Source organism: Delphinapterus leucas, chromosome X, assembly GCF_059928025.1.
Source record: "Delphinapterus leucas isolate spDelLeu-1000000601 "Yukka" chromosome X, BTC_Dleu_Yukka2, whole genome shotgun sequence".
Taxonomy (NCBI): Eukaryota; Metazoa; Chordata; class Mammalia; order Artiodactyla; family Monodontidae; genus Delphinapterus; species Delphinapterus leucas.
In genome coordinates, this window is record NC_143150.1 from 95,563,187 (window position 1) to 96,139,902 (window position 576,716).

The 576,716-nt window shown below is 39.3% G+C and overlaps 4 protein-coding genes and 4 pseudogenes across 14 annotated transcripts; 3 read left to right on the plus strand and 5 right to left on the minus strand.

The window, feature by feature from the left end:
* Positions 1-59,702: 59,702 nt before the first annotated feature.
* CASK (calcium/calmodulin dependent serine protein kinase) lies at positions 59,703-451,423 on the plus strand. 9 transcript variants are annotated; one of them, XM_022556423.3, is made up of 26 exons: positions 59,703-60,418; positions 135,402-135,532; positions 215,382-215,487; positions 258,811-258,888; positions 264,387-264,459; positions 310,765-310,867; positions 316,710-316,885; positions 321,617-321,739; positions 331,946-332,029; positions 343,573-343,672; positions 356,200-356,321; positions 379,799-379,876; positions 382,576-382,656; positions 388,132-388,320; positions 396,730-396,808; positions 407,133-407,218; positions 408,517-408,585; positions 411,214-411,282; positions 412,676-412,711; positions 414,342-414,538; positions 422,150-422,265; positions 429,221-429,301; positions 429,408-429,488; positions 432,125-432,327; positions 442,407-442,490; positions 445,961-451,419. In XM_022556423.3, the coding sequence occupies exons 1-26, from the start codon at positions 60,360-60,362 to the stop codon at positions 446,135-446,137; spliced, it is 2,781 nt and encodes a 926-aa protein (XP_022412131.1). In that variant the 5' UTR covers positions 59,703-60,359; the 3' UTR covers positions 446,138-451,419. The 9 variants fall into 9 exon arrangements, with proteins under 9 accessions (XP_022412131.1, XP_089760733.1, XP_089760729.1 ...); XM_022556426.3 differs by having other exon boundaries at positions 59,705-60,418; positions 135,402-135,514; positions 445,961-451,415; XM_089904607.1 differs by lacking the exon at positions 135,402-135,532 and having other exon boundaries at positions 445,961-451,423.
* On the plus strand, positions 63,827-63,922 carry LOC115804074 (U6 spliceosomal RNA; annotated as a pseudogene).
* GPR82 (G protein-coupled receptor 82) lies at positions 272,856-279,568 on the minus strand. Its single transcript, XM_022556436.3, has 3 exons — positions 279,229-279,568; positions 275,871-275,935; positions 272,856-275,729 (listed from the first exon to the last, which is right to left on the minus strand). The coding sequence occupies exon 3, from the start codon at positions 275,693-275,695 to the stop codon at positions 274,685-274,687; it is 1,011 nt and encodes a 336-aa protein (XP_022412144.1). The 5' UTR covers positions 275,696-275,729; positions 275,871-275,935; positions 279,229-279,568; the 3' UTR covers positions 272,856-274,684.
* On the minus strand, positions 296,560-303,303 carry GPR34 (G protein-coupled receptor 34). Of its 3 annotated transcripts, XM_022556432.3 has the most exons (4): positions 303,232-303,302; positions 302,495-302,586; positions 298,943-299,048; positions 296,560-298,281 (listed from the first exon to the last, which is right to left on the minus strand). In XM_022556432.3, exon 4 carries the CDS (start codon positions 298,200-298,202, stop codon positions 297,066-297,068), a length of 1,137 nt encoding a protein of 378 aa, XP_022412140.2. In that variant the 5' UTR covers positions 298,203-298,281; positions 298,943-299,048; positions 302,495-302,586; positions 303,232-303,302; the 3' UTR covers positions 296,560-297,065. The 3 variants fall into 3 exon arrangements, with proteins under 3 accessions (XP_022412140.2, XP_022412143.2, XP_089760734.1); XM_022556435.3 differs by lacking the exon at positions 298,943-299,048 and having other exon boundaries at positions 303,232-303,303; XM_089904608.1 differs by lacking the exons at positions 302,495-302,586; positions 303,232-303,302 and having other exon boundaries at positions 298,943-299,612.
* On the minus strand, positions 435,815-436,882 carry LOC149744339 (adenosylhomocysteinase pseudogene; annotated as a pseudogene).
* An 18,525-nt stretch (positions 451,424-469,948) lies between the features above and the next one.
* LOC111165590 (signal recognition particle 14 kDa protein pseudogene) lies at positions 469,949-470,730 on the plus strand (annotated as a pseudogene).
* A 54,964-nt stretch (positions 470,731-525,694) lies between these two features.
* On the minus strand, positions 525,695-545,584 carry NYX (nyctalopin). Its single transcript, XM_089904935.1, has 2 exons — positions 545,342-545,584; positions 525,695-527,891 (listed from the first exon to the last, which is right to left on the minus strand). Exons 1-2 carry the CDS (start codon positions 545,582-545,584, stop codon positions 526,428-526,430), a joined length of 1,707 nt encoding a protein of 568 aa, XP_089761061.1. The 3' UTR covers positions 525,695-526,427.
* Positions 545,585-564,235: 18,651 nt separating this feature from the next.
* LOC149744340 (BTB/POZ domain-containing protein KCTD2 pseudogene) lies at positions 564,236-570,590 on the minus strand (annotated as a pseudogene).
* Between the last annotated feature and the right edge of the window lie 6,126 nt (positions 570,591-576,716).

Consider the following 576,716-nt stretch of genomic DNA (forward strand, 5'->3'; position numbering starts at 1 on the left):
GTAAGACAAATACTGCATGATCTCACTTATATGTGGAATCCAAAACAGTCAAACTCATAGAAGCAGAGAGTAGAATGGTAGTAGTCAGCGGCTTGAGGGAGGGGAAAATACGGAGATGTTGGTCAAAGAGTACAAAGTTTCAGTTATGCAAGATGACTAAGTCTGGGAATCTACCGTAAAGCAATGTGAATATAGTTAACAGTATTGTATAGTACAGTTGAAATCTGCCAAGTTAGACCTAAAGCATTCTCACCACAAAAAAATGGTAACTATTAATATATGAGGTGATAGTTATATCAATTAGCCTCATTGTAGTGATTATTTCACAATGTATACATAAATCAAAATATCATAAACCTTAAATATATAAAATTTTTGTCAATTATACCTTAATAATGACGGAAAAATACAGTGAGGATATCATGAAAAATCTTTCTGGAAGGTAATTTGGCAATATTTACTAAAACTCTAATTATATAGGGTTTCCCTGGTGGCACAGTGGTTAAGAATCCAACTGCCAATGCCCTGGGTTCAAGCCCTGGTCCGGGAAGATCCCACATGCTGTGGAGCAACTAAGCCTGTGCGCCACAACTACTGAGCCTGTGCTCTAGAGCCCACGTGTCACAACTACTGTGCCCGTGTGCCACAACTACTGAAGCCCGCGCACCTAGAGCCCATCCTCCGCACCAACAGAAGCCACCGCAATGAGAAGCCCGCACACTGCAACGAAGAGTAACCCCCGCTCACCACAACTAGAGAAAGCCCGCGCACAGCAACGAAGACCCAACGCAGCCAAAAATAAAAAAAAACAACTATAATTATACATACTTTTCAACTCAGAAATCCTATTTCTTGGATTCTATCACACAGAAATAAAAACGCCAGTATGAAAACAAATCTCCAGTATGTAAGGAATAAATACAGAGATATTTACTGTAGCAATGTTTGTAGTGGCAAAAAGAAGGGAAGCAAAGTTAATGTCAATCAACTGAAGCACAGAATATTAGGCAGTCATAGAAAAGAATGATGCAAGTACAGTGAAAAAAGAAAGATCCAGAAAAGTAAATTACAAAGATCCTGTTTTTGTTAAACAATTAACAGTGCGTGTGTGTATGTGTGTGTACGTGCATAAAATTATATGATTGTGGAGAAAGTTCTGGAAGAAAAAGCACGAAGTTATTTACATTGGTTACTGGGGATGTCAGTGGGAGGTGGCGGGGTGTCAATAAAATATTAATAAGTCATGGTTTTCAAAAGTTTCCATGAATTAAAGAAACAAGCATGTATACTATTAAATCATTTAAGTAAAAGCACAGCTGTGAGAATGCATGCATAAACATAAAAGGATGGCCTCCCAAAACATAATGCTAAGGATCTGGGATGGTAAGATTTCAGAAAACTTTTACTTTCTTTAGTACATTTTTCTAAATTGTTTGAATTTTTCACAATAAGTAAAAAGAAAGGAAGCTTTAAAGAGGGAATTAATAAAGAAGCCAAAGTGAACTAGAAATCAAGCCATGAAGCATCCCAGAAATATGATAGGAAGATCTCTGTCTTTGATTAAAACCCTGTCACCATGGCGGCCGAGTCAGGAGGGTCCCTGATAACCTCTTCTTTATTGTACCTTAAATCATCCTCAACTATATCTGAACCAGAGATGACTGATAATCTACACATGGATAATTATCTTGGGTCCTTCTGAGAAGCCAGGTGGAGAACACAGGACATAACATTTCTGGTAGGCCCCTCTGCTTTGTCAGGTTTCTTATGGTTCTACTTTGTGTGGACCAGTATAATTCTTTCCTTAGATTTGCTTATTCAAGATGACATCATGGTCCATTATGCCCAGGTACCAGTTTCCATTATCCAATTCATCAACTTCTCTCTGTTCTTTGTGTAGTAAAAACAACTCTGCCCCAGCCACCACCTACCCAGGATATAAAACAGGTTTCAGGTTTTCACAGTGAATCACATCCCTGAGATGTTAACAGGAGCCTGCTTTTCCCAGACTGACATGTCTTTCCTTGAGGGTGACACCTTTCATTTTCCACCCACACACGACCCATAAAAGAAAGTTCTTTAATCATCTTCAGTTCTATTTGTTCTTAATAAATCTCATTCGTAGTTCCTGATGGGAATATGAGTGTGCTATCACTTTTCCTTTGCCCAATGACAATAACCATTTTCTCTTTCCTAATGACTATTGCTGAACTTTTCCTGATCCACTGAAATGTCACATTAACTCTGATTCTGAATTCTCCATCTCTTTCACTGTCATGTTGATCAGGCCAAAGACCTTGAAATCACACTTGACTCCTCACTCTTTCACATCCCACATCCATTTCACTAGTAAATCCTTCCAACTCTACTTTGCACAACAGCATTAATCATTAACAGATTGCAAATTAAAACCACAATGAGATACCACTCCACATCCACTAGAGTGGCTAAAATAAAAAATACTGACAATACCAAAGTCTGACAAACTTGCAAAGTGACTGGAACTCTCATGTACTGCTGGCAAGAATGCAAGATGGTATACTCTCAATGGAAAAGAGTTTGGCAGTTCCTTATAAAGTTAAACGTACACTTACCATATATACCAATCACACTCTCAGATATTTACCCAAAAGAAATTAAAACTTATGTTCATACAAAAACCTATATACAAATGTTTATACAACTTATTCATAATCACCAAAAGCTGGAAACCCAAATGTCCTTCATTTGGTTCAGTTGGTAAATGAATAAACAAAAACTGTGATACATCCATAAAATGGAATTCTACTCAGCAATAAAAAGGGATGAACTATTGATTCACATAACATCAAGGGTGAATGTCAAATGCATTTTGCTTAATGAAAGAGGTTAGATCCAAAAGGCTACATACTGTATGATTCCATTTATGTGAAATTCTGGAAAAGACAAAACTATAGGAACAGAAATAAGTTTGGTGGTTGCCAGCAGTTAGGGCTTAGGGGAATGGTATGACTACAAAAAGGCAGCATGAAGCAATTTTTACAATAATGGAAATGTTCCATATTGTGACTGTGGTGGTGGATACATATATGAATATATGAATTTGTCAATAGCCCCCTGGTCCAAGCCACCATCAACTCTCCCCTGGACTCCTACAATAGTATCCTAACTACTTTCTTGCCTCCACTCCTGTCCCCTTACAACATGGTAGCCAGAGTGACACTTTCAAACCTAAGTTACATCATGTCATACCTATGCTCAAAGGGCTTAAAATAAAATCCAGTGTTCTTACCAAGGCACCATCTGTCCCCTGCCTACTTCTCTGACCTCATCACGTGGTACTGTACCCCTCATATTCCGGCCACACTGGCTTCCTTGCTTGTCCATGAAGGCACCAAGGACACTCCAACTTCAAGGTCATTACCCTTGCTGTTTCCTCTCACTGGAATGTTCTTTGCCAAATACCTGCATGGTTTATTCCATTGCTTAAAACTCTCAGTGACTCTCCACTGCCTATAGGATAAAATATCAACTCCTCAATGTGGCACTTATGACCCTTCATGATGTGGCCCACGCTCTTCTCTACATCCTTATCTGTCACACACTGGGCCCCAGCAAACTGTTTCTGAATTCTATGCACTTCCCCTTTTTTCCCTGGTGAATAAATAACTACCTATTTTTTGAAACTCAGCTCAGTCATCAACTTCAGATAAAATAGAAAACTCCCTCTTCATGTACTCACTGTGCCCTGCATGTGCTTCCATGTTGGGATGTGTTTTAATCAAGCTCTCCAGGTGATTCTTATGCATATTAAAGTTTGAGAAGCACTGGGCCAGCATTTATCATGTATATTATATTTGATTATGTGTCTGTCTCTCCTGGCTGGACTGAAAAGCCTTCAAGGATTTGAATCTATTCCCACAGCCTAATGCAATGTCTGCCTCCCAATAGGACATGTAAATGTTAGATGAAAGAACAACTGAATGGATGCATGCCCATGCTTCCTTTCTTTCTACTTCCATGTTCCTGACAAAACAGAGCTCTCTTCCTGTGCTGACCATATGCCCAATCAGAGATTGGAATGGCATAGAAGTGCAGTTGAGTCTGGCACATATTTGCCTTATGTTGTTGTAACCAGACTGTGAGTCACCTTTTTTTTTTGTCAGCTGGCTCACTAGGGCATTACATAGTTAACTTGGGTTATTATTTATTTAGATAGTATTTAGCCACAAGACTTAGCCCTGAAATCTGAGTTTCAGAGAGACATTAAGTGCATAGCCTTAGTGCAAAGTTCTAGGAGTCATTGTAGAATTTTTAACCTAGAGCAATTATCTCACTAAGTCTTCACCTTTATTTGGTGGAAGCCATTCCTTAGATGCAAAATTTTGATATATTCATGCTGGGTTCTTTTTTTTAAAATTATTTATTTATTTATTTTTGGCTGTGTTGGGTCTTCGTTTCTGTGCAAGGGCTTTCTCTAGTTGCGGCAAGCGGGGGCCACTCTTCATCGCGGTGCGCGGGCCTCTCTTGTTGCGGAGCACAGGCTCCAGACGCGCAGGCTCAGTATTTGTGGCTCACAGGCCTAGTTGCTCAGTGGCATGTGAGATCTTCCCAGACCAGGGCTCGAACCCGTGTCCCCTGCATTGGCAGGCAGATTCTCAACCACTGTGCCACCAGGGAAGCCCCTGGGTTCTTTTTTTTGGGCTGAGTCATTTCATGGCTACTGCTTATGACTAGAGTTCACTATTCTAGGAAATAATGCTTTGAATAACATCTTTACCAATGTTCGTTTTCTACTGAATTTGTGCAAAGAACTTTAATCTGTAAAGTCCTTGACCTTCTCAGGTATTGACTGAAAGACAACATAGGTTCTCTCTACCCACCTACCTTTCATTAGTATTACAACTGTTCCTTTCCTGGTAGGGATGATGTATTACTGAATAAGGCCCTTAGCAATAGGGGTGGGGCACATGATATTTGTTCCTAGTAATATCAATCCAGAGAACTGTCTTGAGATTTTATTTCTTTTATCCAACAACTTATCTCTATTGTTTCAACCGCCAACTCCAACTCTAATGCTCTCCAGTAAAGCAAAGAGCTAGAAGAAATGGGAGATGGAAGAGAAAGGGGGAAGAGGAAGCAAGTGGCTTTCTGACTGTTATAAGGAAGATGGGCAATCAGGAAGGGAAAGAGGGGGATGTCCAGACGTTTCGCTTGGAGTAATATGCTCATGTCTACATCAGCCTGAATATTAGGTGAGTGTGGCCCAAGGAGAAGAAAAGGTTTTTAACTGATTGTGACTCACTCCTACTCTGTGTACACTAAGTAAGCTCCCACCCACTTATTTTTTCAGAAAAAAAAAAATATATAAATATATATATATTTTTTTCTTTTACAGCAAGATAGCCTTGGTCATTTGGACTGTGACTCAGCAGTTTCTGTCTGTGAAACCCAAACTGCTGCAAAATCCTAAAGGAATTGGATCATCTCTAAAGTTTGGATATTATGTATCAGTGGACCTTCTATCCCCAGGTATGTTTAATCTAATTCTTCCAAATATATTCCTCTACTGGACATCAGAAGTACATGCAGCCCCTATAGGTAGGAAATAGAACAAGTCAAAAGCTTACCAATGCCATTTGACACTTTCCCTCTTGCAACCCCTTTATATAGGAGGGTGTGAAACTCAGTTTGGGGGTTGCTTAAACTACTGTAATTATTTTCTAGTTTTATTGCATTGTGCCTAAGTGCATAGACTGCATGATTTCTGCTGTTTAAAAGTACATTAGAGTTTTCTTTAAGGCCTAGTAAAAATAAATTTTTTAATTATGGTGTGGCTAATTAGAAACATTCTCTGTAAGGTATAAAGTTCAATATATTTTTATTAAATTAACTTTATTAATTATATTATTCAAATTAGACACATCCTCTTATTTTTATATGTTTTATCTGATAGAGTTGTCTTAACATCTCTAAAAAGCTATTAAATTAATATCAGTCTGTCAATGAGTTTCTGACAGTTTCTGCTTTATAAATATCAACACTAAGCTTATTTGGCATATATATTTCTTAGTTGTTATATCTTTGCTCTGTATAATCCTTTTTGCCTTGAATTCTGCTTTGCCTGAAATTAATATTGTCACCTTTGCCTGAAATTAATATTGTGTTCCTTTTATTCGCATTCTCAAAAATAAATTTTTGTCCATTTTTAATTTTTAAGATTCAGTGTCTTTTTGTCTCTTATAAGCAATATGTAGATATATGTTATATTATAACCTAATTAGAGAGTATTTCTACTTTAATAAGAAGTTAGAACAATTTTTGTTTACTGTTATAATTGATGTTTCATTGCTTTTATGCCATTTTTGGTGTTCTTGTTTTTCCTTTAAAGACACATACACATTCTATGCATTGTTTGTGTTTATCCTATTTAGGCACTGTAAACTTTTGCAATCTATATAGTAAATGTTTACACAGCTAGAGATCTTCAAGTTACTTTTTTCAAAAAATAACATGGATGCCATATTTCCCAAGTCCATGTCTTTCTGTTGCCTTCATTCATAAATAAATATTGACTATTTGAACCAAATCTTTTTCTCTCCAAATATTTTAGACATTGTCCTGTAGTCTTTCAACATTTACCTTAGTTAAAAACACTGGGATTACCCTGATTTTTCCTTCCATTATAAGTAAACTAATTAAATGACTATTTATAGGATATGTTTACATTCTTATAATTCAAAAATATATCTACATGAGAATTTCTTTGTATTTTTTGTGTCTGCAAGATTCTGGACTTTCAGCCTGCACAATCAGATCTTTTATTGACTCATGAACATTTTCTTCAATCATGTCTGATTATTGCTTGATACCAGTCATACTAATCTCTTTCTCTGGTGTATCTATAATTTTTAGGCTTGATAATTTTTCTATTTACCCATGTCTTTTCATTTTTTTCTACTTGTTCCCTACATTCTGGGAAAAACTTTTTATGTTCGTTTTCTGCATTACCGATTCAATATTTTCATTTCATTTCTGTCCTTTTCTGTTCCCAGAAAGGATTTTTGATTCTGCTATTGCATTTCTAGTTGTCTTACAGTTTCTTTTAATTTTTTTTCTTTATTTCAAACATTTTCCTGTTATTCTCCTACAGTCGACTTCATTTCTGCTACTACTTTCCCTAAGGCTTCTGCTCCTATTTCATAGAAGTTATGTCCTCCTGTAACCTTACAGATATAATTTTCTACTGGTTTCAATAGTAAATCATTTCACAGTTGGCATTCTTCTCCTGCATCTTCAGGGTGGTGTTTCTCTTGTTCTGCCATATGTTTTTAACAGACCTCTATGTAAGTTGTTCCTATTTACTCATCCCCAAAATGAGGAGAGATCTAGTCTGACCCAGTTCTTGCCAAAAGACAGATTTTGGTTATCCTCATTTTCCCCTGGGAATTGCTCACATCACCTTCTGAGAGCTCGACTGTGTTGATGTGCATTGCTCTCAATCCAATTTTCAGTGCCCAGAAGATATTCATTTTGAGCAACTCTGATGTACTAAGTTGGAACTTTCTCCCACCCCTATAGGTTGGCTTTATGGTGCACTAAATCAGTAAAGAACATGGAAAACTGTAATCACCAGCATGCACTATGGTAAAGATTCTTTTGGTCTCCTTAACTGCAATGAGGTATTATCAATTCCCTCTTTACTTCCTTACAAGTAGTCTTCTAGAAGATTTCCAGTCTCTACTAAATACGAGAGATATACTAACAGAAAAGGAGATAAGCAAGAAAGAGTGTTCTGGCTGTCTCATAATAGTTCCCCACTAGTAAGAGGATGGCTGTCATGTTTTCTGGTAGGCCCAGACCTGATGCTTTTGAGCCACCCAAACTCTACACTTCATTAAGGAAGTGTGATGCCTCCCTTTATCCCTTTGGCAAACGTTTTTTCTGTAACTGACAGCAAAGTACCTGTATATCACAAATTGTATTTTTCAAATAAGTTTGTCACCCTTATAATTAGGTGACATTCTAAACAGAGTTGGGAAATGATAAAATGTTAGTCTTGATTTTCTTTGTTATTGTTAGCTTGCTTTCATCTTTTCTGTTTATCATCACTTTACTATCTAGTTGAGAATGTTAGCATCAGACCACCAGCCAGGTATCACCTTAAGACAAAAAATATACTTTGATTTTGACACACTACCCCCCAAAACCCCTCTCCCCAACCTGCCCAAAAAAAGCAGAATCAAGCCCGGTCATGTGACCTTTATTCACCAAGTTTAGTTTGGAATGACATTAAATTGTTTCCAAAAAAGTTAATTCACCCTCAAAAGACAAAGTATTGGCAACATGGATTGACTCAAAATGCAGGCCATGGGCTCCCAAAGAGGAGTCCCAAAGACTCTTTGAGCCATGGCCATACTGAAAGAACGAGTTGAAAAAATTCCCATGAAACTACTTTGAAGAGAACGGTTCTCATTTGCATGCTGAAGTTCTACTATGTTGTTAAAAATTCAATCATATTACTTTATAGCCACACCTCTGTAGAGGTGCTTCTTTCTCACTCAGATGCTGCTTCATTAACTGCCATTAATCAAGCACCCATGTTGATGTTCTTAGGCCTAATCTTTACTTTCCTTGGGATAAAAATCTTACTTTTCTCAGTTGCCTGACTGTCTTAGGTTGATGTGCTAGTTATTAAGCTATTCTCACTCAGCTCCAAACCCAGCCTTCTTTGCAAAGCCTCCTTTGCTTTTTGGTGCTGGGACTGGGATCTTACAAACCACATTTCTGCTTGCCAGCTGTTCCCTTTTAGGCTTTGCTCGTACAAAGTGCTAGAGAGAGATGCAAGGCTGGAGGAGGAAGAAGGGACATGCTCCTTCCTGTTTACTTCCTATTTGCTTCTTGGAGTTTCGGATTAGCCTCCTGCTCCTAGGAAAGTCACCCCAACCTCACTTCTTAATCCCAGAAGTGGCAGTCTCTTCTTGTACCAGCAGCTGAATCCAGTTTGCAGTTTTTCCAACACTTGCAGAGAGAGTCTCATCATGCCCCCACTCCAGAGACACTGGCATCCCCTCCCTTTAGGGGTCTGGGTCCAGGCCACATGAGGCCTCTTCTTTCAGCACAAACACACCAGCCCCAGTCAACTGGTGTCCCTTCCTCAAGCATCCGTGTCTCAGCCTCATGTGGCCTTCCTCCAGATCTCTAAGCCTTAATAATTTTGACATCTTCTCTTTGTTCCCTCAGTACTAGGGGTGGTAGCTGTTTCCTGAAGTTGCTACCTCTCTGATACTTTAGAGATCTCTTTTTTCCTCTTCAGGCACCGTTATGGATTGAACTGTGTCCCCTCAAAAGATGCTGAAGTCCTAACTCCTAGTACCTGTGAATGTGACCTTACTTGGAAATAAGGTCTTTGCCAATAATCAAGTTAAGATGCGGTCATGAAGATGAGCCTTAATTCAATATGATTAGTGTACTTATCAAAAGAGGAAATCAGGACAGAGACAAACATGTAGATGGAAGACGATGTGAATACACAGGGAGAATACCATCCACAAGCCAGGGAAAACCTGAGGGTACCAGAAGCTAGGAGAGAGGCATGAAATAGATTCTCCCTCACAGCCCTCAGAAGGAATCTCCCTACCAACATCTTGTTTTCAGACTTCTGGCCTCCAGAACTGTGAGACAATAAAGTTCTGTTGTTTAAGCCACCCAGTTTGTGGTCCTTTGTTACGGTAGCCCTGGGAAACTAATACAGATAGGAAGTTAACAATTTTATACCTAGCTGACATTTTTTACATTAAATAATCCTGTTAAAATAACTGGTGAGCTTTCTGTCTCCTGACTGGACCCTGACTGATATACTTGGGTTTCTCCTAGAAGCAGATCCTGCAAAAAGGATATAATGCATGTAGTTTATTTGGGACCAGTTTATTTTGGAGGCAATACCAAGAAGAACCAGCAAGAGTGACAGGGGAAGGAAGGAAAGCAACGCAGGGTGGGTTAATGAAGTTTCTGCTGTGGGCAATTAGGGCTTAACCCTACTGGGGACCTCTGGGTGACGCTGTAGAACGTGCCTCAGAACTGTCCCACCCAAGGGGGGATGCAGCTGGAGTATTTATCCATCAACTCCTGTCCTTCATTACTTGAGGGCTAGTCCTGGAAACGTCAACATTCAGCACCTCCAGCTCTCCTTGTACATAGACCAAGTATGTTCCTGTGGCCAAAGAAAGCACTCAGGCAGTTGCAGGTGCTTACAGGAAGAAGCTGTGGGCATATATGGGAATGGTGAGGGCAAGAATAAATGTGGGCACCAATGGCATCTTCTACACTGATTGTTAGGTCTTCAAGGCCTAGCTATTCAAAGCCCAAAGATGCCTTAAGAGGCACAGAAGATGATGGAATGTGGGCACCGTGTATTTTGCTAAAGAACTGCAGGGAAGCAGGAGCACTACTGCTCTTGCAAATCAAGAGCACCAGCCGAGCTGCACAACACAGTACAATAAAGCTCCCTTTGCACTCTTGCTTTCTGAGCTCATCTAATGCATGAAGGTAGATTATGAAGATATCTTTAAACTCTTTTGTTTACAGTCCTGATCCCGTAGCTTCTGTTTAATGACTTGACAGAACCACTGAAGATAAGAACCAGAGGAGGTCTTAACAGATCACCTAGAGTGCAAGTTTTTTAAAAAAATTAGATTCAGAAACCTTTATACAAACAAAATCTTACAATATGAAAAGCAAATGAAAATGGAGTCGCTCTGGTTTACACTTGTGAGAGGCAAGGGTTGAGGAAGTTTTACTTGTTGGGTGCCCTCTCATCTCACTGGCACCCCTGAAGTGAGGTCACAGACTCCCTCGAGCTCATACTGTCCAACTTTAAAAGCAGTGATCTACTCCAACTTTCTCATGTTAATGGAGACAGAATTTTGATTTTTCTCCCTTAAAGTCTGCAAGATAATATCCATGTTTCCTAACACTGATGCTAGCTTTCTTTTAAAAATCCCCATAATTTGGATCACACTAATTCAGAGTGGTTGACTGGGCGTTTACTTGAGTGCTACTACTGAGAACTGGATTCACAAAGCAAATTACTTCGACTAAAATAAAAAGGTATGATGACCATTGCCACTTAAAATCCATTCCCATCACTTTTTTATTTACTTATTTACTTACTTATTTATTTTTGGCTGCGTTTTGGGTCTTCGTTGCCGTGCGCAGGCTTTCTCTAGTTTTGGTGAGTGGGGGCTACTTTTTGTTGCGGTGTGCAGGCTTCTCATTGCAGTGGCGTCTCTTGTTGCAGAGCACGGGCTCTAGGCACGTGGGTTTCAGTAGTTGTGGCCCATGTGCTCAGTAGTTGTGTCTCTCAGGCTCTAGAGCACAGGCTCAAGGGTTGTGGCACATGGGCTTAGTTGCTCCGCGGTACGTGGGATCTTCCTGGACCAGGGCTCGAACCCGTGTCCCCTGCATTGGCAGGCGGATTCTTAACCACTGTGCCACCAGGGAAGCCCTCCCATCACTTTAGGTAATGGGTTCTCATTTTTTTTAAAAAGCTGGGTAAAATATCTAAGTGGAGGGGTGCAACTGAAGAGTGGGTGAAGAGAAAGAACTGGGAGATACAGATGTAAGAATCAGTAGTAGTTCTTAAAGGAGTAACTTAACTTTGTATATATATGTGGATAAGCTCCCTGAAGGTATGAAGTCCAGAATGAAAAGAGCAGAAACCACAGGTTGGGGCTTAGAAGCCAGTTATTTGATGTGTTTATTTAGTGTAGCACAGCCGAGTAGTTAAGAATGCAGGTTGAATTAGTATACTGCCTTTGGCCAATGGTCTTACGGTGCTCTTGAATAGCGTAGTTCTAATGAATGGTGAGGGTCCAGAGGATTCTAAAAAACATAGGTGTGGCCACCTGTTGGGATCTTTACTAATTAAAAACACAAACACAAAACAAAACTGCTTTATGTGAGGTTCCTTTTAAGAAATCTTTCGTTAAACCTCACTGTTAACTATAGTTCACTTTTCCCCTTAGTTTTCCTGATAGCCAAGATAATGGGTACCAATTGTAATGAATCACTGGCTCATCTAGAGGGTCTGCGATTTTAATCTGCATCACTGCTTGTTTTCTTGGTACAGTTATGTTTGTAGAATGCTAAGGCTGCTTTATTTGAGAGCATTTTTTGCTGAATCCTCTGAGGATGGCTTGATTCTGGACATAATTCTTTAATCTCACAATTTTTTCAGTTTTGTACTTATTGAACCATCATAATTTAGGTCATTTGAAAAGACCTACAGCAAGCATCAGTGGTAGTTTTCATTATTTAACAGTTTTTCACAAGAATTCAATATGTTGGAATGCATTCTTCATTGGCATGTCAATATGTAGATCTGTACTCTACTTTAGGCAACTGACAGTAATTCTTGTGGGCTGGTCAACCCTTACCCAAGATCAGCCTGGCTGCAATAAATTGAAACTTCAATACTTTTGAGAATTACAGTGGTGTTCCTCATAGTGCTGAGAGTGGCTATAGGGAGCCCAATCACAAGCCTCTCATCAAAACAGAAGGTATCCCTCATTCATGCTGTTCCATAGAAGGATGATCTCTTTCCTTGATTCTTCTCCATCCCTGGAAATCTGCATTCCATGAGTAATGAGGACCATCATCCCCCTAGCCCTCAAGCAAGAGACAGAATGATCTATATGCCTCTTCACTCCCTTGCCTCCCTGTGGGCATTATTAAATTGTTTCTTCTCTTTTTCACTTATTCTGGTTACCTATTGCTCTGTAGCACCCCAAACTCAGTGGCATAAACAACAACTATTTAATGCTCACAGATTCTGTGGGTCCAGCAGGGATGGCTTGTCTACTACGTACTGCAATTTGGGGGCATATAGATACAGATATAGATTCAGATTCAGCTGAAGGTGACTCAAACTGTAGGTTGGAATTATGTGGAGACTTCACCCATCTGGCACCTGGGTGGGGATGACTCCAAGGCTGGGCTCAGTTGGGAATGTCGACTGGAGCACCTCAACATGACCCCTCTGTGTGGCTTGGACTTCCTCACAGCATGGAGCCTGTGTTCCAAGAGGCAATGTCCTGAGAAGTAGCACATGGAGGACAAGTATTTTAAGGGAGCCAGGCAGAAGCTGCGTGGTCTCTTTTGACACAGCCTCAGCTTTCATGCAGGATTACTTTTGTTACATTCCACTGGTTATAAGCAAGTCACAGAGGCCAGCCCAGATGCAAGGGGAGAGGCTTCTTGATAGGGGAGTGGCAAGTTCTCACTGCAGAAGAGCACAGGATGGGAGATATTGTTGTAACCATCTTTGGAAGAAACAATCTGCTACAACGCTTTTGATGGTCATTTTTGCTCTCTGTTTCCTGATTACTCAGCAAAACCCCTCATCTAGGCCTTAGCTTTCTTCCAATCACAGAGTAATAGCCACCTCCACAATAGCTTCTCTGTTTCTTTTTTTAAAACACATATTTATTACTTTACAGTTCTGTAAGTCCAACACAGGTCTTACCAGGATAAAGTCAAGGTGTCTACAGGGCTGTGTTCCCTTCTGCAGGCTCTGAAGGAGAATTCGTTTCTTTGTTTACTCAGGTTGCTGCAAGAATTCAATTCCTTGTAGTTTTGTAGGACTGAGGTCCCATTTCCTTGCTGGATGTCAGCTGAGGGCTGTTCCCAGTTTCCAGAGGTCTCCAGAATTCCTCGGTTCACAGCCCCCTTCCCCTATCTTTAAAGCCAGCAATGGTGGAAGGTTCAAGGGCCTCTCAAACTTTGAACTTCACCTGCCTCTTCTTCCATAGCATCTCTCTGACTGCCTCTTCTGCCTTCCTCTTCTACTTTTAAGGTCCCATAATGACTACACTGGGCTCACCCAGATAATCCACAATAGTTTCCTTATTTTAAGAGCTGTAACTTTAATCATCAGAGGGTGATGGCAAAGTCCCTTTTGCCAGATAATATAACATGTAAAGGCATAAAACCAGGGATTAGAGTGTGGATATCTGAGGCGGGGTAAGCAGAATTCACTCTTACCATACTGACCCTCAATGAGAACATCGTTTCTCTATTTTTTTAATCTATTTTTATCTTTCTCTATTTTTCTTATTGTGATACATATATACATAAAACAAAAAATGTGCCATTTTTAAGTGTATAATTCGGTGGCATTGATTACATTCACAATGTTATACAACTATCTCCACTGTCCATTTCCAAAACCCTTTCATCATCTCAAACAAAACTCTGTAACCATTAAGCAATAACTCCCCGCTTCCTCATCCCCCAGTTAACTGCTAATTTACTTTTTGTCTCTAAGAATTTGCTTATTCTTGATATGCCATAAAATTGGAACCGTACAATATCTGACCTTTTGTGTCTGTGTTATTTCACTTAGCATAAGGTTTTCAAGGGTTCATCCACATTGTAGCATGTACGAGAACTTCATTCATTTTTATGGCTGAATAATATCCTAGTGTGTGTAAGTACCACATTTTGTTTATCCATTCATTTGTTGATCAGCACTAAGGTTGTTTCCACCTTTGGGCTACTGTGAATAATGCTGCTATGGACATTGACGTACAAGTATCTGTTTGAGTACCTGATTTCAATTATTTTGAGTAAATACCTAGGTGTGCAACTGCAGGGTCTTATGATAATTCTATGTTTAACTTTTTGAGAAAAGGCCAAACTGTTTTACACAGCAACTGCATCATTTCAACCAGCAATGTATGAGGGTTCTAATTTTTCCCTCATACATTGCTTATTTTCCCCTTTAAAAAACAATCTTCGGGCTTCCCTGGTGGCGCAGTGGTTGAGAGTCCGCCTGGCGATGCAGGGGACACGGGTTCGCGCCCCGGTCCGGGAGGGTCCCGCGTGCCGCGGAGTGGCTGGGCCCGTGAGCCATGGCCGCTGAGCCTGCGCATCCGGAGCAACGGGAGAGGCCACAACAGTGAGAGGCCCGCATACTGAAAAAAAAAAAAAAAAAACAAACAAAAAACAAACAAAAAAAAAACAATCTTATAGGTGTGAAGTGGTATCTGATGGTTTTAATTTGCATTACCCTAATGATTAATATTTTCAGCACATTTTCATGTACTTACTGACCATTTGTGTATCTTCTTTGAAGAAACATCTATTCAGGTTCTTTGCCCGTTTTTAAACTTGGGTTGTTTGTCTTTTTGTTGTTGAGTTGTAGGAGTTCTTTATGTATTCTGGATATTAAATGCTTATCAGATACATGATTTTCAAGTATTTTCTCCCATTCTGTGGGTTGCCTTTTCATTCTCTTAATGGTGTCATTTGATGCATAAAAGTTTTTAATTTTGATGAAGTCCAACTTATCTATTTTTTCTTTTGTCACCTGTGCTTTTGGTATAATACTTAAGAAACTATTGCCAAACCCAAGGTTATACAGAACTTCCCCTGTTTTCTTCTAAGAGTTTTATAGTTTTAACTCATTACATTTAGGTCTTTGATCCATTTTGAATTAATTTTTGTATATGATGTCAGATAAAGTCCAGCTTCAGTCTTTTGCATGTGGATATCCAGTTGTTAAAGTACCATTTGTTGAAGAGACTGTTCTTTCTCCCATTGAATGGTATTGGTACGCTTGTCGAAAATGAGTTGATCACTTCTCTATTTCTTGCATAACTTTCATAGGATAATCACTATTCTTTGCTTCTTTAATTTTTCACTCTTTATTCTCATTTAGCCATATTAATCCTATCCTCAGAACATCACAGTGATTCCTCTACAGTCAAGGCTATTTTTCTCAGTAACCAGTGCTTAATCCATTTGGTTTCTCCCCATTTCCTATCATACTATCATGTAATTCTTCACTGTGCTATACATTCTCCTCTGGCATAGAATGTCCTATTGACACAATCTATTAATTGTCTTCCTACTCCTCTTTCAATGGCCTTTTAGAAAGCCACCTCACCCTCCTTTGTTACAGACTGTCAGAACTAGCTCAAAAAAACCTTTCCAGGGCTTCCCTGGTGGCATAGTGGTTGGGGGTCCGCCTGCCGATGCAGGGGACACGGGTTCGTGCCCCGGTCTGGGAAGATCCCACATGCCGCGGAGCGGCTGGGCCCGTGAGCCATGGCCGCTGAGCCTGCACGTCCGGAGCCTGTGCTCCACAACGGGAGAGGCCACAACAGTGAGAGGTCCACGTACCACAAAAAAAAAAAACCTTTCCAGGACCTGCCTGGAATCCAAAGTTACAGGTTGCACTTGTGGTCTCAAGTTAAAGATTCATTCACTCATTCATTCATTCAACAAACACTTGTTAAATCCTTGTTAAATTAATGCCAGGCACTGAATTTCATGCTGGAATTTTCCATTCTCTGCCCAGTTTCTTTGGAGTGATATTTCATTCTGGCTCTTTGGTTGTCTACTCCAGCTCTGCCCCTGGTTGTAGTGTTTTGAATGCCTTTGACTCCATGCCTATCTTTCCTCAATTCCTGACAGTCTACCCTGGGTTTGAGCCCTGTGCCCCCTGCTTGGCTAGAAACAGAGATCATATACTTTTCCTAAAAACATTATTCTTCTCTTCATGGTAATAAAAGTGGCTACCGTATGTTGACACCTACTGTGTGCTAGAAGTTGTACTGGATACGTGACAGGTTATCTCTAACGCTTATTCTGCTAATCATTGTTCCAGGCACTGGGGATACAGCAGTGAACAAAACAAAGTTCCTGCCTGAAAGGAGCTTATGTACTCTCACAATCCTTGACATGATTCAGCAGGGGACAGAGAAGTTAAGTAAACTGCCCCAAACCACACAGCTGTTAAGTGGCAGAGCTGGAATTTGAAACTTAATTCTCTGATCCCAACACTTACACTCTCTCTACTGAATCCAGCTACCTCTCACGGTCTCACTTCAGATAGTAACTCACATTTTCTAACACAAAATTTCTCAACACCAAAACTCTCACATTTTATAAATCTATTAAAACCTAATGAATGAGCAACTACAGAATGCATATCAGGGTACATGTAATTTGGAGGTTAACTAGAACGTTTTGTTCAACCTTGATTCTTAACATCCTTTAAAAATATATTAGCTAACTTTCCTGCTTTTATAAGAATAGTAATAGGACTCCCTTAGACAATTCAGGATTTTCCTTTATCTTAAGGTTATTATTCTAAGTAGCACTACAGATTCTCAGTGTAGCATTATAGAAAAAAAATTGAGTAAATTGGATTAAAAATTCACTGACCCAAGGGCATACACTGAAAGGTAATTTTTAAATTTTTATTATATCTTTGGTATAAACTTCTTTTGTCTTTTTCGCAAAGAGGGTAATGCTAAAAGAAGTCCGTTTAACTATAACTGAATACACCTTGAATTAGTGGACAGTACTCTAGTCTTGGCTCTGCTACAATGAGTTAGATGAACTTGTGCAGCTTAGGTCTTTCCTTATGCCTCAATTCTGCCTTCTGTAAAATGAAAGAGACTGGATTAAGAACATTCCTGTTTGTGTAGTGCTTTACATTTTTCAATGCAATATTTGTATATTATCTGACTTCTCTGCCTCAGTTCTTCACCCTGCTACTGGGTGTTTCATTCACCTTCTAAGTAAACTACTTACACTCCAGTCTTTGTGTCAGGTCTGCTTCTGGGGAAGCCCAAATTAAGGCCTCCACCTGACCTACATTTTATTTTGATGAATTCTCTGGTAATTCTTACTCTTCTATGTAGCTTTCATAATCTTGGCAATTTACAATCCAAGAAACAAGGGTCAGCAGAGTTGAGTAGAGTCCTAAGAGTTTACTTTCAAAATATCTCTCAAATTCAGAGAGTCCATAATAAGCAGTGGAGAGTCGAATCTCAAATGATTAAGGGAAACTTTTAGAAATACTCACATTGCTACTTATTCTTCCATAGCTCCAAATCATCTTCCTCTGAAGCGCGAAGGTCGTTGCTCTCTGAATGTTGTGCGTTTTTTCCCTCTAGCATCCTAGATGTGACAGATGCATGCACTCTTTGTCCCCTGGGATTTTAAAATATGCAACAATTGGCCCACATGGCCTTCAGTTTTAAATCTTTACATCCCTCTATGGCCTTACCTGACTGCTATGTTTAAAAGACCTAATGGTCTCTTTTCTTTGGCCTAATTTTGCCCAAGTAACATGAGTGCAAATATTTAGGGTTAATTTGGATTCTCCAAACTTAAACCCATCAAATAAGCAGCCAGTGACCAAACTGAAAGGGTTTCTTTGTCCTCAGTGGATTGATTAAACATGGAATTCCATAAAGCTACTACTGTCCTGTGAACTGTGAGGCTACAATACATTGAGTTCATTTGTTTCAACAAGACTTTGCAGGTCCCACTATATGTCATGACTTCTAGATATAGTGCAGTGGCACTTTCTGCAGCAAAAATAATTTCATCTTAAAACTGGAATGCAAATTAGAGTTTTTCTTTCAGATTTTACTTACTCAAATTTCTACCCCCTGAGGGTTGTGAGGGAGAGGAAGGGACAAAAATAAAGGGCACATTTCAAAAATTGAGTTCTTTAGAAACAGTGTGGGTGGAAAGGATGTATACAATTTCAGGAGCAAACAGAGACCTGAATCATTTCTGTCATAGAACCTACAGGGGAGTTTTTTATTTGCAAATGAAAAATAAATTAAAAAGGGAGAACTTCTCAGGGAAATGCTGGAGGAGTATACTTCGAAGCAGACTGTCCACCCAATAAGGCTTAAAACTACCAATGGTCCATGAGGGTCTACTGGCTGATCAGTTCCATTGCAAAAATGAAAAGGCAGGGTTATGAGGACAGAACAGGCATGACAGAACAAGTAACTTCACTTGTTAGACACCCTCTGGTGTCAGCCTAGGCACACAAGACATAATCCGACTGTAGTTAAATCTCAGTTTCTTGGTTCTGAAAGAAGGCAATGATGCCTTTAAGGACAGAGCAAACAGGAAAAAAGGAAACATCCTATCTGATCCTCTGGGTCTGCTCCCTTTTCTACACTTAGAGTTTCTCTCCATCTTCCTGCTCCTCACCCCCACCCCCCGCCCCAACACTAAATACCACCAGGCAGCCTCAGAGGAGAGGGGTTCAAAGAGACTGCTGCCTAGAGAAGTTTCTGTGTGTAAATCTTGGAAGCCTTTAATGCAGATGCGATCCGGAAGCTCCAAGCTTTGAAAACCTTTATTTTGAAGGTTTGAGGATAAACTTAGTTTTCTTGGCACTAGACAGATCCAATGTGAGGCATGATGACTGACATCTAAATTCCTTCCCTGGCTCATGTTCTGCCACCAAGCCAGTGATGGCCCCCACATTTGATTCAGCTCCCAAGGATTGTAGTTAGGAAAACAGAGGACGGTTATTTACAATGTTCTAGTTAAAATTATAAAGGTATCAGTTATATAGAGAATGATAAGTTTCAGGATAGTAAACTGAATCCTCTCTACCTGTTGGCATGAACCAAAAGTAGTAACTTCTTTCATTTAAGTGATATCCTCATATTTCATTCCTGGCTCCATCAGACTTTTTATACCGCTTCATTGTTTATTTATTTAAATTGTAAATGTTCATGCCTGATACTTCTCTTCGTGGCTTCTTCTCACTATTCATTTTGTTTTTGTTTTGTCTTTTTAATTTTTATTGGAGTATACTTGCTTTACAATGTTGTGTTAGTTTCTACTGTACAGCAAAGTGAATCAGCTATACATATACATATATCCCCTCTTTTTTTAGATTTCCTTCCCATTAAGGGCACCACAGAGCATTGAGTAGAGTTCCCTGTGCTATACAGTAGGTTCCCACTAGTTATGTTTTATACATAGTATCAATAGTGTATATATATTAATCCCAATCTCCCAATTCATCGCTCTAATCACTATTAATTTTTCTTTGCTATTATTTTTGGACTTAATAAGCAGTGACATAAATTTAAATGCTGGCTTCTCAAACAAAAATTTCAGAAATAACTCCATGTCCCTTACCAAATAAACAGATTTCTACATGCAAATATTTTCCATGTCTCTTGAGCCTCTTCTTCCCCTTCCCTTTGGATCCTTTTACCATAAGCAGTAGACCACCAACTTGTATAACATATATTCATATTTCACATAGTTTAAAAGTCAAATATATGAATCTATACAGTGAAAATTTCTATTCAATTTTTATTCTCAGCCACCCAGTTCCACTGCCTGGAGGTGGACCATGTTGCCAGCTTTCATGTGTGTGTATATTTCCAGAGCTATTCTATTAATATACAAGTCACACACACACACACACACACACACACACACACACACACACACCACAATCATTATATATATAGATATATCTGTATTTCCTTCCCCCTTTTTACAAGAACAGTGACAACGTGCACACAGTTCTGCATCTTTTTTTCGCTTAAGAAAATAGTGAAATAATCCCCATCTTCATGCATAAAGAGCCTTCTCATTCTCTTTTTTACGGCTGCATAGCATTCAATTGCATGGATGTGTCATGATTTATAGAACCAGCCCCATATGGATGCACAATGGGGATGTTTCCATTCTTTTCTATTACAAACAGTGCTGAAAAGCATAACTTGGTACACATTTCATTTTTCCCGTGAACAAATATATTGGTAGGATATAGTCTTAAAAGTGGAATTGCTAAACTAAAGGTCATGTGCTTTTGTAATTTTGATAGGAGTGGCCTAATTGTCCTCCACAAAGTTAGTCCAATGTGCTGGTCTTATATTCTCTTCTGAGCACCCCACTGTGTTTGAATCACATTGGCACGTTTGTCTGCATTCTACTCACCTGCCCGTACCCAGGAACCCTCTAACTCTTGTCTTCTTTTTGTCAAGCACACATCCCATGAAGTATTTTGTTCTTATTCTGAATAACCTAAAAAGAAAAAGAAAAAAGGAAACTGGAATCAAAAGACTTGGATGTAAGTCTTGGCTATACTTCTTACATGGCTTGTGACATTGGGCAAATTATTCATCTACTCTGAGCCTAGTTTTTCTCATATAAAAAGTGGGATAAGGCTACCAATGCAAATGCTTTGTGAAAATGAAAAGAGGCACTGCATAAAAAGCACCCAGTATTGTCCTGGCACACAGTAGGAATCCTGTAATTGACGGTTCCTTCCCTTCTATGTCTTAGTCCCATTTTGGTTTCCTTATTTTTAAAAAAGGAGCATAAAGTTTCAGAGAGTGTGGAATTATAAACTATGTGGAAATGTTTTGTAAACTAAACGTGGTAGACAGAATTCTAAAGGTGACCCCCAATGACTTACACCCCTATATAATCTCTTCCTTTTGAATGTGGGAGGGATTATAAATATGATATAATATGATTATTTTATGGTACATGGCACAATTGACTTTAAGTCAACTCAGTGGAGCTGACCAAATCCAGTGAGCTGTTTAGAGGCAAACAGTTTTCTCTAGCTAGTCACAGAGAAGGAAGGCAGAGTGACACTCACTGGCTGGCCTAGAACAGAGCACACATCCATGTGAACTGCCTATGGCAGCCGCGTGGCCAGGAACTAGGTGCAGCCTCCAAAAGCTGAGAGCAGTCCCCAGCCAAAAGCAAACAGGAAAAACGGGGCTCTAAGTCCTACAACCCCAAGCAACTGAATTCTGCCAACAAGTGAGCCTGGAAGAGCACTTGAAGCCCCAGATGAGAACCATAGCCCTGACTGACACGTTATCAGCTCAACGAGACTCTGAGCAGAAAACCCAGGCACACTATGCCCAGGCTCTAACCTACAGAATTGTGAGATAATAAATGTGTTGTAGGCCACTAAGTTTGTGGTAAGCTGTTATGCAGCAATAGAAAACTAATACACTATATGAATTCTATGTCTGGTGAGATAAACCAGTGATGAGATTATATAGAGGTCATGGAAAACAAACACTAGTATTTCCTCCCTTTCTACACTAGCTATACTACACTAGCATCATTTAACTTGTATTCTAGTTGATTCAATGCTTATCTTCCTTCTGGGAGCCAACTACCCCAAGCAGAAGCATGTACATTGCAACTTAATATTCCTTTCATGTTTTTAGGGCCTTGCATTCACTAAATGCCCATTGCTTGCTTCTAAGAAAACCTTTCTTTTCCCTTTTTCTTAAAACAATTTTTGATCCATTTGTAACTTAAATGACAAAATCTGACCTTAAAAGCACTGATGTGAGTTTTAGTTGTTTCATTTTATAATTCAGAAATGGCAGAACCCTCTCTCGGTCATAGATTAGACTGGGTATTCCATGTACTGATTTGGTTATTGTTCTTGATTATCCACTCTCTTTGTATGTGTTTAGTGAATTTTCAGTATCTTATAAAGATAACTGTTCATTCTAAGTAAGATGAGCAGCTAGCAGTGACTTTCCTAAAGAGAAAGTCATTAGGTGACTTGACTTTAACTGATATCAGTGCTGTCCATGAGAACAAAATTATGAATCAGGAGAGCATGTAGAAGCTTAATTTGAAAGTTTATGAGGGGTGTAAGATTAGCTCTTATATGGTAACAATTATCTGAGAGATAAAACTGATAGATCTTATAAATGTTTTAAGTATGCGAAGACTTCTGAACTTTTTATATTATTGCATTAGTCCAGTTCTTTTACCCCTGAAAATTAAAACAATTATTATTTATTAAAAATGTATTTAATAAGAACAATATAGTAGTCAGATACAGCCTGTCTAATTTTTTAAATTGACCATGTTTAGGACATAATATTTATCTGAAATTTTATATTTACAATTCTGCATCTGATTCTACCTAACATGGGATCTTAGGCACTGAGATATTTGCATGACTTAAAAAATAATTTGGGGTTTCCCTGGTGGCGCAGTGGTTGAGAGTCCGCCTGCCGATGTAGGGGACATGGGTTCGTGCCCCGGTCCGGGAAGATCCCACATGCCGCAGAGCGGCTGGGCCCGTGAGCCATGGCCGCTGAGCCTGCGCATCTGGAGCCTGTGCTCCGCAACGGGAGAGGCCACAGCAGTTAGAGGCCCATGTACTGCAAAAAAAAAAAAAAAAAGACAGCATCTAGATAAGAGACTACAGCTGCTGCCTCCACACCTCATTTTCCCCTTTGGAACTCAAGGGATTGTACAATTAATCCTCCTAACATCCATTAACACTTGATTAAGAACAGGTGGAGGGATCTTCATTTCACATGTAAGACTCTTACACATAAAGAGGTTAATGATTTGCTGACAAGCCAGCAACAAAACTGGGCCAGCAGCCCTCACGGCTGCCCTCTTGGCCCAGAATTCTCTGCTCCAGACCATCACGCTTCTATCTTTTACAGTCATACTCTCAGTGAAGCTGGTTTTCACTGTAAACCACATGCTTGCTTTTGGGATCAAAACGGAGAAACAGACACAACAGGTCTTTTATTATACTGGCTTCTTTTCATATTGTTCAAATAGTCACTGATCAATGTTGGTATTTACAAAATCATTTCTATCTAGTACATTGGTCCCCTTTTGTCCCTCTATGTGAAGATGTTGGAAAGAAATGAAGTGAAAAAAAAAAAAAGAAATTAAGTGGTCTATTTTTATTTTTGACAAACACTTTTGGAATTCTGTCATAATAACAATATACAACTTTATGGTGAAGGACTAACTTGGGGTCATCTTCTCATTGGCATTAACATAGCTGAATACCAAAGAAAAGATTTTTTTATTAAAAGAGTATTTTATGGAAGTGAGCTTCCTTTGTAACCATGTAAGTCTGCTAAGCCACTGGGAGTTTTTATGCAGTCATGATTATAAAACAACTCTTGGAATTTGGGGAAACATCAAAAACCTTAGGACCACACTGTACAATCTGAGGAGCCCCACTGTGTTATAAAATTTAAAACGGAGGGAAGTAATTGCAGGCTCCACTTTGAAGATATCAAACATGAGAATTTCACTCAAGCTGCCACCCCTTTTCTCCAGCTGGCAAAATCACCACCAGAATCACAAACAGCAGCAGGTAATTTTGGCAGAATGTGTCCCATACAAAAGGAAAAGAAAAGTTTAGTTGTACCAACAGACAAGAAAATTCAACAATTAGGCAACAATTAGCAAATAATGTGGCATCAATTCTATAAAGGATATTTGAAAATTGTAACTGAATTTTGAAAAATGCAAATTAACTTTGCTGGGAAAAATTGATCCAAAACACAGAAAACTTGTAGTTGTTTAATGTGGTCAGGAAATGGAATGTTCTTTTTTTCTTTTTAATTAATTAATTTATTTATTGGCTGCGTTGGGTCATCGTTGCTGCGCTCGGGCTTTCTCTAGTTGCGGTGAGCGCAGGCTACTCTTCGTTGCGGTGCGTGGGCTTCTCATTGCGCTGGCTTCTCTTGTTGCAGAGCACAGGCTCTAAATGCACTGGCTTCAGTAGTTGTGGTATGCAGGCTCAATAGTTGTGGCACATGGGCTTAGTTGCTCTGCAGCATGTGGGATCTTCCCAGACCAGGGCTCGAACCCGTGTCCCCTGCATTGGGAGGCATATTCTTAACCACTGTGCTACAAGGGAAGCCCCTGGAATGTTCTTAAAAATCAACACTTTGATTAATAGAGGTAGCATGGCATTACATAAAGATTTTATGCGATTATGTGTCAGAAGATCAACTGTGCCTCTAGCATGGCTGTGTGACTTTTGTTCATGCATTTGACCTCTCTGAATTAGTTTCTTCACCTATAAAATGGGATGGTGGTGGGAGTAATACATATTCTTTTTATCTCACAGGGTTATTACAGGAATATATGTAATCATAAAGTATAAACTTTTGTCACCACCATATATGGGGGTCCAGTTTTAAATAATTAGGTTAGAATCAACTGCATATGACATGAAAGCTAAGCTGTATATAAATGCATCTTCGATAAAGCAAGGATGTGGCATTAATAAATCTCATTCCACAAACCCTGGGTGCAAGGAATGACCTTTACATACATGTACCCCAATGTTCATAGCAGCACTATTCACAATAGCCAAGACATGGAAGCAACCTAATGTCCATTGACAGATGAATGGATAAAGAAGATGTGGTGTATTGATACAATGGAATACTACTCAGCCATAAAAAAAGAATGAAATAATGCCATTTGCAGCAACATGAAGGGACCTAGAGATTATCATACTAAGTGAAGTAAGTCAGAGAAAGACAAATATGATATGATATCACTTATAGTGGAATCTAAAATATGACACAATCTTATTTATGAAACAGAAACAGACTCACAGACATAGAAAACAAAGTTATGGTTGCTAAAGCAGAAGGAGCGGAGATAAATTAAGAGTTTGGCATTAACATATACACACTACTATACATAAAATAGATAACCAACAAGAACCTACTGTATAGCACAAGGACCTATACTCAATAGTTTGTAATAACCTATAAGGGAAGAGAATCTGAAAAAGAATATCTATAGATATAGATACAAATATAGATATAGATATATAGATATCTGAATCACTTTGCTGTACAACAGAAACTAACGTTGTAAATCAACTATACTTCAATTTAAAAAAAAACAAACTATATTCAATATCCTGCGATTAAACCATAATGGAAAGGAATATAAAAAAGAATATACACATGTATAACTGAATCAGTTTGCTGTACACCTGAAACTAACACAACATTGTAAATCAACTATACTCCGATTTTTAAAAATGACCTTTACATTTTTCTAAAATGTCACTTCAGTCGTTTTGGGGTTTCCCTTCCCTAAGGGCTGTCATCCATGTCTGCGATCTTACCCAGGGTCAAGGTACTGTTTGTGTGCATGTGTGTGGGTGTCCATCTGGTCCTCTGTGATTGGTCTACACTGACAGCCATACTGGCCCTGACCAAATGGCACCCATTCCTGTCTTGGGTCTTGCTCCTTCCCCAAGGGCACTGCTGAGAAGCTGGGCACATATCTCCTTGCTCTAGGGACCCATCAAACTTACCTCTGCTAGTCTGGGAAATGGTTGTTCAGCAGTTAGTTGTGATTTTGGTGTGTTAGTGAGAGGAGGTGAGGTCAAGGTCCTTTTCTGCCATGTTGGCTCTCTCCCACCTCAACAACAGTTTTAAAACAATTGTGGGGGGCTTCCCTGGTGGTGCAGTGGTTAAGAATCTGCCTGCCAATGCAGGGGACATGGGTTCAAGCCCTGGTCTGGGAAAATCCCACATGCCTCAGAGCAACTAAGCTCATGTGCCACAACTACTGAGCCTGCACTCTACAGCCCACGAGCCACAACAACTGAAGCCAATGAACCACAACTACTGAGCCCACGTGCCACAACTACTGAAGCCAGAGCGCCTAGAGCCCATGTTCTGCAACAAGAGAAGCCACTGCAATGAGAAGCCTGCACACTGCAACAAAGAGTAGCCCCCGCGTACCACAATGTTCACTGCAGCTCTATTTACAATAGCCAGGACATGGAAGCAACCTAAGTGTCCATCAACAGATGAATGGATAAAGATGTGGCACATATATACAATGGAATATTACTCAGCCATAAAAAGAAACAAAATTGAGTTATTTGTAGTGAGGTGGATGGACCTAGAGTCTATCATACAGAGTGAAGTAAGTCAGAAAGAGACAAATACTGTATGCTAACACATATATATGGAATCTAAAAAAAAAAAGTGGTTCTGAAGAACCTAGTGGCAGGACAGGAATAAAGATGCAGACGTAGAGAATGGACTTGAGGACATGGGGAGGGGGAAGGGTAAGCTGGGACGAAGTGAGAGAGTGGCATGGACATATATACACTACCAAATGTAAAATAGATAGCTAGCGGGAAGCAGCCACATAGCACAGGGAGATCAGCTCGGTGCTTTGTGACCGCCTGGAGGGATTGGATAGGGAGGGTGGGAGGGAGATGCAAGAGGGAGGAGATATGGGGATATATGTACATGTATAGCTCACTCACATTGTTATAAAGCAGAAACTAACACACCTCTGTAAAGCAATTATACTCCAATAAAGCCGTTAAAAAAAAAGTAGCCCCCGCTCGCCGCAACTAGACAAAGCCCGCGTGCAGCAACAAAGAACCAACACAGCCAAAAATAAATAAATAGATTAATTAATTTTAAAAAAACACAATTGTGGTAAGGCTGGGAAGGTAAAGGTCCAAAACATGTAGTTGAAGGAGCAGAAAAAAGTCACAAATGTGTCAGAACTCACAGGAAGTCAGCATGCCCTGCTGCTGGAATGGGACGACGAAGTCTCTGGAAGGTTGTTGGCTCTTCACGGTGGCCACCTCTGAGCTGTCAGCAAAGCGTCCGATGGAGGCCTGAGGTCGTTTTTGATGGTCAAGGCCAGCATCAGGAAGGAGGGAAGAGCCAGAGCAAAGTAGCGCCCAGCCGCCCGCAGGGTGCAACCATAACCTTCAGAATATCACGACCGCTGCTTCTCTTCTGCCTCCCAGAGCTTACACAGCCTGCCTTTCGGCCAACTCCAATATCCGTCTCTGACAAGGAACTCCTTGTTTGTGTGGTGCCCAACGCGGGAGACGCTCCTCAGAGCAAGCCCGGCTCTTCCCGAGCCAGCGCGCGGGGACGGGCGTCCCGTGCGCGACGCGCTGTGCGTGCCGTTTACGCGCCGTGCGTGCCGTATACGCACCATGCGCGCCGGGTTCGCCGGCCGCTCGCAGCTTGGGCCGCCCGTAAGTTGTTTTATAAGAAGGTATGTGGTATTTCTGTGAAGTTGTATCAACAATAAGAATAAATCAGAACTAAAGTGGTTCAAATTTCTCCACTGCAGCCACTGTAATTCAAGATTATCTGTGGTACAGAAAGAACAGACTTGTGGTGGGGGTGGGAGGGATGGACTGGGAGTTTGGGGTTAACAGATGTAAGCTATTATATATATAAAATGGATAAACAACAAGGTCCTACTGTATAGCACAGGGAACTATATTCAGTATCCTGTGATAAGCCATAATGGAAAAGAATGTGAAGAAGAATGTATATATATGTACAACTGAATCACTGTACTGTACACCAGAAATGAACGTACACATTATAAATCAACTACACTTCAAAGACAGTTTTTTTTAATGCAAACCTTATCTGTGGTAAATTTAACCTCTTGTTCAGCCTTAAAACAAATTGTAATTCATCTGAGTCCTCACAATGGACCTAGTCCAGTTTAAGCCAGACCCACTTTGACCAGTTTGACCACTGGAGCAGCCCAGTTTCCAAGTCAGATTCCTACATCAAAATGTATCCAGAATCCAACCATAGCTTTTCACCTCTACTGCTACCCCGTGTGTTCCAAGCCATTATCTTTTTATCATTTCACTCCTGGATTGGTGCACTAGCCTCTCACTGGCCTCCCTGCTTCTACTCAAGCTCCTCTATGGTCTATCATCCACATAGCAGTCAGAGTGAATCTATTAAAATAAGCCATATCATGTCACTCCTCTGATAATAATCCTTCAATGGCTCCTCTCTCTTGTCAAACTCCCCATAGTGGCCTACAAGGCCCTACATGACCTGATGTAGCTACTTCTCTGCCCTTATGTCCTATCACTCTCCCCCTTTGACATTTTTCCCCAGCAATACTGGCCTCTGGATGTTTGTCAGATATGCTAAGCACGTTTCCATCTCAGGGTCTTTGCAAATTCTATTCTTTCTGCCTAGAATGCTTTTCGTTTTTACACGTGCAAGGCTTACTTCCATTACCTCCTATTCAAATGACACGTTATCAGTGAGGCCGTCCCTGACACTCTATTTTATTTTTTTATTCAACAAATATTTATCTGTTTACTAAGTAGCACGCACAGTGCAATACATTCAATTTTATCTCCTAATTTTTTTAACATCTTTATTGGAGTATAATTGCTTTACATTGGTGTGTTAGTTTCTGCTTTATAACAAAGTGAATCAGGTATACATAAATATGTATCCCCATAACTCCGCCTCCTTGCATCTCCCTCCCACCCTCCCTATCCCACCCCTCTAGGTGGTCCCAAACCACCTGGCTGATCTCCTTGTGCTATGTGGCTGCTTCCCACTAGCTATCTATTTTACATTTGGTAATGTATATATGTCCATGTGACTCACTCGCTTCGTCCCAGCTTACCCTTGCCCCTCCCCGTGCCCTCAAGTCCATTCTCTAGTAGGTCTGCGTCTTTATTCCCATCTTACCCCTAGGTTCTACCTGACCATTTTCTTTTTCGTTTTTTTTTTTTGGATTCCTTATATATGTGTTAGCATACAGTATTTGTTTTTCTCTTTCTGACTAACTTCACTCTGTATGACAGACTCTAGGTCCATCCACCTCACTACAAATAACTCAATTTCGTTTCTTCTTATGGTTGAGTAATATTCCATTGTATACATGTGCCACATTTTCTTTATCCATTCATCTGTTGATGGACACTTAGGTTGCTTCCATGTCCTGGCTATTGTAAATAGTGCTGCAATGAACATTGGGGTACATGACTCTTTTTGAATTATGGTTTTCTTGGATATATGCCCAGTAGTGGGATTGCTGGGTCATATGGTAGTTCTATTTGTAGTTTTTTAAGGAACCTCCATACTGTTTTCCATAGTGGCTGTATCAGTTTACATTCCCACCAACAGTGCAAGAGGGTTCTCTTTTCTCCACACCCTCTCCAGCATTTATTATTTCTAGATTTTTTGATGATGGCCATTCTGACCTGTGTGAGATGATACCTCATTGTAGTTTTGGTTTGCATTTCTCTAATGATTAGTGATGTTGAGCATCCTTTCATGTGTTTGTTGGCAATCTGTATATCTTCTTTGGAGAAATGTCTAGTTAGGTCTTCTGCCCATTTTTGCATTGGGTTGTTTGTTTTTTTGATATTGAGCTGCATGAGCTGCCTGTATATATTGGAGATTAATACTTTGTCAGTTGCTTCATTTGCAAATATTTTCTCCCATTCTGAGGGTTGTCTTTTGATCTTGTTTATGGTTTCCTTTGCTGTGCAAAAGTTTTTAAGTTTCATTAGGTCCCATTTCTTTATTTTTGTTTTTATATCCATTTCTCTAGGAGGTGGGTTAAAAAGGATCCTGCTGTGATGTATGTAATAGAGTGTTCTGCCTATGTTTTCCTCTAAACGTTTTATAGTGTCTGGCCTTACATTTAGGTCTTTAATCCATTTTGAGTTTATTTTCGTGTATGGTGTTAGGGAGTATTCTAATTTCATTCTTTTACATGTAGCTGTCCAGTTTTCCCAGCACCACTTATTGAAGGGGCTGTCTTTTCTCCATTGTATATTCTTAACTCCTTTATCCACGATAATGTGACCATATGTACATGGGCTTACCTCTGGGCTTTCTATCCTGTTCCACTGATCTATATTTCTATTTTTGTGCCAGTACCATACTGTCTTGATTAATGTAGCTTTGTAGTATCGTCTGAAGTCAGGGAGCCTAATTCCTCCAGCTCCGTTTTTCTTTCTCAACATTGCTTTGGCTATTCGGGGTCTTTTGTGTTTCCATACAAATTGTGAACTTTTTTGTTCTAGTTCTGTGAAAAATGCCATTGGTAGTTTGATAGTGATTGCATTGAATCTGTAGATTGCTTTGGGTAATATAGTCATTTTCACAATATTGATTCCTCCAATCCAAAAACATGGTGTATCTCTCCTTCTGTTTGTATCATCTTTAATTTCTTGCATCAGTGTCTTATAGTTTTCTGCATACAGGTCTTTTGTCTCCTTAGGTAGGTTTATTCCTAGGTATTTTTGTTGCAGTGGTAAATGAGAGTGTTTCCTTAATTTCTCTTTCAGATTTTTCATCATTAGTGTATAGGAATGCCAGAGATTTCTGTGCATTAATTTTATATCCTACTACTTTACCAAATTCATTGATTAGCTCTAGTAGTTTTCTGGTAGCATCTTTAGGATTCTCTATATATAGTACCATGTCATCTGCAAACAGTGACAGTTTTACTTCTTCTTTTCCGTTTTGGATTCCTTTTATTTCTTTTTCTTCGCTGACTGCTGTGGCTGAAACTTCCAAAGCTATGTTGAATAAGAGTGGTGAGAGTGGGCAACCTTGTCTTGTTCCTGATCTTAGTGAAAATGGTTTCAGTTTTTCACCATTGAGAACGATGTCGGCTGTGGGTTTGTCATATATATGGCCTTTATTATGTTGAGGTAAGTTCCCTCTATGCCTACTTTCTGGAGAGTTTTTATCATAAATGGTTGTTGAATTTGTTGAAAGTGTTTTCTGCATCTGTTGAGACAATCATATGGATTTTTTCCTTCCATTTGTTAATATGGTGTATCACATTGATTGATTTGCATATATTGAAGAATCCTTGCATTCCTGGGATAAACCCCACTTGGTCATGGTGTATGATCCTTTTAATGTGCTATTGGATTCTGTTTGCTAGTATTCTGTTCAGGATTTTTGCATCTGTGTTCATCAGTGATATTGGTCTGTAGTTTTCTTTTTTTTTGACATCTGTCTGGTTTTGGTATCAGGGTGATGGTGACCTCGTAGAATGAGTTTGGGAGTGTTCCTCCCTCTGCTATATTTTGGAAGAGTTTGAGAAGGTTGGGTGTTAGCTCTTCTCTGAATGTTTGATAGAATTCACCTGTGAATCCATCTGGTCCTGGGCTTTTGTTTCTTGGAAGATTTTTAATCACAGTTTCAATTTCAGTGCTTGTGATTGGTCTGTTTATATTATCTATTTCTTCCTGGTTCAGTCTCAGGAGGTTGTGCTTTTCTAAGAATTTGTCCATTTCTTCCAGGTTGTCCATGTTATTGTCATGTAATTCCATGTAATCTCTCATGATCCTTTGTATTTCTGCAGTGTCAGTTGTTACTTCTCCCTTTTCATTTCTAATTCTATTGATTTGAGTCTTCTCCCTTTTTTTCTTGATGAGTCTGCCTAGTGGTTTATCAATTTTGTTTATCTTGTCAAGGAACCAGCTTTTAGTTGTATTGGTCTTAGCTATTGTTTCCTTCATTTCTTTTTCATTTATTTCTGGTCTGATCTTTATGATTTCTTTCCTTCTGATAACTTTGGGGTTTTGTTGTTCTTCTTTCTCTAATTGCTTTAGGTGTAAGGTTAGGTTGTTTATCTGAGATGTTTCTTGTTTCTTGAGGTAGGATTGTATTGCTATAAACTTCCCTCTTAGAACTGCTTTTGCTGCATCCCATAGGTTTTGGGTCATCGTGTTTTCATTGTCATTTGTTTCTAGGTATTTTTTGATTTCCTCTTTGATTTCTTCAGTGATTTCTTGCTTATTTAGTAGTGTATTGTTCAGCCTCCATGTGTTTGTATTTTTTACAGATCTTTTCCTGTAACTGATATCTAGTCTCATAGGGTTGTGGTCGGAAAAGACCCTCGATACGATTTCAATTTTCTTAAATTTACTGAGGCTTGATTTGTGACCCAAGATATGATCTATCCTGAAGAATGTTCCATGAGCACTGGAGAAGAAAGTGTATTCTGTTGTTTTTGGATGGAATGTCCTTAAATATCAATTAAGTCCATCTTGTTTAATGTATCATTTAAAGCTTGTGTTTCCTTATTTATTTTCATTTTGGATGATCTGTCCGTTGGTGAAAGTGGGGCATTAAAGTCCCCTACTGTGATTTTGTTACTGTCGATTTCTCATTTTATGGCTGTTAGCATTTGCCTTATGCATTGAAGTGCTCCTATGTTGGGTGCATAAATATTTACAGTTGTTATATCTTCTTCTTGGATTGATCCCTTGATCATTATGTCTGTCTCTTATGATAGTTTTTATTTTAAAGTCTATTTTGTCTGATATGAGAATGCTACTCCAGCTTTCTTTTGATTTCCATTTGCATGGAATATCTTTTTCCATCCCCTCAGAAAGAAAGGAAGGAAGGAAGGAAGGAAAGAAGGAAGGAAGAAAGTTATTAAAATAAAATATAAAAATTTTAAAGTAATAAAAAGAAGAAAGAAAGAAGAGAGCTACGAAACCAAAAACCAAATCCACCAATGATACCAAGCACTAAAAACTATACTAAAAAACAAATAAACAAAAAAACAGACAGAACCCTAGACAAACGGTAAATGCAAAGCTATACAGACAAAATCACACAAAGAAGCATACACATACACACTCACAAAAGGAGAAAAAGGAAATATATATATTTGTATTAAAAGAAAAAGGAAGAGAGCAACCAAATCAATAACCAAATCTACCAATGATAATAACCTCTAAATAAGATAAAACTGGTAACAAATTAGATGCAGAAAGCAAACCCCAAGTCTACAGTTGTTCCCAAAGTCCACCACCTCAATTTTGGGATGATTCGTTGTCTATTCAGGTATTCCACAGATGCAGGGTACATAAGGTTGATTGTGGAGGTTTCATCTGCTGTTCCTGAGGCTGCTGGCAGAGATTTCCCTTTCTCTTCTTTGTTCGCACAGCTCCCGGGGTTCAGCTTTGGATTTGGCCCCACCTCTGCATTTAGGTTGCCTGAGGGCGGCTGTTCCCCGCCCAGACAGGACGGGGTTAACGGAGCAGCTGATTCAGGGGCTCTGGCTCACTCACACCGGGGGAGGGAGGGGTATGGAATGCAGGGCGAGCCTGTGGCGCCAGAGGCCAGCGTGACGTTGCATCAGCCTGAGGTGCTCCGTGCGTTCTCCCGGGGAAGTTGCCACTGGATCACGGGAACCTGGCAGTGGCGGGCTGCACAGGCTCCTGGGAGGGGAGGTGTGGAGAGTGACCTGTGCTTGCACACAGATTTCTTGGTGGCTGCATTAGCATCCTTAGCGTTTCACGCCCATCTCTGGTGTCCGCACTGATAGCCGTGGTTCGCGCCTGTCTCTGGAGCTCGTTTAGGTGGTGCTCTGAATCCCCTTGTGCACCCCAAAACAATGGTCTCTTTCCTCTTAGGCACGTCCAGACATTTTCCTGGACTCCCTCTCGGCTAGCTGTGGCGCACTAGCCCCCTTCAGGCTGTGTTCACACAGCCAACCCCAGTCCTCTCCCGAGCCTCAGCTCCCAGCCCCCGCCCGCCTCGGCGGGTGAGCAGACAAGCCTCTCGGGCTGGTGAGTGCCGGTCAGCACCGATCCTCTGTGCGGGAATCTCCAGTTTACCCTCTGCACCACTGTTGCTGTGCTCTCCTTCGTGTCTCCGAAGTTTCCCCACTCTGCCACCCACAGTCTCCGCCAGTGAAGGTGCTTCGTAGTGTGTGGAAACCTTTCCTCCTTCATAGCTCCCTCCCAGAGGTGCAGGTCCCACCCCTATTCTTTTGTCTCTGTTTATTTTTTTCTTTTGCCCTACCCAGGTTTGTGGGGAGTTTCTTGCCTTTTGGGAAGTCTGAGGTCTTCTGCCAGCGTTCAGTAGGTGTTCTGTAGGAGCTGTTCCACATGTAGATGTATTTCTGATGTATTTGTGGGGAGGAAGGTGATCTCCATGTCTTAACTCCTCTGCCATCTTGAAGCTATCTCCCTGACACTCTATTTTAAGTTGCAGTCCTGTTCCTACAGTCTATACCCCTTTTCTGCTTAATTTTTTCCAAGCATTTATAACCATTTAACATATACTTTACTTTTTATTATCTGTCTCTCCCCACCTTTACCAGAATGCACACTCCATGAGGGCAGGGGTTTTTTTCTTCCTTGTTATGTTTTCTCTGCCTGGCTTGGCACTTGCCATATGGGTGGGGCTTCATTGGTCTTTGCTTGTAACCAGCCCAGCTGCATCTCACGTTTGGCCTTATGTTCGGAGGGGTCATCACATTTGTCTAGCTTGGAGGACTCCGGCTTTTAGAGGAGTCCCAGGTTCAGACTTCTTCAATTCCTTTGGCTCCTCCATAACATTCCCATTCCTATGACCAAGATTTGAGTCTTTTCCAATTAGGGCATTAATTTTAACCCAAGGAACCCAGCATGGCATAGAAGCCAGATAGTGTTGTTCTGCTTGTCTCACAACTGCATCCAGCTAGGCTCACAACTGTCTCCTCATTTGGGTCCCAGGTAGACTCAGATGGCCAGCATGTTGCATCAGTTATGGCTTGAAATCAGTAGTGGAAGTCTTTATGAACTTTTTTTATCCAAGTTGCTTTTCAATCTAACAACTCCTCATGAAAATTGTGTTGGTCTTGGTTCAGGGGTGGCAGCAGCCAAAAGTGAAATCATCAAAGGTCCTCTTCGAAGTCAACATGGAAATGGAATTAGGAGTGTAATAGGTTTATTGGGAGTAAAGCTTATGAAGGATAAAAAGGGGGCTGAAACAGGATTGGGCAGGGACACTTTGCAGATTGAAATGCGGAGTCTTTGCTCTGGAGCAAAGACTACCATTAGAAGGGTCCCGCATTGGGCAGAAATGGCCAGTCCCTGGACCTCTGCTGTGCTGAGTCACTGGCTGGGGCTGCCTGAGAAGAGCTTGCCCTCAGCTCCAAAGCTGAGGTGGATCCTGAAGACATTATAGCTGAAGGCTGTCAGCTGATTGAGCTCCTTGGCACTGAATGGCAAGTTCTTTCTTGAAGGGAGCTCTGAGCAGCACACCTCCCTGACTACCACACATAAATGTTGTTTTGACTACCTCTGACTCTCCAAGTTGGTCCATGGTGGATTGGGGAGGTAGAAACATGGAAGCCAGACTTATGTAATGGTTCACTGCATCTGGGGGATGTCAGCTTGACCTCAATTGGCTGAGGACTGCTTGGTGGCAAGATTTCTTTTCTTTTCTTTCTTCTTCTTTTATTTCCCCTTTGGTTGGGGGGAGAAAAGAACCAATAACTAACTGACCTTTATGAATTTGCCTGAGGTAACTGCCTCAAAATAGGAGCTTTTGAGCATTAACCAAAGCCTTATCTTATAGTGACAGGGTGATTCAGGGTTACGGGAGAGCACCAATCCTGTTTACATATTTTAAAATATCTCTCACAACTTATGCAAATCAGGTGCTTTAAAATTTTAAATCATCCCCACTAGTGAACACTTCAAACAACACACTAACACTGGCAATTATTACATCATCTTAAAAAAAACCACTTGTAATAAATTAAACTCATTACACCTGAATAATCATTAGCAATGATGTATAATTTAAATAATCTCTGCAAGATGATTTATTTATGATTGTCAGACCTACTAACAATTTTCCAGAGCATCACTCTCTGATATAGTTTCCTACTGAAACCATTTTAAACTTAGGGAGTTTCCAGTACTACTCTGGGACAAACTTTTACAGACAGGTAGAGCAGTCCATGAAAATTACTTAGGGGCCTTGCTTTACCCTATCTTCCTTCAGCTAGGCATCCTGGAAAGAATTTGCCTCTTTCTTGATATTCTCTACTTAAGCCACCAGATGTAATAACCAACTCACTCAGACATCCTTATATTTGGCTACCAAATCCTGCAAATCCTCCTCCTTGATGGCCGCCCACTCAGAGACCCTTGAGACAGCTGTCTATAACTTTTTTTTTTTTGGCTGCACCATGTGGCACATGGGATCTTAATTCCCCGACCAGCGATCGAACCCGTGTCCCCCTATTGGGAGCTCGGAGTCCCAACCACTGGACTTCCAGGGAAGTACCCAGCTGCCTATAACTTAAGGGGTTGCTTTGCCACCACTGTGTGGACTACCATTTTCCCACCTTGGGACTGGGGGCACCTTATTATCACTGTGGATTGATCCTACCATCCCTCCACATTTTCTCTCAAGATCAATTGCATGCAACTTTATTCCTGTTTAGGCATGTTTGATAGCAAGAGATAGAAATCTAATCACACTAGCTTGAAGTGAAGCAGGATTTATTGTAACATTAAATGCTACAATCTCATGGGCACTGGAGGATAAGAACTGGATTATAGCCAGGCCCCACAGGAATGGGAACTGGGACGTCATGCACCGTAGAGGGCTTGCCCACTCTTGTGGAGCCACAGCAGAATTTCTTCTCTTGACGGGGTTGCTTGATCCTATCTTTTGTGGCTTTTTCACACCTCCAGAACTTCAGTTCACGTGTGGTGTTGGCTTGTCATGGCACTGACTCCTGCCCTGTCTCTATTCGATTTTATTTCTAAGATTCAGGCTCTCAGTGTCCCAATTTCTGAATTAAGTTTCGTAGTGTTCCAATTCTGAATTCCGAGGAGAAAGTCAGGTGCAAACCTCTGGTCCAAAAACCTGTGACTAGGACGAGGTTGCCATGACACTTCTATGGTGGAAGATGAAGCAGGTTTTCTAAGAAGAAAATATGGGTGGCAAGATAACGATTGGTGTGTCAGCTGAAAGTTGGGATTCAGTTTCTGGAGTCCCAGTGAGCATTTAGAAAGACGTATAAGAATTTGCATGAATACTTAGAATAATTTTATTATCAGGAAGTAGTATGGGACTTCCCTGGTGGCACAGTGGTTAAGAATCTGCCTGCCAATGCAGGGGACATGGGTTCAAGCCCTGGCCCAGGAAGATCCCACATGCTGTGGAGCAACTGAGCCTGTGAGCCACAGCTACTGAGCCTGCGCTCTAGAGCCCGTGAGCCACAACTACTGAGCCTGAATGCCACAACTACTGAAGCCCACGCGCCTAGAGCCCATGCTCCGCAACAAGAGAAGCCACCGCAATGAGAAGCCCGCGCACCGCAACGAAGAGTAGCCCCCACTCGCCGCAACTAGAGAAAACCTGCGCACAGCAGAGAAGACTCAATGCAGCCAAAAATAAATAAATAAATTAATTAATTTTAAAAAAGAAGTAGTATAGAATAATGATTAGGAGCATAGACTTTGGAGTAAGACTTATAATCTATGTGACCTTGGACATGTTATTGAACTTCTATGTATCTCAGTTTCCTCGTTGGTGGAATGGAGATAATGGTACCCAGTGTTGTTGATACTTAATATATGTAAAATACTTAGAATAGTGCCTGGCTTGTATTAGGTGATCAATAAGCATGAGTTATTATGTTCTTAGCTACATTTTTCTTAAAGTTCCTTACGGAGTAGCAGTATAAACTAAAGTTACATTTTATTGTTCAATTTCTATTTCTACGAAAATAAATATTATTTGTGTTATCTTATTGGCATCAATTGGTTGATAAATGGTTGGTGTGTGTAGACAGGTAAGGTCAGTTTCATGGTTATTTGGGCAATTTGCTTTATTATTTAGCACAGTGAAGTATTTAATATTTTAGTTACGTAAGTACTGACTTTTGTTATATTTGTATACCACTTATCCTACTAGTTAATATTTTTCTGTAAATTAACACACTTAAATGAAGAAAAGTCTTAAGTACATTTCCCTAAAAGAGAAAACACTTTATGATTTCAATAAGTACTCTGTATCACTTGCCTTAAATAGAAGATAACCATAGATATAAATACAATGAAAACAGCACAATTTTACTGAAGTCTAACTAGATAACACTTGCCTGCTCAGAGCTTGAGGTTAGCTTTCTGTAAAAAAAAAAAAAAGTAAGTGTTAGAGGGTGTTAAAGACCAGCCCTGTGTTGAAAAGTTGGTAGTGATGTAATCAGAGGATTAAAAAAATTCAACAGGGAATAATGCTCTCACTACATGGCTTAATGTTATCAGATAGTGGGCGTGAGGCTGGCCAAAGCCATCCCTGAAATTCTCTCTCCTACTTCCAGTAGTAAAAGTTCTACACAATAAGAAAACACTGTTCTGGAGGGACTAAAAGTCTGTAAGTAGGAAGAAGGCTAGGAATGGTGCTTCACTCTTTTTTCCTCCATTTTCTCTGCAGGAGAGTTCTACCTCAAGGGACATAGAGGGTCTGGAGTTCAAATCCTTTTCCCAACATTTACTAGTCTTATCTAGTAAATAGATAAGACTCTTATTTCATCACCTGAAATATGTGTGGGGGTGGGGTGGGGTGGGCGTGGGGGTAAAATAATATTATCTAACATGCAGAATTATTATGAAAATTAATTATGACCACACATGAGGAGTGCTCAGCACTGGTCTTGACTGTAGTAAGCCCTAATAATATATATGTTTTGTGTTATAAATGAGACTGTGCATATGTTGACTTGCTTTTCATTCTTAATAATAACTTACAGTTCTCTCTCCATGTGACTTCATATAAATCTACCTCATTTAAAAAATGGCTACATAGAACCCCAGAGTATGTATATTCCGTATTTTTCTTTAACTTGTCTTTTGTTGAGGAACATTCAGGTGGTTGTATGTGTGTGTGTGTGCGTGCATGTGTGTGTGTTCATTTTACAAGTGAGGGGACTGAGGCTCATAGAGGTTAAGGCAGCCAGGGCATACCAAAGCCACACCGTGCTCTACACCTCTATACCCTGGAACATTGTCAACAGCAGCTTCGTTCCCACCAATGGCAATGCCCTATCTACATATGCCAGAAATATCAGCTGTCCCTAAATGTCAGATTTCTGAACTGGAGTCAAGGCAGTTTGATTCACACATAAAGGGGGAAATGATATTACTCAAGGGGGTATGTAAAAGACCCCCTGCCTGTAGAAAGGGCATAAGTGTGTAGAGTGGAAGTGAAATGGGGCAGCCAGAGGTCGGACAGGGCTGGGAAAGGGGGTTAGGGGAAACAATACCAAGACTCATTAGAGGGAAAGAAAGAGACAGGAAAACTTTACAGGCTCACTCTGCCCACATCTCAATTTTGCATTCTCTTTTGTCCCCTGTTTATGGTGTAGAAGAAACAGCAAATTGCATTTCAGTGCCTGCGTAGCACGGTGCCTCATCCTGCAAATGCTCAATAAATATTTACTGAGTGAATGAATAGATTTACATTCCTGATTACCTAAGACTTATGGAATGTTGAGCCAGGCGTGTAAGCATGGCAGGGACGCCATCTAGGAGTAAAGGCACCATCCGACTTGGCCCTATGCAGGTGAGCCATGTCAGACTAGCAGGCAGAGAGAAGTGCTGACCTTTATGGTTGCCACGTGGAATCGAACACAATTCATCGCATTGTTTCAGGTGCTAGTGGAGGAAGAAATAGCTTGGAAGAACCATTACGAGACTTCATATGTCCTTTGTGCAGCATCATAAAAACAGGATATCTTGCCCAAGTTTATGATTCCATTACAAAAGAAAAATGAAGCTATTAGTAAATCTAAGGGAAGATATTGACTACACATCTCTTTGTCTGAGTCAGTTTACAGAATATATTGAATTGGGCTCTGTGGCCCCCAAGAGCAAAATCCATGAGTTATTTTTAGTAGAGTTAGAGCAAGTCTAAATAAGTGTAAGGCTGTCTGCCTTGAGTTGTTCTTTATAGTAGCAGTATCATCCTCTTTATATCTTAGACATGCTTTCAAGATTCAATACTTGAAGCACAGGTAACCTGCATTCCAGGTCAAATACCTGTGAACTGAGTGCTTTTAGAGCAATGGTTCAAATTGATTTGAAGCATTCCAAATCAAATGTAGGTTATGCAGTTTGAATTCTGGTTGTTCCTCCTTTTAGCTGTGTGTATTAGTCATGATTTTGCTGACATAAAGCTGTGTAATAAATAACTATCAAATCTCCCTTATTTTTCTCACTTGCAAGCCAGTGGATTGACTATGGCTCTGTTGGGTTCAGCTGAGGTCAGCTTGGCTTGGTTCCAGGCTGTAGGTTGGGTTCTGGTCTGTTTCACATCCCTCTTCAATCTGGAGAAGATCCTCAGGGTATGTTCCCTCATGGTGGAAGTACAAGAAAGAAAGTCAAACCACGCAGGCACATCTAAAACCTCTACTTGTGTCATGCAGACTAACATTTGATTGACCAAAGCCTATGTCATTGGAACAGGGAAGTATACTTCTTCCATGGAGAGGGGAAAAGACAAGAAGGAAAAATTGTAAGCAAATAATGTAATCTAACACACCCTGGGACCTTGGTTAAGATGTGAAACCTCTTTGTGCCTCCATTTTCATCATCTGAAAGATGGGCATCGTCATGTTATCTACTTCATAGAGTTCTTTGGAGACTTAAATGAGTTAATATGCATAAAGCAGTTGGAACAGTGCCTGGCTCATAGTAAGTACTCAAAAAATATCAATTATTCACACTTAAGCTATTTTCTAAGCAAGTAAAGTTCTTGATTTCTAGGAACCTAAATTACAACAAATTTTAACATAATTATATCACTCATACTGATGGACATATTAGCACATATTCAGAAAGATGATAAAATAGAGCCGAAGTAAGTAGAACCTTGATTAATCAGAATTCAACATGCCTGGATGTAAGAATTTTAGATTGTTAAAATTACAGGGGAAATTGGAGATCCTCTCATCTCTGGAAGAGCATGGATTGGAGTCTGAAGATAAAGGTTAGGATTAAGTATCACTTGGGCATGTCCCTGAACTTAACCTGAAACATATATAAAATTGGGATATAATCAAGTTGTTTCGATGACTTGAACCCAGGTCCACTGAAGAACTCTGGGAGCCAGTGGAGAACACAAGGGGCCAGGGTGCTGGAGTATTTGTACACCAACTCCTGTCATTTGTTGGCTGAGCGTTACTCTCAAGGGAGCATTGATTTCTCGGCCCTTCTGGCCTGCTGCATGGATGGCAAAGCGGGCTCTGGTGGCCAGAGAAAACCTTCAGGCCCGCGTGCTCAGAAGTGGCAATAGTGAAGGAATTTGGGCGGGGCTCCATTAGCAACTGCTACCCTCTCTCATTATATGCTCGTTTCTGCTGAAGCAGTGACTAGAACTGTCTTTATAAATCCTTATCCATGTCATTGCTTATCTCTAACCTTCAGTCCTTGGAATTCTATCATATGGTAGCTCCTAAAACATATTGGTTGAATGAATCAATGAATGATTTATTCTATCCATTAAACAGAAATGGGGGGTTGTTAATTAATAGATTTTCATTTTCAGGGCAGTTTTGGATTTAAAGGAAAGTTGAGCAGAAAGTACAGAGAGTTTCTGTATACTTCCTCCCCCACCCTCCCACCCCCAGTTTCCCCAGTTATTAACATCTGGCATTAGTGTGGTACATTTGTTACAATTGACATACCAATGCTAGTACTTTATTATTTACTAATGTCCATGGTTTACATTAGGGTTCAGTCTTTGTGTTGTACAGTTCTATGGGTTTTGCCAAACGCATAATGTCATGTATCCACCATTACAGTATCATAGGGAATGATTTCACTGACCTAAACATCCTCTGTGCTCCATCTATTCATTCTTTCCTTCCATCCTCCCCGCAACCACTGATCTTTTGACTGCCTCTATGGTTTTGACTGCAACAGTCTTTTGAATAAACAGTTGCAAAGGATTTGAAAATTATAATATTTAGTTTAAAATTTCCATCATTTTCAGGGGACAGTTTACAAACTGATCAACTTGCTTTTTTGAAGAGACAACTTTTTAAATTTTATTTATTTTAATTTATTTATTTTTGGCTGTCTTGGGTCTTCCGTTGCTGTGCGCAGGCTTTCTCTAGTTATGGCGAGCGGGGGCTACTATTTGTTGCGGTGCGTGGGCTTCTCATCGCAGTGGCTTCTCTTGTTGCGGAGCACGGGCTCTAGGCGCGCGGGCTTCAGTAGTTGTGGTTCGCAGGCTCCAGAGTGCAGGCTCAGTAGTTGTGGCACACGGGCTTAGTTGCTCCGCGGCATGTGGGATCTTCCCAGACCAGGGCTTGAACCCATGTACCCTGCATTGGCAGGCAGATTCTTAACCACCGTGCCACCAGGGAAGCCCTTGAACAGACAACTTTTTTTTTTTTTTTTGCGGTACGCGGGCCTCCCATTGCCGTGGCCTCCCCCGCCGCGGAGCAGAGGTTCTGGACGCGCAGGCTCAGCGGCCACGGCTCATGGGCCCAGCCGCTACGCGGCACGCCGGATCCTCCCAGACCGGGGCACGAACCCGCGCCCCCCGCATCGGCAGGCAGACTCCCAACCACTGCGCCACCAGGGAAGCCTCAGACAACTTTTATATCAAGCCCTCTTGTAGTCTCACAAATTGTCTTACCCCAATTTGCCTACTCTCATCCTTCTGCACTTGAATGCCCCTCTCTCTTGAGTTCGGGCATCTTTTGAGCTGCAAAATCCATTGCATTTAGGTTAATTTAGTGCCTGTTAATTGGAAATCAAACCTGCTATACTTGGCATGATGTTAGATTATTGGACAGGTAATTTTTTGTGGCTTGGTGGGGGGGCTTCTTCAGGAGGTTGGTACTGGGGAGAGGGGATGTTGTTTGGCACTTTTTTCTTCTTTAGATTTTTCTTCCTATTTTATTCCCTATCCTAATTGCAGTGGGAACTGACTTAGCAGCTGTAACGTCGCTCACAGCCTCTTGACATTGCTAGCAACTTGTTTATTCTCTTCATTGCTTCCTTCAGTTTCCCCAACCTGATTTCTCGTCTAAAGCACCTTGTTCAAAAACAAACAAAAATGTTTTATAAGGAAAACCCATAACTAAGAATCCACACTGCATTTTTCATATTAAAAAGCACTTTGGGGATCATCTTCATTTCTACCAGCAAATAAACATTTTCCCAAGGCTTAAACAAAGGCATCACTTTAACACTCTATAAAGAGACTGGCAAAGTCTGATACTATATTAAAACGCTGATGTTACTACGTTAAAAAATTATACAGATAACACATAAAGATTAAATTGCCTGAATAATTTGTTTAAAGATATTTTAGCACCACTTTATTACATTTTTCTTTAATAGTGATATGTTTAATAACGTTAAAAAGCTTCACAATGATTTTTATCATATGGCTCTCTGTGAAAGGGAGAGAGAAAATTAAGAATAAGACTGTATTTTTTAAGTCCATAGTAAATTGTTCGGGTCAACCAACACAAACTGGGTATATATTGTGACAACATGCTAAGATTCACAAATACTAAGGCATAGTCTCTGTTGTAGGTTGGATTCTCCAAAAGCAAACAGTGAGAGGGATCAGCACCTGTGAAGGGAATGTCCAGGGAGCAGGACTGGGCAGAGAGAGAAACTGAACTGCAGTGCAAGTCCCACAGAATCTCCCTGAACCCGGCAGGGAGCTTTGGAGCAAAACTTGTCCATCAGAGTTGTCCTGAATCTGGCTGAACTGGCTGGGACTTGAAATCCCCAGCTTGAGCAGTCATTGATCGTGGGCCGGCCAGGAGACTGTCTGTGGTGGAAGCAGACCCTGAAGGGGCTGACCACACTTTCTGAAGCCTGGAAGCAAGTCCCCTCCTTGAAGGGGGATATGGTGTAGTGGGAAGAACATACCCAAATATAATTTATCACAATGTGGGAAAAGCTATGATAGATGTGTGTCCAGGTTGCTATGAAAGCACAGAGCAGGGACTGGGCCAGGGAGGGTGTCAAAAAAGGCCTCTAGAAAGAGGTTAACTCAGCTAAATGGGAGCTAGGGGCTGAAGAAGGGGGGGAAGATTTGCATTTTCAGAGCATATTTTATGTGAGGCTCTCCAAGTGCTGACTTCATTTGGTACCTCTCTAGATTGGGACTTAGAAGAATTTAATTATTTCCCTTTCACAGCAGGATAAAATAAGCTATTCAAGGTAATTTAAACACAAAGCCAGGAAGAAACTTCAGTGGTTTGGGAGGCCTGTATTTTAACCACTAACTCAAAAGCCAGACTCAAATGGTTTGTCAGTTGAGTAAAATATTCCAGTCTGCTGAGGACAGGCTTCATAGGATGAAGGATTCTGGAGGCCTCATGCTGAGGTTGAGTCTAGTCATCAGAGGTTATGCTTCAATATGTTTGTTGTGTAATGTGTGATATGTAGACTTGAGGAAACATCTAGGTAACTCACTCAACTTTTTACTTTTTTAAAATGAATTTTGGTATCAGACACAAATTAATAATTACTATCAAAACGGTACAAAGAAGAAAACACCAAAAAGTGGCAAAGGTGGTTATTACCACACATAAAGCCTATTTCTCATCACCGAAATTTGTAGAAGCTAGTTCCAGTTCTCAGACTTTGTCTAATGTGACGAAAAGACCATTGTATCTATGTGTGACAATAAGGAGAAGCAGGGCTGCGATTAGAACGGTCCCAACACTTCATTTAATGCTCTGCTCTTGTCACTGTCTTGGAATCCTTAGTAATTTTATTTTTAAATTTAATTTATTTATTTTTATACAGCAGATTCTTATTAGTTATCTATTTTATACATATTAGTGTATATATGTCAATCCCAATCTCCCAATTCATCCCACCACCTCCACCCTCATCCCCGCTTTCCCCAATTGGTGTCCATACGTTTGTTCTCTACATCTGTGTCTCTATTTCTACCTTGCAAACCGGTTCATCTGTACCACTTTTCTAGATTCCACGTATATGTGTTAACATACGATGTTTGTTTTTCTCTTTCTGACTTACTCTGTATGACAGTCTCTAGGTCCATCCACATCTACACAAATGACCCAGTGTCGTTCTTTTTTATGGCTGAGCAATATTCCATTGTACATATGTGCCACATCTTCTTTATCTATTCATCTGTCGATGGGCATTTAGGTTGCTTCCATGACCTGGCTATTGTAAATAGTGCTGCAATGAACATTGGGGTGCATGTGTCTTTTTGAATTATGGTTTTCTTGGGTATATGCCCAGCAGTGGGATTGCTGGGTCTTATGGTGACTCTATTTGTAGTTTTTTAAGGAACCTCCATACTGTTCTCCATAGTGGCTGTATCCATTTACATTCCCACCAACAGTGCAAGAGGGTTCCCTTTTCTCCACACCCTCTCCAGCATTTGTTGTTTTGTAGATTTTCTGATGATGCCCATTCTAACCGGTGTGAGGTCATACCTCACTGTAGTTTTGGTTTGCATTTCTCTAATAATTAGTGATGCTGCACAGCTTTTCATGTGCCTCTTGGCCATCTGTATGTCTTCTTTGGAGAGATGTCTATCCAGGTCTTCTGCCCATTTTTTGATTGGGTTGTTTGTTTTTTAAATATTGAGCTGCATGAGCTGTTTATATATTTTGAAGATTAATCCTTTGTCTGTTGATTCGTTTGCAAATATTCTGTCCCATTCTGAGGGTTGTCTTTTCGTCTTGTTTATAGCTTCCTTTGCTGTGCAAAAGCTTTTAAGTTTCATTAGGTCCCATTCGTTTCTTTTTGTTTTTATTTCCATTACTCTAGGAGGTGGGTCAAAAAAGATCTTGCAGTGATTTATGTCAAAGAGTGCTCTTCCTATGTTTTCCTCTAAGAGTTTTATAGTGTCCGGTCTTACATTTAGGTCTTTAATCCATTTTGAGTTTATTTTTGTGTATGGTGTTAGGGAGTGTTCTAATTTCATTCTTTTACATGTGGCTCTCCAGTTTTCCCAGCACTCACTTATGGAAGAGGCTGTCTTTTCTCCATTGTATATTCTTGCCTCCTTTATCAAAGATAAGGTGACCATAGGTGTGTGGGTTTATCTCTGGGCTTTCCATCCTGTTCCATTGATCTATATTTCTGTTTCTGTGCCAGTACCATATTGTCTTGATGACTGTAGCTTTGTAGTATGGTCTGAAGTCAGGGAGTCTGATTCCTCCAGCTCCATTTTTTTCCCTCAAGATTGCTTTGGCTATTTGGGGTCTTTTGTGTCTCCACACAAATTTTAAGATCTTTTGTTCTAGTCCTGTAAAAAATGCCATTGGCAATTTGATAGGGATTGCATTGAATCTGTAGACTGCTTTGGGTAGTATAGTCATTTTCACAATATTGATTCTTCCAATCCAATAACATGGTATATCTCTCCATCTGTTTGTGTCATCTTTGATTTCTTTCATCAGTGTCTTATAGTTTTCTGAGTACAGGACTTTTCCTCCTTAGGTAGGTTTATTCCTAGGTATTTTATTCTTTTTGTTGTAATGGTGAATGGGACTGTTTCCTTAATTTCTCTTTCTGATCTTTCATTGTTAGTGTATAGGAATGCAAGAGATTTCTGTGCATTAATTTTGTATCCTGCAACTTTACCAAATTCATTGATTAGCTCCAGTAGTTTTCTGGTAACCTCTTTAGGATTCTCTATGTATAGTATCATGTCATCTGCAAACAGTGACAGTTTTACTTCTTTTCCAATTTGTATTCCTTTTATTTCTTTTACTTCTCTGATTGCCTTGGCTAGGACTTCCAGAACCGTGTTGAATAAGAGTGGTGAGAGTGGACATCCTTGTCTTGTTCCTGATCTTAGAGGAAATGGTTTCAGTTTTTCACCATTGGCAATGATGTTTGCTGTGGGTTTGTCGTATATGGCCTTTATTATGTTGAGGTAGTTTCCCCCTATGCCCACTTTCTGGAGCGTTTTTATCATAAATGGGTGTTGAATTTTGTCAGAAGCTTTTTCTGCATATATTGAGATCATCATATGGTTTTTATTCTTCCATCTGTTAATATGTTGTATCACATTGATTGATTTGTGTATATCTCTTGATTTACACTTTCTTCTCAAGTGCACATGGAACATTCCCCAGGATAGATCACATCTTGGCTCACAAATCAAGCCTCGGTAAATTTAAGAAAATTGAAATCATATCAAGCATCTTTTCTGACCACAATGCTATGAGATTAGAAATCAGTTACAGGGAAAAAAGGTAAGAAACACAAACACATGGAGGCTAAACAATACATTACTAAATAACCAAGTGATGACTGAAGAAATCAAAGAGGAGAGAAAAAAATACCTAGAGACAAATGACAACAAAAACACGATGATCCAAAATGTATGGGATGCAGCAAAAGCAGTTCTAAGAGGGAAGTTTGTAGCGTACAATCCTACCACAAGAAACAAGAAAAATCTCAAATAAACACTCTAACCTAACACCTAAAGAACTAGAGAAAGAAGAACAAACAAAACCCAAAGTTAGTAGAAGGAAAGAAATCATAAACATCAGAGCAGAAATAAATGAGATAGAAACAAAGAAAACAGTAGCAAAGATCAATAAAACTAAAAGCTGGTTCTTTGAGAAGATAAGCAAAACTGATCAACCTTTAGCCAGACTCATCAAGAAAAACAGGGAGAGGACTCAAATCAATAAAATTAGAGATGAAAAAGGAGAAGTGACAACAGACACCGCAGAAATACAGAGCATCCTAAGAGACTAGTTCAAGCAACTCTATGCCAATAAAATGGACAACCTGGAAGAAATGGACAAATTCTTAGAAAAGCACAACCTCCTGAGACTGAACCAGGAAGAAATAGAAAATATGAACACACCAATCACAAGTAATGTAATTGAAACTGTGATTAAAAATCTTCCAGCAAACAAAAGGCCAGGACCAGATGGCTTCACAGGTGAATTCTATCAAACATTTAGAGAAGAGCTAACACCATCCTTCTCAAACTCTTCCAAAAACTTGCAGGGGAATGAACACTCCCAACCTCATTCTATGAGGCCACCATCACCCTGATACCAAAACCAGGCAAAGATACTACAAAAAAAGAAAATTATAGACCAATATCACTGATGAATATTGATGCAGAAATCCTCAAGAAAATACTAGCAAACAGAATCCAACAGCACCTTAAAAGGATCATACACCACGATCAACTGGGATTTACCCCAGGGACGTAATGACTTTTTAAAAAAAATAAATTTATTTACTTATTTATTTATTTATGGCTTCATTGGGTCTTCATTGCTGTGCCCGGGCTTCTTATTGTGGTGGCTTCTCTCGTTGCGGAGCACAGGCTCTAGGTGCATGGGCTTCAGTAGCTGTGGCTCGAAGGCTCTAGAGTAGCCGCTCAGTAGTTGTGGCACACGGGCTTAGTTGCTCCGCAGCATGTGGGATCTTCCCGGACCAGGGCTCAGACCCATGTCTCCTGCATTGGCAGGCGGATTCTTAACCAGGGAAGCCTGTAATGACTTTTAATGGTGGGTTTCATGGCTTCAAACAACCCCAGGTTAAAAAAATGACCCCGTATGTCCTAGAATTCTCTGAATTCTAAGTGTACAAGTTTAGTGGGTTTTCCCACAATCCCACTGATAATTTAGTTGCCTTAATTGAACTATTCGTAAGGGAACGGGAATCTCTCAGTGCAGCCTGAGAGCCTCAACTTGCTATTCTAAGTGGCCTATGTGGTCTTTTATGGCATAAATTCACTCAAATGATATTCCTTGTCTCCATAAAACATTCATTCCAGACCATCCTGGACTCTAGTGTTCTTTTTAACATTTGTTATATTGCTTTCAGAGAAAGTAATTGTAAGGAAAGTAGCTCACAGGCTAAGGGGAGCGACAGTTTGCCCAGGTTTTTCTTCTTATTGAAAATCATCACTTTGGGTAGAAAAGCTGCATTATCAAAATGCCCAGAGTCCTTTTCCAGCCACTTTTATATTCTAAAGTTCATGGTCCAAAAGAATTTCTAGAGACTTTTAAACCTTTTGGGAATGAAGCTATTATTTGTTTGTGCAACTGTGAACTATGTCCACCCCCTCCACGTTATTTGGGTATTTTTGAACTCATGACAGGGCTACATTCCTTCACTTGACCAAAGTTCTGTCCCAGTTTGTTCCCACTTAAGCAGGTAGCACTCGGCCTACCCCCAAGTCCATTCTTGCTACCTGCTGACTGTATTTCTCCCTTGGCCTAGACCACAGTCTTCACAACGCTATCAGTGTTGGTCTGCTCAAGATATCAGCTGGAGCATTTTCTTTCATATTACAGTAGCACCAATAGGCTGTAATCACCCCGAGCCTCGGCCTCCAGGATCATCCGCCCAGGGCATCTGTCACCCTTTTTTTCCCTTTCCCTTCAAAAAGTGCTCTCTGGCTCACATCCACCAGTTACCTTCTTTAGGCTAAAGCAGTCTGTGATTTAACTGGTACTCCGGGATGTAACCAAGGGCTTTATCTTAGACACCCAGGCCCCATTCGCCATTCTGCCCTGCCAACAGGCTTTGAAGGCAGCTACTCCAGTAAAAATTTCTAGCCTCTATCTCCACTTGGGTTGTAGGTATTATCTTTGGTGTAGAAGGCAACACGTAGAAAGTTTATGGAATAGAAATAAAGGAAACCAGACTGCTATCAAGATTCCACACTAGATGCAGTTCTCATTGGCTGCGAGGGGAGAGGGACTGGCATAATTATGAGAGACTAGCCTTCTTTCATCAGCACCCTTGACACCAACTGCTACTCACACTCCACTCTCTGTTGGGTGCTCTGGGATTTCTCCAACCTCAGTGACCAAACCCAGCGAGAGGTATTTGGTTGATTCATTTGAAGACCTGGCTAGCTTAGTCGGGTGACAGTTTAGAGCATGAACTTTAGGCTCAGGAAATGGGTTCAAATTCCGTCTCTACCTATGACTAATCGTGTCACCTTGGGCAAGTGACTTGGCCTCTCTTAAAACTGGGTTTGTTCTATAAAATGAGTACCACAGAAAGCTCTCTCATAGAGTTGTTAAAAAGATTTGAGATAAATATTTTAATTATACACTCGAATGATTTTTAAATTTGTAATTGTGATAAAATACATACAACACGAAGTTTATCATCTTAATCATTTTTAAATGTACAGTGTTAAGCATATTCACATTGTTGTGCAATCCACCTCCAGAACTTTTTCATCTTGCAAAACTGGAACTTTATACCCATTAAACAATAGCTTCCCATTCCCTCTTCCCTACCAGCCCCTGGCAACCACCATTTTACTTTCTGTTTCTATGAGTTTAACTACACTTTATAACTCATATTTGTGAAATCATACAGTATTTGTCTTTTGTTTTTTTTTTTGGCCACACTGTGAGGCATGCAGGATCCTAGTTCCCCGACCAGGGATCGAACCCGTGCCCCCTGCAGTGGAAGCTCAGAGTCCCAACCACTGGACTGCCAGGGAAGTCCCTATTTGTCTTTTTTGACTAGCTTATTTCACTTAGTATGACGTTCTTAGGGTTCACCCATGGTATAGCATGTAGCACAATCTCCTTCCTTTTTAAAGCTGAATAACATTTCATTGAATGGATAGACCACATTTTGTTTATCTGTTCATTCATGGATGGACATTTGGGTTGCTTCCACCTTTAGGCTATTGTGAATATTGCTGCTACAATCATGGGTGTATAAATCTCTCCGAGATCCTGGTTTCAATTTTTTTAGATGTATACCCAGAAGTGGAATTGCTGAATCATATGGTAGTTCTATTGATATTTTTAATATTTTGAGGAACTGCCATACTGTTTTCCACAGCAGCTACATAATTTTAAATTTGCACGAACAGTGCACAAGGGTTCTAATTTCTCCACTTCCTCAGTAACACTGGTTATTTTCTGTGTCATTTTTTTTTCCTATACTGTAGCAGCTATCCCAGTGAGTGTGAGATGCATCTCATTGTGGTTTTGATTTGTGTTTCCCTAGTGATTAATGAGATTGTGCACCTTTTCATATCCTTGTTGGTCATTTGTGTATCTTCTCTGGAGATAAGTCCATTCAAGTCCTTTGCCCATTTTTAAATTGGGTTATTTGGTTTTTTTATTGTTGAGTTGTAGGAGTTCTTCATATATTCTGGATATTAACCCCTTACCAGATATACGATTTGCAAATATTTTCTTCCATTCCATAGGGTGCTTTTGATTGTGTCCTTTGATGCACAAAATTTTTAAATTTTAATATTATTCAATTCATCTATTTTTACTTTTATTGCCTCTGCTTTTGGTGTCATACCCAAAAAAAGTATTGCCAAATCCAATGTCATGTAGCTTTTCCTCTATGTTTTCTTTTAAGAGTTTTATAGTTTTAGGTCTTACTCTTAGGTCTTTGATCCATTTTGAGTTAATTTTTTACATGGTATGTGGTAAGGTTCCAGCTTCATTCTTTTGCATATGGATATCCAGTTTTCCCAGCACCACATGTTGAAAAGACTGTCCTTTCCCCAGTGAATAGTCTTGGCACCCTTGTGGAAATAAATTATACATTTGTCTTTGTGGTTATTTGATTTATACCTATCTCTCTCACTAACTTATAAGCTCCAAGAGAACAAGAATCATGTTGATTTTGCTCACTATTATACACTCAGTGCCTACTATGTAATAAAGGGTCAGTAAAGTTTTATCGAATAAGGAAAGAAATGCTTAAAAAACATTTAGCACATTGCCCGGCACTAAATAAAATTTCAGTAAGCAGGAATTATTATTACTATTGTTGTTTTTTATTCAACCCATTGTTCCCTTTGCCTGAGGCATACTTTGCTTAATCTGAAAAAAAAAGAAAATAAAACTTACTGCTTCAGAGAAACACAAGAAAGCCAATGTCAGGTTCACAATGATTCAGGTTTGGGGATCTGCCAGACTTGGTTCAAACATTGGTCCTTTTGCTTCTAGCTGTGTAATCCTTGGCACATTACTCAACCTCTCTCCAAGTCTCTCCAAGTCTCAGTTTCCTCATCTGTAAAATGAGGGCAAAAATATCTACCTCATGTGTATTGAATGAAATATGTGTAACGTCTTTGCATAGTATCTGGCATTTATAATAAGCCCTCAATGAATGGTCCTTCCATTATTTCTTTACAGACCATTAGAATCTCTATCTTTTCCCTTTAGTTTGATCTTGCTATTGTCTTTTAAAAGGCTACGTCCTTAGCTATTGTCTCCATTTACAAGACAATTTAAAATAGATAACAAAGGTAAATAAGCTTGAATGGGAAATATTTGATTAGAATACTTAAGGCAAAATGTCATTGAAGAGTTCCTATCAGATCTGGGAATTACCACAAACAGCCTGTGGGAAACCCAATAGTTATTTTTTTCTCTTGGCCAAAATGGAAAACATCTTATTAGTACAGATTCTGACATTATAGTTTATCTCTGGGAGAATAAAGATTTTTCAGGAAAAGGGTCTCCATTTTTTTAAAAAGTATCACTTATGAGAAGGTATGGGGAGAAGGAAGTATCTCCTTTAGAACTTTGCAGACTCATACTGCCAGAAAAGACCCCCAGAGAGGATCTGTTCCATCCGTGCCCAGGGAGGGTAAATGATTAAACCTACCAGTGTTTATAAGCTTGTATTTCATATTGGTGACCTATTAATCACTTGACCTTTTCTACAGTGCACTTAACATAGTAAATCATACTCCTTTCTGTTGAGGGTGACTTACTTGATTCTTTGCAAGTTAGCCAGGGCTAGACTCAGTATAAGTCACCCATTAGACACATTGCAGCTGATCGTGCACTTTTACCTTGTACAGTGGCAGTTTAGTGGCAGCCGGAAAGACAGTTCCAGGAAGTACAGAAAAGGAAATTAAGGAGGAGATACCAGCTTAATTTCCCACTTTACCATTGAAATCTCTCATAGCTAAGAGAGAAGGAAAAATCCAAACGCTGTGTGAAGTTTTCATTTGTTTTCCTACACAAAAGATAGCTACTAGAATTAGTGGAAGTAAATCCAATGACCTTTTCTCTGTCCCTGCTCTCTTTGATACTTCTTCAGCTTTGATACTGTTGACTGTCCCCTCCTCTATGAAAATCTTCTGTTATACATTTTCTTCCCAAGAATCCAACCACTTTGTTTCTGTTGGCTCCTCAATCTCTTCCTAATTATGAGTGATTCTCTAACCCAATTCAAGAAACAAATAGCCATTTATTTAATAAACATATATGGAGTATTTACTATGTTCCAGACACTTTCTAGGTTCAAGGGTTGAAGGAGAAAGGCTATAAACAAAACAAACAAAAGAGAATTCCAGGAAGTGATAAGGGCTATGAGGCCATTCATTCTTTCATTCCTCATTCAACAAATACCTTTTGAATGCCTACTGCACACCAGGCACTGTTATAGATGCTGAGAATTCTCTTTCATGGACCTGAATTGGGCCTCCCTGTGGTGAGCAGGATGGGACAAGCAGTTGGAATCAGGAGCCCAGTGAGTAAAGTGAAGCAACATTAAGTATGGGTTGATGGGGGAATGCACTGTGGTGAAGACTGAAGAAATGGAAGAGAAAGGGAGAAGCTAAAAGGAATTTTGAAAGAAAAATTGACAGGGTCCAGTGACTTGCTGAACATGGAGAAAGAAGTAGAGTGTTAAGACAAAGCCAGTTGCCAGTGTTTGGGTGAATAGAACAGGGAGCCTCCCGCCATTCATTCTGCCCTTCTCCTACAAAAAGTGTCCTGATGCTCCTTTGGGGCCCTTTCTTGTCCTTCCACTCTCGGCCAGGAGATTGATTCCACACTCAGCTCAAGGGTGAGCCCTGGTTGGTTAAATTATCCAGTGACTCTCATTCCCTGGCTACAGTGACTGGTTCAGGGATAGTCATGTGCCTTATACCAGGCCAATGAGGGAGTGAATCCTAGAACGGGGCAGGACCTACTGGATAAGATTCCTCCTCTCTTGTTCTGGAGGCTGATATATACGGATGTAAAGTGTGAAACAGTGGCAGCTGTCTTGCCACTTCAAGGGGAGAGCCTGGAGCTCTGGGGGCCACCTTGTGGACCCTAAGGATGAAGCCAGTACCACAGAATGCAAAAATGATATGACTGGGAGAAAGTGGATCTTCAGTGACATCATTTGAGTCCTGGGTCATACCTCACGTGAAGCTAGCATACATCTTGACTTCTCAGTTATGTGAACCAATAGATTCTCTGTATTGTTTAAGCTGGTTTGAGTGTTCTGTCACTTGCAACCAAAAGAATCCTGACTATTGCGATCCCCATTAGCACGTAGCACAGTGTTGTGTCCCCAGGAGGCCAGCGAGTACTTGTGATCTTAAGTGGCTCAATGGAGGGATATCTTTTGTTTAACTTTTGAGTTACAACATGTTCAGTGTATACCAACACTATGCTGTATCCAAAGGCAATCTTGTTTCCACTGAAAAACAAAAGGTTCCAGTTTCTCGTTCATTGATATTAAAGAAGGGTAAAATGAATCTTTAGACAGTGGTTTACAGAAGGAAACACATTTGTATTCAGATCCTCTTCTACTCCCTGAAGTGTTTTGCATTTCTTATGGTTTCTCCACCCTAGTGAAGAAGTCAGCCCTAGGTCCTTTTTTGTTTCTGTTTTTGTTTTTTCAGAGAGCATATTCAGCGGCCAGCATTAGGGCAGTGGTTCTTAATTTTTAGATATTCAAGACTCACTTGGGGAACTTATAAAAATACCGATCCCTGTGACATGCTCCAGGAGACTGAGATTCAGGAGGCCTTGGGTAGGGCCCAGGAATCAAGATTTTTAACATTTTTCATAAGCTCCCAGATGATTCAGATGCAGTTGTCACTAGGAAAAACACTGTTGCTTTAGGTTGGGTTTTCCTCAAAGCAGATCCTGATAAGGGCATTTATGAGCAAATGATTTATTAAGAAAGTACTCCCAGGAGAAACCTGTTAGGGAATGAGAGGAGTAGGAAAGGGAAGGGGTGGGAAGCAGACAAAGTCCTGTGGACAGTAGCTGCAGCTTAACCCCACAGGGGAGCTCAGGCTATAAGTAACTCCTCAGAGTTGTCCCCCCACCCCCGACCCCTGTGAAGGTAGCTGGACTTTACATTCCTGAACTAACAGCCAGATGGGGGAGACCTAAACTCCCGGGCACTTCCATGGGGGAAGTCCTCTGAAGCCACAGGTGTGGGCTTTGGAAGCAAAAACATGCTGATGCTGGGGGAGGGGCACCCAGGAATGGTTAAAGCCATCAGTGAGGATTTGAGCGGTGCACATACAGTGTCGGCTCCGACAGTTTAAGGAATTTTATATTTATACGGGAAGCATCTCCATTTTAAAAGTAGCTAAGCAAGAGGACAGGGTGCAGCAAGTGGGAAAGGAAGAGTTACCTAAAAGTGCTACAGTTTTCTGTTCGTGCATGAGGCTTTGAGGGTCTTAGTTTACACATAAGACTCTAGTGCCACTGAAATATGCAGTCTTTTAATGGGTCAACTCTTAAAAATGGCATTTGATGCATTCTGCTCTCTGGCCGCTGCTTATTTCTCTAACCCCCCACCCCCACCCCGACTGCTTTCTTTCTACACTCTGTGATCCAGCCACGACCTACTTCTCCAAAAGATCATGTTCTTCTTCCAAAATAGCATATACTTGCTCATTTCCAGGACTTCATAAATGCTGTCCTCTCTACCTAGAATCAACTGGCCCCACTCCTTTCATCTGGTGAATTTCTATTCTTTCTTCAGTCTTCATTTAAACATTTCTTCAGCTGGGCCTTCAGTGACCCATAGGTCCCTTGGCTAGTTGCTCCCCATACTTCCCACACCCTAACGACCATCACTCTTAATTGTAATTACCTGTCTGTTACTTGTTTTCTTCCAGAACAAAACTTGGAGTGGGCAGAGACCATGTCTGCCTCATTTGTAGCTCTAGCCTCAGTGATTACCACAGACATTCGTTGAATGAATATAAGATAAACGATTTGCCACATGATATTGGAGTATAAGTTTAGTGTATGCAGCTTTTTCTGGAGAGACTGATGGTGGCTTTCATTTGAGCTTAGAGCACCATGCTTACACCATCAGGAAATAACTTTATTCCAGTTTAAGATCATGCCATTCTTAATTTTATTTATGAATTCAGTAATAATTTATATGCTTAAACAATCATAGCTACAGAGTGAGGCTGCGCCCTGAATTGCGTAAATTAACCCCGTGCCACGCCAACCTCTGTGTTGTACTCATGCTAATATTTCTGTAGAGCGTGTTTTCCCCTTGTCTGTCGGTGTCATGTTGAAATTATGTGGGAGCCTAACAACCTGAGAATGTCTAATGCAACTGTGAAGTCCAATACCTCAAGGTCACTGAAGATTTTCACTGACATCTGAGAATCAAATTGGTTTAACAGCAACCCCATCCTTGTGGGTCTTTTAATGTTTCTGAATTTTTAAAAAGACTTACCAGTTATATACTCAGCGTATATCTACATCATAATGACGATAGAGAATTAATTCATTGATGATTTTCATAGTATGGGAAATACTGCTGATTGGCTGCCAGAGCCAATTCCCCACCTACTTCTCCCTTGCCCACCTTCAAAGAATAGGCAGGAAAAGTCAGATCTCTGCATCCCCAGCTTCTCTTGCAGGTGAAAGTTGCCATGTGACTGTTCTGGCCAGTGAGATGGGGAAAGGATATTTTCTTTCCCTAACAAGAGATGGGAGAGGGAGCAAAACGACCTTGCCTACCCTTGCCGCCTTCCTGATTCCTGCCTCTGAACGCACTTTGATGTTGGAAATTGTGGCAGTCATCTTGTAATGATGAAGCAACATGCCTGAGAATGAGAAGCTAACATGTCAAGGATGGCAGAGTGGAAAGAACCTAGGTCACTGATGACACCATAGAGTAGCTGATACAACGTTAGTAGCCACCCACCTCCAGACTCCTTGCTATAGGAGAAACGTAAGTCCTCCCATTTGTTTATACCACTGTTATTGAGTATTCAATTATTAACATCTGAACACAATCTAACTGATGCGCCTAGTTAACATTTTCTTCATGGAAACTAAAATGGAACTAAATTATAGACACCTAATCATTTATACGTGTGAGTATTTGAAGAGTATTGGGTTTTTGGAAGAAACCCAGAGAAGAATTAACTTCATTTAAAAGCCTTGGTCATTTTAATTGTAGAAAACAGAGGGGCTACTTCTAGCCACAAAGCATGGTACAAGTTCTGAGGGATTTGAATTACAGAGGACTTCAGTATCACTAAATACCACACTGGAAGCTGGGAGATCTAGGTTCAGATTAGATGCTGAGCTAAATACGTGACCATGGACATATATTTGTCTCTGAACTTCTTTTTTCATCTGTTGTACCATTAGTCGGATGCTTCCTTTGAAAGTAACAGAAAACCCAACTCAAAATGGCTTAAACAGTAAGGAAATTCATTGCCTTATATGATGGGAAAGTGTAGAGAGTTGGCTAAACAAGAGATTGATAACGTCAATGAGGACATCTCCACCCTGCTGCCCCTCAGTTCCACCTTCATCTTAGGTCTGACTACCCTCATGGGCACAAGATGTCTGCTGGCAGCGAATGAGGGTGCATACTCTTTATTCAAGGCCAGTGTGATGGTTGGGGGATGGGGTGGAGAGAAACAGAGTGTTTCACATCCATAGTGAGGGGAAAGTCCTGAGCTTTGAGCTGACTGGAAGACCTTGCACCATTCAAGGCCAGAGATCAGGGAATGCCAAATTAGGCCAATCATGGTGGCATACCCCACATCTGTAAATGACAGAGTGGGACTGGCCGACCTCTAAGGCTCTTTCCAAATCGAAACCCGCTGTGATTCCATGAGCAGAATGCAAACCTATCTCTGTAGTCGTCTTTTTTATTCAACTTCACTTCTTTTGTTTTATTTTGTCATTGTCGTTTTCAACCTCTGAGCATAAGTTCCTGTGGAAGATAACAAACCCCAAAATGAAGTCGACAAGACTTGGCATAGCTCTGACTTAGACTGGGGAAAGGAAACGAAGCTGACAAGGTGAGGGTCGCTGTACACTTCAAGGCAGAATGGAGTAACACCTTATTCACTAGGTACCAGGTGGACATGCCAATTTGGAGTGAGTGACTTGGAGCTGTGGGACCCCTCAATGGAGGCAATGTTTCCCGGGCTCTAAAGCTCCCTTCTCTAGAGAATGCACAAGCTCTTTGGAAAAGGAGGAAAACCTTCGCATACAATTACATTTTTCCTCTGATTTGCATTGTTTAAAAAAGGTCTAGTACTCAAATCTTTAACACTGGCAAATCTCTCAGCCTCTTAACGGAGTGGTCAAGGGTTTGCAGAAAACGTTTCTGAAGAGAAAATAGGCTGTCTCCACCCCCTCACACTCTTTGGTAAATACTATCTTTTTTCTTTCTTTCTTTCTCTTCTTCTTCTTTTTGTTTTAATTACCGTACTGAGAATTTTACCAGATGATTTCTAGAAGCTGATTTATGAACTAATCGGGCACTTCTGCTGTGCAGAGGAACAAAGACTTTTTTTTTCTTTTTATTGGTCCTCAACTGAGGCATATACCTGTCTGATGGCGTTGGCTCATTCCGCACATGCTCAGTTGAACAGAAATCTTCATATTGAATACAACCTAACACAGCGGCAACACCCATAACCTCACTCCCTGGCTGACCCTGTACCATACACTCCCTCTAGTTGCATTGTTATCCTGACATGCCTAACATTCGTAGGGAGTAAAAGGAGCAGAGTAGGTAGTGGGAATTTGGGAGGGGGCAATATACAAAGGGGTTTAAAGTCTCTGTATGACCCTGCTTTCCTGACCTCTCTCTAGGCTGTCTCTAGTGGGTGTAGGCGCTGGATAGATATTTGAGTTTGGGGCAGAATGCGGGAGAAGCTGTCTCTGTAAATTGCCATTTGTTGTTGCACATCTTCCTGGACAGTTTTTGTTTGGTCCTTTTCTTGTAGGTGGACAACACTTCATCCACAGCCCTCGTTTTCATTAAAGAGTGACAGTGGCACTAAAAGCATCAGCCGCCTAGCGAGATCTGGAGTGACAACCTCGCCGCCTCTGTTCTTGCTTTCCCATTCATTAGGACCCTTTCCCAGCCTCCTCCCCCAGAAGAAACTGGGAAAGGCTTCTTTTGGTTACAAAAGGAGGGAGCGGCCGGGCTTCCGAGCCTCTCGCCTCAGAGAGCCAAGGAAGTGCGTTCGGTCGCAGGCCTTTTGTCCCCGACCCCTTCCGCTGCTTGGTCGCGGGGGTGACGACCCCGCCCCGCCCCCGCCTAAGCAGATGCCGCCCGCGTGCCTCAGCCCCCCGCCCCTTCTAGATTCCCGGCGCCCGCCGGTTTGCCGTGACGTGGCCCACGGCGCGCGCATGCGCCGCTCTGCCCGGGCTCTTTCCCTGGGCCACCGCCTCCCGACGGGCTGGAGTGGGCGGGGCCTGTGGTTCTGGAAGCCGTGCGGCCGGAGTGGGAGGAGGGCTCGTGTGCGCGAGGAGGGTGCTCGGGGCTCGCGAGCTGGTCGGCGGCCGAGGCGGCGGAGGAGGAGCTGAAGGCGGCGGCCGCGGCTCCCGCCCGCACGGAGAGCCAGTCCCGCGAAGCCCCCTCCCACTCCCAGGCGGGCGGGCGGCGGCGGCAGAAGGAGGAGAAGGAGGAGGGAGCGTCTCTGCCGCCGCCTCCTGGTCCCCAGCGCCGATCTGCCGCCGCCACCTCCCTCCGCGGCGATCTTCCCTCCATGGTCCTGCCGCGGCCCCCCCTGTAGCCCGAGCTGCCCCGCGCCGCGCCGGAGCCTGCCTCGACCGAGGGAGCGGTCGCGGCCTCGCGGCCCGCGCGGGCTGACGAGAGGAGAGCGAGGCGCCGCGCGGTCCCCGAGGATCCGCACGCCGGGCAGCGCGGCCCGAGCAGCGCGAGGAGCAGCGGGCGGGCGGGCGGCGCCGGGCCCGGGCCGCCCTCGCTCCAGCGCCCCGGCCCTGCCGCCCGCGCCGGGGCGGTCGCCCGCAGAGGAAGGCGCCGCAGTCTCCGGGCCTCGCCGCCCCGCTCGAGTGTCCTCGGCACCGAGGGCTCGCGGGTCCTGAGGGGAGGAGGCGAGCCAGGGGCCGGGCACTGAGCTCTTTGGCGCCCCCACCCCCGTTTTCGGAGCCCTCCACGCTGCGGCCACTGTCCCCTCCGGACCATGGCCGACGACGACGTGCTGTTCGAGGATGTGTACGAGCTGTGCGAGGTGATCGGCAAGTGAGTCTCCACGCGAGGGAGCGGGAGTGTGGGAAAATGCATTTCAGTGATGCCCGGGTCCTCCCGCACCCGCCCGGGGCCTGCCCCCTGCCCTGCCCCCCTCCTCCCTTGTCCTCCTCACCCGGGAGTATTTATAGACGTGTACCTGGACCCCCCGCGGGGTGGGTGTCTGGGGGCTTCTCGGCGATCCGTGGAGGCCGACGAGCCGAGGTTGGCCACCCCATGAGGCGTGGGGCCGGCTGAAATCTGCTGTCGGCATTTTATCTGACGGTTGCATAGGGACGTGGCAGAGCCAATTTTATAGTTGCTTCCTGGGAACAGTTGGGCTTATTGTTACCTTGCGTGTACCACAGACCATTAACGAAAAGAGCAGCTTGCATTTCCTTTGCTTCCGTGGAGAGATAGAGAAAGAACGTCCAGGGTTTTAAATTGTGGGGTGTGTGTCTATTGTGCAGGGTATTAGATAGATGCCTTTGTGTTCACCCCATGCCCGGATTGGAGGGGGCCATTTAAGACGGGGTGCGTTCAGTTTCAGCAAATTTTTCACCTGGTGTAGACCAACGTGGAAAGAGTTGGGGGTTTCCGAATTTTTAATGCCTCGTTATGCAATGACTGTTAAATCAGTGTTCGAGGCTTCCCTCGACTGTTGTTGGGATGGTGCTTAGCGTGGTAGCGCCGTCTGCTTTGAGTCACCAGGCTGGTCCAGAATATAGAACTGACAGTCCAAATGCTCATCCTTTCATCTGTGTTGTATAATTACACTAGGGAAAAGCAGGGAATCAGATTAATCACAGTGCTGATTGAGAATTAAATCTGCAGTTCCTCATCTAATTGTCCATTCCTTAAATCTGTTTTGAATAGTTTCCTTTTCATTCTTGTCAAACAGTATTCCAAGTGCACAATCCTGCTAATTTGCTTGTGAGGGAAATGCTGGCGATCTGAAGTTGATTTCCTAGTTCAGCGTGTATTCTGTGGCTTTAGAAGTTGAGGAGATAAGATTTAAGAGAAATTTTTGCTTAGTTATTAAGGATTACTAGATAGCTACCATTGAAATATTTTGTCTCTTTTTGGAAGCGGTGCTTTATCGTCTATTTTAAGGTCCGCAGTTGGGAAATGATAGCAAGACCTTAGAGCAGTTGGCTCTATCTCTTTTAAGTTGTCTGCAGTACTGGATTTCAGTTTGTTTAAGTGCTGATAACTTATTATTTTCCTTTCATGCTGGGGTATTACAGTGTCTCCTCACATGGTGAAATTGTGGGTAGAGCTTGCTACACACTTTCCTCAGACCCAGTTGATACAAGGAGGTGTTACTCCTTGCCCCTATTGTTACATGACCAGCCTGTCTACTGGAAGAAGGATATCCAAATGCGCCCTGGTAAAGTGGTTGTGGAAGTGCTCTAAAGCAGAGTGGTCCAAAAAATATATAATGTGAGCCGCATATGTAATTTTATATATGTAAAAATTCTAATAGCCACATTAAAAAGATTAAAAGCAAGTGGGTGCAATTAATTTTAATAAAATATTTTCTTTTACCCAATAGATCCAGACTATTATCACTTCAACATGTAGTCAGTATAGAAATCATTAGTGAGCTATTTTACATCCTTTCTTTCATACTTACTCTTCAAAATCCAATGTGTATTTTACACTAACCACACATCTCAATTCTGACACTAAGCTAAATTGTCATCGTAAATACTTGTTCTGTATTTAAGTTTCATAAAATTTGCATTTGCAAAAGTAGAGTCACATACCCAAGTTGTTCCAAACATACCTAAAAGTTTTCTAGTAACTGAATCAAGTATCTCTTTCTAAATTAAAATTAAATAAAATGAAAAATTCAGTTCCTCATTTGGATTAGCCACATTTCAAGTGCTCAATAGCCATATGTGAATAGCACAGTTCTAGAGAGACAAATATGTCAAAAAAATCTCCTTGGTTTCTTCATTCTTGGCACCCAGTGAAGGTAAATTAGATGTTTCCCCAAAGCCCCCAAATAATTATGTGTGTGTGTGTGTGTGCATGGGGGGAACGATGTTTGTTGTGTCTTAGTTATATTTGATTTAAATGAGCCAGCAGAGTCATAATCGGAAAATGTGAGATTAAAATGTTAATTCTGTTGTGATAACGGAAAATAGGCATCGTTGAATCAATGTTAGTAACTAGTTCTGATTCCTTGAGGTCTGAAAGAGTGATGATGTGACTCTTTGGATATTGAAAAGAAGTGGTCAGCGTCACATTAGCTCAGTCAGTATTCTGCTGACTTATAATTGATAGAATATTTTCAGGAAACGCCTCTGGTAGGACTAGATTCATCTCCTCTGTTGCTTCAGAGCTGCATAAGGATGGGGAGCAAGCTAATTTTGAGGTGATAGTTCCTCTATGGCTATCTTAACTACTGTGAACGTGAACTCTCATTCATATCCTACAAAATCTGACTTGGCCAGTGCCGCTTATAATATGTCATTCCGTGAAATAATGAATTAAAGGTAGCCTTTGTGGCAGAGAATGTAATGATAGTGTTCCTCACCCTGTGTAAAGGTTGAAGGTTTTCTCCGGTAAATTGTCTCAGCATATATTGATCTGGAAATTGAAATTCACTTGAGATTTTCTTACAGCGTCTCTGACAGCATGCATTTTAACTCAGAATTTGTTCAACTCTGGATTTAAACAGAAAGCCCTCACTTGTACTGAAAACCTGGTTGATTTCTATCCAGGTTCTCTGGAATTGTGATTTTTCTTTTATAACAAATTAGTATCACAAGTTGTTTTTGACCCCTAGGGCTTAACAGGTTTAAATTTTCACTGAAGTGCTTTAAAGTGGATTTCACCTTTTTACCATCAGTTGACCACACACTCACCTGCCTCACTACTTATCTACTCACTCATCCATTAACTTACAGGGAATCGGGTGCCTGATCCATTATGAATATTGGGAGGATGCCATATCTTTTTTAAAAAAATTTAAACTCTTTTCCCCTGTGCTTTTTATTTTTGAAAGTCTTACAAATGGTCCTTGAATGCCTATTGTTTCCATGACATTTTCCCATGTAACATCTTTCAAGAGACTGAGACAAATCTCCAATGCCGTCATTGTCCTGAAACTTCTTGTCTTAGCAAATGTAGCAATTACTGGAAAGGAAAGGTATTATGCAAATAGAGGTAATCAGCTAATTTTTATGGTCCTAAGCATTTACTGTATCTTTTGCAAATTGATGGTTTTATAGGCAAGTGCATAATCAGTAATATTACATGAAGGAAATTTTAGAATGATTCATCCAAATTAAAACAGAAATGCCTACCTTCATGGTACAGCAGTTTCTGTGAAAGAGAGTAGCAAAATGCACACTTTCGCCTTGTGTAGGCTGAATATTTGCCTCAGTATTTAGTAACCTGTAACTTCTGACTTTCCTGCTTTGGTAGGACATAAACTAAAATTGGAATGATGCAGCATGACCCCCGCTCAAGGATGACATGCAAGTTTGTGAGGCATGCTGTATTTGCTTACACCTCAAGAGCACTTATCATATTTAATTACAGTTACTTATTTATGGGTCTCTCTACCTAGCTAACAGGGAGCTTCTTGAGGGCAGGGAATATATCTTACACATCTTTCTCTTAACACAGTGCCTGCAATGTAACAGTTGCTCATTAGCTATGGAATAAATTGAGTAGTTTTAATAAAATCTCATTAAAAGGCAAAAAGCATGTTTATCAACCTCAGAGCAATTATTGTCCCAAAAGGCTGTATTAAAGTAGTGGTTCTCCACCTGGCTGCATATTAGAATCACCAGGGGAGCTGTTAAAAAGATCAATTCAAGGGCCTTGTGTCAGAGCAATGAAATCAGAATCTCTGGAAGTGGGTCCTGGTCATTGGTTTTTTTTTTTTTTAATGCTCTCGAAGTGATTCTCATGTGCAGCTATGATTGAGAGTCATTGGTTTAAAACTTAGGTTATGTATGTAATATTTTGAGACTGGCTTTTCAGAGGCTTACGGTTTTTAAAAACTAGAATAAATGTTTTGGGGGAAGTATTGAAGCCAAAAGACCAAGACGTGGATTTTTTTTTTCTCTACATTGTGTTCCTGAGTCTTACTGTATAAGAATTTTGTTTCAGCCTATGTTTGGCTTTGATTTTTTTGGGTCTTTTAAGATTCACATTGATTTATGACACTCATCTAATGCTAATATGGTGATTGTCTGATGACAATCAGAACAAGGATTGCTTCAATAACAGTTGATGATAGCTGTCTACTATAACGACTTAATTCAATATTAAGAAATCTATCAGTTTAGTATGGATTGTGTTTGGACATACACTCTATTAAAAGGGTATAGTTAAGTTGCTTATATACTTTAAATCTCATACTTGCAATTCCAGTAATGCTGTTTGCCAGAGAATTGAGTTAAATGCAGCCTTTATGTAAATACCAGATTAATAATATGTAAAATATATAATTTAGCATAGAGAAAAATTCAGCTTTGCTAATTTGTCCCAATTACTATGGCTTTCACATATATTGATTTGCCCAGTGATTTGGGTTTCTAGTACCACAGGGGGGAGTGTTACGTCATGTTGGAACACCTTCCCTGGGAATTTTAGCTAGACATGGTAGATAAACGAGTTTTTTTTTTTTTTTGCGGTACGCGGGCCTCTCACTGCTGTGGCCTCTCCCGTTGCGGAGCACAGGCTCCGGATGCGCAGGCCCAGCGGCCATGGCTCACGGGCCCAGCCGCTCCGCGGCACGTGGGATCTTCCTGGACTGGGGCACGAACCCGTGTCCCCTGCATCGGCAGGCGGACTCTCAACCACTGCGCCACCAGGGAAAGCCCCAGGTAAACGAGTTTTTAATGTTAGGAAAAGGTCAAGTGTGAGCCTGAAGGAACCAAGATTTTTCCAGAAATGAGTATATGTTCCACGAAAGAAGTGCTTGATCAGAGTGACAGTCATGTAACAAGGGAAAAGAAACACAGTCACCAGCTAAAGTGCTGGTGCCCCAGGAATATCCAAGCTGTGGGGCAGGCCTTACTGGGAGGAGGTAAGCAGTGTTGATTCCTGATGATGGAGTTTGATTCCGGGACCACTTTGGAGGGAACTGAGCCACTCAGTTGCTTTTCTGCCTGTGCACAACCTTCTCAGAGTATCTTCACGTACGCTTTTTACAGACTGCGTTAGGACTTGGAGTTCCTGAAGTGTGGTTTGCACATTGTCTTCATAATGCTTCCTGTGATTCCCTTATCTTCCATGACTGACGTGTTCTATGGCCTTGACACATGCAGTTCACCCCTTTCCATTTTCCCCTTGTATCTGCAACAGTTTCACCTGCCATACTACATCTCTCTAATGTCCCTTGTGTTTCTGGATATTTCCTTTAAATTGAAAATTCTTTCAGCCATCTCCAGTTACAGCTCTACTCAATAAATTAAAGAAGCAAGTGTACCTCACTTTTTGAGATTGTCCTTGAATTATTGCATTTTTGTAAATGTTTTCACATTTTAAATGTGGCAGAAGCAGTTTAAAGGAACTTTGACATAGATTGTCCACAAGTAAAAAAAAATCTTTTATAACTTAACATGCCTACTTCGTAAGGGGAGTTGCCATTTATGCCTTCTAATATTAGGCATTTTACATATGTTATCTCCTTTCATTGTTCCCATTTTACAGAAAACACTGAGATTCAGAGGGGGGTGAGTAACTTGCCCAAGATCACATGGGAATCCTACCAGTTCTAAAGTCTGTTCATTTCATGCTGCATTCTGCTGTTGATTCCAGTTGTGAAAATGCTGCAGTGAGTTTCCTTAAAATAAGGCATATGTCTTCATTTTCAGAGTTTATTTACTGCAAAATTTTTTTTCTTGGCCGTGCCACACAGCTTGTGGGATCTTAGTTCCCTGACCAGCAATTGAACTCGGGCACGCTGCAGTGGAAGCGTGCAGTGCTAACCACTGGACTGCCGGGGAATTCCCTATTTACTGCAAATTTTAATTGTTCGACTTTCTGGTTAAATTTCTTACCTCTTCAGTAGAGGTTCCATACTACGGTTCATTGTCTCATCTATTGTGTTCTTTTCGTCTTTATCTCTAATGAAATACCAGTGTTTGCCACCAAACTGATAAGTTTATGCATGGAAATGTAGAATCTTGACCATCCATCCAAAATATAATTTGTTTTGGAACTTTCTCCACCCCTTTTACTCTCCAGCTTTTTCCTTCCAATTCCCCTGCCCCAACAGACAGAATAGTTGATTGATTACTCCTAACTTGCCAAACCAGAAGTAATGAGGTTTCAGAGATAGGTGTTTGTTGGGAGTGGGGTGGAGTTGTTTCCACAGGGTAGTTATTCCTATATCCTGTGATAAAAATACTGAAATTGTTTTCTCTGACTCTGAAAACTGTGTCCTGAACCACAGCTGCTGAGTGGTGAGCATCTCAGCTGTCTGCCAACACTGCACACCTAAGTAATCAAGTGACTGAGTTACTGCTGCAGAGCAGGTACCTAACTGCAGCCACAAACTGATGGGGTGTACAGCTCTCACATTTCTGGTTTTATTTTTTAGTTGCATCTGAGAATGCAGATTCTAAACCATCAAATATGCCATTGGATTTATACTGCAGGGTTCAAGGTGCTAAAGGACCTGCTCTCCTTTCTCTCTCAGAGTCAGCCATTTATCTTGGTATCCCATCTTTCAACTGAGTAAAATGTAATTACCCTGATGGCCAGTCCCTTGGTATCTGTGAGGGGATTGGTTTTAGGATCCCTCTCCCCCCCCCCGACACTAATACCAAAATTCGTGGATGCTCAAGTCCCTTATATATAATGGCATAGTATTTGCATGTAACTAATGCACATCCTCTCTTATACTTTAAGTCATCTCTGGATTACTTATAATACCTAATACAATGTAAATTCTATGTAAGTAGATGCTGAGAGGCAAATTCAAGTTTTGCTTTTTGGAACTTTCTGGAATTTTTTTTCGAATATTTTCAATCCACGGTTGGTTGAATATGCGAATACAGAACCCGGTGGAGGGCCGACTGTGTTATGCTATGATTGGTTATAGAGCCCAAGTCAGCATAGGAGAGTCTCTCTTTGACTTTCTATACTGGAAAGATTTCGCTTCTGAAGCTAGTTTTGACTTAAGGTTCATATATGTTTCCAATTTTGAGATTTAATAATATTCCATTACTTTTTTTTTTTTTTTTTTTTTTTGCGGTACGCGGGCCTCTCACTGTTGTGGCCTCTCCCGTTGTGGAGCACAGGCTCCGGACGCGCAGGCTCAGTGGCCATGGCTCACGGGCCCAGCCGCTCCGTGGCATGTGGGATCTTCCCAGACCGGGGCACGAACCCGTGTCCCCTGCATCGGCAGGCGGACTCTCAACCACTGCGCTACCAGGGAAGCCCCCATTACTTTTTAAAATTAATTAACTAGTTTTTATAAAATTATAAAATGAATTTTAAAATATAGATGATGCAAAGGTAAATAGTGAATCTCTCTCCTTTCTCCCACCATCCATAGCTCTGTTCTCCAGAGGTAACCATTGTCCAGTTTTTGTACAACCTTTCTGGGAGTTTTTTGTTAAAAAAAACTGAAATATTCATTTTACATTGAAAATAGTGTATCTGATGGCCTTTCCATATCCATCTATATATCTGTCTAACTCTGTCTCCCCTTAGCCTGCTGCCCAGTATTCCATGATATGGATTGGTACTTTGTCTTTGAATTGAGTGCAGACCATTTCTAAGTGATCATTGCTGGAAATATACAGGTGGAGTTTGGGGGAGAGGTCTGGAATGATAGTGAATATTTGGGAATCAACTGTGTGGAAGTTAAACTATGAATGAATGAGTTCTTGGGGGTTGATGGAGCTCGGTGGTGGGGAGGTGTTGTGGTTTGGAGTATAACTCACAGAGTTAGAAGAATCGGGATAGCTGGACATCACAGAAGTCTCGAGGTTGGGCAGATCAATAATGTAAAATGCCAGCACACTGATTGAGGACCAAGAAAAGGCTTATCTATAACAGAGGCAATTTAAAACATCTATCAAAATGAATATAATGTTTAATATTCCATCATGGTGTGACTAAAAAGTGAGATTCTCGCTTCATTTCTGTGGATGTTGGTAATATTATACTGTCTCTCCGTGAGTCTATCTCAACACCAACATATTTAGGGTTAAAAAAAAAAAGGAGTACATTTTTTTTCACTAGAATTGTGTTTTGCAGATTCTGATGGCTGGCTTTTAGGGAAAAACATTTGGCTTTCCTAAAATTAGGTCTTTTTGATTCCCAGGCTTGGTGCATAACTTTCAATTAAATGGATACCTTTAATGAAATGACAGTAAATTTTAGATACTTTTAAGTTCTTGATATTTGTCAAACCATTGTTCTTTTATTAAATCCTTCACCTGTAGGGAACTGAATTCTTCCTTGCCTCAAGGTTTCTGGTCCCAGTTGGATAATTGTAGAACTCTCCTTCCCTTTCACATCCCTCTTCCCTCCATCACCGCCCCCCACAGCTAAATTTGTTCATTGGCTTTTTTTAGTTGTCCACATCCACTCACAATAAGAAACAATTATTTTGGTGCACTTAAGCCAGTTTCTTTGTATCTAAGTGCATATTATTTCATTTCAACTTCTTGTATTCTGTTACACATTCTCTTTTTTATTTCTTTTGATATAGGTTGTTTAACTTTGTTATCTTTGTTTTGAATATTTGAATCATTTACAGTTAGGAATGATGATTGTGTTCTCTCTCTCTCTCTCTCTGTAGTTTAATAATATCCAAAATATACTATGTTGAATCTGTATTCAGCTTGGTACCTACTTTCCTCCAAACATATGGATCCACAGTGCTTTGTAGCTTGTAAGGCAGCCCCCTAAGATCTGATCTGGTAACCTTTGGGTACATTGTCACCATTTTCTCCTTATTTATAGAAGGAATGAAGATGGCTGCTTCATGAGCCATTTGCATGGATTAGTGATTGTGAAGTGCAGCATAAGTATTTTTTATTTCTAGAATGTCTCTGAGATACTCAAATTACTTTTGGCAGCTATGTAGATAAGTTTCAACAATTTCCAAATGTGCACTTTCTCAGTGCTAAACACAGGCTCTATTACATAAATAATATGGTGAAATGAACATTCTTTTCTACCATGTGTGTAAAACTGTTAGTGGTGCTAATTAACATTCATTCATTTTTTTCATTTATGCATTCATTTCTAGCTGTGTGGGCCTGGGCAAGTTAGTTAACCTCTCTGAGCCTCAGTTTCTTTATATGTAAAATGGTTGTGATAGCATATACCTTGCAGGGGTGTTGTGTGGATTGTATAACATGGTATATGTAAAATGTCTAAAGGTTGTTATTTAAATTGCCATTATCATTATTATTCACCAAATACCCTAAGTTCTCTGGCTTCAAGGACCTCTCGGTCCACGAGAGAATTTGACAAACAGTTAAAACCTAATCTTACTAGACTTAAGTCCTGTTAAGGTCAGGGTCGCATCTGACTTGTTCATCTAGTATCCTCAGCATAACTTGGCAACTGACACATAGTAAGTACTCAGTCAGGAGTTGAAGGAGAGTGTGTTAAGTGAGCAATCCAGAGACTGTGACCACCTAGTAGGAGAAGGAAATTGGGGAAATCTTTACAAAGGAGGTGGGGCTTGAATGATCTCAAGTTTTCTAGGTAACTTATTTAATCTTTTTAGGCCTGTCTCATTTAGAAAAGGGAGTAGAGGAATACAGGTAGGGAAAATAAAAGAAATCTTAAAGTTTTTGAAAATGTTCACCCTATTTTATTTTTTAAAGTAATAATCCTTATTCTTTAGAGCAGTTTTAGGTTCACAGCTCCTATTTTAGTTTTAGTGACACAGGTAACATATAAAAAATTCAAACAATAAGTATAAAGCTAAAGTTTTCAGGGACAACTTTAGGAATTTGTTGTTGTTCTCAGATCCTGTGGTTTGAGTGCTCATTATGTGATGGACATGGTGTTAAATTCTTTATATTTTTCTAATTTAACTTTGGCCACAGACCTTCCTTTTGAGGCAGTCACCTCCCTCCCCATTTTACAGATGAGAAAACTGAGGAATAAAGAGATTAGTAACTTGCCCTGGGCAAAGTGGCAATAATAGTGACAATGTGGGGATTTGCACCTGAGTATACGTGGTCTAAGTGCCTGCTCTTCAGTACTGTTACACTGCTTGTCATTTACATAAGCAGAGACTGGTTGTCTTTTAAGAGGTATTCCTACATATAACACTCTAATATTCTGATTTTAGATGTTTCAGCGGATTAATAGAACGCCTTCTTTTGGGTAACACCTTTTTGAGATATAATTCACATACCATACAGTTCACCCGTTTAAAGTGTACAATTCAGTGGTTTTTAGTATAGTCACAGGGTTGTGCATGGTGACCATAGTAAATTTTTGAACATTCTCATTACCCCCGAAAGAAACCCTGTATATTTTAACTCTTACTCCCCATCCTTCCCTACCCCAGGTAATGACTAATCTACTTTCTGTCTCCGCAGATGTACCTATTCTGGACATTTCATGCAAATGGAATCATACAACATGTCTTTTGTGACTGGCTTCTTTTTCTAAGCATAATATTTTCAAGGTTCATCCAGGTTGTAGATGTATCAGCACTTCATTCCTTTTTTAAGGCCCAATAATATCCTGTTGTGTGGCTAGACCACATTTGTTGATCCATTTGTCAATTGATGGGCCATTTGGGTGGTTTACATCTTTTGGCTATTATAATTAATCTTGCTATGGGCATTCACGTACAAGTTTTGTTTTTATTTCTCTTGGGTTTATACTTAGGAGTGGAATTGCTGGGTCATATGGTAACTCTCTTTGACTTTTTGAGGAATGCCAAACTGTTTTCCAAAGTGTCTGTACCATTTTACATTCCCACCAGCAGTCTGTGAGGGTTAGAATGCTTTTTAAAAAAAAATTATTTATTTATTTGTTTTTATTTTTGGCTGTATTGGGTCTTCGTTGCTGCACGCGGGCTTTCTCCAGTTGTGGCGAGTGGGGGCTACTCTTTGTTGTGGTGCGCAGGCTTCCCATTGAGCTGGCTTCTCTTGTTGCGGAGCATGGGCTCTAGGTGCGAGGGCTTCAGTAGTTGTGGCTCGCGGGCTCTAGAGCGCAGGCTCAGCAGTTGTGGTGCACGGGCCTAGCTGCTCTGCAGCACATGGGATCCTCCCGGACCAGGGCTCGAACCCGTGTCCCCTACATTGGCAGGTGGATTCTTAACTACTGCACCACCAGGGAAGCCCAGTTAGATGCTTTTTAATCAGGGGAGTACTGTCACAGCTTGCCTACAGAGTCTGTTCTACACACTGTGACATAAAGCAAATTTTATGGGTTGTTGGTCAACCTTTTATCTCACGGACATATTTATACTGATTTTCAACAATTTTAGATGTTGTAGAACAAGGGTTGGCAAACTATCTGTAAACTACCAGATAGTAAATGCTTTAGGCTCGACGAGCCACAAGTCTGTCACAGCTACTCTGCCGTTGTAGTGTGAAGACAACCATGTGAAAACAAATGTGTGGCTGTGTTCCAATAAAACTTTATTTACAAAAATAAGTGGTGGGCTAGATTTGGCCCTTGGCCTGTAGTTTGCTGATCCTGTTGTAGATTAAAAATGAAACTGGAGCTGACTGTCCCGTTCCCATTCTTTTTTTTTTTTTTTTTTTGTGGTATGCGGGCCTCTCACTGTTGTGGCCTCTCCCATTGCGGAGCACAGGCTCAGCGGCCATGGCTCACGGGCCTAGCCGCTCCGCAGCATGTGGGATCTTCCCGGACCGGGGCACGAACCCGTGTCCCCTGCATCGGCAGGCGGACTCTCAACCACTGCGCCACCAGGGAAGCCCCAGTTCCCATTCTTGTTTACCCTCAAGGTTGGGTTGTTCTTTCAGTGGTCTCAGTAGCCCCATAGTAGGTAGATTGTTTCTACCAAAATGTAAAGATATTAAGACTGGTCCACCGAACTGTTTTTCACTGTTAAATGGGGAAGTACTGTACATTTAGGGTTTTTTGTTTGTTTTGTTTGTTTTTACTGCTTTTGGATTCTCTTTTTGATCCTTGGTTAAAGGGGAAGAAACCCATTAAAATTCTTCTAAGATTGTCTGACTGGAGGCAGTATAAATGTGGAGTGCCTGAAAAAAACTGTTTCCTTCATTCTTGCTTATTGCCTGTAGAATGGATGAAAGCAGAGTTGAGAACATACTAGAAATTGTCAGAAATGGAAGATTTTTAAAAATATTAGCTTTAATAAAGTTAGGGGAAACATTAGCTAAATCTCCATCCCTAATTGGAAAGTTGTGATGTGCCATCCATGTATATTTTATGACTTCACCAAGAGCCCTTGCTAGAGTCATTATTTGGGATTAGGGTGTGTAGTGTAAATCTTCAAATTCTATTTTGTATCCGAAATTCATTTCACTCGATACATTTTGTGGTAGTAAACATACACTATTTAGAGTGCTTTGTGGCTTAAAAAAACTGTCATTGCCTCTTATGTACATAGGAAAGATAGCATTCTTTGAGCTTATAGATTTACATAATTTGTTTGCAAGACTGTTCTAATTTTGCAGTGTTAAGAAAAGCTCCAAAGATTATGTTAAAAGAGGGAATTTTGTATCAGCTTTTGTCTTTGCATTTGGATATATGAAAGGTGAATTAACTGTTCATAATGTGAAATTTCAAAACTGAGACAAGGAGAATCCCAGAATATATATTTAGGAAACAGCCATATATAGGATTTATGGATATTATAGTGTTCTTTTATGTAACTTCCCAAAATTTTATTAAGGCAGCAGTGTCCACCTCTTAAACACAAGCAAAATGAGGTGGAAAGATTCTAAAGTTGTAGTCTCCGATACGATTGGGCACTGAATCTAAATTACCTACATTTACAGAACAGCATTTCATCTACTAGATCATGTTACATTGTCAAGTGGAAGAATGATCATGTTGGAATCTATTTAGACCACTTACTTTGATGAAAATACTTCTTAGGTTGGCTTCAGAGGACAGTAAAAGGCATCTCTTCCTATGATAATCTGTGGACAGTATTATTTATATTACGTTATTTAGGTTAGAAGTTTTTGCTGAATTCCATCTGAGCCATTAGTTCAGAAGCAGAATGGTGAGCTTTTATTTATGTAGAATCTTTACTGGTCTTCTTAGGTTTAATATTGTCTTAACTGGATTTTTGTCCCAGCAGTAATATCTGGCATTGAATGTGAGATTATCTTTAATAATTTTTTCTTTAGTCACTTGTAAAATAGATACTTGTAAAACAAATAAGAAGGCGTTTTCACTAAGGACTTTCTTTAATTATATTTCATGTAAATTAAAAAAAATTGTTACGGGAGTATTCAGATCACAGGTTAAAGTGAGAATGTAATTATCTCACATTATAATCAACATATGTAATACTTTTAAAAGCATGCTAATAAGAATGGAAAAAACGTCTACTGACCATACGTATTGTAGATTATATTTCTTTCCTTTTTTCTTTCTTTTTTAAAAACATTTCCCTCTTAAAATGGATGTAAAAATGATTTGTGTAAATATCTATTTAAATGAATACATTATCACTGTTGCAGAAAGAGCTTGGGAATCTGGAGAGGGAGATTCTAGGCTTGCTGCTCTACTTTTTGGATTATCTCCATTAATAGTATTTCTCCCATTGCTGAGTGTTTCTATTGTACTGCTGGGAAGGGATCACTACACTTCCATAATCTGTGACCCACTTGCACTAAAGGTAGAGCGTGCTTTAAATTGCCATCTGATTAAAGTTCAGGCTTCTTGGTTAGACTTGCCTGGATGGCTTCAGCATTAGCCCCATGAATGTGAATATGGCTTGAAGATCTTATTAGAATGATATTTTTCCCCATGAAGACACATTCATAGACATAGTCCTGGAAAGACATGTACAAGTTGGATTTGTTTAGTGCAGTTTAAAACTTACTAGGAAAAATAGTATTTTAAGGAAAAAATTTTAATTGTGACAAATCAGCATTTGGTTTGTTTTCTCAGTTTCTTCATCTTGTAAAAGAAGGTTAGTAAAGGCTATATTATCTACCTCATTTGATCCTTATGAACATAAAATGACACAGTTCTTCAAAAGTCTTAAACTACCTTACATGTATTATTTTGAAATGAGGCACTTCTAGTTAGAAATGGGCTTTGTCAAATATTTTTTGATTTTGCAAGAGTCATTTACCGTTGTCTTTAAAACTGATTTTATTTTCTTGTTTGATTTCTAGAGCTTAATACTTCTCAAATCTTTATACGACTTAGAACGTGTTGGGTGAAAAATGTTGAATAAAGAGATTTGAGGAAGAATTGTGTGTATTTTACCGATGGGGTAATGTTTACACTGAAGTCAAAGTGAAGAAAAAAATCCTGACTAGTGTGTTTCCCGTTGCTTTTCTTTAAATTACTTAATTTTATTTGAGCTTTGAAGTTTGGAACTTACTACAAGTGACAAATTTTTGTGGCCAATCTGGTGTGAACTTCAGCAGCTACTTAAAATGTTGAACTCCCTGTTTAGTAGTGAGGTCTACAGCAGTGGTTCTCAAAGTGTGGTCTCTTTGAGCAGCACAAGCTGAGCAGCAAAAGCAGTATCATGTGGGAATTTGTTAGAAGTGCAGATTCTCGGGCCCCAGCCGTATAGATCAGAAGCTCTGGGAGTGGGGCCCAGCAATCTCCATTTTAACAGCTCTCCAAGGGATTCTGAGGCCCACTAAAGTTAGAGAACCATTGATTTAGAACTCTAGATCAGAGCTCAATAAACTATGGCCCATGGGCCAAATCGGCCCACTGTCTGCTTTGGTAAATAAAGTTTTTCTGGAATACAGTCACACTCATTCATTTAAATAATGTCTGTGGCTGCTTTCACACTACAAGGGCAGAGTTGAGTAGTTGTAGCAGAGACCATATGGTCTGCAAAGCCTAAAATATTTACTTTCTGGCCTTTAACACAAAAAGTTTGCTGATCCCTGCCCAAGTTGAAGCCTTAGTCGTACTGTTTTCTTGCCCATAACACTGAACTACAAATATCTGAAATCAATAGGCAAACAGCTATTTTTTTTGCCTTTACACCTGACCCTATTATTTCTATAAACCCATTGCTCTCTGATATCAAATTATTACTCAGTGACTAGAGACTTGTGAATGAAAATAATATACTACTGTGCCCTTTCCTTCTATGTTTGGTATTAGTGGTAGCCAGTTTAACAGTTCTGTGACATTTCCTCACTGATTTTGCACTGGTATGTCCTTGGTTTTGCTGTACTCTAGTGTAACCTAACTTAATTATCTACTATAGTCTTCATTTCTCCCAATTCTTGCTGCCTTTTTACTTCCCCAAGAGAAAACCCACTTTGTGAATGCTAAGTTTAGGTATTCATGGGAGCTGTTTGGTATACTCTAAGCCACTGAAATAGCACCATCGCATCTGGAAAATTTTTATCCTTGGCCTGGAGTGCTTTAGTCACTTGTACCTCACAAGGATGTTTATGAGCACATAGATAATGAATGTTGTGGGTAATCTTAGGATGTTTACTGGGTGAGTTTTCATTAGTCTTCCCATAACCAATGATGGCTATTTCTATCATTAGTTGGACTGTCATAATGCACCCTCAGTATTCTTTTGTACTTACTCTCAGGCTTTAAGGTAATTGGTGGTCAGTGTCATATAAAATACAACAACTGAATTTCAGTGTTGTTCTTACTGATGCACTTGGAATCTTTCTCGCTACCCACACCACTGAAGGAAGTGAAAAAAAGGGGGAGGGGCCTTCTCCCAGTCTCCATTAGTTCTTTTAGTAAGATCAGGCAAAAGTATTGTTTTTGCAGCTGTGACTCCCTGGTTGTATGTGATTGATGTTTTAAGTCAGGAAACATGAGTTGGCTGAATGATTCTGAGCTATATTATTGGTGAGTTTCTTGGGTCCATGATTTCTTTCAGTCAACTTGGGTTGACTACTTTGGTAGGGGATGCTGGGTAAGACATAGGAAATAGTGAGCTTGAGACTGGAAATGATTGAGTTAGACCTTTCATTTAGGCTTTCCCATTCAAGTTAATTCATACCTTTTGCCCTGCTTTACTCATCGCAGAGGCAAGGTACAAGGAGAGAGGGTCAGGCAACGGCCAGCCCTCAGAGTGTGGCTACTTAGGTCTATTGTCAAAAACAACCCATGTACAGGAGAACTTGAGCTTTACTGTTTTGTACAATGTAGTGTGGAAATGCAGTGTTTTAAAACCTAAATTGTTACTTATAGTGATGAATAAAATGTGAACTCTTTAAACGGGAGCAGTGTTCTGCAGCCTTATTGTCCCAGTCAGCACAATAGCCACCCACACGAATCATCTGAACAACCTCATCATTTCTGTTTTATCTACCTGAAATAGGGGTCAGGGGTGGGTGGTGATGAAAGCTTGGGAAATCACGCCACACTTTAGGCAAGAGAAGTGCTCTGGTGACTCTGGCTGTGTTGTTCTCCCTTGGTGTGCATAAGAGTCTCGGACAGCCCTGAGGAGCTGAAGGTAAGCTTTAATAATTCCTTTTGTTCCTTGGCAGCTGGCTGTGCTTGGGAGCTGGGTGCTAGAAGCAACTGCCGTAGTTCTGCCAAATGTGTGGATTTTAAGCCATTTTAAAGGCTATAATGTTCAGACTCAGAATTTCTTAGTAGGCAGAGAGTGTCATTTAAGGGTACTTATGCTGCAGGAATAAGGTTCATTATGAAATAGACACTGCAACAAGGCCTCCATGTGACATAAACTTATTGAAGCTTGTATACTTTTAAAACCATATATTTCTTTAATATATCTTTTAAGCTTCATTAGGTCAGGATTCATGGCTGTCATAGCCAGTGCTGTATCTCTACACCTAGGACAGCATCTGGCACATAGTCAATGTTCATTATATAGTTGTTGAACCAATTCAAAGAAGGGGAGGACGTAGCCGAACACATTAGAAAAGATAAAATCTGACCCATTAATGCACGAAATCAGGAGTTCAGATTTTCATTTAGTGCTGATATTTTGCTGCTTCAAAAACCATCTAATTCTCATAATGTCCCTTTGGGATAGGTTAGCAGATATAGAATTGTACAGTATATGCTGAACATAATGATGGAATCCTGAATAACACTTAGCTTCCCTATTGAGAGCTGTCAGATCGTTGTTATAATTAAACTAGATGAAGAAAAGACATTTCTAAGGTTGAAATGGAATGGAGAATTTTATGGTGAGTAAAATTACTAATACTTGCTTACCTGATCTGTCTAAAACTGCTTCCTCATTTGTAAAATGGATACAGTAGAATCTACCTGATAGGATTGTTTTAACGACTAAATGAGACAGTGGGTATAAAGCACAGTTCCTGGCACCTTGCAAGTGCTCAATAAATATGAGTTGCTTTCATCATCAACAGTAAGTTTTGAGAGCCAGGCTCTGTGCCAAGTACGTCCTCCTTCCAGGTATTGCACCAATTTCCCTTTCCTCCCTCCTTGCTGCCTCACTCCTAGTTCCATCTGGGGCATCCAGGTTGAGGTATGAAGCTGGGATTGACCTTCAGTCACCTAGGCAGTCCCACCTGACCTTGAGCAAAGGTAAGGGACCAGATGCTAAATTCTGCCATCTGCCTAATACTCTAGCCACTGGCCAGATGTGGCTATTTAAAGTTAAATAAAATTTAAAATTCATTGATTAGACACTTCTCCAAAGAAGATTTACAAATGGCCCATAAACATGAAAAGGTGCTCAACATTGTTAGTCATTAGGGAAGTGCAAATCAAAACCACAGTGAGACTTAACACAATAAGACATGACTTAATGAGACTTAACTTAAACCACAGTGAGATTAAACATGCACTAGGATGGCTAGAATCAGAAAGACAGACAATAACAAATGTTGGTGAGGATGTGGAGAAATTGGATCTCTCATACATTGCTGATGGAAATGTAAAATGGTGCAGCCACTGTGGAAAACACTCTTGCAGTTCCTCAGAAAGTTAAATATAGGTTCTACAACCCAGAATTCCACTCTTAGATATATACCAAGGAAAATTGAAAACATATATTCACACAAAAACTTGTACATCAATGTCCATAGCAGCATTATTCATAATAGCCAAAAGGTGGAAACAGCCCAGATGTTCATTGATGAATGGATAAATGTGGTAGTTGTACACAGTGGAATATTATTCAGCCATAAAAGAAACAAGAAATGAACTGCTGATATGTGCTACCATAAGGATGAACCTTGAAAACATTATGCTAAGTGAAAGAAGCCAGATGGAAAAGACCACATATTGTATGATTTCATTTATATGAAATGTCCAGAATGGGCAAATCTGTGGAGACAGAAACTGGATTAGTGGTTGCCAGGGGCTGAGGGGGAGGGAGAGGATGGGGAGTGACTGCTAATGGGTGTGGAGTTTCTTTCTGAGATTATTAAAATGTTCTGTAATTAGATAGTGCTTACTGATCGAGACACATCTTTGTGAATATACTAAAAACTGAATTGTATGCTTTAAAAGGGTGAACTTCATGATATGTGAATTATATCTTCCTCATCTTGTCTGTTTTTTACTGGGTTTCTTTTCCCATTTCTTAGTCTTGGTATCTTTCATGTTAGAGGTATCCCTCAAGCTAGTAGAGGAGGTTGTTTCTGTTATGGAATAGTTGACTGGAAACTCAGTGTACATGAGTGGGGCTTGTTGACTGATGGGCTTCCCTGTGGTATGACTGGGGGAAACCTGGGTATTTATGAGGAACTAACTGAAGTTTTTTTTTCCGTAAGCCAGTCAGTTTTTCTACTTAGGACTCCTTGAATCTCTTGTGGGAGGGGATTTGGGTGTAATAAGCTCGAATCTAGTATTCAGAAGCCCAGTCTGGAAAGGGCTGGATCTTTCACCATTGGCTTGCAGATTTTTACTTCTTGTTTTCAGTAAAGCATCCCATTTCTGTTCTCAGTTATGGCCGGTGTTCCTGAGTTTGGGGACTCTGGTTCAGCCTCTCCAGAAAATCTTCTGTTGTGTGGAGAAAAGGCAGTTGCCTGATGCTCTGGTTGAGGTGAAAGAATCTGAGAATCTTACTGCTCTTTTAAAGGATTTCCTCCCTCCCTTTTTTTGAAAAATTAAATTCCTCTTTCCTTCAGATGTCCATGGAAGCATCAATTCTTGAACTTTTACCTTCTGCTTTTCTAAGGCCCTCAGGAATGGACTAGCGTATTACTTGCTTCAGTTTAGATGGCCCCACTGGAGGTACTTGGTAGAAAGAAGAAAGATACAACCAAGTCAGTTACCTCTTTTTCAAAGGCTTTTCATCTAAAATTTTGTGGACCTCTCTCTTTTACTGTCAGATTCTCTCCCAATTTCTCCATCTTGTTGGTTTATATCTTTCCTAATTCTTCACTCTCATGGCTTCTGAAGGGAGGTAGACAGATGCTTATATTCAGTTAGCCATGTTTAATCAAAAGCCCCTCTGTCCCTTGAAACCCTCTTTTTCTTAGATTTCTAATTACTTCTTGGACACCTGTTTCCATGATTAGAATATGAGCTTCTCAAAGGCAGGAACCAGAGACTTTATATCTCTAGCACTTATATAATGTCTGGAGTATAGTAGGGTTATTAGATGCATGGACTTTGAATGTGTGCCCCAGTCCACGCCTTCAAAGTTCAGGCAGTGTACCAGTTTGCCTTGGCTTTTACTTTCTTCTTGTACAGAAATTCAAACTAAACAGTGAAATCCTTCTGGTAGATAAGCTGGGAAGCTCTCCTCTTTCCTTGATCCTTGTCCACAGTGCATCTAGTGCAAGGCCTCACATGCATCCAACCTTCCAGAACCCCAAGAATATGTCAGAGCTTTAAGCCCCATATGGTTGTCTCATTCTCCAGAGCTCCGTTTTACGTATTTGGTTGAGGTCTCATTTGCCCCAACCAGTATTCCAGGCTTAGGCAGCTGTGATGTTTGTTTGCTAATGATCCCTATTGTTTTCGACAATGCTGCAGGCTTGGGGCTTTCCGTTGGAGCTCCAAATCAGGTCAGCTCCCTTAATGGCAGTGTCAGTGTCCCCAGAGCTACAATGCCACAGGTTGTAGTGGGGGTAATGGAAGCAGCCCCAAGTTAAAATGCCACAGACCCCGCTTGTACCTAGCATTGCTAGTACCTGCCATCAGAAGTCCTGCTCCCCTTCTTAGATTTTCAATATATTTTTATACCCATTTATATAATTTGATAGCTTTTCCTTTAGTATAAGTACTTCTTCATGTCCTTGATAATTCATTATAAATAATTTCTGATGGCTGTGTATCATCTCATCATTTGGATGTCTCGTATTTACTTGATAATTCCCCTGTTGTTGGACTTGAGATAATTACTTGTTTAATTTGTTTCCGTTTGCCAAAAGGCTCTAAACTCAAAGAGGGCTGGGACTGTTTTTTTTTTCCAGTTCATCTTTAGTGCCTGACACAGTAATTTTTGTTGAAAGGTTTTTTCTCAAATTTTAAAATATTATAATAAATAACACTTTGAAGAGTATCTTATTGCCAAAGCTTTATTCAGATTTCAGATTATTTTCTAAGAATGGCATGTAGAAATATAATTGCCTGGTCAAAGGATAGAGACATTTTTTAAGCCTCTTGACATAGGTTGCCTGATTGATTTCTGGAAGGGTTCTACCAGAATGTCTTCTTTTAGCAGCAAATGGTATCCCTAACTGTTGCATTGTGCATTTGGCAACATTGAACATGCTAATTGCTTAAGTTTTATTGACCTGATGGGCAAAAATGTTATCTCATTGAACTATTTTGTCTTTTTGATAACCAATGAAAGCATTCATTTTCCTCATGTTTAATTTTTTGTATTCCTTCTATAAATTGGCCATTTGGGTTTTTCCCCCATTTTCCTATTAGTTGCCTAGTGTTCTCCTTGCTAATTTATCTAAACTTTATATATCAAACATATTAACCTATATCATTTTCTTTCCTTTTTTTAACATCTTTATTGGAGTATAATTGCTTTACAATGGTGTGTTAGTTTCTGCTTTATAACAAAGTGAATCAGCTATACATATACATATATCCCCATATCTCCTCCCTCTTGCATCTCCCTTCCACCCTCCCTATCCCACCCCTCTAGGTGGTCACAAAGCACCAAGCTGATCTCCCTGTGCTACGTGGCTGCTTCCCACTAGCTATCTGTTTTACATTTGATAGTGTATATATGTCCATTGTCTTTCAAATATTTTTCAAGTTTAGTTTTTCATTCTGTTTCTGATGAGTTTGGGTGTGTGGAAACTGACAGTCATACACAAGAAGCCTCTTTATTTGGTGTGATTAGATCTCATAGCTGGTCTGCTTAATAGGAAGGGGTATCCTAAAAAAGTTTGTCTTCAACATTAAAGCTTCAGAATATGCATTAAGTAGCTAATTCTTTTATCTTGGGCTGCTTTTCTTTGGATATGAGTGATTAAAAATCTGCTATATATTTCTTTTTTACATCTCATCCAAAATTCATCATCAGTGATTTCTAGTTTTAGATTCTTTAAAGTGGAGTGATGCCTTAATGAGCTGTAATCGATGCAGAATCGTTTCAGGTATTTTACAGATCCCCCCCCCAACAGTCTTGCAGGTTTGTCACCCACATTTAATTCAGCATCACCTTTATCTGGTCTTTATAGCCGGTTCCTCTCTTTTTGCGCTCACCTCCAATGGATGTGACATATAATTAAGAATTATAGTAACAGGTACACAACTAGCATAAAGAGGAACACATAAATAACTCTTGGTAAGTAGGCAACTTAATTTGTAGAGCTCATAGGCAGGTGTACCACACAGTAGCCTGTTAGCCTTGAGCAATCACCGTGCTGTGGGCATTCATTAGGTTTCTACACAGTGGCTGGGGAATGGGTCAGTCTGTGAAATTGGTTAAGTAGAGGTTGATTAGGAGAGCTTCTACCATAGTCAAACTGTGTCAGTACTTTCCTTTGTTATTTCTGTAATTGTTTTGATGCTTAGAAAGTCCTTCTCTTCCTGGGAGTCATGTGGAAATTCACCTGCATCTGTCTCTTTGTTTTGATTTCTTACATTTAACTCTTTGATTTATCTGAAATTTATTTTGTTTTTTAGTATGAAGTTAAGATCTAAATAGATTTTTTTAATCCTCAAATAATGTGCCAGTTTTTCTAGTATAACAAGTGTTTTCTTAAAAGTGACTGATCAGAAGTGCCATTTCTAGTTCTCAACAATTAGTCTAATCTTGGGAGTGGAAGGTCAGTATCATCCTTGGGTTGGGGCAGGGCAGGTAGTGAATAGAGTGGGATGTTACACACACACACACACACACACACACACGCACGCACGCACGGAAAGAGAAAAAGAGAACTGGGAAATTGGGTAAGAACAGAGTTAGCAAGAAGTGGGTATTTGTCAAGAAACCCCTTTTAGAACCCTGGCCCTGCCCCAAATGGTGATTTGAAGGGGCAGCTGGTCTCTGTATTTGGATAATAGTGGGTTAAAGTAGTTTATTTATTTATTTATTTATTTATTTATTGCGGTACGCGGGCCTCTCACTGTTGTGGACTCTCCTGTTGCGGAGCACAGTCTCCGGACGCGCAGGCTCAGCGGCCATGGCTCACGGGCCCAGCCACTCCGCGGCACATGGGATCTTCCCGGACCAGGGCACGAACCCGTGTCCCCTGCATCGGCAGGCGGACTCTCAACCACTGCACCACCAGGGAAGCCGTAAAGTAGTTTATTAAGCAGCTTATAAACATAAACAGTTAATAACTAGTTTATTAATAAAAGGTATACCAACAAGGAAGGAATTAAGCAAAGTTCTACAGGTACTGTCAAACTTGAAAGTGTGATTTGCCCACATCTATTTTACCAGTTTCTGCTGGGAAATTCTTTCTGATAATTCCTCAGTCCTTTGAATTATGGTTGTTTCGTGTAAGCCTTTCTCTGGAATAAGTTGACCTCTCTTAGTGCAATTATTGTTTTTTCCTGGGCCATAGCATTAGGTCAGTTAGTGAAATACTGAGCCTAATACTGTTTGAGGCTGTGAACAGCTTCCAAGTATTATATGGAAAATATGGGATTAATATTAAACTGCTATGTAGCAAATGTTACTAATGGTAAGTTTTATTATACAGTGGTATTTATGCTGGTTTTACATTTTAAAATGTTTTCTCTTTAAAGGACCACTATATGAATTTTACTTTCAAAATATTATTGTTTGGTTTGATAGGCTCTGTTTAATCTTCCCAACATTTATTTGTATTATAAGTCACTTCAGAGTGACTCATCAGCATTGTATTAAAGCAAACAACCAACCAACAACCACCCAACAGGGGAGATTTGTTTCAGCTGGAGGCTTACTCGCTTAAAGCTGTTTTCTTCCCTTGCCCTGGGAAGTACCAACTGCAGGCTGTTTTCCCCTCTCCCAGTTTTAGCTTATTGGGAGTTTTCACTAGAAAGCATAGCAGAGCACATGCAGCAAGTGTCCCCAAGTTTTTCAGACCATCTGGAGTTACCTGTGGCTGCTGTGTAGTCTAAAACTTCAGACAGCTTTGTGATCTATTGGCAGATGACTAAATTGGAATCCTTGTGTCAGAGTTTTATCATACTTTTCGTTCCAGGATAGAAGAGAAAAGTGAAATGGGAAATAAGACATTGAAGGTTGTGATGTTTTATGTGAATTTGAGAAGTATTGACATTTCTCAGATAGAAGAATATTACTAGAGATTGATGTTACTGCTTTGGGTTTCTATCTTTTGAGTTACATTTCTTCACCTAGAATTAGCTGAGGAAAAGTGGTATTTGTAATGGATTGATGATTTCAGTAGATATGATTTTGTTTTTGATGCCTTCAGAGACATGGCTTAAACTAATTAGAAAGATATCACTGCTTTGTGAAAGTCTCAAAAAGACTTGTTAAGCTTTTAATTCAGTATTTGCTGAGCCTGCTGTGCCTGATACATGAAAATAAATATCTTACGATTTACTGAAAAGGGTAAAATGGCCCTGATCTCAACAACTCCCTTGTATCCACGCACCCTGTATTGCTTACTGCCCCATTTTTTTATAGTGTTTATTTATTTTTACTTGTTGACAGTTTGCTTTATTTATTTATTTATGGCTGTGTTGGGTCTTCGTTTCTGTGTGAGGGCTTTCTCTAGTTGTGGCAAGCGGGGGCCACTCTTCATCGCGGTGCGCGCGGGCCTCTCACTATCGCGGCCTCTCTTGTTGCGGAGCACAGGCTCCAGACGCGCAGGCTCAGTAATTGTGGCTCACGGGCCCACTTGCTCCATGGCATGTGGGATCTTCCCAGACCAGGGCTCGAACCCGTGTCCTGTGCATTGGCAGGCAGAGTCTCAACCACTGCGCCACCAGGGAAGCCCCTTACTGCCCCTTTTGAATCCAAGGTGATTCCTCAACTTGGTACATTGTTTTGATGTTTCGCTCTATGTCTGTTTAGGACATATGTAGACTATTTAAATGCATTTATCTTGGAAATGTACAGTTGTATCATACCCAGTTTTGTTTGCTTAGGTAGCAAGTGCTAAGACTTCAGAAATATTAAATATTTGAGTATTTGGTTAGGAATTTGATATTTACACACACACACACACACACACACACACACACACACAAAACATGGACTCAGCTAGCCCAGAAAAAGATGAAGGCTCCTGGGCAGAAGCTGGGGCCGGGTTGAGGGTGGGATTTATGAGAACCTGGTTTGGTATATACTTATGATGAAAAATTTGCCCTCTGCCATAGTCCGTTCAGGCTGCTATAACAAAAATACCATAAACTAGGTGGTTTAAGCAACAAACATTTATTTCTCATAGTTCTGGAGGCTGGGAAATCCAAGATCAAGGTGCTGGCAGATTCCGTGTCTGGCGAGGGGCTGCTTCCTGTGGCCATCTTCTCGCTATGTACTCACAAGACAGAAGGGGAGAGAGAGCTCTCTGGGGTTTCCTTTATAAGGGCACTAATCCCATTCATGAGGGTTCCTCCTTCATGACCTAATCATCTCCCAAAAGCTCTACCTCCGAGTATCATCACATTGGGGATTAGGTTTCAACATATGAATTTTAGGGGAATGCAAACATTCAGTCTATAGCATTCTGATTTCCATGTAGCTGATCTTGAAGATCATGCAAATTTTCATTTTTATGTTGTGCTACAACTTTTATTTCTTCAACATTTTCCTCAGAAAATTATACTTCCACTTTGGAATAATCTAGTAGAGTGTATTAGGTAGCGGTACACAGATAACTGTGTACAAGAGAATATGCAGTGTATTTTACATATTCTGTTTTTGCTTGTATGATTCTCTAAATCATCTCGGATGGTGCCCATTGTGTACAGTAATAGCAAGCGAGAAAGCTGTTAATATCACAGCTTCTGGCATACGTCTCCTGGTTGAGGGTGTATATGCCCAGTGTCAAAGGTATGCTATGGCTTACCCCTTGTGTAGAGTGGCTTTTAGAAAGTTACTGATGCTTTTCTATCCACATTAGCCAAGTAGGAGGATGGATTAGACAACAGGATATATCTAGTGCTTTTATCTTTGGCAGGTAGCTGTGTTTTTGAAAGAAGCTTTTATCTTCTCATCTAGCCAGAAGGTTTTGATTTATAACTTGAAATTTTCTAACTCTGCTTGCATATATTTTTTTTGTTCATTTTAAAACTAAGGTCCTTTAGCATTCAGACACATTAATTTATAGCACTTGTGGAACAATCACTTGTGCTATCCATGTATATACCCTTTATTTTCTGTAGTTAAGATCTGTGTTATATTTATACATTCAGTGTGTAAGGTATTCCAAAGGTGACCTGAATAAACTTGACCTTAAAGATGTCTTTGTAACTTGTTCCACATTGCTACTGTTTCCTTTATAAAGTCTGCTCAGTTTCCAAGCTTCTATAAGTTACATTTCTAGACTTTCCATGTGGTTTTAAGTGGTTTCAAAACTTCAAAGGAAATAGATTTTGGAAAACTGTAATGAATTTCACCTGGGACTATGTAGCACCTGTTTTAAAGATCACTGATAGTGGGATGTTAATGAGTACATTTTTTATATTAGTAAAGCTTCTCTAAACATTGAAACTTCAATTACATTTATCCTGGGTACTAAGACTTGGATCTCAGGGGATACTTCACTGCTCTTATTGAGGTTGGGGTCGTAGGTTATTCACTGTGGTAATAGCGACAAGTCATTTTATTTGGTAGGCAATCAAATATTTGCTGATTTAATTAAACTTGCCTAGTTATTTTTACCTTATTATAAATTTTAGTCTATAGAGCTGAAGACATTTCTGTCCTTTGAGTTAAAAAAACAATACATATATGTGTGATAAACTTCCCCTCTCCCATAATGAAACTAGTTTTTCTTCTTTCTTCTAAGAAGGTTATCCAGTAGGGTAAAACTGAATTCTTCCGTGGATGCTAGTGTTATTTCTGCCTGGTGGAATTAAAGCTGTGAAAATGATTGGAATATACTCTCAATCGTATGTGCTTCCCCCACCCTAGTCCATTATTTCTTTGGTGTAAAATCAGAAGAATGAACTCTTAGTTGAGTTCTCTGTACTGCTACACAAGACAATATAACCATGTTCTTGAAGTGAATTTAATTTTAGATGTTGAGTATTTTTAATAGGTAGCAAATTATGCTAGTTAAGAATAAATTACATATTATAGATCTATTACTAATTTATATGTTTATAGTAATTTAAAGTTCAAAATTTTTTCACACTCATTTTGTATATGATTTTCATATCAACCCTATGAGGTTTAAGTAGGTTTTCCTATTTCTTCCATCTCACAAGTGAAGGAATAAGGTTTTTTGGGGTTTTTTTTTTTTTTTGAGAAAATGTGACTGGTCCAGAGTTGTAGAATTAGATTATATGATTTGATCTGAGTTACTTGATAGGTATATAAATCTTGATACATTTTCTCCATTGTAACATCTATGATTTTGTCTTAGAATTCTAGAACTGGGAGAAACTGAAGTTGCTACAAATGGAAAATAGGTTCTATATTGTGTGCCAGGCTGATGGATCAGTTGCAGCTCTTGAGACTTGGAGCTGAAACAGTTTTGTAGATGTACTTCCAACTTATTGGGATAAAGTGGCCCTGATTGATTAACTGTGCTTGAAATGGACATGGGAGTAACTTATGGATGGCAAATATGCGGCCGTCAGGCTAAGTAAACCTAAGCTACTTGATATAGTTTTTTTTTTTTTTTTTTTGCGGTACGCGGGCCTCTCACTGTTGTGGCCTCTCCCGTTGCGGAGCACAGGCTCAGCGGCCATGGCTCACGGGCCCAGCTGCTCTGCGGCATGTGGTATCTTCCCGGACCGGGGCACGAACCCATGTCCCCTGCATCGGCAGGCGGACTCTCAACCACTGCGCTGCCAGGGAAGCCCTTGATATAGTTTTTTACAGATTCTGTTTTGACATAAATTTAGAATAAATTTGGTTAATTCCTCAGTGAGTTATAGGATTCTGTGTGTATCCGTTAAGGAGTTGAATTTCACTATGTAGAACAGAAAACCCCCCAAATACTGGCCTAAACAAACCTGAGTTTATTTTTCACTCACTAAATGAGTGAAAGTTTAGCATTCCAGGGCTGGTAGGGTGTGTCCAAGATACCATTAGGGACTTAGGCACCTTCTACCCTTCTTCCCAGGCACCCTTAGTGTATGCTTATGGTGACAAGGTAGCTTCCTGAGTCATCCCATCTGTGTTCTAGGCAGGCTGGAAGATGGGGAGGAATAAAATGGTGACTGCCAGGTAAGACCTCTTTAAAGAACTTTCTTGTAAACCATATCCAGTGAAGTCTGCTTTCATATCATTGGCCAAACTATATTACATGGCCACCTCATCCACCACAAAGCTGGGACATGTATTTTTACTTGAGCACATTGGAGCCCAGTAACTTTGAGCTTCTGATAGCAAGAAAGAAGGGAGAATGGATATTAGATAGATGATGAACAATCTTTGCTGCAGTATACTCCTTTAGCTATCCAATCCTCATTCAATCTTCTTTCCATACAAAGAGCATGCTCAGCTCCTCCTCAATGGAAATATCTCCAAAGTCTTATCTAGTTATTGTATCCAGTTTCTAAGTCCTCAATTTCTTGGTGATGTGCAGTCCTCCCCGATAGGTCTAGGTATGGCTTCCTGTGGTCTGGTGTCCCACAAACTGCCTCCCTCCTTCATTGTTATATAGGTAGAAAAAGAATAGGATAACTCTAGTAAAAGTTCTCTCAGAAAGAGGAAGAATGGAAAAGATAGCAGTGATCAAATACTACTGGGCAGGAAGAACAAAAACTCCCTGCCCTGGCAGTGAAGTTCCTTTGATGGCCTATCTGGCAGCCCCTGGTTCTGCTTGCTAGGGGGATTTCCTTTGCCTGGGAAATAAATTTGTGAGGGGAGTCCCAAGATCCTTGAAGAGTTCTGTGATTGCTCTTCTCTATAGGTCAGAAATTGCAGTGGGAACTGCTGCCACTGAATTAGCAAACCTAAATACAGTGGAGGTAATTAGGATCCTTGGGTGGCAGAGGCGAAGTGGCACTCAAGTCACCAAAGGCAAGGTAGGTGTGGTTATCTAAATTGACAGCAGAATCAAAGCAGCAATTGAAATAGTCTGAATAATACACGGGGATTTCTGTTGCCCCAGAACAGGCCCCTGACTGATCTCTAGAGATTCTTTATTGTGCATTCTTCATGGCCCCATCTGAAGTACCCACTGGGGAATGTACTTTTCTTGGGGAATGCACAGCTTTCACAGCTAATGTTCTGTGGGTGAGGGTTGGGGGCCACAAATTACTTTAGAGATTTAATACTTGCTGGCTGCTGCAGAGCAGTCTTGGGGTTTCTATGATAATATTATTCCCTCAAAAACTTAAAAGAGTTTTGCTATTTTTGCTTTTAGTAAGCTTCATGGTAGGGGAAGCTACATCTAGACATAGTTTCTAAGCTTGAAAATTCTTCTGCTTACTGGCCTCTGTGCTCAGCCCCTTTTCCTTTAGCTTTTTTTTTTTTTTTTTTTTTGCGGTACGCGGGCCTCTCACTGCTGTGGCCTCTCCCGTTGCGGAGCACAGGCTCTGGACGCACAGGCTCAGCGGCCATGGCTCACGGGCCTAGCCGCTCCGCGGCATGTGGGATCTTCCTGGACCCGGGCACGAACCCGTGTCCCCTGCATCGGCAGGCAGACTCTCAACCACTGTGCCACCAGGGAAGCCCCTCCTTTAGCTTTTAAATTAATAGCCAGCTGCCTTGAGGTAGGCAGCATTCTTAATCTGATTTTTGCTGGCTGGTTTTCTTCCTTGTCCTGAAGAGAACTCTTAAAACAGCTTGGGGCTGTGGTCTTATCTCCTGCTAAGACAGCTAGTTCTCTGAGTTACTGCTTATAATCACTTCAGTTTTTAAAAATAAATTTATTTATTTTTGGCTGCATTGTGTCTTCCTTGCTGCATGCAGGCTTTCTCTAGTTGTGGTGAGCAGGGGCTACTCTTTGTTACGGGGTGCGTGGGCTTCTCATTGAGGTGGCTTCTCGTTGCAGAGCACAGGCTCTAGGTGCGTGGGCTTCAGTAGTTGTGGCACGCGGGCTCAGTAGATGTGGCTTGCAGCCTCAGTAGACGTGACTCACGGGCTCTAGAGCGCAGGCTTAGTAGTTGTGGTGCATGGGCTTAGTTGCTCCGTGGCATGTGGGATCTTCCCGGAGCAGGGCTTGAACCCATGTCCCCTGCATTGGCAGGCGGATTCCCACCCACTTCGCCACCAGGGAAGCCCCCAGTCACCTCAATTTGAGGTGCGGAGGCTGTTGATGTTTACAGCCCTGCAGAGCTTCAAATTATGTGACTCTCAGTCAATCTAGATTGAAGGCTGCAGGCAGAGAATGGCTAGCTCTAGTTTGACTGGGCCTCTTGTAGGACTGGGCTCAAAAGCTGTAAGAAAAAGCCATCATACACCCATATCCTGAAGTTTTCCTATATTTCCATGAACTATAGCCTCATTTGGCACATGGTGTTATCAAATATTTCACCACCACCTAACGAGTAACCAGCTTTAAGAGTCACTAACTTTGAGTTGGTTAGAGACTGATGACATTAGTTCTTATGACGAATTTTCTGTAAAGTCTTTCCTTTTCCTTGATATAGGTATGTTCCAAGCATTGATGGCAGCTTGAGGTGCATTCACTTTTTAGACACACAAATTGGGAGAAATTAGTTCTGGGGAGTGCTTTTTCCTAAGGACAGGAACATTTGGAAAAAGACAAGGAAAAAATGAGAGAAGAAATAAATGGACATAATTGCCAAGAAGGGAGTTAATCAGTGATGGGTAAATGGTCAGTGTGTTCTCTTTAATCTTATTAAAGCAAAACAGATGTTATGCCAGCCATTTTCTTATTTCAGCCACCAGATGATGCAATTTACCCAGGGTCTTGGTTCCTGTTCATAGCGGGAGAGAGGTGTATCATGGTTAAGTAGAAAGTGAACATATAACTAGTCGTTTATAAGTTCTCCAATGTTAGAACCTTTTGGGTGGGAGTCCCAGAAAGAGCAGAAAATGAGAAAGGGGCAGAAAACTTACTTAAAGAAAGAATGATAGAAAACTTCCCAAATCATAGGAAAGAAATGATCCATAATATTCCAAGTACTTCTAGTAGGCCAAACATCAAGAGGTCTTCACCAAGGCGCGTTATAATCAAATTGTCAAAAGTCAAAGACAGGATTTTGAAAGCAGCAGGAGAAAAGCCACTTGTGCTGCCACTGGCACCTCCCCCTCCTCCACCACTATTTCTCCTCGCCCCCCCACTCCCTTAGGCTGTCAGGTTTCTCACCAGAAACCGTATAGGCCAGGAGAAAGTGGAATGATATATTCCAAGTGCTGAAAGGAAGAAAACTGCCAACCAAGAACACCGTATCTAGCAAAGTTGTCCTTCAGAAATGAAGGAGGGATAGGCTTTCCCAGACAAACAAAAGCTGAGCAAGTTCATCACCTGTCTTACAAGAAATGTGAGAGGAACTTTTCAAGTTGAAATGAAAAGATACTAATTAGAAACAGGAAAACATGAAAGTATAAAACTTACTGGTAAAGGTAAATATATACTCTCATACTCTAATACTGTAACAGTGGTGCACAAACCACTTTTAACTCTAATATAAAAGTTAAAAGACAAAAGTATTAAAAATAACTATAGCTACAATAATTTTTTAATAGATACACAATATAAAAAGATGTAAGTTGTGACACTAGTAACATAAAATGTGAGAGGGGAGTAAAAGTATAGAGTTTTTATATGTGTTCAGAGTTATCAACTTAAAGTAGACTGTTATAACTAAGATGTCTTATGTAAGCCTCATGGTAGTCACAAAGAACAAACATGTAATAGGTGCACAGAAGATAAAGAGAAAGGCATCAAAGAATACCACTACAAAAAATCATCAAATCACAAAGGAAGACAGCAAAAGAGGAAGAAAAGAAAAAAAACTACAAACACAGAAAACAATGAACAAAATGGCTTACTATTTTAAGTCTTTACCTATCAATAATAATTTAAATGTAATGAATTAAAAAGCAAAACCCGAACTGTATGCTGTCTATGAGAAACTCACTTTAGATTTAAGGACACACACAAGGTGAAAGTGAAGGAATGGGAAAATATATTCCATGCAAAATGATAAACTAAAGAGGCTAGGGGTGGCTCTACTTGTATCAAACAAAATAGACTTTAAGTCAAAAATTATCACAAAAGACAAAGGTAGACATTGTATTGGGTTGGCCAAAAAGTTTGTTTGGATTTTTCCATAACATCTTACGGAAAAACCCAAATGAACTTTTTGGCCAACCCAATATAATGATGGAAGGTTTAATCCACCAGGAAGATATAATAATTATAAATATATATACACTCAACATAAAAGCACCTAAATGTATAAAGAAATATAAAGCAAACATTGACAGAACTGAAGGGAGAAACAGACAGCAACACAATAATGGCAGGATACTTCAGTACCCCACTTTCAATAACAGAAAATTCAGACAGAAGATCAATAATATAGGACTTGAATAACCCTGTAGACCAAATGGACTTAACAGACACATACAGAACATTCCATCCAACAGCAGTAAAATACATGTTCTTCTCAAGTACACACGGGACATTCTCCAGGGTAGATTTTATGCTAGGCTGCAAAACAAGTCTTAGCAAATTTAAGAAGTTTGAAATCATTATCTTTTCCAACCACAATGGTATAAAACTAGAAATCAGTAATGAGGAAATTTGGAAAATTCCCAAATGTGGACGTTTACACACTCCTAAACAATCAGTGGGTCAAAGAAGGAATCAAAAGGGAAATCAAAAAATGTCTTGAGACAAATGAAAATGGAAACAAAGCATACTAAAACTTATGGGATGCAGCCAAAGTGGCTGTAAGAGGGAAGTTCATAGCATCACTCGGCGTAACTAATCATCAGGGAAATGCAAATCAAACCCACAATGAGATACCACCTAACACCTGTTAATATGGCTATTATCGAGAATACCCCAAGTGTTGGCAAGGATGTGGAGAAAAGGGAATCCTGGTATATTTTTGGGGGGAATGTAAATTAGTACAGCCATTTTGGAAAACAGTATGCAGGTTCCTCAAAAAATTAAAACTGGAGCTCCCATATAATCCAGCAATTCCACTTCTGGGTATATATCCAAAGGAAATGAAACCAATATTTTGAAGAGATATCTGTACTCCCATGTTCATTGCAACAATATTCACTATAGTCAAGATATGGAAACAATCTAAGTGTCCATCAGTGGATGAGTGGATAAAGAAAATGTGGTGTGTGTGTGTACACACATATACATACACACAGTGTAATATTGTTCAGCCTTTAAAGAAAAAAGAACATTCTGCCACTTGTGACAATATGGATGAACCTGGAGGACATTATGCTACGTGAAGTAAGCCAGACACAGAAGGACAGATACTGAATGATCTCACTTAAATGTGGAACCTAAAATAGTCAAACTCACAGAAGCAGAGAGTATAATGGTAGTTGTCAGGGGATGGAGGGTGGGGGAAATGGAGTGATGTTGCTCAAAGGGTACAAAGTTTCAGTTGTGCAGAATGAGTACGTTCTGGAGATCTAATGTACAGCATGGTGACTATAGTTAATAACACTGTATTGTGTACTTGAAATTTGGTAAGAGAGTAGATCATAGATACTCTCACCATATAAAGAAAATGGTAACTGTGAGTTGATGGAAGTGTTAATTAACTTGGTAATTTGTGGTAATTGTTTCACAATGTATATGTATATCAAACCATCACATTGTACACATTAAACGTTTGTAATTTGTTTAAGGTATTTTATTTATTTATTTTTGGCCACACCTCACGGCATGCGGAACTTCCCGGACCAAGGATCGAACCTGTGCTTCTGCAGGGGAAGCGTGGAGTCTTAACCGCTGAACAACCAGGGAAGTCCCTGTATGCAATTTTTATTTATCAGTTATACCTCAATAAAGCTGGGAAATCAGTACAACAATCCCAGGAGGTGGGTGGTATTATCCTCACTTTATAGATATATATAAATGGAGGCTCAGAGAGGTTTTAAGTTGCTTGTCCAGGGTTACCAAGCTCTTGAGTAGTAAAGCTGGGAGCCTAAGGGGATTTGACTCTATCATCTGAACTGTTCAGCCACCTTGCTATAATTGTGCACAGTCCCTATCATTTGGGAACTTGTTTAATAGGGGAAGTAAAGATGTAAATAATACATTGAATTACTTCACTTTCTTAGTTTGGTCGTAGTTGTGATTGTTTCATAATGTCTATAAACCATAAGTTGCATATGTGAAGCAGTTTTAGCATGCTAAGTCAGAATATCATTTTTGAAGCAGTAAACCAAAATTTTCTATCAAGTGAACCAAAATGGTATGGAGCTTCTTGGAAACATTCGATTCAACAAAGTGTATTGAGCAGTTATTATGTTCCAGTTTCTTCTGAGTCCTGGGGGGATAAAGCTGTGAATAACATAGAAGGTGCCCTTTCTGTCATGGAACTTGTGATCAACAGAGAGAGAGAGATGTTAAATGATTCTACGAATAATTGTTGAAAGTTCAATTGTGAGTGCTCTGAAGGAAAGCCAAAGGGGTGCTATGACAGAATATAGAAAGGGAACCCAGCCTACTTCAAAGGTGAGAATTGGGGGAGTGATCCAGCTTCTGAGTAGGGATATCTTTTAAACTTCACAACATACTTTAATATTTTATCAGTAAGTCTTGTGACTTTCTAGTCATTCTTTCTACTAGTATGCAACAGTCTTGTGATGTAAGGGGAGGGAGAGAGCTTAACTTGATCTGAGGGGAGTTAAAAACCATTCTTAGATACTTGAGGTAAGTCTTGAAGGATTGATAGAGCGGGGTTAGACAAGGGGAAGGGTATTCTAAGCAGAGGAAACAGGTTGTACAAAGACATTGGGGGCAGATGAGAACCTAATCTTTTAAAGATAATTGTGGTTTGTATAGGTGGATGGTAGTGTGTGTCTAGATGGTGTTAGGAGATGAGATTGGAAAGATAAATAGATGTGAAATATTTATGTAACCAAATCTGGTTTCTGTGGAGTTGTTCTACTGACCTTTCCCTATCATTCTAGAGAATCTAAGAGACGTGGGGAATAGAGTAGGATTTTCTTTTCTCCCCCACATTTTAGTTGTTAGCAGTTTTAAGGAAAGTATAAAGATTGACTTAAACAGTTCAGATAATGAGATATATTATAGTTAAAAACATAATTGCACACAATGCAGTAATTATTTATAAGGGTTGCAGTCAGACTACCAAAGCATGGTTGTTGATTAATCAAGTGGATTTGGATCTCCTGGCCAGGATGAGGCTTGGATGTTGTAGGAATATATATATTACTGCATGTGTGTAAGATTAAGTTGACATAAAGAGAAAGTTTTTTTTAAGCGTGGTGTTCCAGGCATATTCCAATGATGAGGCAGAATACTTTATTTGTTAATGATCAAAGGAAAAATAAGAGATTGAGTGGAAGGAAATGATTAACATGGGCAGTTTGATGTAGAGCACTGAGGACTGCCTAGGAGTCACATGGCTTGCGTGTGAGCCAGCCTCTACCACTGACTGACCTTAGGCGAGTCACTGGATGTTTTGGAATCTCAATCTCCAGTTTTTTACTTTTTTGAGCTTTTTACTGAGGTATACCATAACATACACAGGAATATGTAAATCATAAGTGTATGTAGCTTGATGAGCTTTTGCAAACTGAACACACCAGCACCCAAGTCAAGAAACTAGGACATTTCTGGAAGCCCTCTTTGTGCTTCCTGCACTTCCATTTTTATCTTTAAAATGGGGGTACTACTGTTTTCTTCATTTTTCAGGGGTGTTGGGAAATGACAAATTTAAAAAGTGCCTTGATCTCTTTCAGTGTTGTGCAAGTGAAATGAGTTGGCTCTTGCATTATGAGTTAGACCCAAGGAAGTAGGACAGGTTTCCAAAGTTGTATAGATCATAGAGCTTACTTATAGTATTATTAATAAAGCTATTAAATTGGGGGTGAATAAAGAAATAAGTCTGAAAACCACAAAGCAAAGGACAAAGCAGTTGTCTTAATTGTAAAGATGTGTACTACGTGATGCCTTACTGTGTTAGTGCCTACAAGGTGTCATTCTTGGGATTCAGTAAAGCAACTTGCATATTTTTACGTGTTCAACAGATGTGAAACTACTCTCACTATTTGAGAATGTTCAAGGAGTGGTAAATAAACATGTATTTCCCTGCAATAAAAGCAAGTCGCATGTTGAAAATACCTACAAGTCTTGAATTCACCAAATATTTCTGTTTAGGTTTCCAAAGGTCTGATGTTGAATTTCTTTATATTAATCTGAGTGTTAATGAATGCTTTTAGGACAGAAAATCCTCCTTCATGTTCTCAACACTCTTAACTGAGTAATTGATTTCTTGCTGAGTAATCGTAAATGAAATCACATACTCTTGTAGCACTTTCTGGAAAAAAATTTCAAATTTATTTAGTGTGATAACAGACTGGTGCTTACCACTTCTAACAAATGACACTAGCCCTAGTCACAGTAATTCATGCATTTTTCTATTGCTTCCAAATTCTCCATCATCTCCCTGTACAGCATCTTATGGGATCTCCTTAAGGTCTGTTCTGAAATTTACCTATAAATGAAAGACAGTGAACTGTGATTTTTAATTTCTGTAAGGTCAGGGCATTTTATTTGCATATTTTTCTTTCTGATATTTAAATATCTTTGCTGAGCTCAGAAGTTTAGTAATCTTTGAATTATTTGGTGATTTACTTGGGAAGTCCTTAACATGGGCAGTATAGTTCTAAAGAATAAACAAATAGAGCAGCTATATTTATAATAAACATTTGAGTGTTGCCTAGGATTTCCAGATTTTATAATAGAATTTGAAAAAAACCCTGAAATTGGTAGAAAAATTAGACCCAAATATCATTTGAAATTTGAATTCTTCCCATTTGGCCCCTTGTAGTCAGCGATTTCAGTCTGTTCCATCTGGGATGGCCAGCTCTGGGTCTCAGGTTCAGTCTGAGACAGAGTGGAGGAAGGCCGAATTGGACAAGCACCTGTGATAATGCTGCCCACAGTGCATACTTCAGGATACTGGTTTCCTTCATTTGTCGTGTGACTCTCAGTTCCTTCAGAAAGCCTGCTGCTTCTACATCTTTGGGCAAAGTTTAATTAGCATCGATAGATGCTCTGGAAGAGGTATGTAGGTAGGTGTGTTTAAGAGTGAGAGTGTTGTGTTTTTTTTTTTTCATACCATAGAGAAAGTAAGAAGGTAGAATCTAGGTTTGTGATTACATTGGGTATCTTAAATGTGAATATAGCATAAGGTGATTTAAATTAAACCACATCCAGGAAAAGAAACTATCGTAATCCTTCTCAACTACTTAAATTTCTTGTAGGTGTTTAGGCAGAATTAAAAGGCTACCAGCAATCACATGGCCCCTTGAGTAAAGGTAAACACCTCCTCATTGGAACAAGGACTTTCCCATATAGCATTAGAGCATGTCTTTCTCAGGCAACAGAGGCATATTATTAAGATAAATCTACTCAGTAGGATATGTAGGGTTTTAAAATTTTAATGGTTTCTGCCATCTAATGAACAACTGATAGAAGTTTGAAAACATTTGTAAGTGACATCCCATAGTTTGCCACTGTAGTTAGTACTGGTAGATAGAACATTTCAAATTACATAATGTGTATGTAATTACATTTTATATCATTCCCAAAATTCCACGCTTGGTAGAAGAGTTAACAAAATGCTCTCCTGATCGTTTACTGTAGGCTCACCAAACCCTGCAACCTTCAGTTTAGCAGAAAACCTATATAATCATTTCAGGTTGCCACCAAATTTATATAATCACTTCAACAGAAAGACTTCCCAAAAACTATAGGGAGAATGTCAATCTAAAGAGTATTTGTTCTTTGGAGTAGGAGTTGCATGTGTCTAGTCTACCTATAGTATGACACAATCTTATTTGAAACTTCTTTGAGTCCAGGTAATGAACATGTTACATATCAGAGCCTGTGTTTTGCCTTTTATATTTAAATGACCTTAAACTGTGTCAAATTTTGAATAAAAATAATTTTCAATGTATGGACACCAAGGGGGGAAAGTGGCGGGGGCGGGTGGTGGTGGTGGGATGGATTGGGATTGACATATACACACTAATATATATAAAATAGATAACTAAAAAGAACCTGCTGTATAAAAAATAAAACAAAATTCAAAAATTCAAAAAAAAATTTTCTGCAATTTACTCTTTTACTATGAAGGGTGTGTTATCTTTATATGTTACAATGCAGTCCACTCCCCGACCCCCACCCCCGACCCCCGGGAATTGAATGTATAGTTTGTTGATACCTGTGTTTTTTGTCAACATTTTACTTGATGTGTTCTTTTTTTTTAAATGAAGCTGATGTTATTTTATTTATTTTATTATTTATTTTTGGCTGTATTGGGTCTTACTTGCGGCATATGGGATCTTCTTGTGGTGCATGGGCTTCCTTCTAGTTGTGGCGTGCAGGTTTTCTCTTCTCTAGTTGTGGTGCGCGGGCTCCAGGGCGTTTGGGCTCAGTAATTTGCAGCACACAGGCTTTCTAGTTGAGGCGCACGAGCTCAGTAGCTGTGGCACGTGGGCTTAGTTGCCCCGCGGCATGTGGGATCTTAGTTCCCTGACCAGGGATTGAACCCGCCTCCCCTGCATTGTAAGGCAGATTCTTTACCACTGGACCACCAGGGAAGTCCCACTTGATGTGTTCTGAGTTGAAGTCAATTCCACAAATACATGAATACTCCAGGTCTTGAATGAGGTTATCAGATAGCATCTCCCAAAATATGCTTCAAAGAATATTGGTTCTTTTTTATTTTTATTTTTTAAGATTGTGTGCTCAGAAGTTTAGGAAAAGCTAGTTTTAATGAGATTTAACAATTTTCCGTTAGACCTTTCAGGGCCTTAAGTTTGCTTATATTTGTTGATATTTTTTTAAGATACAGCTATTATAGAATGTTTCCTAAATTTACTTTACTCTTATGGAACTTTTGAGTAGTAGAGCATTTTGTAGGAATAGTGAGCCTCAGAACAGACCTTGGGAAATGTGATAAGGGATATAAAGATGATTAAAAATACGAGTAACCAAGGTTTCATATGAATTTTAAAATGTATTTGGCATTCTCCAGCCATTATGATTGTTTGGAAGGAAAAGAAATAGAGAACAATATGAAGTGAATGAAGACTGTTGTACTTTTAAGTTCCAAAATTCAGGTCCTAGCTCTGTCACCAGCCCCTCTTGCATCCATGTGTTTTGAGATGTGTTGGAGATGGTGCTTGTCTCTTGCCTTTTGCAGACCTAGAGTCTTCATCTATAAAATGAGGGACTAGATCAAGTGACACCTGGAGTCATCTCTACATTTGACATTTTTAATTCTAGATGAGGCTTACTACCAAAACAACGTATAGAAACCAGAATTTTAGGTGATTTATTGGGCACTTGCTTTCTTTGCAAAAAAAATGTCCTTCACTGTAGAGAAATCACCTTTTTAAGCTGAGTGTTATCAGTTTTCCCCTCAAACTCATTTGTATGTAGCTCACATGTAACTAAGTTTTCAGAAGTATAACATGCGTAAAGTTAAATCCACCTGTATCTGTAGGAATTTATGTTTTGATTCTTAGGTGTTTTTTTGGCATTATGTGATTGATGTTGATTAGTGCTAGTAGTGAAAAAGTTGGTCCTTTAAAACTCAAGCATTATAACATACTTATTTCACTTAAAATATGTACTAGTTAATTTTTTAAAACATATACTCACGCCTCATGAAAATAAAATGTATTCTAGGATGTATTTTTTGTTCCTTCCCATTTAAAAATTTAAAAAAAAACTGTAAAATGTATATAACATGGAATTTGCCACTTTCACGCTTTTTAAGTGTACACTTTAGTGGCTTTAATTGCCTTCACAATGTTGTGCAACCATGTCTAAGATGTATTATAACCTTTTTGGTAAGTGAGGCTTTGTTGTGACTTAAGTTGGTGGTACAGTTGACTTTTGAACAGCTTGGGTCCACTGCACAGAGGGTCAGCACCCCCAGCCCCCATGTTGTTCAAGGGTCAGCTGTATTTTACAGCACTTTAAAGCAGGATACCTTTCTGCTAAATTACAAAAATATCATTACCCTTCCTATTGTGGGAAGGGAGAGAAACTCGTGGTATAGAATGGTAAATGATTTCTTAAGATCCTGGTGTTCTAGATCTGGAATGACTAAATCCTTTGATAGATGCTGTAGTTTGACCTGATTGGTGAGAATTGAAACTGGCAAGTACCTTACTGAATAGCTGCTTTTGTTAGGCAAAGGTATTCCACTGCCACAGCATCTTTATAAGATAATGAGTATATCAAGCAAAAGAAGTGTGGAGATATGTCTAATGTTTATTGGCATACCCTCTTCCTCTGGGCTTTGGTCTTTCTGGTGGTCTCAGGTTACTACTATAGGTTTTGCCCTTGTACATAATATCTATTTGGCAGTGGGGCTGGACTCTGGTAACTTCTATGAGGAACAAACCTTCCCTCCACTCTGGAAATGCTGTGCCTCATGAGTATTCTCCTTCTTACTCCTGATTGTTAATCTTCAGTCTTTGGGAAAATAAAGTGACTTGTCCCTACCAAGAGAGATCGGGGACCAGTCTAATTCCCCTATTTGAGGGAAGCTACAAAGAGTTGGAACTAATAGTTAGTGATGAATTGCGAAGTAGAACACACATGTTCCAGTCTACAATCAGAGAAGATTGTCCTGTGGTAGTTGATGAAACAGAGAGGGGTGGGGTCAATAGAAAAACCTCTGAGGAAACCTCCAGTGCCTTATGTATTTTTCTGAAGTCAGAATTTAGAGCTTTGGCAGAATGGAAGCATTTATCTGCCTCTAACACGCTCTATTAAGTGAGGAAGCAGTCACAGAGTGACTGTGACTCAAAAACCCATCACTTGCAAAGCCAGAACTGGACACCCATATTATCTTGACTCTTGATCCAGTGCCAGATACATGGTACTGTGACTCCATGTTTGCCTCTGGTAGTTTATTTGCCTACAAAATACTTGGTAGAATTGTCTCTGCCATGTATTTATAGAATTACTCCAGAAGAAATATTTTTGATATACTAATTCTGTAATACCTTCTAACCAACTAAGAACATGATGTTCTTAGTGACACTTAACAGTGTAATCATTCAGCAGAAAGGAAACTTAAGTCATTATACAGCATTAACTTCATTTTTGTAAGTTTGAAAATTGCTTTTAAACTAAACTTTGAACATGAGGAGGGATGCTTTCTATAAAATACAGTATATTTCTCATATAAATGAATACTTATTATATAGTCGTTAAAAAGAAAATCCAAAGTACGATAGAATATAAATAAAGCACATAAGGCAACGGAAGTCTGCAAAATTTCCTGATAAATACAACAGATGGGGGCTTTCCTGGTGGCGCAGTGGTTGGGAGTCCGCCTGCCGATGCAGGGGACGCGGGTTCGTGCCCCGGTCCGGGAGGATCCCACGTGCCGCGGGGCGGCTGGGCCCGTGGGCCATGGCCGCTGGGCCTGCGCGTCTGGAGCCTGTGCTCCGCGGCGGGAGAGGCCGCAGCGGTGAGAGGCCCGCGTACCGCAAAACAAACAAAAACAAAAACAACAGATGGGTTTTTGCTTCTGTAAAGGGGGTAAAGATTGAATAACTAAAGCAGGGGACCTTGGGCATAATTCTCATACAGGTGTGAGGAAGGGATGACATAGTGGTTAAAGTCATGGGCTCTGGATCTGGAATCTTTGGATATAAATTCTGATTGAACCAGTTAGTACTAGCACTGGGAGTATGGCCAAGTTATTTAACTTTTCTGTACCTCAGTTTCCTCTTCTCTAAAATAGGGATAAAGACACTGTCTGTTTTATAGAGTAGTTACGAGGATTAAATGAGTTAATAATACCAGCACGTCTTAGAAAAGTGACTGGCATGTAGTGAATACTAAATACCCATAATACTAATAATATATCAATACTAATACTATTTCTAATATATACTAATAATACTAATACAATACCTGTTACTAATAATTTTGTCATTCTTATTGTTGCTCTCTTTGGAAAACTATGGTAAATGTGACATGTGAGTGGGTAATCCTTTTATGTGTCTTTGATAAGTGCAAAACTTGTTGACCTGTGGAAGCTTTTGACTAGTTGGATGTAAATATAAATATTTTAATCAGAATTAAACCAATATTAATGAATTTTTTGTTGAGAAAGTATTTCTCAGCCCAGATGGTCCCACTAAGCCAACTTAATTCCTTGATCAGTTTTCTGTATCATAATACACTTAAACCATTTATAATTTTTTCTATTTTCATATTTATTTTCCTGAAAGTATTGTATTTTCATTGGGATTAATTTTTTTCTGTATAAATCCTAAAATCAGGCTTTTTAAAATATCAAATGTTATCTGTTATAGCTTCCACTATTATAAGTTTTCTTTTGTACTGGAATCATTCTACATTAATTTTTTAATCGTTATACACTAATATACTAATCGATATAGTTTTTTTTAAGGAAGCATTATTATGCCTTCTTGATTATTATGCTTCATTTAACGTGCATTCTTGTTTCCTTGGCAGTCCTCCCACCAAGTTCCCCTCACCTTGATATTGTTGGTAATACTACTTTCTTCAAAACATCTCTATAACGCTAGAGTCAGAGGGCATAAGCAGAGGTTATTGTGGCTCATTAAGTGACTAGGAGTGAAGGTGTCCCCATAGTGATGTTTCTGATGGCTGTGGCTTGGAGAAAACCAAGATGTTGTGTATGAGGAGTTAAAGCTGGGGAAAGGAAGAAGCCTCTAAAATAGTTTTGCAAATGCTGTAAAGAATGAGTTCCTGAAGAGAGGGAATTTCAACAGGACAAGAAGGCCATAATGTTTAGTCAGGCCATAAAGAAGACTCATTGGAATCAAGGAAGAACCAAAAAGGATTATTATGATGGTTTTCAAATATTGTTTCTGATCAGTTCTACTCTAGGCAAATATGTAAGCAGAGAATTTTACTTTTTAAAGAACATATTATTGAAACTGTTCTCTTGCTTAGCAGTGACTTCCTGGTTTTAGAGTAGGAATCTCCAAGATTTCAGATAAAGCACTAAAAACAGATTTGCTCTAATGGCTTTAGCATTATGTACTGTGGTTGATAGTTTAATTTATTTAATGTTTTATTAAGATTGAAAGGCATTTAGCATGGTATGTTTGAACAAGTACTAATCCAAACCAGTAGGCATCTGTTACTATTCATGCTTGTCTCTGTTCTGTGAAAAGCAGCATTATGGCAAGACTGAGAGTGTCCTGAGCAGTGATTGAAATAGTAGCCTTTGATAATTCCACTGAACCACAACCATGTTTATTTTCTGATCACTATGATGTATTTTACCTACTAGAGTTAAGGTTTAAGATGAGTGATCTCTTTCAAAAAGAATTATTAGCCTTGATCAATAGTGTATTACCAGTAGATGAGATTTTCAGCCTAATATGGTTTCCTTAGCTGGTATTGAGATCCATTTTATCCAAGAAACAAAATCAACAGATATGTAATACTTTGGATTGTTTGTGTTATGGATCAGCTAAGTGTTTGTGGTAAATCAGAGGTGTAAAAAAGCTCAAAAATCCAGTCTGTTATATGGAAGTAACAAACTGCAGTCTCATTAAAGGACAGTAACTCTGCATTTGTGTACTATGGAAGTACCAGAATTTTTCCACAGATGGCATGGTAATGGCTTTTTTGGTGTGCTCCCTGGAAAGAATTGTGGCTCATCATTTTTTCAACTGATAATAAATTCTTTGTTATTCAGTACTTTCAGTATTATTTACTAATAGTGTTACAGCCAAAATAAAATAGTACTGTGCAGTGGAACTAATTTCTTCTCCTCTGTTATAATAAGCTGGATCTGTGAAAGATGTTTGAGGAAACCCTAATTGCCTACAGCCCTACGGTGAATTGCACACCAGGTGAACTGTTTTAAAGTCTTGGTTGGTATGCATTTTTCACCTTTTACTTCAGTTTTTAGCCTTTTGTTTGAACCACTCGATGTTAAGTGGAATAAATGTGACTTTCTAGGCAACATAATTGGGTTCTTATTTTTTTCCCAACCAAGAAAGCAAGGTCAGCATCAACCTTGCATTTTCTTCTTAGACTGTCTCTTAAGTGGGTCAGAGTTGGGTCAAGGTCAGAAATATTGATTTCTTTCTTCCTTTTGCTAAAATTTGTAGAATGACTAAATATTTGGGGTAAAAAGCTTTTATGAAAGTTTATATTTTAGATAATATTCAAATGGCATCATTGCAGTCTTTTTGTTTGTCATTACTTCTGACAGAAGCACTTTTCTGTAAGCTTTTCACTTATTTTATTCTTCAACCACAAAGTATTTGATCGTATGAGGATACAGGAAGAAATAAGAGTGAGCCCATGACCTCAGCAAATGTGTTAGATGTCTTATACAGGATTAGTTCTAGATGAGTTCCATGAAGTGGATTTGAACTTTCTCAGCTCTTGGGTAACATTTGTCATCATCAGCATATCTGCCCTCACCCTGAGTCCTATGAATTCTGATCTCCAGTCTGATTGGGCCCGTGAGTACCTGTCTTCTCTTGGCAGTGGGGAGGTAACTGTCCAGCAGAGCCCTCTATGAGCTTCTCCTAGAGCATCTGCCACTAACAGCTTTCCTTCTGAAGTCTCTCTTTAAGGGACAGCCACCCTTGAAGGCTGCTTGTGTTGTCAGTGATAACTGGCAGCCAGCATAAGTCATTGGCCAGCACTAAGTGAAGAGAGGGGATCTGGAATGGGAAGAGGGTCAGTGCCAAATGCCACCTTTCTCCAGTGCCTCATTTCAGCCTAGGACCAGCTCAGGCTCTGGCTTGAAAAGGATTAGCAAAAGGCTCTTCCACTTACTAAGTTCACTTTGGTAATGATTGTGCTTTAGCAGCCAGGCCCATCAGTGACCTTGATGTCATTGTGTTCTGGCCTGATTATCATCACCCTGAGGAAGGGTGCCAACCAAGTCCAACATAACTCAACCAAGAAATCTTAGTTGTTTTCTTCACAGAATCTTATCTGAATGCATTATGCATTTCAGGGAGAGGGAAGCCTCTATTAGGTTATGAGATGGTTGATGGCTCATCTACTTGTACAAAATGGGATAAAAGTGGTAGGCAGGAAAAGTAGTCCAGAATCAGTCACATTTTGTTAGACTTTTCGCTTAAGGAATACTTACTTGTGGACATTTGGACTTATTTAATTTGGAAATTATAAGTATTTTCCACACTATGACACGCCTTCAGAAACAATGAATCTTTGTAAGGATTGCCAGAGTACTGTGAATGAAAAAAAAAGAGAGAGAGAGAGACTCTTCATAGTGTTAATTTAGTCCAAACATGTAAAGGCAGTTTGTGTGGCAGGTAGAAAATTTTAGCTATTAAATACTTATTTTTACTTTTACATGAATAGGGATTGAAGTGACTTTAATAACTAAGAAATGAACACTATATATGCATGAATGTAGTGACTTGCTTCCAAAGACTACAGTATGGAAAGGGAAAAGGAAAGAATAATTTTACAGTGGAGAAACCTGACAAACACTACCGCAACCAGGTGATCAAGGTCAACATCAACACTGATAAGTCATCTTGACAGTATGTACCTTTGATATGATATGATAAGAATGGCACTTTACCTCTGTGGTCTTCCTTCCCAAAACATAACTCCAGTCTAATCATGAGGAAAATATCAGAAAAATCCCAGTCGAGGGAAATTCTACAAGTTACCGGAATAGTACTCTTAAAACTGTCAAGGTCATCAAAAACAAGGTAAGTCTGAGAAATTGACACAGCCAAGAGGAGCCTAAGGAGATATGACTGAATGTCATGCAGTATCCTGGATGGATCCTGGAACAGAAAAAGGACATTTAGGGCTTCCTTGGTGGCGCAGTGGTTGAGAGTCCGCCCGCCAATGCAGGGGACATGGGTTCGTGCCCCGGTCCGGGAAGACCCCACATGCCGCAGAGCGGCTGGGCCTGTGAGCCATGGCCGCTGGGCCTGTGCGTCCGGAGCCTGTGCTCCGCAACGGGAGAGGCCACAACAGTGAGAGGCCCGCGTACCGCAAAACAAAACAAAACAAAACAAAACAAAACAAAAAAAGTTCAAAAAATCCTAGGTTGCTATGTACATGTATGTGTATGGAAATGCATTTTTAAAAAATCTTAGAGAAAAAGCGTCCAAGATAACAGTGGTGATCTTTGGGAAAGGGCCTTGGATTGGGGGCCACCAGGAATAACAAAGGGGACTCTGGCTCTATCCATACAGCTTGAATAATTTACAATGGAAACGGACTCTTGTGTTAGTTAGGTAACTAAAAATAGAAAGAAAAAAATGAGAAAGAGAGGGAAAGTGGGAGAGAAGGAAGAAAGAAAGATACAAAGGTTTCCAGTTGGTTTCCAGAGGACATTTAGGCTAAAGACTGAGGAAACCTGAATAAAGAATAGACTTTTGTTAATGCTGATGTATCAATATTGGTTCATTAATTGTAACAAATGTACCATTCTAATGAAAAATGTTAATAATGGGGAACTTGGTACAGGGTATATGGGAAGTCTATATATTATCTTTGTAATTTTTCTGAAAGTCCAAAACTATTCTAAAAATTAAAGTTTATTTAAAAAAAAAGAACGGTATCATAAGGTGTGATCTGACTCTAGATGATCTCTTGTTGATGAGATGAATAAAATATTTAAGGAAGGCTAGGGGAGCATGGGTTGAGATGTTCCTTGAGATCTAGACACTGATTATGTAGTATCGTAAACACTGTAGTATAACACTGGTTATGTAGTATCATTTCTTTGACAAGTAGTATCATTTCTTTGACAAGTACAATTACTTATTCTAAGTAGAACTGACACACCGATTTACCCATAAAAGAATTGAAGGGGTAAGAAGCACAGTCATTTAGCATAAACTGAAACCTCCACACTGAACATGTCATGGGATTGAGATCAACACTTCTGGGGGACATCTATGTGAGGGTTGGGCAACCTATTTCTGTAAAGTGCCAGCAAGTAAATATTTTAGTTTTTGCAGGCCAGTTTCTCTCACAACCACTCAACTTTGCTGTTGAAGCAAAAAAGCAGTCATAGACAGTAAGTAAAGAAGTGCACATGGCTATATTCCAGTAAGACTGTACTTACTGAGATAGGTGGCAGTCTGGATTTGGCCCATGGCCTGTAGTTTGCTGACCTCTAATCTAAGTGATCTTGTTGCCCATCTCTGTTAGGTGCACCATAATTTCTCCTTTAAGATTCATAAAGCAATACAGTCTGAGCAGGATAGAATAATCTTGCTTTACATCTATTTTCAAGGAGAGTAGAAATGGCAGCAATGTAGGTATAGATGTCCATGGGTCATTGTGCCTTTGGAAGCTCCAAGGTATGTATATATATATTGGAATTCAGGGCATTTCATTAACCATGCTCTTTTTAGGTTTAGTCTGATTATGGTCTTTTTATTTGTTTTTAACTGATTTTATTATGATACAGAATTCAAAATCCTTTAGGGAAACCCTATACCACTTTTCTTTCAGTCCAAATTTCTAACCAGGGCTTAAAATAATATTTCCTAAAGTGTGTGACAGGTACTGTGGTAGTCTGTATGATTGCAAATGCTTCCCCAATAAATCGTTAAGTAAACAGTAATAAACAGAAGGAATTCTCTATAGTCTTCTTTCAGTCTTTCTGATTACTCTAATACCTTTGAGAAAGTCCAGTGTTAATATAACATTAACAACCAACATAGCCTTTTTTTCCCCCCAAGTGATAGTAGTCCTTAAGCTTACAGCATTTGGAAGAGAGGCAACAGTACCTACCTAGAATTTTTAGTGCTGTTGTTTTAGTTCTATTTATTTATTTATTTATTTTGCAGTACGCGGGCCTCTCACTGTTGTGGCCTCTCCCGTGCGGAGCACAGGCTCCGGACGCGCAGGCTCAGCGGCCATGGCTCACGGGCCCAGCCGCTCCGTGGCATGTGGGATCTTCCCGGACCGGGGCATGAACCCGTGTCCCCTGCATCGGCAGGCAGACTCTCAACCACTGCGCCACCAGGGAAGCCCCGTTCTATTTATTTTTAAGGTCACCTTCTATTTATGGCAAGTGATAATTTTTTTCTGTTAGTGGAAGTGGTATTGTTTTTAAAAAATAAATTTGAGTAAATAGGATCGATTTAAAGGAGTTTTCCTAGAGAAAGACATGTGAAAGGGCTTTGATGGGAGAGAGAGTCTCCATTGCTGGCTTGAAGATGGAAGGGACTGGCAAGGAATACAGGTGGGCTCTAGGAGCTCTGAGGCTGGCTAACAGCCAGCAAGGAAATGGACCTTTCTTTAGTCAGTTACAGCTGCAAAGAACTGAAGTCTGCCAACACCCTGAGTGAGCTTGGAAGTGGATTCTTCTCCAGAGCCTCTAGATAAGAGCACAGCCTGGCTGACACCTGGATTTGAGCCTGTGAGACCCTAAGCAGAGAACCTAGCTGAGCCGGCTGGACCCCTACAAAAACTGAGATCATGAAGGGGGCTGTTTTAAGCTGTTAAATGTCTGCTAACTTGTTATGCAACAGTAAAAAACCCAATACAGCCTATAGGCTTCATTCTTATTTCTCTTCAGACTACTAGAGAGCATGTCCCCCTTCCCCAACACCACTTCTCTACCTAAAACAAAAAGACTCATTTCATTAGTAGTCTGACTGTAGGTTTTCAGGGTACTCCTGGTGACTGGGAGATCTCTTTTCTCTGAGTTTAGCATGGCTGGCTTGACAGAATGAGGCATTGCATAAGAATTTCTCAAAAAAGGGACCCCTCCTACATTGTTGGTGGGAATGTAAATTGGTTCAGCAACTATGGAAAACAGTTTGGAGGTTCCTTATAAAACTAAAAATAGAGTTGCCATATGATCCAGCAATCCCACTCCTGGTCATATATCTGGACAAAACTATAATTCGAAAAGATACATGCACCCCTAAATTCAGAGCAGCACTATTACAATAACAAAGACATGGAAGCAGCCTAAATGTCCATTGACAGATGAATTGATAAAATGCGGTATGTGTACACACACATGCGCATGCACACACACACACACACAAGCATGCACGCACTCACATGCGCTCATGATGGAATAATACTCAGCCATAAAAAAGAATGAAATAATGCCATTTTCAGCAACATGGATGGACCTAAAGATTATCATACTAACTGAAGTGAGTCAGAGAAACACAAACATATGGTATCACTTATATGTGCAATTTAAAATATGACACAAATGAACTTATTTACAAAACAGAAACAGACTCACAGACATAGAAAACAAACTTATGGTTACCAAAGGGGAAGGGGGGTGGGGGAGGATAAATTAAGAGCTCGGGATTAGCAGATAAAAGCTACTATACATAAAGTAGATAAACAACAAGGTTTACTGTACAGCACAGGGAACTATATTCAATATCCTGTAATAAACCATAATGGAAAAGGATATGAAAAAGAATGTGTATATAATTCTTATAACTGAATGCTGTACACTAACACAACATTGTAACACAATGAAACTAACGCAACATTGTAAATCAACTATACTTCAATTAAAAAAAAATTTCTCAAAAACACTATGCCTGAAGAAGTTCAACTTTCCTGTTTCTTAGACTTTAAATTTTTGTTGTTTGGGGAAAATCACCCAGCATAAAATACAAGAAGCAAAATCAAGTCATTACAGCTTAGAGAAAGGAAATGAGTTTGGAAAACACAGAATATTGCCTACAGATTAAGAAAAACTAAGATTTCTTGGACATGCTCAGGCTGATAAGAAGAAAAGAACGATAACAAACCAAGGCAAGAGGAAGACCAGATAGGTGACAGGAGGAATAGCTGTTGAAAATGATTTAAACTGGCTTCCCATTCTGGCCTGTAAACCCAGTTCTCGGAGCATTTTTCTGTAGCTGATCCTTGACCATAAAACCTCCTCTGTGAATCCTCAGTCGAGTACTTGTTGAGTGTCTTCAATGTGTCTAATGGCACCTACTGACCATTTGTTGAGGCTTTATCCTTCTAAATTCACTTTTCGTTGTTCCTGGCAATAATGGGACAAGATACAGCATGGATAGCAGAAAGCCCTCAGACCTTGGAGCCAGGCAGAATTTACATTAAAATCCTAGCTCTGCATTGTATTAACTGTGGGACCCTGGGTAAGATTTTAAAATTAATGTTCTTGGGCTTCCCTGGTGGCGCAGTGGTTGAGAATCCGGCTGCCAATGCAGGGGACACGGGTTCGAGCCCTGGTCCAGGAAGATCCCACATGCTACGGAGCAACTAAGCCCATGCGCCACAACTACCGAGCCTGCGCTCTACTGCCCGTGAGCCACAACTACTGAGCCTGCGTGCCTAGAGCCCGTGCTCCACAACAAGAAAAGCCACTGCAATGAGAAGCCCACACACCACAACGAAGAGTAGCCCCCGCTCGCCGCAACTAGAGAAAGCCCGCGCGCAGCAACGAAGACCCAACGCAGCCAATAGATAAATAAAATTAAATTAATGTTCTTGTCTGTAAAATGGGAATAATAGTGCCTTTCTTCTAGAGCTATTGAGAATATTGCATGAGACCTTTTGCAAAGCACCTAGTAGAATGCTTGACAACCAATAGGTATTCAATAAATAGTAGCACTGCTGTTATTGTCATCATCAGGGCAAGTCCGGGAAGAAAGAACTCTTTCAGAAGCCCTTAGGGAAACAGAGGGATGACAAATGTGGGAGGAATACAATACATTGAAAATAATGGTCCCCTTAGTGGTAGCCCCAGAGCTGTGGCTGGAGTGGAGGTATGTGCCTTTAGGTTAGCTATAGAGAGGGAAGGAGTCTTTGCTCAGAGGCTACCTTCTTAACGAGGCCTACCTTGACTACTGTATTTAATACTGAAACCTGTCCTACACCTACTTTAGTTAATATATCCAGTTTCTCAACATTATTTTTCTCCTATAGACTTATCCCCTTTTAATATACTTTATAATTTATTATGTTTATTGTTTGTATATTTTTCCATACTCCCAGAACACACTAGTAATATGAGTGTAAATTTTTTATTTTGTACTTTGCCTGTCCTGTCTGTTCTGTTTCATTTTTATTTTCTCTCTTATGTGATTGTTTTTTTTTACCACTCCATTCCCTATCCCTATTTAGTTTGGAACTTAGGCAATGTGCTTCAGTTATTTTAGGAGTTATCCTTAAAATAACAACATGTATTATGCACTTACAAGATGTAATATTGATAAGTCTTATTACCCTTATCTCAGCCAATGCAAGGATCTTAGGACATTTTTACTTTACCCCTTCTTGATTTATATGTTAATATTTGTCAAATATTTTAATTCTCTGTAAACCCAGAAGATACTATTTGTTGTTGTTTTATACAGTCAGTATTTATTTGTATTTACCCACATATTTATGTCTTATTTTGTTCTTCATTCTTTGCTGCATCTCTGACTTTGTATCTGGGGTAATTTTCCTCCTGCCTGAAAGTACCCTATAGAAACTCTTAGTGTGGGTCTGCTATGACATACTCTTTCAGTTTGTGTTTGTCTTTAGTTTGCTTTCATTATTGAAATCCCTGGGTATAGAGCTGTTTGGATGGCACTTCATTTCATATCATTGAATACATCATTTCATTGTCTTCTGGTTTCTGTTGTCAGCTGTCAAACTGTCACTTCTTTGAAGATAATCTTTTTTAAAACTTCTAGTTATTTTAAGATTTTTCTCTTTGTTTTCTATGATTTGTCTTGGTATATAGATTTATTTTTATCTTGTGATTCACTGGGAATCTTGAATTTGTGGATAGACAAGTCTGATGAAAATTCTGTGAAATCATTCTATGAAAAATTCTCAGCCATTCCCTCAAATATTGCCTCTACCTCATTCTCTCTCTTCTCTTCTGCTGGGGCCCCAATTAACATACATTAAATCTCATCATTTCATCCAAGTCTCTTATCGTATCTTCTATGTTTTCTTTTTCTCTTTGATGTATTCTGGATAATTTCTTCTGACCTATATTCCTTTTAACTAATTCTTTTTTCAGCTCTCAGCTGCTCTGAAATCTATCCATTGAGTTTAAAATTTGGGCTGTTATATCTTTCTGTTTTTGATATCTCATGCCTTGGTATTTTTCTTTTGTCTCTTATTCTGATTCTTGTTCACACTAAGATGACAGTATCTTTCTCAAGAGAGGGTTTGCCTCTGTGCCAGGTTTTTAGGGGAGAGCTTATGACCAGGACTGCCTTAGTCCAACTTTAAGATTTGAGACTACCAGATGAGAGGGAGCCAGGCTTCAAGTCATTGAAAGGCTAGGTTTGTTTTTGGTTCACCTCCATCCTAGGTTTCTTTTCAGAAGAAACCAGAACAAAGTGGGGATTGGTCTATCAGGTAGATGGCAAGTCTTCTCTTCACTCATCCATTCCTATGAGGCCCTTTGAGTCCTGTGAGGCAGCTGCTTCCTAAGGGTGGAGAATTGCCCTACAGGCAAAAGTAGCTGTATATGGCTGAGCTTACTGCTGTGGCTTCCCTTGTTCTCCTAGATCTTTAACTGGCAAAATTGAAGTACCTTATAAGATATTTATACTTTCAAGAAGATTGTGTGTGTGTGTGTCCAGGTTTTATTTTGTTTCTCTGTAGGAAGGTTAGTCCAGGTTACTTATTTCACTGTTACTGAAAACAGAATTCTCTGGTTCTTTGCTGATTCTTGGTTTTGATAGTGAAATTGTACCCTTGTAGTATGGGAGACATTTTATATTTTTTAGGGGAGAAGTAGTGAAGGAGGTACTTGTCTAATAACAGATCAACCCTGAAGAAGTCCCCTCTGTGCATATGTGCTAGGCGCAGCCCTTTATACCTTCTGTTATCTCTTCAGAACCCTTTGAAGTAGCTGTTATCTCCATTTCACAGTTTAAATAAAGTGGGCCCAGAGAGACTGAATAACTGCCCAAATGTCATCAGAGTGGGTAATGGGCAGATCCAGGATTCAGCCCCAAGTCTTTTGAACGCTCAAGCCCATGCTCTGTTTATGCTGTTTTGGCTTTGATTCAAAGAGGAAAAAGTTAGTCTATCAAGGGTTAAAGTGCCTTATCTTAAAGGGACTTTTTCATACTAAGCGATGTTAGCAGCTGGAGTGTTTGTACTTCCATGTTGCTTGGGCACACCAAAAGAAGTTGTAAGTTCATTATGAAATTTTTTAAAAAATTCATTTACTTATTTATTTATGGCTGTGTTGTGTCTTCGTTGCTGCGTGTGGGCTTTTCTCTAGTTGCGGCGAGTGGGGGCTACTCTTTACTGCAGTGTGTGGACTTCTCATTGCAGTGGCTTCTCTTGTTGCGGAGCACGGGCTCTAGGCACACGGGTTTCAGTAGTTGTGGCACTCGGGCTCAGTAGTTGTGGTTCACGGGCTCTAGAGCACAGGCTCAGTAGTTGTGGCACACGGGCTTAGTTGCTCCGCGGCATGTGGGATCTTTGCGGACCAGGGCTCGAACCCGTGTCCCCTGCATTGGCAAGCGGATTCTTAACCATTGTGCCACCAGGGAAGTCCCCATTATGAAATATTACTGTGCAAGGATTCTTGGATGGTAGAATAAACGTTTTTTCCTTTAAACATTTCAATGGTCACTCAGTGGAGCTGCCTAAAAAATTCATGGTTAAAAACATCTTGTTCTTTTATATGATCTCAACCCATCTGTTTTGTAACTATGCTAGATATTCTTTATGCTTTATTTCTTATTTTTTCATATTGGTTGCTATAAGATAAAGGATTTGATTAAAGTACAGGAAATAGTAATTGCATATGTATTGATTTTTAATGAATTAATAGTCATTGGTTAAAATGTTTCTGATTTTATGATCTCATGTCTATTTACTGATTTAAGCTTGTGCTTAAAATTGTCAGTCTTCAATTCACCATTAATTAGGAACCGTGAAGTTTCTTTGTCTTCTAAGTCTTAATTGAGTTTATTTGCTTGTAATTTCACCAAAAAAGGTAATCATGTGGCTAAAATAAGTAATTTATTTCCATTTAGTTATATCTTGTAGTGGTAAACTATTATAGTGATTGAGGCTTATATTTAATCTTGTCAGATTATACAAACTGAAATTTGTTTTAAGTAAACTGTTTAAAGAAACAAAAGATTGAATTAATTTTGAGCTAATCATTGTCACAGCTAATTTTATAAACTTTTAGATTGAAAAGCTTTCTGAATTTTAGGAGCTATGTTTGGTTCTCTGCCATTACAGAATACTATTTTTGTAAAATGCCTCAAGTTTACAAGGCCTATTTTAAAGCATTAAAACAGTATTTAAGAACAGATGTTAGTACATGTTAAAAGTAAAAAAGGCTGCTTTTTTGAGTTTTAACTATGATAATATTAGAAGGATTTTGAATTGGCAATCAACATCTCTAGTAAAAAAAATCATTTTTGAAGAAGTATTTAAAAATTAACATGTTATATGATTTTACAGCTTTTACCTACCTTTTAGTACTTGACATTGACAAATAAAAATTTTTATTTCTACTAGATAAGTGAAAATCTCTCCCAAGAGATGAAAGAGGTATAAAAGCTATTAAAGAGCTGTAAGTTGAGGGCTTCCCTGGAGGCGCAGTGGTTGAGAGTCCGCCTGCCGATGCAGGGGATACAGGTTCGTGCCCCGGTCCGGGAAGATCCCACATGCCGTGGAGCGGCTAGGCCCGTGAGCCATGGCCGCTGAGGCTGCGTGTCCGGAGCTGTGCTCCGCAACGGGAGAGGCCACAGCAGTGAGAGGCCCGCGTACCGCAAAAAAAAAAAAAAAAAGAGCTGTAAGTTGAGGTTAACTGAAATATAATGCAAGTGTCTTAAAGATGACACCTATGTTTATGCATTCTAAAATGGCTTTATCTGTCCGTTTGTCTATCCAGAAAGCACTTACTGAGTCTTCACTATTCTACATGCTAGAGATACAGTGTCAGGTAAGAGAAAATCCTTGCCCTCAAAGAACTAGTATAGTCAACCAGTAGGTCTTTTTTTAAAAGCTTACCTTCAGTTATGTATAACGTTATTTATGTAGATTATTATAACCCCTAACTTTCCTCACTTTCTATAATGTGTAAGACCAAATAATGAGATTGTTATTAAAAACACTATTTCCCAGCCAATATGCCATGACTGAAATATGCTAAATAGACTTTGGTGTCTTAGCTCTCCTTTTAGACTCAGGAAGGCTGTGAGGTGGAGTAAGTGAGTGTGTGTATACATGTGCATGTGTGCATATACATGTGCATGTGTGCATACATGATGTGCGGAGACAACAGAAAGGCACCCTTATTCTAGTATACTTTGGCTGGTTTGATGTTTCTCAACCTTTCGGGATTTGAAGAATACCAACTATGTAACCAAATGCAAGTTTGTGTGCCCAAATGCATGGTGAGGTGAGACAATACCGAAACATAGGAGTTTGGAGCAGAGAAAGGTTTATTGTAGGACCAAGCAAGGAGACGGGTGGCTCCTGCCCCCCAAACCCTGAACTCCCCGAATGGTTTCAGCAAAGCTTTTTTTTTTTTTTTTTTTTTTTTTTTGCGGTACGCGGGCCTCTCACTGTTGTGGCCTTTCCCGTTGCGGAGCACAGGCTCTGGTTGCGCAGGCTCAGCGGCCATGGCTCACGGGCCCAGCCGCTCCGCGGCATGTGGGATCTTCCCGGACTGGGGCACAAACCTGTGCCCCCTGCATCGGCAGGCGGACTCTCAACCACTGCGCCACCAGGGAAGCCCTCAGCAAAGCAGTTTTAAAGGCCGGGTGAGGGAGGGTGGCCGTAGGGTATGTGATCAGCTCATTGGTTGATACTGAGGTAAAAGGGCAGTTAACTTTAATCAACCCCTAGGCGCCAGTAGGTCTGGGGCTATGTGCTCTTTTTCATCAAGTAGTTAATTTCTTCCATTTGGTGGAGGTTTTTAGCATCTGAAAAACCTCAGGAAATATGCATGAGATACTGTTTTCTGAGTACTTCCGAGAGGAGCTAAAGCAGAGGATATGGGGGAAGAGCATGACCCGGGAATGCCCCATAGGTTCCTGCTAAGTTACAGTTACTTATCTGAGACCCTAAAATTCTGAGCCGGGTGTCATGGAAAACTATATTATGGACCAGATGAGTTTAATGGCTACTATTTTTAACTTGATACATTGGACATAAAAGAACTGTCACTTCTCTCATAGTTTTGAATGGAACGGATTCTTAATGCTAGCCAATGAAAAAGGTTGAAAATGCACAGACTTCCATTTCTAGGACAGGGTGGTATAAGACTCGCTTATTTTTTTTTAAGACTCACTTTTAACTATCCCTTCCCCCATTAAGTACAATGAAATGCCCTAGCAGTTATTCAACTGACAGCAGTAAAAGAACTCTGAAACTTGGAAAGAAGAAGGCAGACTAGCTAGGAACCTCAGCACTTGAGAAATGACAATATGGAGAGTTCACGAGGTTTTCTTTTTACCTTCCATTTACCCCTGGGCTGGCTGTTAGAGAGACCTACTACCCAGAACCACCAAAGGGCATAAAAATCAAAAACAAAAGCCTGCTTTCACTGACCAAAGGACTTGGAAAGGGGAAGCCCAAAAGAGACCTAGTTGGGTCCACATCTGGGGCCTGGTGGGCAATCTGATCTGCCCATAGCCCCAGCAGGAGCAGCAAAGGCCCTAGCGATCCCAGTCCTTGCTCCATAGACAGGGCCTTGGCAGATAGTCTGATCTGCCAGCAGCAGCAGACATGGCCATTTCAGCCCCCATGCCACGATCCAGTCCTGTCATCTGGCCTGCTGACAACAGCCTCAAGAGCAAAGGCCAGGCTATACCAGCCTCTTCTCCCCAACTGGCACTAGTGGGCAGTCTGCCCAGGCCCGGTTGCTTCAGAACCCCTCTCCCTCAGGGTTGCCCTGGGGTAGCAACTGGCCCTGGAAAGCACCTTTTTTTTCCCTGCAGATGGCATCAGCAGGGATTGACTGGGAGCCCCCAACTGCACCAGAAGAATGAAGCAGATCAAAGTAGCATTGTAAGGGCTCAGAAAACTAAACTGTCATTGGAACTAAAGCCCACAAAATTAGTCTAGGACGTATACACTAAACCTAAACAGGGCAACTGCCTGTAAAAATAGGTCTGTGATCAAGCATCTCCTAACAATGACCAGAATATCCAGGATACAGTTGAAAACCACTTGTCATACCTAAGTACCAGAAAAAACACAATTTGAATGAGAGAAGACATTCAACTGAGGCCAATAGTGAGTTGAATCAGATATTGGAATTATCTCATGATGGTTTTAATTCAGCTATCATAAAATTGCTCTAGGAATTGGTTACACATTTTCTTGAAACAAATGGAAAGATAGAAGATCTCAGCAAAGTAGAACCAGGAGCATTTCCTAATGAATTGGATTTGGAATGTGAAAGAAATAAAGGGATCAAGATTGGCACCATAATTTTTGGCTAAGCAACTGGAAGGAAATAATGGAGTTGGCCTTCAAATGTGATAGCAAGAGGGGAGATCAGGAGTTTAGTTTCAAACATGTTTCAGGATACGATGGCCCTTTCTCTTTTTATCCTCCATGCCCAGTATATTGTGTGCCTTATTGGTGAAAAGGAAGTCATTTTATGAGCTCTGAAAGGTTGATCCATCCTTGGGAAACTGATTAGCATTGAGCATTACTAACTTGCGTACTCTTTGTAACATGCAGGGACTTTGGTTCCTTACCTAACTTGAAAAATTCCTTAACTGTTTGGATATTTAATTTTACTGTCTTACACAGACAGTTATATCCACTTATTTTATACTCTTATTTCTTTCCCCCAAAGCAGTTGATTTCCAGGTCATCTACTTTACTTCTTTAGACCTAGAAACTGATTACTACAGTTATAATTCAAAACCTGTTTTCTGCTGCCCTGCACTGAGCTGAGTAATTGGGTGTAAATGCTTATTCCCTTTGTATGCTTTGCCTTTTTGTTAACTGTTTTTTGGTTAAAAGACCAGAGGTTGCATTATTGCCTGCTGAATATGCTTATATTAACACTTGTAAAAAGTAAATTACTTTTGGGGGTATTAATGAATAGACATTTAAATTGCATAGTTAAATGTTTTCCATCCTTTACTAAGCAAACAGTTGAATTACCCTCCTCTGTAAGAATTTAAACCACTTATATGCCATGTTTGAGGGAAAGAATGTTTATTTCGGAAAAAAAGTTGTTTAAAACCTGAGTGATTCATATTTACATCATAGTTTGTATTGTTTGTTATTATAAATATTAAAATTTAGATCATCATATCTAAAGTGTTGTTCAGGGAACACTAATGATTAATAGGTGCTACATGGATGATATGGTTAGAGTATGGTAGAGGAGAGAGATGCTTGTTTCCTAACTGCAAGACTTGGCTGCTAATATGTAATGTGAATATGGGGTGGGGGTGGAGGGTAGGTATTGTATATGGTGTTTACCAAACTTACTTGACAGAGAAACTTATATTCTTTAAGGATTTCACAAGACTCCGATTTGGGATACCCCAATTTAGAGTGTTAGTTACGTTTTTGTTTCTATGCTACTATATAAATTTTGCATAATCCTGATGCAACTAAAATGAATAATAGAGAAAGGAGTATTGCCGGCTTTGCAATTTTACTAACTTTTTTTTTTTTTTTTTTTTGCGGTACGCGGGCCTCTCACTGTTGTGGCCTCTCCCGTTGCGGAGCACAGGCTCCAGACGTGCAGGCTCAGCGGCCACGGCTCACGGGCCCAGCCGCTCCGCGGCACGCGGGATCCTCCCGGACCGGGGCACAAACCCGTGTCCCCTGCATCGGCAGGCTGACTCTCAACCACTGCACCACTGGGGAAGCCCTACTAACTTATTTAATTTAAATTTTATTTAATAAAAATAAATTAAATTTTATTAACTCAGAAGTGGATCTAACTTGTTATGGAGATCCATAAAACATGGTTCTGAAGGGGAAGAGATTAACAGTACTCCACAGCAGTGTCACTGGAAAAAAATCTGTTAATGAAGATAGCAACTTCTGAGTTCAAATATTAATTCCCCCTCCCCCTCTTAGATGCAGAGTTGTAATTAATGGCAGGCAAAAATACTATAGGCTAATGTAGTATTTGGGAAACAACCTATGTTAGTGACATATTAACAGAACACATTCCTTTTATAAATAGGATTTACAATGTAATTTCATAGTGTCAGACTTCCATAATCATTAGTTTCAGCTTATAAGACTGGATTATGCGCACAGAATTTGACAGTTCTGATAATATTAGTACAGTCATTTCAGTATCCGTGGAGGATTGCTTCCAGGACCCCCGTGGATACCAAAATCCTCTGATGCTTAAGTACCTTATAAAATAGCATAATATTTGTGTATAACCTACGCACATCCTCTCATATACTTTAAATCGTCTCTAGATTACTTAAAATACCTAATACAATGTAAATGCTATGTAAATAGTTGCTGGTGTGCAGCAGGTTTAAGTTTTGCTTTTTGGAACTTGCTGGAGGTTTTTTTTTTTTCACCAAATATTTTCGATCTGCAGTTGTTTGGATCTACAGATGCAGAACCTGTGGATAAAAATGGCCACCTGTACGAATTATAAGTAATTAAGTTCATGAACACTAGGAGAAAAGGTCAGGCGCATGTTTCCAAAAAGTTGTTTCTCTATTAAATATTTTCATTGGGCCATATTTTGATATATAGTCCCACATTTAGAAAATAGCAAAATGTGAATGTGTAGCTCTTAATTTAAAAGTGAAAATTACACTTTTCTTGTGCCAGCCTTGAGAAGAATGGGAGAACTGTGTTCATGTCTGGGGCAGACCCTTCTAAGCATTTGGTCTTCATGGCTGTACTTCTGCAAGATAATATGTTCTAAGAACTTGCACTTCTTTTTTCTTTCTGTAGTCTTTCTGTGGGGGTGTTTCCAGCAATTCCTTGGGGAGGAATTGGGGGATATGTCCATGTTTTCTGGGGTTCGGTCTTCTGTCCTTTTTGGTCTGTATTCTCATTTACATCAATGGCTCCTGTTCACTCATGCTTCCTAGGGAGTATAGAGATGAGAACTTAGATTTTAGAGTTTGGTATGTCTAGGCTTCAGTCCTGACTTTACCATTCACTAACTGTTTGGCATAGACAACCTGGCTTAGCCTCAGTTTCCTAATCTATAAAATGGGGGCTAACAGTATATTCGCTATTATGATAAATAATGATAAATAAATTATAATAAATGAGAGAATCTATATAAAGTTCTCAGCAGCATGCTTGGCACATGGTATGTTGCAAATGGTAGTTGATGTTACCTTCATCATGTACATGTTGACCCCTTCCTTGAACTTTATACTCCTATCTAATTGTGCTCTCTATATCTTTGCCTTGGTCCATGGAAATCACTATTTCTGAAATTGGTATTTTTAAAACACAGTCATGTGTCTCCTTTCTTTCTCAGCTTCTTTCTTCTTCTACCAGTTCTTTCTCTTATAGTAGTCGCTTTCATTTGGTGGTATCATTATTTACCCTGTAACTCTTGCCAGAAATCTGTACGTCATTCTTTCAACCAACCCCCAACCATCCCCTAGCTAATCCTTCACTACGTTGTCTGGTCAATTTATTTTAAGTCTCTCTCAGTTGCCTCTACGGAGGCATTGGTTTAGGTCTTTATCATGTTATGCTTAGGCTAACGTAATAACTTCCTGACTGGCCCGCACTCACTCCTCAACCTATCTTCCATTCTTCTGTCACAGTGATCTCTGACGCCCTTCTCCTTTTCCAGCCACTTCTCACCCTCCAGTTTTTCATGCCAGCAATACCAAACAGCTTTTAGTATCCATCGCACGCCATGCTTTGACTTGGCTCCAGGCTGTTGCACATGCTACTACTTATTTCTAGAATTTTCCCTATATCCTTGTTGGCCTGAAAAAAAGCTCTTTTTCACCTTTCTAAGCCCTCCTAAGTGTCCCTGTCTCATAGAGGCCTTCTCTGACCGCCTTCCTATCCACAGGTAATAAATCTTTGTATTATACTGTTTCAGTACTTTGTTCTGTAACATACTGAAATTATGTACATATACCCATAGCAATCTATTAGATTGGGAGTGTCCTGAGGGTAAGAATTGCTTTATTAATCTTTTTTTGTTTGTTCTTTGTATTTTTTGGGTCTTATTTCCATTAGGGAAAATGAGGTAAATGAATGAGATAAAATGTGCAAGTATCAATAGAATTTTTTTAATGTTACTGCTTCAGTATTTATTTGTGAAAGTTCTTTACATACTGAGCTAAAAAGGCCGAAACATGTACAACCAAGTCAGAGTTCTTACTTTGGGATATGTTTATCTTACAGTCCTTTATGTGTTTTCTTTTTCATTTCCTTCCTCTTATGTCTATGTCCCTTTTTCCCTGTTTCTTATCTGTTACAAAAATATTTTTTTCTCCTCTCTCAGCAAGTCTCCTTGATACATGCTCCATCATATACGAACTAACAAAGACCTAGAGTCCATATCCCTCTACCTTGGCTCTAACTAACCCCAGCCCTTCAAACACACCTACACACGCACATATACCAGTCAGATTTCCCAGAACTTCTGGATCCGCAGAGACTGCTATGTATGCCCTGAAGTCCTTGCATAAAAGTAGTAAACGGTGAATGTAGCATGCGTAGACTCAGACCGGAGGATGATGTGCTATATAAAATCTAAAGCAAGGCCTACTAAATTTGTCACTGAACTGTCAAGGTTTGACAGAAGTACTAATTATGCCAATATAGGTTCCAACTTAGTAAATGCTAGTCTTAACACTATGAATTACTCATCTTTGACAGTTGAGCCAAATTTGTTCTGTTAGCATTTTGGAGATCCATTGCCAACTTTTTCAAATAAGCCTGCCCTTTCTGTTTTCAAGGAATGATCTGAACTGTACTGAGCTTAATTCCTTTGTCAGGTCTTTAATTGTTAACATTTAGGCAACAGTTCCTGAGACTTTGATTTTAATAATTTCCCACTCTATGTGTGTTTCTTTAGCAGTAGCTATGATTAGGCAGACTTTTTTCCTTTGGTTTAGTCACTATACCTAAAGTAACTCAATTTGGTGTGTTTATGAAAGTGTATATGTTGGTGGTGAGAGTGGGTACCAGAAGTATTAAAGAGAAAAAAAGTTTCAGAACAACATTTCTGTTCCCCTTTCACTACCACAAAGAAACAGGAAGACAAGGAAAGGATTTATAGATGGAATGATAAGCTCTTCTTTAGTGGTAATGACTAAACCAACAGTGTTGAAATAAGAGGAAAAGGACCATAGTTATCTCTATTAGGTGTCATTCTTATATACATTTATGTGTCTATAGAGTGTCATTTTCAGTATTATGTTCTTACTGCTAATATTGTCATCATTACTATTATATTTTTGCTTTGTTTTCTTTTCGCCCACCCACCATCTATTTCCCTCAGTTTTTAACATCAGAACTGTACAGACAGTAGTAGCAAGATGTAGATTTAGTAAATGAGTGGAAAAATACCTAGAAGTACCATGATTTCTCAAAATTGTATATGTTTATGTAAAATTCTGTGATATAAGTTTTTCAGTGGTTTGTTCATTCCTAGTTTGTTTTTGATATATCATTCACCAAATATTTCGTGAGGGCCTAATATATACCGGGCACTCATTGAGTTTATCTTCTAATATAAATATTGGGTTGGCCAAAAAGTTTGTTTGGGTTACGGAAAAACCTGAACGAACTTTTTGGCCAGCCAATGCATGTAACATAATATTGCATATATATTACATAAATTAAATGCACATACATATGTGTGTATTATGCACACACACAGTCGATGCTCATTATTTGTGGTAGTTATGTTCTAAAAAGTTGCCATGAACACTGAATGAGTAAATACTGAATCATTTCTCCTAGGTGAGATGCGGGGTTAGGTTCCTGTGAGCCTCTGGTCATGTTTTCTTCAACTAATCAATACATAACCTGTTTAAAGACACCTTATTTCATATGTATACTTGATTCATTAACACTGAACTCATGACCAATAGCCCTATAATTTATGCCTGAATGAAGCTTACCCAAAGTGTATTTTCTCCGTAAGACATGCCACAGCCTTCTTGCACTTAGAAACACAAGAGAGTACTTTGGCAGTACATTTCGGGGCCATTATAAACAGTGAAATCACCAACAAAAAACACAAAATGCACTAATTAAATGGCAAAAAGGACACTTGCTTACAGTGAGAGCTGAAACAAGAAGGCAGAGCATCACCTTGTTCAACCTCAGCTGGTAACGTGTCAGGTGACTCAAAAGTTTTACTGCTATGCATGTGTCCGTGAATGACTGTGAATATTGACTTTGGGGTACAAATAAATTTTAGTAAGTGACTTAACAAATACTTAATCTGCAAATAATGAGTATTGACTGTCAACTATGTTGTATGTATGTATGTTTGTGTGTATGTGTGTGTGTGTATGAGTTTGTTTTTGGTCTTCATTTCCCCCACCCTTATCTTCCCTTTGGTTAATTGGTTGTTCTTCACGGTATCCTACATCTATTGTAGTACAGTGTGCAATTCATTATAAATGTGATGAAGCTTCTAGGCCTGTGATATGGACAGGAAGTTCACCTCATTTATTGAAGGTTTCCTCATATACGATGTAAGTTTTTGTCTGTAAACCTCTCACAGGGTGAGAACTTTACATTATAGATGTCACTCCAAAATTTACATGTAACAACTTAATGTATATTAAATTTAGTTCAATTAGATGTAGAATTACAATGAACATAATCGATACTGACTTTATGTTTGAGAATGTAAACATAGTTTTTCTTCATTTATATATATCAAGTCACTTAAAATAACTTGTACAGATATTTTAAAAATTAAGACCTCTCTCTCTTTTTTTTTTTTTTTTTGGCGGTACGCGGGCCTCTCACTGTTGTGGCCTCTCCCGTTGCGGAGCACAGGCTCCGGACGCGCAGGCTCAGCAGCCATGGCTCACGGGCCTAGCCGCTCCGCGGCATGTGGGATCTTCCAGGACCGGGGCGCGAACCTGTGTCCCCTGCATCGGCAGGCAGATTCTCAACCACTGTGCCACCAGGGAAACCCAGGACCTCTTTTGATTAGCAAGATCTTAGGGATGTACCCTCAGCTGTTAAAAATGTTATTTTTACCTGGGAAATATATTTGTGGAGGAGTGCATAAAGTTTATGTGTGTGCACGCGAGTGTGTGTATTTTAAAGAATACTAATGAAATGAAAACCTGTGAATCCATCATCCAAGTTAAGAATAGAATATTACTAGTACTTTTAAAAGCCACTGTGTGCTCCTTCCCAGTCACAATCTCCTTCTCCCCATAACCACTATCCTGGCTTTTTTTTTTTTTTTTTTTTTTTTGGTACGCGGGCCTCTCACTGCTGTGGCCTCTCCCGTTGCGGAGCACAGGCTCCGGACGCGCAGGCTGCGTTTGCGGATGCGTAGGCTCAGTGGCCATGGCTCACGGGCCCAGCTGCTCCGCGGCATGTGGGATCCTCCCGGACCGGGGCACGAACCCGTGTCCCCTGCATTGGCAGGCGGACTCTCAACCACTGCGCCACCAGGGAAGCCCTATCCTGGCTTTTATACTAATGATTCCTTTTGGTTTTCTTTATAGCTTTACCATCTATGTATATATCCCTAAACAGTATATTGTTTATTCATTAAAAACTGAGTAGCAAGCACAAACTTAGCTGTGTAAGGAAAGGGCAATAATACCACTATTGTGTGAAGACTCAGATGAAGAGAAGCTGAACAGAACCTTTTGTTCACAGTCTGGTTTCAGATACCTGAGAGCATATAGGAGCCCTTGCTGGCAAGTCCGTTGGCAAAATCCCAAGTAAATCCCAGAACATGGAGCTCTTCACAGGCAGGACATCCGTGCTATAGTGCAGTGCTGGGTACTGAACATCCAGCAGGAGTGCGGTCAGGGGGCATGCACTGCTCTGCATTTCCTGCTTTTCAGCTCGCCGAGGCTGCCTCCCGCTCAGTTATTTCTGAGAACACTGCTGTGGACTGAAATGAGAGTCCTCTGCTGATCGAGGCAGCAGAGAGGAGCAGGAATCTCATCAGCCCCTGGTCAGAAAAAGCAAAACAGAGGAACCTGGCCCCAGATTACGTGGTTCTTCTGTTTTCAAGTTAAAGAGCTGATCAGTGGCATTGGGAATCTTTGATGGCTCTCTAGTTAACCTCTGCTCAATGCTTAGCTGGCAGCCTGAGATCTCACTCTCTTGTATTCTTGCGTTGAATCTCCTGTTTGCTGTCCCTTGGCGTCCTTTTTTACTAGTATACTCTCTTGTTCTAGCAAACACATCCTACAATAATTTCTTCAGGAAGTATGCATTGCAAGTAATGTATTGAGCTTTTTCATGTCTGAAAATGTTTTTTTATTATTGATTTTTCTGACAATGTAGACTTTAAAGGTTAGAAATATTTTTCCTTCATGATTCTGAAGGTGTCGCTCTAATGTCTCATTGCTTCTAGTGTTGCCATTGAGAGATCAGAAGCCATTGCAGTGCCTGATCCATTGTGTGTGAACTATATCATCCTCCCCTCCTTGAGCACCCTTACCCCTACTGCTGGAAATCTGAACGTTTTGTAGCCCATAGGGTTCTTAAATTTCACAGTGGCATGTGTGGACATGTGTCTTATCTATTTTGCTGAGTACTTCATGGGTGCTTTTCTTTAAAATTTTTATTTTATATTGGGGTATAGTTGATTAACAATGTTGTGTTAGTTTCAGGTGTACAGCAAAGTGATTCAGTTATACATATGCATGTATCTATTCTTTTTCAAATTCTTTTCCCATGTAGGTTGTTACAGAATATTGAGCAGAGTTCCCTGTGCTATAGAGTAGGTCCTTGTTGGTTACCTATTATAAACATAGCACTGTTTACATGTACATCCCAAACTCCCAGTCTATCCCTAGCCCCCTTCCCCCTGGTAACCATAAGTTCGTTCTCTATGTCTATGAGTCCATTTCTGTTTTATAAATAAGTTCATTTGTATATATATTTTTAGATTCTGCATATAAGCAATATCATATGATATTTGTCTTTGTCTGACTTACTTTACTTGGTATGATAATCTCCAGGCCCATCCATGTTGCTGCAAATGGCATTATTTCATTCTTTTTTATGGCTGAGTAGTATTCCATCATATAAATATACCACATCTTCTTTATCCATTCATCTGTTGATGGATATTTAGGTTGCTTCCATGTCTTGGCTATTGTGAATAGTGCTGCAGTGAACACTGGGGTGCATGTATCCTTTCGAACCATGGTTTTCTCTGAGTATATGCCTGGGAGTGGGATTGCTGGATCATATGGTAGCTCTAATTTTAGTTTCTTAAGGAACCTCCATACTGTTCTCCATAGTGGCTGTACCAGTTTAGATTCCCACCAACAGTGCAAGAGGGTTCCCTTTTCTCCACGCCCTCTCCAGAATTTATTGTTTGTAGATTTTTTAATGATGGCCATTCAGCCTGGTGTGAGGTGATACCTCATTGTAGTTGTGATTTGCATTTCTCTAATAATTAGCAATGTTCAGCATCTTTTCATGTGCCTCTTGGCCATCGGTATGTCTTCTTTGGAGAAATGCCAGTTAGGTCTTTTGCCCATGTTTTGATTGGGTTGTTTGTTTTTTTAATATTGAGCCGCAATAGCTGTTCATAAATTTTGGAGACTAATCCTTTGTTGGTTGCATTGTTTGCAAATATTTTCTCCCATTCTGTGGGCTGTCTTTTCGTTTTGTTTATGGTTTCCTTTGCTGTGCAAAAGCTTTTGAGTTTAATTAGGTCCCATTTGTTTATTTTTGTTTTTATTTCCATTACTCTAGGACACTTCAGAAAAGATGTTGCTGTGATTTATGTCAGAGTGTTCTGCCTCTGTTTTCCTCAAAGGGTTTATAGCACGTGGTCTTACATTTAGGCCTTTAATCCATTTTGAGTTTACTTTTGTGTATGGTGTTAAAGAATGATCTAATTTCATTTTTTTACATGTGGCTGTCCAGTTTTCCCAGCACCATTTATTGAAGAAACTGTCTTTCCTCCATTGTATAGTCTTGCTTCCTTTGTTGTAGATTAATTGACCATATGTACGTGGATTTATTTCTGGGCTTTCTATCCTGTTCCATTAATCTATATTTCTGTTTTTGTGCCAGTGCCATACTGTTTTGATGACTGTAGTTTTGTAGTATAGTCTGAAGTCAGGGAGCCTGATTCCTCCAGCTCTGCTTTTTGTCTGGTTTTCTTATCAATGCATTGATAGGAATTGCATTGAATCTGTACATTGCCTTGGATAGTATAGTCATTTTGACAATATTGATTCTTCCAGTCCACGAATGTGGTATATCTCTCCATCTGTTCGTGTCATCTTTGATTTCTTTCATCACTGTCTTATAGTTTTCAGAGTACAGTTCTTTTGTCTCCTTAGGTAGGTTTATTCCTAAGTATTTTATTCTTTTTGATGCGATGGTAAATGGGATTGTTTCCTTAATTTCTCTTTCTGATCTTTCATTGTTAGTGTATAGGAATGCAAGGGATTTCTGTGTATTAATTTTGTATCCTGCAAGTTTACCAGATTCGTTGATACCCTGTAGTAGTTTCCTGGTAGCATCTTTAGGATTTTCTGTGTATAGTGTCATGTCATCTGCAAACAGTGACAATTTTACTTCTTCTTTTCCAATTTGGATTCCTTTTATTTCATTGTCTTCTCTAGATTGCCGTAGCTAGGACTTCCAAAACTGTGTTGAATAAATGTGGCAAGAGTGGACATCCTTGTCTTGTTCCTGGTCTTAGAGGAAATGCTTTCAGCTTTTTATCGTTGAGTATGATGTTAGCTGTAGGTTAGTCATATACAGTCTTTATTATGTTGAGGTATGTTCCCTCTATGCCCACTTTCTGGAGAGTTTTTATTGTAAATGGGTGCTGAATTTTGTCAGATGCTTTTTCTGCATCTGTTGAGATGATAATGTGGTTTTTATTCTTCAATTTGTTGATGTGGTGTATCCCACTGTTTGATTTGTGGATATTGAAAAATTCTTGTATCCCTCGGATAAATCCCACTTGATCATGGTGTATGATCCTTTTAACGTATTGTTGAATTTGGACTGCTAATATTTTGTTGAGGATTTTTGCATCTATGTTCATCAGTGATATTGGCCTGTAATTTTCTTTTTGTGTGGTATTTTTGCCTGGTTTTGGTATCAGGGTGATGGTGACCTCATAGAATGAGTTTGGGAGTATTCCTTCCTTTTTCAATTTTTTGGAATAGTTTCAGAGGGATAGGTGTTAACTCTATCCCTCTATCAAATGTTTGATAGAATTCGCCTGTGAATTCATCTGGTCCCGGACTTTTGTTTGTTAGGAGTTTTTAAATCATGGTTTCAACTTCATTACTGGTGATTGGTCTGTTCATATTTTCTGTTTCTTCCTGGTTCAGTCTTGTGAGACTGTACCTTTCTAAGAATTTGTCCATTTCTTACAGGTTGTCCATTTTATTGGCATACAGTTGCTTGTAGTAGTCTCATGATCTTCTGTATTTCTGTGGTGTCAGTTGTAACTTCTCCTTTTTCATTTCTAATCTTTCTGATTTCAGTCCTCTCCTTTTTTTTTTTTTTTTTTGATGAGTCTGGCTAAAGGTTTATCAATTTTGTTTGTCTTTTCAAAGAACCAACTTTTAGTTTCATTGACCTTTGCTGTTGTTTTCTTTGTCTCTATTTCATTTATTTCTGCTCTGATCTTTATGATTTCTTTCCTTCTACTAACTTTAGGTTTTACTTGTTCTTCTTTCTCTAGTTGCTTTAGGTGTAAGGTTAGGTTGTTTATTTGAGATTTTTCTTGTTTCCTGAGGTAAGATTGTATTGCTATAAACTTCCCTCTTAGAACTGCTTTTGCTGCATCCCATAGGTTTTGGATCGTTGTGCTTTCATTTTCATTTGTCTCTAGGTATTTTTTGATTTCCTCTTTGATTTGTTCAGTGATCCATTGGTTGTTTAGTAGGATATTGTTTAGCCTCCACTTGTTTGTGTTTTTTATAGTTTTGTTCTTGTAGTTTATTTCTAATCTCATAGTGTTGTGATTGGAAAGGATGCTTCATATGGTTTCAATTTTCTTAAATTTACTGGGGCTCGCCTTGTGGCCCAGCATGTGGTCAGTCCTGGGGAGTGTTCCCTGTGCACTTGAGAAGAATGTGTATTCTGCTGCTTTTGGATGGAATGCTCTATAAATATCAATTAAGTTCATCTGGTCTACTGTTTCATTTAAGGTCTGTGTTTCCTTATTGATCTTCTGTCTGGATGATCTGTCCATTGATGAAAGTGGGGTGTTAAAGTCCCCCACTATTATTGTGTTACTGTCAATTTCTCCCTTTATGGCTGTTAGTATTTGCTTTGTATATTGGGGTGCTCCTCTGTTGGCTGCATATATATTTGCAATTGTTATATCTTCTACTTGGATTGATTCCTTGATCATTATGTAGTGTCTTTGTTTGTCTCTTGTAATAGTCTTTATTTTAAAGTTGATTTTGTCTGATATGAGTAGTGTTATTCCAGGTTTCTTGTGATTTCTATTTGTATGGAATACCTTTTTCCATCCTCTTACTTTCAGTCTGTATGTGTCCCTAGATCTGAAGTAGGTCTGTTGTAGACAGCATATATATGGGTCTTGTTTTTGTATCCATTCAGCCAGTCTGTGTCTTTTGGTTGGAGCATTTAATCCATTTACCTTTAAGGTACTTATTGATATGTATGTTCCTATTGCCATTTTCTTAATTGTTTTGGATTTGTTTTTGTAGGTCTTTTTTCTTCCCTTCCTCATTTGTTCTCTTGTCTTGTGATTTGATGACTAACATTAGTTTTGTGTTTGGATTCGTTTTTCTTTTTTGTGTGTGTCTATTGTAGATTTTTGGTTTGCAGTTACCATGAGTTTTGATATAGCAGTCTATATATACACAAGATTGTTTTAAGTTGCTAGTCTTTTAATTTCAAATGCATTTCCAATATCCTGCATTTGTGTTCTCCTCTTCTTACAGTTGCTGGGTTTTATGTCATATTTGTATGTAGATGATTTCCTACCTTTACTTTATGTTTGCCTTTACTGGTTTTCCATTTGTAATTTTCCATTTGTAATTTTGTAATTTTACAAATGGAATTTGTAATTTTCTTGTTTCCGGTAGTGGCCTTTTCTTTTCTGCTTAGAGAAGTTCCTTTAGCAATTTTTCCAAAGCTGGTTTGGTGGTGCTGAATTCTCTTAGCTTTTGCTTGTCTGTAAAGTTTTTGATGTATACATATAGCTGATTTACGTTGTTATACAGCAGAAACTAATACAACATTGTAAAGCAATTATACTCCAATAAAGATGTGAAAAAAAAATCTGAGTGAGAGCCTTGCTGGGTGAAGTATTCTTGGTTGTAAGTTCTTCCCTTGTATCATTTTAAATATATTGTGTTGCTCCCTTCTGGCTTGCAGAGTTTATGCTGAGAAATCAGGTGATGACCTTATGGGAGTTCTCTTGTATGTTATTTTTTGCTTTTCCCCTTGGTGGCTCCTTTTAATTTGGACAACTCAGGATTTAAGGTCTGGGAAATGTTCTTGGATTGAGTTCCTCCCCTCCATTTTCTTTCTTCTTTTGGTTCTACTTTCTGGGAAATTTCCTCAACTTTATCTGCCAGGCCTTCTATTGAGTTTTAAACTTCTTCATATATTTAGTTTTCAAGAGCCCTCATTTTGTCTTCTGAAAGTTCTGTTTTTGTTTCATAGTTATAGTATCTTTCCAAGGACATTAATGGTAGTTGGAAGTTTTTTTCTTGTTTAGTATGTTTCCTCTAAGTTGCTCTTTATGTTTTGATCTCTGTCTTCCAAATTAGACTCTTCTCCAGATGTTTTGGGAGGTTGGTTATCTACTTATGATTAGGAATAGAGCAGTGGTTCTTGAGGGACATTTGACAACGTTTAGAGACATTTTTGCTTGGCAAAACTGGCTGAGGGGGTGCTACTGTCATCTCCAGGTAGAGGCTGGAGACGCTGTTAGGCACCCTACAATGCACAGGACATCCTTGCACAACAAAGAACTATTCAGCCCAAAATGCCAACAATGCCGAGGTTGGAAAGCTGATTGAAAACTCTGAACTTGTGGAAGAACTTGTTGACTTTGAATTTCAAGGAAGGTGATCTGGTTGAGTGGTTTGAACAATATAACGTCATTATTTTTAGTCTTTCCTTCTGGGCTGGTCACATATTCAATAGAAAATCTTACCTTTCCTGCCTGAAGGGTAAAGATCTAGCTTCTAACATTCCCCCCTGTTAATGGGAAATGGGGATGGGCTGTCTACATTCAGTTTGTGTGTGATCACATAAACCCCTTGCTTTTCATATAGTATCCACTTCTTCAACTGCCTTCTGTCCCCAGTTCTAAGACCCTGTGTTTTACCCTCTCCAGATAATGGACCTCTGTGAGGATGAGGCAGAGTAGTTACCCGGTGGCATGGAGTAGAGGAGGAGGATCTAAGACTCTTAACTGCTTCTCTAATAGATTTCACTCAAGGTTTGAGTGTTTAGCCCCACCCTCTCTTTCTCAGTTATCTGGTGCTGCCACTTCAGGTGCTTCCTGAGAATTTTGTAGTGTAAATGAGTTTGGTTCTGAACTTTTCTTATTTTCTCCTTGCAATTTGGCGTTTCTATGAATGCTAAGCCAGTTACCATTACTCCATCTGCTTTCTTGCTTTCAAAATTTGATTATTAATTACTATTGTATTCTCTCATTCTCCCAGTCCTTTAAGACATTTTCTTTAGCCCCTTTTCTCTCATTTTAATGGGTTCAGGGAGAAAAGTTAATTTAGATGCATTTGCTAAATCTATCCTATTATCCTGGAGACCAACATATTATACTGTATTCTAGCATACTTTTATTTAATTCTAGTCACTTTTGATGTGCAATTGTCCCTCGGTATTTCCAGGGGATTGGTTATAGGATCCCCGCCAATACCAAAATCCATGGATGCTCAAGTTCCTTATATAAAATAGCATATTATTTGCATATAACCCACACATATGCCCCATATACTTCAAATCATCTCTAGATTACTTACAATACCTAATACATTGTAAATGCTTTGTAAATAGTTACCAGTGCAAATTCAAGTTTTGCTTTTTGGAACTTTCTAGAATTTTTTTTCATATATTTTCAATCCATGGTTGGCTGAATCAACAGATGTGGAACCTGCAGATACAGAGGGCCAACTGTATTTACTTTTGGTATCATAATGGTTCAATTCCTAGACATGACCTTTCTTCACATTAATGAAAGCTAGAGGAGATTATTGTGTGTCTGCATAGAGACACAGCTACATTCTTTTCAAAACCTTAGGGAAGTAATAGCAAATATTCAATTGTAACATATTCTAGTTTAATTGACCTTTTACTTTAAAACTTAGTATTCTGAAAGCAGCCAACTGCCTTGAGTAGAACCTTGTGCCACAATCCCAATCAATATTCAGTATTCTTAAAGAATTGGATAAAGAATATAGATTTTATCAAATCTGAAATGCCGTCAATTATCTTATCATTCCAGTTTGATTAATACCCTGGCCAGAATTAGTGGAAATATGAGAAAGATAGTAGTTTATAATGATGGCTTACAACTACCTCTGTCAGTATTCCCCCCACCCCCCATAATTATTCAAGAATCGACTGTACTATAGACTAAAAATTTAAGGATGAAATTTTAAGATTCAAAAAGAGTTTAGGCCAGACTGAAACCTAGGCCTCCTGAATTTTTGCTGTTCCTTAAACTGTCATTCAAGTATAACTAATAAGTGTAATACAGAATTTTTAACATACATTTTATTACACTCTCCTCCCCATTTTAAGATGGGAAAACAAGCCAGATTTTCTTATATCCTGTGTCTTTTTAGCGTTTTGATGAAATAAATATAATCAAGTCCTGCTAAAATTATAGACACTATATACTCATTCAAATTTTTTTCAGTTTCCACTGAGTTTCCAGTTGATGGATTAAATCCCAAAAAAAGTTAAAAGATTTTTCAGTGTCTTTTTAGTGTACTAAATGGTTCACCTTTTCTAACCCCCTGGATGTCACTGAGAGACAGATCTTTGAAACTCTTTACTCGTGACCTGTCTTCATGTCATCAATACTTCAGAGATAAACTCATTTTCTTTGCCTCACATTATAAAAGTAGCCTAAAGAACCAAGGATTTGGTTCCTTTTTTTCATTCACAGACTTAAACACGTTTTTGGTGTGTTTTTTTTTTTTTGTATCAGTATTCCCTTTTTTCTTGATTCTTCCTAGCTTTCTTCATTCTACTATTACTAAAAGGGTTGGGGGAGAAGCTATGTTTTCTTCCTCACCTTTGTTCAAACAGGAAAAAGTAAAGAATTGACTCTCTTGACCAAAAATGATCCCACATACAGATCTTGGAAAGTATCCAAAAGGTGTAGTGAATTGAAGCATACTACACAAATGTATATATAAATAGAGTCCCAAGGGTTTAATGTGTGTACAAAAACCAATTACGCTAAACATTTTCTGAAATTACTTGCTATTGTCAGGATAAGTAATCACAAGTAAGACATCCAGATTGAGAATGAAAACATTTGTGGGAGTCCTGACTCACATTGTTATATTGTCTTCTCACAGAGAAAAGTCTTTGAACAGTTTTGAGTGATTATCAAAAAGGTCCTTTTCCTATAGAGTTCTGAAAGGTACGCTATTACCATTTCTTTTCCTTCCAGTTTAGCTTTGTTAGGTTGCTTGAAGAGAGAGACTTGAAACTGTAGTGTAACTGATGTCCTGATGATTGATAGTGGGATGAAATCAACTGATTCATATGATCTCAGAGAAATGTTTAAGTCTAGGTTAGATTATATTCGTTTGCCTGTCCTCTGAAAGAATAAAGACAAACTTACACTTTAAGGCCAAAGTATCATAAGTGTCCTACTGTAAATGAAGAACTTTTCTGTCTTCTGATTGACCACATGCATCCAGGTGTACTGTTTCTACCTGTAAAAACCAATGAGAGTGTTTTGTTTCCTGAGGAGGGGGGAAATCCATACATGTATACATGTACATGTGTGTGTATTTAATAACTTAAACCATACTAGCCTTCAAATAAAATACTACAGTATATTGCGATTGCATTCTACATTAATCAATAGTTGATTCAAGCATGTTGGATTATCTTTAGTTCAGATACTTATTTGATAACTATTAATCACAAGGAACAGAGTGTGTTTTTGTGTTTTTAATGCCTGGGACCGGGCATTGTTATTTTATCAGTCATTACAGTTGATTCAACTGTATGGTCAATATTGAGAGCCACCGATTTCAATTGAGGAGAGGACTGGGTAAGAAAGTGACTGGACCACTGGTTTTGCTAGTAGAAATTACTTCCTTTCCTATGGCAGTTGAGAATAATGCTAATTTGAAGTTTGAGGAGGATGAAGGATTTCCCTGTGACTTCACGTGAGACTGTAGAGGTTGTTGGAAACTAAATCATGTAGGGCTTTCTCTTTGTGAAGTGTCTATTTAAGTCTTCTGCCCAGATTTCCTTGTAGTATATTTTCTTATTTAAGAATTATTTATGTATTTTGGTTCTTGACTAAATACATGTGTTGCAAATACCTTCTCTCTGGGATTTTAAGCAGAAACATAATATCAGATTTTCATCTTTAAAGCATCACTTCAAGAATGAATGGGAGAAACAAGTTTTCAGTGGTCCTAGTAGAAACTGGTAGTGGTTTAGACTACAGAATGAGTCATGCAGAGAAGTGGACAGGATTAAGAGATATTTGAAATAAACTCAGTAGGACTTGTTAGTGAAGATTAGATAAGTGATGGCTAAGATGAGAGAATGATTTAAGTTTCTGGTTCAAAAGGTAAAAGTTGTATACACTACCACTGTGAACTATTATTTTGTTTAAGATGCTGATAATATGTAGAGAAAATTACAGAGATTATTTGCCTTGAATATAAGAACACTATCTCAAATTTTTAAAAGTGATTTTGAAAGTAAATTTGTTTCTTATTTTATAGAAAAATGTGTTCAAAACTATATTAAATTCTATTTTGAAAGCTATGGCTATAGTAGACAATGAAATATGAATAAACTGTTGAAAGGAAATAGAAACTTAAGAAAATCAACAAATTAAACTTGGATATTTTTTTTTTTAGGGGTCCCTTCAGTGTTGTACGACGATGCATCAACAGAGAAACTGGGCAACAATTTGCTGTAAAAATTGTTGATGTAGCCAAGTTCACATCAAGTCCAGGGTTAAGTACAGAAGGTAAGAGATGGATTTCAAGTAAGTTATTTGATGTCTGGCTTTATTTCATTTCCAATCCATCTATCAACTTAACCTTCATCTGGGGGTGGGGAAGCAGAGGGTGTAATGTAGTGGGAAGTGGGTGGAGACAGTTTAAATTCCATTCTAGTTTGTCAGATTTCTAGAACGTAGTATTTGAAAGATAGCTAGATTTTATCAACAGTGTTACGAAGTCATCTAGGATTGCTATTGGCCTATGTTTTTTGAATAGAAAGGAAGTAAAATCTGAAAATATATTTTTTAGGATCTAACTTGTAGTCCTATAGTATAGAACATGGGATGGGAAGGGTGAGAAGGGAAATAATGGCACAAATATAATCATTGCAGATTCAAAAGAAACTAAGATGAGTTCCCTTCAAGTCCATAACTTATTACCCTTAGGATTGTGATCTAATAGAACTAAAAGACTAATATGTCACATATTGCTTAAGTCACTTATGGTGTATATGTGTAAATTTGAAAGATCAGTACTGCTAGGACTTGCAGGACTCAAAATTTTGTTTCAAGACATTGATATGGCTAATCATATTTATGTATAAATATTTATAAACAGTACAGAAAGATTTTAAAAGTTTTTTTTGTTTGTTTTTTGCTGTTTTAAGCCATAGTTCCATGTAGCCATGATTCACATATGGTCGCACTTCAGATGGCACAATTATTATTTGAACGTTTCTAATTAGCCTGTCTTCTGTCTTTAGACTTTTTCGCAGTCCAGTAAAAGACATATCCTTCTTAAGTCCTTTCCTTCTTAATCCCAAGAGCAATGCAGTTAATAGTTTAAATTGGAAAAGCTAAGGCAGAGTAGCCTGTTTATATTTTAATCAGTTATCTTACTTTAAGAAGTAGAAGCCCAGATACTGTGAGTTCCAAGTTAATCTATTCCTGCAGATCCCTTTTCAGGATCATTACTTTTAAATACTTTTTTGAAACCTTCTAAATTATTATTATCCATATACTGAATGTAGAAGATTCATAGAAGTTGTTAAAAAGAATCAATAACTGATTTTTTTTTTTAGTGCTTTAATCTTTCAATTCTTAAGGTAAGATTTAGGGATTTTATATCTTACAGTTTCATATTTTGGAATTGGCTATTATTACTTTTGAATACAAATTATTTTATAAATTTAGCAGAATTTAAAATTCACTTCTAATCAGGTTTCACCACTATATTATGTTTGCTAAAACTTTTTAACTGCATTTAAGTTTAATATACTGTATTTGATTTTCTGTACCTCAGTTGTCAACTAATTTTAACAAAAAGCTTTCTGAGTACTTAGGTAATTTTGTATAAACCTAGTTCATTAAACATATAGATGTGTTGAATCTTTATTTCTCTTAAATGTTTTGATACTGTTGATGAATTTAGTAAGATTTCAGTTTAAAATCACAAGTCTAAATCAATTACTCAGTATACCTATATTATGTTGATTTTGTTTATCAGTATACCTAATTCTGAATCTACAGACTAAAGACATTTTTTATGGAGACAATTAATTACTTTCTCAGTTATCTGAGGTTCTTTCTTCTTTTTAAAAAAAAAAGAAATTTATTTATTTATGGCTGAGTTGGGTCTTTGTTGCTGCGCGTGGACTTTCCCTAGTTGTGGCGAGTGGGGGCTACTCTTCGTTGTGGTGTGTGGGCTTCTCATTGCGTTGGCTTCTCTTGTTGTGGAGCATGGGTTCTAGGCATGCGGGCTTCAGTAGTTGTGGCGCACAGGCATAGTTGCTCTGCGGCATGTGGGATCTTCCCGGACCAGGGCTCGAGCCCATGTCCCCTGCATTGGCAGGAGGATTCTTAACCATTGCGCCATCAGAGAAGCCCTTGGCTGAGGTTCTTTATTGACAGATTTCTTCAGCAAGGAATCTCTGTAGCTATAGACCCAGACTGCCAGGCTGAATCTCATTTATTGTCACGTAGCCAGGGAGTCAAACACCAAACTTAAAAAGATGGGGTTGGCGTATCATCCATGTCTCTGAGGTTAAGTCTTCTGAAGTTCACTCATTTGTCGCTTTGGCATTGCTTTGAGTATGTAAATGTCTTCAAGTCCTATTCTGAAAACAAGACTAGGGCATTTCATTAATCTTATATGGTAGGGTCACAACCTATAGATATTAAATGATATCCAATTGAATTCTGCATATTACTCATGACTTTATCTGGTTTTGATAAGGGTTTGATGTTATTCAAATGAAAATGTGCAATTGTTCCTTTATATTTATGGCACCAAAATGTAGTTTTCCCATCTTCTTTAGCACAATGACACTCGCAATGGTTAAGAAACAGAATAAAAATTTCATCTCCACCCTACCACAACTATTTTTCCTTTTGAAAAAAAACTTGCAGTGGAGTTCCTATACACACTATTGCTTATTTTCACACTAGCTTACTTTATTTTAACTTGCACACATTTTATTATAAGATATATAATAAATAATAAGTTATTTATTTTATATTATAAAACCTCTTTGAACAGTATCCTCCACCCCCAACTTCTTTCAACATTTTTCCAAAACATTTGCCCTTCCAGTGCATTTACAAATTGTTAGTGTCCAAAAATGACCTTATTCGTGGCTAAGGGTAGGAGATGTCGTATTAAGAAGAAACATATTTTGAAGTGAAATTTGAAGTACAATAAAAAGGAATCTATAAGTTTAAACAAAAGTACCTAGAAATATCTATATTTACCATTATATTCTCTTCTTTTTTTAAAATTAATTTATTTGGTTGTGCTGGGTCTTAGTTGCGGCAGGTGGGCTCCTTAGTTGTGGCTTGAGGGCTCCTTAGTTGCAGCTCACTGTCTTCTTGGTTGCAGCACATGGGCTCCTTAGTTGCGGCACACGGGCTCCTTAGTTGTGGCTTGCCGGCTCCTTAGTTGCAGCATGGGGGCTCCTTTGTTGTGGCATGTGAACTCTTAGTTGCAGCATGCATGTGGGATCTAGTTCCCCGACCAGAAGTCAAACCTGGGCCCCCTGCATTGGGAGCACAGAGTTTTAATCACTGCACCACCAGGGAATTCCCTATATTCTCTTCTAATTAAGCCTGTCTCTCAAGCAACAGATAATTTAAAATCTATTTTATTCTTTATGTTTTCTTTTTTATTTTATTTTTGTCATTTTGATTTATTTAATGTTTGTCATTGTGTCAGTATTTTTTCTTGTTAGTACATTTGTATTCAAATACATTATTGAATAAAATAAGTTTCGTGAAGTGTCATCTGGGAAACTAAAGTATGCTATTTATTTGGATAGGTCATTATGATACAAAGACAAGTAAAAAGAGCACCTATTTTTAAAAAATTTTTATTAGAGTATAGGTGATTTACACTGCTGCATTAGTTTCTGCAAAAAGCGAAGTGTATCAGTTATACCTATACATATTTTAGATTCTTTTCCCATATAGGTCATTACAGAGTATTGAGAAGAGTTCCCTGTGCTATACAGTAGGTCCTTATTAGTTATCTATTTTAAGAGCACCTATTCTTAAGAAACTTGCAGTTTAATAGTCCCAACCATTGTTTCTAATATTATTTTTATAAGAAAAAATATGTAATAAATTCTAAATATATAATTTAAAAATTAGCTTTTGAAATGAAAAATGTATAGTAGTTAAAGACCACTTATATGTTTTAATATTTTACATTGTCATTGCTCTATTGAAGGTCAGATGTTGTAATTATTTGAATATCTGTTCTCTGTTTTCTCATTAAAATCATATTTTTTTTGTTCAATAGCAGTTCTTATAGGCTGCAGAGTATCCAAGAAACCCTTAAATTGTAAGCAGAATTATGTATATATGTTCATTTTCCAGAAAAAGAGTCTACAGTTTTTATTAGATTCCTAAAAAGCATATTATTCCTAAATGGTTAAGAATTTATCCTTTCACATATATGAAAAAGTGAAGTTGACTCTTATGAATGTGACGTGAATAAGAAGTTTCTATTAAATGAAAGCTAGGTGAATTTCTATTAGGATTGGAGGATATTTTCATCCTTAAATACACAGCCTCCATTAATGAAATTCCTTGATTATTATCTTAAAACCTTTAATTAATGGACATTTTATCTCTTACTCTGCTGAGCCACTAATTTAAAGTTGACTTTTTCGTTTTAAAAATAAGTATCAAAATTAATTCAAGCAAATTGTTAATAGGGAAATTTAAGGAATGTAAGATGTACAGAATTGGAAACTGAATTGACAGGAGTTCTGATATCTTGAAGGGACTCAATTCTTTATGGCTTAATTTAAAAAGTTCAAAAATGGTGGTTTTTATTTTAGAATATTAAGTTGTCTTCTAGAAAGAATATAGATTGGGTTCCAGTTTGCATAGTCTCCAAGAATATCTCATTCAAAAAATCCCAGATAGCAGATGTTAGCAAAATTGGAGGAGTAAGGGCCTTTGATAATGCTCATCTCTATAAAAACAAAGGGGAAACTGGCAAACGTTGTCAAAATCAGCTTTTTCAAAACTCAGGAACAACACATACAGAGAGCTTCTGAGCAAGGACTAAGCTAACCAAGCGTAAATAGTGGCCACATACAACAAAGGATACAGACTTTCCAGAATTAGTTGCGAAAAGTCAGTAAACAAATGAACGGGAACAATGATAACAAGAATAAGAACAAGAACAAGAACAACAACAAAAACCCAGCAACGGTAACAACAAACCCTGGAGGAGGGGAGATTCTTATTTCCAGAGTTGGCACATTACTTAAAACATCTAGTTTTCAACAAAAAATTATGAGTAATGCAAAGAAAGTATGGCTCATTAACAGGTGAAAAAGCAAGCATATCAAGATATACATAATTGAAGTCTCAGAAGGAGAGAAGAGAAAGGGAAAGAAAGAATATCTGAAGAAATAATGGCTCCACATTTCCCGAATCTTATGAAAAACATAAACCAACACATCCAAGACGCTCAACAAATTCTAAGTACGATAAACTCAAAGATACATCATAATCTAACTGTCAAAAGCAACAGTGAGAGTATCTTGAAAAGAGCAAGAGAGAAGCAATTCATCATGTACAAGGTATCCTCAGTAAGATTAACAGTGATTTCTCATCAGAAACCATCATGTCCAGGAAACATGAAATACCATATTCAAAATGATGAAAGAAAAAGATTGTCTACCAAGAATTCGATATCTGGCAAAACCATACCTCAAAAATGAAGGATACATTAAGACATTTCCAGATAAACAAAACTGAGAAAATTCATCACTAGCAAACCTGCCCTACAAGAAATAGTAAATGTAGTTCTTAAGGCTAAAAAGAAAACACTAGATAGTAACTAAAACCGTGAGAAGTAAAAGAGCACAGTAAAGGTAACTACATATGTAAATATAAAAGGCAGTATAAATATTTTTTGATTATAACTTTTTCCCTCCTGATTTAATCGAGAACTGCATGAAGTAATAATTATAAATCTATGTTGATGGACATAAATGAATAAAGGTGTAATTTGAATGAAAATAAGAGCACAAAGGAGGGAATGGAACTGTATAGGATGAAAGTGTCTGTATACTATTGAAATTAAGTTTATATTAATCTGAGCCATATTGTTACAAGTTAAGATCTTAATTTTTATACTCAAGTGAGGAAATAAGAAAATAACCCCCAAAATATAATTTAAAAGTTACAAAGGGATTAAAGGGGTACACTAGAAAATATCTATTTAATGCAAAAAAGTCAATAATGGAGAAACACAAAAACAAAAAAGACATATAGAAAACAAATAGCAAAATTGTAAACATAAATTTTACAGTAAGTCCCATACATATGAACGAGTTCCATTCCGAGAGCATGTTCTTAAGTCCAATTTGTTCGTAAGTCCAACAAAGTTAGCCTAGGTACCCAACTAACACAGTAGACTGTATAGTAGTGTACTAAGTTATGTGATTGGGCATGTGAACGTATGTTTGCATCTTTGAAAGCTCACAACGTTTTCTTCTTTCTTTTTCTTAGGATTTAAATTTCATTTTATTTATCTTTCTTACAATTTTATTGAGATAAAATTAATGTACAGCACTGTATACATTTAAGGTGCATAGCATGATGATTTACATACATCATGAAATGGTTATCACAGTAAGTTTAGAGAACATCCATCATCTAATATAGATACAAAATTACAGAAATAGAAAAAAATTATTTTCAAGGTTTAAATTTTAAATAATGAGTTTAAATATAGAGAATGTGTACATGGTACAGTATTAGCTTTTCACACTTTAAATTTGGTGAAAATAAGGTGAATATTTTTTGTGAATGCCTACCTTGTTAGTTATTTTATTTGTCAGATAAATCGATTACTTAATGTAAAATCTGAGTTCTTATTTTCATTTTTTTAAGCTTTTTATTTTATATTGGAATATAGCCAATTAAAAATGTTGTCATAGTTTCAGGTGCACAGCAAAGTGACTCAGCCATAAATATACATGTATCCATTCTCCCCCAAACTCCCCTCCCATCCACGCTGCCACATAACATTAAGCAGAGTTTCCTGTGCTATACAGTAGGCTCTTGGTTATCCATTTTAAATATAACAGTGTGTACATGTTGATCCCAAGCTCCCTAACTATCCCTTCCCCCCATCGTCCCCTGTGGTACCCATAAGTTCGTTTTCTAAGTCTGTGAGTCTGTTTCTGTTTTGTAAATAAGTTCATTTGTATCATTTCTTTTTAGATTCCGCATAAAAGGGTTATCATATGATATTTCTCTTTCTCTGTCTGACTTACTTCACTCAGTATGACAATCTCTAGGTCCATCCATGTTGCTGCAAATGGCATTATTTCATTCTTTTTAATGGCTGAGGATTATTACATTGTATATATGTACATCTTCTTTATCCATTCCTCTGTTGATGGACATTTACGTTGCTTCCATGTCTTGGCTATTGTAGACAGTGCTGCAATGAACATTGGGGTGCATGTATCTTTTCGAACCATGTTTTTTTTCTGGATATATGCTCAAGAGTGGGATTGCAGTGTCATATGGTAGCTCTGTTTTTAGTTTTTTAAGTCACCTCCATACTGTTCTCCATAATGGGTATACCACCTTACATTCCTACCAACAGTGTAGGAGGGTTCCCTTTTCTCCACACTCTCTCCAGCATTTATTGTTTATGGATGTTTTGATGGTAACCATTTTGACTGGTGTGAGGTGATATCTCATTATAGTTTTGATTGGCATTTCTCTAATGATTAGCAATGTTGAACATCTTTTCATGTATTTGTTGGTCATCAGTATGTGTTCTTTGGAGAAATGTCTATTTAGGTCTTCTGCCCATTCTTTGATTGGGTTGTTTGTTTTGATGATATTAAGCCTCATGAGCTGTTTGTAAATTTTGGAGACTAATCCCTTGTCAGTCACATCACTTGCAAATATTTTCTCCTAGTCTGTGGGTTGTCTTTTCTTTTTGTTTATGGTTTCTTTTGCTGTGCAAAAGCTTTTGAGTTTAATTAGGTCCCATTTGTTTGTTTTTGTTTCTACTTCCGTTATTCTGGGAGACGGATCAAAAAAGATACTGCTGCGATTTATGTCAGAAAGTGTTCTGCCTATGTTTTCCTCTAGAAGTTTTATAAGGCCCAGTCTCACATTAGGTCTTTAATCCATTTTGAGCTTATTTTTGTGTATGGTGTTAAAGAATGATCTAATTTCATTTTTTTTACATGTAGCTTTCCAGTTTTCCCAGCACCATTTGTTGAAGTGACTGTCTTTCCACCACTGTATAGTTTTGTCTCCTTTGTCGTAGGTTATTTGACCATAGGTGTGTGGATTTATTTCTGTGCTTTCTATCCTGCTCCATTGATCTATATGTATATTTCTGTGCCAGTACCACACTGTTTCGATGACTATAGCTTTGTAGTATAGTCTGAAGTCAGGCAGCCTGATTCTTCCAGCTCCGTTTTTCTTTCTCAAGATTACTTTGGCAGTTCGGGGTCTTTTGTATCTCCATACAAATTTTGAGATTTTTTTGTTTTAGTTCTGAGAAAAATGCCATTGGTAATTTGATAGAAATTGCAGTGAATCTGTAGATTGCCTTGGACAGTATAGTCATTCTGACAATATTGATTATTTCAATCCACGAACATGATATATCTTTCCATCTGTTTGAGTCTTCTTCGATTTCATCAGCATCTTATAGTTTTTGGAGTACAAGTCTTTTGTCTCCTTAGGTAGGTTTAATCCTAGGTATTTTATTCTTTTTGATGCAATAGTAAATGGGATGTTTCTTGACTTTCTCTTTCTGATCTTCCATTGCTAGTGTATAAGAATGCAACAGATTTCTGTATATTAATTTTGTAACCTGCAAGTTTACTAAATTCATTGATGAACTCTAGTAGTTTTTTTGGTAGCATCTTTAGGATTTTCTATGTATAGTATCATGTCATCTTTAAACAGTGACAGTTTTACTTCTTCTTTCCCAATTTGGATTCCTTTTTATTTCTTTTTCTACTCTGATTGCCGTAGCCAGGACTTCCAAAACTATGTTGCATACAAGTGGCAAGAGTGGACAACCTTGTCTTCTTCCCGGTCTTAGAGGAAATGCCTTCAGCTTTTCACCATGGAGTATGATGTTAGTGGTAGGTTTGTCATATATGGTCTTTATTATGTTGAGGTATGTTCCTTCTCTGCCCACTTTCTGGGGAGTTTTTATTGTAAATGGGTGCTGAATTTTGTCAAAAGCTTTTGCTACATTTATTGAGATGATTATATGGGGTTTTCTTTTGTTTATTTTTTTAAACATTTTTATTGGAATATAATTGCTTTACAATTGTGTGTTGGTTTCTGCTTTATAACAAAGTGAATCAGTTATACATATACATATGTCCCCATATCTCTTCCCTCTTGTGTCTGCCTCCCTCCCACCCTCTCTATCCCACCCTTCTAGCTGGTCACAAAGCACCAAGCTGATCTCCCTGTGCTATGCAACTGCTTCCCACTAGCTATCTATTTTACATTTGGTAGTGTATATATGCCCATATATACACTACCACTCTCACACATTGTCCCAGCTTACCCTTCCCCTTGTCCTCAAGTCTATGATCTAGTAGGTCTGTGTCTTTATTCTCGTCTTGCCCCTAGGTTCTTCATGACATGTCTTTTCCTTTTAGATTCCATATATATGTGTTAGCATACAGTATTTGTTTTTCTCTTTCTGACTTACTTCACTCTGTATGACAGACTCTACGTCCATCCACCTCATTACAAATAACTCAATTTCGTTTCTTTTTATGGCTGAGTAATATTTCATTGTATATATGTACCACATCTTCTTATCCATTCATCTGTCGATGGACACTTAGGTTGCTTCCAAGTCCTGGCTATTGTAGATAGAGCTGCACTGAACATTGTGGTACATGACTCGTTTTGAATTATGGTTTTCTCTGGGTATATGCCCAGTAGTGGGATTGCTGGATCATATGGTAATTCTATTTTTAGTTTTTTAAGGAACCTCCATACTGTTCTCCATACTGGCTGTATCAATTTACATTCCCACCAACAGTGCAAGAGGGTTGCCTTTTCTCCACACCCTCTCCAGCATTTGTTGTTTGTAGATTTTCTGATGATGCCCATTCTAACTGGTGTGAGGTGATATCTCATTGTAGTTTTGATTTGTATTTCTCTAATAATTAGTAATATTGAGCAGCTTTTCATGTGCTTCTTGGCCATCTGTATGTCTTCTTTGGAGAAATGTCTGTTTAGGTCTTCTGCCCATTTTTTGATTGTGTTGTTCGTTTTTTTAATATTGAGCTGCATGAGCTGTTTATATATTTTGAAGATTAATCCTTTGTCCGTTGATTCGTTTGCAAATATTCTCTCCCATTCTGAGGGTTGTCTTTTCATCTTGTTTGTAGTTTCCTTTGCTTTGCAAAAGCTTTTAAGTTTCATTAGGTGCCGTTTGTTTATTTTTGTTTTTATTTCCATTACATTAGGAGGTGGATCAAAAAAGATCTTGCTGTGATTTATGTCAAAGAGTGTTCTGCCTGTGGTTTCCTGTAAGAGTTTTATAGTGTCCAGTCTTACATTTAGTTCTCTAATCCATTTTGAGTTTATTTTTGTGTACGGTGTTAGGGAATGTTCTAATTTCATTCTTTTACATGTAGCTGTCCACTTTTCCCAGCACCACTTATTGAAGAGGCTGTGTTTTCTACCCTGTATATTCTTGCCTCCTTTATCAAAGATAAGGTGACCATATGTACGTGGGTTTATTTCTGGGCTTTCTATCCTGTTCCATTGATGTATATTTCTGTTTTTGTGCCAGTACCATACTGTCTTGATTACTGTAGCTTTGTAGTATAGACTGAAGTCAGGGAGCCTGATTCCCCCAGCTCCGTTTTCCTTCCTCAAGATTGCTTTGGCTATTCGGCGTCTTTTGCATTTCCATACAAATTGTGAAATTTTTTGTTCTAGTTCTGTGAAAAATGCCAGTGGTAGTTTGATAGGGATTGCATTGAATCTGTAGTTTGCTTTCGGTAGTACAGTCATTGTCACAGTGTTGATTCTTCCAGTCCAAGAACATGGTATATCTCTCCATCTATTATTTGTATCATCTTTAATTTCTTTCATCAGTGTCTTATAATTTTCTGCTTACAGGTCTTTTGTCTCCTTAGGTAGATTTATTCCTAGATATTTTATTCTTTTTGTTGCAATGGTAAATGGGAGTGTTTTCTTAATTTCACTTCCAGATTTTTCATCATTAGTGTATAGGAATGCCAGAGATTTCTGTGCATTAATTTTGTATCCTGCTACTTTACCATGTTGATTGAGTAGCTCTAGTAGTTCTCTGGTAGCATCTTTAGGATTCCCTATGTATAGTATCATGTCATCTGCAAACAGTGACAGCTTTACTTCTTCTTTTCCGATTTGGATTCCTTTTATTTCTTTTTCTTCTCTGATTGCTGTGGCTAAAACTTCCAAAACTATGTTGAATAATAGTGGTGAGAGTGGGCAGTGTTGTCTTGTTACTGATCTTAGTGGAAATGGTTTCAGTTTTTCACCATTGAGGACGATGTTGGCTGTCGGTTTGTCATATATGGCCTTTATTATGTTGAGGTAAGTTCCCTCTATGCCTACTTTCTGGAGGGTTTTTTGTCATAAATTGGTGTTGAATTATGTCAGAAGCTTTCTCTGCATCTATTGAGATGATCATATGGTTTTTCTACTTCAGTTTGTTAATATGGTGTATCACATTGTTTGATTTGCATATATTGAAGAATCCTCACATTCCTGTAGTAAACCCCACTTGATCATGGTGTATGATCCTTTTAATGTGCTGTTGGATTCTGTTTCAGAGTATTTTGTTGAGGATTTTTGCATCTACATTCATCAGTGATATTGGCCTGTAGTTTTCTTTCTTTGTGACATCCTCGTCTGGTTTTGGTATCAGGGTGATAGTGGCCTGGTAGAATGAGTTTGGGAGTGTTCCTCCCTCTGCTATATTTTGGAAGAGTTTGAGAAGGATAGGTGTTAGCTCTTCTCTAAATGTTTGATAGACTTTGCCTCTGAAGCCATCTGGTCCTGGGCTTTTGTTGGTTGGAAGGTTTTTAATCACAGTTTCAGTTTCAGTGCTTGTGATTGGTCTGTTCATATTTTTGATTTCTTCCTGGTTCAGTCTCGGAAGGTTGTGCATTTCTAAGAATTTGTCCATTTGTTACAGGTTGTCCATTTTATTGGCATAGAGTTGCTTGTAGTAGTCTCTCATGATCCTTTGTAGTTCAGCAGTGTCAGTTGTTACTTCTCCTTTTTCATTTCTAATTCTATTCATTTGAGTCTTCTCCCTTTTTTTCTTGATGAGTCTGGCTAATGGTTTATCAATTTTATCTTCTCAAAGAAACAGCTTTTAGTTTTATTGATCTTTGCTCTCGTTTCCTTCATTTCTTTTTCTTTTATTTCTCATCTGATCTTTATGAATTCTTTCCTTCTGCTAATTTTGGGGGTTTTTGTTCTTTCTCTAATTGCTTTAGGTGTATGGTTGGGTTATTTATTTGAGATGTTTCTTGTTTCTTAAGGTAGGATTTTATTGCTATAAGCTTCCCTCTTAGAACTGCTTTTGCTGCATCCCATAGGTTTTGGGTCGTCATGTCTCCATTGTCATTTGTTTCTAGGTATTTTTTGATTTTCTCTTTGATTTTTTTCAATGATCTCTTGGTTATTAAGTAGTGTATTGTTTAGCCTCCATTGTTTAGCCTCCATATTGTATTTTTTACAGATTTTTTCCTGCAATTGATATCTAGTCTCATAGCCTTATGGTCAGAAAGGATACTTGATACGATTTCAATTTTCTTAAATTTACCAAGGCTTTATTTGTGACCCAAGATATGAGCTATCCTGGAGAATGTTCCATGAGCACTTGAGAAGAAAGCATATTCTGTTGTTTTTGGATGGAATGTCCTATAAATATCAATTAAGTCCACCTCGTTTATCATTTAAACCTTGTCTTTTCATATTTATTTTCATTTTGGTTGATCTGTCCATTGGTGAAAGTGAGGTGTTAAAAGTCCCCTACTATGGGGGCTTCCCTGGTGGCGCAGTGGTTGAGAGTCCGCCTGCCGATGCAGGGGACACGGGTTCGTGCTCCAGTCCGGGAAGATCCCACATGCCGCGGAGCGGCTGGGCCCGTGAGCCATGGCCACTGAGCCTGCGCGTCTGGAGCCTGTGCTCCGCAACGGGAGAGGCCACAGCAGTGAGAGGCCCGTGTACCACAAAAACAAACAAAAAACAAAACAAACAAACAAACAAAAGTCCCCTACTATGATCGTGTTACTGTCGGTTTCCCCTTTTATGGCTGTTAGTATCTGCCTTATGTATTGAGGTGCTCCTATGTTGGGTGCAGAAATATTTACAATTGCTATATCTTCTTCTTGGATTGATCTGTTGATCATTATGTAGTGTCCTTCTTTGTCTCTTGTAATAGTCTTTGTTTTAAAGTCTGTTTTGTCTGATATGAGAATTAGTACTCCAGCTTTCTTTTGATTTCCATTTGCATGGAATATCTTTTTCCATCCCCTCAGTTTCAGTCTGTATGTGTCCCAGGTCTGAAGTGGGTCTCTTGTAGACACCACGTATATGGGTCTTGTTTTTGTATCCATTCAGCAAGCCTGTGTCTTTTGGTTGTAGCATTTCGTCCTTTTACTTTTAAGGTAATTATCAATATGTATGTTCCTGTTACTGTTTTCTTAATTGTTTTGTGTTTGTTATTCTAGATCTTTTCCTTCTCATTTGTTTCCTGTCTAGAGAAGTTCCTTTAGCATTTGTTGTAAAGCTGGTTTGGCTGTGCTGAATTCTCTTAGCTTTTGCTTGTCTGTAAAGTTGTTACTTTCTCTGTGAAATCTGAATGAGATCCTTGCTGGGTAGAGTAATCTTGGTTGTGGGTTTTTCCCTTTCATCACTTTAAGTATGTCCTACCACTCCGTTTTGGCTTGCCGTGTTTCTGCTGAAAGATCAGCTGCTAACCTTATGGGGATCCCCTTGTATGTTATTTGTTGTTTTTCTCTTGCTGCTTTTAATATTTTTTCTTTGTATTTAATTTTTGATAGTTTCATTAATATGTGTCTCGTCATGTTTCTCCTTGGATTTATCCTGTATGGGACTTTCTGTGCTTCCTGGAGTTGATTAACTGTTTCCTTTCCCATACTAGGGAAGTTTTCAACTATAATCTCTTCAAATATTTTCTCAGTCCCTTTGTTTTTCTCTTCTTCTTCTCGGACCCCTATAATTCGAATGCTGGCACGTTTAATATTGTCCCAGAGGTCTCTGAGACTCTCCTCAATTCTTTTCATTCTTTTTTCTTTATTCTGCTCTGCATTAGTTATTTCCACTCTTTTATCTTCCAGGTCGCTTATCCGTTCTCCTGCATCAGTTATTCTGCTATTGATCTCTTCTAGAGAATTTTAAATTTCATTTATTGTGTTGTTCATGATTTTTTGTTTAATCTTTAGTTCTTCTAGGTCCTTGTTAAACGTTCCTTTTTTTTTCTCCATTCTATTTCCAAGATTTTGGATCATCTTTACTATCATTATTCTGAATTCTTTTTCAGGTAGACTGCCTATTTCCTCTTCATTTGTTAGGTCTGGTGGGTTTTTACCTTGCTCCTTCATGTCCTGTGTGTTTTTCTGTCTTCTCATTTTGCTTAACTTACTGTGTTTGGGGTCTCCTTTTCACAGGCTGCAGGTTCGTAGCTCCTGTTGTTTTTGGTGTGTGTCCCCAGTGGCTAAGGTTGGTTCAGTGGGTTGTGTAGGCTTCCTGGTGGAGGGGACTAGTGCCTGTGTTCTGGTGGATGAGGCTGGATCTTGTCTTTCTGGTGGGCAGGTCCACATCTGGTGGTGTGTTTTGGGGCGTCTGTGACCTTATTATGATTTTATGCAGTCTGTCTGCTAATGGGTGGGGTTGTGTTCCTGTCTTGCTCGTTGTTTGGCATAGGGTGTCCAGCACTGTAGCTTGCTGGTCGTTGAGTGGAGCTGGGCCTTGGCGTTGAGATGGAGAATCTATGGGAGATTTTTGCCGTTTGATATTACGTGGAGCTGGGAGGTTTCTTGTGGACCAGTGTCCTGAACTTGGCTCTCCCACCTCAGAGGCACAGCCCTGACACCTGGCTGCAGCACCATAAGCCTGTCATCCACACTGCTCAGAATAAAAGGGAGAAAAAAGAGAAAAGGAAAAAAGAAAATAAAATAAAGTTAAATTAAATTACAAAGTTATTAAAATAAAAGAAAATTATTAAAAAAATTTTAAGTAATTAAATAGAAAGAAAGAAAGAACAACCGAACCAAAACAAAAATCCACCAATGATAACAAGTGCTGAAAACTATACTAAAAAAACACATAAAAAAACAAAAAAATGGACAGACAGAACTCTAGGACATATGGTAAAAGCAAAGCTATACAGACAAAACCACACACAGAAGCATACGCATGCACACTCACAAAAAGAGAAAAAGGGAAAAAAAATATATATCCTTGCTCCCAAAGTCCACATCCTCAATTTGGGTTGATTCGTTGTCTATTCAGGTATTCCACAGATGCAGGGTACATCAAGTTGACTGTGGAGATTTAATCCGGTGCTCCTGCGGCTTCTGGGAGAGATTTCCCTTTCTCTTCTTTGTTTGCACAGCTTCTTGGATTCACCTTTAGATTTGGCCCCACCTCTGCATGTAGGTCGCCTGAGGGCGTCTGTTCTTCGGTAGGACAGGTCGGGGTAAAGGAGCAGCTGATTAGGGGGCTCTGGCTCACTCAGGTCGGGGGATGGGAGGGGATGGAATGCAGGGCGAGCCTGCTGCGGCAGAGGCCGATGTGACGTTGCACCAGCCTCAGTAGTGCTGTATGTTCTCCCGGGGAAGTTGTCCCTGGATCACGGGACCCTGGCAGTGGCGGGCTTCACAGGCTCCTGGGAGGGGAGGTGTTGTTAGTGACCTGTGCTTGCACACAGGCTTCTTGGTGGCTGCAGCAGCAGCCTTAGCATTTCACATCCATCTCTGGTGCTCACCTTGTGGCCCAGCATGTGGTCAGTCCTGGGGAATGTTCCATGTGCACTTGAGAAGAATGTGTATTCTGCTGCTTTTAATGGAATGCTCTCTAAATATCAATTAAGTCCATCTGGTTTAATGTATCATTTAAGGTCTGTGTTTCCTTATTGATCTTCTGTCTGGATGATCTGTCCATTGATGAAAGTGGTGTGTTAAAGTCCCCCACTATTATTGTGTTACTGTCAATTTCTCCCTTTATGGCTGTTAGTATTTGCCTTGTATATTGGGGTGCTCATATGTTGGGTGCATATATATTTACAAGTGTATCTTCTTCTTGGCTTGATCCCTTGATCATTATGTAGTGTTCTTCTTTGTCACTTATAACAGTCTTTATTTTATTTTATTTATTTATTCATTTACTTTTGGCCACACCTCGCGGCATTTGGGACCTTAATTCCCCGAATTCACACCCCCTGCATTGGAAGCACCGAGTCTTAAGCACTGTACAGCCAGGAAGTCTCAACAGTCTTTATTTTAAAGTCTATTTTGTGTGATGTTAGTATTGCTACTCCACCTTTCTTTCTATTTCCATTTGCATGGAATATGTTCTTCCATCCCCTCACTTTCGGTTTGTATGTGTCCCTAGGCTGAGGTGGATCTCTTGTAGACAGCATATATATGGGTCTTGTTTTTTGTGTCCACTTAGCCAGTCTATGTCTTTTGGTTGGTGCATTTAAACCATTTGCCTTTAAGGTAAATTTTGATATGTGTATTCCTATTGCTGTTTTCTTTATTGTTTTGGGTTTGTTTTTGTAGGTCTTTTTTCTTCTTTTGTTCTCTTATGGTTTGATAACCATTTTAGTGTTGTGTTTGGGTTGTTTTATCTTTTGTGTGTGTATTGTAGCTTTTGGGTTTGCTTTTCCCATGAGGTTTTGATATGGCAGTCTGTATATGTACAAAGTTTTTTTTTTTTTTAAGCTGCTAGTCTCTTTCCTTCCTAGAGGAGTTCCTTTAGCATTTTTTGCAAAGCTGGTCTGGTGGTACTGAATTCTCTTTGCTTTTGTTTGTCTGTAAAGCTTTTGATTTCTCCATTAAATCTGAATGAGAGCCTTGCTGGGTGTTCTTGGTTATAGTTTCCTCCCTTTCATCACTTGAAATAAATCCTGCCACTCCCTTCTGACTTGCAGAGTTTCTGCTCAGATATCAGTTGATAACCTAATGGGAGTTCCCTTGTATTTTAATTTGTCATTTTCCCCTTGTTTCTTTTAATATTTTCTCTTTTTCTTTATTTTTTTCAATTTGATTACTATGTGTCTCAGCCTCCTACATGGGACTCTCCTCGCTTCCTGGACTTGGTTGACTGTTTCCTTTTCCATGTTAGGGAAGTTTCAACTCTTATCTCTTCAAATATTTTCTTGGGTCCTTTTTCTCTCTTTTCTCCTTTTGGGACCCCTATAATGCTAATGTTGCTGTGTTTCATGTTGTCCCGGAGTTCTCTTAGGCTGTCTTCATTTCTTTTCATTCTTTTTTCTTTATTCTGTTCTATGGCAGTGATTTCCATCATTTTGTCTTCCAGGTCACTTATCCGTTCTTCTGCCTCAGTTATCCTGATATTGATTCCTTCTAGTGTATTTTTCATTTCAGTTATTATATTGTTAATCTCTGTTCCTTAGTTCTTCTAGGACTTTGTTAAACATTTCTTGCATCTTCTCAATCTTTGCCTCCCTTCTTTTTCCAAGATCCTGTATCATCTTCACTATCATTATTCTGAATTCTTTTTCTGGAAGGTTGTCTGTCTCCACTTCATTTAGTTGTTTTTCTGGGGTTTTATTTTGTTCATCTGGGACATAATCCTTTGCCCTTTCATTTTTTCTAACTTTCTGTGGTTGTGGTTTTTGTTCTGTAGGCTGTAGCATTGTATTTCTTGCTTCTGCTGTCTGCTTTCTGGTAGATGAGGCTATCTAAGAGGCTTGGTAGAAGCTTCCTGATGGGAGGGACTGGTAGTGGGTAAAACTGGGTGTTGCTCTGGTTGGCAGGGCTCAGTAAGACTTCTGTCTGCTTGTTTGCTGATGGGTGGGTCTGTGTTCTCTTCCTGTTAGTTGTTTGGCCTGATGCGACCCAGCACTGGAGCCTACAGGCTGTACGGTAAGGGTAATGGCAGCGTATGGGAGGGCTTTGACTAGTGATTACTTCCCAGAACCGCTGCTGTCAGTGCCCTTGTCCCTGTGGTGATCCACAGCCACCCCCTGCCTCTGCAGGAGTCCGCCAACACTAGGAGGTAGGTTTGGTTCAGTCTCCTCTGGGGTCACTGACCCTTTCCCCTGGGTACTGGTGCGAACAAGACTTCGTGTGTGCCCTCCACGAGTGGAGTCTCTCTTTCCCCCATTCTTGTGGAAGTCCTGCAATCAAATCCCTTTGGTCTTCAAAGTCAGATTCTCTGGGGATTCCTACTCCTGTTGCCAGACCTCCAGGCTGGGAAGTCTGACGTGAAACTCAGAACTTTCACTCTAGTGGGAGAACTTCTGTGGTATAATTGTTCTCCAGTTTGTGGGTCACCCATCCTGGAGTCATGGGATTTGATTTTATTGTGATTGCCCCCCTCCTACTGTCTCATTGCAACTTGCCCTTTGTCTTTGGATGTGGGGTGTCTTCTGGTGCATTCCAGCATCTTCCTCTTGATGGTTGTTCAGCAGTTAGTTGTGATTTCAGTGCTCTCTCAAGAGGAGGTGAGCGCACGTCCTTCTACTCTGCCATCTTGAACTAGTCTGTAAGTTTGCAGCTTGAAGGTTCGTATGTAGTGGACTTACTTGTAGTGGATTTATTTGTACCTCATTAGTAATTAGTAATTACATTAAATGTAAATGAATTAGACACTCAGAAGGCAGAGATTAGCATAATTGGTGAAAAACATGACCCAACTATATGTGGTCTATAAGAGACACAGTTTATTTATTTTTTTAAATTTTATTGAAGTATAGTTGATTTACAATGTTGTGTTAATTTCTGCTGTACAGGAAAGTGATTCAGTTATACATGTATATATTGCTTTTCATATTCTTTTCCATTATGGTTTATCACAGTATTGTGAATATTATTCTGTGTTATACAGTAGGACCTTGTTGTTTATCCATCCTATATATAATAGTTTGTGCCTGCTAATCCCAAACTCCCAATCCTTCCCTCCTCCACACCCCCTCCCCCCTTGGCAATGACAAGTCTGTTCTTTATGTCTGTGAGGCTGTTTCTGTTTTGTAGATTTGTTCATTTGTGTCATAATTTAGATTCCACATCTAAGTGATATCATATGGTATTTTTCTTTCTCTTTCTGACTTACTTCACTTAGTATGATAATCTCTAGGTCCATTCATGTTGCTGCAAATGGCATTATTTCATTCCTTTTATGGCTGAGTAATATTCCATTGTATATATTTACTATACCTTCTTTATCCATTCATCTGTCGATGGACATTTAAGTGTCTTCCATGTTTTGGCTATTGTAAATAGTGCTGCTATGAACATAAGGGTGCATGTGTATTTTTGAATTATAGTTTTGTCTATATATATGCCCAGGAGTGGGATTGCTGGATCATATGGTGACTCTAGTTTTCTTGAGGAACCTCCATGTTGTTTTCCATAGTGGCTACACCCCTTTACATTCTCACCAACAGTATGAGAGTGTTCCCTTTTCTTCACACCCTCTCCAGAATTTATTATTTGTAGAATTTTCAATAATGGCCATTGTGGCTGGTGTGAGGTGGTACCTCATTGTAGTTTTGATTTGCATTTCTCTAATAATCAGCAACGATTTGCATCTTTTCTGTGCCTATTGGCCATCTGTTTGTCTTCTTTGGAGAAATGTCTATTTAGGTCTTCTGCCCATTTTTTGATTTGGTTGTTTGTTTTTTTGTTATTGAATTGTATGAGCTGTTTTTATATTTTGGAAATTAAGCCCTTGTCTGTTGCAGTGTTTGCAGATATTTTCTCCTAGTCTGTAGGCTGTCTTTTCATTTTGTTTATGGTTTTCTTTGCTGTGCAAAAAGAGACACACTTTACATATGAAGACACAAGTAGGTTGAGAGTAAATGGATAGAAAAAGATATATCATGCAAGTAGTAACCAAAAGAGAGCTGTTGTGGCTTTAGTAATAATCAAATAAAATAGACTTTAAATCAGAAATTGTTACTAGAGATAAAGGACATTTTATAATGATAAAATGGTTCATTCAATTAGAAGATATAATAATTATAAACACATATACGCCTAACAACAGAGATATGTGGAACAAAATGAGGCATAATTGAAGGGAGAAATAGACAATTCGAAAATAATATTTGTAGACTTCAGTGACTCACTTTCAATTATGGATACAACAGCTAGGCAGAGGATCGAGAAAGAGAAGACTTGAACAACAGTATAAATCAACTAGAGCTAATAGACACCTATAGAGTATCCAACTACAGGAGAATATACATTCATCTTAAAGTACACATAGAAAATTATATAATATAGGCTGTATGTTAGTACATCAAATACATTTCAATAAATTTTATAGGATTGAAATCATGCAAGGTATATTCCCTGACCACAAAGGAATGAAACTAGAAATCAGTAACAGAAAGAAATTTGGGAAAATCAAAAATATGTGGAAATTAAACCACACACTGCTGAATAGCCAATGAGTCAAAGAAGAAATTTTAAGGGAAATTAGAAAATACTTTGAGGTGAATGAAAACAGAAACACAACATACCAAAATTTGTGGGAAATTTTTATTGTGAATGCCTGTGTTGAAAAGATCAATAACCTAACCTTCCGCTTCAAGAAAGTAGAAGAGAAATCTAAACCCAAAGCAGGCAAAAAGAAAGAAATAATAAAGATTTGCGGAGAAATAAATAAAAGAGAACAGAAAAATAATAGAGAAGAATCAGTGCAACTAAAAGTTCTTCAAAATGTTTCCCCCAAATTGAGTAGCCTTTACCTAGACTGGCCAATAAAAAAGGAGAGATGATTCAAACTAATAAAATCAGTAATGACATTACAAAAGTAAGAAGCATTATAAGAGACTACTATGAACAAGTATATGCCAACAAATTAGATAACCTAGATGAAATGGACTAATTCCTAGAAAGAGGCAAGCTACCAAAACTGACCCAAGAGGAAATAGAGTATCTGAATGGCCCTTTAACAAGAAAAGAGATTGAAAATGTAATAGAATATTTCCCATATAAAGTTAGACCTAGGTGACTTCACTGGTGAACTTTACTACACACTAAAAGAATTAATACCATTCCTTCACAGACTCTTCTAAAAAGTTAGAGGAAGGAACACTTCTCAACTTATTCTGAGGGGCCTGCATTACCCCTGTAATAAAACTATACAAAGACACCACAAGAAAAGAAAACTACAAAACAGTTATCACTTAAGAATATATATGCACAGCTATCCTCTAAAAAATACTAGCAGATAAGATCCAGCTGCACATAAATTGTTTTATAGTTCTTCAAAAAGGCAAAAACAGAGGTATCATATAACCCAGCAATTTCAGTCTTAGGCATATACCCAAAAGAAAACACATTTCCACATAAAACCTTGTCTGAGAATATTAAAGCAGCCTTATTCATAATAGCAAAAAGGTGGAACCTAAATGTCTGTCAGCTGATGAATGCTTAGACAAAATGTTGTATATACATCCAGTGGAATATTATTCAGCCATTAAAAGGAAAGACGTACTGATATAAGCTACAATGTGGATGAACCTTGAATACATCATGCTATGTGAAAGAAGTTAATCACAAGAGATGACATGTTATATATTATCTTGATATAAAATGTGTAGAAAAGGCAAACATAGTGACAGAAGAAAATAGATTACTGGCTGTTCAGATCTGGAGAATGGTGGGAATAGAGAGTATCTTAATAGGTATGGGATGTGTTTCTGAGGTAATTAAATAATTAAAAATTGAATGTGATGGTGATTACATGACTGTGAATATGCTAAAATTTATTAAATTATACATTTTTTGGGTAAAATATGTCAATTACATCTCAGTAAAGCTATATTTTAAAGCATTGTATACCATGAATAAGTGGGATTTATCCTAGAAATGCAAGTTTGGTTGAGCATTTTAAATAATCAATGTGCAATATACCTTGTTAATACAATGGACAAAATCCACATGATCATCTCAATAGATATAGAAAAGCACTTAACAAAATCCAACACCCTTTCATGATAAAAACACTCAACAAAGTAGGAGTAGAAAGGAACTTTTTCAACGTGATGAAAAGCTTCCAAGAAAAATAATGGTTAACTTCATATTTGATAATGTATGACTGAATGCTTTCCCGCAAGATTACGAATAAATCAAGAATGTCAGTGCTGGTTACTGTTAATTCAACATTGTACTGGAAATTTTAGTCAGAAAAATTATGCAAGAAAAAGAAATAAAAGGCATCCAGGTTGGAAAGGAAGAAATAAAACTTCCTCTGTTTCCAGAGGACTTGATCATGTATGTAGGTCACTTTAAGGAATCCACCAAAAAAATGTATATTTGATATAATAAATGTGTTTAGGAAAGTTGAAGGATACAGGATCTATATACAGAAGTCTGTTGTATTTCTATATACTAGCAGTGAAGAATATGAAAATGAATTTAAGAAAAGAAATCTATTTAATATAGCACTGAAGAGAATAAAATAGCATATTTGTGTTTTAACATCTTTATTGGAGTATAGTTGCTTTATAATGTTGTGTTAGTTTCTGCTGTATAACAAAGTGAATGAGCTATATGTACAAATATATCCCCGTATCCCCTCCCTCTTTCATCCCTCCCACCCTCCCTATCCCACCCCTCTAGGTGGTCACAAAGCACAGAGCGGGTCTCCCTGTGCTATGTGACTGCTTCCCACTAGCTAGCTATTTTACATTTGGTAGTGTATATATGTCAATGCCATTCTCTCACTTCGCCCAAGTTTACCCTTCCCCTTCCCCATGTCCTCAAGTCTTAGGAGCATATTTAACCAAGGAAATATAATACTTGTAAACTGAAAAGTATAAAATATTACTGAAAAAAATTAAGGGCATTCTAAGTAAGTGGAAAGACACCCCATGTTCATCATTCAAAAGACTTAATGTTATTAGATGAAAGTACTCCTAAATTGATCTACAGATTTGATGCAGTCCCTATCAAAATATGGGCCATCATTTTTGTAGAAATTACAAAGCTGATTATAAGATTCACACAGAAAACCAAGGGACCCCCCAAATAGCCATAATAATCTTGGGGGAAAAGGATGACATTGGAGGACTCACATTTCCCTACTTTAAAATTTTCTGCAAAGCTTCTTTAATACACATAGTGTGGTACTGACATAAGGATTGACATATAGATTAATGGAAGTGAATTGGGAACCTAATAATAAACCATACATTTACAGTTAAATGATTTTCAACAGTAGTGCCAAGATGATTCAATGGAGAAAATAATCTCTCCAAAACAGTGGTACTAGGGCGGGTGGACAAAAGCATGAAGCTGGACCCCTACGACATACTATATACAAAAGTTAACTCAAAATAGATAAGAGACCTAAATGTAAGAGTTAGAATTATAAAACAATTAGGAGAAAACATGGGCATAAATTATAACCTTGAATTAAGTAATGGTTTTATAGATATGAAACCTGCAGCACAAGCAACGAAAAAAAATAGATAACTTGGACTTCAGTAAGATGAAAAACTTGTGCTTCAGAGGACACTATTAAAGTCAGAAGATGAGACACACAATGGGAGAAAATATTTGCAAATCATATATCTAATAAGGATATAATATCCCAAATATAAAAAGAATTCTGAAAAGTCAACAGGCAAGAGACAACTCAATTAAAATTGATAATGGTTTTGAACAGACATTTCTTCATAGAAGATGTACAGATTGTCAGTAAACATGTCAAAGCATGCTCAGCATCACTGGTCATTAGGGAAATGGAATTCCAAACCATAATGAGATTCTACTTTACACCTACTAGGATGGCTATACTGAAAAACACTGTAACCTATGTTGGCAAGGATGTGGAAAAATTGGGACCGTCATACATTACTGGCAGATATATAAAATGGTGCAGCTACTGTGGAAAACATTTTGGCAGTTCCTCAAAAGTTAAACATAGAGTTATCCTATGACCTAGGAATTCCACTCCAAGGAATGTACCCGAATATTGAAAATATATGTTCATGCAAAAACTGGAACACAAATGTTCATAACAGCAGTTTTCATTCACTGTAGCCTAAATGTGGAAATAAACCAGATCATCAACTGATGAGTAGGTAAACAAAATGGAACATTACTTAACAATGGAATAGTATTACAGTATAAAAAGAAATGAATGGTACACTAGGCTGGTTCATCATCCAAAAATCAATTACTGTAAGCCATCATGTCAACAGGCTGAAGAAGAAAATAGATGCAGAAAAAGTATTTGACAAAATCCAACACCTGTTGATGAATAAAAACTTTTGGCAGCCTAGGAATAGAGGGGAACTTCTGCAACTTAATAAAGAAAATCTACCAAAAAACTCCCGTAGCTAACATCATACTTATTGGTAAGAAACTACATGCTTTCCCTCTAAAATTGGGAACAAAGCAAGGATGTCCCTGATTTCCACTCCTATTCAACTTCCTATGTGGAAGTTCTAGCTAATGCAATAAGACAGGATAAGGAAATTAAATCTGTATAGATTGGGAAAGAAGAAATAAAACTTTGTTGTCAGATATGATTCTCTGTCCATGTAGAAAATCTCAAGGAATCAACAAGAAGAAACTCCTGAACTAATAAGTGATTATAGCAAGGTTTCAGGTCCCAAGGTTGATATACAAAAGTCAATTGTTTTCCTATATACCAGCAATGTGCAATTGGAATTTGAAATTTAAAATACAATACCATTATATTAACACTTAAAATATTGAAATAGTTATGTATAAATTTAATAAAACATACAATAAAACTCATGAAACAAATCAGAGAAGATGAAAAATAAATGAAAGATATTCCATTTCCATGGATAGGAAGTCTCAAATTTTTTAAGAGTCCGTTCTTCCCAACTTCACCTACAGAATCAACACAATCCCAATCAAAATCCTAGCAAGTTGCTTAATGGATATTGACATACTGATTCTAAAGTTCATATGGAAAGGCAAAAGACCCAGAATAACCAAGAACAAAGTTGGTGGGCTGACACTACTCAATTTCAGTGCTTACTTTAAAGCTACAATAATCAAGACAGTGTGGTATTTGTGAAAGAATCAGCAAATAGATCATTAGAAAAGAAAATAGAGCCCAGAAATAGATCCATATAGAGTTAGCTGATCTTTAACAAAGTAGCTAAGGCAATCCAATGGAGAAAGGATAGTCTTTTCAACAAATGGAGCTGGAACAGCTAGACATTCACATGCCAAGAAAAAGAATCTAGACATAGACCCTACATCTTTCAGAAAAATTTACTCAAAATGTTTTTCCCCTCAGAATGGGAAGAAAGCAGTGATGTCTACTCTGACCATTCTTATTCACTCTAGTCCTGGAAGCCATCTCAATTAGGCAGGCAAAGGAAATATAAGCATATAGACTGGAAAGGAAGAAATGAAACTGCTCGTATTTGCAGGTGACGTGAAAGTCTATGTACAAAATCCCAAAGATCCACCAACAAACAAACAAACAAACCTCCCATAACTAATAAGTGAGTTCAACAATGAGATGAATGTAGCAAAATTATATTTCTGTATTCTATATACTAGCAAAGAACACCTGGAAACCACAGTTTAAAACAAAATACTATTTGCAGTTGCCCAAAGCAAAATGAAATTCTTAGGTATAAATCACGCTAAACATGTAGAAGCCTTGTATATTAAAAACTACAGAACTCTGATGAAAGAAATCAAAGATCTAAATAAATGGAGAAATGTACTCTGTTCATGGATTGGAAGACTCAATATAGTAAAGATGTCATTTCTCTCCAAATTACTCTATAGATTTGCTCCAGTTCCAGTTAATTCCCCAGGAAGATTTGTTGTGGATGTAGAAAGCTTATCCTAAAATATATATGGAAAGGCAAAAGAATAAGAAATTTTGAAAAATGATTATAAAGTGGGAAGAATCATTCACCCCATTTTAAGACTTATATAGCTATAGGAATTAGTACAGTGTGGTACTGGCAGAGGGATGGCCACAGAGTTCAGTGCAACAGATTAGATTGTCCAGAAGTAGCCTCACACAGGTACAGCCAACTGATTTTTTTTATATTTTAAAATATATTTTACTTAAACTATATTGACATACATTTGCATCATGCCTGTTTTTTTTCTACTTTCACATCCCTTTAATTTTTATTTTTTTAACATCTTTATTGGAGTATAATTGCTTTACAATGGTGTGTTAGCTTCTGCTTTATAACAAAGTGAATCAACTATACATATACATATACCCCCATATCTCCTCCCTCTTGTGTCTCCCTCCCACCCCAGCCAACTGATTTTTGACAAAGGTTCAAACCCGACTCAATGAAGAAAGGATAGTGTTTTTTTAACAAATGGTGATAGAGCAATTAGATATCCATAGGCCAAAAATTGAACCTCAACCTAAACCTCACATCTTATATAAAAATTAATTCAAACAATTATAAATTTACATGTAAAACATAAAACTACAGAACTTTTAAAAGAACATATACCAGAAAATCACTGGGACCTAGGAGACAGAAGTTTTAGACATGATACCAGATGCACATTCTATAAATGAAAAAAAAATCTCAACAGTAATAAAGGGAGAGAGATAAAGAGCCTGCCTAGGTGTGTGTGCCCAGGAGGGAGTGGGGGCCGAGGGAGAGAGGGAGAGAAATCATCCAATTAGGTGATGGGTAAAAGAAACATTTTCCCAAAAAGGATTGTACAGGTTCCTCCCAAGCACATGAAAATATGTTCAACATCATTATCTATTAGAGAAATACAAATTTAAACCACAGTGAGATATCACTACACAACTATTAGAACAGGTACCATTAAAAAAAAAAAGATAGTACCATATCTGGCAAGGGTTATTGGGAAACTGGATCTTTCATATGTTGCTGTTGGTAATTTAAAATGGTATAGTCACTATGGAAAAATGGTTTGCCGTACATCTAGCAGTTGTACTCCATGGAAATGTACATCCCAGAGAAAGAAAAACCTATTTTCACACTAACACCTGTAATCAGGTTTTCATAGCAGTTCTATCTGAAGCAGGTAAAATTTAGAAAGAACTGAAATGTCCAACAATGGGTTAATGATTAAACAAATTGTGGTACATCCATACCATGGAATACTACTCAGCAGAAAAAAAATAGATGAAAAACCTATTGATGCATACCAGTACTTGGGAATTATTCTGTATTAAAAAAAAATTTCTAAAGTTCATATACTGTATTATTTTCTTTATATAGGTTTCAAAGTGATAAAATTATAGAACTGGAAAACAGATTAGTGATTGACGGGTGCTGGGGACCACAAAGCTTGTGTGAACAGCATGAAATGGGGGTTAGGTGTGAATATAAAGGAAGGGATAGGACGTTAGGATCATTGTGGGGGATCTTTGTGGAATAATTCCATATTTCTCTTGTGGTGGCTGTGTGAATTTACACATGGTGATAAAATTGACTAGCTCTACACATACACACCAGTGCATATAAAACTGGTGAAATCTGAATAAGGTCTGTTGTTTGTACCAATGTCAATTTTCCGGTTTTGATATTGTACTACAGTTAGTTACATAAGGAGAGACTCAGTTAAGCATACACAGAATCTTTCTGTACTATCTTTGTACTTTCTGTTAAGTACAATTATTTTAAAATAAATATTTTTAAAACTTTTCTCATAATCTATATGCTCACCCACAAAACGGATAATTAGCCCACAAAAATTTGAGCATATAAGGAGTGGGGCCTATTTTAATAATAACTTTATGGATATATAATTCACACCCCATAAAATTCACCCCTTTAAATTGTACAATTCAGTTGCTTTTAGTATATTCACAGAGTTGTGTAATCATCACCACTGTCTATTTCCAGACCAGTTTCATCACCCCCGAAAGAAACCCCATACCCATTAGTAGGTGTGCACTATCTAACCCCTCGCTAACCTTTGGAAACCACTTATCTACTTTCTGTCTCTATGGATTTGCCTGTTCTGGACATTTCATCAAAATGCAATCGTACAATATGTGACCTTTGTGTCTGGCTTCTTTCACTTAACATGTCTTCAAGGTTCATCCATGTTGCAGCATATATCAGTGCTTCGTTCCTTTTTATGGCTGAATAACATTCCCTTGTGTGGATATACCACATTTTATATATTTATTTATTGGTTGATGACATTTGGGTTGTATCAACTTTTTAGTCATTATGTATAATGCTGCTATGAACATTCATGCATAGTCTATCTCCATTCACAGATTCTGTATTTGCAAACTTGCCTACTTTCTAAAATTTATTTGGAACCTCAAAACGAATATGTGTGGCACTTTCACAGTCATTCACAGACATGTGCAGAGCAGCAAAAAATTTGAATCACTCAATGCACACATTCCCAGCTGAGGTCAAACAAGCCACACTCTGCCTTCTTGTTCTGGTTCTCATGATATAAACAAGGGCTCTTTTTGCGATCTGTTTAGTGTTACGTTTTTTTGTATTTCTGTGCTTTTTGCTTGTGAATTTGCTGCTTCAAGTCGTCCCCAAGAATAGCGCTGAAGTACTGTCTAGTGTTCCTAAGCACAAGAAGGTTGCATTGTGCCCTACAGAGAAAATACATGTGTTAGATAAGCTTATCCAGGCATGAGTTATAGCAGGGGTCCGCAACCCCCCGGGGGCTGCGGACCTGTACCAGTCTGCGGCCTGTTGGGAACCGGGCCACACAGCAGGAGGTAAGCAGCAGGCAAGTGAGGGAAGCTTCATCTGCCATTCCCCATCACTCCCCATTGCTCCCATTACCGCCTGAACCATCCCCCTCATCGCCTGCATTACTGTCTGAACCATCCCCCTCATCGCCTGCATTACTGTCTGAACCATCCCCCTCCACCCCCCACCCCCACCCCCGCCATTGCCCGTCCATGGAAAAATTGTCTTCCACGAAACCGGTCCCTGGTGCCAAAAAGGTTGGGGACCGCTGAGTTACAGGACTCTTGGCCCTGAGTTCAATATTAACGAATCAACAATATATAGAGACATATCTTGTTTTATTGCCCTTTGCTGTGAGCTTCGCAGATATTGCATATTTTACAAATTGAAGATTTGTGCCAACCCTGCATTGAGCAAGTCTATCAGCACCATTTTTCCGGCAGCATTTACCCGCTTCATGTGTCTGTGTCACATTTTGGTAATTCTCCCAATATTTCAAACTTTTTCATTATTATATTTGTTATGGTGATCTGTGATCAGGGCCTTCAAATCTAGGTCAGTCTCCATCAGTGGAGACTCTGGAATTGCTGGTTCCTATTATTAGGTTATCCTCTTTTTATTTATTTTTATTTACTTTATTTATTTATTTATTTTTCTGGTACGCGGGATTCTCACTGTTGTGGCCTCTCCCGTTGCGGAGCACAGGCTCCGGACGTGCAGGCTCAGCGGCCATGGCTCACGGGCCCAGCCGCTCCGCGGCATGTGGGATCTTCCCGGACCGGGGCACGAACCCGTGTCCCCTGCATCGGCAAGCAGACTCTCAACCACTGCGCCACCAGGGAAGCCCCAGGTTATCCTCTTTTTAGAAACCAGTTCCATCACTTACAAAACAACCCGGTAGAAATTATTTCTTAGGACAGTTTTTGGATCATACTGTACACTCAATTTGAGACCACATTTATTTTTGCTCTCATGTACAGAATGATAGGCACTTGGAGTTAGAAAGAGGATATACCCAAGGACTATATAAGCACAAAAATTTTTTTACAGTGGAACCTTTCGTTGACAAGCGTGGTATCAACTTCTGAGTCTTGAAAGATCTTGATAAGAAATAATTTGTTATTTGACTAAAGCCTAAATTTGATTTGCAGAAGATGAATGGCTAGGATTGGAGATTTACTTAGTTTGTTAGTAAATTTTGCCACTTGCTACTCATTGTGTGCCCCTAAGTTCTTGCCGAGTGGTAAAAAATGGTTTTTATTTTTTATATGAACTGTTGCTTTGCAATATCTTAACTGTTCACCTCTCCAGTAGCATGAATAGTTGACTATATAATTAAATGATTTTAGTAATAGTACATCAAAAAGAGCAGTATTTATAAACAGAAGCAGTTTTTTTTGTTTTTTTTTTTTTTTGCGGTACGCGGGCCTCTCACCGCTGTGGTCTCTCCCGTTGTGGAGCACAGGCTCCGGACACGCAGGCTCAGCGGCCATGGCTCACGAGCGCAGCCACTCCGCAGCATGTGGGATTCCTCCCAGACTGGGGCAGGAACCTGTGTCCCCTGCATCGGCAAGCGGACTCTCAACTACTGCGCCACCAGGGAAGCCCCAGAAGCAGTTTTGTTTCTGTTTGAGGTGAAGATTTTATCTGTAACCAAATGAATAGGCATATTCCCCTTTTTCATTGCTGCCATTTGCCCATCATGCACTATTTAAAATGCCAGGCCTGTTTTTAGGTGTTGTTTATATACGTCATCTCATTTACTCTTCCAAGAAATCCTGCAGAATATATGTTACCTACGTCTTGTGTTTGAGAATATTGAGGATTAGAGAAGTTAAAGAACTTTTCGATTGATAAACAGAAATGATAGAGCCAGTTGAACCCACGTTGATCTGTCTTTTGGACTCTAAAGCCCATATTTTCCACACATGTCAGAGTGTTAGTCCTCAGGCTTTATATCCTAGAGCCCAACTACCCTTGGCTTCATATGCCCCTCTGCCGCAAGCAAAATGGGGTGTGTGTGTGTGTGTGTAAATTGGAGGCAGAGATTATTTTTTTGTTTTCTTCACAGCTTTACGCTGAGCGTCTAGAACTGTGTCTGACACAAAGTAGGTATTCAATAAATATTGAGTGAATGAAGGAATGTTACATAAGTTTTGTCTATTTATTGGGGATTCTAGGTATGATACCATAAAGGAACAGTGTGATAGTTGATGAACAAAAGAAAGTTTATGCCTTTTTGCCAAGATTACACCTGTAAAAGGTAAATAGGCTGTGTTACACTTTGGTGGTTAGAACTCCAAAGTTGGAGTCCTAATTCTGATACTGTGATTATCACATGATCCTAATGCTGTGTTTATCTATCCCTTCTTACCTGACTTAGCACTCTAGCATATCCAGACTACTTTGCTGTGTAAGCTTGCTTGGCAGCTTGCTATAATGAGGTCATATAATTAGTTATGGTAGTAGGTGGTGCCCATCTCCTATGAGAAATTCAAGTCTAGGTATCCTCAAACTAAATTCTGTTGAGAGCCCAGAGACAGATCAGGAAGTCTCAGGAATGGACAAAAGACTTGGAAGATATTTCAGAGAAGAAAATTTATCCAAATGATCAGTAAATGATACACAACTTCATTAGTCATCAGAGACATGCAAATTAAAACTACAGGCTGGTACCACTGTATTCCCAACAACATGACTAAAAAATGAAAATGACAGACAATTCTAAATGTTGATGAAGACGTAAAACCACCAAAACTCTTTCTGCTAATAGGAGTGTAAATTAGTTCAACCACTCTGGTAAACTGTTTAGGGATATATACCAAAGCTGACATGTAGATACCTTATAACCTAGCATTTCCACTCCTAGGTATATACCCATCAGAAATTCCTTAACATATGTCCACCAAAAAACAGGTACAAGAATGCTTTTAGCAGAATTATAGTAGCCCTAAATTAGAAACAACTCAAAGGTCCAACAGCAGTAGAATGTCATAAATAAATTGTAGTGTATTCATACAATGGAGTACTACAAAGTAAAGAGGATGGATGTACCTTTGTTACACATAAAACATAGATGAATCTCATAAGCAAAATGATGAGTGAAGGAGGCCAGGTATGAAAGACTACCTACCCTATGATTCCATTTATTTAAAGTACAAAAACAGCATAACTAATCTATGACATTTGAAATCAAAATAGTAGGTAATTTTGGGGGGTGGTAGTGACTGGGAGGCAGCATAATAGCGCCTTCTGACATGCTTGCTGGTCATGTTCTGTTTCTTGATTTGGGTGAGTTCACTGAAAATTCATCAAGCTGTACACTTAAAGTGGACTTATGTACAGGGAATAGGTATACATTGTCCTAAGGGAAAGAGAGTAGAGCCATTTTATTTTGTCAGCTTATGAGGTCAGAGATAAAGATCTGTCTACACTGTTTAGATATTTGCATTTTGCTTTGTGGGAGTCTTGTTTGTTAGTTCACAGAAGCATTCATCAGTCTTAGTGGGGGAAAGGCTCTTTAGATACCTATTCTATGCAGAATGCTAAGTCCCAGGGTAGGTATAGATAGGAATAAAACATGGACACCTTTAAATCTAGTAATCCAGACAGAAGATCCTCGTCCTTGATAGTAAATAAGGAGGGAGAGCAACTCAGGACACAGATGAATCTTGTTTTTTTTTCTTTACTGGATGCTTAGGAAGTAATGCCAAAAGGCATTTCGTTCAAAATGAACCTAAAGTTTCAACATAAGAAGTGCCATTTCTGAAATGCTTTGGAAAGAATTCCACTAGTCTGTTTGAATTGGCCTTGTATTGTCTGTGGTATTTACCTTTATTTTGGCTTCCTTGTATTTCCTCCCCATTAACAGGGTAGAGCTTATCTATTTTGTTTACTCTTCAGAAATATCTGCCAGGGAATTTTGTTTTTTACATCTTTATTGGAGTATAATTGCTTTACAATGGTATGTTAGTTTCTGCTTTATAACAAACTGAATCAGTTATACATATACATATGTCCCCATATCTCTTCCCTCTTGCATCTCCCTCCCTCCCACACTCCCTATCCCACCCCTCTAGGTGGTCACAAAGCACCGAGCTGATCTCCCTGTGCTATGCTCTGCCAGAGAATTTTCAGACTACTGTTTGGGAATGATTTCCAAATTACTCATTTTTTAGTGCAAGGTCAATAAGCAATACAGGTTTTCTGAAAAGCTGTGCCAATTTGTCTCTATAATGTGTACTTTTTTTTAGCACTTCTAATATATGAATGAAAATGTTACCAAGTTTTTCTTGCATCCTGACCTTAATTATTTGTTTATCCAGTGTTTATTATTTTTTTTTACTGACCTTTGGAAACTAACCTTTACCTTTTTAATTTTATCACCTGCCCTCATGTTATTTGAAAACGTCTTTGTTGGGGACTTCCCTGGTGATCCAGTGGCTAAGAATCTGCCTTCCTGTGCAGGGGACGCGGGTTCAATCCTTGGTCGGGGAACTAAGATCCCACATGCTGCAGGGCAACTAAGCCTGTGCACCACAACTACTTAGGCCACACGCCACAACTAGAGAGCCCCTGTGCCACAACTACTGAGCCCGTGCGTTCTGGAGCCCACGCGCCACAACTAGAGAGAAGCCCGTGTGCCGTAACGAAGAGCCTGCATGCTGCAACTAAGACTGCAACGCAGCCAAATAATAAATATTTTTAAAAAAGAAAACATCAGTGTCTTGCACAAGACTAAGAACAATACTATCCTGCTGAGTTCTTATTAAATCCAAGGAAAGTTTGAGGTTGTTAAATACTAAGTGGGTTATAGCTAAAGGTTTTAAAGTTTTTCTTACAGATCCATTTTAGGAAAAGCATGGGAAGAGTTGGAGTCAGACATTCCAAATCTGTCCTGTGTGATGTGACCTTAAGTTCCATAAACCTCAGCTTTCTTAGGTGTCAAGTGAGGGTAGTAATACTGTCCTCAGAGAGCTGGTTCAAAGAGTAAGGATGGTGAAAACTGTGAAGCACCTCATCTCTTGCTTAGCATATAGTAGGTGGGCCATAATTTCTCTATCTTCCACTGCAATTCACCCTAGATTCATTCTGGAGTTATCTTCATCTTGCCCACCTCAGTCTTACTTATCTCTACCATTTCCATTTGTGTATTTTAATTATTTCATCTTTGTCTGTTTTTAAAAAATAAAGCTATAGTAAAATTAGTTTTTCTAGGCCCTGACAAGACATGAAATTTTTTTTCTTTTAATACTGTTAGACAAAAAAATTCCCCCAAATTTTTTAAAATAAAAAAAGTGAGTTTCCCTTTCCCATTTAGATTTTACATGGTGGCTACTTTCTGTTGGAGTTTTCTCTTAAGGTAATCAAAGCAAATGCATTGCTATTATCTTTTAAAACTTTTCTTTGCCTTAATATACTGTTAATGCTTCAGCAAAGAGGAATTAATAACAGTTTTTCGAATGTACATGAAAAAATTGGAAATTTATCAGGAGATCCTATTAAGTAATTAATAATTATTCAATTAAGCCAAGAATAATTAAAAGGATAAAATTACAGTAAAGTGATATTTATGTCCTCTTTTAAATAAAATTTGACAACTATTAGGCTAGCCATGCACAAAATCTGATATTTTAAAACTAATCTCAACCAAAGGCCAAAGTGGTGTGGTGACATGGACCTGGGTAATATATTAAGGAAAATGCTCCATCAGGCTCACAGGGAAACTGGCACAGTTTCATTTCCGCTGTATTTTACTGGTCAGAGAAGTTATGGAGCCCACCTAGAGATTGAAAGGGAGGGGACGTACATCCCACCTCTGAATCGGGGAGATGACGAAAAATTTCTGGCCATATTTAATCTGCCACACCAAGTAATTTTTTTTTTTTTTTTTTTTGCGGTATGCGGGCCTCTCACTGTTGTGGCTTCTCCCGTTGCGGAGCACAGGCTCTGGACGCACAGGCTCAGTGGCCATGGCTCACGGGCCCAGCCGCTCTGCAGCATGTGGGATCTTCCCGGACTGGGGCACGAACCCGTGTCTCCTGCATCGGCAGGCAGACTCCCAACCACTGCGCCATCAGGGAAGCCCCACACCAAGTAATTTTTAAACTTAGTTAATGTTTGAGTGAGGTTGTAGTAGCTGGTGCTGCTCCATTCTAAAGCAGTACTAAAATTCTACCATAGGATCAGATGTCCTCATCAAGTACCAATTCAGGATACATATGACAGCAGTGAATAATTTGTCACTGTGAATAGGAGACCAAAATAAGGACATATTGTGTTCTACAATTAGAAAGAGACTATTTAAAAATCTAGTCTGACACTGTTTATTAAAATTGAATTTTAATATTTTTGGTAATCAAAACATAGGGAAATTAGTTTAGGCAGGCTGTTTCTTTTTTTTTTTTTTTTAGGCTGTTTCTTATAATATGATTTTGGCAGTCTTCTCAGAAAAATATAAGGAAATAGGTAGTGATTACCTTTTAAACTGTAAATTTTAGTAAGAGTTTTAGGTCTGTAAAATAATTTGGAGGAACAGATCATCTGTCAACCAGTGGTGGAGTGCCCACCAGAAGGCTCAAGAGTCCTGAACACGTCATAAAATTCTCACGTAGGGACATCCTTAGAGGTGAGTGCAGAGCTAGTTTGATTTCATCAGAATAGGCAGGTATAGATTGATTAAGTAAAAAAAAATCATGAAATGAAGCATACTTTCTGTTGTTGGTTTTATAATACATTTTTATAAATGTTCGATTCTAAAACAAAGAACATAAACCATGTTCTAAAACTAATGTCTCTCTTTCCTTTGATTCTGTATGTGACCAGTTTAATTTCTGTGATTCCAGACAATCATTTGTTCCAGACAATGAATTTTTTGGGTATCTACAGGGAATATTTTATCACTTTAGATAATCTGGTCATATCAAAGGCCTCTTAGAGCCCAGTGAGAATGTTGGTTTTTTTTTCCCTTCCTGGGTGGAGGTGGTATATTGGTCAAGGTCCATTCAGGAGACAGAAACAAAACAGTAATTTGAACAGGCAAAGTTTAGTTTGAAAAAATTAAACTGGAATAGTGGGGAATTGGCTAGTCAGAATTAGAGAACTCTGAAAAATACAGGAATAGCAGACAGGGAACAGCCACAAACCCAAGAGCTGAAATAGAACACTCCAAGATGGCTGGCCTCCCTCCCGGAATGGCTGAGATCCAAACCTTGTAGGAGAGGGCGTGGGCATGGCTCAACTGATACAAAGAAGTTCACTGAGACACCATGGTAGTGGGACTTCGAAATCTGCTCTCCGAAGTCCAGGGGAAGCCATCCTTAGTTGAGGACATGCCTCATCTTTGAACTTTCAGCAAGCTGACAGAGGGTGTGCTGGAGGAAGCTCTGCTGCAAAACTACCTGCTCATAGAAAGGTGCTGCATGCTTCTGGCCACTGGGCACTGCAGATAGACTACACACTGCAGGAGCCTGACCAGAAAAACACACTGGAACCAGGAGGGCAAACCTCTTTCTCCTCCAGTGTCCCTCCAGTGCCCCTTACTGACAAAATTTAATTTTGTGCCGGCTTGAAAGATATTTAGAGTCCAGCTCCAGTAGTGCAGGGCAGGCAATGAAGGGTGGATTTGGAGCTGAGAGACAGTAGATTGATAACTGGCATGGGGATGGTGTGTATGACGGTGATGCGCTTTCATATCAAGCAACCCTATCTGTAATACTTGGCAGTGCTTTATTTTGCTTTTCTTTTTCTCCTATTCCTTATTCCCCTGAAATGATTAGTAACTAAAAATTATGAGTTATTTCAAAGTAGAATTTTTAGTATTGATTTTCATCACTTCAACAAAATTAAATTTTAAAAGACCTGTATGCAGAAAATTATAAGACACTGATGAAAGAAATTAAAGATGATACAAATAGATGGAGAGATATACCATGTTCTTGGATTGGAAGAATCAACATTGTGAAAATGACTCTACTACCCAAAGCAATCTACAGATTCAATGCAATCCCTATCAAACTACCACTGGCATTTTTCACAGAACTAGAACAAAAAATTTTCACAATTTGTATGGACACATAAAAGACCCCGAATAGCCAAAGCAGTCTTGAGAACGAAAAACGGAGCTGGAGGGAACAAGCTCCCTGACTTCAGACTATACTACAAAACTACAGTAAACAAGACAGTATGGTACTGGCACAAAAACAGAAATATAGATCAATGGAACAGGATAGAAAGCCCAGAAATAAACCCACACACATATGGTCACCTTATCTTTGATAAAGGAGGCAGGAATGTACAGTGGAGAAAGGACAGCCTCTTCTATAAGTGGTGCTGGGAAAACTGGACAGGTACATGTAAAAGAATGAAATTAGAACACTCCCTAACACCATACACAAAAATAAGCTCAAAATCGATTAAAGACCTAAATGTAAGGCCAGACACTATCAAACGCTTAGAGAAAAACATAGGCAGAACACTATGACATAAATCACAGCAAGATCCTTTTTGACCCACCTCCTAGAAAAATGGAAATAAAAATAAACAAATGGGACGTAATGAAACTTCAAAGCTTTTGCACAGCAAAGGTAACCGTAAATAAGACCAAAAGACAACCCTCAGAATGGGAGAAAATATTTGCAAATGAAGCAACTGACAAAGGATTAATCTCCAAAATTTACAAGCAGCTCATGCAGCTGAATAACAAAAAAACAAACAACCCAATCCAAAAATGGGCAGAAGACCTAAATTGACATTTCTCCAAAGAAGATATACAGACTGCCAACAAACACATGAAAGAATGCTCAACATCATTAATCATTAGAGAAATGCAAATCAAAACTACAGTGAGATATCATCTCACACCAGTCAGAATGGCCATCATCAAAAAATCTAGAAACAATAAATGCTGGAGAGGGTGTGGAGAAAAGGGAACCCTCTTGAACTGCTGGTGGGAATGTGAATTGGTACAGCCACTATGGAGGACAGTATGGAGGTTCCTTAAAAAACTACAAATAGAACTACCATATGACCCAGCAACCCCACTACTGGGCATATACCCTGAGAAAACCATAATTCAAAAAGAGTCATGTACCACAATGTTCATTGCAGCTCTATTTACAATAGCCTGGAGATGGAAACAACCTAAGTGTCCATCATCGGATGAATGGATAAAGAAGATGTGGCACATATATACAATGGAATATTACTCAGCCGTAAAAAGAAAGGAAATCGAGCTATTTGTAATGAGGTGGATGGACCTAGAGTCTGTCATACAGAGTGAAGTAAGTCAGAAAGAGAAAGACAAATACCATATGCTAACACATATATATGGAATTTAAGAAAAAAAAATGTCATGAAGAACCTAGGGGTAAGACAGGAATAAAGACACAGACCTACTGGAGAATGGACTTGAGGCTATGGGGAGGGGGAAGGGTAAGCTGTGACAAAGCGAGAGAGTGGCATGGACATATATACACTACCAAACGTAAAATAGATAGCTAGTGGGAAGCAGCTGCATAGCACAGGGAGATCAGCTCCGTGCTTTGTGACCACCTAGAGGGGTGGGATAGGGAGGGTGGGAGGGAGGGAGACGCAAGAGGGAAGAGATATGGGAACATATGAATATGTATAACTGATTCACTTTGTTATAAAGCAGAAACTAACACACCATTGTAAAGCAATTATACTCCAATAAAGATGTAAAAAAAAAATCAAATTGTACCTGAAAAATCTTCCATTTAAATATAATAGACCCATGGCTTGATTTAGAGTACTGCATTAGTCCATGTTGAGTATTTGTTCCTGTCATATTAGGGTTTCACACATGTTACCTAAATAGATTCTGTAGAATAATATTGGATGCCCAAGTGAGTTTTGATGAAAGCATTATTTCTCTGTATGTTAAAGTAAAAGCCAGAATGCTTCTCTAAAAATAAAGTTTAAAGTACAGTATGAGGAAGGAGATGTGATCAGATGAATCTCTTCAGTACTGGGCATTATATAAATGCAAACAGGTATATTGTGGAGTAGTGGCACCAATTGTCTCATTATTAAGGCTAATTTATCTTATCATTTTTAATAACATAAATCTTATACCTTTCTCTCTCTTTTCCATTCCTACTTACCAGTGCCTCAGTCAGGCCCTAATCTTCTCATTGCCCAACTACTGCAAGAATCTTCTTATTGGGTAGTCTCCAGTCCAACCCCATCTAATTTATTCTGCTAACTACTGCCATTTTTATCTTCCTTAATTACTACTTTCATCATTTTTCCAAATCTTGAGAACATATAATTATTAATGGTTCTCCCTGTTGTCCTATTGTTTTAGGACTGCATTAAAATTCTGATGTTTGGTATCTAGACCCACATTACCAGGCCAGTCTTATTTCAACCCGTACTTCCCAACATGAATCCTTTGATAGATTTATTTAACAGACCTTTATTAATTTCTTACCATATGTCAAATACTGAGAAGACAATAACAAACCTACCCTAAAGGAAGTCACAGTGCAGGCAGGGAGGCATGCATATAAAAATGATTATCGTTATGGTGTGTGGAAGGCAGAGTAATGCTCCCCCATGGCCAAAAGATGTCCATATCTTAATCTAGAAATTGTGAATATGTTACCTTACATTCAGAAAGGGATCTTGCGGATGTGATTAAATTAAGGATTTTAGGATGAGGAGATTATCCTGGATTATACAGGTGGGCTCAATGTAATCCCAAGGGTGTTTATAAGAGGGAGGAAGATGGAAATTTGGCTATAGGAAAAGGCAGTGTGACAAAAGAACCAAGAGAATAGGGTGATGTGGCCACAAGCCAAGAAATGTCAGCAGCCTCTAGAAGCTGTCAGAGGCAAGGACCTGATTTTCCCCTTAAGCCTCCAGAAGGAACCAGCCCCGCTAACACCTTGATATTGGCCCTGTAAGACTCTTTGCAGACTTCTGACATCCAAAACTGTGAGAGAACAACTCTGTGTTGTTTTAAGCCAGAAGGTTCAAAGTAATTTCTTACACCCACAATAGGAAACTAATAACAGTGGAATAAATATTAAAATATAAGCATTCCCTGTTGTCGTACAGAGGGGAACTGACATTCTGTTGTGATAAGATGAGGAATTCACAAACGGACTTGGTGGGGGTAGGCCACTGAAAGTAGGGGAAAAGTATGTGCAAAGATGTGGAGCAGTGAATTATTAGCAAGGCATGTTTAGGAAAGTACAAGTAGTTTGGTTTTGTTGGAATTGAAGGGGAGGAGAGGGTGAGAGATACACCACTTAGGTTATGAATCCCTTGTGAGCAGTGCTGAGAAGTTTGTGTTCTCTAGACAGTGGGGTGCCACTGGTAGGTTTTAAGTAGGAGAGTCACACAGTCAGCTTTGTATTTTAGGAAGACCAGTAAAGTAGCATAGTGGAGGAGGCTGGGTAAGTAGGAAGAACCTGCTAGGAAGTTGCAGTGGTCCACACAAAAGATAGGTGCCTGAATTAAGTTTGGCAGTAGTCCTGGATGGAGAAGAGGGGCAAAATAAAAGAATATTAAGGAGATTCAATCAATAGAACTTGGTATTGGGTTTAAGTTCAAAGAAAATTCTAGGAAATACCCACATTTTTGGTTCATGTGACCAGTTGGATAGCAGTGCTATTTATTTTATAAAAACAGAGACACTATCAAGTGGCAGGTGGGTCAGGGAGAATGAATGAGTTTTGAATATGTTGAGTCTGAGGAACTTTTGAAATATAAATGTTGATGATCAGTAGGCAGTTAGATATTTTACTCTAAAACTTAGGACCAATGTCATAGCAAAAGAGAAAAAATTTGAGCATCATCATGTAGGTAGCAGATGAAATCCTGGAAATACATATGATTGCTTAAAGACAAGATATTGAAGGACCACAGTGAAAATAAAACACAGTCAAGGTCAGGATCCTGAAGAACACTTACCTTTAAAGAAAGGATAGCTCAAGAAAGGGGAACCAGGGGCTTCCCTGGTGGCGCAGTGGTTGAGAGTCCGCCTCCTGATGCAGGGGACATGGGTTCGTGCCCCGGTCTGGGAGGATCCCACATGCCACGGAGCGGTTGGGCCCGTGAGCCATGGCCGCTGAGCCTGCGCGTCCGGAGCCTGTGCTCCGCAACGGGAGAGGCCACAACAGTGAGAGGCCCGTGTACAGCAAAAAAAAAAGAAGAAAGGGGAACCAGGGAGGGGATAGAGAAGTAGGAAAATTATCATCTGTCACAGAAAATGAGGTCACAGAAGCTGAGAGAGATTTTCTGTGGTTTCAAATGCTGTAAAGAGACTAAATGAGAGAATTGCTGCAATGTCTATGGAATTTGGCAACACGGAAATCAGTGGTGGAACCTTGACCAAAGCAGTTTCAGTGTTGTGGTGGGGATAGAAGCCAGATTGTAGTAGGCTGAGGAAGGAATGGGTAGTGAGGATGTGGGGAAAGTAAATATAGAATAATTTTCAAGAGACTAGACTGGGAAGAAGAGAGATAATGGTAGGTGGAGGGGCATGTGGAATAGGAGTAGAGTTTAAGAAGGGATTTCAGCATCTTTTTATGCTGGGGGAATGAGCTAATAGAAAGAAAAAGGATATACTGATGGAGTGAGGTCTTTGATAGGCAGCAGGTAGACAGTGGGTCTAAAGCATAGATGGGAGTTGGGCACCTCTTCCACTGAGACAGAAAGAAGACTATGCACAGACAGAGCTGGGTCTTTAGGCAGGAGGAAAAAGCAGAGGACGTTAAGTCACTCAGCTGATAGCCTGATTGTTTTGGTGAAATAGGAAGCAGAGCCACCCGCTGAGAGTAGCAGTGGTAGTAGAGAGTAGAGAGATAAGAGAGTTTGTAACTGCACTTCAGAGGAATGGAAAGAGATATGAGGAGAAATTGCTAGGCTGCCTCAGGGGCACAGCTGGGGCTGGATGCAAGGAGTTTGTAGCAGTACTTATCAACATGCTGGTAGTCCCTCAGCAGCACTAATGAGCCTACAGTTTAGGAGATGAGAACTGTGTGGGTGGATTGCACCAGAGTGGGAGGTATTACACACAGCAAACATGATGGATGAAGGAACCAAGAGAGCTGAAAGTAATGGCAAGAAAAAAGACCATAGAGCTGGATGAGGAAGAAAGATTTTAGAGGTATAACAGAAATATTCTAGTGGGTCAGTCTGGTTACCAGTCACAATAGCTGTGGTGACTGCTGTAGCAGGAACTATAGTGCCATGAGGAAGAACAAGGAAGACTTAGGTTCAAATTTGACCTTATGAAAGTTACTTGACTTTTAAGCAAGCTTGATTTTTTATACATAGTAAATGCTCAACAAGTGTTTACAAATAAAGTGATACGTCAAGAAATGGAATGTACAGTATGACACATCATTAGTGATGCCATTCGAGCACAAAGAAACAAAATCAAGAATGCATTTTCATTTAGAACTAATAGACAGTTCTGATCAGAACATTTTGCTTGACCTCAGTGCTGTTCTAGGTACTATGGCTAGATTTCCCAAAATCTAGTGGGATAAAACATCATTTACTATGCTCACAGATTCTGCGGGTCATCAATTTGGACAGGGCACAGCAGGAATAGAGTTTGTATGTTCCACGGTGTCTGGGGCATGATCTTGGAAGACTCAAGGACTAGGGACTGGAGTCATCTGCAGGCTCACTCACTCGTATGTCTAGCCATTGATGCTGGCTGTTGACTTAGAGACCTTAGTTGGGACTCTTGGCCACACTTCACATGGCCTCTCCATGTTGAGAGGCTTTGTCACAGCATGGCAGCTGAGTTCCAACGGTAAATGTTGAAAGCAACAGACATACAGAGAACTAAGTTGAAGTCCTTTCGTCTTTAAGGACCTAGACTCGGGAGAACGGGAAATACACTGTGTCTTGATGGGGAATGGCATGGTTCTAGAAGAGCATGTGCTATCAGAAATATTGCTGTTGGCTATTTTTAGAAAATACAATCTGTCAAACATTATTTCAAAATTAGATATGTACATTTTAAAATTAATTTCACTGAGGTGTAATTCAACATACAATATAATGCACCTATTTTAAGTTTACAGTTTAATGAGTTTTATCCAATATATACTTCTGTGTAACAGCACTATAATTAAAGAACATTTTGATTATCCCAAAAAGTTCCATTGTGCTCCTTGGTGGTCATTCTACCCTATCCCTGCCCCAAACTGATCTATTGATACTTTCTGTTATACTCAATTAGTTTTGTGTTCTGGAAGTTCACATAAATGAAATTATATGTTTTGTATGACTTCCTTTGTTTAACATAATGGTTTTGAGATTCATCCCCATGTCTGTTACACCAGTAGTTCTTTTTTCATTGCTGAGTAATATTCCATTACATGGATTATCGAGGTATATGTTTTGTTTTGTTGTTTTGGCCACACCGCATGGCTTGTCGGATCTTAGTTCCCCAACCAGGGATTGAACCCAGGCCCTCAGCAGTGAAAGTGTGGAGTCTTAACCATTGGACTGCCAGGGAATTCCCCTCCATTGCATGAATATACCACAGTTTTAAAAATCCATTTTTCTGTTGATTGAAATACAGATTATTTCCAGTTCGGGGCTTTGAATGGTTGTGTACAAATCTTTGAGTGGACATATATTTTCATTTTTCTTGCATAAATGCCTAGGAGTGCAGTTGCTGGGTTATTTAGAACTGCCAAGCTATTTTTCACAGTGATTTTCTATCTTACATTACTACCAATAATGTATGAGAGTTCTAGTTGATCTGCATCCTCACCAATATTTGGTATTGTCATCTTTTTAAATTTGAGCCACTCCAGTAAGTATGTCATGGTATTTCTTATGGCTTTAATTTGCATTTATCTGATAACTAAAGATGTACTTATTGGCCATCATATATCTGATAACTAAAGATGTACTTATTGGCCATCATATATCTTCTTTGTTGAAATATCTTTTCAAATCTTTGTGTGTGTGTGTTTGTGTGTTTATTGAAGAGTGTATCTTCTTTTTATTGGCTGTAGGAGTTCTTTATATATTCTGGATAGACTTTCTTTGTCAAATATATGTATTGCAAATATTTTCTCCCAATTTGTGACTTTCCATTTTATATACTTAACTGGAATCTTTTAAAGAGCAGAAGGTTTTAATTTTGATGACATCCAATTTACCGTTTTTTTCTTTAATAGTTCATAGTTTTTGTGTCTTGAAATTTCACCTACATCAAATTTGTGAAGATTTTCCTCTGTATTTTCTTCTAGTTTTAGCTATTACTCTAGACTTATGATCCATTTTGACATAAGAGTTACGTATCATGTGAGGTAAGGGCTGAGATTCATGGATAGCCAGTTATGCCAGCACCATTTGTTGAAAAAACTACCCTTTCCTTTCCCTATTGGCACCTTTATCAAAAATAATGTGTTGGTTATCTCTGTACTTTCTATTCTAATCTATATGTTTATCTTTATATCAGACCCACACTGTCTAGATTAGTCTTCATTAAGTCTTAAAATCCAGTGGCCTAAATCCCACAATTATTTTCAAAAGTGTTGAGGCTATTCTAGGTCTTTCCATAAAAAATGAATATGTCAATTTTTGCAGGAAAAAAAGCATGGAATTTGGATTGGCATTACTTTGAATCTATATATTAATTTGGGGAGAATGGAAATCTTAACAGTATTAAGTCTCCTAATCCATGAACATAGTATGTTTTACCATTTATATAGGTCTTATTTACTTTCTCTCAGCAATATTTTTGTAGTTTTAAGAATGGAGATCTTATGTATATTTCATTACATTTATTTTTAGGACCTCATGTATTTGATGCTATAGTAAATGGTATTATTTAAAAATTTTTTAGTTAGAATTGTTGATAGCTTATAGAAATACAATTGATTCTTGTACATTGACCTCATATTCAGTGTCTTGCTAAATTTACTTATTAGTTCTAGTAGCTTTTTTTTTTTTTTTTTTGGTGGTATGCGGGCCTCTCACTGTTGTGGTCTCTCCCGTTGTGGAGCACAGGCCCTGGACGCGCAGGCTCAGTGGCCATGGCTCACGGGCCCAGCCGCTCCGCGGCATGTGGGATCTTCCCAGACTGGGGCACGAACCCGTGTCCCCTGCATCGGCAGGCAGGCTCTCAACCACTGGGCCACCAGGGAAACCCTCTAGTAGCTTTTTAAAGATTCCTTAGGATTTTGTATTTGCATAGTGTGTCATCTGCAAATAAAGACACTTTTTATTCCTTTCCATTCTGTATGCCTTTTGTTTCTTTTTCCTAGCTTAATGCCCTGGCTAGAACATCCAGTTATATGATCTTGGGAGGAAAGCATTCAGTCTTTCATCATTAAGTATGATATTAGTTGTAGGATTTTCATAAATGCCCTTTATTAGGTTCAGGAATTTTTCTCTTCATAATTTGTAGAAATTTTTATCATGGACAAGCATTGAATTTCTTAAAATGCTTTATTTGTATATTGAGGTTTTTATATGGTCCTTCTTTATTCTATTAGTTACATTGATTTTTGAATATTAAAACAATCTTTTATCCCTAGGATAAACCCCATTTGGTCATGGTGTATTAGACTTTTTATATATAGATAGAGTCAATATACTTATATTTTTAAAGGATTTTTGTATCAATGTTTATGAAGGATATTGCTTTCCAGTTTTCTCTTTAAAGTTTTTACTGGCTTTGTTATCAGTAGAATCAAGTTATACTGGTCTCATATAATGAGCTCCTTTCTCTGTTTTCTTGAACAGTTTGTGTTGAATTGGTTTTACTTTTTCTTAATGTATGGTGGAATTTACCAATGAAGCCATCTGAGCCTGGGATTTTCTTTTATGGGGAGATTTTAACTTATATATTCAATTTCTGTAATAGAGACAACGCTATTCAGATTTTTCTATTTCTTGTGTCAATTTTGGTAATTTGAGTATTTTCAGGAATTTGTCAATTTCATTTTATTGGATTCATTGATATATCTTGATTATATCATTTCTTATAATTTTCTGTCTCACATCTCTGTAGTGATGTCCCCTCTTTCCTTCTCAGTGTTGATAATTTGTGTTTTCTCTCTTTTTCCTTGGTCAGTATAGCTAGGGGCTTATTATTTTTATTGATCTTTACAAAGAACAAGATTGTATATTGTTGACTTTATTTTTTGTTCATTTTCCAGGTCACTAACTGCTTTTTTCCCCCCTATTTACTTTGTATTTAATTTGCTGTTTTTCTGTCTTCTTAGAATGGAAATTGATTTCAGGCTTTTAAATCTATTGTCATGTAAACATTTAAAGGTATAAGCTTCTGTTTTAAAAATTGTTTTAATTGCATCTCACAACTTTTTTTAATATTAAGATCAAAATACCTTCTAATTTCCCTTGTAATACCTTCTTTGTCCTGTGGGTTATTTTACAGTGTTTTTGAATTTCCAAATAATTGTTGCTCTTCTAGATATCTTTTTATTATTACTGTCTATTTCAGTTCCACTGTGGTCAGAAATTGTACTGTGTATAATTTCAGTCTTTCTAAATTTATTGAGAAAGAAATTATCTTTTAATTGAAGTATTTAGACCACTTAACATATTTTCCATAGCATAAGATGTTACGGACAAACCCAAACGAACTTTTTGGCCAAACCAATATAATGTAGTTATTGGTGTGTCTGGGTTTGATTGTGTCATGATTTTATTTATTTTCTATTCCTCCCATCTGTTTTTTCTTCTTTTTCCTCTTGTTTCCTGCCACCTTTAAATTTGTTGAGTATTTTTTAATGTGTGAGTTTATTTTCACACTTTGCTTCTTAGCTGTACCCCTTTTTTTAAATGTGGTTGCTCTAGGGTTGAAAATGTACATGTTTAATTTATTGTGGTTTGCATTCAAATAACATTTTACCACTGCACATACAATATAAGCTCCTTACAACACTCTGTCTCCATATGGCCTCCCCCCATCCTTTACACTATTCTTTTTGTATCTTTTGCTTCTTTATATGTTATCAACCCTAGGTATATTGTTGTTATTTTTGCCTTAAAGAGTCAGTTGTCTTTCTTTGACAGTTTTATTTCAATATTATTGATATCCAAAAATCTGCACACATTTCAAGTGTACAATTTGATAAGCTTTAACATATGTATAAACCTGTTAAACCATCACTGCAATTAAGATAATGAAAATATTTGTTAGGACCAAAAGTTTCATCATGGCCATTTGTAATCCCATCTTCCTGCCTTTCCCTGCATCCCCTCCAACCCCAACCATTTTCCAGGCAACCACTGATTTGCTTTCTGTCACTGTAAATTAGTTTACATTTCCTGTAGAGTTTTATATAAATAGAATCGTACACTTTGGTTAGGCTGCTGTAGTGTGTATCAATAGTTCTTGTTTATTGCTGAGTAATATTTCATTGTATGAATATACCAGTTTGTTTATTCATTGAACTCTTGGTAGACATATGGGTTGTTTTTAATTTGGGGCTACTGCAACTAAACTTGCTCTGAAATTCAATTATTTGTATATCCTTTTATTTCCCTTGGGTAAATGACTAAGAGTGTAATGGCTGAATCATATGATAGATGTATGTCTAACTTTTTAAGAAACTGTCTTAACTGTTTTCCAAAGTGACTGTATCATTTTATATTTCCACCAGCACTGTATGAGAGTTCTAGTTCCTCTACATCCTTGACACTTGGTATGATCAGTCTTTTTAATTTTAGCCAATCTACTAAGTATGTACTGGTATCCCCTTTGTTATTAATTCGTATTTCCCTGATGACTAATAATGTTGAACATTGTTTCATGGGCCAATTTGACATCCATATATCTTCTTTGTTGAGTTGTCTGTTCAAACATTTTGCCCTTTTTATGTTGAGTAGTTTTCCTGTTGTTGAGTTGTGAGAATTCTTTACATATTCTGGATGTAAGTCCTTTATAAGATTTATGATTTGCAAATATTTTTAGCCAGGCAGCAACTTTTCTTTTTCTTAACAGTATCTTTTGAGGATGAAAAGTCATTAATTATGATGAAGTCCAATTTGTCAATTTATTCTTTAACGGAGCATACTTTTGGTGCTGTTTCTAAGAAATCTTTGCCTAAACCAACGTCAGTCAGAAAGGTTTTCCCCTGGTTTTGTTTTTTCTTTTTCTTTTTGTAGAAGTTAATAATTTTGGGTTTTACATTTAGGTCTGTGATCCATTTTGAGTAAATACTTGTATCTGATACCAAGTATAGATACAAGTTCTTTTTCTTTTTGCATACTGATATACAATTGTTGCAGCACTATTTATTGGAAAGACTGTCCTTTCTCCATTGAATTCCCCTTGTAACTTTGTTAAAAGTTGGTTGTACATGTAAGTGAGGGTCTATTTCAAAACTCTTTATTCTGTTCCATGGACCTGTTGGTCTGTCTTTAGGGCAATACCACACCGTCTTGAATACTGTAGTTTTATAAGTTTTGAGATCAGTATCAGTACTCCAACTTTGTTCTACTTTATCAAAACTGTTTATGCTTTTCTAGGTTCTTTGTATTTCCATATGAATTTTAAAATTAGTTTGTTAATTTCTACCAAAAAAAGTCTCCTTGGGTTTTGATTGGGATTATGTTGAATATAGGTGGTCCTTACCTTTGCATGGTACAGTGTTAACTGAAACATGTGCATATTGGAACCAAGGCCTCACCTTGCTTGGTTCTAATATGCACATTTTTCAGTTAACACAGTACTGTGCAAAGTAAGTACAGGCTGTGTATAGAATAATTTGGGGAGAACTGACTGCTATGGTCCAAATGTTTATGTTTCCCCCTCCAAATTCATATGTTAAAATCCTAATGCCCCATGTGATGGTATTAGGAGGTGAGACCTTTGGGAGGTGATTAGGTCATGAGGGTGGAGCCCTCATGAATGGGATCAATGTTCTTATAAAAGAGACAACATATTGCTTCCTAGCCTCCTTCCACCATGTGAGGACACAGCTAGAAGGCACTGGCTGTGAACAAGGTAACGGGCTCTCACCAGAGTGTGACTATGCTGTTTCCATGATACTGAATGTCTTAGCCTCCAAAACTGTGAGAAATAAATTTCTGTTGTTTATAAACTACCCAGTATGTGGTATTTTGTTATAGCAGCCTGAACAGACTAAGACACTGACATATTAACAATATTGAGTCTTCCAACCCATAACCTAATACCTCTATTTTATTTGCGTTTTAAAAAATATCTCTCAGCAGCATTATGTAGGGTTTTTTGTTTGTTTTGTTTTTGTTTGTTTTTGGCTGCCTCGTGGCTTGGGGGAATCTTAGTTCCTCTACCAGGTATTGAACCCAGGCCCTCCACAGTGAAAGCACTGAGTCCTAACCACTGGACTGCCAGGGAATTCCCACATTTTGTGGTTTTTAATGTAAATGTTTTCCACATATTTTGTGAGATTTATCTCTATGTATTTCGTATATATGATGTTATTATAAATGGTATATTTTTAGTTTTAATTTCTTTTTTTCTCTCTTAGGATGTATATATACAATTGATTTTTATATATCAGTCTTGTATTCTACAATCTTGCTGAACTCTGTAGTTCTAGGGTTTTTTGTAGTTCCATCTTTTTCTATATGAACTGTTATGTCAATTATGTCATCTTTAATACAATCAGCATTTTTTCTTCCTTTCCAATCTAGATTCCTCTTGTTTGGTTTTCTTGCCTTTTTGCACTGGCTAGACCCTCCAGTATAATGTTGAATACAAATTGTAAGAGCAGATACTGTCTTATTCCTGATCTTGGAAAACATTTGATCTTTTACTGTTAAGTATGATGTCAGAGATAACGTTTTTGTGGATGACCTTTTTCAGGTTGAAGAAGTTCGCCTCTATTCTGAGTTTGCCAAGAGTTTTTGTCAAGAATGGATGTTGGGTTTTGTCAAATTCTTTTGGTGCATTTATTGAGATGATCGTGTATTTTTTATTTTCAGTTTATTAACATGGTGAATTATATTTACAGATTGATTTTATAGTGCTACTCCAACCTTTATTCCTGGAAATTGGATGTTTATCTATAGTTTTCTTTTCTCGTAGTGTCTTTATCTGGTTTTAGTATTGAGGGAATGCTGACCTCATGGAATGAGTTGGGAAGTGTGCTTTCCTTTTCAGTTTTTGAGAGTGGGTTGTGTAGAATTGATACTATTTCTTGATTATTTGTTTGGTAGAATTCATCAGTGAGGCCACTTGGGTCGAAGTTTTCTTTGAGGGATGGTTTTTAACTAAAAATTCTATTTTTAATATAGTATAGGACTATTCCGTTTATGTCTTCTTAAGCAAGATTTTTTTAAAGCAAGTTTGATAGTTTATATCTTTCCTAGAAATTGTCCATTTAATCTAATTTGGTGAAATTTATTGGTATGAAGTTGTTTATAACATTTATTATCCTTGTTGTATCTAAAATCTTCAGTGATATCATCTCTCTTTGTCCTTAGTATTAACTCATCTCTTTTCTCTCTCTCTCTCTCTCTTTTATCTTGATCAGTCTGACCAGAGGTTTATCACTTTCATTGACCTATTTCAAGAACCAATGTTTATTTTCTTCCTGTTGTTTTTCTTGTGTTTTTTCCATTTCATTTATTTTCCCTTTGGGCTCTATTTTTTCCTTTCATGGCCTTATTTTGGTTTAATTTGCTCATCTTTTTTCTAGTTTCTGAAGTTGGAAGCTAACATCATTGAATGGAGACCTTTCTTTTCTTCTAATGTATGTGTTTATTGCTATAAATGCCCCTTAGTGCTGTTGTAGTGACATTCCATGTTTTTATTAGTTCAGAAAATTTTCTCTTTTCCCTTTTTGGTTGCCCATGGGTTATTTAGAAGTGTTTTATTTAATTTCCTAATATTTAAACTCAAATATTGAGTTCTAAATTAATTATGATCAGAGAACATACTTTGTATGCCATGAATCCTTTTAAATTTGAGACTTTTCTTTTAATGGCCCAGAATATGGCCTATTTTGGCAAATGTTCCATGTACAGTTAAGTAGAAGGCATAATCTGCCCTTGTGTGTAGTGTTCTATGAATATTAATTATTTCAAGCTAGCTAATAGTATTGCTCAACTCTTCTGTATTTTCATTGATTTTCTGCTTTCTTATCAATTATAATTGTGGATTTGTCTATTACTTCATGCATTTCTATCATTTTCGTCATTCACATATTTTTTAAATAAAATATTGGTTATACTCCCTGTGCTGTATAATATGTAGCTTATTTATTTTATAGATAGTAGGTTGTGCCTCTTAATCCCCTATCCCTATCTTGCCCCTCCCCCTCTTTCATGTATTTTGAAGTTCTGTTATTAGGTCATATACATTTAGGATTGTTATGCCTTCTTGATGAATTGACCATATTATTATTATGAACTGATGTTTTATCTTTGTTTTTCCTTCATGCAGTGTTTTTCCTCTGACTGCTTTTAAAATTTTGTTTTTATCACTGATTTTACGCAGTTTGTTTATGGTGTGCTTTGGTGACTTTCTTTTTTTGCATTTTAATCTCCTTGAGACTCTTTGAGCTTCTTTTATCTGTGGGTTTATAGTTTATATAACATTGGGGGAAATTTTGGACATTATTTCTTCAGGATTCTTTTCTGTCTCCACCTCTTCCATCTCTCCTTTGGGGGCTCCAATTACATGCACGTTAGACCCCTTAATATTGCCCTGCATGTCACTGAGCTTCAATATTTTAATTTAAGTCTTTTTTATCTCTTGAGAAATGTGCTTTACATTTGGGAAATTCCTGTTTCTGTGTCTTCAAGTTCATTGATTTTTTTTCATACATTGTCTCATCTTCTGTTTAGTTCATCCAGTGAGCTTCTCATTTAAGATAATGTATTTTTTCAACTCTAGAAGTTCCTTTTTGTTCTTATTTCTTCTATTTCTTACCTCATTATGTTCAATCTTTCTTTTAAATCCTTGAATCGTTTAAATTCCTAAAAATTTTTGGATTTCCTGCCTTGCAGTGCCTTCATAGCTGTCATTATAGGTCTGTTTGTATTGATTAGCTTTCCTTTTCATTTTTACAATTTGCCTCTTCCTTCATTAGTCCAGATCTAAAGTAGCCTTTATTCTAGGGCTTAATTTAGCTCCATTACTTAGATGTAACCTTTCTGAGGTCTCTACTGCTTGTCTTTAGTGTTCAGCAAGGTCTCTCTGCGGTGACTGGTTAGAACTCCAATGTCTCCCTGATCTCTTTGCCTAGCCTTATGGAGTTTCAACCCATACATGCACAAATTATTATTAAGATAAAGACCTATGGAGTTCTTTGTACAGATTTTTGGAGCTCTTTCTATACCTTAGCTCCCTTCTCTCTGATACTCTGCCCTGAACATTCTGTCTCCCTCATCCTCCCTGAACTGTGTTCTCTGTGTCCTCAACTCAGTGACACTGCCACGCTCAACTTTGTTTTCCTCCTTGTTCTGAGAAGTAGAAAATGATAGCCAGACCTGTCATTAGGCATGCACTCCCTTCATTTCCCTTTCCATAGGAATCATAGTCCTTTACTGTCTGTTGTCCCAATGACTGAAAATCTTTGTTCAGTTTTCTAATTGAGTGGGAAAAGAGTTCTGTTCCAATTAAATTTTCATGGTTAGAAGCAGAAGTCATTATCATGGTTTTTAACATAACTGTAAAGAATCTTAGTTCTAATGAGTTTGCTTTCAGAAAGAGACAATATTATAGAATTTTGTCAAATATAATGGGTAGAACTTAGCTTGTTTCCACTGATGCTCTAGTTGGAAGACTATTGCTGTATTTCCAATATGGTTAAGAATAGAAGTTTGTGAGTTTGAAATAGAATAGAGTTGTACAATGACAAAAATTAATTACACAATAATACGCCAACAGTGGCTAACATGTATGTAGCATTTTAGTAGTGCAAGGTGCCTTGTGAAGAAATGTCTCAATAGTTCCTCATTACAATGTGATACAGGTACTGTATTATGCCCATTTTACAGATGAAGGAATTGAAGCTTAAATGAGGTTAAGTGACTTGTTTAAATTCACATATCAATCAAGTAAATGGCGGAGCTCACATTCAAACTCAGTTCTGTCAAACTCCCAAGGCCCTGTTGTTCATCATCACCATTCCATGTTGCCTTCAAAACAAGTGGATGGCAGCTGTGACTCTTATGGGGTCAGCTTCAGAACTGGGAGTCTGGGATGCAATACTTTTGGGGCCCATTTCCAGGTTTTGTATAACAGTCTTTCATGGGTCACGCTTTCACTGCTTTTTGTTTCAAAAGGTCAAGTCAGGCATCTTTGAAGCAACACTTCTGGACAGGTCTGATGGCATCTTCCTTTTGTCTGAACATGACTGGAAATCTAAGGAGAGGCTGGGTGGTTGGAAACCTCATCATTGGCCATCATTTTTATTGTAATTGCATTAAAGCCATTTTTTAAGAATGATAAAGCACCATGAGAGCAGAGATGACTGGAAAAATGGTGGCTAGGTTTATAGAAGCAAAACATTCAGTAATTTTCTATCTGAAATTATTTCAAAATAAAATGATTTAAAAATTTTCAAATTACTTAAAATCTTCTTTGTGGTTTAGCTTACCAACTTGCTATATTAATGGGTTATTTGTATCATTTTGAGTTTTATTTCTAGGTACTTTTAAAAATTTCATTTTGTTTTATAATTATGCAAAACAATCTACATGGTTCCAAAGACAAACTATAATTAAAAAAAGAAGTGTATTTTCAATCCCTGTTACCTCCCTCCTCTGTAAGTAATCATTTTCATTTGCTTTGGTTTATTTTTGATTGTCTTTTCTTAAAAATTATAAATGTATGTGTATTTGTAAACACATACACATGTGCATGTTTGTATACTTCCCTCTTTCTTACATATAAGGTGGCATATTCTACACCCTATTCTGCATCTTTTTTTTTTTTTTTTACTAAAGTATATTCTGGCATTCACTCCATAACGATATACAGATTGTCCTTGTGGTTTTTTGTTTGTTTGGTTTTTTTTTGTGGTACGCGGGCCTCTCACCGTTGTGGCCTCTCCCGTTGCAGAGCACAGGCTCCGGATGCGCAGGCTCAGCGGCCATGGCTCACGGGCCCAGCCACTCCGCGGCATGTGGGATCTTCCCGGACCGGGGCACGAACCCGTGTCCTCTGCATTGGCAGGTGGACTCTCAACCACTGCGCCACCAGGGAAGCCCCGTTTTTTAATATATATATTCCGTTGGGTTCACATTCTTTCAAAATCTTATTTTGTAAACATTTATTGTCTGCTATATATATCATCTACCAAGGGTAGTGCATGACATTTTGCAATAAACAGAAGTATGCAGTGTATAGTCTTCACTCTCAAGAAACATCGAATTTTAAAATACTTAAAAAATATATATACCTCACCCTGATATACAGTAGCTGATCCAGTAATACTTTTAATTTTTACCCATCTACTTTTTAGAAAACACTGAGTAGAAAGTTTTTTGGCATCTGCTGTTTCTTCATTTAATGTTATTTCAGTAGTGTTTGTTAGCATCCTAGTGAATGCATCCCAACATTTAAAATACTTAGATATCTGATCATAAGGTGTGTGGCAGAGGAGTATGCATCTCTGAATGCATGCTATTTCTAAATATTCCCTATTAATTTCAGTGCCTGTAAAGTCACAATGTACCATATAGTCTGGATTACTGTAATTATACTGTCCTTTTAAAAGCCCAACATCCCCCTTTTATTCTATAGTACTCTAACCATTTTTTTTTTTTTTTTTTTTTGCGGTACGTGGGCCTCTCACTGTTGTGGCCTCTCCCATTGCGGAGCACAGGCTCCAGACGCTCAGGCTCAGCGGCCATGGCTCACGGGCCCAGCCGCTCCGCGGCATGTGGGATCTTCCCGGACCGGGGCACGAACCCGCGTCCCCTGCATCGGCAGGCGGACTCTCAACCACTGCGCCACCAGGGAAGCTCTAACCATTTTTTAAATACCAGGTTCCTATTCTACACCTCACTTCTCTGCACTCTTCTCCAATATTCCTTTAATAGCCCCATGTCGTAATGATTTCTTTTGAAGACTTACACAGTGCCGTGTGGGTACTCACCTGTGGTAGTTTGTCACAGCAGTGGCCGTATCTGTGTTAGGCTGTACCATTTTTACCTCTGTGTTGGCTCTTAGGGGAACTGACTTTATCTCAGGATCCTTAGTTGGACTTTGTGTCTTTGAATCTGGTGTCTTTCCTCAGAGTAATCTTGGTTACACCTTGGGTTTCCCCTCCTTGCCCCACCCACACTTTTTTTTTTCTTTTTTCTTTTTTGCCTATTCTCCAGTAGTGGCCCCATGGTATCATAGTATTGTTTGGCACCTTCTGTCCTTGACCTAGTGGCTCCTAAACTCAGCATATGATGCCCTTTCCCCCTTCTCCCTCCCCTTTCCTCACCTGCCCTCTCTGTTTCCTAATCTCTTTTCACTCACTAGATATTGCTTCACTCAAGAGTAACCTTTGTCCCGAAATCCACAAATATGAAGCTAGGAAATGTCTGTGTAGTCTTCCTGGGGAAAGAAGCTTCTTAAAGTCCTTTTATGCTTCCTAGTGAGTTTGAGATTGCAGCAAGGTTAAATAGCTGAGAACAGTGAAGGGACGGGTTCTAAGAAATTTCATATGATTTCATTACATAAATGTGGATTTGGTAATCTGGCACCTATCACATTAATTAAAGCATTTCCTACAGTGAAAGCTTCTGAGAAAATAAATACTATGCAAGAAGTACCCTCACAAAAACCTTTTTAATTCAGAAAGTTGATTCCATGCTCACAAAATCAGCATTTTCTCTCAGAAGGCATCACAACTAGTGACATTAGTAAGACCCATGCCATATTTTTTTTAAAAGAGAGAATAAAAATGGACAAAACAGAGAATTTTAAAAGGAAGTTATTTCTAGTGGTCTGTTAGAACCTTGTAATTAACCAAGAAATAAAACAGAGAAAAAAAAATTTTAACTGTGGTTTTTAGTACTCCATTACCAGTGGATCGAATGACATATAAGTTGGGAGAGTATAAAATGAATGCTTATGTTAAAGTGAGAGAGCCATCAGTCTACAGACAAAAAAAGCCTTATATTTAGTTCACAGTACCCAAGACCTGAATGAGTCTTACCACGGTTTAGGTAATGCTCTTTAAAATTTCTATTGTTTTACCAAAATATTTTTTTCTTTTAATATTATAGTGGAGAACAAACACTAAATTGCCTAATAAATGAAGTTTAAACAAAAGACAAAACAGCTTGAAATTGTTTCCTTTTGTTGGTGGTGGTATGCTTTTGCAGCTTCAGCATATCACATCAGCTTTGTTATCCTGTACAAGGAGCTTTATAAGTTGTAAATATAAAATAACAATTCCCTGAAAAAGAGGAGAGCCGTGACTGGTGTTCAGCTTCTTACAAAGCAAGCTTATTAGAGATCCCTGGTATCACCTTAGTAGTTTCATTTAGAAAAATGGACTTTCTAAGGACCCTAGTTCACAGTTGTACTCTCTCTCTTTTCTGTCTTGTATGTCTTAAGTATTTTGTTCTGTTGTACTTTATTTTATTTTAATTTTAAAAAATTATTTTTATTTATTTTTGGCTGTGTTGGGTCTTCGTTGCTGCGTGGGGGCTTTCTCTAGTTGCGGTGAGCGGGGGCTGCTCTTCATTGCGGTGCACGGGCTTCTCATTGCAGTGGCTTCTCTTGCTGTGGAGCAGGGGCTCTAGGCACATGAGCTTCAGTAGTTGTGGCATGCAAGCTCAGTAGCTATGGCTCACGGGCTTAGTTGCTCTGCGGCATGTGGGATCTTCCTGGACCAGGGCTCGAACCCGTGTCCCCTGCATTGGCAGGCAGATTCTTAACCACTGTGCCACCAAGGAAGTCCCTGTTGTGTTGTATTTTAAATGTGTGGATATCTGTGTGTGTATATATAGATAAATATTCAGTGAATGGTGGATTGACAACTGTGTAAGAAAATGTTTGCACCCAGCCCCAACAGTTCTAAAGTTCAGTATGTCATAGGGAATTGGTGGGAGAATGCAACCAATTGAATATTTTTTTCCCAAATCACTTGAAACTCATTGTTACATTTTTTTCTTGAGATATGGATAATATATGCCCTATAAATTGAAATGCACCTTGAAGCCCAAGAAGTGGGTTAGGCAACAATGAAAGAAGTACACTATATTATTTATTTATTTTTAACTTTTTATGTTATATTGGAGTATAGCCGATTAACAATGTTGTGATAGTTTCAGGTGTACAGCAAAGGGACTCAGCCGTACATATACTACATGTATCCATTCTCCCCCAAACTCCCCTCCCATCCAGTCTGCCACATAACATTGAGCAAGTTCCCTGTACTATACAGTAGGTCCTTGTTGGTATATACTTTATAAATGAAAATTCTAAAAATGGATAACTATATATTTATTCCCCATCTTTAACAGATTTGTATAATTTTTCCTAGTGACTGTTATAGCAAACAGCACTTACTTTTTCCTTGTAGTAGTTTTTGTTTTGTTTAGTTTTTTAATTTGTAAATATTCAAAATCTCACTGATCTTATCTCTACTTAATGTCTCCTCTTTCTTCAATAATCAGAAATGTATGAGTTTTGATGGATTAAATATAAAGGTCTATTCTGGTTCTTTATATATTTGAGTTTTACTTTTATCTAAGTAATATAAGCATATAGGTTTTAGAAGTTAAATCATACTACTTTTAATAACAGCAAAAGGCAGTTTCTGTCTTAATTCATTCCAACACCACCAGTGTATTACCTAAGGCAACCACTGTAAGCAATTTTTGCTATTTCTTTAGTAACACTATATGCTTATATTTCTTTTTCTTGATTTTATAGTTTTTGATATTATCAGTATTGACTTACTGTTATGAAAGATGTAGCTCTCTTATGCTGTTACCTTCTGTCCCTCCTCACTTGCCTTTCCCCATTTTTAAAACATTATTCATATTTGAGGCATTAATGTGATGTGATTATATTTCTTGTACAATTTGTTATACCTGAGGTAAACAGTTAACTTATTTCTTTCATTGCTTCATTACTATGTATTATAGCTAATTCATCCCCAAAGTACCCCACTGAACTATATATAACTTCTCTCAGTACATTTAACCCCATCAGATAATTTATCACATTTTTTTTCTTGGCAACAAAGAGCTCCCTCCCTGAGCCCTTCATCTGTTTCATTCTAAATTGGTTGCAGTCTTGGCCTTTTGGACTATCATCATGGCAATTATCTTTGCCCTTTATCTGTTCTGGATTCCTTGTTTCCTGGATTTCCTATATTCTTTTTCAGTTTTCATCTTTATTTTGGTAGAGTATGTCCTTCAGTAATTTCTGGAGGAAAGGTATATTTTTTGAGATATCTGAAAATGTCTTTATGCTACTCAACAATCTGATAGTTTGGCTGGGTGTAGAATTCTAGATTGAAAGTAGCTTGCTCTTAGAATTTTGAGGAAGTATATCATATGGATAAAAGCTTATACTATACAATCAGATAGCTTGGGTTCATGTCTTACTTACCAGCTGTGTGGCTTGGGAATGTCACATAACCTCTCTGTGCCTATTTCCTCATCTAAAAATGGGCATAATAATCTTACCTACCTCTAGAGTTATTGAGAAGAATAATTAACAAAAATAAAGCACTTAGAACAGTGCCTGGCCCTTTTTCTCTTTCTCTGAAACCTTTACTGATATTCTCTTTACCCTAGTATACCAAAATTTCACAATGCTGTGCTTTAGTGTGGGCCTTTTTAAAAGTCGTGCTGGGTTCTTGGAAATCTTTTTAAATCTGGAAGGTTGTTCTTCGGAGAAATTTTTTTGTATTATTTCTTAGACTAAGTTCCTTCTCTCCAGTTTCTCTGTTCTTCCTTTCTGGAGTTACTGTTATTCAAATTAATATCAGGGTCAGGGCTCACAGGATTGATCTTTATCTCTAACTTTTTCTTCTCTATTTCCATCTCTTTGTGTTTTTGTTCTACTTTGAGATATTTATGCAACTTGATCTTCTAACCCTTCTATTTGAGTCTCCTGTTTTGTTTCTCATTTTCTATTTTTAAGGGCTTATTTTGTACCCCTGAATGTTTCTCTTTTAAATTATTAGTATTATATAGTTTCCTATTCTTGTTTCATAGGTTTCATATCATTCTTACCTATCTCAAAATAGTATATTTTTTGAAATTTTATTTGCTTTGCTTATACTGGAAATGGTTTCCTCGGAAATGTTTTTTTCCTATTTGTTTGTTTTAGTCTCTTTCCTTTTAGAGGCTTTCCTCAAATGTCTGGTGATCCTTGGCTGTTCTTTTATATTTAAGAAGGAAGTCTTAAACAGTTGCCTGGAAACTCTGTACATGAGTAATTTAATTACAGGTGATCTAACAAGGACTGGACCAGTTTTCAAGAGCCCCATGGATGTCAGTATCTGTAGGTGTTTTGTTCTTAAGCAGATCAGTTTGACAGAGTTTGTGTGTATGGGGGGGGAGGGGGCGGGTATTCATGTCTAAGCCTGATTGCAGTAGCTCCAGGAGCCAAGTCGGTGAAGGAGGTAAGGGTCTTTATTTTAACATGCTTATTTATTTAACACATGAACTTTACAGTTAATCCTCCTGTTTAAGTACAGCACTTCATTTTGATGTGAGCTATGAGTCTGGTGTCTAAAGTCTCCAAAGAGTAAGAGAGGGATAATTTGCTTGGTCAAGGATATCCAGGGTCAAACTGCTCCTGTAAAGGTTCAGCCAATCCTCCTGTTGTCTGCTCCACTGTATACCCCTGGTTTCGAAGATACATGTTGCTTCCATTTCCTGAACCTTTTTGGGAGCATTTTGGTAGACTTATCAGCTTGCTTCTTACTGCCTTGCCTTGTGCAAGCTTGGTGTGTTAGTTCAGGTTCTACAAAAATTATATGCCAGGAAAGGATTGGATATGCAAGAAATTTACTGGGAAACTACCTGTAAGCAAAAATGAAAGGAGAGGGAGCCAAAGGAGGCTGGGAGAGCCATCACAGGTTATGTAGGTCTAACTCCTTTGGAGGAGAAAGGGTAGGAAAAATCTTAGATTAAGGTGCTCTTCCAAGAAAGATTTGGTGAGGCCTATTGGGAGTCCTTGAGCCAATATGGGCCTTCAGAGTCCCATATCTCATAAAAATGAGCCTGCCTTAGTAGTCCTGCTGCTTTTAGTCATGGCTGAGGGTAGCCTGTGGGAAGCATGGTACTGATGGAAACACAGTGATGGATTCATAGTCTGGGATTGTCAGTCAGCCGCAATCCCTGGAATAAGAGATTGAGGGTCACATCTTAATAGCTGTCACATTTGGATTTCAGCTTTCTCTGATCTGCTAACTTTGTCCATTTACTTTCTACCATCTGAGATTTTGTTTACTTACCTAGTGTGCTGTTGCCTCCTCTCTCATTCTTTTTTTAAAAATTTATTCATTTATTTATTTTTGGCTGCATTGAGTGTTCGTTGCTGTGCACCAGCTTTCTCTTTAAGACTTTATGAATATGTTTCTCTATGTTCATCCCAATTGCCACTTGGAAGTCAGTTGCGGCGAGAGGGGGCTACTCTTCGTTGCAGTGCACGGGCTTCTCATTGTGGTGGCTTCTCTTGTTGTGGAGCATGGGCTCTAGGCACGCCGCCTTTAGAGCACAGGTTCAGTAGTTGTGGCACACGGGCTTAGTTGCTCCGCGGCATGTGGGATCTTCACGGACCAGGGTTTGAACCTGTATTGGCAGGTGGATTCTTAACCACTGCGCCACCAGGGAAGTCCTCTCATTCTTTTTATCTTTGTGTGTCCATGTCTTTTTAATACATTTCTTGAAATATTAGTTTGGCTTCAAGAGGTAGAAGAGAAATGCATGCATTTAGACCACCGTGTTTAAATGGAATTAATGGTTTATTTATTCACACAGTTGAATTATGATTCCCTAGATCATTATAAGCATTTATTTATTATAGTGTATGAATCTCTGGTTATCCTCTCCTACAATATAGCCCACTGTGGTCACATCATGATCACCATTTGAAACTTTATGGGAGCAACAAGAGCTAAGGATAAAGACATAAGCAGGGGCCTGTTCATTGTGGTTCTCATTCTTTATTGTACAGAAGAATTGTGGGGGAGGAGAGTGAGGGTGGTGCTTGTTAAAAGCACTACTTGGTCTTTGGCCTCTTTCCGCAGTGGGTCCAATCTAGTAGGTGTGGGGTATGGGCCAGGGACCTCTTCTTAAAAATAAGTACTGTAGTGATTGTGAAAAGCTCCAAATGGACCAATAAGCCACATCTAAGGGGAATAGAGTTTGAGTGTAGGGTAGGAGACCTATAGTCAGATATGACTGAATTTTAGTTTTAGGAGAAACTTTGACCATAATATAAGGATGAGATTTGAGGGCTTTTGCAATAACCTGGACAAGATAAATGATGGCCTCAATTGACTTCCAAGTGGCAATTGGGATGAACATAGAGAAACATATTCATGAAGTCTTAACTAATAGAATCAGATAACCTGGTTAATATTTGAATATCTTCTACATGGGAGGTTTGTCTGTTTTCCCCAATTAATTTACTTATTTATTCAATCTTTTTATCGGTATATTTTTTCAGCTTTTTTTTCTCTCTCCTCTCCTTATGGTATTCCCATTATACATATGTTAGTGTGTTAATGGTGTCTCATATTTTCTCTGAGGCTCTGTTCATTTTTTCTTCATTCTTTTTTATTCTGTATTCTTCAGATTGTATAATCTCTATCAATCTATCTTCAGATTTGCTGATTCTTCTTCCAGCTCAAAATCTACTTTTGAGCGCCTCTAGTAAATATTTCATTTTGGTTATTGTACTTTTAACTGTAGAATATAAATTTTGTCCTTTTTTATAATTTCTCTTTACTGATATTCTCTATTTAATAAGACATTGTCATACCATCTTTCTTTAATTCTTTATCATTTACTTCTATGAATATATTTATAATAACTCCTTTGAACTTTTTTGATAAGTCTAACATCTGGGCCCCCTCAAAGGCAGTTTCTGTTTTCTGCTTTTTTTTTTTTTAAACATGTACAAGGGTCACACTTTCCTGTCTTTTGTACATCTCAACTTTTTGTTACAGCAGCTCTGGATACTAACACCCCTCCCACACTCCAGGGCTTGTTGTTCTTGTTTGGTTGTTTATTTGTTTAGTGACTTGCCAGTTCAGTGCAACCTCTGATGTCTCTTTTCAGAGGGAGCAGCCTTGAGAATGTGCACAACCTTCCTGACCATTAGGAATGACTATGGCTTTAACTGGGCTCTCTTTGACAGTCTCTTCCCCTAATCTCCCATTAAGATGGTCTACCTCTATTGGTATCACACTGTACTAATCGCTAGTGATTGCTCTATTGTTTTTGACAATGCCTTGTGGTATAACTTGCTCCATATTCCGATCCGTTAAAGTTGAGCCCCTTGTCAGGGGAAGGGTTTACTAGTCTGTGAGGCTTGCCATACACTCCCCTGAGCAGAATCTCTGCTATGGAGCAAGAGCTGGGTGGAAAGGGGAACTCCCCCTCACTGTCTGCTCTACCCAGATCCTCCCTGTGGAGCAAGGCTGTACAGGATTTTTTGTTTTTGGAGGAGGGGGGGTGAACTGGTGCTCCCTCCTGGCTGCTACTACCACTCAATATGGATCTTCCACATCAAAGCCATTGTTCACCAGATGCTAAGTGTACTTGGACTAGTTCTTCAGCCTAGGAAGTTGAAGGAGATGGGAGCTACCACTGGGCTGCCGAGTCCACCTCTATGGCTCTCCTGCAGCACAGAGCAGTGCAGGAAAGGGGGACTGACCGTACTCTTTACCAGCTGCCCCACCTGGATAATCTGTATGTAGCTGGAGTTGGGAGTGGGAAATAGGTGCTGCCATCCAGCTTCTACCACCCACTCAATATAGGCCTTACACAGCATGGAACTATGGAAAATGGGATTTGCCAATGTTTACCAGTTGTGAAATCCACCCCAAATAGCTCTTCTCTCTCAAGGAGCTGATCTATACATAGCTGCTGAGCCGCTTGGAACAGTTCCTCCTCAGGCAGAGCTATGGGGCCACAGGTGCAGTCCCTATCCTGAATGCCACAGCCTCGCATTGTTCTTATGGAGCTTCTGTAGATTTTATTGAATAAGTGCTTCTCAATTCGTTGTAAGCCTTTTGATCAATCTCCAGAGACTTTGAATGATTGTTAGTTTTGACCAGCTTAATGTATGTCTCTCCACGGGGGAGGTTTCCCTGCGCTCACACAGCTGTTCTGGAAACCCTGCCTAGTCATTGTATTTTTAATGATTCTGCACCTTACAGCAAACTAGTTTTTCAAAGATGTAATCAGGTGACTTGAATTGAAAGGACTAAACTGAGAATTTTTTGAAAGGTATTAGGATTTTATTACTGAAATTTGCTCTGATTGAACTTTAAATTTCAGCTTTTAGAAATAATACAAATAGCTTATCTATAAATTTCACCTTCGGAATTGAGTACTTGTAGACCTAAGAAGCAGTATAGCAGAGTGTTTAGAGCATAGGTACTGGGACCAGACTGCCTGGGTTCAAATCCTTGCTCTGCAGTTCATTAGTTCTGTGAATGAGTTACTTAACTGCTCTCTGCCTCAGATTCCCACATGTGTAAAATGAGTATCATCTACCTCTTAGGGTTGTTGTTAGGGTTAAATGAGTCCACACATCTAAAATACATAGAGTCTGACTCAGAAAATGTTAGGTGATGGTTATTGCTGTTGTTAGACATGTCAAAGGCAAATAATCTTCTCATCTGTGTATTATATTATGAAGACTAATGATATTATTTTCTATAGCCAGAGATCTTGATGATATTATTTGTCTAACTAGCTATAATATGATCTTTAGTGTCCTCTAGTGGAAGAAAATCAGATGTGCTCTTTGCATAAACCTACTTTTGGAATTATGTGATCATTTAACCTAGTAAAATTACTCCTAAATAAATAACCAAAGGCAAGATCCATGTATATAAATGGCCTTAAGAAATTGTTAAAATTTACATGGAACTTTAAATCTTAAGTATTCTTTCAAGAGAAGACTTTTTTGGCCATGTAATTTATAATATTAAATAATATAGTACATATATTATTTAATATATACTATAGTATATATTAAATATATATATTTATATATATATATTTATATATATAAAGTATATATTATTTAATATATACTATAGTACATATACTCTACAGTATACAGTACATATACTCTACAGTGACATAGAAATGTTAGACATACATTACTTTTGTTTTTTTTTTTTTTTAACACCTTCGTTGGGGTATAATTGCTTTACAATGGTGTGTTAGTTTCTGCTTTATAACATAGTGAATCAGCTATACATATACATATATCCCCATATCTCTTCCCTCTTGCGTCTCCCTCCCTCCCACCCTCCCTATCCCACCCCTCCATGCGGTCACAAAGCACCGGGCTGATATCCCTGTGCCATGCGGCTGCTTCCCACTAGCTATCTACCTTATGTTTGTTAGTGTGTATATGTCCATGACTCTCTCTCGCCCTGTCACAGCTTACCCTTCCCCCTCCCCATATCCTCAAGTCCGTTCTCCAGTAGGTCTGTGTCTTTATTCCTGTCTTACCCCTAGGTTCTTCATTACATTTTTTTTCTTAAATTCCATATATATGTGTTAGCATGCGGTATTTGTCTTTTTCTTTCTGACTTACTTCACTCTGTATGACAGACTCTAGGTCTATCCACCTCATTACAAATAGCTCAGTTTCATTTCTTTTTATGGCTGAGTAATATTCCATTGTATATATGTGCCACATCTTCTTTATCCATTCATCCGATGATGGGCACTTAGGTTGTTTCCATCTCTGGGCAGTGTACTCAGTAGTGGGAGTACCTTGAAGTTTTTCATTTTAAGTTGTGGTAATACAATATACAGAATAACATTAGCACCCAGTTATCTGCACATAGATGACATTTTTTGGTCATCCTCTGAAAATGCTTTAGTCAGTATGTATATGCTACCTGGAGTAGAGTGTCTCAAATTTTGTAGAGGAGCATGGGACGGCTCCTTTACTGTCCCATTTCTTAACACTCTCTGATTCAGTGATGTATATGTGTGTGTGTGTGTGTGTATATATATATATATATATATATATATATGAGACAGAAGATGTAATAGACGTTGGCTGAGTGAGTTCTGTGTGCTTGGTGCTGCCTTCCATCAGGGTTGGCAAGAATATAAATCACTGGCAGTAGTACAGTTTGGGAAATGCTGAAATACTGAGGTGTGTGTAGGGGCTGTTGTAAGATCACAGCGGGATATGCCTACCTCAGCTGGGGAGACTGTTGAGGAGAACTTTGAGGCAAAGTGTGAGTAGAATTTTGATGAATGAGTTGGTGTTTTTCAGCAGAGAAGGAAGCATACAGAGTATCAAACAGAGGGAGCAGCATTTTCAAAAGCACAGAGAGCATGGGGGAGGGGGAGGGGGAGGGTGGAGTGGGTGTTGCGGTAGCTGCAGGTAGTTCAGGATGGGGGTCAGGGAGGATTATGGGAGAAGTTAGAAAGGAATGTAATATGTGTGACAGCCTCCCCCCAAAAAAGAAAAAGAAAAAAGTAAACCTAAATTACTTGACTAAGAAGCAGGAGAACTAGGTTCCTTTCTCAATTATGTTGCTAAATAGCTCTGTGGAGCCCAGTTAAGTTGTTTGACTTAAAATCATTTTTAGAAAGCTTTCCAAGCAGAGCTGAGGGATTATAACGTCTTGGTATATAGAATGGAGAGCAGTGAAGTTTTTGGAGTAATATGGTAATACCTGTTTTATTTTATTTTTTAATAAATTTATTTTTTAAATTTATTTATTATTTTTGGCTGTGTTAGGTCTTTGTTGCTGCATGCAGACTTTCTCTAGTTGTGGCGAGCGGGGACTAACTACTCTTCGTTGTGATGAGCAGCCTTCTCATTGCAGTGGCTTCTCTTGTTGCTGAGCAGGGACTCTAGGCACACAGGCTTCAGTAGTTATGGCACGCAGGCTCAGTAGTTGTGGCTCACAGGCTCTAGAGCTCAGGCTCAGTAGTTGTGGCACATGGGCTTAGTTGCTCCACGGCACGTGGGATCTTCCCGGACCAGGGCTCGAACCCGTGTCCCCTGCATTGGCAGGCAGATTCTTAACCACTGTGCCACTAGGGAAGTCTGATAATGACTGTTTTAGAATAAAACTATGATGACAGTTTAGTGAGTAGAATGAAAAGAAAGAACTGGAGGTAAAGAAACCCATTAGAAGATCTTTGCTGTGATCCAGACAAGAATCCATGAGGGCTGAAGCTAGGCGAAGTGCAGGAAGGGGCAAATTGTTTTGACAGGTGTTGCAGAAATAGAATGGGCAGGTTTGGGCAGTGGGGGAGAAGTAGTAGCTGGTGTGAGAATGACTCCAGGAGTTGTCTAGAAGAATAATGATGCTGGTAGTCAGTAGGTCACACTCATGCAGCTATGTGGATTCTGTTTTATTTTTTATTTTAACCAGTGTCATTATTAGACACTTCAACTATACCCGCTTTTTACCTTTTTCCCCCCAAATAATTCTTTGGTCAACTTCAGATTCAGTTCCTTATGAGCTATATTACATGGTTTCCAAAAAAATTGTAGATGAAAAATTTCAAAGTAAAAGTAGGTTTAGAACTATGCAGTAGTGTGGTTTAGTAATTGGATGTTCACGTTGCCAACTTCTTGCCATCAAACTTGGTTTGATTGGCATTTGGTAAAGGTAGGAAAGAATTATTTCCACCAAAAATGGTCAAAGGGAAAGGAAACAAAACTTACTGTGCACATGCTCTGTGTCATGCACCATGGCAAGCACTTTCACATACTTTATTAATCATCCAGGGCTAACTACAACCAGTATGGTAGCTATTCTCTTACTTTTTCCATTTTATAGATGAGGAAACTGATGTATAGAGTTATAACAGCTACTAAGTGATGGAGATAAGATTTAAAGACAGGCCTTTTGACTACAGATATGTTGCTCTATTATATCATAACTGCCTCCGGACAGAAGAGTGTTAGCATTTGAAAGGATAAGTGCTAGATCTCTGGAAATAGGTGACTAACCATCCCGGTTTGCCTGGGACTGAGGGCAGGTTCTTGGGACACAGAACTTTCAGTGCTACAACTGGAAAGTCCTGGGCAAACTAGGATGTGTTGGTACTCTTTCTGGAAAAGTCACTTACATGAAATAAACCATTATCTAGAATGACCTGAATAAGGAATTGTTTGTATTTGTTTCCCAAAATATTGAGACATGAATTAGGCCTTTTGTTACTAAGTGACAAATGATTAAGTGAAGAGGGATTAAGGCCCTACCTGACTTCCTTCTCTTGTTTTCACCGGCTCTGCCTTGCTGGGATTGCACTAAACTGTATGTGGATCAGATGCTAGAGGCCTCTGTTTCTATCTCAATTTTTAAGGAAACGTATGTTTTACCCATTCCAAGTCTGATGAAATGGCAAAAGAGCTTTTGAGAAAAACGTCAAGAAAAAGGTAGATTGATTGTAAATGTACATTCTTATTTTTTTTTTTTTTGCGGTACGCGGGCCTCTCACTGTTGTGGCCTCTCCCGTTGCGGAGCACAGGCTCCGGGCGCGCAGGCTCAGCGGCCATGGCTCACGGCCCCAACCGCTCCACGGCACGTGGGATCCTCCCGGACCGGGGCACGAACCCGTGTCCCCTGCATCGGCAGGCGGACGCTCAACCACTGCGCCACCAGAGAAGCCCCTCAGTCGTTCTTTTATTTATATATTAAACACTATAAATTGCTTTCTGGAGAGAATTTTGGTCCTGCTGGCAGTATTTCCTCGGCAGGCCCCATTCTGCAGAAAGGAAGTGTGGGAGGAAGTGGGTAGTAAGGAAGCCTGTCCTACCACATATCCTTGTTGAACTCCTCAGCTGGAACTAAATAAAAATAGAAGGTAAATAAAGGTATCCCCTGCTTTGTTGAAAGTTCACGTCACACCACTTTGCTTTTACGAAAGACCTACATTAGTACCTGTTCTCACTAACTGAAAAAAAATCTGAAGAGAATTTTTGCTTTTATGAAAAACGATAATTGCTTCTTCACTTCATGTCATTTTGGCATATAGAAGGGTTCATAGAAACTTTCTACTTTCGGGTAGTGGGGGAAACCTGTGTAGATAACATATTTAGGAAAGTGTAAAATACAAGATATGTGAATAACATTGTTTTAGTTAGACATATTAGTTGAATTCCTATCTTATTGCAATAACTTTTTTCTTTTATAAACTTTATTGAATAAAAACTTATTTAAGTGTACAGTCCAAAGACTTTTAATATATATACAATGAGGTTTTTTAATTAAAAAATATTTTTTATACAGCAGGTTCTTATTAGTTATACATTTTATACATATTAGTGTATATATGTCAATCCCAATCTCCCAATTCATCCCACCACCACCCCCACTACCCCACCACTTACCCTCTTGGTGTCCATACGTTTGTTCTCTACATCTGTGTCTCAGTTTCTGCCCTGCAAACTGGTTCATCTGTACCATTTTTCTAGGTGCTACATATATGCATTAATATGCAATATTTGCTTTTCTGACTTACTTCACTCTGTATGACAGTCTCTAGATCCATCCACGTCTCAACAAATGACCCAATTTCGTTCCTTTTTATGGCTGAGTAATATTCCATTATATATATATACCGCAGCTTCTTTATCCATTTGTCTGTCGATGGGCATTTAGGTTGCTTCCATGACCTGGCTGTTGTAAAGAGTGCTGCACTGAACATTGGGGTGCATGTGTCTTTTGAATTATGGTTTTCTCTGGGTAAATGCCCAGTAGTGGGATTGCTGGGTCATATGGTAATTCTATTTTTAGTTTTTTAAGGAACCTCCATACTGTTCTCCATACTGGCTGTATCCATTTACATTCCCACCAGCAGTGCAAGAGGGTTCCCTTTTCTCCACATTTGTTGTTTGTAGATTTTCTGATGATGCCCATTCTAACTGGTGTGAGGTGATATCTCATTGTAGTTTTGATTTGCATTTCTCTAATAGTGATGTTGAGCAGCTTTTCATGTGCTTCTTGGCCATCTGTATGTCTTCTTTGGAGAAATGTCTGTTTAGGTCTTCTGCCCATTTTTTGATTGTGTTGTTTGTTTTTTTAATATTGAGCTGCATGAGCTGTTTATATATTTTGAAGATTAATCCTTTGTCCGTTGATTCGTTTGCAAATATTCCCTCCCATTCTGAGGGTTGTCTTTTCATCTTGTTTGTAGTTTCCTTTGCTTTGCAAAAGCTTTTAAGTTTCATTAGGTGCCATTTGTTTATTTTTGTTTTTATTTTCATTACTCTAGGAGGTGGATCAAAAAAGATCTTGCTGTGATTTATGTCAAAGAGTGTTCTTCCTATGTTTTCCTCTAAGAGTTTTATAGTGTCCAGTCTTACATTTAGGTCTCTAATCCATTTTGAGTTTGTTTTTGTGTATGGTGTTAGAGAGTGTTCTAATTTCATTCTTTTACATGTAGCTGTCCAGTTTTCCCAGCACCACTTACAGAAGAGACTGTCTTTTCTCCATTGTATATCCCTGCCTCCTTTCTCATAGATTAGTTGACCATAGGTGTGTGGGTTTATCTCTGGGCTTTCTATCCTGTTCCATTGATGTATATTTCTGTTTTTGTGCCAGTACCATACTGTCTTGATTACTGTAGCTTTGTAGTATAGTCTGAAGTCAGGGAGTCCGATTCCTCCCGCGCCGTTTTTTTGCCTCAAGACTGCTTTGGCTATTCGGGGTCTTTTGTGTTTCCATACAAATTTTAAGATTTTCTGTTTTAGTTCTGTAAAAAATGCCATTGATAATTTGATAGGGATTGCATTGAATCTGTAGATTGCTGTGGGTACTATAGTCATTTTCATGATGTTGATTCTTCCAATCCAAGAGCATGGTATATCTCTCCATCTGTTTGTGTCATCTTTGATTTCTTTTATCCGTGTCTTATAGTTTTCTGCATACAGGTCTTTTGTCTCCCTAGGTAGGTTTATTTCTAGGTATTTTATTCTATTTGTTGCAATGGTAGATGGCAGTGTTTCCTTAACCTCTCTTTCAGATTTTTCATCATTAGTGTATAGGAATGCAAGAGATTTCTGTGCATTAATTTTGTATTCTGCTACTTTACCAAATTCATTGATTAGCTTTAGTAGTTTTCTGGTGGCATCTTTAGGATTCTCTATGTATAGTATCATGTCATCTGCAAACAGTGACAGTTTTACTTCTTCTCTTCCAATTTGTATTCCTTTTATTTCTTTTCCTTCTCTGATTGCCATGGCTAGGACTTCCAAAACTATGTTGAGTAATAGTGGTGAGAGTGGACATCCTTGTCTTGTTCCTGATCTTAGGGGAAATGTTTTCAGTTTTTCACCATTGAGAATGATGTTTGCTGTGGGTTTGCCGTATATGGTCTTTATTATGTTGAGGTAGGTTCCCTCTATGCCCACTTTCTGGAGAGTTTCTGTCATAACTGGGTGTTGAGTTTTGTCGAAAGCTTTTTCTGCATCTATTGAGATGATCATTTGGTTTTTATTCTTCAATTTGTTAATATGGTGTATCACATTCATTGATTTGCGTATATTGAAGAATCCTTGCATCCCTTAGATAAATCCCACTTGATCATGGTTTATGATCCTTTTAATGTGTTGTTGGATATTGTTTGCTAGTATTTTGTTGAGAATTTTTGCATCTATATTCATCAGTGATATTGGTCTGTAATTTTCTTTTTTTGTAGTATTTTTGTCTGGTTTGGGTGTCAGGGTGATGGTGGCCTCATAGAATGAGTTTGGGGGTGTTCCTTCCTCTGCCATTTTTTGGAAGAGTTTGAGAATGATGGGTGTTAGCTCTTCTCTAAATGTTTGGTAGAATTCACCTGTGAAGCCATCTGGTCCTGGTCTTTTGTTTGTTGGAAGATTTCAAATCACAGTTTCAGTTTCATTACTTGTGATTGGTCTGTTCATATTTTCTATTTCTTCCTGGTTCAGTCTTGGAAGGTTATACCTTTCTAAGACTTTGTCCATTTCTTCCAGTTTTTCCATTTTATTGGCATAGAGTTGCTTGTAGTAGTCTCCTAGGATGCTTTGTATTTCTGTGTTGTGTGTTGTAACTTCTCCTTTTTCATTTCAATTTTACTGATTTGAGTCCTCTCACTCATTTTCTATATGAGTCTGGCTAAAGGTTTATCAATTTTGTTTATCTTCTCAAAGAACCAGCTTTTAGTTTTATTAATGTTTGCTCTTGTTTTCTTTGTTTCTATTTCATTTATTTCTGCTCTGATCTATATGTTTTCTCTCCTTCTCCTCACATTGGGTTTTGTTTGTTCTTCTTTCTCTAGTTCCTTTAGGTGTAAGGTTAGATTGTTTATTTGAGATTGTTCTTGTTTCCTGAGTTAGGCCTGTATGGCTATAAACTTCCCTCTTAGAACTGCTTTTGCTGTATCCCATAGGTTTAGGATTGTCATGTTTTCATTGTCATTTGTCTCTAGGTATTTTTTGCTATCCCCTTTGACTTCTTCAGTGATCTCTTGGTTATTTCATAATGTATTGTGTAGCCTCCATGTGTTTCTCTTTTTTTTGTTTTTTTCCCTGTAATTCATTTCTAATCTCATACTATTGTGGTCAGAAAAGATGCTTGATATGATTTCAATTTTCTTAAATTTACTGAGGCTTGATTTGTGACCCAAGATGTGACCTATCCTGGAGAATATTCCCTGTGCACCTGAGAAGAAAGTGTAATCTGCTGTTTTTGGATGAAACGTCCTATAAGTATCAATTAAATCTCTCTGGTCTACTGTGTCATTTAAAGCTTGTGTTTCCTTTTAAATTTTCTGTTTGGATGATCTGTCCATTGGTGTATGTGAGGTGTTAAAGTCCCCCACTATTATTGTGTTACTGTCGTTTTCATCTTTTATAGCTGGTAGCAGTTGCCTTATGTATTGTGGTGCTCCTATGTTGGGTGCATATATATTTATAATTGTTATATCTTCTTGGATTGATCCCTTGCTCATTACATAGTGTCCTTCCTTGTCTCTTGTAACATTGTTTATTTTTAAGTCTATTTTATCTGATATGAGTGTTGCTACTCCAGCTTTCTTTTGATTTCCATTTGCATGGAATATCTTTTTCCATCCCCTCACTTTCAGTCTGTATGTGTCCCTGGGTCTGAAGTGGGTCTCTTGTAGACAGCATATATATGGGTCTTGTTTTTGTATCCACTCAGTGAGCCTGTGTCTTTTGGTTGGAGCATTTAATCCATTCACGTTTAAGGTAATTATCGATATGTACGTTCCTGTGACCATTTTCTTTATTGTAATGGGTTTGTTTTTATAGGTCCTTTTCTTCTCTTGTGTTTCCCACTTAGAGAGTTCCTTTAGCATTTGTTGTAGAGCTGGTTTGGTGGTGCTGAATTCTCTTAGCTTTTGCTTGTCTGTAAAGCTTTTGATTTCTCCATTGAATCTGAATGAGATCCTTGCTGGGTAGTGTAATCTTGGTTGTAGGTTCTTCCCTTTTATCACTTTAAATATGTCATGCCACTCCCTTCTGGCTTGTAGAGTTTCTGCTGAGAAATCAGCTGTTAACCTTATGGGAGTTCCCTTGTATGTTACTTGTCATTTTTCCCTTGCTGCTTTCAATAAGTTTTCTTTGTCTTTAATTTTTGTCCATTTGATTACTATGTGTCTCGGCATGTTTTTCCGTGGGTTTACCCTGCCTGGCATTCTCTGCGCTTCCTGGACTTGGGTGGCTGTTTCCTTTCCCATGTTAGGGAAGTTTTTCACTATAATCTCTTGAAGTATTTTCTCAGGTCCTTTCTCTGTCTCTCTTCTCCTTCTGGGACCCCTATAATGTGAATGTTGTTGTGTTTAATGTTGTCCCAGATGCCTCTTAGGCTGTCTTCATTTCTTTTCACTCTTTTTTCTTTATTCTGTTCCTCAGCAGTGAATTCCACCATTCTGTCTTGCAGGTCACTTATCTGTTCTTCTGACACAGTTATTCTGCTATTGATTCCTTCTAGTGTAGTTTTCAGTTCAGTTATTGTATTATTCATCTCTGTTTGTTTGTTCTTTAATTCTTCTAGGTCTTTGTTAAACATTTCTTGCATCTTCTCTATCTTTGCCTCCATTCTTTTTCCGAGGCCCTGGATCATCTTCACTATCATTATTCTGAATTCTTTTTCTGGAAGGTTGCCTATCTCCATTTCATTTAGTTGTTTTTGGGGGGGGGTTATCTTGTTCCTTCATCTGATACATAGCCCTCTACCTTTTCATCATGTCTTTCTTTCTGTGAATGTGTCACAATGAGTTTAAATATATACACTCTATCATCCCACAGAGTTCCTTCAGTTCCTAACATATACTTTTTTTTATGACTTTAATATTGAAAAGTAATTGAGGCATAAACTGATATATCTCCAATTTTCTTTTGTAAAGTTAGGAGTACCATTTTGAAATAGGTGTCTGGGTTTTATAAGAGTAAAATGCCCCCATCTTTCTCCCTTTTGGTAAAACTCTTTTGGTTTACATTTCCCAAAATGAACAGCAACCCAGGAATTGTACATTCTAGAGGTGTTTAGAACATTGTATTTCTACTCTTATCATGTGCAGAATATGATCTTAATAATGGTCCGTCATATATTTGAGAAAAACTCTAATGCTGGAACTTTATGTGGTTTGGATTTCAGTCATTTCTGCCTTTTTCCTTTATCCACGTAATTAACATCTTTCTAGTTTTATTAGTTGAGTTCAGAACAGATTCTCACCAAATTCATGGTTGAGTAACTCCTTGAATTGATGACTCAGAGTTATATTTTGTAAGAGACAGATAATTTGGTTTCATTTTAACCTATTGTTGGCTCTTATGTAAGATAGTTTTGAAGCACATGTTCTTATTTTAGGACATTTTAATACCTCAGAAGATAAATATTATAAAGATCATTGAATTGGTCACCTGTAATCTTTATTAATATCTAATTAATAAGCTAAATGAATTATAGTACTTCAATATTGATTAAGAATGACCTGGAGTTCTTTTAAATGTAAGTCCCTAGGAAATTAATGACACTTTAATTATTTACCAAACTCATCCTAAAGAAGAGTGAGAAGGAAGACAAGTAGTTCTTACAGCAGTTGGCTTTATTATAATTTCCTGCTGATAGTTGTTGACAGTACATCAAATATAGTGTTGAATTTAGTTTAAATTTGTATTCAACTGGGCAGTCTGCCTTAATAAATTTATTACACTTATGAGAACTGTAAATTCTTTGGGAAATATATTACCAAAACCCCATTAATTTGTAAATGCTTAATGTAGTCAAGATTGATTTTTAACTAATATATTTGGCTATTTAAGAACAATTTACATCAGTCAAACATCCTCAATTAATGGTATGCTCCTTATTTTCTTTATGCACCTGACAGATGAGATTTTAGGCCATAAGATTGTATTAAATTGGCAAGAATTCAAAGAAATTAGAAGCTGCTTGGATTTCTGTTTGTATGTGAAAAAAGATAATAAAAATGTGCTAGTAAAATGTGTAAAAGATCAAGGAAATAATGACTTTCCCATTAACCCAGGTTGGTGTGGTGCCCTGTCTGGGCCTCTGGTCATCCACTAGTTGAGAAGGTCAACTTTCTTGATTTATAGGAAGATGGCCTCATTAAAGCCAACCTGACCTGTATTATTGCCAAAGGCAGCTGGTATCTTTAGTCTTCAAATTGGTTATTAGTTGAAGGTTGAGCCCAGCAGCAGAATTTGACTTGGCTGCTATAATCCTTCCAAGGTTTTGCTTGGATCCCTTTCTTAAAATATCACATGGTTATTAATTTCAGCACACCGAGGAAAAAATGTTGAATCAGTAATGACTTTCATTTAGCTGTTTTGTTATTAATGTTGATTCAGATGAACACATTAATACTTGTCCTAATTGTTTTATGACTAGATTGGAACATTCTTTATGTGCGTTTGGAGCCTGGGTCAGCTCTTAGTGCATTTTAACTATTGAGTTTATAACAGAAACTGGAAATTCTTTGGAAACAAATTAGAATACTTATATATTTATTAGTAAAAATATCAGTGTCTAATTTCTGATTATCACTGGTGACAGTGCAGCTGAAATATGCTGGTTCTGTAGCAGTCTTGATAGCTTCTCACCCAAGTCAGTGTTACCACATTAGCACTGTTATATGATTGGATCTTAAGGGCACATATAAAAACTACATAGCCCCAGGAGCCATTGTGGTATCATGTAGAGAGCACTGGACTTCAGTTATTAGCTCTGCTTCCTCTACTTACTACTTGTGTGATCTCAACCGCTTGTGTATCTCACTAAACCTGGGGCCTGTTTCTTCCTTTGTAAAGTGAAACTAGATGTACCTACAGGGTTATTACAATTATTAAATGAGGACTTACAGAGGGACACTTAAAATACCAGATATTATGCTGCATAGTCTAAGGTCATTCAATAAATTTTGAAGGGTCCAAAGGGCTGCTATACAGTGGATGTTGACTACCCTTTTTGTGTTTGGTAGATTAAGCAAGATAAAACGATTAAAAACTACCAAACAAGTAAAGGATTTAGATTAACAATAGTGAAGAAATTCCAGATTTAGTTATTAAGTGATGGATTTGGGCTGTTAAAAGCTGTAGAGTTTACTTCTATGGAAGTGCTTTTTAATAACACATCTGTTTGGACATAGACTTACAGACATAGAAAACAAACTTATGGTTACCAGAGGGGGTAACAGGGGGTATGGGGGGAAGAGATAAATTAGGAGTTTGGGATTAACATGTACACACTACTATATATAAAATAGATAAATAACAAGGACCTACTGTTTATCACAGGGAACTATATTCAGTATCTTCTAATAACCTATAATGGAAAAGAATCTGAAAGAGTATATATATGTATATATTTATAACTGAATCACTTTGCTGTACACCTGAGACTAACACAACACTGTAAATTAACTATACTTCACTTTTTAAAGAAATGGTTAAAAAATCTGTTTAGATTCTTTTTGGAATGACTGAATGACTTTACAGATAGTTGTGTAAGAAACGCAGAAGAACTCACAATTAAGAGGATAATAATTAAAGCAAGTCAATTTATCCAGAGCTGCACCATTCTAATTTGGTAGCCAGTAGCTACATGTGGCTATTGAGCACTTGAAATACAACTGCTCCCAACTGAGATGTGCTATAAGTATAAAACACACTGGATCTCAAAGACTTAGTACAAAAAGAGAATGTAACATATTTCATTAATACTTTTTAATGTGACTATATGTTGAAATAATAATACTTTGGATATATTGGATTGCATAAAATATGTTAAAATAAATTTCACCTGTTTCTTTTTACTTTTTAATGCGGCTACTGAAAACATTTTAATTGTATAAGTGGTTTGCATTATATTTCTGTTGGATGATGCTGAACTAAATCCTTATTGAATGATTCTGTGAAAGCTGACTCTTAAATTTGACCTTTAAATCTCAGATATTAAGGATGAGATTGTTGCTCCAATGCTAAGAATGTCAGAAAGCATTCCTTTCCTCAGTCACATTTGTAAATACCCAACTTATTTTTGACCCCATGGTCAAATTAGCTTGCTACAGAGTCGTGGCACTCTGAAAGTGGCATCTGACTTTTAAAAGGTAGCATGAAAAATTCTCCTATTCCAAGAACAACTAATAGTAAAATGAATAATAAATACTTTTCAGGAAAATTCTTTTTAAAACAGACCGTCTGAAACGGCTTTCCTAACTCTCCCTCATTTGAGGGGCAGACTGGAAAGGTAGACCCTGGAGGACATAGTTGTTCTACTGTTGCTGGACAGCTCGAACTTCTTAGGAAACCGGTAGGAGTAGTAGTTCTCATGCCATATAGTGGGCTGATTCAATTGAAGTGTGTTTCTCCAATTTTGATCAGAAGATCTAATATTATTTCCATATTACTAGTGCCCCTTTTAAAAGAAAAGAAGTTGATGAAATATAGGCACATAGTTAAATGTAGGGGCACTAAACATAGAAGTAGATTATTTTTTAAATCTTTAAAAACTTCCCTGCAAAATTACAAAATGAAAAAGTACGAGGAAGAGTGGAGGAGTTACCACTCTTCCTTGTCACTATAGATAAAGTAGAACTTCAAAACAGCCATGGTAACTGTGGGTCAGGTGACTCAAAGGAATGTTCTGAGCTAGTATCTATAAGCAGCCAGATAATCACAATTTCAAATCATATTATTATATTATCACCTACTTTCGAATTCCTTCCTAGTCTGCTTCATGAGCTGATTTGTAGGAAAATACTATTTTTAGTTTGCTATATCAGCAAGGAGTTAATAGCAGTTAATACATACATCTTTAATTCACATTCACATCTAAAACAAACATTTTGAGCTTAACATTCTTGGAATCTATAGTTTGAATGCATATATGGTGCATTCATGTTTTGTAAACTGTGATTTTCTATTTGGGCTGTTTAATACACCCATATAATTAATACTTGAATTATGGAAAATGGTGCCGCAGCTATCCTAGATGTAGGCCATCTTTTGCATCATTGCCCTTATAAATTCAAATACATTTTTATGTTGTTAGTTTTGTGCTATTCAGTGTTCGGATTTTAGTCCCTGAAATGTCAGATCTGGTGATATTTAAATTGTTTTAATCTTTGGACGCAGGGTCCCCAGCAATCCTTCCTTCATTTTGAGGATGGGTAAAGTGATAAGAGACTAGACCAGGAGCATGTTCAGTTATATACCAAGCAGACATGTGCGTGTCAAAGAGAGGGGTCTTTAGAGCGTCCGTTTCTACTTATGATTTTTCAGTATAACAAATGTGGCACATGACAAATGGTGAATATGGGGATTGAAACACTGTAGTTACATGAAAGGGGCAAAGTTTAAAATAAACTGAAAACAGGAGAAAAGACCAGTGTTCGTTGTGGCAAACACTAAATCTCTCTTTACTTCTTGACTCCAGTGTCAGAGCACTGAATTAAAATCAGACATTTAGCAGAATAGGAAGAAATGGAAAGAGAGAAACTAAGGTGAAAACAGAAGATATGAAAAGGGTGACTTCCAGTAAAACGAGAAGCTGCAGATGAACATTAAAATGAGTACTAAAACTCCTAAACTTTTCATAGAATCAGAAGGCAGAACAATCTTAAAGGGAGAGAAAAAACTGTGCAGGCATCTGATTTATGTCGTCTGGCTTTTCAGCCTGGTCCTCCAGCGCACTTGTCAAAAGCCTTCCCCATAGTTATGACTTCCCAGTGCAAAAGCCACACCTATTCACACCTCTCATCCCCTGGAGGTGGAGACCATGTTTCATGTGTCTCTCATTTCTTCCTTCACAATGAACACTGAAGCACCCTAACCCCCTGAGCCCCACAGTGCTGCACTCCACACAGTCCTTTCACATCCATTCTCTCATTTGAATCATGCTGCTGCCCTCTGAAGTTGTAGACTGTGTAGGTCGTGCATGACCTATCACGTCCCCCATTTCATTTGCCATAAGGAAGGCATTTTGTAGAGGTTAGCAGTCAGCCGGCAAGTAGTAGTGACAGGGGCTGGACTGGCACCAAGTTTTCCGACTCCAGATCCTATGGGATTTTCATCACTGCCATTTACAAACACACAGTGTTCTCTTTAAAACAACTGCAAAAACAAACAAATCAAACCTTCTTTGACCCTGCTATTCCTTTCTTATTACCAGGATCATGTCTAAACACACCATGGCATTGTGGAAGGACTGACTTTGGAGTTAGACAGGCCAGGGCTCAAAACCTACCCCTTGTAATAGCTATGTGATCTTGAACAAGTTTCAAAGTCTCAGTTTCCTCATCTGTAAAATACCTACCTCACAGGCTTGTTGGGACATTAAAAGACAATGACCATATTAAGTACTTAGACCAGTGAGAGATAGGATAAATCTAAATTTATTATATAATTGTCTGCATCCTGACTTTGAACCTGACCTCTCCACAGAATTTGATCTTAGAACATTTATGGTCTTTTCTGGTTGAATCTTACAGCCTTTTCTCAGCCTTCTCCAACTACCTATGCCTTAATTCCCCTTATTTCCTTGACTTTCTTAATATTGTATTATTGATTCTTCCTTTTCTGGTGGCTTCTCTTTTGTCATATTTACTGACTTCTTTTCCTCACCTATACCTTGTGTAAATTTTCTAAGGTTCCTTCTGCAGCCATTGCTCTTGTTGACAAGACTAAGTTGAATTAGCAAATCAGAGAGGAGATAATGTTATCTCTTCTGCTTTGTGCAGTATATCCTTAACCTTCGTTCTTTACCTGTCTCCCTTCTATTTCCAAATATAAAAAATGTCACATTGGATTTTATTCATTGGCAAGCAGGTAGAACTCCAGCACTGTTAACACAGGAAGGCTTTAATTATCTCGTTCCATGTAGACATGGCAAGTGATACCTATGCCTAAACTATTTTTGTGTGATGGTGATGATGATAATGATGATGAGCATGGCAATGAGGATATTAACACTTTTATTTTCCAAATAGTATTGTGTAACTTACACAGTAGTCTTACCTACATTATCTGAATTTGTTCTTGAAAATAACACTGTGGGTAGTGTCCTGAATTATCCAACACATTTTATAGATGATGTAAAAAAAATTCTGACTTTGACGTTGGGAGTAGTGCCTTTTCTGTTTAACCATACTATTTTTTTGCCCCCTATTCCATGTAACTTCCCTGATGTGTGTCTATAAATGCTAGATTTTAGGCTAAAGAATAAACATCATATTCTTAGACAATTTAGGGAAAACTAAGAAAAAGAAGTAAAATTCAAGACAGCAAATTGAGTTACTTATTAGCTGATCAAGAAAGAGTTATAGGGCTTCCCTGGTGGCACAGTGGTTGAGAGTCCGCCTGCCGAGGCAGGGGACGCGGGTTCGTGCCGCGGTCCGGGAGGATCCCACATGCCGCGGAGCGGCTGGGCCCGTGAGCCATGGCCGCTGAGCCTGCGCGTCCGGAGCCTGTGCTCCGCAGCGGGAGAGGCCACAACAGTGAGAGGCCCGCGTACCGCAAAAAAAAAAAAAAAAGAGTTATAAATTTTGAAACCTGTTTACAAGAGTTTGAGGAAAGTATTTGTGCTATTTACATTTCTTATTAATAAGAGCTGACTCTAATGTATATAGATTTAAGCTGGCAAGAAATATGAGCAAGTTATATTGTCAAAGATTTTAAAGGGCAAAAAGTTAGGCTTAGCTTGAATGGGGGATTTCATCTCTATAGTTAGAGGAGTCTTCATGTTACCATAGATCACATCCATTCATTCATCATTCACTCTGATTGTCTTTTGATCCTGCCTAACAAAATGTTATGTGTTTGTTTTGCAGATCTAAAGCGGGAAGCCAGTATCTGTCATATGCTGAAACATCCCCACATTGTAGAGTTATTGGAGACATATAGCTCAGATGGAATGCTTTACATGGTTTTTGAATTGTGAGTATACATTCTCTTTTCCGAAGGGGCTGAAGTGGTTTTTTTTGTTTGTTTTAGGGTTAAAGTTTTAAGCAATGTTGATTTTAGATAATGCTGACGCTTTTCTCTTAAAATTTAAAAATACTTGTGAACTCATCTGTTTAGAAAGACCTAAAGTAATAAGAATAAAAGGAATATCTCATCGTAAGGTTCACAATGGCTAAGGAAGCAAAAGTTGGGCATATTCAGTTACCCTCACAGTTTTAGCCTACTTCAGAGAAGAAGAAATAGAGTTCAGAGGAATAGGAGGTCCCAAAATATAAAGTTCTGACTACAAGAGTCTTAGTGAAAAGGATCGGGATGGGAGTAGAGGCCTCCATGTAGCCAGCCTCTCTAGCAACTAAAAACAAGTAATAACAGACATAACTTCCTCTTTTGATATAATCACCATATTGGCATATGAAGGAAATTCTGTAGACAGCCATATATCTTGATTTTAGTAAGCCACTCGACATGTTTCTCACAAAATTTTTGTCAATAAGATGGAGGAATGTGAGCTAAGGATAGTATAATTGGGTAGTTTCATAGCTGGTTGGATGATTGTGTCCAAAGAGATTATATAAAGCCTTATGGGATGGCATACTATTCTGTTCAAAATTGTAATCAGTGACTTTGATTAGGGTCTCTCACAAGGTGGTAATCAAGGCGTTGGCCAGGGCTGAAGTCATTTTAAGGCTCTGCTGGGGATGGATCTGCTTCCAAGCTCACTCACATGGTTGTTGGAAGCACACTCTCAGACTGAGGTCCTTAGTTCCTCATGTGCTGTTGGCCCAAGACCTCCCTAGGTTCCTTGTCACTGGGCTTCTCTGTAGAGCAGCTCCATGGCAGCTGGCTTCATCAGGGCCAGCAAGCAAGAGCACAAGAGTAGGAACAAGACAGACGTCAGTCTTGTAACCTAATCTCTGAAATCACGCACCATCACTTCTGCCATATTCTGTTAGTTAGAAATAAGTCACTAGATCCAGTCCACACACAAGGGGAAGGGATTACACAAGGATGTGAAGACCCGGAGGTGGTGATTACTGGGAGCCTTGTTAGAAGCTGCCCCCTACAGAGGGCTAGCTTAATACATTGAATATCTAGACCAAATTTTAAAATGTTTTACAAGTTTGTAGCAAAGGAGCTGAAACAAAGAAGGTGAAATTTAAGACCAGTTAATGTAAACTCATTCATTCACATGTATAAGTGCAAGATCACTATGAACTTAATTGTAACTGCTTATATGAAAAAGATGTAAACAATTCAGTTAGTTGTTGCAACAGCTTTAAAAGCCTTGAATGGAACCTTCAGATACCTTAATTAGAAGTGTATAGTATTCAGAACCAAGCCATAGGCCCAGTGTGCTGTGTATTGCTCATTCTCCCTGGGGTGTTCCTAGTAAGCAGGACACGGGCATGCTTCCAGAAGGGGATAGCCAGAGTGGGAAAGAGCCTAGAAATTCTGTCATAGACTCACAGCCTTCAAAATCTTTGTCAGCAATCCTGCTAAAAGATGTTTGAAAACTGTGTACCTCCACACATATCTTTCAGTTGATATATACAAACTTTTATTGTAAGGATGTAAGTTTTAGTGTTTTGTATATTTTTAAAAATATTTTTTCTTCAAAAATCTCGAGCTGTACCTTTATCTCATTCAATTTATGGAAAATGTCTGCTATGTGACCTAAATTGCAAAGCTAGTCATCATTGTCAAACTAGTCAGCCAAATCAGACTTGCTTTCTGTCAGAAAAAAATCTGACTTCATTTTTCAAATAAAATTAAAGTGTTAATAGACATCACTGTGACAGTCATCTTACTATTGATTTATAATTCTAAACTAGATAAGGTTTTGCCGTGAATATATTGTCTGCATGAAGTAAGGTGGCTCTTCCCTTCCTTTCCAAAGCTGTTTTGCTCTCACAGATGGCTCCCTCCCTCGGTAGCTTTGCATTCCCCCATTGTCTTTTTGAAATTAGGCAGGCTTTTCAGGATGGGTGAGCGGTTTGTCTTTTGAGATGGGTTCCTTCGAGTGGAGATACAGAAGAGAACTCAGCAGACCACAGACTTGTTTTCAGACAGACCAAATTATGGCAAATGTAGATATGGCTTAAATGCCTTAAAAATATCCTAATACATGTATCCCCTGGAAGGGCTTTGAGTACTCCCAGAGATACCCAAGTCCCACTTTGAAGACCACTTGGCATGGAAGAGCTGTTGAAAAGATGGGGAGACTTCAGTTACCCAAGAATCTATTGATCTTCTTTTACCTCTATAAGAGTCCCCAGATCAGAAGCCCATAGCAGGTCATGATGGATGTCTTTAGTTCTTTGAAATATCGTCAAATGTAAGAGGATTATGTATTTATTCAGTGTAGGGTGAGGAGCTGTAACTATAATCAACAGGTGGCAGGTATGAATGAAGTGGCTGTCCACGAATGTACCGGCTGTCTTACAGAGTCTGCCATTCCTCACTAGAAATGCTCAAGCTAAAGCTGGATCCATCCAAAGGTCCTGAAGAAAAGGCTTTAATTTTGGACTAGAGAGAGCCTCTAACGTCCCTTCCAATTTTAAGATATTATAATTATTTTCATTTTATTCTTTATTCAAGAAATCTGTTTCTGTCCTTTTTTTTTTTTTTTGCTGTACACGGGCCTCTCACTGTTGTGGCCTCTCCCGTTGAGGAGCACAGGCTCCCCGGACACGCAGGCTCAGCAGCCATTGCTCACGGGCCCAGCCGCTCCGCGGCATGTGGGATCTTCCCATACCGGGGCACGAACCTGTGTCCCCTGAATCGGCAGGCGGACTCTCAACCACTGCACCACCAGGGAAGCCCTGTCCATATTTTTATTCACTGAGAAAACTAAAAACCAGATTTTGCCATATACTATGAAGTAATGAGCACAGAAAGCCAAATTTTAAAATTTACCTAAATTTCACATTTGCTGTCTGTTTCAAAGGGGTCTAAGTGACAGTATAGTAGAGAGAAGATGATCCTTGGTGTCATAAAACTTGGATTAGTATCCCACCTCTGTCACTTTTACTAATTATGTGACTTTGGCCGTAATCTCTTAACTTTAAAATCTTCATAAGGTTATGAAAACTAGATGAGATAACTGTGTGAATTCACCTTATAAAGTGGTGACTTGCTCTACAATGATAAGGTATTGTTTCCAGTGGATTTAACAGCTTAGTTTTAGTTTCTCAATGTTGAATTATGTGGGATTTTTAATATAGCTAATTTTGTATGATTCAGTTGTGTTTGGAATAATTCATTGATGGCTATATATTGAGAATAAGACCTCATTAAAGTTGCATATTTACTGGCCCCCTAATCTCACTGTTAACCCAAATCACTAGAACATGGCTTCCTAGTTTTTAACCTTTTATTTTGGAAATTTTCAAATAAAAGAAAATAGTATAATGAACTTCAGTGTACCTATCACTGAGCTTCAGTAGTTATCAATACTTTGCCGTTCTTGTTCTATCTATCCTTTACTGTTGTCTTTTTTTTCTTGGCAATTTCTAAAGCAATATCATTTCACCTATAAATACTCCTGTTTGTATTTATAAGGACTGTGTGTGTGTGTGTGTGTGTGTGTGTATAAAATACTGTTGTCATATCTAGCAAAATCAACAATAACTCCTTAGTATCATGTCATAGTCAGTTAATGTTGCTTTCCCTGATTGAACATGAATTTTTAAAGGACCTATTTCTCAATTTAGAATTGTTATATTAGCTCTAGGAATCTGGAAGTAGATTATAAATTCACAGTTAAAATAGCTGTTTCTCAAAAGGGCTAGAAACAATATAGAAATATAAAATTGTTCTTTTGTATTATCCTTTTTTGTAAATTTACCTTGACAGTTGTCCTTGCCCTGTTTTTTGCATTCCCTTTGATTTCCTCAGTTTAAAACAAATGAACAAACCCAAACCATACACTACTGTAAGATTTAAAGTCCTGTAGATCAAAGAGCAAAGCAGTAAGTTTGTGCATGTCTCCACCTACTGGCTAGGTAAGAGATTGCTTACATAGCTGCAATGTAGACAAGGCTACACCAGAATTTTTCTGGCAATAGATCTAATGACCCCTGGTATTCAGGGTCTCATTGCTCAGGTTATGGGTTATCTGGATCCTTTCCACAGTTTTCTGACATGACACCAATACAGAGTAGACAGGAAATGGAAAGCAAATGAGATAAGGTCAGTTGACTTTGCTGTTTGTTGGCTGCTTGGAAATAGCTCTGATAATTTTGATGGAGAAAAGGCTAGACCAAACAATATATTTGGGTTATCAGTGAGTTTCTTATTATGGTATCCATATCTTTCTTTGCCACAGACTATCTATAACCAACTCTCCCTTTTCTTCCCTAAACTGAAGTCATGAAATTATATGGCTCAATCTTGTTGCTTATCATGTTAGCAAATCCTTAGAACTAGTTGATACAAATGATTTATAAGTTTAAAGCATACTCAAATACAGAGACAGAACCAAAATTTTAGCACTGGATAAGATTAGAGCAGTAGATTTCAAAAGTTAGCATTGGAAAATCATGAGTAGAGCTCGTTAAACCAGCATGTACCCAGGCCCCAACCCCTAGAGATTCAGTTTCAACAAATGTGGGTCCAGAAGTGAGAGGTCAAGAGATGATTGACCTTTAAAGTAGGGGTAATACCATTTCGAGACTATGTTGTCATTTTTCCCAACACACTCAGTAGTTTGTTACGAATCTGCATGTGTTTATACTATATCTATTGCTTTGGGATTATACTTAAATTAGGACTTGTCTGTAGCGGTTTGCTGTTATTTTTTAAAATAAACATTTAAAACGTAGGTTCAGTTTTAAAGACAGGGCTGTGTCATGTCACACACACACACACACACACACACACACACACACACACACCCTGCACCCCACCAAAAATTAAATGTTTATTTCTAAGTCACACATCAAAGCTTATGTTTAGTAATGTCTGATACTTGAAGTTAAGCTGCAAATCCTAAATTGGCTGGCCAAGAAATTTTAATTACCTTATTATAGAATGATTACATATACCACAGGGAGACTATACAGTAATTAAATATGGTCTTAAAACATTTCTGACATGAAAACAATAGTTTGTATCTTTTAAAATAATATTAACAGTTTGTATTTTTGAAGCTCACAAAGGAGATAGACTGAAAGCTCTTTATTTATTTAAATTTTATTTTTAAAGTTTTATTTTTAGTCTGGTGTTTATGCTCAGGGAAGGGAATGTTTGTGGAATTCATTTATACTGATAGAGTAGAACTGATTACTACTTACCAGCAAATTTGCCACTTAAGAGAAAATATATTTGTTTCATATCAAGCAAGAAAAATCTGGACTATAGCATTTTAATTTATATGAACATTTGTACATATTTTTATAGCTAATTTTATCTATTTTGATTTTTTGTTTTTATGGGTAATGATAGAAATTGCTATTCATTCATTCAGCACATATTTATTGAATGCCTACTTAAGTGCTGGGTAATAGGAAATGGTTGGGAAATACTGCTTGGTCCTAGTAAACATTAGAAACTTGATATGGTAATTCAGTAAGCTAAGATACAAGAAAGGACCTAGCTGAGTGACTGTGTAGGCCTTTGATAAATGCTAGTTGAAAGAAAACAACTTCTGTGTCATTAACTTTTTAAAATTAAACATTTCTCTTGACTTAGGTTTACCACTATACTAAATGTTTAGTTGCATTTTAACTATGTGTCAGGGATACCCAAGACCATTCCCAGGTCTGATGATTCATTACGAGGACTCACAGGACTCAGCATATAGGCATATTCACAGCTATGATTTATTAATAGCTAAAGGGTATAAAGCAAAATCAGCAAAAGGAGAAAGTGCATGAATTGAAGTCCAGGGGTAACAAGGCACAAGCTTCCAAGGGTCTTCTGCCAGCAAACATTTGTGACTACACATGTGAGATGTTGTCTATCAGGGAAGCTCATTAGAGACTCAGAGCGCAGGGTTTTTGTCGGGGGCTTGTCATGTAAGCACCCTCTGCCTGGTGCATACCAAATTCCAGACTCCCAGAAAGAAAGCAGGTGTTCAGGATAAATCATATTGTTTGCACAAGCAGTTTAGACACAGTGAGCCACTCTTTTCAGTTAGGAGGGGAGGAACCCCTCCAAGTTCCCAGATGCCAATCAAGAGCCAACCTTGTAGGCAGGCCTTGCAAGCCTTTTGAGAGATAATAGTTAGGCCTGGTTAAATACTTAAATAGTTAACTCTTTTCTGCACAAACTAAAGTAGAGATCAACAGGAGAAGGGTTTGAGTTAATAAACTCCTGGATCTGCAAACAAAATATACTTACCTATAAAGATAATTGCAGAGTTTGGGGTTTTAAAAAAACTTTTAACTGTAATTACTGTATCATTTTGATATCTATTGGGAAAAAAATGTAGGTGTCCCAATTTTTGTATAAAACAAATCCTAGATTGAGATGTTACAGTGTAGAATAGATATTAAGCTTTGAATACTTTAGGAAACAAACTGCATCCTGACTCCTACTATCTTAGAAATGTATTTGAAGTTGTCAGTCTCATAATTTTTTTATATATGAAAGCTCATCTTCAACCACTAAAATAATTTTGAATAAATTTATGTACATATAAAATAGGAAGAAAAGTCAGTTAACTTTCTGTTATTTAAAAGAAGTAGTTCATTTAAAATGAAAATTATAAGTTGTTTTTAGTGTAATATACATTCTTTGTACAAATTTAGAAATTATGGAAAATTATAATGACAAAAATACCATTTGCAAAAGGTAATCACAGTGAGCATTTCAGAACATTTCCTATGTATAGTCATGATCACAGTTGCACTAAATTGAGATCATTTTATATATGCAATTTTGTATCCTGATTCATTTAACTTAATAATTTTAAGCATTTTATTATACCATTAAATACTTTTTAGATACAACATTTTAATGGCTGCATTAAGATGTCTGAACTATATGCATGTGCCATATTTAATATTTTCCCTAAAGTTGGACATTTACACTGTTTTCTGTTTTCTGTATTAGAAATAATGTTATGATTAATAATATTCTTGTACATAGTTACTTGTGCTCATGCCCTGATTGCCTATTTTCTCAAGATAAGTTTTTAGGAGTAGAATTACTAGATATTAGAATTAGTGTATGAATGCATACAAACACCTACATCACACATAGATTTAACCTTTTTCAATAGAATGTATTACATTTAGAAAAATGCATACACAGAACTATACAAACATAAAGAATTATTATAAACAGCCACGTACAACCCAAGTCAAGGAATTTTAAAACTGCCAGCACCTCAACAGCCCTCGAATTCCCCTTTCTGATCATAACCCCCTGCCTCTCTCAGAATTAACTTTAATCTAGACTTCACTTCCATGTTTTTATATCTATACCATCTAAATAGGTATCCCTGAATAGTGTAATTCAGTGTTTTCTATCTTTTTAATCTTTACTTACATGGAATCATAGAGTATACACGTGTTTTGGTCTGTGAGAATATCCAGGTTAGTTTGATCTCCTTCACTTTGTTGCTATATAGTGTTAGTGAACAAACATTCACAAGTTATTTATTCATGTAAATGTTAATATGTATTTGGGTTGTTTCCAGATTTGGCCATTTGAACAATACTGTTGTAAACAATCTTGTACCTGTATCCTGGTGCACCTAAGTAAACGTTCATATAGGATGTAGACCTAGGAGTGGAATTAATAGATTTCAGAGTATGTACAGCTTCAGTTTTCCTAGATAATACCAAGCTATTTTCTAAAGTAGATGTATAAACTGACCCTTTACCAATGGTATATGCCTCTCTAAGGTTATCCAAGTCCTAGTTTTCCTGTCACTGCCCCTGTTTAAAATGCTGTTGTTTGTCCTTATTCACAGTGCCTTCCTTTAATTCTCATGATTAATTACTACCTATGCTACACACCCTTGCTAATACTTGGCATTGTTGGAATTTTTGCCAGTTGGTGTGTAGTAGAATCTCCTTGTAGTTTTTCCCGATTATTCTTCCCTAATTGCCATTTAGTGACCTATCTCTTCATTCTTGTAATGGTATATTTTGATTAACAGAAGTTTGTGATTTTAATATAGTCTAATTTATCATTTTTAATTTTATGGCCAGTGTTTTTGTATCTTGTTTAAGAAATATTTACTCCCCTGAGATTATGAAGGTATTCTCCTATGTTTTATTATCCATCTGGAATTGATTTGGGGTATACTGTGAGGTAGCAGTCTAGTTTCATTTCTTCCCATATGGATATTCAATAGTCTCAGCACAATTACTGAAAACACTGCTCTGCAGTACCACTTTTGCCGTAAATCAGGCATCTGTATAGGTGTGATTGTTCTGGGCTCTATTCTGGTCCCTTGGCCTATTTGCCCGGCATTGTGCTGTTGTCTTATTTACTATGGCTTTACAGTAAGTCCTGGTAACTGATAGAGCAGGGCCTTCCACTTTGTTCTTCTTCAGACATGTCTTGAGAGCTGTACTTGTCTTTGCATTTTCCATATACATTTTAGAATCAAGTTGTCAATTTATACACACACACACACACACACACACACACACATACACTTAAAAAACTGTTGGGATTTTGCCTTGAATTATTAAATCTTTATAAGCAACTTGAGAATAATTGACAGACTTATTATTGAGTCTTCCACTTTAGGAACATGGTGTCTGTCTTCCCATTTATTTAGGTCTTTGATGTCTTTCAATAAAGTTTTATACTTTTCTCCATAGAAGTTGTGTACATTTTTTGTTAGATTCTTAGGTATTTGCTTTTAAAAGTAGATCAGTCTGGGGCTTCCCTGGCCGTCCAGTGATTAAGACTCCACGCTTCCAATGCAGGGGGCACGGGTTTGATCACTGGTCGGGAAACTTAAGATCCCGTATGCTGCATGGCACAGCCAAAAAAAAAAGGTAGATCAGTCTCTCTCTTTCTCTCTTTCCCTCCTTCCTTGTATTGACGTATACTCCTTCTATTCATCAGGCTCCATCAATTCCAATAATTTTTCTGTAGAACTGTTTGGATTTTCTGCATACCTGATCATATCATCTGTGTATGAAGAGGATTTTGTTTATTCCTTTCTAATTCTTTTACATTTTATTTCTTTCTCTAGACTTTACTGCAGTGGATAAAATATCCAGAATAATGGTGATAGCAAATCTTTGTTTATTTCTGATCTTAGAGTTTGCTAAGCATAAATGGATGGTGAATTTTATCAAATGCTTTTTTTCTGTGTATATTGAAATGATCATATGATTTTCTTCTTTACTCTGTTAATGCAATGAATTTCATTGATTCTTTGGTTAACCACACTTGGTCATGACGTATAATCCTTATAATCCTTTTTATATATTGCTAGATTTGGTTTGCTTATATTTTGTTTAGACTTTTTACATCCATATTTGTGGGAAGATTATACTATAATTTTCTTGTACTATTTTTATCAGGTTTTTATATCTAGATTATGCTAGACTCATAAAATGAATTGAGGAGTATTCTCTGTTTGTTGTTTTTCTTATGTGATTGGTAGAACTCACTTATAAACCCATCCAGGCCAGACTTTCTTATAAGAAGGGTTTTAATTTCCGATTCAGTTTCTTAAATATTTATAGGAATATTCAGGTTTTCTAGTTATTACTCTGTCACTTTTGGTGAATTGTATTTTTCTAGGAATGAGTGCATTTTATCTAAACTTTAAACAATTTTGTCATAAAGGGGTTCATACTATCTCTACAGGATCTTTTTCATTCTTGATACTAGCAATTTATGCCTTTTTTTTTCTGTCTCAGCCTTGCCAGATATTTACCAGTTTTATCAGTCTTTTAAACAGTGACTTTTAGCTTTGTAAATCCTTTTTATTGTGTGTTTATTTTCTATTTCAGTAATTTCTGTTTGTTGTTATTTCCATCCTTCTACTTTGGGTTTAATTTTCTAGGATTTATTTCCTTTTTAAATTTCAACTTTCTTGTATCCTTGGGTTTTAGATGCGTCTCGTGTTAAAGGCATACAGTTGTTTTTTTATTCTGGACTCTCAATCTTTGTCTTTTAACTGAAGCATTTATTCCATTTACATTTAATTTTAGTATATTTTGATTGACATTGTGGTCTTATGAGCTTTCTATTTATACTACCTATTACATCTTTCTTCACCTTCCCTGATTTATTTGGATCAGTTGAATATTTTTTAATCATTTCATTTTTGTTCTATTAATTTGGAAGTTTTAGCACCCTTTGCTGAGTGTGTACCCCAGAAATTACAGTATGCCTCCCTAATTCATCAAATCCTAATATTGATACCATTACTGTCTTCCTGAACAGGACAAGCACTGTAGAACACATTAATTCCATATAATGCAACCTTGACTTATAGGCTATTGTTTTCATGTATTTAAATTATATTTGTGTGTATAAATGCATGTTACATGTATTTACATCACTCCAAGTTATTATTTTTATTCATTTAGATTTACCTACACACATCCTTTCTCTGTTATTTATTCTTTCAGCATCTCTAAGGTTTTATCTGGATTCATTTTCCTTGTGTCAGTCTGCTGGGTGCGAACTCCATTTGTTTCAGAATTTCCTTAGATTCCCTTTAGTGTTGAGGGATATTCACTGAGTAGAGAATTCTAGGCTGGCATTTTCTTTACCTTAGATATCATTCTACTGTCTTCTGGCTTCCATTGATATTAACAATTCAGCTAGCAGTCTGTCACTTTTCTCTGAGGGTAGTCTATCTTTATTTTTCAGGTTATTGAAAAAATGTTTTATTCATCTTTTGTTTTCTGTAGTTTTCTCTGTGATGTGGGGTGTGTATGTGTGTGTGTGTTTTAATCCTGCCTTAGGTTTTTAGGTCTCTTGAATCAGTGTATTGATATTATTTATGGTTAGGGAATATTCTCAGCCATTATCTCTTCAGATATTGCCTCTGCCTTTTTCTTTCTCTCATCACCTTTGTGACCCAATTAAGTATAGATATAAGCATACCTTATGGTATTCTCTATATTTTCTACCTTCTTTTCTGAATTTTGTGTTTTTCCTTTTTAAAATCTATATTTTTTCTCTTTTTTTGCAAAAAAAATTCAAGCTCAGCTTTTATGTTCTGGGACACAGTAAAACTTCATTATTTAATAATCTATGTTGGATAATCTCAGTATATGAAATCCCTGTTTGTCTTTATTATCTGTCATTTTTGCTGGTTCTTGGTCAAAATATCTTACCCTTTTATGTACCTGATTCATTTTGACCGTGTGCTAGAAATTATTTTGAAAATTATTGGCGTTGAACGATGCTTTCTTCCTCTAGAGAGAACTCTAATTTGCTTTTACTAGGCACCTTTAAGCACTAGCAGTCTGGGACTATCTTAATCAAGGTTCAAGGCTTAGATTTTCAGGGCCATTCAGAGAGAAAGCCAGATTGCAAGTATGTGAAGGGGCTGATCACTTCCGGTTCACCGCTAGCTCTTTAGGGTCTTAGGTCAACGCTGGAGAGTAGTTTATGATATTACCCTGAATTCTGACTTTTTTCCCCTTAGAGATCTGCTGTATAAGCAAATGTCCCCAGGACAAGAAGGACTCTGATCCTTGGCTTTACCTCTCTGAGTTCCCATTCTTTAGCCAATATTCCTGACAATTTGGTTAGTACGTTGATGCTTTAAGGAAGTTTTTTTTATCCAACCTTTCTGTTGTCTTCACTGAGACACATCACCTATCAGAAGTCTAGCCAATAGAATTAAAACTCCTTTTACATAGTGTCATGTTATTCTTCATAAAGATTGTACCAATTTATATTCAAACCAGTGGTAGATGAGAGCATTCATGTTTACGTTTTGATAGGTCAGAATGACATTTTGGTTTAATCTGCATTTATTTTGTTGCTAGTGTGGTCAAATATTTTAAATGTATGTTTACCCATTTCTTTTTCATCTGTTCACTTTCTTCAGTTTTTTGTCATTTTGTAAGAATTCTTTATTTACTAAGGATATTTACCTTTTTCATGTATTTGCAAATATTTTGCCGAAATTTGCCTTTTTAATTTTGTTTACATTATTGGACTTTTTTGTATATTGACTTTTTTAAATATGCAGAAGTTTAAAATTCTGTCAGAGAAAAAAGTTACAAATAAGCAAGAATGAAGGCTAGAATGAACCCTGTGGTGCTGGATTAGAATTGGAGGTGGTGGAATGACAACATATTTAGTTTAATATGTGTACACGCACACGTATGTATAGATATGTGTTTGCATGTATATATACATATGTACTTATATATACATATGTACATACAGGTAGATAGATACAGAAATAAATATAGATACATGTGAATGGGTTAGTACACATACATACGTTTCTGCCACTGAGAGGACCTTAGAAGCAACTACACTGCAGTAGTAATGAGCAAGCCCACACCCACATATTCATTTATAAATACATTCTCTAATAGAAGGAACTGAGGCTCTTTAGAGAAATTATTATTCTAGGACTGGGGCAGAGAAAATACAAGTAAGCCTGGAGCATTTTACAGTGCCTGGAAGTTAGGAAGTGGTCAAAAAACAAAAAGATGGGGACATGTGAAAAGGTCACAGGGACCAACCTGAAAGAGCTCCCAGTGACCGAAACTGGAACAATTTGGGCAACAAAATAAATAGCATAGTACTAGACTATAACCCAAGGTATAAATTAAGTATATATGAGCCCATACCAATATAAAGAAATTATTGAACAAATAAATAAATGGGAAAGAAGAAACAAACCTTCCTTACAGAAGAATTCCAAATAATATATGTAGATAATCCCCTCCCACCTTAAGAGTAGACTGGACTTAGTGACCCCGCTTTTGAAGAACAGAGCGTAGAAAGGGGAACATAGTAAGTTTACAGTGGAGAAACCTGGCTGACCCCTCTTAACCAAAGAATCAAGTTAACATCACTGATGATAAGTCATGTGGATATCACGTGCCCCCTGAGGTGGTGTTCTGAGAAAGGCACTTCACCTCTGTGGTAGCCTTCCCCCAAAACCCACAGCAGTCATCTAAAAATGAAAAAAACTTCAGAACAAAGAAAGTACATTAGTCAACAAACCGTGAAGTCCAAATACAATCTGGAGTTGAGTTAATAGTAATGTACCAGTATTACTCTCTTAGTTTTGACATGTTTACTGTAGTTGCCTAAGATGTTAACATTAGGGGAAGTTGAGTGAGGGGTATACAGGAACTCTCTGTACCATCTTTGCAATTTTTATGTAAATCTAAAGTTATTAGAAACTAAAAAGCTTTCTTCGATCATAATTAAACAAGCAAACAAACATGAAACTATGAGTTTACACCATTATTTCCAGTTTAAAGTAACAATTACGGATTTTTATTTAGTGAGACATTTATTAGATAATAAGGAATTGTTAAAGTCTTTAGTGTATGATTTTATAATTTTAGTTATTTTACAAAAAGAGTTTCTACATTTTGGAGGTAAGTACTGAAATATTTATGCATAAAGCCTGGGATTTGCTTCAGAATCAGGTGAGGGGTGAGCAGTGGGTACTGGGTTGAAGTATAGGTAAAATAGGATTAGCCAGTGAGTTGTTAATTATTGGAGCAGGGTAATGGATATATGAGCCTTCATTACTCTACACTTTCTACTTTTGAAATTTTCCATAATATAAAGTTTTTCAAAAGCAAGAAAGAAATTATACAGTTTTTACTTAGTTTTTTTAATTTTTAAATTATTTTTTAAATTTAGGTATAGTTGATATAATATGTATGTTACAGGTATACAGTATAGCGATTCAGAACTTTTAAAGGTTGTACTCCATTTCTAATTATTATAAAACATTGCCTGTATTCTCTGTGTTGTATGATATATCCTTGTAGCTTATTTATTTTATAACATAATAGTTTGTACCTCTTAATCCCCTACCCCTTGCCCCCACCCCTCCCCACTGGTAACCACAAGTTTGTTTCTCTATTTATATCTGTGAGTCTGTTTCTTTTTTGTTATATTCACTCCTTTGCTTTATTTTTTAGATTCCACATATAAGTCACATCATGTCTTTCTCTGACTTATTTCACTCAACATAATATTTAGCATAATTTAGTAAAATTTTGCTTAATTTTTAAAATTTTATATTTGTACATCTTTTCACTGAAAATCGGGGTTTCTTGCCACATTAACATACTTGTTTCCTCCTACTAGTTTAAATATATAATAAAAGTAAGACTACTGAATACAGATTAGGATTTCTTAGCCCTTCTTTTCATCCTTGAGTGTATCCCAGTAGGGATGCACAATCAAAACACTGGATTTTAAAGTCACTTAAATAACTGTTCTCTTTGTGGTTATGCCACAAGCCTGACATAGAGTTAGGTTTAGAGATCCTTGTATTGAATAGATGTTGCCCAGTTTCTCCCAACATTAACATTTTGCAAAACTAGTATGATATCACAACCAGGGTATTGCACTGATATACTCTCCTGATCTTACTCAGATATCTGCATCAGTTTAATTTTAGGGATTGCCTCTTATTTCTTCTTGACTTAATTTTGTTTTTAGATTATGAAAAACATATACATGATTGGAAAGTCAAACTTATGAATAGGGTTCATTCAGAAAGGTCTGGCTTGCATCCCCGTCCCCATTCACTTCCCACCTTAGAGGAAATTATTTTGTAAAATTAGTTTTAATTTTATTTTTCACTATTTCTGTTTGAAAATATAAGAAAATATGTATATATTTATGTTTTTATAGCACCTCCTTCTTACACAGTCTTATATACTCTCTACTAAACTTTGATAATTTTTAATTTAACAATATGAAAATACCAGCGATCTCTCCATAGCAATATGTAGACATCTCCTTCATTCCTATTTATATCTGCTTAGTACTCCATTATGGATATAGAATTGTTTATTAAGCCAGTTCCCTATTGATGGACATTTGGATCATTTCCAGTCTTCTTCTTTTACATTAATAACCTTATGCATACATCATTTCATACTGTTGTTAATGCCAGATTCCTTCCATAAATGTTGTACCACTTTGCATTCCTACCAGCATTGTATGAGAATTGTAGACTTTACATTGTAATCTAAAGAACTGAACTAATCTCTCAGTCATATTAATTAGTAAATATCTCATTTCATTCTAAAACTGACCTTACATGTATAAATCTAGACAGAGTTGTAGATAAATTCTGTTTTATTTTTATGGCCTTAGTCCATATCTGTGGACTTGACCAGAATGCTGTTAAGTAGAGTGGATTTCATATCATTGTGAGGTTACTGGCCCCAAGAGAATTTTTTGGCACTTCTTGGTTCCATCCTTCACTAAACTCCCTTATTCCTCAATCAATATCCAGTGCTCATGCTATGCATGAGCTCAGTTCTGAGATATGCTCCCTATATGCTCTCTTGGTATCTCTTTGCTCCCATTTGGTATCCCTGTCTGGTAGCTCATTTCCTTAGTGAGAGAGAGAGAGAGTGAAATATTAGAGGACTCGAAGTAGAGATAAGGTCATTTGTCCCTTTACTGGTTGTTGTCTTGAGTCAATAGCAGTGTCTTTGAATATTAGTATGGGGGTATGAAAAATGTATTCTGTCTTTTTGCCAGACTCTAGAAAGTATTGTTTGTCTTAAAGATACTCTTCATAATTCTCATGCACACCATAGAGGGCTCAAGAGGTTCACAAGAAATAGGGGCAAAATCTTGATGAGCTTTTTAAGACATGGCAAGGATTTTGGATTTTATCTTAAAGATGCGGATGCCATCATAAGCAAAATTATATGATCAGACTTCCATTTTTAAAGCATTCTTTGGCTACAGTATTGCTATAGGGTTGGATTTGGATGTGGGGAGAATTAGGAGGCCATTACAGTGATTTAGTATGCATGTTGACAGCTAGGATAGATCAGTGTCAGTGAGATGAAAGGAAGTGAGTAGAACCTGAAGATATTTAGGAATTAGAATGGACAGGATTTGATGATTGGATGAAGGAAGTAAGGAAGCAGGAGTCAAAGTTGACTCTGGTCTCTGGCTCGAGCACCTAATAAGATGATGGTACCTGGAAATAGATGGTGAAATATGTTTTGGACATGTTGAGTTTGAAGTTTCTGTGAGACATCTGAGTGAAGTTGCTAAAGATGAAGCTGAATATGTAGATTAGGAGCACAGAGAGAGATCTTTGATAGATACAGAGATTTTGGGATGGTTGCTATTTACATGGTTTAGAAGCATGTATAGAGGGAGAGGAGAAGGCTTGGGGACTGAGGATCTTCCAAATTTGAAAGGGTTGGGTGTAGAACAGGAGGAATAGCTAGCAAATGAGATAGCAAAGGAATAGCTCAAGAGCTGGAAAGAAAATCATGACAACAGGATGTCACAGAAGCCAGGTAAAGAGAGTATATCGAGAACAACATTGTGGGGAAATGAAGCTTTTCGGCACTTCTTGGTTCCATCCTTCACTAAACTCCCTTAATCTTCAACCAATATCCATGTGATGCATGAGCTCAGTTCTGAGATATGCTCCCTATATGCTCTCTTGGTATCTCTTTGCTCCCATTTGGTATCCCTATCTGGTAGCTCATTTCCTTAGTGAGAGAGAGAGAGAGTGAAATATTAGAGGACAAATGGAGAGGCCTGTACTATTGTCCTAACTCTGTCACCAACTTTATCCATTTAGTAATTTTTGTTTCTTAATGCCTTTTAAGAGATATAGCTAGAAGCTCAGGACAGAGGTGGATGGACATGGAAACAATTATAATGAGAAGGACGAAGAGAGGAAAGAAGAGAAAGACCCCTCATAGAGGAGACAATACTGAGGTTTGAAGGATGACCAGGAGTTTGCCAAGTGGTAATGGCAGAGACAAAACTAGAGGAAAGTTGTAAAGATATAGGAATCTCATGAAATGTAAAGAAAGGAAACAGAATGAAGTCAGGCCTCATAAGAATGAGAAAGAAAAACCTCAGGAAACGGGTCACTACTCCCTTCATCCCTTGGGGTTTTGCATCTACTTTGCTCTGGAAAGACCAGCTTGCCCTGTTTACTCAAGGACTTGCACATAGCCCCAAACAGGCGCCCCAGTCCCCAAGTCTGCATGACCTGAAAGGCCAAGTATTTCCTTCTGCTTCTCTTACTTGACATTCCAGACAGAATAAGAGCATATGAATGAATGAGTGAATGAATTTATCTGATTATCTCAGTTTCCTCCTTCTCTTCTAAAACCCTGAGTATCCTAAGGTATTGACCTGACCCCCTATGGATAACCTCCTTTTGAATCTGGGATCTGTTCCATGTCCAGCCAGGGCAAATAAAAGCCCACTTCTGTTTCCATGCTTGGGCTAGGGTTCTCAGTGGAAGAGTTTAATAGTGTATGGGAGGCAAATTGACTGTATGAGTGGGAAAGGAGGTAAGCATTATAGGCAAGGCAAAGAGCATGTGGAATGGCCAGAAATCTGACTCAGCTTATATGGTTGGGGAACTATTAATAATAGTGGGCTGTTACTTTGGAGCAAGGTACAAGATGAGAGAATGACTGGAGATGAGCTTGGACATGTAATAATAAAAACCTGTGGTGATGTGTGTAACTGCACTGCTACACTTTATACTTGCTTATTGTCTGTTAATTCCTCTCAACAACCCACTAAGGTTAATTACTAAACCCATTTTACAGATGAGAAAACTGCAGCTTAGGAGGTTGTGGCTTGCTCAAGGTCACAAAGTTGGTGTGCTGCAGCCAGGATTCCAACCTAGGCAGTTTGACTCTAGAGCCCTCACTCTTAATTGCTCTGATATGTCTAGGGCTTTTGCTGCCATGTTAAGGATTTAATACATCCATTCACAAGTGTTTATTGAATGCCTACAATGTTCCAGGCACTGTTCTAGGTGCTGAGGATTTAACAGTGAGTAATTCAAAGTCTATGCCGACATGAAACTTATATTCTAGTGGAAGAGACAAACTAACAGTAAATGTGTGGTATTAATAGCCAGTAATGATAAGTGCTATGAAGAACAGGGGCCACGTAAGAGATAGAGAGTGATGAGGATGCTACTTCAGATAGGGTGTTCACAGAAGCCCTTTCTGAGGAGGTGACATTTGATCAGACTTTAAAGTTTATTCTGTAGGTGGTAGAGCACATAGAAATAATTTTACCAAGGTAATAATATAATCGGATTTGTACACTGTAGAGAGACCCCTAGACTCCGTATGAAAAATGTAGTAGAGGGTCGAAATTAAAGTCAGTAAAGAATTCCAGTCAAGATGGGATTTTGGAGTTCAACTTCTTCATTGTAACAGAGACTGAGAGCCCCTAAAGGGAAGGGAACTGGAGTCTAGCTCACCACATGAAATTCAGGGATGAGACAGAGACGCTCCACCTTAAACAGTGGCTAAGAAAAGCTCTAGCCATCATATATAAAGAGATAGCTCAGGGGGACCGAAAAAGAAAAACAAAAACAAGAAATCCCCACTTAAGATTAGTGTTCAAATGAAATTTTCAAAGCACACAAGGAAAAACTAACATCCTGAAACAAACTCAACATAGGAAATTTGGTCTAAAGGAAATGGAAATAATAGGAAAATCTGAAAGGGACTTCAGAGTCCTCAAAAAGATAAAGAGAACAGGTAGCATTCATAGAACAAGAGGCTGTTCTATTTGGTAAATGTTGAAAAATCCTTCAGAGAGCATGTGCATGTGTGTGTGTGCACTGTATGTCTGTGTTTGGAATCAATACGGCCAAGTCAAAAGACGGTATTGAAGAACCAACATAGAACAAATCACAGTTAAACAGAGACAGTAAGTATGAAAGAGAAGCTAAGAGTCATGGAAGCCACATTGAGAAGATCCAACATACACAAATTCATACAGAATTCCAGAAGTAGAATGTAGAGGGAATGATGGAAGAGGGGAGACCTTACTCAAAAAGATAATAGTCCAAAACTTTCCCAAATTGAAGAAAGACTATCCCCTTTAGAGAGATAAGGTTCGGGGAAGAAAATTACTAATTTACTTTTGGACCATCCAAGTCTGTGGTGACTGTGGGACACCTACCTGGTGATGTATGGTACACAGCTGCCCATATGAATCTGGCCCCCAGGAGAAGAATCTGGGCTTGAGGTGAAGTTGAGGAGTCATAACCATTAGAACAGGGCCCATTTCACCTCTTGGCACCTCAGTTTCTACCCTACCAACTTGTGAGAATGAAATGAAATGTGGGAGTATTCTGATAATCAAAACACTAGATAGTCTTACCATGACCTTCATTGTCATTGTCATAAATTCTGTTTATTACAGAGCCTCAGGATTAGAGGTTAAGAGCCAGGATTCTGGAGCCAGATTGCTTAGGTTCAAATCCCGACTCTGCTACTTTCTAACCGTGTGACCTTGGACAAGTTATATAATAACATTTGTCTTAAGCCTCAGTTTCCTCATCTGTACCTGTCTCTTTGTGTTGTTATGAGGGTTAAGTAAGTTATTACATGTAAAGCTCTTAAAATGGTACTTGGCGTGTAGTTAAATGCTCGGTAAATCTTTGTTGTTAGCTATTAACGTATCTGCATTTAACAGGAACCTTCAGTATCTTATTCCAGAGGAGTGACTGATGTGAAAATCATAGTTTATGAGGATAATAAATTTAGGGATCTGTGTCTTCCTGTAATACTCAAAGGATCTTTCTAGTTAACTGCTGACTTTTATTTGTCCACATACAGAGTTTTGTTGCTGTTTGCAAATTGGCCGTGATGTTATTTGAACAGTCAAAAATTCCATTTTCTTTCTTTGTCATGTTTGAAACTTGGAAATAATTCATGGGCATATGGAATCTTCTCGTGAGGGCATAGTAATTGTTCCATTTTTCTTGCTAAATTAGAACAATTTAACCTTGGGCAGACACCTATGCCTCTGTTTTTGTTTATATCTCTAGTTTTATAAGTACCAACATTAACATTTTCATGTTAGCTAGGAACTTGCCTAGAAGTAAGAATTATACCAGCCAGTTTGATTTCAGAGTACAAATGGTGGTAAAATGAAAACAAAATCAATAATTAACTGTGTGATTTTTTAATCCCTGATGTGTTTGCTCAAGATGGGATCGTTTTCCAAATTAGCCCACCTTCGTCATCTGCAAAACCACATCAGAGTGTGGCATGATTATTACAGTTCTTTAGATGTTCTGTGAGACGGTTAAACAGAGGACACGCCAGAAGTAGAACTGTCAAAGAATGACCCCGAATCCTTGCATTCCACAAATGGCTAGAAGGAACATGTTGCGGTTTTCATATCTACATCGTTTGAAGGTGTGCTCCCTCCTATAGGCCAGGAGCTTTACTGCTATTGGTTGCAGGGACTGCATTGAGGAACCTGCCTCCAAATGAAGAGAAGGCTTTAAGGAGCAAGAGGGAGAACTGTATTTCTAGAGAGAAGAGGTGGAAAGAAGAGCTGGAGAGACTTACAAAGAATCATAAATATATTCCCCCATACCAGAGTTATAGGAACTTATGCAGGATAGAAAGTCAACTGATGCAATGATTATGATTGATTTGGTTTTGAGTGGCAGAGGTTCTATCTTGACTCTCACCTGTGAAAGTAAATAGGATTAGATCATAGGTCTAATTTTTTTTTTAGAATTAATGAAGTTAAAAGATCTGGGGAGGGCTTCCCTGGTGGCGCAGTGGTTGGGAATCCGCCTGCCAAGGTAGGGGACGCAGGTTCGAGCCCTGGTCTGGGAAGATCCCACATGCCGCGGAGCAACTGAGCCTCTGCGCCACAGCTACTGAGCCTGTGTTCTAGAGCCCGCGCACCACAATGAAGAGTGGCCCCTGCTCGCTGTAACTAAAGAAAGCCCGCACGCAGCAATGAAGACCCAATGCAGCCAAAAATAAATAAATTTAAAAAAAGATCTGGGGAGAGTAGGCAGGATAGAAAAGAGAGAAGTTCGAGTACCTGGGTCTTTGGATACTTTTGCCCTGTGCAAACATAACGGGGGCCATATAGTAACCAGTGTCTTAGATGAACTCTGTAGACCTCATGCTGGGAGCAGAAACAAGGGTACTTTGGAAACTTAGTTCCTCCCTAGCACCATGAAACCCTGTCTGTCTCCTGGTCATACGGGAAAGAAAGCACAGATGAGATTCTCTTCACTTGTGAGGATTTGCAGTAATTTTTTAAAAGCCTCTTAAAGAAGTAGAATATCACTATCCTTTCAACAAACCACAAAAGTCTATGTTTAGAGCAAGGGAAAAGTATAACCTCCTCCTTCAAAAAGGTGAGCAGGAAGGATGGGGTTATACAGGGGGCTGAGAGTCAAGAAGCTGAGGTTCTAGTCCCAATTGCCATGAATTAGCTACTGACCTAAAGCAAGTCTTTCAATTAAACTTCCAGTTGTAAAATTCTGTGATATGACTCATCATGATTTCTAGCTGGAGGCCCTCCCCTTCTTTTGGTTTTTCCTTCAGAGCTTTAACTGAAAGAGGAAGAGAGTGTGTGTGTATGTGAATGTTGGAGGTTGGGGAGGTAGGTATTTAGGAGTGAGGATTAGTGAGAACACTGAGGGCTAACAGTAAAGTTCTTACCTAGTAAACAGAACAGAGTTTGTTGCTCACAACTGCCTTCCTTTCTTTTCTGGGAATTTCAGAAAACCACACAGAGGGGCATGCTGCTCCTGTCTTAGGATCATTTGCTATCACTTGTAGCTGGAGTTTCCTCATCCACTAGGAGGCGCCATTGTCAAACAGCATTGATAAGGGGTCAAGAAAATGGTGACAAATCAACCTTTGATAGCTAGACAAGGCATTAGAACAATACTCAGTTTTTAAAACTTGATCAACAATATCTTATACTACATTTCAGTTTTAGAAGTGGCAAATTCTTTCAAGCCAGTCCTTTTTCAAAGAATCAGAATTCCCTGGGGGTATTAAGAGACTTCAGAAATTACTAAATTAAATCCCATCATTTTACTGAGGACTCATTGTCAACCCAGAACGGTTAAGTTGCATGAGCTAGGTCCCACAGGCAGTTAAAGGTAGACTTGAGAACATAACCCATATGTAGGGGTCATTTCTCATTGGTTTTGGCTGTCCAATGTCTGAAACCTCTTCTGGTATTTGAAGAATCTCCCATCTTAAGAGTCTTGAGGGAGGACAAAGCCCACCTTCTACTACAGAAGCTAAAAATGCCAGGTATTTGCTCTCCTTGGCAGTTAGGATATGGGAATATGACATGGGTTTCATGAGTCAGACACATCCACTCATGATGTAATAGCTAGTGACAAAAAACAAAGACCATGTGGAACTCTCAGGTAATAGCAGGTACAATTACTGGGATAGTTGTAGTAGCACTCTGGAGGTTTCCAACGTCTAACATTAACAGAGACAGTGGTGGAAGCTGCTGCAGCTGTTGTAGAACGGCTGCAGTGGTACCCTTGTCAGATCAGTTCATGGTTTTATTTCTGACTGCATAGCACCAGTCTTGGTATTATAGGCCTCCCTACCACTCTGTGAGCAATCCAGTGTCCTATTAATAAACTCCTTGTCTGCTTAAATCAGCCAGAGTTGGTTTCTGTTTCTTGTAACTAAGAGCCTTAATTGACCCAGCATTAAAGAATAAGAATGAGTAGAGGAGGGGGTGGCAGAAGACACCATTCTAAGAAGGGAAGTCAGTGGTCTTGTTACATAGTTGTAAAATCTGTGGTTGGACCGGCACCTCTTGTACCTTGGGATATCAGTCATGGCATAGGAAGGCTGTAAGATTAGGCATGGAGCTGGGGGTGGGGCCAAGGGCCAGATATCCCAAGATGCCATGTTCTGATAAGGAAATCTGAGGAACCCAAGAATTCTTAATAGAACCTAACCTTCTAGGTCCTTATGAATCAAAGATTAGAACATATTTAGCAATTTGTAATTTTGATATATAACTTTTAAATATTTAGACATATGGTACCATGGGCTTCCATTGGTACACTTATCTCAGGCCCTACAAATGCTCCAGGTGGACCTAAACTAAGGGAGGTCACTGGTAGCATGTGAGCCAAAACAACTTTGAATCTGTACCCTGCTGGTTCCAGGCAGAGTTGTGAGGTAGAACAATTTGTGTGATGTGCTCTGTCTTCCCTCTTGATGACCATGACCTTTCCCTTCCTTTGCTGCTCTGTCTCCTTGTGTCGTCTCATCCTCAGTTGAAGACCTTCTTGGTGCATTCATTCCTTCAAGCATCTGTGAGAAATCCCCTTCAGATGTTACCTAATCTGCAGCACCCACCAGTGGTAGTCTTCTTTTTAGACACTACTAAACATTCAGACCCACAAAATACCCCAGGACACCCTTGGCATCCGATCCACTTAGAAGGATACAGGACAAGAAATACTGCTTGCCAGCCAGGCAGTGCCAGGCATTCCTCTTCAAAGGAGTCCTTTCATCAGGGCATACGATCGAGTACAGTATATATAATAGGGAAAAGAAGGATTTTTAAGTAGTGTTGAGAAAACTAATTAGCAATTCAGAAGTCAATTTAGATCTAACCAGCCCCCCCAAAACAGAAAACCACAGCAGAATAGAATTTATGTAAGCAAGTCAAATCATAGGAAAGCTAGCAAAAAAATAAAATTATTTAACAGATCTTTGGAGAGCTTTTATAACTTCAAAGGACTGAGATTCACAAAGGAAGACATCAATAGATTTAACTAAAATTGAAAAAACTAGAAAATTAATTTGCTTCAATATTGACATATAAAAGGGTTACATTTTATATGGGTTACTGAACACTGATAAAGAGAGTTCACACCAATGGAAGGGAAGGTATTAAGCTTCATATACAAATGGGCAAGGACAAGAATATACAGTTCCCACCAAAAGAAATACAACTGGTACATAGGCATACGGGGATATTCTCAGTCATTTTAATGTATTTGACAATAAATCAAAATTGCTTTATTAAGCAATTCCCGTTGCAGTGCACATCCCCCTTCTCCATTGAAAAGGTGAAGGTTTCTGTCCAAGTTACAGTGAACAAGGCTGTGTAAATACCTTCTCTGGTCCCTTTCTGTTCATACTGAAAGAATATGACTGTACCTCATTTTCAAAATAGGTGGGAGAGGAGAGCTTAGCTGAAATTATGACCCCTTGAATATTTCCACAGTTTACCCCAAACCCACCTAACATGTTGACTCATTTCCTAGTGCTCCAGGCCTTATTGTTTGCTTGTCAGAAGAAACGCCTTGAGATGCTGCTCTCCTCTAAACTACCTTGTAGTCTCCACCACGCCCCTATTCTCTCGCTGTCTCTTATTCTCACGGCTCCTCTTCTCCCTTTCCCCTCTACTTTTCTTCAGGACCCATCTCAGAGGCTGCTTACTCCATGAAGACTGTCTGAATCCCTCCAAGATATGCCCTTTCCTTCCATTGGAACTCTAATATGCACTGTTCTAACTCCTCTGCAAAATGGCGTAGTTTAGGTGGGGGAAGGGTTAAAAAAAAAAAAAGTCGTGTGTCCATGACTTCTCTCTCTCTCTTTCAGAAATGAATTCACCACCAAGTATATTTAAATATTCATCAGTATGTGGGATATTATGCTGAGATAAAAGGCCTGTTTATGCCCTCACACGTTATTTATAGTCAAATTGTACAGACCAGTCAGGTCTGTACCTGACTGTATCCATGATACAGGTCTGTATCCATGAAATAAATAATAATAACTGGTAGTATAGGTTTAAATGACCATAGAGAGGCACAGATTCTTAGGGCCCTAAGAGATCAGTGGAGGAAACATTTGGGAGCTGGAACAGGCAGGCTGGCTTGTATAAAATTGATGAAGAGCATTAAAGTAAGTGTAGGAGAGAGGTGGAAAAGTGGAGAGAGAACATTCCTAGCAGGGCCATAAAGAGAGTAAAAGTATTGGGAAAAGATGATGGGACATTTGTGAAGCATCAAGACAGTACCACAAGCAAAGCCCTGAATTAGAAGAAAATAAAGCAGAATTAAAGTTGTGGTTTTTTCTAATCAATAGAGATTGATTTGTATATGCAAGGATTAAAGTATTTATCAGCAAACTTATTAAGTATAGAGAATTCATTTAAACCATATCAACAGTACAGTATATACGTGTATCATCTGGGAAGATGGGGATGGAGGTGCTGCATTTCGAAGATTCCCCCTAGGTGGTTATGGAGCATGGGGCCCCCATAACACCATGAAAATGCATTTGTTATACAGAGCCCTCCCTTATACTATGATTTTACCTTCTTAGCTGTAATCTCTTAGCTTGCGTTAAGTGACTCAGAGCCTTGAACAGAAGTTAGAAGTTTCCCTCTTTGTGAACTGAACATTTGGTGCCGGGGGCGGGGGCAATGATTCATAGACTCTGAAGTCAGACTGCCTGAGTTTGAATCCTGGCTCTGTCATTTACTAGCTATGTGATGTCTTGAGCAAGTTACTGAACGTTTGCTGTTTCTCAGTTTTCTCATAAGTAAAATAGGGGTGGTAACAATACCTACCTCATAGACTTCTTATAACTATTAAATGAATTAAAGCATGTAAAGCACTTAGAAAATACCTCTCACATAGTAAGCACTCAATAAATGCTAGCTTTATTTATCACAAAGTAAGATTATTTCTGTTTTTGAACTATATATAAATCATAGTATGTTGTGCTGTGTCTGCTTCTTTTACTCAGTATTTTATCTTTAGGATTTAGCCAAATTCCTTTGTGTACGCATAGTTAATTTCTTTTGATTGCTGTTTAGTAGTCTATTTTGTGAATGTACCAGTATTTTATCTATTCTACTACCAATGGACATTTGGGTTGTTGACACCTAGTGATTATTGTGAACAATGCTGCTGTGAACATTGAGGTACGCATCTCCTGGTCCACATAAGCATACATTTATTTGAAGAGACTGTCTTTGCCCAGTACTCTGCAGTTACCTTTTTGTCATAAGTCAAGCATCCATATTTATATATGGATCTGTTTCTAGGCTTGCTGTTATGTTCTACTGTCCTGTTTGTCTGTCCTAGTGTCAATAGCATACAGCTTTAATTACTAAGCTTTATATTACAAAATTTTGAAGACAAGTAGAGCAAATCTTCCCACCTTATTATTCTCCCAAAATATCTTAGATCTTCTTTTCCTTTTGCAATTCCATATACTATTTAGATTCTGCTCAGCAGTTTCTATAGTATCTGTTGGGATTTTGATTGGAATTCCATTGAATTTATGCTTTAATTTGGGAAAGATGGGCCATTTACAGTACTGAGTCTTCCAGTCTGTGAACAGGATAATTTTCTCTCCATTTATTTTATGTTTAATTTCTCCTAAAAAATATCATACTTTCCTCCCTAGAGGTCCTGTACATCTTTTTATTAGATTTGTTTCTACGCTCTTTAAAAAAAAATTCTTTAAAATTTTCATTTGGTTTATGATAATGATTTTGCTAAATTCTGATTAATTTTAATTTTACCTTAGATTATTTTGAACGTTCTGTATATAGTTATACCATATGTAAATAATGACAGTTTGTTTCTTCCTTTTGAATTCTTATACATTTCATTTCTTTATGCTGCCCTTACTGCACTGCCTAGAGCCTCCACAATATTGTTGAATATAAATTGTTGGAGTGGACATTTTTGTCTTCTTCTTTAAGAATTTCTTAAGCTTTAAATACAGTTTTATTAAATGTTTTTGGCATTCTTGAGATGATCATAATTTTTTCTTCTTTAATCTGTCTCAATGTTCAGAATCCTATTAATTGAATTCCAAATGTTAAAACAGTTTTGCATCCCTTTGGTAAACCCAGCTTGGTCCTGATGTAATTTTTATTTTTTTATTATTTTTTTAAAAATATTTATTTATTTAATTTTTGGCTGCGTTGGGTCTTTGTTGCTGCACGTGGGCTTTCTTTAGTTGGGGCAAGCGGGGTCTACTCTTTGTTGCGGCATGTGGGCTTCTCACTGTGGTGGCTTCTCTTGTTGCGGAGCACGGGCTCTAGGTGCGCAGGCTTCAGTAGTTGTGGCATGCAGGCTCAGTAGCTGTGGCTCGTGGGCTCTAGAGCGCAGGCTCAGTAGTTGTGGCGCATGGGCTTGGTTGCTCTGCAGCATGTGGGATCTTCCCAGACCAGGGCTCGAACCTGTGTCCCCTGCCTTAGCAGGTGGATTCTTAACCACTGTGCCACCAGGGAAGCCCCTGATGTAATTCTTAAATATTGCTCGGTATGGTTTTATTTGGCTTATTTACATCTATGTTCATTAGTGAGATTGCCCTTTAATTTTCTCATGCTGTCCTTTACAGGTTTTAGTATCTAAGTTAAGCTAGCTTCATAAAATGAATTGGAAACTGTTCCTGCTTTTTATTCATTTTATTTCTCCTCAGTAGAACTTCTCTTCAGTAGAACTTGTCAGAAATGCCATCTAGGCCTAGAGTTTTCTATGCCAGAAGGTTTAAATTACTCATTCAATTCCTTTAATCAGTAAAGAATTATTCAGGTTTTCTAATTCTTTTTGTGTTTTGATGAGTTTTATTTTTCTGGGAATTTATAAATTTTCAAATTTGTGGCATAAAGTTTTGATCGCATCTTTTTAATATCTGCAGGATATGAAATGATATCTCCTTTTTCATTCTTAATATTGGCTGCTGTATATGTTTTCTCTTTTTCTTTAAATCAACCTTGCCAAAAATTTATCATTTCGCAGGGAGCAACTTTTAGCTTTGTTAATCCCTCCAATATCTTTTTGTTTTCCATTTCATTAATTTCTGTCCTTATTTACTTGTAATTTGTTTGAGTTTAATTTGATGATTTTATATAACTTATGGAGATGATTGCTTATCATAAATTTTGGGCCTTCTTTTCTAATATATGCATTTACAGCAGTAAATTTTCCTCTAAGTACTACTTTACCTACATTTTACAAGTTTTGATGTGTTTATTTTTGTTATTCAGTTTTAAATATTTCCTTATTTTCTAATGAGATCTGTGTAATAAAACTATATTGTTCAATTCTCAAACGTTGGGGATTTTCTAGTTCAGTTTTATTAATCTTTTTGAAGAACCTATTTTTTTGCTTTGCTTTTTGCTCTATTTGTTTATTTGTTTTTTCTTCATTAACTTCTCATTATCATTTCCTTCAACCTTCATTGGATTTAATTTGCTGTTCTCTTAAAAAATTTCTCCTGATGGAATGTCACTGACTTCATCTTTTCTTATATTCTAATATTTTACATCAGTATTTGTAATATTTATGTTAAATTTAAATAATTTTTAAAGTATTAAAACTGCCTTATAGATACTATTTTAGCTGCATTCTGAAGGAGTATTTTTGCATTTTTTTTAAACATTTAGAACTGTTTTTAGTATACAGAAATGGTAGTACCTGTTCATTTTTTAAAAGTAAAAAGCAAACAAAAAATCTAAACACAGTCCTACCCACTTACTCTTTAACACCCTGTTGTAATATCCAAAAATTTCTCAGTGCATAGATATGCATATATATGTTTATATATTTTAATATACTGTGAACATCTTTCTATATCAATAAATATACTTCTATAGCATCATTTTAATGGCAGCATAATATTCTACTCTGTGGACTTACTACAGTTTATTTGACCATTCTTCTATTGTTGGGCATTTAGGTTGTTTCCAACTTTTCCCTATTATAAATAGCCATGATAAACCCTTGCCGTTAAAACTTGGCAAATATCTCTGATTATTTCCCTTAGAATGAAATTATTGGGTCAAAGGACATGCACATTTTTAAGACCTTTGTCAAGCATTATAAAATTGTCCATTGGAAAGGCTGTATTGATGTATTCTTTTCATCAACAGTGGATTACCTGATGCAAGAAAAGTTTCTCCAACACTGAGGATCGTGTGTTGGGGGCGGGAGCTAGCTAGCTTCTCCTACTGAAAGGTTGGACTTTCAGAGCAACCTTTGAAAGCTACCAACTGCTTCTTTCAGCCATTTCTGTATTTCTGGGTCTAATAATGGCAACACCCAAATCTTGAAATGTAATGCCTCAGTCCTGCACAACTTTTGATATGTACTGTTTTTATTATCATTGTTAGAAAAACTTTCTAATTTTCAATGCAATTTCTCCTCTGATTCATAGGTTATTTAGCATGTATTTCTCAATCTCCAGGTACTTGGGGATTTTCTAGTTATTTTGTTTATTTCTAACTTTACTGTGATTAAGAAAGATACTCTGAGTGCTTACAGTTCTTTAAATTTTGTTGGGTCTCAGAAATCCACTTGTGCAATATCTTGAGTTGTAAGCTGAAATAGTATTTTGCATGAGTGTGTGTGTAACATCATTTTTACTTGAAAGAATGACTAATAGACGGACTAAACAGCCTAACAGACTAAACCACAGTTACTCAAACTTGATTTTGCAGCAGATGTTCAATAACAAATGAACGAAGTGAGCCTGCTGCTTCCAGGGAAATAACTCAGAGTAGTTGTCACCAGTGAATGGAATTCAAATTTTCAAGTGAAACTTAGAATTTTGGAGAACTTGTATCTGCCACCATGAGCTTAACAGCTTCCCAGGATTTAAAGAATGTTTCTAATGTAACCAGCAGTGATATTAATAAATGTGATTTTTGATATCATGTGATCAAAATGTGTCAGTATTTCGAAACTGCGTAACTCAGTGGACCAGTGTTTTTCAAATGACTAATGTGGAACGTTACAAAGTCATGCACGGGTAAAAGGTCTATTCAAAGAACAAGAGAGAACAATGGATTATATTATAATAGAGTACAAATAGTTCATTGATACGGTTTCAGATTCTACATTGCAATTTGCCTTTAAGAAACTACCCATTCTTGAGTCTTGGTGTAGTATCAAAGAAGAGTATTCAAAAGTATCTACAAGGGCTACTAAAGCATACCTTTTTCTTCCAATTATGTATCTGTGTAAGGCCCTATCTTCTTCATTTACTTCAACCAAATAACACTGTAACAGATTGAATGTATAGAAGCAGATGTGAGAATCTAGCTGTCTTCTATTAAACCAGAAATGAAAGAGATTTGCAAAATGTAAAACAATACCACTCTTCTCACTAAATTTATTTTGTTTTAGAATAGTTATTTTTCATGAAAAATATTATTTTGGTTAACATGTAATGGGTTAATTATTATTATTTTAAAATAAATGTTTTTTACATTTCTGGATTTTATTTTATTTTTTTAAATTTATTTATTTATTTTTGGCTGCATTGGGTCTTCATTGCTGCACACGGGCTTTCTCTAGTTGTGGCAAGCGGGGGTTACTCTTCGTTGCAGTGCGGGGGCTTCTCATTGTGGTGGCTCCTCTTGTTGTGGAGTACAGGCTCTAGGTGCACGGGCTTCAGAAGTTGTGGCTCGCAGGCTCTAGAGTGCAGGCTCAGTAGTTGTGGCACACGGGCTCAGTAGTTGTGGCTTGCGGGCTCTAGAGTGCAGGCTCAGTAGTTGTGGTGAACAGGCTTAGTTGCTCCACAGCATGTGGGATATTCCCGAACTAGGGCTTGAACCCATGTCCCCTGCATTGGCAGGTGGATTCTTAACCACTGCGCCACCAGGGAAGCCCACATTTCTGAATTTTAACTTTTAATATAGCAAATACTGATAGATAAAATCCCAAGAAATACAATCCCTTTGGGGTTCTCAGTAATCCTTAAGAGTAGAAAATGGCCCTGACATCAAAAAGTTAGATAACTTAGTGGTTGCCCTAGAAATTACAGTATGCCTCCCGACTTAGAAGTTATTGTTGTCAAGTATTTGTATTTAAAATCAATCAATCCCCTCCCGTTCCCCCCACAAACCCCTTCCCCTCCCATCCCATACCTACCTCTCTCTCTGTCTCTGAATAGTAACTGTTTTATATGGTCTCTCTCTCCAGAGTGAGACTGAGAAAATAGTTGTTTTATACAATCATTGCTCATTTAGATTCACCTACATATTTACTACATTTTATGGGAACATGCCTTGCTGAATCTCTGAATTTTCATTTGACTTCATTTTTCTTCTACCTGAAGAATATTCTTTTGTATTTCCTTCAGGGATAGGTATGCTGGTAGCAAATTGTCTTGGTGTTTTGCTTATCGGAAAGAATTTTTTTTTCACCTTCATTCTCTACATTTATTTAGTGACAAGAGAAGTTAATTTTATTTGGTTTTTATACAGCAGGTACTTGTTAGTCATCAATTTTATACACATCAGTGTATACATGTCAATCCCAATCGCCCAATTCATCACACCACCATCCCCAACCCCCGGTGGCTTTCCCCTCTTGGTGGCCATACGTTTGTTCTCCACATCTGTGTCTCAACTTCTGCCCTGCAAACCGGTTCGTCTGTACCATTTTTCTAGGTTCCACATACGTGCATTAATATACGATATTTGTTTTTCTCTTTCTGACTTACTTCACTCTGTATGACAGTCTCTAGATCCATCCACGTCTCAACAAACGACCCAATTTTGTTCCTTTTTATGGCTGAGTAATATTCCATTTTATATATGTACCACATCTTCTTGATCCATTCGTCTGTCGATGGGCATTTAGTTTGTTTCCATGACCTGGCTATTGTAAATAGTGCTGCAGTGAACATTGGGGTGCATGCGTCTTTTTGAATTATGGTTTTCTCTGGGTATATGCCCAGTAGTGGGATTGCTGGATCATATGGTAATTCTATTTTTAGTTTTTTAAGGAACCTCCATACTGTTCTCCATAGTGGCTGTATCCATTTACATTCCCACCGACAGTGCAAGAGGGTTCCCTTTTCTCCACACCCTCTCCAGCGTTTGTTGTATGTAGATTTTCTGAAGATGCCCATTCTAAATGGTGTGAGGTGATACCTCATTGTAGTTTTGATTTGCATTTCTCTAAAAATTAGTGACGTTGAGCAGCTTTTCATGTGCTTCTTGGCCATCTGTATGTCTTCTTTGGAGAAATGTCTATTTAGGTCTTCTGCCCTTTTTTTTTTTTTTTTTTTTCCGGTACATGGGCCTCTCACTGTTGTGGCCTCTCCTGTTGCGGAGCAGCAGGCTCCGGACGCGCAGGCTCAGCGGCCATGGCTCACGGGCGCAGCCGCTCCGCGGCATGTGGGATCTTCCCGGACCGGGGCACGAACCCGTGTCCCCTGCATTGGCAGGCGGACTCTCAACCACTGCGCCACCAGGGAAGCCCCTGCCCATTTTTTGATTGGGTTGTTTGTTTCTATAATATTGAGCTGCATGAGCTGTTTATATATTTTGAAGGTTAAACCTTTGTCCTTTGATTCGTTTGCAAATATTTTCTCCCATTCTGAGGGTTGTCTTTTCGCCTTGTTTATGGTTTCCTTTGCTGTGCAAAAGCTTTGAAGTTTCATTAGGTCCCATTTGTTTATTTTTGTTTTTATTTCCATTACTCTAGGAGGTGGATCAAAAAAGATCTTGCTGTGATTTATGTCAAAGTCTGTTCTTCCTATGTTTTCCTCTAAGAGTTTTATAGTGTCCAGTCTTACATTTAGGTCTCTAATCCATTTTGAGTTTATTTTTGTGTATGGTGTTAGGGAGTGTTCTAATTTCATTCTTTTACATGTAGCTGTCCAGTTTTCCCAGCACCATTTATTGAAGAGCCTGTCTTTTCTCCATTGTATATCCTTGCCTCCTTTGTCATAGATTAGTTGACCATAGGTGTGTGGGTTTATCTCTGGGCTTTCTATCTTTTTCCATTGATCTATGTTTCTGTTTTTGTGCCAGTACCATATTGTCTTGATTACTGTAGCTTTGTAATATATAGTCTGAAGTCAGGGAGTCCGATTCCTCCCGCGCCGTTTTTTTGCCTCAAGACTGCTTTGGCTATTTGCGGTCTTTTGTGTCTCCATACAAATGTTAAGATTTTTTGTTATAGTTCCGTAAAACATGCCATTGGTAATTTGATAGGGATTGCATTGAATCTATAGATTTCTTTGGGTAGTATAGTTATTTTCACAATATCAGTTCTTCAAATCCAAGAACATGGTATATCTCTCCCTCTGTTGGTATCATCTTTAATTTCTTTCATCCATGTCTTACAGTTTTCTGCATACAGGTCTTTTGTCTCCCTAGGTAGGTTTATTCCTAGGTATTTTATTTTTTTTGTTGCAGTAGTAAATGGGAGTGTTTCCCTAATTTCTCTTTCACATTTTTCATCAATAGTGTACAGGAATGCAAGCGATTTCTGTGCATTAATTTTGTAACCTGCAGTGTTACCAAATTCATTGGTTAGCTCTAGTAGTTTTCTGGTGGCATCTTTAGGATTCTCTATGTATAGTATCATGTCATCTGCAAACAGTGACAGTTTTACTTCTTCTTTTCCAATTTGTATTTCTTTTTCTTCTCTGATGGCCGTGGCTAGGACTTCCAAAACTATGTTGAATAATAGTGGGGAGAGTGGATATCCTTGTCTTATTCCTTATCTTAGAGGAAATGCTTTCAGTTTTTCACCATTGAGAATGATGTTTGCTGTGGGTTTGTCGTATATGGCCTTTATTATGTTGAAGTAGGTTCCCTCTATGCCCACTTTCTGGAGAGATATTAAAATAAATCGGTGCTGAATTTTGTCAAAAGCTTTTTCTGCGTCTATTGAGGTGATCATATGGGTTTTATTCTTCAATTTGTTAATATGGTGTATCACATTGATTGATTTGCGTATACTGAAGAATCCTTGCAACTCAAATAAATCCCACTTCATCATGATGTATGATCCTTTTAATGTGTTGTTGAATTCTGTTTGCTAGTATTTTGTTGAGGATTTCTGCATCTATATTCATCAGTGATATTGGTCTGTAATTTTCTTTTTTTGTAGTATCTTTGTCTGATTTGGGTATGAGGGTGATGGTGGACTCATAGAGTGAGTTTGGGAGTGTTCCTTCCTCTGCAGTTTTTTGGAAGAGTTTGAGAAGGATGGGTGGTAGCTCTTCTCTAAATGATTGACAGAATTCCCCTGTGAAGCCATCTGGTCCTGGGCTTTTGTTTGTTGGAAGATTTTAAATCACAGTTTCAATTTCATTACTTGTGATTGGCCTGTTCATGTTTTCTCTCTCTTCCTCGTTCAGTTTGGAAGGTTATACCTTTCTAAGACTGTCCATTTCTTCCAGGTTGTCCATTTTATTGGCATAGAGTTGCTTGTAGTAGTCTCTTAAGATGCTTTGTATTTCTGCAGTGTCTGGTGTAACTTCTCCTTTTTCATTTCTAATTTTTTTGATTTGAGTCCTCTCACTCTTTTTCTTGATGTGTCTGGCTGATGGTTTATCTATTTTGTTTATCTTCTCAAAGAACCAGCTTTTAGTTTTATTGATCTTTGCTCTTGTTTTCTTTGTTTCTATTTCATTTATTACTGCTCTGATCCTTATGATTTCTTTCCTTCTGCTCACATTGCGTTTTGTTTGTTCTTCTTTCTCTAGTTCCTTTAGGTGTAAGGTTAGATTGTTTATTTGAGATTTTTCTTGTTTCTTGAGATAGGCTTGTATAGCTATAAACTTCCCTCTTAGAACTGCTTTTGCTGCATCCCATAGGTTTTGGATCATTGTGTTTTCATTGTCATTTGTCTCTAGGTATTTTTTGATTTCCTCTTTGATTTCTTCAGTGATCTCATGGTTATTTAGTAACGTATTGTTTAGCCTCCATGTGTTTGTGTTTTTTACGGTTTTTTCCCCCTGTAATTCATTTCTATTCTCATAGCGTTGTGGTCAGAAAAGATGCTTGGTATGATTTCACTTTTCCTAAATTTACTGAGGCTTGATTTGTGACCCAAGATGTGGTCTATCCTGGAGAATGTTCCATGCGCACTTGAGAAGAAATTGTATTCTGCTGTTTTTGGATGGAATGTCCTATAAATATCAATTAAATCTGTCTGGTCTCTTGTGTCATTTAAAGCTTGTGTTTCCTTATTAATTTTCTGTTTGGATGATCTGTCCATTGGTGTACGTGAGGTGTTAAAGTCTCCTACTGTTATTGTGTGACTGTCTATTTCCTCTTTTATAGCTGTTAGCAGTTGCCTTATATATTGAGGTGCTCCTATGTTGGGTGCATGTGTAATTGTTATATCTTCTTCTTGGATTGATCCCTTGATCATTATGTAGTGTCCTTCCTTGTCTCTTGTAACATTCTTTATTTTAAAGTCTATTTTATCTGATATGAGTATTGCTACTCCAGCTTTCTTTTGATTTTCATTTGCACATACAGACTGAAAGTGTTGGAAAAAGATATTCATTGCATGGAATATCTTTTTCCATCCCCTCACTTTCGGTCTGTATGTGTCCCTAGGTCTGAAGTGGGTCTCTTGTAGACGGCATATAGTTGGGTCTTGTTTTTGTATCCATTCAGCAAGCCTGTGTCTTTTGGTTGGAGCATTTAATCCATTCATGTTTAAGGTAATTATTGATATGTACGTTCCTGTGACCATTTTCTTAATTGTTTTGGGTTTGTTTTTGTAGGTCCTTTTCTTCTCTTGTGTTTCCCACTTAGAGAAGTTCCTTTAGCATTTGTTGTAGAGCTGGTTTGGTGGTGCTGAATTCTCTTAGCTTTTGCTTGTCTGTAAAGCTTTTGATTTCTCCATTGAATCTGAATGAGATCCTTGCTGGGGAGAGTAATCTTGGTTGTAGGTTCTTCCCTTTCGTCACTTTATCATGCCACTCCCTTCTGGCTTGTAGAGTTTCTGCTGCGAAATCAGCTGTTAACCTTATGGGAGTTCCCTTGTATGTTATTTGTCATTTTTCCCTTGCTGCTTTCAGTAATTTTTCTTTATCTTTAATTTTTGCCAATTTGATTGCTAGGTGTCTTGGCATGTTTCTCCTTAGCTTTTTCCTGTATGGGACTTGCTGTGCTTCGTGGACTTGGGTGACTAGTTCCTTTCCCATGTTAGGGAAGTTTTTGACTATAATCTCTTCAGATATTTTCTCTGGTCCTTTTTCTCTCTCGTCTCCTTCTGGGACCCCTATAATGCGAACGTTGTTGTGTTTAATGTTGTCCCAGAGGTTTCTTAGGCTGTCTTCATTTCTTTTCATTCTTTCTTCTTTATTCTGTTCTGCAGCAGTGAATTCCACCATTCTGTCTTCCAGGTCACTTATCCGTTCTTATGCCTCAGTTATTCTGCTATTGATTCTTTCTAGTGTAGTTTTCATTTCAGTTATTGTATTGTTCATCTCTGTTTGTTTGTTCTTTAATTCTTCTAGGTCTTTGTTAAACATTTCTTGCATCTTCTTGATCTTTGCCTCCATTGTTTTTTGGAGGTCCTGGGTCATCTTCACTATCATTATTCTGAATTCTTTTTCTGGAAGGTTGCCTATCTCCACTTCATTTAGTTGTTTTTCTGGGGTTTTATCTTGTTCCTTCATCTGGTACATAGTCCTCTGCCTTTTCATCTTGTCTGTCTTTCTGTGAATGTGGTTTTCGTTCCACAGGCTGCAGGATTGTAGTTATTCTTGCTTCTGCTGTCTTTTCTCTGGTGGATGAGGCTATCTAAGAGTCTTGTGCAAGTTTCCTGATGGGAGGGACTGGTGGTAGGTAGAGCTGACTGTTGCTCTGGTGTGGAGAGCTCAGTAAAACTTTAATCCGCTTGACTACTGATGGGTGGGGCTAGGTTCCCTCCCTGTTGATTGTTTGGCCTGAGGCAACCCAACACTGGAGCCTACCTGGGCTCTTTGGTGGGGCTAATGACAGACTCTGGGAGGGCTCACACCAAGGAGTACTTCCCAGAACTTCTGTTTCCAGTGTCCTTGTCCCCAAGGTGAGCCACAGCCACCCCTCACCTCTGCAGGGGACCCTCCAACACTAGCAGGTAGGTCTGGTTCAGTCTCCCCTGGGGTCAGTGCTCCTTCCCCTGGGTCCCGATGTGCACACTACTTTGTGTGTACCCTCCAAGAGTGGAGTTTCTGTTCCCCCGAGTCCTGTCGAAATCCTGCAATCAAATCCCACTAGGCTTCAAAGTCTGATTCTCTAGGAATTCTTCCTCCCTTTGCTGGACCCCCAGGTTGGGAAGCCTGACATGGGGCTGAGAACCTTCACGCCAGTGAGTGGACTTCTGTGGTTTAAGTGTTCTCCAGTCTGTGAGTTACCCACCCAGGAGTTATGGGATTTGATTTTACTGTGATTGTGCCCTTCCTACCATCTCATTGTGGCTTCTCCTTTGTCTTTGGATGTGGGGGTACCCTTTCTGGTGGGCTCCGGTGTCCTCCTGTTGATGATTGTCCAGCAGCTAGCCATGACTCTGGCGTTCTCACAAGGGGGAGTGAGAGCACGCCCTTCTACTCCGCCATCTTGGTTCCTCCAGCAGAAGAGAAGTTTAGATTGGCAGTTATTTCGATTTAAGATACCTTTCCACTGTATTCTGGCTTCCACTGTTGCTACTAAAAATTGGCTATCAGTCTAAGAGTCCATTGTTTTCACTGTTTGTGAGATTTTCTATTTTCCTTTGGTTTCCTGCAGTTTTCACTGATATGTATCTAACTATAGATATCTTGCTTGATGTTTAGTGGGCTTTTCAAATCAGTGGATTGGTATCTTTAATCATTTCTGGGTAATTATCAGCCGTTGTATTTTCAGTATTGCTTCTGCTTCATTTTCTTTTCACTTTTTAAATTAAACTTCAATAAAATACATGGTGACTTTCTCACTGTAATCTTTTATGTTTCTTATCCTCACTTTTATATTTTCCATGTTTTATCTCTCCTTGCTTCAATCTGATTATCTTCTGGTTCACTAATTTTCTCTTCTATCTAATCTGCTCAAATTCTTAATTTTGATTTTATGTTTTTCCATTCTGAAATTTCTTCTTGCTACTTTTTCAAATCTGTAGTGTCACTTTTGATGATTTCTTGTTTCTTACTGAAGTTTTTAAATTCAGCTTTTATCTCCATGGTAAGCATTGGGGTTTTCCTATGATACCAGTAAGACATACCAGAATATATTCTATACCCCACTTTTCAAAACACAGCTCTTTATGATTCCAGCCTGGGGTATAAGGTATTTTATCAGAGCCTTAGCCTTTGATGGGCTCTTCTGAGGTGTGCCAAAGGAATAGCTCTGTCTCTCCTCTTGGATCACTCTGCTGCAAAAGAAGTTGGACCCTGTAAATCTCCATCTGACTGCCCCCTTCCACTTCTCTCGAGCTCCCCAAAAGTGAAGCCTCCTGCCTCCACAGCTGCCTTCTTTCCAGAGCCCCTCCCTATCCCCAGGGCAGAAGCAGCTCTTGCTCACTTCTTTGAGCTCTAATCCTTTCTCTGTTCTCACTAGGTAGTTTTTCACTCTTTATGCTGGTGATTCTTTAATGCTTAAAATTTTTTTTTTTATTTCATGCAGTCTTTGTAGTTGTTTCTGTCACCTTCAGGGGAAATGCTGGTCAGAGAAATCCAGATTTGATCTGTCCTTTACAGTGTTTCTCAAAGAATAGTTTGCAGACACATTCCAATCTACCAGCCATTTACTCCTCTATAATGAGATAAGAACAGAAATTGAGACTAAACGTCTAGAAACTGTTAGAGTAATTTGACATTGCTGTGAAATCGTAGCACATGATTTTGTATGTTGTAAAAAGTATTAGTTGTTAAAATACCTGAGGGGGGAAAAAGCTAGTCCTTCACCACAGTTAATTTGAGAAGCACTTCTTCATACAATCAGGTACAAGTCTCCTACAAGACTCCTCTTTCTCTGCTTTTGCAGAATACATTGTAGAGGAGGGAAAAAAACCTTTCCTCTATACTTTTTGGTTACATGACTGAGGCCTGCAAATTAAACTGGCAAATGACAGATTAGCAGGAGAAAAGATTTTCATTCGCACATGGTGGGTGGGGGACATGCTCACAGAAAAAAGTGAAAGCCACAGAGACCCAGAGGCTTATATACCATTTTAACAGTGAAAGTAAAGAAACTAGACAAGAGAAGGGGGGAGTTTGGGCATCTGGGGTTGGGGGTAAATTGTGGGAAGGTGATCGGAAAATATATGGTAAATAAGAGTTATTTAGTAAGGTTTATTACACAGGTAAGAGTAGTTTTCTTCTTCCTGGTACATGAGAGGGGAACACCTTTACAAAAGGAAATTTCTGTCACCTTTACAAAGGGAAATTTATGTCCTGTTTTTAGGCAGAATGGAGGAGAGTACAGCATTCTTCCTGTATCTGCTGATTTTCGATTGCCTTCAGTTCAAAATAATCCTGTGCTAAAGTGGCATATTTTGGGTGGCATATTCTGATTCCCTTCAACATACAGCCAGCCATACCTTGTGCCTCTAGACCTGTGATCTGTTTTGTTTGTTTGGAGCATTTGTTTATGGACAGTTTTTAAAAATTTTATAAGTAATGCATGTTTATTACAAAATTTTAAAAATTCAATAGATGAAGTGGGGGAGGTAAGATCATTCATAATCCCATCACTTTTCACAATTCAGAGTAAACCTCCCATAGTTTTTCTCTGTGTATAGTATAGAAGCATTCCCCACACTCTTCCTTAGCAGGGTTTCTTCTCTGTCTCATTTACTCCCTCAGAATGGAACCAACTGGGGAAATTCAGAACATGCTTCTTGAAGCTTCTTGGCAGCTCCAGAAACACACTAAGATGGGAAGCCAAAGCGAAAAACAATAGAAGAAGCCTTATAATTGGTTTTTTTAAAGTTTATTTATTTATTCATTATTTATTTTGGCTGTGTTGAGTCTTCATTGCTGTGTGCGGGCTTTCTCTAGTTGCAGCGAGTGAGGGCTGCTCTTCATTGTGGTGCGCAGTCTTCTCATTGTGGTGGCTTCTCTTGCTGTGGAGCACGGGCTCTAGGCATGCAGGCTTCAGTAGTTGTGGCACGCGGGCTCAGTAGCTGTGGCGCACAGGCTTAGTTGCTCCATGGCATGTGGGATCTTCCCGGACCAGGGCTTGAACCCCTGTCCCCTGCATTGGCAGACGGATTCTTAACCACTACACCACTAGGGAAGTCCCATCATTGTTTTTAAAATCATATTATCAGATAAAGTTTATCAAAGAATTAAGACATTGAACTTTTTGTTCAAGGTTATTATATTAGGATTGTATGCATTATGAATATGTATATTTTAAGTTTCTGTGATGAATAAAATTTGCATGAATAGCAGTATTTTTAGTTATTTCTGTATCTCATAAAATTTAAAATTAATGGATTGCCTTTTTTACTTTAATATCAATTAGTGTTGCAATTAACTAATCAACTAGCTTCAATAATAGAAAATTACTTTCACAGTAATGACTTACTTTCAGACTAAACCCTCATAGAGCATGCCGGCATGTTTTAGAAGTTCCATAGGTTTTTTTTTTTTTTTTGGTACCCCTGGTTATGAACCATTGTATTAAAAAAATGTATAATAGCCAAAAGATCCCATTTATAATAGCAACTAAAAATATAAAATGCCTGGGGGGGGGACCCAATAATCAATATTTGGAACTAATGTGAAGAAAACCTTAAAACTGTAACTTAGAGACATGAAAGGAAATGGCGAGGCATATCATGTTCAAGGATGAGAATATTAAGAAAATGTTAATTTCTACTGGTTAATCTATAAATATAATATTATTTCAGCCAAAATATAAAAAATTTTTAGCATTTGAGAAACTAATTTTAAAGTTCAGCTGGGAGAAAAAACTCATAAGAAAATGTTTACAAAGAATAATAATGAAATGAGACTTATTTTGCCAAATATTAAAATATACTATTGCAGAATTAAAAATGGTATGGGACTAGATACAAAAATAGTGGAAAAGAGTAGAAACCTAAAAATACCTTGGTGTGTGTATATGTAAATGTAGAAATTGTCATTTCAAGTACTAGTGTTTCAGATATGTCCATGAAAAATGAGTCGATCCATGCTGGTGATTGTAGAACAGGGCAGTAAGCAATTTCCAGTTATTTCCCACTGACTGGTTCCCTCCTTAAGTGTTGCCCTCTCACCACCTTAGTACTTTCTCCTACCCTTAAGATTTTTTTCCCCCTTCCAGATCCCTCCAAAAAAGCCTTCCCTCTAGCTCTAAGGATTCTTATTGCTTTATGATGCAATCAATTTAGATCTCTCCTTTGCCTAACTTCTCTCTTCTAAGTTGAATAGTGCTTATCCTCACATTTCGCAATTAAAAAGGAAAATGCCTAAACAAAACTGTAATTCCCTCACTGTGTGTTTTTAGTCTTCACAGATCAACCAACCAGCTTAAACTGCAGCCAGCTTTAAAAATAGTGCTTTTTTTCTCCGCACAACACAAAGAAATGAGAAATATTCAGCCTCTTTAGTAGGCAAGGAAATGTAAATGAAAGCAATCATGAGTGACTTTTTTTCCTCCTGTCTGATCGGCAAAGATTAAAAAGAATAGTCAGAGGCAAGGTAGAGGAAAGAACACTTTCACACCCAGTAGTGGCAGTATAAATTGTTAAAATATTTCCAGTAGTGTATGTATCAAAAGTATTATTGTCTGTGCCCCTTGACCTAGCAACTCTGCTGGTAGGACTTATACTGCAGCAGATGATCAGGGTTGTTCACAAAGATACATGATCGTGTTCATCCGGGCTTTATTTCTGATTGTGCAAAATGGGCACTGCCATACTTCAGAGTAGACTGAGCCATCATAAAAATTATTTTGGAGAATAATCCTATTTGACGTTGGAAAAAGTTCGTTGGCTGTGAAATGAAAACTAGGTAAAATTTGTAAAGCCTTGTAAAAATGTGAAAGTATTTTCATTTATGTAAAACCACACCAAGATTTAAATAAGCTATTCATTAAATATTTACCGTGTGCAATAGTATTCTGCCAGGTTTTGGGTGGGAGTATGTTGAAAATATAAAATATACTTGTTCTTTAGGACTTCACCCTATTTTTGAACTGTTGAGCTTGAATGTGTACATTTGTTCCTTGCACACCTAGTAGGTGTAGCTGTAGATAATGGAAAGAACATTAAATATAGATAGGGATTTGAATTCTGTCCCTGTAACATACTTGTCTACTCACTTAGACAACTTGTTTGAGAACGAGAATGATGCTGACCTCATGGGATGATGGTAAGAATGAAGGGAGATATAACAAGGAATGCTTTCCACGATACTTGATGAATAGTAATATTAGTTAGTAATGTTTATTAATTATTATTAATGGATTAGTTATTAATTATAGGTAATAGTAATGAATAGTTGGTTCCTTTGCTTTCCCTTCTGGAAGTCTATTTCCTCAGTATAAAACCTGCAACAGGTATTTTGGTTCCTGAGCTACTAAATAAACGAATGAATGAGATACTGGATTTGAAAACACTTTATAAGACTTAAAGCATTATGAAAATGTTAGCTAACTATTCATTGATATATGTAATAATCTGGCAAAAGTTTCATGTATACACATAAATATGTTTCTATGTAAGTGCTAAATGTTATAATATGGGCTATATAGAGTTGTTATAGAATTTAAGCAAAAGAAGGCCTTAATGTGACTGGTAATCATTGAGAGGCCTTCCTGGGGAAGGTGAGATTGGAATGGAACCTTGAATTAAGGTAGGTTTTGAATGTGAGAAACAATATATGCAGAAATGTGTGGCAGAAAAAGAAACAAAATGGCATATTCAGGGAGTAGTGTAAGACTAATCTGCGTAGAGAGTGAATTATTCTTGAAAAGTCATTAGACGGGGTAGGTAGAAGAAGCAAGGTATGGCTGAGACAACAAGAAACCTTACTGATCTGGTGAGAAATAGAGAACCATTTTAAGTTTGGAGGCAAGATAGTAACCCTGCGTCACCAGCACATCAGTGTGTTAGAGTATGTTTGTAGCAGTTAACTTTGGTAATGGAAGTATAAACAAAAATAAATTATGGATTAGCTAATTATTTTTTTCCTTTCACAGTATATAGCTTGAATTCCCTTTTAGTGGCGATAACTATAGCTAAATGTTTTAGAATCGTTGTTGTATTCTTAAAATATTACATGATGTGACTAGATACAATTTTGGAATTTGATTCAAAAATATGCCACAACCCCCAACATTGCCCTTTTCTGAGACTTTTTGTTGTGATAACCTAAAGAAAATTTATAGGCAGTTTCCCACACTTTATGTTATTTGATGTTACCATTTGCTTGTTCTTCCTGTTTTTTCCCCCTGTAGATTTTCAATGTTAAGATGGTTATAATGTCCTTTATAATTTATGTCTATTTTTCATCAAAAGAAAGGAGATTTAAATAATTTATTATAATCTTTAGCTGTAAGTCAACTAAAAACTTAGTTACAATGTATTCACTTTCAATGTTTATTTCCTGAAATTTTCTCTTTCCTTATATTCTTTTTCACATTTCTCTACAGTATGGATGGAGCGGATCTGTGTTTTGAAATCGTAAAACGAGCTGACGCTGGTTTTGTATACAGTGAAGCTGTGGCCAGGTATGTAATTTGTATGAACTCCCCAGAAGTAAAGGTAGAAGTAAAAGAAGGAAATGACAAGGAAATCACATGAAGTGGCCTGCTCTTTGAACTGATGACGAGCATACTGCCACTCTTTCTTGCAAGGAGCATCTCTCTTTTAATGTGCATTAGTGGAACCAAACAGTGACTGGAAATGCAAAATATTGAACAATGAATTGATCTATTTATATGGATTTACAGTTTAACATCACTACTGCTATCTTTTCCATTTCTGATGACTTTTATACAAGGAGGAATTTGATAGCTCAGGAACCGTGTAGAATTAAACTTGGGTCTTTTTGTGTGTTTGATTTTTGCTTTTCAGCAGATGTGCCTCATTAGTTCTTCAGTTTGCCTTTTAGTGATAGCAAATTGTTAGGTGACCAGTTAATCTGAGAAAAAGCATAGAACAGTAGAAGGAACAGAAATAAAAGCACAGTTTTTCTGCTGAATATATTTGCTTCAGGCCAGTGTTTGATCTCCCAATCAAGTAGCCACCATTGTTCCAAGTGTAGGAGTTCTTGTAAAGAACTAATGACTCAAAATAAGGATTTAATATGAAAAATCACAAGAGCCATGCACTGGGCCACTTGCTTGTAGATTTGAAGCAGTACAACTTTCTGTTTTGGTGACAACCATATCATAAATACCCACTCCAATAAATTGCCTTTTTAATACCTGGGGTACAGCATCCCTCCTCAGTCACTAACCATAGTATGTTGAAGGGTTCAAACCCACAAGCCCATTAGGATTTATTAAAACTTTCTACCATTTGAGAAATAGTTACCATTAAATGATTATAACTTTCTCCCTCCTATCATTCTTTTTATAATTATGGCACAATGGACAGATATGGCTGAAAATAGCTTAGAGACTACTTCATGTGACTTTAAGCTTAGAATGGCTTGACTTTCTTCAAATTCTTTGCCCTGCCTTCTCCTCACTGAGGAGCAAGGTCCCCAGTCTCAGGAGATGGAGCAGCCATAGCTATAACACAAGATAAAGAATATACTCAATTGTAGGTAGCTGCTGTTTTGTACTCCTGGAGCTAGGGAGAAGAAGCAAATGAGAGTTTATATATACTAACTTTAATTCCTTCTTTTAACTCCTGATGTATTCATGGTAGAACTGAGGCCAAATATCCTTTTTTCTTTTGTGCCATGTTCACTAAAGCATATTCTAGGGTTTTCTTTTTTTTTTAATCCCATTTTACTCTTGTTTTGAATTCTTATCACAGTTTAAAATTTTTATTTTGTATTGTGTTTCAGAATTAAAAAGCATTCTTTAATACCAAAAGTAGTCAATGCTGTCTTGATTTTTCTTATGACACAGTGGTAAACCACTTTCTTCTACTAAATGAAACTCTCAGACTTTTGCATATCATTGTTCATATTTATTTCTTTAAGAATTTGGGTTTGGGGCTTCCCTGGTGGCGCAGTGGTTGGGAGTCCGCCTGCCGATGCAGGGGTCGTGGGTCCGTGCCCCGGTCCGGGAGGATCCCGCGTGCCGCGAAGCGGCTGGGCCTGTGAGCCGTGGCCGCCGGGCCTGTGCTCCGCGACAGGAGAGGCCACGGCAGTGAGAGGCCCGCGTACCGCAAAAAAAAAAGAATTTGAGTTTTGTATTTTCCCATATTGATATCTTTTAACAGCAGCATCAAATAGGGAAAACTAAAAATTCTAGATGTTGATTTTATAAAAATAGTGAAGCTTGATGGAGGAAGATGACGTTTTCCTTTTGGAACCACAAAAACACTGGGGTACCTGGCATATAGGCTGTCAGAGTTGATGTTAAACCAGTACCGCTTTTACTCTGTTCCCTACTCATCCCTATCACTTTTCCTTAACTTTGAGCCTGCCTCTGCCACGGGACTAGATGTTAGGATAGGGAGAATAGTAGTGTTGTAGAGGTGATGTCATACAGTGAAATGACTTGAGTTCTCTCCCAATCTTGAGATTTATAGAAAAGTTAGATGTTTATATATATCAAGATGATTGTATATCAATCAAGCCTGTTGATTTTAAGATCTACCTATATTGCTGTTAAAATGGTGATTTTATGAAAGGAACTTTCCAGAATGGACCAGAAAAGAGTAGTATTGGGATCAGTAAGTGACACTGCATAGAGAGTGGTTTGGCACAATTGATTAAAAACCCTTCCTAAAAATGACAAAAGGGAGTGGCCTCAGAAAGTATGATTATGTATGTCCCCTACTGCAGAGTACCAATGACCATGTAACAAGGGCACGTAAATCCTTCCTTTGGTTTAGAGCGTTCAACCAGATGACTTCTACCTTCCTTCTCTCTGATTCTGTGATTTTTTGTTGGAAAATTCAGCTTGCATTAGTTATTCTAGTGAGACCAATTGCAAGAAGACTCTGAGACACCAAGTAATCGTATTGATAATGTTGTTTTTCTCCAACTGGCTGAGCGTCAAGAGGAGCAACAAAGCATGACATGAAAGAAAACTGCGTTCAGTCCTTACAACCCAATTAGTGATTACCTCTGTTCTTTCAGAGGTGGTGAGTTGTGGAGCAGGCTAACATATAGGATCAGATTATCAAATCAAACTGTCAGAAATCAGAGAGATATTCTTCCCTAGCACCAGGCTTTACTAAACAGTTATAAGGATATGAGCAATCAAAAGGCTCAGCTGAAGCAAACAGAGATCTGGGCCTTTTAAGGGCAGCTCCTCACTTCATTCCTTCCTGCATCAGAAATGCACCTCTGGCCCAGAATAGATGAGGTCTCTACGTGAGGTTTGTGAGATTCCACACACAGAGGGGAGCATTTAAATTATGAAACATCTCCATTGTGTATCTTGGAGAGTTGTATAGCTTACATGACATCTTCCAGGAAGCCATTCATGCCTCAGAGATCCTGGTTCTGTTTATCATAGGTAGTCCTTAGCCAGGAACATTCTGTTAAGGGAATTCCAGAGATAAGCTTTCTTCAGCCTAGCAAAGAGCTTTTTTAAGTGTAGTCTTTTTTTGCCCAGAGTTGCCAAAGAGAGTAGGCTGAGTCACCTCCCTTCTTTTCTTCCACCCCCAAAATACCTCCTTCCAAAGGAAGTGAGAGGATTGCTGGCCAGCTCTTTTCTTTCCACAGAGTTATCATCATTCCTGATCCTTAGGGATGGAGACAAACATAGATATTGATGAGTTTCTCTGAAAGTATAGGCCACCATGATGCTTCATGAAATGAAGCTTTTTGATTAAAGTTTAGTCAGCAACTCTCTAGAATGTATATGGGTGGATTTTGGTTCTGTAGTCTGCTTGCACACTATTCACATGCACAGCCTCCCAAGGGTCATGACTGGGAGGGTGGAGAAAGATCAGTTTAAATATGTTATATTTGGGGAAAAGAATTCTACCCTGCCCCCACAGAGATTCTAATATGTATGTATATTTGGGTTAAATAATTGAGTATTCGGATTTAAAAATGCTCATTCATTGAGGTTTTTTCTTTTTGAGATAAGAATTTTTTTTTTTTTTTAGAATTTTCTTCAGGCTAAGGATAGAAGTGGCTGTCCTAGTGCTAAGTATCCAAAGTAGTCGTGCTGTTAGGTATAAGCTAGGTCCATATTACCTAACTTAAGCTTACCTACTATTCCAGTGTTCACACCTAGATGCACAAATAGGCTGTTCCTAAATCTTGACTAAATTTGATAATAATAGACTTAACCTTTGTAGCATGCTTTAGAGTTTTTAGAAACTAGAGTTTTTCACACTTGTTATCTCTGCCATTTCGGGGGGTCACAGATCCTCCAAAGCATGATTTGAACCAGGAAAGGGCCACAACACCAAGTTAAGAACCCCTAACTTAAACAGAAAGTTAATTTCAACCGCACTGGCCCAGGCAAAGAGTATGTGACCGTGACCCGCCATGTGTACATTTGCAAAGTAAGAAAAATTGGACATCACAACTGCAGGAGCCTGGCTCCTTCTGCTTAGAGCCCAGTTGTGAGGAGACAATGATAAGTACAGGAACAAAGCCTGGGGGTTTTTTTTCCCCTGCCTTTCATTTTTAAACTAGAACCTTCTGATCAATTCTAATACATGAAATAATGCATATGCTAATTAGAGGGACATTGATGTGAGTTTGGCTAGATAGTAGCATACCAAAGAGGGAACTCAATGGAAATGTCTTAATTTTAAAGCAGGAGTGGAGAAAATTTTTATTGGTCTTGAGTCACAAGCACACACACAAGGTCATTTGTAAGTACCATTAAATTATTTAGTTTTTATTTTAAAGTGTGGGGAATAAAAGATCTGGATAGAAAAAAACAAAATGCAATAAATACTAAGCAATAATTAATGTTAAGTATATTGCATTTCTGTGTCATGGCTAGTTGGGAAGGAAAAGGGGAAAGTGAGAAAGGAAGAGGGATAGTAGGGGGAAAATGACAGATATGAAGGGAATAAAATTCAGAGGAAGAGAAGATGAAAAAGACCCTCAAAGAAGAAACAGTGGGATTACAGAAGAACTTCAGAATGGAGGGAAGGAAATCGAAGTAAGTTCTGAAGTAATACTGAATGAACTGCTCTTGTCACACCCTGTGGCTAGTTGACTCTGTTACCTTTTTGGTTTTTTTTTTTGGCGGTACGCGGGCCTCTCACTGTTGTGGCCTCTCCCGTTGCGGAGCACAGGCTCTGGACGCGCAGGCTCAGCGGCCATGGCTCACAGGCCCAGCCGCTCCGCGGCATGGGGGATTCTCCCGGACCGGGGCACGAACCCGCGTCCCCTGCATCGGCAGGCGGACTCTCAGCCACTGCGCCACCAGGGAAGCCCATTTTTAAGGACTGTTCTTTAAAATGCTTGCTCCTCCTCTGTTCTTCGCCTGGACCCAGTGCGGAGCCTCTGTGGACCCTGATGACCTTGTGAGGAGTTTGACTTCCTAGGACTTAGGCCCAGAAGGAACTCTGCTTTGTTCAAGGATGCCCCACTAAAACTTGATTATGTTGCAAAAAGAAATTGTAGAGGCATAAGAGGGTTCTTCTTTCTTGTTTGTCCTTAAAGCTAAATGGAAATAAGACAGAGAGCCAGCCTCTGCTGGCAGATAAAAGGTTCCCACCCCTTTAGTCAGAATCCTTGGTGTACCTCTGAGCACTGGTCACTTAATAGCAATCCAGTGTAACTAAGTAGAATTAACTGAGTGTCAGAAAACTTTTTCATGTTTTAAGCTTGAATTTTTAGTTTGCAGAGCTATTTTAGTTATGAACTGTGTGAAATTCCTTTGACTTAGATATCTCAGAAAATACAGAACGCATTAATTCTTCATAAAGCTCATAAACTTATGCATCTGCCAACTTTTTCATTACTAAGGTGCACATTCCACCAATCTTGTCTACTCAAATGAAAAGTGTCCGTGGGCAGTGAGTATGAAGGTGGGAGTTATAAACTAGGGACACTGTACATTAAGTTTTAAAAATATAAGGGTTTTTTTTTTTACAGTTTTAGATTTCTTTTGTTTTTCTACAGTCATTACATGAGACAGATACTGGAAGCTCTACGCTATTGTCATGATAACAACATAATTCACAGGGATGTGAAGGTAAGTCATTTTTATCACTAACTTTAATATTTGTGAATAGAAACTAACTTATAGCAATGATAAGAATTAGAAATTTTTCTTTAGTGTTCTTATAAAGAGTAGCTTAAAGTTAATTTTACTTACAAATAAAAATTTGTTTAGCTGGTTTATATGTGGAGAGTTGTACTAGTTCTTAATAGGAACACTTTTTTATCATTTCAATTTCCTTATTTTTATTAAAATATACACACATTCTAAAATTCTGTTATTCCTCCTTCGCCATTATGTGTGTAAGAGAGAAGTGTGAAAATCCAACAAATAGGAAGAACCAAACAATATCCTATACTAAGTTAATTGGGGGGAAATTAGAATTTGGTTTATATAGTAAAAGTTCATCACACACTTATATTTTCTTAATGTTGCAATGTAGAATAGTTAGCATTTTATTTTCTTTGCAGAGAGTTTTTTAAAATAGTCTGAAATCGTAATTATAAATGCAATATAGTTTGTACCCTTAGGAATATGAATATTACCATTATTCAATCTTTATGCCTGTTTAATCCCAGTATCAAGTTTATGAGAACTGTCAGTCCCTGGCTTATAAGGTGTCAGGTAGGACATGGAGGCATGCAAGAAAGGAAGCCATGGGCCTTCCTCCTGATGCCTACCCCCTTTCAAGGCCTCGAGTCACTAAGAGCCCCTGTGGTCTCTCTGGCCCTGTTGTCTACTTTCACGTGCTCCTGTTTTGTCACTGGCCTCTCTCTAACCCGCAGCATCCACAGATATGGCGCTCTCCTTCCCTCAAGATGTGTTATCAAAGGCCTGGCTTCTTTAATGTATTTTAATGGTTAAGAAAATTAAGTAGAATTTAGTTAAATTTTCTATAACGTTTGGGAAATTTTAACTGAAATTCTTGTGGTTAAAAGCTGAGGGAAAGCATGAGCAATTCCAGATCAATCTGGTAGAATGTTATAATAGCAATGAAAAATAATTGGAGAAATGCACAGAATACACATTAGTGTAAATTAGTTGTAAAATGTCTTATTCTTTTTAAATGTGGTAATAGGAAAATGATATTATTATCGCCACTCAACATTAACAGCCCAATGGATACATAGCACTTTTATAAGGAAATATTCTTCAGTTTTGCAAACAAAGAGAATAAGAAGTGTAGAAAGATAAAGGGGGGAGGGAATGGTCAATGATAGCAACGTGCTGTGTCATTCTTTTGCACTTAATTAATGTAAGAAAATGCATGTATACAGAGTGAAGTGTATCTCCTTATATATAATGACAAAAGTGACAATTTGAGGGACTTCCCTCATGGTCCAGTGTTTGAGACTCCGTGCTTCCACTGCAGAGGGCGCGGGTTTGATCCCTGGTTGGGAAACTGGGATCCCACATGTCGTCTGGCATGGCCAAAAAAAAAAAAAAAGACAATTTGAAAACTTAAAATGTGTAAAACAGATTCTTAGTTCATAGAGTAGCACTGTGTTAAAAACACTTTTGCTCAAGAGGCAAATTTTTAAAATTGAGATATAATTAACGTTTAACATTATATTAGTTTCAGGTATACAGCATAATGACTTGATATATGTGTACACTGTGAAATGATCACCATAGTAAGTCTAGTTACTCTCTGTCACCATACAAAGTTACAAAATGTGCAATATAATATTGACTAGTCACCAGGCTGTACATTACATCCCCCTGACTTGTTTATTTTATGGCTGGAAGTTTGTACCTCTTACCTGCTTCACCCATTTTGTCCACCCAACCCCCTTCACCTCTGGCAACCACCATTCTGGTTTCTCTGTCTGTGAGTTTTGTTTTGTTTGTTCATTTGTTCTGATTTTTAGATTCAGCGTGTAAGTGAAATCATAGGGTATTTGTCTGTCTGTATCTGACTTATTCACTTAACATAATACCCTCGAGGTCCATCCACATTGTCATAAGGGCAAGAGTTTGTTCTTTTTTATGACTGAGTAGTATTCCACCGTGTATGTATGTGTATATTTGTGTGTGTGTGTGTGTGTGTGTGTGTGTGTGTGTGTACACACTACATCTTCTTTGTTCATTCATCCATCAGTGGACACTTGGGTTGTTTCCATATCTTGGCTATTGTAAATAATGCTGCAGTGATATGGGAGGTACACATAGTGTTTTTTCTTTTAGCGTTTTCAAATTAGTGTTTTTGTTTTCTTCAGATAAATACTCAGAAGTAGAACTGCTCGATCATATGGTAGTTCTGTTTTTAGTTTTTTTGAGGAACCTCCATACTGTTTTCCAGAGTGGCCACACCAATTTACATTTCCACCAATGGTATATGAGGGTTCCCTTTTTTCCTACGTCCTCACCAACACTTATTATTTCTTATCTTTTTGATGATAGCCATTCTAACAGGTACGAGGTGACATCTCATTGTGGTTTTGATTTGAATTTCCCTGATGATTAGTGATGTTGAACATCTTTTCATGTACATGTACCATCTGTCTGTCTTTGGAAAAATGTCTGTTCAGATCCTCTGCCCATTTTTTAATCAGATTGGGTTTTTGTTATTAAGTTGTAAGAAGCAATTTTATTTTGAATTCTGTTCTTGAAAGGTAATTATATCAATATCATATGATAAATGATTGACAACGTACTCTACTGTAATACTTTCAATGATATAGTCAGCTTTTTGATTAGCCATGGTATTTGATATAATGACAATCCAAAACCAAATAAAATCCCACAGTAGTTATGTTTGAATGCTGTGCTTCACCTTCTAACTTACATTCGATTGATTTATTCAACAAATATCCGAGTGCCTACTTCATGCAGTATACTGTGCTTGGAGCCCTAAAGGCATTATTATGGTCTCAGTAGAGAGATGAGATAGTGTATCTGTTACCAGCTACTATGGAATAACACACAGTGACTTGCAACAACAAGCGCCATTTATTTGCTCTCAGTTCTGCAGTTGAGCAGAGCTTGATGGGGACTGCCTGATTCTGTTTCACAGGCTGTTGGCTAAGGCGGCATGGTTAGTATCCACAAAGGCTTCACTCACTTTTCTGGCATCTCAGCAGAAGTGAATAGAACAGCTGGAAGCTGGCTAGGCCTTCTTCATAGTCTCTCATTCAGAACATTTCTCTCTTTGTCTTTCTCCCCCCTTCATGGCCCATTTTTCTAGCAGGACAGTGTCTCATGGCACCAAAGGAGCAAAAATGGAAGTTACCAGGCCTCTTGAAGCCTCGACCTGGAATTGGCACTGTGTCCTGTCCTCTGCGTTCTGTTAGTCAAAATGTCACAAGAGTAGCCTGGATTCAAGAGGAGGAAAAATAAGTTGCACCTTTTAGTTGGAGGAGCAACCTATGTGCACAAGAATAGGAGAACTTGTTTGTGGCCATCTTCACAGATAGACAAAACAAATAATTATCGTCCAAGGTACGGGATGGTAAATATAATTAAAAGACAGTCAGAGAAACGTCATGGAGGAAGTTACATTTGAGCCTAGTCTTGAGTCATGGGGGAGTTACACAGGGATGAGAGGATGTTTCAAGCAACAGGATAGTGTGTGCAAAGGCTCAAAGTTAGTTTTGTATTGGATTTTAATAAATTTGTTTATTGTGTCTAAGGCACATGCCAAATAATTTTGAGGAAGCATCCAGAAACATTCTAAGGAAGGGGAGAGAGAAGTGATTCTGAAACTGCAAGTTAGTAAGAAGAAACCACCAGAAAAGGCACCATTGTTGAGTTGGGAAGCAGACTTTCAACACAGAGCACACATTATTGTTGATATTCTTTATATTTCAGTACCTGAAATCTGTACATTTCACATGGGTAAATGTAATACATTTAGCTAATTGGTAAATTTGAACTCGGGTGTATTTTTCTTAAGACGTGCATCCAAAAATATGTATCGAGTGCCTACTATGTGTCAGGCACTATTCTAGGAACCGGAGCTACATCAATGAACAAAACAGACAAAATCACTGCCCCAGTGGAGCTGACTTTCTAGTTCAGGGAGACAGACACTGATCACTGAGCATAAGGAAGTCAACTGTGTAGTAGGTTAGAAGGTGAAAAGAACTACAGAAAAAAAGAGAGCAGCCAAAGGGGTAGGTAGGGACTGCTGGAGAAGGGGTTGCAATTCTAAATAGGGTGATCAAGCAGACCACGTTGAGAACCTGACCTCTGGCAAGGACTCGAAGGAGAGAGAGAGAGTGCACTAACTGACATCGAAGGAGGAGGGTTCTGGGTAAAAGAACAGCCAGTGTAAAGGCACTAAGGCAGGAGCATAAGTGCCCTTTTGAGCAAGAGCAAGGAGGCCAGTATGGCTGAGGCGCAGTGAGCAAAGGGGAGAGTGGATAGTAGATAAGGTTAGAGAGGAAAGGAGGGGAGGGACTTTGACTTTTACTCTGACAGAAATGAGGATTCACCAGAGAGTTCTGAACAAAGATGGACTATGATCTGACTTTCCACGGTAACAGGACTACGTTGCTTTGTTGGTAATACATTGAATAGGGGCTCAAGGGTGGAACTTGGGAAACAGGAGATGCTCCTGCCTGGCAGGGCCAGAGTGGTAGCAAGGAGGTGGTAAAAAAAGTAGATTTCCAGATATATTTGAAGGTTGTGTCAACAGGATTTACTATTATAATTTCAGTAATTTAGGTAACCCAAAGTAGTTTCATTCAGGACCTTATTATAGGGGTTTTCCATTGTAGTGATCTTTAATAACAATACATTTCACATGGCTAATAATTTAAAATTTCACTTGATGTGTTGTTACTGTTTTTGCTAAAACAACTAATTTTGCAGCCTAGTAGCTTTTCTTCACATTCAGATATTGTATATTCAGTGACTTGTCTGAATAGATTTCTTCTGTATGTAGATTTTGGTTTCTGTAGTTTTTGTCAAAATTTTCTTCCCTTATACTTAGTAAAGAAAATAGAAGACCATTGGAGCGTTCCATTCCTTTGAGAAATATTTAGATTATTTAATCAACTGTTTCAGCTAGCCAAGAATATTCTCATTTTCTCCCCGGTTCTGGTTCTCTCTCTCTCTCCTTCCCTCCCTCCTTCACCTCCCCCCACCCCAAGTTCTTGATATTGATCCAAAAGCATTGGGTTTCCCAAAGGTCCTAACATTATATTAATAATACTTTTTTATTTACTTGGTATGCATTTCTTTTTGAAATCATAATACCTGAGTCTAAAAATGTTTGGTTATATCAGGTTAGATTTGAGTATATGGTGCCATGTGACCTGTAGTGGAAACTGCTCGCTTTCGAGAAGCAGTTTCACATGAAATTGTGTAAAAAATAACTATATAATCCTTTGAAATTTGAGAAGGTGTGTCATCATAGTACAGCATCTCCCAACAACCATGCACATTTGGGGCCAGGCACTTTGTTGTGGGAGGCTGTCCTGTGTTGTTGTTGCCTCTACCCAGCCTCTACCCACTACATGCCAGTAGCATTTCCCCCCAATTTGTGACACTCAAAAATGTCTCCAGACATTGTCAAATGTCCCCTGGGGCACAAAAATCACCGCCAGTTGAGACCCACTGTCATAATGGCATATTTCTCATGTTTTGACTCCCTACAGGCATTAATTAAGGCATGTATTTTATTCCTTTTTTTCTTATGAAAGGATGTGGTAACTTTCATTATGTTTCAGTGTTTTCTTCCTCTCACCCCTAAATTAAAAGTACTTTAGAAAGAAATAGAACAGTTTTCAAGGTAAATGCAACTCCTGGCTCCTTGCCTGCCTTCACTTGCTCTGTTAAGCAGTGAAAGTTGAAATTTTCTTGTCTCTCCTGACTCCCAGAGACAGCCTCACAAAGCATCACCTGGGCGTGGAGAGACAAGCAAGCCGTAGACCTTTCTGTGGCTCTGACCTACTGATGTACTGTTTTAATAAACGAAGTTGAAGTTAAGCAGCTTCTTTGAGAGCAAACTGCTGTACACACAGTCACTTTCTATTCTGAATAGGGCCTGTGCCCAGGAGGCTTGGGGGCTCCGTTTTTAGTTCTCAGAACTGCAAAACCCCAGTCTCACAGCCGCTCAGCCAGGAGCCTCCGCCCAAGCATTTCTGTGTGTGCTTCCTTTAAATGGTTTTCCTTGCTAACCCGTGAACACGCCTGGCTGCTCTCTGGTCCCCTTATGGTATCAGTTCTCCTTTCACCAGCTTAGGGCCAGACTTCATTATAAATGGGTGTTCATCAGATCACGCTAGTTGCCATAGCATTGTGGATTTCTTACGGTATTTCTTCCTCTATTGCTCTTGACATTTCTTTTACATCTCTTACCACAACTCCCAAAAGTCCCTCATGTTTATATAAAATATTGAAATTCTCCTTAAAATGAAAACTTACTTATTCTATTCTTTATTATAATAAGCACACAGGCTTACCTTCTGCGTTACTTTCGTAAGGTTGTTGTGAGCATAATGTACATGTTCAGCTTGAAAGTGGGGTTTTAATACTTAGAAATACGAGATAAATTTAAGATGATTTTGCTTCTCTTTTTCCACCCATCCCCCTTCAAAAAAAATCAACTCCTTGATTTGAAAAGAAAAGAATGACTGTTTCTTTTGCTTAACAGATGTGAATCCTTTCACTGCTCCTTTCCTTTTTAGCCAACGGTAGCAAGCATGTATGATACAGCCAGAGCATTTGTGCTGTCAGGTATAAAACCTTTCTAGCTGTAGTAACTCTTGCCACTGATATCAACTCACTTTGAATTTGGGGGCAGTCAGAGAAGGTTCATGGCATTGGGCTGCAGGATTGAAATGCGTAGCAAATTACCAGTGTCCCTCTGTGCTCCCTTTGTGGTTTGCCAAGCAAGATTTCCTTTCAACCTGTCTTCACACATTTGTTCATAACAACTTCCACCCTGCAGACTGCAAAGCCAGGGGTGGGCTGCAGTCGTCCTTACCAAATCAGAACAGGGTTGACATTGTAGGGGAACAAAACTTGCCACCCCCAAAATGTATCTCTTTGGCTTGAAGACTATTTTGGCGCTGGTTGTTTTTAAGAAACAAAAGATTCAGGAAAGTTTTCTTTTTACCTCCTCCTTAAGCACCTGGAAGAATTTAAAGGGCCTGGTCTAGGAAGAGTACTATCACCAGAGATGTCTGCAAAGAATATGAGCTGGTATGGTGGGGGAGCTGAGCAGGCTGGGGACACCAAAGTCCTCTCTGTGTTCCATTGTCTTTGCATGGAGTAGCAAGCACTTGTTTACCAAACATTTGTTTTTCTATCTCCATGTGAGTTGCCTTCCTCCCCTTTGAAGTCCCAAACCCCTACCTCCTTCTCCTCTCTCAGATGGCATATAAGTTCCAATTGCCCAGATTGTCCTTGGGCCTCATATTCCTATGGAACCCCCACAGGTACATAATTTAATTTGTTTTTTCTCCTGTTAATCTGTCTCATGTCAATTTAACTCTTAGACCAGCCAGGAGAACCTACAGGGGTAGAGGAAAATTTTTTCCTTCTTCAACACCTTCCTCTTCTACTCACAGAATAGAAACTCACTTTCAGGTTGAGTAGTACATCCTTAATTTTGCTGGTCTAGTCTTAATGGTACATATTCCTGATTAATAGTTTGCAAGTTGCCTTGATGGGAGTGTATATATGAAAGGATAAAGGGGGAAATAAACATTTATCATGCCTGTTAAGATATAATCTTGTTGATCTTTAAGTCAAAATTTGAGGTTTCTGAAATTGTGTTTGACTATAACTCACGGACACATTAAAAACATTGTTTTTCTGAAATTCACACTTTAAAGTTAGGGTAAATTTAGAAAGGGATACCTTATATAAAAGTATTTGCCATGACATTAAATAGGCAGTACTTCAATTACACAAAAAATTCAACATAATTTACAGTCACCTATTCACGAAAGCATCTATGGTATAAAGATAAACATGGTGATTAATACGCTCAGTACAGAGAATTAAAACAGAAGTTGTCTATCAGAATGAGTAACTTGAGAAATTGCATATCTTTTTTCCTGCCTTTTTTAAATGTAGGAAGCTCTACTTTGGTGTAATATCTTTTATCTTTTATTTAAATAGTGGTGATATAAAGTGATTTTTTTAATAATGCTTTTTACAAGTTTACATATATCTTTAGAACTCCTAAGTGCAGTGAGATTTAATACAGTACTGCTTATGTTAAATGAAAACTATTGATCATCTTCTCAATTCCTCTTAGTCTAATGAGTTCTGGTTTTAAAATTTATGTAAGAATAAAAGTATTGCTCTAACTGGAGAAAGCTGGATGTCTTGGGAAGTCTCCTGGTCGACGTTGAGTTGTTATGTGATTCTCATGTCTATGAAATTACTAGATTGGACACCCCTGTATACAGCCAGCACTTAGGGAGTCACCTGGAGTTCCCAGGTCTTTGTTCATCTCTGCAAATTAAAAATAATAAGACAGAAATAAGGTTGCTACTATAAAAGAATAGTTGTATACTGTAAATATTTGAAGCCAGCGTGTGTTTTTTCTGATGTTTCTCTGAACATTTTCTTCTCTCAGTTAAACATTGAAGTAAAAAAGGAGAAAAAATATTTACTGTTTTCTATTCTTTTTTAATGAAAATTGCACAGATGTGTTGGGAAAACCTCTAGTGATTTTGAACACATGGCTCTTGGGGAATCTGTATAGTGAATTGTTTGTATATTTTAAATTCTAGAACGAAACATGCTATGAGGTTAAAGGCTTAGAAGTGCCATGTGAACTTTAAACTTTTTGAGCACTGAAGAAATTACCATGTAGAGAATAAATGAGTCTTTAAGCAGTCTCTAACGAAGTAGCAGGTTACAGTTAAGGTTTATTCAACTTCAGTTTTATTCAGCTGTTTATGTTTGGTTCTTATCTGAGCAGAGAGAATGCAAGTACCATAGGAGTAGAAATAGAAAAGAGACTAAAGCTCCAAAGGTGCTTATGATCTCTTTAGGAAGATAAAGCACACAGTCTTTTTTATTTTAAATTATAATATATATAATACAGAATATAGCCATCATCATTTGTCTTACTGTGACAAGATTGCATGGAAGAAAGAAATGACCATTCAGAAAGGCTTACCCTTTAAATATTTACTTAGATATTGGAGAAAATTTGGGTGACTTATTTAACTATGCACTTCAGTGTTTTCATCAGTAAATTGGCATACATTAGGGTTGTGATGATTCAAATAATACATGTGAAGCATGTGAGCAGAGTGCCTGGCACAATAGCAAGTACTTAGTAAAGGATAGCTACTCATAATAGTAACATCATCTGGTTTAATCATAGTACTTATGAATTACATAGTATTTTTTCACTCTACAAATGAAGAACTTAACACTTAAAGTGGGTGATTTGCCTAAGATTGTCCAGCTAAATAAGAGGTGGAACTAGTATTGAATCTAGGGACTCTAACTCCAGAGACCAGTCTTGCAACGACGATACTATTATACTGCCTATCATTCATTCATTTATTTCACAGAAATTAATTAAACATATTTACATGCTAGGTACTGTTTGTCATTAATAACATTATTTATATTGGATACAGAGGAAAATATATAAAACGTGATGAAGATCAGCATGTAATGACATTATATTCATTTTTATTTTGACAAAGCCTAATCCAAATATTTAAGCATATTTATAAATAACATCTACTTAATAAATACTGGAATCAATGAATGTTGCTTCTCCCAGGATCATGAACCAGATAACACCAAATAAATAATGTGTTTATGAAATAAAACCTTGGATTTTTGTAGTACATTATTCATACATTTAGATAGGACTTAAATGAGGAAACTTCTTACTCACTTTTTTCTTTTACTCATTTTTAAAGCTACCAACAAGACATTACCCATAGATGGACCCTTGTATTCTAACTCCCAAAAAGTAGAAAAGTCATAAACCATTTGCTTCTTTATCCTATAGTCGTGACGTATTGTGTTTTGAATAGAAGCATCCATGGTTGAGTTTCAACAGAAAATGGTCTGTTGGTTTTATATGCAGTGGGATCCTTTCAATATGCTTGACTTTTGCCTCTTAACTCTCTGCCATCTCAACTTTCACTATAAGTAGAACCGTAAAGTGAGTTTTATATTTGCTTGTTTGTTTATTTTTAAAAACCAAAGAGATTTTCTTGGTGCCTATTATCAACCAAGCTATGACCTGTTAATCATGTAATTTAGGGTCCCTAATAGACTCATATGAACACTTTTCTGTTTGGTGGTGTTTTCCATTCAGAAATCAACCAGAGGGTTGTATATGTGGTGACTCAGATTTTGTAAAGAGATCATATAGTGTCTTCTTGAATGTTTTATCTAAAAAAAGAAATATAATGGGGTCTGTGCTACTTCTGGCTGATGCAAGACAGGTGAGGATGTTTTTTATCTCAATTAAATAATTCAATTGCTGACAGTCCGCTCCTTGGTGTAGAACAAAAAAAATGGGTTTAAAAATGCTATATGGAAGGAAGCAAACTATTAGTAGAATCTGGATGACCAAAAGGTGCCTTTTCACCGAGCTATAAGTCAAATCTTTCTCTGTAATGGATGTGCAGGTCCTTATTTTTCTCAGATGGTTGACAAAAGAGTAATATGATGTTAGTACGACTAAAAATGAAAATCCAATAAATGTGGTTCCAATGAGGCCTGCAGTCTGAGAGATCATGGCTCCTAGTTCCATCTGCGGATTGTAGCACAGGATCTCTTCTCCTTCTGTGGCCTCCACAACTGAGTAGTATATGATAATTGGAATAATTATGCCTAGAGCAACTACCCATATGTAAGCACATAGTTTTCTAGCAAAGTTGGGCTGGCGAAATTTTTTCAGTAACTGGCCATAAAATATTTTCTCGTAGCACGAAGTGGTCTCTTGTGTGGAATCCTTTTTCATTAAGGTAGCATAGCGGCTTATGGCAATCCAACTTAAAATTAAGAGGCTGACAAACATACTTACATGCATGGATAGAGTTCCCAAAAAATTGACCACCCTGCATTGCGCAGATTGATATTCCCATTGAAAACCTTTCAGGAAATAGATACCCATGAAAGGCATGGCACTGCACACAAGCAAGTTTGCAGTCACAAGATGTACTAGGTAGATGTGCGTTGGTGTTTTCTTAGCTATTTTTGTTAAAAATACCCACTGAGAGAGAGAATTTCCAAAGAGACCAGTGATACAAAGGAAGGTATAAATGATCGGTAAAGCCATGGAAGAGATCATGGATGGTTGAATACATGTTGAGTTGTTACTCATTTATATCAGATTTCCTTGAATTTTGCCACAGGAACTAGAACAGAATTGCAGACATTTAGTATTAAAATTATAGATGGTATTTCAGCTAAATAGTTTTTTTTATAAAGCATTGGATAAAATAAAATAGTAACATAAATATATTGGATGAAAAGGGAAAGTATAGATGCCGTCTCACCTTTTCTAATCACGATTGTCCAATTGAAATAAAAGAAAGTTGATTATTGTGGATGGTGCCTTTGTCTAAAAAACAAAATTTGATAGAAATAGTTAAATGCCTGAGATTTATTATTTTATACTAGAGAAATTTATAATTCTTATATTAGATTTTAAGGCAGTTTGTAAATGACAACTGATTTTTAGCCTAGAAAGATAATTTAAACAATTTTAAGGCACATACCAGCCAAAGGAAAGTGTTGCAAAAGTATTTTGTGGCCATGTTAATAGAAGACCGATTTTTAATTACCACGTTAATTGTACATAAATACTTTTCAAAATGGTGTCTTTTCATGGCTAAAGAACTTCTGTATAATCTAATACTATTAGAAAAGTCACTTTTCATATTTCAGAAGTAAACTTAATTCTACATAAACACTCGAAGGAAAGTGTAGTGACCAAGGATGGACACCAGAATCCCAGGGTCTTTACCAAATGGCATCAGTAATTTCTTGTTTCAAATATTTAATGATAATCTATCATACTTCAATAAAAATCTAGTTTAAGATTCTGTGTCAAAACTGTAGTTGCTACTGCTTGTTGGTTAGAGCACCCTCATGTGTCTTTGTGTGTAATTTAGTATCTTGGTTTTTCAGAGAAGTTTTTTTTTAGAAGATGTTTTAATCACAGTATAAATGCAGATGTGATTTTGCTTTTTTAATGTCTTATTTTTAAATATTTCTTGCTTCAAAAGGTACAAATACAAACTCCTTTTCATTCTTATTTTTCTCATGCCTTTACTTCTTTCAGGTGGAAGTAAGAAAACTTTTTGGATTCTGGTCAAATAAAAATCATGAGCTCTATTCAGAATGTGCTTCATTTCTCTGTATTTTTCACCATACCTTTCTAAGTACCACATTCTCCACTCTTTTATAATCTAGAATAGGGATTCTCAATCTTTTTCTTCTCATTCTCTCTTTTGATAAACACAAAACTTTTTACTACCTACCGCCTTCTGAGATTCTTATATGCCCCCAGCCCCTCAGGAATATTTTACTCTCCACCCCTCTTCAGAATCATGATTATATTTTCTGCATCTTAGATTATAGAAATAGGGATTTTTCCCAAAATATACCATTATAATTTTGAAATAACTTTTTAAACCAATCTTCACCCAAAGGCTTGAAAGCTTGAGTATCTCTAGGTTCAAGTACTAAGACCCTTAATGTCTACCAGTGTCTTTATCATTTTATTTTGTTGCTTTGCAATTTTTATTTAGAAAACGGTCCATATGCTTCAGAGTGAGTTTGTATCTGAATCCAGTACAGCCTGGCAAATTGGAATTGATTTAAAAATCAGTCAGATAAAAAAAATGGTTCTGAAGAACCTAGGGGCAGGACAGGAATAAAGACGCAGAGGTAGAGAATGGACTTGAGGACACGGGGAGGGGGAGGGTTAAGCTGGGACGAAGTGAGGGAGTAGCATTGACATATATACACTACCAAATGTAAAAATAGATAGCTAGTGGGAAGTAGCTGCATCGCATGGGGAGATCAGCTCCGTGCTTTGTGACCACCTAGAGGGGTGGGATAGGGAGGGTGGAAGGGAGACGCAAGAGGGAGGGGATATGGGGATATATGTATACATATAGCTGATCCATTTTGTTATACAGAAGAAACTAACACAACATTATAAAGCAATTATACTCCAATAAAGATGTTAAAAAAAAAAGATTGAGGCTGAAATGAAATATTTACAGATAAACACCACCTGAGGGAGCTTATCAACAAGAGACTATCACTAAAGGAACTTTAAAGGATGTAGTTTAGGAAGAAAGAAAAATGCTCCCCAAAGGATGGTCTGCAATGCAAAAAGGAATGATGAGCAAATAAAATCGTAAACATTTATGTAAATCCAAACCAAAATAGTCATGTATTTTAAGAGTAATTTCAAATTTGTGGATTTAAAACAGGACAGAACGAAAGTGCTGGACAAGAATAATACGCAAGTCAAGACTGGGATCTAACTTGATGTTCCAGTGCCTTTGTATTCTTTGGCAGTGGGATTAACATACTGTTTCACTTTAGTATATGTCGGGTTAAATATGCATGACAAAATTTCAAGGTAACCACCTAAAAAGTAGGAATAGAGTGCTGAAATTCTAATTTACTGGGGGGTGGGGGGATGGAACAAAAATGAAGAAAAAAATCAATTAAAATATGGAATAAATATTTTTCAAAAGCAAGATTATAGAAATCATCAAAATAAATATTAATGGACTAACCTTGCCCAGGAAAAGAGCAATCAGGGACGCAGTGAGAGAGTGGCATGGACATATATACACTACCAAATGTAAAATAGATAGCTAGTGGGAAGCAGCCGAATAGCACAGGGAGATCAGCTCGGTGCTTTGTGATCACCTGGAGGGGTGGGATAGGGAGGGTGGGAGGGAGATGCAAGAGGGAGGAGGTATGGGGATATATGTGTACATATAGCTGATTCACTTTGTTATACAGCAGAAACTAACACAGCAATGTAAAGCAATTATACTCCAATAAAGATGTTTAAAAAAAATCAGTCAGAGAGTGAAATTAGCCAGTTTATTTCTTAAGAAAAAATTATCTGATCAAAGTAAATTTTTATTTTACATAAGGAATGGAGCTTCCTTTTATGATGATGTTAAAAACACTAGCCGCTGCCTTGTGTAGATAATGCATTATGTACTAAAATCTATAAAGGTGGTGCTTCCGTATTAATGGATAGTATTCCTTTTTTTTTTTTAAACTAGACCACCACATAGAGCATCTGTTATCTCATATTATTCATTACCATTGCCTTGCTTTTCTACTAGCAAATGCTTCAGAACAGAAGAGGGGTAAAAAGACTTTCACGGAGGCTAGCTTTATCAGACAGATGACATCGAAACTCTATAGGAACCTTCACTATAACAAATGACAACTAGTTGACCATCTTTAGCTTCCCAAACATCAAATTTGTATCTACTGTGTACCTCTCCTTTAAAGGTAAAGTTTGATTATAAAACTGCTAGATAATTATTTTCTAAAATTTAGAAAATACTCTAAAGCTTAAAAAATCAAATAACAATCACATTATATATACAGGATTGCTCTCCAGAGAATGTGTACAAGACTGCATTCCTCTCAGCAGATTGTCTTATCTTGAATCACTCCTGTAACACATTGTGCCTCTGCTAATTTGACAAATGAAAGCAGTCTACAATTCTAACTTCAGTTACTAACGATTATCTACATAATTAATATGCTGACCTTTCTTAATGATCAGCTTTCAAAACTTAAAAAGTTTAGTCCTGTTAGAGTTTTTATAGAGTTAACTTTTAAGTTAAAAGTGATCAGTCTTACCTGTATGAGTAGTTTATGCCAACCAAGGCTCTGTTGTTCAGGGTGGTGATGCTAAATTTCAGATTTTAAATTCTCTGATCATCACTCTTCCATTATCTTTCAGTTTTAGTCAGCGTGAATAGATTCTTGCATGACACGAACTGCAGTGGGAAGAAAAGGAAATTAAACAGAGTATTGAAGAAATTCAGTAGTTAACGGTAAATGTAGCAACTACCTTCTCAAAAAAAAACCAAACTCATTTCTCTATTTCTATAGTGGGAGGAAATTAGTGGACAGTATATATACTGTGCTTCCTTTTGATTATTTCATGAACCGGTACACCTCATTTAACTTCATTAGCATGCTTAGCAGAAGTTAAGTTCAAAGGTTTAATCCCCACGACTAGTTAGTTTTGTACAATACAGTGGTAGAGGGAACCACTCCATAGTAACCCAATAAAATATTGGTACAAACCTGTCTGTAAAATCGTTGTGGATGGCTTATTTGCAATTCAGCTTTATCACAAATAAAGAGAAACTAAATGCAAAGTTTTCTTACTTCAGCAGGTTACTGGAATCAAATATCATAGAGCTGGGGGATAAAGAAGTGAGGCCCAGAGCAGTGCATTCAGGGGTTTGGGTCTCACCTTGGTTAACTAATGAACTAACTTATTCTACTTCAAATTGTCCTGTGCTGCCTCCATTCAGATTCAAAGTAGTACATTGTTTGGAGTATTTCATAATGACTTTGGGGAATCCTGGAAAGCGCCAGAATCCGAAGACCAAATATGCCTCAAATAAAATCAATAGTTATATTACAATATAAAGAATTGTGAAACCAATTTTATGTATAGTATTGTTTAATCAGTCTATGAACTATTAACTAAATGAAAGCTAAGTGTGTACAGCTGAGGAGCCAGGCCTGCATCACACATTACCCTTCCTTGGGTAGTTAAACCAGTGGGAGTCTGAGAATGGGAACAGAAATCTAATTTCATCAAGCTCGAGCACTTTAGTTATCAGTAAATCTTCATTTAAAATTAAAAAACGTACTTTGCCAATTCTCATAACCCCTGATGCTTATCTTATTTCTTGTTGATTGCATATATCCTTCCTAATGTTTGCTAATACTTCTCTGTAAAACAAAAGTGAGGACTACCTGAGTGTCTGGATTTTGTTCTGCTGTTATTCATCTTTGCATTTGCAGTGCTTGCCATCATTTAATTAAGAACAGTGGTTCATCCAGGGGTACATGGCCATTGACTGCAGAGTAATTTGACCTCTGGAATTCCTATCATTTTTACTTCAACAATTTTTCATGTTCCAGGAAGGAATTATTTAGAACAAAAAAATACTTCAAAATAATTTAGAGAAGAAAGAATGGAAAAGGAATCCTGTTTATAAGTGATTGAAAGATAATTTTAGTATTACCTGTTTGAGGCTTAATAAGTACCTTCGGTCCAAGAAAAAAGAATGTCCTTACTCTCCACAACTTATCTTCTATTGTCCCCGAAGTCAGTAGATGACACCATCACTTCTTCAGTTATTCAAGCCAAAAACCTAGGAATCATCCTTGATTCCTCTCTTTCCTTCACATCTCACAGCCAGTCAGTTGCTGCTACTGCAGCTTCTACCACCACCACTACCACCACCACACCAGTATTAGCCACATTTAATGAAAGCCTATTATGTGCCAGGCATCCTGTTACGTGCTTTATATGCACGTCTTATTCAGTCTTCACAATACCCTGTTAAATACTATGAAATAAATATCTTCATTTTCAAGGTGAGGAAAAGTGAACCTCAGAAAAGTTGCATAAGTTGCCCAAGGTCATGGGCAACTGTCCTCACAGAGCAAGTAGTTAAAGAGAACAAGGCCATAGTTGCAATGCCTGTTTTTGATCTAGCCTCTAAAGTCAACACTGTCACTTCTGCAGTATTCTGTTGGTCGCCCAAAGCCATCAGTGATTCAGTGTGGGAGGGATAAATATCAGGAGGTGATGGTCTTTGGGAGCCATCTTGGAAGCTGGCTACCACAGATGTCACTCAACCATTGAACCAAAGAAGAGTCAGAAGTACTGCTTAAAACGATGGTCAGATGACTGATAATTTATCGGGCAAGAATGCCTGGATAGGTGTAATGTTCGCCATTTCTTCCTCTATTTTGATTTTTTTTTAGTGCTCTGTAGTTTTCTTTTCTTTTTTTTTTTTGTGGTACGCGGGCCTCTCACTGTTGTGGCCTCTCCCGTTGCGGAGCACAGGCTCCAGACGCGCAGGCTCGGCAGCCATGGCTCACGGGCCCAGCTGCTCTGCAGCATGTGGGATCTTCCCAGACTGGGGCACAAACCCGTGCCCCCTGCATCGGCAGGCGGACTCTCAACCACTGCACCACCAGGGAAGCCCTGTATTTTTCTTAAACAGTGCAATTCACAAATATTTATTGGAGTTCCTACTGTGTTTCTAGTGGCATGTGGAAGTCACAGAAGTATATCAACCACAAGCTAATTTAGGGTCTCTGGAAATTCAGGAGTGGTTCCAGAAGCAAGCCAAGATTCAGATTAATATGTGATGTGTGGTACAGACTTTAAGTGCTCTATGAGTTAGAAAGGGAGAAAACTAAATCAGAGTGGTTCTTAGAGTCCAAAGGAACCGAAAGGAAAGAGAAGAGAATGCATGGTGAGCAACAATGCTGTGCCAGTACCAGGCAGAACATTTTACATATAATAAGAGCCCTAGCGATGGGTGGCAGTAGCCCCGTTTTACCCATGAGGAAATTGAGTCTCAAAGATGTTAAATAGCATGCCCAAGGTGACACAACTAGTAAATTAACTTCAAGGCACATGTCTGGTTTTTTTTCAACCTCACCCTCTACCTTAGCAGAAATTACTGGTTTTTCTCTAGAGTCGATAAGGGTACCTTATGGTAAGTAAACTGGAATCAAGTTTTGAATACTTTTAATTTCAGACAGCGTTTCTAGACTCTTAAGTAGCAGAATTGACTGGAAGAAATCAAGCCCAATTTTTTTCTTTCTTTGAAAACTTTGGACTTCAGTAAGCTAATTTTTATCCCATCAATATCAGTATAAATTCTTTATGATTTAAGTGATTTTGAGTTCCCTAATTGAAATATAAGGAAATTTTTATTTATATTTTCCTAACATACTGGGAAGTATTACTGCAATTGGTAAAAGGTGTAAATGTCAGAGAATACAAAATGAACAGAAATACAACTTGTCAGGCAGAAATTTCAAGAATTGCAAGTTCTGTGTAAAAGTGGCCCCTTGGACTTTTCTCATTTAGGTCACCTACAGTTTTCTTTGGTTCTCATTCATCTTTCCCATGCTTCTCCTCTTCAAAGTTCTGCTTCTGTTTCCAGGTCTAAATGCTCTTGCCTAACCATTCTAATTACTTCCTATATCATTGCCAAATACTGGCTTCCTAAGTGTTCTGCTCAGACCCTTATGATTTACTCCTTGAGGTGTTAGAGTAGTTCCCCAGAGTGTAAGTCCTGCCTTGTATGAGTTTCCTGCTTTTGAGATGTTTGAGGTTCAAAGGGCGGGCATGCTATAATTTACTTTGACAATCCATGGTGAGCTGTATTCAGCAGGGGTGCGTGAGAGCTTTCCTGACGGATTACTGGGGTTAGGATAGGGTCCCTTTTCAACTTGCCTCAGAGCCAGAACCCAGAAGACACAGGACAGCTCAGTCATACCTGAATCATTGTGCTTCAACTAGACGGTTATTTGGGGCTACCCAAGCTAGTGTCTTCTAAAATGGCGACAGTTGGCCTTTTAAGCACTCTATCTGACCCATCAGAAGTTCAGAGCGTTGGGAGGCTGGTGTGCAGGAAGAGAAGACGTGCCTTATGTAGTCCACATTAGAACTTCACATTCAAAAGATAATTATTTCTTCAAGGGGGAGTTGGGGTTGGGGTGCAGTGGAAGCCTTCATCCAGTTCATTGCACACCCGAGCCAGTAGTTACCTTTAGGAGGAGTGAAGCAGAGACCTGTTACTCAAAGCTGTGGTTTGTTCAAGGTTCTCTGAGCACCCCCGCTCTCTTCAGGATGTGGTATCTGGCCACAGCCCTGTCTCTGTCTCCAGTTGCACTGTGCTCAGGCCCTCGCAGTCTACCACGAGCAGCTATAATCATGGCTGTCCCACCCTTAATCAGGGTGTGAAGATCCTCTACTTGCTGCTATGAGCTGGTTTCTCAGCAAACCATGGGAGTATTTTCCTCAAGAACTATTAAAAAAACAGCAGAAATTAAAGTCCAAAGTTTGTAAATTTATAATAGCACAGAAAAGTGATTAGCTTTGTAAGAAAGCTCTGATGACTAAATGGACCGGCCAATAAGAGTTTCACTACACTTCACCTTTGGCTTTTGCCTTTCCCTATCGGCTTGAATGCACTGGATAGACATTTTCTTCTAGAAATGCACACCATAGAAACATGGTGACAGTCATTAGAATTGGAATGACCTCAGAAGTGGCAATTGGAAAACAGATGGGAAATTAGTAGGTTTAGGGAAAGGGAAACTTCAGCATTGGATTAGATGAGGCAAAGATATTTTTGAGGACAGTCAGATTTTGAATTTCAGCGTCTTTGAGTCAGTCAAGTTTGGTTCATATCATGCTTCAGAACCTACCTTTTTTTTTTCAGGTTCTTTGAAAAGCCAAAAGTAGATTAAAATTTCTGAAAATGAAGCATTTGATTATAGAATTCTAAAAATAATTTAGGCCATTGTATTGCCACAGGTACAAAACACATACATGCACCTTGGATTACGACTTGCAATGAGATTTAAGGAGTTAAAAAGACATCATATATCAGTGCCCAGAAACCTCACCACTGCCCCTTTCTTCTCAAGACCATTTCCTGGACATTTTATTACCAATCACTTCTTTGGGATTTCTAGGTAAAATTGTCTTGAGGTTAAATCTCCTGCTCCATGTCACTATCTTTATTCAAGGGGAAAAAAAGAGATGTCAAAGGAAGATGAGGAAGAGTTGGGTATCTGAGGTCTTACATCCTGTACCTATTAGTGTCTATATTTACTTTCTTTTATTAAGAACCTCAAGTATTGAAGTAACAAGCTTTCCTGAGAACCACTTTTAGAAAATTTATAATAATAATAAATGACAACCACTGAAGTGCTTTTATATATATTCACTTAATTGTTAAGATATTTAATTAAGATATCTCTCAGATGGATACCATTATTACTATCATTTTCTAGATGAGAAGATTTAGGTCCATAGAGGATAAATAACTTGTTGATGGTAATGTAACTGGTGTATTGTGGGCCTATATTTGAACCCAGGTAGTGTGACTTCAGATCCCATATTCTTAGCTACTACCAGAATCTGGATTATTGTTTTAGATAAAGGTGACCAGTGTCCCTGGTGACCAAAAATGTATCCGTTTTCAATCTGGAAATTTATTAATTGCTGCCAACTCTCCATTGTACTAGTACTTTTCCCCTCTGTAATTGATAAGTAATCTGATGGTCATATTTTGAGACTCTCTGAATATATTTTTTCCCCTTTCAACCCAGTGGATTTTAGCATTCATTGATGGTCCTTGCCTGAATCATTGCTTATATTGGTGGTTGCGTCTTTATAATGTTTTGACAGAGATATATTAGACTTGAAGTAGTCATTTTAAGGTATCACTCTAAACAAGTGTTGGTGTCTTATTAGATAGTTCTCAAATTGTATATATATATGGTATAGTTTCTAATATTACCATGTGCTCTCTTCTTCGTCCTCCATCAAAAAGCCAGCCAAAAGTGTATTGTTTTAAGAAACTTACAAATAAAATATTGAAGCCAGGAAATATAAGTTCTCTGGAGTTCCATATCGCCAGAAGTATCTGGTAGAGAAAATTGGAAAGAAGAAACCACAGTACATTTTAACACAGAAAAAGTCTGTAGAGAATCATTTCTTTGGCGACGCTTTGACCAGCAGAGGGCAATCTATTACCAGCCCTAGTTAAACCTCTTTTGCTGTTAAAGGCTGAAGCATAAGCTGCCCGCCTTGCACTATTTTCCAGCTAGAAACTTAGAACAATTTAAAAGTTTAGTTTTTTTAAGCTCTAACAAAGTGATTCTTTGTCTTAGTAGCTGAAAAAAACTTTAAACGTGATAGAATAAAAATAATTGTATGGACAATGGATTTCTGTCCTTAAGCTGAAAACCCATTGACACTCATCTGCCTTTAATAGGCTATGTCCTTTGGAGATTTCGTTTTGTTTTGTACTAGTGATTATCACAAGAGTCACCTTTGTAAAATCATTCACAATTACAATTATCCTAGCGGTAAAAAGAAAGTCTGACATTTTAGTATGTGAAAGTTTTTCTCATATCTTTAGTTTTTCTTAACTTTTTTTTTAATCATAGCAATTCATGGACATAGTTTTTAATAGTCAAATAATACTAAAAGGCTTGTAATGAAAACGACATGTCATGTCTATCAACAAGTGTAATTTAAAGTGTATTTTACCTAATGAAGAAAGCATAGGAGAAGTCACCTTTATCCTCCACTGTAGTAACTTCTTCCTGTCAACTTAAACCACACAGATCCCCTCCTGGTAAGATACCACCTAACCAGTTGCCTCATCATGCAGCATATGTTTGTTACCTCTGACAACTCATGATTCGTTACTAAATCTTCAATAACCCTGCCACTCTCCACTCTGCAGTGGTTTGGAAAATAAATCTCTCTCCCTCTCTCTTTCACACCCAGATACACACACACACACACACACACACACACACACACACACACACAGCTTTAAGCAAAACATAGGCATTGTCTTTTTTGTTAATGAAATTACTATATTGTCACCTTTTTAGAAATTAATGGTATGCATATTTTTAATTTAATCTTATATGCATCATTTATCTATTGCTGTATGCCAAACCACCGCCAGACTTGGTGGCTTATGACAACAACCGTTTGTTCGTTCTCAATCCTGCAATTTGTTCTGGGCTCAGCCAGGCAGTTCTACTGTCAGTCTCTCCTGGGGTCATTCATTCATGCAGCTTCTTAGTTATCTGGCAGCTCAGCTGAGGCTGGATGGTGCATGATGGTCTCTCTCATGTCTGGAGCCTCAGCTGAGATGGTTGTGCGGGCTGAGTATCTCCATGTGATTTTTCATCCTGGGTTTATTTACACCGTGATGGTCTTGGGGTTCCAGGAGCACAAAACTGGAAGCTGCAAGGCCTCTTAAGGCCTTGCTTAGATGCCATATAGTGTCCACCACGATTTATTGGTCAAAGCAAGTCACAATACCTACTCAGATTCAAGAGGTGGGCAAAGACTCCACTTCTGGATGGGAAGAGCTGCAGAGAATTTATTTTTTTTAATTAATTAATTTATTTTATTTATTTATTTTTGGCTGAGTTGGGTCTTCTTTGCTGTGCATGGGCTTTCTCTAGTTGCAGCGAGCAGGGGCTACTCTTCGTTGCAGTGCGCAGGCTTCCCGTTGCGGTGGCGTCTCATTGCTCTCTTGTCGCGGAGCACGGTCTCTAGGTGCACGGGCTCTAGAGCGCAGGCTCAGTAGTTGTGGCGCAGGGGCTTAGTTGCTCTGCAGCATGTGGGATCTTCCTGGATCAGGGCTCGAACCCGTGTCCCCTGCATTGGCAGGCGGATTCTTAACCACTGCGCCATCAGGGAAGTCCCGCTGCAGAGAATTTTAATCTACCACATTTTCTTTACTGTGCTTGCAATAGCAGTGTTCTAACTAGATTTTTATATTTTTTTCCTCAAAGTACAGTACATTGGCTCTTCCTTTGGGATTAATATAGTATGTGTACCTCAGAGTCCATTGCTTCTTGGACAACATCCAAAAAGAAAAGTTAACTTTGCAAAGGGATACCCACTGTGCCTCAGTTCAGTCTTGGAGCTGTATTTTCTTTTGATTATTTCTTGTATTAAAAGGTGTACTGAAAGTATCAGGAATCCATGCTGTTTCCTTTGTACTTTTTATCCTCTGTTAATAGCCCTTTTCTATTTCCAGAACTAATCTAGCTTTTCAGTAAAACTAGAAGAAAAGTCTGTTTCTGCTTATCTGATCCTAAGAACGGGATAATTAATTGAGATCTCCAATACTAGAGCCTAAAAGGATACAGAGGGATGCTTAGTCTAGCTTGCCCCTTTAGTAGCTTTTCCCCCCACCATGCTAGGTTGTACTTATTACTGGAGGTTTAGTTATTTGCAGGATCACAAATGCCAACTATCAGAGCATGAGACCCTCAGTTACTTATTTAGCTGGCACCTCTCACTACTTGCCACATATATCTGGAACTCTATAATCAGTCAGCACAAGAGCTGACCCTGTGTGTTCCAGTGTTTTTCAAGTCTCACTGGCCACAAAGGGGAACTGAACATGAACATGCATGCAAACCTCATCAGTTCCCTTTGCAACCAGCTGAAAGTTGTTTTTAATATAGCGGAAACTGTTTTTCTTTTGAGTACAAACGAAATTTCCACCCAAATAATGAAGCATTTCTGCTTCTGACAAATCATGGAACACATAAGAGGACACTAAATTGCGAGAAAGGCAATTAAAAGAGAAAGTCAGAAAATAAAACTGAACTGGGGAAGAGATAGAGGTGCTGCTGAGTACAGGAAAGGAAAAAAAATAGAGGGGGAAGTATTGGGGGTACTAGAAGATCTTGGTAGGTGATAGAACATGAGAAGAGGCAGGAAACATAGAAAGGAAATGTGTATAACAGGAAAGGGCCTGTAACAGTATTGCCAGCAGTGTTAAAGGAAGGCATTAAGATTTTTTAGTCTAGAAGTTTGCCATTGGATAAAATTTAAAAATATCACACATCAGAGGGATTACCATTCCCACCTGAGTTTATACTATTGAGCCAGTTTTACAGTGAAGGTACCTTGACCCCGCTTCAGGATGCAGTGCAGTAACCTGTTTGACCACTCTGATTATGCATAACAAAGCGAAGTATCAGTAAGAAAGCAAAGAAATGAGCACCTAACATAACAAATGTCACAAAACTCCCAGAATCCATCAACTTATTTTAGATAGAGTTTAAACAGTCTCTCTAGCAGTATGTGTATATATATATAATTTTTTTTTTTTTTTGCGGTACGCGGGCCTCTCACCGTTGTGGCCTCTCCCGTTGCGGAGCACAGGCTCCGGACGCGCAGGCACAGCGGCCATGGCTTACGGGCCCAGCCGCCCCGCGGCGCGTGGGATCTTCCTGGACCGGGGCACGAACCCGCGTCCCCTGCATCGGCAGGCGGACTCTTAACCACTGCGCCACCAGGGAAGCCCTCTAGCAGTAAATATTAATGAACGTCTGTGATGTGCTGAGCAAGGGACATGGGACAAATCTGCTACAAAAGAAGATTCTGGGGAACTGCTTGGGGACCATTGACCATACAGCAAGCAGCCTCCTTCCCCTGCCCCCCAGCCACACACATCTGAATAGCCCTGAGGGCATGACTGTATGGGCACAACATGATGGAGCAACAAGATCACAGGTGGCCCCTGGTTGCCACTCATTATTAAGGTATTGAATGTTCTGTAAAACCCAAAACTTCTGTTAAAGGGATCTAAGGAACATCTAATCCAAACTTTATTAAATGCTTGAAATGCTTTGCTGCCTTCCCAGCTTGCTGAGGATCCATACTATATTGAAATAGTTCTACTAGCAAATAACTCACTGGCTTTCTATTGCATTTGAGATCTACAGTTGTTAGAAAAGCCTCTTCTACAGTCTGGTGAAACATGCTGCTTGCAACTCCCATCCTTCACTGGTCTTTCTGCTTGCTCTCTGAGGCTACACACACACACACACACACACACACACACACACACACACATATTTTTGCTCTAATGCCTTTCTTTTAGTCTTCTGCTTTAAGGCTAAGTAATCCCATTCTTTCAAACTGTCCCTCTCCTGGCATCTTCTCCTCTTCTACTTGCTCGAGTTTCAGAGTGTGGTTCTGACAGCATGGGTCTGCTGCAGCTCCTGTCCTGGACGTTGCTGTTATTAGTGAAAGCTAAAGTTAAATTACCCTTTATGAGTGCTTTCCCCACCTCATTTGGTCCAGGTCAGCTTCCCCTGTGTATCTTCCTAGTTCTGATGTGTATCTTCAGCTTCTGACCATTCCATTTTATATATTTCCCCTGTCTTTCCTTTGGCATTTGAGTATTTCAGTAAGTAACATATATTGAATGTTTCCTAATGGCCAAGAACATTTATTCACTCGTTTAGTCTCCATAACACTAGAAGTTAGGTGTTCCTATTATTTTTGTTTTCTCAGTAGAGGAAAGAAAGCTTGTACAAGGTTACACAGTAAGTGGTGGAGCCAGAAATTGAACTCAGGCAGTCGTTGCAGCAGCTGCCCTATTAACCTGTCCATTATGCTGCCTCTCAGTTCATTATTTAATGTTTAATGTCAGTAGGCTAAGAAGACCTATTGGATGCAGCGCCACCATAATCCTCCCCGTGGCTTTACCAGTGGGATGGTAATACTCTTGGTCCATTGGTTAAGACTATTCCCCTGGACTCTGTCTGGGTGGGCAATACCAACATCTTCCTAGTCTCCACCCCCCTTTTTCTTCCAAGTTTCCCTCACTTACCTGCTAGTGAATGGCCAATTCTTTCTTTATATATATTGATACACTTAACAGGTCAGCTCCTGGTCTAGGAGACTTTCTATCCCTTTAAAATCATTTGCATATCTGTAATACTTAGATGTTTGAATTTTGTAGGTTAAGTCTCAGAAAACATTTTTGTTTTCAGGGGGCACCTCGTTTGCACTCCTATGTACTATACTATTTCTGACTGAAATGCCAAGCTGTCTAATTGTAAGATAATTTCATCTGCAAATTCTTTAGCTTGGTCCTTGAGGGGTGTATATATTTCAGAAGGCCAGGGTTCATCTAGATTCATTGATTAGAAAACGTCTTCCTTTCCTTATGGTGTCTGGCAAAAGAAACCATAAGCAAAGTAAAAGACAAGTCCATACTGGTAGAAGTTATTTGCAACCCATATAAAGAACAAAAGATTAGTATACATAATATATAAAGAATTATTTCAACAATTTGAAAGAAAAAAAGGAATAAAAGCAACTCATTAAAGGGAAAAGGGGAAATGGTATAGATATGAATAGATGATTCACCCAAGAAGAAACATGAATGGGCAAAAAAGAAACATGAGGTGATGCTGCTCCATTTCACCGGCAGTCAGGGAGGCACAAATTAAAACCACAGGGAGATGCCATTTCACACCTCCCAGATTGGCAAAAGTTAGTAAATCTGATAAAACCAAGTATTGGTGAGGATGTGGGTAGAGGAACTCTTATCTTACTAGTGGTGGGATAGGTGTATAAATTGGTAAAATCACTTTGGAGAGCAATTTGTCACAACTGAAATAAACTGAAGATGTTTATACCCTTTACAACCAAGCATTTCTACTTCTAGGTGTCAGCCATAGAAAAATTCCACACCTGCACACAGAAGACTTCGCTTGAGCGTGGTTTCTAATAGTGAAAAAGTGGAAACCACCTAAAGGCCCATTGTTAGGAGAAATGGAGAATTGAACTGTTGTTTATTCTCACAGTAAAACACTATGCATCTGTTAAAATGAATGAATCTATCAACACAAACATAATTTGAGTGAAAAAAGTTACAAAAGGATGTATTAGTGAGATACTATTTGTTAAATTTTAAAAGCAAAAGCTAATGCACATTGTTATTCATGCCACTTAACGAATGTTATAATAGTATAAACATGTACATCAAAATGATATACACTAACTTTAGGCAAGAGGCTACCTCCGGATGAGCTTTAGTATATCTTCTTGGATTATGTATAGGTACAAGAGGACAGTTAAGCAAATAGGGCCAAAACATTAACATCTGCACAATTTGGGTGATGGGTGCTTAGCTACCTGTTATGTTGTATTTTTACTTTTTTGTATGTTTGAAATATTTTATACCTAAAAAATTATTATATGTGGAATTACCAAACCATAGTATAACTGTAACAGTTAACTGTTGCTCCTGGAATAACTTGCATGGCTTACTAACACAAAAAGAGATTCTATGCATCATCAATACCTGTATCCAAACCACAATTAGAAACCTTTTCCAAAGCTCATCTTATGATGGTTCTTTATGCATTTCCTGGGCTAGAAGCAAAATTAATAAGGGTGAGATGCTCTAATTTGATTTCTTTTTTTTTCTCCGTCTATTCAACCTGTATGCTTTTGTACTGCTTTATTGTCTATGTTTCAGGCAGAGCTTTCACAGAGTGTACAAATGTGTGATAGCTAGAAAACTAGTTCTTTAAGATTTTGGTCTTTTGACATCACACAATTTTGATGAGTAATAAGCAGAATTTTTTGCCCTAAATACATATTAATACCCATTTATGTTTTTTAAAAAAAACAAAAGACATCTCAGTAATTACCATTGTGCTTGGGCAGAATGAAATGAAAACGAAAAGCAGTGTCTTAGCAGAGACAATGCCTGTGGAATAAAAGTCTACCAACTTGCATCCCCTCATACGTAAAATACAGAAAATACTTCAATCACGATGCAATGAGGAGTAAATGATAATAATGCATTGCGAGCACCCAGCACAGTAAAAGGTACATACATATATTTTACTTTGCTTCCCATTCCGTTGCATGTAAACTTGAAGGGGGGAAATAAGAGGCAAAATAGAAGTTTACGACAAACCTAGCACTTCCATTTTAGCTCTGAGTCTATTGTTACCACCACGCAAGCAGTCCTCCACGTCTTAATTTGAAAACCAGACTGAACTGAGGCACTATAGCAGCCACTTATAGGAATGTGTTCTCAACTGGGCCACGTAGCTACGAAAAAGGACACTGCATCGTCCATTGTGAGAGTTTCTATCTCATTCGAGTTGTCATAGTTCAGATTATATTCTGAGATTCAAATGCTTTCTTCTGATCAAAAATACAAGTTTCTTTGGAAGTTTATGGTGTCCGTTGGTGCCTGACATTAAAAACTCTCCAGTAAGTGTCATATCTGTTGTGAATATTTTTCTCACTTTGTGCTTTTATTTTTGTTTATGGTTTTTGACAAAAAAATAGTCTACTTTTAAAAGTCAAATCTATGCATCTTTCCCTGTGGTTATTTCTATTTTATTAATAGGAAGTCTTTTCCCTTCCACAGATGAGTTAGTCACATATTTTTAAGTCTTTTAATGCATTCATTATTTACATTTAACTCTTTGATCCAGTTATAATTTTTTTGGTGTGATATGAGGCAAGGCTATAAATTGGCTTTTATTTTAAATAAGCACAGCACTATTTATTAATTCATTTCTTTCTTCCCCTATGCTCTTTGTGATGTCTCCTTTATTTGCAGTGATTCTCTTTGAAGGAGGAAAGTGTATCAGAGTCACTCAAACTTTTTAAAAATTCATTTAACAGCAGAAACTAACACACCATTGTAAAGCAATTATACTCCAGTAAAGATGTTAAAAAAAAATTCACTGAACCCCACTTTGCAAGCTTCTAGCACATCTTGACTAACAGACTCCTAGGTTGCCCTCTGATGTGTTCCTGCTCCTACCCTGTTGAGAGTGATTAATTTGTCATATAATCTTCTCATGTATCACTGAGGGTCTGCGTAGAGCTGTGCATTCTGTTCCATTGATAAGTTTATCCTTGCATGTGCTCCACGGTGTTATCCTTAATGAAGGATAAGAATATATTTTAATATCTGGTAAAAATAAGTTTCCATTCATACTTCAAAAGGCTAAAAAATAATTAGCCTGTTAACATGTTTCTGCAAAATCCAGGCTGCCTGTTGAGAGAACTCTATTTCATGCTGTTTTTCTCTTATGGATAACTTTTCAGTAAGGCTTTGCTTCACAGAGCTGTAATTATATTAGTTCTACTTTCATATCAGCAGGACTGAAGAATCCACTTTAAAAAGAAGTTGAAAACAAAACCTTCTGTACTAGAACAGAATTTTCTTTTTCTATTGACCTGATCTTAGAAATTCAACTGCTATCAAACCCAGCTCTGCACAGAATACTTTTCCAAAACTAACAGCAAAACTCAGCATTTAGGTCTTACTCTCGCAACCAGGCAGTTAATTATGCCTTTGTTTGGTTTTGCATATGTGAGATGTTATTTAGAAACTTGTTCTCAAGATCTTTTGCAAGGTGAGAATATGTATATACTTCTGAATTTCCCTTTTCTGTATGCTTCTAGAACTAAATCTTGGCTTGGGGAAGGTAGGGACAGTGTTTCCTACTTGTGTACACCAATGCTCAATAAGAAATAAAAGATTATATGTAATAAATAGCCTTAAATTTGTTTAGTTTAGCAAATTTTTCTAAAAATTTAGTAACATTCTCAGGAGTCAGGTTACTCTAAGGTATGTTATTAGTGAAACTTCTGTCGGTAAAGAAAATCTGTTAGGAGCTTATAGATAGGTTGACTTTCAATAAAATTTATTTTATCACATATTATAGCAAGAATTGACTCAGTGTACTTTTTTAAGAATGCCATTGTGCAGGGTTTTATAGGGATCATCTCATTTAATATAAATAATGAGAAAGCTTCTAGAATTATGAGTGTATATGTGTTTCTTTTAATGTTCCATAAAACTACTACTAGTAATAATAATAGATAATGTAATTTAACCATTCAAACTGTATGTTTACAATAGACACATGTAGGGATATAAAATGTTTACCAATAATGTAAAAAAGATTTTAATTTTGAAAACATGAGAGAAAATCAGTATTGTCATATTTTTAAATTATACAAACAGAAATACTGAATTTCAGTTTGCTATTTGTTAACAATTGTCAGAGCACAGTAATTAATATAAAATTTATTACTTTTTTCTGAGCCTCTGATTTTTCTGCAATTTTTTTTTTTTTTTTTTTGCGGTATGTGGGCCTCTCACTGTTGTGGCCTCTCCCATTGCGGAGCACAGGCTCCGGACGCGCAGGCTCAATGGCCATGGCTCACGGGCCTAGCCGCTCCGCCGCATGTGGGATCTTCCCGGACCGGGACACGAACCCGTGTCCCCTGCGTCAGCAGGCAGACTCTCAACCACTGCACCACCAGTGAAGCCCCAAATTTCTATTTTTATTCTCAAATGTTTCTTGTTTTTTAAATATAATTCTGCTTTGACCTATTGTTTGTTCAACCATTTGTGTACACTTACTGAAATACAACTAACTGAACATTAACTGTATACAATCCAAATCTCATTAAAATAAATTCAGCCCTAACGAAATTCTTCATACTCTTTAATATTGATTTCCCAGTCAGTGGCCTACCTGAAGTTTGAAGAAGTATTCTGAGTATAAAAAAAAAATTCTCATACTCTGTGACGGAAACTTATGAATGGATCCTTGCAGTTTGTCATAACAGGCTTTTACATATTAAGTCAACAGCATTCTGATATTGTGTGTAATCAAAAAACTGTTATAAAGCAAAAACTAACACACCATTGTAAAGCAATAATACTCCAATAAAGATGTTAAAAAAAAAAGAACAATGCTGGCCAAACTTGAGAATGGTTGCCTTAATGACATCTCCTGATTACAATTGTATGACGTTTTCTGCAGCTATATCTAGATACGTTGACTAGGAAAATAACCTACTTTCAGCTCTGTTAAGCACCCCTTCCCTCCCTCCTTCCCTTCTTGTTCATCCATCCATTCACTCACTCGTTCATTCAGTTATTCAACAAATATGTATTGATCTTCTTTGTGCTAGGCAATGCAACTATGCTCTGGTAGTCAGTGATGAATGAGGGCCCTTTTGGAACCCCCTTACACTGTTGGTGGGAATGTAAATTGGGGCAGCCACTATGGAAAACAGTATGGAGGTTCCTCAAAAAACTAAAAATAGAGTTGCCATATGATCCAGCAATCCCAGTCCTGGGCATATATCCAGAGAAAACTATAATTCAAAAAGATACATGCACCCCTATGTTCATAGCAGCACAATAGCCAAGACATGGAAACAACCTAAATGTCCATCGACAGATGAATGGATAAAGAAGATGTGGTATACACACACACACACACACACACACACACACACACACAATGGAATACTACTCAGCCATAAAAAAAGAATAAAATAATGCCATTTGCAGCGACATGGATGGACCTAGAGATTATCATACTAAGGGAAGTAAGTCAGAAACGGAAAGACAGATGCCATATAATATCACTTGCATGTGGAATCTAAAATATGACACAAATGAATTTACCTACGATACAGAAACAGACTGACAGATATAGAGAACAGATTTGTGGTTGCCAAGGGGGTTGCCCTTGGGATGAGGGAGGGCTGGATTGGGGGTTTGGGATTAGCAGATACAAAGTAGTATATATGGAATAGATAAACAACAAGGTCCTACTGTATAGCACAGGGAACTACATTCAATATCCTGTGATAAACCATAATGGAAAAGAATATGAAAAAGAATGCATATATATATATATATGTGTGTATAACTGAATCACTTTGCTGTACAGCAGAAATTAACACAACATTGTAAATCAACTATACTTCAATAAGATAAATTTTTTTAAAAAATACGAAGGGCCCTTTCTCTTAGAGCTTACTCTCTAGTTATTTTTGAACATACATGAAAATTTCAGAATTTGCTCCTTTTAATTCTAACCTACAGGCTTTCTTTATTGTTATGAAATATTTCAAACACTCAGATATATACCAAAAATTACATAACAAATACCCATGTATTACCACACAGGTTTAACAGACATTATTAATATTTTGCCATGTTTGCTTCAAATCTCTCCAGATGTAACCATTAACCTTAAGTTGGTATATATGCTTGTGTATATTATGACGTATGTTTTTATTGCATATGTATAGATCTGTAAAGAATACGGTATTGTTTTATGTGGTTTTGTAATTTACGTAAGTGATTTCATAGGGTACATACCCCTTTGCAGTTTTTGGTTTTTATTCAACATTATTTTTGCCAATTCTCCACGTTGATGCATGCAGGTGAAGTTTTTTTCTCCATTCCTTTGCTGATGCATACTCATACTTAGGTTGTTTACATTTGTTTAGTATTGTGAGCAGTAGGTCACTGAGCATCTTTACACGTTTTCTTGTATACATGCTTGAGTGGTTCTGTAAGATGTATACCTAGTAGTGGACTTGCTGGATCATAGGGTGTACACATCTTCAATTTCGCTTTATCAAAGTGTATGGTTCAAGATGGCTGAATTGTTTATAAATCTGTTTTAAGTAAGGTGCAGTCTTAAGTACTGTCGCTAGGCTATTGAATTTTAGCTCACCTATTGTACTAAGCAGTGATAGATAGTGGGTGATTTCATTTTTTATTAGAATTTTATTATTTCATCTGTTAATAGAGGTTTAGACATAAATGAATACAGTGGCAAATTATACAAGCTTTTTAAATGACAATGAACATATTTTCTGACATTTTAAGTCGGTCCTCAAATCGGTTAACTTTTAAGCACACTTTAAATTAGCATTAGGTACTTGATTTTGAATAGCTACTTTAGTGACTTGAGAAACTATAACATTTTCTTTAATTATTCTGTGGTTAAAACCATAAATTTTATTTAATTTTATAATCTATGTTAACAGTGTTAGCCTAAAAGATTTTATATACAGATTTAAAATCTAGTGGTGAGTGTAAGCTTGCACTTAAAATATTTTGTAATTAAGCAAATGAAATATCACAAATAAGCAAAGAACTTTGGGAGGATCTAAGCTTTGTAAATGCTAGAGCTTTGTTTCATAATTTTTTGTTCTTCAAGGAATTAGGCTGTATTTTATCATTCTTTTTAATATGTTTACCGTAAGTGCTTTAAGAAGTAGACTGAATTTTAGCTGCAGCGAATGTATCATGCAGGGAGTATCCTGGTTTAAATTCTGAAGTGCTTTCACTCCTGCTTGCTTCCCCTTGAAACCGTCTAGAAAGAAGTTGGCACATTATTTTGCGAATGTTACTGGACATCAGGAAATACATGACTGGATCTAAACAGCTATTAAAAGATGAGAAAACCAGCATGATCTCATTGGTTTTGTGAACGATTTCCTTCCAATAGCAAGACGACATATTTAGCTGTGAAGAAATATAGACAAATCGGAAGCCATGATAGGGAACAAAACATACAGTAAAAATGATAAGCACAATAAAGGAATTCCGGGCTGTAGTGGCATATTTGCCAGAATTAGGAAATTTTGACCTCCTTTTAGAAATCCTCAATAGATTCTTGCCAATCTTAATATAGGAAAGGATTATTAGTAGGAAAATTAGCCAGAACATTACCACAAGAATGTAGTTAAAAATTGCTTCTCCTTTTGCATTATGCTTATCTCTATAATGGAAACACATTGTGGAATTATGACCTCCTTTCCTAAGGGTTAAAATAATCATAGTTAAAAATCCAGCAAGGGCAATTATCCATACTATACAGCAAACATAAATACTCTGTTTGGTTGTTATCGCCTTCCGTTGTTGTATAGACCGATTAATTTTTATGTAGCGATCCAAACTGATGAATCCAAGCAAAATAATGCTAATGTACATGTTCATATAAAATAGTGTTCCCACAACCTTGCAAAGAATCACACCTAGTGTCCACTTGTTTTGGTTAATGTGATACATTATTCGGAAAGGGAGGCAGAAGATAAGTAAGAGGTCTGCAATGGCTACATTGAGTAGGTAAATCTGAATGGAATTCCTTTTGCGGTGGATACCCAGAAATACATAGAGGGCAATTATGTTTCCAACGAGGCCCACGATGAAAATAACAGAGTAGAATGTTGTTAACACATTAGAGAGTAATTTTTCATCCATGGAACAGGCAGTAAAATTTGAGGCTCCTGAGAAGTTGTGTGGCCATTGGACGCTGTGATTAGTTATAAAGTGCACTCCCTGGGAGGAGCAAGGCCAGCTGCTGACTGAAGTTGTCGTCATTGTTACCATCTGACTTCTCATTGTCTTCTGTAGGGATCAAAAAGTGAAGGTGCTAAATGACATGTTCCTTGACTGTAGCTTTTATGTCTTCAGATTTCTCCTACAACAGAATGCCAAACATTGAGTCACTTGTTATTTTAATAACAATTACTTTAGCTCAAAGCACAAATAGTAAATGATTTATTTTCAGACATTGTGAGAAGCTTTCCTTTTATCCTACTTTGGACTATTTGGATATCTACACAATATATGTAGCAGCATTATGGTATCACAAAACAAGCAGCACATATAGTAGAATCTTGTGGAATGTCCTGCTCTGACCTTTTCTATGCTATGATAAATGTTCAAGGTTTGTTTCATTTATTATATTAAAATAAATATATGAACTATGGAATCATCTTTTAGGGAAGTTTTTATGGGAATAGAGATGGAGGTGAAATGACAGCTCATATTTTTCGAAGATGAGTGTCAGTTTCCCTAAAGGTAGTTACAGACATGAGTGAGCTGGGCCCACTGCTGGCCCCTGTCCAGCTTCCTGCCTTGACTCTTTCCCTCATAGGTGGCATTCATTCATTTTGACACGTGTTGCCACACGGTATGTGACAGATAAACTGTGGCAGTCTCTCATTCCATGGTGGGAATAGGGGAAATAGTCCTAAATTTCTTCCTTTTCAACCTAACACCAAGTTGAGGGTATTAAAATCACTTGCCTACGGGGGCATGCAATTACCGTTAACAGACCAATAGAGCACAGCACTTGCCTCATTAGGCAGGCTCGTAACACTGCACAGGAGAGCAAAGTAGCCAAACAAAACCAAGTCAGGTGGTGACAGCCGCCAGTTGGGCACCTTGGAGAGTCTCCTTGACCTAGAAGCATAGAGCATAGAGTGATAATGTAGATGGGAAAGAGGATGTGTAAACCAAGATTTTGGAAGGAAGTAACTGCAGCTGAAATATTCCGTGGGCTAGGTCATGTGAGACTGTTTGTAAAACAGTGTGTGAATTCCACTTGTTTGTGGCAGCAGAGAATGTTAGCAGTGCTATTTGTTACTGGCTCTTTGCTGGGCATTGGCTGCTGTGAAGAGTTCAGTCTGAGAGGCCATCATAAAGAGGAGATGTGAGGAGAGGATTCCAGAGGGTCTTGTCACATTCCTTTCTTAGAGTGACTTCCCTATTTCTTTACAGAAGCTTCTTAGGAGGTGTCACAAAGACATTCAGGGCAAGGTTATCAAAATCAGACCTAACTAACTCTGTGACCTTCAGCCAACAACTTAATCTTTTCTAAGCCTTAGTTTTTTTGTTTGTAGAAATGGAAAAATGCATTCTACAAACAACAAAACTGGAACATAACAAGTGTTATGTTTACCCTGGAACATAATAAGTGTTCAATGATAGTTAGCTTTAAAAAAAAAAACACCTTTTGATTAATTTTGTTTTAGTGAATATCTCACACTTGGCTAAGTACTGCTTGGAAAACGAAGGTGAAAATGACAGAGACCCTGCTTTCGGTAAATATTTTTTCAGGAGTGTGCATTTAAACTTTGAATGCTGTACAGTGGATTTGAATTACCATAATTAATTTCCTGATTTGACCTTATACACAGAGAAAAGCATTTGGAAGAAGTTAGCCTTTCTTAAAACTACCTGTAATTTGATCAAGAAGAAACCATTTTAGTAGAGTGTGAAATTCCTGTTTAAAATTTTGTCAAGGGGGGAAATCGAATCCTTGGTAGAGGAACTGACTGGTGAAGAGGAAGTTATGTAATCCCTGGTAAGAGCCTGTCGCCGGAGCCGAGGACAACGGAGGGAGGGAGGCAAGAGGACTGAGCCTGGTCTGTCGTGTGTCTCAGCTGCACGGAGACAGATTTCACAAAGCTCATAGAAACTTACACGCGTGTTTCTGGTGATCTGAAATTCTAAAAAGGAAAGGGCAATCCAGGAAGAATGGCAGGCTGCCACAAATGGAGCTGATAATGCAATGTAGATTACCAGGAAGAGGAGAAGGGCCCTGTAGGGGATCTGTGTTGTGTGGTCACATAGGGAACTGGCTGAGGCTCAGGTAGAAACATCTCATAGCCACTGATGAAAGTGAGCTGAGGCATGACAGGTGACACGATTTTGAGAGCTCAGACAGCTGAAATGACTTTAAAGGTCATAGAGTTTTTGTTTTGTTTTTTTTTTTTCTTCTCCATTGCTATATTTTAAACTCCATTAGGGTTAGGAAACAAGTCTGTTTTGTTTGCCTCTGTGTACCAAGTGTTTAGCTGGTACACAGAGGCAATAAATGCTGTTGAATGAAAAAGGGAATTTAGTAGAAAAGTATGTAAAGTCCTACATGTGGATATTAAAATAAACTATTCAAGTACAGGAAGGCCTTTAGCTACATGAACAAAAACACAATTGCAATTGACTGCAGTTGCTGTGTCCGCAGTGTGACGTGGCTGCAGCAAAAACTAACCTGTCTTTGGTTGACTTCATACCTATGGAGTGTCTTAAATGAAGATTGTCACTACTAATCGGTACTGTCCTAAGCTGGTAGCGTTCCACCTGGAATACAGTGTTTCATCCTCAGCAGCACACTTAAAAAAGGCCACAGAGCCAGTGCGGGGGGAAGAGCCCAAATCATGTCAGAGGAGCAAGTGGAAGGAAACAGGCACCTGGAGATGTGAACACTTTCAAGGCCATGGAGAAAAGCATTTCACCTCCTGATGTATGTCTTCGGAAAGCAGAAGAAGGACCAGTGAGTCAAAATGCAGAGACAGATGTTGCCTGCTTTTAAGGAAATGCTTTTTTAGAATGAAACAATCTATTTGGGGAGGCAATAAGGTTTTACCACGGAAGATTTTTTGAGACTACCACAGTTGGATACTTTGTAGAAGAGACTCTCAGTGGCTCTCAATCCCGGCTGCATATTAGAATCCTCTTGAGGGCTTTTTAAAGATACCAATGCCTGGCTCCATCCCCAGATCTTCTGATTTAATTGGTCTGGAATGGGCTCCAGGCAATGGTTTCCTTTAAAAGCTCCTCAGGGGATTCTAATGTGAAGTCAGAATTGAACCCTTGAGCTAGATGACTGAACCAGTAACTAATATTTATTTAGCATATGCTGTGTACCAGACAGTGTGTTAAGCACATTTATATTATTTCATTTACATAATCCTTATAATAACTTTGTGAGGTAGGTATTAATGAAAGATAAAGATGTTTTTATCGTTACCCATGACCACACAGCTCTTAAATGTCTGTACCCAAGTTGAGACTCAGATCCGTCTAGCTTTTAGAGCCCATGATCCTTTTCACCAAACCTTACTCCTCCTAATCACATATGATCAGCATTTTCTTTATTAATGATGAGTTCTGTCAGCGGCAGATCCACATTAGCAGCGCTAATCCACATTAGCGATTTTAAGAAAAGATTGTCGTCTAGCTTTCACCTCTTTGGAAAAGGTACTAACCTTTTTATTTGCTATGTCCATTATAGTAAGTAAGTAATTAAGTCCAGAGTTTACAGAATCACAAAGCATTCATCAGAATGTTCAGCATATCCCCCAGAGCATATCTTTTCAAACTTATTTCTAGGCCTGATTGTCATTATCAAGATGTTTCTAGAAAGCCATTAGCGCAAAGCACGTAGCCTGAAACCATTTGCCTCAGCGCTAATCTGCAAATGAAATAAATAAATAATAGTTGTACAAGATCACCAGTAAACCTTTCTGGTTTTGCTTTATTTTCAAGCTCAAAGAGAAGAATATATTTGTTTAAATAGTAGTAGTAGCTGTCATTTAGAACCCTGTATTGAATGGCTAGTGTTCAGTCATTTATTAACAAATTAACAGATTAGCTTCTGTTTGGAACTTAATGGCTGATTTCTGCCTCCTTTACAGTGTGTCAATCACTCGCTGTTCCTAAGGCCATTTACTGATGTTTTAAAAACTACTTACTTGATTTGTTAAGAATGGCCAGTGAAGATAAGAAACAAACCACTGCATTCACATAGGGACCAGTTTCCTAGTGGACATTAGTGGTGGTTGGTGTGAAGTGGTCACAGTGGTTTTCTGATAGTAGATGGTTAATGGTTTTTAATGTTGTTGCTTGACAAATCCTGAAGTTCGCAACCCTGTATTAGTGCTGCATTGTACCCACCAGCACCACCCTCCCCTTGCCTGTAATTTTTCAGCTGGCTCCTACAGGAGCTTCTGTATTAGAGGGCAGGACCCGACAGATTCCACTGTGGCCTCCAATGAGCAAAAGCTTTTTAAATGCAGTTTGGGTATGTTTGTGAAAACATCACATTGCTATGTTAAAATACATACCTAGTTGGCAGTGGTAGCAGCCGTTTACATTTGTAGTTTGACTTGATAATCACTGAATCATTCAGGCCATGCTTTAAGAATTGCACTAATTTCTGCATACAAAGTGAAAATTGAAAGCATGTTACTTTAGAAAGAATATTAGTAGTACATTAGCTTTTGTTATCAGTTTAACTGTAGCTAAAACATTTTTAAATTTTAGGTGAATTCACTAAAGGGTATGTTGCTTTTTTCTTTTCTCTAATATTCACCATATTAACTTCTGAAACACGAAACTTAAAATTTAATTGGTCTGGTAAATTACCATAAAATAGAAATCATATAATAAAGAAAATACTATTATTGAAAATAGGGAGTCAGCATAACTTAATAAAGTTAATAAGTTACAGATCACTTATAATACACTGGAAATAAAATTTGTTGCATATGAAAATAACTTTTAATTGATTCAAGTAGATCTGCAAGTCTTTGTGGCAGTATACAAAATACAGTATAAACAACGTGACAGTATTGATAGTATGAGCGTAAATATCTCATGTCCTAAAGTACTTCAAGTAACTAAGAAGACAGCCTCATTTTAAGTCAAGTCACGGCAGAGGTATCATTCAGTTTACTCAGGTTTCTAGAAGCAAAGTGTTGCTAGTAACCATGAAGCAGGTTTCATTTATATTACTCAGATAATCAGAATGTAACTTAAAAAAAACGGATCATTTATGCAGTTGAAATCAAGGCATACTCACAGTTCAGGCTCTCTTGAAGTAAAAGGAGCTGAACCCCAAGATTCCCTAGACACAGAGACTCGTCTTGGTGTGTCAGCTGGGTTCCTCCATCCGGTTGTGGTGCAATTGGTTGGGGTTGTCTTTTTATTTTTTATATTTGCATGTGGTGGTAGGTGTGTTTTTTCTCTTTTCTTTCTTTTTTCAATATGACAACCCTTAGACTCCTTGTGAAAATATTAAAAAAAAAAACCCACTATGCAAAAACTTTATCTTTAAGCTTAATCAACACTTAACTTTGAGAAATTATTTATATCTTTTCTATGAATACCTTCCACTTGGACAATTGTGAAAAGTTTTCCCTCCTCCCCCCCGCATAAAGGTTATAAATTCTAAGCAGAAATATGCATTTTTCTGTTTCTCCTAACTAATGATACATAATATGCTATATGTACTTTTAAAGCACAAGCATTTAATTTCTCTTTCTTTCTGGATTCATTTTAGAAACTAACAATCACATAAAGTGGCATTCCTGTGTCAACTACAAGTGGCATTCTCCACTGGCGCTTGCCATCTACCCCTACAAGGATTAAATCATGCGCCGCTGCAGCTGCTGACCTTCAACACGCCCTGAAAGGAGCTCAGGGGGCAGAGCTGCAGTGAGGCCCTCTGTGCTCTGGGGAAAACTGGCAGAACAGGGCTTCAGATAGATATTTTCAGGAGACAACTCTATGAGCCCAATTCTTGTATCTCCTCATATCTAGAAAAGCACTGAAATCCTTCATGGTGACGACTGCTCCTCGTGCCTAGCAGTAACCTTCACGAGACTAGCAGAAACCTTCTACAAAAAATATGTGCTTGACTGCACGTATTCCCCCTTCACCAAAATCACGTGTATACTGATCTTCCCCCCTGTCTCTTTGGAGCAGTTTCTCAGAGCTATCTGGGATGCTGTCTCCCGGGCTGCAGTCCTCATTTTGCCCCAAATAAAACGTAACTCGCAACTCTCACGTTGTGCTTTTTTTTTTTTTCCCTCCCCCCCATACGCGGGCCTCTCACTGCTGTGGCCTCTCCTGTTGCGGAGCACAGGCTCCGGACGCGCAGGCTCAGCGGCCATGGCTCATGGGCCCAGCCGCTCCGTGGCATGTGGAATCTTCCCGGACCGGGGCACGAACCCGTGTCCCCTGCATCGGCAGGCAGACTCTCAACCACTGCGCCACCAGGGAAGCCTGTGCATTTTTTTTAAGTCGACACCTGTATTGCATTATAGTAACATGAGTAATGAATTATTATTTAATTTTTAAAAGGTTTATTTGATCTCTGTGTTATTTTAGTATATTTTCATGTGTTCCCTTAAGGCCTTGGATTTATTTTCTAAAACAATCTTATAATTTTAGGGTTAGATGAAATTTGTGATAGTATTCTCTCCTTTTTAGCACCATGATGAACTCTCCCAAGTAAATTGAAATATCTCCTATATTTTAAAGAAAATAATGAAGTAATTCTGCAGGGGTTTTTTTTGGTCCTAGTCCAATATTTAACCACTATCTGTCCATCTATGTAACTGTTGGCCCTGCAGTTTAATGTCATTTCTTCTTTTTTGTTGTCATCTGAAATGAAGAAGTTAGTTAATATCCTCCTCATAATTGTTACCCTGTAGCTTTGTTTACACTAAATATTTAACTCATTGGGCTTTATCTAACATTCTAATTATTTCTGGGTACATACACTCTTCTAAACATCATATTCTCCAGAGCCTTTAGTTTGTTATAAATATGACACATGGGTCAGAATATTTTTTAATTGCCAGAATAAAAATAGTTTGTAGCTCTTACTTCACTCTAGAACTTCTGAGAAGGAAGATGATTACTGTATTGGTCCAGGAGGAATTGTGTGTGTGTGTGTGTGTGTGTGTGTGTGTGTGTGTGTGTGTGTTGTTAAAAAAACACATAACATTAAATTAACTATCTTAACTATTTTAAAATGTACAGTTCAGTAGTAAGTATATTTATATTGTGCAAGTATACTTATATTGTTATACTTTATAAGGTATATTTATATTGTTCAGTAGTGCTAAATATACTTATTGTTGTGTTTATATATAGAAATTTTTCATCTTGCCAAACTGAAAGTCTGTGTCCACTAAACATTAGCCCCCTCTCCCTCTTCCCCTACCCTTGGCAACTACCTTTCTACTTTCTATGATTTTTGACTACTCTAGGTAATTCGTTTGAGTCAGATCGTACAGTATTTGTCCTTTTATGACGGGCTTATTTCGTTTAGCATAATATCCTTGAGGTTCACCCATGTTGTACCATGTGACAGGATTTCCTGCTCTTTCAAGCTATATAATATTCCATTGTATGTTTATACCATATTTTCTTTTTTTTTTTTTTGCGGTACGCGGGCCTCTCACTGCTGTGGCCTCTCCCGTTGCGGAGCACAGGCTCCGGACGCGCAGGCTCAGTGGCCATGGCTCACGGGCCCAGCCGCTCCGCGGCATGTGGGATCTTCCCGGACCGGGGCACGAACCCGTGTCCCCTGCATCGGCAGGCGGACTCTCAACCACCGCACCACCAGGGAAGCCCTACCATATTTTCTTTATCCATTCATCTGTCAGTGGACATTTGGGTTGCTTCCACCTCTTGACTATTGTGAATAATGCTGCAATAAACACAGGTGTACAAATATCTTTTCGGGATCCTGGCAGGATTTATTTAAATGACTAAATAGTGTTTATCTATTATATGTTCTATTTCATAAAATCTAATATAAAATTTTTATCATGCTAGCTATTTTTCCACACCTAAGCCATCCCTTTTCAAAACACTAATTCTTTTTTAATCTTCAGTTCCCTGATGACCCTACTGTGACCAGGTTTGAATGTAAGCTTTTCTTAGTTCTTCCTTTATATGAGCTTTTTCCTGTTCATTCTGAACTTTCTGCTTTTTGTTTTGGTGTTCTCAGCTTATTCCCATACATGCTCTTCTGCTCACCCTTCCCCTTCCTTGAACTCTGTTGATATCTTAGCTTTTTATTTATGCAAAAGATAGAAGTAGAAAAGAAGAAATAAACGGATATGCTTGTTTGGTGCCATCCATTTATGATATTACCGGCCTCTCTTATCTAGATCCCAACCCTTGTTAAATTCAGCTCACCACCCACTCCAGGCCTGAACCTCACCAGCTAAAATGAGCACTGCTGGGTACAAACACAGAAGAGTGCTGATTGGTCTTGCTTCAAACTCATGACCACAAACCTCGAGTGGGCCCCTATGCTGCCAACAGTCCTGCTATATTTCCTTAGTCTGGTGGTTCTCAAAGTATGGCTCCTAGACCAGTAGCATCAACATCACTCAGGACAAGACAAACAAACAAAAAAACCATCACTCAGGACCTTGTTAGAGATGCACATCCTTAAGCTCATCCCAGACCTTATCAGTCAGAAACCCTGGGGATGTAGGCCAGCAGATCAGTGTGATTATGATACTAAAGTTTGCCAACCACTGTCTTAGTTCGTTTTCATGTTCTTTGAAAACCCTTTTCACACCTTCACTCTTCTGCCAACAACCCCCTCTCCTTCCTCACTCCCACCTGCTGATCACTTTTTATTTCAAGTAAATGGAAAATAGGAGTGCTCAGAAGAGAACTTCCTCATCTTCTTACATCCACATCTGCCTACATCTACAGGTGCCCCTGTATCCTGCCTTCTTCGCTGTCACTAGGGCCAACCCCCTTCCCACTTGCATATTATATCCCATCCCCTTTCTCTTCTGGGGTTGTTTTTTCCTTTCTACAGGATCTTTCCCATCAGCGCGCGAATGTTTCTCTTTAAAAAAACAAAACAAAAAAACAAACCTCCCTGAAGATGTCTAGGTAATGCTATGGAGTCATCTAATGCACGTGTTGTTATGTGAAAATTTTGAGTATTTGTATGTATTGTCTCATTTTCAAAACAAAACCAAACAATGGAAGGATAAACCAAAAACTAATGCCAATGAGGTGAGAGAAATTGGGCACGAGGAGAGGGGACAAAAGCTAGGCCTCTCTGAAAGGTATTTGTTTATGGTTTTGCCTTTGGAACTTTGTGTACATGTTTTGTATAATTAAAACACCAAATTAAGTCAAAATCTAATTAAAACAAATTGGCCTCACTATGTAACAAATTGAAAGTATAACCACAAGGAGAATTCTTTTAAGTGACTTTAAAATAGGGTGGGTTGTTTTGTTTTGTTTTCATTTTACATAATTTTAGATTTACAGAAAAGTTATTGTACAAGAAAAGTACAAGGAGTTTCAGACACCTTTCGCTCAGATTCCCCATATGTTAACATTTTACCTTTTGTAGTTAGTAAGTATCCTGTGGGGAGCTACTCTGAGATTATACAAACATCCTGTCACTCTTCAAGCTTTCACCCACTAGTTAGAACCCTTTGCTGGTTCTTATCTGACTCAGTTATTACGATGATAACTGCCAAATGGTGATTTTCTAATGCCAGAATTTATTCTACATTTATGAATTGATTTTCTACTTAAAGGAAAGCTTTTCCTTCTCCCCTTTCATTTACTTATTTATTTACATCAGCATAGACTCATGAATTCTTACTTTGTTGAATAGTAAAACAGTATTTTGATACATCTGACAAAAAGAATCACGAAGAAATCCTGAACAGCATACAGTGGTTTTGTTGTTACTGGTAATGGAAATGTTGTTATTTTGAAACTTTTATACACACACATTAAAGGAAAAAGCAAATGAATGATTATGTTAATGTCATTAGGTACCAACGTTATCTGACAAAATCGAAGAAGTAAAATTAAAAACTATAATTGAGTAGGAAGAAGCATCAGTATGAATTGGTGATTTATGTTTTTCCTTCTAAAAAATAAGTAATTTTTAGCTATGTCCGCTTGAAGAGTCGAAGCGGCGATAACCTAATAGCAGTACTATACCTAATATCCATGTTGTGGATTTAAGTACCTTTACCCACTAAACAGAAATGGGGCTGTTTGGAGAAATGGCCAGCTCCAATTCTGGGGCAAGAAATGAACAAGACAAGCCTTGAACACCTTGTGCCTGAAAGCAAGGAAGTTATCAGACTCCTAGAGTCTTACAGGAGGACATAAAAGCTGACTTAAGTAGGGGCTCTCACTGGCCAAAAACAGGACAATTCGAGCATGAAAATGAATAATGACTGCAATTGATTAAAACACATCAAAAATATTAAAAATCTATAAATCATTATAGACAACCGCAGAAGCCTCCTACCTGGTCTCCTTTCTTCCACACTTGTGCCATTGCAATCTCTTCTCCACGCAGCAGCTGAAGTGATCCTTTCAAAACCTAAAACTCATCTTAATGCTCTCCTGCTCAAAACTTTCCAGTGGTTTTCTATCTTGCTCAGCCTAAAACCCAGAGTTCTGGCCTTGACTTCAAAACCCTAGACCACAGGGTCTTTGATCATCTGAATCGCATTTTCCACCACTCTTCCCTTTGTTCATTCCTTTCCCAACACACTGGCTTCCTTACTTTTCTCCAAACTTACCAACCCCCTTCGTGCCTCTGGGCCTTTGTACTTACTATCCTCCACACCAAGATCTTGCTTCCATGTGGTCTGCTCTGCGACTTCATTCTGGTCTGTGTTCACATATTACCCTATTAGAGAGGCCTTCTCTGACACCCCTTCTCTTATTAAATAGCAACTCCCTAGTCTTCAAACCTGTCACACCTACTTCCCTACCAGCCTAATTTTACTTCGTAGCACTTAACACTACCTAGTCTTGTATTCATTTACGTATGTTGGTTTCTTTGTTTATTCTCTATCTTAAATTCCAATTTTATGACTTATCTCACTTAAGGGTTTGTTGAGAGTGACTGAATCCATGTGCTGCTGGATACATAGATCTCAGTGTAACATTAACTTAAGCATAAATATAGTCAACAAACTATATAAAGTATATACTCTGGGATTCTGATTTAAGCTTCTACTACTCCTTCCTAAGAAGGTGATGAAGACACTGGCCAGGAAACCCTGTCTGGGTCTAGTTTGTGTTTTCTTCTTCTGCATCATGGCCATCCTTTTCTAGGCTGGTTCATTTGCTGTGCCCCACACTACAATCATGCCAGGGCTATTGCTTTTTCCTTCAGGTCTGTTGTCATTGATCTCTATTTGAACCAGCTGAAAGTTCTCATTGAGGGAGAGCACTCTTTATCAGTTGGTTTCTATAGAGGTTTGCTTGTTCTTCCATAGACCCTTCTGACTACTTTGTGTCTTCCTGCAGTTTGCTCACCATTCCTGTACACTTGCTTTTTCTCTCGTCTCTTTCTCTAACTCATACACAGTCATACATACATTTATGTTCAAGGGGTCATCTTTCTTCGTGCTAGACTCTATCGTAAAGGTCTTTAAACAGCCTTGGACCAAAAGTAACTTCTAAAGTGGAACCCTGATGCTTTCATTGGGCAGAGTAAGGATCCCTCCCACTTTTGCGTATCCATCATCAAACATCTCTCCGGGTGTACCAGCTCAGAGTTTTATTGCACAGGTCTCTTCATGCCCACTCTCATGTAGGCTAAACCTGAACTAAAAACTGTGTCATTTTATGTATGAGCAAGTATAGGACAGAATAAAAAATACTTTTATCTTCCAAGCCTGAAGAGGCTTGCCTTTTTCACTAACTGGTATTTTAAGAACAGGTCATAGCATATGTAATGTTAGTCATGTTGGGGAGCATAGTATTTGAGCAGAGACCAAAGTTCCCTACAATTAAATGCTTTCCTGACACCAGCCCCAACAAGGTCCCAGAAAGAGGCAGATGCAGAGGACAAGCTCCTCCAAAGAAACTCTCATTGTGACCACAAAGCATATGATTCTTAGCCCTGGTCAAGCAGCTACTCCTCGGGGAGTTTGTCTTTACCCTGGACTAGAGGCCAGCCAAGTAGTCTCCTTTCCCCCTTCTCCTTTCTCACCTCCCATTCCCACAGAGAGGAAGGGCAGGTCCAGAGAAAAGACCCCAGGAAGAGCATTGAATTCCCCAGGAGCCAGGCTCAGTTAAAGTCATTAAATCTGACTCTTCTTACTTGGAGGTGGAATGAATAAAGAAAAGAAATAAGATGGTGGGAGAGTGGACAAAGAAAGGGCCGTCAACATCCCCTAAGGGCCAAGATACAGTGGCTCTGTAGGTCAAGTTAAAGGTTACAAGAAACACAGGTATAAAATATATTTTTCCTGAAATGTAGAGTGTCACTCAAAGGAAGAAAATATTGCATGAAAAGGCAGAAAACACGTCTGTCTTGAACATCCATGCTTCCTAAGTAATTCCTAGCACCACACCCTAGTCTTGGAAACAAATAATTCCTGAAAAATATTGGATAAAACAGGTAAGTCTTTGGAGAAATCAGCCAGAAGTGAGAATAGAGAAATAATTCAAGCACCCAAAGTAATTCCGGTTTTTAAAGTATTACAATATGGTCATGTTATTCGGTTTTGTGTAAATTGAATTGTTCGTCTTCAGTTAATCCTTAACTTTGGTTTGTTTGTTTGTTTTTTCTTTTCAGCCCCACTGTGTTCTCCTTGCCTCAAAGGAAAACTCGGCACCTGTTAAACTTGGGGGCTTTGGGGTAGCTATTCAATTAGGGGAGTCTGGACTTGTAGCTGGAGGTAAGAACACTATTTTTAAAATTTCCTTCAAAACCTCGTCACTTTCAGGCTGGTATAAAACTTTCAGACTAAATATTAGTCCATCCTCAGTGTTTCATACCGCATTCTACCTCACCCTAACCCACCCACAAAAGTGCCATAATGTAGTTTTGAATTTAATAATTCTGTAGTCAGAATTTTAGTCCCTTAAGATAATAGACTCTGTCTTTTTACTCTTTGTATCCCCAACACTTAACAGGGAAGAGACCCAACATACAAAGATTAAAACAGTATTGGAAGAAGATGATATTTGAGGCAAAGTGACTTTTAAAGTTGAACTGGCCAAACGAAGTCAAATCTAAAATGTGTGGATTAACTACTTTCAGGTTACATCTATGGCTAATTTTTAATTTCACACTGTTTTCCTCTTTCCACTTGTGAAAGAGTCCCACTCCAGCCATCAATCTGTGTATTTGGGAAGAGCAAGCAGATGTGAGTACAGACTGATTTTATTATTAGCCAAAACAAACATAATTAGAAAATTCCCATGCCAGAAAAAAAAGAAGAAAAGCTCAGATGGAAACTTTCTTCACCAGTGTGCAGAGGTGGATGCTGATTACAGATTCAAGTATTTGGTTTTATTTATTCCTTGCAGTAGATTCCAGCTCAGAATGCTGCCCTGTTTTTAGTTTTGTTCTTTAGTTTTGCAAATTACTTAGTTCTCCCTTCTGCAGACTACCAATCTTCTAGTCATTGCTTTATATTTTCCATCTCGAAGTACTGCCAGCCTTCACAAAGAGGAACAATATCAACAGTATTAAATTAAAATACCTAACAAATGATAAATATCAAAATAATAATCTTTTACACAGGATATTTCATTTAATTCACTGTTACTAAAACATTGAAGCAGTATTAACATAGACCATCTTCTGAAAAATGAGCCATGAGTCATAGTTGTATTCTTTAAATCATTATTTTACCACATTGCCCTCTAAAATTAAATTGTGTTTAGATTTTCTTCCAGGTTTTTTTTTTTTTTTTTTTTTTTTTTTTTGCGGTACGCGGGCCTCTCACTGTTGTGGAGCACAGGCTCCGGACGCGCAGGCTCAGCGGCCATGGCTCACGGGCCCAGCCGCTCCGCGGCATGTGGGATCCTCCCGGACCAGGGCACGAACCCGTGTCCCCTGCATCGGCAGGCGGACTCTCAACCACTCCACCACCAGGGAAGCCCTCTAGTTTTGCATTTTCTTCTAATCATTTCCAAGAATCTGAGAAACTGCAAGTTAAGTATAGTTTTGAAAACTGATTTTTCTTCCTTCTAATTCTAATGAACTAGTGAATTCACAACTAATGAAAAGTTTTGAAATTTTTCATCTGTGATTAGAGGACTGACCATAGGGTCAGGTAACAAAGAACAGTTTAATCACAGAATCATTGAATCTCAGAATTCGAAGGGGCCTTAACTTCTCCAGTCTTGTAACTAATGATTGAATTCTCTCATAAAATTCCCAGCAAAGGGCTGAGCTCTAGTTTAATTCCTCACATGGCAAAGAATTCACTGTGTCCCAGGACAGTTCATTCCATTTTTGGAAAGCTCCTAAGTATTGAAACGTTCATCCTTGCGTTGAATGGAAGTCTGTCTTCCTGTAACTTCCACCCAGTGGTCCTAATTCTGACTTTTGGAGCCACAGTAAACAATTTTAATCCTTCCATATGATAGTCATTCAGATGCTTGAAAACAGCTATAGTGTTCCCCTAAGTCCTATCCAAGTTAATTTGCCTAGGTTAATTTAGCCATTCCTCACATAAAGTGGTTCAGAGTCTCCTGACTGTGCACCAAGTACAGAGCCAAAACTGAGCACAAATACAGGTACTTCCAAGCACACAGAAGCTTGAGGTTATCACTTCTTTTGCCGTGGATCTACATTTCTGTCAGGCTCCCCAAATTGCATGAGCTTTTTGGACAACGCTGTAACACTGCTGGCTCATATTAATCGTGCAATCAACTACAAATCTTAAATTGTTGTTTTTAAACAAACGTTGCTGTTGAACTAACTCTCTCAAATCCGGTATTTGTACAACTCACCCCCATGTTAAGACTACACAAGTAAATAACACATAATTTCTGACGATTACATCCTCACGGTTGATGGGATGATATAAAATAAAACGAATTCCTTTTATATGCTATATACTATATGCTATATATGCTATATAATATATGCTATATTCCTTTTATATGCTATATATATTATAGCGTCTTTGTTTCTCTTGGTCTGGATCTTCATCCTGTTAGTATTTAAAATGGTATGGGCTTCATATTTTACTGTGCATCTCAACTGAAGGGGAAAAACGGATTCATTCGATTTACCCAGACATTTTTTACATGTTAATCTATTTTCCTAAAGTCCATGAATCTTTCCCCTAAATTGTATATTTTTAAAGCTGATTTTTAACCCACAGTGTGTCAGTTATGCAAAATTTATTTTTCTCAATTCTTCTAGAATTATAATGCTTTGTGATGGTCAAAATATTGTCATTTCTTAAACATACCTTTCCTTGCAGTCTTGAAATAACTACTTCAAGCGTTGCAATGTCTTTTAAAATACAGTCTACAGATGTAGATAAGGGATAAATGATTTCTCTTATAAAAAGCTTTCATGTTGTTTAAGGTATCAGTACTTTTAAAAATTTTACTATTTATCAGCTCATTTGCTAATATTTAACAGAAAACTATTTTCCTGTCAGATTAGAATCTTTGATCACTCAGTCCTCCAAACAGAAAGGAATTCTCTCCTTTATATGTTCCATATAGTAAAAACCATTTACGTATATTTACACTTCCCCTATCTGAAACTCAACTGTTTGGAAAACTCACTTATCCAGAATATATCTAGGAACCTAGGAAATAATTATAATAGCAGCAAGGCATTTCCTGCCCTTAATACCTGTTCATGGTTCTCTCAAGTGAGCATCTAAAGACACACTCTGAGGCTGACGTGCTTCCATTTTTCAGAAACTTTTGTGGATTCATGTTCCTTCATACCTTGCACCTGCTCTTCCCTCTGGTTAGAACGCCTTTTGTCATTTTATGTGTCTAGTTAACTAAGTATTCTTGAAGACTGAGCTAACAATCATCTCTTAAAAGCAGGCTGATCTTCACCATCCCAAGTGAGGTAACCCTATTCCTTCTCTCCCATATTACCATAGCTATCTGGGTTACATACCTCCATGTAGCATTTGATGCGGGGATTTGTAATTATATCAAAGACTGAGGTTTGTGAGGGCAAGTGGGGGGACCATGGCTTATCTCTTGTATGCCCACAGTGGTCCTAGATTGTGTCTGGGACCTAGCAGGCACTTAGGAAATTTTTACTAAATGAAAGAATCTGGTTTCTAATGAGATTACAGTTTATAGCAGATTTTATGCAAAAATTAGGAGAAGACAAGGCTAGAGTAAGCATAGTGAAAGAAAAGAAATGAAAGCCTGACAGAAAGAAATACATTGAGCAGACACCAAAAGTTGGAAAGCACAGCAGCCTTTTGGTACTGAAGAAATGAACCCTTGCATACCTCTGAAGTTCCCAAGGGCGATTTTGGTTCCATACCAGAGTTCTTTCATTGGTATCCACAATGATAATTCTGAGTCATCAAGAAGAGGTTAAATTATGTACAGCATCTTGTGTAAGAGAAGTCAGGAAATTGTACAAAGAGAGCCATCCAAAATTATTAAAGTAAAAAGGTTTTGGTGCGTAAAGATCCAGGTCCTAAAGTATTGAATGCGTACCTATTCAGAACAGCTGTCCCCACCCTGAGGTTCTAGGTAATAAGCTTTTATTATATTATCAAAAAAGGTAACATTTAAATATTTAAATGTACATCGGAAGTGTCTCATATACAGTGACATTTAATTTGGCTTGGTAATTGGCTTCCCGTTCTTAGAATTCTGTGGTCAAAGTCATAAAAATCAAGTGACCACAAAGAAGGAAAAGTCAAGTGATCACATACCAGGAAATTGAAGAGGTTGGTGTATGTTAAAGGTTGACTCCAGTCCTTTCACACCTCCCGATCTTCATGCAATAAAAAAATCATTCCTGTGTATTCTTTCTACCATGGTCTTTCCCCTTTCATCTATGAGCAGATTCTTGAACCAAAAGACATGTATATTCCTCAAGGATGAACCCTAATTCTCCAGAACCAGGGTAGTCTTCAATATGGCTAAATGGAAAGAACCTCCCCTGGATGTCTGGGGCTGGCTGTGGTGGCTCTGACTAGTCCCAGATTGAGGCCTACATTTTGAGATGCTTGGTCCTGCCTTGTAAGGGAAATAGTAGGAGTCAAGTTGAGTTTCAAAGCAGTATCCCAACCATCAGCAGGTACCTGGCTGGTGCCCTGGTACCAGTACTCTGATCTCTTACCCTGCTTTTCCCTACTCTTACCAGCTCCTGTCCATCAGACCAAGGCAAATTCTCCAAGGGCACTGCCCTATCCAGGCTATTAATGAAGTAGAAGGCTTAGTTCTCATCATTTCAACTTCTTTTTGTTACTTGAGGAAACCAAATGGGGCAATATGGAAATAAAAATCTTTCCTTCTGACCAGTAGAGTTTTCACTGATCTACTATACATTTTAAATAAAAATATTTTCACTCCCTGAACCCTGAACTTAATCTCTTCTATTATGGGGGAAGGAGAGGAACCATTATGATCTGCAGCAAAGGAATATTCCCAGGACACAAGCTAAGAGCTGCTTTATCCTTCTCATCCCAACCAGGTTTGACAATCACCAACAAGACTTTTATGATATATTCTCTCTAGCCGGATTAGAAGATCTCTGAGGTCTTTTTTTAAACTCTGATCACAGTTCTGAGCTCTACATAAAGTTTTGTGCAAGCTTCAAAATAAAAATTATCTTGGACTCGTGATGATGAGGGTGGGGCTGTAGAGGGAAAGGGAGGAGAGGAGGGGCCTGCATAGAGCTAGAAGAGCTGCCAAGTCTGGTGGGCAGTTCCCCTCCCACAATAATTTCCCTACAGGGTACAAGCCTTTCGTTCTCCAGTAGAAGAAAAGACTTCTTTTGGGATGCTGAGTTAAAGATGGTTACTGGTGTAGAAACAACTGCTTTCAGATTCCTTCCTGAAACCTAACTTTGATAGGAAAAAAAGAAAAAAGCGTTTCAAAGAAGATAGAAGTCAAAGAAGATTGAATGGGAGGAGCTTCATGATTTTACTTTGGTTTATGTCATATATTTGCTCTCATTCTGTTCAAATGTTAACATTTGGAGGAAGCTAAAAAATCTTATTATAACAAAATATTACTAACCATTGGTAATTGCTGCAATTAATTCCTAAAATCAACGGAACAGGATTTCAGATTCATATTCCAAATAAAAGTTCTAAGCATTAGGATTAATTTGAGAATTTCTATTTGACAGTCAAAAGTAATCTTTTCCTCTACAGATATTTTCTCACTTGCCCCCCCTCTCCCTGCCCCTGCCTCTGCTCTGTATTTTTAGTAATTTTCAAACTTGTGAAAATTAGAAAATTTAAACAACTTCTTCATGAAGCAACAAATAGGTAAATACTTACCATGCATCCTATGGAATTCAATAGGAAGTAACAGTGTTAGAAGACAAAGTACCTCTCCTGGGCTCAATACTTTCAAGACGTGATTAGATAAAAAATTTTTTCTTTCTGCCTTTTTTCCTTGATTTTATAGAGGAGGGGAGAGGTGGTAAGAGAATATTTGCATTGTTAACCTTGTCATTCACACTGTTATTGTTCTCGTATTTTCAGTTTTCAAATGGGAAACAAGCCCATTTTATGTAAACATTTTTCCTCGATGTTGTCATTTTAAATGTAGGGCGAGTTGGAACACCTCATTTTATGGCCCCAGAAGTTGTCAAAAGAGAGCCTTACGGAAAACCTGTAGATGTCTGGGGTTGTGGCGTGATCCTTTTTATCCTGCTAAGCGGTTGTTTGCCTTTTTATGGAACCAAGGAAAGATTGTTTGAAGGCATTATTAAAGGAAAATATAAGGTAACATATTGTGAATGTTTTATTTTTCCATTGAGATTAAATTATTCTGAAAAATGTGTTTTGAAGTTGCTGTCTGTCTTTGGATTACTTACTGGTTGTCACATAGTCACCCAGTCAGAGATGCTTGCATCATTGATCCACCAGCCTTGTTAGGCAACAAAGGCCTCAAATAAATTTGACCCTATCGGCCGAACTGTCATCCAGATGACTGGCTTTAAAACAACTGTTGCCTCACCCCTCCCTTCTCATTCCCTCTGTGCTGCCTCTAAAGTCTATCCCATGTATTTGGATTCCAACTCTGTGTTCAGTCCAGAAAACAGGGTCCCCACTCGTCTTTGATACAGTGTAAATACCAGAGATCAGATGGATGTTCCCCTTTTCCTCCATGTGCTAAATCAACAGTGTAAGAGTCCTGGGCTCTCAGAGTCATAAAGCCACACTAAAATCAAATTTTTTTACCATAAGTACATTCTAGCAAAACTGCCTCTTTAGCTAAGTCAAAGAAATTGGTTAGTGCCCTACTTATTTCAAATAAAATTCTAGCTCAGGGAAAGAATTTGGACTGCTCCTTGGAATTTATTGTGAGCAAATTTGACCTTTTATTTTACCCTGGGTAAGGTGTTTGTGACAAACCTGTGCCCAGACTTTATGGTTTCCATTAGCTGTCTGGTGACCGAACCCACTTATTCAGGCTAAGCTGGAAAATAAACCTCTTTGGCCCTTCTTTGTGTAATTTGAGAAAAGGGCTTTATTCTTATTACTTTTTGCTTGACTTGTAAAGTTAAAATGGAAATTTCATCCAGGTAATTAGTCACTCTTTATCTTAATTTTAGATTTAGTGTCTATTAGCCTTTATTTGATTTTGCTTTATCATACATGTTATTTTATTGCATTTTATGTAGTCAGCCAGCACAGCTGAAAAATTTGCCATTTACCTTCCAGGATAAACTGAAATGCCAGTATCACAATGGCATTTCATAATATAATTTAGAGCCATTTTGGTGTGATTTAAATATTTATATTCATCTTTGGCTACTGTGAATTGGAAACTGCATGTACTATTCACAGACTCCTGATTAGTACATTATTACTTTCATTACCAAGTAATTTAAGAAGTCATTACTGACATTATGAGTGGCTATACCAAAAAGACCTAGCGGGTTCTTAGAAATAAGCTTAAGGTTGGTTTCACTACCCGAGCTCTTGTACTTTATTGCCCTGTACTACCTTGTATGGCTGACGGAGTAGGATGCTCTGTATGGGAAGCACAGAGGAGTATGTGTCTGGATATCAAATCAGGGCAGCTTATTTTGAGGAAGTTCTTTTTCCTCCCATTATAATTAACACATGTACTTTCTGTTCAACAGAATCACTGTTTCATTTTCAGCCATGCCCGGCAACATAAAACGATACACACAGGTTTATATAACACTACACTCCAAAACTGTGAGGCCCCTAAAGTTTTTTTTTTTTTCGATTCCTCAGTTATGTTAGAACTTTATGTGGGACTTGAAACAAATAAAGAAAAAGAGAAAAAAATAAATGAAAGGTAAAGTAGTTTCAGAGTTGTAGCCTTATCCTTTAAGCCATAACTGAAGCTTGTGGAAGTGAGAAGGTGAGAATGGTCTGTACTTTTTTCCCCTTGGGCTTTATGTACTTATAAAGGCTTATAAAGCTTATAAAGGCATACAGGTTTGTCTTTTATTTTATTTGGATTAAGATATATGCCAAAACTCTGTTAACAGAGAAAGATGTTTTAAGTATAGGTTTTTCTGCTTCTCTTAGAGTCAGTTGACCACTGGGGAATAAAATCAATCCTTTCAAGGTAACTAAAAGTCTCAGGAAACTGCTTGTAAGTAATCATCCCCCTCCAATCCCTTGAAATTGTAAGTGGCTATCAGGAAAGCACGGTTATGGCTTTCTGGTTGAATTTTGCCAAGTGAAATCACAGATACTAGCATATGAAAATAAACACAATAATGCATCAGCATAATAATAATACTAGCAATAATGATAGCTAACTCATACATAGCACTTACTATGTTCCAGGAACTATTCTAAGCACTTTACTTATATTAACTCTTTTCATCCTCACAGCGGCTTATGACGTAGGTACCATATAATAAAATCTCCCACCTGCCTTTTTGAGTTATAAGCATTCGCTAATAATAGAATTCTTCTTTTGTGTTTGTTCAGTTGCTAACTTCCTGGTTTCCAAGGCAATGTGCTTCATTCCAACAGCTTCTGGTATTTGATTTTGTCTATTTTTAAAGCATTGAATAGTTATCTTTGTTTCTTTGTTTAAAAAAAAAAAAACTTGGACTGTTCACATATGTCCAAAAATTTGTTTGAAAATTTCCTATTCTTAGCATTATAGTATAATATAGCCGGATGGTGGCAGCTATACCATAATTTCTGTACCTGGGGGTTTGAAGCTTTGAGGTTAATTCGTATTTACTGTTACTTGGCTAACCTCACCTCTCACTTATATTCATGGCTTTCCTTACAAAAGCCTCAGGTTTTCAGCATCTTAGTTTGAAGTATAGATCCATCTCTACCATCAGTGATGAACCTATTGGGCCTTTAAAAAAAATACTGTGCTGTGATTGTGTCAGCATTTATTTTTACATTTTTTATTACTGAAAATTTCTAACAAACAAAATAGTAGAGATAATAGTATAATGAACCCCCAGCTTTAACACTTATCAACGTACAGCCAGCCTTGTTTTATCTATATTCCACATGCTACTAGATTATTTTGAAGCAGATCTCAAAAATATCATTATATCACCCTGGTCGCCCTTAACAAAATAAATATTAAAATCCTTGATCTCTATGAGTATTTTCAAGAAAATATTGATGACATATTTCAAATGTAGTACATTTAAATTGTCATAGTTTATAAACTACTACTGGTCTTAAATGATTTTAATTTAACTTTTTATTCTTGTCTACTAGCTTACTTGATCTTTTAAGGTCAATATGGGAGAATACTATTTAGCTAAAATATATGCTAACATTTAATTTCAATTAATTTTTTTATAAAGGACAGAAATGTATTTCACAAAGTCTCTAAAAGATACAGTGTCATCTTATATCACTTATTTCTGGATAGCCAGTTGGTATCCACACAGCAGGAGTCCTTAGCTGCCTGGCTTTAGTATTCAAATAAGTGAGACTGTTTTATATAGCCCTGTTTTGTTCCCCCTTATGTACTCAACCTCCCAAATTAATTTCAACTAGTCTTCTCTGCCAAAGGAAGAGAAAACCCTGGATTGCGCTTCCTCATAAAAAGGACTGGGGAGTATACTTCTCAACCTCTGTTCACTTCAGAAGGCTTACCACCACTTTCAGATGATTTCTCAACCCCTTTCCTGAGGACAGATCATTCAGACTTTAAAGACTACATCAGCTCCAAGATGGGGAAGAGGAAACAAGGCTATCTAAGCCCCATCTGATCACATACCTCCTTATTTCAAACTCGTCAACTGATCACAATTTCAGTAGGATGACAATATTTCAACAGTCTCATGGTATTCATTTTAATTAAGGAATCTGACAAGAGAAGTGACTATCGTTTGGAATTCTGCCTGTTAGAAAAAGCAAATGGAACATTTTCCACTCCACGTCTACTAGAGCAAAGCCTTACGTTAGCCAGAGTGAAATGTCTGATACTAACCCTTGGCGAGATCATAATGATTCATGTGTACTGTGATGCAAGTTGTGGTTTCATTTGCCTTTAACCTGTTGTGGACTTTATTCTGCATCTTTCTCCCTTAGGAGGTGACAGAGGTCTCTGCCAGTTAAAGCCATGGCATTGCGTAAAGCTCCTGGCACCAGGCAGCTCCCATGAGCTCACCGAATCAGTCAGTTTCCTCATATTAAATAGGGAGTGAGACCCTGCTCCATCTCTACCCTCCTGTCCCCACTTACCTTCCCAACTCCAAGCCCTAAGCATTGCTTTCCATTTTTTCCTGGTTCCTGGTCTCAGACATACCCCTTTTCCCAGGAGCCTTCCAACTCTTTTCCTCATAGATCCACAGCCTTCCTCACAAGTTGTGTGTCTTAGGAACAACTCATAATTTTTTTGTTTGACTTTAGTTAATTTACCTTGTGGCTTAGTTGTCTCATCTCTAAAAGAGAAAGAAAAGTAACTTCTTTAAGAACAGTATACAAGTGAATTGGGTTTTTTGTAGGGCCTTTAGTAATGGTATATTTTTTTCTAAATACTGAAAATGACATACAGTGACCAAAGTCTCCTATTAATAAAAGCTACTTTGCGTAGCTTCACAATTACTGCCAATTCCAAGTTTTAAAAGCAAAATATTAAAAATATTTCTTCAAATTTTTAAATTTTATTTTAGTCCTTTCTGGATCAAAGTATTCTAACCTTTTTAGAGTCTACATTCTAGACTCTTTATTTTAGCTGAGGTAGAACCTGGAATCATGAATGTTCTATTCTTCAATTATTAAAAATATTATTACATATATAACAAGAAGAACATGTATAACAAATATTTACTCCTGCAAATTCTCATGTATTGAACAACAACAGAAAAAGAATTGCATCTGTCCTCTTCTTCCTTAGAAAGCAAGCCTTTAGAATCAGATTTCTCCACCCTGCTCCAAGAATTTTATTCATGTTGAAACAGCATAGGAATATTAAATAACAGAGAATGTTAACTTCTCACTGGACATAACTCTGTAATTTTCCTTTTTCCTCCTCTTCAGATGAATCCAAGGCAGTGGAGCCATATCTCTGAAAGTGCCAAAGACTTAGTACGCCGCATGCTGATGCTGGATCCTGCTGAAAGGATCACTGTTTATGAAGCACTGAATCACCCATGGCTTAAGGTACATGAGCTCATAGGTGGCCATCTACACTTTGTTTAAACAGTTCCAGTGACAGGAATGCATTGCTCTGTAAGGTGCCCCTTTCCACCCTTTTTTTTTCCTGAGCATTTTTTCGTTACAGTTTTGTTCGTCTTATTTGCTGTTTCTGTACATCTCTGTAAACATCTAAGAGGATGTACCATTCGAGTGACATTCAGCTCTCATCACAAGAGGGTACAAAAGCGGATTAAGGCAGAATCCATCAGGGAGGAAGGCCTATTTGTTCTCTACCAACACGTGTTCCAAAGATGTGCAACATGAACAACGGAAATAGCACTCAACTGTGTGATAATTAAAAAGTGATTATCATTATTTTGGGTGTGAATGTGTACTTCATAGCATTATTTTTCTTTCAGTAGATACTAGATACGGGTTTATCGTCTTAGGAAAAAGGCAGATTTTAAAAGTTCTTTTTATATCCCATCCTGCTGATGAAGTATTAAAGGTATAACTTGGGACTTCAATGAGACAGCACTATTTGATGAAGACATTACACTGCTCAGCAGTTCCAGGAAATTCTCACTTTACATGTGAGAAAACTAAGCCTCAGAGAGGTTAAGAATCTTGCCCCAAGTCACAAAAGTTGTCAGTGCTGGAGCCAGGATTTTAATTCAGCCTGCCACACCCCCTTCCTTTGTACTCAAGATCCTATCCAGTTCACTTAAGGTCACTGCTCTCACATGTGTCCGCTTACCGGCTTCATCAACTTCCTATCTCTGTTGGATCTAACAAGCTACAGTTTATTTTTATTACACACACACACATCTTCTCCTGACCTTACAACCCCCTCCAGCTTCTACCCCTATTCTCTGCTCTCCTTGACAGCAAAACTCCTAGAAAGATTTATCTCTACTCACTTTCTCCAGTTTCTCCCATCTCTTTGTCTTGAACCCACCCTAGTCAGGTTTGCAATCCTACCAACTCCACTAAAATAGCTCTTGTCAAGTCACTGCTGACCTTCACATTGCTGAGTCTAGTGGCGAAATATCAGGTTTCTCCCTCTTGGCATATCAGCAACATTTGACATCCATCCTTCCAAAACACTGTCCTCCCTTGGCTTCAGGACACCTTGCTCTCCTGGTTTCCCTTCTACCTCTCTGGCTGCTCCTTTTCAGATGGTGCTGATTCTTTCTCATCACCCCCAACCAGGTCTTCACAGTGGGGTGCCACAGCCCCTCTTCCTTCTGTCTACACTCAGACCCTTGGAAACCTCATCTAGTTTTAATGGCTTTAAATGCTATCTGTACACCCTGAATTTATACCTTTAGGCTAGGCCCTGTCCCCTGAGGTATTCTTAATTTAGTTTACAGTTTTGCTCCCCAATACCTCTCTCATTTCACCCCTTACTACTCTCCTCTTCTCACTTTGTTCCCTCATGTTGGCCTCCTTGCTGTTCCTCAGCAGGCCCATACTTGCCTCATTGCCTCTGTGTTAGTCGTGCCCTTTCCCTAGAATACTCTTCCCCAAGGTATCCTGATGACTTATTCCCTCACCATCTTCAGGTCTTTGCTTATACATCAGCTTCTTAGTAAGATCTTCCCTGACCACCCAATTTAAAATTTGAGAGAAGGAATGTTCCCTGCCACCAGTATTCCCTATCCCCCTTCCCTGCCTTAGTTTTTTCCATAGTGTTGGTCACCATGAGACATACTTATATTTTACTTATTTGTTTATCTGTCTACTCCCATAAAATATAAGCTGCATAAGAGTGGGAATTTTTCGCAGTTGGTTCACTTCTGTATAGAACCTTTGAAAGTGTCTGACATGTAGTAGGTGCTCATAAGTATTAGTTAATGATTTAATGAGTGAATGAATGAATAAATGTTCATACTACTATACCATGCTACCTCCCCAGAAATTATGCAAAATAATAATGTATATTTAAACATAGATTAATAATGTATCTTAACAGCGATGACAAGGAATAATAATATTATCAAACAATGTTGAGATTCCAGTGGACCTTGATTCTCCTTAAGAATATTACTTCTCACATCTGCATTCAACCCTCTGATACTTGGTTCTAGTTATTCTTGACTTGAATTTCCCCAGTTGTAGCTATTCCTGAAAAGAGTAAACAGTTCTGAGATACTTTCTTGTACTTATTTTCTCCCAGAAATAAACCATTTGGGGGGACTCCTATTTTTCCTTTGCCTCAGTTTCTCATAATGGGGATCTTTTGTTTGTTTGAAGCTAGTTTAAATGCCAAATAACAGTGAAAATGGCAGCCATATTAGTCATTTTTAAGATCCTTTAGAAAATTTGGCTTTCATTATCTTGCATATCTTGACTAATAACATTTATTTTTGGAAACCCTTATCCCTGCAATGATTATAGTTCTTTTTCCAAATAATCTGAGCTTAATACACAATAGATTTCTGGCACCAGAAAGACAAAAGACAAAAAGTGTCCGTAACTTAAATGAAAAAATTCCAGGAGGCTGTTTGAGCTTAGTGTCACGTGCCATGTCTGAACTACAGTTTACCTTCACTGCAGTGTGTTATCTGAAGATGGAAGAATTCAATGAGAATATTATCTAGCTGATGAGAACAGGCTTATATTTCAGTACTTTCCATGTATACTTTTAAATCATTTCTGTGCATATAAGTGGTGGTAATTTAGCAATGGCTAAAATTTAAGCTATGGGGCTTCCCTGGTGGCGCAGAGTCCACCTGCTGACGCAGGGGACACGGGTTCGTGCCCCAGTCCGGGAAGATCCCACATGCCGCGGAGCGGCTGGGCCCGTGAGCCATGGCCGCTGAGCCTGCGCATCCGGAGCCTGTGCTCCGCAACGGGAGAGGCCACAAGAGTGAGAGGCCCGCATAGCGCAAAAAAAAAAAAAAAAAAAATTTAAGCTATGGTTTAAATATGAAAAACTCCTGAATAACTGCAATGTAGAGAAATAAAATGATGAAAATCCTTGTAATGAAGAGTACCGAAAGTCATGATACCGTTGTTTTATGTCCAAAACAATTATTATTTCTTTGGCAAACCACACAAAAAAGTCCTGTTCAATCATACCATCTCAAAAGGGGATTTGAGTAAATAGACCAATTAATATGTGTCTTGTGGTTGTTAAATTATATGTATTTAACACTTTTATCTAAATTAGTGCTGTTTGCTGTAAATATTCATTCCAACAAAAGTAAGGCCAAATAAGATTGTAATTTTCTTATAAACGGACTGAGCTCTTTTCACACCCTTTGTAGCCTTAATATATATAGACTCCAAGTATATTGACTATAATAAAGACAAAAAGGGTATTTATATTAGGCTAATCAATTTGAATTTTGGAAAAATCAATCAACACACCAATTAAATGTATATTCAGCATCTACTGTGCACAAGGGACGGTGAATCAAGTACTTCATTAAAGTGTAAGACACGTTGCTACAGACATTTTTCTGAATTCATATCACATTACTTTTAGTTTCAGGTAGGACTGTTTAATACAGAAAAATATTATTTTTTTCTTTTGTCTCATTTTTATAATGCTTTGAGGTTGTTATTATTTACTTGTTTTCTGGTATGAGGAACCTTAACAGACTGTCTTTTTCAATCTTGTGATTTCATCTGCTTAGAAAATATCAGGAATCATAATTTAAGCATAATTTTATTTAAAAAAATTTTTTGACTATGTCCTTATCTCTCTCTCCACTTCACCTTAGTGAATGGTGAGCAGAAGAGGTGTTCACTAGAAATAAGAGTTCACAGTCTGCTATGCACTAAACTTCCCAACCTATTAGAGAGAGAAAGGCATAGTCAGCCCGTGAAATGAATTTTCAAATGCTGTTAATATAACATAAAGAAACAGAAAGATAACTTCAAAGAAGTCACACGTGAGAAGCACCTCACAAGAATACAGAAGTATGAGCCCAGGAAGACTAATGCGGGGCATGAGAGGTCACTGTAGGCCAGCGCTCCAGAGAGGGCTGCACGTAACATGTTAGTAGGACTGAAGGGGGCCCATGTGGGAGGTACAGAGGAGCACAGGCAAAACATTATAAGTGTTCAGGGCATTCAGGGATGGGGTCAGGGTACACTGGCATAATACAAAAGTCAGCTATTTGAAGGGTTGCAGTAGTAGTAGCCTGAAAATTTGGTTTCAGGGAAGAATATATCTAGAATGCCAAACTAAGTACTTTAGATATTAGGGTATAGAGAGTTAAAAGCTACTGCAAGCTTTTGAGCAATAATACAGGGCAAGCAGTATGCTCATATAACTCCTGTGGACACTGTGCACAGGTGGGTTGCCTGTCGGGATGCAAGCAGTAGAAGCAAAGAGATCCTATAGAAGCTGGGCTGTCCAGTTAGGAAGCGACAGGGGCCTGGAGCAGGGAGTAAAAGTGGGAGTGGGAAAGAAATACCCAGACCAAGAGCGATTAAGGAAGGAAAATTGATGAGGCTCAGTTGAGTGATTCAAGATATTCAGAATTAGGAAGCCTGTAGAAGGGTTAAACATGTAGAGTGGAAGTGATGTATTTTAAACTTTCAAAATTTGATTTTAATTTAGTTGAGATTTTCTTGGTTCTTAGTATGAAGAGTACTTCTGGATATTGTGCTGCACATTTTTAGTATTATTATGTTATGAGACTATGATTCTTATTTAAATCTTCTATTTTGGTAGGCAGTTAACCCAGTTAGATTCAGAACACATGTCCTAGTCCACTTCTATGGGCTGTGATTCAAATGCCAATTTCATTTTCAATGCCTTTGCAATACTCATCTAGTCTGTCCCACTTGTGTGCTACCCAGAGGGGCATTTGGAACCCGGGAGGTACTTCATAAACCATAGTTTAGTCTCAAAGTTCTTGCTCTGTTGGTTGTCATTGGGTTTACACATGGGTATACTAGGGATGTGCCAAAGCCCCTCCTTCCCCAGCTGCCTCCTCTTTGTAATCCTGCCCCTGTTCTCTAGGGGTGGGGTGCCACCTCTTTGCTCTTCTTTGCTTCAGGCAGGGCTGGTTTGGTGGAAAGTGTTCTGAGGGGGAGGAACTTGGCTTCTTTCATGGTGATCCCCTGGAATGGAGTGGGTGAAGTCAAAAGGGTTCTGTCCTGCAGAGCCAACCTCTTCTCAGTCCTTTGGCTAAAGAGAGGAGGCTTTTCTTGGGGGTCATTTTGTCTGTGCTCCCCTGGGAGTTTCCAGGTTGTGGGCTGCTCTCACACCCAGGTGAGGATATGTTAGGAGGCCAAAAAAACACCCCAGATATATCACCACAGGATCACACCTCTGAGTCCTAGGGTCCCTCCGCTGTCGGACTCCTTTTCTCTAGCTTTCAATCTTCTGTTAGCTGCTTTCACTTTTGAGTCATTAATTTCCTTGTTATCAAGAACTCTTAACTAAAAAAAGTAGACTTTGGAAAAAGAAGAGTTTATTCTGTGGATTGGGGAGTGCTTTAAAAATCAGCTCCAATGCCTGTTTCCGGCTCTAGAATCCAGACATGACATGTATCTTTCAAGCCGCTTTCCCCAGGCCCTGTCTCCCTGTCTGTCTCTCTCTCTCTCTCTCTCTCTCCCTGTCTCCCTGTCTGTCTGTCTCTCTCTCTCTCTCTCTCTCTCTCCCTGTCTCCCTGTCTGTCTCTCTCTCTCTCTCTCTCTCCGTCTCCCTGTCTGTCTCTGTCTCTCTCTCTCTCCCTGTCTCCCTGTCTGTCTGTCTGTCTGTCTGTCTGTCTCTCTCTCTCTCTCTCTCTCCCTGTCTCCCTCTCTCTCTCTCTCTCTCCCTGTCTCCCTGTCTGTCTGTCTCTCTCTCTCTCTCTCTCTCTCCCTGTCTCCCTGTCTGTCTCTCTCTCTCTCTCTCTCTCCCTGTCTCCCTGTCTGTCTGTCTCTCTCTCTCTCTCCCTGTCTCCCTGTCTCCCTGTCTGTCTGTCTGTCTGTCTCTCTCTCTCCCTGTCTCCCTGTCTGTCTGTCTGTCTGTCTCTCTCTCTCTCTCTCTCTCTCCCTGTCTCCCTCCCTGTCTGTCTGTCTGCTCTCTCTCTCTCTCTCTCTCTCTCTCTCTCACACACACACACACTAGGCGTCAGCCAGAGACTTGATCACAGTTGTACACACACACACACACACACACACACACACTAGGCGTCAGCCAGAGACTTGATCACAGTTGTACACACACACACACACACACACACTCTAGGCGTCAGCCAGAGACTTGATCACAGTTGTACACACACACACACACACACACACACACACTCTAGGCGTCAGCCAGAGACTTGATCACAGTTGTACTATCTGCAAAGACTACAAAGGGCTTGAGAAAGGGAATGAAACCCCCCTTTTTCTTAAAAAGCAGTGGAAATTTTTTCTGTTACATATGCCTAAAATGTTGAACAATTTCATTTTAAGTGAAATTTAGTTAGATTTTAGCCTCAGTTCAGTAGTAGTAATAAGGAAAGACCCCCTACTAGCTCTGTCCAATAAGAATTTTCTGCCATGAGGGCAGTGTTTATATCTGCACTGTCCAATGTGATAGACACTAGCCACATGTTGGCTGTTTAGTGCTTGAAATGTGGCTAGTACAACTGAATATTTAAATATTTATCATATTATTATATTTGAAATATGTAAATATATCTTACCTAGTGGCTACTATACTGGACATAGCAGCCTTAGACTCTCTATTCAAAAACATGCTGTAACTAGGTTCACCTTTTTTGGAAATGAATAAAGTGAGTAAGTTTTAAAAATTAAAAATGTGTTACAGATTTGTTCCTCTGTAATTCTCACTGTTCTATTTTTACCTTTTTTCTTATGTAATCGGAACATGTTTTCAGTTAGAAAATAGCCAAGATTATTTAGTAAACTATTTGTTCTCACACGCACACTTTTAAAAGCTCCTAAACTTTTTTATGTCGGAGATTTCCATGTCTTGACTAATAAAAGTGATTATTAAAACTCAGGGAAACCAAACATGTACCTATACAGCATCTCATTTAATCTTCATAACAATCCTGTAAGATTAGTTTGCAAAAAGGCACAACTGATACTGAGAGAATGTAAGGTCATACAGCTAGACCTAAATGACCCAGAATTTGAACAAAAGTCTTTCAACTCCAGGACCGTTGTCTTCCTACTATACTATGCGGTACCTTTTTGTTTGTTTGTTTTCTTCTTGTTGTTTATAAAACCTTCCCTGGGTTTTTTTTTCCCCTGTATTCTATCATGATACAAAATAATCTTTATTCAAAAAATAACGTAAAACCCATTTTGATGTTTGTTCTTCAGTGTGTGTTAATTAAATATCGCCAGACCTAACACAATTAAAATTTGTAATCTACAAGCAATAACAAATCCATGAAAAGATTCCATTGCTTGTTCTAAAATAGTAATTTTATCCTTCTCTCTGCTAGTTAATTATTTGATAAATTCTTATGTCTTCTGTATTGGTGAACCTATTTTGGCTCAGTGCAGGAAAAGGATGTTAAGCCCCTAAAGATAATGAAATTATTTCTAAGATGTTTAGCACATGGAATCCAGCAGAAATAAAACTTGGAGTCATTTTGACATTTGAGTGTTGTATGTGTACTCAAGATTATCATTTTGCTCTCCAGGGAACTCTTGTTACTATTAGTCATTAATATAGAAAATAAATTTTCAAGTGTTTGTATTCATTCCTTAGGAATTTTCACTGATAATAAGGTGAAGCGTTGACAGGACTGACTGTAAAATCCTACATAAATTCAAAAGTAAATTTGTAAGTACATGATACCAAAACATTTGATTTTAGAAGTAGTTCACATACAAAGAGAAATTTTAGTTACAAAATAATAATAATGTGATCTTGGACTTAATTTGAAAATATTATATGGTATCCAGATGGCAAATAAACACATGCAAAGATGGTCAACATCATTAGTCATTAGAGAAATACAAATTAACACCACAACGAAATACCTATACACACATATATCAGAATGGCTAAAATCAAAAAGACTAAACACACCAAGTGTAGGTGCAGATGTTGAACAACTGGAACTTATACAATCCTATGGGAATGTAAAATGGTACAACCACTTTGGGAAACTGTTGGGCAGTTTCTTAAAAAGTTAAACATACTCTTATAAAATGACCCAGCCATTCTACTCCTAAGTATTTACCTAAGAGAAATGAAACATATATCCATACAGAGACTTGTACATTAATGTTCACAGCATCCTTATACATAATAGGCAAAAATTGGAAACAACCCAGGGTCCATCAACAGGTGACTGAAAAAACAAGTTTATGGTACATCTATACAATGGAATACCCCTCAGCAATAAAAAGGAATGAACTATTGGTACATGCAACAACATGGGTGAAGTTAAAATATTTAGGCTGAGTGAATGAAGTTGGACAATAATTAACATGTACTGTATTATTCCATCTATATAAAATTCTAGAAAATGCAAACTAATCTCAGGTAACGGGAGAGTAGATCAGTGATTGCCTGGGGATGGGGAAGGGGATGACAGAGACACAGGAAGCTTTTGAGAGTGATGGATATGTTCGTTATGATTGTGGTGATAGTTTTATGTTTATATACATATGTCAAAACTTATCCCATCGTACATGTGCAGTTAATTGTATGCTAATTATACCTCAGTAAAACTTTTTCGGGAAAACAAAACAAATTACATTCAGAGTCTTATCTCCCTTTCACCCTTTTTATTGTTTCCATCTGGTTTCATCTACCATCATCTCTCCCCTGGATTACTACAATAACCTCCTAACTGGTCTCCCTGCCTTTTTTTTTTAAACCCTCGCCCCCTTCCAATCTATTCTCAACACAACAACCAGAGTGTTCCTCTAAACTTGTCAGATCACGTCACTCCAGCTCAAAAACCCCCCAGTTGCTCCATCTCCCACTCAGAATAAAAGCCAAAGGCCCTTTATGCCCTCCACCAGCCTTGCCACTTCTCTAATCTGATCTACTATTTACTCCACACATGGGTCTCCTTGCTATTTATTGAAAATTTCGGGTACACTCTCTCCTTTGAAAGGCCTTTGCATTAGTTGTTCTATCTGCCTAGACCCACTCTCTCACCTCTTTTGGATATCACTTTCTCAGTTGAGCCTACTTTGACCATCCTATTTTAAATTGCAATGTACCTTTACCCTGCCTTACTTTTTGCTTTATTCCATAGCACTCTTAACATACTTTATAATTTACCTTTTTTTTTGTATTTTCTTATCTTCTCCCACTGAAATATGAGCTACATGAGGGCCAGAATCTTTGCTGGATTTGTTTACTTGTTAATCCCAAGAGCATAGAACAATGCCTGGCATATAGTAGGCACTCAAGAAATATTTCTAAAATAAATACTTGTAGCATAAAATCTTCCAGATACACTGACAAATTAGACTAGAATCAAAGAGGGAGACAAGGAGAATGAAATGCAGATTGAAATATACACGAGAAGTTGGGGCAACTGGAGATGTTATCACAGAGAGGAATAGATTTAGTGGAAGCATGATCCCCCTCTTAACTACTAAAGGGGTATTATATGGAAGAGGTAGTATGTTTGCTCTATGATCCCCAAGGAGAAGAGCTAGTCCATACAAACCAGATGTGGGACCAGGCTGAGTAAGAATTTTTTCACTTTCTTAAAATTGTAGTGGGCTGCCATAAAGTAATCTGTTGTATGAGGTCAAACAGAATGATCATCCATCAGGGATTGCAGGGGATCCCACATTGGGAAGTGGTTGAATTAGATGGCCTTGAAAAGTTTGTCCTAGTTTGAAGATACTGTGACTTTGCGGCATGTGGGATCTTCCCAGACCCGGGGCACGAACCCGTGTCCCCTGCATCAGCAGGCGGACTCTCAACCACTGCGCCACCAGGGAAGCCCACTGTGACTTTTTTTTAAATCCAGTTATTCCTGACAACTCAGAATGCTGAGTTAGTTGTGGAGTTAATTTTTTAAAGGCTCATTTTACCTGACAAGATTGTATCAAAGGTAACTTCATACCTTCCTAGTAATTATGATTAATTGTTTTAGCCACATAGCCATATATCTGAAAATTACATGGACCATTATTTTAGCCCTTTGTTATTGCTGAAAATGAAATAATATTTTACTATCAGTTTTGACCTTCATATCCAGTTTGGGCTTACTGTTTATTTAGATTAAGCGCCTTCACTCTTTTAAACAGTTATGTGTGTTCATTATCTTTCATCTTTTATAGGAGCGGGATCGTTATGCCTACAAGATTCATCTTCCAGAAACAGTAGAACAACTGAGGAAATTTAATGCAAGGAGGAAACTAAAGGTAAATTAAAGAAATCATCAAAAAGCCAGATAGAGGCAGTTGATGATAATATTTTTATTCTGTTTCAGTGCCCATAAATATCATCCTGGTATTGGCTGTTGCTTTCTTACAGCTAAATTCTTACTTCCAAAAGTTACCATTATTTCAATAGGATTTTGGTTTTTTAAGTCATTTAAGGTAATATCTAAGTACAAATCCAAACAATAAGTTATAATAAATGGAAGATTAATCACATTTTAGATTTATGTTATCTCTAAAATTCATAGCAGAGATATAATTACTTTAAAAATAGTAATTTGCTATTATCCATTATTGTTGAATTTTAATCTAGGCCATGCTTTCTCAAACTTAAATATTTTGTCAGAAAATGTGAGTTTAGTTCAATGGGAATAATACCAAATTAGAGTTGGAACTAGGGTTGAACAGCCATCACAAAGCAGTCAAAATCCCCACTACCGTGGTCTACCAGAAAATATTTTCAAATCACTTTTCTCACTTTTTCTTTATTCTTCCTAGAGTACCTTTCTCCCGTCTACCACGCTCCCTATCCTCCACCCCACCAAAAACAAACAAACAAACAAATGAAACACAGTATTTACTTCATGTGGAGGGCCCATTTGACTTTAAAAGGTTTTTGAGGTTTTTGAAAAAGACCCAGAATAAAATAATGGAATCTTTCAGCACTGGGCAAAAATCTTATGGGACAGCATTTCCCTCCTCCCCCCAACAGAGGAAACTTATATTATGGTCTTAAAATTAACTTATATTTGACTTACTTTAATTACTATTAAAAAACTTAGCTCTGTCCTCTAAGTGGTTGATTAGATGAGTCCTCCTTAGCCATGTGACTCCTGCCAACTATAAAACTTCTCTTCATAAGTATTTTCAGATATGTCATAAGTTGCAATAATATTATTAATTCATTGTTATTTGACTTCTGAAATATGTGAATGATTGTATTCAACTCTAGATTTATAAGAACATTTATATGAATTTTCAGGAAACTATGTAGGCTACAGTATTATCATACGGAGCTGAACTGGCCAACATATTAGCCACTAGCCACATGCAGCATTTTAAATCTAAATTAACTAAAATTAAAAGGTCAGTTCCGGGACTTTCCTGGTGGTGCAGTGGTTGAGAATCTGCCTGCCAACACAGGGGACACGGGATTGAGCCCTGGTCCGGGAAGATTCCACATGCTGCGGAGCAGCTAAGCCCGTGGCGCCACAACTACTGAACCTGCGCTCTAGGGCCCACGAGCCACAACTGCTGAGCCCACGAGCCACAGCTGCTGAGCCTGCAAGCCACAACTGCTTAGCCTGCAGGCCACAACTGCTTAGCCTGCATGCCACAACTACTGAAGCCCACGTGCCTAGAGCCCGTGCTCCACAACGAGAAGCCACCGCAAGCAGAAGCCTGTGCACTGCAACGAAGAGTAGCCCCTGCTCACCGCAACTAGAGAAAGCCCACACACAGCAACAAAGACCCAACATAGCCAAAATAAATAAATAAATTAATCAATTAATTTTTTAAAAAAAGGTCAGTTCCTCAGTCACATTAGCACATTCCAAGTGTTCAGCAACCATATGTGGCTAGTGGCTGCCATATTGGACAGAGCAGATATAGGACATTTCCATCATTGCAAAAAGTTCTATTGGAGAGTGCAACTGTAGAGCAAGGGAAATTCTAACATGTCACTGTTGGTGATGATTATTCCCAGTTAAGCCTTTTTCCTAGTTGTTTTTGCAGTCAGGGGTACAAACTGGCTCTTCTCTATTTAAAAATCCTCGGCAAAACAATAATTATTAATGACATGCCATTATTGAGATGGTGCCCAAAGAAGTTTCCCAAGACTTTTGGTGTTTTGCTTTGCTATACACCTGAACCAGTATGGCCTACAAAAGAAAAAAAAAATCTTATCCAAAGTGAATGGTTAGCTGTTTTTGAAGTTAATTTCTTTCCCAAAGAAGCTATTAATTATACTTCTTTCTCAATTCTTCCCTAAAGTCTTTTTAACTCTATTGTTGCTTTGGCCAGTGTGACATTACCCTGTCTGGGATTGAACCCTTCATTGCCCAAATAAAAGCCGTTTACTGTAGGGCTCAGGCTTGCCCCCTCACAAGAAACACATGCTGTATTTCTCCCAGAGCCACTGAATCAGACTTGGGCCTAAAATAGCCAAAGTGGTGACTAAGATTCATTTGGACAGGAGCAAGCTGTCACAGCAGAGAGGGGTCATGTGAATTTACCACATCCCTTTGCAAGCCTCTTTAAAATTTAAGACCCACCAAACAACCTAGAATTAGGAGCATCAGCAGGGTTATCACTGAGTTTTTTTTCAGCTTCTGGTAAGGCTGTATTCCTTTGTGTATTCAGCCACCCTGGTTAAAGCTTGTTATACCTAATCTCAAGAAACTAATTCTCATTCTGCCATTTCTGTGAGCTTCTAGAACACAGATTGCAACTTCCCTGACTTTCAGAGCCCACCACACAATTTATTTTCACAAATGAACAGCTAGGTACCCATCCTTCTACCTAGACACTGGTTTTAATTCCATCAAATGGTGGGAAACACCCTAATTATTATGATTCCCTTTGAAGTTCACACAGAGCAGTAGAAAATTGATTTTATTACTAAGTCAGAGGTAGGAAATTTTTATTGTCAGTGGCAAGAAGAAAGTGAATGAGTATAGTGTTATGGGAAAGAGTGACCTCTAGAGCTACATCGCCTTAGGTGAATTCTGACTCTGACACTAGCTGTGTAACCTTGAACGAGTTATTTAAATTTTGTGTGCCTCAATTTCCTTGTCTATAAAATGGGGATAATAATAATAGCTAACTCATAGGATTGTAAGCATTTAATGAATTAATATAGCAGTTAGAATAGTACCTAGCAGTCATACGTGCTCCATAGATATTATTTTCTATTAACATTTTATTGTTATTGTTTTATTATTATTTTAATACTTAATACCTTTGATTTGGTCTCTATTTATTAACAACTGTAATTCCTAAATGTACGCTCCATACCATTTTAGCTTTTCCCCAGTAACATCATTTACATTTTTGAGATTTTTAAAGACTTCCAAAAAATTACAGAACACCAAAAATGTCACTGAATAATCTCTGTTTATGTGTTTCTTCCAAAGTAATGATGCTTAGACTTTTCTGACCATTTTGATCATCATTTTCCTTCACAGTATCTAGAAAGAAAGGATCTTATACCTGTGATATATTGTAATAGTCACTCCCCTTCTAGTGACTCTAGTATCTTTCCTCTAGTGTCATATCCATCCTGTGATATACATTCTTTAGAGCCGTGGCTCTCCAAGTGTGATCCCCAGACCATCAGCATCACCTGGGAACTTATTAAAAATACAGATTCTCAGGCTCTAGTAGTCAGGCCAAAAAAAAAAGGCATCCAGATTGGAAAGAAAGTAAAGTTGTCTTTGTTTACAGATGACATGATCTTGTATATAGAAAATCCTTAGGAATCTGCAGATATCTATTAGAAATAATAAGTTCAGCAAGGTTGCAAGATACAAGATCAGTATATAAAATTGAGTTGTATTTCTATATATGAGCAATGAACAATCTTAAAATGAAATTAAACAGTTCCATTCACAATAGCATCAAAAAGAATGAAACACTTAAGAATAAATTTAACAAAAGAATTTTAAGACTTGTAAACTAATATTGCTGAGAGAAATTAAAGAAGATCTAAATAAATGAAGAGATATTTAATATTCGTGGATTGGAAGACTCAATATTGTTAAGATGGCAATTCTTCCCAAATTGGTCTGTAGGTTGAACACAATCCCTATCAAAGTTTTAGCAGAAATTGACAAACTGATCCTAAATTTACATGGAAATGCAGAGGACCAAGAATAGTCAAAACAATCTGTTAAAAAAGAACAAAGTTGGAGGACTTATATTTTCCAACACTTACTATAAAGCTATAGTATCTGTGGTACTGGTATGGTATAGGGTTAGACGTGTAGATTGGTGAAGAGAATCAAGAGTTCAGGAATAAACTCTTATATTTATGGTCAGTTGATTTTCAACCAAAACGCCAAAGCAATTCTATGGGAAAGGAATAGTCTTTTCAACAAATGGTGCTGGGACAATTGGATATTGACATGCAGTAAAAGACATAAACGGCCACATATTGGATGGTTCCATTTATTTGCAATATCTCGAATAGGTATTTATGTGTGTAAGTCCATAGAGACAAAAAGCAAACTGGTGATTGCCAGGCACTGGGTAGTGACTGCTTAATGGGTATAGGGACTTTTTGGGTTGTGATGAGGATGTTTTGGATCTAGAGAGAAGTGGTGGCCGCATAACATTGTGAATGTACTACTTAGCACTGAATTGTACACTTTAAAATGGTTAGTTTGGGGCTTCTCTGGTGGCGCAGTGGTTGAGAGCCCTCCTGCCGATGCAGTGGACATGGGTTCGTGCCCCGGTCTGGGAAGATCCCATGTGCCGCGCAGCGGCTGGGCCCGTGAGCCATGGCCGCTGGGCCTGCGCATCCGGAGCCTGTGCTCTGCAACGGGAGAGGCCGCAGCAGTGAGAGGCCCGCGTACCGCAAAAGAAAAAAAAAAAAAAGGTTAGTTTTATGTTATGTGAATTCCACATAACCTACTTTTTTTCTATACCATATGACAAAAGAGTCTTCTTAAATACTGGCTTTCACTTTGGCACACTTGAGGGACATAACACATTCGCATAGTAACAGTAGCTCACCACACCAGTCAGCTCAGCCAAGACACTACCCATCCCTCCCTGCCTCAGCCCCAGGCATGCAGGAGGTTGGAGGGGCATGCGTTTATTGAAAAAGCCCCATGGGTGATTCTGATAAGTTTACCTTATTGAGAGTCATTACTCTAAAGGACAAACTTGTAATTGGTCTACAAAATTCCATCATATGTACATATCATAATTTAATTAACCAGCTGTTGGACATGGACATTGCTTCCAGTTTTCCACAACCATAAATACTATTGCATTGACTCTAGTTTCACTAATCTTTGTACACCTCTGATTATATCCTTAGGGTAAGTTCTTTGCTACTGGAATTGTTGGCATCAGAGTGTATACATGTATTTAAGATTTTTGATCTCTATGAATAACTTACCTTCCAAAAGGCTTATACCTGTTTATAAATTTTAATGTATTTTTGGTAGTGAGCTTATTATTTTTGCAGTTGAACCTTTTTCTCATTCTGAAAGTTTTGTGAAACTATTTTATGCCAGAACATAAAACATTATTCATTTTACTCTACTGAAATTTCAAGACTGTTACTCATTATTGGTTATAATACTGTCAGTACTCAGCAATCAGAAATTGTTCCTTTCCATATTCATACATTCATTTTGGCATTTAACCTATTCAGCAAGCTACAGGACACAACAAATCCCTAATGAGAAAATTATTTGGACAAGTATAAAGCATTGACATCATTTTTCAGGCTATCTTTCGAACTGTAGGTTTTAAAAGTTTATAGAACCCTACATGTGATTTGAATTATCACACATTTCTTTTTATTTTCCTTTCTTTCTTTCATTATTTTATTTTACACGTGTGAATGATGATGGAAAATTTCTTTTCACCATTTTGGTTATCAGACATTTCATATGTTGAATTTTTCCCCTCCTTTTATTTCATACCGAGCTCTAGAATTTTAATACTTCAGTTTGTTTACATCCTCTAAAAATAATACTTCTTATATAAACTACATAGTCCTGAGTACAGGACTAGATATGAGGATTGTATTTTCTCAGACTGAATATTAGGATGCATGGGACAGACTGTGTGATCCAGACTGTCTGGAAAATCTGTGCTCTGTGGGTATGTGTCTCTTAAGGAGGCATACCTGTACTCTAACTCTGGGTGCCATTTATATGAAGGAGTTACTGTGCAAGGGGGCGAGGTGTGGAAAGGGGCTGTGGGTGTCTGAGCTTGTCTATCTAGGGAAGAGGCTCAGCAGGAAATCTGTTCTAGAAATCATTCCCTTTGCTTCATGAATTAGAAAGCAAATTTCCCTATAGTGAAGTATGTCAAAGATATTCTGTACAAATAGAAGCAATATTCTGTATTTGGGTAAGTTTATTGCAATCACTTCAGGAAAGGGTGAGTTGAATCTGTGTAATTCGATTTAGAGGATAAAACCATTTATTCCTTGTATATACAGAAAGTGAGGGAGATTTCTGATAACTTCCTATAATTTTCCTTTATTGATTTTGCAAATTGCAAAAATATAGCCTGCATTACTTCTCTGACTTACCAGTCGGTCTCTTGGGTTCCTACAGTTTATAGAACTAGAAAAAATTTGTTTAGGAATGCCATTTTCCAGTACTCACTATCCAATACAATAGCCACTAGGCATATGTGGCTACTTAATTTTTAATTTTAATTAATATTAAATAAAATTTAAAATTTGATTTCTCGGTTGCACTAGCCACATTTCAAGTGCTCAGTACCACATGTGGCCGGTGGCTACAGTATTGGGCAGTACAGGTATAGAACATTGCTGTCATCACGGAAAGTTCTGTTGTACAGCACTGCTATCTGCAAGAGTGAGGCTACACCTAAGCAGCACCTTTTGAGAGGTCAACCAGGAAGCTTTAATTAGCTGCCTTTTGTCAATCTTCCCCCTTCTATCAGTTCATCAAGAGCTACCTTAAAGATTTATCGAGGACCTTTGTGCCCTAATGAAAACCAGCACTTACGCAGAGTCCTCTAATTACAGGAGAGAACAGTAAATTAGCAGAGAGGTTGCAGGCTCCAGCTCCTCAGAGCAGTAAATCTGGTATCCAAAAGGCACTTTGATTCTAAACCTGAAAACGGTTATTCTGGTATGAACAGTTACATAAATAATAATTGACGTGAGTTTGACCTTATATTTTATAAAGCAATTCTATTAGTTGCTGATTCTGAAATATAGAGTTTATTACTCCCAAAGTTAGACAGTCTAGCTTTTGAAAGTTATTATATACATTAAAAGACCATCTTTATGAAATACTTTTACACAGACCGAAAAGGATTCCTAAGATATCTGTTCCATGCAATTGCTCTGAAATATAGCCATATCTACTACACTAACAAGTCTCATTTTTAATCTTCTTCAGAGAAGATAGCACAGCCCCCTTTAATCATATGCCCTGACTTAATTTTGAAACTCTAGCTTTTCGACTTTTGTTTAGATTATGCCTAAGTATCAAATACACATAGGCTATGGACTAAACTGAATGGTAACTTTGGTTGTGACTATATGAGAGAGATGGGAAGTTCTGATTTAATTAATGATCTTACCTCATTATCATCTAGGACCTAATTCTTACATGTAGTCAACCTAAATCCTTTAACATTTCTGGCTCGAAATGATTTTCTAGCCTTTTGGTCAGCCTCAACCACTCCAAATTCTCCACCCTTTTTACGGTTTTGAGTTGTGTTCTGAATCTTAGTAAGATGATCCTCTCTCAAATTCTTAAGTCACACTTGAATTTGTATGTCCCTGTGATGCGTTTTGCCCCCTCAGTATATCACAAAATGATTGTGTGTCCTTGCCACTTGGGTGCAAAGCCAGTTTTCTATATCTCATACTTGTGTGTTTTGTATTTAGACTTTTAAAAATATACCTCCCTGCCCTTGGGCCTATCAGATTTCATGGTACTTGTTTCTGAGCTCAGTTAAGGGGCACCAGAAAGGGGGTATTGGCTTTTGACTCTGTCTTCAAGTCAGTAATTCATCTGTGTTCAACTCTCCTGTTCCTTACTTAATAACTTTGTTGCTTCCCTAAGTGCATGTACAGTAGCTTAACTTAGCAGAAGTCTGAGCTGACCATTTTCTTTGTTTGTTTTCCACTTCCTTAAATGAGACACAGAATCATCTAGTGGGGAGTGTTCCATTTTGATGTTTGACATATTAGCTACAATTATGATTGAGCTTAATTACTTGTAGTTCGCTTTTTCTTTGAATTTAAAATCTGCCTTCTCCTTTCTAGGTTAATTTGCTTAGTAGAAAATTGTATCATTGGGCTTCCCTGGTGGCGCAGTGGTTGAGAGTCCGCCTGCCGATGCAGGGGACACGGGTTCGTGCCCCGGTCCGGGAAGATCCCACATGCCGCGGAGCGGCTGGGCCCATGAGCCGTGGCCGCTGAACCTGCGCATCCGGAGCCTGTGCTCTGCAACGGGAGAGGCCACAACAGTGAGAGGCCCGCGTACCACAAAAAAAAAAAAAAAAAAAAAATTTGCATCATTAATATTAGTAATCAGATTATGAATTACTGTCTTTTTTAAAAAATATATTTATTTATTTATTTGTTTTTATCTTTGGCTGTGTTGGTTCTTCGGTGCTGCACATGGGCTTTCTCTAGTTGAGGCAAGCAGGGGCTACTCTTCGTTGCGATGCGCAGGCTTCTCATTGTCATGGCTTCTCTTGTTGCAGAGCACGGGCTCTAGAGTGCAGGCTCAGTAGTTGTGGCGCACAGGCTTAGCTGCCCCGTGGCAAGTGGGATCTTTCCAGGCCAGGGACCAAACCTGTGTCCCCTCCATTGGCAGGCGGATTCTTAACCACTGTGCCACCAGGGAAGCCCGTGAATGGTCGTCTTAACTCAAAATTGTTATGTTTTACTCTCAAAACTTACTGAAGTATAAGTAAGATATACTGAAGTATATCTTCTAAACTAAAGTAGATAGAAAACTTCTTTACGAAGGATTTAATAAACTGGAAAGTTTGAAGAACTACTTGTATAAGATCTGGTTTTATGTTGTTACATCCACAGGCTCTTCAATAGCAACAGTGTAGTAGAGGGGTTGGCAAACTACAATCTGGGGACCAAAGCACTCACATAAGAGCTTTACGATTTCACAAATTAATACATCTATATTTCTGTTTATATATATAAAGTTTTATTGGAATACAGTGATGGAAATTCATGTACATATAGTCTATAGCTGCTTTCATGCTAAATGGCAGAGTTGAATAGTTACAACAGAGACTATATGCCCTGCAAGCCTAAAATATTCACTGTCTGGCCCTTTACAGGAAAATATTTTTGACCCCTAGTATAGTAAAAACCCTTGAACTGGGAAGAGTAGTCAGAAGACCTCCATTCTGTCTACTCTTGATTCTGTCTCTAAGTTGGCAGCAACCTTAATAGGTTACTAAGCCTCTCTAGACCTCAGTTTCTTCATCTGCAAAATGAGTCTCCTAGAATGAATCATCTTGAAGGTTGACTCTCCAACTCCAATAAAATTCTATAAATCCATAAACTGTTCTGGAACCATTTTGCTGTTTTACATAATAGCTTTGCATTGAATTTTTGAACCACATGCAGTCACTGAGTTTAGAGAGCTAAATAAACAAAACTGCTAACCATAAGACAGATAAATTAGGAACTTGCTACTATTGTTTCAAAAGAATTTACCTCTCAGGGCTCTTTTAAATAGTGCTTTCCCAGTATAAGTATTTCTAGATCTTTGACTATAGTGGTAACTAGAACAGGCCTTGAAACATAAAACTAACATATTAAGAAACTCAGCTGAACTTCATTTGGAAATAAAAATAAAGCATCTCTAAAATTTTAGTTTCAGTGTATGGGAAACATGTACTTTGATCTATAAAAATTCCATTTTCACCCAGCTTTTAGGGAACATGTGTAATATGTAAAGTGAAATAAGCTTCTACTACAGAAAGAAGAACTCAACATTCAGTACTGTTTTTTCCATCATGGTAGCTGACCATAAAATTCTGCATAAGAACCTCTCATGCATTAACCCTGGACTATTGGAAATCTAAAAAAGTTGCCTGGAATGGTATCATCAAGATCACTTCTCTACTTTTTGCTCTTCCCTTTCTGTTTATATTTGCTCTTTTTCAGTTTATATTTGTAGAAAGAAACCCTAACATAACCACCCCCCAAAAAAATGAACCTTGTAGAAATGTGTTTCCATTAATAATGTTATTAGAATTATTAGTAATTATTAACTTTATTATTATTGTGATTATTAATGATATTTAATAAATACCTGTATACACAAAAGTTTGATCTTTCTTTTCAGAAAAATCCAAGAGTTCAATATTTAAAATTTAGACTTAAGCTACTTTACACTTAGACTACTAGGGTGATATGATACTTAGACTACCTAAGTGAGCAATTCTCCCTAAAGCAGCAAAGGCTCTACTCAGGTTCTAGCTACATATTAGTAGGGTTAGTAATAATTTGCACTTACAAAATGCTTTATGATTTGCAAAGCACTTTCATAAACATTACGACTTTTGACAATCACGTAAGGTAAGCTATGTCAGTTTTAATATCCTCACTTTACAAATGAGAAAACCTCAAGAGGTTAAATGATTAAATCAAGTAAGGTCATGCAGATGGAAAGTGGCAGAGCCCAGGAACGCACCTGGATATTCTGACCTCCACCTAACACTCACGTGATTCAACACATACAAAATAACTTTTATTGTTCTTATTGTTACTGAAACAATAATTCCCAACATTTTTCTACCCAGTAGTCTTAAGGGGATATCATGGACTCAATATGACAGTGGTTCTCAACTAGGAATCAAGGGAGGCTATGCATGAAGTTTAGAAGAGTCAACATGTAGTTGATTCTGCTGGGTGGCCTGAGTGAGAATACTGTACAAGAGTAACACATAGTCATTATTAATATCAAAAAGAAAGGAAAAAAAAGATTTAAAAAAAGAAAAATGACTCACATTCCTACTACCCAGGGATAATTAATACTATTAACATTTTGGTATATATTCGGTCTTTTATATCTTTATTAACTTTTTTTTCAAAAATAAGATCATACTACTACAGATTTTTTAAAACATTTTTTTGTGTAATTCATCACAAACACCTTATCATTTCAGTAAACACTCTTCTGCAGCATCATTTTATAGTGACTGCAGAATATTTCATTATCTAGTATATGTTTAAGTTCAAGATGTAAATGGTTTCATAATACTTTTACAATCCTCAACAGTGTTAGTCTGGTATGTGCGTGTGTGATTTATCTAAAGGAATCCAAAATTATTTAAAACCACCTCTTTTCTAGCTATCATCTCCTATATATTTGACCTTCTGAATAATTCTTAAATAAATATTTGGTAATTAACTTTTTTGTATTTATGTATTTCTTTTTATCAATATTTTTTATTGAAGTATAGGTGATTTACAATGTGTTAATTTCTACTGTACAGCAAAGTGATTCAGTTATACATATATACATTCTCTTTTTTTACATTCTTTTCCATTATGGTTTATCATAGGATATTGAATATAGTTCCCTGTGCTATACAGTAGGACCTTGTTGTTTATTGTATTTCTTTTAATAATATCAATATATATTTTTCAGGACTTCCCTGGCGGTCCATTGGTTAGGACTCTGCACTTTTCACTGCCAAGGGCCTGGGTTCAATACCTGGTCAGGGAACTAAGATCCCACAAGCCACGCAGCATGGCCAAAAACAAAAACAAAATTTTAAAATATATATATATTTTTTTCATCTCTTTGCTTTAGGGTGCAGTACTAGCAGCTGTTTCAAGTCACAAATTCAACTCATTCTATGGGGACCCCCCTGAAGAGTTGCCAGACTTCTCCGAAGACCCTACCTCCTCAGGTAATTGAATCATTCATTCATTCACCAGTGTGAATCATTTAGTGTCTACGTCCTTTCTCTTCCATTATGAATAAACTTTTTCTGTGAATCTAGTCAGATCCTCCATGGGATTCTAAGGAAGTTTGTCAGCAGCCAAATTCCATCCACATGTGTCTGATTCCTTTTCATTTTAATACCGAAATTGCTTTCCCCTACTGCTCCAAACTGACATTTCACTTTTTTTAATCTCGGAAATACTTCTTCCCCTTTCTCCCCTCCAGACCCAACACTGCACTTCATCCAATCCAACATTTGTAGTCAGTCTTTTTGAATCTTTGTGATTACCTTCTACCTCAACAAAAATTTCCGATGTAAGATTTTCCCCATGTCAACTGTAGCAGATCAGACTTTGGAACAGCACTGCTTTTAATTGAATCTTTCAATGTAAAGCTGTCTTGTGAATTATCTCTAGAAACAATTTACAAGTTCATCTCTTTTTATAAAGTCTATAGCAAGTCTACACAAGCATTCAAGGGAGAGGAGCATAGAAGAAGAATTGCCTATTTTGATGAAATGTATATAGATACTCCTGAAAAAACCCACTAATGTTCACAAAATTATTTTATAAAATGCTCAGATTTCCATCTTACCAGTGAGGTATTCTCAAGGATTATTTACTAAAAATACATAGGACCCATTTATATGTATATGTAAATGCATGTATATGTGTTACAGTTTTTAATTTTTATTTGTGTATTTATTTACTTAACTCCTATATCATATGTCCTCTGGCCTCAACTTTTCTTTCTTTCATTAGAGTTACTCAGTATTTGTCATGTGGTTGACTTTGCGCTAGTGATTTGATTTTTGTACTCTCGGACTGGCTCATTCAATATTCGTGCATCAGCATTGGAATCAAGGCCCAGGGCCCTTCCTAAAGCATGAGTTGTTTGTCCTTCACTGGTAGCCATATAGGAAGAATGGATGTGCTAAGCTTCTTACATGTTGGAACCATGAGCAATTTGTCAGTATTTATGCTTCTTCCTTCCTCTGTTATACACGTATGTGCACATACCTGCTCACATGCGCATATACACACAGAGAGTTTCTTACCAATTGATATGTGCTTATACCTTGTGCAAAATAACGGGATCAAATTTCCCATTCCAGCAGCTATATAGTTCCTTATTTTGACCTTTACCAATTGGGATGTGAATCTTCCTCTTTTGAGTGAAGGTGATTTCCAAAAGCATTCATAAATGGGAATCTTAGAGAAGAGACTCTGAGGAGGACTTGCTCTTTTCCTCTTGTGCTGACTTGGTAATTATCCAGAGTCCTTCCCACAGGAAAGGCAAGGCAAGGCGTAGTTGTGTTATAGGTATATTCCCCACCACTCCCTATTGTTTCACATCTGTCTTTTTTTCTTCCAGTCCATTTTGTAGCTTTCTGTTGTTGTTAGCTCAGACCTCCTTCTTCCTTCCTCACACTCAGGTTACAGTTAACCCTTTCTAGGGGGAGTGAATCTAGTAACAGTTTTATGTTGTACTGTGGCTACATGATATAGTCACATACTTGGAATATATTTAGAGATTTTGGGTCAAGATCTCTAATACCATTTTCATCTTTAGAAATGGGAAGAGAGCAGGATGGGCCTTGCAACAGCTTCAAAGACCTAATCTTTAATGTTGCCCCTTAATATTTACCTCTGCTTAGCAAGACTTTAATGAGCTCTTAAGTATTCCTTTCTGTGAAGAGCTGGATTTTTCTTTTAGGAAAAGGAATTGTCTATAGTTATGCTTATTTTCTATTAAATACATTTTTATTGCCCAATTTTTTTCTGTTTTTTTTAGCACAATCTCTAAACGATATGGTTGAAATAGTTTCTGATTACAGTATTTACTTTTTTAAAAAGGAAATTTCTCACACTGTCTTGTGGGTAGCCTGCAAGCCCTCAAATTAGTTGTTCACAATTTTGCATATATTGCTTCCCTTTCCTGTAGTCTCACCCTATGCCTTTTTTTTTTTTAAGTTTCTGGAGCTTAACGATCTTGCAAGCAGTCTGTATCTTCATTCGATGTGCTAAATGTCTCTAAAATACTTTTGAGGGCACTGTCCAGCTGCTATCAATAAAAGATAAAATTGTTATGCAGTGTAAGTGTCTGATTACCTACCCTAAATGAAGAGGAAATTTTTATATAGTCAGATGTCAAAGACAAAGGAAATGTTTGAAGAAAATTTTAATGTTTTCCTAAATTTCACATGGCTATCAGGAATTATCATATGTTCCTAAAATTAACTTTTAATACTAGGCCATTTAAAGGAAGGCATTATCTATTATTGTCAGCATTATTTATCAAATATCTGTCTTTGCAAATTTCCTTTACTGCAACTAACAGCAATGGTTGTATGGTTAGTTGCAGAAAGCCTATGATGTTTTATCTAGACTCATATAAGGGCTTTATACTTACATAAGTTAACACATCTGTATGTTCATTTTTCAGTGCATTTTTATTTTTAATATTTTCATTAATTTTAAGCCTAAATTCTTCTCTGTTTAATCCTAGCCCTTTAATTCTCCATCATTTATTTTAAGTTCCCAATGTTATCCTTTCCACTGCCTTTCTGCTCAAATTTGCATGGGTTTGTTTTACAGTACAAAACATAAAGCACTTTTCATCTTTACCTAAACGTTCTTCCAGAAAGCCCATGTCAAAAAGAAAAAAGTGATCATAAAGCATGTGCTTGTAGGGCAGGGGTGAGGGGGTGGGGAAGGAGGAGTTAGAGAGAGAACAGTATAAGGTCGCCAACTGTCCTTTCTTGAGATGGACTGTTTTTCATCTTTAGATAATGCCTTTTCTATTCTTTCTGTGAAATGATAGTAAATGGTAGTTTGTTAAATTTTTTTTCTTAATGACCTTGCTTGACAAAATTAAAAGCTGGCAATCCTATTTTCGTCCCCGCAAATTCTATTCAAAGTCATAATTTTAATTTTTAAAAAATAATTTAACAGAGCCTTTCATTAACAGTGGAAAAAATAATTTAAAATGAATCAGTTTGTCATCTAAAGAAGAGTTTAACATGTTTAGGTATGCTGTTTACGTTGTAAAATAATGTTTATATAATATATTTTTTCCTATTTTGATTATTGAAATTAGTCCATTATACATTCTCTAGAATTTGTTAGGTTTAATCTTAAGATAAACAGTGTATTGTTGCTTTGTTACTTAACAAAGTGGAAATATTCTGTTCTTGTCTTTCAAATCAAAGAAGTCAGAATCAGAACCCAGGGGATGTTCTCATGGAACACAAGGGCTCACTTTGGGCTCAGCTAAGAGACCATGCTTCTTGTGGCTCATCTACTGGGCCCAACTGTGGCTTGATAACCCGCTTGCTCTAAAATCATACTGTTTGTTGTTTGTCCATATGCTGCCTTCCTCCTAGGACTTCTAGCAGCAGAAAGTAGGTATCCCTTTGCTTTCCTCTAAGGTTTATCTTTTATGCAAAAGTGTTTGGCTTTGCATGGTTCATAATCAGCTTGACTTTTTCCTTGGCTGTTTCTGCTTAGATGTTTATTTATGAATTTTAACACTGCTTGACCATACAATGAAAACTTGGATATATTGATTTCCTGAAGCATTGTTATACAAATAATACTAACTTCTTACTTCTTTCATAAGAGGAAAAAGAGGCAGTGTTAAAATTTTAAGTGCACTTAATATTATTTCACATCTGAATTTCAAGCACAAATACATTAATTCCAGGGAAAGGCTAACAATTTATTTTATAGTTTGCTTTCAAGAAAACTTTCAGGGTAAGTGAACGTTCCTTTAATCTATAAGCAGTTTTTTTTACTCTGTTACTGACTCTATTTTTAGCTTATTGACATGGAGCTGTGAAGTAAACTCCTGGATTCATGTCTCTTAACTTCTACCATCAGAAAGAACATTTATAAAGAATAATGTAATGGCTAGATTTTCATTACAAAGGGATATAATTTGAGTATGTGAGAACAGTAAAGTAAAAAGTATGTAAGAAATTACATACACACAAATGAGTATTAGTAAAACTAAGGCAAACTAAATGAGATGGGTGGATTGTATCAATGTCAGTATTCTGGTTGTGATATTACACTATGTTTTGTAAAAAGTTACCAGTGAGGAAAATAATACAGGGATCTCTGTATTATTTCTTACAACTGCATATAAATCTCCAATTATCTCAATAATAATTTCAATTAAAATAATAGAATAAATCTTTACCTCAACATTGTGCTTACTGGGGGGAAAGTATATAAGAGACAAAGATAAATAGAAAATCTGGGTGCTACTAATTAAATTCATTGCCACACTTTCTTGCATTAATTACTTGTAGCTCAAATTGCAGCCAATTTAATATAAAAATCTCACAGTATGTTAGTTATCTGTTGCTCTCTAATGAATAAGCTCAAAACAGCATTTATCATCTAACAGTTTCTATTGGTCAGGAATCTGAGCATGGCTTAGCTGAGTACCTCTGGCTCAAGATCTCTCATGACATTGCAGTCAAGATGTCATCCAGAGCTGTGATCTCATTTGAAGGCCCAGCTGTAGGGGGAATCCTCTTCCATGCTCACTCACATGGGGGTTGACAGGCTTCAGTTCCTCACGGACTGTTGGGCCTCTCCATAGGGCTGCTCACAGCCTAGGAGCTTGCTTACCCTGGCACAGATGATCAAAGAGAGAGGGCAAAAGTAAGAGAGAGCACCCAAGACAGAAGCCACAGTCCTTATAACCTGATCTCAGAAGTGACATCCTATCACTTCTGCCCTCTTGTGCTTGTTACAAGTGAGTTAATAAGTCCAGCCTACACTCCAGGGAAAGAATTGATTATATAAGGGTGTGAATACCAGGAGTCAGGGATCTTGGGGGCCATCTCAGAGACTGCCCACTATGTACAAGTTAATAACCATTGGAATGTAAGACACTTCCCCTTTGTAACTGTTTTTGTTTCTCCAGATTTAGTACCCCTCTCCTTTTTTTTTTTTTTTTTCAATCAGCAGACCTATTGTGTCATTTGGGAATGAAAACATCTTGGAGGTATCAAGTAGTGCTTTTCCTTAGTTGTAAGGCCTTATTATGAATGGGCACTTTAACAACCAGCAGAATGTTATTTAAAGTACTTTGACAAATTTGTGCCCAGTGATGTTGCTATTTGGAAATACAGATTGTTTTAACAAGTAAAATGGCATTAGAATTATGGTATCTGTACTCTGACAGAATACATTTGCAGAGTTTTTACTTCTTTTAACTAATAAATTTTAAGGCATCTGCACTATAATCTATACATAAAGAATCTAAAGCATTTATCACCATGTGTAAGTTTTCATAACTTGAATTGGATATAGCACAGATGCTTAAGTCCAAAATACAGTTTTCATTACAGGATTCACTGTTGCTTATAACTTGACTGATAACCAGGATTTGCTTTGTACAGTGGGAATAAAACCTGTTGTCCAGGGGTAGGGGTGGGGGGAGAGATTGACTGCAAAGGGACAAAAAGGAACTTTTGTGGAGTGATGAAAATGTACACCTAAACTGATGAATTTTAACTTAATTCTACCTTAGTAAGCAGATTTTTTTTAATGCTACTGTGCTTGCAAGGAAGGGCTTTAATTGAGTGAGTGATATGAATGTATGTGTACTGATTCGGTGTTATATAAATAGGACTGCTAATGTAATAGGAAATAGAGGTTATTGATAACTCTTCAGGAGTAACTAGACTAGATTGAGATGCTGAATTTGCTCAGTGATATTAAGTTTTATAGCTATACATATAATTTTTAAAATATACACAGACAAACCTTTGTTGCTGAAATAACTGCATACATGGGTATATATGCGGTTTATCAGATGTATGCAGTGTATACATTTATCAAAACTCATTGAATGGTACACTTAAGATTTGTGTATTTCACTCTGTAAATTTTACCTGAGAGAGAGAAGTATTAAAATCTATGCTGATGTACTTAGAGGTGAAGTGTACTGATGTTGACCATCTGCCACTTATTTTGAGATGAATGAAAAATAAGATGAATTGATGTGTGGATAGATATGTGATAAAGCAAATATCGCAAACTGTTAATTGTAGAATCTAGGTGGTGAGTACAGTTCTTTCAACTTTCCATATGTTTGAAACTTTTTATAGTAAAGCTAGGGGGAAATAGTTTTAAGACAGACTCAACCTACTTTGACATTGAGAACGTTTTTAACATTCTACTATTTATTTTTCTGTCCTCCTTTCAGGTTATTTTTACTCAGTCAACTTTTTTATGAGACTTTTCCACTCTTGTAATGAAACTGTTCTAGACTCAAAGTTTTATTGACCTTTAAAGCATATTTCTCTAAAGAAATAGACTCAGAAAACATTTTTAAAACAGGTGATGTATTTATGCTTCTTTTGATTATTACTTCATAACAGTAGTAGAAAACTTTTTAGAAAGTATCAGTGAGATTCTTGGAAAAAGTAGAAACGTTCAAAGTTAAAATGTATGATTATCAACCTAATTTTTAGATACAAACTTGATTACCAAATGAATTATGCAAAAGTTAAAGCAAAATACTATTCTGAAGACAGGGCTTGATTACTTTCTAATAAATTTATCATTGTGAAAGTTTGGACCAAAGCGTAAGAAAATAAACCTTATATGGTAAACAAAATTCAGGTCAAAAAGAAAATAGAAATTGGATATCATCTCATTACCAAATGCAGATTATTCAGGTGTGTTGCTGAGGGTAAAACATGGTTTCAGGAGGGACCAGTCTGTAGTGGAAGGACTAGGTGTTAGAGACCTGGGTTCTAAGACTCACTCTCGTACTCACTGATGTGGCTCCACAGTCATTTAACCCCAATGAGCGTCCGATTTTTCAAATATAAATACACTTGTCTACAGGACAGGGTTATTGTGGAATCACATAAGATAATAAGTGTGAAAAGCACTTTGGAAATTATAAACTGTTACACAAATAGAAGTATTAAAATAATTTTCATTGTAACTTTGAGGAAACTGCTATAAAATAAACTGTTTTCAGTGGTTACATATTTCTCATTATAATATTTTATTTGCAATTCTTTAGAATTTGCTCAGAAAACAATCATTTTCATCGAACCTATTTTATTGTGTCTCTTTGTACAAAGCACACTGCAAAATGCAGCCTGGAATACAAAAGTGAATAGAATACCTACAGTCCTGCCATTAGATAAATTGCCCTCTGAGGTGAACTTATGTACTATTGTTTGTTTGTTTTTTAAGATAGTTACAAGTTTATTCAGCGGTTTTATAGAGAAAAACATCCTTTTCAGATTTTGAGGAAAGTCAATAGCTCTTTCAGATATGACAGTATTGATCAGCAAAATAAATACTAGTAACAGCTTAAGAGCTTGTGTGTGTTGTGTTGTTGTGTTGTGTTGTATTAATTATTACTACTGCCTCTGTGTTTAAAACAATAGCAATGGAAAAGCCCCAGAAATGTCTTTGTGTACATTTATATTTTATAATGAACTGAAAAATTATGAGATTTTTACATGGGCTGGGTGTTGAACTGCAGATATCAATCGTACGCATCTGTGAGATACATGGTTCTGCTGGTCATACTCAAAGAAATAATGAAACTTAGAAGAGGTGTCAGTAGGAAGTGTTAAAATGATCAAGGGTAAAGAAAGATTTTGAGGTTAGACCAAATATATATGTTTATTCAATATGAAAAGACAAAGGAGAAATTGAATAAAAACTATAATTTTCCTAGCTAATTCCAGAAACTTTAAATTAGGGGCACTTTTCAGAGCTTGAAATAGGCAACTTGAGTACACCTGTGCAAATGCTTCCTTTCACGATTGAAAACCTACAAAGTTAATCACATTTGGGTACAAGATAAGACTATAAATCAGTTCAAAACAGGTGACAGATCCAAGGAAATTAAATAGACCTGTTGACCTGGTGGGTCTTGCCTACTAGAGACACAGGCAATAGATGCCTTTGTGCTTTCCAGCAAAGCATCCGCTGGGTCTGCCAGAGCACATTGGAAACCTAGGTGGAGGTGTTGAGTTCCTGCTCATCCACCTCTTCTCTGAGACTGTCCCAGCTCCTCCCTGGGCAGCCCTATTTCTGTACCACTTTATTTTTTATCTCTTCTCTATTGTTTGCTTCAGGGTATAGTATGCCTACTTCCCACACCAGCCTGAGAGCCCCTTCCTTGAGACCAGGGATCATACCTGTTTTCCCTGAACCCCCTGCCTCACACCTGGCAAAAAGCAGGAACATTTGGTAAAGGTTTTTTGGTTATTGTCTGACCCAGTAGGGTTCAGGTTCTTTTCTAACCTCCATATCCATGCATAAACCACACGTCACTTCTTGTTGAAGGCTCCCCCTATGTTTCCTAGTGCGGCCAGTTACTGTAGTAAGTCAAGAAGAGCATACACTTTGGATCCAGACACACTGGGGTTGAGTCCTGGCTGTACCACTTCTAGCTGTGACCTTCCTTGACCTCTCTGAACCTCAGTTCCCTATCTGGAAAGGTCAGGTACTATATTTACCTTACTGTGTTGTCCTGGGGATGTGCCTGACACATAACAAACACTAATTGGGAGCTGCTATTGTTGTTTCTTTGGTACTTAATTAATTCAAGGCATAGTTTGTGGATGTAATAAAATGGATCAAATATACACCTGCCTTAAGGACCTCACAGCACAGAAACGAAGAGTGAGCAAACGCAAATGTAGGGTAGTGCTGGTAGGACAGGAATTGCACAGAGCTTTGGGAGTTCACAGACCAACAAATGATACGCCCCTGATCAGGGACAGCCAAAATTCCTTCCCAGTGGTTAGACTTTCCATCTTAGTATTCGCTAGATACAAGGTGGTTTTATTTTAATCTTATGGTATTAATAAACTACTACCTAGATTATATATCAGCATAAGCAGTGCTGGATAGAGACAATACAAACTAGGTAAGATTACTGAGTGAAAATGATCATTAGCTTTCTGTGCTATCTGTTGAATTTTTTTAATATACAAAAAAACCCCATATTTCATTAGTATTTTTGTTGTTGCAGTTAATCCAGAAGCTTAGAACTAGCTTTACTAACTTTATAAACCTGGCATCATTTAATTCTCCTGTTGATGATGTGCTGGGGTCAGGGGCTCAGTGGGATATTTGGGACTAATATCTTTACATCATCTCTTGCTTTCCAAGGCTTTCAATAAGGGACGAGAGAGCTGACTTTTAACTAATTTCCAGATTTTTTTTTCCTATTCAGAACAAAGTAAAAGTCCTGAGAAGAGCAGGTAGAAGGAAGTGGATTAGGTTAATACATTTTCAGGAATAGCAGGGGAAATGAGGACTGGTTTCTGCCTTGTACCTTTTTTATTCTGCTTAGTACCCACTTAATATTTTCGACGAAAGAATACCAATAGCCTGGTATGTGTAATTATTCAAAATTTAAAAGTATCCACAGTCCCATCAACAGATGAATGATCAAATTGTGGTACATCCCCACAGTGCTCATTGCAGCTCTATTTACAATAGCCAGGACATGGAAGCAACCTAAGTGTCCATCAACAGATGAATGGATAAAGAAGATGTGGCACATATATACAATGGAATATTACTCAGCCATAAAAAGAAATGAAATTGAGTTACTTGTAGTGAGGTGGATGGACCTAGAGACTGTCATACAGAGTGAAGTAAGTCAGAGAAAAACAGATACTGTATGCTAACACATATATATGGAATCAGAAAAAAAAAAAGGTTCTGAAGAACCTAGGGGCAGGACAGAAATAAAGACGCAGACGTAGAGAATGGACTTGAGGACACCGGGAGGGGGAAGGGTAAGCTGGGATGAAGTGAGAGAGTGGCATGGACATATATACACTATCGAATGTAAAATAGATAGCTAGTGGGAAGCAGCCACATAGCGCAGGGAGATCAGCTCAGTGCTTTGTGACCACCAAGAGGGGTGGGTTGGGGAGGGTGGGAGGGAGACGCAAGAGGGAGGGGATATGGGGATATATGTATACGTATAGCTGATTCACTTTGTTATACAGCAGAAACTAACACACCATTGTAAAGCAATTATACTCCAATAAAGATCTTAAAAAAATAAATAAAATAAAATACCCTTTTCCAAAGGGTGGGTGACTGTGGGGGGGGGAAGTTGTGGTACCTCCCTGCCATGGAATACTACCCAAGAATACAAAGGATTAAACTATTGATACATGCAACAACCTCGATGAATCTCCAGAGAATTAATGCTGAGTCAAAAAAGCCATTCCCCAAAGGTTACATACTGTATCGTCTCATTTATATAGCATCCTTGAAATGACAAATTTATAGAAATGGAGAACAGGTTAGTAGTTGCCAGGGGTTAGGAGGGGGAAGGGCAGGGGGGAAATAATTGCACTTATAAAAGGGCAACATGAAGGATCCTTGTGGTGATGGAAATATTCTGTAGCTTGACTATATCAATGTCAATATCCTGGTTATGATATATGAGAGTTTTACAAGATGTTACCATTGGGGGGAAGTGGGTGAGGGGTACATGAGCTCTTTCTGTACTATTTCTTACAACTGCATGTTAATCTACAATTATCTCAAAATAAAATCAAATTTTTAAAAAATTAGCCACAGTAATTTCCATGTGGATAACCACTTGATGTGTGTCTTAAGCCCCAGATTTTTAACATAATTAAATACTGCAAAAAGCAGTTGCTTATATAGCAGCTTTTTTTTTTCCATTGTAGAAACCTTGGAACATATGGACAAAAACAGAATGAAGTATAAATAGGAAAATAAACATAACTACTATTACCTTTTTGGTATTTTTCATTCTGTTGGGGTTTTTTCTGAATTTGTAAATATATTTTTTCACTTATAATTGGGGATATATAGTTTATGAGGTTTTGCAGTCTGCTTTCTTGAATTTTCCATCATGCAGATTTCTCTGTCTTTAAAATTCTTCAAAAACAATTTTCATGTGGCTATATATTCCCTTATATGGATGTTTTATAATTTATGTAATCATTCCCTAATTATTAGATATTTGTCCATTTTATATGATCGATATCCTTACACATAAAGCTTTTTCTACATTTCCTATTTTTTCCTTAACGTAGGTTTTTGTAAATGGAATTACTGAATCAAAGTGCATGAGCATTTTTAAGGCTCTTTGATATAAATTACCAGATTGCTTTCTGGAAAAGTGGTACTAATTTACATTGTCACCAATAAGTGCATGTGAATGGATGAGGTCCAAGACCAAAAGTAGCTAGAAACAGCATAAAGTTCCAGAACAGAAAGATTCAAGATTTTTATCTTTATGTAAAGCAAAGTTTCTCTACTTCAGCACTATTGACATTTTGGGCTACATAATTCATTCTTGTTGGGGAGCCATCTTGGGCATTGGAGGATGTTTAATAGCATCCCAGGCCTCTACCCACTAGATGACAGTAGCACAACCTATCTCCTCACTCCAACCACCACCACAGTTGTGACAACCAAAAGTGTCTCCAGACATTGCCAAATGTCCCCCTGAGGGGCAATATTGCTTCTGGTTGAAAACTATGAATCTAAGAGTTACATGTGCAGTGAGGCACTTATCGTTAGAATGTCTCTGACACTGTGTACACTAACGTTCTGAAGCGTAGCCTCTCAGGGTGCTTTTCTTTCTCTGAAGTATGTATGTGCATGTTGTCTGCAAAGTAAAATTGGCTAATCACTTCTTTAAGGCTAAGTGACTTTGTTACTGCTCGGTGTGTATTTCTCCCTGCTGCTACCTCTCTGGATTCCTGGTTATTAGAGGAAATTTAAAGAAAGTGACCACACTGCCCTTCAAAAATGATTTCCCCTAGTACCTAATATGGTATTTGAAAGTGTCAGTCAGTATACCTGCCCTTTGTCTTTGTCCTTTGAATAAAAAGGGCCCCAGTAGACTAAGAACAACTTGGTTCCCTTGACTTTGTATGTAAAGGAAGGAGAAAGAGTGGAGTGGGATTTTTGCTAACTTAAGTTTGAGCCTTAAAAATCATAAGAAACCTGTTTTACACAGCAGGAGCTCCTAGTTGAAGGTTTGTCCCTCAGATCTACAGCCAACCTTACCTTCCATTCTTGATGGAATGCACCTGTGTGAAATGGCCACCTATGTTACTTCTGTAATATTTCAAAACATCATGGGGTCACTGGAACCCACACTCTGTTTCTGATGTATTGATATAACGTTCTGCACCCAGATCTTCTAGTAGCTCAGTTATAGTTGATGAATTTCCTTAATTCAAGTAAGACAAGATTCAATTTACTTTGAAAAATGAGGAACACACAAATACGTCGTTAAGAACATAAACTCACTGCAAATACTCTATCCTTAAGTGATATGAAATGCATTTAAGTCTATTTTTCAGTAAAGACCTGAACCTTTGAAGTTCTGTCTGTTAGCCCGCAGTTCTGAGGTGTAACATTTAGCTTATGAAGGTTAGTTTGACATTGACTTTCTCTACTGGCTGTTTCTGTTTGTTTCCCTTAGGAGCAGTCTCACAGGTGCTGGACAGCCTGGAAGAAATTCATGCACTTACAGACTGCAGTGAAAAGGACTTAGATTTCCTACACAGTGTTTTCCAGGATCAGCATCTTCACACACTACTAGATGTAAGTCTTTCGTGTTATTAATTTTTTTGGGTAAGTTGAACATTTACCATACCGTTTTACTTTACATGAATATCCAAATGTCCATCATAACAGTCCTTTTTCAGTTGCTTTCAGTCTGTGAGAAACGTGGGAAGTCATCCATCATAGATTCATAACTGAAATATAGTATCTTATATATGGTACAAATGCAGTATAGCCTAACAAGTCACAGTGGAAAAAGTTATATATTTTATATATGTGTTTCTATTAGAAGAATCCTTCCTGAATCTTAGCTGTGATTACCTTTTATTGCTTTTAAACATTGTTTTCAAACATTGCACCTCAAACATGAATATAGGAGAGAGAAAAGTAAGATATTGTGCAATGGACTGTATTCACATACACATTTCATACTTAACGTTGCTGGTTTTCATAAACTCAGTGTCTTCTCCTTAAAACGTAAGAATGTATTCCATCATTAAATATGACAGGCTCCACTGACAGATAAAAGGAAAAGTCAGAAGCTGACAGTTCACATCTGCCTTCATTTCAGTTACATTTTAAGTAAAATACCTTTCTTATAGAACTTGGTTAACTTCAGCAGTGAAAACTTTCTTAGTGTACATATTAGTCTACTAGTACATATAAGTCTTTTTACAAGAAAAATCTTCCCTTAATAAGAGAATTATTTTGCTTTGGGATGTCTAGAACTTTTTGGTGCTCACTCTGATTAATCAACCATGTGACGTGGATTAAACTAAAGCAAAATTTCCCAGAATGTGTTCTACAGAGCATTGCTCTGGGAGATAGTGGTGGGTCTTGCCATTCGAGAGGGGGGAGTAGATCTTAAATTTATTGGTTAAATTATTTAGTGACTATATAAGTTTGGAAAATGCTGCATTCTTTATTCCCTTTATACGGATTCACAATGGGTGTTAGTATATAGCAGCTCTAAGATGTCCTATAGCAAAGAAACCTTATTAACTCTAATAGCATTTCTCAAACTAATTTGGGCAGAGAACTTTTATTCACAATCCTGTCGAATTGGTAAGGACCAGTTTGGGAAAAGCTAAGCTAAGAGTGTCATAGTATGTTTCAACTTCACACTAAGTGCAGTCATAGGTATCTAACAGTTGCTTCTATCCATAGATTTGGTCAAATCAAATTAATTATTATTTTTTGATTAGTTAGGCTTTTTAAATAGTGTATGTATTAATTCAGGACTAACTGCTACAGCATGCAATCCTAAAATTTGAGTGGCTTACCGGAATAGAAGTTTATTTCTTGCTCACATCACAGTCCAATGCAGGTAGATGAGGAGGGGAGGAGCAGGAAGAGTCTCTTCCACAGAGGCATTCAGGGATCCAGGCTTCTTCTACTTTGTGATTCTGCCATCTCTCAAGGTTTTGGAATCTTCCACTGCATCCTTTGCATCCAGCCAGCAGATGAGAGAAAATGGAGAATTTTGCAGGGTCAAGGTTGGAAGTGGCCTGTATCACAGTTGTCCATATTCCATTGACAAGTACTAGTTACATGCTTACCTAGATGCAAGAGAACTGGGAAATAGTTTTTAAATGTACTAAGTGAAATAAGCCAGGTAGAGAAAGACAAATACTGCATGGTATCAATTATGTGTGTAATCTTAAAAAAAAGTCAAACTCATAGAAACAAAGTGGAATGATGGTTGCCCAGGCTGGGAGGTGGGGGAAATGGGGAGAAGTTGGTATTTATCTTATTTATAAGATAAATAAGGTCAGAGGATCTAATGTATAGCGTGGTGACTATAGTTAACACTGCATTTTATAATTGAAATTTGCTAAGAGAATAGAACTTAAGTATTCTCATCAAAAAAAAGATAAATACGTGAAGTGATGGATGTGTTAATTAACTTGATTGTGAGAATCCTTTCACAATGTATACATTTATCAAATCATCATGTTGTACACTTTAAATATATTACAATTGTACTTGTCAATTATACTTCAGTAAAGATAAAAAATGTGCTCAGGAAGATAAGGAAATGGGTTTTCTCTTTAGTGTAATTTATCCTAAGTAATTTGAGGACATTTCAGATTAAGTTTATTTCAAGTAACTTGTTACTTTCCTTGGACACCAAAAAGCCCTTGAAATTCGTTCTGTTTTGTGGATAGCTCCTAACATTCCATTTTGTCCTCCTTCGTTGTCATCATTGTTATTGTTAATGTGTTATTTGAATTAGAGTTTGACCTCTTTTCATGGCTATTTAAATATCTATTCTTCTTTATCATTGTTTCATATGATGCAGAAAGGTTTTTTTTGTTTTTGTTTGGTTTTTTGGCCGTGCCACAACACGGCATGCGGGAGTTCCCCAGCCAGGGTTCGAACCCGCGCCCTCTGCAGTGGAAGTGTGGCGTCTTAACCACTGGACTACCAGGGAAGTCCCAGATGCAGAAAGTTTTGACAATTGTGAATTTTCTGCAGAAGTCACAGCCTTTACTGGAACTAGTAAGTGGGATATTTGAAAGAAGCTGCAGCAGAGCATGGAGATTTGGTTTATTTCAGTGCAGTCAGTGGTTGTCATTGCTAAGATTTACTGGCCTTTAGATTAAGGACTTTTTGTCATTTAAAGGCTAAGAGTAGCCCAAATTAGTTTTCAAAGTTGGGTTTTTCTTACTTAATGTAACAAGGTATCTGAGCATACCAAGCTTGAGACTACAGGGGAAATGCAAGAACATTGCTAGCTTCTACAAGGAGGGGCAGATATTCAGACACAGACTGGACTTTGGAACTGAGCCAGGCTGCCAGACCTCACTGAAAATAATTATTTTGAATAACTGCTGCATTCTTGGGTAGACATTGTTACAACTTCAGAAGAGATTCATAGATTTTAGTGAGGAAAAACATGTTTAAAGTTCCTTTGGATTTTTATTAATTATATTTATATTCCTTTGTAATTTTTATTAATTACACTTAAAGAAGTGTCTGTAGTATCAGTATGTGCCCTGTCAATGCATCTCGATTTGAAAAGGAGTTGGTGGGCTGAAAATGAGTTGTGCCCAATAAAAAGACACCGCGTCTACAGAATTTTGCAGACAAGCACTACATGTGAAGCCCAGAACTCTCCTGAAATGACTGACTATGAGGCCGACCCTGGGCAGTGTTGGGATGCATTTGGTTCTGAAGATCCAAACTGAGCCATCCTTCAATGAAAGCTTAATTGTCATGAATGAAATAATGCCTTCATGATCTACAGCCCTTAAATATGTCTCATTAAGCTCTTGTTTCAGAGTTAACAGGCTACATTTCAATAATGTGATCAGTGAAGTGTTCAAATGGCTGCCATGTAGAGAAATCTAACTATTAAAAAAATGTTTCAATACTTCAGTACTTATGGTATGCATAAAAAAAAGGATCATGGTATGACCAACACTTGAGGGGAAGCTTTTCAAACTTTGACCATTCATTCTTCTTTCTTCTAGTGTTCCATATCCCATGCTTGGATTTGGATTGTATTGTTTTGCAGAATCATTGTTATCCTTTTCAAGAATTCCAAGTAGTGACACCTAGTGGCCTAGTTTTGTGGACCATGGCTTGATTGTTACTTAATCCCACTGAGCCATTTCATGAAATATCTTTATTATATTTAAATAATTCCTATTAATTCAATAACACTAAAAATCATTAAGTTTGCAGCCGTCATTTTTCAGCTGACAAAAAGAAACAAGATTAAGTTCCTGAGGAAGATAAAAGATTATGTAGTGGGCTTCCCTGGTGGCGCAGTGGTTGAGGGTCTGCCTGCCGGTGCGGGGGGCACGGGTTCGTGCCCCGGTCCGGGAGGGTCCCACATGCCACGGAGCAGCTGGGCCCATGAGCCATGGCCACTGAGCCTGCGTGTCCGGAGCCTGTGCTCTGCAGCGGGAGAGGCCACGGCAGTGAGGGGCCCGCGTACCGCAAAAAAAAAAAAAAAAAAAGATTATGTAGTACTTTATTTTTTCTAGTCATGCCTTTAAAATAGTAACAAGCTCAAAATTCAAAGAAACGTTATTAGAATTGGTTTGGAGGAAACAAAACATCTGTCATATTGAAAGAATTTACATTAAAACAAAAGAAATACTGTGGTTCCACTGAGGGAGGAAATGCTTTCTGATTTGAATTCTAGTAAAACGCATCTAGTATAATCTGTAGTTAGAAATAGTTCTAGAACGTCTAAATATTTGCTATTCAACCAGTTCTACCTGGCACACATATGCTGCTTCTCATTTTGTGGGGAGAAATAAACAGGCTTGAGGAAGAAGTGTGCTTGGTCCAGCTTGTTCCAATATGTCTACTTTCAAAAATTAAAAGCAGTGGTACAGTGATGGTCTGTATCTGAAATATATAGATCAATTTTAATAAAATACAATTTGGAGTGTGTTTACTGAAGCTGCCACAAACGGGTTGGCTTAAGATAAGAAATTATTCTCTTACAGTTCTGGAGGCTAGAAGTCTTAAATCAGGTGTCAGCAGAGCCATGCTCCCTCCAAGTCTCCAGGGAAGAATCCTTCCTTGCCTCTTCCAGCTCTGGTAGTTGCCTGCAGTCCTTGGTGTTCTTTGGCTTCATTACTCCAGTTTCTGACTCCATCTTCACATGGCATTCTCCTCTGTATGTGTGTGATTCTATTCAGTATGTCTTCACATGGCCTTCTTGTAAGGACATTAGTCATTGGATTTAGGACCCGCTCTAATCCAGTATGACCTCATCTTAATTAATTACATCTGCAAAGAGCTGATTTCCAAATAAGGTCACATTCTGAGATTCCGGATCAACATGAATTTTGAGGGGACAATATTCAGCCCAGTACAGCATGGAAAACTAATTTTGCCCAGAAATGATTTTTCAAGTATGAGTGCAGATTACAAAAATCAAATCTAAAATAATGAAATGTTACCCTGTCGTTCATTAATTAGGCTTTCTTGGGAATTGGTGTTAAAGTGTAATTATGTCTTTTACTAATATTTTGAATCAGTTTTGGAACTTCCGTGTGATAACGTTGGATGGTGAGTTGATAGAGATGTTTTTGATGGGCTGAAAAATCAAGAGTTTTTTTCCAGATAAAAAGTGTTTTGCAAATGTTATTTGGTGGTGATTCTCAGTCTTATTAAGTTTTTGTAGAAATTTTCCTATTACAGAATTAATGTTTATTTTGTAAGTCAACAGTGTTACAAAACATTGTTAAATTACACATGTGTTTCTCTCTGCCAAACTTTGACAGCTAAGTTTTAAACATTCACCCACCATCTGTCATACCTCTGAGCAGCTGTTAGCATTTGTTACAGACTGCTGTTTCCATGGTAAATGTGATGCCCCACTTAATTAAGATCATTTTTCTGAGAAGTCCTAAAAAATAATCGGTGATTAGATTAATAAAGCAAAAACTAACTGCAGTAGCAACTTAATTTAGCAGTTTTATATTAATTTATAAGCAATTTTATAATAGAATATTTTAAAATATTTCATTAGAAATAATTGATGTCCTTAATCCTCAATATTTTATATTATTGACATCTTTATTATGACTTTTCTGCTTTTTAGGGAGAGTTAGAGAGTTTTTCTATCTGACCTGGAGTTAACACTGGAAAACTACAACTCTTGATTTACTATTTTGCTTTTCTTAAGATGATATTAAATTAGTAGTCATATTTGGGAATAGCTTATTTTTAGAACTCAGAAGCTTCCTAAAAGGGAAAAAAATGAAACTTCTGCAATAATTTGATGTTTTTGAGCAATTCGGGGTCTGAGAAGTAAGCTGATACAGTGTTAAGTTTGGATGTTTAAATAGGTTACCAGTCAGGAAATGCCAAAGCTAAGTTATCCATGAATTTGTAGTCTGGTTGATTTGCACTTATATGTCTGGAATAATAAGGCCTATTTGAGGACCTTCAGAGGCTGAGCTACTCGTACCTTCTCAGGGTCCCATGTAGTCTTTTTTTTTGTGTGAAGCTGGAAAAGATAGGAGTATTTTAATAGCCTTTTCCATTAATAGTGGGTATTCTTTTTTGTCACTACACCAAACCTTGTAGCATGATAGTTTCTTAAAGGTTATTTCCAATGTGGATTCTGAAACCATATCGATAAGCCTTTTGTACTCTGGTACATTAACATCCAGTATCTTGAATGGTGTATAACATTGTATTTATGTTTTCCAGATATTTGACAATGAGCGTATATTACTTTTATGGGGGACGGTGCTGATTACATTTTTAAATTTATATACAGTACAGTTCACTCTCTGGTGTACAGTTCTATGAGTGTTTACAAATGCATAAGAGTCATGTTACTGTTACCCCAATCAAGATACAAAACACATCTATCACAAACACCCTCTTTCCACAATTCCCTTGTGCTACTTCTTTCAGTTGCACTTTTTAAAACAATATTTATTTATTTATTTATGGCTGCATTGGGTCTTCATTGCTGTGTGCAGGCTTCCTCTAGTTACGGCGAGCAGGGGCTACTCTTTCTTGCAGTGTGCGGGATTCTCACTGCGGTGGCTTCTCTTTCCGCAGAGCAAAGGCTCTAGGCACGCAGGCTCAGTAGTTGTGGAGTGCAGGCTTAGTTGCTCCATGACATGTGAAATCTTCTCGGACCAGGGCTTGAACCCGTGTCCCCTGCATTGGCAGGCGGATTCTTAACCACTGGGCCACCAGGGAAGTCCTCAGTTGCACTTTTAAAATAAGTTCATTCAAAAGGCTAACCTCACAGCATATGCTGAGTCCTACCAGTTTTGCTTACGAAGTGTCATGTGTTCCATCCATGGCATTATCTTCCATCTGGGACCCACCCCTCACCTCCTTATGGAATAGGCTGCCATTCTCAGAGATGTGCAGAATGAAACTTTGTAATATATGTGTTTCATTGCTTAGCTAGGAGTGGGTAGGTAGTTGATCTGTGAATATAAAATTAAATTCTAAGAACAACTCCCCCACAAACAACTCTGAAGAAAAATTCTAACATATCCGTTGGTACTTCATCAGAAGAGAAATTTTAGATCTGAGGATTTGAGAAAGAAAATTAAGTCGTATCTTCAACTCAATTACTTTTTATTTTGACATCTTTATTGGAGTATAATTGCTTTACAGTGGTGTGTTAGTTTCTGCTTTATAACAAAGTGAATCAGTTATACATATACATATGTTCCCATATCTCTTCCCTCTTGCATCTCGCTCCCTCCCACCGTCCCTATCCCATCCCTCTAGGTGGTCACAAAGCACCGAGCTGATCTCCCTGTGCTATGCGGCTGCTTCCCACTAGCTATCTGTTTTACGTTTGATAGTGTATATATGTCCATGCCACTCTCTCACTTTGTCACAGCTTACCCTTCCGCCTCCCCATATCCTCAAGTCCATTCTCTAGTAGGTCTGTGTCTTTATTCCCATCTTGCCCCTAGGTTCTTCATGACCATTTTTTCCCCTTAGATTCCATATATATGTGTTAGCATACGGTATTTCTTTTTCTCTTTCTGACTTACTTCACTCTGTATGACAGACTCTAGGTCCATCCACCTCACTACAAATAACTCAATTTCGTTTCTTTTTATGGCTGAGTAATATTCCATTGTATATATGTGCCACATCTTCTTTATCCATTCATCTGTCGATGGACACCTAGGTTGCTTCCATGTCCTGGCTATTGTAAATAGACCTGCAATGAACATTTTGCTAAATGACTCTTTTTGAATTATGGTTTTCTCAGGGTATATGCCCAGTAGTGGGATTTCTGGGTCGTATGGTAGTTCTATTTTTAGTTTTTTAAGGAACCTCCATACTGTTCTCCATAGTGGCTGTATCAATTTACATTCCCACCAACAGTGCAAGAGGGTTCCCTTTTCTCCACACCCTCTCCAGCATTTATTGTTTGTAGATTTTTGGATGATGGCCATTCTGACCTGTGTGAGATGATATCTCATTGTAGTTTTGATTTGCATTTCTCTAATGATTAATGATGTTGAGCCTCCTTTCATGTGCCTCTTGGCCATCTGTATGTATTCTTTGGTGAGATGTCTATTTAGGTCTTCTGCCCATTTTGGGATTGGGTTGTTTGTTTTTTTGATGTTGAGCTGCATGAGCTGCCTGTAAATTCTGGAGATTAATCCTTTGTCAGTTGCTTCATTTGCAAATATTTTCTCCCATTCTGAGGGTTGTCTTTTGGTCTTGTTTCCTTTGCTGTGCAAAAACTTTGAAGTTTCATTAGGTCCCATTTGTTTATTTTTGTTTTTATTTCCATTTCTCTAGGAGGTGGGTCAAAAAGGATCTTGCTGTGATTTATGTCATAGAGTGTTCTGCCTATGTTTTCCTCTAAGAGTTTGATAGTGTTTGGCCTTACGTTTAGGTCTTTAATCCATTTTGAGCTTATTTTTGTGTATGGTGTTAGGGAGTGTTCTAATTTCATTCTTTTATATGTTGATGTCCAGTTTTCCCAGCACCACTTATTGAAGAGGCTGTCTTTTCTCCACTGTATATTCTTGCCTCCTTTATCAAAGATAAGGTGACCATATGTGCGTGGGTTTATCTCTGGGCTTTCTATCCTGTTCCATTGACCTATATTTCTGTTTTTGTGCCAGTACCATAGTGTCTTGATTACTGTAGCCTTGTAGTATAGTCTGAAGTCAGGGAGCCTGATTCCTCCAGCTCCGTTTTTCTTTCTCAAGATTGTTTTGGCTGTTCGGGGTCTTTTGTGTTTCCATACAAATTGTGAAATTTTTTGTTCTAGTTCTGTGAAAAATGCCAGTGGTAGTTTGATAGGGATTGCATTGAATCTGTAGATTGCTTTGGGTAGTAGAGTCATTTTCACAATGTTGATTCTTCCAATCCAAGAACATGGCATATCTCTATCTATTTTTTTTTTTTTTTTTGCGGTACACGAGCCTCTCACTGTTGTGGCCTCTCCCGTTGCAGAGCACAGGCTCCAGATGCGCAGGTTCAGCGGCCATGGCTCATGGGCCCAGCCGCTCTGCGGCATGTGGGATCTTCCCGGACCGGGGCACGAACCCGTGTCCCCTGCATCGGCAGGCGGACTCTCAACCACTGCGCCACCAGGGAAGCCCTCTCCATCTTTTTTTATCATCTTTAATTTCTTTCATCAGTGTCTTATAATTTTCTCCATACAGGTCTTTTGTCTCCTTAGATAGGTTTATTCCTAGATATTTTATTTTTTTTTGTTGCAATGGTAAATGAGAGTGTTTTCTTAATTTCACTTTCAGATTTTTCATCATTAGTGTATAGGAATGCAAGAGATTTCTGTGCATTAATTTTGTATCCTGCTACTTTACCAAATTCATTGATTAGCTCTAGTAGTTTTCTGGTAGCATCTTTAGGATTCTCTATGTATAGGATCATGTCATCTGCAAACAGTGACAGCTTTACTTCTTTTCCGATTTGGATTCCTTTTATTTCTTTTTCTTCTCTGATTGCTGTGGCTAAAACTTCCAAAACTATGTTGAATAAGAGTGGTGAGAGTGGGCAACCTTGTCTTGTTCCTGATCTTAGTGGAAATGGTTTCAGTTTTTCACCATTGAGGATGATGTTGGCTGTGGGTTTGTCATATATGGCCTTTATTATATTGAGGAAAGTTCTCTCTATGCCTACTTTCTGGATGGTTTATCATAAATGGGTGTTGAATTTTTTCATAAGCTTTCTCTGCATCTATTGACCATGTAGTCTTAAAGAGTGAACTTCAGCAAATATGAAACCATCTGGGTAGTAGGGCAGTGGTGGTGGCCCTTGTGCTACCTGCCTCCTGGGGCTGGAGATTGAAGTACCCTGAAGCTTGCTTTGGATATGGGGGTCTCTCATTCCACTGTTTCTAACTGGATGGGCAAAAACTCCCATGTCTGTTTCCATCAGAGTATCGAAGTATTAGTGTCAATAGGAAAGTATCACATGAAACAAAATTCCTGAAATAAAGAGAGCTAGAAATATTATATGTCCTAAATATCTTCAAAGTAGTTTTTCTTCATTCTTCATGTAAATATCAATAAACTTAAAGGAAAAAAATAAGCTACTAAGAATACGGTCATTTGTTACGCAGCAATAGAAAAGTAATATAACTAGAAACAAAGCAAGGATTGTCCACTATTACCACTTCTATTCAACATTGTTATGGAGGTTCTGGCCAGTGCAGTAAAGCAAGAAAAAGAAATTCAAGGCATGCAGATTGGAAAAGAAGAAGTAAAACCATATTCTCACAGAGATATAGTCTTGCATGTAAAAAATCCTAAGGACACTGCAAAAAAATCTACTAGAACTAATAGGCAAGTTTAGCAAGATTGCAGGATACCAGATCAACATACAAAAATTAACTGTACTTTTATATATAAGCAATGAATAATGTGAAAATAAAATTTTAAAAATATTCACAATACCACTGAAAAGGATAAAATAGTTAATTAAACAAAAGAAGTATAGGACTCATACATTGAAAACTACAACTGTTGCTGAAAGAAAGTAAGGAAGATCTAAATAAATGGAGAGAGATAAAATGTTGGATTGGAGGATTCAATATTGTTAAGATCGAAGTTTTCTTCATATTGAGCTATAGATTCAATGCAGTCCTTATCAGCATCCCAGCAGAATTTTTTTAATAGAAGTTGACAGTCTGATCCTACAATTTATATGGAAATGCCATAAACAATTTTGTAAAAAGAACAAAACTAGAGAACTGACTTCAAAACTTGTTTTAAAGCTACAGTAATGAAAATAGTATGGTATTGGTGTAAGGATAGACATAAGCATCATAGCATTCAGAAATAAACCCTCATTCATGGCCAGCTGATTTTCAACAAAGGTGCCAGGGCAATTCAGTGGGGAGGGGATAGTGCTTTTTTTAAACGTGGTGCAGGAACAATTGGTTATCCATATGCAAAGAAATAAACTTAGACCCTTACTTCACACCATTACACAAAGATTTCCACAAGATGGAAATTGTAAGCTTAAAACTATAAAATTTTTTGAAGAAAATGTAAGGAGTAAATCTTCATTACCTTGGGTTAAGCAAAGCGTTCTAAGATACAACACAAGAGAACTCTTGAGGATGAAGAAAATATTCTAAAACTGGATTGAGGAGATGGTTGTACAGCTGTTATGAATTTACTGAAAGTCATCAAACTGTACACTTACAATGTGCAGACTGTACAGTTTATAAATGATACTCAGTAAAGCTTTTAAAAGTTAAAAAATGAGGGCTTCCCTGGTGGCGCAGTGGTTGAGAGTCTGCCTGCCGATGCAGGGGACATGGGTTCGTGCCCCGGTCCGGGAAGATCCCACATGCCGCGGAGCGGCTAGGCCCATGAGCCATGGCCGCTGAGCCTGCGCATCTGGAGCCTGTGCTCCACAGTGGGAGAGGCCACAACACTGAGAGGCCAGAGTACCGCAAAAAAAAAAAGTTAAAAAATGAGAAGTAATGTATTTTTATTTAAAAAAAATTTTTTTGCATTATTTTAAGGTAAAGCACTGTTGGAAGTTCCTTCCATGTGCTATGGGTTATAGTATACTGTGGATCATCCCAAAATATCATTTGTATGACACTATGACAGCAGTTTCCAGTGTCTCCTGGCATTGTCCCTGTGTCCTAACACCAGTCTAGCAAAGCCAAGCTGCCTACTCTCTGCAGTGCCCAAAGCCCACTGAAGGGATCATCCCAGTAGATTTCACAGCATCATTACACTGATTTCCCCATCTCAACATTTAGCTTTATTGCTAAGAATTTACCTTTAAAATATAGCATTTTAAAGTTCATTGACTTTAAAATGCTAAATTTGTTTTTCTTTCCCAAGAACTGTTTTATTAACCAATGTGTGGTTGTGACTTGTGAAAGAAGTCCAAATTGTCTTTTTTTTGTTTAAAAACATTATGAATTACATAATTGTATGTATTTTTCAGTAAGGGAGGGGGCATCTTCGCAAAGCAACGTTTTAGTTTATTCTTTTAGTTCATTTCTTCTATATTCAAATGCATAGTCATTTCCCCAAATTCACACCTTCGTGGCAGATTTTATGTGACATAATTTCCCCTTTTTTGGTCTCTTTACTGTGGTAAAATATACATAACATAAAATATACCACTTTAAGCATTTTTAAGTGTACCATTTGGTGGAATTAAGTACATTCACGTTGTTGTGCTACCATCACCACTATCCATCTCCAGAACTTTTTTCAGCTTCCCCAACTGAAACTGCACCCACTAAACAGCAACTCACCATTTCCTCCTCTCCTTAGCCCCTGGCAGCCACCATTCTACTTTCTGTCTCAAGGAATTTGACAACTGTAGGTTCCTCATATAAGTGGGATCATACCTTATTTGTTTTGTGACTAGTTTATTTCACCTAACATAATGTCTTCAGAGGATCATCCATGTTGTAGCATGTATCAGGATTTCCTTCCTTTTAAAGACTGAAAAATAATCCATCTTATATATGTACCACATCTTGTTTATCCATTCATCCAATATCAGTGTTTTATGGTAGACAGTTATATACTAGGAAAAGCCAAATTCTCCATATAGAACTATCCAGTGGTAGGGAATTCAGCCTTAGTTTCATCCCCAGGCAATTGCTCTATCTGGTCTCCTATGATATACATCTTTGTGAAAGGAATGTGTGATTTTCACTGAAACTATTATTAACTACAGCAGTCCCTCTCATTCCCTTATTTGTTCAGGTGAATTACTTCTTAAAACAGTGATTGGAGTTTACTCTAAAATACCAAGAATCAGCTTGTTCCCAGTACCAGTGTTTCCCACTGAGTGCCCTTCTCTTTTTATAGCACCATAGTCAACTTTACCGGAAGGCAGAGGAATGTTCAAAAAGCCTTCCAAGTGCAGCAAGCTCTGATTCTCCTTCATGCTATTCTCAAGGAAAGGGGGGGTTCCCCCCAGAAAGGAATGTGATATGCTCAGTTGAAGAATGTTCGATGGGGTTGGCTTGCAGCATTCACATCCAAGAACATAGTTGCTTTCTTCTCTTTGTGGTCCTTCAAACATTATTTCATAAAACCACTTCTGCCAAACTGTCTTTTTTGTTCTCTTTTAACTTTCCACAACAGAAATTCATTTTTGCTACTTGTACAGATGCTTGTAGCTTTGCTACAGCTACTTGTACAAATGCTTGCTGTTTGTTTATACAAAATAATTCATACCCTAAGTCAAAACTTATTGAATTGCCTCAGTAATTGCATATCATATGACACAGCTAATGTAAATGTTTTCTTTTAAAGTGGCAAATTAATAATAGGATATTCATTTACTGTAAATATTATTTAACTAGTAATGTAGATGCTTCAGAAGATCACCTTAGGAAATGAGATTTTAACACTTTTTAAAATTTTTAGTGGTTTTTTTAAATGGAAAAGAAATTTATATCATAGTGAAATTTCTCACACTTGGGAAAACTCTTAGATCTAGTATTCAAATGTGCCCTATTTCATAAGATTTAATTTAAAGCAAAATAAAGCCTGCCTGTAACATCTAACTGGTTGTTTTTCCTCATGCTTTCTTTTGCTTGCTCAAGAATAGGCATTATGATTTGTTTCTTACAAGGCTTCATTTTAGAGTTATTTGCCAACTGAAAAAGGCCTAGAGAACAGTCAAGTCAGGTCATCTAAGGCCAGTGTTTAAGTTTCTCAGAAAGAGCTGCCAACTGACCAGAAATCCAGCACAGTGGCCTATGTTGTTAGGCCACCGACAGTCTTCTTAGATTGAACTGGGAGGTCAAGCAGGTCTTAATTTCTTGGATTCAAAAATAAATCCCTGTAAGAGCTATGTTCTAATGGGATTGAAACAAAAGCAGCTCTGTACACAGAGAAGTAAAACCTAAACCAAACAAGGGCCTCCTTAGGGTTATTTTTGCTGTCAGGATCCAACATATTTTGCAACCCTTTCAGGAAATCTTAAAATGGCCCAGATATACTGATTTTTAATTTCCTATTTGCCGTCAGAAGAAAACTTTCATAATGGATTTAGGTAGAGTAGTATATTACTAGGCCAGCTGAGCCCCTTCTTAAGACTTGAAAGGATATATACCCCATCATGATTTTCTAAAACTTGATCTAAGCTAGCATTTCACTGCTATACTCTTAGGTTAAAGCTTTCCTGGGACATCTAACCGAACGGCTTCCAGCAACATTCTTATAGGCCACTAAGTACAGCATACGGTCCATCGGATATCCATTTCTAACTCGCGTTACCCAGTATGAACTGGGCCATAGTATTGGTAGCAGCCCTGAACCTTTCTCTAGGAAAAATCTAAATTCCAAGTTGAGACTCCTGCTACTTTATTATCATCACTAGATTTGTGAATTTGATATACTTCTTTTTTAGGTGAGAAACAAATTTAGTTTAATATTTATAAAATTTAGCTATTTCCATGTTTTCTGAACTTTTAGAGGGAAAGTTAGCACATAGTGCAAATTGTAAAGGATAATGTACAAATAATGAAAGTACACTCTTCAAATGAATGGAGTACATTATCTCCATTCAGATGGAGAGTCATCTGCATGACTAATGTTTGAGTGCTTTCTTCAATTATTTTAATTGAATTGATTTTTAGAAATTTTACAGAATATAAATTTTTAGGCAAAACAATTTTTAGCACTGATAGAATAGGCATTTTTTATCCTGTAAGAGAATGATGCCCTAGGTGATTTAATTTCTTTTTCTAAATCATAATATCCCAATGGTGCATAATAGTTCTTAGATTTGTAAGATTGGACAGGTTATATAAGTTCTTCTCAAAGTTTAATTATAGTTCCTTAAATATTTAAAAATGCCATTTTAAATTTTGTAGTGTGTTTCTTTCACACTTAATGTTTCCCATCACACAGTCTTTAAACCACTGTTAAATATACTGCTCTTTTCCAAGTTTGGAGTATGTCATTTTTTTAATTGAAGTATAGTTGCCATATAATATTATATGTTCTAGGTATACAATTAGTGATTCACAATTTTTAAAGGTTATACTCCATAGTTATTATAAAGTACTGCCTATATTCCCTGTGTTGTACAATATGTCCTCATAGCTTATTTTAAACCTAATAATTTGTACCTCTTAATCATCTTCCCCTATATTGTCCCTCTCCCCCTTCCCTCTCCCCACTGGTAATCACCAGTTTCTCCTCTATATCTGTGTGTCTGTTTCTTTTTTGTTATATTCACTAGTTTGTTTTACTTTTTATTTTATTTTTATTTATTTATTTATTTATGTTTGGCTGCGTCGGGTCTTTGTTGCTGCCTGCGGGCTTTCTCTACTTGCGGCGAGTGGGGTCTTCTTTTCATTGCGGTGCGTGGACTTCTCATTGCTGTGGCTTCTCTTGTTGCGGAGCACGGGCTCTAGGCGTGCGGGCTTTAGTAGTTGTGGCTCGCAGGCTCTAGGGCGCAGGCTCAGTAGTTGTGGCACACGGGCTTAGTTGCTCCGCAGCATGTGGGATCTTCCCAGACCAGGGCTTGAACCCGTGTCCCCTGCATTTGCAGGTGGATTCTTAACCACTGCACCACCTGGGAAGCCCCTGTTTTACTTTTTAGATTCCACCTATAAGTGATATCATACAATATTTGTCTTTCTCTGACTTATTTCACTTAGCATAATGCCCTCCATTTCCATCCATGTGGCTGCTATGAATATTGGGGTGCATGTAGCTTTTCCAATGAGTGTTTTTGGTTTTTTTAGATATATACCCAGGAATGGAATTGTTGGGTCATGTCATATGGTAGTTGTTATTTTTAGTTTCTTGAGAAACCTCCACACTGTTTTCCACAGTGGCTGCACCAATTTACATCCCCACCAACGGTATATGAGGGTTCCCTTTTCTCCACATCCTCGCCAACACTTGTTATTTCTTATCTTTTTGATGACAGCCATTCTGACAGGTGTGAGGTGATACCTCATTGTGGTTCTTATTTGCATTTCCCTGATGATTAGTGATTCTGAGTATCTTTTCGTGTGCCCGTTGGTCGTCTGCATTCCCTCTTTGGAAAAATGAAATGTCTATTCAGTTCTTCTGCCCATTTTTTAATTGAGTTGTGGTTTTGTTTGTTTGTTTGTTTGCTTTTGCTGTTGAATTGTGTGAGCTATTTATAAATGTTGGATATTAGCCCCTTATCAGTCATATCATTTGCAAATATTTTATCCCATTCAGTAGGTTGTCTTTTCATTTTGTGACTATGTCATGTTTAATGACACTAAAGATTGTTGAAAGGGCATTTCTATATTTTTACCCTAAAGACAGTAAGTTTATATATAAGCTTGAGCAGGAAAGATAGATTTTTAGATCTCAAAAGATTTTCTCTGATCTCTAGCTTCAGAAAACTGGCTCCAGTGCAGTAGTTGAATATCAGTTCCTTATATTTTAGTATTAAATCACCTTTCCCTAACATTTTTCCAGATTTCAAATGTATTTTTTAAAATACTGTTGGATATCAATAGCTGATCTGCTGGGTTCACTGAAAAGATGTGATACTGGAACTTTGTTCCTAATCACCCAGCTTCTTCACAGCAACTGTAAGGAAATTCTTAATACGATAGTCTATGTTTCCAGAGCAAGTCATTTCAATTCCCATTATTGTTGTGCAATATAAACTTGTGAACACTGTTATTATCTTTTACTATGATCACAGACACATTTCATTACATACTTTGCAGCTAAATTTTTATGTAATGAGCACCTAACATAACAAATGTCACAAAACTCCCAGAATCCATCAACTTATTTTAGATAGAGTTTAAACAGTCTCTCTAGCAGTAAATATAAATATATATATATATATATATTTTTTTTTTTTTTTTTTTGCGGTATGCGGGCCTCTCACCGTTGTGGTCTCTCCTGTTGCGGAGCACAGGCTCCAGACGCACAGGCTCAGCGGCCATGGCTCACGGGCCCAGCTGCCCCGCGGCACATGGGATCTTCCTGGACTGGGGCACAAACCCGCATCCCCTGCATCGGCAGGCGGACTCTCAACCACTGCGCCACCAGGGAAGCCCGCAGCTAAATATTTGTCTCTTGAAAACTTTAATTCTTTTCCAGCAGGGAGCTTCTTTGGTATCTTTGATTTAGGTGGTAAGGTGATGGTTGCTAATATACTTCTGTGTTCCCAGCAACTGTACAAACCCATTCATTATTTGGCTCATGTCTGTAGCCTAGTTGCAAAAGTTATAATCTTTCTCAACTAAGTACATTCTGGTCCTTAGATTTGTTTTTCTCTGTGCTAGGAAGTTAGTGGGACACATAACCCAGTGATAGTAATTTTATAGGTTCTCCACCAACCACTCCGTTTTAAATGTTGATATTGCTAAGTGCTGCATATAAACTATGAGCAAAACAAAGATTTCTATTTGAGGATAAAAATCAGAAGAAAGTGAGGTACCATGGAGTATGGTAAAAAAAAAAAAAAAGAAACTTGATTTAGTGTTTTGAATGTAAATTAAAAATGACATTAACTTGTTAACTTATGTTTGAAAGTACAGTCTCAGGAGAGTTCAGTTTAATATTACCACCAACTTTATTCTGCTTTATTTAAAACAACCCATCCCAAATATAGAATGTGGCCTTTTAACAGAACTGTGCTTTTCTACTCCTTAAGACAGAAAGATTAAGCATGTCCATGTATCCGTGTGGAGTCATATCTGACCCAGCGCCAGAGACTGGCAGTGAGCAGGCCTGTCTGTGAGTGAGACAGCGTGAAAGAGTCTGTTCCCCTTGCAGCTGTTCACATTTCCTCGTTTTGCCTTGGGCTCTGTGTGTGTGTGTGTGTGTGTGTGTGTGTGTGTGTTTTAATAAAAAGTGCTGAACTTGGGTAACTATAATTTCATTAGAAAGAGAAAACAAACAGTAATACAGTCATTCTTGTTTTCTCTCCAGGAATAATTTATTAACAGTCTTCCCTCCCTCTACCTCACCCTCTACACCTCAGCTTTACAAATACACTTGAAATCTTCAGATGGCAGGAAAGCAAACAACAAACGGAAATATATTTTGTCATTTCAGTTCGCCTTGAATTTGAGCTTCTAGAGCAAGTGTTGGCAACTACAGCTGTCAGGTCAAATCCAGCCAGCTACTTGTTTTTGTAAATAAAGTTTTATTGGAACCCAGCCATGCCCATTCATTTATGGACTATTAATGGCTGCCTACACATACATAGCAAGGTTGAGTGGTTGTGACAGAGTCCATATGGCCCACAAAGCCTGAAATGTTTATCATCTAGCCAGGCAAGGATTAGGATTCTAACATTCTTTAATAGGGCAAGGCTTGTAGTTGATTGCCTAATGTCTTTCAAATCACATTTAGGGACTTCCCTGGTGGCACAGTGGTTTAGAATCTGCCTGCCAATGCAGGGGACACAGGTTCGAGCCCTGGTCCGGGAAGATCCCACATGCCACGGAGCAACTAAGCCCATGTGCCACAACTACCGAGCCTGCACTCTAGAGCCCACGAGCCACAATCACTGAGCCCACGAGCCACAGCTACTGAAGCCCGCGTGCCTAGAGCCCATGCTCCACAACCAGAGAAGCCACTGCAGTGAGAAGCCCGCACACCGCAACGGAGTAGCCCCTGCTCGCCACAACTAGAGAAAAGCCCACGCACAGCAATGGAGGCCCAATGCACCCAAAAATAAATTAATTTATTTATTTTTTTAAAATCACATTTAGTTAGTTTTTTTCCCTACAGCCTATAAATGGCATTTTCTACAGTTCTTTTCCCGAATATTTGCTGAAGGTGTATCCCTGGCATGAGACCATGTTACTGAATTCTAATACAAGCCAAGGTACTCTGGTATGAGAGAAAGGACAGCACGTATCAGGAAGCCAGTCTAGTCCCTCCTACTCTGGCTGCAGGACCCTGAGTGCATCCCTTCATGTCACTGGTCATCAGCTGTCTCCTTCTTAAAGTGGAGGAATTGAATCATGTTGATATCTAGGATCTCTTTTACCTTGAAAATTTTTTGAAGTCAGACTTGAAACATAGCAAAAAAAAAGAATTAAATGTGGTCAAACTGTATTTCTTAATTTTGAGGGAAAGTTTTTAACTGTGCAAGCAGGACAGAAGATACTGTGATACCTGGTTCCTAAAGAAACAAGGTAAAATAAGTATTCCTACTCTGTTTATTTTTATATTACTCTGATTTTTAAAAAATATACCTATTTACAGTTCCTGTGCACCATTTAAATACTCATTTATTTTTTTTAAGAAACATTTATTAAACATCTTCTATGTACTCAGCCTCATGCTACGTGCCGTTACTGAATGTCAAAGGACTCAAGAGTCTGATCATGGAAAAGAGAAAGAACCACTTAAACAGCATGTTCTGTACTCGTGTCCCTCAGGCAGCCAGTGCCCTCTTGGCTGTTAATGCCCGGGGTGTGGCAGGTATCCAGATGTTGTCTCTGTCCTGGGTTGCTCCTGCATCATCATGTACTCTGCAGCTGGCCTCAGCAGCACTCTCAGCTCCTGCCTTCAGCTGTGACCCCACGGCCACTCCTGGGTCCCCTGGCTCTGTGCAGACAACCCTCTTGGTCAGGGTTCCGCCAAGATGGCTCCAGCCAGATTACATTCTGAGGCAGCTCCTTGACTCATGGGAAACACACAGTCTTGCCATAAAATACACTCCAAGTGTGGGCTGCCCTGCTGTTGGCCTCCCACCCTGCCATCAACCAGGAAAGAGGCTCTTTTCACTTGAGACCCCAAACGCCACATGTCAAGCCACTCCGAAGACTCTCACATAGCGCTCTTCTGGGTGCACCAAGATGGACTTTGTAAATTGCTGCAACTCAGCAAGCATCCCTGCAGAGCATGAGATAGTGAACTCTCCTTGCTGGCACCTCTACTTTGTGTACATGGGTCTTTTGGAGCATCTACCATCCTTCACTTTGCATGAGGGAAGAAGCAACTCCCTTTCCTTTCCTCCCCAACAGGAAGGAGAAGGAAAAATCAAATGCTTCCTTGCCTCAGTCCTTTAGCTTCTACAGATTCCAAGCATCTGTCACTATAGGCAGAATGGGGTGCTAGGATGAGCATGGAAGGACCATTTTAGCTACCTTTCAGCAAGCCCTGGAAGGATGGTCTGGCAGCTTCCTAGCAGACCACTTACTTCCTATTGGCCTTAGCTCTGGGCTTTAGCTGAAAGTCCAAGACAGCAGGCCAAGTCCCAAAGTCACATCATTCTAATAATTCTTTGTATATGATAGAAGGGGGACGGGCAGTAAAGGGTGATAAAGGAGGAGAAACTGCAGCCTTCCTTTGTTCTCAAAACTCAACCACCTCTCACTTGCCTCCAGACCTTGGGAAAACTCCACCTGAATTTGAACTTTGAGTCCTGAATAGCATCTCCTAGGCAGCATAGAATATGAAGATGACCCATAAGAATGAGAAGTTGAAAAGCTGCATACTCCTGACGACTGTTTTAAAACAATTAAACGTTACATTGCATTCAAAATTTCCTCTGTTGATGACTTTTTATTTACATACTTTGCCATATCTCTCAAACAGTTTGTATTTGTTATGGGTATCCCTAAAATATTTTGAATCCCTAAGGCAAAGATAGAGTCACAGAAATGGGGGGCAGGGGAATGAAGGTTGGCATGTCATGCATACACATCCAGATAGTCCCCAACTTGGGACTGCTCACTGAGATATTTCCTAGTTGATATTGCTGGGGACCAAAGTACTCTCAGGTCCTCAGGGGGATCAAGTTGGCATATGTTCCTGGGCCTTTGGTTATACATGTCTTTGGAATTTGTGACTTCTTTGAGCATAGCAACTATCATCTTTTTCCTCTCCATAACCCCAGTGAATAGAACCCACTGCCTAGTACATGGTAGGACCTCAGTAAATATTAGATGGATAGATGGGTCAACAAGGGGTCACTTCTTCCCACTGATGGTGAAAGTAAGCCCCTTCCCTGTCCCTTCCTGCCTCAGTTCTTAATTACTCTTTTGGTTAATGAGCAGGCAGTTGAAATTCACCATCTATTCTTAACCACATGGACACCATCCACTCCATCCAATGCCTGCCTTGACCGCTCCAGTCCTGCACTTTCCTAGGAGTTGGAGGGGCAGAGCCCGGTGTCCCCACCTCAAGCAGAAGGTCCCTTCATTTAATTCCTTCCTACTGTATCTGCCTTTCATATTAAGCATCTCACCTCCCCCTCATCCCACCACTAGTTCCACTGAACTTTGGGTGAATGTGTGATTAGTTGGATCAGGCAAAACCAAAGGAGCAGAGGGAAATTTGGTCTGAGCACTTACCTTGGATCAGGGCCTTATCTGCATGCCACCTATGAAGTTGTTGTAAAGCTAGAACGTTAGTTCTCACTTTGCTACTCCCTGCCTTAGTTTCCTCATCTGTAAAGCGGGAGTAGTAGGGATATCAGCATTACAAGGTTGTCTGAGGTTAAATGAGGGAATATATATTAAGAACTCTGACTAGTAACTAGCATCCACTAAGTGCTCAATAAAAGTAACAATTATCATTGTTGTTAGTATTTGTACTACTACAACTATTCTCAAAAGTTGGTACTGGGCATAAGATTTACAAATATCTAAGGAGTTTATTAAAGCACAGATATCTGGATCCCCATTTCAAATTCTGATTCAGTAGATCTGCAGTGGGGCCCAGAAATCTGTACGCTTAAGTAACTACTCCAGCTGATTCTGCTACAAGTCCTCAAGAAACCACACTGATATAAGACCTAGGGAACTGTACTTGGCATCATAAGACCAAGCCAAAAATAAAAGGTCTCCAGTAATAGAGTGAGAGCAATTCTGGGAGCTTGGAATTTTTGTTGCTTTGTGAGTTAAAACTAATGTGCATTTATTAAATGTTTAAATAGAAGCTAATCCTAATCATGGTTGAAAATTTTGAAAGTAGCATTAGTAATAGTCCTTGTTCAAGAAAAAGGCAAAACTTTTTGTGGTGAAATTAGGCATTATAAAGACATTATAAATGATAGTGCCGTCAACTTGTAAAGCCTCAAATTAAATTTGCTTTCTTTTTCCCAAACAGCATTTAAGAGTTTTAAAAATCTTTTTAATTATCCATGTAGGTTTTTTATTTTGTTTGATTATTAATATTATGACATGTCAGGTGATGGCTATATCTATTTTTTAAGTGTTAGGTATTTTAATTGTGTTTTTTTAACTTATGATTCCTTACTTTTGAGGGGTTGGGATTTTTCCCCCTCCTACTTTTTATTGCATGTGTACAGTATTTCATTTATCTCTATAGACTAGCCTGGGAACCTACACTGCATATACCATTATTTCTATGGAAAAATATATTCGGTGGTTCCAAATGTCAAAATTTACAATCTTTAGAGATGGAAGTCATTCAGAGGATGGAGACTGCCCATGTGTATTCTACAGGGATTCGAGCAAACTTTTATAAACAAGCCACATATCACTAGTCCCCTAAGTGTTAATATAATATTTTAAATAGAGCAAATTTTACTAGCCTACTTATACTATTTATTTAACCTCTAATTTAGTAGTACTTTCTCAATGCCGCCATTTTAAAATGGTCACTGCTCTATCTTCACATTGCTATCATTAGGCTTTATTTATTTATCTGTCTGCCTATTAATCACTAGGAATTTTTATGTATGGTGTGGCCCAAACATTTACAAGTCATAAAGCTTTATCCTGCATTAGTATAAACAAGTGTAACTGTAATCTGAAGAATATTATGGTATGTGACCTCTCCACTAGCACTGCTGTGCATAGTAGGGAAGGAAAAAAGAACAGAACCAAAACCAACCCCCAAAACTCCCCACTTATTTTAGAGAAGTTAGGAAATAGAAGTGGCTGGCTAGCCAAGACCATTTTAAACTTTTCACTTTTCAAAGCAGACTGCTGAATGAGATGTTTTGTCTGAAGTAGAAATTAATACTTTAATTGCACTTCTGCACAACAGAGATTTTTCTCTAAAGAATTTTCTTCAGAAAGTTAAATTTTGGATCATTTAGATTTGTGGAGTTTTTAAAGTATAGACTCTTTTCAGCTTCTTCCCATACTCTGTGAATTTACAAATTAAAAAGGAAAAAGGTTTATGTCCTTGATTTCTTGCTGAAGGATGCCAGAACTGATACTGTTAATGAACAGCCCTAGTAAAACAAGTATAAACCTTTCGTGAGAGCATTCCTTCCTAGAAGGAGTTGGGTTTGCCCTTTCCCAAGATTTAGATTGCTGTGAAAATTCCTTCAGATGTGTCTTGGCCAGAAAGCATTCTTTCATTTTACTCTGTATTCATCTTATTAAATGTTGCTTCTATCAGAGGGAAAAAATGCTGTGATTACTGAAATATTGATGATTTTTAAAAAGATACGCGTAGCACTCATCCCAACAAGTTTCATTTGAATGAATAAGACATTAACAAGAAGATCCCACTAAAATCATCAGCCTGCCTCTTTAAGGGGAAAATATTGTTTAGTGAAATAATAAATATGAAGCTCTGAATTTATCAGAGAATTATGAATGTTGATTGGATTTTCTCCTTTGCTTTTAGCTATATGACAAAATTAACACAAAATCTTCACCGCAAATCAGGAATCCTCCGAGTGATGCAGTACAGAGAGCCAAAGAGGTAAGCGATATATATTTTGTCAATGTATTTGGGTGTCATATTTGGTATGAAAACGTTTCTGCTGCACAGTAAGAGGCAGCTTCCTTGAAGTCACAGTTAGACCATTATACTCAAATTTAGTATTTCTAAGTTTATCACTGAGCATTTACATACAGAAAAGAAAAAAAAATCTCGGCAGCAACATTGCCTAGATTTCTAGTTCTGGTATGTAAACTTGAACAATTTTACTTCTCTTTTTTAAAAAAAAGAAAAAGTTATTTACCACTCTTGGTGGAAATCGACATGCTATGAAAGCTTGAGTTGCTTTTTTAAGGTGGTAATTTTTGAAAGTTAATTGAATGCTTATAACAACTAAGTTCAGAGAGAAGTCATTTTTATAAATTACTGGTTAGTGTACATCTTTCACAAAATTTTAACTTTTTTATTATAGAAACATCACACTGCAGAAAGTTTGGAAAGTAAAAAGTCATCTATAATCCCATCACCCTAACACAGTAATTTTCATTTTTGCATATCCTTTTCTAATCACTATCCATTTACATATAAATTTTTATGTGTTACAATCAAAATATATCTTTCTTTTAACCTAACCTAATATAATAAGCATTTTTCCATGTTTCTGCTAGGTCTTCGTAAATAAGTTCTCATGATGGCATAGTTTTTCTCTGCTGTTACTAAATTATAATGAATTATAAATGCCTCCACTGTTAGATACCTAGTGGGGTTTTTTTTTATCACTTTTTGATATCATAAAAGTCTTTATACAAATAAATATTTTCCTTTGAAAAAATATTTTATTTTTATTTATTTATTTATTCATTCATTTATTTATTTTTGGGTGTGTTGGGTCTTCGTTGCTGTGCGGGCTTTCTCTAGTTGCAGTGAGCGGGGGCTACTCTTCGTTGCAGTGCGCGGGCTTCTCATTGCAGTGGCTTCTCTTGTTGCAGAGCATGGGCTGTAGGCGGATGAGCTTCAGTAGTTGTGGCTCGCGGGCTTCAGTAGTTGTGGCTCGCAGGCTCTAGAGTGCAGGCTCAGTAGTTGTAGCGCACGGGCTTAGTTGCTTCGCGGCATATGGCGTCTTCCCGGCCCAGGGCTCGAACCTGTGTTCCCTGCATTGGCAGATGGATTCTTAACCACTGAGCCACCAGCGAAGCCCAGAAAAATATTTTATAAAGTGAAATTACTAAGTGAAAGAATATGAAAGACATAATTCCTTCCCTATCAGATTTTAAACACAAGACCTGTACTGGAAAATATATATTCACTGAGAACCAAGTCCAAGGTTGTGGAAGCCGCTAGGCCTGCCCACCTGGTCAGGGCAGCAGTCAGGAGAGGTTCTGTTTGCATTAGAGACCACACCTCAGTGTTTAAAATCATAGGCTGTGAGAGTAGCAGGGGACCAGAGAGAGTATATTGTTTCATCTTTTGTTTCACTGGTTTAGAAACTCGAAGCAGAAAATACACCAAAGGAGAATTGGCTTATCATCATTAAACAATATGAATTAACAGCATAACCAGCACTTGTTAAGAGTACATTTTTCTAATTGGGGTATAGTTGTTTTACAAGAGTACATTTAGATAAGAAGGAAACCTTATAGTTTTTGTTTGTTTGTTTGTTCTTCTCTGAGGAGGTGGTTGAGTAGCACTGGCTGGGATCTAAGCCTTAGGCTAAGTGACCTCAAAACATTCCTTCCTGGCCAGAATTAAGATTCTCAAAGGCGAGTCAAGAGATTCCTACTCGGTACATGACTTGCGTGCCCCTGACATCCAATCCTGCTGAAGCAATCCTCGATTGGCTCAACTTTTAGGATTGAGAGCAATGTGTATAACCACTCTGAGTCCAACTATGTACACTTGGAACTGTAGTAGTATGTTTACTCTGAAAAGGAACAGAGGCCTTCCCCTGGGCTCATGTCACATAATCAAATTTTAAATGGGTAAACTCCATCCTAGTGGTAAGGGATAACTTTTGAAGAACAATTTCATTTGAAAACAACCGTTTAAACCTATATAGAGAAAATGTTAACAACTAATTCGTGAAGAAAATGTGAGTGAAAAGAGAAAAGTTTTTGATTGTGTGTCTTATTTTTAAATTATTCTCTTGGGTTCCCTGGCAATTAATTCTAGGAACCATTGCCGAGATGTGGCGAATGTGAGGAGATGAGTGTGGAGAATCACATTGATTCTCTCAGGCTACAAGGAAGAGTACTCAAGTGTTTTCTCTTCTTTAAATTGTTTTTATTTGAGCCTTTGTCATTTTAATCTTTCTGAAAGGAATTGACAGTTTTGTTAATATAAAAGAAAGCTGTTACCAACTTTTATTACAGATTCATCTTGATGGTGAGTTTGGAAAAAGATTTGCAGAGATTATTTTCCCATTAAGTTTAATTAAGTTACTTATACCTGTAATAAATATGTATTACAGACTTGTCATTTCGTTTTGTATTTTTCAATAATCTTTTGAGGTATAGTTGGGTAATGAAGGCAGAGACTATTACAGCAATTTGTTTTATTTTTTATTACCACAAATGTAGCTGTTTTATATATTAATAACCTTTGAATAAAATGATGAATTTTTTTCCAAAATAATTATTTTGCCTGCCATACAAATCCATTCATAATTTTTAATTTAAAAGAATTCTATATTTTCTAAGTCTAGCATCCTCATTATACTATTAAATATCTTGCTTATTTTTTAGGTATTGGAAGAAATTTCATGTTACCCTGAGAATAACGATGCAAAGGAACTAAAGCGTATTTTAACACAACCTCATTTCATGGTAAGTAACAATTAAACTTCCATAGAAATAAAACCTCACTTTCAAAAGAAGTTTTTACTAATCCTTATGAAATACAGCTATCTTCATTAAATGTGCTTTTAGCCGTATAATATCAGACGGTTAAGATTACAATACCAGATAATACCAGATGCACTAAAACTTTTTGTTGCTGTTTACTTTGTGTCATAGTTGTAAAGATGCTGTTTGCCAGCCTCATGGAGTTGGAATAAGAATTAAGTAGATGATACATCTACTGTGCTTAGCACAGTGCCTGATATATGCTTGATGCCTAATAAATGTTAGCTAATGAATATTATTAGTTACTCCATAGTATCTGTCATGTGTAGGGCACATAGTAAGTTCTCAGTAAAACATTGAGTAGATTAGGAACTTGCCCGTTTGCAGGTAGGTTAGCCCCACCTCAGCTGACTGTTCTGTGCAGTGTGTTTTCCGTAGATAGAAGCCTGTATGTTTTGGACAGACATGTCTGTCTATAAACTGATAAGTAACCTCAGCTCAATTCTGAGAATGATGTAGGACCATTTGATACCAATAGATCTTTCAGATTTGAAGTAAGCTAAATAAATTAACATATACCCAAATAAAATCCTTTTTTTAAGGTTAAGGTTTTTTTCAAAACCATTAAAGCTCAGACAGCCCCATCTCTCACAACTTACCTACCTTCGAAGCCTTGGTTTATTTTGCTTTTCTGACATCAGAGAGAAATTAATATGTGCACTGCTATTAGTAAACATTTTCAGAAATAATTCTTGTAATTTCTGAACACCCAGCTAGGTACTTAAAAGACATTTTCATTTACTCATCAAATACGTAAATGCCTACTATATGCCAGGCACTGTGCTGGGCACTAAGGATAGTGGTGAATAGGACAAACGAACTTCCATTCTAGGTGAGACGTGGATAGGTGAGCTAGAGGCAGACAGTGAGCAAGTAAAACAAACAATATAACTTCATATAGTGATAATAACTATGAAAAAAAAGGATAATGGGGCAGAGATGATAGTAAAGTGGAAGCTACTTCAGATAGTCAGGGGAAAGCCCCTCTGAGGAGCCAACATGTGGGCTGAGACTTGTTATATGAAAGAACAAACTTTCTGAATGTCCAAGCATGGGGAAGAGCAAATGCAAAGGCCCAGAGGCAGGAAAGAGTTTTGTAGGGTCAAAGTACAGAAGTAAGGCCATTGTGGCTGGGATATAGTAAACAAGGGAGAGGGTGGTACAAGAAGAGCTGGAGAGGGTGGCAGAGGCCAGACCACATAGGGCCTTCCAGACCATGGTAAGGAGTCTGGTTTTTCTCCTGATTGCAGTAGGATGACACTGAGTGATTGCAAGCAGGAAAATATTGTTAGAACTGTGCTTTAGAGATTGCTGGGGTTGTTGTGTAGAGAATGGACTATAGTGGGGTTAAGAGTTTAAAAAGGGAGACCAATTAGGAGGCTGTTGTGAGGTGGTAGAGGCTTGAAGAAGGACGGGGCTGGTGGAAAATGAGCAAATTGGGATTCTACTTTAGAGATGGTTAGACATGGCAGGACTTGCTGATGGCTGGGATGTGAAGTGATGTGACTAACTCCGTTTTACAGTTCAGAGAGGAAACCACACCTTAGAAAGGCAAAGAGGCTTGCTTTAGGTCACCCACCTAGTAAGTGGCCTCATTGAGGTTCAAAACCCAGATCTTACTGGCTCCAAAGCCTGTGCTCTTAAATGTGGGTTGACTTGTAATGAGTATCGATTTTCCTACAAACTTAATTTGAACTCATTGGTCATTCCCAAATAAGCATATGTTTGGATAATGTCCCATGTGGCAAATATAATTCCAAGCTATATATACTGTGTTAAACTTTTAAATGCTGGAGGTTTCTATCTTATAAGCATTTTAAGATCATGTGGACACAGTGGGGGAAGGAGAGGGTGAGATGAATTGGGAGATTGGGATTGACATATATACACTACCATGCGTAAAATAGATAGCTAGTGGGAACATGCTATAAAGCCCAGGAAGTTCGGCTCCATGCTCTGTGACGACCTAGATGGGTGGGATTGGTGGGGAGGGAGGTCCAAGAGGGAGGGGATATATGTATACATATAGCTGATTCACTTCACTGTACAGCAGAAACTAATACAACATTGGAAAGCAATTATACTCCAGTAAAAAAAATTTAAAGAAAGATCATGGTTTCAAAATCTGGTATTTTTAAAGAAATATTAACAGCTAAAGGAAAATATTTTAATGCTTATAAGTTTTATTATACCAAGGTCTGGGAGTTATTCTTAACATATTTATAATTTTATACTTATTTCTTCAATTATCTGACTTTTTCTTTGCTTTCTGATCATTAAAATGAGGATTTAATATTGGATTACCTTATACATGAAAATACAGATACTTATAAATATTTACAGTAATTAAGAGTAAAACAGTGTAGATTTAATTTTTTTAATGTGTACTCTAGAGTAGAGGTCATGATAAAAAATATTATTACACCATCCTTCAGTTACTCCATTTGAAAGACTTATTTTTTAAAAAAGAACAGATCCTTTGCTTATTGCAGTTGTAAAATATAAAACATTAAGGGTAAAGACAATATAAACAGAATAGAATGTCAGTGCTTTAACTTTTTCCTTTAAAATTTTCTGTTCTAGATCCTGTTTTTTAAAAGCAAATTTGTATCCTACTTTCCCAAAAAACAAGATGGTTAAAAATCGCCTTAGGTTGATATGAAAGCTTCATTATTAAGTGATTAATTTTATGACTTGTAATTGTAATTCAGAAGCCAGAGGAACCACTTTCAAACCTAAAATTCGTATTTTTTCCTATAAATTTTATTTTTTGGTTTTTGTTTTTTTGGCTGCATTGTGTCTTCGTTGCTGCACACGGGCTTTCTCTAGTTGCGGCAAGCGGAGGCTACTCTTCGTTGCGGTGCAAGGGCTTCTCATTGCGGTGGCTTCTCTTGTTGCAAAGCACGGGCTCTAGGCACATGGGCTTCAGTAGCTGTAGCACGCAGGCTCAGTAGTTGTGGGGTGCAGGCTCTAGAGCTCAGGCTCAGTAGTTGTGGCGCACGGGCTTAGTTGCTCCGCGGCATGTGAGATCCTCCCGGACCAGGAATCGAACCCTTGTCCCCGACCTTGGCAGGCGGATTCTCAACCACTACACCACCAGGGAAGTCCCTTTCCTATAAATTTTAAATGGATTTTTCCCACTTTGGTCTGAAGTTCTTAGTTGTCTTGTCCACGTCCTTTTTACATACATATGGAAGTATTTCCTATTACATGATTCTTCTTATGTAATTAAAAATAATAGCTATTTCAGCTTAGTAACAATTGCTAAATCATACCTCATGACATACTTGAAGAAAAATATTCAAACTCTGATTTCCTTATTTTTTATTTGGCATACTCTTTTAATGGCTTTTTTTTTAACAATCTATAAGTGACCCCTTTTTTTCTGTTTGCATATGCATTGGATTAAGTTTCATTTTGTGGTAGCAGTCTTTTCCGGTGGCAAATAGTGGTTAATATCAAGTATGACCTCATTTGGTGATATAATTTAAGGATTTTTCTCTTAAAGTTCAATTTTAGTATTATTTTTGTGATTGTGGGCTTATCCTTCCTTATAAATAATACATTAAGTACAAGTGTTTGCTTGTATAATTTAAAAGGATGGATAGAAATCATTTGCAAAAAGCAGTACAAACACTTTCTCCAACCCATGTAACTGGCATTATCCTAATGAAGCTTGGTTCTCTGTTTACCTGGGTATATATCCTCCAGTCATACAAAGCATGTTTTTTTAAAAATTGTTTTAAAATTCACTGTTTATAGAAGACACATCTATAATTAATACAATGAACCTAATTTTAACAGATGAAGCTTTTCAGTTTGTCTATTACTGATTTTTACTTTCTGCCCTAAATCTTAGTCTCTTAAGTGGCTACAGTTAAACAGGGAAAAGAGGGATTTCCCCACATACCATAACCACCACCACTTTGGCCTGGGGTGCTAGTGCAGGGTGTAGTCAGGGCACTGGTCAGGAAGCCAAGGTCCCCAGGACCATTGTGGAGCCCTGCTTTCAAGCTGCGCTGCTTAGTGCCCTTCAGTGCCCCTCATCTAGATCCCAGTTTAGGCCAGCCCTCTGAGATCTTGGAAACATCCGGCATTTCCATTACAAATTCAAAACATTGTAAAGCAATTATACTCCAATAAAGATGCTTTAAAAAATTGGGTATATTGCTCCAAGCATATGCTCTATTGATGTCTGATCAACATCATCTTCTTTATGATTTTACCACATTGTTACCTTATTTTTGCGTCGTATGCGTACCTTTAAAGTACCTAAAATAGCCAAGTCATGACTTTGGTAAATCTTTTAATTAAATAACTTAATTTGAGATGCTACAAGCTATACTTTTAAGGTGATTTTAATTATGTTTCATTATCTCTAGATATTTCATTACCAGACAGATCACAGATTAAAATAAAACTGAATTTATAGTTAGTACTATAACTATAAGAAAATATAAGAAAATATAATGCATAAAGCACCAAACATACTGATACTTAGCTGTAAAATTCTCTTTGAAGTAGAAATGTTCAAATATTCATGCTTATTAAAAACTTTCTTATGATGGCAGAAAATGTACAGTAAGTGGAAGAATAGCCTCTTTTAGGGAAACAAGGGATATTTATTACCCAGTTTCACCAAGATGACATATGGAGATATCAATACAGAGAAATCACTTTTTCTTTGTTAATGGGCTTTGCAAAAAGAAGTCATAATAATAACTGTCAACTTACTTTTTATTTATGCAAGTGCTCCAAAAAGTAGAAATGAACAAAAACATTAAATAGGTTTAGATTTTGAGCTCCATATCATGTGATATTTTGGGAAATTACATTTCTTCAGGTACATTTGTGTGTGTTTTTATTTCTTTTACTAAGATGTATGTTATAAATTACCCTTTGCGTTATATAGCAGAGTTATTGTTAATACCATTGATGAAAGACGTTTGCTCAATGCACCAATTATTGCCATGTTTCTTTTTAAATTTGTTTCCATTTTAAGCCCCAGCACAAATTTGCCAGCTCTATGTACAAATGATTCTTTCTGCTAAATTATTTGAAATTGCATTATGTCAGACTTTAATTGAACAAGTTAGTTGGGCACTTTTTCATAGCATCAGACAACACCTCTTACCCAGATAGTCAACAAACACATCCATTCATTGATTAGCTCACTCATTCTTTCATTTGTTCCTTCATTTTTAAAAATCCATCTATCATGATTATTTATCACAAAGAAATTATGGCATGGCTATATCTAGGTGTAATGTGCTTTGAGTTCTCTTTAGATGAGAGATACCTTTGAGAGGCAAAGAATAATTTTATATATGTTTATATAATAGACTTCTGCTGGAATAGTTCTATTATTAATATTTTATTTCCTTCGTAAAATATCAGGCCTTACTTCAGACTCACGATGTAGTGGCACATGAAGTTTACAGTGATGAAGCATTGAGGGTTACACCTCCTCCCACTTCTCCCTATTTAAATGGTGATTCTCCAGAAAGCGCAAATGGAGACATGGATATGGAGAACGTGACCAGAGTTCGCCTGGTCCAGTTCCAAAAGAACACAGATGAACCAATGGTAAGTAGGAAAAGAAAGTTTTCTGTGTTCTCATAAAATCCCAGCATGAGTTATAGCAGCTACCTTCCACCTATACTACTAGGAGGTGGGGAGGAAGGGAGGGCATGGATAGTTTTAAAGAAACCAGTTTCCAGATCCTAAATAAGCCACCACCATACCCCTCCACCCCCACCTAAAATTGTTATGCCTGACACCATGCCTAAGGTATGTTGGCTTTCCTTCCCACCTCTCCTTTCACAGTTGCTCTTCAACAACAACAAAAAAGGACAGACCTGGTATATTAGTCTAGAGTGTAAAAACCTCTGGGGCAGCAAAGAAAGGTACAGTTTGAAATACTGGAATTGGTGTTGAAAAAGTGAACGTCTAAAATTCCTTTTACAAGTCTAGTGGTTTCCAGATCTTTTGCCTTCAACAAAATTAGAGGAAGACTAATTCGGAAGACATTCAAAGAATTGAGTGCCATTGCTAAAATAAAATTCCTTCCATTCATGTCTACCTATTTGATGTGAATTTGTTTTCTCAGTACTTAGGTGTAGCATTGGAATAGAATGATGCTGAACCCTGCCTCATCCTCATAGAATCTTCATAGGTTGGGAAGATCAAGGAGAGGCTCCTTGATGTTAACTGAACAGAGGGGGCAGGGAGAGTAGAGACCATCCAGGCAAACCAAGTAGCATATGCAGAAACCTGCTAGTGAAAAGGCTCTTAGCATAGTTTTTAAAATGGAAAGAAGGCACCACAGCTGGACTGTAGGAAACAAGGTGTATGGCAGGAACAGGACCTCACAAGTGTTGATTCTGTTTTTTATCTTAAAAACAGTGGGAGGCTATTGAAGAGTTTTAAGCAGGGAGATAAGATCAGATTTTCATTTTAGAAATAATTACTCTGGAGAATGGATTAGAGGGGGACAAGAGTGGATATAGGGAGACCAGTTAAGAGACTGTTATTACAGTAATACGGGGAGAGATGATGGAACTCAACTAGAGGGATGGATGTCAAATGGAAAGAAGTGAATAGATTTAACAAAAGACCTTGATAATGGATTGACATTGGGGACTGAGGGAGAAGCAAGTATTGAGGATGACCCTAAGCTTTAGGCTTTTCACAGCCAGATGGACAATGATGCTGCCTACTGAGACAGGGGATATTGGGAAAGTCCCAAGTTTTAGGAGAAATCATTTCTTTAGGGAAAAGGAAAACATTCAAACGTATGCATTCATATGTTTTCCTCAGAGCATAGAAAAGGGATATTGGGATATAGGAAAACAAATTACTTAAGAAAGTTGCCCAGTTGCTTTCCAAGTTATAGGAAGAGTTACACAGCAGTGATCCTATGATTGCAATTTCCAGAAAGCCCTCAACTCTAGACATTCGGGTTGTAATTCTCATTTACTGTTCTTTGCCAGTTATACTATATTATCTCAGGACTTACAGCAGACAGGGGACATGCAAATCACCTCACCAATCTGGTGCTCTCCAAGCAACTCTTTGACTTAAAAGAGTGCGGGGCAGTAGCAACTTTTGGGTACCTCGGGCAAATCACTTCAATGTCAGTGGGCCTCGTTTTGCTCATACTTTGCTTAGCAAGTATTACCAAAAGTGTGCTTGACTACACGATCCCCAAAATCCCACCCAGCTCCGAAAGTCTAATATTCCCCTCATTCATTTTATATATTCATTCACTCATTTAGCAAATTTTTTTAAGTGCCTATACTATGTGCAGATCACTGTACGCCAATGATGTAGTGGCAGATAAGACATGGCCCCTTCCTGGAACTCAGTTTCCACAGGGCTACCTACTTTTTTTTTTTTTGGAGTGGGGGCCATGCTGTGGGGCATGCGGGATCTTAGTTCCCCGACCAGCGATCGAACCTGTGCCCCCTGCACTGGAGGTGTGGAGTCTTAACCATTGGACCACCAGGGAAGTCCCAGGGCTACCTACATTAAACAAGTAAATATGCACTTTAGCACAGTTTGTTTAACGGGTGCAGTTATGACAGAGCTATAGCGGAGAGAAGGCTGCGTCAGAGAAGCAGGAGGAGGGGTGATGTTCAGCCAATCAGAGCAGACAGGAAAGTGGAAGTGACCACAAGAAGGAGGCCCAGAAATGTCTTGTGATCGTCATATTCTAAAGCAACCCAATGACAGTTGCTTGATCTTCTGTATGGTTAACTACGTAGAAACATAGACTGAGTAAAAGCGTAAAACTGCACCCCTGAGTTACATTTTTCAGAAAGCACAAAATGGCCTTGACTCTTCCCTAAAAGTCTCCTTAAAGAAGCCCTCCTGTCCTCCATCTTCTGTGATCCTAGTGAAGGTGTGTATTTCTGCTTTTAATTGGTTGCCATAAAAACAGAAATTATTTTTATGTGAAATATATTTTCAATAATATAGTTTTCTATTACATTTAATACAGCTTCATTTGCTTGCTTATTTGTCCTGTTAAAAACATTATATTACCATGCAGGATATACCTGTATGATCTCTTTTGCTTTTTGGACCTTCTACAATGTATCCAACTATGTATGCTGGGTCCATCTCCCAAGGGTGTTATACTCCCATTACACCCTTGTTTTCCCATTTTTAACATCTCACTTATAATTATTTCTCTTGATTGGTACTCCCATAGTTGCAGGTGTTAAAGACCAAACTTAAAATGGCTTAGACAACAGGGGAGAGGCTTATGTAAACAAGGAAAAGCCAGGAGTTTACCCCAAGCTGGGGTAGGTTCAGCAGTAACTGGGCCAAATCCTTTCCCTGGAATTTGGGAACTTATGAACAGAGAAACCATGAATCAATTCCTCTCTGCAGAGAAATGTTTGAAGTAGACAAAATAATAAATATTAACTCCAGTCGGTTTGAGGTGAACTTTCCCTAGCCATGAGAGACCCTGTCTATCTCATTCACTACTGTGCCTAGCAGAGTGTCTGCCATATAACAGGTTCACAGTAATATTGGTTGAATGAATACATTAATTTATTAATTTCAAGGATGGAACCCCCATCATACTATCATTTCCCTTCTGAAATTAGATTTGACTTACACATTAATTTACAACATTTTTCCAGGAACACCTTCTCTTGGTAACCATAGATGCTGACTGAATGTACAAGTTGGAAATGATACTTGAACAATACAGTTGAATGTGGAACTAGAAACATTTGATAAACCAGTTTTTTAAATTGCTTGCCTACCACATCTAAGAACCACAAAATAGGAACCATGCAAAGTTATATTTTATAGAACTGTACAAATTCAGATAGGGTCTAGATTATAACGTCTCAAGTATTTTCATGGAACTTTCTAACAGAATGTTATTTTCCAATGAAGAAGATAAGACAGAGTTCCCCTACCCCTAATCATCTCAAATTTAAGACCAGTTTTCAGCAAGGGAGCTTGTTAAAAATACAGATCTGGGCTCTATTCCACACTTCCTGAATCTAAATCCAAAGAGTGAGTTTAAAACTCACTATTGGACTTCCCTTGTGGCACAGTGGGAAGAATCTGCCTGCCACTGCAGGGGACATGGGTTCAAGCCCTGGTCTGGGAAGAGCCCACATGCCACAGAGCAACTAAGCCCATGTGCTGCAACTACTGAGCCTGTGCTCTAGAGCCTGCGAGCCACAACCACTGAGCCCACATGCCACAACTGCTGAAGCCCGTGTGCCTAGAGCCCGTGCTCCACAACAAGAGAAGCCACCTCAATGAGAAGCACGTGCACCACAACGAAGAGTAGCCCCTGCTTGCAGCAACTAGAGAAAGCCCACGTGCAGCAACAAAGATCCAATGTAGCCAAAAATAAATAAATATAATATAAAATAAATAAAGTTAATATTATTTAAAAGGTCCCCATGTGACTCTTAGAATCAACCAAGTCTAGTACAAAAATATGTTTATGAAAGCTTCTCATATAATGGTGAATAATTGGAAAGTAAAAGTAATCTATTCCATAGAATAGTATTCTGGCATTAAGTATATAGAGCTTCCACTTCCAACCAAGGTGGAGTAACAGGAACAGATTTACCCTCTCACCTGAAACAACCAAAACAAATTTTAAACACACAAAATGAAGTAACAGTTTTCAAGACATTGAACATCAGGCAGCAAAGGACAGTGATCCCTAAGAAACAGTAAGCAAATAAGGTGAGCACTGTGATTGCCCCACCTTACTGACATGCGAGAGTTTCCAAGTCACAACACAGTGAGGGGGAACTGAGGCAGAGCAGGCAGACTCCCTGAAGAGACAGAGCTGAGGGCCTGGGAAGACCAAAGAACTAAAGTTGATAGGACAGAGTACTGAAGAGGAGAGAGCTGCACAAAGAGAGAACCCTAGAGATCTATAGAGGGTCCCCCTCAGGTATTCATCTGAATAATGATCAGCACATTTATGAAAGGAACCTACCCGGAGCCAAGGAAAGACCATCCAAAAGGATGAGAAGGAACAGTGCCCAACACTCACTGCCTGTTCCCACCGCCCAGACTAGAAAAACCAATTCAAGGGCCATTGAGTAGAGTGCTTAGGAAGGTCTTGCCTCAGTAATGAGGAATAAGTAGCCCTAGATAGAGAATTGCCCCAGACCTGCCTTAACAAATCATGAAAGCAAGACCCAAAGGATCAAACTATTTCCAAGTAACTGAACTACATCCCAGGACAAAGCTTAAGAATATTTACAAGAAAAAAATCTAGGGATTCGCCAGTGGCGCAGTGGTTGAGAGTCCGCCTGCCGATGCAGGGGCCACGGGTTCGTGCCCTGGTCCAGGAAGATCCCACATGCCGCGGAGCGGCTGGGCCCGTGAGCCATGGCCACTGAGCCTGCATGTCCAGAGCCTGTGCTCCGCAACGGGAGAGGCCACAGCAGTGAGAGGCCCACGAACCGCAAAAAAAAAAAAAAAAAAAAAAAATCCAGCATGCAATAAGATAAAATTCACAATGTCTGCAATCTAATCAAACATTGCTAAGCATGTAAAGAGGCAGGAAAATGTGACCTATAATGTGGAGAATAATCGGTCAAAACTGACATGCAACTGACAAAGATATTAGAATTAGCAGAAAAATTGCACTATGGGATAAATGGCAGATTAAACATTTCAGAAGAATAGATTAGTGAACTCAAAGGACACAGCAATAGGAACTATCCAAAACAAAACACAGAAAGAAAAAGAATTTTAAAAAATTAAAAGAATATTACTGAGCTATGGGACAACTTCAAGCAGCCTAATATTTGGTTACTTGGAGTCTATGAAGGAGAAGACAGTGAAGAAGAAACAGGAAATATATTTGAAGAAATAATGACTGAAAACATTCCAAACTTGATGAAAACTATAAATCCACAGATGCAAGAATCACAATGAACCCCAAGCACAAGAAACATGAGGAAAACAACACCAAGGTACCTCATAATCAAACGGCTTAGAACCTATGATAAATAGGTCTTAAAAACAGAGATAAAAAAGAAATGTTGCATACAGGGGAACAAAGATAAGAATGATATCAGATTTCTTATGAGAAACAGTACAATTAAGAAGAACAATGGGGGCTTCCCTGGTGGCGCAGTGGTTAAGAGTCCGCCTGCTGATGCAGGGGACGTGGGTTCGTGCCCCGGTCCCGGAAGATCCCACATGCCACGGAGCAGCTGGGCCCGTGAGCCATGGCCACTGAGCCTGCGCATCTGGAGCCTGTGCTCCGCAACGGGAGAGGCCATAACAGTAAGAGGCCCACATAATGCAGAAAAAAAAAAAAAAAAAAGAAGAAGAAGAACAATGACTTAAAGTACTGAAAGGGAAAAAAAAAAACCTCTCAGGTTAGAATTCTAAACCCAGCAAAGGTATCTATCCAAAAATAAAGGTAAAATAAAAACATTTTCAGACATATCAAAACTGAAATAATTCAGTAGACTTACAGTATATGAAATGTTAAAGGACATCCTTATCATTTAAATCTCTCTCAAAGATAAATGGAAGTCTAAACAAAAATAATAGCAATGTGTTTGGGTTTTTTGTTTGTTTGTTTTGTGGTACGTGGGCCTCTCACTGTTGTGGCCTCTCCCGCTGCAGAGCACAGGCTCCGGATGCTCACGGGCCCAGCCGCTCCACGGCATGTGGGATCTTCCCGGACCGGGGCACGAACCCGTGGCCCCTGCATCGGCAGGCGGACTCTCAACCAATGCGCCACCAGGGAAGCCCTGTTTGGGGTTTTTTGACATGTAAAAGTAAAATGTATGACAGCACAAAGGTCAGGAGGAAGGAAGTGGAAGTATAATGTTATAAGGTTCTTATACTGTACATGACATGGTATAATATCACTTGAAGGTAGACTGATAAGTTAAAGATGTATGCTATAAACCCTAAAGCAACCACTAAAACAACAAAACAATTATAGCTAATAAGAAAACAGGAGAGAAAAATAGTATGAAAATGAATCCAAAAGAAGGCAGGAAAAGGGGAACATGGGACAAGTAGAAATCAAATAGCAAGAAGATATATTTATACCTGACTGTATCAGTAATCACATTAAATGTAAATAGTCTAAATTCCCCAAATTAAAAAGCAAAGGTTGTCAGGTTGGTGTGTGGGGAGGAAGCAAAACTGAATTATATACTGCCTGCAAGAAATGCTTTATACATGAAGACAAATCTTTTCAAAGGAAAAGGATGGAAAAAGGTATACTATGATGATGACATTAATCAAAAGGAAGCTGGAGTGACTCTATTAATATCAAAGTATATTCTCAGACCACAATGGAATTAAATTAGAAATGAATAACAGAAAGATGTCTGGGAAAATCCCCAAGCACTTGAAAACTAAATTATCCAATTCTAAATAACCCATGGATGAAAGAAGAAATCAAAAGGAAAATTTTTAAATATTTTGAAGTGAATGAAAATGAAACCACAACATACCAGAACTTGTGGGATACTGCTAAAGCAGTACTTAGGGAGAAATGTGTAGCACTAAACACCAATGTTAAAAAGAAGAAATAAAACAATGACCTCAGCTTCTACCTTAAGAAACTAGAACAAAAAGAGCAAATTAAACCCAAAGTGAGTAAAAGAAAAGAAATAATAAAGATCAAAGTGGAAATCAATGAAATAGAAAATAAAAACAATAGAAAAATCAATAAAACTTTTCCTTTGACAAGATCAGATCAGTCAAGGAAAAAAAAGACACTAATTACCTGTATCATTCATAAGAGAAGTGATATTACTACAGATTCTACAGATATAAAAAGAATAATAAGGAAATATGGTAAACAACTTTATGTCAATAAATTCAACAACTTAAATGAAATAGACAAATTCACTGGGAGACAGAAACTACCAAAGCTCACTTAAAAAGGAATAAACTGAATTGCCCTATACTATTTAAAAATTGAATTTAGGTTTAAAAAAAAATCCCTCAAAGAAAACTCCAGGCCAAGATGGCTTTACTGGTAAATTCTACCTAACATGTAATAAACAGTACTAATTTGTATGCAAACTCTTCCCAAAACATTGAAAAGGAAGGAATTCTTCCCAACTTAGTATTTTTGATGAGAAGGAGAAGGAGGAAGAGGCAGCTAGCATTATTACCCTGATACCCAAAACAGACATTTTGCAAGAAAAGAAAACTGCAGACCAGTAACCCTTGTGAGTATAGATGCAAAAATTCTAAACAAACCCATATCTTAGAAAAGGAAAAATACATCATGGCCAAGTGGAGACTAATCCATTAATACAGCTTTATTTATAAGAGACAAAAGCTAGAAGCAATTCAGTGGATGAATGGATAAACAAAATGGTATATCCATGCAGTGGAATATTCAGCAAGAACAAAGAATGAACTATTGATACATGCAGTGATGTAGTTGAATTTCACGTTGTGAGTGTAAAAAAAGCAACATAAAAGAGTTCATACTGTATGAGTTCATTTATAGAAAGTGAAAACTAATCTATAGCCAGTGAAAACATATCAATGGTTGCTTAGGGATGTTGAGGTTGGGGAGCAGGGCATGGAGGGATGTAAGTAGATTACCAGTGGGCGTGAGAAAACTTTTGGGAGTGATGGATATATTCATTATCCTGATTGTGGTGGTGGTTTCACACATGTATACATATATCAAACTTGTCAAATTGTACACTTTACATAAGCATATGTCAATTATACATCGATAAAGTTTTAAATTATTAGCAACATGGAAAATAATTATAGGATTAAAAAACATTATACAAAATGTATGTGTACTATTATTACACTAATCAAAATATCAAAGTTAATATTTCTGTCGTGGCATAATAGAGTTTTCTCCTCCATTTTCCGTATTTTCTTTAATGTTTTCCTAACTTTTCTAATTAAGGTTATCTACAGCAAAATCACAAATATAAAAAGAAGTGCCCTCTTATGGTAATTCTGTTTTTCCTTAACTTTTTACAGGGAATCACTTTAAAAATGAATGAGCTAAATCACTGTATTGTTGCAAGAATCATGCATGGGGGCATGATTCATAGGCAAGGTAAGTTCCACATATAATTCTTTCCTTCCTTAATTTTTTTCCTGTAGCCTAGTGTTTTATGATCCATATAAAAGATCAGTTTCATTTATGTCTTATATAAATGATTTATTTAAGTTATCTGTCTTTGGTTTTAACCACTGTTGGCCTCCATTCACTTTTATTCATCTCCACATGCTCCAATCTGTAGATACTCAAGGGAGGGTATATTATAGTTTTGTTGCAGGAGCATCTCTGAGTCACTCTTTAGATCCTGACTTATTAGAGGCCATGGGAGATAAAGTATTATCATATCAGGCCTCAGGATATGTGGAAGACATCTGTACTGGGACACAAGATAGATAGATAGATATTTGCAAAGTTAAATGACAGTTGAAGAATTGCTCTCTCATTCATTCAGGAATGAGATATACTATTTATAAATTAGGAAATTAGAATTTGATAAATAACAATATAAAATTTAAATGGTAAAATAAGAGATATCAAATCTGTGATTAACTTCTTAATACCTGCTACAATAAGTGCAGTCATTCTGAGAAAGGACCAAAGTAGACAAAGAATGATTTTTTTGAGAAAGTGGAACTATTGTTAACCCTCAGGTGGATGGGATTTAGACGTGTAGGTTTAGGCTCCTCTTTGAAAGGACTGAGTTATATGCATTAGTATTTAGAGCCTGATCCAAAAATGATCCTCCTGTCCAAAAATTAGACTTCCTTTCTTTGAGATCATGTTATTTTTGTACTTAACACTTCTTTCCTTAACCCTGGAGAGCAAGAGGTAACACCATAAGCCTTTTAGTGCCTTCTTGTCCTCTTTAGAGACGACTGCTGTGTCTGGCATTACTGCTGCCTTCAGAGGAATCTGTAGGTTTCATCAGTGGATAGCACTCACACAGGAGAATGTTTGGTTTTAAATTCCTGTATGAATTTTTTGTTTATTATTTTTAATAACTTGCTATAAATTCAGTAAAGTCACAACACCATTATTTCTTTAATCTCTTTTTCTTATATTACCGCACTGGCAAAAACTTGCTGTCTTTAATAGAAGTGGTATAGTGAACATCCTTGTCCTATTCTTGTTTTTAAAAGGTAGCTTTCCAATGTTTCCCCATGAAGAAGAATATTTACTATAGATTTTTAGTAGATACCTTTTATTAGGGCTGAAGAAGTTCTCTTATATTTAGTTGCTGGACATTTTAATTATGATTGGGTTTTGAATTTTATCAAATGCTTCTTCTGCATCTGCTGAGATGATTTATTTTCTTTTTACCTATTAATGTGGTGAATGACTTTTAAAGACATCCTAATGATAACCACCCCCCTCCTGGCATTTTTCAGATAAACCCAACTTAGTCATTGTGTATTATCTTTTGGTATGTACTGCTTGATTCTATGTGCTATTATTTTGTTTAAGATTTTTGTGGTTGCAATTAGGAGTGAGACTGGCCTGTAGTTAATTTTCCTTCCTGTGTCTCTCTGTCTGATGTTAGTTTCAAAGTTACATTGGCCTCATAAAATGACTTGGAGAACCTCTCTTCATGAGTTCTCTGAATATTGTATAATACTGGAATGATTTGTAGCCTGTAAGTTTAGTAGAACTTGCCTATGAAACTATCAGGGGCTGATGTTTTGTGTTTGGTTTCTTTCAAGGAAGATTTTTTTTTTTTTTACCACTGTTTCAATTTCTTTAACATTCATAAGGCTATTCAGCCTTTCTATATCTTGAGTGAGTTCTGGTAAATTACATTTTTCTGAAAAAATCTTAAGTTTTTAAAATTATTCTAGTAAGCTTCTTCTTAGTGTCCACTTACCTTTTTATTTTCTGCTGTCTCTGTAATTATGTACCCTTTATTCCTAATATTTATTTGTGCCTTGTCTTTTTTCTCTTGATCAACTTACCAGAGGTTTGTTCAAAAACCCACTTTGGGTTCTGTTAATTCTCTCCATTGTATATTTATTTTCTATTTTATTGTTTTATGACCTAATTTTTATTTTCTCCTTCCTTCTACTTTCTATTGGTTTTATCTAACTTGTAAAATTCAACACTTAGTTCATTTATTCCAGTCTTTCTTCATCTCTAATATATGCATTTAAGGTTAAACTCTACCTAAGTACTGTTTTATCAGTATCCCACCAGTTATGATATGAAGCATTTTTATTGTGATTCAATTCTAAGTATTTTTGAATTTCTAGTGTTATATTTTTCATTGACCCACAAGTTATTTAGAAATGTTTTTATGTACCACATTTAAGAGGATTTCCTGTATATCTTTTTATGTTTTACTTCTAACTTAATTGCACTGGGGTCAGAAAATGTGGTCTGTATGACACCATTTCTTTGAGGTTTGTTGAGACTTGCATTATGGCATAGCACTTTAATCATTTTTGTAAATGGTCCATGTGTACGTAAGAAGACTGTTTATTCTTTAATTGTTGCATGCAGAATTCTCTATATGATTGCTTGAGGTTAATTTTTTTGTTCAAATATTCTATATATTGACTAATTTCTTGTCTGTCTGACCTATCAGTAATTGTCGAAATATTCCAATTATCATGGCAGAGTTTTTCTATTTCTACTTATAGATCTCTCACTTTTGGTTTTATATATTCAAAGCTGTTTTATTAGGAGCATAGAAGTGCCTGGTAACCGTGTCTATCCTTAATATACTTTCTACTTAAAACCTATTTTATATTAACATAGTTATTCCAACTTAATTTTAGTATTTCCTAGCATGTCTTCTTCCCTCATTTCTAACCATTCTGTGCCTGTATGCTATAGAGTGTGTCTTACAAACATTTCCAAATTTGGGTTTTTCATTTTGTAATGCACTCTGATGATTGCTATCTTTTAATGGGCAAGGTTAGTCCATTAATATTTATTTTGATGATTTCTATCATCTTGCTTTTTTAAATATTTATTCCATATTTTAATTGATATTTTTCCTTCATTTTTGTTCCATCCCCCCACCCCCAGGTAAATTAGAATTTCAGCACTCTATTTCTGATTTTTAGGTGGTTACCTTGAAATTTTGTCATGCATTTTAACTTGACATATACTAAAGTGAAACAGTATGTTAATCCCACTCCCAAAGAATACAAAGACATTGGAACATCAAGTTAGATCCCAGTCTTGACTTGCATATTATTCTTGCCCAGCACTTTCGTTCTGTCCTGTTTTAAATCCACAAATTTGAAATTACTCTTAAAATACATGACCATTTTTGTTTCGATTTACATAAATGTTTACAATTTTATTTGCTCATCATTCCTTTTTGCATTGCAGACCATCCTTTGGGGAGCGTTTTTCTTTCTTCCTAAACTACATCCTTTAAAGTTCCTTTAGTGATAGTCTCTTGTTGGTAAACTACCTCAGGTGGTGTTTGTCTGTAAATATTTCATTTTAGCCTCAATCTTTTTTTTTTGAACATCTTTCTAGGAGTATAATTGCTTTACAATGTTGTGTTAGTTTGTGCTGTATAACAAAGTGAATCAGCTATATGTATACATATATCCCAATATCCCCTCCCTCTTGCATCTCCCTTCCACATTCCCTATCCCACCCCTCTAGTTGGTCACAAAGCAACAAGCTGATCTCCCCGTGCAGTGCGACGCAGCTGCTTCCCACTAGCTATTTTACATTTGGTACTGTATATATGTCAATGCTACTCTCTCACTTCATACCAGCTTACCCTTCCTCCTCCCCGTGTCCTCAAGTCCATTCTCTACATCTGCGTCTTTATTCCTGTCCTGGCCCTAGGTTCTTCAGAACCTTTTTTATTTTTAGATTCCATATATATGTGTTAGCCTACGGTATTCGTTTTTCTCTTTCTGACTTACTTCACTCGGTATGACAGACTCTATGTCCACCTACTTCATTACAAATAATTCAATTTCGTTTCTTTTTATGGCTGAGTAATATTCCATTGTATATACGTGCCACACCTTCTATATCCATTCATCCGTCAGTGGACACTTAGGTTGCTTCCATGTCCTGGCTATTGTAAATACAGCTGCAATGAGCATTGTGGTACATGACTCTTTTTGAATTATGGTTTTCTCGGGGTGTATGCTCAGTAGTGAGATTGCTGGGTCATATGGTAGTTCTATTTTTAGTTTTCTAAGGAACCTCCATGCTGTTCTCCATAGTGGCTGTATCAATTTATATTCCCACCAACAGTGCAACAGGGTTCCCTTTTCACCACACCCTCTCCAGCATTTATTGTTTGTAGATATTTTGATGATGGCCATTCTGACTGGTGTGAGATGATACCTCATTGTAGTTTTGATTTGCATTTCTCTCATGATTAGTGATGTTGAGCAACCTTTCATGTGTTTGTTGGCAATGTGTATATCTTCTTTGGAGAAATGTCTGTTTAGGTCTTCTGCCCATTTTGGGATTGGGTTGTTTGTTTTTTTGCTATTGAGCTGCATGTGCTGCCTGTAAATTTTGGAGATTAATCCTTTGTCAGTTGCTTCATTTGCAAATATTTTCTCCCATTCTGAGGGTTGTCTTTTGGTCTTGTTTATGGTTTCCTTTGCTGTGCAAATGCTTTGAAGTTTCATTAGGTCCCATTTGTTTATTTTTGTTTTTATTTCCATTTCTCTATGATATGGGTCAAAAAGGATATTGCTGTGATTTATGTCAAAGAGTGTTCTTCCTATGTTTTCCTCTAAGAGTTTTATAGTCTCTGGCTTTACATTTAGGTCTTTAATCCATTTTGAGTTTATTTTTGTGTATGGTGTTAGGAAGTGTTCTAATTTCATTCCTTTTCATGTAGCTGTCCAGTTTTCCCAGCATCACTTATTGAAGAGGCTGTCTTTTCTCCATTGTATATTCTTGCCTCCTTTATCAAAGATAAGGTGACCATATGTGTGTGGGTTTATCTCTGGGCTTTCTATCCTGTTCCATTGATCTGTATTTCTGTTTTAATGCCAGTACCATACTGTCTTGATTACTGTAGCTTTGTAGTATAGTCCGAAGTCAGGGAGACTGATTCCTCCAGCTCCATTTTTCTTTATCAAGATTGCTTTGGCTGTCTGGGGTCTTCTGTGTTTCCATACAAATTGTGAAATTTTTTGTTCTAGTTATGTGAAAAATGCTATTGGTAGTTTGATAGGGATGCATTGAATCTGTAGATTGCTTTCGGTAGTATAGTCATCTTCACAATGTTGATTCTTCCAATCCAGGAACATGGTATATCTCTCCATCTGTTTGTATCATCTTTAATTTCTTTCATCAGTGTATTATAGTTTTCTGCATACAGGTCTTTTGTCTCCTTAGGTAGGTTTATTCCTGGGTATATTTTATTCTTTTTGTTGCCGTGGTTAATGGGAGTGTTTCCTTAATTTCTCTTTCAGATTTTTCATCATTAGTGTTTAGGAATGCCAGAGATTTCTGTGCATTAATTTTGTATCCTGCAACTTTACCAAATTCATTGATTAGCTATAGTAGTTTTCTGGTAGCATCTTTAGGATTCTCTATGTATAGTATCACGTCATCTGCAAACAGTGACAGCTTTACTTCTTTTCCTATTTGGATTCCTTTTATTTCTTTTTCTTCTCTGATTGCTGTGGCTAAAACTTCCGAAACTATGTTGAATAATAGTGGAGAGAGTGGGCATCCTTATCTTGTTCCTAATTTTAGAGGAAATGGTTTCAGTTTTTCACCATTGAGAATGATGTTGACTGTGGGTTTGTCATATATGACCTTTATTATGTTGAGGTAAGTTCCCTCTATGCCTACTTTTTGGAGAGTTTTTATCATAAATGGGTGTTGAATTTTGTCAGAAGCTTTTTCTGAATCTGTTGAGCTTATCGTATGGTTTTTCTCCTTCAATTTGTTAATATGGTGTATCACATTGATTGATTTGCATATATTGAAGAATCCCTGCATTCCTGGGATAAACCCCACTTGATCATGGTGTATGATCCTTTTAATGTGTTGTTGGATTCTGTTTGCTAGTATTTTGTTGAGGATTTTTGCATCTCTGTTCATCAGTGATATTGGTCTGTAGTTTTCTTTTTTTGTGACATCTTTGTCTTGTTTTGGTATCAGGGTGATGGTGGCCTCGTAGAATGAGTTTGGGAGTGTTCCTCCCTCTGCTATATTTTGGAAGAGTTTGAGAAGGATAGGTGTTAGCTCTTCTCCAAATGTTTGATAGAATTCACCTGTGAAGCCATCTGGTCCTGGACTTTTGTTTGTTGGAAGATTTTTAATCACAGTCTCAATTTCACTGCTTGTGATTCGTCTGTTTATATTTTCTGTTTCTTCCTGGTTCAGTCTCGGAAAGTTGTGCTTTTCTAAGAATTTGTCCATTTCTTCCAGATTGTCCGTTTTATTGGCATATAGTTCCTTGTAGTAATCCCTCATGATTCTTTGTATTTCTGGAGTGTCAGTTGTTACTTCCCCTTTTTTAATTTCTAATACTGTTGATTTGAGTCTTCTCCCTTTTTTTCTTGATGAGTCTGTCTAATGGTTTGTCAATCTTGTTTATCTTCTCAAAGAACCAGCTTTTAGTTTTATTGATCTTTGCTGTTGTTTCCTTCATTTCTTTTTCATTTGTTTCTGATCTGATCTTTATGATTTCTTTCCTTCTTCTAACTTTGGGGGTTTTTTGGTTCTTCTTTTTCTAATTGCTTTAGGTGTAAAGTTAGGTTGTTTATTTCAGATGTTTCTTGTTTCTTGAGGTAGGCTTCTATAGCTATAAACTTCCCTCTTAGAACTGCTTTTGCTGCATCCCGTAGGTTTTGGGTCGTCATGTTTTCATTGTCATTTGTTTCTAGGTATTTTTTGACTTCCTCTTTGATTTCTTCAGTGATCTCTTGGTTACTTAGTAGCGTATTGTTTAGCCTCCATGTGTTTGTATTTTTTACAGTTTTTTCCTGTAATTGATATCTAGTCTCATAGCATTGTGGTCGGAAAAGATACTTGATACCATTTCAGTTTTCTTAAATTTACCAAGGCTTGATTTGTGACCCAAGATATGATCTATCCTGGAGAATGTTCCATGAGCACTTGAGAAGAAAGTGTATTCTTTTGTTTTTGGATGGAATGTCCTATAAATATCAATTAAGCCCATCTTGTTTAATGTTTCATTTAAAGCTTGTGTTTCCTTATTTATTTTCATTTTGGATGATCTGTCCACTGGTGAAAGTGGGGTGTTAAAGTCCCCTACTATTATTGTGTTACTGTCAATTTCCCCTTTTATGTCAGCTTCAATCTTGATTACTTTTGCTGAGAGCACAGTTTTAAATTAATGGTTACCATTCTCTTTTCTTTTGGCATCTGTTGTTTGATATTGAGAAGTCTGGTGTCACTATAATTGTCCTTGCTTTGTAGGTGATCTCTGCTTTCTCCCTGGACTTTTTAAGGTCTTTGTCTTTGATGTTCTGTAGTTTTACTACCTTCCAGCATGGATTTCTTTTTATTTATCCTACTTGGGATACATTATTCTTTCTGGAGCTGTGTAATCATGTTTTCATCAGTTCAAGAAAATTTGCAACCATGTTTCTTCAAATATTGCCTCTTCTCCATTCTCTCCTTCTGAACTCTAGGTAGATGTATGTTAGACATTCCCTCCATATCTCTTAATATCTTTTTCATATTTTCTTTATTTCTTGTTTCCTATTTTCCTTATCTCCTTACTTCTCTGAACTGCATTCTAGACAATTTATTTGGTTATGTCTTCCAGTTCACTGAAACTCTCTTCAGCCATATCTGAACTCCTGTTCAGCTCATCCGTTCATTGGTTTATGCTACCAATTATATTTTTCCTTTCTAGAGGTACTAGTTACTTGTTCTTCTTTTTATTTTCAGATCTGTCTGTTCACACCTGATAATCTCTTGTTGCATGTTCATCCTTGTAGATAGGTCCCTTTCTTTCCCCTAATATTTAACATATAGCTATTTTACACAGGCATACCTTGGAGATATTACAGGTCTGGTTTCAGACCACCACAATAAAGTGAGTCACCTGAATTTTTTTGTTTCCCAGTGCATATAAAAGTTATGTTTGCACTATGCTTTCATCTATTAAGCGTGCAATAGCATTATGTCTAAAAAATATACATACTTTAATTAAAAATTACTTTATTGCTAAAAAGTGCTAACCATCATCTAAGCCTTCAGCAAATCGTAATCTTTGCTCCTGGTGGAGGGTACTGTCTAGATGTTGATGGCTGCTGACCGATCAGGGTGGTGGTTGCTGAAGCTTGAGGTGGCTCTGGCAATTTCTTAAAAGAAGACAACAGTGAAGTTTGCCTCATTGATTGACTCTTCCTTTCACAAATGATTTCTCTGTAGCATGCAGTGCTGTTTGATAGCATTTTACCCATGGTAGAACTTGTTTCAAAATTGTAGTCAGTTCTCTCAAACCCTGCCACTGCTTTATCAACTAAGTTTGTGTAATATTCTAAATCCTTTGTTGTCATTTCAACAATCAGGTAAGTTTGCCATCTTATATGAGCACAGTTCATGACACCCCCAAAACAATTACAATAGTAACAGCAAAGATCACTCATCACAGATCACCATAACAAATATAATAATGATGAAAAAGTTTGAAGTATTGCGAGAATTACCAAAACATGATGCAGAGACATGAAGTGAGCAAACGCTGTTGGAAAAATGGCGCAGATAGACTTGCTCAACACAGGGTTGCCACAAACCTTCAATTTATAAAAAAATGCAGAATCTTTGAGGCACAGTAAAGCAAGGCACAAGAAAACAAGGTATTCTTGTATTCTATATCTGACCATTCCAATATCTCTCCTCCTCGAGGATCTAAATCTGTTTTTTCTCTTTCTGATGACTCGCATAGAAGTTTGCCTTATTGTATGTATGTTTGGTGATCTTTGATTGTAAGCCTATTGCTTGTTCAAATCAATGGAAGCCTTGGGGGCCTAAACTGGAAACGCTTTCCTCCAGGAAGGGTTTGTTCCTTGTTCTACCAGCTGCCATGGAGTACCACTGATCTGGGTCTTGGCTCCCTACAGAATCCTAGGCTCAGCTCCTCTAACTTGCTATTGGCCCAAGGCTCAGAATCCGGCCGTCAGGCATTGCAGCAATGGCATTTACCCCTCCCACTATTTCATTCCGTCCTTACTTTGCCACCACTCTGGATGCAACTCACAGGGTTCTTTTGTGTGGAGGGGAGAGTGGGGATGGAAGTGGGAAGCGTTCTTGGGAATTTGCATTCCTTTTGTGAAACCAGTAACACTTCAAGAGGTGTGCCCTAGACGGGATATGTAGTTGTAAGAAAGTCTATGAGTGCCTAATCAACCATATTTGAAACAAAAGTCCCCAAATTTTTATGTTTTATTATGTTAACTTTCAAACATGAGTAGAGAAAACAGTGCAGTCAGTTGAAGTAGAGAAAAGTGGAAAGAATAGTGAAGTGATCGCCCACATACCCATAAGCCAGGTAGAATTATTGTTAATTCATGGTCACACTGGTTTCATCTGTATTTGCCCTACTGCCCACCCCCCTGGATTACTTTAAAGCAAATACCAGGTGCCTTATTTTCTTTATATGCATTTTAGTGCGTACCTCTTAAAGATACAATGAGCTTTTCATGATGAAGTCAGGTCAATAAGTAAACGTGCACAATTCATAAATAAGAAAGCAAAATTTTACATAACACTATTTAAGCATTGGTTCTCGGTCACTTTTTCTAGTTGAAGTATTACAGGACCCTGAAATGCCTACCACGTTATTATTAAAAGTTTACAGTATGTCTAATATAAACTTGTTGTTACACAGATATTATATCACAATTCTTTGAAAATCAACAGCCTTTGTATCATATTTGGTAGATAATAATGATAATAACAGCAAATACTTAAATGGTACTGACTATGTGCCAGGAACAGTTCTAAGCCCTCTACATGTATTAAACTCATTTAATCCTCATAACAATCCTATGAGATAGATACTGTTTTCATCTCCATTTTACAAATGTGAAAACCAAGACATGGAAAGTTTCAGTAAGTTACCCAAGATCTTAAAGCTAGTATAAGTGATGAAGCAGAGGTATGAACCCAGACAGGCTGCATCTAGAAGTTGTAGTTTTAAACCACTATATACACACTGCCTCTCTCAGAAAAATAAGCAGATTTCTACAGCCATCTTTCAAAACTGTGTCTTCTATAAGTTATGTGTATCTGTTTTGGTGAGTTTACCATGTGAGCCTAACTTGTACCTGGTTCTGAAATATTGGCCTTCAGTATTTAGCTTAATTTTTTAAAATTACTTACGTTGCTGCCTTTGGATTTTATTATTATAAAAGTATATATCATTTCATGTTTATAATTTTGTGTAATTTCTTAGGTACACTTCATGTCGGAGATGAAATTCGAGAAATCAATGGCATCAGTGTGGCTAACCAAACAGTGGAACAGCTGCAAAAAATGCTTGTGAGTAAATGAAGGTCTTTTTCTAAGATTGACTTTCAGTTCATTAACTTATTTATTAATGCACAAATAAAGGATATTCTTTTATAATCAGAGTATCTCTGGTACCATCATTTGTGTGGACTTGAACTTATACAACATTCATAAAAACTGAGAGCTAGGAAAATGTTCACATGCAGCAGAGCTTAGAAACATTTTGCCCATCTTTAGCAGTGTGGGCTTGAACATTCTCCTTTCAATCCTTTGTCTCCTATTTCTTATTGAGCAGATGTTTAAAGAAAACCTCTGCAGTTGTGCATGCTTGTGAACTAGTTTCTCACTGACCTCAACTCTGCTGACATCAGCAGTGTCAGAAGCCTCTTTCCTGTGTAGCTGAGTCATAGCCAGCTGTATTCCATTTCTCTACAGCACAGGGGAAAGGAAAGTCATAGTAGACCAGGCCATTTTTTACCATGTATATTCAAAAGCTGTGTTCAAATTAGGCTTTGGATTGGGGCGGGGTAGGGAGTGCAGAGTGACAGGCCCTGGCGAGCAGAGGGAGATGTTTTGGACCTCTTGTCCTGGACCTTCTTCCCACCACAATGTAGCAGCCTGCCACGTTACTTATATCTATTAAAGGTGAAATAAGCACCACAGACTCACTACAGTCAAAACTAATGCCCAAATTATGAAATAAAGAGCAGATTTTTTTTTTTTTTTTTTTTTTTTAGCTGTACGTGGGCCTCTCACTGTTGTGGCCTCTCCCGTTGCGGAGCACAGGCTCCAGACACGCAGGCCCAGCTGCCATGGCTCACGGGCCCAGCCGCTCCGCAGCATGTGGGATCCCCCCGGACCGGGGCACGAACCCATGTCCCCTGCATCAGCAGGCGGACTCTCAACCACTGCGCCACCAGGGAAGCCCTAAAGAGCAGATTTTTATGGAGTACACCATCATAATGTAGCCTACCAAATATAATTCTTATGTAATTACTTGTTCTCTTGTACAGTTCAACTTACATTCGCTCTTGAAAGGCATGTCACTTAGAGTTGTATTCGTGTCTATGAAAAGGTAACCATCAGAGGTTTGTTATGCCTTTGCTGTATGACCAGGACAGTCAGCCTTGACTTTGCAGGGCTTTTCCCAGGAATAACCTCCACTGTTAGTGTGAGCAGTTCCTGCTTTTATAACTAGGTTTCATTGTAGGCCCATGCACTCTCAGCTGACTTGCATTAAATATGCCCCCACATTTTCAGTGGTTTCTTGCGCGTTTTTGTGTGCAACATTTGTTTGTTAAAAGAGCTCTCCTTTTTTTTTCCTCCAGCGGGAAATGCGGGGGAGTATCACCTTCAAGATCGTGCCAAGTTACCGCACTCAGTCATCATCCTGTGAGGTAATAGCTCTAACGAAACACCCCGTCTCCTCTGGGTTCTTAACTAACTGTCTGCTGATGGCTGAATGTTTTGGCTTTCTGGGAAGTTGTTTCTGCCTGTGCTGTTGATCACTGCACACCAATTTTACAACAAAGATAACGGAACAGAGTAGGTCCCATCCACCTACTCAGCCCTGCTTCCATGGAGATGTCCTCAGCACTTTAACTTTCTGCAGGCTGGAATCAAAACAAAATACATATAGAGAAGCTCCAAATAATGACAAAGGCTTAATACAGAACAAATAGAGTCTCTGGGGGAAAAAAAGATCATAATTGCAATAATATTTCCAGGAAGTACATTCACTTCCCTTGTTAAGAAATCACATAGATAGTTCTTCTTTCCAAGGATCTGAGAAGTGGTCTATTTCTGTTAAGATGGAGTAGTTCAGATAATTGTGACAGGTCTCTAGATGATGTTAAGTCTATGAGAAATTGATAACTGATGTTATTAGAGGAATATAGGCTTTTGCAACCTTCTGTGAAATTGTTTAAACTGGAATGTTATCTGATTCGTAAACAAGTTTTCTAGAGTAATACAAACCCAAAGTTCCTTTCTTACAATAGGCTTATCCTTTAGAAACTGTAGCTTTCCCAACCTATATTATTCAGTTTGCTATTGGTTAGTAAGTGAGATTCAAAAAGCTATTCTTTTTATATTTGGAAATATGAGCCGGCCTAAATGGTGTCATCCTTTGGTCATTGCACATTCAGTTTGAATATTTTTTTCTGAAGCTTGTTCTTTCTTGTGCATCTTCCAAGTATGTGTACATCAATATGAAGTACACATTTCCTCCAGTTAATATTTAAGACTGGCAGACAACTTATTTCATCTAGAAGATTGAATTTGTACTTAGGAGAAATTGATGGAGAAATTATAATGTTTCTTCCAGTCTCTAGTAGTGATGTAAATTTCACAAGAAAAATCAGAGGCTTCATGTTTTTTTGTAAACCTATTGAAGATATGTATAAGAATTTGTAGTTCTGTCAAGTATATTTTTAGTGAGCCGTGACAATTGGGGTTTCTGTTATATCAGGTCTTGAGCTCCTCTCGGTGGCTTTTTATGGAACTTCAATTAGTACTATATTTCAAGACAAAATATAGAACTACTTCTGCTCCAGGATTTATAGTTTTGAAATTTGTTACCTAGTACACAAACCTTACTGGAAAAGAGAGATTGTCACATGCATTTTTATGTAAAGCATTTTGATAGTCTAAAAATCACAGGTGGTCCTCATACCATTTCTCATCTTGGAAGAAATTTAGTAAATACGATTGATTTTTGTCTTTTTGGCTCACTAACCAGAAAATAGTGGTAGTTATTAAAAATTTTCTCTTGTGTTTTTGAGTGGTTGAACTAGTTTTGGGGTGGGACCAGAATTACACATATAAATGCTATGCTCTCGAGTAAGAAGAGCCCTCTCTTACCTTCTTTACCTCTGAAGAATAGGAAAAAATGTACTCCCCTCCTAGCCCTACCCCCAATCTGTCTGACTCTCCTGTGCTCTGGCAGAATTCAAGCCTGTGGTTGGACTCTTCCCAGTTACAGCAGTACTTCCCAAAGAAAAGCTCTCTGGCCACCTTCATCAGCATCCCCCTGGCCGTTGGTAAAAGAGGGGGCCCCTGCCCCACACCCTGGCCCTACTGACATGAGTCTCTGGGGGTGGCGCCTAGACATCATTCTGCTCACTAACATCTGACAATACTCATCTAAGGGATCCCATTATTTAAAGGCTAACAGGTTCCGGAGGTTTTCTTTAAGTTTTCTAGAAAAAGCAAATGTCTTTTGAGCAGACATGCACATTTCAAAGGTTTCAAAGAACTCTACTAAACCAAAAATTTTTAAATACTTATTTTCATCCCCTCCTTTTTCTAACATTAAAGTTTATTTGGACAATAAGGGAGTGGAGCCTGGAAAGGATTTTGAGCATGTCACATAGTATAGTGGTTGTGGCTGCTGGGATCTTTGCCAGAATCTTTAGAGGCTCAAGATTATTGTTTTAATTAATCCGCCAAAATAATCTAAAAGAATAAAGGTTTCTTCTCTGGTGTATATCTTTTACCCTTATTAGTAATATCCATCCTAGAAAGATTCTAAGGTGATTACAACATGAGAAGTCTTTGAGATTCACTTCACTTCAAATTGCATCATTCAGTAATTTTTGATACCGAGGTACCTAAGGATTATTAAATACTTTTCAAACCTAATTTTCAATAAAAATTAGGCAGTTGGGATCTTCAGCACAATAATTTTATAGTAATATTTGTCATTTTACAGTACTTGATAGGATTTTAATATCAAGTCACCCTTCGGGGTCTTATTTAAAGAAAGCAAAGGTTATAGAATGTTAGAGACAGGAAAGAAATGGTTAATGAATGACATGGTCATCACTTACTTACAATATGTGAATCTTCAAACTGTAAAATTTTTTTCCATACTTCTGTGAAATCATGCAAGTAAGTCAGTATGGCACCTTTATAGCTAAAACCTCAAAGGAAATGGTTGTCAGACTGTGGTTGTAACTGTTGATGTGAATATCTCTGTTTCTGTGCTGGTGTTCTGTGTTAATGAACCTTGTGTCTTATTTCAGAGAGATTCCCCCTCCACTTCCAGACAGTCCCCAGCTAATGGTCATAGCAGCACTAACAATTCTGTTTCGGTAAGAACTCTAGCTCCACACAGCAAAGTGTGACAATTTTGTTGGTGCCACCTGCCATGAGTGTTCTAGTTACATGTGTTCAGTGGAAATATTGTCTTCTGCCGATATACAAGGCTACTACAGCTACAATGCAGTTTACTCCTGGAAAATCTTTTTCAACATTTTCTTCTCATTAAAAATGCCTTTCATTAGTTAAATTTGAAGAAATGTAGTTCAAGACTGCTTTGGTCATTCTCAAAATATTTCTCTGTCACCCATCTACTATTTATGACTTTGCTCAAAGTTATGCAAAGGATGTATAATGGAAGTTTCTTGAAATTTCTCAACATTTTTTTTGAATTTGAGAAAGATAAAGAAATGTAAGGATTTTGCAGAGTAGGCATTTGGGTATTCTCGGGCTTTGTAGTTGTCTATTCTGAGTGATATCAGCAACATGTTTTAGTTTCCGCTATCTAAGTTTACGAATTGGTGTGCCCTCTGTTATTGTGGTACGTGCACATACTTTTGTGAACTATAAGCCTTGCCTGGATATAAACAGCAAAAGGAACTGGCTTCAAACTGCACTTAAGCCACGCTATTATCACATCTTTAACACAAAGTACTTTATATTTTGACTTGAACTTGGAATTTTACTTTTTTTTTCCAGAACTATCCATTTTGGAAAGTAAAAAGAATTGTTTTTAATTTAAACAAATGGGAGCACTTAATACGTGCAGGTGTGCAATATTTGGGGTAACAAAATCTCTAAGTTGCTGATATTGCTGTTAAAAATATTGAGAGTTCTAATAATACAGCAGTATCACTTTTTTCCTATTAACTTGCCCTTTAAAAATATATCAACATTTTTATCAAATTTTTAAATAATTTAGAGATCACCTCAAATGGAATGATATAAGAGAAATTATGGAAGAAAATTTCCTGAGACTTTTATTTGCAGCTTCAAAACAGGCTACCAAAGGAATTCATTTATAACATTTAATAACTTTAAGATGGTGAAAATCCGTACAACCATTGAAGTTTTCGAAATCTAAATGGTTGCAGTGACTAAGTTGAAAAGGGCAACAGCTCTTTTGAGTTTGGGGGGGTTTTTTAAATAGGCTATTTCACTTGCAGTGGCTTTTGTGTTGAAGATGCTGAGTGGTTTCTTAAGAACACATTTTCTCTCTGCTTAAACTTACCTGCTTTCTTCAGCTTGCTGCTAAATGGCCTGGGTTTGATTTTTTTTTTTTTTTTGATAACTCAACATTTCTGAGAAATGGAATAATGTATATTATCTCTTTACAACTTAAATCTAGCTCATTTTTTAACCATATTGTAACAGAACACACAAATTACCTTGTACTCTTTGAAAAGTAAATGAAAATTTTTCTCCTGGGTTGGCTTTATTCTACAGGACTTGCCATCAACTACCCAACCAAAAGGACGACAGGTGAATAGATACCCTCTATAGAAACTTCTCTAAACTGAGCTGCTAATAGCCAATCCTTTATTAACCCTTTTCATCCCATAATGTCTGCATTTTGGACCATAACATTTGAGCATTGAGAGCTTGTACCATTTCATTTTAACACATTACACATGACTAATTCTCTATAAAGATTTTTTTCCTAACATCTTTGTAGCTGTGATGGTTATTGTAATTTCAACCTGATCATTTTGTGTTGATGGTTGAGAATTCAGCCTTTGGGGATCTTATGGGCCTGCCTCTGGGGTGGAAAAAAATTTTTAAAGGTTACAAAATTCTTAGAATTCTAAGAATAACTACAACGTACATGCCAGTGAACATTTTTACGCAACAATTATCTGAAGTTTGAAGGCTTTTTCATAATTTGTATCTGCATGTGTATTTCTAAAAGCCATATACAATGAAAAAAAAAGAACAGAAAATTCCTGGCTTTACAGCCTAATCAAACATGAAAAGTTAAGTGCTGCCTAACACAAGCAAGTAACTTTCAATTTGCTGGCACTTTGAGTATGAATTTTAGGTGCAAATGCAGAGACTTGTTAATTTTATAGGCTGGATTTCTGAAAAGAAACTTAGAATAATCAATAGTTCCAAAGCCTTCAGGTTGGTTTTACAGTGACTTAAACATTAATATTCAAATTTAATTTCAAGAGATAGAATTTTTATGGTACTTTTTGTGAAATGTGCTATTAAAAAATATCAAATTGTGAGTTAGGATTTGCATAAACTAGCACCTAATAGAACTCACCCATAAGTGATGCAACAATATCTAGCACCTTATTTTAAATCATTTAGAAATCCAGTGATTCATAAAATGGTACCATATAACCCCTTGTATGCTAATCTGTTTCCTTTTATAATATTTACGAGCTATATTCACATATCATAAAACTCAGAGCCTTAAACCATGCATATCTTGAAGCTCTGTGCAGATTTCAAGTGTTACACTGGCAAAGCCAAGATTCAAACTCACTTTTCTTCTCTAAAAAGAGTAAAATACAAAGTCTAAATCCTGTTTAAAAAAACTATTTTTAAATGCTTTAAAAAATTGTTTGAATTACATTTAAGCTTATCAGCAGTGTGTAGACACACTGCCAGTTGTCATGTAAGCATTTTACAGCAAGATACCAACACGGAGTTCTTGCTAGTTTTGTATCATGTACTGCTTTAGGGTTAAAACCTGTCCTGAATGCTTGTGGTCATGGTTTAAAGGCTGCCATGTGATCATGACAACTTATGCATAATAGCAACTAAATATATTCAGATTTTAAAATGGTAAGCATACTTCTCTATAATTTTAAGCCTATCCTATTATAGTAAAGGCAGAAATTAAGTCTATTTTTACTAAGGAAGTATCTTAAGTGTTCCCTCCAAATAAAAAGAGCAAAGACTTGAACCTGTACACACCAAAAGTAGTACATTGTTTCTAGTGGTAGCTGTTTTTTGTGTTGTATTTCCATGCATCATATTTGCTTTCACCATCTAATGTCCTGTTTGTATTGTAGTAAGTGTTGGTATGTGGTTATTAAGTTAGAGCTGACTGTTTTCTTTCACATCACCATGGCATTTTTTCTTACAAACTCCTGTTTTATAGATCTATGTAAGAGCACAATTTGAATATGATCCAGCCAAGGATGACCTCATCCCCTGCAAAGAAGCTGGCATTCGATTCAGAGTTGGTGACATTATCCAGATTATCAGTAAGGATGATCACAATTGGTGGCAGGGTAAACTGGAAAACTCCAAAAATGGAACTGCGGGTCTCATTCCTTCTCCAGAACTTCAGGAATGGTATGTTTTTGTTGTTTTCTTTTAGTTTCCAATAAAAATGAAGCCTGGTCATCTATTTTTCAGCTTTATATTTTATTCTTTTATAGGGTAAAACCTGTTTAATATATTCCTTGCTCTATTAGCCAAACACAGTTCAAATTAGTCATCCAAGAATTCTAAATTGTCAGCACCAAGTAAGCTCCTGCTTATAGAGTCAGGTCTTTGTTTCACACATGAGGAGAGGAAGGTCTGTAGAGGGGCTGAGCGACTAGCCTCAGGTCATGGTCACATCGTGGTCTCTTAGCAGAGCCCTCTATTCCTATATGCTGTTTCCATCCTTTTAGAATTGCATTTTTTTAAATGTACCCACTCCTTGCCCCTCCACATGCTCTCACCACCCCCATTCCACTCCACCACCAGCGAAAAACTCAAATGGCCAGGATTCACGGTCATTCCAGGTATTTAAAGAGAAAATGTTTCACTATTAGAAGGATAAGATAGTCAGAAGCTTCGTTCTTTACCTTTCCAGGTCTTTTTTTTTTTTAAATAAATTTATTCATTTATTTATTTTTGGCTGCGTTGGGTCTTCGTTGCTGCGCGCAGTCTTTCTCTAGTTGCAGCGAGCGGGGGCAGCTCTTCGTTGCAGTGCGCGGGCTTCTCATTGCTGTGGCTTCTCTTGTTGCAGAGCACGGGCTCTAGGTGCGCGGGCTTCAGTAGTTGTGGCACGTGGGCTCAGTAGTTGTGGCTCGTGGGCTCTAGAACACAGGCTCAGTAGTTGTGGCGCACGGGCCCAGTTGCTCCGAGTCATGTGGGATCTTCGCGGACCAGGGTTCGAACCCGTGTCCCCTGCATTGGCAGGCGGATTCATAACCACTGCACCACCAGGGAAGTCCCCCTTGCCGGGTCTTTAAAAATGTGTGTCTGTTAGACAGTTCAGGCTTTGAACGCAGGTTAAAGTCAAACAGTTTTTAGACATGTTTTTAACTGAGAGGAGTCACGGATTACTGTGTATTTTGGTAAAATCTATTTCTGTTACTAATGGTACAATTTGCTGTTTTTTGAAAAATGTCAATAGTTTTACCTTTGTCAGTACTTTGGCAATATATATCAGAAACCTAGTGCAAAATAGATAACTTCATGTCCAAAATACTTGAACCTAGCTGAAAGAGACCAAAGGCATAGAGTTCATAGACACGTACAACTTTTCATCCTTTTTTTTCACTAATTAAAGGGATTTCTCAGCTAACCTCTTTTGCTTGATCAGTTCTTTCAGCTATACTCTTAAATTTAGAATGTCAGAGCTGGTAAGAACTTCAGATGCCATCATTTTACACAAGGAAACATAGGCCTAGTTAGAGGAAGTAGCAGCCTTCCATCTGATGCTGTCTTTCAAGTCTCATCTTCAGAAAACAGTTTAAGCATTAGTGAGAGGAAAGTGATTTCTAAGTCATTTTGATGGTGATGTTACTATGTTATCACTGATATTTATGTTTTACAAAATGTGTTATTGAATGCTGCCATATATTAATGAGCATTTGTTGAAAATAATTATGTAGAATCCAGACCTCTTCTCCCTAGTCAGCTCATTTGTATAAATCATGTCTCACCAGTACCTAGAACTCTGAGTCCTCTGGAGGAAGCCTGAGAAATGGCAGGGGGAAAAGCAGATTTGCTTCCTGTTTCCTGTAATGGTAGACTAGGTTATTTGGATCAATTCTCCCACTGGAAAAGAAAAATGAAAAGTGCTACAGAAAATATGTTTTTGAAAATGACCTTAAAAGTACTGAGTAGCTGAAAAGGTATTGGGGAACTCAGTGACCAATTTTTATATGAAAGCCATTAATCAGAAAAAATTAGAGTACCAAATTGGTCCATTTTGCCAGGAGGGCATTTCTATTACTAAAAACTTCTCTGCCAGAGGACCAAGGTTAAGACCTAATAAGGCCTGTACAAGTAGGAGAATCTTTTAGGAGACTCATCCCGCATTGTCAGGATCTGCAAAAGGCTATACCCCCAGGTTAAGAGCAAACAGATAAGCATCCCCTCACTGCCCTTCCACACCAGGGGACTGTAGAGAAGGCCGCCTTGTCGGTGAGCAGAGCAAAAGGAAAGCAAGGTTCCCCTGAAAAAATTGTGGCCACTGGTCCACCTTGAATGGATTTGCACCCAGGTACACATAGCCCGGGACAGCCAGGGAAACTCCAGCTATGTGCTTGATGTGAGGTTTCCCCCTTACTAATAGTTCCAAATATCTGTTATAAACAAATGAAAGTCTCTGAAGGCGAACACTTTTATCCTAGGCCTCATCCTAGAGCTCCTCCTGATCCCCCACGTAAACTTTCTTGAGGGCAGTTACCAGCAAGTCAAAATAAGCCGGCGCACATGGAAACCAGTGAGACCTGGCAGAAATGAAAGACGCCAGGAACAAACTCAAACCTACTTCATATATTGGAATTAGGAGACAAAGGTTTTTTGTTTTTTGTTTTTTGGTTTTTTTTTTGGAGACAAAGGTTTTTAAACAACTGTGCTTATTAGCAAGCTTTTAAAAATCAGTAAAAGCTTAAAAAATATCTTCAGAGAAGAGGGGAAAAAATTTAATGGCATAGCAGATTTGAAAAAGAACCAAAATGAATTTCCAAGGACAAAAAATGCACTAACAAAAACTCAGTGGCCACACGCCTATTAGAATGGCTAAAATTTTTTAAAGTTTTCATCAGCAGGTAAATGGATAAACAAATGATGGCATATGCATACAATAGGATGCTCTTAAGCAATAAAAAGAAATGAACTATTGATAACACACAACAATATGGGTGAAACTCAAAATCATTAGGCTGGGTTTCCAGGCAAAAAAGAGAACATACTGTATAACTCCATTATATAAAATTCCAGAAAATGCAAAACTAATCTACAGTGACAGTGGTTTCCTGGGGATCTGGAGGAGGGAGGGAGGGATTACAGAGGGGCATAAGAAAATTCCTGGGGTGATGAAAATGTTTGTTATCTTGATTGTAGTGATGGTTTCATGGGATGTATTAATGTTTCAAAACTGATGAAATGTTACACTTTATATGTTATGTTCAGTTTATTGCAGAAAACCTGAACTCAATAAAGTTGCAGTGACCGTAGAGGGAGACGGGGATTCTAACTAGGATGAAGAGGAAGAGGCCCACTGGGCAGTATGTTCCTTGAGACCACAGTAGGACTCTGGAGGTATAGGAAGGCATTCCCAACTGAGGGGGAAAAGCAGAGTCCCTTGCTGGAAAAGTGAATTGGTCTCTAGAATGTCGATGGACGTGTAATACTAATGAGAAAGATTTGAAACAATACTATCAGCCAGACCCAGAAGCTTTGTTCAGATGTGTTGCTACCAAGTCATATTTTTCACATCCTCTAGATGAGAAATCAATTTTTTTGGACCCAAATACCTTACCTTATTTATCCTTGCTAAATCTCATCTTGCTTGACAAGGCCCATCAGTCTAATCCTCTGATACGATTTAAGTCCCTGAATCTGTCATCCCTTCCCTTGCCTACTAGATCCTCATCCAAGTCAGCAATAAAATGTTAAACATGTGTTTGAAATTTCCTTCCAGGTTGACCTAAATTCTAACACAGTTTCCTTGCACATACTGAGCTAAAAGAAATAACATTCATTTCCTGAGTGCCTAGTAAAAAATCAGTATCATTCCTCTGTCATTACACCACATATGGCCACACCACAAATTTTTACTGGGAACTTCTTTTTCTTAAAGTTTTTAAGCTGAAAAACATTTATTATAAGATACTCTGTACACTATAACGTAAGCTTCACGAGGTCAGGATTTCATCTCTTTTAACCTGTCAAAAATTCCTCAGTTCTGTTTATGTTTCCAAAGATCCTGTGCCTCACAGAAGCTGTAGTTATGACTGACAGCACATACTGGCTTGAACTGGAAGAATTCCCAAAGCAAAGGTTTCATCAGCCTCCTCTCTATGCCACTTAGGTAATATATGGAGATTGACTTTGTTGCTGTTGCTGAGAGTTCACAGTATTTCCCAATAAATGTCTTTCTCCTAACCAAAAATAAAGAAATAAATATAAATAAAGCCCTCAAAGAGCAAGAGAGAGAAAGAGACATGAAGGAAAGACTCTTTAAGAAAGTAGAAGAGAACACTTCCCAACTCATTTCATGATGCCAGCATTACCCTAATACCAAAGGTCAATAAAGGCAAAAGAAAACTACAGACCCATATCCCTCATGAGCACAGATGTAAAAATCCTCAGCAAAATATTAGCAAATTGAATCTAACAATATATAAAAAGGATATACATCTTGACCCAGTAGAGTTTGTACTGGGAATGAACAGCTGGTTCAACATTGGAAAACCAATCAACCTGATTCACCATATTAACAGACTAAAGAAGAAAAATCCACATGGTCATAGCCATAGGTGCGGATTTTAAAATTCAACATCCATTCATGATTAAAACTCTCACAAACTGTGAATTGAAGGGAGCTTCCTTAAACCTGATTGAGAGTATCTACAATAAACCTACAGCAAACATTATTGGAAGGGAAAAAATATATAACAGGTGATATGATTCTGTGTAGAAATTCAAAGGAATCTATAGATAAACAATTAGAATTAATGAGAGTTTAGCAAGATGGCTGATGTAAAATCAGTGTACAAAAATCAATATTTCTATTTACAGTAAAAAACGGAAAATAATTTTTAAATACCCTACATAACACCACCTGCAACACCATAATACTATAAAGTACTCTTGCAAAAAAAATAGAACTTAAGTTTGATTAGGCCTCTAGATCTAATTAGCTATTTGCAGGAAATGCAAAAGACAAAGAGACTTACTGAAGACACCACAGGGGTGAGATCAGAAACTATAGGACAAACAACCAGTTTCTGCAACAAATAATTTGCAAGAAGAAAAGGGAGAGAGGGAACCTATAGGTTTAAAGGGGATTTAAGAATATTTAAGGAAGAAATGATACAAACTTGGATTTTTTTCAAAGTAATCTTAGGGTGGGTAGGTTGTAAATAAAACAAAACAAGCCATGAGTTAATAAATGTTGAAGCTGGGTTGTAGATATTTGGGGTTCGTTACACTATTCTCTACTCTTGTATATGTTTGAATTTTTCAATATTACAAATTTTTTAAATACCATTTATAAGTTTTTTAATCAACAACCTAGGAACAAACCTAATAAAGTTGTTCAAGACATTTAGAGGATAAATTATAAAACTTACTGAGACATTAAAGAAGACCTAAATAAATGGAAAGACATACTGTATTCAGGGACTAGAAGACTCAATATTGTAAATATTGTAAAGATGTCTATTCCTCCCAGATTGATTCATAGATTGAATTCAATCCCAACCGTTTTGAAATTGACAAGCTAATTTTAAAGTTTTCAAGGAAATGCACAGAATCAGGAATAGTCAAGATGCTCTTCTAGAAGCATAAGGAGGGAGGCCTTGCCCCACTGATGCCAAGATTTATTAGAAAGCTGTAGTAATTAAGACAATAAGGTATGGGCTTAGAGATGTTCAAATAGACCAATTGAAGAGAACCCCTGAACACTCTCATACATAAATGGTCACTAGTGAGGAATGAATAGACTTTTCCATAAGTTGTGCTGGGGCAATTGGTTATCCATTAGGGAAAAAATGAGAGAAATTGGACCCCTAACTTCACACCACATACAAAAATCAGTTCCAGTGTATTAAAAACCAAAACATGAAAGACAAAACTATAAACCCTTGAGAAGATAATATTGGAGAATATCTTTAGGGACAAGGAAGGATTTCCTAAAAAAGATATCAAAAATATTTCCCATAAAAGAAAACATTGCTAGATTTGACTAAATTAAAACTAATAAGTTGCATTCATCAAATACCATGAAAAGATTAAAAAGGCAAGCCACAGAGTGGAAGAAGATACCTCCAACACATATAACTAACAAAAGTGTAATATTCAGACCATATAAAGGATTCCTACAAATCAATGAGAAGAAGACAACTGGATAGGAAAGTGGTCAAAAGATTTGAACAGGCACTTTACAAAAGAGGAAATCCAATAGCCAATAGCATATGAAAAGGTGCTCAATCTCATTAATAATCAGTGAAATGCAAACTCAAAACACAGTGTTATTTCATTACTCATCCACCATGATGGCTAAAATTATAGACTGATAATAACAAGTGTTCACATGGAAGTGGAACAACAGGAACTCTATACTGCTGGTGGGAATGCAAATCAGTACAATCTCATTGGAAAACAACTCGTCATTTTCAATAGCATTGTATGGCATTCTGATAGTGATTTTGGATTCTCCTTATATGTGGCTCACTCGGGCACCCCACATTGGCCCACAAGCAAAGTCATTAAGTAAGCAAAACCTTCTGTGGTAATATCTTGAAAGGCAAGTACTTGCTTAGCCTAAACCTAAGAGAGCAACTTTTTTTATTATTATTATTTTAAATTTTTGGCTGCATTGGGTCTTCGTTGCTGCACACGGGCTTTCTCTAGTTGCGGCGAGTGGGGGCTACCCTTCGTTGTGGTGCGCGGGCTTCTCATTGCGGTGGCTTCTCTTGTTGCAGAGCGTGGGTTCTAGGCGTGTGGGCTTCAGTAGTTGTGGCACATGGGCTCAGTAGTTGTGGCTCGCGGGCTCTAGAATGCAGGCTCAGTAGTTGTGGCACAGGGGCTTAGTTGCTCTGCAGCATGTGGGATCTTACTGGACCAGGGCTCGAACCCCTGTCCCCTGCATTGGCAGGCAGATTCTTAACCACTGTGCCACCAGGGAAGTCCTAAGAGAGCAACTTTTTAACAACATTTATGTATATGTTACTAATGCTGAATACTGTAATTATGTAGAACAAAATTATGATTTTTCTGAATGTAATTCTAACTTTGGATTTAATCATAGTTTTTTTTTTTCCTACCTAGAATCTTCAAGTAGTAGTAGTATCATTTATTAGGCATCTACTGTGCCTGCCACTGTGTTAGGGATATTATTTACATTTTTTGTTATAATTCTTTACAGCAGCCATCCAAGAGGCTCCAAGAGATTAAGGAACTTGCCAATAGAATGCATCGCCTAAGAGCATGGGCTCTAGTGCCAGACTGTCCTCACCCTCCCACTTTATTAGCTGTGTGATTGGGACAAATTAATTAACCTCTCAGTCCTTTGATCCCCTCATCTGTAAAACAGTGACATGATTTCACGTGTTGTTAGAAAGATTAAATGAGTTAATATATGTAAATTTCCTAGAAAAGCACCTAACACTAAATTGATAAAAGCTAATAAGTGATAGAGCCAGGATTCAAATCAGACCTGTCTCAACTCAAAATCCCACACTCATTCCACTGTATTTCATGACTATATGTTTAGACTTCTCATCTGTGTTATCAATTAGTATATGTTCAAGTGATACAATGTTATTTTCATATAAGCCTGCATTTTTAAAACCTTTCTAGGAAATTGTCAAGGAGCAGCCTTTATCTGAATGATTTGAAACGTTTGTGAGGAGTTTGTTCACGCAGGTTCATGTAAACTCTTCAAACGACTGGTTTTCCTCTTTTATCAGCATAAAACTATACATTAGTTTTTTTCTTTTCTTTGTGTGCTAGGCGAGTCGCTTGCATTGCCATGGAGAAGACCAAACAGGAGCAGCAAGCCAGCTGTACTTGGTTTGGCAAGAAAAAGAAGCAGTACAAAGATAAATATTTGGCAAAGCACAATGCAGGTAGGGAAAAGTACGACTTACTGAGACCGGTTAAACATCTCAAAGACTGAAGTAGATGTAACATCTCAATTCCGTCTTCAGAGTTCTCTATCAAAAAAATTTCACCATATGAGATCATCAGCTTGCAAAAACTTTAAGAATCCCTTGCCTTCGATTATTATGTTGGTTATTTGCCAAATATTTTACAGAGCTATACTTTATAGGAAGAAAATGCTATTTGGAAACAGTACTCTCTGGAACTCAAAGAACCCAGTACATTAAGTCCTCCCCTGAGAAATGAGAGACTGAGAGTTTGCTGAATTGCCAGGATTCTTGCCTCCTTGCTGAGACTGGCCTTGAGCAAATACCCTCACTCCTGGCTCCTCTCTGGCCCTTGGACATGGCCCTGTGCCACATTTCTAAGGGCAAAGGTGCGCTCTTAACAGAGAGCTGTGCTGCAAATGGTTCAGTGATTGATCTGAAAGAGTGCAAATGACATTAGATAGATACTAACTTAATTTGGTCAGTTCCTGTCACTAGTCTTCTTCCTTCATGGTATTTCTTAGCCCCTAAAAGACCAAGAACATTATCTTGGCCTACCCTTCATGGTATGTTTGTCTATAATGGAAGCTTGCATTCAACTTAAGTCAAAATATTCACTCATTTGCTAAGAACTGAAATGAATACCAAAAAAAGCATGCTCTGTCATTGCAGTAGAATTCCCAGAAGACTCACAGGATGTAACTTAAGTTAACGAAAAGGCATGATGATGTAGCGTGGGATTTACTTATTTTCAATAACTTCTTAATATGACTCCTTTTATAAGGAACTTTTCTGAGGAAGTGCAAGCCCCAACATTGGCATTAGATTAGTTCCCAAGGTTTCAGAAATAACTCCAAACTTCAAACATATGGCAAAGAAAATCAAGTGAATGCAATCATGCACACCCAGTTTGACAGTATATTTCTGACAGATATGAAATGCATTTCCCTCTGTAGAACGTTATATTTTATTAGCATTCACTAGGAAAAATTATTTTGAAACTCTGAGTGATTCATTTCTTGATCAGAGAGTAAAAGTAAACATTTTGAAGTATTGTATAATGTGGAATGAATGTGAGTGACCACATGGCTTAATTTTAAATGGTTCAGTTAAATGCGGAAATCTTTCCCATCATGATAGCTACAGTGTGCCACATTTTTATTTCCAATAAAAGGTATCATTTCTGGTTATATACCACTACAGAGCACTAGTCTGATAGTGGCTATTTTTGTTTTATAAAGGGAAGAAATATTCAAAGTAGATTAGTTAAATATAATTAGTTAAAACTAATTGTAAATGCTCCAGTAGTACTATTTGAAGAAATTCACTGTAGTAGCAGCAGAATGTTGTTTAATATAAAATGTCAGTGGTTATTGCCAGGTCTCCATAACCACCTTTATTTCCATCAGCTTCTAACAGGCTCAAAAGGTCCATTGACATTACATATATATGTATAACCTTGTAATTTTTACAATGATTTTAAATGATATATAGATGGCATTAAAATTAATTTAAACGTAGAAAAGCAAAGAAATGGCCGATAAGGCTGTCAATTCATCCTTAGCTTTTTATATTCTACTGATGGAAGGCATGTAGACATGAGTATTCAATTTGCCAACACTCTTTAATTTAGCTCTGAGGAAAAATAAGAAGCCAGTTAATTGAAAAACTAGACTCTCTAAATTCTGACAAAGAGTCTGTTGAATCGTTCACTTGAGAATTTTGCCAGAGAATCAGCATCCTATCTGGTGGCCAGTGTTTTCCAGAGTTAACTTTTTCCATTCTTTGACCACCGGGGCACCACTGATCTTCCATTGTTCCTGTTCTCTCTGATTCATCACAAGTGGTGCTTGGTAGTCCTGCAAACGCACCTGTAAGCTTAATGGCCAGCCCAAGCTAGGACCAGAAGTTAGCACACCTGTGTATCCATGCACCTTTGGCAAACCACTTGGCTCCTGTGGGCCTCAAAACGAGGGAATTGGGTTAGTCAATAAAGGATATCTTTTCTAATTCTAAAGTTCAGTGGATCTCAGGTTATTTCATCACTGGGCCTGATAAATGGATATCATTTAATGAAGCCAAGTACTCATTTGCTGTCCCTTATCTTAAGCTTTAGCTCTGGTAAACATTGCCCATTATGTTTGAAGGCTATATCACCCTTGCTAGAGAAGGCAGGAACCTCATAGAAATGGAATAGAATTGCTTTTCCTCTGTCGTCTTTAAACACAACACCTCCTATCCAAAACCATGGATCTATCTAAGTTCTCGTAAACTTAAAACTAAGAGGAGACCCACCACTTCTTTGTTATCCACAGCATCTTCCTAAGCAGTGGTCTTCCGGGCCTCAGAGCCTTCCTCATGCTCACAGTTCCTTCTACATGTCAGTATTTGTCACTGCCTGAGAGCCTCCTTTGATAGAAAATCTGAGCTTTTTATAAGGTCCTTGCAGGGCCACTCAAGTTTCTGTACAGAACTTGTGTTTAGGCTCATTTGTGACTGTCTAGTCAGAATGTCATTGTTAGGATTCCCACCCACACAAAATCATCACTCATGAGATCTCCTATTAGTTTTTCTGGTCTGGAGAAGATGCCTGGCTTTTTCCCTGGACTTTCTAGAATATACTGCCTAGCATGTCCTTTCTGCCACCATCTCTTCAGCATTCTTCCCCATCACCAGTCAACTCTTGCATTTTGTTAATTATAAAGACCAGAAGAACCATTTACCTACTGATTACCTTGCCTTTACAAGAGATGAAATTGTCAGGAAGGAAAGTCAAGTATTTTATCAGCTGTTCTGCTTTTAGCCATGATGAAAGTTTATCCTAATATGTGGCATTGCCTACATAAAGAATTGCTCTAAAAGAGAGAAACACATACTGTTGACCTCCATTGGGAAGGCAAATGCTTTGAGAACTTTGAAATACCATATTCTTTAATACCAAGAACTAGCCAAATGGGTTCATAGGCCACAAATCCAACTATATTTCTGAAAGGTGTTTTCTGACTTATTCAAAAGTCGATTGTAAAATACAGTGGGGGAATCGTCCCGTAGTCCTCAGTAAATTAAAATAAGGGCCATTGGGATTAACATATACACACTACTACATATAAAATAGATAACCAACAAGGACCTACTGTGCAGCACAGGGAACTACACTCAATATTTTGTAATAACCTATAAGGGAAAAGAATCTGAATCACTTTGCTGTACACCTACCTGAAACTAACACATTGTAAATCAACTGTACTTCAATTTTTTAAAAATGCAACTGATTTTTATACGTTGAAAAATAAGTAATTTTTAAAAAATAAGGGCATACGTTTTGTTTCCTGCTTCAAATCTTTGAGAATTCAGCAGCTATTGTTGACAAGATCCAAACCTCATCATTAAATTCTGAAGTTGTTTACATTTGTAGTAAAAATAAAGGATGAGAACTTTATCAATATCTAGAACTGATGGAAATGATAAAATACTAGAATTAATTATTTCCATTTATGTCACCAGGAAATTCTACATGTCTAGTTAAAGCAGAATTCTGTTCAAATTGTTGCCTACCTCTCACATTATATAGTGGCAGTCTATTAGCTGAATGTGACCCATAAATAAATTTTATTTTTCCCATATACACACGGTGTTTAAAATAATCTTAATTAGTTATCACATTTGAAAATCAAATATTTAACATAAAATCTGGGTTTCTGCCTTTCCTTGAAAGAACAGAGGATGTGGTAACATTAGGCCCACTTTACTCGGCCCAGTGTTACCGTGTACAATGGCTTATCTAAGTGGAGGTTTGTACAGTATTTGAAGATACTAGTATACTTTAAAGCTACTTTGAAGATAGCTTTTCCAACTGAGATATGGAATCAATGTTGTTAAAGGCTTATTTATGGAAAAGATTCTACTGGAGAACAGGTATCTGAATACTCAAAGGTGTCATGAACATTGAGTAGCTTACCAGGAAGTCAGGACAATATGCCAGACAGTATTTCTGAAGCCTTGGGAATAGATTTGATTATGGTGTGTGTAGCGTTTGCAGCAAATACATTTTCTGCAACGCATGAAAGACTTTTAGCCACATAAATTTGATGCAAAAAGTATTGTCATGCTTCTAGAAGAACTATACTCTTTGAGGCACTGAGATTCCTCAGCCCTAGGACTTCCAAAATCAATTTAAGATCAAGTTATTAATGTAAACCTTTTTTAAAACTCTTCATTGATTCATTTTCTTTTAATGTTAGAGCCCTGAGCAGTGGTATTTAAATATCCTGAGAAACCCCATTTACATACACACATACAAACACAGAGGATTTCTACAATACCATTCATAGGTGTGTTTAAATTATGTTTAATACCACAAATTAGTACTGTTGACTTTAAAAAGCTATTATTTTTGTTTTCTTTAATACAGAGAACTCTAAAGACGACAAAAAGTGGCCCATAATCTCACTGCCCTGTTGACATTTTTTTAATAGTAAAAGTAATAGGCACATGTGATTAGAAAAGATACAGAATGAAAAGCAAAAGGCTTCCACACCTACACTCCCTGAAGAAGGTTTCTTGTAACTATTCCCAGACAAAATTTGTATGCATATGCTAGTATATAAAACCCACTGGCTTTTATATAAGGATATTGTTGAATTTTTATTAAAATGAGTTTGTTTCTTAATGTGATTTATTTGCCTCATGTTTAGAATATTGCATGGTAAAGTTTCTTTTGTGCATATTATACTTTTATTTTACTAATATATTAAAAGCCATATTTCAATGACCCCTGTACATTTTTCATGCTGTCTTACTCCCAATGGCCTCTGTGCATGTAAGTAACCTGTTGAGTGACTGTGCCTCTTTGTTTTTGACGGTTTCCTTTCATTAAGTCCCTTTTTTTAAATCAGCAAACAAACAACTTAAAACCTTTAAAAGTTCAGTCTCTAAGTGTTCTCCTTATATTCTTTGTATGTCGTATTTTAAAATATCCTTTTTTATTGTTTCTCCACCCTATGACTACGTGATGATTTCATTTAGACCGGAGTACCCTCTTCATGCTACTCATATATGGTTAAGATACTGATGTGTAACATATCTGTTCATTTGTCATGTTGATTGTTGATATCTAACTCATTCTTATGTGTTTGAAAAAAATGACTTAATTCAGTAGGATTGGAGTCAGGGCTCTGTAGAGGGAAAGAGATGTGTATACCATTCAGAAAACTTGTGTCATCATCTTGCTCTTTTGTGAGATGCTTGATTATTTCTATATAATAAAATATATCAGCTTGTTGATGGACCTCTTTCATAAGCATACTTTTCTTGATGAAAATATCACTCAGAGGGCAATAGGTATAAAAAGCAATGCCGTAAGCTCTCCTGCTTTTATTTTTGCAACTCTTCGTCGCTCCATTACCACTGCAGCATGACTAGCTAGCTCCGCCACGCAGACAGCCTCATGTTCATTTTGATTTTCTGAATCTGCCATTCTAAACACAGAAAGCATTTTGTGGTTTTTAGCTGTTGCTAGAGAATATGCTTTTAAGTCTTTTAGTCAACGTTTATGCAATCAAGTTATCAAAAAAAATGCACAAATACCCATTAACATGCACTAACCCTTATTTTAACATTGTATTTCTTTTTTTTTAGTATTTTGGGAATGATACTTTTGTTCGTTTGTTTCTGATCTGTTGCATTCCAGAGTATCCTATTTTGCATTTTAAGGTTCTTTGCTACTGGGAAGAACACAAATGTTAAGGACTGAGCTGATATTCAAAGCATTTGGCCATATTGTTTCAGGGAGTAGAAGCTTCTCTTAATGATTGACTGAAGCATCTCAGATTCCTCTATTACACCACGGAATCAATTTCATGGAATTTATTTCAACCCCTCTAAAATCCAGAGCTTATTCAATATTCTTTTAAAAAAGAAATTTCAGTGTGTGCCTGACAACATATGGGTAGTACCACACAGAAAAATATTCTGGGAAACATAGACACGTGATTTTAGCCTTCTTGTGAGAATTTTCAAATGTGTTGTGAGAATTGGACTACCTTAAACTTCAACAGGAACGGTCATCCTCTTGGGAAAGTTTTTGTAATAGTTTTGTGAAGAGGCAGGTTTCCAAAAAACATTTTTTAAAGCGTTTCTTCTCAGTCTGTAATGATTAGAGAACTCCCCTTTTGCAAAAGTTTCCAAGCTCAGACTCTGCTTCATGCTTCCTCCCATTCTGTCCATCCTAACTTACTTACCACACACAAGCTGACAAAGTTTGGGGCCCAGGGAAGCATGTTCCCCTACTTACATACCCAAGACTTTCCATTGAATGGATAGCTGGGTTACAATAAAACTTGTGAGATGCTCATTTCCAAAGCGTGTGAAATCATAGTTGCAAAACTTGACTTTGAAGGAAATCTAGCATGCTACCTTCAGCAACTCTGTTGAAAGAAAGAACCATCAAGTTAAAGACCAGCTGTCCATGCATCTCTCATCCATCCCTAGAAATAATCTAGCTGGCCTCTTTCTTGGTTAACTTTAGTTGCATTCATGTTGGTCGCTGTCTGCAGACTTTTTCTTTTTAGTATTGCTGATTTCTTAGAATTGCAAAAATATGAACAGCATGTTGTTTTGAATGAATTCATATGATTTGTTGGATACTGCATGAAAAGATATGCAGTATCTTTTACAACTGGACTTTTATGCATGTGCTCAACATATCTTTGGATGACCCTGGTTCTAAAGTGCATTTTCATGGGCTTAAAAATGAAATTTTCTCCCAAAAGGTTATATGACTTAAATTACATGTAAGCTGTATATTGTAAGTTGGATCCATATTTTTTAAGACATGGCTTTACTATAATTTTGGTTTTGCCAGTAAAATTATAATTTACATACATGAAATATTCCTTCTGTAAATTTATATTCTTTCTAAATCTTTGCATTTTAGTGTTTGATCAATTAGATCTTGTTACATATGAAGAAGTAGTAAAACTGACAGCATTCAAAAGGAAAACACTAGTCTTGTTAGGTAAGTTTAACTGCATAAGTGGCTTTCTTATTTTCATCTTCAAAACAGTTTATGAATATTATTAACAATTATCAATTTTTAACTTCCTTTTTAAAAAATGACATAGGTGCGCATGGTGTTGGGAGAAGACACATAAAAAACACCCTCATCACAAAGCACCCAGACCGGTTTGCGTACCCTATTCCACGTAAGCAATGTTTCACTCTCCTTTAAGTATATTTTTCCTAGTACTTTTCTAATCTTGTAATTTACATATTTTTTCTGATTACATAAGTAATAACTGTTCATTATAGGAAATTTGGAAAGTCCAGAAAAGAACAAAGAAGAAAATGAGTTAACAGTAAATCCCAACCTCACTCTTAATATTTTATTGTATACCCTTCCAGGCTTCTCTTGGTGCAAACACGTCGTGTGTGTGTGTGTGTGTGTGTGTGTGTGTGTGTGTGTGTGTGTGTGTGTGTGTGTGTGTGTGTGTGTGTGTGTGTGTGTGTGTGTGTGTGTGTGTGTGTGTGTGTTTATCATTGTTGTCGTTTAACAAGACTGAGCTCGTTCAGTCTATTTGTAACCTAATTTTTCCAACAATATGCCATAAATGTTACCCAGATGAATTATTCTTCAGAAAAATAGGTTTTAATGATAGTATAATTTTCTTTGATATAACAATATTTTCCTTAATCTGTACCTAAATTCTTGACTTTTATCACTTTTAAAACCCAATGTGCTATCCATTGTTTATTGTAAAGAATTTTAAATCTGTAATATTTTTATTCCCCTTATTTTCTATATCTTATCCTTAACCTCTTGTCCTCTTTGTTTCCTCAACTACAAAATGAAGTGATTCCAGGAAAATAAAGAGGATTTGAGATCATATGAACACTTAGCAGATACTGGATAGATAATAGCCATCTTGCTACCATCATTTTATTTTATTTTTTATTATTATTATTATTATTCTAAAGTTTAAAATTTGAATCCCAAAAGCTTTTTAGCAGTTAGAGCTTTGTTCGGGGTGGGAAGAGCTAAAGGAGAATGATTTTTAAGAGCAACAGGAGAGTGAATTCCCTGGCGGTCCAGTGGTTAGGACTCTGCGCTTTCAACTGCCGAGGGCCCGGGTTCAATCACTGGTCGGGAAAAAGAGCAATAGGAAAAAATGGGAAGATTGGCTCCATCCTGTGGGGCCTTCCAATGCCATGTCAGCACCATTTACTGTTTTCTCTACATCCCAGAGAGCTGTGAGGCTTCATAAGGCCACTCTCATCCCAGAACCCTGTCTGATTTACTCAAAAAAGAAATTCATCAAATATTCTTTCAGTTGGTACCACTGGAGTTTTCTAGTAAAACGCTTTAAAATGTTCTTTTAATTCTCCTTATGACTAGATCATGAATACAGCAAGCTTCACTAACATTTAGTTTCTTCTTGATCACATAAGCAATTGAACTTCCATGTTATTAAATGGCCAATTAACTAGCTTGGTTTTAAAGTGTGTTATTGCTGACCCCAGTCATGTCTACTTGCTGTAATATTTGACCCTGGGTGTATACATAGCATATGTTTACCTACCGAAATGACTGAAGATAGGACAGCATCAACATAGTATGCTGTTTCTTCAGCTTTTCATGTGCCTGGAGAAAGGGTTCTTCTTTAAAACATCCACATTTTGATGTCCATGAGCACTTGGCAGTTCTACAGTCTAGTTGGGGCAGGAGAGGGGAAACTCCCCCTGGGTTTGGACTCATGTACAACAAAGAATAGCATGAATTTGTTCTTGCTCAAAAAAGGAAAGAAGCAAAGGGAGAAAGAAAACTAAAACTGCTGTTCCTGGCTTGTCTAGAAAAACATTTCCTAAAGTGTGTTTTGCAGAATCCTGGTCCTATTAGTATCCCACAGAACTAGGACTTATTGGCAGATATTTTAGTATACACTCGCTTAGGTCAGGGGTCAGCAAACCTTTTCTGTAAAGGACTAAACAGCAAATACTTGAGGATTTGAAGGCCATATGGTCTCTGACACAACTGCTCAACTCTGCCATTGTGAAAGCAGCCACAGACAATATGTAAACAAATGAGCATGGCTCTTTTCCAATAAAACTTTATTTACAAGAACAGACAGTGGGCCGTGTTTGGCCTACAGGCCCTAGTTTGCCAATTCCTGCTTTAGGTCTTTCCTAACTATTATGGCCATATCTGGCTATGGTTATTATATTTTCAATATGGTATCCCTTCTGCTGTATCCTGACATTCTCCTTTTGCATGATGCTGTATACCAGCACTGTTCAATAGAACGTTCTCTCATAAATGACAGCATTAGATATCTGCACTGTCCAGTACAGTAGCCATTAGCCACATGTGGGTACTGAACCCCTGAAATGTGGCTAGTGAGACTGAGGAACTGAATTTTTAATTTTGTTTAATTTTAATTTACTTAAATTTAAATAACCGTATGTGGTTTTCCATTTTTTTTAATTCTTCTTGTTTCCTTCTCTTAAGACCTAACTGCATTAAGGCATAGAGTGAGTTATGTTAACCCTGGGTCATTTAGTGTCTTTCCCCTGTGGTGACCCATGAAGGGATGAAATAGATCTCACCTAAACACAGAAAGATCCACCAAACCAAACAACTAACCAACTACTGTGGTCCGATGTCACATAAACAAATACGACTTCTAGAATTTAGTTCTACAAAGCTACTGGGGGTGGGAACAGGGCATGAGATATACTACAGAATCTATAGCTTTTAAGAGGAGATTGAGTCTGGGTAGGTCCATTGGGAGCATCAGCTCATAAGCTCAGCCTTTTAAACCTCTCCTGACATGTAACTTTGCAGACACCACCAGACCTCCAAAGAAAGATGAAGAAAATGGAAAGAATTATTACTTTGTATCTCATGACCAAATGATGCAAGACATCTCTAATAACGAGTACCTGGAGTATGGCAGCCACGAGGATGCAATGTACGGGACAAAACTGGAGACCATCCGGAAGATCCATGAGCAAGGGCTGATCGCAATACTGGACGTGGAGCCTCAGGTAATGCCTAGCCAACCCTGGCACCCTGTCGTCCTGCCTGCATGCTAAGCTCAGGTTCTGAAATGAAAAATGGCATCAGAACATCACAGGTCACATAATAATTTAATAGTAAGCTACAGGAAAGTATCGGCAATGAAGGCACCATGAGTTAACCGTCTAGAATGCAAGCTGACTAATCGTTGCACTCAGGGCACACACAGTGTATTTAAGAAGTAGAGACTGTTCTCTTATGAGATTCGGTATACTCAGAAGCTCAATAAAGTGCCCAGTCGGGTCTGTGCCTGCCAGAAATCCTACAGGAGTCTGACTCAGGATGAGACTCTGGCGCTTTAACACAGCAGCCACCTTTCCTCTCTTGGTACAGCTCACGCTAGACCATCAGAGTCTCTGCCAGCATCTTACGTTAATCGCCAGCAAGAAATTCTGATCCTGGGGCCTGGGTCCGAAATACAGCACCAGCTTTATGAATGCAAGCATGAGCGAGCCCCGGGGGATGCCAGGCAGAGCAGGGATAGAGACCTGTGGTGGTTCTTAGCCTCTGCCATATCTTTACTGAGGGACAATGCCTGGCCCTGAGCTAAAACTAGGAGGCATATGGAGAACTTGGAGAGGAGTCAGAGCTAGACGCAGAGACGATTAGATGATCTGCAGATATGTCCTACACTAGAAGCAATAGAAATTGTTAAACTTGAAAAGGAGAAAGCCAAAGGCCTTACATCAAAAATGCTAACAAGCTATTTTTCATCTCTGAGGACAACCTAAGAAGAAGTGGGACTCAAAGCCCAGTAGGAAGGATTTGGGAGTTGTAGACATCAGGGCAGGTTACCAGAGAGGCTTGTGGATGCCCGTGTGACTCCCAGGCCTCCCGTTTCTAAGACCAACCTGTACCAAAAATCCCTTATCACTTACAAATAGAATCAGTATACCACCTGCTGAAATGGTAGACCAGCTCCCCTCAAGCAGGCTCCATTTCATCAGGGGGCCTACCTGGCTACCCCAGGCAGGGAAGATCCCTGTTCAAGGGCCACTGTATGAAACTTGGTCTCCTAGCCATCCCCGAAGGGAGGATGGAACCGGCTTAGCCAGGGTCTGTGTGACTTGGGGCCTGATGGCTCAGTTACTTGGCTCCAAGATCCTAACATCAGGGCCAGTGGCTTCACCCATTTCCATGTCACAGCACCTGATGGGGTTCTTGAACTTGGAATCTGGTTAAGGGGCTGGGGAGGAAAGCAACATTAGGGTGAACACTATACAGTTTACTTAACAATGAACCTGGATCTTTATAGAACTAAATATATGATGTGTAATGCAGACTGATTTTTGTTTAACTACTAATCCCTCCTTACTAGGGATTGGAAAAATCTTCTGGCCAGGGGTGGCTAGAGGAAAAGTCTCAACCCTGGTCCTGGTCTTCGACATCCTCTCCTTGGGTTCCACACTGGTCTTCACCTGAACGTCGTTTTCTGCTGGTAGCAATGTCTCTAGCAGTATGCTGGCTGCGGGGCTCCTCAGACCCCCTCTGCATTACCTCAGTCCACTTTCCAGGGCTTTCTGCCTCACCTGCTGCCGCCACCACCGCCGCTATTGCTGCTGCTGCCCCACTCCTGGCGTCCAGCTCTCCCCATGCCCAGCCCAGCCCAGCCCAGCCATGCACTGCTCTGCACTGCTGAGCGGGAGATACTTCTCTCAGCCTTATCAGGCTGCCCACAGCAGTCACTTTCACGTGTGGCACTGGGCACCAGAACACCCCTCGGCCCGGCCTGGGCGTTTTCCCTGCTCCCTGTCTGCTGGAGGGCTCACTGCATTCTTCTCGCCTGCTTCCTCTGTCCCCTCCTCAGAACCGTGATCTCTTGGGAGAGATAGGGATCCTGTTCTCTGCCTGAGCCTCTTAGGGCCCGTGGCCCTGGGGTCAGGTATCACCCGGATCCTGCTCCTCTAGTTGGTCTGCTTGACCACTCTGGTCCCAGGCTCTCCTGCCCAGTGCTCCCAGGCCTAGTCCTGCTCTCACACCGGCCACTGCATCCAGCGGTCCAGCTGCAGGTGCCCACAGGCTCTGCACCGCTTGGGCTTCTCTGCCTTCGGCCCACTCTCTCCCCAGGCTGGACAAGGCCCACACCCTGCCTTCAAGATGCCCGTGGCCATGACCAACTTGCTGTCAGGCAGGTCCTCGTTGCTCCAGGGAGGCTCTCTCCTTAGGACCTTTTCCCACCCTGGCCCATTTGATTACCTGCTGTACTGTACCTCAGACAGTTTGCCTCAACCAGCGTGTATTAAGTACTTGCTATATTCTAAGCATTGTGACATGAGCTAAGAATACAAATAAGGCAAGCTGGTAAGGGTGAAATTCCTTCCTCAGTGTTCATCAAAAACTGTCTATGACAGAAGTGCCATGTGGCTTTTTTTGGCTGTGTTGGGTCTTCATTTCTGTGCAAGGGCTTTCTCTAGTTGCGGCGAGCGGGGGGCCACTCTTCATCGCGGTGCACGGGCCTTTCACTGTCGCGGCCTCTCTTGTTGCGGGGCACAGGCTCCAGACGCACAGGCTCAGTAGTTGTGGCTCACGGGCCCAGTTGCTCCGCGGCATGTGGGATCTTCCCAGGCCAGGGCTCGAACCCGTGTCCCCTGCATTGGCAGGCAGATTCTCAACCACTGTGCCACCGGGGGAGCCCCCCATGTGGCATTTTTAAAAACCCTCCCATTGCTGACACCACTCCCACTCTGTGTGGACCATAGAAAGCCCCACCTAACACTGGGGTTCAGCTCATTTTTTTTTTTTTTTAGGCACCAAAATTTTTATTAACCCACCTTCTTGCTCTCTTTTGACATTATAAACCAAATTAATCTCTTTTTGACCCAGAGTTGTGATGGGAACCATCAAGTTACAATGTGCTTTTACGTTTCTTTGGCCCCTCTCAACCTCTGGCTATCACTTCTCTCGTCCTTTCTTGGCTATCCCTTAACAATATATTCCAACCCCTGTGAAATAGGGACTAAAACTACCAACCTCATGGTTCTGAGGTTTAAGAGAATGCCAAGCACTAAGCCGGGCTCTCAGGAGCATTCAGTCGCCGGCAGTTCCTCCACACCCTTTGACATAGCTCCTTCTCATCTCTCATGGGCTGAGGAACCGACGAGCCTGTAAACCAAGAACATGGGTAGAAAGTCCATAGGCCAAGTGAGGGCCTGGATGGTAAAGTGCGTGGGCTTTGTGATTACCACCGCCAACTTCCAGCCTAAGGAAGGACTGACTGAGTGAGCAGTTCCAAAACCCCTGAGCTCATGGTTCCCTGTGGGTAACTCCCATGTACCTCTATCATGACCAGGGCTTGAGGAGGGACTTCTCAATTCCCCCTGCCACACTTGGAACAGTATGAGGGATGCAGCAGAGGCCAAAGACTAAGTGACTAGCCCCAGGGAGTTGATGGGGAACATTATCAAACCAGTCTCAAAGGTGGTGCCATTTGTTCTTGGGGAGGAGAGGTGGGACCCAGGCAAGGACAGCAGCTGGAAGGCAAAGGGCAGGCCTGGTTCTCAATAGCGGTAGTGATCAGGTTTGAAGGGGCCATCACGGGACATGCCCAGGTACTGGGCCTGCTTCTCAGTCAGCTTCACATTCAGCTTGCCCAGGTGGGCTTCAGCCACTGCTTCATCCAACTTCTTGGGCAGAAAGTGGACCCCGACAGGGTACTTGTCTGGGTGGGTCCACAGCTCAATCTGCGCCAGCACCTGGTTGGTGAAGGAGTTGCTCATCACGAAGCTGGGGTGGCCCATGGCGCAGCCCAGGTTGACCAGCCGGCCCTCGGCCAGAAGGATGATGCAGTGCCCGTTCTTCAACAAGTAGCGGTCCACCTGGGGCTTGGTATTCACCTTCTCCACAGCGTTCTCATTCAGCCACTTGACATCAGTCTCCACGTCAAAGTGTCCGATGTTCCACACAATGGCGTCATCTTTCATCTGTTCAAAGTGCCGGCCGAGGATGACGTCGATACAGCCCGTGGTGGTGACAAAGATGTTGCCCTCCTGACAGGCCTCATCCATGATGGTCACGTCATAGCCCTCCATGGCAGCCTGAAGCGCGTTGATGGGGTCAGTCTCTGTGATGATGACGCGGGCCCATCTTATACAGGTTGTAGACCCCCGTTGTGGTCTCTCCGGAGATGCATCGGATGCCTGACAAGGAGCTGTGGGTACTTGGTGTGGATGAGGTTGGTGAGGTCACCACCATCGTCCAGAATCATGTTGAGGGGCCCGTCCTTGAAGTACAGCGTCTGCTCAGTGCACCAGATACTCCTCGTCCGTTTCACCCTTCCAGGCGTACACTGGAATGCCAGCCTTGGCAGTGGCAGCTGCTGCATGGTCCTGGGTGGAGAAGATACTGCAGCTGGACCACCGCACCTCAGCACCCAGGGCAACGAGGGTCCCAATGAGGACAGCTGTCTCCACGGTCATGTGCAGGCAGCCGGCAGTGAGGGCGCCCTTCAGTGGTTTGGAGGCCGAGTACATCTCCCACGTGCACGTCAGGCCCGGCATCTCATTCTCTGCAAGGTCCAGGGCCTTGCATCCCCAGGCGGCCAGGCTGATGTCAGCGACTTTGTAAGGCAGCTTGTCTGACGTGCTGGCGGCATTTCCGCACAGAGTGATGGACACGGGCGAAGGGGGCCGAGCCTCAGGCTGGGGATAGGCGCGGGGCGGGTGGCGCCGGGCAGGGCCAGCTCATTTAGTTTGTGCCGTCTTAATTAATTTTAGATAGTTGAGTCCAAACCAAACACATGTCTAATTATACTGTATAAGATGTTGTGGTTCGACTTTAAACCTAAGGGACTATCCTAAAGACTTAAACCAGAAGAAAATGAGTAACCTGGCTTCTTTTAAAATAATGAGAATAGACTGTGTTCCTCTATTTTGCCAAGCATTAGTACTCCTTACCTAATCCTTGTAACACCGAGCTAGAGACATCAGTATCTACTTTTGAGGATGAAGAAACCAAGGCTTAACGTAATTTTCACTTGAACAGTCTTGGTTTGGATTTGGGGGTTTTTGTTTTGTTTTGTTTTTACAGTAAATCTTAGACTCCTTTCACTGTACCATCCTAGAAGAGTTAACCCTGTTTAATCCTTAAGTTGGTGTGCCTTGTATGTATGTAGTAGTACAATTTAAATCTTTATTTTAACATTTAGAAAAATCTGTAAGGCGGTCAAACCTGAGGAAAGCTATAGAGCTGACTTCTCATAAAGCCATGGCTCAGAAAATAATCTATGTCCCTAAAGCTGGAACTATAATACCTCTAGTGTGTAATCAAAACAGTTTTAGATTTTAATTTTATTCTGATTTGTCCATTTGCAGCATTAAAGAGTTGACAGTAGCAGAATATTTGTGGCTTTGCTTCTGCCCCCAGAGGGAAAGGTTGTCATCAAGGGGTAGGTACAGTCTGGTTAGGAATCTGTGCTTGGAAACAACAGCCATGTTTTGAGCTAGAGGCTGTTTTGTGAAGTCAGTTGGCTCTCTTAAGATTGTTTCTGGGGTCACTGTGTTTTTCCTAAGCCCTTAGACCTTTGTGCAAAATGACTCAGATGCTTGCCCTTTTTAATTTTGCAAAAAAACAGATAAGTCTTAAAGATGTCTGCTTCTTAGATACTTGGTCAAATGAGTTTTTATTCCTTGAGGGTAGTAACCTGACAATTATTGGCCATAGATGAGCCATTAAATCAATTTATCTCCAAAAGAGAACTTTAAATGTTAAATTAATGCTTCTTTGGCTGTTTGAACCCAGTGTATTTTCAGTGATCTTTCTAGACTCTCTCTCCCCTCTCTGGGATCCAGAAAGAGATATTTGCCTGTAAATATTAACAAATTTGTGTCTCATCTTAAAAGTCAAAAAGGAAGAGGTTTTAGAGATCATCTTAAAGCCTACCTATTAGTGGCCTGAGGGAGGGGAATCCTTGTGAAGCAATTCCATTTCCTGTTCCTGAACTTCAGGCAAGCTGAGTCTGCACATGCACACACACACCAAAAAAACTGGCCCCCACTTGAGACCCATAAGTAGAGCAGAGTATGGGGACAGAGGCCTTCGAGAAAAAAATGAGGACATGTGTGGTGACTCTGCTGAAGATAAGAGGGAGACTAGGCAAGAACATCTCAGTCAGGATTCTAGGCATCTTATAATCTTTGAAAGTACAATAATATAGGAGAGAAACTCAAAGCCATGAAAAGGAGGAGGAAGCAAATATACTCAGTACTAACCACAGAGACTACTGTAGTTAGTTACTGTGATAAACGTGAAATTTGGCTCTGAACTTCCTGGCAACCAGTACAAAGAGGAGAATGTCACGGATCACATAATTCTCATCTAATAGAAGTATGTCAGTTCTTTCCTTGGAGTTAATTACTAAAAGAACATAACCTGATTCTTAGACATAAGAGGCATTTGGTGGTGTGAGTACAGTCTTCCTGGACAGTCTCATGCAGTAGGTGCAGAATGACCTTCGTGTTTTCGTGGATAAAAACTAAGGGTGTGAATGCCGTGCAGAGAAGGGTAATCCGCAGGGAGCTAACGGTTGCCGAGTCGTGTGTTTTCTGGTGTAGAATAGAATAGCAGGCTAGAACTGAAAATACTCAGACAATTGGGTGGCTATCAGGCTGCAGTCATTGAGTGGAGAAAAGACCATTTCACGACTGGGGTGGCATTCTCGACTTCATCCGTGGGTTGTGGCTGTGTGGACTTCCATCTGGCACTCAGAGTAGCTTCAGCGATGGAAGCAAGGGTAGGGACTGTGCCTTAGGACTTTTTTTTTCCCCATCTAAGTTGCCCAGAAGGTGGCTCTGGGTGGATGTGGGATGATGAGGAAACCTTATGTCTCAACTGACCCTGGAGTCACCTGAATTATGAGCACAGGAAGGATAGAAAAAGGCCCAAAATAATATTCACAAAAAGGACAGTTCTAAGTGAAGATCACTGTTAAGCTCGATTGAGCTATATACAGAGTTTTTCATGACGGTTGTTCCTTGCTAAAATCTTCAGTCACAAAAGGATTTGCAAGGAAATGCCAATTGCCTCTTTCAAAAATGAACATATAGAAGCTTGGAGAGCTCTCCCATGGGGAATCTGAGCCTGTGACTTTCACAATTAAAGCAGTTTGAGGGCAGGTAAAACAATGTGCCAGGCTCCCTTACCCCACAAGGAGAAACTGTAACTAAACAAGAGGAAAAGACAACCCTCAGAATGGGAGAAAATATTTGCAAACGAATCAACGGACAAAGGATTAATCTCCAGAATTTACAAGCAGCTCATGCAGCTCAATATCAAAAAAATCAAACAACCCAATCCAAAAATGGGCAGAAGACCTAAACAGACATTTCTCCAAAGAAGACATACAGATTGCCAACAAACACATGAAAGGATGCTCAACATCACTAATCATTAGAGAAATGCAAATCAAAACTACAATGAGGTATCACCTCACACCAGTCAGAATGGCCATCATCAAAAAATCTACAAACAGTAAATGCTGGAGAGGGTGTGGAGAAAAGGGAACCCTCTTGCACTGTTGGTGGGAATGTAAATGGATATAGCCACTATGGAGAACAGCATGGAGGTTCCTTAAAAAGCTAAAAATAGAACTACCATACGGCCCAGCACTCCCCCTACTGGTCGTATACCCTGAGAAAACCATAATTCAAAAAGAGTCATGTACCACAATGTTCATTGCAGCTCTATTTACAATAGCCAGGACATGGAAGCAACCTAAGTGTCCATCAACAGATGAATGGATAAAGAAAGATGTGGCACATATATACAATGGAATATTACTCAGCCATAAAAAGAAACGAAATTGGGTCATTCGTAGAGATGTGGAGGGACCTAGAGTCTGTCATACAGAGTGAAGTAAGTCAGAAAGAGAAAAACAAATATCGTATATTAACGCATATATGTGGTATCTAGAAAAACGTTACAGATGAACCTATTTGCAGGGCAGGAATAGAAAGGCAGACGTAGAGAACAGATGTGTGGACATGGTGGCGGGGGAGGGTGGGATGAACTGGGCGATTAGGTTTGACATAAATACACTACCATGTGTAAAACAGATAGCTAGTGGGAACCTGCTGTATGGCACAGGGACCTCAGCTCGGTGCTCTGTGATGGCCTAGTTGGGTGGGATGTGGGAAAGGGGAGGGGATGTGTGTATACATATAGCTGATTCACTTCACTGTGTGGCAGAAACTGACAACATTGTAAAGCAAGTATAGTCCAATAAAAATAAATAAGTAAAAAAATAAAATTCAGAAACATAATCCTAGGAAAAGTGAATCTTGCACTAAACAGGAAAGTCAAAACCTTTACCAACCAATTTGCCTCTTACATGCCTTTATATTCATAGAGGCCAAGAGATTCTCTTCAGCCATGAAAGCACAGTGCCCTCTAGTCAAACCTGCCTCAAAAGGCAAAATAGACTTTGTGTGAATTATATGTACTGCTTTTACATTTTTGTTTGATCAAAAGACTATTTCTGCCAGGTGCCATCTGGGGCATGAGGAGGACAACCGAACAAGACGCAGCCCCTGCCCTCAGGAAGCTTAGCCGCCAGCATTCAGGCACTTGCATTTCCAGGGTGGCGGGCACTACAGGTGCCTAAGTGTGGGTGTGTCAGGAGCATACCGGCAGGGCGCCTGACTCGGCTCAGAGCTCATAAAGGACTTTCCAGAAGAAAGAACACTCAGCCAAGCAATAGGGAAAGTGGGGAGGGGGATGAGGGGATGGAACGTCCAGGCGGAGGGAGTAGGAAGACAAAGGCTGGCCCTTTCTGGAACTGAAAATACTTCGGCGGGTCCAGTCCATTGGAAGGGAAGAGACAGAAAGGTAAGCGTGGGCCAGCTCATGAGGCAGGGATCTGACATTTATGCTCAGGAGGGTACATTTTATCCCAAGGCCAAGAAGGAGCTCCTGAAGGGCTTGGAGTGGAGGTGTGATGGAATGGGATTTGCATTTCCAAAAGACTGTTCTAGTGGCAGGGTTTAGTAGGATTGGAAAGCAGCAAAACTGGAGGCAGGGCACCCAAACTGCTACTACAGCAAACCAGACACAAGAGGGAGGAATAGGGCAAAGCAAACAATTGAAAGGCTATTTACAAAGCAAACTATGTGGCTAAGAGAATAGACATGTTAAATTCTTATATAAAGGACAGCAAAATATTTACCCCTGACGCATACGAATTAATTACATGTCAGTCATTTGTGAACTGTGTGCCTATGTTGGGTTTTGTTGCGGGGTTGGGGGTGTCCTGTCCTAGGGGAGCAGCAGAAGCAGCAACCCCTTATCAGAATCAACTCCCACAGCATCAGATACTGGCTTTGCAGTATGTCTGTGCAAACTAGTAGCTTGCAGTTAGAGGTTTCTGATACCTTGGAATGGAACTGAAAGGGGCCTCAGAGGTCCCTCTCCCTTGTATGCGGCATCTTCTCATGGGCCTACAAATTGCCCACAGCCATACGGCTTCTATAGTGGCTCCAGGCTCCATCCCTGGACAGAGTGTGCCATCCCTATGAGTCCCACAGAGGAGAGGGCTTTCCTCAGGACAACTCAGAAGGCCTATGTCAGTGCGAACACAGCCCTCGCGGTCACAGTGGCCATGATTTGCTCTCCTCATGAGCAATCTGAAATTTGAAATGTGGTGTAGTGCACTCTGGATAAGTGCTGAAGCCACCCTGCTGGTCTGAGTCTACCCCAAAATGCATTTCCTAGGAATTAAAATTCAGGCTACAATTAATAACCAGGTTTAAATGAACATTAACCAACATAATCAGTGTTCACTTTTCTGAAGAAAAATAAGTCGGATTGATTCATGAGATTCATAAGAAAAACGTCCAGTTTGTCAGCTTTTATTTGCCAGTGGCTATTTTCCATCCTTTGGATGAAAAGAAGTAATATAAGTTATTTATAAAGTTGGTAAATTTAATAATATCTTGCCAAAAATTTGAATCAAGGGCTTTTCCAGTTGTATAATTTTCTGTGAACTCATCTGAATGTTGCATTAGTTATTTCTCCTTTTAAGTCTCAGTTTTCTTTTTTTTTTTTTTTTTAAACACAGGCACTGAAGGTCCTGAGAACTGCAGAGTTTGCTCCTTTTGTTGTTTTTATTGCCGCACCAACTATCACTCCAGGTTTGAATGAGGTAAGAATTAATCAGTTTTTCCTCTAATAGCATTCCCCCCCGAGTAAGGATGCATTTGTGCTGTGCATTCCAGAGCAAAGCCCTATCTCATTAAGACAACTAAATGAAGCTCTGCTTTGTTTTCCATGCTGGCCAGTAAGATTTCCAGAGCTTGAGGTCCTCTTTCAGGAGTAGGAATTACACACCACAGAGAGGTGTGGTTCTTCTGAGATCAGAATCATTAGGCAAATGCAAGCTTTAGTCTCCAGTGCAGTCCGCGCCCTGGGGGCCTTATCCATGGCCTTATCCATGGGTCTGCTCCTGCCCTGTGGGGCTGCCAGCCCCTCCTCCCCTGATAGCGACTGTGCTGAGAGCTCTGGGCCAAGAATTGCCTTGCCTGGGGAGAACTATAAGGCATCCACCTCCTTGGCTGGGCTGCCCAGACTCCCCTAGGCAGCCTCCGGAGTGGAACCCGTGCAGAATCTCTACCCAGGCCGCTGGAGACTACCAAACCTGGAAATGAGCTCTGTCCCCTCTCAGGCCTACTCAAGTCAGCAGCCGCCACAGAGATGGTGCCTGCGAGGGTCGGCAGCACCATCTAGAACCAGGCTGGCTTACACAGCCTTCTATTGCTGGGCAGATAAGAAGGTAGTTATGGAGTGTCTGGTGAGTATATTGCTGCTTATCTGCTGTAGGGTCGTTCTTAAGAGGAAACTCTACACAAAGTTTTCCTGAAGGCCATCACTTCTGCAGGGTCTAGAAATCACCAGGACGCTCTTGGCACTGTTCAGTTAACGGTGGCCTAGACTCACCCCAGCTTATGACAGTAAAATCAAGGCTTGGAGATTTTCACTTTAAGGAAAACTAAATATCTAGATTTAAGGAAGATTAAAGAACTAGATTTCTATGTCACTCATATTTTTCAGTCATTTTTCGCCATTTCATTTGCAAAAGATGTATTCCTTGGTAAATTCTACTTCTCCATCTTATTTAATACACAAACATGTTTGAAACGCCACATTGTGGTTAGCTCTTATCCTTTGGTTACCATGTATTTTTCTTGAATTATCATCTTTGTTTTTGTTTTTGCCTATTTTCCTGCCCTTTTACTAATTTTCCATAGCTGCCAAAATGGTGCAGAAAATTGCCTGTAAGTACCAGCTAGGAGGTGATGAAATACAGCCTCGTCTCCTTTCATAGATTTAGAATGTAGACATTTTGTTCCCACAAATCCTTGCTTTTGCTGTTAGAATAAAGGCATTTTGTTTTCACTGAGTTAAACCCTGCTCACGTGTAAGTCAAGCCTGCAGACAAGCTGTTGTAGAGGAAGAAACTGACAAACATGGCTTCATCTTATAAGATCCTTAAGAGGGAGCTTTATTTTTGTGTGTGTGACGAGAACTGCATTAAAAATTTGATGCTCTCAGCCATAAATTTTCTTGAATGTTTTCATCAGCCCAGCTTTCTGAGCAAATTATAAACTCTGCTAGTGGTTCTTGAAGCCCACCCAGGACTGTATATTCCAATAGAATCCCCTAGCCCGGAGAGTGACGTGGTAGGAATTGCTCCTTCTCATACTGGTAGGAAGCACTCCTGTCTTTGGGTGAATGCATGTTTCCTAAAATGGGGCTTTTGCTTTGTGTTTATTGTAAAGCCACAGTGAAAATACTATGCTTTTTAAGTGCAAGCAGAAAGTGTGCTGATATGACCTTAGAAGGTGATGATTAACTGAGGTCTTATCTACACTGAAGTAGTTAACACCTAACATTCAAAGCATGCCACGTCCTGCTTTGAAATTCCGGTAGATGACAAAGCAGGTTAGGACACTCTCATCTCAGAGTGTCCTGATAGAAAAGATTGAGTCCCCAACTTTTCTGGTGTCTGTCATCCCCACTGTGGTGCTGTGATGGAATCGAGTGTTATTATTTCACCTCGAATCCCCTTGCCAGAGGGCTGCACCCACAGGCCGAGGTTCATCAGGAAGAGTCTCTTACGAACAGATGGGCCTCTGAGAAGAGGAGGGCTCCTAAGCCAGCAGTGGGTGCCAACAGCTCCCAAGTCCCTGAAGGCACCGCACCTTTTAGTTTCTCTGGAGATCTGTCTCTGTCATCATGGGCCCCCATTTCCTAGTAGACTTTCTCTGTCTCTTGACTATAGATTTAACACTCATCAAATCGTATAATGGCCAGTATTAGCCAAGTGCTTGTTCTTTCAGTAACATTTATTAAGCACTTACTATGTATAAGCCACAATGCCAAGTGCTGGGCACAGCAAGGCAAGTTTGAGCTCTAGTTGGGGAGAGAGATACTAATCAAATAAACAGGTATTTAATTGTGTGTGTGTGTGTGTGTGTGTATATATATATATATATATATATATATATGTATATGTATATGTATATATATTTCAGACTCCACCCAACAGCTCAGCTATCTAGTCGGTTACTTTGACTTACAAAGTTTCCTGGTTTCAAATTTGAACTTGCCCATTAAAAGTTCAGCATAACAAGATCTGACCCGTGAAGATGCAGAGGCAGACTTTCTGGTGGCCCTTAAGAGATCCCCATCTTGAAAGAACTGCCATCCTGAGGCTCTTTGTAGTGCGCTGCAGGAGTTGAGGGAAAGCCTTTAACTGCCGCGAAGAGTTCAGTAGCTGCTTTTCCTTCAGAGTTGTTTCCATGAGAGATGTAAGTACTTATGAACAGTGATATTTGGCCATTTCCAGTGCAGACCAATGAGAGGGGATTCATCGGATGCCAGCTGCTGTTGTATCTGGGAAATGGCCTTATTTCATCCATTATTTGTAACATCCAAAAAGCTTTGCCTCTGGCATCCACTGCTGTTGAGTGAGGGCCATTATATGTAACTGAATTCCTGGAACATATTGAACCTCTAAGTAGAATAGAGAAAAATACAACTTAATTTGTTGTCCAGAGGCAGGGGCTTCTTGGCGCAAACACAGATGGGCTCTGGGGCCTGGCGCAAGCAAGTGCAGAGGACCAAGGGAAGGGGATGGAGGGCTCTGACCTCGTCCGTCCTCTGAAGCCCCCCCACCCCCCGCCAAACAGGAGAGTGGCTTGAGGGGAGGCGGGCCTGGGTCAGAGGAATGAGGACAGAGCGGCTCGACTCTGATAGCCTGTCCCCACTGACCCCAGGGCAGACACTGCTTGGCCGGGGTGGGGTGATGTGTTTGCTGAAGAGTGTCTGTTTCCTCTGGTCCGTCCGGTTTGGCGTGGAGCCCCCTGTTGCATGGTGAGCAGTCGTGGTTGCAAGCCGTAGTTCTGTGACCCTGCCATCCCGGGGACCGTCATCTCCTCTGTCACGAAGCGGGCTTGGCCTCACGCCCAGATGTGGCACATAAAGGTCTGGCCCTGACTGTTTCTGACATTGGGACGGACAGAAATGTGACATGAGAAAAAAATCCGGCTGACTTTTCTCTTTGCTTTTCCCTCCTCCCACACCCATCCCTACCTCCATCCCATCACCATTTAGGATGAATCTCTTCAGCGTCTGCAGAAGGAGTCTGACATCTTACAGAGAACATATGCACACTACTTCGATCTCACAATTATCAACAATGAAATCGATGAGACAATCAGACATCTGGAGGAAGCCGTGGAGCTCGTGTGCACAGCCCCGCAGTGGGTCCCGGTCTCCTGGGTCTATTAGGCCTCTCCCCAGATATCTGCCGCATAACTGGGAGCCACCTCATACATGGAAAAGCCTCTGTTATCGGCCTTGTGTCAGCAGGTCGTGGTCCCTAGAGACTACCTAGTTGTAGTGTGACCTACATTTATAATTATTGTCATGTCCGAATAGATAGGAGGAGAAAAACAATTACACACTAATTTAAAGAGACAGTATCTTTTTTAATCAGTTCTCCTAAACTTTAATAAAATGTATCTTTAAATGTATGTATTATTCAATCCTTTGGAATGTTATATTTTTGGAAATCATAGCTTTTTATTTCCAAGGCCCCTAAAAACTGCACAAAATAGATGCTGCTTTCTATAATCTATTTTAATAATAATAAACAATGATTCTGTTACCTTGACTGGGGTTGGAACACTACATTCTTTTTAGAGTCTGATTTTATGGATTGGAATATCTTTCTTTCCTTTATTTATTTGAAATAATCAGTCTAGTGATTACAAAACTCATAAATTTTTAAAGGCCTTTTTTTTCCTTTTTTTTTTTTTAGAACAGTATTTTTTTTAAGTCCTTTATGTAACATCCAGATAATGTGATACTGTCTCTTTGAAGCACCCTGTAAACCTTTTAGAGATTTGAAGTTGGGTCTTGACTCTTAATGCATGTGGACAGTCGCGAGCGTTTATGCTGTCGGTGTGTCTGTGTTGGACAAAACAATCTGTAATCTACAGCAAAGTACATTCCGTTCACGGGGCACACCCAGGGGAATAAGAATAAAATGCTATTATGACTAAGTTGTAAACCTATGCACATCCCTTGCATTTCGGGCAACTTTATAAAAAACAAACAAAAAGAAACTGATTTTTATTAATAATAATCAATCATGTAGTGAAATGTGTTTGTAATTTTGTCTCAATTTAATTTGTTGTAAGGTGGGAGGGGGAATTGCTGGTTTCACCATTTCAGATCTGTGTTGTCTGAGAGTATTAACGTTTTAATTAAGCAAAGAAATGAGGATTTTTAATATGTATGTAATTGTTTTAAAGCACCCATTTTAAGAGAATATACTGTGCAATGAAGAAACCAGTTTAGGCATTTGCTATAAACTGAATTATTCCAAAAGAATAATCTATAACAGCCCTGTAAATTCCTTTAAAATGATAACTAACAGGACAGTTTGACCAATTTTTTTTTAAATATACTTCCTTTTATGTGTTCAATAATTAAATGCCTTTGGGTCCTTCATTTCATTATAGATTTGTTCAGGTTTACAAGGTGATGATCTTTTAGATTTTATAATCCATTAGATGCTCACTGAAACATCAAAGGCCCAGGAATGACTATCAGTTAGCAGGACAACAAAATACTCTGCACCCAAGGGCCACTAATGTGCACCTGTGCTTTCTCCTTCCTCTTGCTATATCCCTTGGCACAGGAGAATCATGTCCTTGTTGCTTTAGAGACATTAACCATCTCATCACCCTTCCGTGAGGTCACATTCTTCCAATACGGGAGATTCAGGCTGCGGGGGTGGGTCTTCTGACTCTTTGCCAGAGGTCAGTGGAAGGTTTTTCATGAGAGTGTCTGTCAGGGTGTGAAGTGGTTCTATTAACCTGAGATCCTTGAAAAATATACCATCAAGTTTGCTTCTTGTCGGTTAGATGGCCTCATTGCTTTGTGCCCTGGCAGGATGTGCAGGATGTGTTCTGAGCGGAACAGCTCCTCTATGAAGGACCACGCCGAGAATGCATTTGTATACTCTTTTTAGGGTGTCACCCTCCCCTCCCACCTACTCTTATTAAACAATGCTGATTTTTTCTCTGATGTTGTCCTTTGTGGGTAACCAGATGAGTATACAACTTACAAAGTGCTGAGTAAACTGCTTCTGTTGGGACCCACAGCAGGGTGACCAAACCACCAAACCAGAGACACCGTGGATGGAGGGAGAAACCCCAAGAGCTGATTAGGGCTGTGTTAGGACTGATTTAAATCTACCTGATGCCAAGGCCAGGCAGTCATTCCCGTGATGGTACTGGTCACAATCCGGGCTCTTCTCAGTGTGAAACTGCCCGCTCTACCTCTTTTCCAGTGAAGCACAAAGAAGAATACAACTAACACCTGAGAACAGAAGCTCCCTCCCTCTGGTAGAAACCCCACTTGTCCTCTGAGACCAAATCTCCAGAGATGCTCGACGATGCCTGTCTTAAGCCACCCACCATGCTGATGAAGGTGGGTCATGCAGAGGAAGAGAAAAGCAATGCCAGTGTAAATGTCTGGCCCCAGGATTGAGAAGCACTGTAGCACTCATCCTCTCTCCTCCAACACTTTATGAGTCCTCAGAGAAGCACACAGACAGGTGGCATTCTCACCATTGTGCGGGTGGCAAAATTCCTGCACCCAGAACTCATTCTAACTTCTCAGAGGTCGTCTGTTCCCTTCCACTAATACACGTCTTCTCTCAAGCAGTGTCTTTTTGACCTAGCAGAAAATACTTAAATTTCTGAATCCAGAGTAATTTCGGTACATTGCTGCTGCGCCTCCATTACAGTTGTCCACTAAGCAATCAGAAAATTGCTAAAAAGCTGCTTTACTGTTTCCATTCCATCAACAAAATCATTTTTTTCCTTTAAAAGAACAGAGCGAATGATTAGATTATTAAATCTTAGCACTGATCAATTGAGCCATGTTCTAAGGGCTCTCTTTCCAACCCCATTGCCCGCAGCAAGAAATGGGGTGTTTTTCATATGTCAAATTATCTATTAAAAAGAATGTCCTGAACTTCTAATCATAAAACGGTTAATTACTTTGCACACGCAGCATGTTCCATTCTAACACTAAAAAGGAAAATGTCAATTTAATTCAGGAAGCTTCCCAGTGTCAAGATAATATGGTAGCTTTTTTAAATGCAATTAAGTGTAACTCCTGTCAAGTGAGATGGTTTAAAATATTTGCTCAGAGAGGAAAAGAAATGGGTGACCTACTTCTTGCAATTTGCATTCAGAAGGCATCTTCTGAGCCCGTCCCATTGGTAGTGGGATGTCAGAAGATGCTGCAAAGCCCTCACCGCACAAAAGGGTCAGCACATGCTCCCTTCCCCGGGGTCCATTCCATCTCCCACCGCTGGGGCCAGCCCGCCAGGCCTGGCCTCCATGCTACAGTTATTTTTTTAAAACCTTTGATCTCATTACTGCAGATGAGGTTTTTTGGTTTGTTTTTAAATCACTTGTAGTTAATCTGTTCGTTAAGGCTTTGAGTTCATTCCTTGAAAAAGTGTAGTCAGTTGAGCCACCCTTGGGGAAACAGAGGTGGAGATGCCCAGCGTGGACACTGCCCCTTAAGGACAGGCAGCCCAAAACAAACGCTCTTGTCTCCCACTGATATCCTTTTCTTCATTTCAGGTCAATCTCTTGGGGCAAAGAGAACGTGCCACTAAAGCTAGCAAGAACATTTCTTGATTAATAAATTCTTAATTTTAACACCTCCCACGCTGTCTCCTTGGAAAGAGGAGAAGGCAACTTGCAATCAGCATTCCAAACAAGCCCCTTCTCATCCTCACCCCTCCTGCTTATTTCCTATCATCAAACTGGTGTGTGTGCGTGCGCGCGCACGTGTGTGTGTGTGTATGTGTGTGTTGGGGGGGAGGGGCTTGTTTTTCCAGAACTGGACACAGCCTCCTAATTCCATCCTCTTTACAAGGGGTTATGATACCAAGGTCCCCGAGCATTCTTTCTCTTGTTCTGTGCCTCTGATTAATTCTCCTCTTAGAAAGCTCTTTTGCTTCTCACTGCAGCTTACAGAGGGGCTACAAGCTTGACTCATAAATCGTTTCATTTGGTAGAAATTTCCCACTTTTTACCCCTTTAGAAGTAAGGTCTTCCTCTACATTTGGTGTCTTCAGTTACAGGACGTTGCCTGTAAGGCTCAAGGCTTGGTTGGCTTTGCCCACACCCAGTTATCAGTTTGCCTTAAACTTGGAGCTATTGGGAGTCTCAGGTCTTCCAGCTTAGTGAGTGAAGTGTAGGTGTGACATGCGTCCAGGAAGTGGGAGAAAGGGACAAAAAGAGTATGTTCACCAGTCCACATCCCTTTATCTGGTCTTTTCTCTGCTACTCTTGGGCTGCAGAAGGTGGGCAGACCTGGCCCATAGAAGGAGGAAGGCCGCACCATCTCTAGGCCAGGCATTGCCAAGTCTTATCTCTTCATGGGGGAAGATAGAAAATCCAGAGCTCCCACCACCCCTCACTAACCATCAACTCTCTTGACCCTGTGCAAATGGACCGAGCAAAAGAAATTGGGAAGAGGTGTTTGGCACAGGAGACCTCGTTTCTGGCCCCAAGCACAATTCGCTATCTATGTATGCGCAGAAACTTGGAGCTTCACTGCCATTTCTGTGTTCCTTCCCTTCTCTCCCGCACGTGACCAAAGGAACGTGCCAGTGGTCTCGCCAATAGAGCCCTGGGGGTGACCATCTTGGGACCCAGAGGCCATGCAGTCTCTTCAAAGGAGTTCTGCTTGGGGGTAGAAATAGGTGTTCCCCCACAGTGTGTGGCCCCAGCTATTATTTTCATTTTCAAGAGACCAAGAATTGGAGAAATCGATTTTCGGTCTCTGCTGTGTCCCTGGATGGCGCCCGTGCAGGCGGTGGGAGGCTATGGGGGCAGCAGGCCCCGGGGCTGATGCGAAGGCCACACGATCCTCACGTGTGGAGGCCACAGCATCATGTTTAATTGCCAGGCAGATGCGTCGCCGTTCAAGCTCAGTTCTGGGGTTGTTTTGCATAAAGTTTTGCCAATGTGTTTTTGTTTGTTTTTTTCTGTATGTATAATTGCCTTTTTATAAAAGGTTTTGAAGTATTGTCTCAGTGATAAAAAGAGAGCGATGTTAACAGTTGTATATTTCACCGTATCCAATTGTAAGTATTTGAAGGGTACAGCGAAGCCTTAGCGTGCAAGAGCGTTTGTGCAGGAGGTATCCTCTGACACCCAGGAGGTGAGGGGATCGGAAAGTTTCGGATTCTTTGTAAATGCCCCGCTTTTCTTTCTCTCTGTGTGTATCTATTTACATGCCTTAGCACACGCCCTCCCACCCTGATCCCTTTGCCCTGTCGCCAGATCAACCAGAACGCTGGTGCACTGCCGGTACAGGACAAGTCGACAGAACCCTAATCAGTTATCTCTCGTGTGCCAGGGGAGGAAGAGAAACTCCATAGTATTCTTTGTAGAATATACATACCTGTAGGATGCTGTGTAATGGGAAACCATAGAATTGGGCTTTTGTCATTTCAAAGTTGGAGAAATGTATGAATAAAATGTATAAAACACGAAAAGGTAGTTGTCTCCTCAGATTGCAGGCCAAACAGCTTGGGAACAAACCACCGGAGGATCACTTCCCGGCTCCAGTGTCCACCCTGGCAGCCCAGGTCGTCAGCCTGGCTGTCCAGATTGCATTCTGAAAGCAGTTCAAGCTCAACTACTTGCATTTGGATGCAGATTTTAAATAGCTTCAGTTTTTTTAAAAAAAAATCCAAGTTTGACAGCTCCTGGGAACAGACATCCAAATTGATTTGAGTGGTGTAGGCACCCAGCATGGAAAGGCTGTCCCTTGCTTGCCATTTGCATAGAAAGCCTCAGGAGGAAGGCTGCTGCCCTTAGTGTTGGGTGATTGGCTTTGGCCTCTGGTCTGTGGTCTGAGACGTCGCCCCTCGCGTGCCTCAGTGACCTAGTTTACACACTTCCTTCCCGGCCCTGGGCCCAGGCTCTGCCCAAATATAGAACCATGGTGGCTTCAGAAACCCACAGTTGCATGTGTCCAGTGCCGACACCCCTAGAAATACCCCAGCCTGAATGTGCTCGCACGGCTCACCCCATTTTTTTTTCTCTAACTGCTCACTTTAAGAAGATGCATATTAAGGAAACATAAACAGGAGCGATTATTTACTTTAGTCAAGTAAACCTCACCCTATCAAAAATACATAGAAGAGTTTAGGTCACATTCAGACACAAGAAATTGAGCCTCTGGCCTTCTGATTCAGGGAATCCCAAGTCATCTTTCTGCAGACTTCTTACCCTAGATGTACAGACAACCGAAAGCATAATGCTACCATTAAGCTTATTTTCTGCACTTCAGGGCATTGAAGACACATCCAACATGTCACTGGAAATGACTAGAAACATGTATTTCTATATTTTTCCCACTTTACAGTAATAAGCTGAATAAATAACACTTGGTATCATTCCGTGACCTGCTGCAGCAGAGCCTGGGAATCTGCAACAAGAACGCAGCGATATTGGTACAGGGTAGTAGACAGTGACCATGAGTTCAAGGTCACCGAGAGTAGTGACCTTGAGTACCCTGAGAGTACCAAGCCCCCTTAAAGGACAATGCAATAGTGCAGCTAGTAACCCAAGGTAGCGTCTGACTTTCTCCAGGAATGAACACACAGGCCACAGGGCCTGCTGTGAAACCCCATGGTCAAGGCGGTGCCGAGCATCCTGCACCCGCTGGCCTGCTCTCCACGCTCCTCCCCCACCCTCACATTTCAGTGAGTGGTGCCCAGAAACGGTTTGGCCAGAGACTCATTCTTAGGCTAGATCATTAAACGCTTCAAGCGTCTGCTGTTCCCTCTTCACGTCTCAGGAGAGGGGGAGACAAAGCTCCAGGCCCTCGAGATGTTAAACTGAGGCTGGAGATGGGGAAATCGAGCCCACTCACAGGTTGGTCCCACACAAATCAACAGCTTACCACAGGATTTCCCCTAGAACTTTCTAGGGTGGTGGAAATGTTCTATTTCTTACTTGGGGTGGTGGTTACATGGGTATGTGCCAGACACGTCGAACCTAGGATCTGTGCATTCTACTGTATGTAAAATATACCTCAGTTTCAAAAAAGAAAAGAGAAAAATCATACGATCGCCTTCACAGCTGCCAAAAAAACATTTCACAAAATTCAGCCCCCACTTCTAGTTTAAAAACAAAAACTCTTACAAATAAGATAGAAAATATCCTCAGCAGATAAACAGCAATTTCAACCCACAGCCAACATAATCCACCCAAAGGTGACACAACAAAGGCATTACAATTGCCATTATCTTTTAAATTATCTAAATAACACATGATCTTCATAGAATGATTAGAAAATATGGATAAAACAAAAAGGAGACATTCAAGCAGATTCTGCCACTTGGAGACAACTGCTATAAACACTTCTGTGTATCTCTGCCAGGCTAGTATTTTTCCAAGGAAATATACCTCTATATATCTGTATTTTTAATACAGTGAGGGGGCGCATACGAAACACATACTAAACACACATACTAAAATATTCTCCTCCTGCCATGATTATTTAATATTGTTTTTAAAGCACCACCCAGAAACAGAGCAAAGAAGTATCAGCGTTGGAAAAGATGAGACAAAATTGTGCATATTTGCTAATCATATCGTCATATATCTTGAAGTACCAATGAGAACAACTGGCGATCCATTCAAGTTAATAAGAAGCAGGTACAAAATCACTCAATGCTATTCTTATATATTAGCAATAAAGTTAGAAAAATTTAATGGTAAAAGTAGACGCCATTCTCCACTGCAAACGGTTTTTAAAAACCAACAAAATCCATGGGATTTATATGAAAAGACCTCAAACATGCACCGAGAATGTAAAAGACTTGGATAAACAGAGAAATGTTTCTGGGTGGAAAAGCTAAGTATTTTAATGGCATCATTGTTTTCCAAATTAAGGTGGAAATTTAATACAGCACCAAATCAAAATCCAAACAAAAATGTTGGACCTTTACAAAATGACTATTCATCTAGAAGAATAAACAGTGGGGTTTTTTTTTCCTAATTTTAATTTTAATTAAAGGAAATACTAGGGAAAAGAGTCAAGGAGGGATGAGTAGCTCTTCCAGATTTTAATCTGTTCCAAAGCTAAGACAATTAAGACACCATACACCAAAATGAGTTTTAGACAAAGAACTCTTTGATGAAATGATAGAAAATGAAAAGAATACAGAATTAACTAGTCAGTAAAACTCTGGAAGACAGTAACTTTTTAAGTTTATACAGAAGAAGTCACAAAGCAACTGAAAGATTTGATCCCTTAAAAATATAAACTTTTGGAAGATGGCGGAAGAGTAAGACATGGAGATCACCTTCCTCCCCACAGATACATCAGAAATACATCTACACGTGGAACAACTCCTACAGAACACCTACTGAATGCTGGCAGAAGACCTCAGACCTCCCAAAAGGCAAGAAACTCCTCACGTACCTGGGTAGGGCAAAAGAAAAAAGAATAAACAGAGACAAAAGGATAGGGACGGGACCTGCACCAGTGGGAGGGAGCCGTGAAGGAGGAAAGGTTTCCACACACTAGGAAGCCCCATCGCGGGTGGAGACTGTGGGAGGCAGAGGGGGGAGCTTTGGAGCCGTGGAGGAGACCACAGCAAACGGGTGTGGAGGGCAAAGCGGGGAGATTCCCGCACAGAGGATCGGTGCCGACCGGCACTCACCAGCCCAAGAGGCTTGTCTGCTCACCCGCCGGGGTGGGCGGGGCTGGGAGCTGAGGCTCGGGCTGGAGGAATCAGGCTCCCTGACTTCAGACTATACTACAAAGCTACAGTAATCAAGACAGTAAGGTACTGGCACAAAAACAGAAAGATAGATCAATGGAACAGGATAGAAAGGCCAGAGATAAACCCACGCACATATGGTCACCTTATCTTTGATAAAGTAGGCAGGAATGTACAGTGGAGAAAGGACAGCCTCTTCAATAAGTGGTGCTGGGAAAACTGGACAGGTACATGTAAAAAGTATGAGATTAGATCACACCCTAACACCATACACAAAAATAAGCTCAAAATGGATTAAAGACCTAAATGTAAGGCCAGAAACTATCAAACTCTTAGAGGAAAACATAGGCAGAACACTCTATGACATACATCACAGAAAGATCCTTTTTGACCCACTTCCTAGAGAAATGGAAATAAAAACAAAAATAAACAAATGGGACCTAATGAAACTTCAAAGCTTTTGCACAGCAAAGGAAACCATAAACAAGACCAAAAGACAACCCTCAGAATGGGAGAAAATATTTGCAAATGAAGCAACTGACAAAGGATTAATTTCCAAAACTTACAAGCAGCTCATGCAGCTCAATAACAAAAAAACAAACAACCCAGTCCAAAAATGGGCAGAAGACCTAAATAGACATTTCTCCAAAGAACATATACAGACTGCCAACAAACACATGAAAGAATGCTCAACATCATTAATCATTAGAGAAATGCAAATCAAAACTACAATGAGATATCCTCTCACACCAGTCAGAATGGCCATCATCAAAAAATCTAGAAACAATAAACGCTGCAGAGGGTGTGGAGAAAAGGAAAGCCTCTTGCACTGCTGGTGGGAATGTGAATTGGTACAGCCACTATGGAGAACAGTATGGAGGTTCCTTAAAAAACTACAAATAGAACTACCATATGACCCAGCAATCCCACTCCTGGGCATATACCCTGAGAAAACCATAATTCAAAAAGAGTCATGTACCACAATGTTAACTGCAGCTCTATTTACAATAGCCCAGAGATGGAAACAACCTAAGTGTCCATCATTGGATGAATGGATAAAGAAGATGTGGCACATAGATACAATGGAATATTACTCACCCATAAAAAGAAACGAAATTGAGCTATTTGTAATGAGGTGGATAGACCTAGAGTCTGTCGTGCAGAGTGAGGTAAGTCAGAAAGAGAAAGACAAATACCGTATGCTAACACATATATATGGAATTTAAGAAAAAAGAAATATCATGAAGAACCTAGCAGTAAGACAGGAATAAAGACACAGACCTACTAGAGAATGGACTTGAGGATATGGGGAGGGGGAAGGGTAAGCTGTGACAAAGTGAGAGAGAGGCATGGACATATATACACTACCAAACATAAGGTAGATAGCTAGTGGGAAGCAGCTGCATAGCACAGAGATCAGCTCAGTGCTTTGTGTCCGCCTGGAGGGGTGGGATAGGGAGGGTGGGAGGGAGGGAGACGCAAGAGGGAAGAGATATGGGAACATATGTATACGTATAAATGATTCACTTTGTTATAAAGCAGAAACTAACACACCACTGTAAAGCAATTATACTCCAATAAAGATGTAAAAAACAAATTAACTACACAGAAAACTATTAAAAGCAGCAAGGGAAAAACAACAAATAACACACAAGGGAGTCCCCATAAGATTAACAGCTGATCTTTCAGCAGAAACTGTGCAAGGCACAAGGGACTGGCAGGACATATTTAAAGTGATGAAGGAGAAAAACCTACAACCAAGATTACTCTACCCAGCAAGGATCTCATTCAGATTTGATGGAGAAATTAAAACCTTTACAGACAAGCAAAAGCTGAGAGAGTTCAGTAATACCAAGCCAGCTTTACAACAAATGCTAAAGGAACTTCTCTAGGCGAGAAACACAAGAGAAGGAAAAGACCTACAATAACAAACCCAAAACAATTAAGAAAATGGGAATACGAACATACATATCGATAATTACCTTAAATGTAAATGGATTAAATGCTCTCAACAAAAGACACAGACTGGCTGAATGGATACAAAAACAAGACCCATATATATGCTGTCTACAAGAGACCCACTTCAGACCTAGGGACACATACAGACTGAAAGTGAGGGGATGGAAAAAGATATTCCATGCAAATGGAAACCAAAAGAAAGCTGGACGAGCAATTCTCATATCAGACAAAATAGACTTTAAATGAAGACTATTACAAGAGACACAGAAGGACACTGCATAATGATCAAGGGATCGATCCAAGAACAAGATATAACAATTGTAAATATTTATGCACCCAACATAGGAGCACCTCAATACATAAGACCAATACTAACAGCCATAAAAGGGGAAATTGACAGTAACACGTTCATAGTAGGGGACTTGAACACCCCACGTTCACCAATGGACACATCATCCAAAATGAAAATAAATAAGGAAACACAAGCTTTAAATGATACATTAAACAAGATGGACTTAATTCATATTCATAGGACATTCCATCCAAAAACAACAGAATACACATTTTTCTCAAGTGCTCAAGGAACATTCTCCAGGACAGATCATACCTTGGGTCACAAATCAAGCCTTAGTAAATTTAAGAAAATTGAAATTCTATCAAGTATCTTTTCCGACCACAACGCTAGGAGACTAGATATCAATTACAGGAAAAGATCTGTAAACAATACGAACACAGGGAGGCTAAACAATACACTCCTTAAAAACGAAGTGATCACTGACGAAATCAAAGAGGAAATGAAAAAACACCTAGAAACAAATGACAATGGAGACACGATGACCCAAAACCTATGGGATGCAGCAAAAGCAGTTCTAAGAGGGAAGTTTATAGCAATACAAGCCCACCTTAAGAAACAGGAAACATCTCAAATAAACAACCTAACCTTGCACCTATAGCAATTAGAGAAAGAAGAAGAAAAATACCCAAAAGTTAGAAGGAAAGAAATCATAAAGATCAGATCAGAAATAAATGAAAAAGAAATGAAGGAAACGATAGCAAATATCAATAAAACTAAAAGCTAGTTCTTTGAGAAGATAAACAAAATTGATAAACCATTAGCCAGACTCATCAAGAAAAAAAGGGAGAAGACTCAAATCAATAGAATTAGAAATGAAAAAGGAGAAGTAACAACTGACACTGCAGAAATACTAAAGATCATGAGACGACTACAAGCAACTCTAGGCCAATCAAACGGACAACCTGGAAGAAATGGACAAATTCTTAGAAATGCACAACCTGTCAAGACTGAATCAGGAAGAAATAGAAAATATGAACAGACCAATCACAAGCACTGAAATTGCAACTGTGATTAAAAACCTTCCGACAAACAAAAGCCCAGGACCCGATGGCTTCACAGGCGAATTCTATCAAACATTTAGAGAAGAGCTAACACCTATCCTTCTCAAACTCTTACAAAATATAGCAGAGGGAGGAACACTCCCAAACTCATTCTACGAGGCCACCATCACCCTGACACCAAAACCAGACAAGGATGTCACAAAGAAAGAAAATTACAGGCCAATATCACTGATGAACATAGATACAAAAATCCTCAACAAAATACTAGCAAACAGAATCCAACAGCCCATTAAATGGATCATACACCAAGATCAAGTGGGGTTTATTCCAGGGATGCAAGGATTCAATATATACAAATCAATCAATGTGATACACCATATTAACAAATTGAAGGAGAAAAACCATATGATCATCTCATTAGATGCAGAGAAAGCTTTCAACAAAATTCAACACCCATGTATGATAAAAACCCTGCAGAAAGTAGGCATAGAGGGAACCTACCTCAACATAATAAAGGCCATATATGACAAACCCACAGCCAACATCATCCTAAATGGTGAAAAACTGAAAGCATTTCCACTAAGATCAGTAACAAGACAACACTGCCCACTCTCACCACTCTTATTCAACATAGTTTTGGAAGTTTTAGCCACAGCAGTCAGAGAAGAAAAAGAAATAAAAGGAATCCAAATCGGAAAAGAAGAAGTAAAGCTGCCACTGTTTGCAGATGACATGATACTATACATAGAGAATCCTAAAGATGCTACCAGAAAACTACTAGAGCTAATCAATGAATTTGGTAAAGCAGCAGGATACAAAATTAATGCACAGAAATCTCTGGCATTCCTATACACTAATGATGAAAAATCTGAAAGTGAAATCAAGAAATCACTCCCATTTACCATTGCAACAAAAAGAATAAAATATCTAGGAATAAACCTACCTAGGGAGACAAAAGACCTGTATGCAGAAAATTATAAGACACTGATGAAAGAAATTAAAGATGATACAAATAGATGGAGAGATATACCATGTTCTTGGATTGGAAGAATCAACATTGTGAAAATGACTCTACTACCCAAAGCAATCTACAGATTCAATGCAATCCCTATCAAACTACCACTGGCATTTTTCACAGAACTAGAACAAAAAATTTCTCAATTTGTATGGAAACACAAAAGACCTCGAAGAGCCAAAGCAATCTTGAGAATGAAAAACGGAGCTGGAGGAATCAGGCTCCCTGACTTCAGACTATACTACAAAGCTACAGTAATCAAGACAGTATGGTACTCACACAAAAACAGAAATATAGATCAATGGAACAGGATAGAAAGGCCAGAGATAAACCCACACACATATGGTCACCTTATCTTTGATAAAGTAGGCAGGAATGTACAGTGGAGGAAGGACAGCCTCTTCAATAAGTGGTTCTGGGAAAACTGGACAGGTACATGTAAAAGTATGAGATTAGAACACTCCCTAACACCGTACACAAAAATAAGCTCAAAATGGATTAACGACCTAAATATAAGGCCAGAAACTATCAAACTCTTAGAGGAAAACATAGGCAGAACACTCTATGACATAAATCACAGCAAGATCCTTTTTGACCCACGTCCTAGAGAAATGGAAATAAAAACAAAAATAAACAAATGGGACCTAATGAAACTTCAAAGCTTTTGCACGGCAAAGGAAACCATAAACAAGACCAAAAGACAACCCTCAGAATGGGAGAAAATATTTGCAAATGAAGCAACTGACAAAGGATTAATTTCCAAAATTTATAAGCAGCTCATGCAGCTCAATAACAAAAAAAACAAACAACCCAATCCAAAAATGGGCAGAAGACCTAAACAGACATTTCTCCAAAGAACATATACAGACTGCCAACAAACACATGAAAGAATGCTCAACATCATTAATCATTAGAGACATGCAAATCAAAACTACAATGAGATATCATCTCACACCAGTCAGAATGGCCATCATCAAAAAATCTAGAAACAATACATTCTGGAGAGGGTGTGGAGAAAAGGGAACACTCTTGCACTGCTGGTGGGAATGTGAATTGGTACAGCCACTATGGAGAACAGTATGGAGGTTCCTTAAAAAACTGCAAATAGAATTACCATATGACCCAGCAATCCCACTACTGGGCATATACCCTGAGAAAACCATCATTCAAAAAGAGTCATGTACCACAATGTTCATTGCAGCTCTATTTACAATCGTCAGGATATGGAAGCAACCTAAGTGTCCATCGACAGATGAATGGATAAAGAAGATGTGGCCCATATATACAATGGACTATTACTCAGCCATAAAAGGAAACGAAATTGTGTTATTTGTAGTGAGGTGGATGGACATAGAGTCTGTCATGCAGAGTGAAGTAATTCAGAAAGAGAAAGACAAATTCCGTTTATTAACGCATATATGTGGAATCTAGAAAAATGGTACAGATGAACCTATTTGCAGGGCAGGAATAGAAAGGCAGATGTAGCGAACAGACGTGTGGACTTGTGTATAAACCATGAAAGGAAAGGATTGATAAAGCTGAATTCAATTAAAAACTAAAAAGTTCTGTTTACAGAAGACACCATAAACATACCAAAAAGATAAGCCACGAACCTGGAGATGATGCTAGTGGCACACCTAAATGACAAAGAATTATCATCAGTAATTTGTAAAGAACTTCAAGAAATCACTTTTTTAAAAAAATTTATTTATTTTATTTTTGACTGCATTGGGTCTTTGTTGCTGCGTGTGGGCTTTCTCTTGTTGCAGCGAGCAGGGGCTACTCTTCACTGTGGTGCATGGGCTTCTCATTGTGGTGGCTTCTCTTGTGGAGCACGGGCTCTAGGCACACGGGTTTCAGTAGTTGTGGCACGCAGGCTCAGTAGTTGTGGCTCAGGGGCTCTAGAGCACAGGCTCAGTAGTTGTGGCACATGGGCTTCGTTGCTCCATGGCATGTAGGATCTTCCTAGACCAGGGATTGAACCTGTGTCCCCTGCATTGGCAGGCGGATTGTTAAGCACTGTGCCACGAGGGAAGCCCAAAAAAATCACTTTTAAAAGAGAAAAAAATGGACTTCCCTGGTGGTGCAGTGGTTAAGAATCCGCTTAGGGTTCGAGCCCTAGTCCGGGAAGATGCCACATGCCGCGGAGCAACTAAGCCCGTGCACCACATCTACTGAACCTGCGCTCTAGAGCCTGCGTGCCACAACTACTGAGACCACATGCTGCAACTACTGAAGCCCATGCGCCTAGAGCCCGTGCTCCGCAACAAGAGAAGCCACCGCAATGAGAAGCCCGCGCACCGCAACGAAGAGTAGCCCCCACTCGCCGCAACTAGAGAAAGCCTGAATGCAGCAGCGAAGGCCCAACACAGCCAAAAATAAAATAATTTTTTTCAAAAAGAGAAAAAAATGAGCAAATATATAAACAGGCAACTCGCAGAAGATAAAATTTAAATGGCCTTTCTTGAAACTCACAAATAATCAGGAAAATCAGAAATTAAAGTCTTAATAATGGATTTCACATTCCACTAACAGCAGACTATGTGATTTGGACCAACCCTCATACTTAAGACAACTGAAACAGTTGACTGAAATATTTAAAACATCTGTTTAGAGATGTTAGTAAACTAACAAGATCGTGAAGAATTACAGGGCCAGGATTGGGAGGAAACTGATGCCCAAGGGAGGGAGTGAGCATTTAGGGCCACTTTCCTCTGGGGATATTTGCCCACTCCACAGGAGGCGGCCAAGAGACCGAGTAGCACCTGGGACAGCTTCCCAGGGGTGGGGGGAAGGGATGAAAGCCAGGGCATATTGCGGGGGGTGTTTGAGGAGGGACTAGTGAACTTCCCTCACTTTCAGTGGGGACCCTGAAAGTCTGCCTCCTAGGAGTGATGGTGACCCATCAGTAGACAGACCCTCACAGTGATGCCCAGCTTCAAACCTTCTCAAGCCCTGACATTCAGTGGAAGTAATCCCAGATTGCTTGTGCCAGGTGCCTCGCAGAAGAAAATGTCATTCCTCTCTGGAGGAAGAGATCATCATCCTAGGCCTCAATTATTTTCCACAAATATTTAGCAGATACAATGTCTGACGAACAACATGAGGAGAAAATAGGCAAATAGATGGATACATCTGTATAAATAAATAACACTAATGTTTGGTTGGATTTTAAATATACACAGAATTAAAATACATGCTAACTCTGACATATAAGTTGGGAAGGGAGAAAAAATCAATATATCTTAAGGGCTTTTCATTGTCAAGGGAGAGGGTATGAGCATTAATTGTTAAATTTTTGTGAGTCAAGGATGCAAGTTTACAGTAACCACTAAAAGAAAAATAAAAGAGGGACCTCCCTGGTGGTCCAGTGGTAAAGAATCTGCCTTCCAATGCAGTGGATGAAGGTTTGAACCCTGGTTGGGGAACTAAGATCCCACATGCCGTGGGGCAACTAAGCCTGAACGCCACAACTACTGAGCCCGCATGCCTCAACGAGAGAGCCCGTGTGCCACAAACTACAGAGCCCACGCACTCTGGAGCCTGCGCGCCACAACTAAAGAGCCCATGTGCCCTAGAGCCTCTTCGCCACAATTAGAGAAGAGAAAACCCACATGCCACAACTAGAGAGAAGCCCGTGCACCACAACTAGAGAAGACCGTGCGCCTCAACAAAAGATCCCGCATGCCTCAATGAAGATCCTGCATGCTGCAACTAAGACCCGAAGCAGCCATAAATAAATGAATGAATGAATGAATGAATGAGTGTGTAACTTCCAAGCTAATAAAATGATCAATCCAGAAGAAGGCAAGAAAGAAGAGAAACAATAATAACAGTATAGAAGGGACAAATTGAAGGCCCTTAGTAAGAAAGTAAATGTAAACCCGAATATATTTTAAATTCTTCATTAAATGGAAATACACTAAGTGCTCCAATTGAAAGAAAAAGATGGTCAGACTGTACTTTTAAAAATTTTAGTCTCTAGACTTGCGAGACACATCTTAAGCATTAGGTAAAGGTTTACAATAAAAAGGACAGAAAAGATATATTTTTAAAACACTAGCCAAAAGAAGCCAGTAAGCTATATTAATTTTAAAGAAAATAGACTTTTAAGGCAAAAAGCATTACTAGAGATCACTTCATCATGATAAAAAAGTTCAATCCACTAGGAAAAATAACAGTTCTATACTGGTAATTACCTAATAACCCAGCCTCAAAGTAAAGGGAAAAAATGATAGAACTTCAAGGAGTAATAGACAAATCACTGTAATAGTGGGCTATTTTAACATACCTCTCTCGGTAATGATATGCAAACAGACAAAAAATTAGTAGGAATATAGAAGATTTGAACTACAGGGACTTCCCTGGCAGTCCAGTGGTTAAGACTCCGTGCTTCCATTGCAGGGGGCATGGGTTCAATCCTTGGTCAGGGAACTATGATCCCACATGCTGCATGGCGCGGCCAAAAAAAAAAAAAAAAAAGATTTGAACAACATCAAACACCTAGGAATAAGTCTAACAAAAGACGTGCAAGACTCCTATGTAGGTTATAGTTTATAAAATGTTATTGGAAAACTTGAAAGAGGACCTAAATAAAGGGAGAAATACACAATAGTCATGGCTGGGAATATGCAACATCATAAAGATGCTAATTTTCCTCAACATGGTCTACAGATTCAATGCAATCAAATTTAAAATTTCGAGGGCTGTGGTGTTTTTTGGGGTTTTTTTTGGTTTTTTATTTGTGGAACTTGACAAACTGATCATAAAATTTGAATGAAAATTCCAAGGATCTAGAATAGTAAAAGCAATATTGAAGGAGAAGAACAAGGTATGAGAACTTCCTCTAAAGACTTTTTTTTCATTGAAATATAGTTGATTTATAATATTGAGTTAGTTTCAGGTGTACAGTATAGTGATTCAGGGTTTTTTTGGGGTTTTTTGGCAAATTATGTTCCATTATAGGTTATTACAAGATATTGGGTATAATTCCCTATGCTATACAGTAAACACTTGTTGCTTCTTTATTTTATGTGTAGTAATTTGTATCTGTTAATCCCAGACTCATAATTTGTCCCTCCCTGCCTCCCTCTTCCCTTTGGTAACCATAAGTTTGTTTTCTATGTCTGTGACTCTGAAGACTTTTAAGATTCACCATAAAGCTATAGTAAGTAAACAAGTGTGATATTAGCACAAGGACAGATATATAAACCAATGGAATTGAATAGCTCAGAAAGAGTCCCAGCATATCTGGACATTGGCAGAGTGGTGAGCAGTGGGAGGACAGTCTTTTCAATAAATAATGTGAGGACGATTGGATAAACATGTGAAAAAAAATAATTCTTGATCCCTACTTTACATCAGACACACAAATCAACTCTGGACAGAATACAGATCTAAATGTGAAAGGAAAAACAATAAAGCTTCTACAAAGTAGTATTCTAGAATATCCTTATAATGTAGGATAGGAAAAGATGATTTAAACAGGACACAAAAAGCATAAACCATAAAGAGATTAATTAGACTATTAAATTTAGGATCTTAAGAATGAATTAAGACTATCAAAAGACAGGATTAAGAAGTTGAAAAGGCAAGCCATAGAATGGGAGAAAAATATTACAAAATATATATGGCAACGGGTGATTTCCTACAACTCAATAAGACAGACAACCCAGTGGAAAAATGTATGAGACTTCAACATGTACCTCACAAGAGTGGATATCCAACTAACCAATAAATATATTTTCAACATCAGTAGAAATCAGGGGAGTGTACAGTAAACCATCAAGCTATCACTATACACTCAACACATCAAGATATCACTATACACTCAACACACTGGTGGTGTCAAATAGTAGCAAGTACTGGTAATGATGTGGAGGAATGGGGACTTCATACACTATGGAAGGGAATGTAAACGAGCAAACAGTTTGGTGTTATCAACTAAAGTTGAAGATATGAATAACCCATGACCCAGTTATTCCAATCCTTGGTATATATACAATGGAAATGCACATACTTGTATAGAATATTAATATGTACAAGAATATTAATTGTAGCATTATTCTTAAGACCCCCAAAGTGGAAATAATCCAGATATCTAGCAGCAGTAGAATAAATAAGTATATAAATTGTAGTATATTCATGCAATGAGATACTACATAGCAAGGAAGATGGGCAAACAATAGCCACACAAAACAACATGGATAAAACTCACAAATATAATGTCAAATAAAAAGAAGCTACACACAAAGGAATATGTAGAGTACGATTCCATTTACCTAAATGTTGAAAACAAGCAAAACTGTAGTGTTCAAAGATACTTGCTATACAGATGGCCAACAGGCACATGAAAAGATGCTCAACATCGCTAATTATTAGAGAAATGCAAATCAAAACTACAATGAGATATCACCTCATACCAGTCAAAATGGCCATCATCAAAAAATCTACAAATAATAAATGCTGGACAGGGTGTGGAGAAAAGGGAACCCTCCTACACTGTTGGTGGGAATGTAAATTGGCACAGCCACTATGGAGAACAGTATGGTGTTTCCTTAAAAAAACTAAAAAAGAACTACCATATGACCCAGCAATCCCACTCCTGGGCTTATATCCAGAAAAGACAAAAACTCTAATTTGGGGCTTCCCTGGTGGCGCAGTGGTTGAGAGTCCGCCTGCCAATGCAGGGGACGTGGGTTCGTGCCCCGGTCCAGGAGGATCCCACATGCCGCGGAGCAGCTGGGCCCGTGAGCCATGGCCGCTGAGCCTGCGCGTCCGGAGCCTGTGCTCCGCAACGGGAGACGCCACAGCAGTGAGAGGCCCGCGTACCGCAAAAAAAAAAAACCAAAAAAACAAAAAACTCTAATTTGAAAAGGTACACGCGGGCTTCCCTGGTGGCGCAGTGGTTAAGAATCCGTCTGCCAATGCAGGGGACATGGGTTCGAGCCCTGGTCCGGGAAGATCCCACATGCCGTGTAGCAACTAAGCCCGTGCACCACAACTACTGAGTCTGTGCTCTAGAGCCCACGAGCCACAACTACTGAAGCCCGCGTGCCTAGAGCCCGTGCTCCGCAACGAGAAGCCACCGCAATGAGAAGTCCATGCACTGTAACAGAGTAGCCCCCGCTCACCGCAACTAGAGAAAGCCTGCACTCAGCAACAAAGATCCAACTCAGCCAAAAATAAATAAAAATTTTAAAAATAAATTAATTAATTTAAAAAAAAGAAAAGGTACATGCACCCCAACGTTTAGAACTAGCAGCACTATTTACAATAGCCAAGACGCGCAGGCAACCTAAATGTCCATCGACGGGTGAAGGGATAAAGAAGATGGGGTATATGTACATGACAGAATATTACTCAGCCATAAAAAAGAATGAAATATTGCCATCTGCAACAACATGGATAGACCTAGACATTATCAGACTAAGTGAAGTAAGCCAGACAGAGAAAGATAAATATCATATGATATCACTTATATGTAGAATCTAAAAAAAAAAATACAAATAAGCCTTATTTACAAACCAGAAATAGACCCAAAGACATAGAAAACAAATTTACGGTTGTGAAAGGGGAAAGGGGAAAGGGGGTGGGAGTGGGATAAATTAGGAATTTGAGATTAACATATACACACTCCTAAATATACAATAGATAACCAACAAGGATTTACTGTAGAGCACAGGGAACTATACTCAATATTTTGTAATAACCTATAGGGGAAAAGAATCTGAAAAAAAACATATATATAACTGAACCACTGTGTTGTACACCTGAAACTAACACAACATTGTAAATCACTATACTTAAATTTTTTAAAAACCACCAAAAAAGACAGCCTAGAGGACGAGTTATGGCCCAGTTCCCCTCTTAAGTCAGATGATGTTACTCTAAAGTGCACCAGCTCCCTCAGTTACATCAGTTAATCCATCCACCTGCCTACTTCATCCCTCCACTTGGATGTCGAATAGGCATCTTAAACTCACCGAGGCCCAACCATAAGCAAAATGAAAAGACAACCTACACAATGGGAGAAAATATTTTTCTCCCAGCAAATGCTGTGGCCAACAAGGGATTAATTTCCAAATATACAAACCATTCATACAGCTCAATATCAAAAAAACAAACCGAATCAAAAAATGGGCAGAAGACCTAAACAGACGTTAATCCAAAGAAGACATCAGATGGCCAATAAGCACATGAAAAGATGCTCAACATCACTAAATATTAGAGGAATGCCAATCAAAACTACAATGAGGTATAACATCACACCAGTCAGAATGGCCTCCATCAAAATTTCCACAAATAATAAATGCTAGAGAGGGTGTGGAGAAACGTGAACCCTCCTACACTGTTGGTGGGAAGGTAAATTGGTACAGCCACTATGGAGAACAGTAGGGAGGTTCCTTAAAACGTAAAAATAGAGTTACCATATGCTCCAATAATCCCACTCATGGACATATATCCAGAGAAAACTCTAATTCAAAAAGATACATCCAGGGCTTCCCTGGTGGCGCAGTGGTTGAAAGTCCACCTGCCGATGCAGGGGACACGAGTTCGTGCCCCAGTCCGGGAAGATCCCACATGCCGCAGAGCGGCTGGGCCCGTGAGCCATGGGCACTGAGCCTGTGCGTCCGGAGCCTGTGCTCCACAACAGGAGAAGCCCGCATACCACAAAAAAAAAAAAAGAATCCGCCTGCCAATGCAGGGGACACAGGTTCGAGCCCTGGTCCGGGAAGATCCCACATGCCATGGAGCATCTAAGCCCGTGCACCACAACTACTGAGCTAGCACTCTAGAGCCCACGAGCCACAACTCTGAAGCCCCGCATGCCTAGGGGTCGTGCTCCGCAACAAGAGAAGCCACCGCAACGAGAAGCCCACGCACTGCAACGAAGAGTAGCCCCCGCTCACCACAACTAGAGAAAGCCCGCAAACAGCAATGAAGAACAAATTCAGCCAAAAAAAAACCTTTATCCAGACTCATCAAGAAAGGGAGAGGACTCAAATCAATAAAATTAGAAATGAAAAAGGAGAAGTTACAACTGATACCACAGAAATACAAAAGATCATAAGAGACTACTACAAGCAACTATATGCCAATAAAATGGACAACTTGGAAGAAATGGACAAATTCTTAGAAAGGTACACAGTCTCCAAAGACTGAACCAGGAAGAAATAGAATATACGAACAGATCAATCACAAGCACTGAAATTGAAACTGTGAGTAAAAATCTTCCAACAAACAAAAGCCCAGGACCTGATGGTTTCATAGGCAAATTCTATCAAACATTTAGAGAACAGCTAACACCTATCCTTCTGAAACTGTTCCAAAAAATTGCAGGGGAAGGAAAACTCCCAAACCCATTCTATGAGGCCACCATAACCCTGATACGAAACCCAGACAAAAATACCACAAAAAAAGAAAACTACAGGCCAATATCACTGATGAACATAGATGCAAAAATCCTCAACAAAATACTAGCAATCCAAACCCAACAATACATTAAAAGGATCATACACCATGATCAAGTGGAATTTATCCCAGGGATGCAATGATTTTTCAGTATCAGCAAGTCAATCAGTGTGATACACCACATCAACAAACTGAAGAATAAAAACCATATGATCATCTCAATAGATGCAGAAAAAGCTCTTGTCAGCACCCATTTATGATAAAAACTCTCCAGAAAGTGGGCATAGAGGAAACATACCTCAACATAATAAAGGCTATATACAACAAACCTACAGCTAACATCATACTCAATGGTGAAAACTGAAAACGTTTCTTCTAAGATCAGGAACAAGACAAGATGTCCACCCACTCTCACCACTTTCAACATAGTTCTGAAGTCCTAGCTACAGCAATCAGAGAAGAAAAAGAAATAAAAGGAATCCCAATTGGAAAAGAAGAAGTTAAACCGTCACTGTTTGCAGATGACATGATACTATACATAGAAAATCCTACAGACGCTACCAGAAAACTACTAGAGCTCATCAATGAATTTGGTAAAATTGCAGGTTACAAAATTAATACAAAGAAATCTGTTGCATTTCTATACACTAACAATGAAAGATCAGAAGGAGAAATTAAGGAAACAATCCCATTTACCATTGCAACAAAAAGAATAAAATGCCTAAGAATAAACCTATCTAAGGAGACAAAACCTGTACTTTAAAAAACTATAAGACGCTGATGAAAGAAATCAAAGAAGACACAAACAAATGGAAAGATATACCATGCTCGTGGATTGGAAGAATCAATATTGTCAAAATGACTATACTACCCAAGGCAATCTACAGATTCAATGCAATCCCTATCAAACTACCAATGGCATTTTTCACAGAACTGGTACAAAAAGTCTTAAAATTTGTATGGAGGCACAAAAGACCCTGAATAACCAAAGCAATCTTGAGAAAGAAAAAAGGAGCTGGAGGAATCAGGGTCCCTGACTTCAGACTATACTACAAAGCTATAGTCATCAAAACAGTATGGTGCTGGCACAAAAACAGAAATATAGATCAATGGAATAGGATAGAAAGCCCAGAAATAAACCCATGCACCTATGGTCAATTAATCTATGACAAAGGAGCCAAGACTACACAATGGAGGAAAGAGTCTCTTCAACAAATGGTGCTGGGAAAACTGGACAGCTACATGTAAAAAAATGAAATTAGATCATTCTTTAACACCATATATAAAAATAAGCTCAAAATGGATTAAAGACCTAAATGTGAGACTGGACACTATAAAACTCCTAGAGGAAAACATAGGCAGAACACTCTCTGACATAAACCGCAGCAATATCTTTTTCAATCCACCTCCCAGAATAATGGAAATGAAAACAAAAATAAACAAATGGGACCTAAGTAAACTCAAAAGTTTTTGCACAGCAAAGGAAACCATAAGGGCTTATGCTGACGGAGCAGAGCCAGCAGCGCCAGGATGGTGCTGCTGGAGAGTGAGCAGTTCCTGAAGGAGCTGACCAGGTTCCTCCAGAAGTGCTGGTTGTCAGGCAGCGTGTTCATCACCCTGAAGAAGTACGATGGTCGAACTAAACCCATTCCAAGGAAGGGTTCTGTGGAGGGCTTTGAGCCCTCAGATAACAAGTGTCTGTTAAGAGCTACTGATGGGAAAAAGAAGATCAGCACTGTGGTGAGCTCCAAAGAAGTAAGTTTCAGATGGCTTATTCAAACCTATTGAGAGCTAACATGGATGGGCTGAAGAAGAGGGACAAAAAGAGCAAGAGTAAGAAGAGCAAAGCAGCGCAGTGAAGGGTACCAGATTTCCCGCTTTCACCAGCTAACCACTGAATTGCTACTTTTCCTTTGGTTTTTACTTTGGGCCACAAAGCTGGGTTTCTGATTCCCCTACAATAACTGTTTTCATGTGAGATTAGGGTCATTTTTGGATGGAAGAAGGGCTGTAGTGTTGACAGGGTAGTTACAAGAAGCCAGCTGATTTTAGATCTGGCTAAGTGGTCTGTGTTGTATGTTTATATGTTTCTGGATAATAGTTTACGGTCTCTGTAGCCGTCTGTGAAGAGCACTGTATCATTAAGCCTGTATTTATCGGCACTGACCATCTTTTATTCCTTTTCCCACCCCATAAAAAGATTCTGGCAATAGCTCTTCATTCTGGAATGACGTGATTATGAATAGGCTTTAGGCCCTGTCTTATGGGTTACTGGAATTGAAACCTGACAACTTTATAAAAAAGTTGTGTCATTTCATGGGTATTTTTCCCAACTTGCTGTATAATTTTATCATCATAGTTCCTTTAGCAAATTTGAATGAGTTCTCATAGCCAAATGAGAGTTTGCTTAACCAAACTAAGGATAAGCCTATTACAAAATCAAGAATAAAGATTCCAAGTTAAAAAAAAAAGAAGAAGAAGGAAACCATAAATAAAACGAAAAGACAACCTACAGATTGGGAGAAAATATTTGCAAATGGTGTGACCAACAAAGGATTAGTCTCCAAAATTTACAAACAGCTCATGAGGCTTAATATCATCAAAACAAACAACCCAATCAAAGAATGGGCAGAAGACCTAAATAGACATTTCTCCAAAGAACACATACTGATGACCAACAAATACATGAAAAGATGTTCAACATCGCTAATCATTAGAGAAATGCCAATCAAAACTACAATGAGATATCACCTCACACCAGTCAAAATGGCTATCATCAAAAAATCCACAAACAATAAATGCTGGATAGGGTGTGGAGGGAAGGAAACCCTCCTACACTGTTGGAAATGTAAATTGGTATAGCCACTATGGAGGTTCCTTAAAAAACTAAAAATAGAGCTACCATATGACTCTGCAATCCCACTCCTGGGCATATATCCAGAGAAAAACATGGTCCGAAAGGATACATGTGCCGTAATGTTCATTGCAGCACTGTTTACAATAGCCAAGACATGGAAGCAACCTAAATGCGCACAGACAGATGAATGGATAATGAAGATGTGGTACATATATACAAAGGAATATTACTCAGGCATTAAAAAGAATGAAATAATGCCATTTGCAGCAACATGGATGGACATAGAGATTGTCATACTGAGTGAAGTAAGTCAGACAGAGAAAGAGAAATATCGTGTGATATCCCTTATATGTGGAATCTAAAAAGAAATGATACAAATGAACTTATTTACAAAACAGAAACAGACTCACAGACTTAGAGAACGAACTTATGGTTACTCGAGGGAAGGCTGGGGGGAAGGGATAGTTAGGGAGTTTGGGATCAACATGTACACACTGCTATATTTAAAATGGATAACGAACAAGGATCTGCTGTATAACACAGGGAACTCTGCTCAATGTTATGTGGCAGGCTGGATGGGAGGGGAGTTTGGGGGAGAATGGATACATGTATATGTGCGGCTGAGTCGCTTTGCTGTGCACCTGAAACTATCGTAATATTGTTAAGCTGCTATACTCCAATATAAAATAAAAAGTTAAAAAGAAACAGACTCACAGACATGGAAAACAAACTTATGGATACCAAATGGGAAGGCCAGGGCGGCGGGGTGGATAAATTAGGAGTTTGGGATTAGCAGACACACACTACTATATATAAAATAGATAAACAACAAGGTCCTACTGTATAGCACAGGGAACTATATTCAATATCCTGTAATAAACTATAATGGAAAAGAATCTGAAAAAGAATATATATATGTGTGCATGTGTGTAACTGAATCACTTTGCTGTATACCTGAAACACTGTAAATGAACTATACTTCAATAAGTCACTTACCCACTCTTAGCCTCAGTGAGTTTGCAAAAGTATTTTGCTTGTGGCCTCAGTAGTTATGTCAGGTTGGAAAAAAAGGGCCAAGCACCGGTTTCTGTCCGGAACGCCAGCACAGAGCTGTGCCACTATTACTCCAAATACTTAACAAGTTAAGGATAACTCCAGGGAATTAAACGTAGGAGAAAAAATTGAAAACTTATGGTATGACTCAATTTATTTAATGCACAGAACAAGGGAAACTAATCTATAGTGTTAGAATTCAAAACAATAGCTATCCTTATGGGGAGTAGTAGCCTGAAGGAGGACTATGGGGAGTGCTGGTCCCATTCTTTTTTTTTTTTTTTTTTTTTTGCCACACTGTGCAGCACGGGGGATCTTAGTTCCCCAACCAGGCATCAAACCCATGCCCCCTGCAATGGAAGTACAGAGTCTTAACCACTGGACCACCAGGGAAGTCCCCCATATTGTTTCTTGATCTGGATACAAAATACACAGATGGGTTCACTTTGTAAAATTTCAGTGAGCTGTACACTTAGGATTTGTGCCCTCTTTTGAATGTGTGTCACACTTTTTAATAAATTTATTTATTTATTCTTGGCTGCTTTGGGTTTTCATTGCTGCGCGCGGGCTTTCTCTAGTTGCGGCAACCAGGGGCTACTCTTCACTGCAGTGCGCGGGCTTCTCATTGCAGTGGCTTCTCTTGTTGTGGAGCACAGGCTCTAGGCACGCAGGCTTCAGTAGTTATGGCATGTGGGCTCAGTAGTTGTGGCTCGTGGGCTCTAGAGCGCTGGCTCAGTAGTTGTGGCGCACAGGTTTAGTTGCTCCGTGGCATGTGGGATCTTCCCAGACCAGGGACCATGTCCCCTGCATTGGCAGGCGGATTCTTAACCACTGCACCACCAAGGAAGTCCCTGTCATACTTTAACTTACAAAAAATTTTAAAGATTTTGCACAGCAAAGGAAACCATCAACAAAACGAAAAGACAGCCTACTGAATGGGAGAAAATATTTGCAAATGACATGACTGATAAGGGCTTTATATTCAAAATATATAATCAGGGACTTCCCTGGTGGTCCAGTGGTTAAGACTCCATGCTCCCAATGCAGGGGGCCTGGGTTCAATCCCTGGTCAGGGAACTAGATCCTGCATGCCACAACTAAGAGCCCACATGCCGTGACTAAAGATTCTGCATGCTGCAACAAAAATCTTGCACGTGGCAACAAAGATCCCACGTGCAGCAACTAAGACCCAGCACAGCCAAATAAATAAATAAATAAATAAATAAATCAGCTCATACAACTCAACATCAAAAAACAAACAACCTGATTAAAAAATGGGCAGAAGACCTGAAGAGACATTTTTTCCGAAGAGGACATTCAGATGGCCAACAGAGACATGAAAAGGTGCTCAACACTGTTAATCATCAGAGAAATGCAAATTAAAACCACAATGAGATATCACCTCACACCTGTCAGAATGGATATCATCAAAAAGACCACAAATAACAAACGGTGGCAAGGATGTGGAAAAAAGGGCGCCCTTCTACACTGTTCGTGGGAATGTAAATTGGTGCAGCCACTGCGGAAAACAGTATGGAGGTTCCTTAAAAAACTAAAAATAGAGCTACTGTATGACCCAGCAACTCCACTCCTGGGTATATGTCCAAAAAAAAAAAAAAAAAAAAAAAAACCACCACCACCACCAACAAAAGCCCCCACTAATTCAAAAAGATACATGCACATCAATGTTCATAGCAGCATTATTTACAATTGCCAAGATATGGAAGCAACCTAAGTGTCCATCAACAGAAGAATGGATAAAGATAAGGAGAGAACGAGGTGGGGGCGGGTGGGAATGGAATACTACTCAGCCATAACAAAGAATGAATTTTTGCCATTTGCAACAACATGGATGGACTTGGAGGGCATTATGCTGAGTGAAATAAGACAGACAGAGAAAGACAAATACTCTATGATATCAGTTATATGTGGAATCTAAAAAATACAACAAACTACTGAATATAACAGAAAAAGAAACAGACTCACAGATATAGAGAACAAACTAGTGGTTACCAGTTGGGAGAGGGAAGGGTGAAGGGACAAGATAGGGGTAGGGAACTAAGAGGTACAAACTACTATGTACAAAAAAAGCTACAAGGATGTACTGTACAAACCAGGGAATATAGCCAGTATTTTGTAGTAACTATAAATGGAATATAACCTTTAAAAATTGTGAATAACTATGCTGTACACCATCAACTGGCATCATATTGTATATCAACTATACTTCAACTAAAAAAATGAAAAAAATTTAAACCTCAGAATCAGTGCAAAGCCAACATCACATGGAGCACAACTCTCAAAATGAGTCCAGTCAATTTACAGAAACATGAGTGGTAATAAGATGACGGTTGTTTAAGCCAGTGACTTTTGGAATGGTTTATCATGAAGCAACAGATAATGAAAACAGATGATGAATAAGAATGTTACTGATTTCAGGGCTTCCCTGGTGGCGCAGTGGTTGAGAATCCTCCTGCCAATGCAGGAGACATGGGTTCAATCCCTGGTCCGGGAAGATCCCACATGCCATGGAGCAACTAAGCCCATGTGCCACAACTACTGAGCCTGCGCTCTAGAGCCCCTGAGCCACAACTACTGAGCCTGCGTGCCACAACTACTGAAGCCCACACGTCTAGAGCCCGTGCTCTGCAACAAGAGAAGCCACCACCATGAGAAGCCCAAGCACTGCAACGAAGAGTAGCCCCCACTCGCCGCAACTGGAGAAAGCCTGCGCACAGCAACGAAGACCCAACACAGACAAAAATCAATAAATAAAATCAATAAATTTATTTTTAAAAAAAGATGTTACTGATTTCTATAAGCTGATTATTTTATCTGCCCACCTTGCTGAACTTTATTACTTTCAGTAATTTATCAGCTTATTTGCTCAAATTTTTCTGTATTGTCTTCAAATAATAACAAATTTGCCTCATCCTTTCCAAGATTTAATATGTCTCATTTATTTTTCTTGTCTTGTTGTATTGGCAAAGGACCACCAGCCTAATATGTATCACCAATGATAGTAGTCACTCTTACCTTTTCCTGACTTTAATGAGAAATACTTTTTTAAAAGATTCTTTTTGATGTGGTCCATTTTTTAAAGTCTTTATTGAATTTATTACGATATTGTTTCTGTTTTATGTTTTGGTATTTTGGCTGCAAGGCATGTGGGATCTTAGCTCCCCAACCAGGGATCACATCCACACCCCCTGTATTGGAAGGAAAAGTCTTAACCACTGGACTACCAGGGAAGTCTCCCTTTTTGAAAAAAAATATTTATTTATTTTTGGCTGCATTGGGTCTTTGTTGGTGCATGCGGGCTTTCTCTAGTTATGGCAAGCAGGGACTACTCTTTGTTGTGGTGCACGGGCTTCTCACTGCAGTGGCTTCTCTTGTTGCAGAGCACGGGCTCTAGGCACACGGGCTTCAATAGTTGCAGCATGTGGGCCCTAGAGCATGTGGGCTTCAGTAGTTGCAGCATGTGGGCTCAGTAATTGCGGCGCGTGGGCTCTAGGGCATGCGGGCTTCAGTAGTTTTGGCACGCAGGCTCACTAGTTGTGGCTCGTGGGCTCTAGAGCACAGGCTCAGTAGCCGTGGCGCACAAGCTTAGCTGCTCCTCAGCACATGAGATCTTCCTGGACCAGGGATTGAACCCGTGTCCCCTGCATTGACAGGCGAATTCTTAACCACTGTGCCACCAAGGAAGTCCTAATGACAAATATTCTTAATGTTTCACTATTAGCATGACATTTGCTGTGGGTGTCTAGTAGAAATCCTGTATGAAGCTTCTAGTTTCCTTCAGTAGAAGTTTATCATACTTTCACCTTCTAAGCCTCTTTCCAATGTGCCTCCTCATCTCCACTGCCAGTCTTTGGTCCTCTGATCTTCAGGGGATTCTTTTTTTTTTTTTTTTAACATCTTTATTGGGGTATAATTGCTTTACAATGGCGTGTTAGTTTCTACTTTATAACAAAGTGAATCAGTTATACATGTACATATGTTCCCATATCTCTTCCCTCTTGCGTCTCCCTCCCTCCCACCCTCCCTATCCCACCCCTCCAGGCGGTCACAGAGCACCGAGCTGATCTCCCCGTGCTATGCGGCTGCTTCCCACTAGCTACCTACCTTACGTTTGGTAGTGTACATATGTCCATGCCTCTCTCTCGCTTTGTCACAGCTCACCCTTCCCCCTCCCCATATCCTCAAGTTCCTTCTCTAGTAGGTCTGTGTCTTTATTCCTGTCTTACCAGGGGATTCTTTTGAATGGAGGACAATGTGTTTCTTAACTGCACTACAGTGGTCATTTAGTATTTTCTCACTCCCCTTCCTATGTGGGGGCATTCCAAGATGGGGGAGAAGCCAAACCCTGATTCTCACTTGGGATGCCTTCATCCTTTCTTACAGAGCCCACTGAAACGGCACCCTGGGGACTTCCCTGGTGGTCCAGTGGTAAAGAACCCGCCTTACAATGCAGGGGACGTGGGTTCGATCCCTGGTCAGGGAACTAAGATCCCACATGCCGCGGGGCAAGTAAGCCCACGCACCACAACTACTGAGCTTGCGCGCCTCAACTAGAGCCCACATGCCGCAAACTACAGAGCCCACATGCTGCAAATTACAGAGTCCACGTGCCGCAAACTACAGAACCCACGTGCCGCAAACTACAGAGCCCACGTGCCGCAAACTACAGAGCCCATGCACTCTAGAACCTGTGCACAACTACAGAGCCTGCGTGCCACAACTAGAGAAGAGAAAACCCGCACACCACAACTAGAGAGAAGCCCGCGCACCACACAAAAGATCCCATATGCGTCAACAAAGATCCCACATGCCACAACTAAGACCCAACGCAGCCAAAAATAAATTAAGTAAATAAACAAATAAATAATCTTAAAAAAAAAAGAAAAGAAATGGCACCCTGTTTCCCTGCCTCTAGCCTCACCTCATCTCACTTCCTGACTCATCAAAATAATGTTTCTAAATCACAACACTCCCTGCTTCTCTTTGGCTTAAAAGCCTGTAAGTGCCATCAACTGATGAATTGATAAAGAAAATAGGGTTGGGGGCTTCCCTGGTGGCGCAGTGGTTGAGAGTCCGCCTGCCGACGCAGGGGACGTGGGTTCGTGCCCTGGTCCGGGAAGATCCCACATGCCGCGGAGCGGCTGGGCCCGTGAGCCGTGGCCGCTGAGCCCGTGAGCCATGGCCGCTGAGCCTGCACGTCCGGAGCCTGTGCTCCGCAACGGGAGAGGCCACAACAGTGAGAGGCCCGCGTACCACAAAAAAAAAAAAAAAAAAATAGAAAATAGGGTTGATCCATACAATGGCATATGATTCAACCATAAAAAGGAACAAAGTTCTGACACCTGCTACAACATGGATGAACCTTGAAAGCATTATGCTAAGTGAAAGAAGCCAGACAGAAAAGGCCACATCCAGAACAGGCAAATCTACAGAGACAGAAAAATAGATTAGTGGTTTCCAAGGGCCAGGGGGAAATGGGGAGTGACTGCTAATGGATATAGGGTTTCTTTTGGAGGTGATAAAAATGTTCTAAATTGATCATGGTGATGGTTATACAACCCTGTGAATATACTAAAACACCACTGAATGGTTAAATGGAAGAATCGTATGTCATATGAATTATATCTCATTGAAGCCATAGATAGATAGATAGATAGACAGATAAGAGCAAGCTTCTGGGGCATCCTCTAACACTGCCAGAAAAAGTCTTATTGTTTGAGAGAATAGGCCCTGGGATCAAACAGATTTAATTCAAATCTCAGCCCTACTGAGTCCTTGTGTAGTCTTTGTCAATATGCCTAAACTCTCTAAGTCTCAGTTTACTCATCTGTAAAATGGAGATAATATAATATCTACACCTACCTTGCAACATGGTTGCAAAAATTCAACCAATGTCCATAAAGTACTTAGCACAGTACCATGGGCATAGTAGGTGCTTGCTAAATGTTTCCAATCTTCTTTTGCCTCCTCCCCAGCCTTATTTCCCATCACTCCCCCACCACACACCAGTAGCCCCAGCCATTTTGCCATTGCCTGCACTGGGCCATGTTCTTCCAAGTTTCTGTGGCTTTGCTGGTGCTGTTCCCTCAGCTGGGAACACCCTTCCCCTTCTCCAGCTGGGGACCCCTGCTCACTTCAGAACCTAGCTCAAGAACCATTTCCTCTGTACAGCCTTCTCCAACATCTGCCCTGTGCTGAATTCATGAAGTCAGTCTCCCTGAACTACCACGCTTGGTGTACACATCCACCTCCTATACTAGGCCACTGTGCCTTCCTTTTCACCCTCAGCAGCAACCTAGCTCAGTGCTCAGCACAGAATAAGCACTTCGTAAATGGGAACTGGTTAAAGAGTGAACGAAGGTATCTGACATTGACAGGAGCCATTTCCTTCCCTCCACGGCCCTGGATTTGGCCATGGCTTTGAGCTTGACCTTTCCTTTGAAAAGCACTGTACAGTGGGCAGCTAATTTCTGAACTGGAATTTAGAAATGTTTCAAAGAGGTTGAGGACAGGGCCATCCCAAGGCCCTGAGGCAACACCCCCAGGCCTCCTGCTCCCCCAGACCTCTCTGACCTTCACTTCTGGCCCCAGCTGCAGGCTCTCCTGCCCTCCTTTGGGGGGACCCTGGGCCAGTTTTGCCCTCCCCTCCCCAGCCCCTTGCCTACTGCTGCCACGTGCCCCTGCTGCCCCTCAACACCTCAGCCCAGGCTAGGCACCCTCTTGATGTCCAAGGTAACAGTTGCCTGGATATAAACGGATGTTTGGGACTGGCCTGAAATGCTGAAACATTGCAAACCACCTACTGGAATGTGTTCACACAGGTGTGAACTACCCCAGGGGACGTCAAGCCTTTAAAAATGTTGTTGTTTAGTTTCTTTCTTTTTTTTAAATTAAGATTTATTTTGAAAAAATTTCAAACGCACGAGAAAATTATGAGAATACTACAATGAGTCTTATATAAACCCTTCTCCTAGATTCACTTACTTGTAACATTTTGCCATATTTTCTCTATGTACACACACACATATATAGATAGATAGAGATATATAAAACATATGCACTATTATTCTCAGTGTGATTTGTTTTTGCTGAACCAGTTGGTAATAAACTACCCACATCCCGATATTTCATTCCTAAACACCTCTGCATATGTGTCCTAAGAACAAGGACATTCTCTCACATAACCTCCATGCGATGATCAAATTCAGAAAATTTAACTTAACACGACCCTCTTATCCATAGTCCATTTTCAAATTTCACCACCTGCCCCAATACTGTCTCATATAGCAAGGCTCCTGCCAATCCAGTATCAGACATTCCTCAGACCCCTTTAATCTGGAACAGCCCCTCACCCTTTCACAACTGACACTTTATAAGGATCAGTCTTATTAGGTCTTTTTTGCACGTTCCCTTGGGCAAAGGGAGAATCAGCTATGACCTGCGACCCCACTGAAGAGCCCTCCTGTCATTATAGAAATTTGCCAGGTCGGCCTTAAGAAAACTTGCCCAGCTTTTGTGCCACATGTGGGTGGCGACAGGAGCAGGCAGGAGGGAAAGCCACATTTGTCGTGCAGCACCTAATGTGTGCCAGGCCTGGTTTTGGCGTGTAGTCCACAAAACCACCCTGGAGGTAGGTATCATTATGCCCACCTTATAGATGCAGGAACTGAGGCCTGAAGAGATTAAGTAGTTTTTTTCAAGGTCACTTGATTTCTCATATGTGGATCATTCATCCAGATGTTGAGCCACCGAGTTCTAGAGAGAAGAAAGGCCCACTCCCATCCCCTGTGTGTTTGCAGAAACTGCTTGGTGGCCTCTAGATGGGACTGGAGGGGGCAGGAGGAATGGGAGAAGTTGTGGCCAAGAGAGCAGTCCTTCCCTGCAGAGACTGGGGGAGTGGGGCAGGCTGAAAGCAGGCAGGCAGCAGGAGGCACCACCTCAGGGCAGGGGGCAGAGAGACTGAAGGGTGGCCCCACTTTGTCCAGCCCAGGCAAGCCCCGTAGGGCCTGGGACCTGGCTGGATGGAGTCAGCACAGCCCAAAACCCAGCCAGAGTTTGCTAAGGTTCTTTCACTAAAATTCTTTCTAAATAGTTGTTGGGCTGCACCCCACAGGTCTACAATCCCTGTACTTGCCCATCCTTGAGACCGAAGCAAGAGCCCGAAGTCAGCAACAGAGACATCAATGGTTTTGAGATAGGAGGGAAAGGGGCAGGACACAACCACTAGATAAATGAAGAAGGGGCGCAGCTGTTGGGATGCGATAACAACCTGCTGGAACCAGCTGAAACCAGGGTGGTTTTGAGAAGAGTCCGGTCATTGACCTTTAGCTCATTATGCCTTCATTTTAATACTCAAAATCACTCCCCTCACATCATGACAGTTCCAAGGTGGGCCATACAAGGCCAAAACGTGGGCAGTGGCCCAATTCCTGGGAAGTCCCCACTCTTCCTCGAAATAGCAAGAAAATTCCTCCCACTTGTTAACATGTGAAATCACTCAGCCCATAAAAACCAACAACCCCATGCCCTGGGGCCACTCTTTCTTATTTTTTTATTTTTATTATTGAAGTACAGTTGGTATACAATGTTGTGTTAGTCTCAGGTGTACAGCAAAGTGATTAGTTATACATATATATATTTATATATTCTTTTTCATATTCTTTTCCATTATGGTTTATTATAGGACACTGAATATATAGTTCTCTGTGTTATACAGTGGGACCTTGTTGTTTATGTAGCTTGCATCTGCTAATCCCAAACTCCTAATTTATCCCTTCCCACCCTTTCCCCTTTGGTCACCGTAAGTTTGTTTTCTATGACTGCTTCTGTTTTATAAATAAGTTCATTTGTGTCATATTTTAGGTTCCACATATAAGTGATATCATATATTTGTCTTTCTCTTTGACTTACTTCACTTAGTATGCTAATCTCTAGGTCCATCCATGTTTCTGTCAATGGCATTATTCCATTCTTTTTTATGGCTGAGTAATATTCCTTTGTATATATTATATATTCCACATCTTCTTTATCCATTCATCTGTCAATGGACATTTAGGTTGCTTCCACGTCTTGGCTATTGTAAATAGTGCTGCTATGAACGTTGGGGTGCATGTATCTTTTTGAATTACAGTTTTGTCTGGATATATACCTACGAGTGGGATTGCTGAATCCTATGGCAACTCTATTTTCAGCATTTTAAGGAACCTCCATAATGTTTTCCATAGCAGCTGTACCAATTCACATTCCCACTATCAGTATAGGAGGGTTCCCTTTCCTCCACATCCTCTCCAGTGTTTATTATTTGTAGACTTTTTGATGATGGCCATTCTGACTGATGTGAGATAATACCTCATTGTAGTTTTGATTTGCATTTCTCTAATAATTAGCAACGTTGAGCATCTTTTCATGTGCCTGTTGGCCACCTGTATGTCTTCTTTGGAGAAATGTCTATTTAGGTCTTCTGCCCGTTTTTTGATTGGGTTGTTTTTTCATTATTGAGTTGTATGAGCTGTTTGCATATTTTGGAAATTAAGCCCTTGTCAGTTGCCTCGTTTGCAAATATTTTCTCCCATTCCATAGGTTGTCTTTTCAATTTGTTGATGGTTTCCTTTGCTATGCAAAAGCTTATAAGTTTGATTAGGTCCCATTTGTTTATTTTTGCTTTCATTTCTATTGCCTTGGGAGACTGACATAAGAAAACATTGGTATGATTTATGGCAGAGAATGTTTTGCCTATGTTCTCTTCTAGGAGTTTTATGGTGTCACGTCTTATATTTAAGTCTTTAAGCCATTTTGAGTTTATTTTTGTATATGGTGTGAGGGAGTGTTCTAACTTCATTGAGTTACATGTAGCTGTCCAGCTTTCCCAGTACCACTTGCTGAAGAGACTGTCTTTTCTCCATTGTATATTCTTGCCTCCTTTGTTGAAGATTAATTGACCATAGGTGTGTGGGTTTATTTCTGAGCTCTCTATTCTGCCCATTGATCCATATACCACACTGTTTTGATTACTGTAGCTTTGTACTATTGTCTGAAGTCTGGGAGGGTTATGCCTCCAGCTTTTTCCTTTTTCCTCAAGATTGCTTTGGCAATTCTGGGTCTTTTATGGTTCCATATAAATTTTAGGATTATTTATTCTAGTTCTGTGAAAAATGTCACGGGTAATTTGATACAGATCACATTAAATCTGTAGATTGCTTTGGGTAGTATGGCCATTTTAACAATATTAATTCTTCCAATCCAAGAGCATGGGATATCTTTCCATTTCTTTTTTTTTTTTTTTCATTTTAACATCTTTATTGGAGTATAATTGCTTTACAATGGTATGTTAGTTTCAGCTTCACAACAAAATGAATCAGTTATATATATACATATGTTCCCATATCTCTTCCCGCTTGCGTCTCCCTCCCTCCCACCCTCCCTATCCCACCCCTCCAGGCAGTCACAAAGCACTGAGCTGATCTCCCTGTGCTATGCGGCTGCTTCCCACTAGCTATCTACCTTACGTTTAGTAGTGTATATATGTCCATGCCTCTCTCTCACTTTGTCACAGTTTACCCTTCCCCCTCCCCATAGCCTCAAGTCCATTCTCTAGTAAGTCTGTGTCTTTATTCCTGTTTCACCCCTAGGTTTTTCATGACATTTTTTTTCTTAAATTCCATATATATGTGTTAGCATACGGTATTTGTCTCTCTCTTTCTGACTTACTTCACTCTGTATGACAGACTCTAGGTCTATCCACCTCATTACAAATAGCTCAATTTCGTTTCTTTTTATGGCTGAGTAATATTCCATTGTATATATGTGCCACATCTTCTTTATCCATTCATCCGATGATGGACACTTAGGTTGTTTCCATCTCTGGGCTATTGTAAATAGAGCTGCAATGAACATTTTGGTACATGACTCTTTTTGAATTATGGTTTTCTCAGGGTATATGCCCAGGAGTGGGATTGCTGGGTCATATGGTAGTTCTATTTGTAGTTTTTTAAGGAACCTCCATACTGTTCTCCACAGTGGCTGTATCAATTTACATTCCTACCAACTGTGCAAGAGGGTTCCCTTTTCTCCACACCCTCTACAGCATTTATTATTTGTAGAGTTTCTTTGAATCATCTTCAGTTTCCTTTATCAATGTTTTATACTTCTCAGTATATAAGTCTTTCACCTCCTTGGTCAGGTTTATTCCTAAATATTTTATTTTTTGATGCAATTTTTAAATGATTTTTTTTTTACTTTCCCTTTCTGAGATTTCATTTTTAGTGTATAGAAATGCAACAAATTTCTGTATGTTAATCTTGTATCCTGCTACCTTGCTGAATTTATCAGTTCTAGTAGTTTGTGTGTAGAGTCTTTAGAGTTTTCTATATATAGTATCATGTCATCTGCATGTAATGACAATTTTACCTCTTCCCTCCCAATTTGGATACCTTTTATTTCTTTTTCTTGTCTGATTTCTATGTCTAGGACTTCCAATACTATGTTGAATAGAAGTGGTGATAGTAGGCATCCTTGTCTTGTTCCAGATTTTAGTGGGAAGGCTCTCAGCTTTTCACCATTGAGTATTATGTTGGCTGTGGGTTTGTCATAAATAGCTTTTATTATGTTGAGATATGTTCCCTCTGCACCCACTTTTGTAAGGCTTTTTATCATGAATGGATGTTTAATTTTATTAAATGCTTTTTATGCATCTATTGAAATGATCACATGGCTTTTGTCTTTCCTTTTGTTTATATGGTATATCACATTGATTGATTTGCATATGTTGAATATCCTTGTGACCCTGGGGTGAATACAACTTGATCGTGGTGTATGATCTTTTTTATGTGTTGTTGTGTTCAGCTTGCTAATATTCTGTTGAGAATTTTTGCATCTACATTCATCATTCTTCCTGTGGAGTGTGTATTTCTCTAAATAAACTCACTTTCAATTTTTCTTTGGCTTGCTCTTGAATTCTTTCCTGCACGAAGCCCAGGACCCTCATTTGGGCATAATCTTGATCTGCCTATCAGGCTACAGCTCCCTTCCTCCACTGAAGGTGGCTGGGGCTCATCCTGAGCCATGAAAACCAAGTAGCTCCTTAGGTAGTGGCTGACACTACCCACAGGATCTGGCAGGGACTAGCTCTCTGGTTGTGAAGGAGCCCACCGAACTTGAGGCTTTTTTCTGCTAGCTCTCTCTCCTCCTTTCCCACCTCCTGGTTATATCACTCTATCTCTTTGGACCTGAGAAGATCCACAAGACAACCACCCGGACTTCCAAATTAAGACCACAGCAAATAACTGGTGACTTGATTGGGTGAGTTTCCCCCTCCATGGCTCCTTAAGCCCAATTCCCCCTCCCTACTCATTCCCAGTCTCAGTCCAATTCTGGGACCCGGAACGACATCAGGGGTCCAAATAGGGGTACTATAAGAATCCTCTGCTACCTTTGTGGCCTGGCCCTCCCTGAGTGCTTCTTGGGGCTCAGGGTCTCATTGCACCCGAGCAGAGGTCATTGGCAGGCACTTCTCATGTGGGAATTGCAGACTTATATTCCCTAGCCTGCTTTGGATTTGCAAAATCTGTCACCCCGGACTTTCCCCTCCTCCTCCTCCTCTCAACCCCTCCTAACTTCTTAGACTGTCTATTGGTCCTTGAGCACCCTTGATGATTTTGCCAACAGCTCAGGTGTTGCCTCTGTTCCATGGGAGTACAGAGGTATCCCTCTTTAGCCTCCCCTCAGGTCAAGACCTACTATTACCCTGAGTCCCCAGCTGATTTTCGCTTGTTGGATGTTTGATCCGACATTGTTATGCTAATCATCATAAGGGTCACATCCTGAAGAGAACTTTTTCCTTGTATTACTATCATCATATCACCTTGTGGTGCTCCAGCCCTACCCTTCAACTCTATCTGCTTCTTTTCTTCTAGGGATTCCCTGGTGGTCCAATGGTTAAGACTTGGTTTTCACTGCCATGGACCCGGTTTTGATCCCTGGTTGGGGAACTAAGATCCCACAAGCTATGCGGCCAAGAAATTAAAATAAAATTAAAAATAAAAGTATGCTTCTTTCACAGGATGATAAAGATTATTCATTTAACAGATTCAGGGCCTAGGTCTCCCTCCCTCTCTGAAGGGTTTAGGCCTTAGCACTCAGGTTGCTTTTCCTCCTGCTGGCTCTTATTCCTCTCCTTAACTAACCTGGGGGGCCTCCTCAGGCTCAACGAACAGGAAGACTTTGGGTGCTTACAGGGATCTCACTACTGCCTTTGCCAAACAAACTCTTTCTTAAGGCTGGATGGCCACCAACCCAGTTCTCCTTGCTTAATTAAACACTATTTCTGCTAAATTCCTTACCCTGGAGTCAAGGGCCATCATGGATCGGGCCAATTATACTACCTCTTTATCTGCCATCAGAACTTGATTCTACAACACCCACTTGAGAGGGTCCATCCACTGAAGTCCTTAGCTGTGCACTTCCTTCTTACATTTTTGGGATATCAGGGACACTGGGAAAGCACCAGGACAGATAACTACCATTTGGCTAAGATTCATCAGATCCCTGTCTTGTCATGACATCCTAACCAAAAATGGGGGCAACTACAAACACCCCCAAATAACGCCCCATCAGGATGCATATTAACGAATTGGGGTAAATTTAGACAGTATGGCTTAAGAAAAAAGAAATTAATTTTCTTTTCCAATACTGCATGACCCCAATACAAACCAGGGGACCAAAAGATCTGGCCAGAAAATGGGTCATTGAATTACAATACCGTCTTGCACCTGGACCTATTTTGTAAAAGGGAAGGTAAATGGGGGGAAGTCCCATATGTCCAAATGTTCATGACCCTATTCCAAGATCCAGATCTAAAAAACTCCTGCTGGGGACTTCACTGGTGGTGCAGTGGCTGGGACCCCACGCTCCCAAAGCAGGGGGCCTGGGTTCAATCCCTGGTCTGGCAACTAGATCCCACATGCATGCCACAGCTAGGAGTTCACATGCCACAACTAAGGAGCTGGCGAGCCACAACTAAGGAGCCCATGTGCCACAACTAAGAGGCCCACGTGTTGCAACTGAGGAGCCCTCCTGCCACAACTAAGACCCAGCACAACCAAATAAATAAATAAATAAAAATAAACTCCTGCTGCGTGTGCCTGGCTCACACTCCTTCAAAGTGCCTTCTTCCCTCACAGGAACCTCAGGTTTTTGATAATCCCCTTATGAGTCCACCTCCTTGAGGTCCACAACCAGGAACTCCTACCCCCTCCCCCAATTCTGAGGGAAGACAGGGACTGTCTACCCCTAGCACCCCACCTAGGCCGCTGGAAATCCCACCACCTTATCCCTCCAGCCCTGTCCTGTATCCTTTGTTACCAGAGGCAAGTCCTGCCAATACTACATGAAGCAGGGCTCCCTGCCAACCTCCCAATACCAAACTCTGTCTCTTAAGGAAAGTGCTGGCTGCTGACAGAGGAACAATCAGAGTCCACATCCCTTCTCCTATGGCTGACCTAGCTACTTTCAAAGAGAAATGTGGACATTTTTCCAAGGACTCTAGTCGGTTCATAGAGGAATTCACCAAGCTGACAAGGTGCTATGAACTTACTTGGGGCAACCTACAGCCCTCCTTTCTACCTGCTGCACCTTTGAAGATAAAAGCTGAATCTTGGCATAGCCCAGGCATATGCTGATGAACTGGCAGCCCAAAATCAAGGACAAATAATCTACCTTACTGGAGGGGATGCAATCCCCCACCAGGATCCCCACTGGGACTAACAACAGGGAGGTAGAGGGCTTGAACACAAGAACCACATGACAACTTGCCTCATAGAAGGGATTAAAACATGTGCTGTTAATCCTGTTCGTTAGGACAAAGTCAGAGAAGTAACACAGGGAAAAGATGAGAATCGGGCCCTCTTCCAGGGCTGCCTGGTGGAAGCCTTTAGAAAGTAAACCAATATTAATCCCAACACCCCCAAAGGGCAAGTCCTAGTAAATACCCATTTTATCACTCAATCTGCCCCAGACATTAGGAGAAAATTATAGAAGGCAGCTATGGGATCCCAAACCCTCATGAGTCAGCTCATGGACTTGGCCTTTGGAGTATTTAACAATAGAGATAGGGTTGAGGAAGGAAAAAGGATTCAGGGACAACAAGGAAAGGCACAACTATTGACGGCAGCCCTAGCCCCTGCACCACCTCAGGCTTACCCTCCCTTGTGAAAGCCCATAACAAAGGCAGAATCTGCCCCACCGAGAAGGGACCTGTTTTGAATGCAGCCAGGAGGACAAATGCCCGCTGTATGGGAAAAGTCCACCAGGACCCTGCCCAATATACAAACAAGAGGGCCAGTGGAAAAGGGACTGCCCCCAGTCCCGAAGGGGACTGGGGGCTCCCAGACCGATGGTGGCCGAGAGGATGGATGGGACCCAGGACACTCCTTGGCTCCCAAAGGACACCTGGTCATTTCCCTGGAGTAACCTCAGGTAACCCTTGATGAGGCAGGTAGGAAAGTTATTTTTTTATTAGATACGGGGGCCACCTACTCTGTGCTGATTTCCCTGGACCCTTGTTCTCCCAATCCTGTATAATAACGGGGATCGATGGACGGCCCAAAGCCAAACGATTCACTACCACCCCCGGTTGCTTACTAGGAAGTTTTACCTTTGCACACCAGTTCCTACTCATGCCTGAGTGCCCAGTCCCCTTTTTGGGAAGGGATTTGCTCACTAAATTCCAGACATTAGTTCAATTCAGAGACCCCCTCAGAGAAGGCACCCACCAGGAGAAACGACTGCTCTTGGCCACGGGAGCCTGCCTCAGTCACACATCAGAGGAGATCTCCCTTCCACCCCATATTGTTTCTCAAGTAAACCCCTCTTTCTGGGACACTGAGGTTCCTGGCAGAGCTACTAATGTGCCCTCAGTTCAGATTTCATTAAAACCCAATGCTGATTACCTGTGGAATAAACAGTATCCCTTGAGGTCCAAGGCCCAACGAGGTATCCAGCCTTTAATAACCAAGTTCTTAAAATATGGGCTGTTACGACCCTGCCAATCTCCATGTAATAATCCCATTCTGCCCATAAAAAAAAGCAAAGTGGAGAATAGAAGTTTGTTCAGAACCTGAGGTCAGTTAATGAGGCAGTGGTCCCAGTTCACCCTATAGTCCCTAATCCATACACCATAGTGACACAAGTTCCAGAAAATTCGAACTGGTTCACAGTGCTAGACCTAAAGGATGCCTTCTTTGGCATTCCCTTGCACTCAGACTCTTAATATCTCTTTGCCTTTGAGTGGACAGATCCAGACACTCATAACACTTCCCAGCTAACCTGGACGGTGCTGCCCCAAGGATCCAGGGATAGCCCCTACCTGTTTGGGAACACATTAGCAAAGGAATTCAGAGAATTACAGTTGGTTAATGGGTCTCTCTTACAGTACGTGAACAAGCTCCTAATTTCCAGTCCCAGTAGGGAGGACACAGATAAAAACACCATTCAGCTCCTCAACTTCCTAGGGGAACGAGGATATCAAGTCACTCCTCACAAGGCCCAGATTTCCACCCAACAGGTTAAGCATCTGGGATATGTACTCACCCATGGGACGAGGACTCTAGCTCAGAACCTAAAAGAAGCCATTATAACCCTTCAACTCCTCCAGACTAAGAGGCAACTGAGGGTCTTTCTGGGGATGGCAGCATTCTGCAGGATCTGGATACCTGGATTCGGACTCATATCAAAGCCTCTCTATGAGGCCCTAAAAGGAGATGACCACAAACCCCTCAACAGGGATGAAGGTTGCCAGCAGGCATTCCTAGCTCTAAAACAAAAATGAGGGACCAGCCCTGCATTAGGCCTCCCTAACTTAGAAAAACCCTTTACCCTCTATATGGCTGAGAGACAAGGGGTAGCCCTGGGTGTCCTCACCCAAAAACTCGGGGACCTCCCTGGACCAAGAGCTTATTTCTCAAAACAACTTGATCAGGTGTCCACTGGATGGCCAGGATGGCTTAGGGCAGTGGCTGCCACTGCTCTGCTAGTAGAAGAGGCCAAGAAGTTCACCCTGGGACAATCACTGGAAGCCCTAGCTCCTCACCAGGTACAAGGAGTCCTAGAAGCAAAGGGACACCAATGTCTGATGGGTGGATGATGACTTAAATACCAAGCCCTCCTACTTGACACACCAGATGTAACTCTTAAGGTTTGCCAAGTCCTGAACCCAGCTACTCTGATGCTGGACTGCCACCTCAGGGGTTCCTCGTTCACTCCTGTGTGGAGGCTATTGAACAAATTTACTCCAGTAGACCTGACCTCAGGGATGAGCCCCTGACCAATCCTAGTGTGGAATGGTTTACTGAGGGAAGCAGTTTCACACATGAAGGGGTAAGAAATGCCAGCTATGCCATAGTCAGCCTGCAGATAACTGCTGAATCTAGAACTCGACGCTCTCACACTTCTGCCCAAAAGGCCGAGTCGACTGTCTTAATCAGAGCACTCCAGCTAGGAAAGAGATTAAGAGTCAATACATATACTTCTTCCAAGTATGGATTCCTAGTGCTACATGCCCATGCCACCTTGTAGAAAGAAAGGGGACTACTAACAGCCAAAGGGTCCCCTATGAAACACCAGGCAGAAATTCTAGAACTCCTAGAAGCAGTTCAGCTTCCAAAGGAGATTACTGTCATTGCAGGGGTCACCAAAGGGGCAACACCTCCCTTACAAGGGGAAAGGCCCTGACCGACAAGGTCACTAAGACTGCAGCCAAAGAACAGCTGGTCCTACAAGCTGCAGTTCTCATACCTAAAACTCCACCCTTCCCAATGGTGCCGTCTTATACACCTGAAGAAACTGAGTGGGCTAAATATAGGGGACTGGAAAGAGACCTCTCAGGGTCGCTGACTGAAGATAACAAGCTTCTCATTCCTGGGGCCAAGCAATGGAAAAGAATAAAGCAATTCCACGAATTCTCCCACTTGGTGCGGGACTCTTTATTCAGATTGGTTACTCAGGTGTTCCTGGGTAAAGGAAGGTGTAAAGGTGTTCCTGTCCAAAACTGTTAAAAAATGTCACCAAGGCTTGCGAGCTTTGTGGCTGCAATGACCCAGGAAGATACCCCATACCTCCACCCTTAACTCAGCCCATGCAAAACCAGGGAACATATCCAGGGGAAGACTGGCAAATGGACTTCACCCATATGACCCCATATAGGGGATGGAAATACCTATTGATATTCATAGACAGCATTACAGGGTGGATAAGAGCTTTCCCTACTAGGACTGAAAAGGCAATAGAAGTATCCACATTTCTGCTTTTATTTTTTGAAGTATATTCTTTTTTTTTCTTTCCTTTTTTTTAAATTGAAGTATAGTTGATTTACAATATGATAGTTTCAGGTGTACAGCAAAGTGATTCAGTTATACATACATATGTATCTATTTTTTTCAGGTTCTTTTCCCTTAGAGATTATTACAAAATATTGAGTATAGTTCCCTATGCTATACAGCAGGTCCTATTTTACATAAAGTAGTGTGTAGATGTTAATCCCAAACTCCTAATTAATACCTCCCCCCCTTTCCCCTTTGGTAACCATAAGTTTCTTTTCTATGACTGTGGGTCTATTTCTGTTTTGTATATAAGTTCATTTGTATCATTTTCTTTTAAATTCTACTTATAAGAAACAGCATATGATATTTGTCTTTCTCTGTCTGGCTTACTTAGTATGATAATCTCTAGGTCCATCCATTTTGCTGCAAATGGCATTACTTTATTTTTTATGGCTGAGTAATATTCCATTGTATATATGTGCTACATCTTCTTTATCCATTCATCTGTCGATGGACACTTAGGTTGCTTCCATGCCTTGGCTATTGTAAATAGTGCTGCAATGACCACTTGGGTGCATGTATCTTTTCGAATTATGGTTTTCTCCAGATTTGTGCCCAGGAGTGTGATTGCAGGATCATATGGTAGCTCTATTTTTAGTTTAAGGAAGCTCAATACTGTTCTCCATAGTGGTTGCACCAATTTACATTACCACCAGAAGTGTAGAAGGTCTCCCTTTTCTCCACACCCTCTCCAGTATTTATTATTTGTAGACTTTTTGATGATAGCCATTCTGACCAGTGTGAGGTGATACTTCATTTTAACACCTCACTTACATCAATGGACAGATCATCCAGACAGAAAATCAATAAGGAAACACAGGCCTTAAATGACACATTAGACCAGATCGACTTAATTGATATTTATAGAGCATTCCATCCAAAAGTAGCAGAATACACATTCTTTTCAAGTGCACATGGAACATTCTCCAGGACAGATAAAATGCTGGGCCATCAAGCAAGCCTCAGTAAATTTAAGAAAACTGAAATCATATAAAGCATCTTTTCTGACCACAATGCTATGAGATTAGAAATCAACTACAAGGAAAAAACTGCAAAAAACACAAACACATGGAGGCTAAACAATATGCTACTAAACAACCAATGGATCACTGAAGAAATCAAAAAATACCTAGAGACAAATGAAAACACAATGATCCAAAACCTATGGGACACAGCAAAAGCAGTTCTAAGAGGGAAGTTTGGGACTTCCCTGGTGACCCAGTGGTTAAGACTCCATGCTCCCAATGCAGGGGGCCCGGGTTTGATCCCTGGTCAGGGAACTAGATCCCATGTGCCACAACTAAGAGTCCGCATGCCACAACTAAAAGATCCTGCAACTAAAAGATCCCGCATACTGCAACTAAGACCCTGGTGCAGCCAAATAAATAATTTTTTTAAAAAGAAGGAAGTTTAGAGTGATACAAGCTAACCTCAGGAAACAAGAAAAATCTCAAACAAACAACCTAACCTTACAACTAAAGCAACTGGAGAAACAACAAACAAAACCTAAAGTTAGTAGAAGGAAAGAAATCATAAAGATCAGAGCAGAAGTAAATGAAATAGAGACTAATAAAACAATAGAAAAGATCAATGAAACTAAAAGCTGGTTCTTTGAAAAGATAAACAAAACTGATAAACCTTTAGCCAGACTCATCATGTAAAAAAGGGAGAGGGCGCACTGCCCTGGTGGCACAGTGGTTAATCTGCCTGCCAATGCAGGGGACACGGGTTCAAGCCCTGGTCTGGGAAGATCCCACGTGCCATGGAGCAACTAAGCCTGTGCTCCACAACTACTGAGCCTGCACTCTAGAGCCTGTGAGCCACAACTACTGAGTCCACGCACCACAACTACTGAAGCCCAGGTGCCTAGAGCCCGTGCTCTGCAACAAGAGAAACCACCACAATGAGAAGCCTGTGCATCACAGCAAAGAGTAGCCCCTACTCACCACAGCTAGAGAAAGCCCACGTGCAGCAGTGAAGACCCAATGCAGCCAAAAATAAATAAATAAAATAAATAAAATTATTTTTAAAAAGGGGGAGAAGGCCCAAATCAATAAAATTAGACATGAAAAATTTACAATCAACACCACAGAAATACAAAGGATCATGAGAGATTACTACAAGCAACTATATGCCAATAAAATGGACAACCTAGAAGAAATGGGCAAATTCTTAGAAAGGTACAATCTCCCAAGACTGAACCAGGAAGAAATAGAAAATGTGAACAGACCAATTACAAGTACTGAAATTTGAATTTGTGATTTAAAAATTCCCAACAAACAAAAGTCCAGGACCAGATGGCTTCACAGGTGAATTCTATCTATTTAGAGAAGAGTTAATACCTATTCTGAAACTATTCCATAAAATTGCAGAGGAAGGAACACTTCCAAACTCACTCTACAAGGCCACCATCACCCTGATACCAAAACCAGACAAAGATACCACAACAAAAGAAAATTACAGGCCAATATCACTGATGAACATAGATAAAGAAATCCTCAACAAAGTACTAGCAAACTGAATCCAACAACACATTAAAAGGATCATACACCATGATCAAGTGAGATTTATCCCAGGGATGCAAGGATTTTTCAGTATCTGCAAATCAATCAGTGTGATACACCACATTAACAAATTGAAGAATAAAAACCATATGATCATCTCAATAGATGCAGAAAAAGCTTTTGATAAAATTCAACATCCACTTATGATAAAAAAAAAAAACTCCAGAAAATGGGCATAGAGGGAACATACCTCAACATAATAAAAGCCATTATGACAAACACACAGTTAATATCATACTCAATGGTGAAAAGCTGAAAGCATTTCCTCTAAGATCGGGAACAAGACAAAGATGTCTACTCTCACCACTTTTATTCAACATAGTTTTGGAAGTCCTAGCCGTGGCAATCAAAGAAGAAAAAGAAATAAAATAAAGGGAATCCAAATTGGAAAAGAAGAAGTTAAACTGTCATTGTTGGCAGATGACATACTATACATAGAAAATCCTAAAGACACTACCAGAAAACTACTAGAGCTCATCAATGAATTCAGTAAAGTCACAGGATACAAAATTAATACACAGAAATCTGTTGCATTTCTATACACTAACAACAAAAGATCGGAAAGAGAAATTCAAGAAACAATCCCATTTACCATCTCATAAAAAGCATAAAATACCCAGGAAAAAACCTACCTAAGGAGACAAAAACCTGTACTTTAAAAACTATAAGACACTGATGAAAGAAATCAAAGATGACACAAACATTTGGAAAGATACACTGTGTTCTTGGATTGGAAGAATCGATACTGTCAAAATGACTATACTACCCAAGGCAATCTACACATTCAGTGCAATCCCTATCAAATTACCAATGGCATTTTTCACAGAACTAGAACAAAAAATTTTTAGATTTGTATGGACACACAAAAGATCTCAAATAGCCAAAGCAATCCCGAGAAAGAAAAACAGAGCTGGAGGAATCAGGCTCCTGGTCTTCAGACTATACTACAAAGCTACAGTAATCAAGAGAGTATGGTACTGGCACAAAAACAGACATATAGATCAATGGAATAGGATAGAAAGCCCCAAAATAAATCCAAGCACCTATGGTCAATTAATCTATGATAAAAGAGGCAAGAATATACAATGGAGAAACGACAGTCTCTTCAATAAGTGGTGCTGGGAAAACTAGACAATGTAAAAGCTACATGTAAAAAAATGAAATTAGAACATTCTCTAACACCACACACAAAAATAAACTAAAAATGGGTTAAAGACCTAAATGTAAGACAAGATACTATAAAACTCCTAGAGGAAAACATAGGCAGAACACTCTTTGACATAAATCGCAGCAACATCTTTTTGGATTCATCTCCTAGAGAAATGGAAAAAAACCAAAAATAAACAAATGGGACCTAATTAAACTTAAAAGCTTTTGCACAGCAAAGGAAACCGTAAACAAAACAAACAGGCAACCTACAGATGGGAGAAAATATTTGCAAACAATGCAACCAATAAGGGATTAATCTCCAAAATATGCAAACAGCTCATACAGCTCAAAATCAAAAAAACAAACAACTCAATCCAAAAATGGGCAGAAGATCTAAATGGACATTTCTCCAAAGAAGACATACAGATGGCCAACAGACACATGAAAAGATGCTCAACATTGCTAGTTATTAGAGAAATGCTAGTTATTAAAGGTGTCACCAAATTTCTGGTTAAAGAGATAATTCTGAGATTTGGGTTGCCAAAAAGCCTACAGAGTGATGATGGACCTTCCTTCACCACCAAGGTGACCCAGCAGGCTTCCCCAGCTCTGGGTATTATCACTCTTCCTGGAGGCCCCAATCCTCAGGCAAGGTAGAAAAAGCAAATCATGTCTAAAAAGAACGCTTGCTAAGCTGTGCCAAGAGACTTCAGAAACCCGGGTTTCCCTCCTGACTGTAGCCCTTCTATAGACCAGGATGATCCTAAAGGGAATTTTAAAACTTGAAATGATCTATGGGAGGCCCTTTTTTACTTCAGATATCTTATCAATGAGGAAGAATGAGGAAACCCACAAATTGGTTTCCCCAGTTGATAGCTTGAGCCAAATTCAAAGGACCCTCCAAGAATACGGAAACAAAGTGATGCTCATCCCCACAAAAGAAAAGGTGGCGGTCTAGTCAAGTCAGGGCACTTTGTCCTACTAAAAACTTGAAGGAAGAGTCCCCTGAGGACCAGCTACAACCAAAATGGAAGGGACCATATCAAGTGTTATTAAGTACCCCAACTGCTGTCAAGCTACTAGTTGGGTACATCTGCCTAGAATAAGTCCCAACCGGAACCAGAGGGGACCTAGTCCTGAGAGCCAGTGGAAGAGCTCAGATACCTGTTCAAGAGAACAGATCAGTGGCTTCACGTTTCTGTGGTGGGTTGGCCTAGTAATCCTTGTGTTTCTATCACGCTCTTATTCTGCCGCTTTTCAGAACCCCCTCCCCCTGGTAAACATCTTCTTTAGCCCTGCTGGGTCTCGGATAAAAATATAGTAATACGATGTCAAAAGCTATGATACTCCTAGTAGGACTTCTGACAATGGTCACAGCTCAGGGGGAATGGGAAAATAATGCTTTAGTGAACATCTAAAATAGTGGCCCGACATATACCCTGAGAAAACCAAAATTCAAAAAGAGTCATGTACCAAAATGTTCATTGCAGCTCTATTTACAATAGCCATGAGATGGAAACAACCTAAGTGCCCATCATCGGATGAATGGATAAAGAAGATGTGGCACATATATACAATGGAATATTACTCAGCCATAAAAAGAAACGAAATTGAGCTATTTGTAATGAGGTGGATAGACCTAGAGTCTGTCATACAGAGTGAAGTAAGTCAGAAAGAGAAAGACAAATACCATATGCTAACACATATATATGGAATTTAAGGGAAAAAAATGTCATGAAGAACCTAGGGGTAAGACAGGAATAAAGACACAGACCTACTAGAGAACGGACTTGAGGATATGGGGAGGGGGAAGGGTGAGCTGTGACAAAGCGAGAGAGAGGCATGGACATATATACAATATACACTACCAAACATAAGGTAGATAGCTAGTGGGAAGCAGCTGCATAGCACAGGGAGATCAGCTCGGTGCTTTGTGACCGCCTGGAGGGGTAGGATAGGGAGGGTGGGAGGGAGAGAGACGCAAGAGGGAAGAGAGATGGGAACATATGTATAACTGATTCACTTTGTTATAAAGCAGAAACTAACACACCATTGTAAGGCAATTATACCCCAATAAAGATGTTTAAAAAAAACCAAAAAATAGTCGCCCGAGGAGAAAAACTAGTTAAATGTTGGGTCTGCCATAAATACCCTGGCTTACAACAATCGTTATAGGTACAAATAGGTACATACAACAAGAGTATTATCAATTTAAACACATGGAAACCCACCGCCCACCCCAAGATATGAGTGTAATGGACAATACCCGCTTCAGGCTCGATACTTTGCCTAAGTTTAACTCTTTTTTAAAAGGTGACATCACTTTTCCGTTAATCGTGGCTAGTTTTGTTATCCAGAAAACCAGTCATGCTTCTGATGCCACTACACCTCTAATGGTTCTCTTGGCTATGGTGAGCCTCTTTGGAAAAATCCCTGGCCACCAGATGGTAATATCACCACAGCGTTTTGGAACCCGAACCCAAACTGCATTCCTATGAACGCCTCCACTCTGTGTGCTTATAATGAAGCCCACGTGCCTACAGGATAGGGATGGAATGGACTAAAAATTGTCGGGCTCTGTGGAAGCGGTGGGTAAAACCCTCTTACTTCACCATCTCATCTAAGCCGAGGGCATGGAATACTCCCGGGCTTAACTATTTTGAATATACTAACGGGCCCTTGTCCCCACATTGTGTTCATAACTCGCCCCTTCCATGGATCCGGATAGCTGCTTCCTTGTTAAATTCTTCTGTTCCCAGATCTCTTATTGCACCTTCAGGATATGTCTGGATATGTAGCACTCCCCATAATGAGGGCCCAAAGACAAGTGCACCCCAGGGAAAATTTGGCCCCTATGTAAATGCTTATCTTTATGTTGATAAAGTGTGGCACAAGGGAGCCTGTACATTAGGACCCTGGGTCCCATTCACAGTAACAATACATAATTAACACTCAATACCATCCCAGGAGGGCCATTAGATTAATATTGGCAGGAATAGGACTGGCAGGGGGATTGGCGGCTCCGTGGGGAGGCTTTGCCTACCATGAGATAACCCTAGAAAATCTAACCAACAGTTTAGAGAGCCTAGCCCTGACCACTGGAAATGTCCTAAATAGAATTTCAACTTCTTTAGACTCACTGGCCAATGTGGTTACGGGCAATCGATAGGCCTTGGATTACCTGCTGCCCGAGTAGGGTGGTGTTTGTGCAGTCATAAACAAAACCTGCTGTACCTATGTCAACAGTTCTGGCCAGATCAAGATGGACATCAAAAAGATTTATGAACGAGCATCATGGTTACACCCTACAACCAGAGGTCAGACCCTAATACCATCTGGTCCTCCATTAAGAGCACCCTCCCTAGCCTTACTCGGTTCCTGCCCCTCCTGGGCCCAGTCATGGCCATACTTCTCCTCCTCTTTGGACCCTGCCTCTTTAACCACTTGGTAGAGTTCGTGTTTTCCAGGTTACAACAGTTCCACATCAAAATGATGGCTATGCGAGGATTCCTGCCCATACTGCCTTCCGACTTAAAACAAGCTGTCCTGCCCCCGAGATCCCTAGACCAGGCATCCAGAGATTTCTACTCCCTGACAGGCAGGGTTGATGCCCCTACCCAAACCTGAAGCAGCTCCAGAAGAAGGACCATCCCGCTTCTGCTTCCCATAAGACTATGGGAGTAAAATCTGAGGAGGAATGAGATAGGAGGGAAAGGGACAAGACACAACCGCTAGATAAATGAAGAAGGGGCGCAGCTGTTGGGATTCGATAACGACCAGCGAGAACCAGCTGAAACCAAGGAGACTTTGAGAAGAGTCCGGTGATTGACCTTTTAGCTCATTATGCCTTCATTGTAATACTCAAAATCACTCCCCCTTACACCGTAACAGTTCCAAGACAACGGTAAAAGACCAAAAAGTGGGCAGTGGCCCAATTCCTGCGAAGTCCCCACTCTTCCCTGAAACAGCAAGAATATTCCTCCTGCTCGTTAGCATACGAAATTATTCAGCCCATAAAAACCAACGACCCCATACCCCAGGGCCACTCTCACTTTCTGAGGTGGTCTGCATTCTGCCTATGGAGTGTGTATCCCTCTAAATAAACTCACATTTGCTTTTCTTTGGCTTGCTCTTGAATTCTTTCCTGCGCGGAGCGAAGCACCCTCACTTGGGGGGTCCCAGGACGCAACATTTCCTCTCCGGCAACAGTTTAACAGATGGGGACTCTTACAGGTCTGAAGCAAGGACCTGGAGCAACCTCCCACCAGCAGAACATGGCGGCAGTCTTCAACCTGGGGGCGGGGGGAGGTTGCTAGTTATAGGGGGAATTGATGTCAGGTGGGCTCATCGGTTACCACGGAAACCAGCAGAGGGGCACGCCCCTCACCACCCCTCTGATAAGCTATCCTGGTGGAGATGTTCTGATCTAAAGGCTAGAACAAACAAACCACTACCTGGAGCCTGGGGCCAATATGTAGGAAGGTCAGTCATGTGAGTAGGTGTAGGTGAAGCAAGCACTGGTTGGGCTGGGGATATACAGAGAGCAAGAGAACAGCCATCTTGGGTGGCCTGATCGTACAATAGTTTACAAAGTTGGGAATTCGGGTGAGTTCTCTCAGGGGTGGGGATGGGGGGAGGGGGCTCTGACTTTTAGTCCAGATGTGACCCTGGAGAAGTTTGGATGTCAAAGTACCCTTGTGTATATTTTGGTTGCCTTGGTCAAAAGTCTGTTGACATCCTTCCCACAGGTGACTGGGGAAAGTCACATAACAGGCCTCTAGTTTCCTAGGGTGCCAACCAAGTTGTGGCAATCTCCCTTTTTATATAATTTCCCTTTTTCTGTAGTAATAGAACCCTCATTGTTTAGCTGGGTACATAACCAAGTGGGAGAAAAATGACATTTCCCAGCCTCCTTCCCAGCATTTTGGTTTGGTCATGGGACTAAGGTTTGGCCAATGGGATGGGAGCAGGGGGTTTGTGCAACCGCCAGAGAACATTCTTGATAGAAGATGTGTTTTTCCTCACCCTCTTCCTCCCTCCCTGCTTCTGGCTAGAATGTGGATTTGTTGGCATGATACTGTGATTTATAATAATGTACTTGGTCTTCGTCTTGTTTCTAGCATGGAGCTCCTACAGCCTTGGGATTTCCTAAGTGATAAAAGCCATGAAAGTGACTTTTGTTACTCTTTTTTTTTTAACATCTTTATTGGAGTATAATTGCTTTACAATGGTGTGTTAGTTTCTGCTTTATAACAAAGTGAATCAGTTATACATATACATATGTTCCCATATCTCTTACCTCTTGCGTATCCCTCCCTCCCACCCTCCCTGTCCTACCCCTCTAGGTGGTCACAAAGCACCAAGCTGGTCTCCCTGTGCCATGCAGCTGCTTCCCACTAGCTATCTACTTTACGTTTGGTAGTGTACATATGTCCATGCCACTCTCTCACTTTGTCACTGCTTACCCTTCCCCCGCTCCATATCCTCAAGTCCATTCTCTAGTAGGTCTGTGTCGTTATTCCCGTCTTACTCCTAGGTTCTTCATGTCATTTATTTTTTCCTTAGATTCCATATATATGTGTTAGCATATGGTATTTGTCTTTCTCTTTCTGACTTACTTCACTCTCTATGACAGACTCTAGGTCCATCCACCTCAATACAAATAACTCAATTTCGTTTCTTTTTATGGCTGAGTAATATTCCATTGTATATACGTACCATACCTTCTTTTTTTTTTTTAAACATCTAAACAAGCTAATCTCCCTGTGCTATGCGGCTGCTTCCCACTAGCTATCTATTTTACGTTTGGTAGTGTATATATGTCCATGCCACTCTCTCACTTTGTCACAGCTTACCCTTCCCCCTCTGTGTGTCCTCAAGTCCATTCTCTAGTAGGTCTGTGTCTTTATTCCCGTCTTGCCCCTAGGTTCCTCATGGCCTTTTTTTTTTTTTTAGATTCCATATATATGTGTTAGCATACGGTATTTGTTTTTCTCTTTCTGACTTACTTCACTCTGTATGACAGACTCTAGGTCCATCCACCTCACTACAAATAACTCAATTTCGTTTCTTTTTATGGCTGAGTAATATTCCATTGTATATATGTGCCACATCTTCTTTATCCATTCTTTTTTTTTTTACATCTTTATTGGAGTATAATTGCTTTACAATGGTATGTTAGTTTCTGCTTTATAACAAAGTGAATCAGTTATACATATACATATGTTCCCATATCTCTTCCCTCTTGCATCTCCCTCCCTCCCACCCTCCCTATCCCACCCCTCTAGGTGGTCACAACACACCGAGCTGATCTCCCTGTGCCATGCGGCTGCTTCCCACGAGCTGTCTATTTTACGTTTGGTAGTGTATATATGTCCATGCCACTCTCTCACTTTGTCACAGCTTACCATTCCCCCTCCCCATAGCCTCAAGTCCATTCTGTAGTAGGTCTGTGTCTTTATTCCTGTCTCACCCCTAGGTTCTTAATGACCATTTTTTTTTCTTAGATTCCATATATATGTGTGAGCATATGGTATTTGCTTTTCTCTTTCTGACCTCACTCTGTATGACAGACTCTAGGTCCATCCACCTCACTACAAATAACTCAATTTCATTTCTTTTTATGGCTGAGTAATATTCCATTGTATATATGTGCCACATCTTCTTTATCCATTCATCCAATGATGGACACTTAGGTTGTTTCCATCTCATGGCTATTGTAAATAGAGCTGCAATGAACATTTTGGTACATGACTCTTTTTGAATTATGGTTTTCTCAGGGTATATGCCCAGCAGTGGGATTGCTGGGTCATATGGTAGTTCTATTTGTAGCTTTTTAAGGAACCTCCATACTGTTCTCCATAGTGGCTGTACCAATTCACATTCCCACCAGCAGTGCAAGAGTGTTCCCTTTTCTCCACACCCTCTCCAGAATTTATTGTTTCTAGATTTTTTGATGATGGCCATTCTGACTGGTGTGAGATGATACCTCATTGTAGTTTTGATTTGCATTTCTCTGATGATTAATGATGTTGAGCATTCTTTCATGTGTTTGTTGGCAATCTGTATATCTTCTTTGGAGAAATGTCTGTTTAGGTCTTCTGCCCTTTTTTGGATTGGGTTGTTTGTTTTTTTTGTTATTGAGCTGCATGAGCTGCCTGTAAATTTTGGAGATTAATCCTTTGTCAGTTGCTTCATTTGCAAATATTTTCTCCCATTCTGAGGGTTGTCTTTTGGTCTTGTTTATGGTTTCCTTTGCTGTGCAAAAGCTTTGAAGTTTCATTAGGTCCCATTTGTTTATTTTTGTTTTTATTTCCATTTCTCTAGGAGGTGGGTCAAAAAGGATCTTGCTGTGATTTATGTCATAGAGTGTTCTGCCTATGTTTTCCTCTAAGAGGTTGATAGTTTCTGGCCTTACATTTAGGTCTTTAATCCATTTTGAGCTTATTTTTGTGTATGGTGTTAGGGAGTGTTCTAATTTCATTCTTTTACATGTTGATGTCCAGTTTTCCCAGCACCACTTATTGAAGAGGCTGTCTTTTCTCCACTGTATATTCTTGCCTCCTTTATCAAAGATAAGGTGACCATATGTGTGTGGGTTTATCTCTGGGCTTTCTATCCTGTTCCATTGACCTATATTTCTGTTTTTGTGCCAGTACCATACTGTCTTGATTACTGTAGCCTTGTAGTATAGTCTGAAGTCAGGGAGCCTGATTCCTCCAGCTTCGTTTTTCTTTCTCAAGATTGTTTTGGCTGTTCGGGGTCTTTTGTGTTTCCATACAAATTGTGAATTTTTTTTGTTCTAGTTCTGTGAAAAATGCCAGTGGTAGTTTGATGGGGATTGCATTGAATCTGTAGATTGCTTTGGGTAGTAGAGTCATTTTCACAATGTTGATTCTTCCAATCCAAGAACATGGTATATCTCTCCATCTATTTGTATTGTCTTTAATTTATTTCATCAGTGTCTTATAATTTTCTGCATACAGGTCTTTTGTCTTCTTAGGTAGGTTTATTCCTAGATATTTTATTCTTTTTGTTGCAGTGGTAAATGGGAGTGTCTTCTTGATTTCACTTTCAGATTTTTCATCATTAGTGTATAGGAATGCCAGAGATTTCTGTGCATTAATTTTGTATCCTGCTACTTTACCAAATTCATTGATTAGCTCTAGTAGTTTTCTGGTAGCATCTTTAGGATTCTCTATGTATAGTATCATGTCATCTGCACACAGTGACAGCTTTACTTCTTCTTTTCCGATTTGGATTCCTTTTATTTCCTTTTCTTCTCTGATTGCTGTGGCTAAAACTTCCAAAACTATGTTGAATAAGAGTGGTGAGAGTTGGCAGCCTTGTCTCGCTCCTGATCTTAGTGGAAATGCTTTCAGTTTTTCACCATTGAGGACGATGTTGGCTGTGGGTTTGTCATATATGGCCTTTATTATGTTGAGCTAGGGTATCAGTGAGTCCAACTCTTTCATTGACTGCTAGCTTTCGGTAATTAAAGATTCTTGCCAGCTAATATTTCAGTGCATAGAGAGTAGTTTCAGAAAAGTCTCAGTTATTACATTTAGAGACTTTAAACTCAGGATCTTTATACCACTCAGAAGAGGCAGTGCTGTAGAATGATTGACCAGTCATGAGTGGACTCCACGAGTTGTAGGTTCCCACTCCAACTCTCCTGCTTCCTATGTCCTTGAACAAGTTAGGTAGTCAAAAACCTATTTTCTTATTTGCAGCACAGAGATAATGTTACTAGCTCCCCTAAGTATTGCTCTGAGGATCATGTACATAGTTTTAGCCCAGTGCCTATAGGAATTTCTCCAAATGTGAATTGCAGATATTTGTTATTTGGCTTGAGAAATAGGACAGGCATCACTAGAATTCTAGTTATTCTTTACATATATACACAAGTATTTCATTCAGAGCTCAATTACTTTTATGGCTTTTGTTAATGAGCACACTATGTGCTTTCAAAGCTGAGTGTTTCTTGTCACAGTGAGTGCAATGATTTGTCCTTGTATTCAGATACACCTCAACCTCTGGAAAACTGCCTGGCACGTGGTAGGTCCTCAGAAAGTTTATTAAATGAATTTCTGGCTCAGAATTCCTGAGTAATAGTTATAAGCACACTATTAGAAGTATGATTATTAGTCAATGATGGTGATTTAACCTTTATTCTAATATTTAAATTATAAAGTTTACTTATGTAGCTATTTTTCAATAAGAACAGTCTCTGCCACAAATTTAAGATTCTTGCGTTGATACAAAGTTCAAATAGCATAGGGCAAGATTAATGATTGGTAGTTTATTTGCCACAGAAGTAGCTCTACATATAAATTACTAAAATATAATCTCAATATGGTAACCTCAAGGCTACCCCAGAATTTATTCCATTCATAAATGTTAAAACTCATCACTAAATTCCTATAAAGCTTAAAATAACATGCAAAACTGGTATAGCACAAACAGATTTATTTACTATATCCATTCTTAACAAGCCCCTTTCAAGCAGCCGTGGGTATGTTAATTAGGTGTTTGGGGCAAGGTCCTGGATTAGCCTTGGGATGGGGACTGGCTGCCAGGGGAACCAACCTTGTGAGCCGAGGGTTAGACATTTCAGCCCCACGCCACCCCCCAACCTCCTGGGAGCAGCTGGAAATTGAATTAATCACCAGTTGTCAAGGATTTAATCAATCATGACTCCACAAAAACCCAAAAGGACAGTGTTTGCAGAGCTTCCTGGTTGGTGAACAAAAATGTATCCACATCCACACTCCAAACTACATGTGGACAGAAACTTCTGTGCTCAGGACCCTTCCGGACCTCGCCCTATGTATCTGTTCATCTGTATTCTTTAATATCCTTTCTAGTAAACCGGTGATCTATAATAAGTAAACTGTTTTCCTGAGTTCTGTGAGCCACTCTAGCAAATTAATCAAACCCAAGGAGAGGGTCATTGGAACCTCCAATCTATAGCCTGTCAGTCAGAAGCACAGGTGACAGCCTGGGTTTGTGAATGGCATCTGAAGTGGGGGCAGGAGGAAGGGCAGTCTCGTGGGACTGAGCCCTTAACTTGTGGAATTCTATCTCCAGGTAGATAGTGTCAGAATTGAGTTAAATTGTAGGACACCCAGCTGGTGTCACGGGATTGTTTGGTGTGGGAAACATCACCACTCATTTGGTAACCAGAAGTGCCAGGAGTGAAGTATTAAGTAGAGGAGATGCACAAAGGAGTGTATTTCCCCTCAGAGCTGGATGGTGCTCCGGCAGCCCTCTTGGATCAAGAGATGACTGTGAGAAGAGAAACCACACCCAGAGGACCAATAACGTAGGCAGAATCTGGGTCCTTAAGAGCTCTGTGGAGCAGAGCTGCCACACATGCTCCAGACTTTGGAGGGTAGCAGAATATGCCACCCCAAAATACGCCTCTTTGCCATGTTAAAAAAACAAAATTCAACCAAGTAAATTGTAAAGATCTTTTTTTTTGTTTGGGTTTTTTTTTTTGGCCGTGCTGCACAGCTTGCAGGATCTTAGTTCCCCAACCAGGGATCAAACCTGGGTCCCCAGCAGTGGAAGTGCAGAGTCCTAACCACTAGACTACCAGGGAATTCCCAATTGTAGAGATCTTATTGGCTTTATTCAATGATTCATGAATTGGGTAACATCCCATCTAGCACATAAAAAGGAGCTCTGAGGAGCTGTACAAAATGAAAGAGTTTTATAGGCAGAAGAGGGTAGGACAAGGAAGTTACTGGCAAAGAGTGGACTGTTTGTGACAAGGTCACATTCCTTTGCACGACGACAGATTACCTCACTACTGCTGACCTTCCAACTGATTGGTTTAAGAGTCTACTCCTGGGAGAGGTTGAAACTGTATTTTTTTTTTGGCTCATTTAATTTTTATTGGAGTATAGTTGCTTTGCAATGTTGTGTCAGTTTCTACTGTACAGCAAAGTGAATCAGCTATACATATACATATATCCCCTCTTTTTTGGATTTCCTTCCCATTTAGGTCACCACAGAGCACTGAGTAGAGCTCCCTGTGCCTTACAGTAGGTTCTCATTTATTATCTATTTTATACATTGTATCAATAGTGTATATATGTCAATCCCAATCTCCCAATTCATCCCACTCCCCCCTTTCCCCCTTGGTATCCATACATTTGTTCTCTACGTCTGTGTCTCTATTTCTGCTTTGTAAATAACATCATCTAGACCAATTTTTTCAGATTCCACATATGTGTTAATATACGATATTTGTTTTTTCTCTTTCTGACTTACTTCACTCTGTATGACAGTCTCTATGTCCATCCACTTCTCTACAAATGACCCAATTTCGTTTCTTTTTATGGCGAGTAATATTCCATTGTATATATGTACCATATCTTCTTTATCCATTCCTCTGTGGATGGGCATTTAGGTTGTTTCCATGTCCTGGCTATTGTAAATACAGCTGCAATGAATATTGGGGTGCATGTGTCTTTTTGAATTATGGTTTTCTCTGGGTATATGCCCAGTAGTGGGATTGCTGGGTCACATGGTAGTTCTATTTTTAGTTTTTTAAGCAATCTGCATACTGTTCTCCATAGTGGCTGAATCAATTTACATTCCCACCAACAGTGCAAGAGGGTTCCCTTTTCTCCACACACTCTCCAGCATTTATTGTTTGTAGATTTTGTGATGATGGCCATTCTGACCAGTGTGAGGTGATACCTCATTGTGGTTCTCATTAGCATTTCTCTAATGATTAGTGATGTTGAGCACTTTTTCATGTGTTTGTTGGCCATCTGTATATCTTCTTTGGAGAAATGTCTATTAAGTTCTTCTGCTCATTTTTTGATTGGCTTGTTTTTTTGATATTGAGCTGCATGAGCTGTTTGTATATTTTGGAGATTAATCCTTTGTCAGTTGCTTCATTCGCAAATATTTTCTCGCACTCTGAGGGTTGTCTTTTCATCTTGTTTATGGTTTCCTTTGCTGTGCAAAAGCTTTTAACTTTAATTAGGTCCCAGTTTTTTTGTTTTTATTCTCATTACTCTATGAGGCAGGTCAAAAAATATCTTGCTGCGATTTAGAAACTGTATTTAAATTAGGTATTCAGTCTCGGTTTGGTGACGTGGGTTTAGCACAAGTGACTCCATTTTGGGCCCATTGTCTTTTTTTTAACAAACATAAGGATTATTTTGAGCTGATTATTTTGAGAAGTGAGACATAAAAGAAGCTCTGAAAACAGAAGCTACTCTTTTGTAAGAGACATTTACATTTTCAAGGAAAATCTCCATTTGTGTGGGTCCCTCTCTATGCCAGGAAGAGAAGAAGGACTAAATCACAAGAAACTCTTATCAGTGAAGAAGGTGCCAACTTAAATCTACATAACAACCTTACCCTTGTTTACCATGCTTTTCCTGGTCACCCCCCAACACACACACCCTTCTTTCTTTTGTCTTTAGCTGAAGATGGTATTGAAACTTGTTAGGCCACCTCAGGGAGTTACTAAGTTTCCCTGGGTCTCTCCCAGGTATACAGGAGATACATATGTTAATAAACTTCTAGGTTTTTTTTCCTCTGTGTTTTTTGTTGTGTGTGTGTGTTTCTTTGTTTGTTTGACTGCACGTTACTGGCATGTGGAACTTCCCTGACCCGGGATCAAACCCACGCCCCCTGCAATGGAAGCACAGAGTCTTAACCACTGGACAACCAGGGAAGTCCCTTTTGTCTGTTAATCTTTTATTACAGTGGTCTCTGCTAAGAACTCAGAAGGGTACAAGGAAAAAATTATTTTTCCTCCCCCACAACTTCTCTGAGACTTGATCATGAGAGAGGAATAAACTTCTACCTTGTTTAAGCCACGGGTATTTGGAGGTTTCTGTTACTCACAGCTGAGCCCAATCCTATTTGAGACTCAAATGGTGACTCACATTTCCTTGGCTGGCACAAATGCTTCACAGCTATTTCTACTCTCCAATCCTCACAATAGCTCTTTGAGGTAAAAAGCCTTTTCCTAATGAGGAAATGGAAACTTAGGCACTTGGTGGTGAAGTGAGACAAGTGATGCTGGCTTTGTCTTTCCAGGAGGCTGTGCCTGCAGTCACTGTATTAATCACAATGAGTCAGCCCTGTGATGTCAGCCATGTACCAGGGAAACCAGAAAGCACAAGTCGTTCTTGGTCGGCCCTAACCTGAAATTAGTGAAGGTCTGTGGTGGGGTCATCCATCTGGAAACCAGCTCTGGACCAGAGGATGCTAGTAGTTTACAAGACCAAAACGCATGCCAGGGAAACACGCGATGCCACTTCTCAGCTTCACAGAGAGACATTTCAAAGCCCCAGTGGGGGGGAGTTTTTGATGATGTTCTGCATAGTGGACAGTGTTCTGTTTTGCTGATGAACGTATTTTAAACTAGAGAAAGCAACAAAAGTCAGCAAAGAAAATTACTAGTGGGAGCCAAGGCAAGCCAAAAAATGCAACCATGTTGTGGCAGACCAAATACATCACTCTAACACCTCACACCAGTCAGAATGGGCATCATCAAAAACTCTACAAATAATAAATGCTGTAGAAGGTGTGGAGAAAAGGGAACCCTCTTGCACAGTTGGTAGGAATGTAAATTGATACAGCCACTATAGAGAACAGTATGGAGGTTCCTTAAAAAACCAAAAATACAACTAACATACAACCCAGCAATCTCACTACTGGGCATATACCCTGAGAAAACCATAATTTAAAAAGTCATGTACCACAATGTTCACTGCAGCTCTATTTACAATAGCCAGGACATGGAAGCAACCTAAGTGTCCATCGACAGATGAATGGATAAAGATGATGTGGCACATATATACAATGGAATATTACTCAGCCATAAAAGGAAACGAAACTGAGTTATTTGTAGTGAGGTGCATGGACCTAGAGACTGTCATACAGAGTGAAGTAAGTCAGAAAGAGAAAAACAAATACCACACACTAACACATATATATGGAATCTAAAAAAAAAAAAGGTTCTGAAGAGCCTAGGGGCAGGACAGGAATAAAGACACAGATGTAGAGAATGGACTTGAGGACACAAGGAGGGGGAAGGGTAAGCTGGGATGAAGTGAGAGAGTGGCAGGGACATATATACACTACCAAATGTAAAATAGACAGGAGGAACCAAGATGGCAGAGTAGAAGGACATGCTTACACTCCCTCCTGTGAGAACACCAAAATCAAAACCAGCTGCTGGACAATCATTGACAGGAAGACACTGGAACTCACCAAAAAAGATACCCCATGTCCAAAGACAAAGGAGAAGCCACAGTGAGACGGTAGGAGGGGCGCAATCACAGTAAAATCAAATCCCATAACTGCTGGGTGGGTGACTCACAGACTGGAGAACACTTATACCACAGAAGTCCACCCACTGGAGTGAAGGTTCTCAGCCCCACCCCAGGCTTCCCAACCTGGGGGTCTGGCAACAGGAGGAGGAATTCCTAGAGAATCAGACTTTGAAAGCTAGTGGGATTTGATTGCAGGACTTCAACAGGACTGTGGGAAACACAGACACCACTCTTGGAGGGCAAACACAAAATGTGCGCATTGGGACCCAGGGGAAGGAGCAATGACCCCAGGGGAGACTGAACCAGACCTACCTGCTAGTGTTGGAGGATCTCCTGCAGAGGTGGGGGGTGGCTGTGGCTCACCGTGGGGACAAGGACACTGGAAGCAGAAGTTCTGGGAAGTAATCCTTGGCGTGAGCCCTCCCAGAGTCTGCCATTAACCCCACCGAAGAGCCCAGGTAGGCTCCAGTGTTGGGTTGCCTCAGGCCAAACAAGGAACCCAGCCCCACCCATCAGCAGTCAAGCGGATTAAAGTTTTACTGAGCTCTGCCCACCACAGCAACAGTCAGCTCTACCTACCACCAGTCCCTCCCATCAGGAATCTTACACAAGCCTCTTAGATAGCCTCACCCACCAGAGGGCAGACAACAGAAGCAAGAAGAACTACAATCCTGCAGCCTGTGAACAAAAACCACATTCACAGAAAGATAGACAAGATGAAAAGGCAGAGGGCTATGTACCAGATGAAGGAACAAGATAAAATCCCAGAAAAACAACTAAATGAAGTGGAGATAGGCAACCTTCCAGAAAAAGAATTCAGAATAATGAGAGTGAAGATGATCCAGGACCTCGGAAAAAGAATGGAGGCAAAGATTGAGAAGATGCAAGAAATGTTTAACAAAGACCTAGAAGAATTAATGAACAAACAAACAGAGATGAACAATACAATAACTGAAATGAAAACTACACTAGAAGGAATCAATAGCAGAATAACTGAGGCAGAAGAACGGGTAAGTGACCTGGAAGACAGAAGAGTGGAATTCAATGCTGCAGAACAGAATAAAGAAAAAAGAATGAAAAGAAATGAAGACAGCCTAAGAGACCTCTGGGACAACATTAAATGCAACAATGTTCGCATTTTAGGGGTCCCAGAAGGAGAAGAGAGAGAGAAAGGACCAGAGAAAATATTTGAAGAGATTAGAGTCAAAAACTTCCCTAACATGGGAAAGGAAATAGCCACCCAAGTCCAGGAAGCACAGAGAGTCCCATATAGGATAAACCCAAGGAGAAACACGCCGAGACACATAGTAATCAAATTGACAAAAATTGAAGGCAAAGAAAAATTATTGAAAGCAGCAAGGGAAAAATGAGAAATAACATATAAGGGAACTCCCATAAGGTTAACAGCTGATTTCTCAGCAGAAACTCTACAAGCCAGAAGGGAGTGGCATGATATATTTACAGTGATGAAAAGGAAGAACCTACAACCAAGATTACTCTACCCAGCAAGGATCTCATTCAGATTCGATGGAGAAATCAAAAGCTTTGCAGACAAGCAAAAGTTAACAGAATTCAGCACCACCAAACCAGCTCTACAACAAATGCTAAAGGAACTTCTCTAAGTGGGAAACACAAGAGAAGAAAAGGACCTACAAAAACAAACCCAAAACAATTAAGAAAACGGTCATAGGAACGTACATATGGATAATTACCTTAAACGTGAATGGATTAAATGGTCCAACCAAAAGACAAAGGCTGGCTGAATGGATATAAAAACAAGACCCATATATATGCTATCTACAAGAGACCCACTTCAGATCTAGGGACACATACAGACTGAAAGTGAGGGGATGGAAAAAGATATTCCATGCAAATGGAAATCAAAAGAAAGCTGGAGTAGCAATACTCATATCAGATAAAATAGACTTTAAAATAAAGAATGTTACAAGAGACAAAGAAGGACACTACATAATGATCAAGGGATCAATCTAAGAAGAAGATATAATTATAAATATATATGTACCCAACACAGGAGCACCTCAATACATAAGGCAACTGCTAACAGATATAAAAGAGGAAATCAACAGTAACACAATAGTAGTGGGGGACTTTAACACCTCACTTACACCAACGGACAGATCATCCAAAATGAAAATAAGTAAGGAAACAGAAGCTTTAAATGACACAATAGACCAGATAGATTTAATTGATATTTATAGGACATTCCATCCAAAAGCAGCAGATTACACTTTCTTCTCAAGTGCACACGGAACATTCTCCAGGATAGATCACATCTTGGCTCACAAATCAAGCCTCAGTAAATTTAAGAAAAGTGAAATCATATAAAGCGTCTTTTCTGACCACAACGCTATGAGATTAGAAATGAATTACAGGGAAAAAAATGTAAAAAACACAAACACATGGAGGCTAAACAATACGTTACTAAATAACCAAGAGATCACTGAAGAAATCAGAGGAAATAAAAAAAATACCTAGAGACAAATGACAATGAAAACACGATGATCCAAAACCTATGGGATGCAGCAAAAGCAGTTCTAAGAGGGAAGTTTATAGCTATAGAAGCCTACCTCAAGAAACAAGAAAAATCTCAAATAAACAATCTAACCTTACACCTAAAGGAACTAGAGAAAGAAGAAAAACAAAACCCAAAGTTAGAAGAAGGAAAGAAATCATAAAGATCAGAGCAGAAATAAATGAAATAGAAACAAAGAAATCAATAGCAAAGATCAATACAACTAAAAGCTGGTTCTTTGAGAAGAGAAACAAAATGGATAAACCATTAGCCAGACTCATCAAGAAAAACAGGGAGAGGACTCAAATCAATAAAAATAGAAATGAAAAAGGAGAAGTTACAACAGACACCGCAGAAATATAAAGCATCCTAAGAGACTACTACAAGCAACTCTATGCCAATAAAATGGACAACCTGGAAGAAATGGACAAATTCTTAGAAAGGTATAACCTTCCAAGACTGAAGCAGGAAGAAACAGAAAATATGAGCAGACCAATCACAAGTAATGAAATTGAAACTGTGATTAAAAATCTTCCAACAAACAAAAGTCCAGGACCAGATGGCTTCACAGGTGAATTCTATCAAACATTTAGAGAAGAGCTAACACCCATCCTTCTCAAATACTTCCAAAAAATTGCAGAGGAAGGAACACTCCCAAACTCATTCTATGAGGCCACAATCACCCTAATACCAAAACCAGACAAAGATACTACAAAAAAAGAAAATTACAGACCAATATCACTGATGAATATAGATGCAAAAATCCTCAACAAAATACTACCAAACAGAATCCAACAACACATTAAAAGGATCATACACCATGATCAAGTGGGATTTATCCCAGGGATGCAAGGATTCCTCAGTATATGCAAATCAATTAACAAATTGAAGAAGAAAAACCATATTAACAAATTGAAGAAGAAAAACCATATGATGATCTCAATAGATGCAGGAAAAGCTTTTGACAAAATTCAACACCCATTTATGATAAAAACTCTCCAGAAAGTGGTCATAGAGGGAACCTACCTCAACATAATAAAGGCCATATATGACAAACCCACAGCAAACATCATTCTCAATGGTGAAAAACTGAAAGCATTTCTTCTAAGATCAGAAACAAGACAAGGATGTCCACTCGCACCACTATTATTTAACATAGTTTTGGAAGTCCTAGCCACGGCAATCAGAGAAGAAAAAGAAATAAAAGGAATACAAATTAGAAAAGAAGAAGTAAAACTGTCACTGTTTGCAGATGACATGATACTATACATAGAGAATCCTGAAAATGCCACCAGAAAACTACTAGAGCTAATCAATGAATTTGGTAAAGTTGCAGGATACAAAATTAATGCACAGAAATCTCTGGCATTCCTATATAATAATGATGAAAAATCTGAAAGAGAAATTATGGAAACACTCCCATTTACCATTGCAACAAAAAGAATAAAACACCTAGGAATAAACCTACCTAGGGAGACAAAGACCTTTATGCAGAAAACTATAAGACACTGATGAAAGAAATTAAAGATGATACCAACAGATGGAGAGATATACCATGTTCTTGGATTGGAAGAATCAATATTGGGAAAATGACTATACTACCCAAAGCAATGCAGATTCTTCTACAGATTCAATGCAATCCCTATCAAATTACCAATGGCATTTTTTATGGAACTAGAAGAAAAAATCTTAAAATATGTATGGAGACACAAAAGACCCCAAATAGCCAAAGCAGTCTTGAGGGAAAGAAACAAGAGCGGGAAGAATCAGACTCCCTGACTTCAGACTATACTACAAAGCTACAGTAATGAAGACAATATTGTACTGGCACAAAAACAGAACATGGATCAATGGAACAAGATAGAAAGCCAAGAGATAAACCCACGCACCTATGGTCAACTAATCTATGACAAAGGAGGCAAGAATATACAATGGAGAAAAGACAGTCTCTTCAATAAGTGGTGCTGGGAAAACTGGACAGCTACATGTAAAAGAATGAAATTAGAACACTCCCTAACACCATACACAAAGATAAACTCAAAATGGATTCGAGACCTAAATGTAAGACTGGACACTATCAAGCTCTTAGAGGAAAACATAGGAAGAACACTCTTTGACATAAATCACAGCAAGATCTTTTTTGATCCACCTCCTAGAGTAATGGAAATAAAAACAAAAATAAACAAATGGGACCTAATGAAACTTCAAACTTTTGCACAGCAAAGGAAACCATAAACAAGACCAAAAGACAACCCTCAGAATGGGAGAAAATATTTGCAAACAAATCAATGGACAAAGGATTAATCTCCAAAATATATAAATAGCTCATGCAGCTCAATATTAAAGAAACAAACAACCCAATCCAAAAATGCGCAGAAGACCTAAATAGACATTTCTCCAAAGACATACAGATGGCCAAGAAGCACATGAAAAGCTGCTCAACATCACTAATTATTAGAGAAATGCAAATCAAAACTACCATGAGGTATCACCTCACACCAGTTAGAATGGGCATCATCAGAAAATCTACAAACAACAAATGCTGGAGAGGGTGTGGAGAAAAGGCAACCCTCTTGCACTGTTGGTGGGAATGTAAATGGACACAGCCACTATGGAGAACACTATGGAGGTTCCTTAAAAACCTAAAAATAAAATTACCATATGATCCAGCAATCCCACTACTGGGCATATACCCAGAGAAAACCATAAATCAAAAAGACGCTTGCACCCCAATGTTCATTGCAGCACTATTTACAATAGCCAGGTCATGGAAGCAACCTAAATACCCATCGACAGATGAATGGATAAAGAAGTTGTGGTCCATATATACAATAGAATATTACTCAGCCATAAAAAGGAACGAAATTGGGTCATTTGTTGAGACGTGGATGGATCTAGAGACTGTCATACAGAGTGAAGTCAGAAAGAGAAAAACAAATATCATATATTAACGCATGTATATGGAACCTAGAAAAATGGTACAGACAAACCAGTTTGCAGGGCAGAAGCTGAGACACAGATGTAGAGAACAAACATATGGACACCAAGGAGGGAAAGCCGCAGGGGGGTGGGGATGGTGGTGTGATGAATTGGGCGATTGGGATTGACATGTATACACTGATGTGTATAAAATTGATGACTAATAAGAACCTGCTGTATAAAAAAATAAATAAAATTAAATTTAAAAATTTAAAAAAACAAAAATAAAACTAATACTAAACTTTCTTTGGGTTATTTGTATGGAAATATGTTAATATAAATGTTTCAGACATTACATGAAATTCCTAAAAATCTTATATGTTCTGGTATAATGTTATAAGTCATTAATTCTAGTTATTATTTTAAAATGTGTATCTCAGAAATAACTAAAGTTCCTTGTCAATTGCATTATTATGAACTTTGAAATCTTTAACCGTGGTCATTTTTAAGTCTGTTGTTATTTACAGACAGTTCTGGGTGTACTCTGTTGGTTTTGCAAAAATGTTCCTGTAAAAGGGTTTCATCTTCAAGGAATTCATGGAAAAGACTCTGACAAGTACAGGTTTCTGGTAACTGACTATACTGCTGAACTGAATGAATAAGCATTTTCAGAACTCTAATGGAAAACTGATGAATTCATAAAAGTGCTAACAAAAGATCAAGATGAAAAAAAATAATTACGTGGGACTGAGTGAGGATGATTATAATTTTTGTGACTTTCTGTTTGAATAAAAAAAAATATGACTTCTGTTAACAAATGAATTACTTCTGTATTTCAACAAAATTCTTTTAGAATCTTTATGTTTGGCATGATATAAATTCTGATTTTGTGTTCTATCTTTATATATGGGATACAAATAATTTGTAAGCATTATTTCATTCCCATTTTTGGATAATTTACTATTCCTTAAAAGAAATGATATAAATTTATGCTGTTCTCAACCAGTCATTACCTGTAGTATTTAAGAGGGCAGAAGAAAAGACAGCCCTACAGACTTGGAAGGAGATTTTTAGCAAAAGTTAGCTTATGGCTATCCTGTAAATATTTGTTGGAAATTCAAATTTTAAACACTTGTTGAATATTATCATTAATTACAGCAAAATAATATAACATATATTCATTATATACACTATAACATATATAACATTATACTATATAATATGTATATAACATGTAATTATATATACAATGAAATCAATAACAATTTCAATTATAGAATTCAGGCATTTCTAGGAAAACAAAGGAACTCAACCTTGACACTCTTTCTGTTGTTGTTATTATTTGTTATTTCCCTTTCTACAAGTCCTGATAGAACAAAACCCATTATGAAAAAAGCATCATTTGCGGAACTATTCTATAATATTGCAATTTGGACCATTATGACTCATTAATATGCTCTTAATTGACTTGAAAATTAAGCAAGGTAAAATATTTCCAAACAACAAAATGCAAACAAATGAAAAAAATCAAGGCTCATATTTATTTCCCTAAAAATGAGTAAATGGAAGATTGATTGATCATCTGGAATAAAATAATTTAGAATGAAAAAAAAAGATAGCTAGTGGGAAGCAGCTGCATAGCACAGGGAGATCAGCTCGGTGCTTTGTGACCACCTAGAGGGGTGGGATAGGGAGGGTGGGAGGGAGGCGCAAGAGGGAGGAGATATGGGGATATATGTATATCTATAGCTGATTGACTTTGTTATACAGCAGAAACTAACACACCATTGTAAAGCAATTATACTCCAATAAAGATGTTAAAAAAAAAATACAGCACCCTGAACTGTGTCTCTTTGGCATGAGGATTGATGTAGACTGATTATTTAAGGCCCCCAAAGACTCAGGAAGAAACTTTGACCATCCCCCTAACTGCCTAAAAGGATTTAGATAGAGGACCTGTTCCAGGAAGGGAGCTATCATCATAGATAACTACAGTATGAACTAGGTGAGAAGACAGGGAGGAATCTAGCAAAGTCTGTTAAAATTCCTGTGTCCCACGGTCTGCATGGCCCAGCAAACATTTATTTACTAAACAGTGCTTTTCCATCTCCTGTGAATTGCCTGCCCCCCCCACTGCCCTTGAAGTCCCAAACCACTATCCCCAATATCCTCTTTTGACTTTCTTCCTCCCTGACAATGTCAAGTCTCAGAACTTAACCTAGTCGTAAATCCCAAGGACTTTTTTCCTAAAAGTTTTATAATTTTATATTTTACATTTCATTCCAAGATTCATTTTGAGTTAATTTTTGTATAAGGTGTGGGCTTTAAGTCTAGGTTCATTTTTTTGCGTGTGGGTGTTCAGTTGCTCCAGCACCATTTGTTAAGGCTATCCTTCCTCCATTGAAATGCTTTTGCACTTTTGTCAAAAATGAGCTGAGCCTAATTGTGTGGGTATATTTCTGGGTTCTCTGTTCTGTTCATTGATCTACGTTTCTATGCTCTTGTCTGACAATACCACACTCTCTTGATTACTGTAGCTACAGAGTAAGACTTAAGTCTTCACATAGAGTGATTCCTCCCACTTTACCCTTCTTTGTCAAGATTGGCTTAACTATTCTATGGCCTCTGCCTTTCTGTATAATTTTTTTTTTTTTTTTTTTTTGCGGTACTAGGGCCTCTCACTGTTGTGGCCTCTCCCATTGCGGAGCACAGGCTTCGGACGCGCAGGCTCAGCAGCCATGGCTCAGGGGCCCAGCCGCTCCGCGGCATGTGGGATCTTCCCGGACCGGGGCACGAACCCGTGTCCCCTGCATCGGCAGGCGGACTCCTAACCACTGTGCCACCAGGGAAGCCCCTTTCTGTATAAATTTTAAAGATGCTTGTCTTATGTCTACAAAGGACTTTGCTGAGACTGTAATAGAGATCACATTACTCTGTAGGAGGGCGAAATGTGCCGCCCCAAAATGTGTCTCTTTGGCATAAAGATTATTTTTGATTGATTATTTTTTAAGAAACAGCAGACATGGGAGGCACCCTGAAATCCAAGTCGAAGTTACCTTTTTGTAAGAGACATTTACATGTATAAGGGAAATCTCTTTTATAAGGGTGTCTCCACACAGTACCAGGAAGAGGGGGATGACCTTACCTCTAGAAACTCTTATCAGTGGAGAAGGTAAGGACTTACATCTGCATAACAACATTACCTTTGTTTACTCGGCTTTTCCGGCTCTCCTCCCACACCTGATACCCCTCCACCCCAGCCTCAACATCCTCTTTTGTCTTTAGCTGAAGATGGTATTTAAGGTGAGGGCTTTGGCCATTTTGGTGAGTTATTCAGTTCTCCTGGGTCTCTCCCACGTATACATGTTTGTCAAATGTTTGTTTGATTTTCTCCTATTAATCTGTCTCATGTCAATTTAATTCTTAGACCAGCCAGAAGAACCTTGTAGGGTAGAGGGAAACTTTTCCTCCCCAGCAACTCCCGTAAATCAGTTTGGGAAGAACTGACATCTTTAAGTGTTGTCTTCCAATCCATGAACACAGTGAGTCTTGTTTAGGTCTTTGGTTTCTTTCATCAGCATTTCACACAGATGCTGTACATGTTTTGTTAAATGTATACGTAAGCATTTTTCTTTGGAGTGATTGTAAATGGCATTGTTTTTTAAATTTCTATTTCCACGTGTTCATTGTTAATATATAGAAATATGGGGACTTCCCTGGCGGTCCGCGCTTCCAGTGCAGCCGGCACAGGTTCAATCCCTGGTTGGGGAACTAAGATCCCACATGTCTTGCGACGCAGCCAGAAAAAAAAAGTAATATGATTGATTTTTGTGTATTGATCTTGTTTCCTGTGATCTTGCTGAATATGCTTATTAGTTCTAGGAATTTGGGGTATATTATTTGGAATTTCCTATGTAGAAAATCATGTCATTTGCAAATAAGGGCAATTTTATTTCTTCCTCTCAAATATGTATGTCTTTTATTTCTTTTTCTTAACTTATTGTTCTAGCTAGAATTTCCAGTACTACGTTGAATAGAAGTGGTGAGAGTGGATATCCTCACCTTATTGCTGATTTTACGGGAAAGCATTGTCCTTCACCAGTAAGCATGATATTAGCTGTAGATTTCTTCTAAACGCTTCTTTATCAAGTTCGGGTCATTCCCCTCTGTTTCTAACGTGCTGAGTGTTTTAATCATGAATGGGTATTAGATTTTGCCAAATGCTTTTTCTGTACCAACTAGCATGATTATATGATTTTGTTTTCTTTAGTTCGTTGATATGTTAGATTACACTGATTTTCAAATGTTCAACCAGCCTTACATACCTGGAATAAATCCCACTTGGTCATGGTGTACAATTCTTTTGGTATCTTTTTTTCAAGTCATTTCCTCTGAACTTCAACTATTATCTCCAGAAGAGAAAAGTTTCCAGAGGTGAAAAATATCACTTCACGATCTAGAGGCAGGGAAGTTTACTCTGCGTCTGGAGCTTAGAGATCTGGACTCAAATCCCAGTTTTGCCATTTACTAGCTCTGGAACTTTGGCAAGTCACTTAATTATCTAAGCCTCAGTTTCTACATCTGTAAAATGGAGATAACAATGCCTGAATGAGAGAATTAGACGATTAGGCACTGACTCTGACACATAATATTCAATAATGGTACCCATTTGAATTCCACAGCAACAAGCATTTTGGAGTAGAATTAGAAACATCTTATAAACGCAGTTATATAGAATATTAGGAACAGGGCATTGAGGTGACATAGCAGGATTTTCCTAAATGATCACAATCTCAATCATTTACCCTGGAGGATTTTTTTTTTCATCTTACTAGATGCTTTAATAATAGATATCACTGCGAGACACCAAGAGGGTCCTTCAAAGACATTCTCATTACTAGTTATTAATTTATTAAATGAACAGCCATTAGTGCTCTGCAGGCCTCTACAGAACCTCACTGCAGGAGCCCCACACCCATTAGCCACCTGGTTTGCACGTACCACTTCACCCTGACTCTTCAGGTCCATCAAAGAGCACCTCGATTCTAACTCCTAATTGCCCAGGTGCTCTTCAAAATGCTCACTCTTGCTTCTTTTGATCTAACGAGGTCTTTAAACAGGGAATAAATGAGGCTAGTCCACTTTTTAGTGGTGATGCAAGAAAATAAATTGGCTGGGAGAAAATTAATCAACAAAACAGAGTCCTGCACTTTACTTTCAACCCCATGCGCTTTGAAAACAACTAAGGAATCAAAGTGATCTATGGTACTGGCTTTCAAATATTTACGACTGTGACCCCCAATGAGAGATACATTTTTATACTGGGTTCCAGTATACACATACACACATATAACTGAAGCAAAGTTAAATAATACTTTTCTTACTAACTGTGATGCATGCTGAAGTTTCCCCATCTACTTTGTCACTATTATTTTTTAATGCTGGTTGCCACTACCAATGCCACGACCCACTAATGGATCATGAGTGAGCCACAAGTGGGCCTCAGCCATGGGTCAGGTATGGCAGACAGAACTCCTGCTAGGCCACTGGGAACCACAGCAGTGTGCCCTCCACGGGCCTCCCTGCAAGCTGGCGTTTCACTCAGTCTGGCTGTGAACAAAAACTCTTTTTCTCCTCTCAGGAGCACAGTAGCAAAAGTCAGCCACATTTCAAGGGAACTCCCTTAAAAAGTGCAAATGTCCGTCTAAGTGCTTCTGAATTTTCTGTGCCTGGAACACAAATAGAAGGAATATAAGCAACATTGATTCAGCAACTGAAGTTGGCCAGGCTCACCATGGAGGGGCCATGTTTCACTCCAGCTTTGCACCCCAGGCCACAGCTAGACAGATGCCAAAGAGCTCTAAGACGAGGGGTTGCTCATGACTCCTCCAATGAGCTCAGCCCCTGTGAGTGCATGTGTGTGTAGAGGGCAGGGAGCAGAGATCTAGTTGTTCCTGATGTTTAAAACATGAAAATACCACCTCCTCTGGCCTGACTCCTGTCCCCTTTGGCCTTTCTTGACCACACTGGCCGCAAAAGCCCCACATACATCACCCAGGAGAACCAGTAGGTGCAGAGACACATCCCAGCCAACACAATGAACAGGATGGAGATGAGACTCTCGGACTTCTGGAACCCAGAACACTCACTTACTGTCACAAGCAGTTTCTGCTCCCTGGGGTGGAGACTTGGGTGGGCCTCTAGGAAAGAGTCCTCTACTCTGTGAAGACATGGGGCCCAGTGCAAACAGAAAGGCAGGATCTACTCCTCGTTCTTGGGGGAAACCTGAACACAGTCTCAGAGGGGGAAGTGAAGAGTCCTGTTTGATAACAGAAAAAGGGAGTATCTTACAAGATTAAAGAAACTTTGGTCACACATGTAACACTTTTTTTAAAAAAATATTTATTTGGCTGTGTCGGGTCTTAGTTGCGGCACGTGGGATCTTTCGTTGCGGCGTGCGGGCTTCTCTCTAGTTGTGGAGTGCGGGTTTTTCTCTCTCTAGTTGAGGCGCGTGAGCTCAGTACTGGTGATGCGCGGTCTTAGTTGCCCCACAGCACGTGGGATCTTAGTTCCCCGACCAGGGATTGAACCCACGTCCCCTGCATTGGAAGGCGGATTCTTTCCCACTGGACCACCGGGGAAGTCCCCATACGTGTAACACTTTAAAAGGAGGGAGATTGCTGTATTTTTTTCTGAGCTGTGTTTCCCAGTCTCCCAGATGCTGGTGCTCTTTGGAGAGAAATGTTACTTTACTTTGTGCAACTTGAGGCTAACTGGTGTGTCCAGAACTATTTGTTCATTCGGAGCTCTGAGCAGCAGTTTTCTGACCCCATGGAGCTGGGGGGAGGAAGGGACCGGCCAGCAAGCAGGCACACAGGCTGAGGATCGGACTTGACTGGCCCTTCGGTTCTGATGGACCCCACCCTGGGAGACAAGAAAAAAGCTCCCTGGGAGTTTGGTCTCAGAAACAGGGAGGCCTGGGTGTTTCCAGCGTGTGGGTCAGGGAGGGAGTTAAGCCGGCCAAGACGCAGGGGCCCTTGAGGGCACAGTCACATCAGGTCTCCTTCACTTCTCAGCTGCTGCAATCTTCTGTGCTGTGAGGGACTTAGCGGGAGGGCATAAGCTGTCCTAGGGCCAGAGGATCAGAGAAGAGAGTAGGGTCCCCTCCCTTGAGATTGAGGTAAAGATGGCAGAGGGAAGCAACAGCCCAGGACAGCTGGGCCCAGCAGACGGTGTCCTCCAGAAGGTAACACTGTGGTGGCTGACAAAGGTGGGTGGACCGGAGGACTGTTGACCATCCTTGTGAAACCACCACAGGGAGACCTCTTCAAAACAGCCAGGGAGCTTTCTGAGAGGGAATTTTCCAAAGATCAAGCTTCCGGAGATTTTAATACTGCAAGTCGAGTCTTTGCATGGAAAACAAAGGGTAAAATATGAACCTTTTGTCTCTACATTTTCTCTCCCCTTTCCTGAAAGAACCAATACAGTGAGGCCACAGCATTCCTATTGGCTAAAGCAAATACTGTCTTCAAAGCCTAGTTGGGGTGCTGGGAGGAGAGAAAGGCTGGGGCTAGTGGCTCACTCACCAGGTTGCCCCCGCAAGCCTCTATGTCTTCTTACAGTTCTGAGCAGTCCAGGCTTGGTTCTATCAGGTGACCTGCCTGGAGCCTCTAGTGCTTTGGAACATAGCCAGTGTTCACCAATATTCCCAGTTCTCCCCCTCCTCCTGGGCACATGGGGAGACCATACTGCCCTGCCTTGGTGAAGTGTGGCCATGTGACATTTTTTAAAATATTTATTTATATATTTGGCTGCACCGGGTCTTAGTTGAGGTGTGCAGGATCTTCATTGCATGCGGGGTCTTTAGTTGCGGCATGTGAACTCTTAGTTGCGGCATGTGGGATCTAGTTCCCTGACCAGGGATTGAACCTGGGCCCCCTGTATTGGGAACATGGAGTCCTAGCCGCTGGACCACCAGGGGAGTCCCTGTGTGACATTTTTGGCCAGTAAAATACGAGAAGCAACATGTGTCACATCTGGGTGGAAGCATTTAAGAGTGATGATTCTCCCAAGCTTTCTTTCTCTGTTGCAGCAAACCCTAGAGCCCATGTTTGGATAACAATGTCCTCAAATGGCAGATCCTTCTTCAGCCTTGGTCCCTGAGTGGCTACAATGCACAGGGCCCCCCTAATAAGTCCATGTTGGACATGCAGCATGAGCAAGAAATAACCCTCAGTCAGCCACTGAAGTTTGGTGGTTGTTTGTTACCACAGCATAATGTGGTCCATCCTGACGGGTACAAAGATTTGCTTAGCAGAATCCATAGTACCTTAACATTTCCCAAGGTACTAAATAGCCAATGATGGGGTGAGAAACTTAGTGAACTCACAACTGGGAACTCTCCACTCCCCTTTCTCTCATGAGAACTCATAATGGCCACAATTGACTGGGAACTCATTCCAGGCAACTCTGGATCTGTCTGGAAAGTAACTCTCACGTTCCCAGAATTCTACTGGGCTGGGTAGCTCTATAAAAATCTGTCTCCCCGGAGGCTACTTCAGTGTTGATACTTGTTCAGAAACTTTAAGCCAAACAAATGTTCAGTAAAAAGCTCACCATCTAACTACCCAGGCAGACCTGGAGCAGCATTTTGCAGCTGACTCTCAGGAACCCACTCCAAATGAAAGGAAGGACATTCCTCCCAAGGTGGCACCTTGTTCCTCCGTAACACAGGCTGCAGGTCTGCTGTGGACTCCCATCGTTACCCAATGCAGAGATCTCACCTCCAGGGTTCTCACGAGCCTCACTCAGTTACCATGGCCACAACATACAGTTTGAGCAAACAACATTTCTGACCTCATCTTGTTCTCACATTTGAAAAGTAAGACATTCAGAGAACGAATTCATTTTGAAACATTAAAATCAACCAACGAATTAAGAATTTTGAGTACTGTGATCAAATGAGTACAAGCCACGAACTAGGAACCTCATTTTCCACCCATAGGAAAAACAAGGACTGCCTAAAAAATCATTTTGACAACTGTTGAAATTTCAATATAGAGTATATTTTAAATAATAGTATTCTACCGATGATAAAGATCCTGATTGTAATAATGGCATCATGGATAAGAGAAAGTCCTTGCTCTTAGGAAATACACACTTAGGTATGTAGGGGTAAAGGGTCATGATGTTTACAACTAACTCAAACTGTTCGTGAGAAATGATAACAATATGGAGAGAGAGAGAAAGCAAATATAGTACATATGAAAAGGTGCTCAGGGGCTTCCCTGGTGGCGCAGTGGTTGAAAGTCTGCCTGCTGATGCAGGGGACGTGGGTTCGTGCCCCGGTCCGGGAAGATCCCACATGCCGCGGAGCGGCTGGGCCCGTGAGCCATGGCCGCTGAGCCTGCGCGTCCGGAGCCTGTGCTCCGCAGCGGAAGAGGCCACAGCAGTGAGAGGCCCACGTACCGCAAAAAAAAAAAAGAACCATGCATGTTCCAGATTAGTGACTTTCAAACTTTTTTAACGATAAGCCACAATAAAGTATAAATATGCAGCAATCCAGACACACACACACATATATAATCTGAACAAACGCATACAGATTAAAAGTTCCACAAAACAATACTTATAATATTACATGTGATGCTCTGTGACTTTTCTATCCTGTTTTTTTTTTTTTGATTGGTAAATTCCTTTAATATTTCCATGACTCAGGAGTTAAGATTTTTTTTAAGGCTAAAGTGTTTCTTGATATATTTCCCATCCCCTGCCTGAGCTCCCGCCCCACTTCCCAATCTCAGACAACTAATTACCGGTTTAGAAAATATTGGCTGATGCCAAACACTTCTTCTCTGCTCTTTCTGTTCCTTTCCTTCTGCTCAGAGACTCCTGTTCTTCCTTAATCCTTCTCTAAACTGTTGCTAATATTTGAGAAGTTTGTTTGCTGCAGCCTTGCTATACACAGTTGTGAAATTTGAACATAATGTGGTAACATGCACATTACTTACTTTATTTTTTTTGGCTGCGTTGGGTCTTCATTGCTGCGCACAGGCTTTCTCTAGCTGCGGTGAGCAGGGGCTACTCTTCATTGCGGAGCGTGGGCTTCTCATCGCGGTGGCTTCTCTTGTTGCGGAGCACGGGCTCCAGGCGCACGGGCTTCAGTAGTTGTGACTCACGGGGTTAGTTGCTCCACGGCATGTGGGATCTTCCTGGACCAGGGATTGAACCCGTGTCCCCTGCATTGGCAGGCAGATTCTTAACCACTGCGCCACCAGGGAAGTCCCCACCTTACTTATTATTGTGATATGATCTGCTCCGGGCAATACCAAATAAAGGATATTACCACTCAGATCATATCTACATCAGCCAAATATTTTCCCAATACTGATACCAGAGTGTGTTATGTTGAAGATAAAAATAGCAGCTTGTGTGCTGCAGAAGACAGGAGATTAACTTCCTTCTATACACAGCAATCTGCCTCTTGGATCTGGGCATCAGAGTCTATCCTGTTTTTTAAAATGCTGGTTGTGACCCGTTAAATTGAGTTGATGACCACTAATGGTCACAATCCATTTGAACACTCCTGCACTCAGTGGTGCTTCCTGCAACATTTCTAATAGTTTGTATCACCTAGAGACACAGAAGAAGCACTATGGCCTTGAAGAACTGACAGCTCAGCACACCCTGAATCCATGTGGTCTTTGAAAACACACCCCTTCAAATACAGAGAGAGGACATTAAGATTAGGAATTGCCAGGATGTTGACAAAGGCAGTCATTGTTACATGTGTGTGGAGGTCGGCTTGAGCATGTTGTGTAGCAGACACACAGCCTCTACTCTGGCATTCAGGCTTGGGGGCTTACAGTTGGCCACCTCCCATCCTGAGAAATCGCTCAGCCCCCCTTCCCAGCTACTGGCTGCCTCCTTTCCTCTTGGCCCGTTCGTCAGCCCCAAAGTGTGCGGCCCATAATAATTCCCACACCTAATGGGATCATCCAAGCTGGAGACTCCCTGCCTCACTAACAGCATCTCTGTGTCTTTCGGACACTCTTCCCACAAAACAGGAAAGAGGATTTTGTGGCCTCCTTAGGAGAGTCACAATGCATGTCTGCATATGAAAGACTCTTGAAAAGTCCTGCAGAAGAGAAATCTTTTTAATCTTTTTTTTGTTTTTAATCGTAGTATTTTTAGAAATGTATTTGTCCACAGACAATGCCCCCTCCTCTTTTTTTCCCTACCCTGCCCTAAAGTTCCTTTGCGGCTAAGGCCACCCCTGGGAACAACTGTGGAGTAAATGAAATGATTCTTTGTTTTAAACACCCCCTAACACACCTCAGACCGCACGAATCACTGCCACCACCTTAGGTCTAAGTCCCTTTCCCATCACCCTTCTCTCCTGTCCTACCCATCTTCCTGGACCCTAGTGTCCCCAGGCTCCTGGGGGAGGGGGAGGAGGGTTGTAGTAGAAAACAAAGGGATTGGACTTTTTTTTTAATTTATTTTTGCCTGCATTGGGTCTTCGTTGCAGCATGCGGGCTTTCTCTAGTTGCAGCGAGCGGGGGCTACTCTTAGTTGCGGTGCGTGGGCTTCTCATTGCGGTGGGTGGCTTCTCTGGTTGACGAGCACGGGCTCTAGGCACACGGGCTTCAGTAGTTGTGGCACACAGGCTTAGTTGCTCCACAGCATGTGGGATCTTCCCGGACCAGGGCTCAAACCCGTGTCCCCTGCATTGGCAGGCAGATTCATAACCACTGCACCACCAGGGAAGCTCCAGGGATTGGGCTTAATGGTTGCCCCACCAGGAGAATTGGCACGGTTTTTAGTACTTAGCCAATGGATTAACTCTAATTCAGGCATGCAGGCCCAGTTTCCTGGAAGATGGGGGTAAGGGATGGGAGTGGAGCCCTGTAGCCCTAGAAACTTCCAATTCCTAGTCTTCTCACCAGAAGGCACATGTTCCTTCTTGCTTCTTTTCCAATTATGCCCATGTGACAGGAGCAGAAATCCATAATCTCCCCCCTCCCACACATGGCATTTCCCAGGGTCCTCCTCTTCCCAGGGCCATCTCTGGAGGCAAACTGTTCCTTCCACCCTCCGCTGTAATTTTCACCCCCGCCCCCATCCTGTTCCCCTCTCCCCACACCAACCACCATCAAGCCCAGTTAACTAAACTCCCTTGCCTGGCAAGGCAATCTGGGCCACCCCAGTGTGGCACAGTCAGTCCATCTGGAGGACAAACACCACGTGCTGGGCCACGCTGAGCAGAAGACCAGAGCCCAGGAGAAACGGTGTCTTGTGGCCCAAGCTGCCCACCCCCCGGGAGGGAAGGCTGTCAGACAGCGAGGCGTTGACCGGCCCCTCAGTGGTATTGGCCGCCTCCGCCACCGGGGCCCTCGGAGCCAGCAGCTTGGAGAGGAGGCTGCTGAACCTGCTCACTGTGGTGGCCGCTGGCTCTGGGGACGGACCTGGACTGGACGCGGTGAAGTTCAGCTCCTCGGGGTCCACACAGAGGCCGTCGGCGGAACGCCCAAAGGCCACCTGGCGGAGGTCCAGGCCGGCCACGGAGCCCGGGGAGGCACACGGCACGTCGGCGGCGCGCCCAAAGCTCTCCATCCAGTCCCGCAGCCACTCCAGGCGACAGTCGCAGCGCCATGGGTTGCGGAAGAGGAAGAGGCGGCCCAGGAAGAAGCCGGGCTGGAAGGCTGCCCAGGCGAGCACGGTGAGATGGTTGCCGTTGAGATGCAGGGCCAGGAGGCCCGAGAGGTTCTGGAAGGCGCCCTCTTCCACGAAGGCGATGCGGTTGCGGTCCAAGTAGAGCAGCTCGAGCTCAGCCAGCTCGGCGAACCAGGCGTGCGCCACGCGGCCCAGCGCGTTGCCGCCCAGGTTGAGCGTGCGCAGGCGGCGGAGGCCGAGGAAGGCATCGGCCGGCAGCGCGGCCAGCAGGTTGTCGTTGAGCAGCAGATGCTCCAGGGCGCTGCAGTCGCGGAAGGCGCCGCCGTGCACGGCGCGGACGCGGTTGGCCTGCAGGCTGAGCGACCGCACGCGGCGCAGACCCAGCAGCGAGCTGGAGGCCACGGCCTCGATGCGGCTGCGCTCAAGGTACGCATGCGTCAAGTTGGCTAGGCCGCGCAGAGCGCCGGGCACGCGACGGAACAGGTTGTCGAAGGCGGCGAGCTCGCGCAGGGCGGGCAGCTCGGCCAGGAGGCGCTCGGGCACGCTGAAGAGGCGGCAGGCGGCCAGGTCAAGGCGCCGCAGGCGGCCGAGTGCGGCGAAGGTGCGCGCATGCAGGTAGCGCAGATCGCCGTTGTGCGCCAGGCGCAGCTCGGCCAGACGCGGCAGGCCCTTGAAGGCGCCAGGCGTGATGAAGGACAGGTTGTTGTGGCGCAGCGACAGGCGGCGCAGCGACGGCAGCGTGCCGAAGGCCCGCTCGCCCAGGAAGCGCAGGCCATTGCGGTCCAGGTCGATGGAGGCCGCCTCGCACGGGAACTCGGCCGGCACCCGCAAGAGGCCCGCGCGGTCGCAGCGCACCGAGCAGCCGCGCTCCACGCTGCTGCAGACGCAGGCGGCCGGGCAGGCGCTCGCGCAGGCGTCCTCGGCGGCCCGGGCGCTGGGCAGGCCGAGGACCACCGCTGGCAGGGACGGGGGAGAGGGGAGGGAGGAGAAAAGACAAAAAAGGAACAACTGTCAGCCACAGGATCGCCCCAGGTCCAATCCTACCCGTAAGCGTGGCAGGATGCAGCCATCCACCAAGTTCTCAAACGTCCCGCAGAGCCCTGTCCTCCAAAGGGCCTCGTTCCGCCTCCCAGACCTTACTCAGGTTTCCCCACCCATCACGCCCTTCGCCTTTGCTCTCAAGTTCTGTTCATCAGCAAAACTCAGCTGGAATCCAGGCACCTGACCCAATCCTAAATCCCGCTTCCCACCACCTGTATCATGGTTTGTGCTCTCCTAGACCGCGACCTAGAGGGCTTGTTGTCTGCATGCATAGGGGGACCTGGAGGGCATCACTGTGGCCTACGCGCTAGCCTTGTGCTGCCTAGTACCTAGCCCCCATGCACATGGGGCTGTTGAGCATTTGAAATGTGAGTAGCCTGAACTGAGGTGTGCTCGCAGAGTAAAATACACACCAGATCCCAAAGACGTAGTACCAAAAAAAGGTAAACTATCTCATCAATAATTTTTATATTGCTTACATGTTGAAACGATATTTTAGATATATTGGGTTAGCGAAAATATTAAAATCAATGTCGATAATTTCTTTTCACCTTTTTTATTGGGCTGCTTAGAGAATTTAAACATGTGTGGCTTGCATTATATTTCTATTGGTGCTGCTCTATTCCCTCCCACCGTAAGAATTCAATTTTTGAGGGCTTCCCTGGTGGTTGCAGTGGTTAAGAATCCACCTGCCAATGCAAGAGACACGGGTTCAAGCCCTGGTCCGGGAAGATCCCACATGCTGTGCAGCAACTAAGCCTGTGCGCCACAACTACTGAGCCTGCGAGCCACAACTACTGAGCCTGTGTGCCACAACTACTGAAGCCCGCGCACCCTAGACCCCGTGCTCTGCAACAAGAGAAGCCACCGCAATGAGAAGCCTGCGCATCGCAACAAAGAGTAGCCCCCGCTCATCACAGCTAGAGAAAGCCCGCGCGCAGCAACGAAGGCCCAGCACAGCCAAAAGTAAATTAATTAAATAAATTTTTTTAAAAAATAATAATTCAATTTTTGAAAACCCCCACTGAGCAAATTAAGCCTCATTAAGAAGGGAGAATTAGGAAACAGGTTGGGAATGAAAGTAAAGCCTATCAATCTTTTTTTTTTCTTTAACAGTCACTATAATTAAGCCATAAGGACAGCATACTAAATAAACTATCGATGACCTTCTTACACATCTCAAAAATTGCTTGTGGACACTGTGTGGTTAATTCCAGTCACCAGTCTTCACTCTCTAGAGCCTTTTTTCCATCCTCAGGGGAAGGACTGGTGCTTATAAATTAATTTTGTTCTGAGCATTTGAATGGAGGATCAGATAAAGCCTTCCAAAGCCCTCCAGGTGGCTTGCCACCTGCAGGAAAGCAGAATGGCATGGCCTGCTTCTGTATGGTAGCCAGAAGTCCCAAGCCCCATCTTCAGTTCCAATGGAAAAGGCAGGATGGAAGAGGCACAAGTTTTATTTTCTGGCCAGGAGCAGCTGGCAGGTGGAATGTGCTCCATCTGAAATTCCTGCAGAGGAGCAAAGGTACCCAGATGTAAAACCTGACCACTGCTATTCATAATTTCTACCTGTCCTCGACAGTACTCCCAAATTCCGGCAAACACCCTGGCTACCGTGCAGTCCCTCCCACTGTGTACACGTTATGCCGCCTTGCCTATCCAAGCCCTGGTGGGAACCTGAAGGTGTGGCCACACAAGGAGTGTGTATCAATAGACGTGCTCGCTGCTGCCTCTGTAGGTTTGCTCAGCTTCCAATGTCTTTTCAGTACATCTGTTATGGACACTCATGTTTTTCTCAGTTTCTAGGAAGGGGATTCAGCCCTTTCAGACTTGGCTGGAGAACACTCAGCCCTTTGAGGAACCCTTCAGTTGTAAACTGTAGCTAGTTCAAAATTCTGATATTCCAGAGACTTAGCTTTTCCCTCTCCCTAAGAACTGTGAACTAGACACCAAGCTTCCAGCAAGGTTCTTGGACCCTGTGCTGGGCTTGGCTGTAAACGGGGCAGCTGCTGGGCGGGACAGACAGACACCCTGTTAGAGAGACAGGGCCAAGAATGTAACCTTAACTCCAGGCATCAGCTGGACAGAGGCAGAACCTTATTCTATTAACTCTTCCAACTGGGTCAAGCAGAGGCATCAGATTTCCTTACAAATAGTCCTTCATTCTACTCTCTTCTCCTTTCTAATTAAGGGAAGTGCACTCTCAACCACATGACTCATGTTTCTGCTCCACAATAGCTAATATTGTTCCAGGCACACTGTATGGCTCAGTAAGTATTTGCAGAATTAAATAGAATTGACGCCTCCCTCTGTAACAATCCCTGCTGGGGGATGTCGTTTATTTTTAAAACTTTGTTAAGGGATCATGACAGACAGGATACAACCAATTTGCTTGCATAACGCAAGAGATCAAAGTTTGGGCTCTTTGGCTGCCAGTTTTTTTTTTTTTTAATACATTCAAGAGGGGTGGGGGTGAAGCTTTTTATTGTATATCTTTTTACCTTGTACATTTTGAGCCCTGTGAATGTATTACCTATTTCACAAAATAGATTAAAGTGGTTTTTTTTTTAACTTTAAACACTCAAGATGTCACTCTTAGAGACCTATTTTCAGCCTCTGAAACTTTGATAGCCATTAGGAACAATAACTAATTTACTGGACTATTTAGTGAAATTTAAATTAAATCAAGTAAATTTTCAGAACAGACAACCAAACTCCAGTATTGGTTTACCCAATATGAAGACTTAAGTATATGCCTAGTGAGCCAGAAAAACAGGGCACCAAAGCAAAATTTTTATTTATTTATTTATTTATGCCTGTGTTGGGTCTTTGTTGCTGTGCACGGGCTTCTCATTGCGGTGGCTTCTCGTTGCGGAGCACGGGCTCTAGGCGCGCGGGCTTCAGTAGTTGTGGCACGCAGGCTCTAGAGCACAGGCTCAGTAGTTATGGCACACCGGCTTAGTTGCTCCGCAGCACGTGGGATCTTCCCGGACCAGGGCTCGAACCCGTGACCCCTGCATTGGCAGGCGGATCCTTAACCACTGCGCCACCAGGAAAGTCCCCAAAACAAAATTAAAAAAAATAATAACATAGGGACTTCCCTGACGGTCCAGTGATTAAGACTCTGCACTTCCACTGCAGGGGGCGCGAGTTCAATCCCTGGTCGGTGAACTAAGATCCCCCATGCTATGAGGCGCTGCCAATTAATTAATTAATTAAATTAAAGAATAGTAACATATTTGGGTGAGTTCTGCTTGCAATAATGGCAGAGTAGCTTGATCAGACTAACATTTCTGCTGATTGCTAGTGTCAACTCTGGAAAGATACTTTTTTTTTTTTTTTCGGTACGCGGGCCTCTCACTGTTGTGGCCTCTCCCGTTGCGGAGCAGAGGCTCCGGACGCACAGGCTCAGCGGCCATGGCTCACGGGCCCAGCCGCTCTGTAGCATGTGGGATCTTCCTGGACCGGGGCGCAAACCCGTGTCCGCTGCATCGGCAGGCGGACTCTCAACCACTGCGCCACCAGGGAAGCCCCTGGGAAGATACTTTTAAAAAATCATTTGAACACAACACTGTAAATCAACTGTACTTAAATTTTTTAAAAAATCACTTGAAGGCACTGGAGAGAAACCTAAACAGGCCACCAGAGTAGATACGACCCTTAAATGAAAAGAAGCAAACTAAGTGAGAGGCACATTTAACTGGCTTTTCCTCTCAGGGCATTTTCAAGTCCACACTGCACATGGGCAGTTGAGCTCAAGCAGAAAGCAAAGAGTCTTACTGGGCTGAGAAATTAGAGGTCAGAGTGTATAGCAGCAACAGTGGCTGGAAATTGAGGAGGGAAACCATAGGAAAGAGGGAGCCACAAAATTTGCACACAAGCTCTGCTTAGATCCTTCTTTGAGTCCTAAAGTGCATGTATGTGGAGTGAGTCCAAGAAGCCAAGAACAGAACTCCAAAAGAACTAAACAGAGATTTCAGCAATTTCCCAGTAACGGGAAGCAGATTAAGAGTTCAAAGTCCACCTAGTTAGAAGCTCTTATAAAACACCTCGACCTTTCCATTGAAACCCCGGGGGGCCACACCTCAGGAATAAAGACCGTTTCCCAGGGCAAAGGGTAAAATGGAACTAGGCCTTCCCTAACAAAGACTGAAAGCAAGCTTCCCCTGTATCAAGGGGATCTGCCAGTAGTTTAGCTGAAGGCCAGAAGGAAATTCAACACTCTTCAAAGGAAGATAAGAGGATCTAGAGTTTCTATAACCATAATATCTGCTATACAATCAAATAATACTAGATATGTGAAGAAGAAGCAAAACACGACATTGCTCAAGAGGAAAACAGTGACAGCCCAGATGTCAGAATTACAAAACAAGGATTTATTATAATTATGTTTAGGAATTTATAGGAAAAGATGGATATAATGCACGAGGACATGGGGAATGTGAATTTTAGAAGTATGGGTCAATTAAAAAAAAAGGTATGGAAACTGTGAATATGAACCAAGTAGAAATCTTAGTACTGAAATAATACCATATCTGAAATTTTTTTTAAAAATCACTGAATAAGAAAAACAGCAGACTAGACACAACGGAATAAATATTCATGAATTTGAAAGAAGTCAATAGAAATTACCCAAAATGAAGCTCAGGGAGAAAAAAGATTGGAAAAAATATGATCAGAGATTCAATGACCTATGGGACAATATCAAGCAATTAGACTAACATGCATGTATTTGGAGCCCCAGAGGAGAAAAGAGAATATGGCAAAAAAATAATTGAAGACAATTTCCAAAATTTGATTAAAAACACAAAGCTCAGCAAACCCCAACTAATATCACACACGCGCACACACACACATATTATCTAGGCACATCACAAACTGCTGAAAACTAAAGTAGAAAGAAAATTCTTTAAGGCATCCAAAGAAAAAAGACACGTTACATAGAGTAAACGTCAATTAAAAAGTGATGACTCGGGGCTTCCCTGGTGGCGCAGTGGTTGAGAGTCCGCCTGCCAATGCAGGGGACACGGGTTCGTGACCCGGTCTGGGAGGATCCCACATGCCGCGGAGCGGCTGGGCCCGCGAGCCGTGGCCGCTGAGCCTGCGCGTCCGGAGCCTGTGCTCCGCAACGGGAGAGGCCACAACAGTGAGAGGCCCGCGTACCGCAAAAAAAAAAAAAAAGTGATGACTGATTTCGTATCAGAAACAGTGGAGGGCATAAAACAATAGAATTATATCTTATAAGCTGCTGAAACAAAAGCAAAATCTGGCAACCCAGAATTCTATATCCAATGGAAATATCTTCAGAAATGAAGTACAATAGAGATGCTTTCAGGTTAACAAAATCTGAGAAAATGCATCTCCATCAGATCTTCTGCACAACAAGAGATGAAGACGTTGTTTAGCTTGAAGGAAAATGACACTAGATGAAAGTCAGATCTACAGGAAGGAATGAAGAGCAATGGAAATGGCAAATATGCCACTAAATATAAAAGACCTTAATTGCTTAACAGACAAGTGACTGTTGAAAGCAAAAATAACAATGTGTTGTGGAATTTATAACATATGTAAATGAAAAATATGACAATAGCATAAAGAATGAGAAGAAGGGTAAACTAAATTGTACTCATAAGGATCTCGTGTTACACATGAAACTGTATAAGACTAATTCAAAGTAGACCACGATACAGACTTGATGTAAGGGATATGCACCACCAGCATAACTGCGTGGGCCGCAGAAACCATGCCGCAAGCCCATCTGGGTGCTGACTGCCTCTTGATGCTTTTAAGAATGGGCATTGCAGCGGTGGTGTGCATCTTGTCAATTAAGTGGAGAATGGGGAAGCAAAGGCTTTTCCCCAAACCTTTAAGGTGGGTTTTTGTTTGGGGTGGGTTTCCCCCCCGCCCCGGATTTTTACTTTTAAATCTTAAATGATATACTGCAGGCCTCAGGCATGACAGACAATGAGCAGGTGAAGAACCAATGGGAAAGTGTTCAAAAACTCCTGTGTTAGCTAACAAGCTTCTGAACGTATCGCTGTAGTCCACAGAGAAGGCTGGGAAAGGTAGCAAGGAGATGCTCCATCAGCTACTGCAGCCTTCAGACAAAGTTGGTGTCTCTTTGGACTTTAAAATTGTTCCTATGTAGCTTATTTTATTTTTGTTTAATCAAATACACAAGAGGGTTTTTCCATGGGGGAAAAAAAAGTAGACCATGATAAATTAAAGATGCATATTGCAATCCCTAGAAAATAAAAAAGAATCTCAACCCCTACCTCACAGCATACACAAAAACTCATGTTAGATGGACCAAAGACCTAAATGTAAAAGCTAAAACTATAAAGCTTCTTGAAGATAACACAGGAGAATATCTTTGTGACCTAGCGGTAGGCAAAGATTTCTTAGGGAAAAAAAAAATTATTACCATAAAGGAAAAAAGTAATAAATTAGATTCATCAAAATTTAAAAGTTCTCATCTTTGAGAGACACTTGAGAGAATGAAAAAACAAGCCACAGACTGAGAAAATATCTGTATATTTTCTCTGTATATATCTCATAAATGACTTGTATTCAAAATGTATAAAGAACTCTCAAAACTCAATAATAAGAAGACAGGCAACAAATTATAAATAATTTATTAAATAATAATATTCAAATAAATATAATTTTATAAATAAACTTATTTGATAATATTATTAAATAATAAACTATAAATAAATAAATCACCCAATTAATAAATGGGCAAAATATTAGAAGAAACACTTTACCAAAAAAGATATACAGGAGACAAATAAACACATGAAAAGATGGTCAGTATTATTAGTTGTTAGGGAAATGCAAATTAAAATAGTCACCTATTAGAATGACTAAAATTAGAAAGACTGACCACACCAAGTGTTGGAGAGCATATAGAATAACTGGAACTCTCTTACACTGCTGGTAGGAATGTCAAATGGTGCAACCATGTTGGAAACAATGTGGCAGTTTCTTTAAAAGTTGATCATACACCTGCCTTATGACTGACCCATTCTACTTGTAGGGAAATAGAAGCACACGTCCATACAAAAGGCTTGGGCATGAATGTTCACAGCAGCTTTATTCATAATAACCCAAAACTGGAAATAACACCAACACCCATCAAGAGTTGAATGGGGGGACTTCCCTGGTGGGGCAGTGGTTAACAATCTGCCTGCCAATGCAGGAGACACAGGTTCGATCCGTGGTCCGGGAAGATCCCACATGCCGTGGAGCAACTAAGCCCGTGAGCCACAACTACTGAGCCTGCGCTCTAGAGCCCGTGAGCCACAACTACTGAAGCCCGAACGCCTAGAGCCCGTACTCCACAACAAGAGAAGCCACCGCAATGAGAAGCCCGCGCACCGCAACGAAGAGTAGCCCCCGCTCGCCGCAACTAGAGAAGGCCTGCGCACAGCAACGAAGACCCAACGCAGCCATAAATAAATAAATGTATAAATAAATAAATAAAAAGGAGATGGATCTATTTGTATAACATGGAAAGACTTCTAAGATATATTTTTTTTAAAAAAGAGTTGAATGGGTAAACAATTTATGATATATGCACACAATGGAATACTACTCAGTGATAAAAAGGAATGGATTATTGATACATGGATGACTCTCAAGATAATTCTGCTGAGTGAAAGAAGCCAGACAAAAAAGAGCACATACTGTATGATTCCATTTACAAAAAAATTCTAGAAACTGCAAATTAGTCTATAGTAACAGAAAGATCAGTGGTTGCCTGGGGATGGATGGGGGGGGCAGGGAGGAGCAGAAGGGAAGGATTATAAAGGGGCATGAACTCTGGAGGTGATGGATGTGGGATATGTTCATTATCTCAATTGTGCTGATGGTTTCATGAGGGAACACTTTAAATATGTTTAATTTGTTATATGCCAATTATATCTCAATAAAGCTATTTTTTAAAAAAGATACCATTTGTGTGTGTGCCTGTATGTGTGTATGACTTGTATACAGAATATAAAAACTACTCCTACAAATGAAGAATAATGAAAAGACAAACTAAATAAAAATGAGTAGAAGACCTGAACACTTTACAAAAGAATATATTAAGTAGCCATTAAGCACAAGAGAAGGTGCTCTACATCATTAGCCATTTGGGAAGGTGCAAATTAAAACTACAGTGAGATTGCCCTACACACTCACTAGAATGGCTGACAACCCTAAATACTGGTGAGGATGTAGAACAACGGGATTCTCTTACATTGTTGATGTGAGTGGAAAATAGTTCAATAACTTTGGGAAACTTTGACAGTATCTATTAAAGCTAAACATATGACTATGATTCAGCAATTCCATTCCTAGGTATTTACCCAAGAGAAATGAAAAAAAAAATGTCCACATAAAGACTGTACAAGAAAGTTCACTGGGGCTTATCCAGAATAGACCAAAACAGGAAATTACTCAACAGCAGAGAAATAAATTACAGTATAGCCATACAGTGGAATACCACTCAGCAATAAAAAGGAACAAACTATTGACACAACAAAAACATTACAGTGAGCAAAAGAGAGCTGACGCAAGAGTACATGCTATACGATTACATGTACATGCAGTCCCAGAACAGAGCTGCTTGAAGTGGCTCTGGGAGCTCAACAGAACATGGCCTGCAGACGTATTCCACGCCCAAAGACAGCAAGTATGCACAGGGCAGAGTTTGGGAAGTACGGTACCATATGTTGTCCAGGTGATATAAGCATGTCTAATGCTATTCAAATTAACCACAGTTTATGGGTTTCTTTTGCTCTTATAACAACCAACTTTTAATAAGTATTTGCTTGGGCCAAAGCTTGCTATATATATTATTCCATTTAATGACAACCCTGCAATGTAAGTATTCTTCTCTTCTACTCACAAAGAGAGGAAACTCAGGCTCAGGGTGGTTAAACACCATCAACCTTTGATTTTTGTCTTTCCACTGTACTGTACTATCCCCCACCTCCCAACCCTAGCCTTTCTGAGCTTCTGTTTCTTTAACTGTGAACTGAAGAGCCTGCACTTCCTGACCTTGGAGGGCCCTTCTGGCTCTCATTTTCCACAGTTGGACAGCAGCTGTTGCCAAGCACCACGTCTAAGAAAAAATACCCCACTCAAAACCCCATATTTCTCTGCAGCCTCCTCCAAGCCACAGCTGTTTGGACTGCAGGTGAACATTTATTTTTTTTTTTTTGCGGTACGCGGGCCTCTCACTGTTGTGGCCTCTCCCGTTGCAGAGCACAGGCTTCGGACGCGCAGGCCCAGCGGCCATGGCTCGCGGGCCCAGCCGCTCCGCGGCATGTGGGATCTTCCCGGACCGGGGCACGAACCCGTGTCCCCTGCATCGGCAGGCGGACTCTCAACCACTGCGCCACCAGGGAAGCCCAGGTGAACATTTGACCTAAGCAGAGCCAATCAGATTCGTTCCTTCCCTGTGAACATGGAACAGGCAGCGAGATCATGTGAGCACCAACTGCTATATAGCATTGGGGCTGGGGTTTGTACCAAAGCCATGTACAGGTCAAAGTCATCAGGGAGTGGGAGCCAAAGGCAAGGTAAGGAAACTGGTGTGCAGAGAGAGGAGTAGATTAGCCATGAGAATCACAGAAAAGGAGATAAGGGACAGTGGAAAGCTCCCTTTAGTTCCCATAAGGCCCTGCTATAGCTATTTCTGTGACATTTCCCTGCTTCCATTTCAGAAACCCACCTAAAACATCTGGGCAGACCAGTGGATTTCTGTTCCTTGCAACCACACCATCTCTGCTTGTAGTGGACATTTGATGCCTTTTCTGGCTACCCAGCTCCTTTTAAGTACTGTTCATACATTTAGGGAATTTCCTACATTATAAGTCCTGCCTCCTCAACACAGAAGCCAGAAACTCTCTTTTCTCAACTTCCCTTGCAGTTAGGGCCCAGGCATGTGACCTAGCTTTGCCTGTCAGAAGTAGGCGTCAGGCAGAAACCATTTTCTGGCCAGGATGGTGGCAGAGGGCATCTGGCTTCCAGGCTCCCATGGTGGAATTTCAGGCACCCAGCACCCAGCATGATGCCTGTGAACCGTCAGGTGTGTCCGCCAGTGGTGGTGGCCATGGGGTGTTTGCTGGAACTGCCCCACTACCTGATTTAGGCATTGCTCCGGGCAGTGGACCTCCAACCAGGAAGCCTGGGAACACCTAGCATCCCTGAATAAACCCTTTCTCGTCTTCAGTGACCTGGAGCGGGTTCTATGGCTTTGCAGTGAGATTCCTGAGCAACGTCCTAAGTAAGACAGGTTCCCGTAATCCCTTGGGTACCATCTCCCCCTTCTGGCCCCTCCCCCTTTCCCTGAGAATCTCATGAACTCCTCACCTTGAAAGAGAAAACGACTCAAATTCGAGACCAGGCAGCACCCCCTCAACCAAAAGGAAGCTCTTTGCCATTCATTGGCAGGAAATATAGAAAATGGAATCAAAAATTGTTTAGGCCATCCCCAATTTTTCCAAATTCAAATGAAAAGCGGCCTCTCCTGGAATCAGAAGGGATCATTCCAAAGACAAATCTCCTTGGCTGTCCAGAGCTGAGTTCCATGGGAATCCCTTGGCCAAAAAAACATTTACCAATTAAAATAAAGATCCCAGTTTGTGAGAAGAGAAAGTCAAACTCATTGGCAGTTACTTAGCAATTTATTTTCTCCCATCAGAATTTTTGGGAAGGCTCCATGTGGAAATCTGAAAAGGCTTCAGTGCTTTTATTCCCAGCCTGAGGTAGGGAGGGGAAGATGAGAAATTCAGCAGGATGGGCCTCCGCTCAGCCTGCCTCTGTCATAGCTCCAGGATTCACATGTGGGGCATTCCAGAGCATTTGGTCTGGAAACACTCCTCCTGAGGGTGTGGCCTCTCACGCTAAATCTCTCGTAAACTCTGATGACACTGCCTTTCCCCCCCTGCTCTCTCATACTGCTTTTTTTGTTGTTTTTTTTTTTCCTTTTGTTTCTCAGTTTCCTCATCTGTAATAGGTGGACAATTATGAGGAACAAATGACTTGTAATACTTGAAACAGCTGTGAAAGCATTGGGCCAAGCTAACAGCAGATTCCATGAGCCACTGTTGTCACAAGATTAAATCTCACCAAGGGACCAGTACTTCAAGGACCATGTGAATATCTGCCCCAGAGTGGAAAGCAAAATACCAAGTGTCAGAATACTGAAGTTATTACTACAAGTAAACTACAAAGGAAGAATCTAGAATGGTTCTCTACCTGGGCTGCACATTAGAATCACCTAAGGAGCTTTTAACCAACTCACAACTCACCAGACAGATTACATCAGAATCTTCAGGTGTGGAAGCAGGCATCGGTACTCTAAAAAGTTCCGCAGGGAATTCCAATATATAGCCCAAGTCAAAAACCAAGGGTCAGGCTTCCCTGGTGGTGCAGTGGTTAGAATCCGCCTGCCAACGCAGGGGACACAGGTTCAAGCCCTGCTCCCGGAAGATCCCACATGATTCGGAGCAACTAAGCCCATGCGCCACAACTACTGAGCCTGAACTCTAGAGCCCATGAGCCACAGCTACTGAGCCCCTGTGCCGCAACTACTGAGGCCCGCATGCCTAGAGCCCGTGCTCCACAACAAGAGAAGCCACTGCAATGAGAAGCCTGCGCCCCAAAACAAAGAGTAGCCCCCGCTCACCGCAACTAGAGAAAGCCTGTGCGCAGCAATGAAGACCCAACACAGCCAAAAATAAAAGAAATAAAAAAAGAAAATCCAATCCCCCCCAAAAAAAACAGGGGTCTAGGTGGACCAACTTTATAAAGACGGGATTCGTCTGTGTGGTATCAAACACTACAGGGTGTAACATAAAGTTATCGCATGCCCCGGCAATTCCACTCCTAGGTGAAAGTGGGTGTTCTAACAAATACTTGTGCGCAAGCGTCCATAAGGCACTATTCACAATAGCCCAAAGATGGAAGCAACAAATGTTCAACAACAGGTAAATGGATAAACAAAACATGGTCTAGCTACACGGTGGAATATTAATCTGCCGTAGAAAGGAATGAAGTACTGACACATGCTACAACGTGGCTGAACCTCAGAAACATTATGCTAGGGGAAAGCAGCCAGACACACAAGGCCACATATGATTCCACTTATATGATGTATCCAGAATAGGCAAATCCATGGAGAAAGAAAGTGGATTAGTGGTTGCCTGGGGCTGACGGAAAGAACAGAGTAGTGACTGCTTAATAGGTACCGGGTTTCCTTTTGGGATGTGAATGTACTAAATGCCACCGAATTGTACGCTTTAAACTGGTTAATGGTTAATCTTCTGTTATGTGAATTTTACTTCAAACAACAACAAAAAAGGTACGAGGTGTCCCTGAATTGGGGCAAATACCAGAAATGGGTCCCTGCCTTTGTATTCTGGTCCAATATACTGGCCAGCCCCCGAGCTGCAGGGAGGCAGGCGGCGATGGCCGGGCTCAGATGCCCGCACAATGATGTCTTTTTTTTTAATTATATATTTTTTGGAATGATGTCTTAATGCAGACCAGCTGAGGGATTTCTCCGTAGGTCCTCAGCGTTTCGAGTATATGCCTTTGCCCCTTGAGGTTTGCTAGGAAAAGAGTTACTCATGGAGTTTCCAACCACAGGCTGAGTTTGAAGTGTTTCTTCATCCTCATTGTTTTCAAAGAACTTGTGCCTCACGAAGCCAAAATAGCAAGGGAAAATGTGGTCCATTTTCTGATTTCAGCAAAATCTCTTCAGCCACTTTGGCTCTACAAGTCATTCCCCTCCCACCCTCGGTAAATGCTATCCCAATTACTCCTCAGACCAAGCCCCAGTGCTGGATTTTCAGAACCAAATGGGCTAAGGGAAGCAGAAATGCAGTGAGGGAGACCATTCCATGGCCTCTCATCTCACAGTGACCCCAGAACTTGCTTCTCACATCATGCAGGTATCTTCTGTGACAGAAAAGAAAGGCTCATGGATTCACACTGCAGCTTTGCTGGCCAATGTGAATCATGGGGGGGGCGGGTGGAGAAATCATTTGGTCTTCAGAGGCGTGGTCTGCTGACGGCCTCGCAGGCCCTGTGGATCTCGAGGTGGAGAGCTGTCCCATCTGAGGGGGAGAACACTAGGCCCCAGAAAGTCCTCCAGGTCTAAATACAACTGCTCCAAACTGGAAACAACTTAAGTGCTCAACTATAGAGTAATGGATAAACAAACCAGTACACCCAGGCAAGGGAAAACTATTTGGCAATCAAAAGGAAGGAGCTACTTATCTATGTAATGACGTTGATGAATCTCACCCACATACTGCCTAGCTCTCCACAGTGCCTGACTCTCAATAACGAGGGATTTGTTCTCCTTGGGGTGCAGCTGCTCTCTCCCTACAACCTTCCTTTTTTTCTTTTAAGTCAAGTTGATTCAGGTATAATTTACTTACGATAAAACATATCCATTTTAAGTGTACGTAGTTCAGAAAGTATAACAAACATACACACCCACATAACTCCCACCCCAATCACAATTTAGAATATTCCTACTACCCAGAGAGTTTCCTCAGGCACCTTTTTTTTTTTTTTTTTTTTTTTTTTTTTTTTTGCGGTACGCGGGCCTCTCACTGTTGTGGCCTCTCCCGTTGCGGAGCACAGGCTCCGGACACGCAGGCTCAGCGGCCATGGCTCACGGGCCCAGCTGCTCCGCGGCATGTGGGATCTTCCCGGACCGGGGCACGAACCCGTGTCCCCTGCATCGGCAGGCGGACTCTCAACCACTGCCCCACCAGGGAAGCCCTCTCAGGCCCCTTTGACAGCAGTCCCCTCCCCATCCTCTGCTCCAGGATACAGTTTCCGAAGTATAGTCTTGCCTGTTCTAGAACTTCATGTAAATGAAATAAAATATTTCTTTCAGTCAACATTGTGTTTGTGAGATTCATCAATGTTGCTCCGAAGATCAGCTGATTCCTTATTATTGCTGAGCAGTGTTCCGTCGTCGTATGGCTGTACCGCCATTTGCGTATTCAGTCACCTGCCGATGGACATTTGGATTGCTTCCAGTTTTCACCTATCGTGACTAAAGCTGACTAAAGTGACTAAAGTCACCTATAGTGACTAAGGACTTGGGCGCAAGTCTTTTTGTGGACATGTGTTTTCATTTCCCATTTATCTAGGAGTGGGATTGCTGGCTCATATGGTAAATATATGTTGAACGACCCAAGAAACTGCTAAACAGTCCTCCACAGGGGCCGAGCCGTTTTGCATTCCCACCAGCTGGGGAGTCCCAGTCGCTTCACATCCTCACCAACAATTGCTATGGTCGTTTTGACTAGCCATCCTAGTGGGTGTGAGGTAGCATCTCATTGTGCTTTGGATTTGCATTCCTCCAACGACTACTGATGTGGAGCATCTTTTCATATGCTTATTAGCATTTTGCATATCTTCCTTGATGAAACAGCTATTCAAAAATGTTTGCCAATTTTTAAAAATTGGGTTGTCTTATGATTGGATTTGAAGAGTTTTATATATATATATATATATATTTTTTTTAATGCAAGACCTTTATCAGGTATTGTCATGGTTCTAATCTGGACAGCTTCACCCATTCAACAAGCAAACCTACAGTAAGACTCTAGAGACAGGAGGCAAATAAGCCCCAAACCCTGGCCCTCATTTAAAGACTCATGGTTTAGAGCAAGCCGAGGGTGAAGACCCCTGTAAAGCAAGGCAAGGAAGTGGGATATTGTGGACAGCAGGAAGACCCTGAAGGGGTTGCCATGGGGGAGGGGGGAGAGGAGAGGCATTTCCAGGAGACTCTCCCGTGGAGAATTTCTGTTTCAGTTTTGCCCTAGATTTACCCTGCTATGAGCCACCTCTGATTCCACCATGATCTTGTTTTGTCAGGCTGATTCAGTCATTTTTCTCTAGCTGGGGTGGTAGAGTCCTATCCCTGCCTGCTTCTCGGGAACACGTTGTCTGCAATCCTTGTGACTTGTAGTCAGAGTAATATTGTCTGTGCTGCTGAGTGCGTTTTAAATGAAAGCGCCAGGGGATGTGGAGATGGTCATTAATTTTAAGTGCATCTATTGTTAGCAAATGATGTCACCGCTCAGCTCTCCAATTTGTCACAAGAAGCCTGTCTGTATTTCGGGTCTCTGCAGCAGGGACAGTTCCTGTTTGGCAGCATGCAGGCTATGAATACTGTCTGCTTTCTGTGAGGAACGGGAGAGCTTTGGGTACAGAATTAAAATAATGTTGGCTCTTCGAAGCAAACATTCTGTCCCAATGAGTCAATCAAACTTCATATCCTTTCTAGGTAGGAGAAATGGCAAGGAGCTGACTGTTTGTAATTATATAAATGTCAACCTCTATCCTTTGGAGACTCCTGCAGCTAGGAAGTCATGTCCTATTTATCCATACTGTTCCCTGAGCCTTGTTCCAATTTTTTTTTTCTCATTTACTTATTGAGTCGGCCATTAAAGAATGTAAGTTTCTCAAGGACAAAGGGTATGCAATTATCTCTCTCATGATATCCCTAGAGTGTACTGAAGGTACAGTGTGTACCTGTTGATTCCTTGAATACAGCAAGTTCTACTTTTTGAAAAGGTGGAATTAAAGAATAAGAAAATTCTATTACTACCGTTCTTAGACTTATCTGGTAACATTTTCTCTGCCAGCATGGCATAGAGAGGTCTATTATGTGGGTCGTTATAACCTCAAATAATTATACATTCACCTGAGGGTCAGAAGAACAGAGTCTGTGTAAATTGCTTACTGCAGAACTTAACAAGGGATTTTTCCTTGGGCTATCTCTGTTGGGTTGGAACACCTGGAGCTGTAGAGTGTGGAAAAAAATTGGGGATGAGTCTTCTTGTTATATGAAAACCCATATAACAATAGGACCAAAAAACTTGGAAAAAATTCCTAAACATCCATAATCACATAATTCCAACATGATATTTTTCATGTCGTCTTCCTCCTTTAGGAAGATGATTTCTTTAAGGGATTGTTTTTTTACATCTTTACTGGAGTATGATTGCTCTACAATGGTGTGTTAGTTTCTGCTCTATAACAAAGTGAATCAGTTACACATACACATATGTTCCCGTATCTCTTGAGCTTAAAATAATGTAATTAGAAAACCACTATAGTTTTTGGTAATTACATCAATGAATTCATATCTGAAATTAGAATAAGAAAACCACCAAGAGTTTACTTCATATATTTGGCTCGGGAGTTTTGTTTTTAAAACAAACAGAAAAACAAAAACACCACCCCGCCACCCCGACCTGCTGTTTTCTTTAACTCCCTGTACCCTCCCCCATGATCGCACATTCAGTGAAACCTAATCAGGAGTATTGGTGTCCAGGTACAGCTTTCATGGAAGCCACCTGAAGCCCATGCTTCTTGGGTAGAAGCCCTGTGGTTTCCACGCATGTTCTAGCATCTTCTACTGACTTCCCAACCCCCACACCCACTGGCAGGTGTCTGCTAGGGGACGGAAGGAGGGGGCCTTGGAACTCACCATGCAGCAGCAGGAACAGCATCCCGCAGCTTTTCACGCACCTGGTGGCTTAGAACCACCCAGCTGTGGAATCCCTACCTAAGGGGAGAGAGCACAGGTCACCGGGTGCCCAGGAGGGGTCCCTTGACAACCAGGTCACTCAGACCCCTCTCTATACCTCCACTTCCTCCTGAATGCCCTGCCTTTCCCCCTTCTTCTCTGCATGCATTTCTCCCCATCACCTTGGTGCTGGGTTAAGAAAAACCAGTGACAACAGCCAATCAGATGCTCCCCCCAAACTGACAGCTTGGATGTGTTTGGAAACCCTTCGTCAGCAGCAACTCACACGGACTCACTGACAACCCAGCAAGGAAACGGACAGAGAGGAAACCTCTGCAGAGGAGCGTTAGTGAATAGTCCCCAAATGTTGCTTACCATCCTGGGGCTCTGCCTGATACCGCTCCTCCTCCAAGGTGCCCTTCGGCTCCCCCAGCCCATCCATCTCCCAAGTCAAGCAGCCACAGATGCTAAAAATGATTCGACAGAGAAGGAAAGTGGGGGCAGGGAGGATGGTGAGCCGGGGCAGAGGAGAAATAGTTGCTTATGCAGGTCTGAGTGTGCCTATTTTTCTTTCTCCAGATTTAATGGCAGGAAAATCCTGTATCAGACGAGGATTAACAGAGATGAGAGAACGTGTCTGCCTTTCGAATCACCAAAGCCAGTGACAGATTTTGCTGACACACCAATCAGCTTTATTCCCAGGCCTCAGCTTCTCCATCTGCCTGGCCCCTTTCTCTCCTTAAACCTTCCGCAGACCCCGCCTCCTGCCCTGACCCCAGCCCCAAGCAATTTGCAGCCAGAAATTTGCTTCCTGCCAAATAGGATTATCAGCATTTTCAACAAGGACATGTCATATCACTTGGAGAGGTGGGGAAGGGACAGAACAGCTTAAAATGATGATGTTTTCCCGAAATGCAGGCTGCTGCTTTCCTTTCTCTGTGGAGTGGTTGAAGGCGGATGATCCAAAAACAGACTGGAGCTGGCTTTTCACTATCACGAGGCCTAGAGTCCCGGCTTCGGGGTCAAGGCCATGCTTGCCACCCCGTAAGGCAGCAGGTCCGTGGGCCATTTTCAGAAGCTGGCTGAGATTTCTCAAACCCATCAGGACTCAGAGTGTGGCCTCAGACCAGCAGCAGCATCTGGGAGCTGGTTAGGAATGGGGATGTCTCAGCACCCCTACCCCAACCCGAGACCCCTGGTTTAGGGGAGTGATGAAGGGGGTCTGCTCAAGGTGGTGGCAGCAGTTCGGCTGCCCTCACATTCTTCTGGGCCCAGCAGATCCACCGGGCCTGGCTGTAGGGTCTGGCCCTCAGCTCTGCTCGAGCAAGCTCCCAGGTATCCATGGCAACCTGCTACATCCTGGCTGTCGCGGCCTCGGTGTGCCGGTGCTGATGGGCCAGGAGTCCCATCCCACAAAGAGGTCTCGGGGTGTGAAGCTAAGCATCTGAGGCTGCTGTGCCCTGGGGAATTTTTGTTTTCTTCCATTTGGGTCTTGAAAGCCAAAATACGGCTGAACTTGTCATAACCTCTGCTGGGAAGGAAGCCATACTGGGGATGGGGTACGGATGTGGGCAGAGGGAGCCCCCCAAATGAAGTCCCTGTCCCCAGGGGCGGGCTCACCCTGCCCAGGTGAGAGCAGTAGGCAGCTCTCCCCTTGTGACCGCTCGTGTTGGGGGCAGCCTTGCAGCCTTCATTCCAAACCTTGGCCCCATGGAGCCTTTGCAGCAGGCCACAGACTGAAACGTGGCTGTGAGAGCAGCCTGTCGGCACCTACAACCCTGGGCTGTGCTTACTGGGTCCACCTTGCCTTCAGTCTTCTGCAGGCTAGTGGGCCTGGGGCTCTAAACCAGGGCTCTCCCTCAGGAAGACCGCCTCTGCCTGTGAAATCAGACATTTCTCCCGAGTGGGAAGTAAGGAGCAATGAGAAGCCTGTCGGGGGAGAGACGAAGGGCCCATTCACTGGGCCAGCTAGTCACACTGACAGCAACTGGGGAACAAGCAGCCTCGTCACCAAAACCCAGTTCCCAAGGGGAAAAATAGCAAGGGGGGAGGGGTTGTCACAGGAAGTGCGATTGACTGTCATGCCCCCAAGGAGAAACTTCAGACTGGACCCTGTTATCCAGAGAGCAAGACAGCAGGCCCCCAGCCACTCGGGGGCTGCCGGGGCAGTCAGCACCAGTGCTGGCTCTCTGTCTCCATGTAGCTGGTGGCTGATTAGAGGGGCAGGAAAAGGGAGGAGGGGTAAGCTAAGTGAGCCCGTGATATAGAGGCAGCCCAGGACGCCAGGCTTTGCCTTTGCAGGTGGCCTTCTAGAAAAGCTTCCATCAGCAGTGTGGGGGGCGGGGAGGGAGGGACCCCTAGTGTTTCTTTGTAATTCCTGCTGCACTGGTTTGGAGGCAGCCAGCAGGGACTCAGCACGGGGCCTCTAACGATAGGAAAAGACAAAATTCCTCCTCGGGTTCAGGGGTTCAGACTTCGGCAGCCTCCGATGGGCACCCTCAGGAAGGACTTGGATACTAACCCAGATTCTTTGCATTCCTCTGCTCCCGACTCCTGCTGGCACACATGTACACACACACCACAGGGAAACATGACCATTCCGCAGGGCCAGCGCTCGAGGGCATGTTCAGCCTGGCACCGAGTTAAACAAAGCAAAGTGCCCTGTTTCCATTTGATACGAGGCAGGAGGATGAGGTAAACTCCAGCAGAGCCTGGGAAGGAAGTCAGCGATCACGTCATTCCACGCTTTTATTTACTGATGACGAAGCCCCGGCCCAACTGCAACATGAAATGTACTTATGCTTAGTTCAGATTCCCCCAGAGGCAGGTCCTGGGACAATGATACGAATGGAAGTACTTGATTTGTGAAGCAATTGCGGAAGCACCAGCAGGAGAGTGAGGAAGGTAGAAATCAATGGTGTTATCAAACAAGTTGGGGCTGTGACCAAGCGGAGCCTAATCCCTTGGCAAGCTCTTCGAGACAGAGCACACATCTCAGAATTCTCTCTCCTGCAGGGCAGGGAGCTGGGGCACTTATCCACCAACTCCCGCCCTTGGTAGAGGCTGCTCCAGAGGAGATGAGGGGTCGTTCCTTCTCCAGCAGCCTCTGGCTGGCAGGCAAAATGAGGCTGATGGACCAATTCCTAAAGAAAACTTCTTTCCAGGCTCATCTCTTACAGCAAATCAGGGCCGCTGGGGGAGTAGCTAAGCTTCCCCAACTTGGAATTGGTAAGGAAATGCTGATTACCAAGGAGGCATGGTGTGGGGAGGGGTGTCGGGACTCTTGCCCTATGCAGAGCTGCCCTGGGATGGGCTGCAGGGTCTCATCCTGCTCTGATGGGTGAGGCTGCCCCTCAAGGGCTGCACAGCTGGTGGCTGCACCCTACGTTGTACGGCGATATTCCGAGGACACAGATTTGCCTCCAGCCTTTCTACACCATGGTCACAATTCACAGACATTCCGACTCTGGATGGCTGATCCTCAAGGCCTTTGCTCCTTTCTTTCCCCACTTTTCCACCTGCTGAAACCCCAACCTTCCCGCAGGCTTAGCCCAAGTACTACCTCCTCTAAGAAATGAGCCACTCTTGGCATCCTCCCTCCTCGCCCACAGGCATCAGCCCTGCCCTTTGGAGTGTCTAGATGGTCCAGGGCTGTGCTTGGTCCAAGTCTGCACCCCCTTAACGCCTGGCAGGTACCACCCTCAGACTGGGCAAGATGGAGGACGAGCAGTCAAAGTGCCAAGGAGATGTCCACCGGATTCTGGGTACCTGGGACTGTTTCTGGCGAATTTGAGATTCTTTCTTTGTCACCGAAAGAATTCGGAGACAAAGTGATAGGTAAAAAGTGGATTTATTTAGAGAGTAACACGCTCCACAGATAGAGTGTGGGCCATCTCAGAAGGCGAGAGAGCCTTGAAATATGGGGTGGTTAGTTTTTATGGGCTGGGTAATTTCATAGGCTAATAAGTGGGAGGATTATTCCAACTATTTGGGGGAAGGGGCGGGGATTTCCAGGAATTGGGCCACCGCACCTCAGGACTCCCTGCCCAACAGATTCTGAACCCGCTTTTCTTAGTCCATCCTCCAAGGGTAGACTGTACCACCACTGTGCACACTGGAGAAGTGGCCCCTTAAAGGGCATCTGTTTGCACTTGAGGACGTGTGTGGGAAAGGGCCCTTGTGGTGTGGGATGGACGCAGGCAGGAAAGAGGGAAGCCACACCACAGCTCTTGAGCTGGGGCCACTCTCTGTGCCACCACATTCCTGCTCAGAACGCTGGGGAATACAAGAATTCCAACCTTGAACCTGGCTTTCCAGATTGTTATTCATGGAGGTATATGTGTCAAGGTAGAAGGGTAGAACACATTTTACTTAAGAGTTTGTTGGCTTGATTTATAACTTTTAAATATTTAGACATATGGTATGCGGTCCTCTGTGTACTCTTGTCCCAGGTCCCACAAACATCAGGGCTGAGCCTATGTTTGGCATTCAGGCAGTGGTGCACAAATGTTTGCTAACGAAGCCCATGTGAGAATTGGTGGGCAGAGGTGGGGGGGGATTATGGAAGGAGGACTGGGGCACATGACAGCCTTGGCCCCTGGCGCCACCTTCTTCTCTGACTTACTCGGTGGTCTCAGGACAGATACCCTCACTTCCCATGCCTTACAGTACTTGAAACTATTCCATAATCTAGTCCAGACCATCATTCTTCAAGTCGGGAAACTGAGGCCCACAAAGGTTAAGTGACCAGCTCCCCAGGGTGACAGTTGAGTGGAAGTGGAGCTAGGACCCAGTCCTCCTGTCTCCCAGTCCCTGGGTTATTCCGAGACCCTAGTAAGACAGGGACACAATCTATCCGCATCCCCGTGGCCACTCCCGCTGCTGGCAGTAGAAGGGGAAAGGGGGAAGGGGAGGGGAGTCACTCCCCTTCTTGCCAGGCACCCCTAAACTACCTTGGCTGAACCCATTCTGTGGCTACAGCATCTAACTCCTTTGTTCTCTATGAGCAAACCATCCTACTTCCTTTCACTTCCAACCTTCCAATAGAAAACCAGCTCCGACGGTCTGGTTAGATCTGCCTGGGCTCAGGGGCCTCATTTCTGGAATTGGGGGGAGGGGAAGGGAGGGGCAGAGAAAACTGTGCCTTCATTCCGCGGACTCCCCGTGAAGTGACGTCGCCCCAACTGCAGGCCCACCCCCTGGGCCTGGACATTTCGGCCCAGCCCCTCCTTCCATCCCTCCCTCCCCGGGCTTCGGAGAACTAGTTCGGCTCGCTAACCCCGGTTAGCAACTACTCGTGACACAGTGGTTTCTTTCCCCTTGAGGTCACGTCCTTGTGAAGCCTCTACAGCTCCTGCCCGCATCCGCCGGCCCAGCCCCAATCCCTCCGGGGGCGAAGAGGCGGAGCCGCTGGGCGCTAAGCCCCACCCCCGCCAAGCCCCACCCCACCAGGCGCGGCCGCCAGAGGGCGCTGAGGCTCCGGAGCCAGGCCAGGGCGGCTCCCAGCCCTCAACCCCCGCCCGTCCCCTCCTTCGCGGGCCACTCTCACCAGCTCGGCGGGGCGGGACGGAGGCCCGGGAAAGTCCCAGGGTGCATCTGTGCCTGAAACGTTAGTCACGTACCTGGAGCCGCAGAATATCCGGCTGGAAGGGATGCCAGGGCGAGGGCCTGACTTGTCAAAGGTCACACCCTGGGGAAGGTGTCCCAGAGCCTTGCCCTCCTGACCTGGCCATGTAGCTCCGATTGTGGCTGATAACTCTGTTTGCTCATCTGTAAATGAAGAGCTGGCTCAGGGTCCCTTCCTGGCGTATCACTCAACAAAAGCTGCCCACTGCCCAAAGGTACACCTCCTTGGAGTCTCTTTTGAAATCATCGCTCTTTAAATTGCATCAAAAGTAGGTGTCTTCATTTCCAAGTAAAAGGAACCAGAGCTCCTTGAAGAAAAGTCTGTTTCCAGGTCTGGGGCAGGCAAAGTACAACATGATCCTGGAACGTCTTATTATTTCAGAAGATAAGCCATCAAAGATATTTGAGTAGAAGGAACGTTGAGTGGTTCCACTGGCCAAAGATGGACCAATAAGAATATTGACTGTAAAATGAAATAAATATATTTGTTAAATCCATGAGTTTATAATGATATTTGAAAAACTCCTCAGTAGACTTTTGAGGTTACTAGGGTGTTATTCTGAAAGGTGATAACTAAAGGGAAAGAATCAAGCATTTATCTTGCCTTTCCTTTATGGGTTGTATTTCAGGGTAACCAAATACACTAGTTGATAAGGGAAAGTTTTTCTTTATAAAAGAATCACACATAATAAATGCAGAAGTGATAGAATGAGGAAATCACTGTATTGCAATGAAATCATGCATCCTACGGATCGTTCTTAAACATACCCCCCAGGTGGCACAACCAGACATTAGGTACCTCTTGATCTGACATAATAGAAAGCACAGAGCACTACCATTGAAGTGTTTGGAGCAGGGAAAATAAAAAAAAAGAACCTGAAGCTAATCAAGCCTCCAGATCTAGCTACCATTTAAAGAAATGTGAAGGATGGAGAAATATGTTAAAAGACTCCAAAGATACAATAAGCTAAATACACACTGTGGAAAGTTCTACAGGGCAAATGATCCAGTTTTCCCAACAAATGAATGGAATGGGGGACGAAGGGGAAGAAGGAAGACCTGTTAAGTAAAAGAGACTAAAGAGGGAGTCACTGGGAGTTCCCTGGTGGCTTAATGGTTAGGATTCCAGTCTTTCACTGCCTTGGCCTGGGTTCGATCCCTGGTGGGGGAACTGAGATCCTGCAAGCCACGTGGCACGGCCAAAAAAAAAAAGAGAGATAGTAGTCAATGCAATTTTCAGACAATTTTGAAACCATCAGTAGAAACTAAATACAGATTGATTATTAGATAATATTAAAGAATTGGTTTTCTGTTGGGTGTGATAATGGTATTATGGTTCTATTTTTTAAATTCTATGCATTAGGAAAAATACAGAAGTAATTATGGTGAAATATGATATCTGGGATTTGCTTTGAAATACTCCCACAAAACAAGGGGCAGGGAGAATTGAAACAAAAATAGCAGAAGGTTGATAAATGTGGAAACTGGGTGATGAATACCTGGGGGTGCCTCTACTTTTGTGTGTGTTTGAAGTTTTTTCATAATAGCTTTTTAAAAGTATGCTCCTCATTTGGCCCCTTTCAGATACATAGCTAAATATATTTGGTGGGAAGAAAATTTTATATTTTTCTCTGCATTTCCTTCCATGCATTCCTATCAACTTTCCTATATTTCCTTCATTGAAAATGAAAACAACCTATAAAAAGTGGAATAATTGGCAATCGTGCTTTCCTTTTCTGATCTAGAACATTTTCATACATAACCCAGAACTCAAAATGGTTAAACTATAGAGGAAACTGAGAATCAGAACTTCTGAGCTGTATAGTCCCTTTGATTTGTTTTGGTTTTCTTGTTTAGATAACTTTAGGACGTGGCTTATAATAAGTAATAATTTCTCATGAACCTAAAATGTTCTGTTTTGGCTCAGGTGTCTAGCGTGTCAAGATGGGAACCAATTTGTGCTTCTCATTTAAAGCTTGTGAATGTCAGTTCTTGGTCAAGCAGAGGAGAAAGATTGAGCTCAGTGCTGAGCTGCGAGGAGGCAGCTTTATTCTACCTCCAAACAGGACCCTTCTTTGTGTTTCACTTTCCTCTTTTGTAAAATGGAGCTGTTTTACTTCTTCCTAGTAGAGTTATAAGGGCTAATTAAAGCCTGTGGAAGCACTTTTAAAGAATATCCTAAGATGTAGGGTGCTTGAGAAGTGAAAACTATCATTAATATATTTTAATCATCACGTTAAATACCCACATAGACACACCCACCTCTTCTCCATTCAGGCAGATTTTTGCAAAGGGTAATTAACAGAGATGATGTCATAACCACAGATGGCTGCTTTCATCCTGAAAGCTGCAAAGTTTCCAAATGCTCACTAACTCCTCATTAGACTTTTAAAACATATTAAATAAGTACAGAGTCCCCAAATCTGAGCGAAAGCATGCTGGCAAGAGAAACCTTTTTCTTTGTAAACAGAGTAAATGAACATTTAAAAGTAGCCAACTTTTAGGTAAGCCTGCCAAAACCCAGAGGGCAGCAGTAATAAAATCAAATGCTGAGATTGCATGTTTGGAAAAATCAACTTGACTACATCCAAAAAGATCTCCAGAGACCTGTACCTGCTTTTTAAGTCTTCACCAGGAGGGGAGGAGTTACAAGAGTCCTGTCTCCTGGCACCTAGAAAGGGATGAGAGCAGCTTTTCAGCTGTTAAATGCCAAACCCTCTGGGAAACAGCTGACAAGCGCTTTGCTAATGCAGACACCAGCTACAGTGATGCAGCTCTTTGAAATTCTAATATACTGTTCTCAAATTCCCCTGTGATGGGAAACCCTGTGTCCTTTTCCAATATCTACAGGGAATCATGGGATAGTGGGGTGGTGAAGGGTACATTTTACCTAGTGACTTCCGGTTCTGATTTCCGGGGTTTGCTCAGAATTCTATCACCCACACTTCACCTCTTGTTTTCTCTCCACTCCCTGTCAACCCTAACATGTAATAAAGCCCCTTTTCCTTGATCTCCCCAAAACGCCACTCACCAAGGCTGTCGTGAATGTGTAGCAGACTTTGGCAGAGGACTTGGAGAGTTTAAGACATAATGTAGGTAGCCTCAGCCATTCATCTACCCCTCACTCCACTCCCCTTTCCCCACTGAGGACCCTTTCCCTACCGAGGACCCTTTCCCTCTCCTTTGTTCCTCTCCCGAGCAAACTCACCCCAGATTCTCATTCTTTTCTTATGCTGAGCAGTCTGGCTTCCTCTCTGTCTCATTCCCAGGTGGCCCCAGCCCTGCTATCTTTCTAAAACCACAATGGCCCATTAGTTTGCTTTTCTAAACAAAGACAGTTCTCACCCAAGAAGAATTCTGTTCCAAGTCATTCAGGAATGCTTTTCAGAAATGTACAATTTCTGCAGCAGTTAACAGAAAAATCCACCTAATAATGCCTTCGGTCAGAAGCTCTCAAACTTTTTTGGCTTTCAGGACTCCTTTACACTCTTCATTCAAAATTATTGAGGATCCCCAAAAGCCTTTGTTTATATGGGTTATATCTATCAATATTTACTGTATTAGAAGTTAATACTGTATTTCCCAGTTAACCGAGAAACTTTTAAAATTTGTATTCATTTGGACTTCCCTGGCGGTCCAGTGGTTAAGACTCCCACGCTCCCAATGCAGGGGACAGCCCTGGTCAGGGAACTAAGATCCCACATGGTGTGGCCAAAAAAAATAAAGTTGTATTCCTTTAAAAATAACAGTAATAAGCCCATTGCACGTCAACATAAATAATACATTTTTATGAAAAATAACTATTCTCCAAAACAAAACAAAAAAATGAGTGAGAATGACACTGTGTTACATTTTTGCAAATCTTTCATGTCTGACTTAATAGAAGACAGCTGGATTTTCTAGCAGCTTCTGCCTTCAATCTGTTGTGATATTAAACAACATGGAGCCTCTGGAAAACCCCACTGTATGCTCATGAGAGAATGAGGGTGAAAAGGGCTAATAACATCTTAATACTGTTGTTACTGAACCAAACTTGGGTCCAGTTGCCTGTGTGCAGTAAAGCCAGTCTATTGACACCAGGTTGTGGTGAAGGAAAGTGCAGTGTTTATTGCAGGGCGCCAAGCAAGGAGTCCAGGGCAGCTAGTGTTTAAAAGACCCCAACTCCCCAAACTCCCTGAAAGGCTTTCAGGGAAAGGTTTTTAAAGACAGGGTGAGGGAGGGGTGGGGGGGGGGGTTGTGTGGTATGTGATCAGCTGGTGGACATTCTTCTGATTGGTTGGGGGTGAGGTAATCAGGAGTCAACATCAACCTTCTGGTTCCAGCTGGTCTGGGGCCTGCGTGCCTGTGGGCAGCAGACAGTTAACTTCTCCCACCTGGTGGGGGCTTCAGTGTCTGCAAAACAGCTCAAAGGATTTGGCTCCGAAGATTATCTATAGCCCTTGAGGAGGAACTAAAGGTCCTGACTTTGTTTAATGGCCAAACTATTATTTTGTCTTGTTTGACTGTTTTCCTTTGTTTCTGCATTTTCTCGCTTCTCTGATTAAATATATTAAATATATTCTTTGGAACTCAGGGAAGGCCTAGGAGGCTAAAGGTTTTCTACAAACAAGAGACAGGTGGAGGACATGGGGGAGGGGTGGTCCTGTCCCAGGAAGGCCTTATAGGGTCCTGCTCAGTTACACTATTATAAATTTTGTTCTCGTGGGACCTCTTAAAGGGTCTCAGGGATCCCCAGAATACACTTTGAGAACCACTATCTTAAAACCTAAAGACATTTATTGCTTACTTAATTAGAGATCTGAGGTAGGTGGGCTCAGGGTTGGTTCGGCAGGTAACACCACCGAAGACCTGGTGCTTTCCTGCCTTCCATTCCCCCCACCATTGCATGTTGGCTTCTCACCTTCAGGCTTGTTGCAAGATGGCAGCCACAGCTCCAGACATTAACTTCACGCACATTCAAAGGAAGCAAGCAGGGAGGTGTACCTAGGGAAACCACCACCTTCTCCCCATCTCTCTGTTTCTAACCAAGAGTAAGTTTTTTCCAGAAAGCCCCCAGCAGACTTCTCCTCCAAACTTATTGGCCTTGATGGGTCACATGGCTACTCTTAACTGCAGAGGAAGACAGGAAAGGAAGTCTCTTGAGATGGGGAACAAGAGGGCTATGATAAGCTAAACTCAAGACTCCTTGTCCCCTGAAGCTAAGCACATGGTTGCCCAAACAAAATCAGGCTTCTGTTAGCAATGTAGATGGTGGATTGGCTGCATGATAAGCAACAAACAGTGCTACCCCCCACTCTTAAACTAATAAATATTTCTCCTACTACATCTTTATCCATAACAAGGAAGCAAAATGTGTAATTGACCCAATACTATTGGCAGAGACTCAACTACAAGGATTGGATTTCTAGTAAAGATGGTCTCATGGGAATCTCTAGTTAACTTGAGCCACCAAAGTGGGTGAAAGTGCAGAAAGGCATTGTTATTTTTCAAACATTAAGTTGAATGTTAAATTGGACATGAAAATCCTTCATCATATAAATCCCCAAGGCCATCTCTAAGGTCATTTTGTGAATATCATATCAGAAATGAGATCTCTTGTAGTTTCCTTGGATGTAAGATCTTTGTGGAAACAAAGAACTCCACACTAAAGATTATCATAAAGATTGAAGAGTATTCTTCACTTAAATGGATTATCAAGCAAAGCTACGGCCTCACGTAATTCTAATGGGTGTGTGTCCACAGTTGATGAGCCACAAATTTGGAGGTGCTCAGCCAATCTTTTGGGAAATATCCATTGAGCAGACTTGGAACATACAAATAAGAATATTATTATTTGTTTTTCTTTGAAACTTATCTCATTCCAAAAGGGATTCTAGTAGCACACAACACAAAATATAAAATAAAATAAATTGTCTCTATAATAAGAATTTTTCTCCCCCAATTTTTTCTAACCAAAGTGAAGAAATTGGACAGGAAGGAAAAAATAAGATGAAGCTAAGGTTAATGCCTAAAATTCATGATATAAGGTTACATACTGTTTTTAGAGCTGACTTTCAAATTTAACACAACTGCCAACAGCCCCATCACAGATAGAATACGATGAATTTACACAATGCCACTGTTACTAAGGAAAATATTCTCCTCAGGCTCACATATATACATAGGTACACACACACATATAGGCATTGAGATATCTAAACAAACAAACAAACAAAACAAGCTTTCAAAACCATCTCCACAATAAATAGTTAAATAGGGCTACTTCTCATTACGGTCTTCAACATATGTCAAAGCACATTTCCATAAACATCATGCTACAGATGCCTACAAGATGGGGCACAGGTACATAGCTCTTTGAGGATCTGGTTTAACACAAAAATAAAATTTAGAGACGATGGAGGTCTGCAATCAGCAAGAAGCAAATGAGAGATTAGTACATTTTCTTTAACTGCTACAAATTATTTTTTAATTGAAGTATAGTTGATTTACAATGTTGTGTTAGTTTCAGGTGTACAGCAAAGTACACATACACACACACACACACACATATATATATATATAGAGAGAGAGAGGTGTACAGTGATTCAGTTATATATGTATATACATATATATGTGTGTGTATATATATATATATATATATATATATAAATTAGTACATTCTAATATCACCAAAGGACAAGTTTGACGAGAAAAAGTAAAATAAATCTTACATTTTTTTCTTTTTTTTCTTTTTGCCACACTGTGCTTACGGGATCTTAGTCCCCTGACCAGGGATCAAACCCGTGCCCTCTGCAAGTGGAAGTGCAGACTCTTAACCACTGGACCGCCAGGGAAGTCCCAAATCTGTAAATATTTTGGGAAATAATCGGTACAGAGTGATTTCTTTTTTTTTTTTTTTTTGCCACGACACTCGGCTTGCGGGATCTTAGTTCCCCAACCAGGGATTGAACCCGAGTCCTCGGCAGTGAAAGCACAGAGTCCTCACCACTGGACCGCCAAGGAATTCCCTGAATTTTAATAAGAATATCTCACAACCATAGATGGTTGAGGGTAGGAGGGCAGAGAATAAAGGTTTTTTAAAATTTATTTATTTATATTTATTTTTTTGCTGCTTTAGGTCTTCGTTGCTGCACGCAGGCTTTCTCTAGTTGCGGGCGAGCGGGGGCTACTCTTCGTTGCGGTGCGCGGGCTTCTCATTGCGGTGGCTTCTCTTGTTGCAGAGCACAGGCTCTAGAGCGCAGGCTCAGTAGTTGTGGCGCACAGGCTTAGTTGCTCCGTGGCATGTGGGATCTTCCCAGATCAGGGCTCGAACCCCGTGCCCCCTGCATTAGCAGGCACATTCTTAACCACTGAGCCAACAGGGAAGCCTGAGAATAAAGTTTGTAAGACTAGACTTTTAACATTCCTACATGAGAATTCAAAGCATCCCAGGTTAATAATAGAAGTAAATACTAGAAGTAAACAGTTGTGTAAAAGCCTGATAAGTAAAAAACTTTGGAAAAACAGATTAGTTAAGGTTACCTTCTAATAGAATTCAAAAGGAAACAAAAAGTTGAAAGAACCTCACATAAAATCCATAAATCGAAAGGGAGAGAACAAATGAAAATTTAAATAAATTTAAAAGGAAATGGGATATGGTAAAATTTCACCAATTAAAGCATTAAATGTAAAGAGGCTGAACTCTGCTCTTAAAAAAGGCAGTTAAAAAAAAAAGGCAGTTCATTGACTGTTAAAAGAGCAAAATCTAACAATTTGTTGCTTACATGAGACACACAAACCAAAAAAAATCAACAGAGCCCTGGTGTAAGAGGATATTCTTATGTGAACAGAAGAAAAGCTGGGATTACTGTTTTGGTAGCAGATAAAGCAGATGTAATAGCAAAAGGCAGTACAATAAGTAAGGTCATTACATAATGGCCAAATGTACATTAAATTATGAAAATTGAAAAATACCGAAGGTATGTGTTACAGAAACCACTGCAACAAAGTCAGGGAAAGAAAATGGACAAAAAGGCAAGAAGAAATAAAAAACAAATATTATTTTAATTGGAACCCTCAACATTCCATTTCAGGAAGTAATAGACAAAGAATATATTGGAAAATACTATATGATTGAATAACTCATTCAATAAAAATCTTGGTGGGGTGTTCACTACGTTCCAGGGCCTCTGTAATCCATGCTAGAAGACAATTCCATAAACAATATGAGTTTAACAGACATGTGGGGAAACTAAAGATGGGACAGGTTCATATGGTCTTTTCTCAAATGTACATAAATCATACCATTCGCAAACAAACATACGAAAAACTATGATTCTATATTGGACCACAAAGACTCATTCTTTCATTGATTTAGCACACATTAATGAGTTTATTCAACTTACTAGGTTTGGTATTTGCAGAAAGGCAGAAATACGGTCCACCAAATAGTCAAACCACAAGGCATTAAAATTTTTAAAAATAACAAAAACAAAATGCCGATCACATAGGAATGCTATGTGACACATTTAAATGCTCTCTTTGGAAGTGCTTGAGTCACACAGGAAATCCAGAACATATGTAGGGGACATCTGTTGTTTTTGTCCTGCCCCAATTCTCCCTTCTGCTAACAGAGGTCGTCTCTTTCTCTGGGGAGCTTCCCCTCCCCAACTCTGCATGACTTCGGTGGAACTGTCAACCCCTGATTCTGTGATGAGGAGGTGACCCAAGCGGCCAGAGTAACTCATTCTTCTGAAGATAAGTGATTGTCCTAACGGGCATGTGATCCACACGGGTGAATCAAGAGCCCTTTTCAAAGTCTGATATGAACATTGGGGGAGAGAGAGTCATGGTAAATTCTCCAAGATTCTGAGGGTTAAGGAGAACATAAACCTTGTGACGCTCGTGACCATCTCAATTGCCTTGTGGAGAGAGTCTACCTGAGACTGAAACCTACACAAAGAAAAGAATGAAGATATGGGAGCGAGAGGGCCAGAATCCTAATGATATTACTTTGATCCCTGGATCCAGCCGTGCCAGAAGCACGTCCAGTTGCTCCCCCTCTTTTTAAAAAAAATTGTGGTAAAATATATAGAACATAAAATTTAACATTTTAAACCTTTTTAAGAGGAGTGGCGTTAAGTATACTCACATTGGTGTGCAACCATCAGCACTATCCTTCTCCAGAACTTTTCCATCATCCCAAACTGAAATTCTGTACCCGTTAAATAACAACTCCCCTTTCCCCCTCCTCCCAAGAAATTCCCTATGAGGCTTAAACCGTTTCTAGTTCAATTTCTGTACCTTTTAATTAAAAGAGTCGACTAATGCAACTCTGTAAGAGAATATTTTTAAGCAATGAAAACATTATACAAAATATACAATTATTACATATAACAAGAACTATAAAATTATTCAAACTCTTGACACAGTAATCTTATTCTGGGAAGTATAACCCAAAGAACCCTCCGCCACACACACACACACACACACACACACACACACAAAACCTATATTGAACAAAAAGCATTCAGGCTATTGATAATAGTGAATTATGAAAACAACACGATATACAGCAGTATGGGTGACAACTACGCAAAATTTTAATGACATATGTGGACCATGTAAAAACATGAAAATGTTCATATAAAATAATCTAAAGTGGAAAAAGCAATTAAAATTGCAAGCATGCATTGATGGTAAGTGTAAAGGAATGAAAGGCTTGAATACACACTTCCCAAAAGCCCATGTAAAGTTGCTCAACTTCATTAATTACCAGGGAATTACAAATGAAAACCATAATGTGATACCACTTCACACCTACCAGAATGGCTCAAAAGACAATACCAAGTGTTGGTAAGGATATAGAATAAGTGAACTCTCATACACTGTTGCTGGGAGTGTAAATTGGTACCATCAAATTGGAAAACCATTAGGCAGTATCTATTCCGCTCCTGGGTGTATACCCAAGAGAAATTCATGTACTAGAATGTTCAGAGCAGCACCATTCCTAATAGCCCCAAACTAAAAACTACTAGAACACACCTCAGCAATAGAATGGATCCGTAAATTGTGGATATTCACACAATGGGATACCATATATAGTGGTCTGCAACCTGTAACCTGCAGGCCAAATCCAGCTTGCTGCCTGTTTTTGAAAGTTTTACTGGGACACAGTCGCGCTCATTTGTTTATATTCTGTCTAAGGCTCTTTTCACCAGCATCAGAAACTATAGTAGTTGCAACAGAAACTATATGGCTCACAAACTTAAAATCTTTACTCTCTGGTACAGCACAGAAAAAGTTGGCTCTATAGCAACAGGAATGAACCGCCAGTACACATGACAAATGAATGAATCTCACAAACAGATTGTTGAGCAAAAACAACACCAGACCCAAAGAGCACATGTTGTATGATTCCATTTACATAAAGTACAAAACCAGGCAAAACTCTTCTACACTGTTAGCAATCAGGATGGTGGTTATCTTTGGGGAGGTAGTGTCTGAAATAGGGCATGAAAGGGGGTTCTGAAGCTATGGTCACATTCTGTTTCTCGTTCTGGATGCTGTTTGTGAATATTCATCCAGCTCTGCACTTATGATTTATGAGCTTTTCATAACCTATTGTAAGTACAGAGCCGGGTGTATATTATGCATTCACCATAATGCATACATTTTAAAAGTATAAAAAGACCATTACTGAAATTTTAAAAATTAGGAAAAACTACATGCACTGAATGTACTATCTCAGATTGGATCCTGGAACAACAACAACAAAATAACATTAGTGGAAAAACTGGGGAAATCCAAGCAAAGTCTGTAGTTTAGTTAATAGTAATGTACCAGTGTTGGTTCCTTCATTCTGGCTAACGTACCATGTACATTATGTAAGATGCTAACATTAGGGCAAGCTTGGTGAGGGGTGCATAGGAACTCGGTACCAGCTTTACAACTTTTCTGTAAATCTAAAGTTATTTCAAAAGAAGCACAGGGAGATCAGCTCGGTGCTTTGTGACCACCTAGAGGGGTGGGATAGGGAGGGTGGAAGGGAGGGAGACGCAAAAGGGAAGAAATATGGGGATATATGTGTATGTATAGCTGATTCACTTTGTTATAAAGCAGAAACTAACACACCATTGTAAAGCAATTATACTCCAATAAAGATGTTAAAAAAAAAAGAAAAAGTAGTTTTTGAAAAAACTATAGAGCTAGCAGCAGTTCACAAATGTTTTGGTTTCAGGACCCCTCTACACTCTTAAAATTTACTGAAGACCTCAAAGACTTGTTGTTTGTGTGGGTTACATCAATATTTACTGTATTAGGAATTAAAACAGAAAATTTAAAAATATGTATTCATTAATTCATTTAAAATAAGAATAAGAAACCCATTACATATGAACATAAATCATATTCTTTTATGAAAAATAACTATATTTGCCAAAATAAAAAAAAATTAGCCAGAAGAGTGGCATTGTTTTACATGTTTGCAAATCTCTCAGCTTTTATGCTTAAAGAAGACAGCTGGATTCTCCAAGTGCTTCTCCCCTCAATCTTTTGTGTTAGCAAACATAAAACACTACAGTACATTAGGGAGAGAATGACAGTGACAAATGCAAACACTGCCTTAGTATTATTATGAAAGTAGTTTTAAATAGGCAGGACCCCTGTACTACACTATATAGGAATGGATTAAACAATAAGGTTGTTTTTCATTTGATTCCTTGTTCAGTAAAATTGCTTCAACTAGATAATTTTTTTGATGCTAAAAACAAAGTCTCCTGCAGGAAGCTAATTAAGCATCGCTGCCAAGAGGCCAGTAGCTCCTGTCTGAGCCTGTGTTTCTGCATCTTTCCTGCAACAGAATGAGGCTCCTGCCCGGGTTGCCAAGGACGCACTGTCCCGGCTGGAAAGCCCTGCTCACCACGGAGGCTCCAGCAGATGTCCATAGAGGGTTTTTTAATGCCGTGCTAAGCGGCTGGTACCGAGGTCACGCATGAGAGGGGAGGTGCAGCCTGCTCGGGATTTATTCGGGGGCTCACACCAGGGACCTAGCCTCTCAGGGCTGCAGTGCATGAACGTGCCCGGGCTTGCACACCACCTGGAACGGCTGCCAACAGGGCACCGCTGGCCAGCACCATCCTGGCCCAGCGCTGCCTTCTTTCTGTTTGTTTATTCTTTATATCAAGTAGATGTGATTTTGCACTTTTTAATTGAAGTACAGCCTGGATATGGAAAAGTGCGCCTATGATAAGATAGAGTTTCATGAATTTCCACAAACAGCACAGCCGTGCAGCCCTTACCCCAGAAGCCCGCCCCTCCCCCAGCCCATCCCCAGACAAAACTCAAGCACCTTGCTGGATAGCCACTCTCCTAACTTCTACCACCATAAATTCGTTTTGCCAGTTTCTATACATAAACGGAATCAACTGTACCTGTTCTTCTGTGTGTAGCTTCTTTTGCTCAAGGTCTTATCTGTATGAGTATCTGTCTTATGACCTTAAGTGTAGTTCATTCATTTCCACTACAGGATAGTAAGTATTCCATTGCATGACTATACTGCAATCGTTTATCCATCCTCCGTGGACATCTGGGCCATTTCAAGTTTGGGGCTACTATGAATAAGGCAGCCATGAACATTCTTGTAGGAATCTTTTTGTGGAAACATTAGCTAGTTTTAAATTTAAACTTACCATGTTTTTATTTTTTTAAACACAACAGTACAGGTTACAAATGAATGAGATCACTCTTTTGGCACTTGGTGTTTTTTTCACTTAATTATCATGGAGATTGTATTAGTCATGATGGGCTGGAATATGCTGAAGTAATGAAAAGTATTCACAGTCTCAGTGGTTGAAATGTTTATTTCCCCCTCCTACTACCTGTCTAAGCTGGGTAGATAAGATATTCATGTTCATCATAGTCGCTCAGAGACCCAGGTCCCATCCCAACATGTGTGTCCAGTCATTGGGGCAGGGAGAAGGGGATGTCACACACCAACACTCAAGGTGTTGGCCCAGAAGGGACATATGTCATTTTTGCTTGGTTATCATTGGCCACACCTATCTTCAAAGAGGATGGGAAAATGCAATCCTACCCTGTGTGGGGAGAGAGAACAGAGGCAGAACATTTGGGAACATCTTTAGTGACTACCATGGAGATCTTTCCACATCAGGACCCACAGATCTACCTCATTCAACCACAGTAAAGATGTACTGCAAATGACTTAACCAATGCCACTCCTCGGACAATACAAGCCATGTAACAATGAATGTTCTCTCACATTTATCTTTACTCACTTGTTTCAGTATATCTGTAGGATAAATTCCTTGAAGTAGAATTGCTGGCTCAAAGAGTTTGTGCATTTTTATTTTATCTTTGCTGTGTTGGGTCTTCTTTTCTGTGCGAGGGCTTTCTCCAGTTGCAGCAAGCGGGGGCCACTCTTCATCACGGTGCGCAGGCCTCCCACTATCGCGGCCTCTCTTGTTGCAGAGCACAGGCTCCAGACGCGCAAGCTCAGTAGTTGTGGCTCACGGGCCTAGTTGCTCCGCAGCATGTGGGATCCTCCCAGACCAGGGCTTAAACCCGTGGACCCTGCACTAGCAGGCAGATCCTCAACCACTGTGCCACCAGGGAAGCCCTGTGCATTTTTAAACTGTACTAAATATTGCCAAATTGCTAGGTCTTGCTAAATTATCTCCTGAAGGAATTGCCAATTTGCACTCAGACCAAGAGAGAATGAGAATTTCTGTTTCCACCAAGTCCTGGTTCTATCTAACTTTTAAATCGTTGACCATTAGATAGGCTAATATTGTCATTTTAATTTGTGTTTATTTAATTAGGAATTACATTGAGCATCTTATCATATGTCTATTAGTCACTTATATTTCTCTTTCTGTAAATTACCCATTCCTGACCTTTGCCCATTTTCTGTTGGGTTACTAGTCTTTGTTCTCATTGATTAGTAAGAGCTCTTTGTATATTCAGGAAATTAGCCTATAGTCTGCCATGTGTATTTCAAAGTTTTTTTTTTTGGTATGTATTTATCTTTTGTCATTATGGTATTTTTGTTTACACAGACATTTAAAATTTCATATTGATCAAAACTACCAGTTTTGGGACTTCCCTGGTGGCACAGTGGCTAAGAATCCACCTGTCAGTGTAGGGGACACGGGTTCGAGCCCTGGTCCGAGAAGATCCCACATGCCACGGAGCAACTAAGCCCGTGCGCCACAACTACTGAGCCCGCACTCTAGAGCCCGCGAGCCACAACTACTGAGCCTGTGCACCTAGAGCCCGCGCTCTGCAACAAGAGAAGCCACCGCAATGAGAAGCCCATGCACCGCAATGAAGAATAGCCCCTGCTCGCCGCAACTAGAGAAAGCCCGCGTGCAGCAACGGAGAACCAACGTAGCCAAAAACGAATAAATAAATAAATAAAAATTTTAAAAAACTACCAGTTTTTTTGTTTTGTGAATTCTGGGTTTAGGAACTTGTTTTAAATGGCTTTTCCCAATGAAAATATTTTTTTAAATCACCCATGTTTCTTTCTAAAACTTTTATATTCCTTCACTCTTGGAGGATCTTCCTCTCTTCAAAGGACAGGATTGGTGTTACTAAAAATCTGTTTCTTGCAGAAAGTGGGCGGATTAAATATTGAACTGAACTCTTATTTTGCACTTCAACTGCCCCTGCCCTCCCCCCCTACACACACACACATATGCATGTTGGGCTCTGAAACCCTTTTCCTAAATTCACTCAATTCTTTCTCCAGGAAAATATCATTACTGGCCTAATTACAGATATTCACTCAGAAGAAATCGATCTGGGTCAGCAGGAGCTGTTTCTGCCTCCTTTCCAAATCTTGTTTCCTGCACACAGATACCATAATTATAGGACTGAGTTGAGCTGGTGGAACCACCACAAAACTGGCAAGATAAAAGGAAGATCAAAAAAATTGAGTGGCTACTTTGCATTCCCTTTTTCCTAGGATTGAGAACTTCAGAAATCCACAAACTAAACACCTACGATACCGAAATTTAAAGTAAAAGAAGCAAGAGTGAGTGGAACTGTATATTCTCATATGTACATAAAAATGACATAGCTTTCTGGCTTAAACTTGAACAACAGTTTGCTCATTGAATTAGGTAAGATTCTTCATTTCTGTTTTCATTCATTTGTCTCTTAAGCACAGACTTCCAATACATACAATGAATCCTATCTGGATGTTTATTTCATCTCCATATTTTGGGAATCTAAAACCGAGAGTATTCCTAGGAAAATCCTTGTATATATGCACGAGGATATGTGTGCAAAAATAGTCTTGGTAGCATTGTTTATAAGTGCTCCAAACTGGAAACACCCCAAGTGTTCACCAACAGCAGAAAGAATACGTAAGTTGTGTAATATTCATACCATGGAATACTATACAGCAGTGGGAGTGAACAAATAGAGCCACATGCCACAAGAGAGTGTTTAGAGCCCTCACAAAATATATACAGTATAACTGATTTCTCTAAATTCAAGCACAGGCAAAGCTAAACCACATTGTTTTAAAATGCATACATGAGAGGTCAAAATATAAGAAAAAGCATGGAAGTGATTACTATAAAAGTCAGGAGAGGGATTATTTCTTGAGGACAGAAGACAATGATCAGGAGGGAGGGATACCTGGGGATTTCGAAGATGGGGGTGATGTCCTATTCCTTGATCTGGGTGTTTTTGACATGTGTGTTCCCTTTAGAAACATTTGTTAAATCGCACGTGTAGGTTTTAGGCACTTCTCTGTTTTTTTACTTCAACGTGAAAGAAGTTTATTAAAGTTTTTTTTAAAACCCTAGCCCGGCTTTTGTATTTTTATTTGCTAAATCTGGCCACAGTATACTGTCCAGGACAATAGTACAAAAGGAGGCCCCTACAACACATGCCTGAAGACTAAGTTATACACCCAACTAGCAAACTGTTCAATAAAACATGTTCTAGGGCTTCCCTGGTGGCGCAGTGGTTGAGAGTCCGCCTGCCGATGCAGGGGACGCAGGTTCGTGCCCCGGTCCGAACCATGGCCGCTGAGCCTGAGCGTCCGGAGCCTGTGCTCCGCAACGGGAGAGGCCACAACAGTGAGAGGCCCGCGTACTGCAAAAAAAAAAAGCATGTTCTATTCTCCTATCTTGACAAATACACCCTCACAATGACAAAGTTGATAAATATATATGTAAAGCTATGATATTTTCTTTTCTGTTTCATGTCTTTATTGACCAGAGAGGAAAAAAAAAGGGTCACAGCATTTCAGACTTTATTCAAACACACAAACGGTAACAAAGGGCACCCACAAGTGACAGGCATGGTCCCTAAGGCCTGGCTCAAAGGCCATGCTGGAGGTGTGGATGACTTCTCAGCCCTACTCCCTCAGCATCTCTGTTCCTTCCTCCTCTGCACCTCACGGACACCCCTGAGATCAGTTAAAATTGGGCAGAAACTAAGTTACTCTAGAGGAGGTTGGGCCCTGCCTCACTGCCAAGAAAGCGCAGGTTCTGAGGAGAAGATGGAAGTGGGCTTCGGGGTCGTCGCTCAGGAGACGCCAGGCTGCTCCCTGGGTCTGGCCTGCATCACCCACGGCCTCGGACCTGGGCAGGGAAGGAAGCAGGGAGACACTCCCCACGTGGCAGCCCTGGGCAGCTGGAGAGCGTGGGTCACTGGTCATGTGATACCCCCCAGCCCATGGCCAGACCTCTGCCTGAAGTTACTCCCCCGGAGGAAGAAGGCTTTCAAGAAGAAAACACCAACTAGGTTCGAAATACTTCTCCAGAAACCTTAAGAAATGAATCACTCTCAGATTCCTGGAGCATTGGAACAACTGAAATTGTCATGGGGTTGCTGGGAGGAGGGAAACTTGGTGAAGGGCAGCCCTCTAGTTCCTTAGTTCACTTAGCAAGGGGCTCAGCAGTCTTTTCGCAGGCTCCACCGTGGACCTCTGAGAAGCATGATGAAAGAAACAATGCATCCTGAGGAGCTGGCCCACACCTCCTTCTTGCTGGCTTGGGACCAGAGGCTGATCATCAGGTGAGCCCCAGAAAGCAAATCTGATTGGGCACGAGGCCCCAGAGGCAGCTGCTTTCCCTCCTTTCAGTCCGACGGTTCTTATTCAGATCGGCCAAAGAGCACCTCGCCCACAGTTCTGTCCTACTTAGGGCAGCTTTTCCTTGACTCACTCAAAATCTTTTTTTTTTTTTTTCCCTGAAAGATGACAGGATGGACATCTGTCACCTTTCTGAAGGCATGACTGTTTTTATTGTAGGTAGAATTTCCTCTAACATTTTACAACTGTAAAAATCCTGGGCTCGGGCCAGACTTCCGAGGTGCTGACGTGCACATTCACGTTTGTGCGCAGACACGGCGTGTCAGCAGACGCCCTGGATACACACTTCTACCCTACTCTACACAGACACATGAGGGCAACGTGCGAATCCTGGAGAAGGGTTAGGCCACCTGGGCAGGGGCAGGTCACAAGCTCAGACGACATTTGGCTTAGTCGATAGTCATTTCCAAAACACCATGACCCCAGACCCACGCAGTAAGCAGCTGAGCTGTGGAGCAGAGAGAACCTCAGCTTTGAAGGTGCCCAGGAGCCATGGGCTTGAGGGGGCTCTTATGGATGGAGCATTCCCCACGGGCACCTCCCCCTCCTCCAGACCATCTGCCACCCTAAGAAAGTCACCCAGGGAAAAGTCAGGATTCTCTGGCCCCTTTGCGTTCCATGACTGCTCATCGAGACTCAAAAGCTTAGAGAGTCCAGTTCGAGCTCTGAGGGCACAGCCCAAAGGAGAGCTTTCCTCCTCTGGGTCCAACAGCGTTTGATCCTCGACGCCTTGGCACTCCTCAGAAAGAAGTGGTGGTGAGGGCTAGGTCAGAGATGGGGGAGTCCTCAGACTGCCCAGCAAACCCACACACACTATGGGGTACGGTGGGGCGGGGGGGGCTCACTGACACCGCCCAGGTCAGAAACCAAGAAGAGACACAAATATCGCACTTTGGGTCAAGGCATTTCCAAGAGACGATCACAAAAATGATACCACTTTTGGATACTACAACATAACACATTTGGCAACTTTCAAAGAAAACAGCCGTCCGCACCCCAAGCCATCGAGGGTCTAAAGTCCCTTTACCCTCAGCCCCATTTCAAAAAGTCAGGGAAGGAAGATGGGCCAATGCAGGGCAAGAAAAGACTGCAGAAGCAGTTACATCAACTACCTAAAGCGCCTGTCTGTCTCACTCGGCGCCAGGATGCTGCCTGCCTCAAACCTCTTCTTGGGGAGAAAGCAAGCTATCTGGGGGGGGGTCCAGGCTGCTGGAGACAAACGACACAAAGCTGAACATGGTAGCAGCTGGGTGCCCCGAATCCAGAGCTGCGATCCCCAGTCTCCAACCACAACCAAGGACACCCTATCCTCCCCCTCCTCCAAGAGGCTTTGTTCATAGGAATGTGGGGTACTCTGGCAACTCTACCCAAACCTCAGTTCAACAACCTGAAGCTAGAACCCTTTGCATCTGCTGCATTATTTTGGGGTGCATGAGCGGGGAAAGATGGTGTTACAGGGCTTCCCTGGTGGCGCAGTGGTTGAGAGTCCACCTGTCGATGCACGGGACACGGGTTCACGCCCCGGTCCGGGAAGACCCCACGTGCCGCGGAGCGGCTGGGCCCGTGAGCCATGGCCGCTGAGCCTGCGCGTCCGGAGCCTGTGCTCCGCAACGGGAGAGGCCACAACAGTGAGAGGCCCGCGTACCGCAAAAAAAAAAAAAAAAAAAAAAAAAAAGATGGTGTTACAAAGCGGCTGCCAACGTCCGACGTGGCCCACTCAGGTGGAAACATGGCACAGCGCAAGGAAAAACCTCTTCGTTTGCTCCAGCTTCCTTGAAGCACAGCGTATGTGCAAAGACCTAGGCCTTCCTCTTCCCCTCCCCCAGCCCTAGATCAGCTCCAGCTGGGAACCCGGCCCAGCTGCTCTTGTAAAGATTTGTTATAACACTGGCTAAGAAAACAGAAGCAGGTTCTGAAAAGGTATTCTGCAGCCGGAAGCGGCCTCTGTCTTCCAGTTCCTGTGTGTGTGGGTGGGTGGGGGGCTGGGGTTCCTTTGGTTTTGACCAGAACACTTCTCCACCGAGGGGGCCAGTCTCAGCTTTGCTTTGCAGTAGTTCGGTTACTGTACAGGAGCAAGATTTAATTTCACAGAGGTGCTCTGCTGGGTTGCTCTCTCGTCGGTTAGGACTCCGGACTTTACATCCGATATCCTCTCTCCTGAAGAATCTTTGCCTTCTCACTCGGCTCAATGACAATGCCATTGGTAGAATTATTTAATTCTCTGGAGACAACACAGAGGAATTCTGCCTGATCCTCATTTCCATAGTTATAGGAAGATCCGATGCTGACTAGCTCAACCGTCAGACATAGTGGACACCATCTGCGTGAGCTCCTCATCTTGGCACTGCAGGACTCTGTACACGTGCTTCACGGGGCCCTGTGAAGTTATGTTCTCGTTGTCCCGTATCCTTTCCTTAACAAGTCGCACGAGAGACGCAACGTTGTAAAACTCCGCTTCCTCCAGCCACACCTTCTTCTGCCAACTCCTTCGTAATGATGAGCTTCCCAGGGCGGAGGTAGTTCAGGGTAGGACCAAAGTAGGTAGTGTCCCTGTCAATCAGATAGGCCCCTGTCTCGTCCTTGTCTGAGTCCAGCTCCGGGTCCTCCTGGCAGCAGAGGCGGCAGAGAAAAGACTTGGGCTCCCGGCCTAGGGTCGACCTGGTGGTCCCGAAGTAGGTGCCGCCCACGTTCAGCCGGACCCAGCGGGCGGCTCCACCGCCCCCTGCCCGCGCGGGCGGTCCGGGACCCGGCTCCAGCGGCTGCGCGGCGGCGGTGGGCTGGCGGCCGTGCCCGCGGGGCGTCGGGCCAGCGGGGCGAGGGCTGGGGGGCCCGCGACCCGCGCCGCCCCCGTCGCCCAGCCCACTCCCGCCACCCCCTCCCAGCCCCGCCATCGCCGGGTCCAGTTACAGCTCCGCCATCTTGGGCCGCCACCGCCGCCGCCGCCGCTGCCCGCGCGCCTATGATATTTTTTGTATGACTGAAATTCAGTAAAACATCAAAGACTACTGAAGTCCGTTATGTTTGTGTGTGTCTGTATTTTGTGAGTTTGGAGGATTAATAAAATAAAGACATACATAATTCATACATTAGCATATATATATTGCTTAAATTTTATTTTATTGCCTGAGTTTACAAAGTCACAAATTATGCTACTATAATTAAAAATTTCACATAACTTGTGTTCTGTTAATAGTAATTATCTAAAGAATTTTAAACAGAAGATGTGTGTTCGAAAAAATTCAGTCTCCCTCCTATGTATCTCTGACACCCACACTATGACCACACTCACAACACTTCTGACACCAGATATGTGTGGGTTTCCCCACTAAGCAATTCTCTGCAACACCAGCTGGGTGTCCTACAATTCAACTCAATTCTGACACTATCTACCTGAAGACAGAATTAGATTCCACAAGTTAAAGACTCAGTCCCACAAGACTGCCCCACCCTCACTTCAGACGCCAATTGCAAGCCCAGACTATTACCTGTACTTCTGACCATCCAGCTGTAAATCGGAAGTTCCCATGACCCCTTCCGCGCGTTTGATTAACTTGCTAGGGTGACTCACAGAACTCAGAGAAACAGTTTACATACTGTTTACCAATTTATTATAAAAGGATATGATAAAAGATACAGATGAACTGGCAGATGGAAGAGATGTGTAGAGCAAAGTATGTGGGAAGAGGGTTGGAGCTTCCAGCCCTCCCTGGGTGAGTCACTCTCCCCAAATCTCCACATGTTCACCAACCCGGAAGCTCTCCAAACCTGGTACTTGCGGTACTTTTATGAAGGTTTCCTCACATAGGCATGGTTGATCATTAACTCCATTTCCAACCCCTCTCCCCTCTTTGGAGAATGGGGGATGAGACTGAAAATTCCAAGCTTCTAATCATGGCTTGGTCTTTCTGGTGATCCAGCCCCCATTCAGGACCCCACCAAGAGCCACCTCATTAGAACAAAAGACACTGCTGTCACCCAGGAAATTCCAAGGGACTTAAGAGCTCTGTGTCAGGAACTGGGGCCAAAGATCAAATATTAGAACAAAAGATGCTCCTAGTGCTCTTATCAGTTAGGAAATTACAAGGGTTTGGGGAGCTTGTGCCAGAAACCAGGGACAGAGACCAATATATGTTTTCTATTATCTCACAAGATGTAACTGCATTAAAATTGTATACATTTTTAATATATTTACATCAAATTTTTAAATTAAGGTAGGTAGCAAAAATCAAAATATTAAAACATTTTCATATGTTTCAAAAACATTTTTCTTATAAAATATTAAAAATTGTGTATTAAAGTTAAATGGCAGGACTTCCCTGGTGGTGCGGTGGTTAAGAATCCACCTGCCAATGCAGGGGACACGGGTTCGAGCCCTGGTCCAGGAAGATCCCACATGCCACGGAGCAGCTAAGCCCATGCGCCACAACTACTGAGCCCACATGCCACAACTACTGAAGCCCGCGCACCTAGAGCCCTTGCTCCGCAACAAGAGAAGCCACCGCAATGAGAAGCCTGTGAACCGCAACGGAGAGTAGCCCCCGCTCGCTGCAACTAGAGAAAGCCCACGCGCAGCAACGAAGACCTAACGCAGCCAAAAATAAATAAAATTGAAAAAAAAAAGTTAAATGGCAGTGGTTGCCAAGGGCTGGGGGGTCGGGGAATGGGGAGTTAGTGTTTAATGGGTACAGAGTTTCAATTTTGCAAGATGAAAGGAATTCTGGAGAGGGATAGCGATGATGATTGCAAAACAATATAAATATATTTAATACTGCTCAACTGTACACTTAAAAATAGTTAAGGTGGTAAATTTTATGTTATGTGCATTTTACCATAATAAAAACATTTTTAGTTAAATGGGAAATATAATCAACAGACATCAAATTTTTATCTGAATTATTTAAATAAAGATGACATTTTAAGTTTTTGAAAATTTAATTAATTCTTATTAAATATTTTATAACAGTAAAACAATATAAAAAAATCTGGTATCACATTTCACACATTAGGTTGAGACCTACATATATACCAAATTAAGAGTAATATAAATTTTTTATATTATGTTTTAAAATATTGTTTATATTGTTTATATGTTTTAAAATATTGTTCAATATTTTGCCAATGTTCCTCAGTTGCGATGTTGTGAAAATCACCTTAATTCTGTGAGTACCTCCAGAACCATGAATTGGGATTCTAAGAGAAGCAAGAAAATGGACACTTGGAACCACTGGGGCAATCGCTTATATATTTGTGATATTCAGTGATGATGTCTTTTCTCTTATCAAGCACTTCAGTCCCTCTAACCACTCTAAAACGCTCTCCACCTCTGGCGTCCTCAGCAGCCCAACCCACAAGTCTCCACAGCATGTGGCTCTGGTCACCTTTGGTTTGAAGGACACAAGATGCCTGAACACCAGTCAGTAATGGGAGTGGATGTTCAAGGTCACAGGCCAGACTGTGCCAATGCCGACTAGCTGATCCTAAGCCAAGAGGTGCCCGTGTGCTTGTTAATAAGTGTGTTTTTATGACCTGTATGGCTCTCTGAAATGTGGAGCACATTTCAGAGGCAGGGGTCCCTCTAGCCCAGATCTAAGGATGGTACTGGCTCTGGGAACCTGATCAGATCAAAATGAATTCAAGAAGGAAGTAATCATCCAGACCCTTGGCAAGAGTAAGTTTGACAGGCTTTCCTCCAGTTCTACTAACATAAGGAAACAACCATGCTTTTGTAGGAAGTTCCATCACAGCTAAGTGAAATGTCAACCAGGCAACAGCTAGCCTGAAGCTAGGTAATAAGAAAGCCCCTCACTGAGGCCTTCCCTGTTTCCTTCCCTCCACCAGGTAGTGACAGAGGAGAAGCTGCTCCTTCTACAGTCCCTAACACCAGGGATGCCATTTCCCCCTTCCAATGGAAGTAAACTTCTCTCTTCAATTTGGGGTCAGTTTACAAAATATTCAAGTTTCAAATGCCAAGGCTAGAGGCTTGGCAGCTGGCCAGGAAGAGGCATGAGGCCAGAACTGAACTTTGCCCTTCCAGCAGACTGACTGTCCCCACTCTGCCTGCCTTTTCCAGCAGTTGTCAAGTTCCCGGCATCATCATGGTGTGCCCCATCACCCCAGGGCCCCCGCCCCCATGCTGGGGGCATTATAGAACCCTCCCTGCTATTCCAGTGTGGAGAAAAGGGAAGCTCCCTACACTGTTGGTGGGAATGTAAATTGGTGCAGCCATTATAGAAAACAGTCTGGTGGTTCCTTAAAAACTAAAAACCAGCAATTCTACTCCTGGGCATATATCCAGAGAAAGCTCTAATGCAAAAAGATACATTCACCCCAATGTCCATAGCAGCACTATTTACAACAGCCAAGACATGGAAGCAACCTAAATGTCCATCAACAGAGGAATGGATATAGAAGATGTGATACATATATACAATGGAATACTACTCAGCCGTAAAAAAGAATGAAATAATGCCATTTGCAGCAACATGGATGGACCTAGAGATTATTATACTAAGGGAAGTAAGTCAGAGAAAGACAAATACCATATGATATCACTTACATGTGGAATCTAAAAAATGCTACAAATGAACTTATTTACAAAACAGAAGTAGACTCACAGACATAGAAACCAAAGTTATGGTTACCAAAGGGGAAAGGGGAGGGGAGGGATAAATTAGGAGCCTGGGATTAGCGTATACACACTACTCTATATAAAATAGATAGAAAATAAAGTATAAGTATAGTATAGCACAGGGAACTACATTCAGTATCTTGTAATAAACCATAATGGAAAAGAATCTGAAAAAAGAATATATATATATATAAATATATATATATATAACTGAATCACTTTGCTGTACACTAGAAACTAACACAACATTGTAAATCAACTATACTTCAATTTAAAAAAAAAAGACTATATTCAATGTCCTGTGATAAGCCATAATGGAAAGAAATATGAAAAAGAATATATATGTATAACAGAATCACTTTGCTGTACAGCAGAAATTAACACAACATTCTAAATCAACTATACTTCAATAAAAATAAAAACAAACGCACAGAAAAGAACTGTCCCTGCTATTTTTTTGAGCAAGAAGCTGAGATCTTTGACCAATGCAAAATCTGCAGTAGACTTCTCACCTGGGGAGGCGGCTACTGGTCTTCTACCCCATGACTCCATGAAAGAGGTTGATTTTCATTATTATGCATTCTCACTGAGGCTTTTTTTTTCCATGAATTTTTAAACATAAGCATTCGTACGTCACAAAAAAAATCTCCAAAACGATTCCATTTTAGAGCTCGCTAGGTTAGTTAGATGGAGTTGCCATCAGCTAAGAGAACACATGAGGAAAAAAATAACGTAGATCGGAAAGTGATGAGGCCAGCTTGAGACATGTGAGGCGGCACAGCCCTTGGAAGTCAGTGAAATGGCTAATGGGCGATTGGAGATTTAAGCTGAAACTCCAAGGAGAAGTCTGGGGTACAAATACATCTATCATTCATGTCTACCGGTCAGATAAAATTTGGGGCCGAAGCATACTCATACCTTTATATTCCCACAGATAGCACAGCCCTTCAGTGACCGGGAAGGACAACTCCTAGGACTTATGTGAGGTCACAAGGAGAAAAGCAGAGTTGTTGAGAAGAGTAGTTAGCTGAGGGAGCCGAAAATAGAGCTTTGTGGCAGAATCAGACCTCAGGTTTGCAGACTGCAGGTTTAACCCCAGGAAGTCAGTAGACAAAGGGGAAGTGAGGGGCTTAAGATAAGGCGGAACACTAAAGACAACTTAGCAGAATCTCCTCAAAAGGTTAGAGGAATTGTCCCAGGTCACTCAGCAGAGCACCTTAGTTAATCAGTGACTCAATTCTGTCTCCCCAGATTCTGGTCCCAGCTTTCCTGTGAATCCCCTGGGTGGCTGTCTATGTCTTTGTCTTATCTTTCAAAGGAGTGAGTGGGCAACTGCTCTACCCTAGAGAATTAAGAAACGTGTAAATGAATATATTTAACCTATAAAATTTATTCCATTTCATTGGAATAATAACTAATTATCCATCTTAAAAGGGTTTATTAATAGATGAGTCACAGGTATGAAATGTACAGCATGGGGAATGTAGTCAACAACTATGTGATATCTTTGCATAGTGACAGATGGTAAACGTAGACTTATCATGATGATCATTTTGTAATGCGTAGAAATATCGAATCACTGTGTTGTGTACCAGGAACTAACATAGTGTTGTAGGTCAATTACATTTCAAAACCAAACAAACTCATAGAAAAAATGATCAGATTTGTGGTTACCAGAGGTGGGGTTGGGGGGAGGGAGAATTGGATGATGGTGGTCAAAAGGTGCACACTTCCAGTTATAAGTAAGTACTAGGGATGTAATGTACAACATGATTAATATAATTAACATTATATTATATATAATGTGTTATATATATGTTATATATTATGTATCATATATATGTTATATATGAAAGTTATTAAGAGAGGAAATCCGAAGAGTTCTCATCACAAGGAAAAAATATTTTTTTCTTTTTCTTTTAATTTGTATCTATATGAGATGATAGATGTTCACTAAACTTATCGTGGTAATCATTTCATGAAGTATATAAGTCAAATCATCATGTTGTACACCTTAAACTTATCCAGTGCTGTATGTCAACATATCTCAATAAAACTAGAAGAAAATACAATACAATACAATACAATAAAATAGGGTTTGTTGCATAAACTTGTGTACAGAATATTGAAATCATTTCATAGGTCGGAAGACTTAGTTGGAGGACAAAATAAACTAATCCCAAAACAATTCAGAGTTGTCACCTGTTCCTGACTTTCCTCATTCTCAACCATCATCCATTTGGCTTCATCCTGTGGTTTTGTTTTGTTTTGTTTTCCCAAAGAATAAAGCTTTGCTCTTCTCTCCCCAGCTTCCAGAATGGTGCCTGGCACATAGTAGACACTCAGCCAATAGTCACTGAATGACTGAATCAATTCTCTGAAAGTCTATTGGAATCAGATTCCTGATCAAAAAGAGTTACATCCTTCTCAACAACGGAAGTGTGTCTTTTTTTTTTTCTTTATAATTTTTTTTCAGATGACAAACGTCATTTGGAAAACTTGAAAATTTAGAAAAGTGGAGAATTTGGAAGCAGCAGAAAAGTTTTGAAGAGAAGAAATCCTGACATCTTACTACTCTGGGCTACCACAAAACAGTTGAAGGGTTTTAGGATTATAATTAATCAACTAATCTGTGGTTATAATAGAAATGTTAGAGATAGAGGCAAAAAGGGGCAAGGGAGGAAACTGTAGCATCCTCAGAGGAGAATGGGTGGTCCAGTGGTCAAGAATCCACCTCCAATGCAGGGTACATGGTGGTCCAGTGGTTAAGAATCCACCTTCCAATGCAGGGTACGTGGGTGGTCCAGTGGTTAAGAATCCCTGGTGGTCCAGTGGTTAAGAATCCACCTTCCAATGCAGGGTACGTGGGTT

Coding starts and splice junctions, on each gene's coding strand:
- CASK (XM_022556423.3), top strand. CDS start 60,360: ATGGCCGACGACGACGTGCTGTTCGAGGATGTGTACGAGCTGTGCGAG. Junction 379,877..382,575: donor CAGTACAGAGAGCCAAAGAG/GTAAGCGATATA, acceptor CTTATTTTTTAG/GTATTGGAAGAAATTTCATG. Junction 412,712..414,341: donor CCCAACCAAAAGGACGACAG/GTGAATAGATAC, acceptor CCTGTTTTATAG/ATCTATGTAAGAGCACAATT.
- GPR82 (XM_022556436.3), bottom strand. CDS start 275,695: ATGAGTAACAACTCAACATGTATTCAACCATCCATGATCTCTTCCATG.
- GPR34 (XM_022556435.3), bottom strand. CDS start 298,202: ATGAGAAGTCAGATGGTAACAATGACGACAACTTCAGTCAGCAGCTGG.
- NYX (XM_089904935.1), bottom strand. CDS start 545,584: ATGGGTTTGAGAAATCTCAGCCAGCTTCTGAAAATGGCCCACGGACCT. Junction 527,892..545,341: donor TCCCTTCCCCACCTCTCCAA/GTGATATGACAT, acceptor TGTGGCTGACAG/TTGTTCCTTTTTTGTCTTTT.